This window comes from Carettochelys insculpta, chromosome 2 (assembly GCF_033958435.1).
Source record: "Carettochelys insculpta isolate YL-2023 chromosome 2, ASM3395843v1, whole genome shotgun sequence".
Lineage (NCBI taxonomy): Eukaryota > Metazoa > Chordata > Testudines > Carettochelyidae > Carettochelys > Carettochelys insculpta.
Window position 1 is genome coordinate 63928305 of NC_134138.1, and position 576716 is coordinate 64505020.

At 43.8% G+C, this 576716-nt stretch overlaps 1 protein-coding gene and 2 long non-coding RNA genes across 12 annotated transcripts; 1 reads left to right on the forward strand and 2 right to left on the reverse strand.

The window, feature by feature from the left end:
- Positions 1-53572: 53572 nt before the first annotated feature.
- Positions 53573-84339, reverse strand: LOC142008532 (uncharacterized). The gene is made up of 3 exons (XR_012644172.1): positions 84263-84339; positions 82522-82594; positions 53573-53649 (listed from the first exon to the last, which is right to left on the reverse strand). It is a non-coding gene; the product is annotated as an uncharacterized LOC142008532 (long non-coding RNA).
- A 70571-nt stretch (positions 84340-154910) lies between these two features.
- LOC142008533 (uncharacterized) lies at positions 154911-168162 on the reverse strand. The gene is made up of 3 exons (XR_012644173.1): positions 168077-168162; positions 161393-161655; positions 154911-159327 (listed from the first exon to the last, which is right to left on the reverse strand). It is a non-coding gene; the product is annotated as an uncharacterized LOC142008533 (long non-coding RNA).
- Positions 168163-168222: 60 nt separating this feature from the next.
- On the forward strand, positions 168223-445101 carry EYA1 (EYA transcriptional coactivator and phosphatase 1). 10 transcript variants are annotated; one of them, XM_074987092.1, is made up of 24 exons: positions 168233-168336; positions 171106-171201; positions 242685-242780; positions 259900-259955; positions 286935-287014; positions 292195-292653; positions 319581-319630; positions 321053-321180; positions 323167-323229; positions 339405-339482; positions 351850-351919; positions 352191-352336; positions 356760-356882; positions 364039-364121; positions 365424-365610; positions 377652-377794; positions 378901-378984; positions 386287-386376; positions 419027-419085; positions 419538-419698; positions 419931-420045; positions 428011-428132; positions 431556-431656; positions 442668-445101. In XM_074987092.1, exons 6-24 carry the CDS (start codon positions 292621-292623, stop codon positions 442746-442748), a joined length of 1917 nt encoding a protein of 638 aa, XP_074843193.1. In that variant the 5' UTR covers positions 168233-168336; positions 171106-171201; positions 242685-242780; positions 259900-259955; positions 286935-287014; positions 292195-292620; the 3' UTR covers positions 442749-445101. The 10 variants fall into 10 exon arrangements, with proteins under 10 accessions (XP_074843188.1, XP_074843192.1, XP_074843193.1 ...); XM_074987087.1 differs by lacking the exons at positions 171106-171201; positions 242685-242780; positions 286935-287014 and having other exon boundaries at positions 168223-168336; positions 356745-356882; XM_074987088.1 differs by lacking the exons at positions 171106-171201; positions 242685-242780; positions 259900-259955 and having other exon boundaries at positions 168317-168336; positions 356745-356882.
- The last annotated feature ends 131615 nt before the right edge of the window (positions 445102-576716 follow it).

The window sequence follows — 576716 nt, forward strand, 5'->3', positions numbered from 1 at the left end:
GTCTGTCATATGCATCAAGACTGCACATTTTAAGGACAGGGATTTATTTGTATTCTGTGAAGCAGCTAATGTACTTAATGGGAAACTAATAGTAATAAGCGGGACATTGGTAGAAATACTGAAGAAGCTTGTCTAATAGTGGAGATAGAGAGCATTTCAGAATCCTATTGAAAAGTTCAAAATAGGCCAGACTCATGCCTGGTAGAACTTCATTGAAGTTACTATATGTCTTACACTAAGGACTCCATGTTAAGCACCAGCTGCAACCAAGTCAACCAGTAAGTAGAATTTCACCAGGGATGAATTTGGCCCATTAACTTTATAGCAGGCTTTAACTTTCATTTAGCTTCCCTGGATTTATTTTTATGCTGCAATGAAAAATATCCGAGCTATCATTTCCTATGAAGCTAGCTGTTACCAAAGGTGAGATTATTAAAAAAAAGTCACTAACAGAATCAAGTTCCTTAAAAATTCTTAATGCAGTTCTTAATGAAAATAATGATTAATTTTTCCTGAAGCGAGGTGATATATATTTAAGGTCCACAAGAGATTTTCCTTCCATGTGCCTTCTGTATGCATTGTCAATGTCAAAGTTGTTAATTGAAGATACACCCAGCAGGGTTGTTTGGGGCCTTCAATGTCAAACAATCTCAAGGAATTATTTGCAGGTAATAGTAGCAATATATTCTCTGGTCAAATAAATCAAGGAAATGGTTCTCTGTCTTGGACTCTGGTGTGGACCACCATGCAGGCTGTAAGATCTGACACACCTGCAAACTAAAGAAAAGGCTTCCCCTAAGTCCTTGAGCCATGCTAATGCTATACAAGACTAAGTCTATCCTAAGGAAGGAAGTTGATTTATACATGCAATTCTAACTACGGCATTTGCATAGCTAGAAACAATGTTTCGGAATCAACTTATTTTCCTAGTGAAGACCAAGCCTCTATACTCTCACGTTGACCTCCCTTATTCCACATGATAGCATAGAGTACAGGGGTTAACTGCCGACCCCCGGGAAATTAATTTTGCTGCTTCTTCACCAGATATGCAAAATTAAACTCTGGAAGAGTGACCTCAAGGGGGTCAATCTTCTGCTTAGTATCTACAAGCCCTAAAAGGTCATTCACCCATGTAAGGCTGAGCCTTCTCCTTTTCTCCCTGATGTATATAATTACTAGTAGGATGTTATGGAGAAGAGTGCTTCTTGGCTATCATTTGCACAACATACTTCCAAAATTCTTGACTTAGGACACTTACAGGGCCTATAGCTACAGGTGATGCAAAGGTTTTGCCTTGCTTCTATTGGCAAGGTGAGGTGTGGAGAATGGATGTAAATCTTGACAATTAATTAAATGCTGAAATTAAATAACGAGGCTTTGGGGTAGGGATGTATGGATGTAAATCTTGACAATTAATTAAATGCTGAAATTAAATAATGGATGTAAATAATGGATGTAAATCTTGACAATTACTTAAATGCTGAAATTAAATGATGAGGCTTTGGGGTAGGGTTGTGTTACTGGCCTGTAACTGGAACACTGAATAGATTGTTCAAACTATTTCAGTGAGTCTGGAGCCATTTAAAAATGTTATCTCATTTGGAAGGAACCACAGCAATGCACATTAAGAGTTTATTATATTACATTGAAATCCCTTGTATTCCTGATTTTTGGGTGGGTCTAGCTTTCCAATGCACTGTAATAGGACACCTGTATTTTGAACTTGGTCATTCAAATCAGTACTTGATATAGTTATGAAAATATACATGCAGTTTCAAATTTGGGCATCCAAAGACAGTATTTCACTACTGCATTATTAAGATATTATGCTCAAAAATTAAGCTCCCAATATCCATTCAAGTGTTTCAAAGTATTGTAAACTTCCATTGTGAGTAAACAATATGATAAAATATATGGCATGGGGCAAATTACTCCAGATCCTAAAGACCATTCTCTCTTTTTTAAAAGGATATTATACTGTGACAAGGTTCTACAACTGCCATAATATTCACCTTCCACTGTGTCCCTCTGTGGAGTACTGCTGAAAGTGGCCCTTGCACACTTATGACTGCTAATTCATGAACCAAGACTCGACTAGAACAATATTGTTAAACAGATCCAACATCTTCCTTAAACAGTTCCCTAGACATATTCCCAGCAGCTAGCCATGTGTGCATTGCAATGACTTGAGCTCAGGACTGATGGGAAAATGATTTTTAAAAGATGCTAATCAAAACCTACAGTTATCGCGGTGAAACACTCATAAGACACTGCACTCCAGCAAACTGTATCAAGTTATATCTGTCTGATAAACAATCAGTATACCTGAGAGCTGGCCTTTTCTGACAGGGCCATTTCATCTGATAGGGTATCAAATGTCTTGTTGATTATTCTGACTTCAAAGGCCATTGGTGCAGATATCTTCAAGGTGGTCTGTAATGCCCTGAGTGATGAGGCCACCTGTCATTGTGACTGCAAAATTAAAGAGAATCTGTTGGGAAATGAAGGGTGAACTTCCTCTCTTTCAGATTAGCCTGATTAGCATTGAACAATTTAACATCTACAATTCGGGTTTGTTGCCATGGGAAAAATATTAGTAGCAAGGGGTTTTTTTTATAGTTTTTATGGTTTATAGCGCTGTAAGATGCAATTTCTTACTTGAAAACTAGTTTTCCTTTCACAGCATTACAAAATCTCTAGCCCCAAACCCTCCCAGACTTTAATACGTATCTGACACAATTATTAAATTGTGAATGGAAAAAAATTACAAATCCATTCAGCATTGTCAGTCTCTTTGCTTGTTTTGAAAATAATGTCTGGTGCAGACAGGTTTCAATTGCCACTAATGTCAAAAATATTAAGTCTGGTTTACAAATTATTTTAGAATGATTTATGGCTAAGCAGGAGTGAGTTAATTTTATTATCTGTGGTTCTTTTGAATTTGGTGCTCATTTACAGAGATGACAGGGCAGAGAGGTTGATTTTCTGAAATATAAATAGCATTTATTAGAAAATTAGTACAAAAGAAGGTATTACAAACCTGTTCATTGAGTAGAAAGAGTGTTGTACGTAACTCCAGCTTTCTGGTTTTATGCAGCAAATTTACCAGCATCTTGCTTTCTGTTTTTGCCTGTTTTATGACATAAACAATTTAAAATAATGTAAGCAGTTCTGTTGATGAGAAGAGTAATCCTAAATGCAAGCGTTCATACAAACAACAGTTCTTAAGGGTCTGTGTATCATGCACATTGCCAAAGCAAATAAACATACAGGAGCTGGTGTTGGGGTCCCTCACAATGTAATAGCAGCCCTACCATTTGAGTGGTTAGCAGAAAATAAGACAAGTGTTTAGCCATCAGTTCTACCTTTGTTGAAGGGATGCTGAGTGTCATTGAACCAAACTGTAAACCTTGTATATGATCGAAACTATTTCAGGTTGGAAGTACTGCCCCACATCCATCACTTCTGCTTTTGGCACCTATGTTTGGTTGTGGGACCCCCGTTTGCATTCAGAGTTCTATGTTACTCCAGGTATATTGTATGATAACCACTGCATGCCCTGTAGGACTTCACTGATTTATGGGAAACCAGCAAAATGCACTAACAAGTACATAATCCAGTCAAGAGCACTTGTCTGTTTGTGGCACATTTTAAACACTTAGACTGTGTCTAGACTAGCCCCCAACTTTGAAGGGGACATGGTAATTAGGGTGCTGGGAGATCACTAATGAAGTGCTGCATATGCACCGCAGCACTTCATTAGTAATCTCCGGACACCCTAACTACCATGCCCCCTTCGAAGCTGGGGGCTAGTCTGGACACAGCCTTAGAAAAACCAGTTCTTAAGCAGTGAGCTAAGCCATATCTATACTGCAAAGCCTATGCCAGTATAGCCATGTCAGCACAGCCCCCTAGCACAGATGTAGCATACTCTGACATAAAGAGTTTTTCTGCCAGTACAGACACTACCTTCCTGAACTACAGGAGTTATGCCTTCTTCTGTCAGTATAGGTGTGTCTGCACTGGTGGCTTTGTTGGCATAACTCTGTCACTCAGAGTTGAGGGATTTTCACACCCTTGACCGACCCAACCATGACAGGATATGTTTTAGGTGGTGACCAAGCCCTGGTCTCCACCTTAACTATAATGGTGCTATCCTCAAATCATAATAAGACTTCCCTTCTTATTAGAAAGTTTCTCAGTAAATCTCAGTTCCCTCCTTGCTCCAGATTGCAACAGAATATTCTCCACCAGTAGGGCCCGAATGCGGAGCTGGCTGGAGATTTTCCAACAAAACAGATTTGAGTTTCACAAATTTTCCTGAATTGCAGGCAGGGCTCCATCAGATCAATGCCTTGTTATCTGTCTACTCATCTTGTGGCCTGCTAGACACCTGGACTTCCAATTTCCATGGTTCTCAGCCTATGTCTAGACTGCCAAATGAAGTTGAATTTATTATCGACTTTGTAACACTGGATTTTATAAAGTCAAAGTTGAGTGTCTGCACCTGCCCACAAAGCTGACACCGTATCCCCACTAAATTGCCAAGTTCAACTGCTGCAGCAGTGCATTGTGGGCATCTATCCCACAGTTCCTTCATCTCTACTGCGTTCTGTTTTTTTTTGTGCTGGTGCATTGTGGGAAAAAATGCCCCACAAGTGGATGTCATTTTCCCAGACTGCATTGCCCACATTCCCCTCCCAGTGAAAACAAGCAGCTATTTTTCAGAAGTCTCTTTCCCTGATGAGAGAGATTGTTTGAGTCACCCGCATTATGGAAAGAGGCAGCTTTTTGTGGAAAATCATCTTTATGAAAAGAGGCAGCCATTATAAAATATTTTTTTTCAAAAGACTTCAAATTGCCATTAAATACAGGTGAAGAGAGAGAGCCTGTAGGCACCAGGTTTGACCTACAGAGAGAAAGAGAGAAATTTGTGAGCAATCACCCCACAGAAGTGAAGAAAGGCTGTTTTCAGAAATCTCTTCCCCATGTGAAATGTACCAAACAGGATCCATGCGACTAGGGAATGCCTTCATATTATTCTCAAGGAAAGAAGGAAAAGTAGGGAATTCCAGAGGGCATTGGTTTTTAGTGGTTATCATTACTCAAAAGAAGAGAAGGAAAGACAGGGTGCACTGATTTCTAGTGGTTTGCGTCTCTTCCCCCAAAGAAAATACACCATATCATAAGGGAAAGACTTCATATTATTCTTCAGGAAAGAAGATATGATGAAAAACTAGTAATGTAGGGGTAGTGGATCTAGCTGAAGGAGCCAGGTTTGAAAGGGAGAGACAGAGAAACAGAGAGAGAGAGAAATGTGTGATGCATCACCACATAGCAATGAAGAACACTCCAGGGAGGCCATTGCATTGACATTGCCAACATGAGGCGAGGAGAGCATGAGGAGCATTAGCTCCAGACTCATTATAAATCTTCAAGAGTAAACAGAAGAGAAGGAAAGAATGCAGAGTGTGGTGGTGTCTAGTGGCTGCTGGAAGGAGCCATTACCCTGCCAGAAGCCGTAGTGGCTCGAGAAGAGAAAGACAAGTTAAGGAAGCATTAGGACACAGAAAAGAATGAAGGGATTCCCTTGCTTCTTCTAGTAAAGAAGCCCTAGCATTGGCCACTCCATGTGTGTGAGAGGAAAGGGAGAGAGAGAGCCCACAAGCTCCATTCCATCATAGGATCTGGGAGCCCCAGGTCTAACTGGGGCTCAGTTCCCCAATATACAGCATGGAGCCAAGAAGCCCTGAGAACCCTGTCCTGAGCTAGAGTTTTTATGACCTCCAAGTTCTCTGCCATGGACATTAGATTAGGTACTCCTTCACCTTGTGATGCATGAGGCAACTCAGGCGTCTCCACCCCTCTGTTCAATATCCTGTTGCTCATCTGTACCATGCTTAGCACAACGGGGCCCTGATCCTTGACTGGGCTTGCTAGGCACCATGTAATGCTTATGACGAGTGATTTAAAGAGCTAGATAAGTTGAGTTGTGAGTCATTATAGAAATGACATCTACAGCCATGTGAACAAGAGATTGCCCAGAGAGAGACAGCATAAAGTGGAAGGAAGACATCAAAGTCCTGCAGTTCCTCCATAGAGAATTAAAGTACAGTAAACTCTCCTGTATCCCATATTCTTTCAGCCAGAACTCTCAGACAACTACCACAAACATACCACTTGTTCTGAGAGCAAAACTGACTGGAAGTCACTCCTGGCCATCACTGTCAGTTTCCCAGTGGGGTCCCTGGCTCTGGTGCTGCAAGCTCTCATGTGCTGCTGCTGGCTTTCTGCTGCACCCTGGCCAGCTCCCTTGGCCCTGCTCTGGCCCTAGCCATCTCCCCAGCTCTGGCACTGCCAGCGCTTCCCCAGACTCTGCAGGGTCCCCAGCCCCAGAGAAGCTGGCTCTCCCTGGCACCAGCCTTGGTGGAGAACCAGCCCCAGAGGTGCCATTGCTGCCCCGGCACTGGCTTGCTCCCTGGCCCCAGAGTTGCCAGTGCTCCCCCATGCCCTAGTGGGAACCCCAGGCCTGGTCAGATTCCCAGCTCCAGAGCTGCCAGCATTCCCCTGACCCAAGCTGGGGATCCCCTGGCTTTGTCTCTCCCTGCTTCCTGTGCCTCTCATGAGCCCCATCTGTACCTCCCCAGCTGCTCTCTGTTAACTGGCATATTTGAATATCTGGCAACCTCCCAGTTCCAAGGTTGCTGGACATGAAAGAGTTTACTGTAATGAAGAGAACCGGCCAAAAAAGATATGAAGGAATGGTTGCAAGGTTACCAGAGACTCAGGAGGTAACAATATTGTAAAAGGCAGCAAGGATAAAATGTTGAAAAGAGGATGTTTGATTGTGAGGAAAATAGCAGGTTCATAATGTAGAATAAAGATGGAGCAGATACCTTAATATGATGTTTGAGACTTTAGTGAGCTCAGAACAAGCAGGAACAAGCAGAAACCTTATTGCAGGAGACTCAGAATGGAGTAATAACAGAGAGGTAGCCGTGTTAGGCTGTAATCTACCAAAGCAAAAAAGCAGTCATGTAGCACTTCAAAGACTAACAAAATATTTTATTAAGTGATGAGCTTTCGAGGGACAGACCCACTTCTTCGGATCTGTCCCACAAAAGCTCATCACCTAATAAATTATTTTGTTAGTCTTTAATGTGCTGCATGACTGGTGGTTTGTTTTTATCAGAATGGAGTAGGAGGAGATGAATAGTCATACTTCTGTGGTATACTATTCCCAAAGAATAAGGGCATAAAGGCTCCAAAGTGCACTGAACACTGCAGTACAGCACTCCTAGTGGGACCTGCTTATGTTACTTAAAGCAGTTGGAAAAAGTACTCTATCAACACCCCTAAAGTTGCATTGACTTGCGCCCTCTGGGCTACGTCTACAAGTGAAGCCTACATCGAAGTAGCCTATTTCGATGTGGCGACATCGAAATAGGCTATTTCGATGAATAACGTCTACACGTCCTCCAGGGTTGGCAACGTTGATGTTGAACATCGACGTTGCGCAGCACCACATCGAAATAGGCGCAGCGAGGGAACGTCTACACGCCACAGTAGCACACATCGAAATAAGGGTGCCAGGCACAGCTGCAGACAAGGTCACAGGGCGGACTCAACAGCAAGCCGCTCCCTTAAAGGGCCCCTCCCAGACACAGTTGCACTAAACAACACAAGATCCACAGAGCCAACAACTGGTTGCAGACCCTGTGCATGCAGCATGGATCCCCAGCTGCAGCAGCAGCAGCCAGAAGCCCTGGGCTAAGGGCTGCTGCACACGGTGACCATAGAGCCCCGCCGGGGCTGGAGAGAGAGCGTCTCTCAACCCCTCAGCTGATGGCCGCCATGAAGGACCCCACAATTTCGATGTTGCGGGACGCGCAACGACTACACGGTCCCTACTTCGACGTTGAACGTCGAAGTAGGGCGCTATTCCTATCCCCTCATGGGGTTAGCGGCTTCGACGTCTCGCCGCTTAACATTGATGTTAACATCGAAATAGCGCCCAACACGTGTAGCCATGACAGGTGCTATTTTGAAGTTAGTGCCGCTACTTCGAAGTAGCGTGCACGTGTAGACACGGCTATTTAGTTTTTTGGGATAAATTTTTATTGAAAAACCTTTATTATCGGAAGTGACTTCATTTTTGCAATAGTCTTGAAGGTTTTATTTAGATTATTAGATTTACATGTGGCAGAATTCCCTGTCAGAAATGACTCAGGCCCTGGAATACTGCCGATTTTGAAGGCCCTATTCCAAGGGATAACATGACTTCTCTAAATGCTGTCTGCTTGCTCTCTCTTTCTGCTCTGCCTAGTGGTAGTTCTGTAGAGTGACTTTCAAGATCTGTGAATAAAAGCACACATTGCTGTTCGCATTCAAAATTCTTGTGTATCGTAGTGAGGGACTTCGTTTACAATAATGTGAAGTGCAGTTATGAGGTGAGTTCTCTTGGGTTTTCAGATCTTAGCAAAATTGGCAGGCAAATGCTATATTTATATTTATTAAGCGGTGTGAGTTTTAAGTGGTTGGATGTGCAGGTGTTGTTGTTGTTGTTGTTTTCAATTCCTGTATGTCCCCATAAATAAGGGTATGGCTACACAGCAGCCTTACTCTGAAATAAGCTATTTGGGAACAGCCAGCCGCCACCTCTAGCCACCAGGCCCACTGGGACGGGGTCTGATTCTGGGAGGTCCTCCGTGAGCACCTAACTCAGGGGATCCACTAACTACCTCCTCAGCCACCTCTGTGAGGGCCCACACATACTCCCCTTCCCGTCACTGCCCTCAGCACATGGCACACTGTTATTTAGACTAAATAAACTATATTATATTTAACAATCATGTGTATATATAAATATACAGTGGGGAAGGGGGAGAGCTATTTACATTGGGGCGGGGCACAAGGGAGCACCTCAGCTGGAGGGGGGCCTTACTGTAAGGTAGGGCAGAGGGCCTCGAGCCCCATTGGCCACGGGATCTCTTCCCGCCCTGGCTCGGGGGTCCCCTGTGGGGCGGGGAGGATGGGCAGGTAGAGCCATGGGGGGGCCTCAGCAGGGGACTCAGACTTGGCAGGGGTCTTGGCAGGGGGCTCTGCAGGAGGGGCAGCTGGAGGGGGCACCCGGGCCAGGAGCTTACTGAAGGTGCCCACCACATCCCAGAAGGTCCCCATTAACTCCTCCCAGGCCGCCAGCTGCCAGTCTGCCTTTGCCTCCTCCAAGTGGAGGCGCTGCTCTTCCACCTCCACCTGGTGACGGACGGAGGCAGTGTGGAGTACGTCCTCTATGCTCTGCCTCTGGACCCTCCTGGCATGGGTCCACCCTGGTGCTGTTGCGGTGGCTTCCTGGTCACCGTTCCCTGCCTCCAGTGGGCTGTCCCAGACCAAGGACAGAGCGAGACTCTCCTGTACCTCTGACAGTGCAGCTGTGTGAATGGAAAGGAAGAGATGGACAGCCTGTGAGTCCTGCGCCACTGCCCTGTCTCCCATGCCCCCATCTGATGACAGGGCAGCCCTGGGGAATCACGGAGGCCTCGCCCACCTCCTCCCCACATGAGCGGCCCATGGCGCTGTCTTTGGGAGCGGGTGCTGAGTGCTGTTGGCAGCAGTTGCAGCATTCCGGGGGCTGCATTCAGCCCAGCTATGATGGGCATGTGGGTGGCTGTGGTGCCCTTGTCCAATGACCTGGGGTGTGTGCCCCAGCACGTACTTACAGAGGGTCCATCACCAAGGTCTAGGGATACCTGGCTGGCTGAGGCGTGGCTGGAGGACTGGGAGGGGAGGTCTACCACCAGCTCCCCCTTGTCGCTGAACCACTGAACCAGTATGGAGGGGCTGGCTGGAGGTCCCAGCTCCTCCTCATCCCCAGGGTGGGGCTTGTTGGCTGCGGTGTCCAGGAAGGTGGACAGGGAGCAGCTGTCCCTGGGCCCCAGAAGGCTATGTAGCTCCCTGTAGAAGAGGCAGGATGTGGGCCCTGACGCTGACCTCTCAGCTGAGTCCCTAGCCTGGTCAAAGCCCTGCCACAATTCCTTCACTTTAATCCTGACCTAGTCAGGAGTGTGGCCAGGGTGTCCCTGGGAGGCCAGTCCATCCACCAGCTGGGAGAATGCAGCCATGTTGTGGTGCTTGGTCCTCATTTCTTTGAGGATCTCCTCCTCCTGCCAGAGGCCCAAGAGGTCCCAGAGCTCTGGCTCTGTGCAGAAGGGGGTTCGCTTCTTCTGAGCTTGGCTGGTCCCCTGCGAGCCCAGGGAACGCTTGGCGGGGGGCGGGTCCTGGGGCTCCTCTGAGTGCTGGCTGCTGGCCTACCTGGCTATCTCATTGGGTGGTGTCCCTGAGGCATGCTGAGGGAGCACATTCAATGGCTGCTCACGACATGCTCTCAGCTTCCTGCCACGGGGTTTCTAGGTCCATGCAGCTTTAAGAGCTACTGGACTCATAGACCAAAGAGCCCCACAGCATCCAGCCAGCACGCATCTGCATCCTGGCTGGCCAGCACCATGGTGGGTCTGATCTTTCAAAAGGCCCTTTCGAAAGGGGGAGCTCTTCCTACTACAAGTTAGGAAGAGCACTTTTGAAAGCTGTGGTGCATGCCTTCAATTTCCTTTCAAAAGGGCACACTTTGTGTGTAGATGCTCTGTGCTTGCTTTTGAAAGAGTGCTGAAAATTTTGAATGTACTGGCTAGTGTGGACGTGGCCTATGTGTATAAATAGAATTCCCTCATATCTGTTGGCTGTTGATTTCCCTGAGTTGCATTTCATTCTTGTACTTTTGGAAAGAGTAACCAAGATCCTAATAACTTTATATTATTTTATTATTCCATTATTTTTAATACTGACATCCTTTTACTTTCCAAACAAAACAGTTGTCATATATTTAATCTGGCCACATATTGAGTTCTAACTTACTCCTAGTCCCTTGTCTGTAATTATTTCTATTACTCTGTTCTCAATTTTCTTAAACTGAAGGTTTAAGCTCTTCAACCTCCTATTAGTGACTCTATATCCATTTGATCAGGTTAGTAACTCTTCTGTGGACTTTCTCCAAAACTTTTCCAGCTGAAGCCTGGATGATGTACTGGAAATGACGAGGCACCAATCGTAATTGATTTTATTTATTAGGGTTTTTGTGCATTTGAACAGTGTGCTTCATCTTCACATTTCTGCTATTGAGATCCTTACAGCCCCTTCTTTTATTAGATTCTTTACTCAGCAATGCACAAGTTCTCTTTCTATTTTTAGATTGTAAATGCATCGCTTAACATTTGCTCACTCTGAAATTCATCGGCTATTTCCTACACCACTCCCCTAATGTGTTCAAATATCTTGAAGATGATCTATGTCACCTAAAGTACTGATCCTATTTTGGATTGTAGTTTCATCAGCAAATTTTGACACCGTACTGACATACGTGAATGGGGCCCGAACCTGACACCCTGACACAGTAGTGCCTTCAGTTGTATATGGACTAAATAGTTTACAAAAGAGCTATGAAGTATGTTTGAAAAATAGGAATTAAGCTCTTCTAGAGAAATCAGTTCAACTGAAAGTAACTGCCACGGCACAAGTCAATGAAAAAATTCCAGTTCTGTAACTTCACCCAACAATGTGCCTCAGCAGATTATTAAATTAAGAGCAGAAATAATTCTCACTGGCTGATTTACCCAGAGGGCACAGCGCTGTGGCCAGCTGCTTGTATATGCAGTAGCCTTATAAAAAGTAACTGTTTAGTAGGGAAAAGCCTAAGTGGATGTGTGAGTGAGAGAGACTATACAATCTGTAAACTAGGGTTTTGTTTTCTTGATACTGCATCTCTATGTATGTGCAGAGTCTGCTGCCTGGGGATGCAGATTCAAGTTTGTGGGAATGGTTATTCAGATTCTTGCAAAGAACATAGAGCTCTGTCATGTCAATATTGCTCATCTTATTGCTCCCTTAATTTGAAATGAAAGTCCTTGTAACAAAGAATATGGTTGTTCTTTGTGTATGGGAAACATAACAAAAGGAAGATTTACTTTTATCTAATGGTTTCTTTAACAAACTCTCTTAGCTATTTGTCTTTTGACTATTCATCTTTCACAACTGAGTTTTTTTTTAAATAAATTTAAAATTCAGTGATATGTTTCTAAGTGAGTCTCCTTTTTCATTCTACCCTCCTACAAACACACAAATGCAATCTACGTCTACACTGCTAAGTAAGCTGATGTGTAATGAGCAATACAAATTCTATGTTACAAAAGCAAATCAAATTACCAAACTTTCCCATGCAGCTCTCTCAGGCTGCCCCCAGGGCTGAGTATTGCAAATTGATTAGTTTAGCTTTAATGGCCATTTAGTTATCAGCAACACAAACAACGATTTAGAAAGCAGCTATAACTTTTTGTAGACCTATGTGTTTTGAGTGTATAAAACAAATACATTATGCCGTAATAAAATGCAGAGCAATTAATAATGTGACCTGAAGAGAGTAAGATGTACCTTGAAGTAGTCAAAGACATAAATTGGTATTAAATCAAGGCTTTTATTTTTCCTGCCTTTGTCTTTGTCCTTCAAACATTTGGCTTCACAGTAAATGAAAAGGGCCATTTGAAGTGAGGGAGAGGAGAAGACAGGCCTCTGACCTCTAGATAGTCCATGGAGATCAAAGACAGACCCAGTGTGTGTTAGATATTATCTTTCTGAGGCAAGTGGGCATGATGTTTTGTGATGCAGCAGTGTGGAAAAACACAAATAACCAGGTTAGTGACCGCTGAGAGAAGAATGATTGACACTGTGACTGAGAAGTAGCAGGAGACTCAGGCAGAAGAAAAGGTGTGGTTTTGGTTTACATGAAAGCCCTTCAGTGTGCTGAAACAATCAATGCTGATTTTATTCCAGATTACTAAAATCAGGTAAATATTGTGACTTAAGTATAAAAAAGAATTTCTCATTGCTACTGAAAATATTAAAAGTCAATGTTTCCTTCAGATGAATCATCTGTTACTTCAGTATCATTATTTAACATAATCAGTTTGAATGCCAATTACATTTGTTCAGAGCATATGAGCACAGATATTTTTACATGTGCAGCACTTAATTCCCTAAGCAACCATTACTTGTTCCAGTAAAAAGCAAGCATTCTTGGTATTATTTGACTTGTAAAAATTAATTATTGGGGAAAAATGTGATCTAGTGGCTGAAACAGTTGTCTGACTCCAAATCCATTCTCAGTCCTGCCACTGTTCTAGGCCTCAGGGTAGCATAGCACTGAAGTATAAGTGTATTTTTAGGCAAGGAACAGTCCTATTGCTTAAAGATGTGTATATAATTAAGCATTTTGCCTAGATCAGGACCTCAGGCTGTGACATTGAGTAAGACACTTGACCTCTCTGCCCCAGGTTTACCTATGTGTTGAATAAATACAATATTACGTTGGTATCCTCAAGGAATTCATTAATGCGTGCATGTAAAAAACAGTCTGAAATCTGGATTGAAGATGCTTTAGGTAAGTGACAAGGATTATTCCATTAAAAATTTCCACAGTTGCCCCAGAAAAAAAATCCTGTGGAATAGTTTGCTGTGTAGTTCTTCTGGCTGCAGGCCATGTTGACAGGAGGAAGTTGTCAAATCCCTGCGCATCATTCAAACCAGCTCTGGAAGACTGAATGTATCTCTGCCTACATAAAGTCAGTCATCTAACTGGTCTTTTAAAGTTCCACAATTCAGGGACAACAGACAACAAAAAGTGAATTAAATTTCAGTTCCTGTGGTTGAACTTGACCTTTATTTTGTTTTGCTTCCCTCTCACCCAGCTCCTCACTCCTCCTCCAATTTAGTAATTCACTTGGAAAAGCTAAATGATCCCTCTTTGGTCCCTCTTTCCTTTTTCACTTCACTACTTTCCCTTTTACCATTGTTCCAACTGAGTTTAGCACAAATTGGACTTGGTTCAAGCAAGTTTATATATATATATATATATATTTGCCCCTAAAGCTGCATACACAATACAGTGTTTGTCTATTGTAAAATACTCACCAGTGATACCAAAATCCATTTAAAGCCTTTTCTTAGCACAGTTCATCATCCAGCCTGCAATCCTCTTGGGTACACTGAGGTTGCCAGAACATGTTAAAACTCATAGATAATAGTAAGATTTTTATATTACACTGTGATGTCTGGAATACATTTCTCTAATATGTGAAAATTAAAGCTCCTCTTCAACAGCTGAAATGTAGGAAAACAATAAACATAAGACTTCTCTGGAAATGCAGCCAAGCCATAATCTTTAGTACACTCAAAATATAACATAATTCAATTATGGGAGTTTGGGGGGTACAACAAATATAGCATGATGAAGAGCTGAGTTTAGTAAGAGTGGCCCCAAAAGTAAATTATGCCAAATAGGGTGTGTCTACATGGGCACAAATCTTCTAAATAGCCATGCTAATGGCCATTTTGAAGATTACTAATGAGGCGCTGGATTGAATATTCAGTGCCTCATTAGCATCAGGACTCTTCCGGCTGCGGCGCTTCGAAAGTGCTCGGAGCGGCTGTGTGGGCGTCCTTTTCGAAAGGACCCCACACCTTTTGAAATCCCCTTATCCCTCTCACTGATCTGAATAAGGGGATTTCGAAAGGTGTGGGGTCCTTTCGAAAAGGACCCCCATGTAGCCGCGCGGAGCCGTGAGCTTTCGAAAGCGGCACTTTTGAAGCGCTGCAGCCAGAAGCATCCTAATGCTAATGAGGCGCTGAATATTCAGTTCAGCACTTCATTAGTAATCTTCTAAATATGGCTATTTCGAAGATTTGTGCCTGTGTAGACACAGTCATAGTGTTAAATGTTGTTAATAAAACAATAACACAGTAAGGCCGCATCAACACTAGCAAGTTCTTTCAAAAGATTTTTTCAAAAGAAGGAGGCTCTTCAAAAGATCCCACGGAGGGGTCTACACACAGATAGCATTCTTTTAAAAGTAAATCAAAAGAGCGTGATGCCTCCTCTGCAAGCACTCTTCCCCTCCCGAATCAGGAAGAACGCCTTCTTTCGAAAGAAAGCGTGTGTAGAAGCTCCATGGGGCCCTTCTTTCAAAAGAGGAGTCCTCAAGGCGCTGGATTTTTTGATCTCTGGCCCATTCTTTTGAAAGAGCAGGGGTGCGTAGACACTCTCATTTTTGTGTGTGGATGCACTCTTTTGAAAGGAGTTTTTTTGAAAGAGTTTTTATTCCAGAAGAACTTCTTTCCAAGATCTCTCTAGTGCAGACGTAGCCTAAATGTTCACCATGAGCCAAGTAGGATACTTTTCTTCCTCTTTCTGTGTAGTTAATGTGACAGACCACCACATATTGAATAAATAAGCCTCAAAATTGTATTTAAATAAAAAGATTACCATGAATTTCTCACCTATTTTGGATATGTTTTGAACAAATTTTATTGCCAGTGCATTATTATCATCTTTAAAGAGAGAGAGAAAGATTCTGGCTTAGTGTCAGCATCATGGTATCTGTCACAGGAACTGGAATCTGTTTCACTATTGATTGTGTTTTGCTCTTGCATTGGGGAACTTTAAAACATTAGACAAAAGGAGTTCATCTGCTCTTGGCAGTGGTGAGTAAGAACTCATTTAAGGAGAACACAGATGTAATGTTCAGGATCTGGGATGAAAATCCAGGACCTTAGATTGCTAACATTCAGTTATAAATTGTAAGTGGTTTGTCTAAGCAGTGAAAAAATACACAAGTAAAAGGTCCAGATTATCCATCTCCTATGGTAGGTGGCAGAAAAAATGCAATTTCTCTTTCTGAGACAGAGGGGGGCAGAGGGCTGGGGCCCTTCAGTTCTTTCAGGAAGACCTCCCAGCCTCATAAATCATGGGGACCTATGGGGACGGAGCAAACTTTATTTATTTCATATGAAGTTACTGCTAGTGTCCTTCAAACTTTTCTCTCCTTGAAGTTAGACCAGTGCAATGCACTCTTCAAGAAACTGTGCCTTCAGCTATTCAGAAGTTGAATTAAGGCTGAATGTTAAGTGGACTATCGTGTTGTGAACCTTTGATACTACTGATCCATGATAGTGGAAGTGGCCAAACTAGAATTGCCTCAGTTTATTTAAGAAAAAGTCATTGATTTAAGAATTTGGTTTCCCCCGGATCAGCAGTAGTTATTTACTAATCTTCGGGGCATGCTGTTAAGCCTATATTTGTTACTGTCGTTTTGGAAGAACACCTAATGTGGATGAAGATGGGTAGTGTCTGTGTGTGGAATCTGAGAGGTAGGGTTGCTTATTGCTAACTGCTTTTGTATTAAGAGATCTTTTACTGTTGCTGCTTTTGTTGTTATGAGTGTCAGGGTCCTGAGAGCTTGGGATGTGAATACTTTGCGATGTTAAATCAAAAAAAATGTGTAGTGGCCACTTTAATTAAGAAGGTGCTGGATGGGAAAGGAGGAAATCTCTCTATCCTCTCCACTCCAAAATGACTCTATGCATGCACGATGATGATTTTACCATATGTTTTGTAATAATATGGGTATTCAAATCCATCAGCAGCTTGTATTGACCAACAATATAGAATCATAGAAGTATAGAACTGTAAAAGACCCCAGGAAGTCCTCTAATCCAGTCCTCTTCGCTCATGGCAGGACTACATAATAATAAACAATGCTAACAAGTGTTGGTTTAACCTATTCTTAAAATCCTCCAATGAGGGAGATACCACAAACTTTCTCGGCAATTTGTTCCAGTGATTAACTTTCCTGACAGGAAACTTTACTTAGTGTCTGACCTAAGCCTCCCTTCCTGTAATGTAAGTTCATTGCTGTTTGTCCTATCCTTAAGGGTGAAAAAGAATAATCTTCTCCCTCCCCTTTATAATAATATTATACATATAGAAAACCATTATTATATCACCCCACCCAATCTTCTCTTCTCCAGAAAAAACAAACCATTTTTTTCAATCTTTCCTTGTAGGTCATATTTTCTAGACCTTTAATCATTATTATTGCTCTTCTCTGGACTTTTTCCACTTTCTCTGTATCTTTTTTGTACCCAGAACTGGCCACAGTACTCCATGGCCAGGTGGGCAGAGACAGGGGTGGGGGAGAGGGATAGCTCAGTGGTTAGTGCACTGGATTTATAAACCTAGAGTAGTGAGCTCAATCTTTGAGGGACCCTTCTAAGGTTCAGGGGCAAGTTAGCTGTAACAGGGAAGCTGTGTCTACACGTGCACGCTACTTCGAAGTAGCGGCACTAACTTCGAAATAGCGCCCGTCGCGGCTACACACGTCGGGCGCTATTTCGAAGTTAACTTCGACGTTAGGCGGCGAGACGTCGAAGTCGCTAACCCCATGAGGAGATAGGAATAGCGCCCTACTTCGACGTTGAACGTCGAAGTAGGGACAGTGTAGACGATCCGCGTCCTGCAACGTCGAAATTGCCGGGTCCTCCATGGAGGCCATCAGCTGGGGGGTTGAGAGACGCTCTCTCCAGCCCCTCAGCTCACTGGTGGCCGCGTGGAGCGGCCCCTTAAAGGTCCCCTCCCCCGCCCTGACTCTGCAGGAAGCTGAGGCAACGTGCAGGCTGCAGCCTGCACACGCGGGCAGCCTGCAGAGCCCTCAGCCCACCACACAGCGGTGATGGCGAGCCAGGAGCCCCCCCAGCACCCCCAGGGGACCCCCCCCCAAGGGGAGCCAGGGCAGCCAGCCCAGCCAGAGGGCCACCCAGTCTGGGAAGTGGCAGCGGGGCCCCTCCTGGACGGAGGCCGAGCTGCGGGACCTGCTGGGGCTCTGGAGCGAGGAGGAGGTGCTCCAGGTAATGGGGAGCAAGAGGCGGAACGCGGATGCGTTCGCTCGGCTGGCCGACGGCCTGGCTGCCCGGGGTCACCCTGCCCGCACTCCGAACCATGTCTGGAGTAAGGTCAAGGAGCTGCGGCAGGGTTATGCCCGGGCCCGGGATGCGGCCAGCCGATCTGGGGCCGCCCCCGTCACTTGCCCCTTTTACAGGGAGCTCAGGGACATCCTGGGCTCCCGGCACACCTCCTCCCCTCCGGCCACCCTTGACACCTCGGCTGACGAGCCCCAGCAGGCCCTGCAGCCGGAGTCCGACCCGGAGGCAAGCCCTGCACCCCGGGGGCCCCCCCCGGAGGCCATCCCCGGGACATCGCGGCAGGAGGAGGAGGAGGAGGAGGAGGGCGGCTCCTCCTCCGCAGAATCCAGCCTGCAGATCCTCCTCCTGCCATCCCGGAGCAGCAGCAGGGCCTCCGACCCCCGGGGATCTCCGGACCGTGGGAGCAGACCCACAGGTAGGTACCCCTCTCTGGTGGACACCCCGGGGCTTGAGGGGCGGGGGGAACAGAGTTGTGTCCAGGGCCCCCCACACGCTCACATGGCCATGGCCCCAAGGACACCAGGGCCATGGCCCTCACAGCACTGCAGCCGTCAGCCCCTGCCCCCCCCACCACCCTGCATGACAGTGCCATGCCCCATCCCCGGGCCAGGGGGGAGCGGAAACTCGAGGGGCCCCCGGGCAGAGGGGGTGGGACACCCCGCAGCAGCAGCATGTGATGGAGTGGGGGGAGTGCCAAAGGGAGACTCAGGCTACATATGAGCCACAAGAGCCGAGGAGCTCCCAGGGCCAAAGGAGCATCCTGGCGCTACAGCTGGCAGGTGACACCTCTGCCCTGAGCAAACAAGAGGGAGGAGCCGAGCTGGCTTGGAATTGGGGGGCGAGGGCGGGGGCCACAGGTAGAGGCTAGGGGAAGGGAGAGCTGGTAGGCAGCCAGCCAGAGGAGGGGGAAAGCTGCATCCCAGAGGGGCCCCCCTTGGGGTCTTCTCCCCACGACGGGTTGGAAGGATTGTCTCTTCCGCCAGCTGGTGCTGTCACTCCTGCCAGAAACTGGCCATCTGTGGCCTAAGAAAGCTCTCCTGCTCTCAGACCCTGCGGGGTGAAGTGAGAGTCGCTCCCACCAGGGGACGGGGTGCAGGGCAGGGGGACCCCTGAACCCCATCCATCACAGCAGCATCTCCCGGGGACGGGGATGGGGAACCTGCAGCACAGGGCCGGGGGGACAAAGGCCACGGCTCGGGGCCCACACTAACGCCTGTCTCCATTCTTCTTTCCCCCCTCCTCTCCTGTGTCCTGCACCTGCACCTGCACCATCCGAAGGACCGGAAGAGAGTGCCGGCGAGGCCTCAGTTGTCCCGGAGAGCCCTCCGGGACCCTCGCTCCAGGGCAGCCCCTCGGCCGAGGAACGACCGGCCCCGCGGTGGGCAAGACGGCGGACCCCACGCCTACTACCGGTGGCGGCGACGGACCCCCAGCTGCTGGCCATCCTCCGCCGGCAGCTGGAGGTGTCGGAGCAGCACCTCCAGCTGCAGGAGCGGGCGCTGGCCTGGCGCCAGGAGGCACGGGGGGCCTATATGCAGACATTCAACCGGCTGGTTGATTACCTGGCCCCCCATGCCGCGCCGGCCAAGCCATCGCCTGCCCTGCCCGCTCCTGCAGCCCCACCACCAGCTGCTCCAGCCGTCGCCGGGCCGTCCGCCGTCGCCCCACCACCCACCCGCGAGGGCCACAGCGCCGAGGGACCCCTGGAGCCACCCGAGACTCGCCGGCGCCGATACCTTCCTGTGCAGCCCGCTCTCACCCAGCTGCGGACCAGACTGCAGGCACAGCGGGGCTCCCAGCTGGGCACGCCCAGTGCTGGGCTCTAGGGGCGAGGGGCCAGGGACGTGGCCCGCACCCTTGTTGTATATAGTTTGAATGTTTGTTTTTGGTGCCCCCGTTTGCCCCGTCCCCCCCATGTAAATATCTCTCCCCGTTCTCCTCCCTGCTCTTCTTTTTTGTTGATGGCGCACACTTCTTTGCTTTGTTGTATTGTTTTATTTGTGCACATTTTGCTTTGGTTGAACGTTTGTCCCTCCTTTTTGGTTTGTGTTTCACATATTTATTTATTTACAAAAAAAAAAAAGTTTCGTAAAAACGAAAAAAAGTTTACGTTCACCCACAAGTTCGTGCTGTCATTTGTCCAGGACAAGTGGGGGGGGGGGGCGGTGGGGTGCTCCATGGTGTGGGCGTTGGGGCAGGAGTGTGGGGGAGGAAGGGGCGGGCAGTAGGGGGCCTGGGCAGAGTTCACCCCGCGGCCTGTTGGTCGAAGTGGGCCCGCAAGGCCTCCCGGACCTGGGTCCCCTCTGGGTCCACCTGCCGACTGGGGGCAGCAGGTGGCTGCACGTGTGCCCTGCCAGCCTCCGCGGCCCAGCCCTGCAGAAAGGTCTCCCCCTTGCTCTCCACGAGGTTGTGCAGGGCGCAGCAGGCACCCACAATCTGGGGGATGTTGTTGGGGCCCGCATCCAGGCGGGTCAGGAGACATCGCCAGCGTCCCTTGAGGCGGCCAAATGAGCGCTCCACCACCTGGCGCGCACGGTTCAGGCGCTCGTTGAAGCGCTCCTGGCTAGCGGAGAGATGGCCCGTGTAGGGGCGCATGAGCCACGGCCGGAGGGGGTAGGCCGCATCTGCGATGACGCAAAAGGGCATGGTGGTGTCCCCCAGAGGGATCTCCTGCTGGGGGATGTAGGTCCCCGCCTCCAGCCGGCGGCACAGGCCCGAGTTCCGGAAAACCCGGGCGTCGTGGGTGCTGCCAGGCCAGCCCACGTAAATGTCCTGGAAACGTCCCCGGCTGTCCACCAAGGCCTGCAGGACGACAGAATGGTAGCCCTTCCGATTGAGGTATCATCCTCCACTGTGATGCGGGGCGCAGATGGGGATGTGAGTCCCATCCAGAGCCCCGAAGCAGTTGGGGAAGCCCAGGGTGCCAAAGGCGGCGACAGTGGCATGTGGGTCACCCAGCCTCACGAGCCTGTGCAGGAGCATGGCGTTGATGGCACGTACGACCTGCAGAGAAAGCACATGGGACAGCCCCAATGAGGGGTGAGCAGGGTGTGTGTGGCCCTGCCCTGCCCTGGCCCCCCTGCCCTGCCCTGGCCCCCCTGCCCTGGCCTGGCCTCCCCCCATGGGTTCTCTCTACCTCCATGAAGACAGCCCCGACGGTGGCCTTTCCGACACCAAACTGCTGCCCCATGGATCGGTAGCTGTCCGGAGTGGCCAGCTTCCAGACAGCGATGCCGACCCGTTTCTCCACAGGGAGGGCACGCCGCATGGCAGTGTCCCGGTGCCTGAGTGCGGGGGTGAGCCACTGGCACAGCTCCAGGAATGTCTGCCGGGTCATCCTGAAGTTCCTGAGCCAGTGGTCGTCGTCCCACTCCCCAAGCACCAGCCGCTCCCACCAGTCGGTGCTGGTGGGGTAGCTCCTCAGCCGCCAGCGTGTGAGGCGGGGGGTGGAGCGGGGTGCTGCAGGGGTAGGGGTTGAGCCCTGCTGCCCTGGGGGCATCTCCTCCCCTGGGGCAAGAAGGTAGTCAGCTGCCTCCCACATGGCATGGGCCAGGGCAAGCCCTGCTCCTGCTGGGAGGGCTGGGTGGACCTCTAGCTGCTGCTGCTGCTGCTGCTGCTGCTGCTGCTGCTGGGGGTCCATGACTGCGGCGCCCGGGGTCTGTGTGCCTATGGCTCCTCAGACTGCGTGCTGTGCAGGCTGAGTGTATGTGGGAGGGACCCTTTAAGGGAGCGGCTAGCTGTTGCCCCGGAAGCGCTAGTCCGCCCGTTGACCCTGTCTGCAGCTGTGCCTGGCATCCCTATTTCGATGTGTGCTACTTTGACGTGTAGACGTTCCCTCGCTGCGCCTATTTCGATGTTGGGCTGAGCAACGTCGAAGTTGAACATCGACGTTGCCGGCCCTGGAGGACGTGTAGACGTTATTCATCGAAATAGCCTATTTCGATGTTGGCTTCACGTGTAGACGTAGCCGGAGAGAGATAACTCAGTGCTCAAAGCATGGGCCTTCTAAGTTCAGCACTGGGAGATCAATCCTTGGGGTGGCCATTTAGGGGTCTGGGGCAAACAGACCCTTAAAAAATCTGTCACAGATGGTGCTTGGTCCTGCAGCAAGGGTAAGGGACTGGGCTCAGTGACCTCCAGAGGTCCCTTCCAGCCCTCCAAGCTATGTATATCGCTGTATATTTGAGGCCTTATCAGCATGAGTGGACAAATTGAGTCTTGCTTACAATCCTTTTACTAATACATCCCAAAGGGATGTTCACTTTTTTTTCCACAACAGTATTATACTGTTCACTTGGATTTAGTTTGTGCTCCACTATGACATTTTCCATTTTGTAGATATGCAATGATTATTCCACTTAGGAAGGAACACTTTGTATTTGTCCTTATTGAATTTCCTCCTATTTACCTAAGACTATTTCTCTAGTTTGTCCAGATCATTTTAAAACTTCATCTTATCCTCCAAAGCACTTGTCCCTCCAAAGTTGGGACCATTTGTAAACTTTATATGTGTACATAAGAACATAAGAACATAAGACTGGCCATACTGGTTCAGACCAAAGGTCCACCCAGCCCAGTATCCCATCTGCCGACAATGGCCAATGCCAGGTCCCCCAGAGAAGGAGAACAGAAGACAATGATCAAGTGATTTATCTCCTGCCATCCATCTCCTGCCCTTGTACTGAAGGCTAGGGCACCCTACTTTACCCCTGGCTAGTAGCCATTTATGGACCTAACCTGCAAAAATTTATCGAACTCTTTTTTAAACCCTAATACAGTCCTGGCCTTCACAGCCTCCTGCAGCAAGGAGTTCCACAGGTTGACTGTGCGCTGTGTGAAGAAAAATTTCCTTTTATTAGTTTTGAACCTACTACCCATCAATTTCATTTGGTGTCCCCTAGTTCTTGTATGATGGGAAAAGGTAAATAATTTTTCTATATTCACTTTCTCCACACCATTCATCATTTTATATACCTCTATCATATCGCCCCTCAATCGCCTCTTTTCCAGACTGAAAAGTCCCAGTCTCTCTAGCCTCTCCCCATATGGGACCCGTTCCAAACCCCTAGTCATCTTAGTCGCCCTTTTCTGTACCTTTTCTAATGCCAATATTTCTTTTTTCAGGTGAGGAGACCACATCTGCACACAGTACTCAAGATGTGGGCGTACCATAGTTTTATATAGGGGAAGTATGATATCTTTTGTCTTATTATCTATCCCTTTTTTAATAATTCCTAACATCCTATTTGCTTTACTAACTGCCGCTGCACACTGCGTGGATGTCTTCAGAGAACTATCCACTATAACTCCAAGATCCCTTTCCTGATCTGTCGTAGCTAAATTTGATCCCATCATGTTGTACGTGTAATTTGGGTTATTTTTTCCAATGTGCATTACCTTACACTTACCCACATTAAATTTCATTTGCCATTTTGCTGCCCAATCACTCAGTTCGCTGAGATCTTTTTGTAGTTCTTCACAATCCCTTTTGGTTTTGACTGTCCTGAACAACTTGGTGTCATCTGCAAACTTTGCCACCTCACTGCTTACCCCATTTTCTAGATCATTGATGAACAAGTTGAACAGGATCGGTCCCAGGACTGACCCCTGGGGAACACCACTAGTTACCCCCCTCCATTGTGAAAATTTACCATTTATTCCAACCCTTTGTTTTCTGTCTTTTAACCAATTCCCAATCCATGAAAGGATCTTTCCTCCTATCCCATGACCGCCTAATTTACATAAAAGCCTTTGGTGTGGGACCATGTCAAAGGTTTTCTGGAAATCTAGGTATATTATGTCCACTGGGTGCCCCTCGTCCGCATGTTTATTAACCCCTTCAAAGGATTCTAATAGATTAGTTAGAGACAACTTCCCTCTGCAGAAACCGTGCTGACTTTTGCCAAACAATTCGTGCTCTTCTACGTGCCTTGCAATTTTATTCTTTAATATTGTTTCTACTAATTTGCCTGGTACTGATGTTAGACTTATCGGTTTATAATTGCCAGGGTCTCCTCTGGAGCCTTTTTCAAATATTGGCGTTATATTGGCCGTCTTCCAGTCATTGGGTACCGAAGCGGATTTAAAGGATAGGTTACAAACCACTGTTAATAACTCCGCAATTTCACATTTCAGTTCTTTCAGAACCCTTGGTGAATACCGTCTGGTCCTGGAGACTTGTTACTATTCAGCTTATCAATTAACTCCAAAACCTCCTCTAATGTCACTTCAATCTAGGAGAGTTCCTCAGATTTGTCACCTAAAAAGGCTGGCTCAGATTTAGGAACCTCTGTAACATCCTCAGCCGTGAAGACTGAAGCAAAGAAATCATTTAATCACTCCGCAATGGCGCTGTCTTCCTTGATCGTTCCTTTTATATCTTTATCATCCAAGGGCCCCACTGCTTTTTTAGCGGGCTTCCTGCTTCTAATGTATTTAAAAAACATTTTACTATCGTTTTTTGAATTTTTGGCTAGCTGTTCCTCAAAATCTTTTTTGGCTTTTCTTACTACGTTATGACACTTAATTTGGGAGTGTTTATGTTCCTTCCTATTTTCCTCACTAGGATTTGACTTCCACTTTTTAAAAGCTGCTCTTTTCTCTCTCACTGCCTTTTTAACATGGCTGTTTAGCCATGGTGGTTCTTTGTTAGGTCTCTTACTGTGTTTTTTTATTTGGGGTATACATTTAAGTTGGGCCTCTAGTATGGTGTCTTTAAACAGTTTCCGTGCAGCTTCCAGGGATTTTAGTTTTGTTGCTCTACCTTTTAGTTTCTGTTTAACTAGCTTCCTCATTTTAGTGTAATTCCCCTTTTTGAAATTAAATGCCAGAGTGTTTGACCGTTGCAGTGTTCTTCCCAACACAGGAATATTAAAAGTTATTATATTGTGGTCACTATTTCCAAGCGGTCCAGTAACAGTTACCTCTTGGACCAGATCCTGCGTTCCAGTCAAGACTAGATCGAGAATTGACTCTCCCCTTGTGGGTTCCTGTACTAGCTGCTCCAAGATGCAGTCGTTTAAGGCATCAAGAAATTTAATCTCTGAATCCCGTCCTGAGGTGACATGTACCCAATCAGTATGGGGATAATTGAAATCTCCTATTATTCCTTTGTTTTTTATTGTGATAGCCTCTTTAATCTCCCTTAACATTTCAGCATCACTATCACTGTCCTGGTTAGGTGGTTGGTAATATATTCCTAATGCCATATACATATTAGAGGAATGAATTGTTATCCATAATGATTCTACGGAACATTTTGATTCCTTTAGGATTTTTGTTTCATTTGATTCTATATTATCCTCCACATATAGTACAACTCCGCCACCTGCATGACCTGTTCTGTCTTTCCGATATAATTTATATCCCGGTATGATAGTGTCCCACTGATTGTCCTCATTCCACCATGTTTCTGTGATGCCTATTATGTCAACTTCCTCCTTTGATATAAGGTACTCCAGTTCACCCATCTTATTAGACAGACTCCTAGCATTTGTGTAAAAACACTTTAAAAAACTACCACTATTTATATGTCCGCCTTTCACAGATGCCTTGGATTTTTTTATATGCGATTGTTTCACATCTGATCTTGCCCATATATTATTTCCCACGTTCCCTATCTGACTAACTTCTAGGGCATCCCTATCTATGGAGCCTCGTGTAAGAGAAGTCTCCATCCGATCCACGTGCTCCCCCGCACCAATCGGCTTTCCCCCACCTCTTAGTTTAAAAACTGCTCTACGACCTTTTTAATGTTTAATGCCAGCAGTCTGGATCCACCTTGATTTAGGTGGAGCCCATCATTCCTGTATAGGCTCCTCCTACCCCAAAAGTGTCCCCAGTTCCTAATAAATCTAAACCCCTCTTCCCTACACCATCGTCTCATCCACGCATTGAGACTCTAAAGTTCTGCCTGTCTATCTGGCCCTGCGCGTGGAACTGGAAGCATTTCAGAGAATGCCACCATAGATGTTCTGGATTTCAGTCTCTTTCCTAGTAACCTAAATTTGGCCTCCAGAACATCTCTTCTACCCTTCCCTATGTCATTGGTACCGACATGTACCACGACCACCGGCTCCTCCCCAGCACTGCCCATAAGTCTGTCTGGATGCCTCGAGAGATCCGCAACCTTCGCACCAGGCAGGCAAGTCACCATACGGTTCTCCCGGTCATCACAAACCCAACTATCTATATTTCTAATGATCGAATCCCCCACTACTAAAACCTGCTTCTTCCTAACAGCTGGTGCTCCCTCCCCCGGAGAAGTATCCTCGGCGTGAGAGGATACCATAGCACCCTCTGGAAGGAGGGTCCCAACTATGGGATGGTTTCCCTGTGCTCCCATTGACTGCTCTCCTTCCCTGATCCTTTCTTCCTCCGTAACAGCATCAGACTGTCAGTGTATTCTTTATGACATTAAATAAATGATGAAGATATTGAACAGAACAAGCCCTCACTCAATAAGTCCTTCCAGATTGACTGTGAGCCACCAGGAATGGTCTTCCAACCACTTATGCACCCACCTTATCGTATTTCTGTAGTTTGTTTAAGAGAACATTCTGTGAGACAGTATCAAAAGCCTTACTAAAATCAAGACATACCACATCTGCCACTTCCACCCATCTATAAGGCTTATAACCCTTTGAAAGAAAGTATATTAGGTTGGTTTGACATGATCCATGCTTGAGAAATCCATGCTGTTACTCATTATCCTGTTATGTTCTGGTGTTTGAAAACTGTTTAATTATTGGGTCCATTATCTCTCCAGGTACTAAAGATAAGATAACTGGTATATAATTCCCTAGATTGTCCTTGTCCCCCTTTCTATAGATTGGCACTTTATTTGCCCTCTTCCCTTACTCTAGATCTCTCGTATCGTCTATGAATTTTTGAAGATAGTTGCTGCTGGCTCAAGTATCTCCTCATCCAGTTCCTTGAGTATTCTAGGATATATTTCATCAGGCCTCAGCAACCTGAAGACATCTAACTTATCTATGCTATTTTTAACTTCTTTCTCTATTTTAGCCTCATATCCTATGCTATTTTCCCTGGCATTCACCTTGTTCGACATCCACTCTCTACTAAACGTTTTGGTGAGAATGCTCTCTTTACGTTTCTTGTTAGTTTAATCATGCCTTGTGCCTCCTAATTTGTCCCTACATGTCTGTGTTGTTTGTTACATTCATCCTTTATATGACCTACTTTCCACATTTTGTAGGACTCTATTTTCATTTTTGAGTCATTGAAGAAGCCATGATTAAGACAAAGTGGATCCTATCCATACTGCCTATCTTTCCTATGAAGAGGAATAATTTGCTTTTGTGCCATTAATAATGTCTGTTAATCTGCCAGCCCTCTTGAAATGTTTTTTATCACCAGCTGATTAACAAAATGAACTCATGAGCTCACCAGGGAGACTTATCCAGTTCTTGAGAGCAAGACAGAAGGCTACCACAATATTTTGTAATGCAGAGTATCCAGCAGGTGAGGGCTGAACAAGTGGGGCAAATAGCAAAATATATTGACCCATTAGCATCATTGTAGTGAAGATTAATCTGTGTAGAGTCTCAATATGGTAAAAAAACCAATTCTATGTAAAAGAGCATGGAGAAATAAATAAATAAATTACTTTTACAAGTTCTCACTATTTAGAAGCGTGGGCACAATTAGGCTACGTCTACACGTGCACGCTACATCGAAATAGCTTATTTCGATGTAGCGACATAGAAATAAGCTATTTCAATGAATAGCGTCTACACATCCGGCAGGGCTGGCAACGTCGACGTTCAACATCGACGTTGGGCAGCACCACACCGAAATAAGCGCTGCGAGGGAACGTCTACATGCCAAAGTAGCACGCATCAAAATAAGGGTGCCAGGAACAGCTGCAGACAGGGTCACAGAGCGGACTCAACAGCAAGCCGCTCCCTTAAAGGGCCCCTCCCAGACACACTTGCACTAAACAGCACAAGATACACAGAGCCGACAACTAGTTGCAGACCCTGTGCATGAAGCATGGATCCCCAGCTGCAGCAGCAGCAGCCTGAAGCCCTGGGCTAAGGGCTGCTGCACACGGTGACCATAGAGCCCCACAGGGGCTGGAGAGAGAGCATCTCTCAACCCCTCAGCTGATAGCCGCCATGGAGGACCCCGCTATTTTGATGTTGCGGGACGCGGATCGTCTAGAACGTCGAAGTAGGGCGCTATTCCCATCCCCTCATGGGGTTAGCGACTTCGACGTCTCACCGCCTAACGTCGAAGTTAACTTCAAAATAGCACCCAACACGTGTAGCCGTGACGGGCGCTATTTTGAAGTTGGCGCCGCTACTTCGAAGTAGCGTGCACGTGTAGACGCGGCTTTAATGGACTTCTTTTTATTTTATTTTATGTTATTTTATTTTTTCCTGGCATCTCATAAAAGTAATGATAATGTGCTTTTATGGATAACAAAGTTACTAAACCAGCACTGATGGTCTTTTTGTATACTATCATAAAAGGATTGTTTTTTTCTGTTTTCTCCTTTTGCGCAAAAGTTGTATACCTATTTAATGCATCCCAATATTTTACAGGCTAGCAGCTACCAGTATCTCATATTATGACAGTGAAAGAACAAACAAAATGATTGCTATAAGAACTCTTGGAGGGGTAGACCCTTCAGTCTTACACAGTTCCTTTGTATACGTTTGGCTAAAATAAAAAGATCTCATCGATGTTGCACAGTCTTTTATTTCAGAAATAGCTGCTGCTTACATTCTGTCTGACTGGGCATATAATGTTTAAATGGGATACTGGAGTCAGCCTTGCACAAATCACATGAAGTGACATTTTCCTGATCAGTAAAATGGATATACAGAAGAATTACTCAACAAACAATTTCCAGAGATCACCTTTACTACAGAGTGAGCAACAGCTCTACTCCCTTTCCTGCGTGACAGGATTTTACAGCTCAGCAGCCATGCTCTGACTGCTGTTTGCCACTTTAAAGGACACTGTTTCAGGCAGATATATGTTGTTCAACTCTGCATTCCTAGGGCCAAACATGCTCTGTCATATTTGTGCAGAACCAAATTAAATCTCCTGAAATCAATGGCCTACGCCACTTTTACACTGGTATAAATAAGAATAATATCTGGCCACTGGTATCTATGCAAAAATGCTTTTGATGGACAGATTGATTAGCAAATGCTAAGTTTGAGCAAGGCCCACTTCAAAGGAGATAGATACAGAGAACTAACCAACTTGTCCAACTTTTCTCCCATAATAAAGTTATAAAAATAAAATAGCCTCTGTTAAGTAAATGTAACAAGTAGTCCTGTGGTATCTTAGAGACTAACAAATTTATTAGGTCATGAGCTTTTGTGGGCAAAACCCATTTCATCAGCTTGAATTTTAAAACTAGAACTTCTTTTTTGAAAAAAAAGAAAAGGATTTATTTCAAAAAATGAATAAAAGTTACTGAAATTTTAGAGAATTTTTGATTTTTATGCTGATTTATTTAAAATGCTTGACTATCATTGAAAGTTATTGCTCTGAGATTATATCATTCAGTTTCTGTTCGCTGCATCAGCAGCTTGCACTTGTGGCTACACAATCAGGCAGCTGGGGATTGCCTGAGTGTAGGGGAATTCTGTGGTATCGCAGGGCTGGTTTCTGATGTTCTATGCTTTCACACTCTTCTTCCTTCCCACCAGACCCCAGGGACTCTGCTGCAGACATGACCGGAGCCCTGCTGTGCTTCCACCATCCCCTGAGTGCTGTCACCAGCTGATGTAAACTAGAGCAGCCCCAAGACTATAACCAGCCCATCCCCATATTAAGCCAGCCTCAAGAATCAGGGCAAGACAAAAGCATCATACATATGGTCACTGCCAATTGTTTCTTGTTCTGTTTCAAGGAGATTGGCTACATGGCCCATTCACAATTAAAGGAACAAAAGTATTGTTATTACTGATGTCAAGAATCCCATGAAAACAAGATTTTAAAACATGGTGGCAGGGCATTCTCTGTGGAAGCTCCAAGCCTGGAATTTGCTTCACCACTCTCCCCCACACTTGTCTTCTGGAGCCTGGATTTGTTGTCCTTTTAGGCACACTTTAAAACCAATCTTTTCTTCCATCATTTGTGTGCATCAAGAATTAGATGGGTTCTATTAAGGTACCTTTTATGAGAGGGTTTAAACTTACCAATCACATAGTTATGTTTCAAAGTAGGAGGGATAGTCCATGCTAGAATATTTTTATGTAAAAAGCATCCAGGACATCAGACTAAGCATTTCAGATTTTATAAGTGTATAAATAAATCCATCCTATTCCATATCTAGTAGACAACTAGATTTGAACAGATTTGTCTGCTGTACTGTGCCTTTTCTTTTGTTGATACTACAGTATGAAGGCACAGCACATTAGCAAACCTAAACTCTTAGAGATGCCCTTAATTAAGGAAGAGCTTGGCATTTCCTTCCCCAAAGCTTGGAATGCACTGTTATTGGTCAGCAGCACAAAGTCACCACATAACTTAAAAAGTCATTGGCACTTCAACTTTATCGCACTCTTTCCCAATTATGGTCTCCAGGCCCTAGCCTTTAACAGTTGTCCACAGCTGCTGAAATGTGGTTTGTCATTGTCAGAATTCGTGACCAAAACATTCAAAGGTGCAGATTTTAATAGTTTGGCAGACTAACACTTTTCTGGTTTCACCCATCATAGGAGCTGTTTCAGTAAAGGTAAAAGTTAGGTATATACACTTGAACACAACCTATCATTTTGAAATGAGCAGAAACAAAGCTTGTGTAAGCAAATGAAACATGACTTTGGAGCTTATTCGGCAGGCACTCTTTCTCACAAACCTATTGCCATATGACACCATTAACCATTTTTTTACAGAGCTACAATATAAAGCTAAGTCACATCAAAATGAACAGATAACAAGTAGCTCTAATTAAAAATCAACTGCTTTGTTCAAACTCAAAGCCAGGTCAAAACAATGTTATTATGAGAAATGGACTAGATTTTGCAAACTTGTATGGCTAATGAAAACTGCTTCCACAAAAAGGTGCAAGAAGCAGTTGGGCGGTGGTGGTGAAAGTACTTCCAATTAAAAATGCACACCAAGGTATAAAGACTGAATAAAAGGATAAACAAAACAAAATCTCATCAATAACCCTTGCCTTTCGTCTGTGTTGTTTCTGTTCTGTAAAATTCCATCCCCAGCCACAAATACTATCAAACTGATTTTCCACCCCAATATATCGGTACCTGTCAAACAATATAATGCATTAAGAAATGATCTGAGAAGCAACAGAGAAATTAAACATGAACGTGCTGAGGCAAATTTCATTATTATCCGAAGTGAGTGCAACTCCACTGCAGTGATTGGAGCTGTCCTACCTAGGCCAAAAGAGAATCTCTGGCCCTACATGTGCTAGCCTCCATATAATCTCCTGAGGACCTGATTTTGAGACCACTGTTCACACCGAGAAATCCCTGACTACGCAAGGAAGGCCCCTGACTTAAATGGAACTATGTGGGGTGTAAGATACAATTCAGTGTAAGGGTACCACAATCAGGCCCTCAGAAATAGTTGGAAAATGCACATTTGCCCTGATCTGAAGTCAGTAAGGCTATGTCTACACGGCCTCCTAAACTCAAAATAAGCTACACAATTTGTCTAACCAGCGCCACATGCCAAAATAAAGTGCTGCTTCGAGGCATCCCTGTACTCCTCCTACAATGAGGTTTACAGGGATGCCAGAATAGCTCACCCATTATCTCAAAATCTAGTTCAGGACAATGGGTGCGTTTCTTAGATGTGGGCAGCTATTTCAGGACACTCCGTATGCCAAAGTACCACCTGCCACATTGACATAGCCCAAGACTCCCATTGCCTTTAGTGCTGTTTGAATCAGAGTCGTACTGAACTGCCATAAAAGAAGAGGTAACTTCCCTGGGGACCATGCAACCTGTGCAGTAACTTGCATTACTCCCTTCTGATAATACAGTAACATCAATAACGTTACTGTGTAAGGAGAAGGAAATATGGTTTTTTTACTGCTTTCTGCTTATGCAGCATGTCTTGGCTTTCCTGTCCCATACTTAGTACTGAGTCCATGGAAGACGTGAGAGTTGGCCTTTTCTGTCTTTTGGCTATAGATCTGTTTTTCTTAGGATAATAAATTACGTGAGCAGCTTCCTGTTTTAAAGAAATTCCCTGGGGCTATTTAGTGACACTGAATACAAAAACAGTGAAATGCATGTACTTGTAAAAGGAGCAGCTAGAGCCTTTTGCTTGGCATCAGCAGTAATGGTGAAAGCATTTGACAAAATGGAATAAAAAGAGTAAAAAGCAACAGTGACTATTCTTTTTACTTCTTATATTTTGGAGCTTGCACTACCAGAGTTAAAAGTGTGGCATATGGGCAATTGGATGTGCACAGGGATTTGTTAAATGAATTGGAGACTTTTACATAAGAATGGCCTCACTGGCTCAGACCAAGAGTCCATCTTGCCCAGTAGCCTGTCTTCTGACAGAGGCTAAGGCCAAATGCCCCAGAGGGAGTGAAGAGAACAGCGAGCTCTCTCCTGACATCCATTTCCAACCTCTGACAAACAGAGGCAAGGGACATCACCCCCTACCCATCCTGGCTAATAGCCATTGATGGACCTAACTGCCATATATTTACCAAATTCATTTTTGAACCCTGTTAAAGACTGTACCCCATTGATTGTCCTCATTCCATGAAGTTTCTGTGGGGCCTATTATATCAATATCCTCCTTTAATACAAGGCGCTCTAGTTCACCCATCTTATTATTTAGACTTCTAGCGTTTGTGTATAAACACTTTAAACACTTGTCACTATTTATCTGTCTGCCTTTTCCTGACGTATTGGATTCTTTTTTCAATTGATTGTGTCTCATCCCATCTTGCCTACATTTTATCACCTTCAATCCTTTTCACCTTAGTAGAACATAGAGAACATAGAGAATCCCCATTTATAGGCCCTTCCAGAAGAGATGCCTCTGTCCAATCCATGTGCTCCTCTGCGCCCATCTGCCTTCCCCCAACCCTTAGTTTAAAAACTGCTCTATTACCTCTTTAATGTTAAGTGCCAGTAGTCTAGTTCTATTCTGGTTTACGTGGAGCCCATCCTTCCTCTATAGGCTCCCCCTTTGCCAAAAGTTTCCCTAGTTCCTAATGAATCTAAACCCCTCCTCCCTATACCATCATCTCAACCATGCATTGAGACTCTCAAGTTCTGCCTGCCTACCTGGCTCTGCACATGGAACTGGAAGTGTTTCATAGAATGCTACCATACATGTCCTGGATTTCAATCTTTTTCCTAGCAGTCTAAATTTGACCTCCAGAACCTCTCTGCTACCTTGCCCTATGTCATTGGTACCTACATGTACCATGACAACTGGCTCCTCCCCAGCACTACAAATAAATCCATCTAGATGTTTCGAGAAATCCACAACCTTTGCACCAGTCAGGTAAGCCACTGAAAGATTCTTCTGGTCATCACAAACCCAACTGTTTATGTCTCAATCATCAATAGTCTGTAAGGACTTAGCTGATGATCTCAGTTCAGTTTCCCATGGTCAACTTTTTAATCATCAAGAAAGAAGGAGCCCCCATAGATGAAGAGGTATTGTCCTATCTTATTGACACCATGTGCATTTTTTTAAAAACCCTACTTTCAGAGAAAGAGAGAGAGAGCATTCTGGCTCTATTGATAGTCCCCATTTTAAGGAACAAAGAATGTAAAGCCTTTCAAAATGGAAGAGAAATTTAGTGCCCATTTATCCAGGGTAGATGGGGTTAAAGAGTAATCTTTGTACACCATAACAAAAACATAGCCTGATGCTGTGCTGCTCATTCATATAAAAATGGAAAGGAAAGGCATATCACAAGAGTAGATTTTTTGCTCTTAAGCAGTGCAATAATAATCCAGCAAAAACATGGAAAGCAGGCCTAATGATGTTCTAGTAATACTCCACCAAATTCATGGTCCATTTTGGACAATTTCACAGTCAAAGGATTTTTAAAATTATAAATTTCATGATTTGAGTTATTTAAATCTGAAATGTCATGGTTTTGTAATTGTAGAAACCCATCTGACGAAGCCAGTCTTTGACCATGAAAGCTGATGCTCCAAAATATCTGTTAGTCTATAAGGTGCCACACGACTTCTTGTTGTTCTCAAAGACACAGACTAACATGGCTACCTCTCTGACGCCTGACCCATAAAGGAGTTGTGGGGTGCTCAAAAGGTTATTTTATGGCAGGTGGTAGTATGGTCACCCTTCTGCTGTGTGGCTGACAGCAGGTCTGCTTTCAGAGATGGGCAGCTGGAAAGCAGTAACTCTTATCAGGGAGCCCAGCTCTGAAGGCACAGCCTCTGCCAGCAGCAATACAGAAAGGTGGCAGTACTGCTACCCTTACTTCAGTGATGCTGCTGGCAGGATGCCTCCATCACAGATGGGCACCCAGCCAATAGCTGCTGCTCTCCAGCTGCCCAGCTCTGACAACAGCACAGAAGGATGGTAATGCTGCAGCTCTCCCCCACCCCACAAAAATCTTGTGACCCCCAAAGCAAGCTTTTAGGTCAGGACCTTCAATCTGAGAAATGCTGGTCTCCCCACTAAAATCTGTATAGTGTGGGGTTAAAAACCTATGACAGACAAGATTTCAGGGGGAAGGAATCAGATTTCATGGTCTGTGATGTGTTTTTCATGGCCATTAATTTAGTAGGGCTCTACTCTTTAGAGGCCGTGAACCAGGAGTGCCCTGAATGGACCTCTTTCCACCTCTGTCACTCGCCTTAGTCCGCTAAGGACAAAGACTTCATGATTGCACAGGGCTCTGCTTCACACAGCTCAAGCACACTAGTAATGATCCCTTTTAGGTTCTCTTTCGGGCGGTGGAGAGCAAGTATTGCAACGAATTTTCCCAGGTATTGCCTCTTCTTGGGGCGAAAGCCACACTTCATCCTAATGGAAGCCCTAATCATCTTTAGCATAACAAGAGTTTTTCACCACAGTTCTATTCCTTACTATAAATGAGACTTTTTTTCAGAGTCCATCAGTGCTGGTCCTTAAACTAACACAACTAACCTCGGACCTCTGATGTGGCAGCTGCTGTCCATGAGCATGAAGACACAGGCTTATAGGAAACGGCAACTAGTTCAGCACTTCACAGCATAAATACAGGCTACTGGAACGCACTGAATCTGCCCTCTCCTTTCTATGCTGGCTTCCACGGAACACTGAGAGAAGTGCAAGGGCTCGGTCCTGGTCTTCAGGGTGCTCACTGGCCTGGGCTCAGGGGGCGGTGTTGCCTGCTCTTTAGATTGTGTATTAATTGTATGGCTTATTTAATAAATTAGTTAGTCTCTAAGGGGCTATAGGACTGCTTGTTATTTAAGTATCACCAGTTATCACTTTGAAGGTTGACAGATTCTTGCCCCAGGATCAGGCCCTGTACTTACATTTTTCTGTAGTTGGAAACCCCACTGTGCATAGTGTTAGCACTCACACAACAGGCACTCTTTTTATTTGCAAATTTCATTTATTAATACATTTAGCACAGTCACAAACTCCCCCAGCTTAGTAAGATAGATAGAGTTACTACAGCATATATGTCTGCATCTCCACATACTCACACCATCATTTGTAAAAACAACCTGATGTGTTAGCCATCATCTTCATCATCACCATCACCAGTGGCCATCATTCTGATATCTCCTAGGGACTACATATTTTTCCTATTCCCCCTAGTCAGGGATGGCACTTTCAGGATTCTGACAGGAGGAGGAAAAGTGAGCAGTAAAATACAGACCCTTGATTTCAGAAAAGCAGACTTCGACTCCCTGAGAGAACTGATGGGCAGGATCCCCTGGGAAGCTAATATGGAGGGCAAAGGAGCTCAGGAGAACTGGCAGTATGTTAAAGAGGTCTTACTGAAGGCGAAGGAACAAACCATCTGGATGCACAGGAAGAAAAAGCAAACGTGGTAGGCAACCAGCTTGGCTTACCAAGGAAATCCTTAGCGAGCTTAAACGCAAAAAGGATGTGTATAAGAAGTGGAAACTTGCACAAATGACTAAAGAGGAGTATAAACTTATGGCTGGAGAATGCTGGGGGGTAATCAGGATTGGAACTGCAGCTAGCAAGGAATGTGAAGGGCAACAAGAAGTGGTTCTACAGGTACATTAACAGTAAGAGGGTTATCAGGGAGGGTATGGTGCTGTTACTGGGTGAGGGAGGTAACCTGGTGACAGATGACGTGGGAAAGGCGGAAGTCCTCAATGCGTTTTTTTGCCTCAGTCTTCAAAGACAAGGTCAGTTCCCCAACTCCAGCACAAGGCAAAGAAGTATGGGAAGGGGGTGAGCAGCCCTGGGTGGGGAAAGAATGGGTTAAGAGCTATTTAGAAAAGCTAAACACACACAAATCCATGGCTCCTGATTAAATGCATGCAAGGGTACTGAGGGAATTGGCTGATGTCATTGCAGAACCTTTGGGTAATTATCTTTGAAAACTCATGGTGATTCTGGGACAAGAGGCTCTACAGTGACTGGCAAATGGTGACAAGAGCAGGACTGTGAAATATGGAAGCTTGTAGTCATGAACCAGTATGTAGGTGGTGGATGTATGTATCAGTTGGTCTATTTCGAGGACTGAGGTAGTAGAATGATCTGTCTTCTGCATACACAACTGAACAGCCCTATTTAGGATCCACTCTGATCACCCCACATGGTGAGGGGGCTAGAGAAGGTGCCCTAAACAGAATCTATCTCAACCCCCATGCCTTGATAACTGCATCTAGTGGGACAAAAATCAAACACAGAATATCTAGACTCTAATGACAACCCAGACAGTGAATGACCTGAAATACATACAGCAATTATCAACAGTGAGCTGCAGTGATTCAGCATCGATATAGCTGCCCTGGCAGAAACATGTAGACCAGAAGAAGGACTGCTGAAGGAAGAGGTGAGGGATGGCTCAGTGGTGTAAAGCTTGGCCCCGCTAAACCCTGAGTTGTAAGATTGAGCTTTTAAGGGGGCCATTTGGGGACCTGGGGAAAAAGAGTTTTAAAAAAGAAAAACCTGTCAGGGCTGTTGATAGGCCTTGCTGTGAGGGCAAGGGACTGGACTTAATGACTTCTGAAGATCCCTTCCAGTTCTATGATAGATATATTTCCATATTTTTAAGAAAGCAGAGAATACACATTTTTCTGGAAAGCAAAGCCAAAGGAAGAAAAACAAATTCATGGAGTAGGATTTGCCATCAAAAATGAACTGACAGAGATCCTGCCTGAAGTCCTTGTCAGCATCAATGAGCATCTCATGACTCTCCACTTGAAGGTTTCCAAAAACCAACAGGTAACTCTCATCAATGCTTATGCACCAACTCTAGACGCCTAAGAGGACATGAAGGAGAAGTTCTACACCTAAATGGACACAGTCCGGAAAGATATTCCCAAAGAGGACAAGATTATTCTCTCGGGGATTTCAATGCAAAGGTCAGAAGAGACGTGGACCTCTGGCAGTCTACCATGGGGAAAGAAGGAGTTGGCAACAGCAACTCCAATGGAGTGCTCCTCCTTACCAAATGTGCAGAACACGAGCTTGTCATCATGAACAACCTCTTCCACAAAAAATAGGCAGGGGCCTTACGGCAACATCCCCAGTAGCCCCAGTTGAAGCAATAGCACCTTATAGACTATATCATTGTCTACACTCAGGATCGCAGTGATGTTCTTCTCACATGTGCAATGAGTAGTGCTGATGACTGCTGAACCAATTACCACCTTATTTGATCCACAATGGCGATTAAATTGTCACCAAATGGAGAAGTCAAAGGAAACAGGTCTGACAAAAGATCAACATACAAGGCTTGAAGGATCCCATCAGATGAGGTGATGGCCAGATAGTGCACCAAAGGAAGCTGCCAACAGTACACCCTGAAGATGTGGAAGAACACTGGTGTCAGCTGAAAATTGCTATCATTGATGCTTTTGGATAAACCATTGGCTACCAGACCAGGAGGCATCAGGACTGGTTTGATAAGAATAATGCGGAAATTGAATGCCTGATTGAGGCAAAAGGGAAAGCCTTTAGGGCCTGCGAAGGTGATATCAGCTGCACAACAAAGAGAGAAGTGCATGCCAAGGTCAAGGCAGAAGTCCAATACAAAATAAGGACTCTGAAAAACCAGTGGTGGACTGAGAAGGTACAAGAACTCCAGAATCTTACAGACGTCAATGATACAACAGGTTTCTTCACTGCTACCAAAGCTGTTCATGGACTGAGAAGTCGTGGAATCAGTCCCCTGAAATCAAAGGATGGTACCCAGCTCTTGATAGAAAATGAAGCCCTTGCTTCTCACTGGAGGGAGCACTGTTATGAGCTCTTGGACTGCTCCTCCACCATGGTCCTAGAACCCCTTGACCAAATCCCTCAGCAACTGCCTAGGGATGATCTTGCAGCACTTCCTACCATGAGTGAGCTCCAAACTGCCATCAAAATGATGAAGTCCAAAAATACAACCGGACTAGATGGAATCCCCACCAAATTCTTCAAAAAAGGTGGGCCGAAGCTCCACAAACAATTCCACCTTCTGATTCTCAAGATGTGGGATAGGGTGCAGATGCCATGAGATTTCAGAGACAGACACACTGATTGTCATTCTCTTCAAGAAGGGCAACTTGTCGGACTGTGGAAATTATCATGGCGTCTCCCTCCTGGCAACCGCAGGGAAAATCTTAGCTTGAATCCTTACAAATCAACTCCTGCCTCTCTCAGAAGAAATTCTCCCAGAATCCCAGTGTAGCTTACGACTATTCCAGGGAACAGTGGACATGATTTTCACCACCTGGCAACTGTAAGAAAAATGATGTGAACAAAACTAAGCCCTGAGTTTCATCGACCTGACCATAGCATTCGATTCAATCAGTCATAGTGCCCTGTGGACTATCTTCTCAAATATCAGCTGCCCCAAAAAATACATTCGCATCCTGAGGCTGCTTCATGACAATATGACTACCACAGTATGGAGCAACAATGTATCCCAGAGCAACCCCTCTGTGATCAAAATGGGGGCCAAAAAGGCTGCATCATTGCCCCATCACTGTTCTGCATCTTCATTGCCGTGACCCTTCACCTCATTGATGGAGACTTTCTATAAAATAAATGGGAAGCTTTTCAATCTCAGAAGACTGAAGGCTAAAAGTAAGACCTCTATGACCTTGATCTTGGAACGCCAGTATACGGATGACAACATGGTTGCTGCTCTTTCTCCCGCAGCCCTTCATACCATCTTAAATGCCTTTGATGAAGTATATAAGAATCTCAGCCTCACACTGTACACCAAAAAGACCAAGAACAACAAGAAGTCCTGTGGCATCTTATAGACTAACAGACATTTTGGAGTATCAGCTTTCGTGGGCAAAGACCCACTTCATCAGATGACCCACTCCAACAACTACCAACACCTGCCCTTTCTGTTGTAAGATCTGTGGCTCCAGAATCAGGCTGATCAGCCATAATGGACTCACAAATAGGAGGGTGACATGAAGACATCCTACTCTTTACTGAGTGACTACCAAGAAAGAATCCAGCTGGCATCTCTGAACAACTTTTTCTCACTGAAGCTAAAACAAGTGTTTGTTTCAAAAGCAAAGATTGCTTAAAAAAAAAAGTTGAGATTTTTCATTGTTCTGGTTACCAGAGAAGGGATGGGGGGAGAGAAGATGACCTGTGTATAAAACAGTTTCTGCTGGTTCTTCCCAACTGTTTCTTCCCAATGATGATATGACAGTAGTATAATATATTGCATATATTGTAGCCTGTTCCATCTTAGAAACAAAATATCTGAGCAGGATTAATTAATGCAAACACAATTGGATAGGGGATAGATTTTGTTCCATGTAAGAGTACAGCAATGTCTGAGTGGAGGTATAGCTCAGATAGCTGTATCCATACTATTGAGTTAGTGCACTAAAAATAGAGTGTGGCCACTGCATGATGGGTAGCAGTGTCAGAGAACCATTCAGGTATAATCCTGCCTGGCACCCTAGGAACTTACACCGTCAGCTAGCCCATCCTGCTGCCTGTGATGCCACAGCTATCCCTCTATTTTTAGCACTTTATTTCAACCAAAGCTCTCATACCTGTCTCTTCCGAAGCTGGAAACTACCACCCCCAGCTTGACTGTAGATGGCCCCTAAATTACATATGACTAAAGTGAGGAAACAAGGGGTTAAGGACTAAATTATGACTAGACCTCACAAGCCAAAGCTGGAGCCTATGGCTGCACCTAGTCCTGCACATGGCTGAGTTCAGGCTCTCTGGATCTAGGTCCTAGGTCCTGTGGAAAATGAAGGGTCTGAGCTCCAGCTGCTCACATCAGAAAGCCAGTGGGAAAGGAACAAGTAAAGAGGGGCCGAAAGTGTAGTGCCAGTGCTCAGCTCTTCCCATCGATCGATCACTCAGTAGATCTGTCATACTTTTAAAGGTTGAATTTCTCTTGGCTGGCATCCTGGGGATCTGATCGGTGCTGAATGAGAGAATTTGCCAGACCACAGGATGTCAATATTGTCTAGCAGCATTACCACACTTCCACTGCTTACTGGGCTCTTAGAAGATGTTTGGGGGTAAATTACAGCTAAATAACAGCACAGAACACTTAGAGCCAGGACTGGTGGCTGTAAACAAACTTTACAGGACAGTGGGAAACTTGGCCACACCCATGATAAGTGGTCATCTGGTTAACTGACTTCATGCTGGATTACGGATGTTGCCCGACAAGAGAGTTCCGTATTAGGGATGTTCAATCTGTATTCTCCTCATCAATGTAATATTTGAGCACCTCAAAATCTTTAACATAGTGCTATTCCTTTTGACCCAACTAGCTCGCCAATATTCAGGGTCCTAGAGGTTTTTTCCATGGGGAGGAAAAATATGTGTTTGAGTCAGGTATTGTTTTGATACAATCCTGTTTATTTACAAAGAATGTCCATAAAGTCCTTTTTTCCAGAATACAGCAGGAATCAAGCAGCACGAGAGAATTTCTTTCCTCACGGTTCCAAGACTCTTTCACCCAACTCTCCATGCAAAAACATGCTTGCTAGTCTTTCTCACAAGGCCACGCTCCCAGTACTTCTGGCTGTTTCCTTGGCTTCCTGTGGTTTCTCTGGTGTTTTTGCTACTTTTCTCCACCCACATATACAGCACCAGTGAAAACAATACCCAGTCCCACCCCTGCACTTGCTGTCACCCCCCTAACACCTCTCTGCCCCCATAGCTTTGATTCCTGACATGTCATTTGTGAGTTGTGTTTGGGGTGGAGATTCTTGTTGTTTCAGCTGTCTCAGCACGTACAGAAGCTTGATGGCTTTTCATTTTTGCGCTGAATACAGGGTAGCTATTAGCAGTCACCCACTGGAAAAAGATTTCAACCAGCACCAAGCATAACAGTGTTAATCCTCAAAACACTGCTGGAAATTGCATTGGTACTGCTATCCCCAAGTTGCAGATGAGGAGCCAAAGCATAGAGAGGCTAATTGACATGCCCGATGTCACACAAGAGCTGTGTCTACACGTGCACGCTACTTCGAAGTAGCGGCACTAACTTCGAAATAGCGCCCGTCGTGGCTACACGCGTCGGGCACTATTTCGAAGTTAACTTCGACGTTAGGCGGCGAGACGTCGAAGTCGCTAACCTCATGAGGGGATCGGAATAGCGCCCTACTTCGACGTTCAACGTCGAAGTAGGGCACGTGTAGACGATCCGCGTCCCGCAACGTCAAAATTGCGGGGTCCTCCATGGCGGCCATCAGCTGGGGGGTTGAGAGATGCTCTCTCTCCAGCCCCTGTGGGGCTCTATGGTCACCGTGGGCAGCAGCCCTTAGCCCAGGGCTTCTGGCTGCTGCTGCGGCAGCTGGGGATCCATGCTGCAGGCATAGGGTCTGCAACCAGTTGTCGGCTCTGTGGATCTTGTGTTGTTTAGTGCAACTGTGTCTGGGAGGGGCCCTTTAAGGGAGCGGCTTGCTGTTGAGTCCGCCCTGTGACCCTGTCTGCAGCTGTGCCTGGCACCCTTATTTCGATGTGTGCTACTTTGGCGTGTAGACGTACCCTCGCAGCGCCTATTTCGATGTGGTGCCGTGCAACGTCGAAGTTGAACATCGACGTTGCCAGCCCTGGAGGACGTGTAGACGTTATTCATCGAAATAGCCTATTTCGATGTTGCTACATCGAAATAAGCTATGTCGATGTTGGCTTCACGTGTAGATGTAGCCAAGAGCTGCTGGTAGAACAGCGAATTGAACCTGTGTCTCCCATGTTCTATAAAATTGCCTTAAACATGGGCCTGTCCTTTCAAAACAAGCTAGACCCACAGGGTGGAGTGAAGAGGAAGTTGGTAAGAAATGTGAGTGTGGACCACAATAGCTCTTGTCACTCCTCTTAGGGTAATGCAATTGTACACTGATACTTATTCAGAGCTAAGTATATAAAGAACAATCCAGCACTAACCAACCTGTCCAAAATCACTTGGGCACATGAACCCTTAAAATTGCGTCCCTTCTGCAGAGGGTTTGTGGGCTCACCCCCTGAGGCTCTTTAATGTTTGTAATACCCATTCCTCTTCCTACTGAGTTGCTATAACAAAATAATAATCAATAGGTATTTTAATTAGTGCAAACCATTTCTTAACATGCTCCTTTTTGTTAACAAGGTTATTGATATTAATTCTGGAGTGGCAGTGGTTTGATTTGCACAGGAGAGTGTGGGATGATGAGTTAGTCTGCTGTCGTCATTTAAAATCATAACTCTTAAACCAAGAGTTTTATGAACTGGTCTTTTTCCTAGGGCTAGACTCTAGGGCTACAGCTACTTGGCAGGCGCTATTTCAGGATACGGCAGTAACCCAAAATGGCCGCCCACATCTAAGAAACTCTCCCATTGCCTCGAAATAGTTTTCAAGATAACAGGCATGCTATTCCCGGAGGAGTGCTTCAAAAAAGGGCTTTATTTCTACATGTTGCCATTCAGACAGTGCCACATGCACTGAAATAGCTTATTTCAAGTTTAGGTTGTTGTGTAGATGTAGCCTAGGAGGCCACTAAATCATTTGCTCTTTCTGGTATAAAAAAACCAAAGTAAATATTACCCTTTTCAAATGTAATTAAATGTCCCTAATTTTAGGGTCTCGTAATTCAGTAACCTTTCATCCAATTTGTTTCAAATTCAGAAGACAAAATGTGCATTGGGCCAAGCCTGAATATTCCAGTCCTGCAGATAATATTCCTTTCTGGAATTCAGAGGGGGCCACACATGAGTAACTATATGCATGTGATTCAAAAAGACTATTCATGTGCATAAAGTTACTCACTCTTGTAGCATTTGCAATACTGGAGTCTGTGCCTGTCGATTTTGGCTCCCCCGTCTCAAATCCACAAACAGAGGCTTCAATACTGCAAATGTGTATGTGTATGAGTAACATTATGTACACGAATAGTCTCATTGAACTTACGTGTGTAAAATTACATGTGTATTTGCAGGATCAGGGCCGAAGGAACATTGATTATTGTATATTTGTACTTACATAATTCAATTTAGAGATGAGCCGGGCCCACAAAGTTTAGGCCTACAGCTGAAATTTCCCAAAGTGTGGGGGCTGGTTTCTGTACATCTGGTTTCAGTCCATTTGATGTTTTGATTTCAGTCTGTTTCTAGTTCAATTAAAATATTATACATTTCCTTTGATTGTCTATTCTTATTTCATTTATTTGAATGACATGTATGACTCTAATCACTGAACAATACCTGTCTTATTCATCTCATCCCTCCATAGTTTAAGAAAACATGAATTTAAATACCCAAGTATAATAGGAAGCTCAATTTAGTAACTTACTACCTTAATGTAATGACCCTTTTCCTCTGAGAATTAATTTTGAGTCCAACCCAAACGAAGGCCAGGGAAACTCATTTTGACTGTAATGACTACAAGTGTAATGAGATTAGTTTGACAGAATCCTGTTCATTCCTTATAGCTTAAATATATATCTGCTTCAAAAACTCTGCACTTTGAGAGGAAAATAAAGTTGATAACTTGGAGCCCACTGGTAGCGGACCAGTTTATGCAATATATCATTTTATTTTGCCCTTATAAAGACAAGCTTTTAAATGAATGGCACTGCACAGTTTTAGGATATCAATTCTTGTTCTAAAATCCCCAGGCAAAGTTGTTTCCTAACTCTGTAAGCCTAACTAAGCACTCTACTAAAGCACACAGAGGAAAGTGCTGTTGCACAGTGTAGTAATCTTGGAACATTATCTTTTTCATTTCCTAGTGTTTGCATGTTCTCGTTACTAGCTATTAATACATCACTATAGTGGTGTCTACTGATTCACAACTTGCCAAGGTTGGTTACCACAATGTAGAAGAGGTGGCGAATACATTGGCAGGGGACAGGTCCTTTGATTTGGTAAAAATACTGAGCTTTTTTAATGTGTCACATTTCACCCACAAGAGATGTCTGCAAAATAACTCAAATGGCTGGCTATCTCTGTGACCTCTGTCCCCACTGTTAATTTACACCAGCCCTCAGAAGCTCACTGTTACCTGGTGCTTCCCCTCCATCTGTTTGTGACATCCACCTGTTGTGTCTCATGTTGTTCTTCTACTGTGAAGTATGACCAATTTGGAGCAGCAGTGGTCTCTTCCCCGTGCACGTGTTCAGTGTCTAGCACAAAGAGACCACAATACCTGTTTGAAACCTACTGTAATGTCAATTAAACAATATAAACAGATGTATAGCAGCCTTTCAGAACAAGGCATTGGGTAGGGATATGATCTATTTGTCTAAGTTCATCAACTAACATGTAGACGTGTAAGAAAACATGGCTAATAAACATGAAGAAATATATCACAGACCCATCATCCTCCCAGTGTGTATGGCTCTGTCTGCACTGGAGAGTTCTGACGACAGAACTCAGGGATCATCTACACTCATAAAGTCTTCTGTTAACAGAGTCTTGACAGACCGCTGCTTTTGCCTCAACAGTTATGCCTCAAAAATTTGAGGCATAACAGTGTTGACAGAAGTGCAGTGTAGAGTCTTCTGTAGACAGAGGGGTCTTCTGGTTGACTGGGCAGCCTGGTTAGGAGAACTTCCAGTGAGCCATTCTGTCGATAGAGGGCAGGGCAGTCTGGCTTCTCTCTGTCGACAGAGTGGATTGTTCTGTCGATCTGCTTATGTGCATAGATGCACTCTTTTAACAGACGTGACTGTCGACAGATGCTTCTAGTGTAGACATGGCCCATGTGTATATGTATTTTTCTTCTTTTTGTTGGAACAAATCATAATTAAACATTCCCATCCTGACTCCCAAGGAATTGGATTAATTCCAAAAGAAAAGAACAAAGAGTCTTCTAAGGCTGGTTGTATCCATCATTACAAGTGAGGAATATTATTGAATACTTTGAGTTTGGAATCAATCTGGGGAAGCATCTAAATGCTTATTTGAATTTTCTACAACTCTCCAGTTGGCTTGAAATCTTGTGAGAAGGCACTTTCCAAAGAGATGCTGACATGTCAGCCCCCAAACCCACCTGGCAGCTAGAGCTTTTTAAAAAAGTAACCCAACACTGCTGGACCTCACACAAGATTTGGCACTAGAGCCTTGTTATGTGCTGATGGGCCCAAGAACAGCAATTCCAAAACACAACATGCCAACAGGCGGGTTTGGGAGATGATATGTCAGAATCTCACTAGAGCAGGAACTAAAACACAAACTGGAATAGGGAGCAGAAAGCAACGAGCTGGGAGGCAATACACATACACTAGCCATCACCATCCACAATGGTTTATAGACTAGTAACTGTCATTGATTTCAGCTGAAGTCAGGAGACTACACAGCTTTAAGGATCTGGGCCTTTGTCCCTATCTGGAAAGTACCTTAAGTTTGGAAGCAAGATGAGGTCTTAATTTTCTGCTTTTGTTCACCAATCTCTAATTAGCATAATTGGCTCTGAAGACCTTTGCACCAGGGTTTGAGTTTTCCATGACACAGTGAGTCAAAAACGTTTGCATTGGGACTGCCTACTGATTGTATTCACTTATTGGCTTTCATAATCATCAACATTTAGGAAGGGTCATGTCCTGCTTTAAAGGGTCATAGGCCTTAAGGGACCATTTCTCCATCAAGCCCAAGGCTTCTCTTTGAGCTGCAATATAGCTTTTGGAAAGACATACCATCTTTGAATTAAGATGTCAAGCCATCCTTAGGTAAGTTGTTTCAATAGTTAATTACCCTCTCTGGTAAACATTTCTAGTCTTTGTATCATCTAGTTTCAGCTTCTAACCAGTGGATCTTCTTATGCCTGGGCTGATATAGGTATTCCATCCAGAGCAGTGATACATATAGACATCAGTCTTGTCATTACACTGTGTTTGCATGCCCATTTTATGACCTGTTTGTTCTCTTACTGCTTCCTCTTCCATCGTTTTTTCAACTCTTTCAAAGACAGTAGAAAATGCATGTACTCTTCTTGCATCAGTAGCCAAAGAAATAAATTTCATTTCTACGCACTTCATATACTTCTGTGCTGGAGGAATGAGCACTCCTTTGACCAGACAGTCACCGCCTGGGTGTGTCTGTCCTGTTAATCTATGTATTTATTTCCATATCATCCAGCGAGCACCTCACAAATATTAGACCTTAATAAAACTTCTTAATAGTTCAGAGTAAATAAATAACTTATGAGCATCTGGGGAGAAAAATTATGCAACAAACAGAAGGCTCTAAAACTCATATCACTCCTTCCTAGGAATAAACATCAGAAGAGCTTTTTTATCAGGAAAACAAACACTCATTTCTGCATAGAAATCTCACAAGCACTAAATATACCAGAAATAAAGCTTACTAGTCACAGGTTCGGATTTAACATGTCATGAATCTCCATAAACTTCCCAACATTCTGGTTTCTCATCTTCTGTTATCAGTAGTGCTTATTAATAGGACCTGTGGTGCACCACAGACACTGTTATAAACCTGCTGTTAAACCAATCACTGGGTGGCACCCAAGAGCCAGCTAAAAGTTGTATTGAATTGCAGACACTCTCTAATACACATATTTTAACAATTTCCTCCGTCTTCAGTGAAATTATGCTAATATTTTAGTTGAGTTTCCTTAAGTCTGGAACTCAAATTAAGTCTGTCTGTTTCATTTTTATGATAGTGCTTGAAATCACTTGCAGACAAGGAGTTGTTGGACCTTGAGATTTATAGTGGCAATGCCACAAAGGTGAAATACATCCTGAGGAAGAGGAAAGCAATCTGTATAGCCAGTGTTTTCACTGCAGTAAAGTTTATAGCAGTATTAAGGGAATAGTTACAAATCAGTTTGATGGTGTTGATTTCATTGAGAATAAGTATATTTACACTTGCAACCTTTTTCTTAATAATATCCAGTATGTTTTACACAATGGGGTTAGTGAAGGTTGAATCTGAGCATATTTTGGGAGTGACAAAATCTGTTATTCTTTTTCCCACCCAATATTCTACTTTACTTTTACAAAATGATTTTATAATAGCTCCTTAGGGGCTGAGTCAAGGTTTAGCTATTTTACTGGGGCTTTATGATGATTCTGAAGATGCTGCAGAATCTACAATGGTCTGATGATCTGGGTTATGGTTTCCAGAGGTATTGGAAGTGATAGACCTACAACCCATGAGTACCAAAATGTGTCTACTTTCTTCATTGATTCTGTCCCATCAATTCATTACCTGGAAAAGCTGAGGTTGGCTGTTTGATTCTCAAATCTAAAGAAAGGAGCATTATAAACAATCTCCCAGCTGGCAGTCTCATTGTTCTGACTTCATTGTGCCTCATAAAACTTCTATAGCATTTGAACTTGTCACCAGCAGAAATATGTCTAAACTGAAACAATTAGACACGTACCAAATATTTGTGTATTTGCAGAGGAGTATATTCAGTAAGGATTGTCAAATAAGTCAGTCTTGAGATGATATTTCTGTTCAGAGATCATGTTCTCTGAGAGGGATTTGGATTTGGAAAACTATTTCCAGCAGGGGATTGAAGGCAGAATTATGTAACTGGAGCAGGCAAAGAACAGAGGAAAATTAAAGGATTTTGTTGTTGTTTTTGTTGGGGGATTTTTTGGATGTTCCTTATAATAATGAGAGGAAGGCTGGCAGCTGTGAGTGAACACGGAACAGCAGTCACATCAAATGGAAAAGGCCAAATGCTGGGCAGCAGTGGATGGTCAAACAGCAAATCTGCATGTACAAGAGTAGCAAATAAGAGTGACTAGAAGAGATACAGCATACAGGTCTGTTAGGTGGAAAGCAGCACAAGTTCAGAATGTGTGTGGTCATGTATTCACATCCCATCTCTTCCTCATATCTCCCAACCTCATGACTACTGTTAGCTCTCTCTCTACATGTCACTGCTAGAGCTGGGCAAACCTTTTTTTCATTAAAAAAAATAATATAGATTCGTCTAGATCAAATTTGTGCTGAGTTCATGAAATAGTTTCAGTTAAAAACACACACACAACCAATGGTACAAATATTTCCTTTGGACAATTTCCAAATGAAACGTTTTAAATTTCAGAAATTTTCTTTCATTTTTATTTTAAAAGTATTTTTTTTTATTTCAAACACTTTTTAAATGTTTCATTTCAAGTCAAACAAAATACCTATGTTCAATTCAAAGCCACTTTTTCCACTTTTCAGCATTGCCAGTGAATATAAAAACCAAAAATATTATTCACCCAGCTCTGCTCATTTCTCCTTCCTGCCATGTATACAAAATTGTATTGCAGCCGAGATCATAGTACTGGTTCTTCAGCATTAAAAATGTGCTAAGTATTGATAGTTTTTTCTCCCTCCACATCAACTTCAAACTTTGTCTTCATCTCATCCCATTCCCTCATAATCCAACCATTACATGCTCCTTTTCCCTCACGTCATCTGCCCCTACAAGCTTTTCTATTTGCTTCTACCTTCGTCTCCTTCGGTCACTTCTAACGGTGTGTCTGCTTCCATATCATGTTATATGCTTAAAACAGCCTTCCTGTTAATGCTTTCCTTAAGGACGGTGAACCCTCCACATTGCTCCCTTGCTCCATAGGCCAGTGCAGAGCAGGATAATGGACTCACCTCTTGCTTAAACTCAACGGCCACGTCCACACTGGCAAATTCATCTGGAAGAAGGCGGTGCTCTTCTGGAAGATCCTGGGAGCCTCTACACACAAAAGCCATTCTTCCAGAAGAAATCCAGAAGAACACAGCATCTCTTTCGGAGTCTGTACTCTGCTCCCATTTGAGGAAGAACATCCTCCTCTGGAAGGAAGCGGTGTAGATGCTCTGTGAGCCCCTCTTCAGAAAGAGCAGTCTGCCATGGTGACAGCTGAAGGGAACGCGGAGACGCTCTGCACAGCACCAGCGGATCTCCATGGTCTCATGCTCTAGCCAGCCTTAAAGTGGCAGCACATCCTGCAGACCCTGTCACACCAAGCCAACGGCGCCACACAAGCAGGGACACAAGCCAGGTGCCAAAATGTCCCCACGCCATCCCCAATCCCCGTGTGGACACCCAGACCTCTGTCACCTGCCCCACTCCCCATGGACAGCATATGGCAGCCCTGCGACGCAGAGGGGCCATGCAGGGACGCAGGGAGACAGACATGGGCTCACAGCTCCCATCCCACGACCACCCCATGCACGGCACCCTCAGCATCACGCAGCCCTCTGTGCCGTTGACCTGTCACAGCACCAGCAGGGCCACCTACCACCACTACAAGGGACTCACTGGGAAGCACCTGGGGTGTCACACACCCTTGCGGCAGGGCAGGACGGGCAAGCCCAGGATGGGTGGGGGTGGTACACACTTCTGCCCCCTTCCCAGGCAGGCTGGCCACACAGCCACGCCTCTACCCCAGAGATGCTGTACCCCAGAGATACACCAGCATGTGACACCCAGCACCCGCACCTGCAGACGGTGCTGCGAACCACACGTCTGTGGGGAGAGCCTCAGGAACAGACTGGCCCTGCACAGCCCCCACGCCACCCACACGGGGACCCCTGGGTCCGGCGAACCCCCCACCTGCCATCCCATCTCGCCCTACCTGGCCATCCATACAGCCACACCACCCCAGGGCCAGGTGGGACCTATGCAGCCCACAGGTGGAGGGATTACTGCCCTCCAAACCCCCAAGGGAGCCCCGGGTGCACCCTGTGCAGAAGCCCTCCCACACCCCTGCATCCCCATCCCTATCCCATGCCACCCCCAACATAGACAGGGCACCCCTGTGCATGGGTGGGAGAGAACGGTGCAGCCCAACAATGGCGTGCCTGCCTCAGCCACATTGTTTATTTTTATCCGGGAGCAACCTTACTCATCTGTATTGCTCTGTTCCCCGAAAGGGCTATCACAGCAATGTAAGTAAACTTCGCTTATGGAACCAGCACCCTCCTGTCTGTCATGCCTGCGGGGGTGGGCTGAGGGGAGGATGGGCAGTGGGGTGTGGTGGGGCTGAGGTAGTGCAGCACCCAGCAGCCATGAGGAACTGGCCCACTCACGGGACCTGGGGGACAAACTCCAGCTGGCGGGCATCCCAAATGAAGAGCGCTGCAAGGTCATCCTTGGGGCTGGGGGCTGCCTCGGGCTTCTCATAGTCAGGCATGTCCTTGTCCAGCCAGACCTGGGGCAAGGGCCCTCCCTGCCCTCAATGAGGTTCTTCAGCACGCGGCAGGCCACTTTGACCTGCATGACATCCTCCACTCGCATGTTCACGAATGTCAGGAGGCTCCAAAAGCACGGCCACGAGCGAGCAAAGGCACACGCCATGGGGGGTGAGCACCTGGGCCAGGTGGCCATTGAAGAGCCCCTGGGAGGGGTCAGGGCGCCCAGTGTAAGGCCGCATCAGCCACGACAGCAGGGGGCAGCCTGGATCACCCAGCACACACAGTGCAGAAGAAAAAGCAGTCAAGTGGCACTTTAAAGACGAGCAAAATGGTTTATTAGGTGAGCTTTCGTGGGACAGACCCACTTCTTCAGACCATAGCCAGACCAGAACAGACTCAATATTTAAGGCACAGAGAACCAAAAACAGTAAGCAAGGAGGACAAATCAGAAAAAGATAATCAAGGTGAGCAAATCAGGGTTGGGGGGGAAGGTCAAGAATTAGACTGAGCCAAGTATGCAGACGAGCCCCTATAGCGACTCAAAGTTCCCATTGCGATTTAAACCACATGTTAATGTGCCGAATTTAAATATAAAAGCCAGCTCGGCTGCTTCTCTTTCCAGAATGGTGCGATAATTCCTCTTCAGTAACACACATACCTTGAGGTCATTGACAGAATGCCCCATTCCATTAAAATGTTGACTAACTGGTTTGTGGATCTGGAGTGTTTTGATGTCTGTTTTGTGCCCATTGACCCTTTGTCTAAGGGAGTTAGAAGTCTGTCCAATATACAAAGCATCTGGGCATTGTTGGCACATGATGGCATATATGATGTTAGTAGAGGAGCATGAGAAAGTGCCCGTGATTCTGTGAGTAACCTGGTTAGGTCCAGTGATGGTATTTCCAGAGAAAATATGTGGACAAAGCTGGCAACGGGCTTTGTTGCAGGGAAAGGTTCCAGGACTGGTGTTCCTGGGGTAGAGACTGTGGCTGTTAGTGAGGATCCTCATGAGGTTGGGAGGTTGTCTGTAGGAGAGAACAGGCATGTCACCCAGGGCCTTGTGGAGTGTAGCATCCTGATTAAGAATAGGTTGTAGGGCTTTAATAATTCGTTGCAGTGGTCTGAGTTGGGGGCTGTAGGTGATGACCATTGGTGTTCTGTTCTTGGCTTTTTTGGGCCGATCTTGGAGTAGCTGGTCTCTGGGTATTCGTCTGGCCCTGTCGATTTGTTTTTTTACTTCTCCTGGTGGGTAATTCGAAGAAGGGTGCTTTTGAAAGTGGTGTTTCCTTTCAAATGAACTCCCTCTACATGGCTAATTTGCCTTTCAAAATCAGCTCTTCCGCAAGCAAGAGCCCATGTGAGTATGCAAATGAGGTGCAAGATATTTAAAACTGTGCCTCATTAGCATTTCTGATTGGCCGTATTTGCATGCTCCTTCTGAAAGGGAGGGGCAGTGTAGCCACAGCCACAGTGCCTCTTTCAAAATAGGACCTATTTCAAAATAGCTGTTTAGAAATAGGTGCTATTCCCCATGGCGGTTACCAAATTCAAAATAACTCAACTGCTACTTTGAAATTTTTTAACTAGTGGTTGCATCAAGTAGACTCTACGACCATTATTTTGAAATAACAGATGTTATTCTGAAATAACTATGACGTGTACACATACTCCGATTGTCTTGGAGAAACAGAAGTGTGAATGGGAAGCAGTCTTATACTTACATCTCTTGGGGGGGGACAAAAAAAACATTTAAGATTTTACACTAAAAAAATTAAAATAACATTACCCAGAGCTAAAATTCCAGAGCTAAATTTGTGACAACACACATATATCTCAAGTAACGTCTTTAAGATATTGATATTAGATGGTATCAGCCCTGTTTGTGTTCATTATTTTACACACATAAGATATATGGTGTGTGTGTGTATTGCATAGAGACCAGATCCTAAAAAGCAGTACTCGCTAGTGATAAAAATCAATTCTGTGTGATTTGAGTTACATAGCTATAACAAAATGACACTGATTATTTTTCAAAAAGTTAATTTCATTCTCGTTTTTAAAAGGGCAGATTAGATGTTAATGTTTAAAATACTCAAGCACATACTTTTGTAATGGCTTTATTTTGACTGTATTGTCTCTATAAGCCTGACATGCCATCCAAACTTAAATGTTAATTGAAACCATTTGAACTTCTATTTAAAAAAATTCCATTCTGATAGTGGAGTTTTCTTTAAAAATAAGAATAATCAACCTATTCAAGCCATCACTTTTTACTGCATTAATCAATTCAAAATGTCTAGTTTCTTCAGTATAATATATGCCAGTTCTTAAGGATAGGAAATTAACATAAATCACTTGCTCCATGGTAGAGTTTTTTTTTCTCAGATAATCACTTAACAGTAAAACGTGATAAAAATCTCACTTCTTCATATTCAGGTTTTCCCTTTTTCTGCACCCAATCATTTACAAATTTGTCATTCATAATGGTGTGAGATGTAATATAACTCTCTGTCCTTCAGATCTCTTGTTGTGAAAATGGAGTGAATGAAAAGAGAGCAGGAATATGCGATAACTGCATTTTGTGGTAGTAGCAGTTAAAAACCACATGAACGCACATGATTGCCCCAAGCCTGTTTAAAAAAAAAAAAACTTTGTTAGCTAGGCTGCATTCTGCTCTCACACCAAAGTAACTACACTGACTTCCCTGAATTTACTTCCAGTTTACGCTAGTGAAAGTGACATCAGAATCAGGCCAGTAGATTCCATCTCCCTATGCAGGTATGTGATACTGTTCTTAGCTAAAACAGGGTGGTATTTTTCAGACAGTTTATTCTCCATAAAAATGCAGCTTTGGATGACCCAAAGGTATTCCCAGATTTGGCATGAATAATTCTGGCCATTCATAAAACAACCAGAAAAAGAGAAAGAGGTCATGGGGCTGCGCAGTTGCCACTCCACCCAGCCACGTCCTGAGCCCAGTGGTTGAGTCACTCACCTGGACGATGGGAAACCCCACTTTAACTTTCATCTCTGGACCAGACACAATGGACTTCTTTGATTCACCAGAAATTCCTAAAAATGTCAGAATCACTTTGACTCAAACTAATATTCTGTTTTCAGAACTGCCCCCAACCTGAAAAATCAGTGTTTTGTCCATTTGTATTCCTAACTAAGACTATCCAAAGCGTCTTAATCTCACTATCTGAAACTCCTACTAGTCTGGCCCATGTATTAATTTCGGGGTGTGTCTCCAATCTGGATGGTAACAAATCTTTGAAATAGAAATGAATCTTTTTTTCACATACACCTGGACTCACACAAATTAGGAATTATTCTCCTGGTGTCGATGGAGTTGCACCAGTGTAAAACTAATATGAATGAATAGAGAATTAGGGCTTTGGCTCTCTGTGAGTCTTCCAATAACCTTAGACAGCTGTTGAGTGAAGCCTATTGGAACTAGCTGCTTAGGGAGAAGAGGAGCCAATTATTTAAAGTTAAGCATGCGCAAATATTTGCTTGACTCATGCACACAAATAACACAAAATACCATTGCCTACCCAGCCAAGTAGACACACAAATACTTGGTTTGCTTGTTCACATTTGGCATTTGTAGGTATGAATTAGGCATGTGTAAATATTTGTACATGGCTGACTTTGAAATTTGCTCCAAGATTGGAGCTATGAGAACTATACGGCCAAAGCACCAACAGCCACATTCTCAGTCAGTGAAAGTCAGTGCCCAAACTGACAACAGCTGAGGCAATGTCCCCTTGTCTTTGCTCAGGAACTGCCTGGCAATTGGGTGTGACCATGAGTGAGAGCTAAATAACACCCAAGTGACTCAAAAATTATTTTTAAATTAAACATTCGTGAGCAATGATTTCGATTCTATTTCTCATTTGAAATTAATTTTTTGTAAAACCACTAGTCCCCATAGTTTCTGCCTTGCACCCTTCCTCACCTAGCATTGCCAACCCTCCTGGTTTCACTGAAGTCCACTGGAATCAAGCCCTGCCTCCTGGAGGCTACTGTAACCAAACCAGGAGACTTTGAGTGCTAACAGTCCAGCAACACAGCAGGGCTTCCTGCACATTCTCACTCTGCACCGTGCCTGGAAAGAGCCAGCACGGTCCCTGTGTTTCCTGTGAGGGTGAGAGCATCTGCGTGCTGCCCACTCTGGGTGCCATCTCCACAGCTTTTATTGGTCAGACACTGTGGCCAATGGGTGCTGCGGGGGCAGAGCCCAAGGATAGGGATGAGTGCAGAGCTCTCTGGTACCCTGTCTATGAGCTGCTGCCAGGAGTTTGTGCCAGTTGTTTTCAGGAGCAGCCTCACCTCTTCCTGCACCCCAAACCCTCCCACAGCCCACACCCAAACTGTCCCCGCTCCCACACTCAAACTCATCCTCAAAGGCTGCACCTCATCCCAAACTTTCCTCATGCACCACAGCCCCAGCCTCAGACTTGGCCCAGGCCACCTCCTATGGTCTGAACCCTCTGCCCCTACCCACAGTCTAAAGCCTACACACCTTTCCTTGCACCTCAGTTCCCATGGAAGTGAGTGAGCACTGAGGGGAGTAACTCATGCGCGGAGGGGAATGAGATAAGTAGGGATAAGGCTTTGTGGAAGAGGTGGGACAGGGGAAGGGTACCTGGGTTTGTGCCAGTAGCTAGCTGGCAACCCTGTCGTTACCAGTGTCTGGGCCTCCCCTCAGACCTAGGTCTGGGAGCTGGGCCGTGGCTCCTGGGGACTCAGAGCAAGGTAAGGGGGTGGAGGCTGATGCCATAGCTGGGACCAGAGGGTGGCAACTGGGAGCAGCCGCTGAGGCCAGGGCTAGAAATGGAGCTAGGTGCCCCTCCCCTCCCAGCCACGCCCCAGCCATGGTCCCTAAATGCAGTGCTTTTTTCTACACAAAAAAGTAACAGAACTCAAGCTCCAAACTACCCCCCAGGCTAACCCACCTGCAGCCCCAAACTGCCCTACTAAGGCCCCTCCAGCTCAACCCCCGGCAGCCACAAACTGCCCCCCAGAGCCCCACCCCCCATGCAGCCTCAGCTCGACAACCCTAACCCACCCCCCTCCCCAGATTTCCCCCAAGCACGGGCCTGGCTCAACCCCCCGTGCCATCCAACCCACCCTCCAACTCAACCCCCCGCCACAGCCACAGCTCCAACCACCCCATGCTCAACCCCCCTTGTGGCTGCATGGCCCTCGCTCAACCACCCCTCCTCCCCAGCATGGCCCCCTGTACCCTGGCTCAACCACCCGCATGGATGCATGGCCCTGGCTCAACCCCTGCCTCACCCTGCATAGCCACCCGGTGCCCCAGCTCAACCCCCTGCATGGCCCTGGCTCAACCCCCACTGCTCTGGTCCACTCCCCCTCCTATCCTCACTCAATGCCCCCTACAGCTGCATCACCCTAGCTCAATTCCCCATGCAGCCCTGGCTCAAGTCCCCACATGGCCACACAGCCCCAGCTTGACTTAACCCCCCACCACCGCCACAGCCCTAACCCACCCTAGGATTAACCCCCCACCCACCTCCCCAGCTTTCCCCACCCCCCGCAAAACCAGGACTCACATTTCAAAAGGAACACCGCGTGCTGCTGCTGCTTTGCTGGCTGTGCAGCTCCCCCCTACGTGCAGCCCCAGGAGCAGCTCCCTGACCAGCACGCTGAAAAAGCAGGGTTCAGTTTAATCGGTTTAATGGTCCGGCTGGCCTTTCAACCAATTACATCGAGCCCTGCTCTTTCCTCTGCTGGCAGGGAGCTGCAGGCGGATGGGTGGCAGCGGCACCTTTTACCAATGGCACTGGGAGAAAAGGTGGTGGAAGGCAGTTCCGCTGCAGTCTGCTGGAAGAAAAGCCCTGCCTAAATATGTCTCTGGGCCCCTCCAGGGGACCTTCGTTCTAAACACAGCCAAAACCAAAGGTAAAACCAATCTTTTTGGCTGTGCCCACGCTGGCAAGGGCATCCGGAAGAAGGTGGCGCTCTTCCGGAAGATCCCAGCAGCGTCTACACACAAACGCTGCTCTTCTGGAAGGAATCTGGAAGAACGCAACGTCTTTTCTGGAATCTTTACTTCTCTCCCAGTTCAGGAAACGCACACTCCTCCAGAAGAACCCTTCAGAAGAAAGCGCATGTAGATACCCTGTGAGCCCCTCTTCTGACAGAGCAGCATGCCACGGCAGCAGCCACAGGGAGCTCGGAGATGCTCTACCCAGCACCTGTGGAGCTCTATGGTCCCATGCTCCAGGCCCCGTTAAGGTGGCAGGGAGTCCTGCAGACCCTGTCGCAGTAAGGTGATGGTGTTGTGCAAGCAGGGTCATGAGCTGGGCACCAACACATCCCCACACCCATTCCTAGGGCAGGAACCCGCACCCCTGACAGCCCCCATGGACAGCACACGGCAGCTCTGCGACATGGAGGGGCCACGCAGGGAGACAGAGACAGGTTCACAGCTCTTGTTCCGTGACCCCCCCATGCACAGCACCCTTGGCGTTCTGTGGCCCTCGGGGCCCTTGACCTGTCACAGCACCAGCAGGGCCGCCCACCACTACTGCTAGGGACTCCCTGGGAAGCACCTGGCACATTGCACACCCTGCAGCCAGGCAGGAGGGGCCAGGCTGGGATGAGATGGGATGGGATGGCGCAAATCTCTGCCCCATTCCCAGGCAGGCTGGCCATGCAGCCACTTTCTAAACCCAGGCATCCCGCCCAGGAGCACCACCCCAGCACGTGGGTAAGCCCGCATGCGACTTCCAGGACCTGCACGCGTGATGTGAGCTGCACATCCACAGGAAGGGTCTCAGGAATGGACAGGCAATGCACAGCCCACACACCACCCATGCAGGGACCCCTGTGTCCGGGCAAGCACCCCCCCCCCGCCCACCAGCCCATTCCCTGCAGGGACTGGGGGCATGGCCCTCCATGCCCGACTGCCAGACAGACGCACCATCTCCCTATACCTGGCCATCCATACAGCCACGCCACCCAAGGGCCAGTCGGGACCCACCCACCCCAGAGGTAGAGGGATCACTGCCCTCTCAACCCCCGTGGAAGCCTGGGGTGCACCCTCTGCAGGACCCCCCCCATATATCCGTGTCCCCATTCCCGTCTGAATGTAGATGGGGCACCCCTGGGCATAGGTGGGAGAGACCAGCACAGCCTGACAATGGTGTGCCTGCTTCAGCCATATCGTTTATTTTATACGAAGAGCTCTTTAAGTCATTGGCATTACTTGGCACCCAAAAGGGCTATCATAGCAATATATGTAATTCTTGTTCAAGGAGCCAGCACCCTTTTGTCCCTCGTGCCCGGGGAAGAAGGCTGAGGGGAAGATGAGTGGGCGTGTGTGTGATGGGACTGAGATAGTGCACGGCCCAGTGGTCATGAGGAGCCAGCCTCAGGTGCCCAGGGACCTCTCACAGAGCCTCATGGACAAACTCCTGCTGGTGGGTGTCCCAAATGCAGAGCACCACAAGGTCGTTCTCAGGCCCAGGGGCCACCTGGGGCTCCTCACAGCCATGTATGGCCTTGTCCATCCAGGCCTCAGGGGAAGGGCCCTCCCTGCCCTCGATGAGGTTCTGCAGGGGGACAGTGCACAGGCCAGGCAGCCATTGAAAAGCCCCTGGGAGGGGTCAGAGCACCCAGTGTAGGGGCACATCCGCCATAGCAGACGAGAGTAGCCTAGGTCACCCACCACACACGGGGGCATGTTCACATGCCTGATCATGCACTCCCGCTGTGGGATGTAGGCCCTGGCCTCCATCCTGCAGTACAGGCTGGAGGTCTGGAACATGCACGCCTAATGGGCCAGGTCTGGGCTGCCCACACAGGTGTCCATAAAGCAGCCCCGATGGTCCACCAGCACCAGCAGCACAACAGAGTGATAGCCCTGGTGGGTCACGTAGCGGTTGGGGCCCCAGTCTAGGCTGCAAGTGATGATGTGCATCTTGTGAAGCACACCATCGCGGTGGGGGAAGCTGAGGCCCGCGAACCCCGTGACTGCCTTGTCCAAGTCCCTGACATGCATGAGCCTCTGGAGCAGCATGTGGGCGATGGCTGCTGTCTCCTGTGGGGGATGGAGTGCGGGCACACTCGTGGCTGTGCACACAGTTACCCCTGCCCGCTCCCAGGGGCTACAAGAACACTCATCAGCACCCGGAACACGTACACAATGGCAGTCATGAGGGAGGCTAGCGGCCATGTCAGGGCATATAGATGGGCAGGGCAAGGCTGGCGGTCCATGCCTCTGAGGTCCAGGGCTCAGCCCTGTGCAGTGCCTTGCTTTCCCTGCAAAGAGCAGAGAGTTCCACTGGCCTCCCTTGGAATTGACAGGGAGTGTGACTGGCAGCTGGCCGCAAGGCCATGCATGCCTGGGGCCTCCTCAGCATGTGACGGGGCTGATAACGTCAGGGGGCCCTGGCTGGGTGCAGATGGTGTGAACACCCTGGAAGGGGTTTGCGGCAATGTGACCCTGGGTGAATGTGCAGCCACTCTGTCCCGGAGCTTCCGGGGTATGGCGCTGAGACCTTACAGGCAGTTGGGGTTACAGGCTACTCTGCACCACACACCCCCCCACTGCTGCTGCACCTACCCCCACCCCCCGGCCAAGGGTCTCTGGCTGCCCACCTCTGGGTGACATGCCACCTGCCATCTTCCAGGGCCTTGCAGCCTGGTTCCTGACCATAGCAGGGCCAGCCAAGACCACCACCCCACCAAGGCCACATCCCCACTGAGGCTACACCCCCTCTGGACCCAAGCCCATGGTTTCCCCCCCCCAGCCCTACCTTCCCATGCTCCTGGCCCCCTCCATGCCCAGAAAGGAACCCTGGGCCTGCGGTGGGTGGGACTATCACAGCTGCCAAGGCTCACAGCCCTCCATCCCCTCCCTGGATTATTGCTCCCTGACTCTGGCCCCATCCCCCCATTCCAGTTGAAATGCCTTTCCCAGGTACAGACCCCTTCACTGTGAATAGTTACCCCCAGCACCCACAGAGATAATACACTCTGTTCTTTAGTGTTGTACTGTTCTGTTGTTTATTGTTAAAAGGTTCATGTTTTTTGTGAGCACCTCTGTGTCCCCGATTATTGTGGGGAAAGATTATGGGGATGCCCAGGTGCAAGTCACATTGCCCCACATTGGAAAGCCTCCTGGAAGACTTCCTGAATGTGGAGCCCATTGTAGTTAAGCTGGTGGTCGGGGGCTGCAGGGGGCTGCTCCTATGCAGGTCTGACCTCAGTCATCCAGCCCTGGGGAATGGTCCCCTCCCTGGCCTCAACCAGGTTGTGGAGGCCGGAGCAGACTGCCACAACCCAGGGGACATTCTCCACCCCAATGTCGAGGGACATGAGGAGGCACCTGGACCTTGCCTTCAAACATCCAAATGCACACTCAGTGGGGTAGCATGCCTATGTGAGGCCACCATTGAAGACCTCCTGGGAGGGGATAAGATGGCCCATGTAGGGCCGCGTAAGCCAGGGCTATAGGAGGCATGCCAGGTCGCCCACCATGAGAGGGGCATGGAGACATTCTTGATGGCACGTGCCTGCTGGGGGATTTAGGACCCACTTTCCATCCTCTGGGACAGGGCAGAGTTCCTGAATATGCCTGCATTATGCCAGCCCACATAAATGTCCATGAAGCGTCCCTGGTCATCCACCAATGCCTGGAGCATGATGGAATGGTACCCCTTCCTGTTGACGAATCAGCCGCCACTGTGTGCCAGGGTCCTGATGGCGATAAACATGCTGTCCATCGCCATGAAGCAGAGGGGAAAAGTGGAAAGTGGCGAACCCCATGACAGCTACATCTAGGTCCCCAGTGTGCATCAGCCTCTGGAGTAGCACCTGGCTGATGGCTCGGATGACGTGCAGCGAACAGAGAGCGGGCAGGCTTGTTGGTGTGAACAAGGGTGCCCCTCCCCACTCTAGGGCCACCTCTGTTTGCTCTCTCCCCCAGCCCTCCTGCCCTCTCTTCCTATCCCCTCCTTCAAGGCCCCTCGCCCTAGGCCCTCTATGCATCCCCCCCATGGGGCGGCCCTTCCAGCAGGGGGCCTGTGTGCAGGTGCAGTGTCCCAGTTCTCCTGGGACTTGGACTGGGACTGGACCTCCCCTCCCTGCTGCCCCCTCTCCTTTACAACCCTGGTCGCTGAGGGTCCCCCTTGCCCAGAGGCCCCCTCCTCCATGCCTGTGCCAGGCCAGGGTGCAAGTCATGCCCTACCTGAAGGACAGTGACTCTGACGGTCACCTTGCTATTCCAAACTGGTGCCCGATGGAGCAGTGTCTGTCTGGGGTGGCAAATTTCCATAGGGCGATGGCCACACACTTCTCCACAGACAGGGCTGCCCTCATCTGGGTGTCCTGGTGTCCAAGGATGGGGGCAAGCCAGGTGCGGAGCTCTATTAAGGTGTCCCTCTTCATCTTGAAGTTCTGCAGTCAGCGCACCTTGTTCCGCTCAGCCAGGACCACCTGGTCCCAGCAGCCAGCGCTGATGGGGTGGGTCCAGACTTGCTGGGTGGGCCTGTGAGGCCTTGACAGGGGCTATGGTGGGTTGGAGTCCCAGGTGTTGAGTCTCCAGCACAGCTGAAGGTGGAGAAGAACTGCCGGGAAGGCAGTCAGCAGGCATAGCTGGGCGATCCTGGGAGTCTGCAGCTGCTGCGGGTCCTCTCTGAATATCAAGTAGCCTCCTTTGGCATTGACTATCAACCCCCTTCCTCACATCCTGTCCCTTGACCTTTCCATGCTTTCCTGTCCCACAGCATTGATGACCTTCTGCTCTCAGCCCCGTGTTCCCTGCCTTTTGTTTCCCCTTTCTTCCACTGATATGGATGTTGAGTTTCTCCATCATTCGCTCTCTTCCAACATTCATTATTCTGCCCTTCTATCCTATCACAGGGTCTGATCTGCAACCAGCTTCCTCCACTCCTGCTGCTGGTCTGAAGAGTATCGTTAGGAGAAAACCATTCACTGATCTGCCTGACTTCCTCCACTACAAATTCGTCCTCTTCTACTTCACCTCTGCCCTTGTGCTAGCCAAACAACTCTAGTTTTCAGGCTTAATTGAATTCTATGCCCATAAGCTCAGCCGCCTTTTGCCAGCACTGACTCTCTCCTCAAACAGGTCCTTCCTCCTGCCTCCAGCTCTTTTGCTGTCAGGTTCACCGATGGGGGTGCTGGGACAAAAGGAACAGTTTTCCTGGGACCCAGCCACTCAGAGGGGCCCCAGGCTCCCGGCCACTGTGACTGGTATTGTGGAAGCAGCAGTGGTCAGAGCCTGGGCCCTTTAAATAGCTGCCAAAGTGCTGTGCTGCAGGATACACACATATTTGAGAGCTGCAAGGGGCTCAGCACCACACTTCAGGCAGCTCTGAGGGCTGGATATGCCTGCCCCCCCCCGGCCTTCTGCCCGAGGCCATGCCCCTTCCTTGGATGTGGAGCGGAGCCTCCATACACCTTGCCTGGGGGCCCACAGAAGCAGTCAATCCCCCCCCGCCCATTTGCCATACAGGATCTTGCTGACTTCTTCCAGCAGAGAACAGTATATGTGACTTTACCTTCTCCCTCCCTTTGGCTTGCCTTCCCTTCTCCTCCTTGTCCAGTCACAGATGCAAATCTACTCTCTAACCCCTTCACGTGTCCCAGTGACCCCATCCCATTTCTTGGTTTCATTCTCTTCTGTATTTTTCTCACTCAATCTCTCACTTTCTTCTGCTCCTTCCCGCACACTACAAAAAAGCCAACCTTGACTTTGCTTGCATCTCCACCACTGCCACATCTCCCTTCTTCACTGCATCTTTAAGTTCACTGACAGCGCTGGCTTGGCCACGTCTTTTCCTGGAATTCCATTTTTAAATGGCTCCAGTGCAGCTGCTGCAGCTCACACACTGTGAAAATGGCTCTTGCAGAAATTTCCAGTGACCTGTTCCTCACCTAAGCTGAGAACTTTGTACTTTGTCTTCATTCTCTTCGAACTGCCGGCTGCTTTTGACTGCTGGCATCCTTGGCCATGCTCTTGAAATTTCTCCTCCCTTGGCTTCTGTAATTGAGTCATTGGGAAGATCTGCTATCTTCCTAAATCAGTACTTCAGCATATCCTTTGGCACCTCCTCTGCAGTGCCAACCCCTCCAGTTGTGCAGGGGTTGGGAGGTTCCCCTGGACTCTCTCATTTGTCCCCTTCTCTTCACTCTCTGCTGCCTTTTGCTTGGTAATTTTATCCATAGAAAGAAAATGAATTGTCAACTAAAACTCTTATCCAAGCTCTCATCATCTCAGGTCTCAAATATTGCATCCTCCTTATCTCTGGATTGACAAATGCAACCTTGCCCTAGTCATACCCACCCAGCCTGCTCTGGCAAAGTTTTTATAGTCCTCGGCTGCTTTTTTGACCAACCCAGTCTTCTCTTTGAATCCCCCCATTAACTTTGCCTTTCCTATCATAACAAACATCAACTTTTGCCTTCATTTTCAAGGCCTTTCCTAGCCTACCCCACCCTACCTCTTATCTCCTGCCTCCAACTGATCAATGATGCCAGACTCCGTTGCCTATTTGCTGAATTTTCAAACAAGCACTTCACTTTTTCCCCTTACATCTAGGAGGAGCTCCCTGTGAACATCCACAAAGCTAGTGAACTATCCATCCTCCTTAAACTCTCCTTTTCCACAATGCTTATCATACTGACAAATATTGTCTTCTTGTTTTCTTGAACCCCATTAGCCTCCAGGGTTCATTTGCTGCCACTTGTTTTATATTTAGATTATCAGTTGTATGGGTCAGGGACCATCTTTTGGTTTTGTTTGCACAATGCCTAGCACAGATGGGATCTGGGTCCACTGGGACTCCAAGGCATTATGGCTATATTCATAATAAGTAATGTTAAATTATGAGCTACCACTCCCTGGATGATGCCTTCTGCATGGGAGGGACGAACTGCTGATGAGGTCATAAGTGTTTGTAGGGTGTTTGGCAGGATTTAGAAAATCACTTTTCGTTTGGAGGTTGGGGGGGGCATTGTTTTAAATGTGTGTATTGGAACAATTGGGGATGCACCTGGAGCTTGGGATAGACACCTTATATTTTAAAAGAAATTGTTGAAATCAATAGATCAGTATTACATTGGTAAGGTTCTGGAATGCATATTGCTGCTTACCTGAACATTTTAATGCCAGACTTAAATAAAAACGTGTAATGATTTTTAAATGGCCTTGTGACACTGGCCACCAGGTGCCAGCCCACTTTTGTCTTCGTATAGCTCAGTGGTCCCCACACTGCCAGATCTGCACCCCTAGTGGAGTGTGGGAAATGTTCAGGGAGACACAGCAGGGTCCAGGCCAGTGCCCATGAGGGGCAGGAGGGAGCACAGCCCAACTTCGCTTTCCCCTCAGCTCCTCTCCACTCTGGCCCCACCATCAGGTCCTCTCCACTCTGGCACCAGCCTCAGGTCCAGACCTGGCCTCAACCACAAGCTCCTGTCCCTGCAACCTTCTGCATCTCTGCTCCCAGCCGTGGCTACTTGCTCCAGCCACAGGCTCGTTCCTGGGTGCAGCCCCCAGTTCTGACTGTGGCTCTGCTTCTTGCTCCAATTGTATCACAAGTTCCCCTTCTAAATTCGGCCCCACCTCCCACCCTGACTTCTGAGGGGTGTACGCAACAGGTAAAGGGGCAGCGGACACAGAAGTCTGGGGACCCCGGCATAGATCAAAGTGTTAATTGTACAAGTGTGTATTCAGATATTTAAATTTCTTGAAAACAAGGGGAATGTTACTTGTATTGTTTTCATTGATCTGTTCTTACTATAATGTAATAGCACACACCTACATTGGAAATATCTCATAACTAAATAATTCGTCAGCTGTCAAAGAAGCGTTGGGGCATGCTGGTGTAGGATCAGAAAAGATACTAATTTGAAAACCAATGACCATGGTGGCGATGATCTGAGATCAAACTAAGTGTATTCCTCACACTTCATCATCAGAAGAAAAGTCCATGTTGGTAGTAACATTGCAAGCTTGTCTTCTGTGAGCAAAGATAAATATAGATTCAAAGGAAGATCTTTCATTTCTGGATTGTTTCAATTCTTATAGGGCAGAATAACTCTGTGAGAAGACTGACATCCCCAGCAACAATCTGGTACCCTGAAAATACTTTTGGAAGACTGGCGCTGTATTACGTCACTGCCACCATTGGGCAGTCCAAAACCCAATTCATCTGTTATTGTATTTTACCTGCTTTGGTTTCTCAATAACTCTCTTTTTCAAGCTAATAAACATTTAGTTAGGTCACTATAGAACTGGCTATTGTTATTGTCTTTGGTGTAAGATATAGAGTGTCAATTGATCTGGGGTAAGTTACTGGTTTCTTGGGACTGAAAGCCACCAGGGTGATGTGATTTTTGGTTTAAGTGAGCTAATATCAAAAATTGAGTTTGTCTGGGTAATAAGATAGATTGGAGAGGCTAAGGGAACTGTCTGTGACTTCCTGCTAAGGCTGTTATAGAGAACCAGGAGTTCCTATTTGTTATTGGCTTGCTGAAAACTATTTAACATATGCCCAATCTGCCCTTGTTTTCCAGCAGTCTGTCCTGAGAGAAACACTCTCAATTGTAACCCATTCCTGACAGTGCGACAGGCACGCTGAGGAAAATATGTAAGGAATATGACTTCCTCCAGTTATTTTATGCTGCAGCTTAGACCCAGTATGAATTTTCTATTACTAGCAAAGACTTCTTAAAATTATTAGGTGCTACTTTAAGAATTATGATGTGTGTGGAGGAAGGACTTCAGAAAGAAGTTTTACCTAAGAAAATAAGTCATTCTATAGTGTAGAAAACTATATTTGATGTTCTTCCTACATCTGCACTCTCAGGGTAGTCTCTGTTTAGTTACGCTTTCCCCCATGGAGACATGTTATATTTTCCACTATTCATTAAAACAAAAATAAAAGATTTTTGTCACATTCTTAGTGGTGATTGTGATGGGCCCTTTAAACAAAAAGTTAAATGTTATATATCCTGCTGGCAGGGAACGTCAAGAAAAGTAAAGTTTTGTGTGTGCATATACACTATATTTATACAAACACTGCCAGTGGGGTTTTATTTTCACTCTGTAGGAAAAATTATTAACGTACACTTTATTTCTCTTAGCATTGCATATTAGATATATGACTTATTATACATATCATACACCATGGCTATTGATGAGAAGCCTACATGAGAAGCCTCTGTCAACAGAAGTCACTGTCTGAAGGGATTTCTCAGCAAAACTTCTGTTGACAAATTGCATCTACACATAAAAGCAGATCAAAAGAGCAATCTGCTCTGTTGACAAAGAGCAGCCAAACTGCCTGGCCCTCTCTTGATAGAATGGCTGACTGCAAGCTCTGCAAATCAGGCTGTCTGCTGAACCAGAAGCCCTGTCTGTCAACAAAAGTTCCCCAGAGCATCTACATGGCTGTTTTGCGGACAGAAGACTGTCGGGAGAGGAGTTATATCTGAACAGGGAGAGGTATAACACTGCCAATGGATGTGATGGGTTTTGTCGACAAACTGATGACAAAGCGCATTTTGTACATAAATGCTCCAATTTTGCTGAGAACAAAAACCCAATTTTGCTGGGAAAAGCCTCTTGTGTAGACGTAGCCCATAAGAATACAGCAGTAGGAATTTACTGCTAATCAACTGCCCAGGTAGGTGATGGCAATTTGTAAAATGCTCAAATTAGAGAGGCTATGACAAAAGAATTCCCAATTATGTTTGGGCACCCAGAAATAACATTTTGAGATACCATTAGAAGCATCTAGTCTTAGAACCCATAAGGAGAGAGGCAATCCTATGGTTTATTCACAAATAGAGCACAAACTCTGGTCCAGTAAGCGAATATAGTTGAACCACTGCTTAATAGTGACCTTCTTCTTGGTAGTCCATTGTGTCCAATGATGACGTCTTGAGCTTGCACAGGCTCATCGGTTGTGGACTCATGTGGCTGAGGAGTCCAAACCTTGAATGGCATGGGCATTCACAGTAGAGGAAGGGAATTGTCCTGGCTCTGTTGGTGCAGCTGCTGCTGTTGCTTTCCTCCTCTCACAAGCATCAATCACGCATATGTGTCGCTGCTCTTCAAAGTTGTCATACACATGTCCTACGAGAACACGCTAGCTTGTTCGGTCTTCTGAATGCTGCTCTAGCTGCTTTGGCTTTAATCCAGCATGAGTAATGCTGCTCTTCATGCAGTCTTTATACCTCTTGCAAGGCCCACCTTGAATGCTTTTGCCCTTGGAGAGTTCACCATAGAGGAGTTGCTTAGGGATTCTTGGCTCCTCCATTTGTAGGAGGTGCCCTGTCCAGCAAAGTTGGGCTTTCAGAATCATGGCTTCAATGCTCGTGGTTCCTGCCCTGCCAAGGACTTCCAGGTTCGTGACTCTCTCCTACCAAGAAATATGCAGTATTGACCTCAGGCTGCATGTGTGGAAACGCTCCAGCAGTTTCACATGTTTTTTGTACAAGGTCCAGGTTTCACATCCACACAGGAGACTGGTCAGGACTACAGCCTAGTACACTTTCAGTTTAGTGTACTGTTGACTATTGTACTGATTCACCACTCATGCTCTCAAACGTCCTAGTGCCTGGTTGGCCTGGCAGACCCTGGCATTAGTTTCTTTGACGAGGGAGCCATCATTGTTTATCACACTGCCAAGCTACTTGAACTCGTCCACTGTTTTTAAATCTGTTTCTTCAATAGATGTTGAAGTGGGGAGAGCAGAAGATCCTGAAGCAGGCTGAATCAGTACCTTGGTCTTTCCTAGCCTGATGGTCTAACCAAAGAGGCGAGTGGCTTCAGCAAACTTGTTGATGACAAGCTGGAGATCAGATTCCTTGTGTGCCATAAGTGCACAGTCATCAGTAAAAGGGCTTCAAGGATGAGCCTCTCAGGCTTCTTGGTTTTAACATTCAGGCGACGAAGGTCGAAAAGTGACCCATCAAACCTGTATTTTATGTAGACTCCATGGTCCAGGTCCCTAACTGCGTGGCTGAGGACGCACGTGAAAAAGAGGTTGAATAACACTGGGGCTAGCACGCACCTTGCTTCATGCCCTTGGATATCTCAATTGGATCTGAGGACTTGCCATTCAAAAGAACAAAGCCAGTCATATCATTGTGGAACAGGCATATGAGGTTAATGAATCTTCTCGGGCAGCCAAATTTTGACAAGATAATCCACACGGCTTCTCTGTTGATGGTGTCAAATGCTTTGGTCAGGTCTATAAAGATGGCATATAGATACAAGGTCTGGTCGATGCACTTTCCCTGGACCTGACAAACAGCAAAGATCACGTCAATGGTGCTGCGGCCTGGGCAGAAACCACATTGTGCCTCTGGCAGGTTCTCCTTTGAGATGCTGGTGATCAGACAGTTGAAGATGACTCAAACCAAGATCTTCCCAGCAGTAGAGAGAAGGGAGATACCCCAGTAATTTACACAGTCAGCTTTACTGCTCTTGTTCTTGAGGAGCGAGATGACTGTGGCAGCCCTAAAGTCTTTGGGCATGTCTTCTTCCCAGATGCTGGTCAAAATGCTGTGAAAGGCTTCAGATGACACTGGTCCTTCTGCCTTGAAAATTTCAGCACAGATACTATCCATTCCAGGGGTTTTGCCAGAGCTGGTCTGGCTGGTTGCCTTTTTGACCTCACCCATTGTAGGGGGCAGGTCAAGACTATCATGGGTTTCTGGGGGATCTGGTCTAGGGCCACAGGGTTGACAATGGAGGGTCTGTTGGGAAGGTTGCTGAAGTGGTCTCTCCACCTGTCATTGATGCTGCTCTTCTCCCTCAGGAGGGACGTGCCATCTGCAGACAGGAGAGGTGTAGTACTTGGCTTTGAAGGTCCATATGCAGCTTTGATAGCACTGAAGAACATCTTGGAGTTCTTGGTGTCAGCGTAGTGTTGGACTTCATCAGCTTTTCTCTCCCACCGCTCATCTTGCATTTTGTGAAGTGCAGCCTGTGCCTGATTCTGAAGGTGCTTGCAACAGTCATGTTTGGAGATTGAGGACTGTTCATTTTGCCATACCAGAAATGTGTTCTGTTTTGTCCCTAAGATCTTCATGATGGTCTCGTCATTTTTGTCAAACCAATTTTGGTGAGCTCTCTTTTTAAGTCCTAATATCAATTTAGCTGACTCCATCACCAGGGTTTTAAACTGGTCCCACTTTTGTGTTGGGTCTCCAGTCAGAGGTCCATGGGACATCACCATGTTCTCAAGGCAGGATGAGAATTGCTCACGATGACCAATATGTTGTAGCTTCCCGATGTTGAAGGAGGGTCTGACAACCTTCAGCTTCTTGCGGTGCAGTGGTGTTATGTGCAGCATAAGGACAGGTCTGATGAGTCTATGATCAGTCCAGCATTTAGCTCCCTGCATGGCCCTGGTGATCTTAACATCACAAATGTCCTGCCTGTGACTGATGACATAGTCAATCAGGTGCCATTGTTTTGATCTTGGGTGCATCTATGTGGTCTTGTATTTATTGGCCTGCCTGAAGAGAGTGTTGGAAATTGTCAGGTCATTTTTTGCACACAAGCTCAGCAGAAAAAGGCCATTGGCATTCATGTTGCCAATCCCGTGAAGCCCCAGCACCCATTTCCAGTTCCAACAGTCCTTGCCGACTCTGGTGTTGAAGTCACTCAACAGGAGAAGCTTGTCACTAGGAGGAGTGGCTTCTGCAAGGTGGTCAAGGTCCTCATAGAAACTTTATTTTGCTTCGTCGCTGCTAGTCAGTGTGGGGGCATAAGCGCTGATGATTGTAATGTGGCGAGAGGTGTTGAAGGGGAAGCAGAGCTTGATCAAACACTCACTGATGCAAGTTCATAAGTGAGGAAGCTGGCACAGAAGTGACGTCTTAATGGCAAGTCCCACTCTGTGGATTCTGTCTTTGTTTTCTGGCCTGCCTTTCCAGAAGAAGGTGTAACCTCCTTTCGGTTCACAAATGGATTCTTTCTCTGCAAGTTTGGTCTCATTCAGGGCTATGTCAATGTTATAGTGTGCCAGTTCTCTTGCTATGAGGGCCATTCTTCTTTCAGGCCTCATAGTGTTGTCCCTGTCCAAGAGGGTGTGAATGTTCCATGCTCCCAATATCACCTTTCTTTTCACTGTTTTTCAGCTGCTGTGAGGCTAAAACTGCCAGCTGCAGCATGCTGGCCAGTTTGGTTGGGACAAGCAATTTTTGGGGCACCTTTTCTAGTCCCCATCCTCATGTGAGGGTGAGCAGTGCTGTTCCTAAAAAGGCCTGTTCAGTTGCCTGGGATGTTGCCGAACTCCTCTGTTGTCCCAGGGTCAGAGTAGAGTTATCAAAGTCCACAGGCCACCTACATGCAGGTTTGGAACTATGACTCCCAGTGGTCACCTCCACCTGTCGCTTCACCCTTCCCCCATCGCCGCAGGACTTTGAAGTAAACAGAGGATGTAGAAGGATAGCATAGACTAATAAAGTGGACTGATTTGAGAGATGAGAATGTTCAAAGAACCCGTGCAGGAGTGTTTAAAGTGGAAAAGCCATAGCACAGGGGCCGTTCCACTCTCCCAGCCTCAGAAGCCTGGTTCCAGTGGTACAAGGAGTCATCATGGCTGGAGACTCCCTAGGCTGCGGTGGAGGGCCGTGTCATCTTTGGTGCCTTGTCATGCCCTTCACCCTCCACAGAGCAGTGCAGAACCACCTTCCTGGCCATTGGATCTTTCTGTTGATCTCATCCGCCCAGTCCACTGGAACTGACTTCACATGCTGGGATAGGCAAGTCCCTATCTCACCCTATCTCAGCTCTGAGCGGGAGAGTATCTGTATCAGTGTCTACTAACTCATAGGCTGTGTCTACACTAACTCCCTCCTTCAAAGAGAGCATGGAAAGTAGGGTGTTGGGAGATTATTAATGAAGTTCTATGCAGCACTCCATTAAGCTAATTCTCCCCTGCGGCAACTTTGAAGTGTTAAACTTCAAAGTGTTGGCTCACGTGTAGCTGCGGCTCACCCGCTGGTACTTCAAAGTGCCTGGGCAACTTCAAAGTCCATTTACTCCTCAAAATTTTGAGGAACAAAGGGACTTTGAAGTACCATGGGCACTTCAAAGTACCGGTGGGTGAGCCGCGGCTAGACGTGAGCCGACACTTTGAAGTTTAACACTTCCAAGTTGCCGTGGGGGGCGGGGAGGGAATTTGCTTAATGAAGTGCTGCATATGCAGCGCAGAACTTCATTAATAATCTCCTGACACCCTACTTACCATGCTCCCTTTGAAGTAGGGAGCTAGTGTAGACACAGCCTATGAGTTGGTAGATACTGATACAGATACTCTCCCTCTCAGAGTTGTCTTCTTTTGTGAAAGTTCAAACATGGTAACCCTAGGTGTACTCTATGATTAGATTCCATCAAGCCAGTAACATAGGTGAATCATTATACCAGTCTTACTATCAAATCGCAGGCAGTCCATGTGGACTCTCCAGTCTGTGATGCTGAACTGACAAGCTGAACTTTGTGATAAAACAAAAAAGCAGCCATGCAGCATGTTGAAGATGCTTTTGTGACTTTTTATTTAATTTTGTTGTTTGTTTGTATCTCTGTGTTATATAATCATCATGCCAATTCACTTTCAGCAACATTTCCAGTACAACACTATCTCCAGATCTGAAGAAGTGGGTCTGTCCCACAAAAGCTCAACACCTAACCAATTACTTTGTTAGTCTTCAAAGTGCTACATGACTGCTTTTTTGTTTTGTTAAGATTCAGACTTACACAGCTACCTCTTTGTGATAAAAGGTCACTTAAATGAAAATCACACAAAATGAGGTTGATCCCAGTCCCAAGAGCCCAGTCTCTTACTCCAGATCACAGAATCAGATTAGACTTGAAAGACACCTCAGGAGGTCATTTAGCCCAGCTTCCTACTCAAAGCAGGACCATCCCTAACTAAACCATTCCAGCCAGCGCTTGTAAAGCTGTCCTTAAAAACCTCTAAGGATGGGGATTTCACCACCTCCATAGGCAACATTCTTGTGCTTCTCTACACTCCTAGTGAAATAATTTTGTCCTAATATCTGACCTAGACCTCCCCCCCTGCAACTTGAAATCACTGCTCCTTGTTCTGTCATCTGCCACCACTGAGAAGAGCCTCTCTTCAACTTTTTTGATTGCCACCTTCAGGTCGTTAAAGGCTGATGTCAAATCCCCACCTCCCCAAACAACACACACACACATTCTTCTCTTCTGCAGACAAAGTCCCCTCAGGATCTCCTATCCCCTAATCATTTTTGTTGCTCTCTGCTAGACTTCCTCTAATTTGTCCACATATTTTCTATACTGGGAACCTGACACTGGACACAGAGCTCCACGTCTGGCTTCACCAGTACTCTTTGAGTGGAATAATCACTTTCCTCGATCTGCTGGCAGCACTCCTGCTAATGCGTCCAATATGTTGTTCTCCTTCTTAGAAACAAGGGCACACTGTTGACTCATACCCAGCTTCTCACTCACTATAAATCTCTGGTCTTTTTACCAGAACTTCCCCTAAGCCAGTCAGTGCCCAGCAATGATCTTGTCCATTCATGTGCGGATTTTACTACCCAAGTGCAGATTTTTCCATCCATGCAAGCAATAATATTTTATGAGCACTGAGACATATGAATGTGCACCAACAGTAGAAACAAAAAACCTACCTGGGAATGCTAATCAGCAGAGAGGCATTTGAATTACTCCTGATCAGCCACACAAGCACATCAGCATACTGGCAGGACTGTTCCCCAGCCTGTAGCAGTACATGGGATTCTTCCATCCTAAGTGCAGGACTCTGCACTAGTCATTACTGAACTTCATCAGATTTGTTTGGTCCAGTCCTCCAATTTGTCTTGGTCACTTTGGTCCCTATCCCTTCCCTCCAGCTTATCTACCTCTCTGCCCAGCTTAGTGTCATGAAGATGTTGAGCAAAACCAGTACTGAGACCCGTCGTGGGGCACTCCACTTGGTACCATCTTACTGGCAAGAATACTTTGGGAGACCATATCAAAAGCTTTGCTAAGGTCAAAGTATATCATATCCACTGTTTTCCCCGTATTTGCAGAGCCAGTTATCTCTTCATAGAAGGCAATTAGGTTGGTCAGGCATGACTTGCTATTGGTGAATCCATATTGACTGTTCTGATCATCTTCCTCTCCTCCAAGAGTTTCAAAATGAATTCCTTGAGGAGCTGCTCTGTGACTTTCATTTTTATTTATATAATGCACCTGCTATTTCAAAATTATTTCAAAACAGCATGTGTGTAGTGTAGACAACATGTTAGTTATTTTCAAATAACTGCTGTTATTTTGAATTAACTGTGTAGTGCAGACATAGCCTCTCAAGGCTAACCAGAGTAACTCATGCATCTGATGAAGTGGGTCTTTGCCCACAAAAGCTTATGCTCCAAAATATCTTAGTCTATAAGGTGCCACAGGACTTCTTGTTGTGTCAGGATAACTCTGAGGATCTCAGTCTTTGTCAATTATTCTGTCTTGTTAGAATCCAGACAGTCCAGAGTTGAAGGATCTCTCTTTGAACTCATGCATATAGCTTCATGGAAAATAAGATGAAAATGACATTACCCATGCGGAATTTTCCTTTGATGTCAGAGAGCAAGGAATGCATTTTGAGTCTTTGACCTCCAATCATTGTACACAATGATCACTTGCTTTGAAATTAGCACTTTCCTGCTAAAGTTCTTCATTTGCATTTCACAAGGCTTCTTGCTTAATAGTTTGTTTAGTTACAGGAGTATATACAATGTGCATGTTTGCTATTGCATCATAACAGGCTGCAGGTAAGTGAAACAATACACTAAGCATCGCATTTGTTTTCATGAAGCTTAAAGCCAAAATATATCGTTATACATTAATCACTTTGATCTTTACTAATATGCAACTTAATTGATCCGGGGCTTCATCATGAGCTGGCACTTAATCTGCCAGCATCAAACATAGGCGTTAAATGATTTATTTGCACAGACCTTCACTGCAGGGCATGTGGAAGAGATCCTCACACCTGAGGCATTCTTATTTGGTGACAAATCTGAGAAACTTTCCCAGAATGAGGTGACAATCAGAGGAAGTTTTGGAAGAAATTTGATAAATTAAATAGTGATAAGTCCACAGAATCTGACTGTATTCACTCAAGAACTCACATGTGAAATTTCAGATCTACTATTTGTAGTATGCAATCTTAAGTTACTTAAATCCACTCCTGTAGCTGATGACTGGAGGAGAGCTAATGAAATGCCAATTTTTAAAAAAGGCTTGACACAAACCTGGCAATTACAGGCCTGTAAGCCTAACTTCAGCAGTGGGCAAATAGGTTGAAACTATATACAGAAAAGAATTTTCAGGTATATCGATAAGCACGATATGTTGGAAAAGAGTCAACACAGCTTTTGTAGAGGGAAATCATGGCACCCCTGTGTCCATCAGAATAATGAGGGGATGATGACTTGTCCTTGTTCTTTATCAACCTCACTTTTGTTATGATTTTTTCCTATCAGTGAAGAATTATTTAGATAAACTAGTCATGTTTAAGATTGGTTTCCATACAATTTTTGAGGTTCTACTATATTTTGTCATTTATAAGCTCAATTTGTTTTATTCTGATTCAAGCACGCAAATCCCATTAGCTCATGCTGGACTTGTGTGTACTAGGTTGTGCACAAAATTTGGCCCTGTTAAATACTCCATTTAGGTTTTTCAAAATTGGGTGTAGAAATGCTTACTACATCTTAGGTGTAAGATAGCTGTCTGCCTGCCTTAATTCAGAAAGATAAATTCTACATAACATTTCTTGCTGGTTTTCAAACTGAGAGGAGTCTGAAAAGTTACAGTTGCAGCAGCAACACAATTAAAAATATTATCCACTTCAGATCTACTTAAAGTTGTCATATTCAGTAAACAGAGTAGAAAAAGAACAGCTAAGAAATGTAAACGGTTCTGCAGTAAATTTATAGTAGTCCAAACAGCTACTTGGATGAGGCCAGGTCAGAAGTGTGCGGTTTCCATTTAACAGAGTCATCTAGACTTAACAGGAGATATTATATGCATATTGGATCCTTCAAAGAAGGCTTAAACACAGTTGGCAGGCATTTTAAACAAATAGAAGATTGTCAGTTAATCCTTATAACTGCATGCAAGATATTTATTGTAAACTAGGGATCACTCTCGTCATATTGTTTATACTTTTTTGATATTAGTGTTTTAAGAGCAGTAACACTGAAACCTATACTGTACAGTATGTGTATTACTTATCTGAATAAACATCAGTGTCAATTTTTTGACAAGGAAATATTCCACCTCTTCAGTTCCATTCTCAATAGTGGGTGGTCAGGCAAGCAGCTTGATGGCATTAATACATTGGAAATTAAGCTGTGGCAAAAACAGGGTGAGCCAAATTCGGCCTTTCTCTACGTAAAGCTGCAGTAACGATGAAATGGAGTTACTCTGGATTTACTCCAGTGGTATGAGAGCAGAATATAATCAAGGGCTTCACATCAGTAGATGAAGATACTGTTATTTACTTTCTCACTTTCTGATAATCCACATCACATGATATTTCTGAAAGACACCTTCGTCACTGGGGCAAGGAACACAGAATGTGTGTGTGTTTGTGGCTCTATAAACCCTCCTTCCCTGATCTGCATGAAGGAGTTGTGTTTAGCTGTCACTGGAGCTTTGGAGCTGCAGAAGAGGCCATAGAAAAAGTGTTTCACAGTCAGGGCTTCGTGGTCTGGATTCTCAGCTTCTGAGAATGCTGACAGAGTTGGGTTTGGTTTGGGTTTTAAATGGATGCTAAGAACGTCTTGGTGTGTGCCTGGGCTTTGAAGTATAAACAGAGGGAGTTTTTCTCTAGTCCCCAGAGTTAAACTGTCTAAGGAGGATTTCACAATTTTGTCTTCCTTTAAGCACTGACCAGGATCCATCCACTAGAATCAGTGGAGGATATCTACAGGATCACTTTACTGCAGTTGCAAGAGCTCAGCAGACTTTGGTACCTCCTGTCTCTTTCTTTGATGACCTATAATAACCACAGCCAAGCTTTAAAATGCTTGATAGTTTGAAGGATTTTCTAGTCACATAAACTTCACCTTGCATTATCCACATGAGTGAAAAGTACGTGCTTTGAATTGTTTCCACATGAATTCCCTCCACAACCAGGTGATTACGTGCCTCAATTACCGAGTAGTTGCCTTTTCATGCTTTGTTAACAAATATTTATACTTAGTAAATACCACCTCAAACTTGGCCCTGGTTCTGCAGTGGCACTAGTTTAGTGGGAAAGCTAAAGCCCAGCAGTACCTGAACTCCTTTCTTCCCTCCAAATCCAAAGTAAATAGAATATCTTTGAAAGATTGTTTGCAAGATTAGGCTACTCTATCAGAGGGATCTATTTTGCCTTTCTAGCCTCCTCATAAACATTTTCATTTAAACTTTCAAGGATAAGTTTCTATTTTCATGAGGACCAGCTCCACATACCACCACACATTTCTTTTTATGTTTAAGTGTTGTATGTATGCACTGTACCTTAAACCATTAAAATACAAACCATTAAGATAGAAGTCATTAATTGTTAATGGGGCTGTAGAGGATGCTGTTTCCTAAGGACCTGGACAGTCTAGAATTCTCTACACATATGATCAACTAGCCAAATCTCTGCTAATAACATTGCCATGGGCCGATCAACTGAATGGGTGCGTGCTCCTATCAGGAGAGTGAAAGCTGGATGAGCTCTTGCATACATGCAGAGACTTACAAAACAGTGCACTTTGGCCATGTCTACACGAGCAATGAACTTTGAAGTTAAATGCGGAGCCTCTACACACGTTATACATTACCTTGAAATAGCGGTCAAAGTAGGGGGGGCCAACTTAGAAGTCTTTATTCCATTCCTGGGATGGGACTAGCACCCTATTTTGAAGTTACATACTGGTTCAGTTACACTTCAAAATAGGAAGTGTGTAGACACTCCGCATCGTGTTACTTTGAAGTAGTGGGCCCACAGGAGCCTGGAGATGCTCCAGCCAGCCCAGACGGGGCCGTATGGTCACTGCCAGCCACACGTAAAGATGTAGCTACCCAGCAACCCCAGGCAGAAAACTGAGAGCGTGCTACAAGCAGCGGCAGCATAAGCTCCCTGCACTACAATGGCTCCCTAAAGACACCATGCCGACAGTCACCCCCAGCCAGACATGTTGACCAGCCAGGAGCCCCATGCCCCCCCAGAGCCCAACAATGAGCCCAACCAAGGGACCCAGCACACCCCGCATCCACCCTCATGGCTCTCGCCAACCCTGAGGCCTCTGTATGCCCCCAAAACCCCTACCTTCCCATTATCCTGGACCCAACTCAGCCCTGATGGGGTCCCTGCACCCAGGGTTGTAGGGGGTCCACAGCCACCACAGCTCCCAGTGCTCTACCCTGGTGGACGAATAAGTCCTCACCCACCCCGGCTCCCTCCTCCAAGTTGATTCCCTCCCCCAGTGTCCTCACCTCATATTTTTGTGTATAGTTCCCCCCTTGGACATAGTTGTAGGATCATATGGATTGCGGGTTTATAAGCATGCAAGTTCTATTTACAATTGCCAAGTTCAAGTTCCACCCCTACTTCCACATCCTTATTGTGTGGTGGGGGGTGGTGAGAGGTGGGGGAGAGGGGGTTGGGAGTTGGCTGGGGGAGGATCATGGCAGGCCCTGGGTGAAGGCTTCCTGCAGGGCCTCCCTGACACATTCTGTGTGCCTGGGGTCACATGGCTCTGTCAGGGCCTCCCTGACTCAATCTCTGCACACCTGGCAGCATGGGGCTGTGGGTGGCTGCTCATATCTTGCAGCAGGCTCGGCAGCCCAGCCCTGGGCAAAGGGCTCCCCTTTACTCTCCACAATATTTTGGAGAGCATAGCAGGCTGTGACCACTGCAGGCACATTCAGGAGGCTAACCTCCAGCCTCACAAAGAGGCATCTAAATCGCCCCTTCAGCCACCCAAATGCCTGCTCAACAGTGTTCAGGTGTGTATTGAACATATCTTGAGATGAGTTGGTGCATCCTGTATAGGGCCTCATGAGCCATGGGTGCAGGGGATATGTTGCATCGGCCACAATGCAGGGGGTCACAGTGATGTCTTTTAACGGGAGCTCCTGTGAGGGGAGGTAGGTGCCCTTCTGCATTCAGTGGCCAAGCCACGAGTTCCAAAACACCCAGGTATCATGGACTCTGCCCGACCATCCCACACACATCCATGAACTGGCCCCTGGCATCAACAAGGGCCTGGAGGACCACAGAGTGGTACCCCTTTCTGTTTATAAAGGCACTGTTGCTGTGTTCTGGGGCCCAGATGGTGATGTGTGTGCCATCCAGAATGCCAAAACAGTGGGGGAAGCCCAGGTCCACGAAGCCGGTGAGAGCGATGTCCAGGTCCCTCAACAGTGACCACCTGGTGGAGGAGAAGGGCGTTGACTGCCTGGACAGCGTATATGGGGTACAAGACAAATGCATCCATGAGTGTGTAGCTGGGTGGTACCTGTCCCCACGTAAAGCCCCTCCTCCCTGGCCCCGTGCAGGGCCACCCCTTGCCAGTTGCCCCCTCCATAGTGGGTGCATGGCCCCAGCCTAGCTTACCTCTATCAGAACTGTTCAGACGTTGGCCTTGCCCACCTCAAAATGATGTCTGACAGAGTGGTGGCTGGCTGGGGTGGCCAGCTTCCACAGGGCAATGGCTACCCTCTTGTGCAAAGAGAGTATAGGTCGCATACTGGTGTCCCAGTGCTGGAGGGCTGGAGCAAGCCAGTGGCAGAGCTCCTCAAATGTCTCCCTGGTCAACCTGAAGTTGTGCAGCCACTGGTCATCACCCCAGTCCCCCAGCACCAGGCAGTCCCACCAGCTGGTGCTAGTGGGAAAGCCCTGGCATCACCCAGTCACCGGGGTCGGGCACAGTCACTGCCCTGGCAGAGGGCCTGCAGGAGGGGGCCTAGGCAGCTGGCCCTGTGGTGCTGCTGGAGGACAGCCATCAGCAGCACTGTCAGCAGGCTGGCCATGGCCTGGAAGAAATCCCCCTTGGGAAGCTGCTGAGGATCCACAAGGGTCTCTGCAGTGGCTCGGCTCTGTGCTGAGGGTGTGCTGTGCTGTGTACAGCCTGGCAGCCCTGAGCACATGCAGTGTGAGTGTGTTGGGAGGGGGCCTTTAAAGAAGTGGCTGGCTGCAGGCCCTGGAAGGGCTTGTCAGCCAAGTGATCTCCGTCCGCAGCATTTCCTGGCCTCTTATTTTGAAATAGGGGCCATGGGTGTGTAGATGCTTCCTTTCAAAGTGCTGGGCCGCTACTTCAGAATAGCAGATGGTGAATTCAATCTACTTTGTGTGTGGAAGGGCATTTTCCAAGTTTATTACTTTGAAGTTGAATTTCAAAATAAGCTCCTTCAAAATTATGGTGTTGTGTAGATGTGGCCTTTGTGTAGCTGGACTGAACCCCCAACTTTGAACACCTTGGTTTTGGGGGAGATGCCAACTCTCAACCTTACTTTTTTATTTGGCTCTTGCCATTTCAGTACTTCAAAGCAAAGTCAGGTCACAGAGTCACAGATACTTGGGTGACTGGGTAATCTGGGAACAAGCAAACAATATGCATTTTAATGTGGCTAAACATATATGTGTTCAGGTAGGAACAAGAAGTTTAGGCCATACTAAACCAAATGGTAGACCTCCATCATGGGAAGCAGTGACTCTGCAAAACATTTGGAGACCATTGTGGGTAATCAGTTTCAGTAGGACAGTGTGACCAAATTAGCTGATGTGACCATGAGATCTGCATAAGCAGGGAAATCGCTACTAAGAATAGAGTGGTCATTAGAGCTGTGTCTACACTTGTGTTCCTCTTTTGAAAGAGGCATGCAGATGAAGGAAATTGAAAATGCAGATGAAGCACTGATTTACATATCTGGTGCCTCATTTGCATAATCTCTTTTCAAAAAGAGCTTCTTTTGAAAGAAAAGAAGAAAGACTGGGACTTTTCAGTTTGGAAAAGAGGCGATTGAGGGGCGATATGATAGAGGTATATAAAATCATGAATGGTGTGGAGAAAGTGAATATAGAAAAATTATTTACCTTTTCCCATAATACAAGAACTAGGGGACACCAAATGAAATTGATGGGTAGTAGGTTCAAAACTAATAAAAGGAAATTTTTCTTCACACAGCGCACAGTCAACCTGTGGAACTCCTTGCCCGAGGAGGCTGTGAAGGCCAGGACTCTATTAGGGTTTAAAAAAGAGCTTGATAAATTTTTGCAGGTTAGGTCCATAAATGGCTATTAGCCAGGGATAAAGTATGGTGCCCTAGCCTTCAGAACAAGGGCAGGAGATGGATGGCAGGAGATAAATCACTTGATCATTGTCTTCTGTTCTCCTTCTCTGGGGCACCTGGCATTGGCCACCGTCGGCAGATGGGATGCTGGGCTGGATGGACCTTTGATCTGACCCAGTATGGCCATTCTTATGTTCTTATGTTCTTAAAGAAAGAAAGAAGTGTAGATGGGGCTTTTTTGAAAGTTAAGCTCCATCTTCAAAAGAACCTTCTTGCCATTTTGTTTCAGGCAAACGAATGCAAAAGTAGCCACAGCTTAGATCTCTGTATTTGCATTGCTGCAATGGCCACTGGAATACCTGGTTCAATTCTGGTGTCAACCATTCAAAAAGGATGTAGATAAATTATTAGGGTTTTAAAGAAAAGTCATGAGAAGGATTAGAAAACGTCTTAGAATGACAGGCGCAAGGAGCTTAATCTATTTAGTTTAGTAAAGAGAAGGTGAAGGGGAGACTTGATTGCAGTCTGTAAGTAATTCCATGGAGAGCAACAAGCTCTTCAATTTAGCAGTGAAAGATATCTAGCCAGGATCCACTGGCTGGAAGTTGAAGCTAGACACATTCAGCATACATTTTTAACTAAGGATGGGGATGGATTTTCCATCACTCAATGTTCAAATCAAGAGTAGATTTTTTTATAAAAGATCTGCCCTAGGAATTATTTTGGCATGAGTTCTGTCGGCTGTACTATACAGGTCAGACTATATGGTCACAGTAATCACTGGTGGCCTTAGAATCTATGAAATCTCCTGTGTCAGACAAAACTCATTCTGGCACTTGAACATTTTTTTTTTCTATAACTGTAGCAGAGAGAAATCTACTGCAGCAGTAATTGTATCTCCTTTTGTGTGCACAGTATCAAATGTATTGTTAACACTCAATAAATCATAGAATAATAATATGCATTTTATGCAGGAAGGAAAGACATTCTTATGGTTAAAACACAGAATGAGAAGCTGGGAAACCTGATTCCTGTTTCAAGCGCTACCACTGACTGACCTACGTGAACATGACGAAATCATCTAACTTCTCTCTGCCTCCTATTTGTCAAAAGCACATAATAATATTTTCCTGTATCATGGGAACTTTACATAGATTAGTTAATGTTTGTAAAGTGCTTTTAGAACTTCAAATGGAATGTGCCACCAATACAGAAACTATTTATTATGACTATTATTTATACTATTCTTTATAAACCAACTCCATCCAATAGGCTTCCCATTGGAAAAAGAGTTTCAAAAAACCAGGCATGCAAATAACATGATAATATTGGGTTTTTACAACCTCATTAAGACTCCTTTGCATTTTTATTGTATAGCACTGCATAACTCTCATTCCTTGAGATATTATAATAAATGAAACTATTAACAGTATACGTTTGTGTTTAGATCATTCGAAGACCCTGGCCTGCTGGTAAACCTTTTTCAGTTTACATAAGGGCTGTGTGTTCTTATTTGTTTTTAACTTTTTTGCCTATATCCTTTTTTTTCTAATAAAGCTAGGCCCTTGACTTTTTCATCTTGGCAGTATATTTTATACCTATCAAAGCAGATCACTAGAGTGAGTGAGTGAGTGAGCTGCAGACCGGAGAATGTTCTACAAGGTAGGAATGACGAACCATTTCATCTCCAGAAATAATGAAAAAAAATCACCTTTGTCAAGGGCTCAAGTGCAGGCTTGTTTGTGTGACATTTGTCCTTGAATTTGCCCCCAAAGTTTTTCATCGACATAAATACTAACCATACAAGTAGTATATTTACTGTATAAAAAATAGATTTATTTCTTCTATCACACTGTGAGGAAGAAGCTAATCCACATACCAGCAGGGAAATAACCCCAAATAGCCAAACATCCTTGTGCTCAACTCCCAGAAGAAGATTTTCAACTAAATCAATCAGTTGTATCCATCCCTCTTCCCCTGGAGTATATTCCACAATATTTTGCCCAATGCTGTTTTAAGGAGTTTTAACTATGGGTCAATCACCACCTTCCTTGCATCATTCCATAGATCTTGCTATCTTTCTGCAGACTACCCACCTTAATTTAGAATAGAATAGAATAGTACCAGAATAGAATAGAATAGAACTGGAAGGGACCTTGAGAGATCAAGTCCAGTTCCCTGAACTCACAGCAGGGTCTAGCACCAGGTAGGCATCATGCACCATTTCATTATTACTAGTTGCACCCCTTAAGACCACCCTAAATCACTAAGGCAAAAGCAAAGCTAGTAAAACAACTACAAAATTTGCCTCAAGTTCAGAGGAAAAGACAAGTGCAAGCAGATGATGATCATGTACAGACTGAACCTCTCTAATCCAGACTCTCGCATCCGGCAACATCTGTAATTTGGCATGATTTTAGTTTGCTGGCCAATCTCTTATCAAGGGTGTGGCCAAGCTTCCCGTAGCCCCATAAAGTGTTTTTTACAGCCGCCAGTCCTGGCTCTCTGTATTCTGGGCTGTTACTTAGCTATAATTTATCCCTGGATGTCTTCTAAGAGTCCAGTAAGCAGTGAAAGGGTTGGTAATGCTGCTACACAATACTGACCTCCTTTGGTCTGGGAAATTGTCTCATTTGGAATTGGTCAGGTCCTGAGGATGCCAGACGAGAGGGGTTCAACCTGTAGAAGAAACAGTGTTTTTAGAAGCTCATTACCTGGCTATCAAGAGAAGCCCCACTGTTTGCCCCACTTCCATGTAATCTGTACTTCTAGGATGGGTGAGCCCTGGCCAGGAACCTTCCTGCCTGAGGGCATGCCTTCCTTCCCATGTGGCTTCTCCATAGCTGCAGCCAGTGATGGCATCTGATCTGCCACTCTATTCATATAAAAAGGGAGAGGGTGCTCTTTGAACCTTTCCTGCTGAAGGCCTACAGATTTTTGTTTCATTCCTCTTCCTCCTGGATCCTTCAGACACACTGCAAGGCCCTCTTCCTGTCTCAGGCATTTGGGGCCAGTTGAGAGGTTGGAATTGTTGGAGCCAGGGTGGTAGTGGAATGACATCTGGCTGCTTGATTTTGTTACCAGGATTTTGGTGGCTTTAAGACGGATTCTGACTATTCTTCAATTGCTGGTCTGAGGCGGTATGTTAAAATGTATGACTTGCCTAGAGGTTTGCATAAGTAAGTCTATCAATCTAAAGGAATAAGAAAAAAATACATAAATGCAGCCCTGCCTGCCACTTTCTTTGCTTCTTTGACATTTATGATTCTAATCAGCAGGTATCACATTAAGTGCTTCGTCACATTGACCACCCTGCTTCTGCCATAATCAGGAAGTTGATTCAGGGCACATGCCAGCGTACTTGGCATCATGCACCATTTACCATCTCTGATGTAGAGTGTCCCTCGGGGACCTTCAGCAGAGGCCAAGAGTAAGGCACCGTAGAAGTAGACCACAGTACGGGAATGACTGTTAAGTCTTTTTTCGCTTGAACACTTATTCTACTATGAAAAGCTCCACGTTAAAAAGAAATATTTGTCTGGAGAAAGGGAAAAGCAGATTATGGTTCCTCATCTGTTTTTACAAATGCATACATACACTGGCAAAAACCATCCCGTCAGTTTAAATCAGAACTGACTGAACATTACATCGGTTTAAAATTAACTCATACTGTCATTAGGATTTATTGTAAAGCAGCTGGTTTTTATTCTTATTTTTGAGGAGAGCATATGGATTATGACAGATCCTGTTAAATATCTTTTAGATTGTATCTGGGAAGCTGCATCACTTAACTCTTTCTGTGTTTTACCACTGAATTTCTGTCTGAACCTCCTGCTCGCCTGTTGTCTCCCATTAAGGAACTAGGAGACAAATAACAGAAAACAACTTCATGATACTAAATGGGGAGTGGTTTTTGTGTGTGCACTTCAGAATTTGAATTATTTAAATCTGTGGATTTCTTATTTGCCAATGACAGGGGTCTGCAACTGAAATAGTGAAAAGAGCCATTTTTTTTTCAATTCAGTTACAAAATCAATACTTCAAGAGCTGCAACATATGTGAATACAAGACAGTCCTCAATAAATAATGTCAAACTGTACTTTTTGAAACCCCTATTTTAAGAACAGCGCACACACAATGATTTGCTAGAAAGATAGGTTACCCTCATCTTTAGACTTTAAGATGCCTGACACTGCCTCAGCCCCCATATCCACCCCCTGTCCCGAAGCTTTACCTCCCACCATCCTCAGGTTTAACCCCTCTCAGCTCAAAACCCACCCTCTCACCCTCTCATGCTTAACTCCTCTGAGCCCCAAAACCACCTTCCCATCCCCAGGATTAACTCACCACAGTGCACGCAGCTCCTCCGCAGCTGCTGCTGCTGCCTGTCCGCATGGCTCCCTGCCGCCGCCACCTCCTCCTTCTTGGTGGGCTGCAGAGCTCTGGCAGGGGCATACTCAGCTGCCCTCCTCCCAGCTGTCCTGCTCACTTCGCCCACATATAGCGCAGGCAGCTCCCTGCCCTGCTGGGTCTCTTTTCCAGGACTCCCTGCTGCAGCTGACTACTTAGTGGCTCTGGAGATTGCTTCTGCTTAAAAAAAAAAAACAACCTAAATTCAGTTGGTTTAACAGCAGACAACTGAATTTAGATTTTTTGTTTAAGCGGCAGCAGGCTGTGGAGCCACAACAGGAGTCAACGGCAGCAGCACTAGGAGCCGCAAATGGCTCCTTAAAGAGCCACAGGTCGCCAGCTCCTGACCTAGGACATACCTGATTTTAGTGTTTTTTGTTCTTACCTTTTAAAACTTTAGCCCTGCATTCATTGCTCTTATTGAGAGGTACAGTATGTGTGAGCCGTAGGCCAGGGGTGCACAAAGCAGGGGATGGGCCATTTCAGGGGGAGAGGTGAAATATCATAAGAGGGGGTGCAGCACGATCAGCTGCAGGGACTCCGGCTCAACCATCTCATTAAAAACATTGCAATATGTTACTGTTTTTATGTACGTGTATTGCCATTTACATACTGATTAATAAAATTTTTACATTCTACATATTGTGGCAGGGTGGGACCAGGGGAGGAAAGACAGGAGTAAAAACAGGGCAGAGATGGAGCTGACAATCAAAGTGGGAGCAGCTGAGGAGTACGCTGCCCTAAGTCAATCAGGGCCAGCTGATCCCACTCAGGGCTACCTCTATAAGCCCTTTTCCACGCAAGGCAAGGGAAAGCTGATTAAGGAGAGTTTGGAAGGTGAGAGAGGAGAGGGAAGGAGACTTAGAGGAACACCAGAGACCACAAAAGAGGAGAAGAGCTGCAGCAAATGCGTGTCCGGGCTGCCCAAGTCCAGGGGACCTGAAGCTCAACCAGAGACTGTGGGGAACTGGTCAGCTGGATGGGCCACTCAAAGGAGGGGACTCATTGCCACGGCTACCACTAGTGGTAGCAGGTACCAAGGGGATTGTCTAGGGAAGTGGCGCAGGGAGAAGTACTGCAGGGGCAAGGGCAAAGAAACTCAGCCCTCGCCGGTAGCAGCCATCCAGGATCCCTGCGCTGGAACCCGGAATGAGTGGGTGGGGACCGGATTCCCCCCAGACTGCCCCCTGCCCCAGCAAGGGTAATGGGGTTCATTTGGTGGGGCCAGTGGACTGAGCGGAGGACCTGGGGCACAGGAATGAGACTGACCCTACCACAATACTTATTTTCTCATGCATGCCAAAAGGGGTTTGGTTGTTTTTTTTCATATGAACAAAGTTGAAATTTTGATCGGTTTGTATTACATTAAACAGGCTGGGAGGGCCCTGCTAATTGCAGGGTGGAAAAGTGGGGACCAATGTAAAAAGTTTGCTCACCCCTCTTGTAGACTACCAAAATTTCCACTCCTCATGGCTATGTACAGTTTCCATGGTTCACCATCATACTCTTTTGTAAAGGTCAGTGGCCTGGATCACAACACACTTTTGCTTGTTTGTTTGCTATTTCTCAACTTATGGCCTGTGTATTTCTGACACATACTTTATTATGCTGTGGTAGCAAAATCTTTTTGTATTTAGTGAAGCAAAGAGCATTCCGGTCAAACACTGCTCTCATTCTATGCTAGTGATACTCTGTAACAGTTTCCATATGAGGGTAAGAGAAAACAACATCTTCCACTGAAACTGAATGGGGGGATTTCTAGGCAGGCATAATTATCTGACTTGGAATTTGTTCAGGTAACCCTAATTAATGCCCCACCTCTTACAAAAAAGTGCATGGGACCTTTAGTGAACACACTGGTCAAAGCCTCAGACGTAAGTCTAATTACTGGGAAGAGGACACCATCTTTATCTTGTATCTGAAGGGGCGAGAAGAACAATGTTCATTTTGTGTGATTAAAAAACCTCAAAAACTATAGCTGCCAGATTGGAAGTTGTCATTGAAAGTTGCACACTGTGGGAATCCAAATGCTTTCTAATTTTAAAGGGAAGGGATAGAGCCTCAGTTGAAAAGAGCTTTCAAATCTTTTGTTTGCTGACAGTGGAGACTATGAATGTTAATAATCCTCTGCACAGAAGACTACTTAATTATCTTTTTACTAAATAACTGTATGACTTTTAAATTAAATAATATTGTCAAATCAAAATTCAAGATTTTCTCCTCATGCTTTACTATTTCACAGTATATGATGATTTGTTGCAATATTTGGTCCTAATGTCACAACCCTGCAAACACTTATGCACATGCTTAAAAGGATGCCTAGTCCTTGCTTAAAGTAATATAACATGTTTAGCATGACTCAGAATCCCTGGACATATGTGTAAACTCACATGCATAAAGTTAGGCATGTGTATAAGTGTTTGCCTGATCCAAACCTAGAGTTGTATTCAAATTATAGTTGAAGACATGTGAGAAGAAATAGAATTCAGTTCACTTGCCCATGGCTGTGCTTGCTCATTACAGTTGGCAGGCTCAAAAGTTAATATCTATTTTTGTCTCTAGTGTAAGCAGAGACAGAGAACAGATCAGTTAAGGAAGAATTTAATTACATGAAATGATCTCCTCACACAGGCACAGGGCTCCACCCACATGGAACTGAATCTGGTCTTCAGTTCTTTCTTACAATTAACTGATGGCAACAGCAATGGCAGTATTTTGCACCACCATTATAACATAGGTAGAGTCATTTTTTTTTAAGTGTAGAAAAACCCTGTGCAAATGAGAGGGGCATCTTTTCAGCATAGATACTCTGCCTCCCTGAGCAGCGGTAGTTGAATTGACAGGAGCATTCTCCCATCAACCTAGAGCTATCTATATTGGAAGTTAGGTCTGTTTATTGGCATTGCTCAGTGGTGTGGATTTTTTACATCCCTGAGGAAAGTAGCTATACTGACCTAATTTCACAGTGCAGAGGAGGCAATGACAATGGAATTGCACAAGTATGTGTAAGTGAAAACTACAGCTATGAAGTTAACTGATTTTTGAGTTCATGGGCAGATCCAAGATAGCAGAGGGGGAAATAGTTGCTTTTCTGGATTTTTTTTAATGAAAATAGTTTGGTGATCTTAGCATGAATGGGCAAAATGTTTTGGTCAACCCAAATCTACATTTTTGGCCAAAAAATCTTTCAGTCAATGAATGTTGCTCAGGTCTAATCAAAACCTAACTTGAAGACAATGGAAGAAATTCAGATAGGATGTAAGTGATATTGACCTCAGTACAGTTCTGTCTTACTTCACATTGGGAAGTGTGTATCAGCTCTAAACTTGAAACAAGCAACACAAGTGTTATGGAGGATAGAATTTGACCTACCGAATCTTTGTCACTGACTGGGGTGCACAACTCAGAAAGAACACAGATGGACTTTCAAGTAGTAGGTTGCTTGAAAACCTGACCATTAAAAACCTCTTTGTACTTGTAAGTGGAGCATTCATACTTTGGAAATTGCAGTGAAGAAATAAACATGCGATTTTTAGAGGAAAATACCATTTTTTGTTTTTCACTGTAATGGTACTTGAAATTTGTGAATATCACAAAACCGTCCTTGAATGAGGAGATATGCGAAATATTCAGATGCTCAGATTATAACTGTTTTCAAGTTTGTGAAGCTTCCTCAAACATATGGCATTAGCAAAAGATTTAATTACACTGACTTGTCAACCACTACTCATAATACTGACTGCATGTTTGTGACTTAAACTGAAGGCACTTTAGCTGACAAATGCAATTAATTTTATGGTCACTTGAAAAATGGCACAGTTTCCAGGCTCAGTTAGAATTTGCAAACAGGAAGGCCAAGCCTCAATATTTCTGGAAAGTATCCCTTCATGTGTGACAACGATTATGTGCATTTTATAATCTTGCAGCTGGAAAAGGTTCATTTACTTTCATGGAAGAGTGCTAAGAAGGACATGTGTCCTGGCTGCACACAGTGGTTGATGATAGAGGGTCATGATGACTAGGGTCTGAAAAGTATAAAAATGAGCCCCATGTCCTCTTGAGGGGGGTGACGGTCTGAGTTTGCTCCAGTGTTACAAACTGAAACCGCAAAAGGTTAAGCAAGTTGCTCAAAATCACACATTGAGCCAACTGCAGAGTCCAGAAGTTGCTCTCCACTGATGTCAACACTTCCCACTAGACAGCCCTCTTCCTACTTGAATGCAGTTGCACCAGCTAACAAGGAGTTTGCCTCTGAATTTGCCTTGGGGGGAGCCCCATACTGGCTGTCTCTTTCTTATACCTTTGTTTCTCTTCTGCCCTTCACGGTGGCACTAAAAAGAAAAAAAGAAAAGAAAAATCTGAGGGAACTCTCTGTGGAAAGGTAAAAATAGACAGCCAAAAATGACTTAGCAAATCACTGGGGATTATGTAGCTCCAGGAAAAAAGATCAAGGACTATGTTGCGCAAGTGGTGGTCTCATCCATCTTCCTGTTGAAAATGCGTGGTTGCTCAGATGGTGTCGGAGAGAGGACTTTGGTTTCTTTAAACATGGGACTGTTTCAGGAACAAGGATTGCTACAATGACATGGGATCCACCTAACGAAGAGAAGAAAGAGCATCTTCACGGGCAGACTTGCAAACCTAATGAGGAGGGCTTCAAACTATGTTCATTGTGGGATGGTGACACAAGCCCTGAAGTAAGTGGGGAAGGAGGAAGAAACAACAAAAGAGGATTTCTGATTCAAAAGGAGAGGGTAGGCCAATCAGCTAACTATCTAAGATGTTTGTACACAAATGCAAGAATCCTGGGAAACAAACAAGAAGAATTAGAGGCCCCGGCACAAAGAAGTATGAGGTGATTGGAGTAGCAGAGTCTTGGTACGATGACTTGCATAACTGGAGCAGGGTCATGGAAGGGTATAAAATGTTCAGAAAGGACACACACAGGAAAAAATGAGGAGTTATGATGTATATGACAGAGCAGTATGATTGCTCAGAGCTCCAGTATATGGAGGGAGAAGAGACAGTTGAGTGTCTTTGGGTTAAGCTTAGAGGCAGAAGCAACAGAAGCAATGTTGCACTTGGTGTCTGCTATTGGCCACCAGATCAGGTACATGAGGTAGATAAGGATTTCTTCAGACAACTAAAAGAAGGTTCCAATCACAGGTGCTGGCTCTCATGGGAGACTTTAATCACCTGGACATTTGTTGGGAGACCAATACAGCAGCACACAGACAATCCAGGGAGTTTTTGATGAATATTCGGCAAACTCAAACTCCAAAGTGATGCATATAAGAAGTAGAAACTTGGACAGATGACTGAGGAGGAGTATAAATATATTGTTGGAAAATGCCAGGGGAGTAATCAGAAAAGTGAAAGCACAATTGGAATTGCAGCTAACAAGGAATGTGAAGGGTAACAAGAAGGGTTTCTAAAAGCACGTTAATAATAAGAGGGTGATCAGAAAGGGTGTGGGAACTTACTGGATGAGGGAGGTAATCTAGTGACAGATGATGCAAGAAAAACTAAAGTATTCAATGCTTTTTTTGCCTCAGTCTTCATGGAGAAGATTAGTTCCCAACCTATGGCACTAGGCAATGCAGTATGGGAAGGAGCTAGGCAGCCCTCAGTGGGGAAAGAACGGGTTAAGAGCTACTTAGAAAAGCTAGTGGTACACAAATCCATGGGTCTGGATTTAATGCATCCACAGGTACTGAAGTAATTGGCAGATGTCATTGCACCGCCATGGCCACTATCTTGAAAACATGTGGAGATCAGGAGAGATCCCCGATAATTGGAAAAGGGAAAATGTAGCGTCCATCTTTAAAAAAGGAAAAAAGGACAATCCAGGAAACGATAGATCAGTCAGCCCTACCTCAGTCCCTGGAAAAATCATGGAAGGGATCCTCAAGGAATCCATTTTGGAGCACTTGGAATAAGGGAAAGTGATCAAGAGTAGTTAACATGGATTCACCAAGGGCAGATTGTGTCTAACCAATCTGATTAGCTTCTATGATGAGGGCTATGTCTATACTAGCCCCCGGCTTTTGAAAGGGAGATGTTACTGAGACACTTTGGCAGATGCTAATGAGGCTCTGCCATTTGCTGGATACTCATGGCAGCGCCTCATTAGCAAATGCCAGCCGCAGTTCTTCGAAAGTGCTGCTTTTGAATCGCACACTGCCCTTGTAGACGGGGGCCTTTCAAAAGGGACCCCCAGTCTTCGAAAGCCCCTTATTCCTAAAGCCAAAGAGGAACAAGAGTATTTCGAAGACTGAGGGCATTCCTTTCAAAAGGCCCCCGTTTGCGCAGGCGGCGTGCAATACAAAAGCAGCACTTTTGAATTGCCACGGCCGCCATTATGCCAATAAGGTGCTGGAGATTCATGGCAGTGCTTCATTAGCATCTGCCAAAGTGTCTCATTAGCATCCCTCTTTGGAAAGGTCAGGGGTAGTGCAGACATAGCTGAGGTAACTGGCTCTGTGGACATGGGGAAGTCAATGGATGTGATGTTCCTTGACTTTAGCAAAGCTTTTAATACAGTGTCCCACAACATTCTTGCCCATAAGTTAAGGAAGTATGGATTGGATACATGGACTGCAAGATGGATAGAAATCTCGCTTCACAAATGGGACCAGCAGATAGAGATCAATGGCTCAATGTCTGGTTGCTGGTCAGTTTCACATGGAGTGCCCCCAAGGATCAGTTCTAGGGCCAGTACTGTTCAACATCTTTAATGACCTGGATGAGGGAATGGATTGCACCCTCAGCAAATTTGCAGATGACACTAAGCTAGGGGGTCAGGTAGATACGTTGGAGGGTAGGGTAGGGTCCAGAGTGACTGAGAAAAATTGGAGGATTGGACCAAAAGAAACCAAATGAGGTTTAACAAGGAGAAGTGCAGAGTCCTGCACTTGGGATGGAAGAATCCCAAGCACTGTTACAGGCTGGGGACCGACTGGCTAACTATCATTGCAACAGAAAAGGACCTGGGGATTATAGTGGATGACAGGCTGGATATGAGTCAACAGTGTGCCCCTGTAGTCAGAAAGGCTAATGGCATATTGGGATGCATTGGAGAAGCATTTCCAGCAGATCTGGGGAAGATATTATTCCCCTCTGCTTGGCACTGGTAAGACTACATCTGAAGTATTGTGTCCAGTTCTGCGTCCCCCAGTATAGAAGGGATGTGGATATATTGGAGCGGATTCAGTGGCAACAAAAATGATTAAGGAGCTGGAGCCCATGACCTATGAGGAGCAGCTGATAGCTTGAGGCTTATTTAGTTTGCAGAAGAGAAGAGTGAGGGAGGATTTGATGGCAGGCTTCAACTTCCTGAAAGGGGGCTCTAAAGAGGATAGATAGAGGCTGTTCTCAGTGGTGATAGATGGCAGAACAAGGAGCAACAGTCTGAAGTTACAGAGGAAGAGGTGTGGTTGGATATTAGGAAAAACTATTTCACCAGGAGGGTGGTGAAACACTGGAATGCATTACCAAGGCAGGTGGTGGAATCTCCATCCCTAGAGGTTTTTAAGTCTCCGTTTAACATAGTCATGGCTGGGATGATTTAGTTGGGGTTGATCCTCTTTTAGGCACGGGTCTGGACTAGATGACCTCCTGAGGTCCCTTCCAGCCCTAGAATTCTATGATTCTATGAATTACAGTACTTTATCCATAAGAAATAAAAGGTTTAAAAATGTATTCACAAATGCCCAAATATTTTTTAAAGAAAGTCATTAACTCCTTTGGGAAGCGAGCTCATACCAAAGCCAGAATCAGCTAGTACTTGTTCTAATGCAATCATAGTTATACTTCAAGACCTCACATTATCCTTCCACCCCAACTTCCTGCTCCACTTCTCTGAGCAGGCAGAGCAATGAAATACAGTATACAAGATCCCTGCACTTAGATGAAAGAGACAGTAAAAACAAGCGTGGCACGATATCTGTGTGCTTCCCATTTATGTTCAAACCAGTGAGAGACTAAAGGGATGTAAATTGTTCCTTTACTCCCCTACCTGGCTGCATAAGGCAAGTCAAAATAATTCCCTATATTTTAATACTTTAATTCAATTTCTTTAGATTACACAGAGTGTAAAAGATATGATAAATAGCTAATGTAAGAGAAAAAGGTTTATGGTATGGGTGTGCTTTTTCTACTAATAAAATAACATATTGCAGTTCTCCGTAATAGTGGTTTAAAATACTTCATCTTATAACAGATGTACTGTAGTGTTTGGGTAATTGGTATAGAATATTCTAATATTCTGTGGCTTTATTGTTCTGTATTTATACCAATTGTTCCTATAATTCGTAAGTCTATTGCTGGTGTTGCTTCTAAATGTACAGCTCCTTAAAAAGTATTTCAGAAAGTGATCTTTGGAGTAGTGCTTTGGAGTTACACCAGTGATAAATTTGGCCCCTTATGATGTTTGACTGGTGAAACTATTGACAGTTCTCTGAATGGGCTTGTCCTATTACAGACATGTCCAAGCTGAGCTGTGTGAGTAGGCCATGCAGTGGATCAGAAGAGACTACAAATCCCACTCCTTCCACAGCAAAATCATGAGTTTGGTCCTGCATTCTATGCATGTCTTTTAACTCCGTGGATCATTTTCTACTGTAGCTTTAAAGGTTCAACATTTTCCTAATTAAATAAAGTGCTCATGCAGTTCAGGGATAGTCTAATTTGCAGCCTATCTTTCCTGCACTTATGTAGCTGTGGCTTTCAGGACTTGCACTGCGGAGATTTCACAGTGTGGCATGTGGATGGAGAAAACAGACATTTTGCTCTTTGACTGAATTACACAAATTCTCTCTTTTTTGGAGCAGAGGGTGTGTAAAAGTTGTGGCAATAGGCCTCTTAGGAGTTTTTGTCTCAATCCAATGTTAAGCCTAACTGTTGTACTTACTAATTCACAGGGCAAAATCTCATTTGTTCCACAAGACTCTTATTCTTGTTTGACATGTTCTCCAGTGGGAATTCCACCACCCTTTGATTTAATTCTTCCAGATGTTTCATGCATCCTATTATGAGCCTCTTCAAAGAAGTAGTCACCAGTCTAGAAAGCAGTTGTTCCATTTTCATTGTTTCATGGAAAGTAATAATTTTATGCTAAGAAACAGGAACAAAAAATGCATGGCCATTTGAACATGTGTGTGTGCATTTGAGTGCATATATTATATATAAATCAGTAATTAAAAACTCCCTAAAATCTTGTCAGTTATACTCTTATTTAAACATACCACATTCAAGTGGTAAATACATACATTAAAAGTACATTCTAACTGAAATGTAACAATATCCTTGTGAGTCAAGGATTTAGGGCTTTTAACTTCTCCCCTTTCCACATAATAATTTGCTTTGTACTTATAAGGGGGTGTTGTTACAAAGAGGATCACTTAATGTACTTAGAAGTCATAATGCCTAAGTGAAAGATTATAACAAAAAGACATTGGTGCAATATACCTTACGATCAGCCTAAATTAGTGTTTACAACAATAAAGAGGGAATGCCCAGAGCACACTTGAACCACTGTCCTCTCAGTCCTAAAACAAATCATGTTGTGCTTAACTGTGACTGTTTCCTTATCAACTAAATTCCATATTGCTCATTTTCAGCAAATTTGCTACCACAATTCCTGTGCCACCTGTTGTATAGCTACTTGGCTGGAATTTACTTTACCCTTAATTCCTTCTTGAGTCCTCCTTGTTGAAGTAGTTACTTTCTCAAACAATTTGATATCGATTTGTGCCTTTCCTGTTCTTCCAGTAATCTGTAGTGCTCTGAGATCACAGTTTAATTTTTTCTCCTAAGCTTTCTAAACCACATCTAGCTAATCCCCTTCATAATTCATATACTCCTAAAGTCCCGAGCCAGTTGGGTTATTTATTAATTATTTTACAAGAGCCTCTTGAGATTAAGCTTCTCATCCTCTATAGAATCCTGGAAAGGCAAGTATGTCAGCAGCAAATACCAAAATTACAGCTCAGATTACATATAATTACAAACAGGCTGAAAATCATCTAACAATTTTTGCCTCAGAGAAGGCAAGGAAGGCATTTGATCTCATATGAACTAGTACCCACTGCTGTACCTTTGCAGTTTTAGATTGACTAAAATACTGTTGCTGAAGTATACAATGGGCAACAATGTTGTTCTTTTACACTGGTGTAAACCTGGAGAAACACCACTGAGTGGAGTGAATACAAATTTACATCAGTTATGACTGAAAGTGGCATTTAGCTCAACATTTCTAAAGTGGTTTTAGTCCAACAAGGATATTTCATTCTTTTGTGCTGAGGATTGTGGGAAGAACAAAATATGAGGGGACTATGGGAAGGAAATATTAGAAAAGTTGTTTTCAACCTTTCTCATGTGTACATCCCACAATCCATCTACCTGAGATCTAGCCAGGACCCACCTCCTAGTTAGCGACATGAAATAGGGTGGTTTAGAAATTCTGTCCTGTATATCCTGCTAGGGTATGTCTACACTAGCCCCTGCCTTTCGAAAGGGGGATGCTAATGAGACACTTTGGGATATGCTTATGTGGTGCTTCCATGAATATGCATGTCTCATTAGCATAATGGCAGCCATGGCAATTCAAAAGTGCCGCTTTTGAATCGTGCATCACCCATGTACATGGGGGCCTTTTGAAAGGGCCCCCCCGCAGTCTTCAAAAGCCCCTTATTCCTATTTGGTTTTAGGAATAAGGGGCTTTCAAAGACTGAGGGGTCCTTTCAAAAGGCCCCTGTCTACACAGGTGGTGCGCAATTCAAAAGCAGCACTTTGGAATCACCATGGCCACCATCATGCTAAGAAGGTACTGCATATTCATGGAAGCACCTCATTAGCATATCCCGAAGTGTCTTATTAGCATCCTCCGTTCGAAAGGCAGGGGCTAGTGTAGACATAGCCATACTATTCTTTAGTGTGGTTATTTATTCTGTGTCAAACACTATTATTTCCCAGGCCTCACGTCATTATTATGTTGGTCAGTCTGTTTGACCATTTTGCTAGATGTAGTTTTACATTTTAGCTGCATCACTATGCATTTGAGGTAGTTGTGGATTGGTAGACCTTCCTGAAATTAGGTGTAGCTGTAACAACCCTTGTTTGTGAGTCCAACCTTTTGTCCCTATGAAAACTATCATAGAGCAGAAGCCTTTATATTTAACAGACTCTTGTGAGAGGACTGCTGAGCCAGAGCCTGAGCCCAGGTATCCCTACTCTTCTACCATTTTCACTGGTAACAAACCCCAAAAGTCGACCAGCATTCATTCCACTCTCCGGATAGATCAGTTACTGGAAGTGAGAAGGATGCTGAAGAGTTGTCCTTCTAGACATCTTTCTTTGCACTGCAGTAGCACAAAAAATAGATGTACTTTAAAAAAAAATCAGTGAATATGTTCTTGGTCCTAGTAATTTGAGTGATTAAGTCAGGCTTCTGCTATGGCAACTGTTGACAAAAGATACAAGAGGAGGAGATTTAATTCTGGCACGTGCAGTTCAGATGCTAGTAACAGAGATGTAGCAACTGCATTGTTACAGATAATCCGTCTTGTCCAGAGAAGGTTAAGAGACAATTTGATCAGCCTATAATTACCTACACATGGCTCTTTCATCTTGATGACATAAGCATAACCTGATCCAAGAACTAGAAGTTGAAGCTAGAAACATTCACATTGGAAAGGATTGCCAAGGGATGTGATAAATTCACAATCACTGGATTTGTTTAAAGCTGGCTGTTTTTCTAATTCAGCCACAAATTACTGGGCTTGATAGTGTTTACATATTTAGGGCCAGGCCCAAAGCTCTTTGAAGTCAATGGAAATGTTCTCACAGGCTTTGACTCAGGCCTAGTGGGGAAAATAATTCCCTCAGATGCAGGAATGATTTGGTGAATGTTATAACCGTCATTATGCTGGAAGTCAGACAAGATGATGCCAGCGGTCATTCTTAGCCTTAAAATTCAGAAGTGCTCTGCTGAAATGAATAACAAAATATTTACATAAGTGTATCTTAATAAAGCACTCTCAGCTACCCACCTTCTGAGAAAGTATTGCATATATAGAAGCAATGTAGAAACTTTTCATGTTGTTTTAAGCTTACATTTCCAAGTTTCTTGTCAAATTACTGATCTTTCTAACAATGCCATACATTATTTACTTATATTTATTACTTATATTAGTATTTATATTAGTATGTGGTATACCTAGACTTTAGTAAAGCATTTGATACAGTCTCGCATAATATTCTTATCGACAAACTAGGCAAGTCCAACTTAAATGGGGCTGCAATAAGGTGGGTGCATAACTGGCTGGCTAATCGTACCCAGAGAGCAGTTGTTAATGGTGCTCAATCCTGCTGGAAAAGCATAACAAGTGGGGTTCCGCAGGGGTCTGTTTTGGGACCAGTTCTGTTCAATATCTTCATTAATGATTTGGATATTGGCATAGAAAGTACGCTTATTAAGTTTGCAGATGATACCAAGCTGGGAGGGGTTGCAACTACCTTGGAGGATAGGGTCATAATTCAGAATGATCTAGATAAATTGGAGAAATGGTCTGAAGTAAACAGGATGAAGTTTAATAAAGATAAATGTAAGGTGCTGCACTTAGGAAGGAATAATCTGTTTCACACATACAGAATGGGAAAAGACTGTCTAGGAAGGAGTACAGCAGGAAGGGATCTAGGGGTTCTAGTAGATCACAAGTTAAATATGAGTCAACAGTGTGATGCTGTTGCAAAAAAGCAAACATGATTCTGGGATGCATTAGCAGGTGTGTTGTGAACAAGACACGAGAAATCATTCTACCACTCTACTCTGCGCTGGTTAGGCCTCAGCTGGAATATTGTGTCCAGTTCTGGGCACCCCAATTCAAGAAAGATGTGGAGAAATTGGAGAAGGTCCAGAGAAGAGCAACTAGAATAATAAAAGGACTGGAGAACATGACTTATGAAGAAAGGCTGAAAGAATTGGGCTTGTTTAGCTTGGAAAAAAGAAGATTGAGGGGGGACATGACAGCGGTTTTCAGATATCTTAAAGGGTGTCATAAGGAGGAGGGAGAAAACTTGTTCTTCTTGGCCTCTGAGGAGAGAACAAGAGGCAATGGACTTAAACTGCAGCAAGGGAAGTTTAGGTTGGACATTAGGAAAAAGTTCCTAACTGTCAGGGTGGTCAAGTACTGGAATAAGTTGCCAAGGGAGGTTGTGGAATCTCCCTCGCTGGAGATATTTAAGAACAGATTAGATAGATGTCTATCAGGGATGGTGTAGATAGTGGTCGGTCCTGCCGTCGGGGCAGGGGACTGGACTCGATGGCCTCTTGAGGCCCCTTCCAGTCCTAGTGTTCTATGATTCTATGATTCTATGATATTTTTACTTTTCTCTGTATTGAACTAAATGAGCGACTTGGCTTTTGTTGAGCATATGAAATTCCAATAGCAAATTCAAAGAAACTGAGGTAGGTACTTTAAGATCACCTAGGACAGATTGGGTTTCTGGGCTTTCTCCAAAACACCTTATAATTCATACTACAAACCTCATCACTGGTTCAGAGTCAAAGTTGCTAACGTACAAAGTGCACCTAAAACAATGCTTGAAAAGACAGGGAATAACAAGTTAATGTGCCTCCATTTAACATAAATTACCATAAACACAGGAAAAAGTAAGTAGAAATATTAATGTTCCCTAAGGAGTTACTGACACAATATCTGTCCTCTGCATGGGGACATATTAGACAGAGGTAACCACAAACATTTTTTCCAATTTTCTTGATCCTCAGCAACCCAGCCCCGCTATAAATTGCATAGGAAGGACCTACTCCAACTTCTTCCAGTGCCATAAACATATGCTAACACAAGAACATATGTGGGAAGTATCACAGGGTGGTCCCAGCAGGGTTCTTTCAAACTTAGGTCACTGATGACAACCACAACAAGTTTCTTTAACCACCTCAGCTTTATTATATTTGTTAACAGTAACCACTTCTCCACTGGCTTCTGGGGAAGGGGGATGGGAGCAGTATGCAGCAGCAATAGACTGTCCTTCACACTGCCTCCTATCCTGGCCATAGTGGTGTCCTATTTACTTATAGAGTCCTAGCAGCTGGAGTTACTTTCACCCACTTAGCCTCTTAGTTGTATCTCCACTCAGTTAATTGGTCTCCTCTGCCAGTTGACTGTCCTTCAATCACAGCTCAATTAACATAATCTTGTATGGTGTTAGTTCCTGGATTAGCACATTCTGAGAATGGAGGGGCAGCTGGCATACAAGATAGTTGTGCTGCTGGAAATTCCTCTAGACGGGAGAGTCCTAATGTAGGAATTTCTGTTTCATTTAAGTTGCCTTTGTAGCACACATGGGCTGCGTCTACACGTGCACGCTACTTCGAAGTAGTGGCACCAACTTCAAAATAGCGCCCGTCACGTCTACACGCGTCGGGCGCTATTTCGAAGTTAACTTCGACGTTAGGCGGCGAGACGTCGAAGTCGCTAACCTCATGAGGAGATAGGAATAGCGCCCTACTTCGACGTTCAACGTCAAAGTAGGGACAGTGTAGACGATCCGCGTCCCGCAACGTCGAAATTGCCGGGTCCTCCATGGCGGCCATCAGCTGGGGGGTTGAGAGACGCTCTCTCCAGCCCCTCAGCTCACTGGTGGCCGCGTGGAGCGGCCCCTTAAAGGTCCCCTCCCCCGCCCTGACTGCAGGAGGCTGAGGCAACGTGCAGGCTCCTGCCTGCACCCACGGCGAGCCTGCACAGCCCTCAGCCCCTGACACCGGCCATGGCTGCCCAGCAGCCCCCCCAGCGCCCCCAGGGGACCCCCCCCAAGGGCAGCCAGAGCAGCCAGGGCAGCCAGAGGGCCACCCAGTCTGGGAAGCGGCAGCAGGGCCCCTCTTGGACGGAGGCCGAGATGCGGGACCTGCTGGGGCTCTGGAGCGAGGAGGAGGTGCTCCAGGTAATGGGGAGCAAGAGGCAGAACGCAGATGCGTTCGCTCGGCTGGCCGACGGCCTGGCTGCCCGGGGTCACCCTGCCCGCACTCCGGACCATGTCCGCAGTAAGGTCAAGGAGCTGCGGCAGGGTTATGCCCGGGTCCGGGATGCGGCCAGCCGATCTGGGGCCGCCCCCGTCACTTGCCCCTTTTACAGGGAGCTCAGGGACATCCTGGGCTCCCGGCACACCTCCTCCCCTCCGGCCACCCTTGACACCTCGGCTGACGAGCCCGAGCAGGCCCTGCAGACGGACTCCGCCCCGGAGGCAAGCCCCGCACCCCGGGGGCCCCCCCCAGAGGCCATCCCCGGGACATCGCGGCAGGAGGAGGAGGAGGAGGAGGAGGGGGGCTCCTCCTCCGCAGAATCCAGCCTGCAGATCCTCCTCCTGCCATCCCGGAGCAGCAGCAGGGCCTCCGACCCCCGGGGATCTCCGGACTGTGGGAGCGGACCCACAGGTAGGTACCCCTCTCTGGTGGACACCCCGGGGCTTGAGGGGCGGGGGGAACAGAGTTGTGTCCAGGGCCCCCCCACACGCTCACATGGCCATGGCCCCAAGGACACTAGGGCCATGGCCCTCACAGCACTGCAGCCATCAGCCCCTGCCCCCCGCCACCCTGCATGACAGTGCCATGCCCCATCCCTGGGCCAGGGGGGAGCGGAACCTCGAGGGGCCCCCGGGCGGAGGGGGTGGGACACCCCGCAGCAGCAGCATGTGATGGAGTGGGGGGAGTGCCAAAGGGAGACTCAGGCTACATATGAGCCACCAGAGCCGAGGAGCTCCCAGGGCCAAAGGAGGATCCTGGCGCTACAGCTGGCAGGTGACACCTCTACCCTGAGCAAACAGGAGGGAGGAGCCGAGCTGGCTTGGAATTGGGGGGCGACGGCGGGGGCCACAGGTAGAGGCTAGGGGAAGGGAGAGCTGGTAGGCAGCCAGCCAGAGGAGGGGGAAAGCTGCATCCCAGAGGGGCCCCCCCTTGGGGTCTTCTCCCCATGACGGGTTGGAAGGACTGTCTCTTCCGACAGCTGGTGCTGTCACTCCTGCCAGAAACTGGCCATCTGTGGCCTAAGAAAGCTCTCCTGCTCTCAGACCCTGCGGGGTGAAGTGACAGTCGCTCCCACAAGGGGATGGGGTGCAGGGCAGGGGGACCCCTGAACCCCATCCATCACAGCAGCATCTCCCAGGGACGGGGATAGGGAACCTGCAGCACAGGGCGGGGGGGACAAAGGCCACGGCTCGGGGCCCACACTAACGCCTGTCTCCATTCTTCTTTCCCCCCTCCTCTCCTGTGTCCTGCACCTGCACCTGCACCATCCGAAGGACCGGAAGAGAGCGCCGGCGAAGCCTCGGTTGTCCCGGAGAGCCCTCCGGGACCCTCGCTCCAGGGCAGCCCCTTGGCCGAGGAATGACCGGCCCCGCGGAGGGCCAGATGGCGGACCCCGTGCCTGCTACCGGCGGCGGCCACGGACCCCCAGCTGCTGGCCATCCTCCGTAGGCAGCTGGAGGTGTCGGAGCAGCACCTCCAGCTGCAGGAGCAGACGCTGGCCTGGCGCAGGGAGGCATGGGGGGCCTATATGGAGACCATCAACCGGCTGGTTGACTACCTGGCCCCCCATGCCGCGCCAGCTGAGCCACCGCCCGCCATGCCCACTCCTGCAGCCCCACCACCAGCTGCTCCAGCCGTCGCCGGGCCGTCCGCCGTCGCCCCACCACCTCCCCGTGAGGGCCACCGCGCCGAGGGACCCCTGGAGCCACCCGAGACTCGCCGGCGCCGATACCTTCCGGTGGAGCCCGCTCCCACCCAGCCGCGGACCAGACTGCAGGCCCGGCGGAGCTCCCGGCCGGGCACGCCCAGTGCTGGGCTGTAGGGGCGAGGGGCCCGGGACGTGCCCCCCCCCCTTGTTGGACAGACTTTGGGGACTGCTTTATGTTACTGCCCCTGTTTGCCCCGTCCCCCCCTGTAAATAGTTCGCCCCGTTCTCCTCCCTGCTTTTCTTTTTTGTTGATGGCGCACAGTTCTCTGCTTTGTTGTTGTATATTGTTTTATTTGTGCACATCCTGCTTTTGTTGAACGTTTGTCCCTCCTTTTTAGTTTCTGTTTCACATATTTATTTATTTACAAAAAAAAAAAAAATTCGTTAAGACAAAAAAAACATTTACGTTCACCCACAAGTTCGTGCTGTCATTTCTCCTGGACAAGTGGGGGGGGGGGGGGCGGTGGGGTGCTCCATGGTGTGGGCGTTGGGGCAGGAGTGTGGGGGAGGAAGGGGCGGGCAGTAGGGGGCCTGGGCAGAGTTCACCCCGCGGCCTGTTGCTCGAAGTGGGCCCGCAGGGCCTCCCGGACCCGGGTCCCCTCTGGGTCCACCTGCTGACTGGGGGCAGCAGGTGGCTGCACGTGTGCCCTGCCGGCCTCGGCGGCCCAGCCCTGAAGAAAGCTCTCCCCCTTGCTCTCCACGAGGTTGTGCAGGGCGCAGCAGGCACCCACAATCTGGGCGATGTTGTTGGGGCTGGCATCCAGGCGGGTCAGGAGACATCGCCAGCATCCCTTGAGGTGGCCAAATGAGCGCTCCACCACCTGGCGCGCACGGTTCAGGCACTCGTTGAAGCGCTCCTGGTTAGCGGAGAGATGGCCCGTGTAGGGGTGCATGAGCCACGGCCGGAGGGGGTAGGCCGCATCCGCGAGGATGCAGAAGGGCATGGTGGTGTCCCCCAGAGGGATCTCCCGCTGGGGGATGTAGGTCCCCGCCTCCAGCCGGCGGCACAGGCCCGAGTTCCGGAAAACCCGGGCGTCATGGGTGCTGCCAGGCCAGCCCACGTAAATGTCCTGGAAACGTCCCCGGCTGTCCACCAAGGCCTGCAGGATGACTGAATGGTAGCCCTTCCGATTGAGGTATCGGCCTCCACTGTGGTCTGGGGCACGGATGGGGATGTGAGTCCCATCCAGAGCCCCGAAGCAGTTGGGGAAGCCCAGGGTGGCAAAGGCGGCGACAGTGGCCTGTGGGTCCCCCAGCCTCACGAGCCTGTGCAGGAGCATGGAGTTGATGGCACGCACGACCTGCAGAGAAAGCACATGGGACAGCCCCAATGAGGGGTGAGCAGGGTGTGCGTGGCCCTGCCCTGCCCTGGCCCCCCTGCCCTACCCTGGCCTGGCCTGCCCTGGCCTGCCCTGCTCTGCCCTGCCCTGCTCTGGCCCCCCTGCCCTGCCCTGCCATGCCCTGCCCTGCCCTGCTCTGCCCTGCCCTGCTCTGGCCCACCTGCCCTGGCCCCCCTGCCCTGCCCTGCCCTGCCCTGCCCTGCTCTGCCCTGCCCTGCTCTGGCCCCCCTGCCCTGGCCCCCCTGCCCTGCCCTGCTCTGCCCTGCCCTGCCCTGCCCTGCTCTGGCCCCCCTGCCCTGGCCTGCCGTGGCCCCCCTGCCCTGCCCTGCCCTGCCCTGCCCTGCCCTACCCTGCCCTGCCCTGGCCCCCCTGCCCTGCCCTGCCCTACCCTGCCCTGCCCTGCCCTGCCCTGGCCCCCCTGCCCTGCCCTGCCCTACCCTGCCCTGCTCTGCCCCCCCTGCCCTGGCCTGGCCTCCCCCTGTGGGTTCTCTTACCTCCATGAAGACAGCCCCAACGGTGGCCTTTCCGACACCAAACTGCTGCCCCACGGATCTGTAGCTGTCCAGAGTGGCCAGCTTCCAGACAGCGATGCCAACCCGTTTCTCCACAGGGAGGGCACGCCGCATGGCAGTGTCCCGGTGCCTGAGTGCGGGGGTGAGCCACTGGCAGAGCTCCAGGAATGTCTGGCGGGTCATCCTGAAGTTCCAGAGCCAGTGGTCATCGTCCCACTCCCCAAGCACCAGCCGCTCCCACCAGTCGGTGCTGGTGGGGTAGCTCCACAGCCGCCGGCGTGTGAGGCGGGGGGTGGAGCGGGGTGCTGCAGGGGTAGGGGCTGAGCCCTGCTGCCCTGGGGGCATCTCCTCCCCTGGGGCAAGAAGGTAGTCAGCTGCCTCCCACATGGCATGGGCCAGGGCAAGCCCTGCTCCTGCCGGGAGGGCTGGGTGGATCTCTAGCTGCTGCTGCTGCTGCTGCTGCTGCTGCTGGGGGTCCATGACTGCGGCGCTCGGGGTCTGTGTGCCTATATGGCTCCTCAGACCGCGTGCTGTGCAGGCTCAGTGTATGTGGGAGGGGCTCTTTAAGGGAGCGGCTAGCTGTTGCCCCGGAAGCGCTAGTCCACCCGTTGACCCTGTCTGCAGCTGTGCCTGGCATCCCTATTTCGATGTGTGCTACTTTGACGTGTAGACGTTCCCTCGCTGCGCCTATTTCGATGTTGGGCTGAGCAACGTCGAAGTTGAACATCGACGTTGCCGGCCCTGGAGGACGTGTAGACGTTATTCATCGAAATAGACTATTTCGATGTTGGCTGCACGTGTAGACATAGCCATGAAGTGCAAAGTGAACTGGGTGGACTGGAGAAGCTTGCCCCTCAAGGATTCAAGGAGGAATTTTTAATCCTAGTTTATTTGCTTATCCTGCTGAAGTTTTAATCGTGGTACCACTAACTTTCTGCCTGCAAAAGCAATGGACTAAAAGCAATCCATGTGCCAATGCCCTTTTTACCTCTCTTCCCTGAACTGTTCACAATTGCCAGGATGGCTTGACACACAATCTAGCTAATCTCAGTGTTTGACGTGACTAATCAATGTCTGTTGTGACCTAGTGAAGGTGTATCAGAGATTGCTAGCCCTCTTGCATATTCATTTACTGACCTTCATGAGTGACCATGGATTATGTTTTATTATGAAGGGCATGACTTTTGAGATTGACTACTTAGTCTGTGAGCAACTTAATTCCATTAATGTGAATGCTGTATTGTGTATTTATTGTGACAGGGGAGCGATGCAACTTCCAGTATATTATTATTATTATTATTATTATTATTATTATTTGTGGAGCAGTAGCACTGAGCAGCCCCCGAACAGAGAAGGACCCCATTGTACTAAATCCACAGAACAAAAAAACCTCATAATCTTCTGTCATTGTCTGAAGGAGCTGCCTCTTGTACTGTTCTCTACAAGTATGCTCATCCACCATCAAGGTGCTGGTGGAAAAAGGATTTTACCCAATCTTCTCATTCTTTCATTTTAGAATGTGACTGACTATGCAGTCTATGGCTATATTGTAATACCTGGTGACTTACTGTAAAATAGTCAAGTAATATTTTTAACATTTCCACTCATTGTGTCCTTCACAATCTACCACTAAGGCTGAGTCTACACTACAAAAAGAACTTAGAAGCTGCTTACTTCAAAGTACAACTTTGGAGTAAGCTACTTCGAAGCTGAGTGTCTACACACACCCTACTTCGAAGAAGGGCGCTACTCCATTCCTAGGAATGCAGTAAGGACTTTGAACTTTGGCTCCCTACTTGGAAGTTAAGTTCAAAGTGAGGGACAATGTGTGTAGACTCTCTGGTGGCTACTTCAAAGTAGTGCCTAACTTCCAAGTTAACTGTGAAGTTAGTTTCTAGAGTAGATGCACCCTAAATTAAATTATCTCTAAGCAGCCTAGAGGCTCAAATCTTGAAGGGTTTAACTGGAATTTATCCCTTATTTTTAAATGACTAATTGGGAACCTGTAAGGGTTAAGAGACGCTTGAGTATGAGTTCTGTTTACACTGATTTTTTTACTTTAGCTTGTGCATGAGGGAATATACCTGACTCTTGTGTAATTCTGGCTCCACTTACTTTTCTACCTATCCTGGTTCACTGGTTAGCACTCTAGGTAGTCAGAGACAAGGCTGAGTTGTTATAGTTAAGTTTCAACTCTTCCCAGGAATTGTGGGGCATTGAACCCTGTGCCCTTAGTTATTTATAATAGAATAGTGCCTTCAGTCGCCAGTCATGCTGGGAGAGTTCCATTCTCCTACGTGCCGTATGAACAAATAATAGGAATCAGTTTCATCTTCAAACAGTTCACAGGCTAACGTTAAGAGCAGCTGTCTTACACAGTATGTGAGATGAGAGCCGGAAGAAAGGAGGAGTAATGGCAGTGTGTCTTCACACTGGGGAAAAAAAACCACATTGGAAACAAATGTTGGGGTCCTAGCTTGCTCTTCTGCTTTGAGATAAATGTCTCAGCAGCTGTGTGTACAGGTTCCCACCTGCCTCACCATTATCAGCCAACAAACATCAGGCAGCCTCTCTCATTGTACACCATGAAGCGATCTACCTTGTTCCCATGGAAATCAATGAGGGTTTTACATTGACTTCAGTAAGGAAAGAAGTGGGCTTCATATGAGTAAAATAAGGTGCAACATGATTGACAGAGAGATTCCTCAGTAAGTCTGAATTTCCCTGATTTTGTCAGTTTAAAGTTGACCTCTAACATGAATGAACATTTTGTCATTTATTTTTGACAATTAATATATCTATTTCAGTATCTGAATGACAGTTCATACTGAGAAATTTATACATAATTTATACCTAATACCAAAGCCCTTTGTATTCTTTTGAGGGGTTATAAATTCAATACAGTCTAGAAGACTTGTTAATGCAAAAATCCTGGCCTGAACACTCCCTCCTTGCTCTGAATTGCCTCTGGTTTTCCACCCTAGATATTTTGCTGGTAATTGGAGGCAAGGGAGGAACTACAAAAATAAGCAATCCATCAGCTCCTTCAGGAAGGCTCCTTCATGGAAAGAGTTACATCACTAAGAAATACTAATAGTGATTATTCACCAAATCTTGGATTAAATATATATTGTTCATATTTTTATTATCCATGAAGTCATCCTATTTCCTGGGCTTGTATGAATTCCAAGGCCGGGGTTGAAGAGAAGAGTAACAACACCGTATCAAATTTTACTGCATTTCACCAAATCACGTTAACAATACTCTGGGGTTATATTTTGTCCTATTTATTTACTTTTAGCTAAAATTATTCAAATTACTATTATGATATTAAAATGTTAGAATGGTAATAATCTATTGGATTCTGTGACTATAGCTCCATAAACCCCTTTATTTTTCAGTAATTTACAATTATTGTATACAGCTTTGAGGCAGTGCCGTATGAAAGCATGCTGCTTCACCGGCCAAGGAAGCATGGTCCCTTTCCTACGGAGCGTACAAGGCTGCTTCTGTTGATTTGACCTGAGGGCATTCAGCAACGTGCAGAATCAAACACTAAATTGGGGCATGAAGCACAAAATCTTCTATATCTTTTTACAAAATGTTTATAGGTTTAAAAAATTGTGTAAGCCACATTGAATATTGTAAATATAGAGGCAGGGTAAAAACATTTTAAATAAATAAATAAATCCATAAGAGGAGAAAAATAAACAGTGTGAGGGGCTGGGCTCAAGCAGAACAGTATTTGCAATCCTAATGTCTGGCAGTTACCCCTTGGAAGTTGCTCAGTGGCGGGTACAAGGGAGTGCGGCGGCAGGGTAAAGTAGTGTTTCTTTGGTGAGCTTTAGGGAAGAAAAGTATGTATAGAAGGAGAGGGGATGAATATGGGGGGTTGGACTGGAGCCGTTGTGGAACATGTGTGTATGCATGGCAGGGGTTGGGCGTACACACATTTCTGTAAGAGCTTTCATCTAGGAAGATCTCAGAGTTTTCTCCTGTGGTAGGATCTTCTAGTCCAGTAAGGACACTTTGGCTAGATCTACATGATGGGTGCTATTTCTGGATATTTCAGGATGAAATAGCCATGTCATAGCTTTTCACAGTGACCAAAATAATGTTGCTATTTTGGGCATGCTATTCCCATTCCAGTACCCCTCATCATACAAGAAGCAACAGAATATTTGGAATAGCCCCTTATTCCGAAATGCGGTTCCATTTGGATGGCACCAAGTTCGGAATATTTATTTTGAAAAAAATCTTGCCATACAGATGTAGCCTTTGTGCTCTCTACACATCACAAAGTGGCATTAAACTACTTGGAGATTACCACGCAAAATTGCCCTGGGTTTCAGTAGCATAGAACTTGTGGGAGAGTATAGCATTGTATCCCCAGGGTAAAGGCTGGGAGGACGCATAACAGGGCTGGCTAGGGGCAAGGCAAGACAGTAGGGAATGTGATGGAGCTGAGGTCACACTATGCATGATCTACTGTTGTGTTGTATGACAGAAATTAGAGTAGACCTCCAGCTGCTCTAATTGTGCTGGGCCAGGCAGCTGAAGAACAAAGCCAGACCTGGCTCCCTTTGTTTGTCACTGTCCATGATGTCCAAAAGAATTTAGACCTTTATTTAGGTGTGGGGATGTCTCAACCATCATTAAAAGACATCCAATGAAAGGATGGAACGCAACCTTGGTTCTGTACCACAGCAGATTTTCCTTTAAGAAAGGAAAGTGAAAACCCATGTATCCATAAAAGCTTCAGGAGGTATTTAGTAGCCAGAACAATGGTACTCTTGTTAGAATTTGGCAAGAACACTTGGATTCTTGTGAAGGGCTCCATAGGGTCTTTAATGATCATAAGTACTCAGAACTTCACTTCCTCATTTCAACAGAAAAATTGAATTTCTATATAACATAGTTCCCATCAAAAGTGTATTGGAGCCTTAGACAAATACTGATTCAAACATTCACCTGCATCATTTGCTGTAAGTCTGGACCTTCCTCAGGGGTCTCCACTCAGGTGCTGATCAGATCAAAAGCTTGCTTAGATATTAGATCTAGCAACATGTCAGCCCACAGAACTAAGGCTAGACACCTAACATAAGTATATAAATTCACTGTGTAAGTAGTGCACAAATCTGGTAGTATAAAATTTAGCTTAAAATCCAGGTGTAAAAAGGATAATTAAACTTTTTTATTAAAATAATACTGCAGGGTGTTCATTGATGAAGGAAGGCATGTTTGCTAAGTTTGTTGTAACTTGAGTCAAAGTGGGGCTTGATAAAGGGAAGCTTTTATTAAATTATTTTTATTCATTTGATTCATCACAGATGTGCTAATCAGATTTCTTCAAATCTCATATTAACTACAGTATCTTTTTTCTGATCTCACTTACACTGGTAAAATGTGAGTAATTTAGTGGAAGACCTTGAAGTTACATTGGTGCATAATGGGAGTAAGTATGATCAGAATCTGACTCACAAGTTCCCTCCCTGCATCCAAAGTCATTTAAAAATGAAGGTTTTTAAATATGACCAGAAAAGGAAAAAGTGAACACAGAGTTATAAACCACATTTAAGTTTGTTTACACCAGTGAATTCTGCTAATTTTACTCACAGGCTGTGAGTTGTATCAGATTTCAGCACAACACATGCCTGCCTCCTTAAGGTTTACTTACTTTGCCATCCAGAGCTCCATTCAATAAATAAGAGGCAAAGTCAATAATAACATGTTTTTATCATCTAGAAGAAGTGGAAATCCACATTTTGTCTTCTAGAATTAAATTGTCCTGAGAGGCCCCCAGAGTAAACTGGGATGTTCCAAATAGCGCAGGTTAATGTCCTCAGATAGCCCATAAGTCACATTAATTAACACTGAGACCCAGTCAGACTCTGCCAATGTAAATTATACCAGCAACTTTTTCTCCTTTAGACCTTAGGAAAATGGATGCCATGAATGGTGACTAGTTTTAGATACTTCTCTTTTAATGTGGAATGAATGGCTACTTCAAATGAGTTACAGTATACTGAAAATGTTTACAAACTATATTTCCATACACAGTTCAGTATTTTAACAGAAAATATATTCATATAAAAAAAACTATGCTCATGATTTAGTTTCCTTCTTATCTTCCTGAAGTCATTGGAAATACTTCCATGGTTTCAGAAAACTTTGGATTGGACCCTAGAAGCTCACAAAAGCAGGAGGGTTCCTATAGATGAGCTATTGTTCCTGTCTTCCCCAGTACTGCCAAACCCAAGTATTCAAAATGATGAGTCAGGTGATCATGAGTCAGGTGAGCCACGTGATCATAAGACAATATGAAACATAATGAGCTTTAAAGATTAAAATATTTGCAGTTCTTCTGATTTGACTTTGGTATTGAATCGTGTAATGATCATATTTTCATGTTCTTTTCCTCTACCATACGGATCATAGGTGATTTTGTTTAAATTAAAGATGAGGTTCTCGTTATTTATTGTTTGCATTATGGTGCCTAGGAGCCCTACTCATCTACCAGTATCCCATTCTGCTAGGTGCTGCACTAGAACAGAATAAAAAGACAGTTCCTGCCCAAAAAGAGCTTGCAATCTAAGTATAAGACAAGAGACAACAGATGGATACTGACAGGAAGGTACAAGGAAATACTAGAACAATATTACTCAGCATGATTGGCTGTGATCTCAGTACACCAGCAGGCAAGTGGTGGAGCAAGTTTTTTGTAGGCATCCTGGCAAAGGAGAGTTTTAAGCTGAGGTATGAAGGAGGATAATGAAGTAATTTGATGAAGTCTGGTGATTGGTCCACAAAGCTGACTTCCACTGACCACTTGTTAAATTTTCAGAATATAATCTTTGTTCCTTCCCTCACACTTGGGAAAACCTTGTGGACCAATTGGAGTCAAGATTTGCCCTTTTGATACGGAATGAGATATGAAGGTCACCAAAGGGCTGTTAAAGTGAGGACAAGTATTGATACTATAACAGCTTGATCCCAACATCTGGAATTTTAAGAAGGATGCCAGATATCATGAGATTTGTAATAAGTCACAAGAGCTGTCAACACTTCTTCCCACTGTTTTTAAGGGACTGAGGCCTATCCTAAGGCCCCTCTCCTGTTATTTTTCTTTTTCAACTCTAGGTTTAGAATATACTAGATCCCTTACTCCACGTTCTGGGATGAGGTTCACTCTACCCATATACATGCTGGATAGAGCAAACCTAAGGTTCAGTGGCACAAAATTTGGTGTGAGTTTGTTCTTTGGTGCATGGCTATAACTTGCTGAAAAGCATTTAATAAAGTGACCTGTAAATTAATTCAATTTTGTGTGTTTGTTTAACATGTGAAAAACTAAGAGAGGCAAGACCAAAGCAAATTCCTTCAACAGGATTAATATAAAATCATTAAGAGCTCCCACAGGCATTGGGAAGCCCAACCAGAAAGATATGCAGGAACCTTGCTGAGTGAGCAGGGTTTTTTAAGCTGAAGTTTTTATGAGTTTCTCCTTGGGGATGCGGTACAGGGTGGGGAAGAAAGCCTTGTTTCCTGCTGCAAAGGGCAGGGGACATGGCCTCTGAACCCTATAAAGCTCATGGATCAGTAGGTTAAAGAAGCTCTAAGCTTTCAGGTCCCAGGACTCAGCACAAGCACTGCTCCATGGTAGCATGGCTTACTCAGGAGCTAGCTGCCTTTGTAGGCAACTGGTGATACAGAATGGAAGTTAATGATACTTGCAATTACAGTAATGTTCACTGATTTTTTTCTTAGTAGAAATAACATTGCCAGGTGAGAAAAGCTTGTCACTTTTAAGCTGAAGAAGAGAACCTTTTTGTGTGGGCCAGCACGGTCCACAACAGACACTTGGTACATGACACACTAGGAGAAACTAATATATACACCTTTCTGTTGTAGAATAAAACACCATGTAGACAGAGCCATACAGATTCCAGCCTCTAACCACAATATATCTCTTCCTCTCTATCTTTTGCTCCTGATTTAGTATCCTTGCCATGAAAGGTCTTCTGTGGGCTCCCAAGAAAGAAGGTTTATGCCACAGAGCAGTTTCCGCTTCTACTCCTCTAAGGCTGTGTCTGGGCTAGAGGGTTTTGTCAGTAAAACGGCCATTTTGCTGACAAAACCTGTGGACCATCCACATACCCAAGGTGTTCTATCAACAGTAAGTTGACAGAATGCAGCACTTTTGTCGACAGCAGTACCCTGCTCCACACCACAAATAACACCTCTGTCAACAGAGATCTATCAACAGAAAGCCAGTCTGGACGGTCTGGAGTCCATCTGTGGACAGACTGGGCTTCAGGGACACTGGGCAGCCTTGGCTGCAGTGCTTCCACTTGGCCTTTTTTCCGAGAAAGCAGCAGGGCAGTCCAGCTGCTCTCAATTAAGCATATCGCTCTTGTGATGCACTTGGCAGTTTGGTTGCAATATGTCGACAGAAGTTTTTTTGGAAGATATCTTCTGAAAAGAACGCCTGTTAACAAATCCCTGTAAGCTAGACAAAGCCTCACTCTCATGCCGTTGTCTTTCTCTGGTAGTAGGGACATAAAAGGCCCCCTGAGAGAATAGGAACAGACTTGAAAGTTACATGCAAATACAATTCAAAGGCAAAACTGTTTTAATTTAAGTCTCTTTTATGGATTTTCTATTACATGAGTACAGGATTTTGTGTTGCCAATAAAGGTGGCAACAGGGGTGCTTGCAATGGAAAGATTTTGGTTCACTCAGTTAATTTCTACTGATTTAATATGTAGAGATAAGGAAATGGTTACATAGGATCCATTAACTTCTCAGTCTCAACACCACAACCAAGAACTTTTGTACTGCTCTTTAATGTGGGGAGGGATTCTCTTTGTAAAGAGATGAACCTAACTTTAGATCCAGATTTTGGTCACACTGGAACAATTTGTAAGGTGGGGGTGCTGAGTTACCGTGTTTGAGGCCCATCTGATAGTTGCCAATTCTCCTGGACCAGACCAATCAGATGTCATTCATGGCACTGATGTCAAGTCAGTGCAGTACAGAAGAGTTAGCAACCCTACCCCCTTGCCATCCACAGTGGAGCCACAGCTGGGGGCAATCACTAAGTCCTGGGGCAAGGCCAAGAGTTAAGCTCTGGGCTAGTGGCAGGACCCTGGGCAGCAGCAGAGCCTGGACCCAGGGTCTGGCAGGGCTGGTAGGCTGCAGATCCCTCAGGGGTGGGAGCAGCAGGTGACAGGTCCCAGAAGACCAGTGGAGCCCACAAGGCTAGCAGATGGCAGCAAAGCCAGTGGAGTCAGCGGGACACTGGAGGCCTGGCAGGACCCTCTAGAGGCCATCCGGAGGCCAAGACTCAGGCCTGGCAAAGGTGCCAATGGGTCCACAGTGGGGCTGGGCCCTGGGCACAGGGAAACTGGGTGAAAAACCTGCGGGTGCTGAGCAACCCTTACCCCTGCTTACCTGAACTTCGGAAAAGTTCAAATCTGGCACAGGTGTGGGATGCTCAGATCTGGGGGGTTGGTTTGTTCCATTGTAGAGATGAATGGAGCCATAATTTTGTATCTGGATCTGATTATCTGCAAAACTGGAGGAAGTTCAGATCTGAAATGCTGGAATTGGTCATCTCCAGTATTTTGCTTTCTAATCTTTTGCTCTTTTTAATAGCTAGACATCAACTTTTCTTTCCCTGATGACTTTTTCCCCCTTTGCCTTATAGCAAACATCCTTTAGCTTTCCCCACTTCATTCTTGTGAAACATCAGTTAACCTTGATCTATCTTGTCTACATATTTGTCCGTGGCACTGTTAGTGATGTTCTAATGTTAGCATGGAATGAGATTGGTTTGCTACCACAGAGAACTGGCCCTATTCCCAGAGAGAGGGGTTTGGTTTTTACAAATTTTATTGCCCACATTGGCTCATGCCACAAAATTCACTTCCTGATGCAGATACCGGAAACCTGGGTGGTGGTGCTCAGAACCAAGGTTTTGATCCGGACCTGTTATTCAAATAGAAACTAGTTATAACATGCAGATCAATTCCTGGGTTTCAAATACCCATATTTGGAATTATCCTGGATTTGTTGTAACTGGCAGAAGAACTGCTAAAGGTTGAGGTTTTTTATCCTGTGCAGAAGGAAGAGAAATTTTGATTTTTTTCACCCACTATCATTTCACAATGGCTCAAATATCTACTTTAGAGAAAGTTAGCAGAATGGGTATGCATTTATAGCTCTAGTAAAGAGTAAATGCAGATAGAAAAGATAAATACATAGATTCAGAATAACGGAGTAGCTAAAAGATTCAGATGTACATGAAAAGATCATGTCAATACATTGCCACTTAAAACTTCTTGATTGCTTTTATGATTATAACTCACTAATTACTCTTCCTAGATTACCTGAATGTTTTAGTACCATCAATGATGGATGATATTTTTCTGAATCTCCTTTACCACTCTGTACAAAGGTTATACCCAGTTAAAACAGCTGGTTAATTATTTATGAGACAGCAAGAAGACCTATGGGACTTTCATTTGTCCTGCTAGAGAAATGATGAGACCATTACAGTCTGTTTAACACCAGTAAAAACAATACCCACAGGTGACCTTTCAGAATCGTTGCCAAAGCAAGTAAGACTATCAAAGATGTGCACAACATTAAAAAGCCCCTTAAAATAGGACTTTTCCCAAGATTTGAGAATGAAATACTTATTCTTTTTTTTTTAAAGTGAATAAGTGATTCTCTCAGTTCTGATCCAGTAGCTATCTTTTTTTTCCTATCTGGGAACCCACTGAATTCTTAGAACATGTGCTAATATATGACAGAAAGATAAAGGCTGAGGTATTGCTGTGTGTGTTAGAATGTTCAAAACAGCTGCACTTTGAGACAGACTTTGGCATTCCTTTCCTTCTGTTGCAGAGTCATTATATTAAATCACTAACTAAACTAAATGTTAAATCTTTAAAGGTAAAATGGAAAAGCATTTTTAGGTATACCTTTATCATTTGTGTAAAACAAAAGAAAAAAAAAACCCACCCTGAACAATGTAGACACCACCACCGTGGGAAACAAGAATAAAGTATTTCACACCTTTTTTAAATGGAAACTAGTTCTGTGAAAAATATACCTTTAGGGTGCCTGAGAGTAATTGATTCTAAGGAGGCATTGGACTTGAAAAGAAATAATGCAGATTAATAATCCCTTACGTCTATACCACAAATGCTACCTCCAATATCAAACAGATGTATTTAGGACAAATCATTTCTTACATTGAGAAGCTGGACTATAATTGCACTCTTTAACTAGAGGTAGAATTAGGGGACTGGACAAGTACCAAAAAGTTAATAACTTTATGTATTGTTATTATTGCAGTGGGTTAAATGGAAGAGATTACTTGCTGTCTTGATAGGAGAACCATACAAAAGCTACTGAAGCCACATAGAGCAGGGTTAGGCAAAACACGGCCCATGGGCTGAATCCAGTCTGCCAAGCCACCAGATCCAGCCTGCCGACACAATGGGGAGCCTCAGGCAGCCTCCTGCCCTCCTTGCCCTCCCCCACTCCACACTTTGCTCAGAAAAGCAGCTGTTTGAACAGTTATAAACCCAGGGGGAAGCGAGGAGAGGCTTCAGGCACTGACCCCCGCCCCACCTCCTGCACAATCTCATTGGCTGGTTTCTGGCCAATGGGAGCTGCCTATTTTGGAGGACAGGCAGCAGGTGAAGCATCCCTTCCCGCCCCCCCCGCCCCCCCCCCCAAGACCCGTAGCTGTTCAGAGAGGCACATGGGCCCTGCCATGGCTGGGTAGACTGGAACCCTTCCAGGCTGCTGGCTGGGAATCTCCCAGGTAAATCTCCCAGCCAGAGCCTGCCTCTGGCACCCCAGCCCTTCCATCCCCCCAGCTGTCTGTTCCCCCACAACCCAAACCCCCTGCCCCTACTCCTCCACATATACCCTGCATAACCCAAACCCTCTACCCCAGACTACGCACCCCACTCCCATGCCCCAGGTCACAACCCCCTCCTGCCCTAGGTCACAGACCAAACCCCTGCAACCCAGTCACCTGCCCCAGGTCACACTGGCTCCTTCAGCTAAACTCCCCTCTGCCCTCACTCCCTCCTGCATCAAAATCCCTTACCCCAAGCTTCCTTCTGCACCCAACCTCCATCCCAGACCCTATACCTCCTCCATTAATATGATAGAAGAGTGCAACCCTTGATCACTTTCCAAATTCTCGGAGTGCCCGCCCCCCATCAAAAATTATTGCCCACCCCTGACATAGAGGGTCCAGACTAGAATTCTGAAAGCTCTGTTTTTAAGGCTAGTGCCCCAATCCTGCAAGTACTTATGGATGTGCTTTAGTTTACACATTCTTTCAGTATGCAGGATCTGGAGCTAAGTGAGGCATTAATGAGAGCTTTGCACACTTTGTTACTATTGCAGACTGAGAGCTTTGCACACTTTGGGGCCTCTTTGCGTTCCTCCATCCCCTCCCAAACCACTGTCATGTCTTCTATTTCAGCTCCCCCACCCCCTCCTCATGCTAGAGCTCTATACATCCCTCATTCCCCTTATGCCATGGGCCCTCCCACCCTCTTCTATTCCTGGGGCTCTGTGCCTCCCATACTACTGTCCCCCATTCTCTCTCCCACATGAAAAACTATCTTTGCATCCCATTCTGCTCCACAAGCCAAGGGCTCTGTGGCTTCCCCCTACCATTCTCATTTCTTTTTGTCTGGGAGAGAAGTCTTTCAGGATGTCAACACTATAAAGAGTTCCAGGAGCAGAGCTGAGCTGGAGCTGATATATGCTGAAATGTTCATGACTGTCGACAAAAATTGAATCCAAAACTGGAATTCACTTTAATGTTTACGCGAATTGTTCACACCTCACTTTCAGGAACTTTCTCAGAGCCCATGTGTGATCAAGATTTACAGATTAAAAATATTGCTGGGTAATGAATTTCACTGACGTGCAAATGACTAAATGAGATTTTCACACTAAATACTTGCAGCGTATCTGGTCAGAAAAAAGGCAACATGACTTACCTAATCATAGCTAACCAACACAGGTTGGGCATCAACTACCGAGAGACAAATGTTTACAGTCAACAGTACAAATAAGAAAAAATGCAAAATAAATAAAAATTATGGTAAAATACTTTCAAATACTGAATGTTCCAGAAATTGCAATCTGCTCGTAGATATTTTGCAAGCAGACAAAAACAGCTACATTTATCAGGTGAAGGGTTTTGTTTGAGTCCTGTGTAGTATGCAAAATAGGCTCGACTCCAAGGAAAGTGACTCTAAAGAAAAAAAGATCTCCTGTTGTAAGAGGTATTTTTCCTTTGCTTTTTAAAGCTTCTGTCTGCAAGAAGCATTTCCTTTGCATTGTCTCAGGCTCTGGCTGTGGGAAACATTAACCTTTCTGTTGGAGCAAGGCTCAAGACAGCCTTGTCCTTTGTTACATTTGGATATCAAATAAACCATGGCTGCTCAGACCTGAGTTAAAGCACCATCTGTACCATTCCAGCTGCCACTGTTGGCCTTTGTCACCTGCGCTTTCAGCAAAAAGGAGCTGGAATTTTATGAATTTGGTATGAAGTAAAATGGGGAGCTCTTAATTTTTTGATTCAAGCTTCCAAAATCCATCTGCACACCTTTGGTCTCACAACTTTGCAGCCTCAACAGGCAGATCAGTTTTTCACGGACTCTTTTTTCTGTTGAACAGCTTTCAGAAGTTAGCAGTTCTAAAAAGCAACTATTTAATCACACTGAGTCAGAATATGCTGCATCCACTCTTGGGAGTTGCAGTACTTACTGATACAACAGCATGCTCTTTGCCCATAAGCCCCGGGAGAATGTGGGGGAGACACTGAAACAGCTAACCTTGTTCTGGAACGGAATGTAGTCAGTAGGTGCTAGGCATAACCCAGCTGTGCTGCATCTGGTTTCAAAGGAGTAACAAGTTGCATACATGCTGGGACATTACTCTGGGGAAAAGAGGGTTGTCCCACCCGCTTCTAGAATAATACTTTGAGGGAACAGCAGACAGTCTTTTCCCCCACCAGCTTAGATGGGCTTTGTGAGAGAACACTTCCATGTTACACCTCTGATCACTGCTTGCCATGGTCCCGAAGCCATGATACGTTGCAACAGCACAGACACGGTCAGATCCACCAGGTTGAAAGAGACCCAAGTTATGGCTGAGGCTGAGTTTTTGTTTGTTTAGGTTTAATACGACTGTTTGTGGCCAGGCCCAGCTCACAAGTCCTCCTTTCAAGATATGGGAGATGCTTTGGAAGAAGAAACTTGTGAAAAGGATGTTTGTTTTCCTCAGGAGAGCCAACATGAAACAGCCCTTCAAAAGCTCCTTAGGCCTCTGGGCTGATCATTCAAAGTCAGGTTCACACCAAAGTAAGTAGAACTAAAATATGTACTATTTTAAATACCCTTTCGAGTAGGTGTGATCTTTCTCTTCTTGGCAGTAGCTGTCACCTTTTCCACCAGACTAGCTCCTTTATATACACTTTTGGTAACAAAATGCAGCTGTTTTCCTTTCTTTCCCCTTGAGCTCCCAAGGGAACTCCTTTGGATCTGACCTTCTTGCTCTTTAAGCAGCCATTTCCTTCTGCTCTTAGGGAAATGGGATGTGTGGAGTGGAGGAGCCTGAACCATGAAGGATCCCTTTTGGGCCCCAGAGGATCTGTACTACCTGACATTTCATTAAATCATCACAGGGAACTTCAATGTGACATTAAAATAAGTATGTTTTCATTTCTTGTATGTTGGAACTCAAGCAGATTGTTATTTAAAAAAGAGTGTCCCAAAGAGAAGCAACTTCCTGGCCTTCCAGCTCTCAGGTGGCCCTTATGACTATGTGATTTAATGTTAGAGCAAGGAATTTTCAGTGTGCCTGTATGTAAGTTAGGTTCTGGTTGCCTGTGAAACCTCTTCTTTTCCTGTATGCTGCTGTATCTGTTGATATCTGTCTTGTTGACTAGATGTGAATGGTTAGCTACTAGACACAGGAATTTTAAGAGCAAAGCCCTCAACTGTGAAGGGGTTCTTTGATCTCATCCTGTTGCTTTAAATTAGCTGGGTGCATATTTTTCTTTACAGAATTCAACAGTCTACCTCTTACTTAATATTACCAGCAGTATGCATTCAGGAATCATGTGTCAAACCTCAGGAAATCACAGGATTGATTTAAGATTCACGACAATTTTTTAAAAAATAGATTTGGGGGTTGTTCTTATTTGCCTCTTGACATTTGAAGCTTTACAATAGGGTTGTATTTTCAAGCTTTTGTCATCAAGCATAGAAGCTAGAATTTCTCTTAAGAACTCAATTTTTCATGTAATCACCTGACTCCAAGAGCTGGGACTTTAAGAAAAACACCAACTATCACGTGACTCTCAATAAGCTCATGAAAGTTAGTAACCCTGTTACTGCCCCTTAACAGGAGAAGTGGCTCATCACTCTACTTGCTAGCTGACTTAGACCATTTGGCTCTGTTTGCTGACTTCTGATTTTGACCACCTTGCTTCAACTACTGATGCTTGCCTCCTTGTCTTGCCTGGACACGTTGCTCACTTCAGTCTGGTTTCCAGCATCTGGCTGATGCTGGAGGGGTGAGTGTTTTCTTTCCATTAAAACGTAGAGCTGCTGCTGCAGCAGCAGCAACAAAATTAAAAGCAAACAAACAAAAAAAACAGAAGGAAGTATTCTGAAATGTCTAGTATTTTATGACCGGCTTCTAAAAAGCCACCTATGGCAAGCTTAAAGGAAAGGAAATGTATTTTAAAATGATTATTTACTAAAGATAAAGTTGCTAGCAAATGTTATAGTTGTATTTATAGTTGCAAATTTACATGTAATTGAGAGATGGACCTAGTCATATATGAATGCAGATCCCGGTATTACAACTTCTGGGAATCCCCGCTTTTAAAACTTACAGCCAGATGGTTCTATAAAGGAGATGAATTTATATGGTGGTTCAGATGGTTCATATATATAATATATGTGGTTTCATAGTCAAAGTCAGCTGTGATTTCTAAATCAGAAATGAAATCTAGATGATCTTAGGAAAGATGAAAGCATGGAAACTTCAGTGTAATAATAATTACACCCAAAATTTGCAACTCCCTGGATTTTTTCTTTAAGAAACTATGAATGACAGATATGGTACAGATTTTAAACTTTTCAAAACTGGCCTTACACTTAAGCAAATTTTAACTTATGGTGGAGAGGCAAATATGTCAGATTCAGGGGGGCAAATTCTTCCCTCAAGTACATATCTGTGGATTCATGGAGTTGAAATCAGTGAGGATATATCAATGTAAATAATGGCATAATTCGGCCCTCTCATTCTGAAGGCAATGGTGCTTCTTCATTAACAACTTGAGAAGAGTAAACACACCTTCTAAGCATGCGAATCTTCCACAACACTTGCAAACACACCTTTACTGAATTGAGTAGGGTGACACAGTTATAAGTGAGGGTGAGACGTGGCCCCCTAGTTGCTTATGTATTGGGGAAAAAAAAAAAAGCTTTAACAGAAGTGTTTGGCTTTTACTGCAGTAAATGCTCTCAATGGCTGAGAATGAAGCCAAATGGCAGGCATAAGAATTTCTTGAGGGGAATTTTTCCACTGTCTTTTTTTTTTTTTTTTTTTTTTTAAGAAAGTGAGGCCAGGGAAAGGGGGGGCAAGAGAGAGAACCATTGTGAATCTCTTGGCACTAGTGACAAAGCTGTCTATAGAAAAATGTACTAATGCCTTCAGTTTACACTCTGGCACAAACTTTTTAAAACTCAACTGTCTCCATTTCGTCCCGAACTAAAACTTCTTGCTGAATGTAGTGATTTATTTATATTTTTGTTGTTTCTGTTGGCATTTAAGGTTCAGAATTTTTAAAGTACTTAATATAAAATAAACTCACATGCAGATAAGTTTGAAGCAGTGCAGTATTTTAAAACCACATGTTTACAATAAAACAGTGAAAGCTTTGAAAAACCCAAATCCAAGTTGAGCTTGGATGAAACTAGAAAGCTTTAGAAACAGTTCTGCCCAGACAGGGTCAAATTCTGCTCCTGCTTATAATGGCTCAAACTGAAAGTTGTTCCATTAAGACAGTAGAATTAATTCAGGTTTATAGTATTCTTACAGAAAGCAGAATTAGGTCTATTGTATTTGTATTATATGATGAAAAAAATCCCATACTCTGAAAAAAAGTCAAATGTCTAAAAGACAGCCATCTAGTGCTGTGTGTCCATCTATTTACTCCAAATGTTTTGCATTTACTGTACTTCTGTTTTCTGTACCATTTGCAAATATTTTTATAAATGAATTTTGGACTTTGGTATCTTTAAGCTCTGACATAGCTTTTTTGGAAGGAGTTTCCTCCTGATTGCATAGAAAATAGCAATTTGTAACCCTTCATGACTGTGTCACATAACTATTCTGTGCAGTTCTGGTCCTTCCTACATATTTCTCAATTTCTATTGTCCGGTAGACAGGGAGAAGCTAGCATAGTAAGATGAAGACAAAAGGTGCCATTTGTTTGGAGTTAAATGATTTGCAGATCTTTTCAGGAAAAGGTCAGTCAGACTAATGCATCCTGAAAGTTTCGTTTTGCCTAGATCACACCTCAGCAATAGCTAGGGGATTTTAATTTGAAGGGCACTAAGAAAAGTTACCGAGGAGCCTGATTGTGTCTTAAAGATGCTGCAGTACTTCATTTTTAAAAATTCATTGAATAACTAAGCCATTTCCTAACTCAATAACCCCCCTTTTTATACTATTATTATCTATTTCATGTCAATTAGATTTAAATTACTGGGGCTTTGGACTGTGTTTTCTATTCTGGCCACTTGAGGGAATCAGACTGCAGCTGTGGTCCTCAATTTCTGTCCTTACACTCTAGAGCAGTAAGAAAAAATATTTGTTGTCAAAAGTTTTCCAACTTTACCTACACATTATGGACACCACAAAGTAATGTCTCAGAAATAAATTACTCTCTATATATGAAACATCCAGGAAGTAAAAAAATATTGATAAATGAGAGTCCTGGGAGTTGCTAAGTGAGGTCCCTGCACACAATTTATGATCATGCACTCTTGGACTTCAAAATGATTAATACAACTAATTCTCCATAGAATAAGAGCTGTTTTAGCCCAAGAGAGGACTGTACGTTATTGTTTATAGAAGCAGATAGCATCAAAGTGGCCCACTGCTTGTGTTAAACAAATACAGAATTCTGGGTCAGTGCAAATTAATCCTAAAGGAGTAAGAAAAAGTTCTTAATGACTGTTAGATCTGTGCATTATCACTTTTTATGCAACTGCAAATGGTAGGGCTGTTAATGAGAATTACAAATTCACACTCTGGCTGCAGAGCATTAGTAGCTGTTTATTATCATGTGAGCCATTAATGAGTCTAACTAGCGGTATAGCTGCAATTTGTTACTAAAAACGTAGAAAGCTAGACAACTTCTGTGGGTACTGGAACAGTTTCAAAATTATGTTTCACAACCAAATATGCAGCAAGTGGCAAAGTGCTTTGTACCATGAGTAGTTCTGTAGAATGGCAATTTAAAAAGCATTGTCTTCTGTCTGTGCAGAAGAGATGTTTACAATAAGAAACTGATTGTAATAACATGTGATGGCACTGTAAAAATTTGTGTTTTGCTAACAAGTGCCTGTGTTGTGGTCTTCTCTAGTTAAACAAATTGACAATTGGAGCACACTATTTTAGTTTGACTTGCAAGGAGTATGGTCACAATTCATTGCCTCATCTGCTCACAGTCTTTACTTTGAGTTTACTTAAAAATAGACTTGTGCGAAGGCTCCATTTTGCAGTTCAGTAGCCAAACCAAAAAGAAAAATATTTTCAGATAAATCCAAAACATTTTTTCTTTCAGATTTCTTGGCAAAACAAACAAAAAATCATTCCATTTGGCTCAAATGACACATTTTGTTTGCATTTGAAGCATTTTAACTGTTCTTTATTCTTGTAAAGCAAAGGTAAGGTCCCTTCCTTCGTTTAGCACACTTGCATAATACTTAAGCATTGTTTGGGCCAGAGAAAGAGAGAGAGTCTACAGTCTGCTGATTAGAACACTCACCTGGAACAGGAGATGTATTAGTTCCAGTACAGTATCTTCAACAACAAGAGGGATTCCTACCCGAGAATCCGTTATGGCCTATTGGTATTCACCAGCAACAAGGGTAAATATCCAATTTTAAACCCCTAGTCTATATCAGATGGAGTGGGGACTTGACTGTCAATCTGGATCCCATGTGAGTGCTCCAACTTCAAGACTGTAGTAGGCATCCTTCACAACCAGACCGAAAGCTTAAGTCCCTTGTGACTTCAACTTGGGTAAAAAATGGCCCAAACTACTTGGTGAATTTGTGCTGAATCTAAGCATATTTATGACTGACTTGAAACTGCATTTTTTGGGCAAACTATTTTTTTAAAAAAACATGACCCAGCTCCAAGCAAGCATGTTTTATTATTTCCTTTTTTGTAGAATCTAATTGCTATACTAAATGCTGGTCTACCATATAAACTATCATTTTCTTTTATTTTGAATTTTTCAGCTTCTTTCTGTAAGGAATTATAAACATTCAGATCTCAATACCTGCATATTGTATCTGCTCCTCTTCTCCCCATCAGGTGTGATCAACACAGAATTGTTAGGCAAACTGTACACATGTTCTGAGGATGTTTAAGTGGCTATCCTAAATTCACTGTACAATTATTCCTTTGGAAGAATTAGTTCCTTGCTTTTTATTTCACAAAGAAGTTTCACCTACATGCAAGACTTTTTAAGGCAGTTATCATGCCTTGCTCCTCGTTAGCTGTCAGCCAAACTTTCAGGTATGTACCCAAATTCAGCTTCCTGGGTGAATGATCACTGGTGGGGCCATGCATGCATGTGAATCTTTCCCCTGCAGAAGGGGATTATTAGTGTTCTTTGGGTAGAACAATAGCAGTGCTGGGTTTTGTGCTACTGTTCTCTGCCAAGTTGAGGATTTTTGTCCTCAGATTCACGTAGGATGTGGCACAGTTGGGATCTGTATTTTCTCCATCTACGACCCCTGCTTGGATGAGCCAGCTAGTGGCAGTGCCTTGAGGGGACTGAAGTGAAGCCCTTGTCATTTCAGCGTGGTGCTTGAGTCTCTGGGCAGAATGAGGCACGGATCCATGTAGGTGAAGCCATTAGACATGGCTTCCAATATTAATATCCTCCAAGGGAGAATATAATTCCATGAAAAATAAACAAAGTAAATTTCAACCTAGAATACCGTAAACAACATTATGCACTGGTCAAAAGCTTCCAACCCACAAAGCATAACCGGGAACCAATGGAATATACAATTTAAACCTCTCTAATCCAGCACTCTCTCATCCAGCAGCAACCGTAATCCAGCATGGTTTTAGTTAGCCAGATGACCTCTTATCATGGGTGTGACCAAGTTTCCCATAGTCCCATAAAATCTGTGTTCAGCCACCAGTCCTGTCTCTCAGGCCGTGTCTAGATTGCCAAGAACTGTCAGCAAAAGATACACAAATTTTGCAACGTATTTTTTGCTGACAATTCTGTCGAGAGAGGCTTTTCCAACACTTGGCCCGTCTACACAGGACCAAATATCAGAAAATCCTCCCCCCGCCTCCATCAAGACAGCCCTTCTTCCTCATGGAATGAGGTGTGTCGACAGAATGCTCCTGACCAACAGAGCTCTTCCAAGAGATCTGCAGTCTGGATGCATGCTCTGTCAAAAACATTCATTGAACAGAAGTTTTGCCGACAGAAGCCTGCAGTCTAGACATAGCCTCAGTGTTCTGTGCTGTTATTTGGCTGTAATTTACCCCAGATGTCTTCTAGGAGCCCAGCAAGCAGTGGAAGTGTGGGTAATGTCGCTAGGCAATGTTAACTTCCTGTGTTAAGACAAATCCTCGTGTTTGGCACCTGTCAGGTCCTGAGGGGGATGCACTAGAGAGTTTCAACAAATCAACTTTTCTTCTCTCTATGCCCTCTCATACCTGTTTTTGCTTGGGTGCCCTCATTTACACCTCTGTAAAGCCAGAGTAAGTCAGTTGACTGAAATGGAGTGATCCTGGATTTTCATGGTTGTAGCTGACTGCAGAATTGTCCCATTTCATTCTTTAGAAGCACTTTTGTAGTCAGCTAACGTGCCCTCTGCCCCTGTCATCACATACCCAAAGTATTCATATTTAGTTCTTTTAATCTTTTCACATAAGTCAGTCCCTCCTGCCCTGTAATTACTGCTGATGTTTTTTTCTCTGAACTCCCTCCAATTTGTCTAAATTTTCTGGCACTGATGTGCTCAGAACTGAACACAGTATAATCGGTACATAGCGTGAAGCTGTATCTTTAGATATTTCATAAATATTATATAGTGAATCTATTTTTCTGAACTTCTATACTAAAGTACGCCTTCCAATTTTTTGTTTGTAGATAAAACCGAAAATCTTCACCATCTACTACAATTCCTGGGGTGGGGAAGCATGAGAAAACATAAACATTTCTTCTTTAAAGAAATTCAAAATGTTTACATTTTATGAGTGCAAAAGTGCTTCTTTAAATATAATGCTGCTACAGTGCACCCTTTGATAAAAATATAATACAGAATTTCTTAGTCCACAGTTCAAACCAGTCACCCTCTCCAGCTTCATATTGGTCATTTTCAGTCCAACTGGCCACTTCAACAGCTTTCACAATTCAGAGTTTATAGCGACTGTAAATCTATTAAGCCACAATTTGCACATAATAAAATGAAACAGCGAGTAGTTAAATGAAAGCTCATTTCTAAGCTGGAGAACATTTTCCTGCCTTTGCTACCGCTGCCCTCCTTTGAGAAATTCAATCATGCTGATTGAGGAAACCTGGAGAGAGTTGGCTGTTCCTTCCTCTAGTTCATAATTGCCCTGTAGACCATTTAATCATCTGTAGATGAAACAAAGCGTGTGCTGTAGAGTACCGGAAGCAAAGGTATGCACTTATCAAATGCTTCCTACCCATGAAGCATAACCAGGAACCCATCCCTGTATTTCAGAACAGTCCTGCTGTCAAACAAGGGAGCTGAAAGCAAACCAGCTCTTCCTGCTGACACTAAGGTGGCCTTCCTGAATTTCTTTATATTATTACAGTAAAATACGTGCAGAGGATTTTTCAGGAATGAAGTCTAGAGCAGAAAATGAAGGTCTTTCTGCCAGTAAATGAGGACAGGCATAGGGATACCCACCCAGACAAGAGCTATTTAATAATGACTTGATAAGATGAGATAAGTGCTGAAAGCTAAATAAGCAAGCAAGGGTTTACAGGCTACAGCAAACCAAATTTCTCTGTCATCTTTAAGATAATACTTTTGGTATCCCTTGATTTTTTCTTAGCTATGTGCTATGTATTCCTGTTTCTGGATGACCATCCTACTAAATGAATGGTCCGGTTAGAAACCACATGGCAAGTGAAGGCACAGAGAGCTAAAAAACCTGATTCATCGAACTAATTGGTTTGGAATATTAGCCTTCAGCTGAGATTTGAAATCCTTTTTCTCCTGCATATAGGCAATTTGGCTAACAGCTTAGGCACTGCACATAACCACATGAAGCCTGATATGTTGCCCTCAAATCCTAGCTCATACTTTCTGTGACACTTTGGCAGAAGGCAGTATTGAAAATAGAATCACAATCATGGCTATTATTGTCAGGAGGTTTCAAGACTTTCCCCCCACTCCCTTTAAAGCTTTTGTCAGTCAGAATTTTTATACGGAATTTTAATTCACAAAACCACTGCTGACTAATGTGTGCCAATTAAGTTCAATTCATTGAATCAACAGTTTCCTGTTACCTGTTCCTTCAGGTAGAACAGTGGCTGATACCCCTGCCCTTTCCCAGGCTTCTGTGCAAGGACCTTTCCTGCCTGAAAACAGTAGAGACACCTGTTTTCTGAGAGAGAAGGCTAGCACCTGAAATCTTAGGAATGGGCTTGCTATTGAAAAAAAGGGTGCTCGATAAGGCAGTCACTGTGATAGGCAGCGGAAATTTGATAATGAAAGGAGATGCTTAATAGATTAATCTGGTGCGATTTGCCAAAACACAGGGGTTTCTGGAAGATTATCCACACTCGCAATAGGAAGCCCTTTGTTTTGTAAAAATCCCCACTTATCATTGTATTCTTTATCTCAATAAGAAACATAATGGTTTACTTGTTTACATGCATGACAGATATATTCAGAGCTGGGCTCAGGAACTGTGAACTCCCTTTCATTTGAAAGGTTTCCAGCATGCAGGTTATTAGCTGAGGGGGAACAAGCAGTTGGACACACATAAAATTTAAATCTGTCTTGCTTAGATTGGCAAAAATGAATGTTATTTCATCCACTGGGAGAAATGTTTTATTTCCTGCTCATATACTTCTGAAAGAAAATCACAAGCTCATTTGTAGCCATCACGTACAGGCGTGCGTGTGTGTGTATGTGTGTGTTAAGTGGCATGTCTACAGAACCATATTTGTTACTGTATAGCAGCTATTTTCCACTAATACTAATTTTATTACCTTGTATTTCTTTTTTCTTTTTTTTTTAAATTATAAAATGTGATGGATGGCTTTACATTATTTGTACTGAAGGTAGGGCTGGAATATAACCCTTGAAGTACCCTGAGTAGAACTACTTTGGTTTCTGCAATTGATTTTTAAATACGTTATGCATCCAGGACTGCAGAAATACCAAAGCACTGTGTTCCTAAACTCAGAAAATAAACAAAAGTTACTATATTAGACAACAGTGTTATTAAAGGTCTTTATAGCAATCCTACATCAACATGTTTTCATATCTCACAACACTAAACTTATTATATACACAGTGCATACACAGTACAAACATCCTACTAATGTGTATTCTTCAGAGCACATACACTATTTCAATACAGTGAGACACTGAGGTTTCTTAAGTCCATCAGCCTAGTGTGTTAACTTTGCTCTCAGCCAACTGTGCATCCTTTAGTAGTGTGTATGACAGAAGTTTATCCATGCTGCATAAATAAAGGATGGGGGTCACTTGAAACAAGACGAAAAGAAGCAAGAACACAAGCTTCTGTCACTTTTACCACAGAATTACTTCTGTTGAATTGTCTCAGAAGCTAAGACATTGCATAGAAGCAGCAACAAGCACCACAGAAAGGAAGGAATTGAAATTACCAAAGGGGGAGCATGGGGATGGAAATCTGATAAACCTATCAAAAAGAGTGGATCTCAAAAGAATTGTCTGTCTAGACCAGTGCTTAGCTACAGACGAAAGTCAGTAGCTCATGCAACTGCCAATGGATTCAGTGTAATGAAGAATTATCATCAAGTAACACTTGGCACCATAGGAAAGATTTTGTTTAACTTTAGCACATATTTTATGGTTGATAAGACATGCGAAATCTGCTTGGTTTTCTTCTGCCATGTTTGTAGCTTGCATATCTCATTTTACAACATTTCAGGAATATATTGTACTTTTTTGTGTATTTCAAACCTTCACGCAATATGGACAATCCTACATAGTCAATGCTCAACAGAAAATCCTATGCTCTTGTAGGGACTTTAGGATTTGGTACATCCTTTGTATAAAATCACCATGAATCTTGCAAAATATGACCAAAGGCCTTGATTCTGCAATATAACTTCAGTGGAACTACACACCAAGACAAGGGTCTGACCATGATCAATTGTGGTTGCAGGATCTGCATGTAAGGTAATCCCCAACTTCTAATGGAAATTTTGCATAGGACTATGAATTACCATAGAGCTCTTTGTTAATATGGTTTCTTAACACCTAATTCCTCACCAGTGAGTAAGTAATACTTTGCCATAAGCTGTCCTACTGCAATCAGTGGGACTACTTGCTAAGTAAAGAATTAATCAGCACAAAAATGGAAGAACTAAACCCTTCACAGAGGCTATGAAGCTTCTTGACACACTCATTTGCAAATATGTCTTTCCTTAACACATTTAGTGAAACTATTAATTTCAAGTGCTTTTCCTATGTTCATCTAATTTATGCTAATGATTAAAACATTTTCAGCAAAGCTGAGATAATGAAGCACTTCAGCATCTTGCTTCTATTACAAAAATTAAACCCATTTCTAATTAGAGTACATTTGATCATTTTCCTGCTTCAGACTACTGTCACTCATTCTCTTATTCTGAATGTGGCAGCACAGTTTTCCAACAAGTTGGCGTATTTCTTTAAGGAAAACATCACACTGTGGAAATGTATGGCTGTGGCACCAGATTTTAAAAGCATGGTGTTTTGATGTTAAAGCACCATGAACGAGCAGGATTCCTCACCATAAAGCACCTTCATGGTTAATTAAGTTTCTGAACACATGCTCATAGAAGACCTTGTGTCTCTGTGGTGCAGTAACTCAGTCCCAGGGATAAACTCCATAATTAAATTTGCATGTTGGACTTGGAATGTTTTCACTTCATCAAATAACTCCTCTTTCTTGAAGTCTTGCATGTTACTAAAGGATATTTTGGAGGCAAACAGACTATTTTTTTCTGCTTCTGAAAATAAAATAAATATCAAAAATAAATTTACATATAAAATCACACAACTGATACTTCATGGAAAAATCAATTGAAAAACAAAGTGGCCCCAAATGGTGACTAGACTGAAGCCCTGGGGGGCTTACTGTATGAAAGAAGAGTTACTCCTGATTCAAGCAGCAGTAAATGTATGAGCAGAATTGCAATTCAAAATCCTCCTGGCCTACAGGGAACATTTCAGGTACAGCAGCAGCTCCTCCCTTCCTAAGGCTTTGGCTTCACTAGCACTTTTGCTGGTAAAACCTGTCAGTCAGAAAAAGTCAAAAACAAGAAATCCACATTTCTGATTGACCGAAGTTTCCCCACCAAAAGTGCTGATGTGGACAGCACTCTCCCACCTTTGATCATTCCAGATGGTTTAATTATGCCTGCATCAGAGATCTCTCCCACCATCCTAGAGTGGCTACATGGGAGACTTTGTAGCTGTGCTACTGTGGGATCTGTGGTGTAGACTAGGCTAAGACAAGGGGCTTTTGCTATTTCTGTCAGTAATGGGGAAAATGCAGCAGGGCCACTGCCCGCCTCACTCTGTGCATGTGACTCATTGTGCAAGTGAAGAATGGTGAGATCAAGTGAGCAGAAAAGTTCTGAGAAGCCAAGATTCTCATTTTTATTAATGTCCCTAAAACAGCAGTACAGGAGGTCCTTTTAATGACAATTCATAAAGACAAGCCACCGAATAGCAACACAATCTATAAGTGGTTGTATACAAATTCTGGAAGTCAGAATACCACAGTGTTGAAACTTGTTGCAGAAACTTGTTGGAATGATCATGATTAATGAAACATGGTAATTCCAGGGTACCAAAAGATATAGGAATGACAAAGCTGGTCACGCTGGTGGGAGAGTAGCCCTATATGTGAAAGAAAGCATAGAGTCAAACAAGTAAAATTTCTAAGTGAATCAAATTGCATCATAGAATCGCTATGGATAGAAATTCCATGTTTGAGCAAAGAGACTATGACAGTAGGTATATACTATTGACCACCTAAGAAGGCTGGTGGCGGTGATTGTGAAGTGCTCCGGGACTTTAAACAGATTACAAGGGCAGAAATGCAACAATAATGGGAGATTTGAGCTATGCTGATATTGATTGAGCATATGTCACCTCAAAAAGGGTTGCAGAGATAAAATTTCTTGACACCATTAATGATGGCTTCTGGAAGAAACTACTCCTGGAGCCCACAAAACAAAAAGTGATTTTTGATTTGGCCCTATGTGGAATTCAGGATCAGGTCAAAGATGTGAATACAGCTGAAATGCTTAGTAATAGCTACGATGAGGTAATTAAACTTAACACCTTTCTAGGGGGGGGGAATGCCTAAGAAATCCACATCTGTAGCATTTAACTTCAAAAGGGGGAACTACATAAAAATGAGAAAGTGAGTTAAATGGAGCTAAGGAACAACCACAGAGGTGAAATGCCTTCAAACTGCATGGAGATTATTTAAAACCACCATCACAAAGGCTCAAACACCAAACAGAAAAAAGCAGTAAGAGGGCAAAAAATGACAAGGTGGTTAAACAGCAGGCTAAAAGTGGAAGTCAGAGCCAAAAAGGCATTCCTTTAAAATTGGAAGTCAAATCCTAGTGAAGAAAATAGTATGGAGCATAAAATTTGAACTTCTTGAAATATAATTAGGCAGGCCAAAAAGCAATTTGAAGAGCAGCTACTTAAGCATTAACAGAAATTCTTAAGTACATGAGAAACAGGAAGCCTGCCAAACAGGCAGTAGGCCCTCTGGGCAACCAAGGTAATAAAGATGCACTCAAGAAAAACAAGGCCATTGCGGCTGTTAAATGAATTTTTTGCATAGATCTTTGCTGCAGAGGACATGAGGAAGATCTGAACACCTGAGCCATTCTTTTTAGGTGACAGATCTGAGGAATTGTGCCAGATTGAGGAGCTTTTGGAAGAAATCGATAAATTAAAGAGTAGTAAGTCACCAGGACCAGTTGGTATTTGCCCAAGAGTTTTCAAGGAACTCAAATACAAAATTGCAGAATGACTTAGTGTAGTGTATAGTCTATCACTTAAATCAGCCTCTGTGCCAGAGGACTAGAACGGGGGGTGAAAACTTTACATCAGGCCCCACTTTTCATCCCTACAATTAGTAGCCCTCCCGCATCAACCTTTCTAATGCACTCAAAACTGATGGAAATTTTGGTTATATTCTTTGAAAAAAGAAACTTTCAGTGTGTGTAAGAAAATAAGTATGCAGAATGTAAAAACTTTACTAGTTGGTATGTGTGAAAACACATACATAAAAACAGTAACATATTTCAACATTTTAATTACATGCATGAGCCTGGGACCAGCAGCCGATCATGCTGTACCCCCTTTATGACATTTCATGCCCCTGAGGGGCCCATCCTCCCACTTTGCACACCCCTTGACTAGAGGGTAGTCGTGTAATGCTGATTTTTTTAAAAAAAAGTTTCCAGTGGCAATTCTGGCAATTACAATCTAATAAGCTTAACTTCCGAACAAGGTAAATTATTAGAAACTACAGTAAAAAAAAAAAAACTTCTCAGGCACATTGATAAAAACAGTTACTAGAGAAGAGTCAACAAAGTTTTTGTAAAAGGAAACCATACATCACCAATTTAGTAGCATTCTTTGAGGGATTCAGCAAGCACACAGATGAAAGCAATCCAGTGCATATAACCTATCTGGACTTTCAGAAAGCCTTTGACAAGTTCCCTTACCAACAGTTCTTAAGCAAAATAAGTAGTCATGGGATAAGAGGGAAGGTCAGCCATGAGTCAGTAACTGGCTAAAAGATAGGAAACAACAGACAGAAATAACTGGTCGTTTTTCAGATCGGTAATGGGATGTTTGCTGTTCAGCATATTCATGAACTGTTTAAAGGGGGTGAAGAATGAGGTTGCAAAATTTGCAGACAAGACAAGATTACACAGCATAGTTAAGTCCAGAGCTGACTGTAAACAGTTGCCAGGGGATTTTGTGTCCAGGTTTGGACCCCCCAGTCTAAAAAGGATGTGGATGTGCTGAAGCAGGTGCAGCGGAGGGCAACAAAAATGATTAAGGGGCTGAAGCACATGACTTATGAAGAGACGCGGAGGGATGTGGGCTTACTTAGTTTACAGAAGAGAAGACTGAGGGTGATTTAATATTAGCCTTCAACTTCCTGAAGGGGAGCTCTAAAGAGGATGGAGAGAAACTGTTCTCAGTGGTGGCAGATAACAGAACAAGGAGCAGTAGTCTTAAGTTAGAGTGAGAGGAGTAGGTTGGATATTAGGAAAAACTACTTCACGAGGAGGGTGGTGAAACATTGGAATGCGCTACTTGGAGAGATGGTGAAATCTCCATCCCTAGAGGTTTTTAAGTCCGAACTTGACAAGGTCCTGGCTGGGATGACTTAGATGGGGTTTGCTGGACTAGATGACCACCTGAGGTCCCTTCCAGCCCTATGATTCTATGAATTTCAGTAAACTGGGTGACTGGGCAACAAATTGATTGTATGAGATTCAGTGCTGATAATTATATAGGATACTGTGTTGAGAAAAATAATCCCAACCATATGTGCAGGCTACATCTACACTAGAGGGTTTTGTTGACAAAACCGTGGTTTTGTCAATAAAACTCGCAGACCATCTACACATAAAATGTGTTTTGTTGACAGTCTGTTGACAAAACTTGGCACTTCAACCAACAGTGTTCTGTCTGTCCGTGGTGAGGACTAACACCTTTGTCAACAGTTTCTGTGGACAAAAACGCTGTGTAGATGCTCTGGGGGGCTCCCTGTCACAGATAAAGGCTTCCAGTTCACCAGGCAGCCCTGTTTGCTGAGCTTCTGGTTGGCCGTTCTGTCAAGAGGGCTTGTCTACTCTACCACCTTCCTTCGAAGGAAGGATGGTAATTAGGGTGTTGGGAGTTTACTAATGAAGTGCTGCTGTGCATAGGCAGCATTTCATTAAGCAAATTCCCCTCCTGCAGCACCTTCAAAGTTTTAAACTATGCGTGGAGATTATTTAAAACCACCATTACAAAGGCTCAAATGCCAAACATTAAAAAAGCCAGAATTTCGAGGAGTAAGGGGACTTCAAAGTTGCCCCGGCACTTTGAAGTACCAGCGGGTGAGCCGCAGCTAGACACATGCCAGTACTTTGAAGTTTAAAACTTTGAAGTTGCCGCGGGGCGGAATTTGCTTAATGAAGTGCTGCCTATGCATGGCAGCACTTCATCAGTAAACTCCCAACACCCTAATTACCATCCTTCCTTTGAAGGAAGGTGGTAGTGTAGACAAGCCCAGAGAGTGGCAGGGTAGTCTGGCTGCTCTCTGTTGACAGAGCAGCTTGCTCTTTCAATCCGCTTTTGTTTGTTAGTTTTGCTGAAAGATCTCTTCCGACAGTGACTTCTGTCAACAAATTGCTGTAGTGTAGACATAGCCACAATGATGGGGTCCAAATTAGCTGTTAGAACCCAAGAAAGTGAACTTGGAGTCACAGTGGACACTTTTCAGAAAACATCCACTCACGATGTAGCAGCACTCAAAATAGCTAACAGAATGTTAGGAACCATTAGGAAAGGGATAGATAATAAGAAAATACCATAATGTCACTATATAAATCCACGGTATATCTACAATTAAATAGTGTGTACAGTTCTGGTTGCCCCATCTCAAGAGATAGACTAGAATTCAAAAATGTACAGAGAAGGATAAAAAAATGATTAGGTACCTGGTGTACAATTTTCATACAAAGCAAAATTTAAAAGACTGGGATTATTCTGTTTTAAAAACAGACTGCTAAGGAGGGATATGATAGACCTTATTTAGCCCTTCACAGAACTCAAGATCTAGAGGTCCCTCAATGAAAATAATAAGTAGATTTAAAAACAAACAAAGGAAATACTTCATCATGTGATGCACAATCAGCTTGTGGAACTCATTGCCAGTGGATATTGTGAAGTCCAAAGGTATAAAAAAAAAAAAGAATTAGATATGTTCATGGAGGATAGGTCCATCACTGATTATTAGCCAAGGTGGTCAGGGACCCAAACCCCTTGGCCAGGTAGTCCTAATAACATCATTTGTGGGAAATTTGTACTTGACAATAGGGAATTAATAATTTGAAATTAACTTTTCTTTTTCTCTCTGAAGCGTCTAGCACTGGCGACTGGCAAAAAACAGGATACCGATTTAGATAGGGTATTTGTTTGACCCAGTCTGTTCTTATTTTTTTTAAAAAATGTAGGTAATCATTGGACAAGATGGCACATGTATTGACAATTGTTCTGACATTCCTATAGATACCGACATACACCCTCCATTGCCAGCGCATCCCTGCTCAGACACACCTGTAAGTAAGAAAATGACTTTGTATCCTGATTGAAAGGACTAATGTGTCACATCCTGTGAAAAGTCTAATGTGTCACATCCTCTGAAGTACTGCTCAGAATCTGCAATACACAGTGAAGCCCATAGGAGCTGATAGCACTTCTCATGCCTACTAAAATACATAACGATGTGCTCAGGGACTATTGCTTGGGGCAAGTGTTGGTATATGGATAACCTCGCAAACCACTACCCTGATGGCTTGCAGCTTTTCCCTTATATTTTTCCATGTTACATTCCGTTTAATGGAGGATCTTCAACTTTATTGATTCAGCTTTTCGATTGTATGTAACAGCTGTAGAGTAGTCTCAGAGAGGTAACTGTGTTAGTCTGTAGCTTCACAAATAAAAAGCAGTCCCATAGCACCTTAGAGACTAACAAATGTATTTGGTCATGAGCTTTCTGAAGCTGTAGAATAGATTATTAGTGCTGTGTTTTTAAGGTGTGCACATCTTATACAACTAGCCAGAATTTAGCCCTTATTGTGTTTTAAAAGCTTTCCATTAGATTTCAAATACTCTAAGTTCATTCTTTGGAATAAGAATGTTAAATTTTACTAAGAAGAAAAGGGGAAGCAAATACTATTATGAACATTAATTATAGTTTTATATGCAGACAATAAGGCCCACTTTAGCTTATAAATTCCCTTAGCTCTCCCATAGCCTCCACCATAAACTTTAAAGCAAACCAGAACATCTAGTTGTTTTCACGGTTTTGACTACTTTAAAAAGAAAGGCACACTATTTTGGCCCCTGAAAATAGCAGCCTTTCCACTCAAACAAAAACATTATTTTTTCTGGTACTAGCCCAAAGGATTAAATGCTATATAAAAAGCAACCTACTTTTGTTCACCTTAGCCACAGCAAAACTGAAGGCTGTAGCCCAGATTTGTCTTCCTTTATACACCCAGGCTACGTCTACACTAGAGGGTTTTGCTGACAAAATGCCTGTTTTGTCGACAAAACCCATGGAGCATCCACACTAAAAATGAGTTCTGTTGACATACTGTTGACAGAACTTGGCACTTTTATCGACAGCCTTGTGCTTCTCCCCCATGAGGCAGAAAGCCTTTCTCGACAGAATATGTTGACAAAAAAGCCACGTGGACACTCCAGAGGGGGCCTCTGTCAACAGACATGGTTTCTGAGTTACTGGGCAGCCCTGTCTGCTGTGCTTTCAGTTGGTCCGCTCTGTTGAGAGAGCAGCCAAGAAATCTGGGCACTCTCTGTTGACAGAGCATATCAACAGAGAGATCCACTTTTGTGTATGGCTGCAACCTGTCGCAGAAGTTTCTTCTGTCGGCAGATTGCTGTAGTGTAGACATAGCCCCAGGGTCTTTTCAGCTATGTCTACACTACAGCAGTCCTTCAAAAGAAATTCTTTCAGAAGAGCTCTTCCAAAACAATTTCTTTCAAAAGATTGCAACCACACACATAAAAGCAGATCAAAACATCGTCCGCTCTTTTGATAAAGAGCAGCCACACCCCAGCCGCTCTTTTGAAAGAATGGGCCAGGAAACTTCGAGGACCAAAAAATCTGGTGCCGTGGAGGACTGCTCTTTCAAAAAAAAAGGCCCCCAAGGCATCTACACACATTTTTTCTGCAAGAATCTTTTGGAAAAGGGCACTTTTCCTCCTAAGGGAGCGGAAGAGGGACACCGGAAAAAAGAGCCATGTTCGTCCAATTTAATATTAAAAGAACACATTTTGTGTGTAGACGCTCTGTGGGAAGTTTTGAAAAAGCTCCAGCTTTTATGAAATAACTCACTAGTGTAGACATAGCCTTCCTCTTTCTATGCTTTCTCTTTCTTCTCCCAAATATCAGAAGATGGCACTTCACACTATACCCTATCTCTCTCATATTGCCCAAATGGAAATGGAATGAAATGGTCCCAAAGATATACAGTAGCATTGTCAGATATTTGTAGACTCTACAGTGAGAAGGGCAGCTGTAGTCTGACCTCTTGCATAGCAGTGAAATTGGCCAGAGAAACTAGGGTGCTATATTTGCAGAAAAATAATATGTCAGCCACATTATCCTGTCCTTTCTTGCTTGCTTCCTTCTGGTTGCTATTTACTGTGGGTGCCACCTCTCTGAAGCATGACCGATATTTTAGTGAAGTTTTTCATTGAGGAGCCTAACTCTACCCCCCACAAGCCTCCTGACCAAGACTGCTTGTAGAAATGGAAATCATTCACACAGAGACACACAGATAGCTGAAGGATGCCAGGTGTTTTCTTTCCTGCCTGTCCAAATACAGGATCCACTCCAGCACATAAGGTAGACAGTCTTGACCTTATCCTAACACCCACCCAAATCATAATTAAAAGTGATTTGAAAAAATAAGGTTTTGGAAAACCTATGATAGGCTACAGCCACACAGCAAAGCTATTTCTAGATAGCAGTCACTATTTTAAAATAAATTTTGCTAGTGTCTAGATGACGCTATAGCAGGTGCATTATTTTGTATTTCTTAAAACCTTATTGCAGGAGAAATAATACCTATTTTGAAATAGCCTTGTCAAAATAGGTGCTGTTAAGATGCAGAATAGCACTGTTTCAAAATAAGCCATAATGGCGTCCAATGGCACTATTTAAAAATAAGCATTATGGCTATGTCTACACTTGCATTCCTCTTTCAAAAGAGGAATGCAATTGAGGAAAATCAAAAATGCAAATGAAGTCCTCATTTACATATCTAACACTTCATTTGCATAATCTCTTTTCGAAACATAATAGGAAGAAGGGTTCTTTCAAAAATGGGATTTATTTTTGAAAGAGCCTCACCTACACTGCCTTTTTTCTTTCAAAAGAATTTCTTTTGAAAAGAAATTACGCAAATGAAGTGTGAGATATGTAAATCAGCATTTAATTTGCATTTTTGATTTCCCTCATTCACATTCCTCTTGCGAGAGAGAATAACGCAAGTGTAGATATAGCCTATGTGTCCGGACATGCTATTTTGAAATAGCTGGGTGATATTTTGAAATCCATGCTTGTGTGTACCAGTGTTATTTCAAAATAAGCTATTTCAGAACAGCTATTCCTGAATGACTTATTTCAAAATAATGCTGCTGTGTAGACATAGCCCTAGAGAGCAAAATATTTTTGAGAACATTTATTTTCCAAATAAAAAGAAGAGAAGCACTGATAAATTTTAGGATTTAGAGGATTTATTTTAAATCCATATGTATTTGTCAGCTTGTTGCACTTAAATTATATGGTTTTGTATAAATATGGCTGGGTAAATAAGAGTATCTTAATGATAGAGTATGTGTATCTGAATATGTGCAAAGTCAAATGTAAGGGAATTTCAGGATATTGCTAAATGACTGAATAATTTCTCTGTTATTGTTCACAAATTTGCTAGCAGTTTAAAAATGGGTTTCTCTCTGCTATTTGGAAAATACCCAGGAATAAAAATATCTCCTTCATATGATGGTTATGGAAGAACCACATTTTGTCAGTTTCTCATTTAAATAATGAGGAAGTCATACTTAGAGCGGATCAAAAATTTTTGGCAATTACGTGATGAGGGATGTAACATGAGAGTACTGAAGGCTAGAAAAAAAGATGTTGCCAGGGATGGCTATCTAGACCAGTATTCATCTGGGAAATGAGATCTAGATGAAATTACTGTTAATTGGGTGCACAGCTTGTTGAAAGACCATATTCAAAAAGTAGTTATCAGAGGCTTTCATGGGATGACATAGCAAGTGGGATTCCACAGAGGTCAGCCCTGGTTCAATACGAGTCAAAATTCTTATTAATGACTTAAATAATGGAGTGGAGAGTATATATATAAATTTTTTGAATGACACCAGCTGAGAGGGACAGGCACTTTGGAGGACATGATTAGTATTCATAACTGTGACAAATTAGAGAATTGGTCTGAAATCAATAAGATGAAATTCAGTAAAGACAAGTGCAAAGTACTAAACTGAGAATAGGAAAGTCAGGTACACAGCTACAACGTGTGAAATAATTGACTAAGATGTGGTAGTGCTCAAAGGGGATTTATAGTGGATCACAAACTGAATATAGGTCTATAATTTCATGCCATTGTGAAAAAGGCTAATGTCATTCTGGGATATACTAAGGGGAGAGCTGTATGTAAGAGATGGGGTAGGAGGCAACTGTCTCTTCACAACACTGGTTAGGCCTTAGCTGGAGCACTCTGTCCAGTCACGGGTGTAAAGCTTTAGGAAATATGTGGAGTTCTGAGGGGAGCAGCAAAACTTATCAAAGATTTAGAAAACCTGACCTGTGAGGAAAAGTTAATAAAACTGTGTCTTTAGTCTTGAGAAGAAGAATTATGAGAGAGGACCTGATAAGAGATGTGATAAGGATTGTTATAAAGGGTGCTCAGTTATTCTCCAGGTCCACTGAAAGTACAACAAAAAATATTGGGCTTAATTTGCAGCAGGAGAAATATAGGTTAGCTATTAGGAAAATCTTTCTAACTGTAAAGGTAGCTAAGGTTTGAAATAATCTTCCAAGGGAGGCTGTGGAAATCCCATCGCTGGAGATTTGTGAACAAGTTGAACAAAGAGCCATCAAAACCTAGGTATACTTGGCTCTGCCTCAGAGCAGGGGATGGGATTTGATGTCTGCTCAAGAGTCCTTTCAGCCCTACATTTCTCTGGTTCTTTGGTTGACATAGATATGATAATGAAGTCGAGAGAATGAATCAGGGTGTGAACAGTGTAGATGGAAAGGGAGAAAAGGAGTAGAGAAAGGAGAGAGCCCTGAAGGACACTGAAAGCAACTTCTTAAGGACAGGAGAATGTAAGAAAATAATCAACTGAGTGTAGCCCACTAAACAGTCATAACTGGAAAAGCTGAGGAGGAAGCAATCAATGGTGTCAAAAAGTGACAGATTGAGAAAGACATTGATGGACAAAAAGCAGGAAATCATTCAAAGGCAGGTCATTACTGCATCAATGAGAGCAGTCATGGTGGATTTGTGCAGAAGGAAGCCAGACTACAGAGAAAAGGAAGCTGAGTCATCAGGGGTGGCCAGCATATTCAAGGGAGCCTGGAAGTGAGGCGAAGAGGAGCAGGGAGAAAAGATGGGAGGTGTCCCTTCACAGATTGTGGATACGACCAGTTCTACCCCCAGCCCTTAGATTTAATCTCTTCCTCACTGTAGGTCTAGAATAGGTCTGGAGATGGTTGTGTGGAGAAGACTGAACATTGCTTCTTAGATCATACAAGAAAGGGCACCATCCCCAAGACATCACAAAGAGCCCTGATTCATTTGAGCTTACCCCATGTGAAGGAATCCACCACAAGTGTGCAGTGGACAAGGAGCCATTGTGATCTGCTCAATCTGAGCTCAGCATGATGTGTGTTCCTGGCCCTTTAAGGCCCATTGCTGATGGCTGTGTGGTGCTCCTACACCCTGCTCCAGAAAGGAGCAGCAAAAGTGGATCCTCCAGGCCTTCCTAGAGAGGCCTCATGGAAGCTACCTATCAGGGTCCAGCAGTTTCAGGTAAAAGGAACTGCAGGGTGCTGGAAGGTCAGCTCCAGGCTGAAGTCAGAGGGCCAAGTAAGAGGCTCTGCTGTGGCTGAAGGAGCTCAGTGGGCTGCATTTGCTAAAACTGATATCAAGAACATCTGAGGTAATGGGCAAAGAGATCAAATGGGAAGAGGCCCAGGAATGCCACAAAAACCAGCTAAAGGAAATAGTCTGTGGCAACTTTTATAAGTTGCTGGGTGGGCTTGTGTTCTCCCACCTAGCAAAGTGGCGTGAGGCCCAAGAAGGAAACAGGGCACCTTAGTATGCTGAGTGATGGGTGGGATTTATATGGCTCAGACACAAGTCTGAAGACCCTGGAGAGGGCTGACAGTTAACTCTGGGGTACTCTTAAAGAGCTTCATTCATTTTGACTGAGTGACTTAGCCAGCACGCTGAGCTACTGAAACCCCACCAGTAGAGGCTGGCAGCCTACAGAAGGTGTCAGGGTAATAAAAGGTCTGTCACACCACACACAGCAACAGAACAGCTCACGAGGTAAGAGTCCCCTGTCACAGTTCCCAAACAGTATGGAACATAGGCAAGCTCCTAACCCTCCCATATGTAGGCCACTTTGAGGCAGTATCCTGAAGCCCTAGGGCTTTTCACATTCCATCTCATATGAACGTTTCCTAGTTGCTGTGAAATGAGAATGGGAAATTGCTGGGCCCACTGCCCCAGACAGGTCTCTCCAGGGCAGGGTGCATGGAGAGATGTTAACCCTTGCGTATTCAGCTGCAGCTAATTATGTGTGTTTTCAGAAAGTTGGGAGATAGCTACAGCTTGCACCCTCCAAGCGCCTTCTGGCAGCAGCTACTGTTCTTGTGAGAAGGAACAGTCCTTGCACACCTGAAATGTCCACTGAAAACAATAGGAGCTCTGGGAATGCAGAAGTGGTACATCAAGACTGCAGTGAACATTTGTCATACCACCACATTATTTTCTTTTATTTTCTCTGAGACATTGCCCCCTTCTAACTTACTGTTCTAATTTAAACTGATGGCTATATCTAGAGTTGTTCAACTTTATGAGCGAAGAATGTTTAAAATATTGTACATGGCCAAAACTAGAGAGAGATTTCCCCAATTACCGCACACACTCTGCATCAAAGAATATGAATGGCATGTTCTAGTGACTGATAAAGTAACTAATCTTACATACATTGGTGTGGAAACACCACACTACTTATTTCAATTAAATGCCTTTAGGGAAAGAACTATAACTAGAATATCAAATATTACCATTTGCTGAGAAGTGATAAATCATCTACGTAACATGGGGCTCAATTTCCTGTAGGAAAAAAACTGTTATTTAAAGACCAACATATTGGCATTTTTTTAAAAAAAGTTTGAATTTTTCCATGCCTTTACCTTATAGGTCACATAATTCTTAATCACATTTCTTGTAAAGCCACTAACAGACACACACTTAATTATTCTTAAACATATACCTTTATCATGTAGTAAGTGCTGGCATGCTGTATGGTTTCCTTTTGCTAGTTGACAACTAAATGGTGTTGAACTCAGAATGCCAGCAGATAAAGAGCTTCAGCTTTCCCGTATTTATGATGTCAAAAAAGGATAAACACCAGATAAGTGAAAATAACCTAGGGGATTAAAACCTTCCCACTGTGTAGATTATAATGATCAGCCAGATCCTGTGCTAATGTGGGCAGGGACAGCTCCAGTGAAGTCCAAAGATGTTACATCCCTTTACACTAGACAGGAATCTTGTCCTGCCATTACTGACATGTTATCCTGAGACTCTTGAACTGATGAGTATCTATTATTTGATATCCATTGCAATCTTCACACTGCCCTGAAATTCTCAATTAAGTGTGTGAGGCTAACATTGAAAGTAACTCGGATCACAAAATGCTTGAGTGAAATCCTGGCCCATTTGAAATTATTGGGACTTTGGCCACTAATTTTAGTGGAACCAGGATTTCAGAGGAGCATACTACGTCCACAGAGGTATTTTAAATGTTAGCCGAACAAAGATAATTGAGAATTTTATTAAGATTGCTACTGAAATTAAATAATAAATATAAATCCCATGGACAGATACTAGTGCTGAACTCTTATTATCTTTGAGAATATTTTCTCCCCCACTATTCTGCCATTGAATTTTAATAAAAAATGCAAGGAGACAAATTCGGAACCGAGCTATTCCGCTGAGGTTCTTATACCATGACTATGGAATCCGAGCTAGGCTGCAAATCAACTGTCAAGCCAAGGAATGGTGGCTGAAACATGAAATACATCTGTAAAGGATGCTGAGATAGTTGTAATGGATGTCACTAGAGGTGGAAAGAAATAGTGGTGTGTGGCGAGGCAGGAAGTGGCTTGGACTATATAGCTGTGTCTACACTGCAGAGTTCTGTTGACAGAGGTCACTGTTGACAGCTATTCCCCAACAGAACCTCTATCTACAGAACACATCCACACCTAATAGGGGCTCCCCTAGTCAACGCCCTCTGTCAACAGAGAGTGGACAGACTGCCTAGTCCTCTGTCGACAGAACAGCCAACTGGAAGCGCTACAACCAGGGCAGACCGGTGAACAGGAAGCCCTCTCTGTAGACAGAGGGCCCCCCCAGAGCATCTGCACTATTTTTCTGTCAACAGAATCTGTCTACAGAGGTGCTATGCCTCAAACTTTCAAGCCATAACTCTGCCAGGGAAAAGGTGTGTTCTGTCGACAGATTCTAGACAGAACGCTTTGGTAGTGTGGACTCTCCCTAGTTTTGTCGACAGAGGGCCTCAAGCAAAGTTAGTAATATGGAAGCACACAACGTAAAGGTAGCACTCCAAGTACCCTGATCTTGTTTTAATGAACTACAGTGTATCTGTTACTGAGTCAATTATCAAAACTCTTCTTTTTATTTTTAGTTTCATTTACTTTACAGAAGATACAGGCTCCCTGCTCTCAGTTCAGCTATCCAGAGCTGCCCTGATTTGGAGACATTGGGAACTTCAGTTGCATAGAAAGTCCTGTTTGGCTGCAGGCTAGAGTATGCCCATGGCAGATGGGTTCTTCGGGAAATTAAGTTATTAACTTTAACAAGTCTCTACTGAGCAGGACCATCTTTAGGCATACACAGCCTTGTGCCTCAAATTCACTGGTGCTCTGTGCTGTGTATGCCTAGGGGCGGGAAAGAGGGCACAACTGGCTCCCAGCCCCATCCACCAGCCGACCGCTGCTCCAATGGGCTTAGAGCTGGCTCTGGGAACCCGCCCCCCCATGACCACTCCCCACAGGCTCAACACCCAAAACATGCTCACTGGCTTTCTCCCTTCAAAGAGCAGGCTCTCTCCAGCCAGCAGCACAGCCGCCTTCTGCTCCTCCAGCCTGTGCTTGTGCTGTCCACCACCACCTGTGCCTCCTCCCTGCTCCTCTGCTGCCACAGGTGAGCCTCCCTCTCTGCCTTGCTCCAGGGTTGTTGACTCTCTCAGACCCGAGAGCAGAGCCATCTTGTCCATAGGACAAGGTGGGGGAGCCACCCCACGCCCAGCACTTTTAAGAGCCTCGGAAGCCCCCTCCCAGCCATCCCAGGGACAGCAGGAGGGAGGATTACCTGGGGTAAGGTGCGGCTGTGGTGGGTGGGAGCAACAACAGGGGAGTCTCCTCCCTTTGTGCCCCCCTGCACTCACCATGTGGGCAGTGTGAGCGGCAGCCTGCTCCACACAGCTGCACGCTCCTGACCTACTGAGCCCCCATGCCTGTGGCAGTGGGAAGCAGCTCCACACCCCAGTGCCCACAGAGAAACAGAGCTCAGCAGCCCGGGAGGGCAGCACCATGGAGCCGGCTGCCACTTGTGGCTCCTGAATGAGAAGTGCGAAGGGGGCTGAGGGGACATGACACCTGCTGCTGCTTTTGCACCCTGCCCCAGGTAATTACCAGGCCAATTGCCTGGGGAGGGAATAAGGAGATAGGGTGGGGGTGGAGTGTGGAGGGGTGGGGCCTGCTGCATGCCTGTGGGGGGTTGTCCCGGGCCATGTGCTAGGGTACTGGGGGTGGTTTCCCAGGATCCCCCCTGCTCAGGATAGTCCTGCCGGAGATACCAGACACCATTGCTGTAAATGGCATGCAGTTTATCTGGTCCGGAAGAGTTGGCAATCCCTTGCCCCTACACAGCTTCCACAGAGCAGAGCAGCTGCTTCCTCCATAGTGGAGTGGGTGCCAATTCTGGGCACCACCACTGATAAGGATGACCATGCCACTGAGCATGTGCAAACTGCAATTTTTCAAAACTTTATAATCTGGCCAAAGTTGGGAAGATTTAAAAAGCACAGCTTTGATGTGAAGGCCACCCTTCTACAACATTTCCAACCCCAGCTCCAGGGCATGGAAATAATAGAGATGCTTCTCTACAAGGTTAATCAGAATCTTTGAACATGGGCAAACCAATATATAACCATAAGGTTACAAGGGCCCACAAGGAACCACTGTGGATGAAATTTTCTGGACACATTCATCCTGAGGTAGAAACCTAGCACAGAACATTTCAGCCTAAATGATTAACAGTTGAAATGTAATGAGCAACTGAAAACAGGATCTCATAGTGGAAAATGTTGGGCAGCCTGAATAGGTGTTGTCAGAGGTAGTGACTCAGTATGTGTTCCAGGGACGGAGCCCCATAGGTCAGTGCCTATACTTTCCCCACAGTTCCTCCTGCCAGTAGCCTCCTCTCCCTCCTGCCTAGCACCTCCTGTCTGCCACAATCATTTGTTCCATTGCATGCAGGAGGTCATAGGATGGGGGGAGTGGAACAAGGGCAGGAAGACCTCCAGGTAAAAGTTAGAATGATTAGGAAAGTACATGTATTGTACACTTTGATCTGCTGGCTACTCTCAGAAAATAAAAAAAGCAGTTGTGTAGCACTTTAAACACTAACAAAATAATTTATTAGGTCATGAGTTTTCATGGGGCAGATGCACTTCTTCAGATCTGGAGATATCTGACTATGTGGCTGTCTCCAGATCTGAAGAAGTGGGTCTGCCCCACGAAAGTTCATCACCTAATAAATTATTTCATAAGTCTTTAAAGTGCTACATGACTACTGGTTTGTTTTGTTAGAATACTGACTAAGACGGCTGCCTCTCTGTTACTATTCAACATGCATGGGTAGTCTCAGACATTTAAGATTACATGTACAGCCTAATTAAAATCATATGCTGTGTCCCCTATCCTTGCAGCATCACAGGATGATGTACTTCAGACAGCCTTTCTCTCCTGTGGACGAGTGTCCCTGGATGACTACATCTGTCCCAGTGGTCAGAGCTGTGTTGTGCTCATGGGAGTCACATGACTGTGGATGCCTTGTGGGAGATGTAGTTCAGTTCTGGATCCTGGCCTGTTTGGGAGAATAAGTGCATCAGGCTTTCACAACAAGGTAACATGCTATTATGAGCAAATGCAATTTAATATTGGACTGTCTTGAATCAAAGCTGTTCTGGAAACTGCAGTGAACCAAAATTCACAACTGTCAAAATGTGTGAATAGAAAGCATCAAAGTGTCATGCTTTAACCTTTGGGCAATTTTTGTTTGACGTAATATTTTCAAATTCCAAAAATGTTGAAATGTCAGAGTTTCCTGCAGGATGGAATTTCAAAATTTTGCTCTGCTCTGACTGTGACTGCATTTCTGGTAAACGTTATGAACAAATACACAAAGTAAACTGCAAGAGACTGAGAAATATTTCTCCAACTCTAATCTCTGTATTATCATAATCTTAGGTATTACAGTTTGGTAACTGGTAGGTTGAAACAACAGACAATATGGAAATATTCAGACAGAAACGTGGGTTTAAATTGAGGATTTCACATTAAAATTCTCATGGTTTTTGAAATTGAAAAAATGGCAAACCAGCATGGGAGTGACCTGTAACAGAAAGATTTAAAAGAAAAGAAAAATCTGTATGAGATAAAACAACATCTGTGACTATGAAGCTGAGGTAAATTCAGTGTTGTCATACCATCAATAAGTAAAAGGCATCTAGCTTTTATAATTAATTTTCTCAATATGCTGCATTAAAATAAGCTTGAACAAAAATCTGATACATTTAAATGCTTAGAAACTCCTTATATTGACGGAGCATGCTATATTCAAGCTATAAAGTGGCAAGAATAGAAGAAAAGCTGGATACAGATTTTTAAATCACGGAACATTAGAAATCAGAAAAGACTACCCAAAGATTGAAATGGATTGGCAACCATAACACTGTGACAGTTGTCAGCTCAAATCATGTGTTACTGTGCTTCAAATCCAAATGCAATGATACAATGGAATGAAAGGAGAAAAGGGCATAAATGAAAGAAATTATCTGGTATGGAAATATTAAAATGCACGCTTTCCCAAAGCCTTGTTGGCAAGGTCAAATGCTATTGAGTTGGTTGTTTTCTTTTAATTAAACTTTATAAAGTGAATGGAAAAAGTTCACTCTACCTCCATTGTTTCAAACTGTTTTTGTTTTAAATATTGCCTTTATGAAATGTGCCATGAACTTTGTTGGTTACCATTTTAAATTTGCTAAGTTTGGGTTTTCTTCCACTCTGAAGTGGTGCCAGAATATATTCAGTGAATTTTGCCTCTGTTGAAAATACTTTAGATTAAACGCAAATATATAAAGTTAAGGAACACAAACAAACTTCCAAATGATACTTAATGTGGGCATATGACTAATAAAAGTTTTATATGCTAACATTTTTATTCACTGAGTAAAACTTTTTTTCTTTTTTTTACTTTTATTAGTGAATTCACTGTAAGAGTATTATCTTTTCTATAAACTTTGGAGGTTCTGATTTAAAATCTAAAATGCTTTCCCATGTCAATGACAATCTTAATAGAGTCCAATTAGTTCCACAAGGCACTTTCTGATGCACAGGCCTCTGGCTTGATTGCGGTGAATGGTGGGTATTTCCTGTGTTTAAGTCCACATATGGATTGAGTAAGGCAGTGGCAGAGAGACTACTGTTTTCTTCACTACATCTTCATTTCTTTTTCATAGGCTAAGCCTTTTTTGTTTTTCCTGGCTCTGTTGTCAAAATACTGGCCAGAGTTTTGGCTCATGGAATTGGAACACCAGGCCAAAACAATCTTCTGGAAACCAGTGTGGTAAAATGAATTTTAATCCATACATTCACCATTCAGCCATGTGAATAACCACACCCCATTGACCCACTCTGGTTTAGAAACAACATAGGTTTGCCCCCAGAACCGTTTGAATTTTTTTACAAGCTTTTGTAAGCTGACTCTATCAGCACTGAAAACAGTCTCAGGCTTGGTTTCTTGTGTCACATGCACAGCAAATATTAAAATGCACTCTAATCATTTTTCTGCATCTATTGAACCAGACAAGGTGAGGTCACTGTGCATTCTGAGGGATTTCTTTGAAGAAAAGAAACACACCAGTTTTTCCTAATATAGTCAAATAGGATATTTTGAAACATTTTCCTCAAAAACTCAAAATTAGTATGTGTTAATTGTTTTAGTGTAGGTTCTAGAAAAACAGATTTCTGCCTTGTTCTTTTAATATTAATATAAAATACTAAGAGTTACCTTTTATCGCTCACAGTAGTTTTTAAGAGCTTCTTCCTACAGAAGGTATAGTGTGCAGTGCACCATCCCAGGTGTATAAATATTAAATGATACATTAAAAATGTATTAATGCATTGTCAGATTCATTGAGTAGTCTGGCTTTAATTATGGCCTATTTAAAAAAACGTGTATAAGTAATATATCTAAAACCAGATTCCTCAATGAACCTGACAGTAAAGAAAAGCATGTTTAATGTATTCCTTAATCTATAATAGGCACAGGCAGTAAGCAGCTCTGAGGCTGGATGCCATTTGCCAGCATTAGCCCCTGGTGGGCTGCCAGATGTTTTATTTACCTGCTCATCCTCAGGTATGGCCACACACAGCTCCCATTGGCCACAGTTCACCTTTCTCAGACAACGGGAACTGTGGGAAGTGCTGCAGGCTGGGCCTACAGAAGTTGTGAGTGGCCATACCTGCAGATGCACAGGTAAATAAATGATCTGGTACCGCACCAGGGGCTAACATTGGCAAACTGCATCCAGCTCATGGGCCATTTATTGACCAAACCCGATCTATAAGTAAGGCCATGCTAGGTCAGACCAATGGGGTAGTTCAGGGGCTTTTTTCCAACAGTGATCGGTGCCAGATACTTCAGATGGAATTAACGGAATGGGGCAATTATCAAGTTGTGCATCCCATTGTCTAATCCCAGCCTCTTCAAGCACTTGGAGGTTTAGGTTCACTTGTCTAGGGGTTGTGTATCTAATCATCTTGGTAAACAGCCACAAATGAACCTAGGTTTTTTTATCAAACCCACCTGTGTGTTTGATCTTCACGTTATCCCCTGGCAATGAGTTCCACAGATTGATTGTACATTATATAAAGAAGTATTTCCTTGTTTGTTTTAACCCTGCTGCCTATTAATTTCTTTGGGTGACCTTTAGTTCCTGTATTACATGAAGAGGTAAATAGCACTTCCCTAGTTGCTTTCACCAAACCATTCATGTATCTATCATATCCTACTCCCCAAACTAAAAAGATGGTTTTTTTTAAATCTTTCCCCACATAAAAGCTATTCCATACACCTAATCAAGTTTTTTGCCCTTTTCCAATTCTAAATACAAATTTTTGAAGATGGGACACCAGGCATACCACGGATTTATACTGTAACATTATATTTTCAATTTTATTTTCTACGCTTTTCCTAACCGTTTCTAACATTCTGCTAGTTTTTTGACTGCCACTATATGTTCAGCAGGTGTGCTCATGGGCTGATTCATAATGATGCCAAGATCTCTTTCTTGATTGGTAACAGCTAATTGAAACTCCATTATTTTGTGTATAGATAGATAATTTTGCACTTACTTACAGTGGTATTATGTGCATTACTTTACACTTATCAACATTTAATTTCACCTGCCATTATGTTACTCATATCATATGCAGTTTGCACCTCTCTAGTCTGACACCCTCAGAACCTCACCCCTGCTGAACCAGAGAATTTGTTGAACAATGGGAAGTCAGTATTGACTAGCACACTACCAACACTTCCACGGCTTACTGGACTCTTAGAAGACATTTAAGGGTAAACTACAGCTAAATAACAGAGCACTGAGAGACAGGACTGGTGGCTGGAAACAACCTTTATGTGACCATGGGAAACTTTGTCACACCTATCATAAGTGGATATTCAGCTAACTAAAATTGTACCAGATTATGAATGTTGCCAGACAAGAGAGTGCTGGATTAGAGAGGTTCAACCAGATTTGTGCGTGCCTGATTTTACACACGTGCGCGTGAATTGGGAAAATGTACAAATAAAATTATATGAACCTAGCAATATTAGAGACAATTTATTATTTCCAATTGTTTATCCCTGTTTTACACTGTGTGGCCATAGGATTGAGTCATGTCTCTAATTTAGGTCACGTTGACAGAAGATATGAAAAGGAATATGTATTTGTTTAGAGAACGTGCCTGCTTCTGCCATGATCTATTATCATCAGGTGTACGGCAAATTTAAATATCCCACCTGATTTTTTTCTGCAAACCGCAAACTATAAACCATAAAGTAGTCTAGAAACTGTCTTTCACCATTCAATAAAATATAAACTCTTTCAGCCAAAACTATTTTGCTGTACTTACAAAAAGTATTACAAGAAAAAAAGTGAACGTAAACATAGAGGCACCCTCTTTACAATGCCATTTATTTTCTGAAGCATCAGGCTCTCCTTCATAATTTTAAGTCTTCAGTAAAACTGCCATTTAAAGATTGGAGGAAGCCCTTGGGTCCTAACTGAAAGTAAAGTATAATCCTCCACTGGAGCTGGAGTGGGAGTTTTTGTTTGGCTTCCTAGGGTTCTCTCTCTCTCTCTCTCTCTCTCTCTCTCTCTCTCTCTCTAAAAACAAAAGTGTTGGCAGTTCCTTTGCTTGGAGATATGATTGAATGTTAGGTTGTGTCAATAGCTGATGTGGACCTTTTTCAGTAATAATTCTGTCTTTCCTCTCAAAACACAACTTGTAGTAAAATGACACAGTTATGGAAGAATAGGTGACCTTTTGGCTGAGCACTGAAAGTCAGTTTTTTAATCACAGCTGATTGCATCTGTCATCATCATGTGTGATTCCAACTCATATTTGTCTTTGATTCAATCTCTTCTAGTGCCCACTTTCATCATCAAGATAATTATGCCCTTCCCCACCCTCCCCTCCTTCCATAAAACCACCCTGTGCTTTGGACTAACACCTACAGTCTGTTATAACTTTGCATTTGATATATAGGAAGTATCTGTTCAAGATATATCCTCTTCTAATTATTCATATTTTTGCAGTTAGCAGAAGTATAAAATTGTGGAAAACTGTCCCAGGTTTCACTCAGACAGCACTTAAGAATTGCACATCACAATGAAAAATACCTCTCCAAAATAAGAGCCCTCTGCTTTTACTTGTTTTATCCCTTTCAATTTATTCACGTTGACAGTCATAACAAAAACTGTAAAATCCCAATATCTTTTTATGGTCGTTAAACAGAGAATATTACAGACAAGGGGCTGTAAAAAATAAGATGAAGCAGTATTTCAACAATCAGACTTTTTACAAAGTCTATAAGCCTTAGACCCAAGCCCTAGGAAGGGAGGAGTCAGCATAACTGGCTTTACCATTAGTGATCCGTTGAAAGACTTGTCCTGCAAGCAGTTGATATGAGCAGTGCAAAAGTTTACTTTAGTTATATTATGATCCATGGAGGGCTGCAAAGAATTGAGATAACAGTACCTTACTTTTTATGTTGGTGCTGAATTGTAATAGGATTGATAGTTCTACTGATTTCCTGGTCATAATTGATTTGCTGCCATCAATCGAAACCCATGTATCTTACTTAGCCAAAGCTCTTTCCAAGGTCCAGAGTGTGTCACTCAGTATCAGATTTGGGTTCAGCCCGGATGCATGATTGGGCGGAATTAAGTGTGTCTACTAATAATCCAGAGTCCAGTTTGCAACGACGCAGCAAACAAAATTGTCGTTCCAAATGAAAAGAAAACACAGTGCCTTTAAAGTGTTAAGAAGGGTGCATAGCGGGGCATATTTTCTTTCTTACTGGCAAGAGTTTGTAACTGGATCCCTTAACGTTACTGGGAACATGAAAACATGAAACGAAAGTATTGATCCAAGAACTCAGGGAAGAAAAGAATTCAAATACTGGTTTGTTTCATATATATATTTTTACGACGTTCGAGCAGTTGTTTCATAGTGAAAGCTGAAGCTTGCGATTTATGTCTGACACGCACGATTTAAACATACATAAAGGAAAGTGTTATTTGTGTTGTTAAATTTGCATTATGCTTCCTTAATTGCATTAGCTGCTAAACAGAGCTGGCAATGATGGCATTTTAAAGGAAAATTGCAATCATCTTCAGAAGGCTGCAGCATAATGGAAGAACCTAATTAATTTAACCTTGCAATCTTCCATAATAGCTGCACTTTATCATCTCCACGGAGGGAGCTTGAAGGAATTAACATTGTTGTTTCTCCCGGCAGACATCTCTGACTGTGGTTAGGCAGTTGCAGATTTCTCTTTAAAGATGCATTGCCTCACTTGGGGGAAGCCAACTCAAGTACTGGCAAAGGCTGTCGAAATTCACCGGTATTAGATGTGTGTGGCATTTGAAAAGCCCAGCTAAACGTAAGCTATTTGGTCTCATCTGGTAACGATGAAAAGAGTTAAACTGCTTCCTTGATTACTGGAGCCAAGACTCTTTCAATACCCCCTTTCGATTTCTCTCCCTTTATATTTTTTCCGTTCAGATGTATATGTAGACGACATCTATCCATGGCCCGGCCCTGCTACTGTCAGAGAATGGCCTGTGTCAATTTCTAGTTTGCCATAATTAAGCCAAGCGCTTGTCCTAGCGGTTTTGCAACGTGTGTAGGCTTTTTATGCACGGCAAACCTGAGGAGAGTTGATGTCCTACAAATACAACACAGTAAAACACAGATTATTAGCCCAAGGCGGTTTATTATTGCGGGAAATAATGTGTTTTCCAAGGACTGTAGTTACAGTCCTTTGGTCCCTGCGCTTCCGGAGCGCTCCCAACTCGGGACACGCCGGAGCCAGTAAAGCGACAGGGTGATCGCCATAGTCTTTCTCTTCCTCCTTTTCCGAGAGATGTTGTGCTTCCTGAGCCTACAACCAGCAGCGAATTAGAGACACACAAAGTATTTTTAAAGCATAATCCGCTATCTTAATTAGCTACTTGGCCGTTGTCACACTGTGTGCTGCCTGGAGCTGAGAGCCTGCAGCGAGGTGAAGGCTCGCGCAGGACGGCAATAAACCACAGCGGGGGACGGGACCGCTTTGGAGGCGAGCGAAGCGGCGTTTGCTGGTGGGAGCACTCCTCCTTTGCAGCTGTAAGGGTGGGGCAGTTATGGTTCATCCTCCCCAGGGCAAGGCGCAGCTCCTTCTGGGCAGTGTTTTAAGCTCTATCACTGTATCCCTCCCTTCTTGGGTTTGCTTAAAAGCTTCCAAAACACGAGCAAAAATAAAACAAAAGAGCAAAACCAAAGAAAATCCCCCGAGCGCTGGCCCAAGCCCCGATCCCCGTCGGTGTCCTTTGACATGGGAAAATCACCTGTAGTCCTCCCTTCGGTGGGACACAATGTCATGGCAAACCTGGGCTGCAAATACCGGCGGGCTGCAAATTAGAATTTTTCCCGCAAACACGAGTAAAGGGGCAGCGCAGGTAATAGCCAATTGAGCCTCTTTTCGTTTTCAGGCGGGTTCCCGGGGGAGTAGCTTTGGACAACGCAGACCAAATCTAAATCCCTCCCCCGGGCTACCCAGAACCTCTCACGGACCGGCTCCAGAAACGAGTCATGGGGAGAGGTTTCATATGCTACCAAAGTAAGGCCCTGCACAGAGGGATGGGCTCTCTGGCTAAGCAATTCAGGAGCTAAGGTGATACCGTGGGGAAGAGGGGAGAATTATTTGTTTCCCTTTTTGCGAGCCCCGAGCCGCACGGGTGATTCTAATTGAGTTGGTAGCGCAGGAAATCTCAGGGCTAATCAACGTGTTCTCATTTCTCTCCAGCGCCTTGCAAGCTGGAACTCAGCTAGTTACTGTTCTCAGAGAGGTAGCCGGGTCAGTCTGTAGCTTTGAGGACAACAAGTCTTGTGGCACCTTATAGACTAACATACTTTGGAGCATCAGCTTTCGGGGGCAAAGAGCCGCTTCATCCCTCCTTTGGGTCTAGGACTCAGAGGCGTGCCCCGTCTGACTCTGACAGGCAAGTGAGCAGCTGGAGATTAAACAAGACCCATGACCATGGTACACAAGCAAATGGACGGGCAAGTAGCCGCTCCGAACAGAGGGAATACAGGGCGAGTAGTTGCAATCTCGCTAAAAGAAACAGGCCGGTGGGTGTGTTGCTCACCAGCGTTGAGGTCTCTGTGCTCCGAAGGACACTTCCGATGACTACGAATGACTAAGACAGGCACAGACGCGTTCAATGAGTTTTAACGCCCCTCCCCCCACACACCCCGCCCCATCAGAATGAGAACGAGACGACACCTGCAGCGCTAATGAGCTCTAGCGTCGCTGGGTACCATCTCATCCCTGAGGTCCGCTTGGTAGGCGAAGGGCCAGACCCTGGGCTCCTAACTCAGTTTTCACTCAGGCCAACTTCTACCGAGTGTGCGTGAATAAGAGTCACAGGATTCAGCCCCGGGTTGGAAGGGGAAAAGCCCCTCTGACGCCTTTGGTAGTGTACCGATGGGTGTCAGCCAGAGGTTCACCAAAGTCGACGGGAGCTTTGCCCTTCCTTTCGGGGGAAGGGGAGGCAGAATTTCAGCCCCTGCTGCTGTTTCAGACTGGGGATTTCGAATCTCTACTAACAGCGTTAGTGCGACTCAGGGTACCAAGACACACACCTGTAAACATTCCCGACAGATGTATCGACAGTGTTTTATAGATACACGCCATGTCGACATTTCTATTACTTGGCCGTGCTTTTCTGGGGCAACGCGAAGGATACTCGGGGAGGATGGGCAGTTCCGCAAATACCCCGTCCTGGTAATAAAGCTGGGCATAGGGATGTTCATACCACTGGCTACCTCGCCTTCACGGTTAGTGAGGCCGCTGCAGGCTGGGCCTGGGAGTCCAGCTGCATGGGGCGATGCTTTCCCCCGACGGGAGTACGCATGGCTGGCGAATTCAGTATTAGCGTTCCGCCTCCTACCGCAGCCCCAACCGCTGGCACTTTAAACGTTGGAAAGGGAGGCAGCGGCAAGCGCCCAACCCTACCAGTCAGAGCGTACAGCAGGTTGCACATGCTAATATGCCTCGTATTTCCCTCCCGCTCCGCCTCTGCGCCGGGAGCGAATCGAACCCGGGTAACGCAGCACCCGCTGCAGGGCAAAGAGCGGGGCTGGTGGCGGCGCCCTGGGCCAGCCGCTCTCGGAGGCTAAGCAGAAGCAGCCGGTGTGCAGTTAGGCGCTGCCTGATCTCGCCTTTTTCTTTAGCCAGGTAGAGGCGGGCGCTGACTGATACAGCAGCAGCAGCAGCAGCAGCCGGGTAAGAGCGAGTGAAACTGACCTAAGGAGGAAGCCCCATCTTCCCGGCTTCCAGCATTTGTCCCACAGAGCTGGCCGCAGTCCAGAGATTCCGGGGCCTTAACACTTCCATGGGATCTTCTGTCCGTCCCGTGGTTGAAACTTCACTGGGATTCATGCAGATCAAAATCTTTTTGTACACATGGGCAGAGGCCTCCCCACTTAAACTGCCCCTCCCCATGGCACGCAGTTTGGATTCAGTGCCAGGTAGGTATTATTTCAACCGCGGTAAGGCGCTGTCAATCAGGCGCCGACGAGAAAAGCTGCAGACACATTGGACACTGTCTCCAGCGAGCCTGGCACCGGGCATGTTAACATTTGCAGCTAGTCTAGCCTACTCGGAAAGCAGGAGAAATGGGAGAAACGACAGATGCCAAAAATCCGTTTTTTTAAGAACAAACAGATTGGGAAAAATGCATGTTTTGTAAATGAGAAGGCTCGTGCACAGCTATAAAATGAATGCAAACCTTAGAAACCTTCCAGAAGCCGTCACAACCGATTTTTTATCGGCCGATTTATAAGCTTCGTTATCCACCTCCATATAAACCCCCACGATATGGTGAAGTTGACAGAAACCACAGGCATTTTGGCATTCCTTGGTCTTTTTAGTCCAGTACATTTACGAACTGGTAATAGATTGGCTTCGAACCTCTTTGACTGCATAGCTGAGTCCATACGGGGGCAGTAAGGGGGTGGGGGAGAGATACAGAGGAAAGCTGAATGTATTACTTTTTTTTTTTGGTTTAATGCAGGTTTTGAAAACGTTGGGAAACCTACCAAGCTACAGAGCTGTGGTACGTGCAAACCCCACGATTCTCTGTAGGTTCTTCTCTGAACCCCATCATCAGGTAATATCCGAACGCCTGCATCCCTAAAGCAGTTGTCTCTGGAACCAACAACTTTCTACAACGCGCGCGCGCGCGCGTGTGTAAAATATTGCCATAGAAATGAAATCAGGTGGGGATTTGTTTCGCGGGATGCTTACATCAATCAGTATTTTCATTACAAACTTGTCAACACATCTAATTCGAAACGTATGTCCAAGCAGGCAAAAAACAAGCGCTCCCCTGGAATACTTTAATATCCCTTAAAATAGCATCACGATTTTGCCATTGCTCAACTTAGTATGGCCAATACATGGCGAGACAACGTTTTCCTCAGCAAAAACGTAATGGGTTCAGATAATGTGTGGGTGCTGGTTTTACAAGACAGGAAAATAAATCATCTCCTCTTGGCCAGTTCCCTGGAAGTCTGTCTGTCTGTCTGTCCGTCTAAGTTGTATGCAAATACAACTTTCCATTTTCACTGCGCAGGTTTAGCAATTCCCCTTACCGCGGGAGACAGCTAGCTGCGCGGGCACTGCGCGTCCAGTCCGCCGTGCGCGGGCAAAGCCAGCGATCGCGCGCACGGGTTGTGCAGCTATTCTGCTCTGGGTTTCACAAACCGGCCCCGTCACACCTTCAGGCACGTCCCTCTCCCCTCCACACGCGCCTTACCCAGTGGGTCTGGGCACGTGTCTAGGCTGGGGTCACCCTCTCTTCCGCTTTGGCAGGGTGAGAGGAGCGGCAGCGGGAGGACACAGAGCGGTGGAGGTGAATGGCCCATTTTAAAGTCACCCAATGCACTGCAGGGAGCCGGTTTGTCCGTACACAAACGTCCCTTGCCGCTTCCGCAACAGCAACCGAGCGCTCCAGCCAGCCCGCGGCGAGCTGCAGACGCAGTCAGACCCCCCGACTGGCCCTGGAGGACTGGGTCTGAATGACGTGCGGTATCAAGTGATATTTACGTCCCTGCCACCAGCAGCGAGCTCGGCTTCCAGCGTCAGCGGCTGCATTTCCACCCCATTCAACACCCCTCCCCCCGCCGCCGCCGCCACCGCGCCCAGAGCTTGAGCTACTGCAGGCCACTCCGCCAGGCAGTATCCCTCCTCCTTGCAGCGCCGCCTCTGCGGCTCCCTGCACGCCTGTCCCTGCCCTGCCGCCCTGGCTCCTGACAGCAAAGCAGCCCGATGCTCTCCCACCACTGAAACCCCCATTTGAGAAGCAAACGGCTCGAGCTGCATTTCTGCCTGAAACGTGATTGTAAACGTCTGCCCGCACCGCTCCCCTCCGCGCTTGGCTCTCATTGGAGTAGGGCCCTAGCGTTTCAGGGGCGGAATTTCGCTCCGTTGCATCGTCCTGCGTGCAAAGCGAAAGCGTTCCCAGCGGTGCCCTGCAGGAGCGGAGAGCCCTGCTGAAATACTCACCGGAGCCTGCAAACCCGCTTCACACAGCTCCCCAAGTGTAACCCTGCCTGTCGGTACACACAAGGCCCGCCCCAGCCCTAGGGATCAGCTAAAAGGGTGCTACTCCTGTGTGCTGCGTATGGAGTGACTCGTTCCCCAGCTGAACAGGCCTTTTGTAGGGCCACCTCACAGGATGTAGAGCTTCTGTGCCTGCTCCAGTGCCGATGCAGGCGGCCTAAGAAAACGCTGTCAAGAAAGCCAGCCCGCTTAGGGCGCCTCTGCTGCGTGAAGGCGCGCGTGCTCCCCCCAGCTTACCGAATGGGAGCAAACCCTATTTACCTAAACGGAGAACTGGAAGGGACCTTCAGAGGTCAAGTCCCCCGCCCTCAGCATCCCTGACAGATTTGCCCCAGACCGTTAAAGAGCCCCTCAAGGATTGAGCTCTCAAGCAGGGACTTAGGAGACTGATACTCAAACCACCGAGCTATCCCTCCCTGCAGCTGCGAAGGACACGTTTCAACAGGTTCATTTCAGATGCTGCTGCTGCTGCCACCACGAGCGGCCACAGGCAGCCTACTGCCGTTCCCTCTTCTGGAAAATGACACAGAGGTTGTTTACACCCACTGTTTGGGCTGGGACTGTGCAATGCAGAACAAGTATTTAAAGGGCCAGCTGGCGGCCTGCCCTGCGCACTGGCTGGGGCGCTTTCCCGCTACTTCACGCTGTTAAACAGCAGCGCAGCTAGGATAGGGGAACAGGCGTCTCCCCAGAGCGGCAACGCCGCCTCTATAGCTGGCTCAGGGGAAGAGTGTGAGCGTGGGTAGAGCCCTGGCCCCGCCCCTTGGTCCTCTCAGCCTGCAGTGCAATTAAAATCCCGCTCTAGGCCACTTCCTCCGGGTCTGCGCGCCGCGTGGTTTGCTCCAGTGCCGAAGCAGCTGGGAGATGAGGGGGGAAAATGGACATCCCTTGAGCTTGTTGTCCCTCAATCTGGGTAGATCTTTAGACTACTTGTTAGGATTTAAAATTACACTATGATCTCCAACTGCCTGGCACGGAATCTGTTGTGACAGCAACGTAGTAATAAGAAAACAATTGTTCAAATCAAGTCGAAGGGATCCTTGCCGTAAGGAAACACCTGGTGGGAGAGTATTGACTGCAAGGACCATTTTTAACACCTCCTTGTCAAGAGGAGAAAAGAACAGAAAACTCATGTCTACAGTTGGGGAAATAATTTGTAGTGAACAATTCATGCAACATATTTAGTTTATCTGTGTTGGTGATTGGCCCAGGATTTTTTTAAAAAATGTGTTCTTTTCGTTGTTGAACAATTTGCAAATAAGACTTTGGGGGTAGAATGTTCATGATTAGTTGGTTGCAAGCATTTATATCCAAGAGAGACTGGTAAATCTGATTGGTCTCAAAGGTCACACTGGTTACTTTCAGTTTCCTGATTTGTTTTTAGTTCCAAACGTTACTTTTGTGAGCTCTATTAATATTCTGTATTGTTTACTTAATATTCACTGTTTACATGAACATTCCTGCCAATAAATTCATTTGCTGTAATATTTGCAGAAGTGAACAGAAAAGGGGTCTAAACACAGGCACAGAGAATTCAATTTTTATTCAAGCAAATATTTACAGTAATTGTGTAACTGCCTTTACGATAATATAAATGAATAGCCACAGCATGTTTTTAGTATATTTTTGTTAGTGGAATTAAAACCATTTTAATGATGCAATTAATGCAGGATATTATTTTATCTTCTGCCATATTATATTGAAGAAAAAAATTAATTGAGCAGTTAGGTCATCTTTTAAAGCACTTTGAAGGTGAAAAGACCAAAGTATCATCAATTTTTAATTGTAACTGTGATTTTTCTTTGGTATCCTAAGCAGATTACTTTTATTCTTACCTGTGCTTGCTAATAACAAGCAGTTCGGTAGCAATGTAAAGACTAACACATTTATTAGATAGTGCGGGTTCCTGGTTAAGACCCACTTCCTGTGCTTGCTAAATATATATAATAATGGAAAACCCAACTGCAAATTATAATTTGCAAATAAAAATAATAAACATGAAAGAATTAGCTAATAAAACTAAAGTAAGTTATTTTAGGCCACATACTTCAAGAAAAATCAATGATAATAAAATGTATTAAAGTTTAAGATTCAAAAATAAGTGTCTAAAACTAGGCTTCTAAATTGACATTTAGGAATTTAACCCGAATCTTGCAAATACTTAAATACAAGTAACTTTAACTTTACTACTGTACATAATCACACTGAAATCAAGTTACACCTGTGCCTAAATGGACGCAGAAGTGAAGCCTTATATATCTGGTTTGAGCCCAAGTAGCTCCCATTGATATTCTAATATGGATTTGTAATCCTTGTTCTATGCCCCCTATTTATAAAAATAAAGACCTAAAAATCATGCTAATCTAGAGACATGTTTAAGGAATTACTTCAATATGCAGATAGCACTAAATTGGGAGATGTGAATGTGAGTCAAGATAAAGCAGCAAATATATGAGGAGTTTGGAAATGTAAAAAGGGTATAGTAAAATTTACTCTGAGGATTAGTAATCTAAAAGATGTTTCATTTAGTGTTAAATCTCATAAACACTTATATCTGTGACTAGCTTCACTTATACAAGTACCCCATTAACACTGCAGGGATAACTGTTAGCAAGACTGGGTCCTTAGAATATAATAATGATGAACTCTGTCCTGTCTGTGTGGATCACAAAGACAAAACCAGAGGATCACATAGAGTAGACTACCATGATTATGAAACTCCAGGAATAAGAATTGAAATCCAGGAATAATTATTGTTGAAAGGCTACATGCTGCTTCCACTGGAGTCTGCCATTCATTTCAATAGGAACTAATGGATTCTTAAAGTTGCCATATGCTGGAGTCATGACCAAGATGATGGTTCCTCTTTTGTCCTCAAACACATGGGGAAGTCCACCTGAAGATCAATGGGTTAGGTTTTGGGCATCTCACAACCAGAAAGATGTAAGAAACTGAAGGACTGCAGAAAAAGTTAGATTGGAAGATTATCAAACAGATATATTTATTTAGGAAAAAACTTTAAGAATTACATTTTCTTGACCATCTGATAATATGGGGAAAATAATAATCTAACCAAGGACTTAAGCAAGATAAAGTTCAAGGTGTGACATGAATTGTTTAGGAGCAGTCAAAACAGTATAGCTAAGAGCAATAGGATGACGTGCAGTTTTTGTACAAACCATTTCTGTTCCACTATAGTGTCTCATGTAGATGTACCACAACAGCTCCAGTAAAAATTGATTGTGAAAAGGCATCATGGGGTGCTGTGTTTATCATGTCTCAGTGACATACAGCTTAGATGTTTCCAAGTAATAAAATAGTTGTGTTCCCCCCTTTGAAATGTGAGCCCTGAAAATTCCTCTTATAAGTCTGCAAGTCAAGCCATAATCTTTCCTTCTAGCAATACAAATGCTGCAGAGCAGATTCTGCCCTCAGTTCAGTATGTAACTGAGGGCAAAATTTGAATCTGAAATTGTAATATAAAGGTTCAGTCTTTAGAGCCTTTATTTTCATCACTAAAGCAGGATCATGTCTATAATTAACAGTTCTGCCTACCATGCACATGGTAGAACAAAGTCTAACTCACTCTACCCCAGCTGTATGTGCAATGCAGTAGAATAGGAATAAAAGTGGCCTTGGGGGTAGACTACAGAGAGGATCCAGACAAAGGCTTCAGCTATAGCAAAAGCAGCCAAAGCAGGGCACTGTGCTCTGGACAGTGAGAGCTTCCTACGCGGACCCTGTTTACTCAGTGTCTGCCCTATGTTGATTGGCTGTTTGCCTCTAACCTCTCTGTCAGGTTTTTTCACTTCAGCATCACTCCACAGCTGTTTCCCTTCCCTTTTTCTTCCATTTAACCTCTGGCTTCCTAAGTAAATCCCACCCAGCCCTTTCCATCCCTGTTCCCCCCCACCAACCTCCCCTGTAGCACTAAAACATTTGCTCTCATAACACTGTTTGCTCTGATTGTTTTATACCCCCTTTCCTCACTTTTCATCTTGCTTGTGTGTTTAAACTATGGTGTCCTACACACTAGCCACGTGTAGCTATTTAGCTGGTTGAGTGTGGCTAGCTGACTTGAACAATAAATATATTTTCAGAATAATGCGCCTAATTTACTGTAGCAGTAGTCACTATAACTGGTCACAGAACTGGTTGGACAGCGTGGATTTAAACTTTGGGGCCAGGCCAATCTGCTACTTTGGACTGTGACCAGCACAAGGGGGCCCCATTCGTGGTTGTACCTTTGGTGCTGCTATAATAATAAATTACTCCATAAGTTAGTAACAGAGAGGCAGCCGTGTTAGTCTGTACTCCGAAAAAACAAAACAGCAGAAATGTAGCACTTGAAAGACTAGCAAATGATGTATTTGGTGATAAAGTAAGAGATCTATATTACACACCAGGCACTGCTAAAGTTACTTCCAGGAATAAGAATAGATGTAAACTCTCGATCTCATCCAAAAGAAAACCAAAAACACCATGAATAGAAAAGTATAATCCATTCATTGCTCAATGAGCCCAAATTTTTGAGATTGTAAAAAATCCAGATTATTCTGGAACAATTAATCTTGTATTTGGATCACTCACTTAACTGAAAGATGTGTGAAGACAGATCCCTACTGGCAATACATCTGAAGAGATTAGACAGCATTGTTTATTCCAGCAAGTGTCTGAAATATATTTATGTTCAAGAATCTGGCTCCTGAAATGCCTGCTTTAGATGAATCATTGTAGGTGTGCTAAATCTCTTACCCTTTTTTAGTCAAATTATATCCATTATTAGGATCTGACATTCATCACAAATGGCAGACATCGTTCTGGGGAATGCCCTGTTTTGGAGGGGGTTAGTAGAGAGGAAATCAAGTTTAGCTACGAACTGCTGTCAGCCCCTCAAATACATTGTCTTCCAAATATTAGAGCTCTGAATATGTATGTTCTGTGGTTGAATAGGATTTACTAATAGTAATAAGATTAATTAAAAAGTCCTGAAGTATTTTGAAGTAGTATTACGGGACACATACCACTTACAAATCAGTGGCAGCTCTTTTTTTGGTGTTTCAGTTTCCATAATTTCTGCATTGGAGTGTTGCTTGTAAGACTTTTGACAGCAAGTTCCACATCTTGTCCCTTTCAGGTTCAGAAGGCACTTCAGATCCTTAAACTCTGGTCGAGTGCTGTAGTTAGCTTTAGGAATCTCACATGGGTACCTTCTTTGTATATTGTCACATTTGAATGTGCTCTTAAAATGAATATGTGCTGGGTCACCACTGGAGACTACCACAATCTGAAATATATGCAGAATTAACATTGTTTTTATTAAAAACTGAGCCACATCAGCATGGAAACATTCATCTGCCCAAGTCAATTCATAAATCCACACAAGACAAGACAAATCTTTTGTCTTGGAGAACTTTGCACTTCAATACCCTGCTTCATCACAGATTCTCCTAGGCTTCCATAGCTGGGGTAATCCCCCTTTATCAGGACCTTCCCAGAAGAAAAATTTCTTCACACTCCACTGACGCTGCCAATACTTCCATCTTCATTGCACCTACCTGCTGTACTTTTCAGGGAGGTGCCTGATCCAATCCATACGTACCTTATTCTGTAATTAAAATTAGTAGTTCCAGCCCCTTAAAGGGTGACCCAGTCTATTACACTCCATTATGCATATTCTAATTACATTTTATAGCTCAGATTCTGCCCTTACGCATATGAGGGAGACTTCCTGCATTTCAGTGGCAGACAAGTGCTTATTAGCCTAAATTCATTATTATTGACCCGATTTCACTCCTGTTGAGGTGAACATGAGTTTTGTTCATGATTTCAGTTGGAGCAGATTTAAATATGGAGACAAAACAGAGTTGATTAAAATATTGAGAAAAACAGGAACTAGCTAGTTAGAGAAGCAATTCTGTATAACCACCCTGAACTCAACTAAAGTATGATAAAATTATTAATTTGTTAACTTTTTCCACATGCCACCTCAATATGTGAGTACTTTTTGCTTGTGTGCATGTGCCCAGTTTGAAAGAAGACCTCTCACCCATTTTTTTTTAGTTTATATGAATTATTATTAAGCTTGGGAAGGTGAATGGGAGACAATAATCTATAAAACATACAAAAGGAAAAATTTACCATAATTGGATCATTCAGGACAAATGGATGTTGATTGGTCATTGTTGGTTTATTACTATTTTAGGCCTAATTCTCCAAACATGTATGTGCATGCTCAACCCTAAGCATGCAAGTAACCCCATTGACTTTATTGGGATAAGTGTAAATTGTAAGCTGCGGGCCTTTATTTATGAAAAGTTAAAGACACATTTTGAACCTTTGGGGAATGGAAAATCCTTATGATCAGCACAAAAGGAGGGTGTAGTACAGCACAGGGAGAAGTTTGCCAGGACTATTTATTAGAGAGGAGAAGAATACATTTTAAATTCTTGAAGTGGGGAAATAAAAGGAGAAAAATATAGATTGTGATGGCTCCCTATCCTCCCAGCTGGTGTGGGTAAAAATGTTAGAATTTGGACTTTAATGGTGCAAACACTTAATCATGTACATACCATTGTAACATAGGTGAAACAAACAAAATTGTGTTTGCTTTTACATTGGACAAATTATCTGACTTTAGACTCAGAAGGCTCTGATTCTCCTCATCTAATTTTACCACCAGCGTAAGTGAGCAGAAAATTCTGATTTGACCCCAGTTTATAACCAGTTTACACTGATTTAATGACTACAGAAGCTGCAAGATAGTGATGAGTATGATGTTCACCACCAGGTGTTGGCTCGCTGAACAAGTACATTTGAGGTCCACATTGAGAAGGCTTGGTGCTTCCGTCCAGCTTCCTGGATTTATGCTATACACCCACAAGAGCAGGGCACCCTGCTTGGTACTACTTCCAGGTTATACTTGCAGTTCCTTCCCTCCAGCAGAGGAGACGGATTCCCCCGTGAGCAGACAGGTAGTGTTACCAGGTGTCTGGTATGTTTTCAACAGGAATGCCCAGTTGAACAGGGACCCTAGCAGCTCCAGTCAGCACAGGTGATGGGGCTACTAAAAGACCTGTTATCCATAACATCTAGCTCTGCATGGCTCTTTGAAGTGGCTGACATGTCCCTCTGGCTCCTAAATGTAAGGACGACCATGGGGATTTCCACGTTGTCTCTGCCGGCTGACAGCAGCCATCTCCCACTGCTAGCTCTGCTGTTCCCATTCTCTGGGAACTGCAGCCAGTGGAAGCTGCCGGGATGGTGTTGGCAGATGGGGGCTGTAGTTCATAGACCCCAATGCCTAGGAACTAGAGGGCCATGTTGCGGCTTCCCGAGAGCCATCTGAGGTAAGTGCTGCCTGGAGCCTGCACCCAAACTCCATCCTGCACCCCAACTGTTAGGCCTATCCCAGAGCCCCTTCCCATATGCTGAACCCATTAGCCCCACCCCACAACTCTCTCTTGTACTCCAAGACCTTCATTCCTGGTCCTGCACCCAAGCCAGAGCACTCATCTCTTCATGCACTCCAACCTCCTGTTGCAGCCCAGAGTCCCCCGCTTGCCAGTCCAGACCCCCTGGCTCCACCCCCAGCCTGGAGCCCCCTCCTGCACCCTAAGCACCACACGAGCTCCATATTGGTGCACATAACAAAAATAACATAGCATATATGGGGCTGAGGGGTTTGAAGTGTGGGAGGAGGCTCAGAACAGGGACAGAGTATTGGGTGTGATGGAGGACTAGGGCTCTGAATGGGGGGTGATCTCTGGAGTGGGGCCAGGGATCAGGGGTTTAGGGCTGGAGCAGAGGGTTGAGGAGTGGGAAGTGAGGGCTGCAGCCTAGGGTGTGGCTGGGGATAAGAAGTTTGGTGTTCATTTTGCCCTAGGGCTATGGCAGGGAGAGGGGACTACATCCAGCTTTCTCTCATGGCAGCAGCACCTAGGCTGGGGAAGAGGGGTGCCTCTCCCTGCCATAGCAGATATGGGTCTGGTTTCCAGCCCAAGAAGAGGCACCCTTCCCCCAGCAACAGCAGGTTCAGGCCAAAGCTGCGTAGAGGTCCAGAGAGGGGTGACCATCCCCCGGGCCACAGCAGGTCCAGAGCTGACTTGGGGTTGGGGAGGGGTGCCTCTGCCCCAGCTGTGCAGGTCCAGGCAAGGACCAGGGGAGGGACTTCCCTCCCTTGGCTGCGGCAGTCCAGGGCTATGTTGGGGTCAGGGGTTGGGTTTCTCTTCCCCTCCATCCTCCCAGCCACAGCAGGTACAGGCCTGTACAAAGCTAGCACAGTGCTAAACAGATTGTTGCATGCTTACAGGCAACTTAGGGTCTCACCCTCCTCATCTCTCACCTCAGCCTGGTGAAAATAAGCAAGTGATTGACGATGGGGGAGAACAAGCAACAGAGGATAGATTGCATGGGGCAGGGCCTTGAGGAAGGGGCTGTGCCAGGGTGTTCCATTTTGTACAATCAAAAAGTGACAACCCTATGTATAGGCCATTGATATTGCTTGTACAGCCAGGATTGATTTAAGGCTACATTTTGGTCATGGATGTATTTAGCAAAAATCACAGACAGGTCACAAGCAGTAAACAAAAAATTCACAGCCTGTGTGAGACCTGTCCATGACTTACATAAGAACATAAGAATGGCCATACTGGGTCAGACCAAAGGTCCATCGAGCCCAGCATCCCATCTGCCGACGGTGGCCAATGCCAGGTGCCCCAGAGAAGGAGAACAGAAGACAATGATCAAGTGATTTATCTCCTGACATCCATCTCCTGCCCTTGTTCTGAAGGCTAGGGCACCATACTTTATCCCTGGCTAATAGCCATTTATGGACCTAACCTGCAAAAATTTATCAAGCTCTTTTTTAAACCCTAGTAGAGTCCTGGCCTTCACAGCCTCCTCGGGCAAGGAGTTCCACAGGTTGACTGTGCGCTGTGTGAAGAAAAATTTCCTTTTATTAGTTTTGAACCTACTACCCATCAATTTCATTTGGTGTCCCCTAGTTCTTGTATTATGGGAAAAGGTAAATAATTTTTCTATATTCACTTTCTCCACACCATTCATGATTTTATATACCTCTATCATATCACCCCTCAATCGCCTTTTTTCCAAACTGAAAAGTCCCAGTCTCTCTAGCCTCTCCCCATATGGGACCCTTTCCAAGCCCCTAATCATCTTAGTCGCCCTTTTCTAAACCTTTTCTAATGCCAATATATCTTTTTTGAGGTGAGGAGACCACATCTGCACGCAGTACTCGAGATGTGGGCGTACCATAGTTTTATATAGGGGAAGTATGATATCTTTTGTCTTATTATCGATCCCTTTTTTAATAATTCCTAACATCCTATTTGCCTTACTAACTGCCGCTGCACACTGCGTGGATGTCTTCAGAGAACTATCCACTATAACTCCAAGATCCCTTTCCTGATCTGTCGTAGCTAAATTTGACCCCATCATGTAGTACGTGTAATTTGGGTTATTTTTTCCAACATGCATTACCTTACACTTACCCACATTAAATTTCATTTGCCATTTTGCTGCCCAATCACTCAGTTTGCTGAGATCTTTTTGTAGTTCTTCACAATCCCTTTTGCTTTTGACTGTCCTGAACAACTTGGTGTCATCTGCAAACTTTGCCACCTCACTGCTTACCTCATTTTCTAGATCATTGATGAACAAGTTGAACAGGATCGGTCCCAGGACTGACCCCTGGGGAACACCACTAGTTACCCTCCTCCATTGTGAAAATTTACCATTTATTCCAACCCTTTGTTTTCTGTCTTTTAACCAATTCCCGATCCATGAAAGGACCTTTCCTCCTATCCCATGACCACCTAATTTACATAAAAGCCTTTGGTGTGGGACCGTGTCAAAGGCTTTCTGGAAATCTAGGTATATTATGTCCACTGGGTGCCCCTTGTCCGCATGTTTATTAACCCCTTCAAAGAATTCTAATAGATTAGTTAGACACGACTTCCCTCTGCAGAAACCATGCTGACTTTTGCCCAACAATTCGTGCTCTTCTATGTGCCTTGCAATTTTACTCTTTACTAGTGTTTCTACTAATTTGCCTGGTACTGATGTTAAACTTATCGGTCTATAATTGCCAGGATCTCCTCTAGAGCCTTTTTTAAATATTGGTGTTATATTGGCCGTCTTCCAGTCATTTGGTAGCAAAGTGGATTTAAAGGATAGGTTACAAACCACTGTTAATAACGCCGCAATTTCACATTTGAGTTCTTTCAGAACCCTTGGGTGAATGCCATCTGGTCCTGGAGACTTGTTACTATTCAGCTTATCAATTAATTCCAAAACCTCCTCTAATGTCACTTCAATCTGAGTGAGTTCCTCAGATTTGTCACCTAAAAAGGCTGGCTCAGATTTAGGAACCTCTGTAACATCCTCAGCCGTGAAGACTGAAGCAAAGAAATCATTTAATCGCTCCGCAATGGCACTGTCTTCCTTGATCGCTCCTTTTATATCTTTATCATCCAAGGGCCCCACTGCTTTTTTAGCGGGCTTCCTGCTTCTAATGTATTTAAAAAACATTTTACTATCGTTTTTTGAATTTTTGGCTAGCTGTTCCTCAAACTCTTTTTTGGCTTTTCTTACTACATGATGACACTTAATTTGGGAGTGTTTATGTTCCTTTCTATTTTCCTCACTAGGATTTGACTTCCACTTTTTAAAAGCTGCCCTTTTCTCTCTCACTGCCTTTTTAACATGGCTGTTTAGCCATGGTGGTTCTTTGTTAGGTCTCTTACTGTGTTTTTTTATTTGGGGTATACATTTATACTTGGATGGTACGTATCTAAATCTTGGCGGTTGCAGGGTGCGGCATGGGGGTATGCTCATGGAGGGTAGGCTCAAGTGGCAGTGCTAGTGTTTGGGGATGACAGCTGGGGGAGGGTGGGTACCACAGGTACCCAGGGTGGAGCAAGCCCAAAATCTTTCCTGGTGCTGTGTATGTGGGAGAAAAGGGGAGTAGTGGAAATGGCAGGCCCCTACCCACCTCCTTGAAAGCAGCAACATCTCTCTCCCTCAGCTCTTAGTTCCATGTACGGCCTCTGCCCCAAGGATTGACCCCACAGCTCCCATTAGCTGGGAGCCTCTTGGGCAGGTGCCACCCAAATCCCTCACTCCCTCCCATGCCCAAACTCCTGCTGTTCTTGGGGGAGTGGGGCAGTGCCCCAGCAGTGGCTGAGGCAGGTGGCTTGGGGCTGCCAAAGCTGCTCATGGTCCCTGGGGAAGCTGTACCAGCCACGACAGTCATGGGGCATGTGAAGAGGATATGAGCCCCCAAATACCATTGGTGATAACGGCAAAGGGCTGGCCAGCAGCTAGCTAGGAAACTGGCAGGAGCAGTCTGCTGCCCAAAAAGGGTCTAGTCCCCCACCCTGCACTCATCTGCAGTGGCAGCAGTACTCCTCTGGTTACATGCTTGATGGAGAGGATGGGACTAGCCTGTTGCCACCAGGAGAGCAAAGTGAGCTGGTGCTGTGCCCTCTACTGCTGCCAGTGGGTGTGTGTGGACTGCTGATACTGGCACCAGCCCTGCTAGGCCCCCAGGCTTGGGTTAGGGGGAGGAGGTGGGATGGGGTAGAGGAAGGGCAGGGAGGGAGGGGAACTAGGCGCTGGGGGGTTGTGCAGGCCCTTATCAGGGCTGCGGGGGGGCTCACTCGCCAGTGCCCCCCACTCCACTTTACCTGCACCTCTAGCTGCCAATGTTGCTGAATTCCCAGGAAGTCCCACAATCCCTGCCCTGGGGGACAATCCCGCAGCCTTATTTCCGATGCCCAGCGTGCCCGCCGGAAGGAAGCACAGGCTGGGGACCGGCCCTCCCTGCTGGCTGGCGGGTTTGGCGCGGGGCTGCCAGGTTTGCTTGGCTGTATTTCTGGCGCCCGCTATGGTGTGACTCCCCGGCCCTGGGGACCCTGCGGAGAAAGCAGGGCTGGGCGGAGGCGGGGTAGGTGGGCTTGTGCCTGTTAACCCCACAGTACCCCCATAACTTAACGACCCGGCGCGGCAGGACGCGAAGCCCCTCACTGCTGCGTCTCACAGGGCCTCGGGGGGCGGGGGCGGGAGGGCGCCAGGGCTGCGGCCCAATGAACGGGGCCCGCTTGCTCCACTACAGGTCTGGGGACCTCGCTAGTAACCTCGGGTGGGCGGGGAGTGGGAAGAGAGAGGCCGGGGGCTGCTACCTGCGCCCCTCCGGCCACGCGGTGGGCGGGCCGCTCCGGTGGAGCGCGCGGCGGCAGCGAACGGCGCCGGGTGCCCCCCGCGCCCCCGAGCGTTAACGGCTCCCCCAAAGCGCCCTCCGCACCCAAGCGAGGCCGCGCCGCGCCCGGGAGCACGTGGACTGTGCCTGAAGAGCCGCCCTGGGGCGCGGAGCGGCACCTGGGGGGAGGTGCTACGGCCCCGCGGGGAGCCTGCTCGGGCGGAAGATCAGAGGCGGTGAAATTGCCTATAACCTGCAACACAGCCCCAGGGGCCGCTTCAGATATCGGGGCGGCCGCAGCTGGCTCCCCGTGCGCGGGGTTTGCGGGTGGGCGTGGGCTTCAGTGCAGAACAGCCTGTCCCCATAGCGCTGTAGTTACGGGATTGACCGAGGCGCGGCGGAGTCATTTCAGTGGCGGGGAAGTGGGCGGCTCTGTGCTCCCTGAGTCCTTGACGGTGCTGGTGTAGGTACCACGGCAGGGGACACTTCACCACACCCGTACATAGATAGGTGCGTAGGTTACACTGGCACTTGTGCGACCTGTTCAGAGTTGCTCCTCTAGGGAAGCTCCCTGGGGCTCTCGGGAGTGCGGGTTTCCTGCAGGGGCTGAGATGGCCACTTTGGATTTAGAGGGACAGGCTCCTGCATGTGTGCCTTATGATTTGAAGCGGTGATGTAATTACGTGAGCCGATGGTCACTGTCTTCTCCATGTCTTCATGTGTTGTTCGTGGGCAGATGAGGCTTGAGGAGGGAAAGGGAGAGGAAGGTCCTTTTGGCCTTGAACTTGCTTGGATGCATGTTTGTTAAGTGGAGCAGTTCTGCTGTCAGGCCTAGGAGCATTCAACTCTTTTGTGAGTGTTCTCACTTTGGACTCGTCAAGCAGAGTCTATGCATTAAACAACCATCCTTACAACAGCCCTCCCCGGTACCTGGGTATTCTCTGTCCTACAGAGGAGAAAAAGTGGTTTACGCAGAGTTGCATTCTGAGACCGTCATTGCTAGGATTAAATCTCTGAAGCTCTAGTTGGTACTTCAGTAGTCTTATTTCTCTAATTTCTTTACCCACATGGGGCTTTAGTGAGAAATGGGTTACTTCCAATGGCAGTGTAGGAAAGAAAATCAGTAATATCTTGTGGTTGCCGGGAATCAAGGGTGGGCAGGGAAAGAATGACTTGGTTTGCTTCCCTTTGCTGTGTTCGAGCTCCAGCCTATTGGACCTTCCTTCTTATCCTTGACAATGCTCAGCTTTGTGTCTGGGGAAGCTTTACATCTACAGGTTCTCCTCATGGACCCTATGCACAGCAGCGCCATATTCCAAAACTTTCTACTATGTCTTGCTATGACCCACATCCTGCAATAGCATTCTAGTTAGTAACCGGATGATTATTTTGGTCCATTTTGTTGACTGTAGACCCAAAAAGGTTGAGAACCACTTCTTTTGTCTTAACTGTCTTCCTCTTTAAATTTGTATAGACTATGTTATGTGTGAAATGGTATTTTGTAATAACAAAAACAAAGAGAAGAGCATTCTTAAATAACATTAGGTTCAAAAAAATTTAACAATCCAACGACCATATGTGTTTCCTTTTGTTATACTGCATGGAGGAGAACAATGTGGCTATTTCTCACAATAGCTAGAGGTACTGCAAAGTCAAATCAATGTTGGCAAGGGTTATCTGTGGACTCCTTTTATTATGGAATCTACATAAATATACGGGCATAAAAATACATTTTTGTGCCATGTGTGGTCTGGAGGTAGCCTCATAGATGCTCTTATTTGACCGGCTAGAGAGCTAAAATATATGCTATATATTGAAAGGGCCCACCAATACTTTGTATTTTTGGTGGGTCACCATTTTGGTCCCATTTTGGATAAGCAATTTGTATTCTGTTGTTTCCCTTCTACAGGACTAAGTTTCAGCACACATTAACCATTTGGTCATTGCAGAAGTGTTAAAAATTAGGACAATAGGGTTTGTAATATGTCTTGGAACTTGTTCATGATGAGCTATGTTAGGTTTTATCAAATTACTCCAGAAGAGAAATGGGTAGACATCTCTTTGAATGGCCTGATCTTGCCTTCAGAATTGCAGGGATAGTATTTGCATGTTTTCTGTAGGAGCCCGTCTTCCTAGCCTGCTTGTTCCACACCGGAAATGCTAATTACTAGCAGTGATGACTTCACATACAACACTAGATTTTGCAGGATGTCCTTATCCACTGTATATTTTATTTATTTAGAACTATAGAAGTTGCTGTCCAGGACTGTCAGAGCCCTTGCCATTTATTTAAAATTCAAGCTAATCATACAAAAATAAATGCAGAAGCCTTGGGGGCGGGGGGGGGGGAAGCACCTTACCTCAGTCACAGGTACAGACACCATAGAACAGTGCCCACCTGTTGAGGATGAGAGAGGAGTTGGTTGTTGTTGAGGGTGTATGTGCATGTGCAAAACCAAACATGAACATCATAGTAGGCTCCAAAACTGGCTGTTACATGAGATGTTTCACTTTCAGACTGCACTTACACAGAACATTGAATGCGGACTCAAAATTTATGGATTCAGGTTTATGTCGCCATCCCTACTACTGTGCAAGAAATTTAGACAGTATGTGAGTATGCTACATTTTGCAGATCTGTTTCCTGTGTAATCCATTAGATTGGGGTCCCTAGGGCTACCTGAGAGAGGTTACTGAACCTGCAGCTGTAGAGTTCCTGTGCTGGAATGGATGGGCTATACATGCCAGATAATGATTTAATTGTTTTCAAAGTAAGTTTCTGTCTAAATTGCATGTATATTTTAAAGCTGTTGCGTTGGGTAAATTTATTTTTCGTGTTTAGTCATGATTCTTTGTCAAATGTTAGAAAACAGCCTTTCTGAATATAACACTAAAACCCAAACCATTGACCTCCTAAAATTTAGGCATAAAATTGTATTTAGCCACTATTATTTACTAGAAGTACTAGTATAAAACCTGATGACTGACACCCAGAACACTTCCCTCCTTCCCTAACAAACCTCAAAGGCTTGGTCTCTACTAGATAGTTAAGTCGATAGCAGATGTGCAATTCTAGCTACAGTAAATGATTGTTCCTGGTTAAATAACAATTTTACATTGTTAGTGCTCATATGTAGCATGTGATCCACTATGATCTCCAGCCCCCTATCTGCAGTACTCCTTTCTAGGCAGTTACTTCATTTTATATGCATATTGCTGATTGCTTTTTCCTAAGTGGAGTACTTTGTATTTGTCTTTATTGAATTCAATCCTATTTACTTCAGACCCTTTCTACAGTTTGTCTAAATCATTTTGAATTATAATCTATCCACCTATCATAATCCGAACCTCCAAAGCTCTTGCATCCCTTCCTGGTCAGTTTTATTTGCAAACTTTATAAGCATACTTTCTAAATCATTGGTGAAGATATTGAACAGAACTGGACCAGGACTGATCTTGTATGCCTTTCCAGCTTGACTACAAACCACTCATACCTACTCTCTAGAAATGTAAATGGTTTTCTAATCAGTTATAGAATTTGTACATTGCAAGTTTCTTCTTTATGGGTTACAGCTAACTGGTGTTTTTTGTTAATTTTAATTTAGTAACTTTGGTAAGCACTCTGCATATTTCTCATACCATGGTTGGACATTATGAGCTTTCTCTGTGTAAAACTTTTGAACAGAGTAAGATGGATTTATCTGAGGTTTTGGTCTGATTTGGGAGTTACTTTCCTGGGTGCTGAGCCTTCCCAGAGCTGAACTGATTCAGTGTCTGTGTTGCTCTGCACGGGGGGAAGAAACCGTAACTGTGGTTTGGCTTAAGGAGACAAGAGGATTTACCCCTGTAGGCCACAATGGTGGGGAGCCCCAGATAGCAGAAAGGTGTGTGTCAGTAGCATAGTCGCACCAGGAGACAACCTGGAGGGGATGTCTGTGATTCAGTCCATCACATAGATGATATGTGCAAAGTCTTCTACATTCTGTTTGCTCTCTGCTACTTGGCATAGCAACACAGAATGATGCTGTGAACTTGTCAGTTTTTAGGTGTTATCGCCATGAATTTATAGAATAATATTTAAATAAGCAGAGTGTTGAAATAACCTCAGAAGTAACAATGAAAAGGACACATTTTCATGATTTCCCCTCAATTTGTGTGTTGTCTTTCCCCATATTAGATGACTTATTTTTCATCTAATAACTTCTGTATAGTTGATACTCTAATTCAGATGTAATTTTTATACGTTTACAATGCAAAGGAATTTAATTATGTGAAACTTACTAAATATTAAAATATTCTAAAATCACATTTATAATAAAGATAACTCAATTGCCTTTGTTTAAGTTTAAATGTTTAATTTTTAAAAATTAAAATGACATGACATTATTACTCTTTGAAAGTTAAACTCTGATATCAGTGCTAATTCAGTGCTGTTGCTAGAGACTTGCTACTGCTTTGGAGGCTGGATTAATTTTTGCCTGTAACAGGAGGGTGAGAAGTTATAATGTAGAGGACACATTTCTACCCCCCCGCCTTAATTATAAACATACAATACTATTAACTTGAAGGTGTGTTTTGCTATGGCAGAGAATGCAATATTGGTCTCTTTCTGATAATGATAAAGTACATAAAATGGCTATAGAGGACCAATATTATATAAAGTGTGGGATAATATTACTTTAATCTTCTGTGAGTCAGTTCATTTAGGCACCCCTGAGAAATTGTGTAGATTAAAATCTATTTCTTTTATGCTTATTGGCATTATTACAAGAATGCATTTGAAGTGTAAAAGCTAACCAGTCTTAAGAAGGCTTTCATATTATATATTTTTAAAGGAGGAAGTCACAACTTGGAAAACTGCCAAATTGCCCAATGACATCAATTAGCTGCTGAATTATTTCCATGAGAACAGGTGCCATTTTATTCTCTTAGTGAAGTTGCAGAGTCTCAGCTCGGGTTTTGCATTTTCCCTTTATGTCGTTTTGCAGGAAAAGACTTTTCAGACAGGCAGCAGTCATTGCTTAGGAGAACTGCATTCTATATGTGACTTTGGCAGAGAAACATTTCACTCCGCTGTTTATTGTCTGTTGATTTTAATTAAAAATAATTCCTTTTTTATATCTTTTAAAAATCTTTAATTTTCTAAGTGCCTGCTTAGGAATCTGGTGTCAGAACAAAGTATTAGGGCCCAGTCTGACTCCCACCAATATATGTGAAGTTTGCCATTGTCCTCAACAGGAGAAGGATTGTATTGGCTCTTTGTAAGAGAATGATTGCCATTCAAATGTCCTCTCTTAAAGTGGTGTCAATACCTAGCATTGAGGTTGTGTGACAGTGCCACTGTACTAGGTTTTAGCACTGGCTTTGAATTCCATAGGTTGTGGAGCCAAACGGAAGGGGCTGGACAGGTGGGCCATGGCCCAAACACTTTTCAGCAGTTGTCTTGTACTAAATTAAATAGAAGCTGCTGGAGTAGTCTGAAGCTCTGCTCCAGCTGCACTGTTGCAGCATCAGTGAAACTTGATCCAACAGCTCCAACATCCAGACAGAGAGACAACGAAAGTTTGAGTGGCCTTGTGACCTGGTTCCTAAGAAGTCTGTTCCTGTAAGGTGGCATGTAGGAGACCATGACAAGATCTAGTTTCTCTTTGGCACTATCTCATGCACTTTGTAGATGAGAGGTACAGAGATTTCCTGGCTGAGAGAGACTTGGGGTCCCTAAGGGACCGGGGAGACAAAAGTGGATTGGGCAAGGTTGGTGTCAGAAGAAGGCAGGGACTAGAATTTGCTTTACTCTGAAATAGCTAAACTGGTGCCACTGCTCATGGCCAGATGTTTCACTGCAGGTCCCTCTGCCAGCTTCCTTTCTCAGATTCCTCAAAAACTCACCCAGAGTGCAAAAGTAATTAAAACGCTCCCCTTCTGGGTCCAGATTATTGAGTCCTGTCACACATTGGCCCTCTACACTCCCACCCCAGTTCAATATCTTCCTCCACTTTGGTCAGAAGTGCCTAGCCTTCTTCTTGGAGCCGTGTCACCGTTTCTTAACTCTCTGAATACCTGTCTCAAAAAAAAAAACCCAAAACCACTAATTGGATCACCTGATCTCCATCTTCCCCACCTGAGAAGGTAAATTAAGCTTGTCACAGGTAGCCTTAAGACCATCTTCCCTTAAAGTGGCCAGTCCCTGTGTAATACAGATTGAATCTCTCCAATCCAGCATCCTCTGGACCTGACCAGTGCGGAACAAGAGAATTTGCCAGACCACGGGAGGGTCAATATTGTCTAGCAGCATTGCCAACACTTTCACAGTTTACTGAGGTTTTAGAAGATATTTAGGGGTAAATTACAGCTGAATAGACAGCACAGAACACTGAGAGCTAGGACTGGTGGCTGTAAAGAAACTTTACAGGAACATGGAAAACTTGGCCGCACACCTGATAAGTGGTTGTCTGGCTAACTCAAATCATGCTGGATTATGGATGCTGCTGGAAGAGAGTGTGCTGGATTAGAGAGGTGGATGAGCGTTTCTTCAGACAACTAGAAGAAGCTTCCAAAACACAGGCCCTGGTTCTCATGAGGGATGTCAATCACTCAGACATTTGTTGGGAGACCAATACAGCAGCACACAGACAATCCAGGAAGTTTTTGGAGAATGTTGGGGATAACTTCTTGGTACAAGTGCTGAAGGAACCGACCAGGGATTGTGCTTAGCTTGACCTGCTGCTCACAAACAGAGAAAAACTAGTAGGACAAACAGAAGTGGGTGGCAACCTGGGCTGCAGCGATCCTGAGATGGTGGATTTCAGGATCCTGACAAAAAGAAGAAAGGTGAGCAGTAAAATACGGACTATTGATTTCAGAAGAGCAGACTTTAATTCCCTGAGAGAACTGGTGGGCAGGATCCCCTGGGAAGCTAATATGAAGGGGAAAGAAGTTCAGGAGAACTAGCAGTATTTCAAAGAAGCCTTATTGAAGGCACAGGAACAGACTATTTTGGTGTGCAGTAAGAACAGCAAATATGGTAGGCAATAAGTTTGGCTTACCAGGGAAATTCTTGGTGAGCTTAAACACAAAAGTGAGGCATATAAGAAGTGGAAACTTGGACAGATGACTAAATAGGAATATAAATATATTGTTGGAGAATGCAGGGGAGTAATCAGGATGACAAAAGCACAACTGAAATTGCAGCTAGCAAAGGATGTGAAGGGTAATGAGAAGAGGTTTTACAGACATCAGCGAGAGAGTAGGGTCATTAATGGATGAGGAAGGTAACCTGGTGACAGATGATGTGGGAAAAGCTGAAGTACTCAATGCTTTTTTTGCCTCAGTCTTCATGGACAAGGTTAGATCCCAGATTACTGCATTAGGCAGTGCAGAAGCTAGTCAGCCCTCGGTGGGTAAAGAACTAGTCAAGGGACAGAAGAATCCCAAGTATTATTTCAGGCTGGGGACCGACTGGTTAAGTATTAGTGCAGCAGAAAAGTCCCTGGGAATTACAGGGGATGAGAGGCTGGGTATGAGTCAACAGTGTGCCCTTGTAGCCAAGAAGGCTAATGGCATATTGGGGTGCTTTAGGAGGAACATTTCCATCAGATCTAGAGAAGATATTCTTCTCTATTTGGCACTGGTGAGTACTGCATCCAGTTCTGGGCCCCTTCAGTACAGAAAGGATGTGGATGCATTGGAGCGTGTGCAGCAGAGGGCAATGCAAATGATTAGGGGGATGAAGAACATGATCTGTGAGGAGACGTTGAGGGATCTGGGCTTAGTTTGCAGAAGAAAAGAGTGAGGGTTGATTTAATAGCAGCCTTCAGCTTCCGAAAGGGGGCTCTAAAGAGGATGGAGAGTGGCTGTTGTCAGTAGTGACTGAAGGCAGAACAAGGAGCAATGGTTTAAAGTTACAGAGGGAGAGGTGTAGGTTGGATCTGAGGAAAAACTATTCACCAGGAGAGTGGTGAGGCACTGGGATGCGTTGCTTAGATAGGTGGTACAATCTCCATCCATAGAGGTTTTTAAGTTCCAGATTGACAAAGTTCTGGTTGGGATGATTTGGTAAAGGTTGATCCTGCTTGAGGCAAGGGGCTGGACTCGATGACCTCCTGAGGTCCTTTCCAGCTTTAGGATTCTATAATTCCCTATAGTCCCTTCCTTGATGGGAAGGATAAGCCAGGAAATGTTTTATATCCACATACTCCATAATGTATGGAGTTGAACTGTTCATGCTTTTGTCATGTTGCTTTTTAAAATAAATCTTATACAAGTAGCAGTGCTGGTGGACTAAATAGAACCCAATAGCCGCGTCTACACGTGCCGGCTACTTCGAAGTAGCCGCGCCAACTTCGAAATAGCGCCCGCCACATCTACACGTGGCGAGTGCTATTTTGAAGTCGAAATCGACGTAAGGCGGCGAGACGTCGAAGTCGCTATCCCCATCAGGAGATGGGAATAGTGCCCTACTTCGGCATTGAATGTCGAAGTAGGGCATGTGTAGCTGATCCACATCCCGCAACATCAAAAGAGCGGGGTCCGCCATGGTGGCCATCAGCTGAGGGGTTGAGAGACGCTCTCTCCAGCCCCTGAGCTCTATGGTCGCCGCGTGCAGCGGCCCCTTAAAGCTCCCCGCCCCCTGCGTTCCTGTGCAGGAAGCTGAGAGCATGTGCAGGCGGCAGCACTGCCACGCAGCCAGCCTGCACGCCTCACTGCAGCACCAAGCCACCACCCCTGCAGCGATGGCCGCTAGGCAGCCCCCCAAGCGCCCCCAGGGCACCCCCCCCAAGGGGAGCCAGGGCTCCCAGACAGCCAGCCAGTCTGGGAAGAGGCAGTGGGGCCCCTCCTGGACCGAGGCCGAAATCCGGGACCTGCTGGGGCTCTGGGGCGAGGAGGAGGTGCTCCAGGTAATGGGGAGCAAGAGGCGGAACGCGGATGCGTTCACTCGGCTGGCCGAGGGCCTGGCTGCCCGGGGTCACCCTGCCTGCACTCCTGACCATGTCAGGAGTAAGGTTAAGGAGCTGCAGCAGGGTTACGCCCGGGCCCCGGATGCGGCCAGCCGATCTGGGGCTGCCTCTGCCACTTGCCCCTTTTACAGGGAGCTCAGGTCCATCCTGGGCCCCCGGTACACCTCCTCCCCCCCCGGCCACTCTTGACACCTTGGCCAACGAGCCCCAGCAGGCCCCGGAGGCGGAGTCCGCCCCAGAGGCAAGCCCCGCACTCCAGGGGCCCCCCCAGGAGCCCACCCCTGGGACACTGGAGGAGGAGGAGGGGGAATCCTCCTCCAGCAATGGGGGGCTGCGGATCGCCATCCCATCCCGGATCTCCAGCAGGGCGTCCGCCCAGAGGATGTCCCCTGACCGTGGGAGTGGACCGTCAGGTATGTACCCCCTCCCCCCGTGCATACTCCCGGGGTTAAGGGGTGGGGACAAGAGACATGAACAGGGCCCTCCACATGCCCAGATGACCATGGCCCCAAGGACAGCAGTGGCATGTCCCTCAGAAGAGTCCATCAGCCCCTGCCCCCAGCAGGACAGCGCCATGCCCCATCCCTGGGGATGGGGGGAGCGGAACCTTGGGTTCCCCATGTGGGGGTGGTGGGACACCCTTCATCAGCAGCAGCATCTCCTGGGGACGGGGATGGGCAACCAGCAGCAGAGGGGTGGGGGGACAAGGGCCACGGCTCGGGGCCCACGCTAACGGCTGTCTCCACTCTTCTTCCCCCTCCCGTGTTCCGCAGCTGCACCATCGGGGGGCCCGGAGAGTGCTGGTGAGGTCTCCGTGGTCCTGGAGAGCCCACCGGGGCCATTGCTGCAGGCCAGCCCCTCGGCGGAGCACCGACCAGCCCCAGGACGGGGCCGATGGCAGAGCAACCACCCGAGGACGGCCACGGACCCCCAGCTGCTCACGACCCTCTGGCATCAGCTGGAGGTGTCGGAGCAGCGCCTGCGGGTGGAGGAGCGGTGGCTGGAGCTCCAGGAGCAAGCGGACATTTGAGCGCATAGCGGAATACCTAGCCCCCCATGCCGCACCGCCCTGCCCGCCGCTCCACCTGCCGCTCCGACTGCGCTGTCTGCCATCCTGGGACCTTCCGCCGAGGGGGACCTGGGGCCTGCTGACACCTGCCGGCCATACCTGCCGGTTCAGCCAGCCCCCACCCAGCCTCGGCCAGAGCTCAGGCCGAGGCAAGGGTCGCGCTCTCCAACCCCGGGTGCTGGACAGTAGAGGGGTGCAGGGCCGAGGATGTGGCCCCCCCCCCCCACTTTGTACATATCCCCCATCATATATTTGTATATAGTTTGTGTTAGACCCCTGTTTTGTTATGGTACCTGCCCCCCCATGTAAATAGTTCCCCCCTTTTGTTCTACTATATATATATATATATATATATATATATATATATATATATATATATATTTGTAGTATTAATAATAAGAGAATTCACTGTTTTTTGGTTTCAAAAACAACAGGTCCATTTTTATTTGCAAGAAAAGTTGGGGGGGTGCTTTTGGGTGCTCTGTGGTGTGGGCGTGGGGGCAGGGAGTGTTGTGGAGGATGGGGGGGTGCAGTGGGGGGCCTGCCAGCATTCACCCCGCGGCCTGGTCGAAATGGACCCGCAGGGCCTCCCGGACCCGGATCCCCTCGGGGTCCACCTGGTGACTGGGGGCAGTGGGTGGCTGCATGTCAGCCCTGCCAGCCTCCACAGCCCAGCCCTGAAAGAATGCCTCCCCCTTGCTCTCGACCAGGTTGTGGAATGCGCTGTACGCGCCCACAAGCTGGGGGATGTTGATGGGGCCTGCATCCACTTGGGTGAGGAGACACCTCCAGCGCCCTTTGAGGCGGCCAAAAGTGTGCTCAACCACCTGGCCCGCATGGTTCAAGCGCGTGTTGAAGCGCTTCCGGCTGGCTGAGAGATGGCCCGTGTAAGGGTGCATGAGCCAGGGCCGGAGGGGGTGCGCTGCGTCTGCGATGATGCAGAGGGGCATGGTGGTGTCCCCCACAGGGATCTCCCGCTGGGGGATGTAGGTCCCCGCCTCCAGCCGGCGGCACAGGGCCGAATTCCTGAACACCCGGGCGTCGTGGGTGCTGCCAGGCCAGCCAACATAAATGTCCAGGAAGCGGCCCCGGCTGTCCACCAAGGCCTGGAGGACCACCGAATGGTGGTCCTTCCTGTTGAGGAAGTGTCCTCTGCTGTGTTCCGGAGCACGGGTGGGGATATGGGTCCCATCCAGAGCCCCAAAGCAATTTGGGAAACCCAGGGTGGCAAACCCCGTGATGGCGGCATCTGGGTCCCCAAGCTACACGAGCCTGTGGAGGAGCAGGGCATTGGTGGTGCGGACGACCTGCAGGGGACAGACATGGGAGAGCACCAGTGAGGGGTGTGCAGGGTGTGTCTGGCCCTCCACCCCAGGGCTGCCCTCCACCCTAGGGCTGCCCTCCACCCCAGGGCTCCCCCCTCAGGCCCCCCCCCGGGTCCTCTTACCTCCATGGGGACAGCCCCGACGGTGGCCTTGCCCACGCCAAACTGCTGTCCCACGGATCGGTAGCTGTCTGGAGTGGCCAGCTTCCAGACAGCGATGCCGACGCGTTTCTCGACCATGAGGGCACGTCGCATGGAGGTGTCCTGGTGCCTCAGTGCAGGGGTGAGCCACTGGCAGAGCTCCAGGAATGTCTGCCAGCTCATGCGAAAGTTCTGGAGCCAGCGCTCATTGTCCCACTCACCGAGCACCAGCCGCTCCCACCAGTCGGTGCTCATGGGGTAGCTCCACAGCCAGCGGTGTGTACGGCGGTGGGGGGGGGCGGGGTCGGAGGGCAGCAGGGTCTGGGGCTGCTTCCTCCTCCCCTGGGGGCAGCTCTTCTTCTGCAAATAGAAGGTGGTCAGCTGCCTCCTGCATAGCATTGAGCAGGGCAAGCACTGCTCCTGCAGGGTCGGGTGGTGGACCTCTGGCTGCTGCTGCTGCTGGGGGTCCATACTGCCTCGACGGGGTGTGCATGCTTGTGGCTCTGCAAACCACATGCTGTGCAGGCTGCGTGTGTCTGGGAGGGGCCCTTTAAGGGAGCGGCTAGCTGTTGCCCGGGAAGTGCTAGTCCACCCTGTGACCCTGTCTGCAGCTGTTCCTGGCACCCTTATTTCGATGTGGGCCGCTTTGGTGTGTAGACGCTCCCCTGCAGTGCTTGCTTCGATCTGGTGCTGCCCAACGTCGACGTTCAACGTCGACGGCACCAGCCCTGGAGGACGTGTAGACGCTATTCATCGAAATAGCTTATTTCGATGTTGCTACATCAAAATAAGCTATTTCGATGTAGCATCCCCGTGTAGATGTAGCTAATATTATGCATCTTGTCACATTCCCATTCAAAATAAAGGACTATAGGGTAAGGTCCCTGGGTCTGAATCCTGAAATGCATATGGTTATATTTAGATTTATGTGTGCTAGTAGTTCCATTGACTTAGGGCAACTCACTCAAGTGTTTGCAGAACCTTATTTTATTACAGAAGGACAATGCCATTTACCTAACCCAGTGTGTGTGAGAGAGACACTAAGGCTTAGTTTCGAGTAGAACATTTTTGGTATAACTTCATCACTCAGGAGTGGGGATTTTCCACACCAACCAAACTCCAGGTGTATAGAGCGTTATGTCAACAGGTGGGCTTGTCCTGTCAACCTTTCTATGGCTTCTTGGTAAGGTGAAGTACCTGTGCCAATAGCAGAAGCTCTCCTGTTGGTATAGGTATTTTTTTCATTAAATACTACAGGCATGTTAGTTCTTCTACGCTGCTTTAAGTTTAGACCTGTATTTCTCAACCCATGGTATACATACCCCTTAGGGGTATGAGAGAGAAGTCTGGGGTGGAGTATGCAGCTCTCGATGTGGCTCCTGCTTGGAGCCATGCTCCAGGAGTGCTTCTGCTGTCCTGTATGTGTGTCCCAGTGCTTGGAGGGAGAAGAGTGTGGCCGCAGCTCCAGTGAGGCCCAGGCATTGGGTTACAGGGGGTGGGGAGGGCAGGGGGTACCTAGAACTGGAGGAGTGGTGGGGGATTGGGTTAGAGCAGGGGACTAGAGGTGCCTGGCTCTGGAGGGTTGGGGGGCATTGAGTCACATTGTATATTCATTTTTCTGTCTCTCTCAATATACATAGATTATATAGATATATAACATTTATAAGTTATATATCATACCTGTATGTCTGAAAATTGTGGGTACTGGGTTGCTTATATATATATCTTTTTAATAAAAGGTACAGTAAATTAGAGAGTCACGATTTCGGTTTTTTTTTTTTTTTTGCTTAACTCGCACTAACACACATTAAGTGCAGATCAAAACCGCACCCCCCCACAAAAGCTGGGAGAAACCCTACCACAAGCAGCTGTGTGCCCCCAGCTGGGAGAAGCTGGGGCTGCGTGGCTGGGGGAAGCAGCTGGATCCGGCGCAGGGGAAGCAGGCAGCTGAAATGGCGATGAAACGCTGCTGCTTCCAGGCTTCACCCAGCTGGGGGAAGCTGGGGAGCAGCAGAGCTTTGCAGAGGCTTCAGCCACCTGTTTTCCCCCCAGCCAGGGGAATTCCGTGGATCTCTTCTCCCCCACCCACCACAATTTATGCAAAATTTGATTTATACAGAGGCTGCCCAAGGGATTACTGTGCTTCATTAAAAAAAAAAAAAGAATTGAGAAACACTGGTGTAGACAAACTTTCAGATTCCATCCATGATTTCCTTGGTTTACATTGCACCTGCTGTTCATATTGCATTTACTCCAAACTTTTTAATAAACGGAGTCATCACATTTTTGGGGGGAACAAATTTGGGAGCTAGTGTTTGGAGTGATGTCTGACTGGCACGAACAATTATTTTTTAAATCTTAAATGATTTTCACTTTATCCTGAAGATACTTTCCTTATAGAGGAAACTATTTCTTGAAAGTTTTTTATTGTAATTTTATTTTTCATGTTACTTATAACATTAAAAAAACACTTGGAGAAAACACAAAGCATTTCCCATTTTTTCTCTTCACAAGGAGTGGGGCTGTGACCTAATGTTAAGTTGCAGATATTTAGTACAATATCCTTAGCTTGAGGGCAATGTTCTGAAAACTTTGTGGATTTTCTCTTTTATCCTGAGTCAGTCTATAATCATATTTCTTGGTTACTATTTGCTTTTGGCATTATGGTACAATTGATGTTGATAGCATGCAGAAACTGAACTAAAAAAACAAACACCCCCTCCCTCGCAAACAATTAAAAAATCTTTTGCATAGCTAGCACAATAATAGTGCCTGTAGAAAAGTTCCTAGCTGCCTTTCTTTCAGCTGCTGACAGCAAGCACAATACAACTGTCACTTCCTGTATTTGGCTCACGTGGATTGTCATAAATAGCAAGACCCTATGTTTATTTTAAAGATTAATTCATTGAAGATGAATGTTCCCGTCTTGTATGTACATGCTAGTTAATGGAAAACTGAAGATGAAAAGATCAGCTCAACAAATTAATACAACTCTGTGTGTGTGTGTGTGTGTGTGTATGTGTGTGTGTGTGTGTGTGTGTGTGTTAGGACTGTTTGAAGCACACTGTAGCTAATAGCCTGTAGGTAATTTGAAAGAGGATGTCTTCATTGGAAGACCCTCTGATGACAAATGGAAAGTCTGTAAGTAAACAATATGTCAGCCCTAAGGAAAAGGATACTGCATTTAAAGTAGTAATTATTTTTGTCTAACTGACTGGTTGGAAAGTTCTTAAAGTGAAATACCCACTTTTCATGATTTGAGTCTATGAATTATAATATGAGAGGTTAGAGACCTGCTTTACAACTTCATATGTGCATACTTCTTAAGATGCTTCTTGGTGTGTCACACTACAATACAGTATTTGTTCCTGTCTTCAAATTGGTTTTTTTATCATATTTGATTTGCCCATATTTCCTGTGCTGTAAGCTGAGCACTTTGGCGGTCGCCCAGGAGAGATTCAGGGATAACCCAGTTGATAGCAGAGCATCCATGGCTGCTCACAGCTGGCAGCATGTGTTTCTATTAGTGATGTACATCCACAGTGCATCAGTGCACATAACAAAATTTATTCTGCCTATGGATAGGAAAAATAGAGGGACCATTGCTCATGACATATGAATCCTATTAGCAAGTCTCCTAATCAGTTTTTTTCAGTTAACCTGCTTTTAATATGTGGTTGTAAGATTGTATGCCAAATTCACCACTGGAATAAAATGGCGCAACTCCTGCTGGGAATTTTCTGGGAATTTAGTCCAGTCTCGTAATTCACCTTTATGCACAACAAAATCTGTTACTCTGAAATTATAGTTTTTAGTGCTGTAGTTGTTTCCTGTAAATGCATTTTTTGAGCCACAGTGGTAAGAAGATTTGCATATTGATTGCTAATATAATCAGGCTGTTAATAACACATTTGAATACTATAAATAAGTCTTCATACTTTGCATAATTATGCATTCCTTAGCTTGTTTTGTTGTACTATTCTCAGTGAGCACTTAGTAAACCCCCTTAATTTTAGTTTTTATCCTTGATTATAGAACACCCTGCATACAAATCCTACTTTTTTCTGACAAAGTTTTACTTATCATAAAAATAACTCTTCAGATTACTGCTAACTTAAATATTACAGACTTTTTCTATGCTTTTTTTAAGTTTGTTTACTTTGTATGTTTAATAGCACTTACCTGTTGGTAGTTAGTTTCACTGTTTCCCTTGCATAATCTGTTTTCCTTGTTTACGTAATTTTTTTGCATAGCAACAAAACAGAAGAAAAAGGGTGATAACCCAAAAGCGTGTGACAGCATGATGATCAGGGACCACAGATACAGTCTGTTCTCCCTGCGGTATTTGTCGTCTTATCCCCAGGCTAGCATTTACTGATTAAAGCAATGTAGCTAGTACCAATTGGCTTAGACATTTTACTTCATAAAAGGAGTCCATGCCCACTTTAGGGCACTGCTGATATAGCACTGTGTAGACAGGACCTATCCATATTCAGCGTTGTTTCAGAAACTGTGGTTGAGCTTGCCTCAAACAGGGGTCAATTGTGGTTTCTAAACGGGTGCTGAACATGAATTGGTCCTGTTAGCACGTGTAGTTAAACAGTTTTATATTCTACCACAGCTGTATCCATAACTGATGCCTGTTGAGCACTCCTCTGGAGCCCAAGGAAGAATTCTGCAAGAAGCAACCAAATTTTTTCCTGTGGCTTGCCTTATAATACTATCTCACCACATGCAAGCTGTACTTTAAATATTGCCATGTGTATCAGTCAGGTGCAGAATATTGATGGACAGTGTGTAAGTGATGATATTACTTGTCATTAACAGGAAGTACTTGTTTGTGTTTGGTAGCTGTCAGGGGAACTCTGTAGGGGCTCTCTAGTTCCGTATCCCATTCTTTCTATGAGTAAACCCAGCCCACTTGACAGCAGAGTGTGGGAGGGATTAGGTGTGCTCAGTGCCTTTATGGTACCCTTTCTTTTGTTGAAAGAGACTGCAGTCACAGACTGTACTGTGAGAGGCTGCTGCGGAGCACCTTGATGGCCACTGAATGGAGTTTTCCTATCAAGATACATGCAGGTTACCTCAACTGTGGAGTTTATCCTAGCCAAATGTGTGTGGCACTGGAGCAAGTAGGAGGTGGAGTTGGGGACAGGCTGCCCAGATGTGCTGACCTTTGAGATGTAATATAGGCAAAGTACAGTACAGTATTTGCTGGGAGGTTTTGTGTATCTGTCCATCCCTGCTGCTGCTTGATAGCTTGCTTCTGGTTCCCCATGGTGGCTATTTGACCAATTGGTCTGTAAACCTAGTGAATGTATCTTTGTGGTTCTACTGTATAACACTTAAGTCAGATATTAGCTAGAGCAAATAGCAGTGGTTCCCAGCCTTTTCACTAGTGCAGACTCACGGTCAGCACCGCAAACTGTTCATGGACTCCCATCAAAGCCAATTCTGTTTTCTATGATCATTTTTATTTATCTTTTATTTTTTTCACTGATGCCCTGCAATACCCTCCGCGGACCCCCAGGGGAGCCACTGAGCGAGATAATTATGTGTACTGCAAAGCACAACAACTCCTTCATTCTATCCAGAATTGCCCAGAGAGAATTTTGACCTTTCTACACTTCAGTCTGGAGGTGTGAGTTTCTGCTTGTGGAGACAAACTTGGCTGCCTCTCTTCAAGCTACCATGCTAAAAACAGAGTGTACCTGTGGCACTCTGAGTGGTGGGACAGGCTAGTTGCCCAAAGTACGTATCCGTTACCTTAGGCTCATATGCAGTGTGGCTAGCCAATCCCACCACTCACGCTTCTGTGGCCACATTTTTTTAGCACGCTAGAGAAATCATGCCCCAAGTTGAAGTGCAGACATACTTTGTATTCAGAGCTTGTTTAATGAAAATACTTGTTATGAGAACAAACTTTCAGTCTCTTTCATGCATAAATTGAATCTCTTCTTTAAACTTCCTGTGCTTGCTCAAAGCTGTAACTCATGTTTGATTAAAGCAAGTCTGATTTTAAAGTTTTGAATGCTAAAATTAAATTATTGGTAATTCATTGACTTTCATCCATTGTACAGGTACACATATGTTTGGTGTATTTCTGAATATCTTGACTTCAATCTCAATTTGCTGCAATTTATTTTTTATCTCAAGTAACTGGACCAGTTGCATTTTTCCCTCCTCTCCCTCTAGGTTTGTATTATGCTTCTTGGTGAGGGTTCAGCATATCCATTTCTTTGCATAATTAACCTGAAGGCTACCTCTGTTATATCACAAGGACCCACCTCAGGGACATCACTAAAGGATAACTCTTTGTAGATTTGTGAACGGTGTGCACGCTTTTGAAAGGTATTTCACTCATACTTTGTAAGTGCATGTCCAAGTGGATCTCTACATGCTTTACGGTGTGCTACAGTGTAGTCCAACACCACACCACCTTGCAGAATTGCAGCCTGCTCCCTGGGGGTGCAACGAACCACGTCCACCTACTTGGAGGACATTCCATGGCATATCATCTGCCAAGTGGCAACCTGATGTTCCACACATACTTACGCTGCCCACTATGTCTTTGACCCTGGGAGCAGTGGTAGAAGCAATGGTGGTCTGTGCTGTTCTGCAAAGGCGATACGTCTCACATTCTGGCACCCACCTCCGATCTGATTATTGCTTCATATTCACCCGCATTTGGAATACATAGAGAGACCCTCACTTGAAGCAAAAGAGGAGGTTACTTAATGTTACTTCAGGTTCTTTGAGAGGTGTGGTCACTATTGGATTGTGATGTGGACAGTCCTGTTTTGCAGTAAGAGGGTGACTAAGTGTGTCTCTCCCCACATGGCCTCTTATAAACTTGCCCAGAGCACAAGACAATGTACAATGTGCATGTCGATCAGGGGTACTGCTGGCTCCAGTGTTTGGTGCACATTTGCACCCACTTTTGGAACACAAATAGGGATCATACATTATGAAGAACATCCAGTTTCAGATAAGTAACCTGCTCAAATACTTACAGCCCAATTGAAATTAATGGGGTTACTTACACTGCACAGTATTAAGTCTTTGTAGGATCAGGGCTTAAATACAGTACTTGTGATTTCTCTCCATTTTGTGAATGTATGTAGTTTATTGTCTGCGATATAGGGGAAATAATTGCTAATATAGGAATTTCTGGTATAGTATAGCTTTTTCCCCACAAAAATATGTCAGTGAAAAACTCCAATTCCTGCAAACGAAGTGGTGCTTGTTGTGGACAGAAGCTGGCAGGGATTTGGTTGAGATCATCTAACTAATTTTTAATTTAGATTTGATTCTATATTTCTTTAGAAGTCAACATTGGAATGTTTTAATGTGTGGTTTTCCTTTGACAGCACATACTTAACTGCCCTTTGAATGTGGGATACCTATAGTTAGACAGAATTCTGCACCATAAACTTTCATGCAGCTGTGAGAATGTGGTGTATGCATGAAGTCTCTTACCTTCTTGAAAACCTTGATAAAGTTGTAGCTGAGCTATTAACAGTAAAATACAAACTGCCGTTAAAGTTTATTTTCTTTTTTACTAAGTTTTCTGAACCATTGTTCCGCTTGAGGAGCCATGTTTGTTAGTTTTGGCTCACAGACTTCTCTTCCTTAAGGATAAACTATCCTTAGGCACTTGTACAACTATGCATTAAAAGACTGCATAGCAGTTTATTCACAGCCTCAGCTCAAGCAGAATTCAACTGTGTGACTTCCTGTCTTAAAGGGGGTGTGCATCCGTAATATAAATACCTAGTTGATTTTGTGGAAAACTAGGACATTTTTTGTTTGTTCTTGTAAAAGATTCCTGCTGGAAGCTTTACTTTAAAGTTGGCATTCAGCCTTCTCTGCTGTGACTTGGCTACTGATCTGATTTTGTGCTTTCATGGACATTTTTTATATTTTTAACATTTTAATTCAGCATTAGTTTTGCTTACAAGCTACACAGCAGAATAAAATTGCATTACACACATTGTAGTATTAGATTTTATCATCATTTATTTCTTCTAGTCTGCCCAGGGATTTCAACATGTTCAGTAGAACTAATTTGCAGTCAGACACTGAGGTCTTCTAGTAGGCCAGCAGGCTCCACAAATTAATTTATCCAAATAACCAATCCCTCATAGGCCAACCATAGAAAGACACCAAAATGGCCTAAGTAGGCAAAGCCCCCTTTTGAAGTCTGGAATGTTTTGACTGACTTGAAGCAGGCGGCTGCTATGAAAGGATAATTTTCAGTGACCCATGGGACTTTTTACCATTTTCAAATATTAGGTAAAACAAAGAGAAATTGCTTGGTCTAATTTAGAAAGACTTAGCAAGCCGGAAAGTAACCAGACTCAGAATAAAATACTAAGGTATGTATCAGAAGCTTGTTTACTGGACTTCATAATTGAAATTTTATTTGTGTGTGTATAAAATAAAGAGTTTACAGTAAAATGTGTAGATGATATTCATCCATAAAATTGTGTGGCCCTGTTACTGTTTTAAAAAGTTATAATATTCATTTGTGATTTCAGCTTCAAAAATTGTCATGAAATACTTTACTCCATGAAGGGCCTAAATCCTGGTCCCATTAAACGATATTCAAGATTGCCATTAATTTTCAATGGGAGCAAGATTTTGATCCAGAGTGGGCTTTAGCTCATCAGAGGGAAGTGTTTTCATGCTAAATGTAAATATATAATTTTTTTCCTGAAAATATTTTTGAATAGAGGAGGTGAACAAAAAAGGAGATTCAAGCATATTTATGTAGTACATTTAGGCTATATCTACACCACAGAGATCTTTCGAGTGAAGCCCTTCCGGAAGATCTCTTCTGAAAGAACTTCTTTTGAAAGAGAGTGTCCACACACACAAAAGCAGAATCAAAAGAGTGATCTTCTCTTTCAAAAGAGAGCATCCACACAGCCCCCACTCTTTCGAAAGGACGCGCCAGGCATCGAAAAATGAGGTGGCGTGAGTCTTTCGAAAGAAGAGCCCTTCAGAGCATCTACACAGACTTTGTTTCAAAAGAAGGTGTTCTTCCAAAAACAAGTGAAAGAGTGCTTTTGCAAGGAGTGCCTCATTCTTTCGATTTACTTTTGAAAGAATGCTTTTTATGTGTTGATGCTTCGCAGGATCTTTCAAAAGAACTTGCTAGTGTAGACGCAGCCTTAGAGTAATATTCTGCTACCAGTCCACATGGTAGACTGGTACGGAATTCCACGAAGGGGGAAGTGAATCCATATTTGGGGGACTTAATCACAGTGCTACATCCATAGCGCCTACTGATGTGCCTCTGGAAGGGGCAGGGCCTGAGACATCAACCCTTAATGCTGCTCAAATCATGGTACTGGGGCCCTCTCCTCTTCCTCCTTCAGAGCTGATTGGAGCGAAGTTGTCATGGCAGTTCAAGGGGGCCCAGATCTCTGGGTGCTGCTGCTACTACTTTGAAAGCAGCGGCAACCAGACCTCCAGCACCCTTTGAAATGCTGGGCCCTGGGGCAACTGCCCCTTTTGCCCACTACCTTCCCCTGTTCGCAGACCTGCGTGGGTCTCCTTAGTATGGTATGAGGCCTCATACATGGAAGGAGAAGCACTAGGTCCTCAGTGACCTCTCTGTTTTCACTTCTGCAAAGCATGTTTCTTAATAGACTGTTTTGGTAGGGAAAGAAATCTCTCTCTGACCTTTCCCATTGCTTCTAGTATCCTTGGCTGCTCCTTGGGGCTACGTCTACACGTGAACGCTACATCGAAATAGCTTATTTCGATGTAGCGACATCGAAATAAGCTATTTCGATGAATAACATCTACACGTCCTCCAGGGCTGGTGCCGTCGACGTTCAACGTTGAAGTTGGGCAGCACCACATCGAAGCAGACACTGCAGGGGAACGTCTACACGCCAAAGTAGCACACATCGAAATAAGGGTGCCAGGAACAGCTGCAGACAGGGTCACAGGGCGGACTAGCACTTCCGGGGCAACAGCTAGCCGCTCCCTTAAAGGGCCCCTCCCAGACACACGCAGCCTGCACAGCATGCAGTCTGCAGAGCCATAGGCACGCACACTTCGGGTGACACAGTCATGGACCCGCAGCAGCAGCCAGAGGTCCACCCAGCCGTCCCTGTAGGAGCAGTGCTCGCCCTGCTCGATGCCATGCAGGAGGCAGCTGATCACATCCTAGCCACAGAGGAGGAGCTGCCCGCAGGGGAGGAGGAAGCAACCCCAAACCCTGCAGCCCCCCGCCCTCCCCCCCCCGCCGCACATGCCGCTGGCTGTGGAGCTACGCCACGAGCACCGACTGGTGGGAGCGGCTGGTGCTCGGAGAGTGGGACAATGCCTGCTGGCTCCAGAACTTTCGCATGAGCCGGCAGACATTTCTGGAGCTATGCCAGTGGCTCACACCCGCACTGAGGCACCAGGACACCTTCATGCGGCGTGCCCTCAGCGTTGAGAAAAGGGTCGGCATTGCTGTCTGGAAGCTGGCCACTCCAGACAGCTACCGATCCGTGGGCCAGCAGTTTGGCGTCAGTAAGGCCACCGTCGGGGCTGTCCTCATGGAGGTAAGAGGACCCATGGGGGGAGGGGGAGACAGCCCTGGCAGGGGAGGGGAGCCCGGGGAGGGGAGGGGAGCCCTGGCAGGGGAGGGCCACACACACCCTGCACACCTCTCACTGGTGCTCTCCCATGTGCTTCCCCTGCAGATCGTCCGCGCCATCAACGCCCTGCTCCTCCACAGGCTCATGGGGCTTGGGGACCCGGATGCTGCCATCGCGAGGTTTGCCACCATGGGCTTCCCCAATTGCTTCGGGGCTCTGGATGGGACCCACATTCCCATCCGTGCCCCGGAGCACAGTGGAGGACGCTACTTAAACAGGAAGGGCTACCACTCAGTGGTTCTCCAGGCCTTGGTGGACAGCCGGGGCTGCTTCCTGGACATATATGTGGGCTGGCCTGGCAGCACCCACGTTGCCCGGGTATTCCGGAATTCGGTCCTGTGCCGCCGGCTGGACGCGGGGACCTACATCCCCCAGCGGGAGATCCCTGTTGGAGACACCACCATGCCCCCTGTGTCATCGCAGATGCGGCATACCCCCTCCGGCCCTGGCTCATGCACCCTTACACGGGCCACCTGTCAGCCAGCCAGGAGCGCTTCAACATGCGCCTGAACCACACGCGCCAGGTGGTGGAGCGCACATTTGGCCGCCTCAAAGGGCGCTGGAGGTGTCTCCTCACTCGCCTTGATGCGGGCCCCACCAACATCCCCCAGATTGTGGGTGCATGCAGCGCCCTCCACAACCTTGTTGAGAGCAAGGGGGAGGCATTCTTTCAGGGCTGGGCTGTGGAGGCTGGCAGGGCCGATGTGCAGCCACCCGCTGCCCCCAGTCGCCAGGTGGACCCTGAAGGGACCCGGTCCGGGAGGCCCTGCGGGCCCAGTTCGACAAGGCCGCGGGGTGAACGCTGGCAGGCCCCCCACTGCACCCCCCCACAACACTCCCTGCTCCCTACGCCCACACCACAGAGCACCCAAGAGCACACCCCCCCAACTTTTCTTGTAAATAAAAACAGACATGTTTTCATCAAACCAGAATATATGTTGAATTCTTATTATTATTATCATTATAACTATGTACAGGCAAAATAAATATTATATATATATATATGTATTATAAATATGATAAGATGACAGGAAAAGGGGAAGACAAGGAAGGGGAGAACTATTTACATGGGGGGGCAGGTATCATCATAACAACCTAACAATGGGGGTCTAATACAAACTATTTACAAAAGATATCATAAGTGAAGGGGACATATACAAAGGGGGAGGGGGGGCCACGTCCTGGGCCCCACACCCCCTAACGTCCAGCGCTGGGGGTGGGCGGCCGCGACCCGCGCCTCGGCCTCAGCCCTGGCCGGGGCTGGCTGGGGGGCGGACGGACTGGTAGATATGGCTGGTGGGTGTCAGCTGGCCCCAGGTCCCCCTCGGCGGACTGGCCTTCGGTGGTGGTGCGACGGCGGGTGGAGCGGCGGGTGGAGCAGTCAGGGTGGGCAGAGCAACGGCCGGTGCGGCCTGGGGGGCCAGGTAGTCCACGACACGTTCAAACGTGCGCATAAAGGCCCCCCATGCCTCCTGGCTCCAGGCCAGCGCCCGCTCCTGTAAGTCGAGGCGCCGCTCCTCCACCCGCAGGCGCTGCTTGGAGACCTCCAGCTGCCGATGGAGGATCACCAGCAGCTGGGGGTCCATCGCTGTCCGTGGGTGGTGCTGGCTCCGCCGTCGTCCCCGCCCTGGGGCCGGTCGGTGCTCTGCCGAGGGACTGGCCTGGACTGATGGCCCCTGTGGGCTCTCTGGGACCACTGACACCTCGCCGGCGCTCTCTGGTCCTTTCGATGGTGCAGCTGCAGAACACGGGGGGGAAGAAGAGTGGAGACAGCCGTTAGTACGGGCCCCGAGCTGTGGCCCTTGTCCCCCCACCCCTCTGCTGCTGGTTCCCCATCCCCGTCCCCAGGAGATGCTGCTGCTGCTGATGGGTGTCCCACCCCATGCCCCCGGGGGACCCTAGGTTCCACTCCCCCCTGCCTCGGGGATGGGGCATGGCACTGTCGTGCTGGGGGTGCAGGGGCTGATGCACTCTTCTCAGGGACGTGCCACTGCTGTCCTTGGGGCCATGGTCATCTGGGCATGTGGAGGGCCCTGGTCATGTCTCTTGCCCCCGCCCCTCAACCCCGGGGGTGTGCATTGGGGGGTACATACCTGATGGTCCGCTCCCACGGTTGGGGGACACCCGGTGGGCGCATGCCCTGCTGGAGCTCCGGGATGGCAGGATTATTTGGAGCCCCCCGTCGCTGGAGGAGGACTCCCCCTCCTCCTCCTCCAGTGTCCCAGGGGTGGGCTCCTGGGGGGGCCCCTGGGGTGCGGGGCTTACCTCCGGGGCGGACTCCACCTCCGGGGTCTGCTGGGGCTCGTCAGCCGAGGTATCAAGAGTGGCCGGAGGGGAGGAGGTGTGCCGGGGGCCCAGGATGGCCCTGAGCTCCCTGTAAAAGGGGCAAGTGACGGGGGCGGCCCCAGATCGGCCGGCCACATCCCGGGCCCGGGTGTAACCCTGCTGCAGCTCCTTCACCTTACTCCTGACATGGTCAGGAGTGCCGGCAGGGTGACCCCGGGCGGCTAGGCCCTCGGCCAGCTGAGTGAACGCATCCGCGTTCCGCCTCTTGCTCCCCAGTACCTGGAGCACCTCCTCCTCGCTCCAGAGCCCCAGCAGGTCCCGAAGCTCGGCCTCCGTCCAGGAGGGGCCCCGTTGCTGCTTCCCAGACTGGCAGCCAGGCTGGGAGTCCTGGCTCCCCTTGGGGGGGAGGGTGCCCTGGGTGCGCCTGGGGGGCTGGTGGGCGGCCATTGCAGCGGTGGGGGGTTTCTGTGGCTGCAGAGGGGCGTGCAGGCTGGCTGCGTGGCTGGGCTGCCGCCTGCACACTCTGGCTACGTCTACACGTGAAGCCTACATTGAAATAGCTTATTTCGATGTAGCAACATCGAAATAGGCTATTTCGATGAGTAACGTCTACACATCCTCCAGGGCTGGCAACGTCGATGTTCAACTTCGACGTTGCACGGCACCACATCGAAATAGGCGCTGCGAGGGAACGTCTACACGCCAAAGTAGCACACATCGAAATAAGGGTGCCAGGCACAGCTGCAGACAGGGTCACAGGGCGGACTCAACAGCCAGCCGCTCCCTTAAAGGGCCCCTCCCAGACACAGTTGCACTAAACAACACAAGATCCACAGAGCCTACAACTGGTTGCAGACCCTGTGCCTGCAGCATGGATCCCCAGCTGCCACAGCAGTAGCCAGAAGCCCTGGGCTAAGGGCTGCTGCCCACGGTGACCATAGAGCCCCGCAGGGGCTGGAGAGAGAGCATCTCTCAACCCCCCAGCTGATGGCCGCCATGGAGGACCCGGCAATTTCGACGTTGCGGGACGCGGATCGTCTACACGGTCCCTACTTCGACGTTGAACGTCGAAGTAGGGCGCTATTCCGATCCCCTCATGAGGTTAGTGACTTCGACGTCTCGCCGCCTAACGTCGAAGTTAACTTCGAAATAGCACCCGACGCGTGTAGCCGCGACGGGCGCTATTTCGAAGTTAGTGCCGCTACTTCGAAGTAGCGTGCACGTGTAGACACAGCTTCTGTCAGCTTCCTGCACAGGAAGGCAGGGGGCGGGGACCTTTAAGGGGCCGCTGCACGCCGCGACCATCGAGCTCAGGGGCTGGAGAAAGCGTCTCTCGACCCCTCAGCTGATGGCCGCCATGGTGGACGCCGCTATTTCGATGTTGCGGGACGTGCAACAGCTACATGTTCCCTACTTCGACGTTCAACGTCGAAGTAGGACGCTATTCCCATCTCCTGATGGGGATAGTGACTTCGACGTCTTGCCGCCTTACGTTGATGTCAATTTCGAAATAGCGCCCACCACGTGTAGCTGTGGCGGGCGCTATTTCGAAGTTGGCACGGCTACTTCGAAGTAGCCGGCACATGTAGACGCGGCTTGGGACTGTACAGAGTAGAATACTTGAGGTCTGGAGTAATGTAGCTAAACATTATAGGTCCCATTACCTCTGTAATGCTGCCTCAGGTAGAGGGTGATAAAAGTGATTGTGGATGTATGGTGTATATTCATGTGCGTTATTTACATTGTATTTACTTACTTTCTGCCTCTGTCAGCCCTTTAGCTCCTGTATGTGGAGGGATCCATTTGTCTAGTTCACAGACATTCTTATGTGGCATAATGAAGCTTAGAACAATCCTCAACCTGAATTTCTCTAGCATATGAACACATAACCGAGTGCTGTATTAATGAGAATGTAAATTAGAATGGTAGGGAAGTCTATTTAAATACATTAAGCACAAAGAGCATGAAGTTAAGTGAGTTTTCAAATTTAACTCTGTATTTCATGACTTTTGAGTGATTTCTCAAACATAATATTCGAGTTCATGTTTTTTTGTATAGAATGTTTTCACGTTCTGGTAATGTTCTGGCGTTTACTTGAGGAACAAGTTTGGTACCGTTTTGTAGTGTAAATACTAACTTTGTCTTATGTCTATTGAATTATATTTGCTGTGGATAAACTCATTTCTATCAGGATCCTATTAAAAATAGGAGAAATTCAGATTCCATTGCTACAGGAGACAAACATCTCTGTCTCTTTGTGTTGTTTCAGCTACATTTTTCTAAACTCTGTCAGAAGATGAAGATTTACTTCCCTCTCTGTCTTTCTAGAAAATAACATGCTAAGAGCTAAATTAAACATACCTCTAAAAATCAGTGGAGGGTTTTTATAGGGACTTAACCAACAATAATTGTGGGAACATAGGATTTGCCATTCTATGTCAGATACTTGACATCTGAAACTTAGTATCCTGCCACCAGCATTCACAAGGAGGTGAGCCTCTCCTTTCTCACCTCTTAATAATGCATATAGGCAATTGTACAGTGCTGTATGTGGGGAGAAAATTCCTGCCTAACTCCTGTGGTGGTCAGTGCTGAGTCTGAAGCCTAGGATTTGATTACCCTTTTCATAGTTCACATAAATGCTAATACTGTTTGTCATAAATCAGTAGATGAGAGCCCTTAGAGGCAAATAAAACATCTTGGTTCTCTTCATCTGCAAGGACTAAATGAACAGGCATTTCGAGTCACACACACATAATGTTTTCACCCAGCTGAGTTAAGGTATTTAACTACATGCCGAGACATAGGTTTGGAGAAAAGTGAGTGAGTATTTTAGTAAAAGTAGAAAAAACCTTTGAGAATGAACAATCTACAAGTGCATTAAGCACAAAGAGCTTCTTCTCTTTATTGAAACTAGTACTTTGTTTTCTTTAGGGAGTAGGTGGTAGCTGTGATATGCAAATATTTATTTATTTTTACTTTGATCTCATCTCTGGTTGTATCTTTTTTTTTTTAAGCTTGACCTCTCTTTTTGTGCTCGTATGTACAATTTTGCAAGTGCAGCTGAGAGCATCTTGCCATCTGACAAACAATATAACCATGTGCTCTAATCAAGCAGTTAAATGTCTATGGACCTCATTTTCACTTGCACTTATTTGTGAGTGTAAACCAGCATTCAGATTTGATCTCTTTAAAAACAGGGCCTTTGTCATTTGGATTTTCATTCTTGTTCTAAAAATATTGTAACGTAATTAAAGTAATACGCTTTTTGTTACATTTTGGTATTTAACTACAAACCAGAATTGTGAGGTTAGCAGCAGCAAGGGCGTGGGAGAGGGAAGATCCACTATACTTTTTTTCAATACTACTTTTAGTTGGGCAGCATACAAGCTAAGTTGCTCTGTCAGTCAATGTCTATAGGTTTGGGATCAGGACTGGGACTCTGGTAACCAAGAATGGGATAGCAGTGAAGCTGCATCTACGCTACAAGCTAAAATTGAATTGATTAAAATCTATTTATTAACGCTGGGTTTTATTCATTCAATTTTGAACATCTTCACCTTCCCACATGCTCCCCAGAAAATTGAGTTATTGCTGCCAGACACAACTAGCTTAAATCGAGTGATGAGGCAGTGTATTGTGGGTATCTATCCCACGGTTTCCTGACTCCTGTAGCATTCTGGCTATTTTCACTGCTGCAGCATGGGAAAAAATGCCCTGCAAGTAGATGTGGGTATCTAACAATATCTTCCCACATTTCATTGCCCTCTTTCCCCTGCTGTGTTAAATAAACATCCCTTTTTCCAGATGGGTTCTGGCTTGCCTTTATAAGAGATGTGTTTTTATAATTGAGGGATGGGGAAGGGTAGTAAATGGGATGCACTGGATCTTTGCAAGTTTGGATCTGGATTTAGGTCTCCTGGCAAAGAAGACCCTTAAAAAAAGAATATTTTTAAGTAGACATGGGTGCTACATTGAAAACAGCAATGAATCATTGAAAAAGTTATGGCTCAGTGTAGCTAAGAGGCCCCAGATTATAGCCAGCCCCAAAAATCATGACTGCCCAGGGAGACCCACTACCAGCCCCTATTAGCAGCATGCTGTGGCTTTGATTATGTTTGGACCTGAGTTGGATTTAGGCCTTCTGGCAAAGACGACTGTTAAAAGAAGAATATGTTTAAGTAGATATGGGTGGTACACTAAAACTGCAATGAAGCATTGAAACAGTTATGGTTTAGGGTGGCTAAGAAACCCTTGGCTACAGCCAGACCCAAAAATCTTATCCACTGTTGAGGACTTGCCCTGGGCAGACGTGACCCCAGACTACAGCCAAGTTTGGGCCTGCCAAAAAAGATCCTCAGAACAAGAATATTCCTCACTGCAAGCCTTACTTTGAGAACTGCGGTAATTGTACAGCTACTACGTTACCTTCATTGAAACAGTTATGGCTTGAGGTGACTAAAAGACCCTCGGCTATAGCCAGCACCCAAAAAAATGACTGCCAAGGGGGACATCTCCTGGGGCAGCTAAAAGACCCCAGACTACAGCCAGCATCTGAAAATTGTGACCCTCACTGTGCGCAAGCTGCCTGCACCTTGCTCAGCCTGTTCTTTTATTGGTTTGGGGTGAAGCCACCTGATGCTGCTGGGTGCAGGAAAGTTGGACTGCGTGGAGCCTCCAGGGGGAAGGGAAGTGGGGGGATGTGGGAGTCAGGACAAAATGTAAGTGGCTGAAAAGAAGTTTCTCATCCAAGCATGACCACCACCCACAGACTAGCTGTCATGTGATGTGGGCAAGGGAGCATTATGGAGTGCGTGATGCCTCTTGGGGAGGGAAATGAGGGTATGTGGGGAGTAGGACAACATGTAAATGGCTGAGAAGTTTCTCGTCCTGTCAGACAATGATGACCCATACCTACAGCCTAGCTGCTACATGGTGAGGGAGAGCAGTGGCTGGTGCCAGGCAGCAGAGGAAAAAAAAGGCAGTTAGCAGGTGTATACAAAGAACCAAACAAAACAAACAAAAAGATTTGTCAGCCTCTCACGACCCTACAGTCACGGGCTGCCAGGTGCCAAATTGAAATGGTCTTCCTGCTACCTAATTCCTGTGCACCTGAGAGCCGTGGAGATGCAAGAAGAGGCCAGAGCAGAGAACTGTGGGGCATTGTGGGGCACAAATGGGACATGTCTGGAGGCTAATGAATTGGATTTAAACGCATGGCACTTCTTCACTACCCTTCATTTGGAATTTTAAATTAGAACTGAACGCTACCCCCCTCAGGTTACTATGATATTATGTCAGTTTTAGTGCTCCATAAATCGAAGTAATGGAATTTACAGTGAGGACAGGCACTTGGAAAAATTGGGCTTATTGACTTAAAATCAATATTCTGTGTTAGTGTAGACATAGCCTGAGTGACTGTCATCTTGACCCCTGGGATCAGTGCCGGGAGGGGGGAGAGGAGAGAGAGAGAGAGACTAATGTTGGACTAGCTTGAACTAGTCCACTAAAACAGCAGTGTAGCTGCTCTAGCAGTCAATATCACAGACACAGGGACCAGATGTGTAGTTCCAGGGACAGGCATCTGGACACTGTTGCCCCAAGGAATGATGTCCGCATTCCAGCAATTTTGTGCCATTATTCTGGGGACTGATGGCGTGCTTTGGATCTACGTCAGTTGTCGTGTGAGTGATGCCATGCCTCAGGGGTCTAATGCTGAGAATGAGTCAAAGTCAAACAAGTCCACCCAACTCCTTGGGTTCAAGCTTGAGTAGCTAACTAGTTCAACCTGTCAGCTGTGTTGGAACATGCACTCTGTTATTTTTAGTGTGCTAGCCTGAACTGAGCTAGTGCAAGTCTGTCTACCCATGCTGGGAATCACAGTTCCTAGTTATAGAGCAAACATAGCTATACACTGCAAAAAATTGCTCTTAAAAGAAACTAGAGATAATACATCTGTTCTTGGTGTACTAGTTGAAGCTGGTCTACCACCAGGTTGTCGCTCTCTGCTGGGCACCAACCCTTGGGGCCAAAGTGGCAGTCACTGCTATCCCCGTTTTGGTTGCCAGTGCACTGTTGCCTACCCACTGAGTTACTTATCTGGTCTCCAGAGAGGGGGCACTAAGACCCCAAACCCTGGCATCTCTCTCACAGTGGCAAGCACTGGGATGGTAGGCATGGAAGAGATATGGACAATCCATCAGCACTGCCATGATCCTCAAGGGGGAAACTGTCTTCTTAGGGCTCTGAAGCTGTGGAAGTGGTAGGTCCCTCAGGCCAGGGACAAAAAAATAGATCGGAGGTGTTTCTACCAGGTTCTACCGCTAGTCTGTGGCCCCAAGGCTAGTGGGGTACCCCAGGGTAGTTTTGAAACCTGTGGAGGTTTCCCCCGTCATTTGAGACCCAGATGGATGTTTGATGATGTGGGGCCTGATGGTTGGTGATATTTTCATTGTCTCTCTCAGATGCAGATGACGTGGGGTAAGTCACTGCTCATTTGGGACTGGGAGTAATTTCAATATTGGTGTGGTGTATGGTGTAAGGGTCCATCTATCTCAAAGGTATGCCCGCCTGAGTGGCAAGAGAGATCAGGGACTGCCTATAACTTCACATTAAAGCTGTTACAGTGGCTGAGGAGTTTGATAACTGGCTGGTGAAATCTAAGTGTTGAATTCCCAACACAGTTTGGATGTGTGCCCTGTTTACTAACAGTCTGCCCTGAGGCTGGTATTCTCTCTCAAGTCACTGCAGGAAGCATAATAGCCTACTTGTTCAGAATCGGGCTGTCTTGGGTTTGGCATGAGAGCCAAACCTCTATACCTACAGGTGAGAGAGAACTCCTTTAAACTGGAGCAGTGGGCACAGAGTGGATGTACTGATATAAATGTGAATCTGTGCTCACGAAAGCTCATGCTCAAAACTTTTCTGTTAGTCTATAGGGTGCCACAGGACCTTTCGTTGCTGTTACAGATCCAGACTAACACAGCTACCCCTCCGATACTTGATATAAACGAGTTATCTTTTACCTGCTTTGAACACTGCATGCTTGGTTAAATTCTTCGTGTGAGGTGTTGATGGTTGTGTGAATAAATAGCAAGGAAGTTTCTGTAGATCAGGTACACTAATAAAAAAATTAAATCACTAGATAAACCAAAACCAAGAAACATGGAGTATATATTGTATTCCAGGAAATCTATAGCTTCTTGGAAGAAGAAATTCCACTTTGTATTCTTACACCTTTGAAGTGTGAGGATGATGGCGAGAAATAGTAGCCTGTGTATAACTGCTGAACTGAAAACTGACTGCTAGAATTCCAGGACTACTTCTGAAAAATTATTCTGAATGAATAGAACAGCCATTTTTGTCCCTCTCCTTTTAGAATGTAAAACAAAAATAGCAGATCATAAAGCAATATTTACTTTTGCAGTTAATGGTCAGTTTCTTTCTGGTGGGTCTATTGTATGCTCAAGAAAATAAATCATTATTCATGTTTGATATATGCACGTATGTAGAGGTCCAAATACCCTCATTTGTCTAATATGATACTTCAGGAATCTGGGTGGCTACTGATTTCCCTATCATAGTTGCTGTCATATCTAAGAAATGAGAGAGTATACCAGTTCCTGGGCCCCAGCAAATCATACTGTGGGAAGGCTTCTGAATGCTGCTATGGTATTTTTTTTCTGATAAAGACATGAGTGCTGTTAAGGCACTGTTGAGGTCTGACAATTGTAAAGAAACTTATGCCACAGGCAGCGTCTTTTCTCAGTGATGGGGAATCACAATAAAGAAGTGCACAATATTCATAATGTATTCATTCTTGTTTTTTTTTAATTAATTCATTTTGCTTTACTGATCAACATGAGTTTCCCCAGGGAGACTCAGATGGTGGAACTCTGGAAAGATGGCTTGCAGGTTGTACGTTTGAGACTTATGTTCTGACAAAGTTATTAAGGCTTTGGACAGTCAATAGCAGCACATGGAAAGGCCACAGTGATTCTTGTTGAATTTTAATGGGGGGGTGTGGCGGGGGAAGCCTTTCACATGGATCAGTGTATCCAAGTGAAATTTTAAAACAGGTTTCAGAGGAGTACCTCGTGAGCTTAAGGGTATACAAAGATGTTGAAGAACATTTTTGTACTACCTGCCAAGAACTGAAAATGTAGTATTCACCATGAAGCAAATTTCATAATTGGAATGTGTATAGTCTTACATCAATAAATTCTGTACTTGTATAACTAGCAATTCCTTATATCACACCTGATGGAAGTTCATTACTAGAAAACAGAGACTCAAACAGATAAATTGAACCGAACGACATTGTCAAAATTATGGTTATTTCATAAAAACAAAATAATCAGATACTATCATACATTTTCATTTTCTTCCATATTGCCACAATTTACACAGGGGAATTGCATGTGGAAACATTTTATTTTCCAGATAGTATCGTCCATACTTGATTTAACAATAGTCTGAATAGTAGTTTCTTTTGAACCTCTTGTAATTTAAAATGCTATTCTGAAAAGTCTTCCTAATTCACTTGAATATGATTTATGCACTTCACCAGTGTTGACAACATTGCCTGTGAAAGCAGCTGAATTTTCTGTTTGTTGCCCCAACAAAAATTAGTATTTAGATGTAGTTGTATCTAAGTATTTTTAACAATTTTAGAACTTACAAACAAAAGATGAAATATGGAGTTTCAAACATGAACTTTGAAATAAAAAATCCCAATGGTGTATCTGTGTCAGTTGACAGAGATAAAAATGATAAAAAGACATTGGAGCCACCTTCTGTAGTGCTTTCAGGGGTGCTACTGTTAGGCAGGAAGCTGATGATAGAACCAGAGGGAATTTCTGCTAAAGATCCTTAATGTAGACAAGGTCCTGGTGTCTATCATCATGCCTCATCTTTAAAGTTTTATGCTCTATTGAAGTGGTGAATGAAGTCAAGGAGAAAATGTTATTCAACCATTACAAGGGTTAGTGCTTTTTCTTTTGAACTAAGAACAACCTGATTTCTTCCCAAACATTTCCCAAAGTGACCAAAAATACAACCTTCATGTAGCTGACATTTTTGATACCTACCATCCTGACTAAAATACTTGAAAATGGCATCATCTTATTAAACTTTGAATTAAGAACAAGCAGTCCTGCAGAATCTTAAAGATTAACAAATTTATTTATTTGGTAATGAGCTAATGGCCCACTTCTTCAGGTTTTTAGATTGGAGTAGACAAGTTAGGATTAAGAGCTATTGCAACAGTGAAATTAACAGCTGATTACAAGTGCTGTTCTATAATTGCTTTGGCCTAGAGTGTCTTGTGACGCAATAGAATTCCACCAATTGGTGTCTAACTGTGTTAGCAGGATAATAAATTAAGTCTGGATTCATAGATCATTACAGAGGCTGCATTTGTTGTTGCTCATACAACTGGCGATTGTCTGGCTCTGCAACAACCTGAGCCATTGCATTGGAAACTTGGTAGCTGTTTGGGTGATGTCAAGCATTTTAATTACTTGAATTTGCACTTTTTTTCTTATTATATTTCTCATGAAAACAATAGTCCTACCTGATGATTTTCGTTGATGTATTCTTCTGATTAAATCATGTGATGGATCATTTGAGGATTACTTGTTTTCTTCATTCTCTGTGGGGCACCTGGCATTGGCCACTGTTGGAAGACAGGATGGTGGTCTCGACAGACCTTTGATCTGACTCAGTATGGGTGCTCTTAATTAAGAGTATACAGGCAGTTTAAAACTACTCATTTGTACCTTCATTCATAGGTAGGTTTTAGTCTTTCCCTGCATTTCTTTTTCTCTGAAAGTGGTTTGATTACTATTGTTTACCTGGATCATTTTTAACAATGTTTCTGTCAAAGAGAGTTCTGAATAAGATGGTTATCAGAAAGTGTTTCACTATTTTGTGTGCTACAATATAGTGAAAAGTGGTAGTAACAAAATCATTTGAAATATGTAATTTTACAAGAGCCTGTCTAAATTTCTAGACTTTATGTAGCATTGTTATGAAGTGACTCTTGTTCTTGTATAAGTAGGCAAGATTATCATGGTTTCTGTGCCGTTCATGTTTACAATTGGTTGTTTTGGAGTCTGTGTACTCTGAACAAAGAAAGCACAATGTTTTGAAACATTTCATTATTTTTATATATATAATATTAGGATAACTTTTTTCAAATGTGTCTAAATAACTTTGCATCTGTGCAGATTTTCTCCCTAGTGACTTGAAGCTCCAGTCAGGGATCAATGGTCCATTGTGCTAGGTAATATGTGTATATGAAATAAACAGGAAGATGAGATGTAACAAGACTTGAAAGGAAGATGAGCGCTATACCTACATGTCCAGCTCTCCTGCAAGTTTCTACCATGATCCAGAGTACTTAATTGTTTTTTTTGTAAAAACATTCTTTTAGGAACAATACATACACACAAAACGTTTAAGGTGCAAGTGGACTCTTGACAATATGGATTTTAAAAGTACATCCATTTTTCTTTTCTGTTTAACTGAATTGAGCACTGAACAAAGGCTGACTCAAGATTGAACTTTAGTCGTGTTGCTAAAAATCGTAGCCAGTGACGTATAACTTTATTTAAGGGAATCACCTTCAGTGAGAACATGCAGCCTGTTGAGCTTGTTTAGTTGTTAACTGTCTTATAGCATTCATAAGATTAAGTTAGGTAGTGGCTGAGTGGATGAGATGTAAGCCAACAGGTTACATGGTTCAGGTGCAGTAAAGTGGAATCTGGAGCAAGTGAAAAGGTGCTGGGGAATACAGCTTCAGTAGCAAGAGAGGCAGATTAGGTTCTGGAGTGAGAGGGGGCTTCTCCTTTCCCTTCTTATCTCCTTCCCAAAGCAAAAGTCCCCACTTCTTCCCAGGCAGGATTTCAACCCCATCCACTAACTACTACTTTTTCCTTGGAAGGATTTTCTTCTTTTTTCTTTTTCATTTCCATTTGTTGGTGTTTGATAACATGTCTTCTTTTCTATTTTCCCTGGAATAATCTCGAATAATGGTTTATTACATTTCTGTCCTTTCCTGATTGAGTCCCATGTTGCCCATACGCGTTTATTTTGTCTGAAATTAATAGGAGTCAGCGGTGGCAGCACCCAATGCTGCAAGTGACTCCTTAAAGAGCCTCATGTGGCTCCGGAGCTACAGGTTGCTGACCGCTGGAATAGAGGGTGCTGTGACCGTGGTAGGTTGCCAGCTAACTTCTCTCTCCCACTTAACATTGGGCTCTTTGGCTATCTTGTCATATTATTTCTTCTGGTTTCCTTCTGTCTACGACTTTGGTAACTACAGTTTGAAGCTCTTTGGTCCGGCATACTTGGGACCTGACCAGTGCCAAACCAAAGAATTTGTCAATATTATCTAGCAGCATTACCAACACTTCCACTGCTTACTGGGCTCTTAGAAGACATTTGGGGTAAATTAGAACTAAATAACACAGAAGGCTGAGAGCCAGGACTGGTGGCTATAAACAATTTTTATGGGATTGCAGGAAACTTGGTTACACCCATGGTCAGTGGATAAGGGGATGGTGACACAAGCCCTGAGGTAAGCGGGGAAGGAAGAAGGATCAATAAAGGAGCACTCCCGGTTTGAAAGGAGAAAGTAGCCAATCAGCTAGTTATAAAAGGTGTTTGTACACAAATGCAAGAAGCCTGGGAAACAAACAGGAAGAATTAGAGGCCCTGGCACAATCAAAGATGTATGAGGTGATTGGAATAATGGACATTTGGTGAGATGACTCGCATAACTGGGGCACTGTCATGGAAGGGTTTAAACTGTTCAGGAAGGACAGGCGGGGAGAAAAGGAGGAGAAGTTGTGATTTATGTGAGAGAGCAGTATGATTGCTCAGAGCTCCAGTATACAGAGGGAGAAAAGCCAGCTGAGTCTTTGGGGGAATCAACAGAGGTGATGTTGTGGTTGGTCTTTGCTATAGGCCACCAGATCAGGTAGATGAGGATTTCTTCAGACAAGTGATTCTCTTGGGAGACTTTAATCAGCCAGACATTTGTTGGGAGACCAATACATCAGCACACAGACAATCCAGGAAGTTTTTGGAGAATGTGACTTCCTGGTACAAGTGCTGAAGAAACTGTGCAGGGCTTGATCTGCTGTTCACAAACAGGGAAGGACTCATAGGAGAAATAGAGGTGGGTGGCAACCTGGGCTGCAGTGATCATGAGATGGTAGATTTCAGGATTCTGACAAAGGAAAGAAGGGTGAGAAAATATGGATCCTTGATTTCAGAAGAGAAGATTTCGATTCCCTGAGAGAACTGGAGGGCAGGATCCACTGGGAAGCTAATATGAAGGGGAAGGAGTTCAAGAGAACTAGCAGTATTTTAAAGAAGCCTTATTGAAGGCACAGCAACAAACCATCCTGATGCACAATAAAAAAAGCAAATATGGTAGGCAACCAGCTTGGCTTCCAAGGAAAATCCTTGGTGAGCACAACTGGAATTGCAGCTAGCAAGGAATGTGCAGGGCAACAAGAAGGGTTTCTACAGACATGTTAACAATAAGAAGGTTATCAGGGAAGGCATGGACCCGTTACTGGATGAGGGAGGTAACCTGCTGACAGATGATATGGGAAAGGCTGAAGTACTCAATGCTTTTTTTGCCTCAGTCTTCTTGGACAAGGTCAGCTCCCAGATTATGGCACTACGCAATGCAGTATGGGAAGGAGGTGGGCAGCCCTCAGTGGGGAAAGAACAGGTTAATAGCTACTTAGAAAAGCTAGATGCACACAAATCCATGGGTCTGGATTTAATACCTCCAAGGGTCCTGAGGGAATTGGCAAATGTCATTGCAGAGCCTTCGGCTATTATCTTTGAAAACTCGTGGACATTGACAGATGATTGAAAAAAGGTAAATGTAGTGCCCATCTTTGAAAAAGGAAAGGAGGACAATCCAGGGAACCATAGACTGGTAACCTTACCTCAGTCCCTGGAAAAAATCATGTAGGGAATCCTCAAGGAATCCATTTTGAAGCACTTGGAATAGGCGAAAGTGATCAAGAGGAGTCAACCTGTATTCACTGAGGGCAAGTCATGCCTGACCAATCTGATTAGCTTCTATGATGAGGTAACTGGGTCTGTGCATGTGGGGAAGTCAATGGATGTGATATACCTTAACTTTAGCAATGCTTTATATACAGTCTTTCACAACATTCTTGCCCATAAGTTAAGGAGGTATGGATTGGATAAATGGACTGTAAAATGGATGGAAAGCTGGCTAGATGGTCGGGCCCAACGAGTAGAGATCAGTGGCTCAATGTCTGGTTGGTGGTCAGTTTCAAGTGGAGTGCCCCAAGGATCGGTTCTAGGGCCGGTATTGTTGAACATCTTTATTAATGACCTGGATGAGGGGATGGATTGCACCCTCAGCAAATTTGCAGATGGCACTAATCTAGGGGGAGAGGTATGTACATTGGAGGGTAGGGATAGGGCCCAGAGTAACCTAGAAAAATTGGAGGATTGGGCCAAAAGAAATCTGATGAGATTCAACAAGGACAAGAGTGCAACAAGTGCAGAGTCCTGCACTTAGGAAGGAAGAATCCCAAACATTGGTACAGGCTGGGTGCTGACTGGCTAAGTAGCAGTGCAGAAGAAAACCTGGGGATTATGGTGAATGAGAGGCTGGATATGAGTCAACGGTGTGCTCTTGTAGTCAAGAAGGCTAACGGCATATTGGGGTGCATTAGGAGAATCGTTTCTTGCTTGTCTAGAGAAGTTGTTATTCCCCTGTATTTAGCACTGGTGAGGCTTCATCTGGAGTATTGTGTCCAGTTCTGGATCCCCCCGTATAGAAAGATGTGGATGCATTGGAGTGCATCCAGTGGAGGGCAATGAAAATTATTAGGGGGATGGAGCACATGATCTGTGAGGAGAAGCTGAGAGACTTGGGTTTATTTAATTTGCAGAAGAGAAGAGTGAGGGGTGATTTGATAGCAGCCTTTAACATCCTGAAAGGGGGCTCTAAAGAGGATGGAGAGAGGCTATTCTCAATAGTGATGGATGACAGAACAGGAAGCAATGGTCTGAAGTTACAGAGGGAGAGGTATAGGTTGGATGTTAGGACAAGCTTTTTCACCAGGAGAGTGGTGAAGCACTGGAATGCTTTACGAAGAGAAGTGGTGGAATTTCCATCCCTAGAGGTTTTTAAGTCCTGGCTTGAGAAGTCCTGGCTGGGATGATTTAGTTAGGGTTGATGCTGCTTCAGGCAGGGGGCTGGAGTAGATGACTTCCTAAGGTCCCTTCCAGCCCTATGATTCTATGATATCTGGCCAATAAAAATAAGTTTGGACCATGGATGTTGCTGGACCAGAGAGATTCAACCAGTGTTGTGTAACAGCTCCTCTTTAAAATATGAATAGTAGTTCATTAATTAAAGGCAATCTTTGCTGTTTAATTCATCTCTGGACCAAGGGTGATCATAAATTTGAGAGGTTCCAGTGTTTTTTTGTCATTCTAGTTCATGTATTGTGGCTTTCACATTTAGTAGATCAATGGCAGGATTCCTGCCTGGCCAGAATAGGCATTTCTTGATAAACAGATGGGCACTGTGGATTATATTTAATATTTTTACTTCATCCTGTATGTTTATATAATCTTTTTTGTGAAGAGTTCTATCACATGAAGTAAACCAGCTCTCGAGGCACATGTACTTGAACTTTCTCCATTAGTCATTCATTAAAAATGTGAGTGTGGTGTTTGTAGAGGAAAACAGAGTTTTGTGTCTTTGTTTTTATATATTTTGAGTTATAATTTTAAACTTCAAAGTCACTTAAGGCAGAGATCACAAATTTGCTATTATTAATCAAACTGTGTTTTGCAGCTCATTTGTAGGTGAAAAAGTATGATCTGAATGAATTAAATGCTGGTAACTCTTCTACACTGATTTGGATAGGTCTGCCAACAAAAATAAAACTGGCTGTGGTTAAGTGTGTGGCAGTAATGTTACTATAGTTATAGAGCTTCATAGAGGCTTGATAAACATTTGTAATTAGAATCATACAAGCTGGTTTACAGTGAGGTATGGAAGTATTGGGTTTTATATGAATTGGTGATTATCTTGTTTCAGAATACATAAATATCTCTGCATGGTATTTGTTATAAAACATTCACCAAGAAGTTTTCAGGGTATTGTTTTCATTTTCAAACAGAGACACACATCTGTTTGTAACTGGAGTAATTAGTCAATTGAACACCTGAACCTTGATAGTAAATTTCATCATTTTTTCACTGCCATATTGTTTCACTTTACTATGAGTGCCAGAAACTTAACGCTGGGAATCCAGTAGGTGTAATGTGCTTTAAGTTACATAAACAATGAAGATCTAAAGAGTTACAAATCAGCAGCTAGGGGCAGTCCAGTACAGGGCTATAAGGATAAACAGTCTCATTTTTACCCCTACTTTTCTTTCTACCAGTATCCTCCTGTTGTCGTAACTGCTAGCACTTATCCAGCTGCAGGATTGTATCCCATAGATATTTGCTAGGTAACGCAGACATATAAGTTAAGGTTGTATTGCTGTGAGCCTACACAGTCTTAGCTTAGCTAAACTAAACAAGGCAGGTGGGGGAAGTGAGCAGGAGAGCTGGTGGGAGGGCCTGATGAGGGCTGTCTAGTGCTTCAAGTATTTTTGCAGGGGACGGTGTGAGTCTATGAATGTTTAGACTGTCATTCTGTATTCTCTATAGCTGCCTGTCTGGATTGGAGTGTTTTTGTAATTTTAGTAACTTTGTTAATAATACTATATTGCAAATTCAGCTGCTTTTCCTAAACGTGCATGTAGGGATCCAACTTAATGGCAATTATGATAACACGGGGCCTGATGTACCAAACCTTCATATGTTAATTTGTCAATTGGTGAGTTAAAGTAACCACCATAATTAATAGACAATCAGTCTATTAGATGTCTCTGCATACCTTTGAGCCTTTCACTCCCAGCTGGCTACGCCTTTTGTTCTGAAGTGAGCTATCTGGTTGGTTGTTGTCTGCATTCTGCTGCTCTGGCTCCTATTTGGCAGCTAGTTCTGTCTGCCCTAAGCCTAGGCCCCCTCTGACCTCAGGATATTACTGACATTCTGTTATGTAAACGATTATTTAGCCCACTGCTGCAACTTAGCGCAGCTTCTTCCATGGGCTACACCTTTCTCACCAGCTCAGCCAGAATGGAGAAGATAGACAGAAATGAGCCAGGATGTTAGATTACAGCATTTCTGTTCAAGACAAAAAAGCAGTCAAGTAGCACTTTAAAGACTAACAAAATAATTTATTAGGTGAGCTTTCGTGGGACAGACCCACTTCTTCAGACCATAGCCGGACCAGAACAGACTCAATATTTAAGGCATAGAGAACCAAAAATAGTAATCAAGGTGAACAAATCAGAAAAAAAATTATCAAGGTGAGCAAATCAGAGAGTAAAGTAGTCTGTTCTGGAATGGCTTTGGTCTGAAGAAGTGGGTCTGTCGCACGAAAGCTCACCTGCTAAATTATTTTATGTCTTTAAAGTGCTACTTGACTGCTTTTTTTTTTATAGTATATAGACTAGCACAGCTTTCTCTCTGTTACTGTTCCTTTCAATGTTCATGTTTCAAACAACATGTATTTGAGGCAGAGGGGAGCTCCCATATGGGGAGCCAGAGACTACAGAAACCATCCATCTGTGAAGTCCAGGAATAGTTTTGTATGTACACACATACATGGGAGGTGGAGGGTGCTAGTAGGAAGGTCTGAGCTGTCTTTTAGTTTAATGTACTGTTTTAATATCAACACAAAACACGTGCATCTGGGACTTAAGGTATGATTATACCACGGGGGGATTTGATTCCCATCTGTAAGAGCCATACCTGCATTCATGCTCATCAAATTAGCAAACTAAAAATGAAATATAGGTGAGGAAATAGAAGGAGTGCACCACCCTAACTACTTACCAGTCAGAGACATTATGTTGCTAGTCATGAACGTAGCCCTTCCTGCCACTTGCATTGGGATAGCTACATTTAATTTTTAGCATCTTAGCTTGATCAGAGCTAGCATGGATATGTCTCCTTGAGGTTGCAGTCATACCTTAATATTGAAGAGAAGGCATACTCCTGTAGGGGTGTGGCTGCTCTGCACCAGGCCATCCAACTTACATGTGGTATGCTCTCAAGGACTGACAGAGGCTTTATGACAGAGATCAGAAGTCTGGCCTTGAATGCAGTATATTTCACTCTGGTTAAATGGGAGGTATATGTTTGCATCTAAGGCCAGAATTTGGACCCAAAATTTCAAACCTCTCACTCTTTGAACCCTCCCTCCCCCCCAGTGTTGTCTACATGGAAATATTTTTAATTCAAAATAGCCTGCATTATTGAGAAAGATATACTACTTCGCACAGCAAATTTCAAACTGAACAGCTATACAAGCAATATAGTATATATTCATTTTTAATAGATTTTTACTATATTAGCTATGGAAGTTACTTTTGTGGAGCAAAGCAATGAATTTCAGTTTGCTGGATACTTTATTACTTGTTCAATACATTGTACGCTTTTTCACGTATCTTATAAATGATTTTTAAAAATATATATGTGTTTATACAAGGTGCCACTGAGAAATGAATGAATAAAAAACGTTAGAATGGGTGATAGCAAATTTTAGATCTGTACTGTATTTCTTAGCAGCTTCTAAAAGTAGGACAGAGTTAATGATCTTACTTTTCAGAAATCTGCTATTGCTACTATGTGTAAGTGATGCTTCCATGAACAGATGGCTTAGTGACATAATTTTAGCACACACTTAAACTCTGAAAAATAAGAATATACTGCCTTGTTGTCTTTTATACATGCAAATTGACTTAGTATAAATCTTTTGAGATGACAGCTGTCAAAGAATAATTGTATATGTATTTCTTTATTTTATTTTTAGGTGTGCTTCTTCAATTAATATGCATTTCAAATCTTAACTGCCTGCCTCATGGCAGCTGTTTATTCAGTTGTAGTGTAACCACTGGCATGTTAAGTTCAAATTGGAATGTCATGGGGAATGCAGCTAATATATTTAGTTCCTATCACCAGACAGCGCAAGGCACCAGTGCGTCTCGCTCTGAGGAGAGGCCAGAAACTTTCACTGCACTGTTCTTCTTCAGCTAATATTAATAAGGAGAGTCCTAGTTCAGAGTATTATCCTGAGTTTTTCAGTTACCAGAGGTAATTTGAGTAAAACAGATAGTCCTTGAAAGAATGATCCATTTCAGGAAAATTACTAATCCTAAATAAGCAATAGAGAGAATACTCACAAGATTGGTTTTATTTTTAAAAATTCAGTCTTTTTACATATTACATAGTAAATTGTAACAAGAATGGATCCAGAAGGGTACTAGAACAAAATGATCAGAAAAAAGCCATTCTGAAATCAATTATAGAGGGGAAAATTTTCCCTAGAGGATAGTGTAAGCCTTCTCCATATTTCTAGAAAATTTGCAGCTGTCAGGCTTTCTTTTATTGCTGTGGTAAAGTGTTGTGTGGAGAAGTTCTGCCATGCATTTGGAAAATTAATCGCTTCCTTACATCAGAGCTATAAAACAAAAATGTACAATTGTACAGGTAGTATATTGATGGTGAATGTTATTTCTTTCAGTGTATAGAAATGTTGAGTAATACTGAAACTAAGAAGAAACATAAGTGTATACTTCAACAGTCTTTCAAACAAACAAGTGTTCATGGGGTCAGGCCAATATTAGCAATGTCTACCTTACTATAATAAGTAGTGCACTCTGGAGACCAGTTGTCATTCAGCCACAGTGAATTCCAGTTGCAGGGCATACTACTGAAGGACTTCCATACAGGGAACATTTCATACTGCCAAAATCATTTGTCACTTGGTTCTTCTAGTGCACACTAATAAATTGAGTGAGTTGTCAGGCAGGCAAAGCAACAGCCATAGAAATATCTTATTTTCAAGCTCTGCCCTTTCCTGGGAGGCCTTACAGAACTTTAATATTAACATAATTAGTACTCACATCAGCAGTCTGGAATTCGCGTCTTGGTGACTCCATGGTGTGACTCAATAGCTACTGCTGCAGATTGCCTGACAGTCTTCGGAAACTTAGGTAGGAAACGTGTTCTGTCAGGAAAGCTGACTTCCAAAGAAAAAGCACAGTGAATTTATTTATGCTCCCACCCTTTTTTTGACTCAAGAAGTTGGCTAATGCATGTGTTTCCCCCCCCCCCCCCCACACACACACAAGGCAAAGAAACTGATGAAAGGGTCAGGTATTTCTTTGATAGAAACCAGTTCGCGTTCATGAAGCAAACATCAGAAGGTTTCTTTGACCGCAGTTCCAAACCTTGTTAAGCTACTACTTTACCCTAGAATGCTCTCTAGCCTTTTCTCAAGGCTATACTTTCAGTACTTGTTTTGGTTTTTCTCTTTGGCTTTGATGCTGCTTGTCCCTCCTCTGTAGCTCCCTGTATTTGCATTTGGCCGATAGTGAAACTCCTCCACTCAGATTCCCAATCAACATTGCATGTGGTCCGTGTTTTCATGTGGTGGCTCCTATTGCTGAAGCTATCAAATTCTATTAAGAACATTCCATTAAGGGCCCACTGGCTTCAAGGACATTTCTCCAATCCGTAGGGTAACAATAGGCTAAGGTCTGGTCTACACTAGGATGTTAGGTTGAACTTAGCTGATTTAGGTTTCTTTTTCTAAACCGTCAGTCCACACTACAGGATCTATTCCACTGACTTTAAGGGCTCTTATAGTTGATTTTGGTACTCCTTTTCTTGAGGAGTAATGCCAAATTTGACCTTGAACGGTTGACTTTATGGTAGTGCAGCTGGAGCATTGTGGAATTCAACATTCTTGGCCTCCTGGAGGTGTCCCATAGTGTTTCAATGTGAACACTCTGGCCAACACTGTCAGCTCCACTGCTCTCCATGTGTGCCAGAAACGGCCCAGGAAATTTTGAATTTAATTTCCTGTTTGGCCAACGTGGTGAGTGGAGCGGGCAGCACACCTCCACAGCACATCTGGCCATGAATTCCAACGGTCACAGATAAGCTCCATCATGGAGCATGCAGGAGATCCATGAACTTATTGGTGAGTGGAGGGATGACGCTGTGCTGGCAGAACTACAAAACAGCAAAAGAAATGCAGACATCTATGTCAAGATCTTGCAGGGCATAGTGGAAAAAGGATGCACCAAGGATGTCTAGCAATATTGTGTGAAAAGAAATGTGCTAATGAAGGTGTACAAGAAGGCAAGGAAGCAAACAGGCATTCTTCTTCGAGTGTCCCTGTGGGTGCTCCACATTAGGTGTCGGGCTCGCCCGGTGCCGCAGATCGGATCTTCCAAGCAGTTCTGCCGGATTGCGCTCCTGGCCACGTGCGCAATCCGGTCCCCGCCAGTTCCTCTTAACCGCCGTCGGCTGCACACGGAATCCGACTAGGCTACGGCCAAGTTAGTGTATTCAGTGGTTTTTAGCTGTTTTCTTTGAAGTTTTCAAGTTCTTAGTCCATTGTTAAGTTAGCCAGTTGTTATTTTCAAAAAAAAACAAACAACAAAACAACAAGAAACAACAAGCGGGATGGAATTCAGTCCGGTCCTAGTAACAAGCGGAGCACCGGAGGCCAGGAGCCTAGGGCCATTAGCCCTCCTGCCACGGCAGGCTATCCGAGAGGGGGAAAACAGCACAGAGAAGGTGCTAAGTACCCCATTAACAACTAAAAGACTCACCAACAATGTCCTCTTCAGGATTCAAGAAATGTGAGTCTTGCCGAGAGGCAATGCCAGCGTCTGATGGGCACAGTCACTGTATAAGGTGCCTTGGGGAGTCCCATGTCACGCAGAAATGCTCCTTCTGTGCAAAATTAACAGCCAGAGCAAGGAAGGACAGGGAGATGCGGCTTAAAATGCTGCTATTCAACAAGGCCCTCCAGCCAGATGTGCCGGAGCGGCCGCAGCAGGAGGGACCCTCCGGGGCCCATAAAAGGAAAGCTGCCTCCCTCACCCCATCAGTGCAAAAACGGAGGAAAGTCTCCCCAACCCGATCCCTGCCGGCAGCAACAGCGAGCGGGACGGGAGGAGCGCACAGCCCCCAGCCACAGCAACAGCTGATTGGCGGCGGCACGGAGAGCCACGTGGAGGCGGCTCAGCCTCCGATGATCAAACAGCCGCCCTGCACCACAGGCAGGGCGGCAGCTAAACAAGCGCCGGTACCGGCGGCACCACAGGCAGCGGCACCGACCCCTGGGGAACCGGCGGTGCAGAGCGTGCAGGCACGCAGCCTGCAGGCATCGGAGGACACTGCCCGCGCGGCACCGCCCAAGAGCATGCCGAGCGCGGCGCGGACGGGGCCGAGATCCCCTGCACGTCAGGGGGCGGAGCCACCCCCTCAAGGGAGGGGGAAGGCTGCACAGAAAACAAGGCACCGCAGCCCCTCTCCAGACAGGGCTGCAGAGTTGCTTTCTCTCAGCCCTCCACTCATGCTGCAGACTCCAACTAGAAGGCAGGGGTCCCCCCTAGCCTACCCGGAGCCCCTGTCTCCATATTTACAACCAGCCTCACCCTGGCTGGGACCACCCTCACCCTTCTTGGGGTTTGAGCCACTGGAGTACTATCACAAATCGCTCTCTCCAGAGTCCCATGTCTCTCGACGATCTCGCTCCCCCAGACGCAGGGGGTACGCACCAAGGGAGTGGTCCAGGTCACCTTCCCAAGAACAGTGCCCATGCTGCCATGGTCGTCCCTATCACGCGGGGCATAGACACCACCGGCATTCTACCAGGGAAAGATCCCCACAGATGATCCCGTATCCCCGAGGGCAATCGCGAACGGGGACAGAGACTCAAGTATCTCAGGGGGAACTGGTTATGGAACCCCGAGATTTTCCCTTGCAAGCTTCCAGCGAGCGGATGTACCATCGCCAACAGGAACCGGAAGGGTCCAGAGAGGCGTATCCTAGTGGTTCCTCGCTCTCCTCCCTGGACGAGGCTACGGCCCCGGGGGACGTCCATCCTCCAGACGATCTCAAACAGTTTCAAGAGCTGTTTAAAAGGGTGGCCTTCACGCAAGGCATCCAGACAGCAGAGGTGCAAGAGACGCACCATAAGCTCCTCAAAAATCTGAGACCTCTGGCCTCCTCCAAAATAGCAATACCGCTTGACGAAGCAATCTTGGAGTCCGCCACTACGAAATGGCAGACCCCTGCGACTATTCCGCCTGTCCACAAGAGAGCAGATAAGAAATACTTCGTGCCGGCGAAGGGCATGGAGTTCCTGTTCAGCCACCCACAACCAAATTCCTTGGTGGTAGAGTCGTCGCAACAAAGATCAAAGACATCTCAATTCAAGACGGGGGAACAGACAAAGATGCCAAGAAGCTAGAGCTGTTCGGCAGAAAGGTCTACTCCTCCTCCACACTACTGTTGTGAATGGCAAATTACGCAGCGCATCTAGCGAACCACAATTTCGACAACTACACTAGGTTAACCTCCCTCATGGACTCGCTTCCAGAGGACAAGAAACCGGTGCTCAAGGCCATCGTGCAAGAAGGCTACGCGGCCTTGAGGACAGGAGTTCAGATCGCCCTGGATGTTGCAGACACAGCAGCATGCTCCACAGCTACGGCAGTGGTGACGCGAAGGGAGTCCTGGTTCCAGACTTCAGGTATACCGAGGGATCTGCAGGCAAAGATCGTCGATCTTCCCTTCGACACGCAGAAGCTGTTTGCTGAATCAACTGACCCGGTCCTTCATTCCAGTAAAGATTCAAAAGCCACACTTAGGACCCTGGGGATTTACACCCCTCCATACAGAAAGAAAAAGTACTACCCTCAACAAAGACGGTACCACTACCAGCCACAGCGTCCCCAGTACCACAGGGGTTACGAGCAAGGGCGACATCAACAGCACCAGCAGTACAGAACTCCCAGGCGACGTTCCCAACAGAGCCGTTCATCCTTGGGGCAGGGCCAAAGGCCACAGGTTTGACACACAGATCCAGGGCTGCGCCATCACTACCATCGCACAAGGTCATCCGAAGCCGTTATTCCACCATCGCCTCCGACCATTCTACGACCAGTGGCAAAGGATCACCACAGACAAATGGGTGCTGGAGATCATAGCCACGGGGTATGCCATCCCCTTCCAGTCGCTCCCACCGCCACGACCTCCACTCAGGCCCCACCTCCAGGAGGCCTCCCAAGTAGTGAGGCTCAAGCAGGAGGTAGACCATCTCATGCTCATAGGGGCAGTGGAAAGAGTGCCGGAGCAACTGCAAGGGAAAGGGTTCTACTCGAGGTACTTCCTCATGGAGAAAAAGACAGGAGGCTGGAGGCCCATCTTAGATCTTCGAGGCCTCAACCGGTACCTGCGCAAGCAATGCTTTCGGATGATCACAATCGCCTCCATCCTTATGGCACTGGATGATGGAGATTGGTTCGCAGCCCTCGACTTACAAGACGCGTATTTTCACATAACTATCCATCCGGCTCACCGACGATTCCTCCGGTTCATGGTAGGCAAAGAACATTTTCAATACAAGGTCCTACCGTTTGGCCTGTCCTCAGCCCCCAGAGTCTTCACCAAGACCTTGGCAGTGGTGTCAGCCTACCTGCACAGACGGGGTATTTATATTCCCGTATCTGGACGACTGCCTACTCAAAGGGGCCTCGAAGGAAGAGGTACTACACATGATACGCGTCACAGCAGGCGCGTTCTCTTCGCTCGGCCTGGTTATCAATCTGGCGAAATCAAAGATAGACCCCACACAGGACATAGAGTTCATAGGGGCACGCATAAATTCTATTACAGTGAGAGTGTATCTACCAGAGACGTGCTTTCGGGCCATCGGCTCCCTCATGCAAGTCATCACCTTCAGCCCTACGGTGCCGGTTCTGACATACTTACAGCTGCTGGGCCACATGGCAGCAGCAACGTTCGTAGTACAGAACGCCAGGTTACACATGCGCAGCATGCAGCACTGGCTGGCGAGCGTATACAAACCGGCAGCACACACCGTTCACAGGGTGGTGTCGCCCACAACAGAGGTGCGCAAATCCCTGCAATGGTGGGTAAACCCCAAGAACATGCTAACAGGGGTACCCTTCCACCAACCACAAATATCGGTTTTTCTTACTACAGATGCCTCCCACATAGGGTGGGGAGCACACATGGGCAAAGAGGTGACGCAAGGACTGTGGTCCTCCACGGAACAGTCACTGCACATAAATATACTGGAGCTCAGAGCAGTGTTCAACGCCTGCAGACACTTTCGAGACAATATACAAGGCAAAGTAGTCGGGATCAGTACAGACAATACCTCCACCATGTTTTATATAAATCGGCAAGGAGGAGCTCGGTCCCATGCCTTATGTGCGGAAGCAGTCCGGTTGTGGAACTGGTGCATCGCCAACAATATAACCTTGAAAGCCTCGTACTTACCAGGCGCTCACAATGTGAAGGCAGACCAGCTGAGCAGGCGTTTCGCACTCATGCACGAGTGGCAGATCTGTCCCGATCTCCTACGACCGATTTTTCACGCATGGGGCTTTCCCCAGATAGACCTGTTTGCCACTCAACACAACAAGAAGTGCCCACGATTCTGCTCCAGGGCAGGACTGGGACGGGGGTCCCTGGGGGACGCATTCGTGATCTCCTGGAGGGGCCCCCTGCTTTACGCTTTTCCTCCCACAGTGCTGATCCACAAAGTCTTGCAGAAAGCCAGGAGCGAAGGAGCCCGAATGATCCTGATAGTCCCAACGTGGGACAGACAACAATGGTTCCCCTTACTCCTGCGCATGTCGGACCGTCCACCGATGCCCCTTCCGGTGGCGCCGGATCTGCTCACGCAAGCCCAGGGGTCCATAGTGCATCCTCACCCCCAAGACCTGCGACTACAAATGTGGTTAATCCATGGCTCAGCTCCCTAGAGAGCACATGTACGGAGGAAGTGCAACAAGTCCTAGAAAGTAGCAGAAGGACTTCCACCAGGAAGACCTACAAGCAGAAATGGACTCGCTTCACGGCATGGTGTTCTACCAAACAGCTAGCCCCCCTTTTGGTGCCTATACCTGTAATATTAGAGTATTTACTGGACCTCAAGAGAGGAGGACTCTCACTATCCTCGTTAAAGGTCCACCTTGCCGCCATTTCGGCGTTCAGACACGAAGAGGAAGGGCACACGGTGTTCGCCCATCCCATGGTTACCAGGTTCCTCAAAGGGTTGGTAAACCTATACCCCCCTCGGAAACTGCTTCCACCTTCGTGGAACTTGGACCTGGTGCTTAATGCGCTAACGGGACCACCGTTCAAGCCTTTAGCCACTGTTTCCCTCCGCCTCCTTACGATAAAGACGACCTTCCTTCTCGCAATCACGTCAGCTCGCAGGGTGAGCGAGCTTGCGGCAGTTATGGCAACGCTACCCTGCACTGTTTTTTCCAAGGAGACGGTGACTCTACGGCTGCATCCAGCCTTTGTTCCTAAGGTTTCTTCAGAGTTTCATATTAACGAACCTATTGTTTTACCCTCGTTTTATCCAAAGCCTCATAACTCTAATGAAGAGGTGCGCCTACACCTCCTGGACATGAGGAGGGCGCTGACCTTCTATATAGACAGGACCAAGCCCATCCGGAAAACGGATAGACTTCTGGTCTCTCTCGCTCCCAAATAGAAAGGAGAAGGTCTCTCTTCGCAGAGAATCTCGAAGCACATCGTGTCCTGCATAAAAATGTGCTATGAACTCAAGAAGACTCCTTTACTGGCCCCGCCCAGGGCTCACTCCACTAGGGCGGTGGCAGCATCAACAGCCTTTTTCAAGGGCGTTGCGCTAAAGGACATTTGCAGAGCGGCGACCTGGTCATCCTATGACACCTTTGCCAAGCACTACGCCCTTCACAGGGTATTCCAAGAGGATACCCAACTCTCGACAGCGGTCCTCTCGGGGACAAGCTGTACATGATCCGATTACCCACCTCCTATCTTGGGTTACTGCTGGGTAGTCACCTAATGTGGAGCACCCACGGGGACACTCGAAGAGGAAAGAAAGGTTACTCACCGTAGTAACGGTGGTTCTTCGAGATGTGTCCCCGTGGGTGCTCCACTACCTGCCCATCCTCCCCGCTTCGGATCTCTGTTTAGTGTCTTTCAGGAGCATCTGAGGCGGTTGGTCAAGGAACTGGGGGGGACCGGATCGCGCACGTGGCCAGGAGCGCGCAAGGGAGCGGCACGCATCGGCGCATGCACGGTCCGGCAGAAACTGCTTGGAAGATCCGATCTGCGGCGCCGGGCGAGCCCGACACCTAATGTGGAGCACCCACGGGGACACATCTCGAAGAACCACCGTTACTACAGTGAGTAACCTTTCTTTCTGTGTCATTGCCACAAACATGCCACTTCTGTGAGCAGCTGCATGAGATGCTGGGGGTGGGGGAACTCAACTACTGTCCCCAAATAGTCAAGGCATACCTCCGAAGAGATTCTTCAGGCAGCTTCTGACATCAGGGGAAAATGTGGGGGATGAGAAAGAGGAGAATGGTGAGCAGGGGAACAGAGCAGCTGATCTCACCGACAGCCAGCATCTTTTTTAAACTTTGGATCCAGTCCTCTCCTCCCAGGATATTTTTGCTGCAGGACCCTGATTGTGGGGAAGGTAACTCTGTTGAGTTTTCATTTTTAATCATGCTACAAGTAGATTAAGGCAGTTGGATTGATCTGTGGCGGGTGCTGTACCTACACAGATGGGGCCCCTCAGAACAACTAGTTAATGTGTCTGGAGACAGAGTGGGATTCCTCCCTGCACATCTCCATAAAGCAATCGGACGGGTACTCTTTAATCCTTCTGACCAGATTTCTGGGGAGACCTGTTTTATTCTGACCTCCTCAATAGAACACCTTTCCATGCCAAGCCAGCTGTAAGTAATATGGCACTATTGCAACACAGAGCAGTGCGGCATACAGACCAGCCTTCTGCCCACATTGAGTCAACATCCATTCCTTATCAATGTGTTGTATTCTAAGGAGCCTAATCGCTCTCTTTCCAATCAAGACGACACAGCAGAAGGTATATGTAATATAAGCGCATTAAGCTATGATAGCACAAGCTGTACCATCATGCTTGCCCCTCATATTCTTATCTAGGCTCCTGGGGGAGTGGGGAAGGGAAACATTCACTGTTCCAGCAAAGCAAGATGGGGAAGCACACAGCAACCATGAGACCCATACAGCCACAGTAGGGATAGTACAACCTGCACCACCATGCCTGCCCCTCGTTTCCATTCTCTGAGCTCTTGGGGGAAGGGAAACTTTCACTGTCCCAGCCAAGGAAGGGGGGAAGCAGATGGCAACTGTGACAGCCACAGCCCATAGCCACCATGCCCTCTCCCCCTCATGCTCCCAGAGTGTGAACAGCTGCATAACTTGCTTTTTGACTCCATGCTTCTACACATGATTAGAAAGCATGTCCCAGTCTATGCTTTTCCATGCCTGGAAGTGAACTGAGACAAGAGGACCCTTAAGATCTCTGTTCTCTGTGCAGCAGGTACACGTAAAAGCAAAAATTTGTCTTTGTACATAACACATCCTTTTTGTTTCCCAGCAATCTTTTATGAAGTTACTTTGTGTGTTGTAAAACTTACCTACACTAGATGTATCTCTGTAATGTCAGTCCTTCACTTATTTTTGTTGCAGCGGATGCAACAATAGTCTCTTTCACAACTGCCAACCTCTCCAGCTGTTAGACTGGTGCAGATCAGAAAATGAAAATGAACACAGGAAGATACATTCCTTGAGTACATGCAAGCCATCTGCACAGGCAAGGCATAGTGAAATGTGTGGAGGAGAACCAGGCTGGAGGAGAGGAGGGTGGATTGGGAGAAGTGGAGAACACTCAGAGCGTGAAGTCCAAACCAGAAGGAGGTACTGAAATTCATGGTTCAATCTATTACCCCATCTCGGCAAAATCATCTGCTCTGTTCTGCATATTTTCCATTGCACTATCCTTTGTAGCAGAAGGCTATTGAATACCTTGGTTACCTGGATCACAGCAGCTCTCACTATAGATTTGCACACTGTGAATTGATTGACCATGGTAGCTACTTAGAGTTGCAAGCTTCACAGTGCAATTGCCACTTGCTTCTGAACTGTCCAAGTAGGTCTCATTCTGGTATTGCTGAGCCTCAGGGCAGGGGAAGGTAATTAGCAAAGTTCCATGAAAGTGGCCTTAGGCATGTGGAAGTTTTGTAGCCACTGGTTCTTCATCGAGTGTCCCCGGGGGTGCTCCACAATAGGTGTCGGGCTCGCCCGGCGCTGCAGATCGGAATTCTTCCAGCAGTTTCTCCTGGATCGCGCATGCGCCAGCGCGCGCCGCTCCCTTGCGCATCCCCGGCCACGTGCGCTATCTGGTCCCCGCCAGTTCCTTCTCAACTGCCATTGGCTGCAGACGGAATCCGCTCAGGCTATGGCCAGAGTCAGATTAGACAGTGTTTCTATGTGTAAATTGTTGTTTCTTTTTTTCAAAAAAAAAAAAAAGAGAGAAAGGACAAAGAGAATATTAAAAAAAAAAAAACAAACGGAGAGAGAGGAGTGGAGAAGAACAGTGGACGTGAAGGCCAGTAGGCCGCCAGCTGCCCTGCAGGCCAGGGTCCGCGATTCGGGTAAACAGGCTCGGATAAGGTGCTAAGTACCCTATTAACAGTAAAAGACTCACCGAGATGGCTTCTTCAGGCTTTAAAAAGTGTGAGTCCTGCCGTGAAGCTATGCTGGCCTCCGATGGGCATAGTGAATGCAGTCGATGCCTGGGGGAATCACACATTACCCAGAAGTGTTCCACTGTGCTAAGCTCACAGCCAGGGCAAGGAAAGACAGAGAAATGCGTCTTAAAATGCTCTTGTTTGATAAGGCCCTCCAGCCAGACGTGCCGGAGAGGCAATCAGAAGGGCCCTCTGGGTTCCACAAAAGGAGGGCAGCTTCTCTGACCCCCTCGGTGCAAAAACGGAGGAAGCTCTCCCCAGCTCGATCCCTGCCAGCGGTCTCAGTGAGCGGGACGGGCGGAGCACACAGCCCCCAGCCGCATACTCAGGCAAGCGGCACCGCGGCAGCGCACGTGGCAGAGGCTGAGCCTCCGATTACAAAATAGCCGGCACGCGCAGCGCCTAGAGCAGTGGCCAGGCCAGCGCAGGAGCCGGCGGCACCGACCCCCGCGGCACCAACGGTGCAGGGCCAGCAGACACAGAGCCCGCAGGCACCAGAGGATGTTATCCGTGTGGCACCGCAGCTGAGCGGGCAGAGTGCGGCGCCGACAGCGGGCCCGAGATCCCCGGCACGGAAGGGGGCGGTGCCAGCCCCGCAGGGGAGGGGAAAGGCAAGAGCAAAAACACGGCACCGCAGCCCTTCTCCAGACAGGGCTGCGCTGCTGCTAACAACAAGCTCTCCCCCTGTGCTACACACACCGCCCAGAAGGCCTGGGTCTCCACCGGCCTATCCAGAACCTCCTTCTCCATTCCTCCAACCAATGTCACCATGGCTTGGGCCACCTTCACCCTTTCTGGGATTGGATACGCTGGAGTACTATCACAAACCAGTGTCACCGCTATCTGTGTCATTGCGGAGGTCTCGCTCTCCCAGACATTGGGGGTACACACCCCGAGAGTGGTCCAGGTCTCCTCCCCGGACTCATGCCCGTGCTGCCATGGTCGTTCCTATCATGCTGGACACAGACACCGCAGGCCTACGCCCAGGGGCAGGTCCCCCCCGGCCAGCCAATACCCCCGTGGACACTCCCGGGTGGGGATGGAAACTCAGTTATCTCAAGGGGAGTTAATTTTAGAACCCCGAGACTTTCCTTCGCAATCCTCCAGCGAGCAGGTATACCATCGGCCGCAGGAACCTGAGAGTTCGAGGGAGGTTTACCCTAGTGGTTCCTCCTCATCCTCCCCAGATGAGGCCATGGCCCCCGGGGATGTCGCTCCCCCGGATGACCTTAAACAGTTTCAGGAGCTGTTTAAAAGGGTGGCTTTCACGCAAGGCATTCAAATGGCAGAAGTGCAGGAGAAACATCACAAACTCCTGAAAAATTTGAGACCCCCGGCTTCATCCAAAATTGCTATCCCACTGGACGAAGCCATTATGGAGTCAGCCACAATCATATGGCAGACTCTGGCCTCTGTTCCGCCTATGAACAAAAGAGCGGATAAGAAATACTTCATCCCGGCAAAGGGCATGGAGTTCCTCTTCAGTCACCCACAACCGAACTCACTGGTGGTCGAATCGTCACAGCAGAGGTCAAAGACTTCTCAGTACAAATTGGGGGGATCGGACAAAGAGGCCAAGAAGCTAGAGCTGTTTGGCAGGAAGGTATATTCCTCTTCCACCCTGCTATTGAGAATGGCAAATTATGCGGCACACCTAGCGAACCATAACTTCAATAATTACTCCAGGCTCACTTCTCTCATGGATTAACTTCTGGAAGATAAGAAGCCGGTGTTAAAGGCAATTCTGCAAGAGGGCTACGCAGCTTCGAGGACGGGAGTCCAGATCACCCTGGATGTGGCAGATATGGTGGCACGCTCAATGGCTACAGCAGTGGTCATGCGTAGAGAATCCTAGCTCCAGACATTGGGCATCCCGAGGGATCTACAGGCGAAGATCGTGGATGTTCCCTTTGACATGCAAAAGTTGTTTGCAGACTCAACTGACTCGGTCCTCCACTCCAGTAAGGACTCGAGAGCTACACTTAGAACCCTGGGTATTTATACCCCTCCATATAGGAAGAAAAAATATTACCCTCAGCAAAGACGCTACCTGTACCAACCACACCGTACACAGTATCAACGGGGCTATGACCAAGGGCGACATCAACAGCAGCAACAGTACAGAACTCCCAGGCGACGTTCCCAACAAAGCCGTACACCCTCGGGACAGGCCCAAAGGCAACAAGTTTGACGGGCATGTCGAGGGCTGCACTATCACTACCATCGCGCAATGCCACTCTCATCTCATGTTCCATCATCGCCTCAGACCGTTTCACTCCCAACGGCAAAAGATCACCGCAGACAAATGGGTGCTGGAGATCATAGCCATGGGTTACGCGATCCCCTTCCAGTCGCTCCCACCGACGAAGCCTCTCTCCAGGCCCCGCCTCCGGGACGCTGCCCATGAGGCGAGGCTCAAACAGGAGGTGGACCACCTTATGTTCATAGGGGCAGTGGAAAGAGTGCTGGAACAATTCCGGGGGAAAGTGTTTTATTCATGCTATTTCCTCACAGAGAAGAAAAGAGGAGGCTGGAGGCCCATCTTAGATCTTCGGGGCCTCAACCGCTACTTGCGCAAGCAACGGTTTTGGATGATTACAGTCGCCTCCATACTCACGGCACTGGACGATGGAGATTGGTTTGCAGCCCTCGACTTACAAGATGCTTACTTTCATATAACGATCCACCCGGCACACAGGCGCTTCCTCCACTTCATGGTCGGCAAGGAACACTTCCAGTACAGGGTTCTTCCGTTCGGCCTCTCCTCGGCCCCCAGAGTCTTTACCAAAACCTTGGCAGTGGTGTCAGCCTACCTGCACAGATGGGGGTATTCATATTTCCATACCTGGACGACTGCCTACTGAAAGGGGCCTCGAAGGCAGAGGTCCTACGCATGATACGCATCACAGCGGACACGTTTTCTTCGCTGGGCCTAGTCATCAACCTCGCGAAGTCAAAGACCGACCCCACACAGGACATAGAGTTCATAGGGGCACGCATAAACTCTATCACAGCAAGGGTGTACCTACCTGACGCCCGCTTTCGTGCCATCAGTTCGCTGGTGCAAGTCATTACATACAGCCCCATGGTGCCGGTCTTAACGTGCTTACAGCTGCTGGGCCATATGGCGGCAGCAACATTTGTGGTACAGAATGCCAGATTGCACATGTGAAGCCTGCAGCATTGGCTGGCGAGCGTCTACAAACCGGCATCCCACACTGTTCACAGGGTAGTGTCGCCCACGACAGAGGTGCGCAGATCCCTGGCGTGGTGGGAAAACTCCAAGAACTTGTTAGCAGAGGTGCCCTTTCACCAACCACAAATTTCTATTTTTCTTACTACCGACGCCTCCCACATAGGATGGGGAGCGCACATCGACGACAAGGTGACGCAAGGGCTGTGGTCCCCTGTGGAACAGGCACTGCACATAAACATACTGGAGCTCAGAGCAGTGTTCAACACCTGCAAGCATTTCTGAGACTACGTATGTGGCAAAGTAGTCGGGATCAATACAGACAATACCTCCACTATGTTTTACATAAATCGGCAAGGAGGAGCCCGATCCCGTGCCCTATGTGCGGAAGCAGTCCGACTGTGGAACTGGTGCATCGCCAACAACATTACGTTGAAAGCCTCGTACTTGCTGGGCGCTCACAATGTGAAAGCAGATCAGCTGAGCAGGCACTTCACACTCACACACGAATGGCAGATCTGCACCGATCTGCTACGACCGATCTTTCATACATGGGGGTTTCCCCAGATCGATCTGTTTGCCACACAGCACAACAAGAAGTGTCCCCAGTACTGCTCCAGGACAGGAGTGGGGCGGGGGTCCCTGGAGGACGCATTCATGATTCCATGGAAGGGCCCCCTACTTTACGCGTTACCCCCCACAGCGCTTATCCACAAAGTCTTGCAGAAAGCCAGAAGGGAGAGAGCTCACATGATACTAGTAGTCCCAATGTGGGATCAGCAGCAATGGTTTCCCTTGCTTCTGCGCATGTCGGACCGCCCACCGCTCCCCCTACCGGTGGCACCTGACCTACTCACGCAGGCCCAGGGGTCCATAGTGCACCCGAACCCTCAGAGCCTGCGCCTACAAGCATGGCTAATCCATGGCTCAGCTCCTTAGAAAGTACATGCACGGAGGGAGTACAACAAGTCCTGGAAAGTAGCCGAAGGACCTCCACCAGGAAGACTTATAAGCAGAAATGGACTCGATTCACAGCCTGGTGTTCCGCCAAGCAGTTAGCTCCCCTTGACATTCCTATACCAGTAATACTCGAATACTTACTGGACCTCAAGAGGGGCGGACTTTCCGTATCCTTGCTAAAAGTCCACCTCGCCGCTATATCAGCCTTTTGGCATATAGAGGAGGGGCCCACGGTATTTGCCCATCCTGTCGTTACCAGGTTCTTGAAGGGGTTGGTAAACCTGTACCCCCCTCGGAAACCGCTTCCACCATCGTGGAACCTGGACCTGGTGCTCAGCACGCTCACAAGTCCACCTTTTGAACCATTAGCCACAGTTCCCCTACGTCTCCTTACGATAAAAACAACCTTCCTCCTTGCAATTACGTCAGCTCACAGGGTGAGTGAGCTTGCAGCAGTTATGGCAACGCTGCCCTGCACAGTATTCTCAAAGGAGGCGGTAACCTTACGGCTGCACCCAGCCTTTGTTTCAAAAGTTTCTTCAGAATTCCATCTTAACGAACCAATAGTTTTACCCTCGTTTTACCCGAAGCCTCACAGCTCCAGCAAGGAGGCACGCCTGCATCTCCTGGATGTGAGGAGGGCGTTGGCCTTCTACATAGACAGAACTAAGTCCTTCCGGAAAACGGACAGGCTTCTAGTCTCTCTTGCTCCCAGGTCAAAAGGAGAAGGTCTCTCTTCACAGAGAATCTCAAAGCACATTGTGTCCTGTATAAAAATGTGCTACGAGCTTCGAAAGACTCCTTTGCTGGCCCCGCCCAGGGCTCACTCCACCAGGGCGGTGGCGGCGTCAACAGCCTTCTTTAAGGGTATTGCGTTGAAGGACATCTGTAGAGCGGCGACCTGGTCGTCCTATGACACCTTTGCCAAGCATTATGCCCTACATCGGGTATTCGAGGAGGATACCCGCCTCTCGACAGCAGTCCTTTCGGGGGCAAGCTGCACATAAACCGATTACCCACCTCCTTTCTTGGGTTACTGCTGGGTAGTCACCTATTGTGGAGTACCCACGGGGACACTCGATGAAGAAAGAGAAGTTACTCACCGTAGTAACGATGGTTCTTCGAGATGTGTCCCCGTGGGTGCTCCACCACCCGCCCATCCTCCCCGCTTCGGATCTCTGTGTAGTGTCTTTCAGGAGCATCTGAGGCGGTTGGTCAAGGAACTGGTGGGGACCGGATCGTGCACGTGGCCAGGGACGCGCAAGGGAGCGGTGCGCGCCGGCGCATGTGCGATCCAGGAGAAACTGCCGGTAGAATTCCGATCTGCGGTGCTGGGCGAGCCCTACACCTATTGTGGAGCACCCATGGGGACACATCTCGAAGAACCATTGTTACTATGGTGAGTAACTTCTCTTTATCATTCCATACCTTTAGAACAATGTGGTCACACCAGTCTGAGCTTATTTCCCAGCACCAGAACCAGTCTTCCACTGCGTACATAGCTGAGTGCAGCCAGCATCTCCATCTTCCTCCTTTCTAGTGTTTCACATACGTGTATGTCCATGTCCTCATCAGTCTTCACTCTGACAGCTGCTGCTTAGGCTCTGCACATACTGCAGCCCTGTGTGCGAGGTGTTCACAATACTTGCCACAACAGTTTTAAGCTGGACAGGGTCCATGGTAGCTTTGTAAAGGCATCTGCATAGATATCCAGTGAAAAAATGGCACAAAAACATTGTTTCCTGTTCCTTTCCTGTGGGAAGGGGAGGAGATTAGTGCACTATGGGAGGCTGATGACACATACCCAGAACTACCCACACACTGTTTTGTCCCATCAGACAGTGGGAGCTTAACCCAGAATTCAAGGGTAGAGCAGGAACTGTGGCATAGGTACAGTGCAGTGCTACAGTGCATCACAGACAAAGTTAAAGCTGTTCACCCTAATGGGATGTGCTCTATCAACTTCATGTGCCACGAGGGACATGCACCCTCGTCTTTACAAAATCTGGTTCTAAAAATTGACCTTAATAAATTTGACCTAATTTTCTAGGCTATGGTTATAGTAGCAAGTTTGCTGGCAAAATCCTGGTTTTGTTGACAAAACTTTTGGAGCGTGCACACACAGTGCATTTATTGACAGTATCTGGACAAAACACGTCGCTTTCATTGGCAGCATTCTGCCTCAAAACTTTCAGGCATAACACTGCTCTTGACAGATTCTGTCAACAAAAAAGCTGGATGCCCTGGGGAGAGCCTTCTCTCGACAGACGAGGCATCAGCAACAACGGGCAGCCTTGTCTGCTGTACTTTGGGGCGCCCGTTTTGTCGAGAGAGCAGCAGGTATCTGGCTGCTTTGTTGACAGAGCTGAGCACTCTCCCTGTTGACTTTTGTGTGTGGCTGCAATCTGTCAACAGAAGTTTTGTTGGAAAACTATCCCGACAGTGACTTCTGTTGACAGAGTGCTGTAGTGTAACAGTAGCCTTAGCGTAGACATATCCTAAAATGAAAAACCAGAGATTCTAGCCCATAGTGCAAGTGGTTGAGGAACATGTCTTAGAGGACATGTCGGCTGAAGTAAGCATAGCCTGTCTGTAAGGCTGGGACCTTCAGGAAGTGACTGTCAGCACAGTACCTTAGTCAGGGAATGTCCCATTGCAGCTCTGAATCTGGAACAATCTTCATCTATTAGTCATATTCTTCTGACAGTATTGATTGAAACATTGTGTGAGGTGTATATAGCTCTTTAGCAATCTACTATCGACAGGAGTGGCACATGGAGCTGTTGTTTTCTTCTCTATACAAGACAACGATATCTGGGTATCAATCTCTCTTCTTTCTCCTGATGGTGGTATTGAGTCTCACTGAGGATGCAGAGATATATCATTATTAAAAATTATTCTCGATGACTCCTTCTCCCATAAATCCAGTGTCTCTTTCTTCACTTCTAGTTCTGACTTCAACACAAGTGTTTTAATAGCAGCCATGACCTAAATCCGCCCAGCATTATAATCAGGAGTCTCACAGAGCTTTAAGCAACAACAATGGAAATAGCCCGATTCTAGGATGTTGATGACAGGATTGTCAAGGAGAGATGTGATGTTCCTCTATTGCCTACAAAAAAGGGCTCCCTGTTGAGCAATAGTTACACCTCTGAACTGACTAGTCACAAATGTCACTTCTGGGGTCTCTTTTTTTAGTGCCAATACATAATGTTCTTCTATAGCTCTTCTATTTCAGAGACTTTCTGATACTCCTGAATAACCACCAGAAACTTCAGGATTTGGTATCCTCTCAAGGCAGGATGTCACTTCAGAAACTACTGGTTATGCCAGTTACAAATGCAATTTGGGTTCTTCTCTATTGCTTTGTGGACTTTTCACAAATTTGGAACAAACAAAATTCTGCACCAATAGCAAGAGGCTTAGATAATTTTTAGACCAAATTCTAGAAAGGTTACAATTAGGATTGTCCATCATCATAGTTAATGCATGCAATTAATGCAAATAAATTACATTAAAAAGTCACTATTAATTTTAATTTATTTGCACTGTTAATAATAAGTGCCCATTTACATTTATTATTAATATTTGGGATGTTTTTCTGCATTTTCAGGTTATTCCATTTACAACACAGAATACAACATGTACAGTGCTCATTTTATTTTCATAAAATATTGCAATGCAGTCTCTTTATTGTGAAGGTATAACTTAGAAATGTGGAACTTTTTCAACATAGCTGCACTCAAAACCAAAACGATACAGTACACGTTAAAGCAATAAGTCAAAGTCTGGCAGGGCATATGAATGTTTAGTATATTTAAATATCTTTCAATGGCAGGTACAAGAATGCCATGTGAATGTCTGTCCTTCCTTTCAGATAACATTGTACATAAGAAACAGGCAGCATTATCTCTTGTAAGTGGAAGCAGATTTGTTTTTCTTAGTGATTGGCTGAACTTGAAGTAAGACTGGGTGGATTTGTATGAAATACATAGGAAAAGACAACTTATTTATCTTTTTACAGTGAAAATATTTACTATAAAAATAATATAAAGTGAGCTCTACACACTATTTTCCTTGTAATTGGAAACAGTATATTGGAAAATGTAGAAAACATCCCAAAATACTAATAATTAGTTTATATTTGTATTCTGTTACTGTTTCACAGTGTAGTTAAAATTTGATTAATCATGATTTTAAAATAAAAATATGTGATTAATTGCAATTTTGGAGATTGTTTGACAGCCCCGTTAATAATTGAAAGTGGCCTACTAAAATTGAAAATGACCTGCTAAGATGCCACTTTCTTTCAGAGCCTGTATTAGAGTTTGAAGGTTGCTCCACAAGAAAAATTATATATACTTGTCACTGAGCTATTTAATCCATTAACAAATAAAGAAAAGCTGCATGTTACTTAACACCAGGACACATGCTATCAATTTTACTTTAATTTTGTTAACAACTGATGTCTTGCTGTTGCCCAGTGTGTGGTTAATGTTCATAGTTTCTTTGATACAGAATTGAATATTTTAAAATAGGTTTGTAAAATCAAAGAGCTTATAAATCTTGGATTTTTAACTAAAATCTACATCATACCTGTTCTGTTCAATGTATGCAAATCAGATTTTGATAACTTTCTTAGCTGTAAACCTGATCCTGAATCTGCTAGTGCATGTACTCATATTTTGTGTCAAGAAGGGTGTTAAGTTCAATATCTTGACAAAAAAGAAAGAGGACCTCTTGTGATTTTTAACTTTCTCTTGGAGGCCCAAAAATTATCTTCTTCAGTTTTACAGCATGGTTAGCGTGTTTTAATTTGAATTGGCCAGGAAGATATATGGATGAGGGACTTGATTACAACAGAAAACATCACTGTTTGTTTTCAGTTATTGCTGTTCACATAGGGGTAGAGCAGTGTTAGTCTATAGCTTCGCAAATAACAAGGGGTCCTGTAGCACTTTAGAGATTAAAAAATTATTAGGTTCTGAGCTTTTATGGGTCAGATCCACTTCTTCAGCTGACTGGAGTAGACAAATAGAATCTAGGTGGATTCAGGTAAACTCTGCTCCCTTTGCCTTCCTACCTCTTAGAGGCCCTGAAAGAAACTAAAGTATGTTGTAATCATTAGTCATGTAATGTTTGCATTATGATAATCCTTAACATTCAAATTTTAATGCTAAAATTTTGAATCATTGTTCCTGTAAGCTAAGGCTGCATCTACACTATCAGATAAATTCAATATTTAGTACATTTGAATATTTAACCTTGATATTATGAATTCCAATAAAGTGTCCAAAAAGCTTCGTGAAATTCAACCCACCTTTTTTTCCAGGTCAAATCTCCGCAACCCCCTTGCCCCATGCAAGTTTGACAGTATGAGTGCTGCATTGTAGGTACCTATCTCAGAGTGCTTTAGCCCCAGTTGCTTGTGGGCATTTCACATTGGAATCCCATAATTCCAAGCACTTTCCCAGAATTCACTGCATCACTAACCATGCAAAAAAAGAACTGGAGGTTGCGCCATTTCCTGCTGTAGCATTCCATGAACTCCCCAACTCATAGCATAGATCGTTTCAGCAACCACAGTGGCTGTCATGCAATTTGTCCTTTAATTTCAAAGCTTAGTGGTTCTTGGGTATCCTACTGATGGTGCTGCTGCTGCTGCTGCTGCTGACGACAAGGATGGTTTGGAACAACAAATGTCCCAACCGCGGTCCAAGAACTCAGAGCGGTGGCTGCCATGACTGCATTGCTGACAGTGGAGCGGCGGTTTTGGACGCAAGAGGCCAGCACAGACTGGTGGGACCACATTGTTTTGGGTTCCTGGGATGACCAGCAGTGAGTGCAGAACTTTCGCATGCACAAGTCCACCTTTTGGAACTTTGTGATATGCTGACACCCGCCCTGAAGCACAGCAACACTAAAATGAGGCTGGCGTTAATGGCTCATAAGTGAGTAGCAATTGCACTGTGAAAGTTTGCAACCCCCAACAGTTACCAGTCAGTGGCAAATCAGTTCAGGGTGGGCAAATCTGCAGTGGGGTCTGTGGTGATGGAGATGGCCCATGCAATCTGTCGGTCTCTCCTCAGGAAGACTGTGACCCTGGGAGATGGACAGGCCATAGTGGATGGCTTTGGTGCCCAGGGTTTTCCTAACTGCGGTAGGGCAATAGATGGCACGTACATTCCCATCATGGCCCCAGCCCACTTGGCATCAGAATATATTAATCGAAAGGGGTACTTCTCCATGGTCATGCAGGGGTTGGCAGATCACAAAGGTCATTTTACTGACATCAGTGTTGGCTGCTCAGGGAGGGTTCACGACATGCGCATATTCCAAAATTCGGGACTGTACCAAAACCTGCTAGGTGGGACTTTTTGCGTGATTGGAAAATCAAGATTGGTGACACGGAGATGCCCATTGTTATATTGGGCAACCCTGCTTATCCTCTGTTTTCCTGCCTGATGAAACCCTACACAGGAGCCCTGGACCCCCACATGAGAACTTTAATCACAGATGGAGCAGGTACAGAATGATCGTGGAATGCACTTTCGGGCGTTTGAAAGCGAGGTTCAGATGTTTATTGACCTGTTTGGATGTTTCTGAAGCTAATGCCCCACAACTATTACACCGTGTGCTACTTTGCACAACGTATGAATCAAGGTGGGTGACTTTCTATCTGGAATTCTGAAGCAGAGGCAATAGGCAGGGCTTACTCACAGCTGTCTACACTACCATCCACCAGTAGCCACGCTCAGGCTGCAGCAATAAGGGACGCTTTAAAAAAGAGCTTTATGACTGATCTGTAACACACGTGCTACCTATGTATTTCTCTGCCATAATGCCAATAAATCATACCATTTCATAATGAATAAATGCTTTTACTTGGTGGGAGGAGAGGGGTTGCAGTAAATAGAATGCATGTGGCATGCAGCTGTGCCTTCAGTGTCTGCCCCCAACCCCCTCAGTTCCCTCAGCCGTGTGTCTGCTGTGGGCCAGGGACCATCACTGGCCAACTGTGCCTTCAGTGGTACTCACCCTCCCCCTACCCACCTGGTTCTCTCAGCTGTGCATCTTCTGTGAACCAGGGAGTATAACTGGTCACCTGTGCCTTCAGCAGCACTGACCCTCCCTCCACCCACCCATTTTGATTTGTGCCCTCTGCACTCCTACAGGACAAGAAATTATATCAAGCTGAAAGGAATGATTTAATTTTAGGGATAGGAGAGGTTTTAAGTGGAAGGGAAAAGAAGCCTTCTCAAGGGTGCTTGAAGAGACTTTTGCAGTGGCCCTTGGGGCTGGAGTGGCAGGGTAGCCTTGCCTTCCCTCCCACCCCCATGCATGTGGGGACTGTGACAATGGGAGATGGACGCCCTCTCCTTAGGGTACCCTGGCCAGCAGGTATCAGCTGATGCCCTGCTGGGTTTGGAGTCCTGTGCATCTGCAGCTGGGAGTGCGGGACCTCCATCTGCTCAGTAACGGCCTTTTCGAGCTTTGCCGTGACCTCAGTCTGCTTTGCCGCAGCCTAATTCATCTTTGACAGTTGCTGCTGTTGGAGGTCAAGCATTCTCTCATTAAAGTTTACTTGACTCTGATGCCAGTCAGCAGTACTGTTACGCCACTGAGCAGTGTCCTTTGTCAGGTGCTTGTGCTCTGCCTCAGTGTTTTCCATATGCTGCAGGTTCAGATCTTGTTTGCATTTCTTCCATCTTCTGCTTTTCTCTGGAACGCTGGGCACTAGGTCTGGAAAATGAAGGTCAAAATTAAGATACAATTCACATAATGTGTTTTGAAGTGCAATGAATGGGTGTTTTTATGTAGTTTTATGTATGTTTTTATGTAGTTACTGAAAATATACTTTTGAAGGACACATGGGTTATTAATGATGGTACGCTAAGCGTGCATTTCACAATACCTCGATTGCCGTCACTTATCCAACACATTGCTTTGTGGGCATGGTAAGTTATAAGTGATTGTCTTCTTTTGGTGGGAATGGGAAGGTCTGCAAAGCAGGGGCAGCTGGCAGGTGTCCTGGATGCCTGTCCTGTGGCAGTGACAAATGGATGCCTGTTGGGGGTGGGGGTTGATGCATAATAAAAATAATGTAAAGAAAAAATAGCTAAAGAAAAGCTGGATATAAAGGGACACGGGAGTGGAAAAGTGCTTCAGAGGAATCCTTCACATGACGCAGGGGATTCCTGAAAAGTGAAAACAAATAGTGCTTGGAAAGGGACATGGCAGGGGAAATGCCCAGCAGAGCCTGACAGCAGGAGAGTCCTGAAAATCTAATAGAAATTTTGGAAAAGAAATGCTGGGGGAAGACGATGCAGGATGGAAAAAGCACAACAGAGCCTGGCAGCATTGTGGCATGGGGAGTCATGAAAAATGAAAAGAAATGCTGGTTGGAAAGGAACGTGGGGCGTGTGGGAAACCCTTGCAGCGCCTGCAAACTGCATTGTGGGGTGGGGAATGGAGCACCCACTGGCTGCTACAGGAAAACGTAAAGGGAGAGGAAGCGTGTTTTTTTGTTTTGTTTTATTGTTTTAAAGATGCAAATTCCCATGCTTCTGCAGGTTGCCAAAGAAGACATCACCCTCCTAAAACTAACAGATATGGAGAAAGAACAGCTAGTCCTTCCATGTCACTAAAAGCCTGGAAAATTTGCTAAAATGCCATGTGGTGAAGGACATCAGTTTGCTGTCTGGTTGCCTGGCATGGCAAGGTGTGCTAGCGTGGAAGCTGCAAAAAGTCAGGCCCAAGAACCTTGTGAAAAAATACAAGAGCGCCTGGATGAGGCCTTCAAGGAGATCTCCAAAAAGGAGAAATGCTCCATCCCAAGAAAAATTAACATGCTGGTCTGAGGGGCACAGAAGCACAGCTAGCAAAACTGTACCTATACACAAACCTATACCTATACCCACTACCAACCCACATGTAGCATGCAGAATAAACATTCACCTGAATCGCTTGCTCCAGAGAGCTCGGTGACTGGAGGGGCCAGCCATGGAGGGGATCTGTTCCAGGTCAATGGTGAAGAGCTCCAGGCTGTCTGGAACAACTTCCTCTGTCCCCTGCTTGTTGCACCTTCCTTTCTCTCTGTTGCCTTCTTCTTCCAGGCCACCCAGCTCCTCATGGCTCACCTGAACTCCATACCAGGTTCTCCACAAATGTCGTAATTTAGTCTGGACTTCATGGTGGAGTTGCTCCCCATAAGCATGTGCAGCTGTTGATAACAGCAGCAGGTCCATGGAGCCACCCCTGACTGCTGGTTGGCGTCCTGGACTTTTTGGTAGGCCTGGTGGAGTTCTTTAACTTCCACCTGGCATTTCATAGAGTCCTGGGAGTAACCTTGGGCACCCATCTTGTGCGCCATTTGATCATAGATGGCTGCATTTCTCTCGGCCACCCGAGGTCTCTTCACCACCAATTGGTCTCCCTAAATGGCAGTTAAATCCAGAATCTCCTGTTGGGTCCAAGCTGGGGCTCTCTTGCAAGCCTGAGAAGTGCTAGTCAGATCACTAACTTGAATGCTCATGATTGCAGTACGGGTCTACCGATAATTGCTACCAGTGGGGTGTGATGGCTACTGATGCAGTGCAGCGCGATGGACAAAGGGATATTTTCATAATGGATGCCCTTTTTATTTGCAGGCCTGGGCTGCTAAATTCCAATTTAAATTTTAATTCAAATTCTAATTCAATCAAAACTTCGTGGGCTTACTTTGACCTTCTTCCTGCACACCTGTCAGCAATGCGCTACGAAGCAACCATACTTGGAGGGTCACCACGTAGCTTTCTAGGATACATACATGACATTTCTGGGGGCTAAAAAATTGGAATTAAGGACATAGTGCTTCCACACTGGCCTTGATTGGAGATTTTAAATTTGAAATTAATGCTATACCTGTTCCGTAATGTCGATATTTTATAATCAGTATTGCAACTCAGTAAATTGAGTTAATGATATTACATGTGAAGACAGTCACATTTTAATATCGAGATTAAAGCCTTGAATTCGATTTTAATCCCCTAGTGTAGATGCAGCCTGAATGTTGGGCAGGGACCTGGGAGAGACTCAGGTGCACCCACCTAATTAGCAGAACACCCATAACCACGCACAGTGAGCAGCATGTGTTTCTATTGGTGGTGCACTTCTGCACATCCCTTAGAGCACATAACAACATTCTGCCCATGGTTGGAAAAAATTAAAGAGAACACTGCTTTTAATGCTTGTTTACAGATTGGTTTTAAAAACACTTCCTCTTTCGGTGTTTTGCTAGCTATTCCAAGTGTTTTCACTGAGATAAGTGTTACATCCAGTATTAAATGTTTGCAGGATTGGACCCCTTGCATTGCCATGCAAGAAGAGGGAGGAAGTAACCCCTACGATTACATTTTTAATGAGTAAAAATCTGATGTGTATTAGCACAAATACAGATTTATTAACACTAATGCAGTTAATTTAAAAGTAAAATAATTGAGTAGCTTTATGAAGTCACAACATAAATCAGAACCATTGTAGAAATCAAAATTGGAACTGATCAGGGCATCTTCACTGCAGGTGAAAATGGAGAGGAAGGTGGGTGAGGAGACATATATAGTAATGTCACTTAAGAGGCTGAGCTGCGTAAGTGAAGAGGCAGAATGTGTTATGAGCCAAACAGCGATTCTTGAAGGCAGGATGCATTTGTTAAAGTGTATTGCCTCTTGGATGCTGAATGAATACATTCCTATAACTTGCTTGGTGTCTAGCATCGGAAGGGTAGCCGTGTTCGTCTGGATCTGTAACAGCAACGAAGGGTCCTGTGGCACCTTATAGACTAACAGAAAAGTTTCACGAAAGCTCATGCTCAAAACTTTTCTGTTAGTCTATAAGGTGCCACAGGAGCCTTCGTTGCTATTCCTATAACTTGCAGCTAGCACTTCCCCAGGCCTGTGGGGCAGTTGTGAGGGTAGGATACACAATGTCGGGAAGACTATTTGGGCCTTCTTCCTCTTCTATACCCATTTAATTTTAAATGGTTTGCCTCTGGGTGTTTGTTTCTACTATCTTGGAAAAATTATGGAGACAGTACATCCTGTCTTAGGAACCATCCCTGAAGAGAAACCACTTTTCAAAAGTAGTTATTTGCAGAGGCTGCAGACCCTTTTCCCCTGTAATTTCTCTGTCATCACAGACCACATTTTCTTACCTCCTCAGTGTTGGGCACACAGCCAGCAGCCACTGCTCTCCATTGTTCATTCAGAGTTGGGCAACCAGAGAGTACTGTCACCCTTACTTCTGTGGTGCTGCTGGTAGTGGTGTTACCTTCAGAGCTGGGCAGTCCTCCAGCAGCAACCATTCTGTGGCCACCCAACTTTGAAGGCAGAACAAAGAGTGGTGTCTGGCTGCATGCCCAGGTCTGAAGGTAGTGCTGCTGCCAGCAGCAGCCCAGAGGTAAAGGTGGCAGTGCCTTTTTGAATAAAGCAGCTCTTACAACCAACCACTTTTACTAACTCTCATGAGGTCCTTAGATCCATAACTGTAGTTATTCAAAGGCTTGAAAAAAATCTCAGTAAAGGACATTTGACTCGAAATGGGCAGTATTTAAAAGCTGGATGAATGTCTTGGTTCAAGTCAAAAAAAGAAATTAGACAATAGCCACTAGTATGTTTGTGGCTAGAAAGCTAAGCTTCAAACAGAATAAAGGAACATTATGAAAATGCTCCTTTTACAGAAGAAAACAAAGTAGTTATTAAATTTTGAATGAACATTCATTTCCATTATGCTTATTATATGACTTAAATTTCTTGATTTCTAGGGAATAATGGCAGCCTCTTTATAGAATTACCTGGCTCTTGGGAGAAGTTTATACTTTAGAAGCTTTTCTAAGTACATGGCCAGTAATTTTATATCAATTTGTTTAACTGATATTATTTATGGCAAAGCAGTAGACAGCTTTTGTGGCAATTTGAAAAGCTGAAGCAAAGCTGAGCGATTTGATAACCTCCAAAATTATTTAATGAGACTAATCTCCAGTGCTGTGACCATTGTTTCCATTATATAAAAATACAAATAGACCACAACCTCTTTTTCTTGCTTCTCGAGTTTGGAAATTGTCATTGCTTTCTGCGATTTTTCCGCTGATGTCACTTTGGGGACCACTATATAACTAATAAATCACAATAATTGATTGGGTAAATGTAATTGTATGCAGATGGTAAAGTACCTTCCTAGTAGCTCTTGGTGCACCCTGTATATGCATTGTAAGGTAAACTCAGATGAGGAATGAATGTTTAAGTTTGTGGTTGAAAGATGAGGAACCTAATTCTTGAAGGCAGTAACTTGCATACGAAAAGGTTCTAACTTCCTTGGCCTTTTTTCAACCAATCAGGATTCATAACTGAAAACCAAGGATATTGCAACTTACTGCAATTTATGAGTACCAGAAAATAGTTTTAACATTGGAGTCCTTCATGTATCCACTGTCAGTTTTCATGCAATCAAACTATTATGAGTCTGCTCATACTGCCTCAGTGACCTTCATCCTGACCCCTTCCCAGGAGCAGTACGTGAGTTGTTGGGGTGTCTGTGCAGTACAGAATTTCAGTTGTATTAAAATAGGAAATCCTAGTATTATAGTGTGGACTTCCCTAGGGACTGACTTGGGACCACCAAAGTTACTTCAGTTAAGGCCACACATTCACTTGAACCAAGGGCTCAAGATATTACACACTGAAGTACCACCATAGTAGATTCTTTTTTTAATTGGGCAGGGTGGTGGTAGTGGGGGATTTAGTTTTAAAGGTTAATCTCTCTGTAATCCTTTGGCATGGGAACTTCCTAAACAACATTTAGAGTAGTCCCAGTACTAGAAATTCCATTCAGCAGTGCCAGATCAGAAGTTTTTAAAGATTGGTTTTAGGCCTGCATAATCTTTATATTTTTAAACACATCCTTTCATCTAAATAGGGAATTTCTCAGCATGCATTAGTCAGACTTGGTAAATTATTCAAAAGGCGGAAGAGGAGGTCTTCAGCAAGATAGCAGTGCTTTGATTTTTAACAATGCATTCACAAGTTCAAGTGTACATGCCTTGTTGATATGCACACAGGTTGACTGTAAGCTCTTCGCATTGGTGATGCTAATATCTCTATAAAACACTCAGACATATTCAAAATACGTAATTCATAAATAACTGGATAAATATATTTAGAAATAGTTTATTAGTGAGGCATGTCAGAAATAACGATGGGTGTACTCTGTATTTATATATTTGATGTGTGGAAATCAGGCCTCCATAATTTAAAATTAAGTCCAGTATAGCAGATTTCAAATTATGCAAATTACTGAACTGATTCTCCCACTCATCCCCTTTCTTGCCATGTTTTGGGTTGTTTTCTTTCAAAACACAAAGAACAGCTTTAGCAGGTCATGTTTCAGCGAGGCAGGTATGTTTTTGTCCAGCGTGTGCTTATGATGGCCTGGAGCAGGGGAGTTACTCAACTTTTTAGGTATTTGATTTTTAAAGAATAACTGAGAAAATTCTGTTAGTATACAGGCTTATGTTTAATGTGTAGATGTTTTCCTGAAACATGTCTAGTTTGATAAGTAAGACTAGTTATTTGCAATGTGTACAAGTCTGGCAACTATTTTTTAAAAACGTTTTAGCTTTCAGTTATAAACCCCCAAAAAATGTTTCTAGCCATTTTGATGCGAAGATAATCTTTCCAGCATAAACCAAGTGTAGCCAATGCTTTGTTGCCTTACTACACTACATCCTGCTAGCAAATAGTGTTTCTGCAGACCTTTCCTGTAATATTTGTTGGTACAGTCAACCCTCAAACTACGTGGCTTCAAGTTGCATGTAACTCACTTTAATGCGAGTTAGGCACAACTTGAAGCTGTTCTGCGGTCCCTTCCCCCAGCTGGACAGCCCTGTGGTTGGGGGAAGGCAGGGGGAAGGGGCTTTTAGTTTGCCTAAGTGCCCCCTGCTGCAGGCAGCCAGGCAAGCTAAAAGCCTTCTGTCTGCCTTTCCCCAGTAGTGCAGCTGTCAGGCTGACAGCCACGCCACTGGAGGAAGGTAGGGAGAAGCAGCCAGGAAACTGACCAGCCTTGGTGGGCTGTTCAGTTTCCTGCTCCTGCAAGTGAAGGGGAGCTGGGAACCAAGTGGCAAGCTGGTTCCTGGCTGCCCTGCCCTGGCAGAACCCAGAAACTGACGAGCCATGAGCTTGTCAGTTTCCTGGGTCCCGCAAGTGGCAGGGAGATGGGAACCAGGCTGCCTGCCCTCTGGTTGATGGCTCCCTGCCACTCTGGGAGCCAGGAAACTGACCAGCCCCAGTGGGCTGGTCTGTTTCCCAGCTCCTGCAAGCCCAGGGGAGGTGGGAACCAGACTGCAGCTCTTTCCCTCTCCCCTGCCGACTTGCAGAAAAATTAAAATTATGCAGGGGTTGCAAGAATGTAACCCTCATGTAACTTGAGGGTTTACTGTATTTGTATTTCCACAGTGCCTGGCACCATAGTCATGGATGAGGACCACATTATGCTACACTACATACAAGAGATGTATTTAGAGATGCCTGTAGATGTATGAACAATGTAATTAGCAATGTATAACTACATTGTCATGAATTAACATGGTTAAAATCATGCACAAGCTGAAGTCAGAGTCTTACCATTGACTACAAAAGGGCCATGATTTCACCTTTGTGTGCACAGTGGATTTTTCCTATTTTAAATAATTAATATGCTGGATTTATGCTTGTATAAATTGTCATAATTTCATTGTAGAGCTATGTCAGTTTAAAGTAGCTGAAGATCTGGCTTAATATATGTTAAAGTATTTTGAAAATAGAAATACTTTACATGAATATTTTAAAATATGTAATTTCATTTTTGTCATAGCAAAAGTCACAACATAAGTTTGTGCTGTTTGACATTGACGTGGTAGCTTCACTGCCTATTTTACGAAAAAACAAAACAAAACAACCCAAAAACCACACACCACACGACCCTCTCACAGAATTCTTTCACAAAAACCACTGCATGTCCTCTGGTTGTTTCCTTAGATTCTTATCTAATTACTTTAATTATAGGGATAAAGATAAGCTGTGCAGAACCACCTTTTATTGAGGGTATTGTGCTGTAAAGATTTCAGTATTCCCTAATTTTGTCACTGAAATTTAGAAATACGGCTTTCTAGCTATGCACAAAGTTGACATAAAAATGGCATGATACTTCATGATACACACATCAGTATGTTTAGGATTCAGTGTTAATGTGAAGCACGTGTAGCTGATCTGTAACTTATTAATACATATTCTGTCTCTAACTTTTGCGGGGAGGTACTTTATGAATAAAAGCAGTTTATTTAAGCAGGGCTTGGGTTGCAGCTATGCATGAAAGAGAACAGTAATGTCAAATAACTCACATGTGAGGAACAACACTGGGCCCACTGGCTTTGATGTCTCCCCTCTGGCCACTTGTGCAGCTCAGTGGACTAGTTTGTCAAGGAGACAAAGAGCTTCTGGGGTTACAAAAGCAACTTGAAGGAGAGAGAAAGTGATTTTTGAGAACACTTGACCAGAAATCAGAGGGGTGGCTGTGTTAGGAAGCTGGAGAGGGACAGCTGGGGAAGACGCTCCATGTCATGGACTGGGACTGCTCCAGCCTGACTGGAGTGCCCTCACTCCCTAATGTGCCAGGGGCTGAACCAGAGCACCCTTGCCCATGATGCTGTTGGGCTAGGCCACTGTGTATGGGGACTGCTCTGTTGTGCTTTAGCACCCCACACCTGTGGCGGTGCCAACAAAAGGGATGCTCCAGCTGGTCTGGAGCAGCTGTGGTTCCTGACTAGGGTGGCCATCTGTCCTGTATTTGGTGGGACAGTCCTGTATTTGGGACCCCAAAAAGGCATCCCTACTTATTTTTTAAAATGGATTTATTGTCCCATATTTGGGTCCTCCCCACTGGCTGGAGAGTGTGTAGGTCACTTCCCCAAGCCTTGTGGGATTGTGGACAGCTGGCACATCCCTCCTACTTCCCCTGAGCTCCTGGGGCGAGCCAGCGGCTGCCACTTCCCTGGGGCTTGGTGGAGCTGGGAGGAGCCGCCCCTTTTCCTCCCCTCCATATCTCCCTGTCCCCTATTTGGGAAAGGGAGGTATGGTTGCCCTATTCCTGTCACACCATGGGTGAGGCACTACAGGCTGGCCAGAGCAGTCCTGTCCATTGCAGGGGGGCCACTCTAGTCCAGCCTCCCTGCCCCCTAGCATTTAACTGGTTAAACAATTAACAGAAGTTAACATCCCTAGATTTAGTGTCCTGAGTTCTGAAAAAGATCAAACGCTCCTATCTATCTCTTTTGTAATCATACTAAATCACTTCATTGCAAGTTCCTTTTCTATTTTAGATTCCTTGTTTGTTACTGCAAGACTGGTGGTAGAGCCCCTGAGAAATACATGTTTGGGTTTATAATAATCTGTAGCTGCCTCTGCTTTCTAACATAAGTAAAGATGATCACACTTCACCCAGAGAGCTTTGTGGGCATGCCTGAGTATTGCCTTGTCCATCTGTAACTATTTAGGCCTGTGCAAAGTAGATCTAAAACATGGCCATCTTGGTTTGATAGCATTTTATACCCACTTTCAACTCACTCTGCACTGATGTAAAGGTTGATACCAGTGCAGAGCAATAGAGAATCAGTATCTGTAAATTCTCACTTAAAAGAAGTCTCAAGCTATGTTCTGTATATGTAGGGTTATGCAGCATGGCCAAGAAGATAGGGCATTGGATTTTGAGTCATGAAGCCTGGATTTATGCTCTTCTCTTCCAGTAACTTGATGTGAACTTGGGTAAGTCACTTTAGTTTTATGTATCATTTCCCTCATTTGTAAAATGGGAATAATGCTACTCTTGCCATGTTTTGCAAAGAATTCTTGAGATCTATGGATTAAAAGATTCACTATTGTGCTTAAGGCCCCCTTAGGGTGTGGAGGAGGCAGAAAAATAGCTATGATAGATTAGGCATATGAATAATTTGTAGAAACAGATGTTGGTGTTTCTTAATGAGATAGGTAAATCAGTAGGTAATTGCTTCTGACTGTACCCATCTAAATACTGTCAGTTGACAATTTGTCATAAGCATTTATGCTGAAGATAGTCTTAGGCTGGCTCTACACTTTCCTTGAATATTGACGGCTGCTACACAATTTTAGGTATGCCACTTGTGTACCAAAAATCGATTTTGCAGCTGCTGCTATTTGTCTCTGTCTCCCCTGTAGAATGCTGATGGGAGCACTCCTCCCTTTGAAATTCCTTAATTCTTGCAGCTCACAAGCAGTTCTGGGGTTGACATTGACTCCAGAACACACCATTTCACACATGCATGGAAAGGCACCCCAGAAGATTGAACCTGAGTGTTTGATATTCCTCAGCCAGTGTAGACCCAGCCTTAAGGAGGGACCTGGTGGGGGATGGGGGTTGGTTTTATGATTGAGTTTGAGAATGGCATTCTTTTCAGAAGGTGCAGCCTGGGAGAGAGTGCTTTGGTGCTTGTGTGAAAATCAGATAAATGATCACTGTTGACATCACCAGACAGGAGAGGAGACAAAGGGTATTGTAAGATGTGTTGTAACCTGAGCAGATAAGAAGGGAATGGCTAAGTTGTGAAATGCCTTAAAGGTAAGGACAAGAAACTGTCACATGCTGTATGTTATAGCACCTGCTTTTAAAAGGATTTGAAAAATGAACACGGACTGTAAGGCATAATCTGAGTTATAACAGCAATATGTATTCAGTCACTCAGGAGAAACTGCAGCTGAACTAACATAGTCTGTACAAATAAACTTTCCACAACAGATTCTTCAGCCACTGGACACTTGTAATTTAAATCTAAACAAAGAGGCTATGAATGATTTAACAAAATGAGAAATTACTGGCATGGTTATTTGTACGAGAGATGTCAGAATTACACCTGCCATAAAAAAGAGTATTCAGTTATGTACAGTTAAGAAAGTATTAACTGCATCTTTCTGTTCAAATTCTGTTTATCTGATGGTATTCGAGGAATAGTTGAATGTTTCTTATGAACATGCTCTGTCTATAAATTAAATAAAAATCATGCTTGATAAACTTTTTAGTAAAGAAGGACATATTAGTAAATCATACTTGATAAACCTATTAGTAATGAGTCATGTTAGAAATCAATTCCAGCATGGGTAAACGTCAAGCCAAATTGCTTCTTAATAACCATACCTACATAAATATTCCACTGACTATTTTGAGCAAAGGTTCTGCACACTCGTCACTCATGCTTTCACCCAAGACTTACGATTTAATTCAAATGAAGGTAATAGTACAGTCCTTGCTAAGCCTTATGAAATTCATTGGAGGAGGCTCTTTACGGCCAACGGTGCCTCTGAATTCAGATATTAAAGTATTATCCAAATCGTGAACTAAATAAGATGGAACAAGTAATTTAATTTTATGGTGCAATGAAACCAGTCAGGACTCACATGACTGTTCAGTATCAGATAATGTCAGATTATACAACATGTTTTATGTGCAATCCAGTTTCAAAGAATGGATTTCAGGGGGGTAGCCAACCATGTTGCCCTGTTTCTGCATAAAAAGAGGAGTCCTGTGGCACTTTTAAAGACTAACACATTTATTTGGACATAAGCATTCATGGACTGGAAACCACTTCATTTTTGAGTCTTTGGAATGACACTATTTTCAGATTTTAAAGCTAGGCACTTTGAAACACCTTTATATACTAGGTCAAAGTACATATCTAAATAGGCAGTGCATGAAGAACCAATCTTTTTTTCTCCTGTTTCTCCTGTTACCTCACTTGAGGCAAATAAGAAAGGGATCAGGGTTAAATGTGGCCAATATCATATTTTCATTTGTTGACCATGTTTTGAATTAGTTAGCAAACACAAGCACAGAGGATCCTTTCCATGTGCAGAAGCCCTCTGTTCAGCCATTTCCATCTCTCCATCCATATGGTGAATACTTTGGACTTTCACACATAAGTAAATTATATCCTCTGGATCTCTAACCCTTAGCACTAAATCTCTCCAAAATGAAGTTTGAGGCATGTGTGTGTGATATTGGCCACATTTTAACCCTGATCCCTTTCTTTATAATGAGATAAAATGCAAAGCTAATGGCTCTACAGCAGTTGCTTACAGTGAGGTCAACAGAAGACATCTTTGGTGATTACTAATGGGTTGTTTCTCTGCTTTGTAAAAGAAACGAGGGAAAAAAAAGATTGGTTCTTAATGCACTGCCTATTTAGATATGTGCTTTAACTTGGTATATAAAAGTGTTCCAAAGTTTAAACATTGGCTTTAAAAACTGAAAATAGTGTCATTCTAAAGACTCAAAAATGAAGTGGGTTACAGCCTAGGAATGCTTATGTCTAATTCATTTTAGAGATATTTAGTACTAGGGGTTAGAGATGTAAAGGATACAATTTACTTGTGTGAATGTCCAGTATTCACCATATGGATGGTGAACAGAGTCCTTCTGTACATGGAAAGGATCCTCTGTTCACCGTTCATAGTGGCAGAATGATTTCCACAAAGATGTTCTGTAGAGAATTATTGTACAACATCATTCATTATCATTAATTGGGATAAACCTGTGGAAACTGACGTCTCTTGGATCTTCCAGCATGATCCCCAAATGACAATTTTCAAAAGAGGGTAGTAGACAGAAATACCATGAGATTTCAGAAATAGGGCTTTAGTACATTTGACAGCTTCAATACTTTCTTTCATTTGCTCATACCATCTTATTAAGAATCAGCTGGAAACCTGGTGTAAAAGGCTTCTCTGTGTTCTGTTTTCTCCAGAGCACCTTCTGGGGTTAAGCAACCTTTATGGAGATCTGAGGAGCAGTTACAAAAAGTGGAGGGTCTGACAGCAAAGGTGCAGTAGTGTCAGAAGTAGGTAAGAGCAAAAGGCACCCCAGCTCCTCCAACTAGAAGTTCCTGTCTTTGTCTAATTTATGAGGTTGAGTTGAGTTTTGGCTGTGGAACTGCACCCTCATTCTACAAAGCTACACGCTTCAAACTGCAGAATGTTTGCTGAAAATGGTATGAGGAATTTCTCATGGGCTACATCTACCCCAGGATGCCACAACGAAGTGGGCTGTTTCGAAGTAACGACATCGAAATAGGCTACTTTGACATGTATTGTCCACACATCCTCTGGGGCTGGGGCTGTCGTTGTTCAATGTTGAAATAGTGAGGGGGAACATCAATAGGGACCTCCCCAGAAGGAAAAGCAGAGCGTCCACACACACAAGCACCCCCCTTCAAAATAAGAGGCCAAGAAAGTCTGCGAACAGGGTCACAGGGCAGACTAGCCCTTCTGGGACACACTTGGCCTGCACTGCATGAGCCCTGTGTTGGTGACACAAGCCTGACAGACCTCAAGCCCACAGACGTGGACGTCCAGCAGCAGCTGGAGGCCCTCCAAGCCGCCTCCCGGGGGGCAGGCACCCTGCTAGATGCTGCATGGGCGGCCACCCAGCAGCTCCTGGCAGGGCTGTCCTCTCCAGGTGCACAAGGGACGCCCCAGACCATTGGGCCCTCCTGCTCCCCACTCACCGGGTGCCCCGCCAGCTGTGGAGCTACCCCTCCAGCACTGAGTGGTGGGAGCACCTGGTCATGGGGGAATGGGATGATGATCAGTGGCTGTGGAACTTCCGCATGAGCCGGCAGACCTTCATGGGGCTCTGCCAGTGGCTCACCCACGCCTTGAGGCACCAGGACACCCAGATGTGGCGCACCCTCACTGTCGAGAAGAGGATTGCAATAGCTGTCTGGAAGCTGGCCATTCCAGACAGCTACTGCTCCGTGGGCCAGCAGTTTGGTGTTGGCAAGGCCACAGTCGGGGCTGTCATCATAGAGGTAAGGAGGCCTGGGCCTGAACCCACTGGGGGAGGAGCAGACCTGGGGAGGGGAGCCAGGGCGGGGGGGCACACTCTGCGTACTCTCACAGGCACCCATGTCCCCTCCCCACAGGTGGTGCGTGCACTCAGAGCCCTGCTGCTGCAGATGGTCATCCGAGGTGGGGACGCAGTCATCGTGGGATTCGCCGCCATGGGATTCCCTAACTGCTTTGGGGCCCTTGATGGGACCCTTATCCCCATCTGTGCCCTGGACCACAGTGGCAGGTGCTATATCAAGAGGAAGGGCTGTCACTCTGTGGTCTTGCAGGTCATGGTGGACAGCCGTGGCTGCTTCCAGGATGCATATGTGGGCTGGCTCAGCTGAACCCATGACGCTCGTGTGTTCCGCAATTTGGGACTATGCCACTGTCTGGAAGCAGGGACCTACCTCCCTCTGGGGGACATAACTGTACCCCTCTGCCTCATGGCAGATTCAGCCTACCCCCTCCAGCCCTGGCTTATGCACCCCTACACGGGCCACCTCAGTGCCACCCAGGAGTGCTACAACACCCAACTGAACCATGTCCGCCAAGTGGTCAAGCAGGTCTTTGGGCGCCTGAAGGGCTGGTGGTGTTGCTTCCTGGCCCACCTGGAGGTGGGCCTCCCAAACATCCCCCAGGTTGTAGGTGCTTGCTGCATGCTCCATGACCTGATGGAAAGCAAGGGAGAGGCCTTCATGCAGGGCTTGGGCGCTGGAGGCTGGAACAGGCTACCCCCAGCCGGGCGCTGCCCCTAGCTGCCAGGCCCACTGGGATGGGGTCCGGGTCCGGGAGGCCCTACAGGAGTACTTTGACGAGGGGGCCTAGTGAGCACCACCCAAGCCATCCCTGCTGGGTCCCCACAAACCGCCCCTAGCACTCGCACACTGCTGCCACTGAAAGCACATGGGACACGGGGTTTTTGAAAAATAAAACTCCTTCATTGTTAAATACCCAAAAACTTCACCTCTGTGCATATAAAATGAATAACAAACAGCATCATGGAAAATAACTATATATGGGGAGACAACTATAATAACTGTATATGGGGGGAGACAACTATAATAACTATATATGGGGGGGAACAATTATATACATGGGGTAGATGTGGGCAGGCCAGCCATCGGCCTATCATTCCGGGGTGGGGGTGGACGGGCACGACCCCCGCCGTGTCCGGGTGGCTGCCACCCCTCAGCTGGGGTCCCTGGCGAGGCTGGCTGGGGACGGGGAGGATGGGGAGGTACAGCTGGGGCGGGTCCTCGGCCCAGTTGTTGGCCTCAGTAGGCTCCTGCCCTGCGGAACTGGCAGGTGGGGCGACAGGGAGGACAACACAGAGCACAAGGGGGGGCAGGGGCAGCCAGGCCACCAGCTCCTCAAAGGTGGCCATAAAGTCCCGCCAGGCCTCCCACTGGGGGAAGGGCACGGCACTGTTCGTGGGTGAGGGTGCTGATGGGCACTGGTGGCCGTGGCACCGTCTCTGGGCCATGGTCTGCCTGGGCCCTAGCAGGCTGGGGTCTGCTGCGGATGTGGGGGGCCCCCAGTCATGTGGTGCCCCCACCCCATGCCCTGGGTGTGTGTGTCCTGTGGAGTACGTACCTGACACTACACCGCCATGGTCGGGGAGGCCCATCTGGTGGATGCCTGGCTGGAGCTGCAGGAGGGGATGTCCAGCACAAGCTTCCCCTCCTCGCTGGACCACTCCATGGCCGGGGTGGAGGGTCCTGGCTCTGGCCCTGGGGGTGCAGGGCTGGGCTCCAGACCCAACTCTGGCTCCGAGGTCTGCTGGGGCTCCTTGGCCATGGTGTCAAGGGTGGCTGGGCGGGGAAGAGGTTTCTCAAGGGCCCAGGATGGACCTGAGCTCCCGGTAATGGGGCAAGCGGTGGGGGCAGCCCCAGACTGGCTGTCTGAGTCCCGGGCCTGGGCGTAACCCTGCTGCAACTCCTTGACTTTACTCCTGATGTGGTCAGGAGTGCGGGCAGAGTGACCCCGGGTGGCCAGTCCCTTGGCCAGTGGGGTGAATGCCTCCGTGTTCTGCCACTTGCACCCCATTGTGTGGAACACCTCCTCCTCATCCCAGAGCCCCAGCAGGTCATGAAGCTCAGAGTTGGTCCAGGAAGGGCCCCACTTCCTGCCCTGCTGGTTGGAGGCCTGAGTGCCCTGGGATGGCCTGGGGGGGGAGCTCTGGGGGCACTCGGGGGGCTGGCTTGCTGCCCTGTGCTGTCTCTGGGCGTGCAGGGGTGCCTTGTGGCACGGCTGCTGCCTGCACAGTCTTAGCTTCCTGCTACGGGGTTTCCGGGTCAGTGCAGCTTTACGAACCGCTGGGCATGAAGATCATAGAGCTCCATAGGGGCTGGACAGCACGTTTCCACCTAACAGCTGATTGCCGCCATGGCGGACCCTGCTATTTTGAAGTAGCGGGATGCGGAATGTCTACATGCATCCTGCGTCGATGTTAGACGTCGGTGTAGGGTGCTATTCCCATCTTCTGATAGGAATAGTGATTTTGCCATCTCACTGTCTAACTTGGATTTCAACTTCGAAGTAACACATGCCGTGTGTAGGCACAGCACATGCTATATTGAATTTGGGCTTGCTACTTCAATGTTGCATTCTAGTGTAGACGCACCTAGGAAGTAGCAAGCTTTCCTATTCAATGGGACTGCTCATAAGGGTAGGAAGTTTTAAAAAATGGCCTTGTGAACCTGATTCAGCAAGATAAGCACATGCATCACTTCAAGTATATGAGGAGTCCCTATGATGACAGTGAGACTACGCTGTGCTTAGTTATGCACTTACTTTGGGACCTTTATTAGAATCAAAAGAAGGCATATATTTGTTCCAAATTTTCCTCATTTATTGAAGGATATTGCGCTGAGCAAATATCAGACCAAATTCATAGTGCCTTTTTATAAGGAATATAACAATCCATTGTAAATTGGAACATCTGGGGGTTGTCTACACTACCTCCCTACTTAGAAGGAAGGATGGTAAGTAGGGTGTTGAGAGTTTTTTAATGAAGTGCTGCACTGCATATGCAGCACTTCGTTAAGCAAATTCCCCCTGTGGCAACTTTGAAGTTTTAAACTTCGAAGTGCCAGCTCGCATCTACCCGTGGCTCATCTGCCAGTACTTCAAAGTGCTCGAAGTGCTTCAAAGTCCATTTACTCCTCAAAATTTTGTAAAGAGGTGAAGGGACTTTGAAGTACCCCGGGTACTTCGAAGTACTGGCGGGTGAGCTGTGGCTAGACACGAGCCGGCACTTTGAAGTTCTCGTGGGGGGGAATTTGCTTAATGAAGTGCTGCATATGCAGCACAGCACTTCATTAATAAACTCCCAACACCCTACTTACCATCCTCCCTTTGAAGTAGGGAGGTGGTATAGACACAGCCCTAATGTGTAACAAAAAACACACTTCGAATTCTTTATATGGAAAGAGCTACTCATAATGGAGGGAAGTAACACATTGTTACTGTTTAGGGCTCCCTTATACATTTTCCAAGAACTATACGTATTTCAGTGGCCCAGCTTCCTGCTTTTTTGACTCAAGTAAAATGCTCTGTTTAAACTAAATGCTGTTAGAACAGATATGGCACAGATTTTACTGTGTTAAGTTTATCTATCATTGCAGGCTAGGGACTGTATGTACTTCAACAGGAGAAGGTGACCACAGTTCCTGCAGAATAAGGAACTGCGGGAGGTAGGGGAATGAAAAAATTGATTCAGGTTGTAATACTTTCAGAGAAGTACCACCACATACAGATGGTCACATACTAATTCGAACTGGATTCTCCAAAGACCAACGGATAAAGAAAAGCCTCTTGAATAAAAAGGCAGTGTTCAAACTGACACAGGGCCTTCTGTCTGGTCCAGCAACTGAACAAAGCCTGGGGATAAGGACGGCAGCTAATCTTTGTGGAAAGTTAGAAGGATTGATGCTGACCAAGACCCTTCTTTGAGTTGGAGTGATCCCTGGTAAACTTTTCAGTGAGTGTGAAGTTTCTTTTTTTTTTTTTTGCTTATGTTTTTATTATAAGAACAAATGTGCTTTTTTAGAAAGAGCTTTGTAGTTGTTGGCAATTATATTCATGGCCTTCAGAAGAAAGCAAAGTGCAGATGTGAGCTAGTTTAAGCAATCTGGCTTGCTGGGAATATCACAGTTTAGGTGGTGAACAGAGCCTTGTGCATACTACAACAAAAATTAATATTATTAATAATAATAGTGAGAAAAATGTATAAATTTGCTCAATCTGGTAAACTATTGTAGAAGAGAAAAAACTACCAAAATGTATGAATACCTGCAGATTATATAAGCAGATATTGTTGTTGAAGTCTGATTACCTTTTCTTCATTAGTATAAATTTAACTTCAAGGCAAACATTTTTCAATCAGTGCTAATTTGCATATAATTTATCAAGAGAGAAGGAGAGCAAAATAATTTTATTTAAAGATTTCCCTGTGTTTTAACTGTCATTAGCAGTTCTGACTAATCAGATTTTTACAATCTCATCAGGCGCTTTTAGAAAATCTCTCTGAACTCATCTGGAGGATGCATTTATTCCTAAGTGTCCTGTATTGCATTACAGCACAGTAACGAGTCACCGACTGCTACAGATGTTTATGTGAAATGCAATTAACACTCTGCCAATTTAGTTTTTATAGGGACGCAATCAATTTTTATTCATTTTAAAACCAGAATGCCCTCTTTTATTGTGTGCTGCCTCTCTGCTGATTATATAGCTAAACAAATTATTCTTCTGTTTGTAGTAAATGGCAGTGTGTAGGCAGTAGAGTGGCACATTATAAACAAAGCACACATAAAGCAGACATTAAATATTGGTTTATGGCAGTACATGCAAGAAATGTTCCTTCCAAAGGCTAATTCTAAAAATAAAATTTATTTTTGTTAATTTAAAAAAGCACTTAAAGTATTTTTGGCAGGTGGGTGCACAGTTTGTAGATTGAACTTTTTGGAAGGAGGAGAATGATGATGTTTCTAGGTGTTTATGATATCCCAGCAAGGTGCTGAGGATTCTTAATTCCCATTGCCTATTTTGGGAGTTAAGGATACTTAAGGAAGAGAATGTATATTATTCCACTTTAATGTAATTTATCATTTATTTGCAGTGAAAAGTACTGAATTATTATAAATAATAGACTCTCAGTTGAGAGAAATCTGGAGGAGTCATTATATTCAACAGTGGTATGCAAGGGCTACCGAAGGCTTGTACAGACTAAAGAAGGATTGAATAAAGACTCATAATTAAACTCTCAGTTTTTTCTGCCGATGATACTGCTGTGGTCTTAGACATTCAAGATCAGGCCAGGACTACACTAGACCTTAAAAATCAATCATAGATGCACAATTCCACCTACGGCAATTATGTAGCTGGAATCAATGTATTGTAAATCGAGTCACCTGACTATCTTCACTGAGGGAGGTTGATGGGAGCATTTCTCCTGTTGACCTCTCTTACTTCTTGTGATAGGGGGGAGTACAATCACTGCCGGCATCAGTCTCAAGTAGCTATCCCTCCCTCAGTCACCCAGCAAAACAACTATTTTAAACAAGAAACAAGCGGACAACAAGGGAAAGCAGTGGAGGCAGTTTTTCCCAAGCACCGCTCTGATCCCCAAGTATTCAGTCACTGAACGAGTTGGAGGTTTCAGAGGCTGAGGACTATGGGACTTACACTAGGGGAGATGACTGATTGAATTCCCCACTCCCTTCCCAATTCTCTCCCTCACACTCCACAACCACAGTGGTGCAACCACCCACCTCCCTCTTGTGTAATGACCCCAGGACTTTTCAAGATTTCTTCAGGAGGGTCTCAGACAGGCTTGAGATAGCGCTTTTGGTCCCCAGGGATACACACCACAAGCTGACTAATATCTTAGGCTGCATGTATACTGTGAGATAAATTCAAATTTAAGGCAGTTAGCTCGATATTAGCACGTGACTGTCTTCACAGTAAATACCCTTAGCTCGATTTAGGGAGCACTAATAATGAAATTACAATATTGCAGTTACCTGACAGGTACAGCATCAAGCTCAAATTTAGAAGTTCGATTAAAAGCCAGTGTGGAAGTGCCATATCTTAAAATCGAATTTCTTAGACTACAGAGATGTCCCATATGTAACCCACAATGCCCCTCAGTGCTCTGATCGGGCCACTGCTCTCCAGTTAATTAGGTAACAGGAAGACCATGAATTTCAAAGTGAGAGCAGCAAGCCTGTGGCTGTGGGCTCATGTTTGTATGAGAGCCTGAGAAATGTCTTCCTTTCTTTTGCCATTAGCCCTGTGAGCGCATCTACCCATTACAGATAACCCCTGCAGGGAATTTGTGGTTCTGTGTCTATGCTTGGTATTTTTTTCTTTGCTGCCTGGCAGTAGCCACTGCCCCAACGCACCACATGGCAACAAGGCTTGTTGTGAGGGTCATGCTTGCATAAGACACCAAGAAACTTCTCAGCGGTTTACATTTGTGTGCAAACCCCTTTCTCTCCCCCACATGTGCCACACAGTCTGGGTCTTTCCCGTGCTCAGCCACATCACATGGGTAGCTCCCAACCCAATAAAAGGATGTGCTTGCTGTTCAGAGCTGACCATACTGCCAGGTAGCACCATGTCCCAGCTTGTGTGCTTTTAGGGCTCCAAGGGCAGGAAAGATATTTGGGGGCTTGCAGCCACTGGGGGGGGGAAGTGTCTCCTTGTGGCTAATTTTTCCTTTCTTTCAATGGGCAAAATGGATGTTTGCTTATCATGGGAGGGGAATGAGGAAAATGCAGTGTGAGAAGATGATGTCACAAACCAGCAAGCATACCCAGAATGCTGTGGGGATGAGGTAATTGTGGGATAGGTTCCCCCAGTGCACTGCTGTAACAGTCAATGTTTGCCAATGTAAGTATAACAGTAATAAATTGAGTTCATGAGGAGCACGTGGGAGGTGAGAATGGTAAAATTTGAACTTATTAATTCCAGAATTACAAAATGGATATTAAAGTTGAATTTATCTCATAGTGTAGATGTAGCCTTACTTTTGTCCACCCAGAAAAAAGTGGCAATGCCAATTAATGAAGCCGTTCTCGATGTAGTCAGGCTTCTCTGGAGCACTTCAGCCTCCATTCCACCCACATTAAAGAGGCTAGATCAAAAGTAGTATGTGGCCTCAGAGGGTGCTGAGGTCCTCTTCTCCAATCCACCCTCTAACTCATTGATAGTAGAGGCCATGAATTAAAGGGGTAGCCAGCAGAATATGAGTTTCACCCCAGGAGACAACGAACAGAAAAGGCCGGATGCGATGGGGCAAAATACATATTCATGGGCCAGCCTACAGTTTTGTATGGCCAATTATATGACACTACTTACAAAATATAAACACTGCTTCTTTGACCAACTTCACACCTTTATTGAAACAATTCCAGATGACAAAAGAGATCAGTGCAAAGCCCTGATGGGGGAGGGCTCACTCATTTCAAGGGTGGCTTTACAATCAGCTCTGGATGCAGCAGGTACCGCTGGCTAGGTCCCTGGCATCAGTACTAGTCATGCAGCGAGTGTCCTGGCTACAACTGTCTGGCTTAACTAGGGATGTCCAAACCACAGTTGAGGATCCTCCCTTCAAAGTGTCTCGACTTTCAATGAAAGCACTAATGAGGCAATTTACTCCCTCAAAAATTCACAGGCCATATTACATACCCTAGGCATCCAAATGGTTGCTGCAAAATGTAAACAAGACAGACAGTTTAGTTACGAGTACAATCTTCATTAAGCAACTGACACTATAATAACAGACAACGTCAGAAACAACCAAGGAGGAGACGAACCACAGATCAGTTCCTGGCCCAGCAGGCTGTGGCCTATCAGCCATTTTGAAGATTTGGACGAGAGTTGGACGTCCCCCCCGCCCCCCCGCCATAGCAGGCAGGCCCCAGGTGAAGCCCCACACACCACCTTTGTCTCAAGGCTAGCAGTATTCTACCCTGCATCGGGAGCTATCACCACCACCAAGTTGGTCTTAGAGATTGTACAAATTGGTTACTTCATCCCATGCCTCTGGATGAGACCAATGCAGGCCTGGTTCAAAGCAGTGTTCAGGCCCCTTGTCCATCCACTGAACAAAACACTGAGCATCCCAGCTTTAGTCAGAGACTCCCTCGGTGGACGTGGCCTCAGAACGTATGCAAGGAGGTTCCCTTCCAGAGACCCTTTCCAACTATCATGATTATGATGGATGCTTCCCTACTCAGCTGGGGAGCCCACCTAGGGTACCCACTGGTTCAAGGCACATGGTCAGCAGATGAATGGCTGGAGCACATCAATGTCGTAGAATTGAGAGGTGGTCAGTATTCCTGCATGCACTTCTCCATGCAGGTCTCCAGCAACACAGTCTGCATAACAATGGACAATAGAGCGACAATGCACTGTATCAACAAACAAGGCGGAGCAAGCTTGAGACAACTGTGCTGAGAAGCAGTGGAACTGTGGGAGTATGTATCCCTCAACAGACCCATCTGGTGGTAGCCTACATAGCAAGCACAAAAAATATACTGGCGGATGACCTCAGCCACAATTTCCCTCTCAAGCGTGAGTGGGAAATCAATAGGTCCACCATCTGCCACGTCTTAAGCAAATGAGTGGTCCCAGCTATAGATTTGTTTGCTACAGCTGCCAACACGTGATGTCTCACTATTGCTCCTGACATGGATTAGGCCGCAACTCACTAGGGGATGCATTCAACATCACATGGAATGCACTTTTAGCATTCAGAGTGTTGTGGTAAAGATAAAGCGGTACAGGGCTCGAGTCATACTATTAGCACGTGGATGGCCTAGACAGACTTCGTTCTCTGAACTTCTAAAGCTGTCCAGATGTCCCCCATGTCATCTTCCTTCCATCTCTCATTTCTAACCCAGCAGAATGGGTTCATTCGCCACCCAGCCATCTATCACCTTCACCTCCATGCATGGTTCCTGGTTGGCTGACAGATGCAGAGCTGTGTTGTCCACCTCAGGTCCAAATGACCTGCAGAGAATACAGTCTGGGCCCCTGTATTATTTTCAGGGCTCACATGCAATGATGGGAGTTGGGACGCTCAGTGGATGGCCAGTTGAAAACACAGTTGTTGCACAGAAGCCTTATAGTGCACCCACCGGAAGGCCAAAGACTCTCCCCATTAGCAACTCTCTTTTCTGAAAAACCAAATACCAAACCAGCAGGTGTCTACAATGGACAGCAAGCTCCCAAAAATATTTTTGACAGCGTGTGTTGGTGGGGGGGAGGAGGGTGCGGTGGTCTGCAGCTGTAGACCCACTTGGAATGTTGAAGTAGTCCCCCCCAACTATCTTAGCCACTGGGGGAGACTTCACTCTGGCGATTGCAAGCCCCAGTGGTCCCACACTATGGGTGTAGGGGGGTTCAGTGGGGGGAACAGCTGAAGTGGTCTTCTGAGTATCTTAGCCACCACAGGAGAGTTCCCCCTGGAGGCTGCAAGCCCCAGTGGTCCCACACTATGGGTGTCGGGCATTCAGTGGGGGCCAATTGAAGTGGTCCTCCCTGAGTATCTTAGCCACCGGGGTAGACTTACCCTCAGGGCAGCAAGCCCCCGCCCCCAGTACCTTAGCCACCTGTGGAGACTTCCTGCTGGTGGCTGCAGGATCCCTACCCAGCATCTTAGCTGCCAGGGGAGACTTCCCCCCACCAGCAGCAAGCCCCAGTGGTCCCACGCTATGGGTGTGGGGGAGACTCAGTTGTGGGGGCAATTGAGGTTGTTCTCCCCGAGTATCTTAGCCTACTTACAAAAATGGCAATGCATCCTAGCACCATGCACATGGGGATCCCACATACACTCATTCACCTACTTCACCTCCAGCAAACAAATCTGTCCACCAGGCAGATGTATCAGCTTTCCATCCACCTATCCAAGACCACTCAGTCTTCACTCACCCAGCTGTCAGGCAGTTCCTTAAAGGCCTCTTTCCACTGCAACGAACCAGTGTACTTACCCATCTTCTTCCCTAAACTGCATACCGACAATAGGGACAGACTGTGCATACCCTCGACATCCACTGGGTCTTGGCCTTCTACTTCCAGAGACAGCAGCCATTTTGAAACATGACCCAACTGTTCATTGTCTCCATCCAAAAGATCCCCTGACATGCCTGTTTCCAACCAGAGGCTGTCCAAATGGATCTTGGGCTGTATAAGACTCACATGCAATAAGTTTAACAAAGAACCTCTGGTGGACATTCATGCCCATTCCACATGTGCAATAGCCACCTCTATAGCTTTCCTTCGAGGTGTGTCCACCAACATTTGCAGAGCAGCCATGTGGGTGTTTGCTCACACATGCAGTCAGCATTAAGCCATACAAACCTATGCTGATGCACAGCCTGCATTCAGCTGATCTGTAATTATCAGCCGATGTACATCATCTGAAGGACCACCTCCAAGCGGTGGCACTGCTTTGTAGTCACTTAAAGGTGGAGCACCTTTGGGGCCCTTGAAGAAGGAGAGGTTACTCACACTGTGCAGTAACTGGAGTTCTTTGAGATGTTGTCCTCTTGGGTGCTCCACTACCCACCCTCCTTTCCTGTGCTTCGGATTCCTACTTTTCCTTCCAGGTCAGAGAAAAACTGAGGGACTAGCTGCTCGTGCATGCACAGTAAGTCTCACAGGTGTCTTGTGCCTGTGCCCTGCGCTTGCAGGCAGCCAGAGGTGGTTGTGGGGGGACACTGATACACATGAGTCCTCAGCCCGTGGGCGTGGCAGTGCTAACGCACCTGAAGGTGGAGCACCCACAGGGACAACATCCTGAAGAACTCCAGTTAGTGCACAGAGTGAGTAACCTCTTCTTTGCTCTCATTTATTTCTGTCTTTGTTGACATTTATATGCCCTTAAGGGCAGGGACTTTCTTAATATTTACCTATAAAACACAATGTGTATTTGTGGTACTGGGCGATAATTGGTGACAATGTAGGCTTGTGTAGAGTTTGATTCTGCTAGGTGCTGAACACTTTGGCTCTCATTGAGGTAAGCACTTAAACATATGCTTAACCTAAAGCATCATGCAAAATAAAGCTGAACATGTGTTTAAATGTGTGGTTGGATTAGAGCCTCTACACTCAGTACCTTGCAGCTTTTTGTCCTTATTTTCCTTTTGAACCATGTTTAATATCTGACTTACACAGATATTTCTGTTCAGTTAAAAAAATCTACAGAATTTTCCCTCACAAATGCAGGCATAAACCATTACAGATTTTTATGTATTTACAGAATATAAATGTTGAAGTTCTTAGTTGTTTTTGGTAAAATACATTCGTTTCCTAATAACTTCAGAAACTATTACAATTCAGTTGCAAAGCTGAACACAAAAAAATTAAGCTTGACATCTAAAGACAAATCATGTATTCAGATTTATTCTGTAGAGATTTTGTTTTTCTTATTCAACTATTTTGACCTGATCTGGCTTGGTGTGGAAAGTAACTGAATACTGCCACCAAAGGTGCTAATACTAATGATTCACAGCCAAGCTTGAAGTTTTCCTAGGCTTCCCTGAAGACAGCATTAAGACCTCTTGTTTCATTTCTTAAAATTTATTAGTATTCAAGTTCAGTGAAGCCTTGATGAATAATTGCAGAAAATAAACACCCATAGGAAGTATGGAAAAGGTGAACTGTAGAAATTGCTCTGAGACTTTGCCTAGAATTAGATGAGATACATATTTGACTTTCTGTACTATTTCTCCTGGCATTTTTCAAAGGAAATGCTAAAATGATGGTGATGTCTTAAAGAAGTATTAGAAAGATAAACCATTGTAAAATGTGGATGAAAAGGGACTGAGTAGGAGAGAAAAAATCCAAAAATGACCAGTTAGGACACTTTAATGAATGGTTGAATGCTCCTCAAAATGAAAAACAGATGTTCTATGTTAACTCTAATAGCAAGCTTTCTATTCAAATTGAGGTAACTAGACTATCTACTGGGAGACAGGACAGGAACAACATAGATGTTGTGCAAGAAGAATGTATATGTGTTCCATAGTTAGTATTGTACTGGTATGTTTCTGTCCATACTTTTGCTTATTAATTTTAAAGCATGTTGATGACAGTAAAGAGGTAATCTTTATTGCACTGTAATGTTGCTCTGAACAGGGCTTTTCTTTTACCAGGTATTTAAGAAGATTCTGTTTTTATAGGAAATATAATTTGCATGGTACATAAGGTATTTTTGCAGACTGACCCTTCAATGGACTACATACAATATGTAATTGTACAGTATACAAATAAATGAAAATCATTAGTTTGTCTAAGATCTTTAGTATAGTACAGTATATATTTTGATTTGGTGTTTGATTAATTCATTCCTGTAAGTATTTTGTGCTTCTTGTCATTCATTTGAATGGGGCAGCATGGGTATAGTGGATTAGGTATGGAATAGAAAACAATGAAGTCTATATTTGTAACCCTGAAACTCTAAATGACTCAGGCTCATTTTTTGTATCTAAAATGGTCATAATAATGTAGCTGTTACATACCTGTTTCATGGGAGATGTTACAGGGATTATGAAAATCAATAATTACTAATGCAGAATGAAAATCAAATCCTCCACTACAAAATGAGTAATAATTTGCTACATGAGAGTACTGAGGAACAAGATTTGGCAGTTAGTGTATCGCAATCTCAGCATGAGCTAACAGTGTGCTGTAGTTCTAAAACAGGCCAGCATTATGGAATGTTGTACATGAGACACAGGAACTAATTGTCTCGCTCTGATGTTGAGATTCTCAGATTGAGTACTGGATCTAGATTTGGGTGCCACACTTTAGGTGAGATGTGAACAAACTGGAGAGAGCCCAGAGGAGAGAAACAAAAATGATACAGGGTTTAGAAAACCTGACTTTGAGGAAAGGCTAAAAATGGGGGCGTTCTTAGTCTTAAGAAGAGAAAACTGAGGGGAGATGATAAAACTTTTCAAAAATGTTATAAAGCTGTTATAAAGAGGCTAGTGATTGATTTTTTTTTCTTCAGGGCACTGAAGACAGGACAAGAAATAATGAGCTTCATCTACCCAAGAGAGATTTAGGGTAGGTATTAAGAATCTGTAAAGGTAGTTGAGTGCTGGAATACAAGCTTCCAAGAACCCCCACTATTGAAGGCTCTTAAGAACACGATGGATAAGTGCTTGTCAAAGATGGGCTAAGTACTCTTGGTCCTGCCTTGATCCAGGGGCCTTGGTTAGATTACTGCTTGATTTCTCTTCTAGCATTTCTGCATTTCTGTGAGTCTAGGCTTAATGAATGAATGCTTGAATAGCATGTATATGTAAAGTCCTGTACATTTTCAGAACACACATGTTCACGTGCAAATAACAGGACTGGTTCACTACTATGCACCTTTAGTTTTACAATGGAGTTATATTGCCATAAATCTGGAGTACTCCGGTGTTAAATAAAGTCTTTAGACTGTAGGGATAAATATTAAATTCGGGTACTAAGGATTTTAGATTGAAAATCTGTCTCTGACTCATTACTATGTGTTTAGCCATATTGGTCTGGATAATGCGGCACATGAGTTGTCTTTGCACCATCTGTGCAATGCAAAATGAACTTAATTTGATTGGATATTTGGTTTGCAGAATCTCTGCTGTGCAGAGGAAACTTCTGCTGAGATATAGATGATTGAGGCAAAAAGGAAAGCCTTTAGGGCCTGGCAAAGTGACATCAACTGCACAACAAAGAGATAAGTGCATGCCAAGACAGAAGTCCAATGTAAAACAAGGACTCTGAAAAAACAGTGGTGGACTGAGAAGGTGTTCCAGAACGCCAGCATCTCTCATACATCAATGATACAAGAGGCTTCTTCAATGCTACCAAAGATTTTTGTGGACTGAGAAACCATGGACTCAATCCCCTGAGATCAAAGGATGGTACCCAACTCTCGAAAGAGAATTAAGCCTTAAGATGGTGTGAAGATTGTCTATAGAATGAATGAGAAGTTTTTCAATCTCAGGAGACTGAAGGCTAAAAGTAAGACCTCCATGTCCTCGATCATGAAGCTCCAATATATGGATGACAACATGGTAGCTGCTCTTTCTCCCACTGCTTAAGTTCCTTCACTGAAGCATATGAGAATCTTGGCTTCACACTGTACATCAAAAAGACCTAAGTGCTCCACCAACCCACACTGACAGTACAATCTTATGTACCTTCTGTTGAAGTCATTGGAGAACTGCTAGAAAACATGGAGCACTTCCCATACCTTGAAAGTCATCTTTTCACTCAATTCAACATAGATGCAGAAATCCAGCATTATCTGAGCCATGCAAGCTCTGCTTTTGCCTGCCTGAGGCAAAGGGTCTTTGAGAACTGGGACATCTATCCTAAGACAAAGCTCCTTGTACACTGTGTAGTGGTTAATCTAATGCTATTGTACGCTTGTGAAACCTGGACAATACATAAGCATCATTTGAAGGCACTTGAACAATATCATCAGTGCTGCCTCAGGAGATTCCTAAATATCTCTTGGGAGGATAGGCACTCAGGCATGACCAGCTTTGAAACCAGTATCATTCATGAACAGCTATGTTGGACTGGTCACGTGATTCGGCTGTCTGATCAGCACCTCCCAAAACAGATTCTGTTTTCTGAGTTGGAGGAAGGACAAAAGAGCATTGGGGGCCAGTGGATGTGATATAAGGACATGCTGAAGGCACGCATGAAAAAGTGCAGTATTGGTGTTGACACTTGGGACAACCTTGCCCAAGACTGTCTTCAGAGGAGAATGGTAATCCATGAGGGGGTGGCTCAGTTTGAGAGGTCCTGACACAGTGTAGACGACAAGAGGTGGAGAAGAAGAAAACAGTGTCAAAAACTGATTGGTGCTCCTCCAACAGCTACCAACCCCTGCCCCTTCTGTGATAAGATCTGTGGCTCCAGAATTGGGCCGATCAGCCGTCAACGGAGTCTGAAATAGGAGGGTGACATGAAGACCTCCTACTCATTATCGAGTGACTGCCAAGAAAGGAGGTGACATAATTTCTTCTTACATCAGTTGTTCCCTTTCCCCCAACATACAAGAGAGGCATAAGTGCCAATTCCATAGGTGTGCCAGGATTGGACCACCTATGGAAAAAAATAGTGGGTGCTCAGAACCTACCAACAGGCCCCACCAGTCAGCTCCTGTATCTCCCTCCCAATGTCTCCCTCCCACCACAGATCATCTGTTCAGCAGTGGGCAGAAGAGTGATGGAAGGCATGCTTGGGGAGAGGACAGAGTGAAAATGGGGGAAGACTGAAGAGGGATAGGTGGTCAGAAAGAGACAAGGGACAGGTGCTGTCTTGGGGAAGGAATGGAGTGAGGGCAAAACCTGGGGCAGAACAGGGGCCAAGCAAACCCGAGAAAAGGAAAGCTTGGAACTGTCCCAACTGTTCTTGTCAAGGTGTGGTGAAGCCAAAGTGCCCAACACGTGACCACAAGATTAAGGCAGCAACAGAAATTAGAGTAGGTTCTCCTGCTGCTTTAGCTTGACTGTTAAGTATGTGGCTGTGCCTCTCCACTCTGTCTGTGTAGCACTCAGGCATCAAGTTGGATGGAGGCCATTATTTTTATATAGTTTGAGTAATTTCTGTCATATGTGCCAGTATGACCTACTGGCTCAAGTTCTACAATAAGGGCTCATATGTAATGGCTAGTATTGTTGTACATACCCTGTAGTGATAATTGTAGCAGTTCTACCTGTTATTCATCTTTAATGGTTGTTGTTTAAAGCTTTCTAGGTGTTTAGATGTTTTGTTGCTTGGCAAAGTTGGACTGATTTAGCACGATGGTTTAACCTTGTTCTTCTGATACCATAGGCCAAGAGTCCTCTCTTTTTCTATAGATCCCAGAGATACCAGTTGAAATCTCTTAGAGCCCATGGGTTTGACTGGTCTCTCCTTTCTCTGACAGAGCAAAGATGCTTGTTCTCTTTGTACCATTAAAGCCTCAGTCTGTTTCCACTGTGTGACTTTGAACATTGTGCCCAGGATTTCTGTGTCATTGGAAGTAAAATATGAATTTTATTGTGCATACTTAGTAGACATTTGATGTTCCTTGTTGGCTGCAGAAGGTTTTTTGGTTTGTATGTCTCTTCAGAAGTCAAAAATTGTCAATGTCAATGAAATCCTAGCTCTTACATTTCCTCTAAATATGCTTCTGAGACTTCAAAGACCATCTTTATCAAATTAGATCCCATGTCTTGTTTCTGAATGGTTTTCATAAAATTTTGAGAGTTCTACTGCTATTCCTTCTTCTGAGTCCAGGCGCCAGCCCAAGTCACATCCTCCATATGACTATGGTGAGTGCAGTAGCTTGAATCCCACTAGCACAAGTTTGCCTAACCAGGCTGGGACACTCACTCCCAGATGCAGTGTAGACATTCCTTTAAAAGATCTGGCAAACTCTTATCACTATTAGAATGGGTAGGGCATCATTTTTAGAGGCCTCTTTCATAACAGGCGTACAACAGTGTTGCAAAATAGACAGTTATGGCCAGTTAGGTCAGACTTATTAAACAGAGTGGTAAACAAGGAAAAAAGAAATAAGGTGTGGGGAATGAAAGGAACATTTGTGAGGGAGGGAGGTGTATGACAATAAGAATCCAGGTGCCTCAGTGTAAGTGGTGTTCTGTATTTAGCTCAATGTTTGGCCATATTATCTGGGTCCCTCTCTCTGGCCTGGACTGGCCAGAGCAACTCTCAGGATGAAGGTCCAGTGATATCAAGGTGGATCTAGGGGTGGCAGCCATGCTGGTAAAATGGTAAATATTACTTCTTTGGTGCCGTCTGTCCTTTCCACTGGCCTCCTAATTAGTCCACCCACAAAATTTATTTTAGGACCCCCCAAAAAGGTGATAAACAGATTGTCTCACCTCCTCATCAGTTTGTCCACCATTTAGGTCTAATTTCTGACAGGGGAAGGATTTTTCAATACTGAGCTGGCAGGAGACTAGGGTCTCTCGAAAATTCATATGAGCACCAATCTATACAAAGCACAGTTGGACCTGAGTGTCTCAGATAGACTGATGGAAGAATTGAAAGAGATATCTCCCCCGAGCATCGAGAGTGAGACCGATATTTCGAAGGAAGAAGTAGAAAAAGCAGTGAAATGACTAAAGAACAACAAGAGCCCTGGAAATGATAAGATCATGGGAGAGATGATCAAATATGGCGGAGAAAGCATGGCTCAGGAAGTACACCGACTATGTAATATAGCATGGAAAGAAGGGAAGGTGCCTAAGGAATGGACAAGATCTGTGCTAGTGACAATACCCAAGAAAGGAAGTACATTGGAGTGCAAGAACTACAGAACGATTGCCCTAACGAGTCATCTAGGGAAGGTGCTGATGATGATACTGACTGAAAGATTAAGATAACAGAAAGAAGAACTTATAGCAGATGAGCAAGCAGGGTTCAGAAAAGATAGAAATACCATACAGCAGATGACTGACAGTGGAGAAAGCTCGACAAAAGAACAAAAGTGTATACACTTGCTTCGTCGATTTTCAAAAGGCATTTGACAGTATCGATCAGAAAGTGACTTGGGCGGTGTTGGAGTCATATGGAGTGGATAGCAGACCGATACGGTTGTTGAAAGATATCAGTTATAATGCGGAGACAGCGGTGAGAACATGCGGGGAGTTGGGAAGTTGGTTTAAAACAAATACAGGTACAAGACAAGGAGATCCAATATTGCCAAGTATCTTCATCGCACATCTGGAAAGAGTGATGGACAAGATCAAGGAAGAGGTAGAAGGGATATCTGTGCACGGGAAAACGATTAACAACTTGAGGTTCGCAGATGATATAATTCTCATTGAGGAAGATGAGGAGAAGCTAGTGAAAACAGTGCGGGTGTTAAACGAAGAAGGGAAGTGGTATGGACTGATTATGAACAGTGATAGAACAAAAACAATGGTATTTGGAGATAAGGAAATAGGAAGGAAGATCAGTGTCGATGGTATTGAACTAGAGAATTTAGAGAAGTTTGCATATCTGGGGAGCAACAACATATAATCTAGACTGTAAGAAGGAAATAGTGACTAGAATAGCGAAAGCAAGAGCGAGTTTGAAGGCGATGGATAAGATCTGGAAAAGCAAAGCAGTTAGCTTAAGAATGAAGCTGGGTGTCTTGAAAACGTGTGTATTCAGCAGCATGTTGTACAGATGTGAGACATGGGTGATAAAAGATTTGAAAAGAAGAATATTGGTGTTCAAAAGGAGTTGTTATAGAAAGATTCTGAGACTAGGATGGATGCAGAAGGTCACCAATGAAGAGTTATATAGGAAGATACAGCCAAAAGAGAACCTGCTGCAGCAGGTTATAAAACAGAAGCTACAACTATTTGGACATATTTGCAGAATGAACGACGAACGAAAAATCAAGACCCTTAGTGTTCAGTATAATGGATGGTTCAAATAGGAGATGCAGACCCCACAGAGACTGGATAGATGATGTAGTAGATTGGTGCGGAGCTAGTCTACAGAGACTAAGCCACTCTGCACTGGATAGAGAAAGATTGAAGGAAATAGAGAGGCATCAGACACCAACGGGTGCTGAGCCCACGGTTAATGATGATGATGATGTCTTCAGGCAGATTTGTTAAGGTGAATTTTTTTACTGGCAGCATTCCATGAAGGTTTGTGTTTACAAAATATACGAATGGCAATGCACATTTGAACAGTTCTGTACAGAACATCTCTCCTAGCCTGTAAGCAAGAAACCTAGTGTTTTGGGTTTTTTATTTCAAGTAGATGTCTAGCGTGTAACTGGAGTTTTGTTATTCATTATGCTGACTAGTTTGTCTCAGAACTGAGGTCATGGAAATTGTCTGGAGAAGGATTTCACAGCAGCAGGAAGGAATCCAAAAATGGCAGTACAAATGTAGCTTTTGATTGGTTGTTGCAGTCTGTTAAATTGATGTGAGGTGGGGACACTTACTATGAATGGGGGAATATGAGAAGCAAAAATTTTATTTTATTTTGGTCAATAGCAGTTTAAATTGTAATTTCTTGTGGTTTTGTTTATTTTATGCCAAGGATTTTATTATTCTAATTTGTTGAGAGGACAATGCAACTTCTCTGGAAAGCCAGTTTGCAGCGCTGAATTCAGTTTGAATATCAGACCCAAAGTGTTTCAGAGCAAGTCACAGATGCTTATAGAAAATAGATGGACTTCTAGATCTAAATGATAACTGTCGTGTACTAGGGTTGCATTTGCAGGAGACTTCCTGTGTATCTTTATTTTTCATAAAAAGAAAAAAATAATACATTTAAAACAAAGATGCAAACAAAATTAAGATCCCTAAAGCAAAGAATTTATGCACAAAAGTAGGAGTTAAAATGAATTTTAGCAAATGGTGAATTTACATAATTATACAAATATTATATCTAGTGTTAATTCTCTTTCCTTAAAGTGTCATCATGTGGGCATATAGCTGTGTAATGCATATCAGCAGAAAGCAGAAATGTTTATAAAACCTTTTATTAATTGACTCACTACTGCTGAGTACCACATTCATTGCCAGGTGGTAAAGCATTGAATAAACAGCTAGAATAAAATGGATTAACAAGCTTACTTTGTTGCTGAAGTTGTTATATTTTCATATTACACAGTGACCATAATGAGTATGCATGGAAACCATTGGTTAGCCTCATAGCAGTGTTAAATTCTGGGCACGCAAATGAGCCCAACTGACGTTCAAAGTTGGGAGTTTAACTGTCTTTCAGGAATTAGTATAAAGTAAAAATGAGTGCAAATATGTGACATTATGTTGGGTAGATTTGTTTATGGTTTGATTCCCCACCAAAGTTAATCTTTTTTGCTTACTTGAGCTCCCCCTCCTCTTTGTGACTCACTTGATTCCTCTCTTACTATGTGGGGACTTGTGGGTTGCAAAAGAAAATAGAAGTTGTCAGTTGTAATTTTGGATCTATGTTGTGATATCTCTTGCAGTGCCAGATATGGTTGTCTGCTAAGCTTTTTTATGCAAATATTAGTTCCCAGACACAAACTAAAATAAAGTTTGTAGCATTAGTGGGAGGAGGATGGCAGGAGGACGAGAGTAAATAGAACATTCTTGCTTATTTTTTTAAAGCCACCAATATTTGGAAGCCAAGGAATTCAAAATTAAGGTTATACTTCAAGCCCTTATGGAAAAGCTAAGATGACAGCAACTTGCAAATGGTCGGAAAGAATTTGTGCCCTTGGTTTGGTGTTTATTATAAAGAAAGAAGGCCTAAAACTTAATTTCAGAATGCTTATCTTTGTTTTTTAACCTCAAATGGTGATAAATATCAAGTATTATGTTTGCTTTTGCTGGAAATCTCTCTGCAGAAGCAGAGAATTAGACTGGGAGCTTCCTTAGTTCTTAATTGAATGAAGTGTGTTATTAAATGTTCAGCAAAGAAATTCATCCTCCAAACTGTTGCCAAGGAACGTGAGTTAAATAGATGAATAAAAACAAACGAAACCCAGGATTTTAAACAATTGACTGTGCTTTAAGAAGTGCAGGAATGGAAAAGGATAACTAGTTTCAAACCTGGGTCTGTGAATCAAGCCCCCAAAGTAGAAATGGCCTAGTTTCAAATGCGTTGAGCACACTCAGCTCTCTAAAGTCTGTGGGATATGAAAATCTCTGAAAATTAGGCCACTTATTTAAGTGCTGCACTTTAAGCAGAAAATGTTGGCTTTGATGTCTCTCACGTTACATAGAACTTGTTTTATGCCTCTGAAAACAAATATACCACTTTAAAAATAATTTGTGGTGATTTCTCCAGGGAGTTTTTGCTATTCCCATGATTTAAATCAGTCTTTTTTGGGAAGTCAGTGAGAATCAGTGGGTCCTCTGAACCACCAGGTAGTAAATAGAAAAATTGAAGAAGAAAGCTCTTCCAGGGAATTCAAATGATTCCTTTGCATCATATAAAAGATATAACCTACTTTTACATGGTGACGAATATGAAACTATTGGAGTTTGTAATACCAGGAGGAGGTGTCCAGCAGTTTAATGAAAAGCAACATGTAATCAAGAGTTGTTAAAGGAACTGGAGAAGAGCATCGCTGAACTATTCATTAATAAAGCTGGTCAAAATTTCATAATTTGATTTGTTTATGAAAGATTATGAGAATTTTCTGTTAAGTGTTTATCCAGTTTTCAACTAGTTCTGTTAATTAAAATATGTTCTCTCTCATTAATGTCATCTACTCTCCCAGAGGGCTGGAAAGCAGCAAATATTTGCTCTTTATAAAGAATGCAGGTACCTTGGAAATTACAGGTCAGGTGAACCATGCTTCTGTGCCAGGTAAATCGGTTGAAATGATTATAGAGTTATAAGACACTTTGATCGATATGGATATGATATGGACAAACGTGTGAGGATTCTAAATTATTTTATGTGCAATTAAGATCGTGGATAAAAAGAACTAGGTTATGAAATTTATTTGAAATCCCACATTACATTTTTTTCTGGAAATTAAGTAGTTATGAGGTTATAGGTAAAATTTTTGTCTAGATTAAAAACTGGCTAAGAGACAAAAAAAAAAAGTAGGAATAAATGATCAGTTCTCACCAGGCCAAAACTTTGTGTGGTGTCCTAAGAGTCTTCACTGAAATTCCACATTTTTTTAAATAGTGATTCAGAATAAGGGTTAAGTGTTGAGGTCACAGAATATTCTATTAAGATATAATTATTTATGATAGTAAGGTCTAGAAAAGTTTGAGGAATTTCAGAGGAGCATAACAGGCCTGGGCAACTGCAGCACAACAGCAGAGTAAATTCAGTTTTGACAAATGTAAAGTAAGACACGTTGGAGAAGGCATAATATGAACTATTTATGCACAACACAAGATTCCAAAGTAACTGAAACCATTGAGGAAAAAGACATTGTAGATATTTCATATGAACTTCTGTTTAATGCATAACAGCAATCAAAAAGGAAAAAAAGGGTTGTAGAGTGGACAATAATGGGGACATCAACGAAACTGAAAGGTATTTAATTTAAATTGATAAATGAATTTTTTTTACATAATACATAATTAGCCTGTGAAATTTACTTCCAAAGGATATAACTGATGCCAAACAAATTCACATGTATTCAGAGAGGATTAAACATTTATTTGTATGTACACTTCTACAGTTATATGGGATTATTTAAAAAGTATGTAATTATCCTACGTCAGAACAGAAGCCTGCTTGACGCTAGTAAGAAAATTCCCATAACGGGCAGGGTGCCCTATAAGGGCTTCTTGCACTGTTACTTAAAACGTCTCGTAGTTGGTAGCTTTGGAAAAATCCGTAAGGACTGATGTGGCACAGCAAATGCCATATTGACAGTTTGTGAATGAGCACAGTATTTTGTAATGTAATTGTTACTGGTACATCTGATTAGGAAAAAAAAGTCTCTTTAGTAGTTTAGATGACAAAGCCACTCAGATCAGTGTTTAGGTCTTTCACTTTTGCTGTTTACAAAATGACATGTCTCTTCTGTGAAAGGATGTATCCTTCACCATTGATACTAATTCATAACTGATCACCTGTAAATGAGATAACTGCTTAGACTGTATGGTTTTAGTATCCTAGGCTAGCTAAGTGCTTTTGGAGACTTGAAGCACAAAACTCTGCCTGCTCAAAAAGCCTGTTAATGGGTCCCGGATGACACAGCTATCAATTTTTTAGTATCAGATATACATGCTGTATCCATTATAACTTTCACTTAGAAGCAGACTAAACCTAACTGTACAGTAGCTTGTAAGGTTTTTCTCTTATTTTCATTCTGAGAGGGACAAAACGTAACTGCTAATTGAAGTGAAAATATGTATCTGAAAAGAAAAGGTTTGGGGTATATAATGACACTGAGCTAACTGACATCTTTCCAAGAGCTGCAGGACTTTTTCTGTTCTTTAACGTTTCCCAGGTTGTGTAAATGTGCTTTGTAAGCAATGATAAAATGACAAGTTGTTATTGATCTGTCCTTTCCTCCATCTCAGAGGGATTAATTAAATAATGCATGTTCCCATGTGAGTTATCCTTCTTCACTACAGTATCCCCAGACCATTAGCCAAATATAGCAATACTAACATCTTTCAACCCCTAGAAACCCTTTGGCTTTCATTTAATTAAATTATCCCATTATGAAAACTCTTATAATGAGATTAAATTTAATTATTTATCAGACACTTATTTGCACTAGGGAGCCTATCAATTATGTATGGTTGTGCTAAACATTTTTCAATCCATCACCTTTTCTTTTCATGGAAGGTGCAATTTATTAAGTGCATCTGAAGTACTGTAACAGTGGAGCTGTAGTAAAAATATGCAGGCCATGCTGGTTCAGTCAGAAGCAAATGAAATAGGTAAACCAGAAAATTTATTTCCCATTCACATTTAAATACAAAACAGATACAGTATCATGTTATTTTAATTATTTGATGTAACAGATTTTCAGGTTTTTCCTAATAAGGCTTACAACAAGTCTGTTTGGATTTGGTATATTTTTTCTGGTTGTATTGTGCTGTGCTGGGCAGCTAACAGATACTGAAGTTATATACAGAAGTTTTCATGCCTAATTAGAGCATTTCAAAGAAAATATGTAAGATAGCTTACACTAATTTAACCGTTAAAGCTATAATTGATTTCCTTACTCAATAATGGAAGAGTGTAACATTCTGAGAGAATATAAAGTAGTTCATCGTAGAACTATGCTTAAGGATGCACTTAACATGTGTAGAAAATAAACCTTCAGTAGCCACGTCTCCACTTGCCAGCAATACTGCATCACTTGGTCTTTCAAAAATAAAAGAGATATGAAGAGGAAAACATTTAGGTTTTCATGAATTGTTTCAACTGGAGTGATACTTTCTGGTGAATGTGTTGAAGAAGACAAAAATGTCAACACAGCTCAGAGCTCTTTTATCAGAGCTCGTCAATATGTAATTAATTATTCAACTGGAATTCGGTGTGGCTCAGGGAAGGATTTCAGAGAGCTCGTCACTTTCAAAATTGCATAGTCATCACAAGATTTGGTGTTTTTCCTTTTACAAATAACAGGGACATGACTGATCAGTGGAATCTGGTTAGGTGATGTGTACCACTGAATGGTCAAGTTAGCAACAATTGCCTTTAAACATAGCAATGCTTCTAAAAGGTTACAAAATTCTATCCACCTTCACAACTGCATATTTCTTGTTCAAATGAGACTGTACACACTGCAGGTGGGGATCAAACTAGGTAATTTGTGCCCTTGTTTCCTCATGTTAGTACTGAAATAGGATAGGCAAATCAGAGCATATAGAATCATAGGGTGAGAAGAAACCTCAGGAATCCATGGCGTCCAACCCCATGCGGAAAACAGGACCAATCTCAACTAAATAATCCCAGCCGGGACTTACTGATTCTAGGGAAGGTGAGTCTGTCACTTCCCTAAGTAAACTATTCCAAAGCTTCACCCACTCTCCTAGTGAAAATTTTTCCTAATATCCAACCTAGACTTCACCTACCAAAACTTGAGACCATTGCTCCTTATTTTGTCCTCTGTCATCACTGAAAACAGCTTCTTTCCACGCTCTTTGGAACTCCCCTCACTCTTCTCTTCTGTAGACTAAATAAAATCAAATCCCTCAGCCTCCTCCCATAAGTCGTGTGCTCCAGCCCCCTAATCATTTTTGTTTCTCTCCACTGGACTGTCTCCAGTGTGTCCATATCCTTTCTGTAATGGGCCCCCCCGAATTGTACACAATACTCTCCTGCAGCCTCACCAATGCCAAGTAAAGAGAAATAATCAGTTCTCTAGATCTTCCTGCAATGTTTCTATTAATACCCAATTATGCTGTTAGCCTTCTTGGCTACAAGGGCACACTGTTGGCTTTTAATCTTTTCATCCACTGTAATCCCCAGGTCCTTTTCTGCAGAACTGCTGCTTAGCCAGTTGGTTCCCAGCCTGCAGCAGTGCTTGGGGATTCCTCCATCTTAAGTGCAGAATGTCTGCGCTTTTCCTTGTTGAACCTCATCAAATTTCTGACCTTGTCTGAAAACAGAGGCCAAAAAAGCACTGAGTACTTCAACTTATTCCCCATCATTTATCACTAAGTTACCTCCCTCATTCAGTGAGGGTCCCACACCTTCCCTGATGTTTGCTTCATTAACTTAGTAATTCACTGGTACATAAAGTGAATATTTGAAGGGATTCAAGTGAGAATGCTCTGAGTTTTGACATATTACTGTTGAATATTTTATACTACTTACATTGAAAGAATTAGATATGTATGTAATTAACAGAAAAATAAACCTGGCTATCATGTTATTGAAGGTATGGTACTTTCACTCAGAGAATTAGCATTAATGGAATAACCTTCATTGCACTCTTAGAAATTGGATAATGGTAGGTAAGATGTTTTGATAGCCATTTTCCAGTTAGGGTGACAAGGAAATGGCTAGCCAGTGTCAATGCCAGGATTAGTAATTAGGTCTCCTGATTAGTGGCACCCAGCTGTAAGAACTAAGAAATATAACTACCAAAAAATTTACCACACTTTAACCAGCGGGATTGCCACGTACAAACATCTGTATGGTGAAATTACAATTAGAAGTACATTTTAAATGTTTTTGTGGTAATCTACAACAAAGTAAAATAACATAGCAAAATAGAATGGAGATCAAATAAAAATTATAGAATATTAATTAATGTAAATTGAGAGAAGAACTCTTGTCTCTCTGGCCATTAGTACACTGTTGTTGTGAATACTGACTGTGATCAGTTCTGTTCAAATATATCTGAAGGCACAGATTTTCTTACAAGGGATTATGCACTAGTATATGCTCAGTCAAAACATTTAGGTCACATTTATGTGATGTGAGTATAGGTTGGACATGGTGGTGGTGGAAACCTGCAAGGACATTTTTGAAGGGTTTGCAGAAAAACTCTGTTAAAGGGACAGATTTGAGGGTGAAGAGTTAGAAGAGTAGGAGTCAACATGGAAGAAGGTGTGAAAATGAGAGTTGAATAAGAATACCAGGGTGCGTCTGCACTAGGAACTAACTTTGAAGTTTGGCACTACTTTGAAGTAGCTGCAGAAAGTTTACACGTTTTCCCTTACTTTGGAATCAGGGAGCCCAACTTCAAAGTCCTTATTCCATTCCTGGGAATGGAGTAGTGCCCTACTTCAAAATTAAACTTCAAAGTAGGATGTGTGTAGACACTCAACTTCAAAGTCTCTTACTTCCAAGTTATACTTCGAAGTAAGCAACTTTGAAGTTATTTTTATAGTGTAGACATGGCCCGAGAGTAGTTGGAGTAAGTGAAAAACCAGCAAAAGCAGAGATGTCTACAGGAGTGGAGTTATTCAAAGCCTTGATTATGGAGGTCAGATAATTAAATATAATTTAGAAGGCAAGAAGAAGCCAGTTAAAGGATGTGGACAGGGTGGATTGATTTTAAATTTTGGCCATTTAGATCATTGATTTAAATCACAATTTAAATCACCAGAAAGTCATTGATTGAAGTCAGGTTCTTCTTCGAGTGGTCCCCATGGGTGCTCCACAGTAGGTGTCGGGCTCGCCCCGGCGCCGCAGCTCGGAAATTCTTCAGCAGTCTCCGTTGGGTCGCGCATGCGCCGATGCGCGTCGGCTCTTCGCGCGCTTACGGTCACGTGCGCGATCTGGTCCCTGCCAGTTCCTTCTCAACCGCCAACGGCTGCAGACGGAATCCTCTCTGGCTCCAACGCCCGAGACAGATAAATCTTATTTTTTTCTTGTGTTGATAGTTTAATAGTTCATAGTTAGCAGTTCTATAGTTATTATAGTTTAGTTACCTTGTTACAGTTCGTTTAAAAGTTAAAGCCTATCTTAAAGACTGCAGCGGCCGCCTCCGGGCAGGCCTGCTAGTTTTGTTTGTCAAGCCTCCAAAGGCCAACGGTTGTTATCATCATCTAATAGACTGCTAAGTGTGTTCATAGCACTTAAGGACTCACAGAGTTGAGCTTTAACAATGTCATCCTCCGGCTTTAAGAAGTGTGAATCTTGCCGGGAGGCCATGCCTGCTTCGGATGGCCATAGCAGATGCATACGGTGCCTCGAGGAGACACACGTTCCCCAGAAGTGCTCCCATTGTTCCAAGTTGACTAATAGGGCTAGGAAAGATAGGGAAATGAGGTTGAAGATGCTGCTATTTGACAGAGCACTTCAACCCGCCTCATCAGAGACAATGCATGCGGAGGGCTCTTCAGGATCGCACAAGAGGAAGGCTGCCTCTTTGACCTCCTCTGTGCAGAAGAAAAGAAGAGCTTCGCCTACTTGATCTCTGCCCGTTACTTCTGGGAGCGGGATGAGTGCAACGAAGGGCCCGCGCACGCTGGCTTCCTACGCTGGTAAATCCGCGGCGCATGTAACCGCTCAAGGGCCTACAGCTACTGGGGAGACGGCACTGAGAGCCATGCAGGCACTGGACAGACCGGCACCAGCTACTGCGGCACCGAGTGAGGCTCCCCCAGAGGCACCGGAAATGACGGCTCTGAAGACGACGGCACCGGGAACAACGGCACCGAGGACGTCAGCACTGAGGATGACGGCACTGGGATCAACGGCACCGGCAACGACGGCACCAGCAACGACGGCACCGGGAGCAGTGAAAATCAGCATGACACCTGCTACGGTACCAAGCTCACCGATAAGACCACCTGAGAGGGCAAAGGCTAAAACAAAGACCAGGCACCACAGCCCCTCCCCTGAGGTAATTGCACTGCCTCTGTCACCACGATCACCACCGGAGATTCGACGGGCAGCAACACCTTCAGCCTGCCACAGACGTCCATCTCCTTTTCTTCGGAGTCCATCTCAAGGGGCTGCACACTTCTCTCCATCATCTAGCAGAGACCCCTGTGAGTATTCCCACAGAGGCTCTCCCTATACGTCGGTATCATCTCGACGGTCTCGACATTCCCTGCACCACCCTTACATCTTTGGGTCATGGTCCAGGTCCCCATCAGCGGGCCCCTGTCCCTGTTGCTACGACCGCCATCATTATGCAGGGCATCAGCATAGGAGGTTGACGTCTCACCGTCGATCTCCGTCAACTCCCCCTCAACGCCACAGTGTGCAGCTTCCACCTGGGGGAACACCACAAGTCCCCCAATCAGAGGCTGGGTCTAAAGACATTGAACCCCACCTCGAAGTTTCAAAAAGACAATCACACCAATACAGCCAGGATCCAGAGGAATTGGAGGAGAGATACCATAGTGATGCCTCCTCATCCTCGCCAGATGAGACGGTGGTTCCTGGAGACATTTCTCCTCCAGATGACCTTAAACAGTTCCAGGAGCTGTTCAAAAGAGTAGCTTAATCCCAAGATATTCAAGTGGCGGAGGTGCAGGAGAAACACCACAGACTCCTTAAAAATCTCAGGCCCCCATCCTCTTCTAAAATAGCTATTCCTCTGGACGATGCAATCATGGAGGCAGCCACTAATATATGGCAAACTCCGGCATCCACTCCTCCTACCAACAAAAGGGCGAACAAAAAGTACTTCGTCCCTGCGAAAGGTATGGAATTTCTCTTTAGTCATCCACAGCCAAACTCACTAGTGGTTGAATCGTCTCAACACAGGTCCAAATCGTCCCAGTACAAATCTGGGGGACTGGACAAGGATATAAAGAAGCTGGATCTCCTGGGTAGAAAAGCCTACTCCTCATCCACTCTGTTGCTCCGCATGGCCAACTATGCCGCTCATTTGTCGAACCACAATTTCGACAACTACTCCAAGCTTACTGCCCTCATGGACTTCCTTCCGGAGGATAAAAGGCTGATTCTTAAGGCAATTGTACAAGAGGGCTATGCGGCTTCTTGAGTGGGCGTCCAGATTGCATTGGATGTGGCGGACACAGCGGCCCGTGCCGTAGCCACTGCAGTGGTAATGCGGAGGGAGTCATGGCTTCACACATCCGGCATTCCAAAGGACTTACAAGTCAAAATTGCAGACCTCCCCTTTGACAAAATAAAATTGTTTGCCAAATCAACCGACTCAGTCCTACACTCGAGCAAAGACTCCAGAGCGACACTTCGGACTTTGGGAATATATACCCCACCATTCAGAAGGAAGAAGTTTTATCCTCAACAACGCCGTTATGGTTACCAACAGCAGCGAACCCAATTTCAATGGGGGTATGACCAGGGACGTCATCAACAAACACATTATAAGGGCCCTAGGCGTCGACCTCAGCAGGGCAACGCCTCCTCAGGGCAAAGTACAAGACAGCAGGTTTGACGGGTATGTCGAGGGTCGCGAAGCCAAGACCGTATCTCAGTGCCAATCTCAGTACATGTTCCATCACCGACTCAAACCATTTTACCCACATGGAAAAGCGTCACTTCGGACAAGTGAGTATTGGAGATTGTAAACACGGGATACACGATCCCCTTCCAGTCGTTACCTCCACCAAATCCTCCCACCACACCCCTCCTCAGAGACCCTTCTCACCTACCGGAATTAAGGTGGGAGGTGGACCACCTCCTATTCATAGGGGCGGTGGAGAGAGTACCAGAGCAATTTCAAGGCAAAGGTTTCTACTCCAGGTACTTCCTGACGGAAAAGAAGACAGGAGGGTGGAGGCCCATTTTGGATCTACGCCCACTAAACCAGTATCTAAGCAAACAGCGCTTCAAGATGACTACGATGGCTTCAATAATCACGGCACTAGACGACGGCGATTGGTTTGCAGCCCTCGACTTACAGGATGCTTATTTTCATATCGCAATTCATCCAGCCCACAGGTGCTTCCTCCGATTCATTGTTGGCACAGATCATTTTCAGTTCCATTCGGCCTCTCTTCAGCGCCCAGAGTCTTCACCAAGACCTTAGCGGTGGTGTCAGCATACCTACACAGACAGGGCGTTTTCATTTTCCCGTACCTGGATGATTGCCTGCTAAAGGGAACTTCCCGGGCAGAGGTATTACAGATGATACACATCACCACAAACACATTTACCTCATTGGGCCTCATCATCAACTTCTCAAAGTCAAAGACCGACCCCACGCAAAATATAGAGTTTATAGGGGCTTGGATAGACTCAGTCATGTCAAGGGTGTATTTACCCGAGGCTCGTTTTCGTGCCATCGAGTCTCTCGTACAACTACTAACGTACAGCCCCACTGTTCCAGTTCTTATGTGCTTACAACTATTGGGGCATATGGCAACCACCACGTTTGTGGTGCAAAACGCCAGGCTGCATATGCGAGGATTGCAGCATTGGTTGGCAACCATATACAAACCCTCAATCCACACCGTCCACAAGAGGGTGTCACTTATAACAGAGGCACGAAGCTCGCTAACATGGTGGGGAAACCCCAAGAATCTCCTAACAGGGGTGCCCTTCCGCCAACCACAAATTACTGTGTTCATTACAACAGATGCCTCCCATACGGGATGGGGGGCACACATGGACAACAAAACCACTCAAGGGTTATGGTCCCCCGCGGAGAAGACACTGCACATAAACATATTAGAACTCAGAGCAGTGTTCAATGCGTGCAGGCATTTTCAGAATTATCTGCGTGGAAAAATAGTCGGCATGAATACCGACAACACCACCACCATGTTTTATATAAACCGGCAGGGGGGAGCCAGGTCTCGTACGCTTTGTGCGGAGGCGGTCCGACTGTGGAACTGGTGCATTGCCAACAATATAACCATAAAGGCTTCATACCTACCGGGTGTCCACAACGTGAAGGCGGGCCAGCTCAGCAGACACTTTGTGCCCACTCACAAGTGGCAGATCCGTTCAGACCTACTTCACCAAGTGTTCTGCAGGTGGGGTTTTCCCCAAATCGATTTGTTCGCCACCCGGGACAACAAGAAATGTCCCCAATACTGTTCCAGAGCGGGCATGGGACAGGGGTCTTTGGGGGACGCCTTCATGATCCCATGGAAGGGCCCTCTACTTTATGCATTCCCTCCCACGACACTTATACACAAGGTCTTGGAGAAGGCCAGAAGGGAGAGAGCACGCATGATACTCATAGTCCCAACCTGGGACCGGCAACAGTGGTTCCCATTGCTCCTACGCATGGCTCAGCATCGGCCATGTCCCCTGCCAACAGTACAGGACAGTCTCACTCAGGCTCGGGGATCAATACTGCACCCACACCCGAAGAGACTTTGGCTACAAGCATGGTTAATCTATGGCTAAGCGCCTTAGAGACTACATGCTCAGAGGGAGTACAAAAAGTCCTTGAATGTAGTCGGAGGACTTCTACCAGAAAGACTTATCAGCACAAATGGTTGCGTTTTTCCAATTGGTGCTCCTCCAGGCAGCTAACACCCCAGGACGCCACCATACCTACGATTCTGGACTATCTGCTACAACTCAAACAAAAGGGACTTTCTCTATCCTCTATAAAGGTGCATCTGGCAGCTATATCAGCGTTTCGGCATGAAGAGGATGGATCAACCATGTTTGCCCATCCTGTTGTCTCGCGTTTCCTAAAGGGGTTGGTAAATCTGTACCCCCCTCGGAAACCAATACCGCTGTCATGGAGTTTAGACCTAGTTTTACACACCCTCTCAGGACCGCCCTTTGAACCATTGGCTATGGTCCCCCTTCGACTACTCACCATTAAAACGACTTTCCTCCTGGCAATCACGTCAGCTCGCAGAGTGAGCGAGCTCGTGGCCATAATGTCCACACCACCCTGCACGATATTCTCAAAAGAAGCGGTGGTCTTACGTTTGCACCCAGCCTTCGTTCCGAAGGTCTCTTTGGATTTTCATATTAACGAACCAATAGTGTTGCCCTCGTTCTATCCTAAGCCTCACAACTCAAATGAAGAGGCACGGTTGCACTTACTTGACGTAAGAAGGGCACTGGCCTTCTACATCGATAGAACTAAACCCTTCCAGAAAACGGACAGACTCCTGGTGTCCATTGCATCCAGGTCAAAAGGAGAAGCGCTATCTTCACAGAGGATTTCAAATCACATTGTGTCTTGCATAAGACTGTGTTACGAGCTTTGCAAGACTCCTCTGCCAGTTCCGCCAAGGGCCCACTCTACTAGGGCGATGGCAGCGTCAACGGCCTTCTTCAAAGGAATCGCGCTGAGAGATATCTGCAGAGTGGCGACGTGGTCTTCCTGTGACACCTTCACCAAGCACTACGCCATGCACAGGATGCTTGATGAGGATACACGCCTGTCGACAGCAGTCCTTTCATGGGCAAGCTGCGCATAAATCGGGTACCCACCTCCTTTTTCGGGGGGGGTTACTGCTGGGTAGTCACCTACTGTGGAGCACCCACGGGGACCACTCGAAGAAGAAAGAGAAGTTACTCACCTGTGTAGTAACGATGGTTCTTTGAGATGTGTCCCCGTGGGTGCTCCACTACCCACCCGTTCCTCCCCACTTCGGAGCTCTGTTTGTGTGTTTTTCAGGGGCATCCGGAGCGGTTGATCAGGAACTGGCGGGGACCAGATCGCGCACATGACCGTAAGCGTGCGAAGAGCCAACGCGCATCGGCGCATGCTTGACCCGACGGAGACTGCTGAAGAATTTCTGAGCTGTGGCGCCGGGGCGAGCCCAACACCTACTGTGGAGCACCCATGGGGACACATCTCGAAGAACCATCGTTACTACGCAGGTGAGTAACTTCTTTTTTCTCACTGATACTACTTCACATATTTCTTCAAGCAGTGGTTCAAGTCTGGTCACTAAAACATGTTAATTTACAGCTCAGTGTAGCATTTTACAAAATCTGAGAGTATGTTTTGTGTTTTTTTAGATAACTTGATTTTTATTAATTTAGAAAAAGTGCATAATACTCATTACTTGTGTCAAGATACAGATTTAAATTATACAACACAGCAAAATTTGACAAGAGGCCTTAAAATCAAGGTAGCTTAGTTTTCCTGTTTTACTTTGTGTGTGGGGGCAGTTAGGGGTCAGTTGTTCATGCTCCTGTTTCAGTGGAACATTGACAGGTCTCCCAATGCAAACTGTTGTAGTTTGAAATAACCAGCATCTGTGCCTAGCAGTCTCCACATAGGTGAATAGAGTTGTCAGGCATTCAGTTTTCAACTGGAATGCCTCGTTGAAAGGCACCTCCTAATTCCAGTCAGCAGTGCTGACTGGGCTGTTAAAAGTCCAGTTAAAAGCACATTGGGGTTAAGTATCAGAGGGGTAGCCGTGTTAGTCTGGATCTGTAACAGCAATGAAGGGTCCTGTGGCACCTTACAGACTAACAGAAAAGTTTTGAGCATGAGCTTTCGTGAGCACAGACTCACTTCATCAGATGCTGGTCTTGGAAATCTGCAGGGCCAGGTATAAATAAGCCAGAGCAAGGGTGGGCATAACAAGGTTAGCTCAGTCAGCAAGGATGAGGCTTACTACCAGCAGTTGATCTGGAGGTGTGAACACCAAGGGAGGGGAAGCTGCTTTTGTATTTAGCCAGCCATTCGCAGTCTTTGTTTAAGCCTGAACTGAGGGCGTCGAATTTGCAGATGAATTGTAGCTCAGAAATTTCTCTTTGGAGTCTGGTCCTGAAATTTCTTTGCTGTAGGATAGCTACTGTTAAGTCTGCTACTGTGTGGCCTGGGAGATTGAAGTGCTCTTCTATGGGTTTTTGTATATTGCCATTTGTGATATCTGATTTGTGTGCATTTATTCTTTTATGTAGAGACTGTCCAGTTTGTCCAATGTATATAGCAGAGGGGCGTTGCTGGCACGTGATGGCATAAATTATATTGGTAGATGTGCAGCTGAATGAACCCACGATGGTGTGACTGATCTGGTTAGGTCATGTAATGGTGCTGCTGGTGTAGATATGTGGGCAGAGCTGGCAACGAGGTTTGTTGCATGGATGGGTCCCTGAGTTATAGTGACTGTGGTGCGGTGTATAGTTGCTGGTTAGGATTTGCTTCAGGTTGGCAGGTTGTCTGTGGGCAAGGACTGGTCTGCCTCCCAAGATTGTCTCATATTCACATGCATTGTGGCTCTTGAAGTATTGATTTTGTAACTGCATTTTTAAAAAGAGCTCTTTCTACTGTTTTGTTTGCAGACCCCTTCCCTATCTCCATGTGGCTCCTCTTGGAAGTGTCAGCATGTCCCTTTCCCTCTATGACTCCTAGGCAGCCAGGCAGCTGCATGTGCTGTTCTTACCTTAGAGACAGCTCCCCAGCTCCCATTCTGCAGTCAGAAAGTTGGTAACCCTAAAAGTCGAGGTGGGAGAAGTTGTGGTTTTTCCACTTAGTATGTGGCTATCTATCCTCACGTTGGGGTCCTGTTGCTGGCATGCTTCCCTACTTCCTTGAAATAGCATGACGGTCCGCAGGATTCCCAGCCTACTACAAGAAGATCAGATTTATATAAAATCAAATAATTCTGTAACTCATACACACAGTTACTCTTGGGAATGATGGAGGGTGTTTGCTCTTTTTGAAGTTGCTAAACCGAGAACCTAGCTACCTTGGAAGGTGGTAAGGTGAAAGGAAACAGCCAGCATGGATTTGTAAAGAACAAATCATGTCAAACCAATCTGATAGCTTTCTTTGATAGGATAACGAGCCTTGTGGATAGGGGAGAAGCAGTAGATGTGGTATACCTAGACTTTAGTAAAGCATTTGGTACAGTCTCGCATGATATTCTTGTAAAAAAACTAGGCAAATACAATTTAGATAAGGCTACTATAAGGTGGGTGCATAACTGGCTGAATAACCAAACTCAGAGATAGTATCAGCGGGGTAGCCGTGTTAGTCTGGATCTGCTAAAGCAACGAGGGGTCCTGTGGCACCTTATACACTAACAGAAATGTATGAGCATAAGCTTTCGTGGGCAAAGACCCACTTCGTCAGATGCAGGTCTGCATCTGACGAAGTGGGTCTTTGCCCTCAAAAGCTTATGCTCATATATTTCTGTTAGTCTATAAGGTGCCACAGGAGCCCTCGTTGCTTTTGTGTACTCAGAGAGTAGTTCTTAATGGTTCTCAATCCTGCTGGAAGAGTATAACAAGTGGGGTTCCGCAGGGGTCTGTTTTAGGACCGGTTCTGTTCAATATCTTCATCAACAATTTAGATATTGGCATAGAAAGTAAGCTTATTATGTCTGCAGAGGATACCAGGCTGGGAGGGTTTGCAACTGCTTTGGAGGATAGGGTCATAATTTAGAATGATCTGGATAAATTGGCGAAATGGTCTAAGGTAAACAGGATGAAGTTTAATAAGGACAATTGCAAAGTGCTCCACGTGGGAAGGAACAATCAGTTTCACACATACAGAATGGGGAGAGACTGTCTAGGAATGACTACAGCAGAAAGGGATGTAGGGGTTATAGTGGACCACAGGCTAATTATGAGTCAACAGTGTGACACTGTTGCAACAAAAGCAAACATGATTCTGGGATGCATTAACAGGTGTGTTGTGAACAAGACACGAGAAGTCATTCTTCCGCTCTACTGTGCGCTGGTTAGGCCTCAGCTGGAGTATTATGTCCAGTTCTGGGCAGCGCAGTTCAAGAAAGATGTGGAGAAATTAGAGAAGGTCCAAAAAAGAGTGACAAGAGTGATTAAAGGTCTAGAGAATGTGACCTATGAAGAAAGGCTGAAAGAATTGGGCTTGTTTAGTTTGGAAAAGAGAAGATTGAGGGGCGACATGATAGCAGTTTTCAGGTATCTAAAAGGGTGTCATAAGGAGAAGGGGGAAAACTTGTTCTTTTTGGCCTCTGAGGATAGAACCCAGAGGCAATGGACTTAAACTGCAGCAAGGGAGGTTTAGTTTGGACATTAGGAAAAAGTTCCTAGCTGTCAGGGTGGTCAAACAGTGGAATAAACTGCCAAGGGAGGTTGTGGAATCTCCATCGCTGGAGATATTTAAGAACAGGTTAGATAGATGTCTGTCAGGGATGGTTTGGATGGTACTTGGTCCTGCCATGAGGGCAGGGGGCTGGATTCGATGGCCTCTCAATGTTCCTTCCAGTCCTAGTATTCTATGATTCTATGATTCAAACCTTCCCTCTTCCCTCAATAAAACTGTAACATGTTCTCTCATTTTATTCCCTTATAAGCTGTGTCTACACGTGCACGCTACTTCGAAGTAGCGGCACTAACTTCGAAATAGCGCCCGTCGCGGCTACATGCGTCGGGCGCTATTTCGAAGTTAACTTCGACGTTAGGCGGTGAGACGTCGAAGTCGCTAACCTCATGAGGGGATCGGAATAGCGCCCTACTTCGACGTTCAACGTCGAAGTAGGGACCGTGTAGACGATCCGCGTCCCGCAACGTCGAAATTGCCGGGTCCTCCATGGCGGCCATCAGCTGGGGGGTTGAGAGATGCTCTCTGTCCAGCCCCTGCAGGGCTCTATGGTCACCGTGGGCAGCAGCCCTTAGCCCAGGGCTTCTGGCTGCTGCTGCGGCAGCTGGGGATCCATGCTGCAGGCACAGGGTCTGCAACCAGTTGTCGGCTCTGTGGATCTTGTGTTGTTTAGTGCAACTGTGTCTGGGAGGGGCCCTTTAAGGGAGCGGCTTGCTGTTGAGTCCTCCCTGTGACCCTGTCTGCAGCTGTGCCTGGCACCCTTATTTCGATGTGTGCTACTTTGGCGTGTAGACGTACCCTCGCAGCGCCTATTTCGATGTGGTGCCACGCAACGTCGAAGTTGAACGTCGACGTTGCCAGCCCTGGAGGACGTGTAGATGTTATTCATCAAAATAGCCTATTTCGATGTTGCTACATCGAAATAAGCTATTTCGATGTTGGCTTCACGTGTAGACGTAGCCATACTCAGCCAAATAATTTATTTCCATTACTGATAGCTGGTTCCCTCTTGATTGTCTGCTAATCGTGAGGAGAAATTGAACTTTTGATGAATACTGCAGACTATTCGTGAAGTGGTGTGTACTCCAAATGACAGAAGATAACTATTTCCTTGGCCATAGCTGTATACAACATCAGTTTGAGATGCCTCTCAACCAAAGGAGTTTGAAACTCTGTGTAATGTGGAAGAACAGACTTCTTAAGCTGAGCTCTGGGAAGAGGAAAAAACTTAGTGAAAATGAGGAAGCATTCTGCATTTTCCTCCATTAACTGTTGAGGTCCAGTTTTACTATTGTGGCAGGGTACATATGAGATTTCCTGTGACTGAAGGTGTATGGCATTATCCTGGGGATTACTTTGCTCATGAACAAGGAGAAGATCTATACAAATCACAGTTGGACCCGAGTGTCTCAGAGAGACTGATTAAAGAATTGAAAGAGATATCTCTGCTGAGCATTGAGAGCAAGACTGATATTTTGAAGGAGGAAGTAGCAAGAGCAGTGAAACAACTGAAGCACAAGAGCCTTGGAAATAAGATCACAGGAGAGATGATTAAATATGGTGGAGAAAGTATGGTCCAGGAAATACACCAACTATGTAATACAGCATGCAAAGAAGAGAAGGCACCTAAAGAATGGACAAGATCTATGCTAGTGACAATACATGAGAAAGGAAGTGCATTGGAGTACAAGAGCTACAGAATGCTTGCCCTAATGAGTCATCTAGGCAAGGTGCTGATGATACTGACAGAGAGACTAAGATCACAGATAGAAGAACATCTAGTGGACGAGCAAGCGGGGTTTAGGAAAGATAGAAGTACCATACAGCAGATATTCGCACTAAGATTGATAGTGGAGAAAGCTCAACAAAAGAACAAGAACATCTACACTTGCTTCATTGATTTTCAGAAGTCATTTGACAGTATGGATCAGAAAGGCTGTGTCTACACTAGCCCCAAACTTCGAAATGGCCATGTAAATGGCCATTTCGAAGTTTACTAATGAAGCGCTGAAATACATATTCAGCGCCTCATTAGCATGCGGGTGCCCGCGGCACTTCGAAATTGACGCGGCTCGCCACTGCGCGGCTCGTCCCGATGGGGCTCCTTTTTGAAAGGACCCTGCCTACTTCGAAGTCCCCTTATTCCTGTGAGCAGATGGGAATAAGGGGACTTCTAAGTAGGTGGGGTCCTTTCGAAAAGAAGCCCTGTTGGGACGAGCCGCATCAATTTCGAAGTGCCGCGGCCGCCCGCATGCTAATGAGGTGCTGAATATGTATTTCAGCGCTTCATTAGTAAACTTCGAAATGGCCATTTACATGGCCATTTCGAAGTTTGGGGCTAGTGTAGACATGGCCAAAGTGACTTGGGTGGTGTTGGGGTCATATGGAGTGGATAGCAGACTGATACGGTAGTTGAAGGATATCAGTGACATTGTGGAGATAGTGCTGAGAACATGCAGGGAGTTGGGAAGTTGGTTTAGAATGAGTAGCGGTATGAGACAAGGAAATCCGATATAGCTGAGTGTCTTAATCCCGCATCTAGAGAAAGTGATGGACAAGATCAAGGAAGAGGCCGAAGGGGTATTTGTGCATGGGATAAGAATTAACAACTTGAAGTTCGCAGATGATACCATTGAGGAAGATGAGGAGAAGCTAGCAAAAATGGTGCAGGTGCTAAATGAGGAAGGGAAGTGGTATGGACGGATTATGAACATCTATAAAACAAAAGGAATCATATTTGGAGATAAGGAAATAGGAAGGAAGATCAGTGCAGATGGGATTGAACTAGAGAATGTGGAGTGTGGTGGAGTCTCTGGCCCCACCTTGCTCCGAGGGGTCCTTTGTTGCCCTTAGGGAGCCACAGCCCAATCAGGCCTCAGCGGCCTAGTCACAGTGGGTGGGCATCATCGCCCAATCAGGCCTCAGTGGCCTAGTCACAGTACACGGACCTCACAACCCAGTCAGGACTTTGCAACCTAGTCACAGTCTGCAGGCCCTACAGCCCAGTCTGGCTTCAGTGGCCTAGGTCCTCCCTGCCTTAGGCTCATAGGGATGTGGGTGTAGAGGAGCTTGGGCCCACCTGCTCCACCAAGCTCCAGCCCAGGGCCCTGTTGGTGGTGAGTGTGGGACCCCAGTCACCAGCTCAGCGGGGAGCCTCACAGCAACATGCTGAGCTCACTGGAAACCTTCCTAGTTCCCCTACCCTCGGCTACTTCCTACCCCATTCCTGGTGTGGTCCGCTGTCTCAGCTCTGGCTGTGCTTGCTCCAGGTGCTCCTGCTATGGACTGCTCTTCTGGCGCTGGCTGCCACCACTGTTGCTGCTGCTCCTCAGGTGGCTGTGGCTCCCAATCTTCAGCAGGAGTTCCTCCCCACTTCTGGCCAGCCTCAACTGCCAGGCTTCCCCAGCCTTTATACCTGCTCTATGGCTGGAACTTGCCCAGCAGGGCCTTGGAGACAGGGGCCTTTTCTCAGTGTGGGGTTGGTACACCCCTGTCACACAGAGAAGTTAATATATCTGGGGAGCAACATAACGTAAGCTCTAGATTGTAAGGAGGAAATAGCGACTAAATAGTGAAAGCAACAGCGAATTTGAAGGCGATGGATAAGATGTGGAAAAGCAAAGCTATTAGCTTAGGAATGAAGCTGAGCATCTTGAAAATGTATTCAGCAGCATGTTGTACGGATGTGAGACATGGGTGGTAACCAAAGATTCAAAGAGAAGAATATTGGCATTCTAGAGGAATTGTTATAGAAAGACCCTGAGAATAGGATGGATGCAGAAGGTCACCAACGAGGAATTATATAGGAAGATACAGCCAAAAGAGAACCTACTGCAGGTGATTATACAATGAAAGTTACACCTATTTGGGCATATTTGCAGAATGAACAACGAATAAAAATTGAGACCCTGTTATTTGGCATAATGGACAGTTCGAATAGGAGGGGAAGACCCCACAGAGAATGGGTAGATGATAGAGTAGATTGGTGAGGAGCTAGTCTACAGAAACTAAGCCACGGCAGAGTGGAGTCTTCAAAGTGCACAGGACAGGGAAGGATGGAAGAAATAGTAAGAGAGGCATCAAACACCAATAGGCTGAGCCCATGGTGTTTGTTGATGATGATGAATCCAAAGAAGTTGTTCTGTTGGGGAAAAATATGGAATTGGCTGAGGTGGGGAATTGGCTTAAATTAAAAAAAATAAATAAATTTGAGTTGATAATCCTACAACTGTTTGTTTTTACAGACTTAGGTTGTCTTACATTCTGAATGTGTTGTGTGTAGCAGACTTGCTTCTGCAGTTTGAAGACCATAAGGACCTAAAGGGTGAGAGCTACTGATGAAGTAAAGAAGTAAAAAACAGTTGTGTGTGGTTTTGTTTTGTCCTTAGTCTTCTGGATGATTTTTAGCAAAGGAAGCTGCGGTTTGGAAACAGGATAAGATGCATTGTTTATATATCCAGGTTACAATCACCATTTATTCTATAACAGAAGCTAAGTATTATTACCAATGAGTGAGTGTTTTATTAAGTTCAAGAGTGAGTTAAGATATAATTTGTCTTGTTGCTTATTTATACATGCAAATATAAGGAATATTTAAAGACGTTAAAATTTTGCTTTCTTGAATAGTAACAGAGGGATATCCATGCTAGTCTATATACTATCAAAACAAAAAAGCAGTCCAGCAGCACTTTAAAGACTAACAAAATAATTTATTAGGTGATGAGCTTTCATGGGACAGATCCACTTCTTCAGATCATAGCCATACTAGAACAGACTGAATATTTAAGGCACAGAGAATCAAAAATAGTAATCAAGGTTGACAAATCAGAAAAATATTATCAAGGTGAGCAAATCAGAGAGTGGGGGGGTGTGGTCAAGAATTGGATAAAGCCAAGCATGCATAAGAGCCCCTATAATGACCTAGAAAATTCCCATCCTGGTTTAAACCATGTGTTAATGTGTCAACTTTGAATATAAAAGAGAGTGCAGCAGCCTCTAGATCCATTGTTACAGTCAGGCCCTCAGGTACAATTGCATTTGCTCTGATCCTACTGACAGAAACCGAAAACTACAAGATCTTTACCAAATATTCACAAGCCTGAATTACCCACCAGGAGAAACAAAAAACAAATCGACAGGGCTGGATGCATACCCACAGACCAGCTACTCCAAGATAGGCCCAAAAAAGCCAAGAACAGGACACCACTGATCACTACCTACAGCCCCCAACTCAAACCACTGCAACACATTATTAAAGACCTACAACCTGTCCTTAATCAGGATGCTACACTCCAGAAGGCCCTAGGTTGCAGGCCTGTTCTCTCCTACAGACAACCTCCCAACCTTATGAGGATTCTCATCAACAACCACAGTCTATACTGCAGGAACACCAGTTCTGGAACTTTTCCTTGCAACAAGGCCCATTGCCAACTTTGTCGACGTATCTATTCTGGAGATACCGTCTCTGGACCTAACCAGGTTATTCACAGAATCCAGGGCACATTCTCCTGTTCCTCAACTAACATCATATATGCCATCATGTGCCAACAATGCCCAGATGATTTGTATATTGGACAGACTTCAAACTCTCTTAGACAAAGAATTAATGGGCATAAAACAGACATAAAAACACTCCTGATTCACAATCCTATCAGTCAGCACTTTAATGGAGTGTGCCATTCTGTTAATGATCTGAAAGTTTGTGTCTTACTGAAGAGGACTTTTCACAACAGTTTGGAAAGAGAGGCTGAGGAGCTCTCTTTTATATTCAAATTTGACACATTAACACATGGTTTGAACCGGGATAGAAATTTTCTAGGTCATTATAGAGGCTCTTATGCATACTTGGCTTTATCTAATTCTTGACTCGCCCCCCACCCTTCTGCCCCTCTACTTTCTGATTTGCTCATCTTGATAATATTTTTCTATTTTGTCAATCTTGATTACTATTTTTGGTTCTCTGTGCCTTAAATATTGAGTCTGTTCTAGTATGGCTATGATCTGAAGACGTGGGGCTGTCCCACGAAAGCTCATCACCTAATAAATTATTTTGTTAGTCTTTAAAGTGCTACTGGACTGCTTTTTTGATTATTTTTCTTATACATCTACATCTTTCATTGCTTGGTGCATTGATCAAAATACACAGGAGAATAACAGTAGACACACGAATGGTGATAACTTGATTAACTTGAGTACGCAAATATTGAGGAGAAGGTGATCACTGCCTTAAGCACTAAGCATTAATTGGGTCCAGTGGAGAAATGAATGGCCTCACAATAAAGGAATGAGGGTTTGCTCCCTTAGCTAAATCCCTGGTAGCCCATTGCTGAATATCACCACCTTCTGCTGGAGAGGGTAACACGGCTAACCAAGGGATCAGAATTGGTTCCTGTAGTCAAAGCCTCAGTATTTAGTTTGTAATTCAGACCAATGTTTAAGTCCACTATCATGCCCCCAAAAAGAGGAACAAAGCTGTTGGTTTTGTCTTTACATAAGTGTGTTTTTAATGATGTCAGAGGCTCCCAGGATAGACTTTTTTTTAAATTTATGTATCAAAATAAGTCAATTGACATAGGACTAGGTAGAAGCAGTTTTGAACCAGGATAACAGGAACATAGGAGTTTTGTAATGTAGTTAAATTGAGACTCTTGCCTTTGTGGGTAAAATGCAATAGGCGTATCCTCAGGTAGCTCCATGGAGAGAGAGAGAGAGAGAGAATGATGTCTCTTGCATATTTATAGATTGCAGAACAGTGAGCTGCAAAGACTACATGCTTAGAATAGTACAGTTATTTTAAGTGGTGAAAAGTAAGATACAGATTTTCAAATTAGAACATGGGATTGTAGCCATGTGACTCTAATTAACATTAATAGGAACTGCTCTGCTCAGTCTGTATGTACCACTTTGAAAATTTCCCCTAGGTGTTTCCCTATGAATATTTATGCAATCAGAGACAAAATGCACAATGAAGCAAAACCCCATGTGAATACAAGTAGGTGATCAAATAGCTTACATGTTTTTAGATTGTGACATAACCACCACATTCATGTAGAAACAACAAAACAAACTTGACTGGAAAAACATATACTTAAATACAAAAACTCATAAAAAAAAACCTCATTTGAAAAACATAAAGAGAGAAAAATACTTTTCTTTAGACTTTGTCACCTTTGAGTCACCTGTCAACACTTCTAAGCATAGAAGAATTTATAGTTAAGGGTATATAACAAATGACAGGTGATTGTTTCAGTCAAGAAGATAGATACAGGGTCAGATCTCCCAATGTAAAAAACTGCTTTGCACTGCATGGGTTGTACAAATCAGCCCCAAAGCTGGCTTAACCTACTCTGAAGCTACTCCATCTGGGGATCAGACCTATGATCAAATAGTGTAGAGATGTGAGGAGCACAATGTTGGGTTTAGATCCCATGCCTACAGTGGCCTGTAGTGCTATTGTATGTCAAATAGTTGGGGTGCTAGTGGATAACCAAATCATATGGGCTGCGTCTACACGTGCACGCTACTTCGAAGTAGCGGCAGTAACTTCGAAATAGCGCCCGTCACGTCTACACGTGTTGGGCGCTATTTCGAAGTTGAAATCGACGTTAGGCGGCAAGACGTCGAAGTCGCTAACCCCATGAGCGGATGGGAATAGCGCCCTACTTCGACGTTCAACATCGAAGTAGGGACGTGTAGACGATCCGCGTCCCGCAACATCGAAATAGCGGGGTCCTCCATGGCAGCCATCAGCTGGGGGGTTGAGAGATACTCTCTCCAGCCCTTGCGGGGCTCTGTGGTCACCGTGTGCAGCAGCCCTTAGCCCAGGGCTTCTGGCTGCTGCTGCTGCAGCTGGGGGTCCGTGCTGCATATACAGGGTCTGCAACTAGTTGTTGGCTCTGTGTATCTTGCACTGTTTAATGAAAGTGTGTCTGGGAGGGGCCCTTTAAGGGAGCGACTTGCTGTTGAGTCCGCCCCGTGACCCTGTCTGCAGCTGTGCCTGGCTCCCTTATTTCGATGTGTGCTACTTTGCCGTGTAGACGTTCCCTCGCTGTGCCTATTTCGATGTTGGGCTGAGCAACGTCGAAGTTGAACATCGACGTTGCCAGCCCTGGAGGACGTGTAGACGTTATTCATCGAAATAGCCTATTTCGATGTCGCAACATCGAAATAAGCTATTTCGAAGTTGGGTGCACGTGTAGACGTAGCCATGTGGAGTTAAATTAATTAGTCACAAACCTTGCATCCAAGGCAAAACCCTAAAGCAGATGGCTGATATCTGAAAGCCTATTCACCAGCAGGGGAAAAATGCAAGATGAGGCCATAATATACATCTGGAAAACAATAATCTTTCTCCATCTTCTCTATGTCCCCCACAATAGGAATTGAGAGAATGAATTCCCAGTCACAAGACCATTGTATCCTCCTCCTGTCCATCCTAAGATGGCCACCAAAAGATTTTGCAGCTGACTGACAGAACAGTGATCTCCAGGCAACATACAAAGTCTGTCTCTAGAAGCAATATTACCTTAAAACCTTTCTAGGAAACTAGACATCCTCTAGCTGCTCCCACAAACAGCTATCTAAATAGCTCATACACCCAGAAATCTGGTCATATGCACCAATAATGTCCCTTCAAAATGGTTTTTCTGGATTGTAGTCCAACACATATTGGTTTCTGACACTCACATTCAGGATCTTGTCAGTTTAGCTTAATCTCTGTACCACCACCATTGGAATACCGGGGTGAAAGCCAACTTTTGAAAGACACTGAAAAGAATAAAACAGCTCAATATGTACGATACATTCATAGCCCCAAAGCTCCCTCACTGGAAGGTCCACCAGACTTCACCTATAACCTCCCCCTCAAACTGTATTTCTGAATAGCAAGCCAGTTAGATCTCCTTGGTCTCCTCTCCACATGACCTAGATTGCTTTTCATCCTCCTCTAAACTGTCTGCCTCCAAGGTTAAGGTACTGAAGTCATTTTAGGAGGAACTTAACAACCCAACTCTGGGTCAAGAAAAATAACAAAGAAACCTCCCTTGTCAAATACAGAGGTGAAGGCAGTGCAACTTCACAGGTAGAGCAGTATGAGAGAGGAGAACTGGAGGTGCTGTCAGAGGACAAGTCAGTGGAGAAGCCAGAAATGGTCAGAGTCAGGAGTTCACAGGAGGAGGATTAGGGCTAGAACAAGAGAAGTTGTAGATTGGAGCCAGGGCCAGTGCAGAAAGCTACAGGGCTTAAATGGCAATCTGTTGGCTCTTCTGTCCAATCATGAAGTAGTCACTGAGCGAGTATTTGTTGGGTCTAACACTCAGTTCCTAAATGTATCACAAAGAAAATGGGGGGAAAAAGTCCTTTTCTTCCCCTCCCCATCAGCCTACCCATCATCAGGGTTATGAAAGGTGTGTGTTGATTTTCTCACAATTACATTTAGGTTCATTTGTATTCTCATTCATTACATAAGCTTGGTAGATGTTTCTATAACCTTTGTTCTTTTTACAGATGGTGTTAACCCTAAGCCAAAAACTTCTAACTCAGGGAGAGGTGATCCAAATCTGTCTGGTCTCTATCCTTTACCTGTCCAGTTTGGGTGACGATTCCAGAAGCTGTAGCTCCCACTGGCAGAGCTCTCTGGTTCATTGAGACACACAAGCCACCTCACCATGACAAGGAATGAACCATGGACAAGAACATGCAAATCAAGAGAAAAAAGTGGGGATGGCTAGGTCACACTCTCAGAAAACCATCATACAGCATAGTCCATCCAGCGCTTACATGGAATCCACAAGGAAAACTCAAAAGAGGAAGACCTTGGACAATGTGGAGAAAATCTGCTGAGATTGAAGGACAACAACTGGGGTACTCCTGGAGTCAGCTAGAAGTTTTGTCTTGAAATGGAGCAAAGTGGGGGAGACTTGGAGATGACCTATGCTCCACTCGGCATACAAGGGTTTAAGTCAAGTAAGTCAACTCAAGCATTACCGATTAATGGTCCTAGTTGTGCCATGATACTAGGTATGATTTACTAGCAAAAGCTCACATGCAGCTGGATTTGGAATCTGTTGACAAGGAGAGTTGGCCAATTCTGTCATGCTATCACATACTATAGCATTTATGTAGGTGCTGTGATTATAGGAATAATTGAATCAGAATCTATAATGGTATGTTTATTCCTGTCTGGGTGTTGAGATATTGCAATGTCTTTGGTGAGTCAGAGCAAGAGAGCTGACACAGCCCACAAAAGAACACCATAATGTGAATTGCCTATACTTTTTTCCATCCTCTGGTCCCACCTTCATATGAAAAGTTAACAGGAGAGAAATGAGCTTCTGATACTTGGCTCCACAGCACAGTCACCAATGGGTATCAGAATGGATTCTCCAGAAGATAATTCGATTAGGGCCCAGACACAGTGGTGTTGAACAACATATTGACTTTTCAGGAGGCACTATCTGAAAAGTAATTTCCTGCGCTAACAAGGAATTATGTAAATAGAGGAAAAATCAAATAAAATGGTTGATCAAGGTAGAATAAATTAAATACTCTTGGTTCATACAGATAACCAGAAAAGATGATTTTGATACAATTAGCAGAGTCACACCAAAGAAGCCAATTATGATTACAGGCAGAGGAGAAAAAGTAAATTTGCCCAGTAAATGTGTTTGTTCTATATTTCTCATGGTTTGTATAGTAAAAAATGGGTATGTTTCAGGAGGAAACTGGCTGTCAAATGGAAAAACAGTTTATGGGAAATTTTGAAATAAAATCTGTTTTGAAATGTATCCATTTTCCATTTTAAACAAAATTTCCGTTATATTTTATCAATACTTTATGTTGACATTTATATCAAAATCATGTTGAATAGCTATTTCAAAAGAACATGGAAGAAAATGTGAAGTGTTTTGTGAAAAATGGAAGATTTTAAAGACATCTATGATTTTGCACACATGGTTCTGTTTTCAAAAAAGGCTAGTTTCTCCAAGCTTTTTATTACAATTCCTGTGAAAAAGGCGCACCTCAAGATTACAGAGAGAATAGAATATTTATAGCTAAATGTTTAGACTGCAAAGTGCTCAGTACTTCCTCTGTTACTCATACTAATACTTCACTGCAGAAGTAGTTCTGTTTAAATTTTATACTTGCTGTGAATAGAATGGTAGAATCAGGCCAAAAGAAAAGAAGTCTGAAAGTTGTATCTAATTGAAAGGCAACCATGCTGTGATGCAACTGAGTGTGTCAGTATAAGTACTTCCCAGGGCATGGCTGAGAAATACACTAACCAGCTAAGTATGGGCTAGTTTCTAAATGTGAAATTGTGGGCAAATCTGATAAAGTGGAAAGAAACATTTTCTAACAAGTGAAAGAAGATCAATTATCCTTGATAAATAAACTCTGGCTAAACTCCTGGCTCCACTGAAGCAAAGGCAAAACTCTCCTTGAATTCCAGTGAACCAAAATTTCATCCACTGTTTCTCCTCATCTTAAACATAATTAGTAAAAATTTTTGAGAAAGAATATGGAGATTCATAACATGATTTGTTTTTATGTAAAACAATGTTTAGGTGCCTCAGGCTTTAAAATCATTAAGATGGATTATCATATATGGTTTATACAAAGTGTCCTTTTTATCTGAGAAATATCTCTTACGTTCAGGTTTGCTCCAAATACCCCAATTGCTTGGGCTAGACCCAGTGTTTTCTGACCAGCCTTCTCCACACACTGGAGCCATGGCTACACTGCCCCTCCCTTTTGTAAGGGGCACACAAATGCGGCTGATCAGAAATGCAAATGAGACACAGATTTAAATATCTCACATCTCATTTGCATACTGGCATGGGATCTTGATTCCAGAAGACCTGATTTCGAAAGCCAAATGGTGTACATTTGAAAGGAAACCCCGATTTTGAAAGCACTCTCCTTGAGAAGCATTAGGAAGAAGGGCACTGTCAAAATCAGCATTTCCTTTCAAATGAACCCATGATTGTCTTGGCTTTTGAAATCAGCTCTTCCAGAATTGAGCTCCCACGTGAGTAAGCAAATGAGGCATGAGACATTTAAATCTGTGCCTCATTTGCATTTCTGATTGGCCTCATTTGTGTGCCCCTTCCAAAAGGGAGGGTCACTGTAGTTGCAGCCTAGGTGGGTATGGTTTGGAGATGCTGAGACTGAGGTCACTCCATGCTGAAGTATTTTGGGAAGTTTTTTAACCTAAAAACTAGACTGTAATTACCTAGCACCATTAACCAAGTTCTTAGTAGTTTAAAATTTAGTTTTCAATTGTCAGTTTACAGTTGACACTAGAAGGTGAATAATAGAATACAGTTAACGTATATTACTGTGGCCTTACATTTAGTTTACTGTTTAGAGAAGTGTAAGGACTTCAAGCTACACATTTAGAAGACACAATTTTTCATTTTTTTAGCTAAGCAATAGAAAAGAACACTACTATGAGTATTCCAGACTTCATTGCTTTTAAATTAGTCTTTATTTTTACTTTGAATCCAGTTTCATATTTTAGAGAGAGGAAGAATAATACCCAAATAATAATAAAACCCAAATAATAAATTAAGTGGGCTTATTTCCTACTCACAGGACTGTTCCAAGGCCTGTCGTAGTGAATGGAATCCATTCCATGGAGTTCTCTTTGACTTAGATGAGGTAATACATTAGTGGAAAAACAGGTTCTGCCTGTCTTCCACTCCCAATCACAATCACCTTGGGCTTCAATAGTAAAAGACAGCGTATGGCTATTAAGCCCTACCTTGAGGGGTGTGTGTGTGTGTCATCTCTTACTATGCTAAAGAGAATTCTAAACAAATTAAATATCCCTTCAACTAAGTCACACTTATATGATTATATCACACATAAATATCAGTGTTTATAGAGTCTGAATATTGTCATTTACCTCACCGTTATCAACATTTATTGTTTTGTATAACTCTCCACTGATCTCCCCAGGTAGAGTTTCCTGTTTCTTTACTGTTAACTCGTGCTGTGTTGTTATTTATCTGCTGTTTGCATTTTCAACTATTTTGAGGAAAGGCTTACTGGTGTTACAGGCTTAATTGAATGACATGAAGGAGAAAAGTTATGCTCATGCTTAAATTTTGCCCATATGTTTAAATTATGCACTAAGATGTTTTAAAAACATAATATTCTGCCTCTATGGCATACAAGAGGTATTGTATGTTTCTACCCAAATCAAGATTTAAACTCCTTAGGCTGGAGCCACCCTACAGTGGGAAGATCGATCAATGACGCTCTCAGGAGGTCAACGCCCACCCCTGTACTCCTCGCAAGATGCGAGGAATAAGAACGGTTGGTGGCAGAAACACTCCCATCAACTGTGTGGTCAGACATGGAAGTCGACCATGGATAAATGCATTTTACCTACATAATTGGCATAGCTACAACTGCATATCTGTGGTTGAGTTCTATATATAATGTAGACATATACTTAGATAACTGAGTTAGCAAATCAAGACTTTGTAAGTACTCTCAACATAATTTCCCCATCCCCTGCCCCCCCTTGGATTTATAAAACAATACAAAACTCTGAATTGGGAGCTATAAAGTTATGTCTACACTGTCACTGGGAATAAGCCTCAATCCAAGTAGCCAGTCAAACGCTGCTAGGGATTGAACTAGCAGGCTAAAACCAGCATTGTTTTTGTTGTGGAGGAGACTGCAGCTCAGGATGTCAAGCCAAGGGAGTAGGATGGGCAAGAGAAGGGGTGTGGAAAGTGGGGGGTGCACCCCTTTGGGAGGGCATGAAGTTTCATAGCGAGGGATGCAGTATGATTGTCTGCTGGGTCCTGGGCTCATCCATTTAATTAAAAATGAAATATGTTACTGTTTTATGTACATGTATTCACATTTATATACCGATTAATAAAGATTTTACATTCTACATATTTTCTTATATGAGCCAAAAGAGTTTTTTTCATATGAACATAATCCAAACTGACAAATTTTGGTTGTCATAGACAGGTTGGGGGTGAGGGGCTGTTAGTTGCAGGGAATCAAAATGGGGCTAGATGTAAAAAGTTTGCTCTCCTCAGGCTAGAGAATCCAAGGAGCTATTCTTAATGCTCTAGCGTGAACCTCTCTGCCCACATTGGTCTACTGATTCCCAGTGGCAGTGTAGGCATACTCCAAAGCAGCATGTCATTTTCCCTTAGCCAATTAATAGCATGTTTGTCGTGTATCTGAATGTTCAGCTATTTTTAATTTGATGCTCTGCTTTTCAGGTAATTTTATAGTAGATGACACCAGTTGGGATGTGAAGAAACCAGTGTATTGGCAGGCAGCAGCAAGTCCAAATGTTGTGCAGAGATCCTGCAATCTGATCCATGCCAGTGGACCGTTAGTCCTGCACACACTCCCAGTGAAGTCAGTGGGGCTCTGCACAGGTGCCAGGGTCCACCCCTATGGGTCAGGTTGCAGGTTTGGGCCCTAGATGTAGGCAGCTTCTGAACTGCTTTGAAAATTCACAACATTGTCCAACAAGAGTGGCTGAAATGCCTATAATATACACATAAGTGGAACGGACCTGTACTGTGCGTACGTTTCGGCTGTTAGAAGGAAAAGAAAGAGTCTACCACTTGCAGACTTTGGTGTCACAGATTATATTCACAAATTCTGATCAACCCAGAATTATTGTTTAACACAGTAAAATGTAATTCAGCGTAGAAGTAAATGAAAAGTCCATCAGCAGTTTTGGAAGGACCTACTATACCTAGAATACATATTTTCAGTGTTATATATTAAGTACAACAGTGTTCGGAAATTTAAAAAAAAAAATCCACCAAAGAAGGGCCATGCACAAATTAATCTTTTTTCAATACAGTATCTAAGAGCTCTATTAATTATTGGATCAGTTGGTGGTATTTTTGAAAGTTAACACATCTGTTACGGTCTCTTAATCAAAAGTATGTGAAAAGTATCAAAACCCTTCCCCTCTCCCCTTTATTCTAAGAATAAACCCAAACAGAAAAACAGAAAAGGAACGTGAAAAGTATCAAAAGGATCAAAAGTATGTGAAAAGTTTTAAATAAGAAAAATAGCGGTGCAGGTGTACAGTATGGGCAGGGTAGGAGGGATCCCATTATTGATACTAATGATCCTGTGATAGCACCTAGAGAGCACAGGCCCCAGTTTGTTAGGCTTCAGGCGCACACAACAAAAATATGGTCTTTGTCCATTTTTTCGGACTTTCCTCTTCTCTTCTGAACTGTTATTTACATGTACTGAGTAGTTCCTGAGCCTCCTGTTGAATTTGGAATATTTAGTTATGCATAAGAAGCCTCAACAGATGTCTCCATTTTGTTTTTGTTTGTGTTGCCTTTCCCTCATCCAGCAGGAAAAATATTTTATCCCTAGCTGGGAAAGGAAGAAAAGTGAACAGCCTTCCTATAAGGCTGCAACTAATTGGAGCTCTGTGGATCTGCCAGCAGGGATGTAATGATAGCGCTACTATGAGTATTCTCCCCCTCAGATGGGCTCACATCTCCGTTGTTTCCCCAGTGACGAGAGAATTACTTGAATCAGTTAATGTTTATCAATACAATTAGATCTTTGGTTGGAGATGTAAAAATATACTTTTTTATTCATTAGTGTTTGCTTACCCATCTTGTTAACCCAAAAACTATTGAAGGGCACATATACTAGAGCATGATTTCCCAAACTGGTGTTGTGCCCCCCTGGAGGGGGCATGAGGCGACCCAGCCCCCTCCATCATTCCCCCCATCTGAAGAAAAAATTGGCCTTTGCTTCCGGCTCTCAGGCCCTGCCATTTTACGTGGGTAACCTTGTGTAGCCACTATAAAAAGCAGGCAGCTGGCAAACACCCACATGGAGCTAGCTGCCTCTTGCAAAGGGGAGTGAGTGTGGGTTGGGGCAGGGAAGGGGAGGAGGAGAAGGATGGGGTTAGATGGGGGCTGGGGGTGCCTGGCTTACAGGAAGGTGATGGAGTGAGTGGGGGACTGGGGGTGCCTGGCTTTCTTGGGCAGGGGGCCTTCCAGGGCTCGGCCGGCTGGCTTGTGGGGCCCATGGGGCTTGGGCGGCTGGCTCTGGCATTGCAGGGCTGGGGCGGCTCAGGCTGGTAGGCGGGTGGTGGGCCCCGGCATTGCAGGGGTCAGTCAGATTGGACAGGCAGCTTTGGCAGCACAGGGCTCAGGCGGGCAGGCATCTGGCCAGCTGGGGTTGCACCAGGCACCCACAAGGGGCCAAGAAAAACTGTTTGTGCTTATTTTTAATTTCAAATAACATTTTTATATGTAGTTTGTTTATTTTAAATTATGAATTGAATTTTTTGTTAAGGGGGGGTTGGCTGATGGTGAAGAAAAGGCAGAGGGCATGAAGGTTTCTCAAAAATCAAAGGGAGCGCATGATGCCGAAAAGTTTAGGAACCACTATATTGAGCAATTATGGGTCATATCAGTGGCCCTCCTTCATCTCAGTTGGCTGCAAGATTGTTGTAACCAACTCGGTCTCCTGAAGTAGGGTAGTTTTGCTATATTTGTGTATGTAGACTTTTTGGAGTGTGTTGCACTTTGCTTGCAGAAGCGCATAGCTCAGGCTACGTCTACACTAGAACGCTACATTGAAGTAGTTTATTTTGAAGTAACGACATCAAAATAAGCTACTTTGATGCATATTGTCTACACATCCTCTGGGGCTGGCGCTGTCAGTGTTGAGCATTGAAATAGTGATGGGGTACATCAAAAGGGGTCACCCTGGATGGAAAGTCAGAGTGTCTACACACACAAGCAACCCCTTTCAAAATAAGAGTCCAGGAAAGCCTGTGGACGGGATCACAGGGCGGACTAGCCCTTCCGGGGCAACAGCAAGCTGCTCCTTTAAAGGGCCCCTCCCAGACGCACTCGGCCTGCACAGCACAAGTCCTGCCGAGCCGACACCAGACCTGCACACTTCCTGCGAGCAGCGATGGATCCCCAGCAGCAGCAGCAGCAGCTGGAAGCCCTCCAGGCTGTCGCCCAGGAAGCAAGCGCCCTCCTAGGTGCTGCATGGAAAGCTGCCCAGCAGCTGTTGGCAGGGCAGCCCTCCCTGGGGGCAGATGGGGGTGCCCCAGACCATCGGGCTCCCTTGTCCCCCCCCAACCCTCAGGCAGGTGCTCTGCCGCGTCTGGAGTTACCCCACCAGCTCCAAGTGGTGGGAGCAGCTGGTAATGGGGGAGTGGGACAACATGTGACTGTGGAACTTCGCATGTGCTGGCAGACCTTCCTGGAGCTCTGCCAGTGGCTCACCCCTGCACTGAGGCACCAGGACACCTGGATGTGGCGTGCCCTCCCCGTCGAGAAGAGGGTCGCCGTAGGTGTCTGGAAGCTGGCCACTCCAGACAGCTACCACTCTGTGAGCCACCAGTTTGGTGTGGGTAAGGCCCCAGTCGGGGCAGTCATCATGGAGGTAAGGAGGCCTGCACATGCATACACTGTGGAGGGTGGGGTGCCGGGAGGGGTGCCCAGGAGGGGGGCTGCCCTGGGGGTGCTGGGGGCACCCTGCACACCCTCACGGGTGCTCATGTCCCCTCCCCATAGATGGTCCATACACTGAACGCCCTGCTCCTCCAGAGGGTTGTCTGAATCGGGGACCTGGATGCATCCATCATGGGCTTTGGCTCCATGGGGTTCCCGAACTGATTTGGGGCCCTGGATGGGACCCCATCCCTATCCATGCCCCAGACCACAGCGGGAGACAATATATAAATGGAGGGGGGTGCTACTATGTGTTTCGTAACTTGGGCCTGTGCCACTAGCAGGAGGTGCGGACCTACATCCCCCAGGGGAGATCCTGCTGGGGGACTCCACTGTGCCCCTCTGCCTCGTGGCAGATGTGGCCTACCTGTTCCAGCCCTGGCTCATGTGCCCATACACCAGCCACCTCAATGCCAGCCAGGAGTGGTTTAATGGCCACCTGAACCATGCCTGCCAGGTGGTGGAGAGGACTTCTGGCCACTTGAAGGGCCAGTGGCACTGCCTCCTCACCCACCTGGATGTTGGCCTGCAGAACCTCCCCCAGGTTGTGGGCATGTGTTGCATGCTCCACAACATCATGGAAAGCAAGGGGGAGAGGCCTTTGTCCAGGGGTGGGCGGTCAATGCTGGCATGGGCTACCCCCAGCTGGCTGCCATACCCAGTCACCAGGCTCAGCAGGAGGGCGTCCGGGTCCGAGAGGCACTGTGGCATATTTTGATCAGGGGTCCCAGTGAGTGCCTCCCTGGCCAGCCCTGGCAGGTGTCCTGCATACTGCCCCCACCACCCCACCCCCAACAAGTACACATCACATGGATGTGGGAAAAATAAAACTTTGAGTATTGATAACTGTTAACTTTAAACTATGATTTCTGCACAACAAATCTATATATGGGGGGATAACTATACATACGTGGGGGGGCCTATGGCCAGGCCAGCCATTGGCCTATCACTCCAGGGCAGGGGTGGATGGGCACGACCCTTGGCAGGTTCAGGTCATGCCCCCCCCCCCACTTGTCCGTGGTCCCCAGCGCAGATGGCTGGGAGCCGGGAGGACCAGCAGGTGGGACTGGGCTGCCTCCCCCACCCGGTCTTCAGCCCCTGGCAGGTGCGGCAGCAGGTGGGGTGGCAGGGAGGGCAGCGGGAGGTGGGAGTGAGGCCACAACCTCCTGGAATGACCTGTCAATGTCCCTGAAGACCCCCATGAAGTCCTACCATGCTGCCTGGCTGTAGGCGGCCTCCTCCCGGTTGTGGCGGAGCCTCTCCTCGGCTACCTCTACCTGCTGCCGGAGAGTTGCCAGCACATAGGGGTCAATGGCAGCTGTCCCCTGGGACTGGTGGGGGCGGGTCTGTCCTGGCGCTGGCGGTGCCCTGGGCACGGGTGGTCCCTGAACCCCAGGGAGCTCCCCAGGATGACAGATGGTGCCTGGCTGTCTGGGGCATTGGGTGGTGCAGCTGTGGAAATGGGGACGGAGGGAGAAGAAGGCCATTAGTACTGTTCCCTGGCCCGTGGCCCACGCTCCCCCATCCCCCCATGGGGCGCTGAGTCCCTGTCCCCTGTTGCCTGACCGTGGGCATGGTGTCCCTGTGGGTGGTCCAATTGCATGAGTGGCTCTCCCCCCCGGGTTGGGGCACAGCACTGTCTGTGGGAGTGGGTGCTGATGGGCACTGGTGGCTGGGCCGTGGTGGGCCGGAGTCTGCGGGGAGTGGGGGGGGGCCCCCCGGTTGTGTCTGGTGCCCCATGCCCCAGGTGTATGTGCCCTGTTGGGTATGTACCTGACAGTCCACTGCTGGGGTCAGGTGATGCCTGTCGGCTGGGTGCCTGGCTGGAGCTCTAGGATGGGAGATCCATGAGGAGCTCCCCCTCCTCACTTGTGGACCCCTCCTTGGTGGTCCCAAGGGCTGGCTCCTCTGCTGGCCCCCAGGGTGCAGGGCTAGCCTTCGGCTCCGAGGCCTGCTGGGGCTCCTCAGCTGTGGTGTCAAAGATGGCCGGGGGAGAGAAGATGTACCAGGGCCCCAGGATTGCCCTGAGCTCTCTGTAATAGAGGCAAGTGGCAGGGGTGGCCCCAGACCAGCTGGCTGAGTCCCGGGCCTGGGCATAATCCTGCTGCAGCTCATTTACTTTGTTCCGGATGTGATCCCGGGTGCGGGCAGAGTGACTGCAGATGGCCAGGCCTCTTGCTCCCTATTACATGGAGCACCTTCTCCTCACCCCACAGTCCCCCGGGTCTCGGAGCTCGGTGTCAGTCCCGGAGGAGTCCTGCTGCTTCTTCTCCCTCCCTGCCCCCCCGGTCTGGATGCCTGGGAGCCCTGTGCCTCGGGGGGGAGCCCTGGGGGTACTCAGGAGGCTGGCTGGCTGCCATGGGTGGTGGGTGGGCGGCTCAGGATGTCATGGAGGGCATGCAGGGTGAGCACATGTGGCTGCTGCTGCCTGCGTGCTCTCAGCTTCCCGCCATATGAAGTCTGGGTCCATGGTGCTTTAAGGGCTGCTGCACGTGGTGATCATAGAGCCCTGCAGGGGCTGGGCAGCACATCTCAACCCCACAGCTGATTGCCACCGTGGAAGACTCCGCTGTTTCGAAGTAGTGAGACGTGGATCGTCTACACGTGCCCTACTTTGAAATTCAATGTTGAAGTAGGACACTATTCTCATCTTCTGAAAGGAATAGCGATTTCAACGTCTCGCCACCTAACATCAATTTCAACTTCGAAGTAGCGCATGGTGTGTGTAAACGTGACACACACTACTTCAAAGTTGTGCTGGCTACTTCAAAGTAGTGTTGTGTACAATCACAGTGTTGTGCCGGCCGCAGTGTTGTGTACAATCAATACACACCTCATTTCATGTGCTGTTGCTTTACTTTTATGTCACTTCAGTAATACTGGTAGGAAGAAATCTCTACAGATGGAAACCAGTGGAATCTGGCAACCCTGTGTGTGCAACAGTAAACAAAATGTCTCACAGACCATACATAGAACTGTGGTGGGCTGCAGGCTGCCCACCACGTTGCTAGAGTGTCAAATATACCGTGTCACCTTCCACTGAATTGTACTTGTCGTATCTAAAACTGGGTTTTGCCACTTCTGAAGACTGTTAGAGAATGTGTAGGTGACACGTCCTCACTGGATTAAAAACATTAGACAAAAAATGTTTGGTAACAATTAAAAATAGATCAAAGTATCTTAAAATACTTATGAATAAAAGGACAGTAATATAGGTTCATAAAATCTGCCTTGAAGTGTACAACAAGTCTTGTTGTGGAATGTATCCTGCATACAAATACAGATATCAAATTCTAGCATTTTCCAATGAAAACACTGTGTAATAGTTAAAACTTAGCAATAGAATTTGACTCTTTTCTCAGCCAGGCTCATCTGGATATTTAGGCTTAAAATTCTTTGTATTTATTAACCCATTCTGATTATATTTAGCTTTCTTATTTTCCCTGACCGTGTCGGCCGACTGTGATAATTTTTCTATTGTTAACTATGCTATAAACAATGCATCTCCTATGGTCAATTTTATGCTGAAAGTCAGATCCTCAGCAGATATAAATTGATATAGTTTTTTGACTTCATTGGAAGTATAGGTCTAACCTCTCTAGTCCATCACCCTCAGGACCTGGCTGGTGCTGAACCAAAGAATTTGCCATACCACAGGAGGTCAATGTTGTCTAGCAGCATTACCAGTACTTTCACTTCTTATTGGGCTCTTAGAAGACATTTAGGGGAGAATTACAGTCAGTAGCACCAACAGACAATGTAGGGCCTGGGCCCAAGATGGGAGGAGATTGCAGCACCACACCCTCCTTGGGCAGGGCCAAGAGCAGAAGGGGTCAGCCCTCAGCAGCACCTGGATGGCAGTGCTGCCCCCCCCATCCCTCATAGGCGCACACAGTCAAAGCAGCGCTGCCAAGGCATTTCAGAGTGGCCCAGAGATCCAGCTGCTGCTGCCAAAGTAGCAGTGGCGGTGGTGGGAGCTCGGAGCCAGACCTCTGGTGCTTCTTGGAGTTTATATCAGTTGAGGATCAGGCACCTCTTCCCACCCCTTTTTTTTATGCTCATGAATCTCTGAAATAATAATTTAGCAATAGTGTTGGCCTGTGTTTTGCATTTAGCTAACGTAAGAAATGTTACATCCAGGCATTTACTAAAAGACTAACTTTCAAAAGGGAGGGTGGGGACATTGCCTTTTTTGGGTGAATTTCAGAAGTAAGTCAGGGTAATTGGGCTTCTGACTATTTGATTGGGGGAACAAATTTGGCAGCTTGAAGGGCAAGTATTTGGGGTAGTGCCTACAGAAAAGAAAGCCGAACCTTGGACTTATATTCTTATGGGTGCATCCTGAAGTCTTTACTCAGGCCTTTCTCTAGTGGAAGTCAGTGGCAATGTATCCTGAGAAACAAAATATACAGTGTCTCCTATGATACTTGCTCTGCTGTTCTTAACTTTGAAAGGCTCCTGCCATCTTGTGTTCATAGCAGTGGTGCTGGAACAATTTTTAGGGTGGAGGTACTTAGTGACACCTCCCCCCATCAATCCTCTTTGTGCTCCTCCAATGGTTGACAACTCTCCTGAACAGGACTGATCAGATGCCATTTGCAGCGGTGGTGGCCAGCCTGTCAAGACTGGGACAGCTGGCAACCCCAGCCCCTCACCGCTTCTGGCTGGGGCTGCAGCTGAAGGCAGCTGCTGAGCGGGCTGGCAGCAGGATTCTGGGTGTCAGCAGAGCCACCAGTGGCCCAGAGCCTGGGACTGGCTGGTGATGCAATCCTGAGGGCTGGCACAGACATGAGGCCACCAGCTGCAGGACTTAGGGAATGGCAAAACCAATTGGGCTGATTGGACCCAGGAGACCTGGCAGGATCCCATGGAAGCCTCCTAGATACCAGGACCCAGGGCTGGTGATGCCAATGGATGGCTGACAGTCAGTCCAGCTCCCATGGTTTTGGGGAAGCTGGAAGCAAAGCCTGGGGGTGCTGTAGTACCCCACACTCACCCTTATGTACCATGCTTAAGTACATGGAATGGCTAATGTACGTGGACTGACAATATAGGCTTTCTTGATCTATAATTGAATTGATCACAGTGGCTCAGGAACTAGACATCTCCTAAGGGAGCTCTGATTTCAGGCAGGAAGTATAGGTTGAAACATCAATAATATGCTTAATTATTTTTTTTAAATATTATTAGCACCTTGAAAATATCAAGGTCTAAAAAGAGTTTAAACTTTGTATACATTTTGGCTGCAAGAGGTGCCTCTTGTAAGTATTAAGATAAACAAACTGAAGCTGTTGTTTTCATTAGCATGTAACACAGAGTCCAGTTTCCTTACCTCACATAACACTAAAGCAAAGTTCAGTGGCAGAAAGCAACTTGATCTCCTGAAAGTATGAGTCTAGATAAACTACAGTACAGGAAAAAAAATCCAGTTTGTATACCTATTGACATTGCTTAATAAAAACATCTAGAACACTGGTGCTTCTGGGTGTGTTTCCAATAGCAATGTGATTACAGTGCTATGTGGATTAAGTTACAATCCTTTGAATTCTGACCTTCAGTCTAAAACAGCTTTAGAGGTTACTTTTTTTCCCGATTTGTGAGATTGCAGCAAAAAAGAGTTAATGCTGCTGGAAGGAAGTTGGAGGAGGTGGGGGAGGGGACTTTGAAGCCATATGAAAGGTTTTCTTTCCTCTGCAGTTCCTTTGTAACAACAAATATAGCAGCCTGATTCAAAGTGATTATGCAAAATTCCAAAATCTAGTATGCAGCTATTGAGATTTCTGTGAATATAATTACAATGGAGACCCAAAGGGAGAAAGATTGGACCCTTTGCAAACAAATGACTGTGCATGATGTAAGTGCTAGTAAAGATCAAAGCAAATCGCTAGGGCTGATTGTAGTTAAACAATGCAATGGAGAAACAATTGATAGAAGTGTGAAAACAGTTATCTATGTAATGACACTTTTAATTGAAATTTGCCCTTTTTTCCTTGTCAGTACAAGGCCCAAAGCATGGAAAATTTATGAACTTCACTTTTAGAAGACACTTCACCATTCCTGAATGTTGTAAGAAAAATACTTGTGGCTGATTGAATATTTCAAGGTTGAGGACATACATATTTGTTATATTCAGCTAACCCACGGTTTGTGATTTAGAAAGTTATGAACAAACTTTGTGTGTATTTCTGAATAAATATGTCTTTTCTTTTATAAGTCAGATTTGAGCTTGAACATTTAATTCTTACCATTCCTTTTAGATTCTTAATGTCTTTAAATTAAGCAGCCAATTCACCTTTTATTTGTTTTAGTCTTGTATGCTTTGGGTTTAAAAATGATAACATTACTGCTACAAGTAACCAAGATACAATTATTATCCATTACTCCATCTACAGTTGAAGAGTGACTTCACCATGCTGGGAGTTAAAAGTATGGCACAAAGTTAGCAAATAATAACTAAATGGGATTCACGACAAATAAACTCCTAGTTTCTGTGGTTAGCCGACATGCATATTGTTCTTGCAGAATTTAAAAATCATGAGCTGGTTTGTAATTCAGAACTTAAAAACACACAGTGATTTTCCAGCTCCTGTTACACCTTATGGGAGGTGCTCACAAAACTGGTTTTGTGCACGCTACTGAAAAAATGATTAGAGAAAAGACAATCTGGTGTTCCTGAGACGGTTTATGGGATACAGTGTACTGGATTTATGAAGCTGGCAAAGTTATTGCTCAGAGCAAACTGGTAATTATATTGCTAATCCCATTTTATACAAGGTGTCAATAAAATCAAAGATGAGGAAAGTTTTAAAAAGTACTTCTTGGAGAACTAACTACCTAAAACCTGCAAAAGCATGTTTTATATTCTTTACGGTGTCCAATTAATCATAATATGAGATAGTAGCTGATTATTTTGTTTGTTAAACACACAATCTCTAAGATATTTTTCATTCTTTTATGTCACTAAACATTGTTGGGAACTATTGATTTGAATTTCTATTCACAATAACAATAATAGTCTACACAGTTCATCACTAATGCATTTGATGGCTGGCTTGTTATCAAATTATAATGATGGGTGATTATACTGACGTTTTTGAAACTAGTCTGTGTTTTCATGCTCAGATAGCATAAAGGTGGTAATGTAAATAATTAAAATTAGTATTCTCGGAGGCTGTTACCAATTCCCAGTTTTCCCTTTGGATTTAGGCCCTCATCCTACAAACACTTGAGTGTGTGCATAGCTTTACTCAGGAACAGTCCTGTAGATTTCAGTGTGACAGTCCATGTGAATAAAGTTGCTCAGATGCTTGTGTTTGCCAGATTGAGGGCTTTTCAAATGGCAAGATTCTCAAAAGCACCTGTGTGACTTAGGAACGCAAGTCCCATAAATTTTCAGTTGGATTTATGCAGTTAAGTACTTGTGAAAAATCCCATCTTAAAGTTATTGAACACTGACAGCGCTGTTTACCATTGGAATAATATTCAGAAATTTAATTAGCTAAATGGAATATTCTTAAAACAAAGGATGGAGTTGTTGTAGCATTGTGCTGAGAACCTATGAATCAGGAGTAAGGTCTTGTTTCCCCAGCTTATGCCAGTGTCGTCCAAGGCGTGACGATGACTTGCTCAATGGTGAGGGAAGTGGTGCCATTGCTGACTCGTGCAATCTCTTCAGAACGTTCCCCGGATCACAACTGTAGTGGTGTCATGAAAAAGCCAAAAAGGGGGTTCCATTGCAGAGACTGCCAAGAGAGGACAGTGATAGATATGGGGGAATGTGGAGTGGGGAAAAAAAATTTCTTTATGTAGTATTACAGATATCTAAAATGTACTGACATGTTTTAAAAAACAAAACAACATAAACTTTTTTTGCTTTTCTACTGGAATACCATATATATCTATATTTCTTTATATTGTAGTGTTTATATGTGTGGTACTAGAAGATTTATCTGGTGTTGCTCAGGTCTTTAACTCAATTAGGATTTTTTTTCTTCATTTAAATAGTTGCTCTGGGCTGGGAATGAGGGGTTCAGTGTGCAGGGTGCCCTGGGGAGAGAGGACTACACCAGCCCCCATCAGCTTGTGGCAAGCAGCTTATGCTCCCCAGTCAGTGTAAAGAATGCAGCAAACTGCACTTTCCCCTTGCTCCCTGATGAAAGGGAACAGTCAGCAGTGTTCCCATATGAACTGTAGGAGTGGGGGGTGGGACTCTTAAAGAGCACCTGAGGGGTGATAGGTCTGGGGTTGTGGCAGTCATGGGAGAGGGGGTAACCCACAGCCAGCTCCTTTCACATGCGTGGTGATTGTCTCTTTTCTGTGGGGTGTTAGGAAAAGCAGTCCCATTCCAGGCACATTCTATTTTCCTGGCACAACCGAACTTTTCCTTTGCTTTAACTTATGGTAGGAGAAAGCTCTGTACCAAATTTGGTGATCCTATCTCTTACCATTTAGGAGTTCTTGAACATATAGACAGATACACACAGACAAATGCAGTTCTCTCCAAAGTATAGTAGATATGTATGTCTATCATAGTGAAACCCTGCAAATGTAATCATTGCTTACCTAGCAGATCAAATGGTAGACAGAATTTTCTATTGTCAGGGTAAAAAAAGCATACATCACACCTTTTGTTCATGTATTTTAGATGAAAAAAATAAACCTTCAAGATAACTGCAATTATATTTTGAATACGGACAGTATGCATTTCTTCTGCAGAAATTCTATGGATTCCTTGATTTCATAGTGCCTTTACAATTTTCAAGTATCTCAGAGTCACAAAAATTAAAACATTAAGGTAAATACCACTTTTAAAATAATGTAGCCATTGACATCTTTTGTGGCTAATAACTACAGTCAGTAGTTTTCATGTTTAATGATTATGCATTATACCTTAATTCATCATTACACATATTCAGTAGCTCTTGAAAGAACATGATCAATAAATTATTGGATTTAGATCTGTTGTTAGTGATATTTTTCAGAAGTTATTGTTTGAATAGATGACTTCTGCCACATTTTTTCTTTGCTTGTAATCACCCAAGATTTTCTATTTTGATCAGCTCAGTAGCATGAAGCACTAAGAGCTCCCAGCAAACGCCTGCTACAGATAGGCATGTATCTAGGCAACAGCTGCTATGTGTAAAATAAAACTTGGTTGGAGACATAGGAAAGGTATTGTCTATTTGAGGAGAGTCAAATGTTATATAAATTTTGTTGTAAGGAGTCCAAAAACGGACATAATTCAGTAATACAATAATCTTGGAATGTATTTTATTTTGGTTTTCAAACTAAAAATTACACAGGTAATCACCCTGTGCATCTGTTTGTGCAGTACTTTTTACATGGATGCAAGTACTGAAATACCTAAGACAACTGCTCCTCATTACGGTCTTCTCTTTTTATCTAGACAGTTTTTGTAAAGTGCCTGTAAATACCCTCAAAGTAGTGTGATGCAAATAAGCCCAGTTTTAGTTGTCTTAAAATGGGTGGGAAGACTTGGGGAGCAAGGAGTTACTTAATGCAGGTACAGGTGGTAGAACTATTTCCTACGAGCTTATTTCACACTTGATAATGGACACACATAAAAAGAGCCCATTCTTCATTTCTTCTATGTCCTTGGATGGCAACTGGATGTATAAAGGAATACAGAATAAGGACAAATTCCAACCTGGTGTAAATGTGGAACTATAAAAAAAGTCTGTTCCAACATTAGCAATAGTGTAAATGTTTATGTGATTTTCTGGTCAGGGCAAGTGGTAAATAGCATAATCCATGCTGATTGGGCATTTGGTGATAGGAGAGTTTAAACCAATGTGGTAGAACAAGGAACACAGTTAAGAGGAGACTAAGGTAAAGCAGATCCCTGAGCTGTATATGAGAAATGCATAATCTGACCTTTTATGGCTAAATAGGATAAGATCATATAGTATAAATCAGCATATTGTTAATGACATCAATGAAGCTATGCTGGTTTAAGGCATCTCAAGATGTGGCCCATAGTATCAGCTGTAGAATAAGTTCATGCTTTAGACTATACCCTGAGATAACATTGACAGACACTCTTCAGACATTAAATCACAGTTTAATGTCTATATAAACAAAGAGGACCCTATTTTATTTAACAGTCTCCTCTTCAATGCTTTATTATCTATACCAGAGGTGAGCAAACTTTTTATGTTGGTCCCCACTTTTCATCCTTGCAATTAGCAGGGCTCCCCCAACCTGACTAATGTAGTCCAAACTCATGGAAATTTGGGTTTAGGTTCATATGAAAAAAAATTCTTTTAGCACAGGTAAGAAAATAAGCATGTAGGATGTAAAAACTGTATCAATCAGTATACAAATGTGACTATACATGCGTAAAACAGCAGTATATTTTAACATTTGTAATGAGATGGATGAGCCTGAGACCTAGAAGCAAATCTTGCTTCTCCCTGCTTACAGATTTTGTATTTGTATGGCTAAGGGATCAGTGCTTAATGGAAGTTTTGGCTAAGTAAGACTGTCAAGAGTGTGTACTCTTACAAAATTTCACATCTCCCCGAACAGGACCCACCCCCCCACCTTGCTCGACCCTGATACAAACAACTGTTGTATTAAATTAGCTCAATTACCATGTTATCTTCTCGTGGAAGCATGGATACTAAAGGACATGTTAAAATATTCAGCATATATATTTTTTTCAGTGCTAAGGATCTTGTCCATATTGCTAAACCCAGGGTTGTCACCCAATTCAGACGGGGCCATTTAGCGATCTGAGGCAAATAGTTTAAAAAAAAAAAGAAGAAGAAGAAAGAAAGGGAGGGTGCTTGGTCCTGCCAAGAGGGCAGGGGACTGGACTTGATGACCTCCCAAGGTCCTTTCCACTTGTATGAGATGTGTATCTCCATCTTCCACCTGACTGTAGCTCACCCTATGTCAGCCACCACTGTGCTAGGCTGTATGTGTGTAGGTTGTTTTGTTTCTTGTTTTTTTAAATACAGATATAGGGCTGATCCCTTAGACATACAAATACAAAAATAAATCACAGAAGACAGATCTATTTCAGTAAGCAGAAGTTTCAAAATGGCAACCTTGATGTCATATAACTGTATTTAATGTGATTGTAAAATGAAACGTGTTTGTGTGGCAATAATGTCCATTGCTATGAGCTTTGAACGTTACTTATATTTAAACTATTTTGTCTTTACACAGCAAGTTCTGGATTTTAAAAGGGTTGTTTATGTATTTATTTGCTGAAAGAGAATATTTAGTAACATTTAAAAATGTTAGATAATACATAACGTTTCTGTTTTGAACGTTCTCAAGAATAACACAGGACTTCGTTCTGCAAAAGCACTTGAATAATTTTGCTCATGGAAGATGGTGTTCGTGAAGGGAGTAAAGTTAAGTATGTTTTCTTAAAGTGCTAGCTCCATTGGTTAAAGGCTTTTTTGTTTTTGTTTTAAATGATGTTATTGACACTTACAAATGCCAAACTAGTAAGGACCTCAGACTAAACACTTTTTGAAATGGGCTGAGATTCCACAGAACAATTACTTTATGCTGTATTCCATTCTCTTACTTCATTTTACCTGACCAAACTGGATATCTCCATGGTAACATATTTGTATTTCTTTTGCAGCTTAATATAAAACATCATAAAGTGTATTTTTAGCATGAAGAATGCTATGTGAGTAAACTAATTCAGTTTATACTGGCTACATGGACAGGCCCAATAGAAATCTGCTTATTTTGACCTGAGCTCCCATATATGGTATGTGACTATCCCAAGATTGCATTTCTGCATTAAACAAAATGCAACCCTAGGTATGTTTGCAGCTTGACGTTGTCTTGTAAGCTTTGGCAAAACGGTTTGTTTTCCTGAGGTGCTTTCTTCAAAAATTGTCAGTTACTTGGATATGATAGCCAGAAGATGTTTCTCATCTAGAAGGATGGCTTTCATTAGTTAAATTTAAGGTAAGGCTATTTTACCAGTGCATTATATAGCAACACATTTTGTCAAAGAAGAAACATTTTAAATCTGTTTATTCCAGATAAGGCTAAATATTATTTAGTATATTAGAACTGGCATAGTTTCAAGCATTTCTGTTGCAAATAATCAAACTTGGATTATTTTTTGCTGTAAAGGTATGGAAAGTATAAAGCATAAACTAGCTGAAAAATATTTTTAAAAAGAGCAAAATGATCCAAGAAATCTTGTAAAAAATTCATTACTACATATTACATATTTATTGCTTTACATTTAATTTGTTTGTTTGAATGATGAATAAACAAACATTCAATAATAATAATTTAAGACCTCTGAAATGATTTTATATTCAAATATTATTTCGTATTAATTCAACTTTCAGTATTTGGTAATCTAAACTTTACTATTGCAGTGTTAAATTAATGTCAGTTCTAACTCCTTTGAACTATGTGGATGTACATTTCCTCTTATTTCATTGGAAATGGCCATTACTGTTTTTTTTGTTTTTTAAAAAAACAATAAAACATTAATACTGATAACTGAGTCGCAATACTGTAAAATACAAGTCAAATACCTTGTAATCTCAATTATGATTGTTTTGAGACATACAGGTATTTCACATGTATCTGCATGTTCTGCACTGTTAGAAGCTTCCAGATACTGTGTTAAATAGTTTAAAATTGCATTGGGCAGACTTCAGTAAGAAAAAAGTTAAGCGGTGTGAGCACAGACATTTTCTTTTTCCAAGTAATCTTTGAATTTGTGAACTTTGCTATCAAGTATCTATCAAAACTGCCTGTCTGCGCTTTTATATTTTGCGTGCTCAGAGTTTCTCTGAATATCCAAGTTGTTTAGGTTCGCTTACTGAAGTAGTGTTTGTTTAATTCCAGCTTTTCTATTTCTTGTAGCTTTTCTTTACACCTAGCTTAATGGAAATAGGCACATTGAAACCGATTTAAAATTATGTGATTGAATAAAAAGTCCCCACTACTTTGTCTTGTGAGAAGCAGAAAAAGATGGGGAAAAATCGTGTGTAATTGCCACCAGAAGATAGGAATGGCTGGGAGAGAAAGACACAGTGGTTGTTGACAGAGCGTTTGAGCTGTGCTCCTCACCCACAGCTGTTTATTCAGATACCATAGGCGCCTTCATTTACATACTAAATTTTGCTATAGCAGCACGGTCGAGTCAGACAGCACAGAGCTCATTTCAACTGTTACATTTAAACCAATAAGGTTAGGACAAGAGAATAGCTGTGGTTTGCATTACAAAAACAAAACAAAAAGCCCTGAGGCTACATGGGCAGACCTACAAGACTGAGCAAACAAATAGGAGGGATGAAGATTCTGCTGTTTCTTTGTCTAAAGCTCTCAGATATTATCTGCTGCTATTCAGTGGTGGGAACAGCACATTGCTCAAAGCTGTTACTAACCAAAACAGTGGGAGCTGCTGGTGCAGAGTTTGGTGCTAGACACAAACTCCCCAGTGCCACTTCCGACTCTAAGTCTTCCTGTGAAAGTCCACTTGGTGGTTTTTCTTTCTGGAGAACTTACCCCCCTCCCCCCGACGCTTTTTTCAGGCAGAGCCTGCAGCAGCAATCGCACCAGATTTTGCTGTGAGCTCGGGTTTGCCCTCCAGAGACGCTTCACTTCTGTTCTCGTGGTCGAGTGAGAGCTACTAAAAAGCAGGGCAGCCGGCAGCCGAGCTCAGCACTGTATTTTACCCAGGAATAAAGTTATGTGAGGAATGGTGGTTTAAGTCAGAGAACGTGAAGGGAGCCCATAAAGCTGGTGGACACAGCAGATCCAATCACTGTAAGTACAAACCGGCTGTTTTAAAAATTGCATGGAGTGACAACAGCTGTCCTGTGATGCAAAGCAAGAAGAAAACACTGAGTCTTTTCTGCTGAAGCTTAAGGAAAACCCCAAACCCTCATGAACTGGCCTAATGCGAAACAATGTGTACTTTTCCAAGTATTTAAGCAACTTGGTATGAGATCCCATTCATAAGTGCTTACTCTGATTCATTATTAGGTGAATACTCAATTATAAATCAATAATGTTAACAGTTAGTTTTTGCCATATTTCAGGCTTGGCTTGTAGGTTTCCGGGAAAGCAGATGTGACATGGCTCTATTTATTGTATTCAGAGTTTTGTTCCTTCTGTTTGATTTCCTGTAGTGGTTTGTAGTGGTTCATTGAAAATAAATAACATGATGTTGAGTTGTTAGGGGGAAAAAGGAGGGGAGGGTCCTGGGTGCTGGAACAATGTTTATAGTTGGGGGTGCTGGGAGCCACTGAACCAAACTTTAAGTCCTGTATATAGTGGAAGCCCCTTCAAGTCAGAGGGTGCTGCAGCATCCCCCACCACCCCTAGTTTAAGCACCTTTGGGGAGGGTATAGTAAATCTATGGACCGGTATATCAGAGGTGCAAGAACATGACAGATTATGAAATTTGAAGGAAGAATGCATGACAGAAATCTTGACAGTACTTTCTGAAGCAGGAAATCCTTTAAGTTTAATATGTTTAATTTTCCAAACATGAGCCAAAACATGCAATTCCCCAAATGAGAACTTTTCAAGAGGACAGAATAAACATCTACACAGCTAAAATATGTGACGTTTATTGACATTTTATGTGGGTCGTTTAGTGTTAAGAACTTAGAATCAGGAAGTTAAAACTCTTTAAAGTATCATTAAATTTTACATCTTGCTTTTGAGCAATCAAGACTTGCAAAATTTTCACGCGTATATGTTTCTTAAGGTGTTTTTGACAAACAATAATAAAATGGATGACAGTCTGCTCTAATAAAAGACTTATTCTGCAAAAGTAAAGGTGTCACTGTCTTTAAAATCATTCCTTAGATGCATATATATTTCAATGAAGAGACAAGATGGAAAACTAACAAAATTTAAGAACCAATACAATTTGTAACTTTTTCATACTGTTTGTCTTTTAAATAATTAAAAAAAATTAGATGGGAAGATTTTCTAAATATTTTCTGTGTGATCAGAATTCTTTTTGCGCCCGTCATACTTTTCTGAATAAATTTAATTAACAGTGCCTTACTGACATTTTCACCAAAGTATTTTAGATAGTTAAAGGTTTATAAATGTGTGTGTATGTATACTCACCCATATATAATACTCACAAGTCATAGAATTACTTGCTGCTTGAATATTCCTAATATCCAGTATATTCTACTATAGAGCAGCCGTTGTCTTTCAAACCTGAAAAATCTGTGCGGTGACAGACACAGAAACCTAACTGAGCCACTCTTCACTATCTGCAGTACACAGCATAAGAGCGTGCAACTCCAAAGGCAAGGTTATCATTTTCTAAGTTTTGATAGATGTAAAATGTTTCTTAAGAGCCAAAAAATGCTTTAAAGGCCAGAAAATTAATGCGTCATTTTTAAATTTCTGTATATGTTAGACGTATTGACACAACGTGGTACTAGTCTCCCAAAGAGAATAATTCTGTTCACATTTCAGTCGTATGTCAAATTGTTTCATTTGTAAGTTTTGAAAATAGGAGAATAAAAGGGAGCATTTAAAAATAGTGTTTAAAAATAGAGAGCTATGATCATCTGTTTCTGGTCTGTCTGAAAATTATTCCGTCTAACCTTGTCTTTGAAGTAAGCACTTAAATTAAGAAAACTGGACTTCTCCATATATGTTATATATTTCAGCATACTGGTGGGATATCAGAGGAGTGAAAGTGTGATGAAAGAGTTTGTCAGATTGTAAGGTGATTTTTTTCCGTAGTATGTTTTTCCTTTATTTTCTCCACATATAGCTTTTGATAATTATATTTATTTGTGAATGGAGTATGTTGTCAAGAGAAAAAGAATATACATTTTTCAAAACAGCATGTTTTTTTCTGTTGAAAAAGACAGTATTTTCCAGTGAGGAAATATTCTGAATAGAAAATTGCCATTGTCTTTGAGATTTTTGGGTAGAGAAGAACTGTGGTTGGAAAAAAAAAATCCTAGCTCATAAGCCAGCTATATTTATTTGGATAAGCATAATTTTTTCACTTTGATAATTTATTTTCAGATGGAAAAATGTTTTAAATTATAGTCATTTTATAAAAATTGCTTTTAGCAAGCAAAAATAGTCTGTGGAAAACCCATAATTTAGACAAGTACCTACATTTTATTTGCTCTGTGCTGCTGAGATTTAGAATCCCTTCCCATTTACAGTTTACTTTTCACAGAACATTATTAACTTTTTGGCTTCATACATGATCTTCTGTCAGATGCTTTTGATTTGTAATTTAGCAAAGTATAATAAACAGTGCAAAAGTCATGAATTTTCCTCCGCATCCTGAGCTCTGTGGTAGGGAAAATGTGATAAAATGTGTACCTTAAGTCTTGTTTGATGATCTCTCAAAGTAAGTTTGCCTTCTGGAAATAATTTCTGGGGTTGAAGAGCATGGTATTAACAGATTTAATGTGGCTATTCCGTGGATTGGTGGAGTACTATATGAGGTTTAACAAAATGAGAGAGACAAATTGAACGTCAACAAAACCTACATCTGTGAAGAATTATAAATTTAATTAGTAAAAAAAGGCAAACTTAAAATACCTCATTAAGTAATCAGAATTTGATGTTTCTGGTTTAAGATTTTTAAAGGAGTGAATTTTAAGTAGCTGTGCTATTATTGGCCTTTCTTTTTCTTGTCATCTATGATGGAATCCCAGAATCTGTGGACCAATTTAAAGATGAAGAGGTAAATGTTACTTACAATAATAAACTTATAAGTAGTAATAATTTATGATGCATTTTGAAGGATCCGTATGCCATTTGTCATTTTGGGCAATTTTAGCCTACTCAGGATGCAGTGTGTGAGCGACGGCCAAAAAAAAAAATCCATTTTTTTTTAATGTTCCTCTTGAATGGACTCTTAAGGCCAAAATATTTTCCCCTTTACTTAAGGAATTATAAAATATATTTCAGAACTTCATTTATGTAGATACCTTTTGGTAAAGGTGGGCAGTCATAAAAGAGTGAGCCAACGCCACCCAGAAATGTGTTTTTCTCCCTAGTCATCATAAGTTTCTTTCTTTACTACATGTAATTTTGTGCCACACATAAAAAACTGAATGCATGTGAAGTGTAACATTTTGTAAACTGTAACTAATTTCACTCACATCTGTGTCTAATTGTTGTCTGCATTCACATTCTTGAGAGTAGATTTATTTTTCCTGGACCACTATGTGGATTCAGCTGACCAGCCTAAGTGAGGATTAGTTGTTTTAAAGTTATTTTGATTAAAGAGTCATTTTTAAATATGGTAATGCACAACACATGGTTTAAATAATCCTTAAGATACAAAGGAATATATCTGAAGTATGCCTAATGAAAATGAAGATCATGGATATAAATTTTATGATTTGTGAGAATATAAAAGGACATATAATGTATATATTTATTTTCTAGGCTATCTCTAATTAAAAAAAACACAGGAGAGCTGATTTTTCAACTTAAATGAATCTGAAGGTTTTTTTTTTAAATAATAAAATCTGTTATTTTGAGAGTGATTATATTTTTGTTAATTTTTTTATTTTGGAATCAAAATAGGATTAAATGCTTTTCAGAAGATGGTAAAGTAATAATAATATTAAAAGTGTAATTCTGAGACCAAGCCTTTTAGTTAATTTATATATAAATAAAACTTGAAAAAGGAAAATATTTTTCTTGTGTTCATCTGAGATGTATTTTAAATGACCTTCCACATTACTAAGCAGAGATAGCTCTTAAAACAAAGTTAGTTCTCACCTATAATTTATTCCAGGTGTAGAGAAGTACCAATAGAGGAACATATATCCTAAAGGCATTCTGTTTCAGTTTGTGGAGTTAAGAGTAAAAAAGCTTCCATCTCACATTTGTCTATTTTTCTTTTTTTTAGTCAAAAAAGTATGGTGTAAGCGCGGTAAACACACGGAGGATATTTCAGTTTGTTTGGCCTTAATTAAAATAATTGAAAAGAATACCATGCAATACTTCAAATTCACAATAATAAAAAGGCTGAAATTTTTGTGTATGCATTATTGTATGCTTTTTGACATCACTTGTAATTATATAGTTTGCCTGGCTGCTCCTAGCAGTGGTTTACCCTTCCTAAAGTAGTAATTCTGTGATTAAAAATAAAAACTACACACACCTAAGTGAGATTGGCTTGGATGATTTTTAAGGAACTTAAAATGCTCATCTTTCTTGTCTTTGTTCTGTGATCATCGAAGAGATGTCAGTTCAGGTTGAACGGAAATGCACGTGAAAGATTCTGAATGTAGACATTTAAACAATGTATAACCTGGGTGGAAAACTTTGTGCCTTCAAGCCAATGGCCTATCTTCACCCCAGCATTATCACCTGCTGGTAATTGTTACTGGCTTTACAGAAGAGTTTTCTACAGAGGCAATTCATTAAGTGAGATCCAGCAGAATTCACATTCATAAGGGGTATTTCTGATCACATCAAATGAAAATATATCAGCCAGTTGGAGGTTTTGAAGTGATTGGTTTTTATTAAACTCTAAAGACTGCTAATTGGTTTCCACTGTAAAATCCAAGCTTCCTTCCAAATCTCAGGATGACCAAAAGTGAACAGTGGGAGTTCACGCTAGCTATCTTTTTAACAAGAGAACTACAGAATCTTCTAAAATAGGTGTCTGACATTCTTGCAGATCATTAGAAACCTTAGCAATAGAACTCTGTCGTGAAGAAGTGTGTTTTCTTCTGCTTTCTAATCCACTTTATTTTGCAGTATGTTGACTGCTTTTCAAAAACTAATTTGCACTGTTTAGAGATGGACACTAGTTGATCATAAGATTTTTAACTCTATATAGCAGATGTACTTCCCATTTTAAGAAAGTATCTGATCTCATGAATTTTAAGTGACATACAGAAGATGAGGAAGAAAACCAGCATAATAAAGTTAAGAAACTGTTGAGTTAAAGAGTGGGAGGGAGATATATTTCAGCCAGTAATAACAAAAGAGGAAAGATCTTCTGAGGATGCTGAGTTTTACTGCTTGAGCTACTTCTGTACAACATGTTCCCTGTGTTAACACCTACCTTTCTCCAGACACCTCTTTCTAGCTACCTTAGCAAGGCTGCTTTGCATGTTGATTGAGGGGAGGGGTAATCCAGTTTGCAGCTGTCATAGGCTGGTGATGAATCACTATCCCGTCATTTGGCTGCCTTTCCCCTGACATGGAGAGGAGGGGGATGGACCTGCAGGAGGAAACAACAGTTGAGACTTCAATTTAAAGACAATATGCCTTTCCCTGTTGCAGTATTCACCTTTTCTTTTGGTTAAAGGACAGTATTGTCATCTCAGTAATATGCTTCATTAGATTAAGTTCTGACATTAAAATGGAATCATAGTGGCTTCTATTTGTCTCCCGGGTTTGCAGGTGCAAAAATCCCAAACCAGTTCAGATGTTGCTGTTTTCTCACATTGCAGGTAAGGATATGATTGATATTTGGTCTCTCTATGAAAAGTACTGCTTAAAAGAGAGGGTTTTTTTTTAACTTCAGGTAAAAGTACATGTCTATTACAATTTTTCACTTGAAACTGAAGAATATTACATCAATGGTTGGTGACATCTTATGTGAATTAATACAATAAAGTCTGTAAAGGATGAATACATTCATATTTTTCATTTAAATGTTAGATACTCCCTTTTTAAAAACAAAAACAGTAGTGAGTTAAGATTAAACAAATGTATTAAAGACTTCTACAATAAAATCCCATTATAAATGTGAAAAATCAAATGGTTGAAACATTTGTGCTTAAGCATGTTTACACTTCCAGTGTGGAAAGGAAAAGAAGTTTTGTATATTTTAAATAAATATTTAAAAGCGACTTTGCTATAATTTTTAAACTAGAAACAGTCCAAGTTCAAATACGTTGGTGGAAAAGTATATTATGTACATTTTATATCAGAAGAGATTATTTAGAAAAAGTAGGTCATTAGCATTATCATGTGTTTTTGAAACAATGGAAACTGAAGCAGTGTACACTACATATACAGGTTTAACAAATGCAGGATGAGAGATTCATATCTGTGATCATGGCCACACACCTGTTTTCCTTTTTAAAAACTGTTAATTGTTGAAAGTAAGCTATTTGTGAGAAATTTAGCTGCTTACCGCATAAATGTTGATTTTTTTAATTGAATCTGAATTGTTCTTGTTTTATTTTAACTAAGTGACAGCTGAGCTATTGTGGAGTGTTAGGGCATACCAAGGACTGTAAGGATTCACTGTAGGTTGCCTTATCCCTTTTCAATTGGGCACGCTTTATGTAATCCACAAAGCAAACAAGTGAGCAGACATAATAGTGTTTTAATGCTGCATTTGTTTCAACGGAAACAGAGGAACAATTAAGTAGTTTGCCAGAGTAAACACATACATCAGGAATATCTCATTCCCTGTCACTAGACTATAGGTTTCAACAATTGCTTCAAGTGTTTTATTTGGTTTGGAGGCACATTAAATTCCAATTGGGTGGTAAATTTTGAGAAAGCACAGGGTTATCTTATTGCTAAGGGAATACATTATTTTACACATTGATGAAACTACCCATTATGCATAATTTTAAAAGTGTAAGGTAAAAATCTTCTAGGCATAATTTCATATGTTTATATTTTACTCTGTTAAGAGTTATAATATTAGATGTGACTGTCATGGGTTGAATATATGGAGTGACAACACATGACTTTACACTTTGATGCTGAGAAAAAAAATCATGACAGGGAAAACTGTTGACTATTTACAAAATATTTTATTAACAAGTAAAAATAAGGGGTTTGAAGTTGTTTGGACAATTCCTCCGTAATTAAAGTTGAATGTAACAGTACAATTATCTGCACTTTGGTTTTAGGTCTATGGAAATGCAGGATCTAGCCAGCCCACATAGCCGACTGAGTGGTAGTAGTGAATCCCCCAGTGGGCCAAAACTTGATAACTCTCATATAAACAGTAATTCCATGACACCCAATGGCACAGAAGGTGAGTTACCATTTTCTCTGACTATGCTTCGTGCTCTATTCTTTCACCAGAGATTTTCTGTCTTAAAGACTGGTGGAACAGTTATGTATAGAGAATTGTACAATTTTAGGTGTTCCATCTTTATATAGTATGGTGTATAAAGGCTATGTTTAGTGTTTGTCAGTAGTTAATATCAGTGGCTTTCAGCAACAGCTCTCATACCGTGTTTATATTCCCGTGACATATTTGCAATACATTTGAATATTATGTTGCTCAAATCAAAACAGTTGAAACCCATCAACAAAATATTTGCATTTTAGTGATAAGAGGAAAAGGAAATATCTACAGTTAGCTGCTGTAACAAGTAAATTATAAGCAATCATTACCATTTCTCTGTTCTAATTTTGGATTTGCATTTTGTACAAGTTACTACATTTATGAGAGCTTTTCCATATGGGCTAATACAAAGCTGTCCTTAAAAATTGTGTTGATATTTCCTAAAGATAATTTGATAGGCTGTATTCTGCTTTCACTTCTCTTGTGGCATGTCCACATTTCAAATAATTATAATAATTCAGTAAAGGTTAAAATATGTTATATATTTTTTATGATTTGATGAAAAGAGGAGGAATAGCAGAAACAAAGAGCAATTGACCTATCAACTGGCTATCTTTGTTCGCAGTGTAATACTAAAAGTAACTCACTTACCCTACAAATAATGCCTTCTGTGAAAATGAAGTGTTCATATAATTGTGGAAAACAGCCTTTAGTACAACCCTCCAGCAAAAGATTGAGAGTTTGTAATATATTTACAAAACTGAAACATAATATCACATTTTTGATAAAGCAGATTTTATAACCTATATCTGAGTTTTTCTTGTAAAGATACATGTTAAAAGCCAGTATATAAATAACAAGCCAGACTGTTTTTAGATTATGTATATGTATTAAATTCTTCCAGGAAAGACATCTGTCAGTACGATTAGATGTCCCACCTAAGCTCCCCAAACACCTCTGTTATCCATTCAAATTGGAGTTGACTGTACTTTGGGTTGGTTTATGGCAAGCTGACACTCAGTTATAGTGGAGTTGTGTACAATTCACTTTATGCTACTGGTACAAAATTTACCATTAAATTTAAGATGTTTTTAATTCTAATAAACTATAGTGTTAACCTCTAGATGTTCTTTTTGTTTTGTTTTTAAATAAATGTGTATGTGTGATTGTGATATTACCATTATTTTAATTGAGGTAGAAAAATTTAATATTTCATTCCCCACAAAAGATTTTTCTGTCATTTAAATGTTATCAGATGTACTTTTGGGTCAGGGTAAGTGTCTCATTTTCAACGGTTACTTGGGTACCTGAGAACCTAAATTCCACTGACTTTCAGTGGATCTTAGGATCCTAAATGGTATCAGAAAATAGGACTTAGGCACTTTGGAAAATGTAACCCATAGCTTAATATCATTAAACCAACACATAGTTATTAATAATCTGAGTTCAAAGCCTAGATAATCACTAAGAGCTTTATTATAAATGTTGGCCACTCCGTTCAATCTGGAGGTATTTCAGCAACAAAGAAGTTGAGCGTGTTTCCTTGAACCTTAAGACCCTTCTCTTGATCTGCCACAGAACTCCTTATTGACCTAAATAGGGGGTGTGGACACAAATGGAACAAAGATAATGTTGGGCCCTAAATGTTTTGTTTTTAAGGAATGAATTATGATTATATTTTTCACTTGTGTCCCAACTTTAAGCAAATATCATTCAAGAAATACATTTGCAAATGATGTTGTATTTCAGTGAAATGTTGTGTTATTAAGAAATGTAAACTAAGCACTGTAATTTGTTTTTATTACAGCTGATTTTTTTAGTTCAGAATTCATAAATTCATGTCTTACTCATTTAGATTAAAACCTGCCAAGAAAAATGTAGTTAATCAAAGATATTTCTCAACCTGAGATGAAGCCCAACAGTTTTCTTTTGTTTGCAATTTTTCTTCAGGTGACATGATTCTGCTCAACACTGCAGACTGGTTGCTAAGTGCTAGTACACAGACCACTGCAGGTTTGTGCAGCCTATGGTGAACGCAGCAAAAATGTTAGCATGCATTTTAAGATGTTTTCAAAAATTATTTCGAACCGTGTCTCATTCTCATTGTTTCCTGTCTAAGCTTGTAAAAACTAGTTATTCTTATACTTTTGGTTATTTTCCTGACACATAATTAATATAAGTCTGTAAAAGAAACATCAGATAATTAATTCTAGAATCAGGTATGCACTTAGGGCCCAATTCTGATCTCAAATACGTGAGTAATTCCAACTGAATTTAATGGGAGAATCATAAGAAGCCAATGGGAGAATTTTCCCTGGAATCTACTAGGGTATATTGCTTAATCTAGAAGACTTAAAAAAACAAAACAAAACAAATAATCAAGCTTTACATAATAAGATGAATATAGCAATTTTTAAAAAAAAAGTTTGTTTTTTTTCTTGCACACTCTTCTGAAGTAGGATCCTGTTTAAAATCAAATTATAAATTCTAGGGAGGTACTTTATCTATGGCTGCCAAAGACTTCCCTTAAAATGCTACAGTATGAAAAAAAAAGTGTGGTTTGTTTGTTTGTTTGTTTGTTGCATGTGGAGTTGAAATATGTTCCTGAACATGTGAATGTAATATAAATGTAATGTGTGAAACTGACAATGTAAGATGACGATGGGCCTCATTCTCATTCAAACAAAGGACCCCTTTACATCATTCTGCTACTGAAAAGGGGCCTCAATATAAATGAGAATCGGGGCCTTAGGTGCACAAATTTTTGCATGTTGTAAGTTTCTTATAAATATATGTTAGTTTCATTTTGCTGTGGGTATGAGTTGGGCAGAATTCCATACCCTAGAGTGCAAAATGTGTTCTGTAACACACACAAAAAAAAAAAAAGGAGAAAAATAAATCTGTCCCAAAGTGAAATGGCCCTGTTTCAAAACATGTTGTTTAATTCCTCTGACAAATTTTCAGGCATACTTATTAATGCTGTAGTATAGGAAGATGTGGTTGCTAGATAGCTCACAGTTATTATCTAATATTCTTAGCTTCACACTTAGTGGTAAGCTTTCAAGGCACTGGATGGGGTTTAATTGTGTGATTGAGTCATACAGTTTAATTCCTTGCATTCTGCTTTGATAATATATTTATCCTTTAATGACACAGTGTAGCACGCACCTTTGTTGCAGTGCAAAATGTGCTCTGGTATAAAGGTGGGCCACAAAGTCATAGAAAAGTATCAACAGCCTGTAACTTTTTGTAACCAGTGGAGAAATTCCATTTTATTAACCATGTATCTGTTCCTAACAGATTGAATAGATTTTTCTGCTCATCCTACAATAAATTCAAAAGATTCTCTCTGTGATGTCTTTAAATTATGGCAGTTTCTGTGAATCAAAGCAATATTCATTTAAATTCATGTTAGATAATGAGAAAATCATTACAGCTTTGTGTTGGTGTGCAGTGAGGAGGAGATAAAGGCTATGTGTACACTAGCCCTCGCCTTTCAGAAGGGAGATGCTAATGAGACACTTTGGCAGATGCTAATGAGGAGTTGGCATGAATATGCAGTGCCTCATTACCATAATGTTGGCCATGGTGATTCGAAAGTGCTTTTGAATTTGTGCTGCCTGTGTAGATGGGGGCCTTTCGAAAGGACCTCCCAGTCTTCAACAGCCCCTTATTCCTATTTGGTTTTAAGAATAAGGGGCTTTCGAAGACTCGGGGGGTTTCTTTCAAACAGCCCCATCTACACGGGTGGTGCCTGATTCGAAAACGGCACTTTTGAATTGCCGCAGCTGGCATTATGCTAATGAGGTGCTGCATATTCATGGCAGCACCTCATTAGCATCTGCAAAAGTGTCTTATTAGCATCCCCCTTTCGAAAGGCGGGGGCTAGTGTAGACATAGCCAAAATGTGGAAAAACCGGTTTAGGCAAAGCTAGAAATAACATAGTTCAGTTGTTTTCTCCTACCTTAGTATTCCAGCCCAGAGCGTGAATCCTCCTACCAGCAGGTAGGGAAAAGGCAGAAGAAAAGCTCATGCAAGGGAAAGCTCTTATATACTTCTATGGGTGTGGGCAGGCTGGCTGATGGGCTGATCCTGCTGATCTGGAGACTCCTCAAGCAATAAACTAGATAGTAACTCTAAAAAATTGTCTGAAAATGTTCAGAAAAAGTATCTGAGAGCACAGCAGGAGAGGATGTCTCTCATTTGTGTACTTTACCCCATTGCTGTGGTAATCTCTGCAGTCTCTTAACATAATTATTTTACCACATCTCGTCGGGGAGAAAAGTTCTTTTAGCCCCATTTAACTGAGGTGTGAGTGACTAGATGACTTGACCAGGATGACAGAAGTTTGTGGCATATCCGTGAATTTAATTTGGTTTTGGGTCTGTTACTCCTACTGTACTACCCCCTTTGCTTTTTTTTCCCCCTCAATGGGAAGTGTTGCCATGTCACAACTCACACAAGGGGATAGAAATGTATAAATTAACAGATAAATCTACTTTTTCCCAGTCAGTTAGTGTCGATTTCAACAAGTCTCTTGCTATTGATTGCAGGATGAGAGAAGAGGCTGAATTTAGCAAACCATCCTTCACAGAAGCCACCTTCTGAAAGCAGTTTCCAAAAGGGGTGACTACATTAGATTGCTAATTTAGAGAGATGTTTGCTTTTCTCAGCCACTTAACTTGTGTTTTATGCAGTATTAAACCCACCAAAAATAAACAGGTGATCTGGTTTTTTTTCTAATTTACAGCATTCTCTTCACGTGGAGAGTCATAGAGGAGCTTCTGTCTCATTCTGAGGGGCCAGATACGAGAAGAGAAGGGAGATTCCTAGCCCCAAAAAGATGTGGGGAACCAGATAACAAATTAGGCTGAAATTTTCAAAGTCGTCTAGTGACCCATTTAATTCTAAAGGCTATGGGATATCAGAATCCCTTCGATGGCTTTGCAGACCTCATCCATAATCTGTGAAATATCTGACCTGATGGAGAACCAGAATGAGATGCCTCCACAGAAGTAGTGAAAGCTTCCCAATATCCTGCCCCAGTGGGTGGCCATTAGGTTAAAACTCTCTTGTCCAGAACTCCTCTGGTTCAGCAATATATGTGGTCCGGCATGATGTTGCTGGACCAGCAAGCCCTAGCCACAGAGGTTGCTAGGCGCTGAGGGCTCAGCCAGTCTAACAGCAGGCAGCCCTGCTGACTGGAAGCAGCGCAGCACTACTGCTGGCCCTGGGCAGGAATCCCTGGCGGCTGGGGGCACAGATCTGCTGCCACCCCGAAGCAGGGATCTCCGGTGGGTGGGACCACAGAGCCGCTGCTGGCCCCAGATGGGGAACCCCTGAGTCCAGGACCACAGACCCACTGCTGGCCTACGGTGCAGAGCTACTAGGAGCAAACAGCCCTGCTGCCAGGAGCTGGGTCTGGCAAAATCCCTCCTTTGGGACGGCTCAGGTCTGGAGGGTGCTGGACCAGGGAGGTCCAACCTGTGGTATTGGGTCTGTTGAATCAGAATCTTCCTGCATGGATTCAAAAGGAAGTACAGTGGCTGTTTAGCATGAGTTTGAAATATTTTAGGGTGCAAGATATTTGATATTAGAATGGTTGTATGTTTAAAAATTAAAAAAGCCCTGTATCACTTCTGGATGACCTGGCTGCTTAGCGGAGTTGGATTTCTTGTCTGCACCAGCCTATTCTGAGGGGTGTCAGTATTCTTAACTTTGCTATGTAGTTTCCAAACTCTGTAGCACACATACAAACAAAAACCTTAATTTAAAAAGTAATTACATTTAAAAATATGTTTCAGTAAAATCTGGCTACCACCCGAAAGTATTACATTTTCTTTGGCGATGGCTACACATGCCGCTTCTTCCTGAAGTGGCATGGTAATGAGCAGCCTGGAAGATGCTAAAGAGGTGCAAATGTAAATTTCCTGCACCTCATTAGCATATGGCCACGTAATTCGGGGTCCGGAAGAAGCTCCAAAATACACGTGCAGATGTGCGTCCTGTGGGGATCTTCCGGAAGGAAACCCTCCCTCTGGAAGCCCCTTCTTCCTCAAAATTTTGATTGGAAGAGGGGGCTTCCGAAAGGAGGGTTTCCTTCCAGAAGATCCCTGCAGTCAGCGCATCTGCACGTGTATTTTGGAGTTTGGAAGAGCTTCTTCTGGACTCCAAATCATGTGGCCATATGCTAATAAGGTGCAGGAAATTTACATCCATGCCTCATTAGCATCTTATGGGCTGCTTATTACCGTGCCATTTCCAGAAGAAGCAGCATGTGTAGATGCAGCCTTTACGTATAGTCTCTGATTAAAGAAGCAAAACAGTCTGTAAATAAATAGTTAACAAAGCCAGGCCACTTCACACTCTCGTAATTCTTTATTCACTCATCACTCCACCTGCCTTGCACCGTCCAACCAACCTCTGCTTCACCTCTTTGTGTTTTTCTGTAATAGAAATGTATGTTTGGATGTGTACTGTTGATATTATGTGTAATTTATTAAATGTGTAGCACTGCAAAGTGTCAGGTAGCTGTTGTGTGTTTGTGGAGTAGAGGAATATTTTAATTTACAGAAATGGAATAATTGATTTGTATTATAAACTATGCTGAGCATGTGCTTGGGTTGGTTTCTGTGCATATTCAATCTGATGTGTTTGCAGATTTTTAGTTTCTAATAACACAGCTTCTAAAGCAACTTTTTGCAGTGGCTAATGTTGTCCAATTTGACAATATTCAGGAAATGCATTCTTTTAATGAACAGGATTTTTTAAATATTGGTAATTTGGTAAGTTAACTAATATACATGATCTTGTATATAATAGGGAGCAAAATTAAGTTTTAGTGACTGATGACAGAGAGTTAAATGGTGAGCAATTAAATGTTCTGTGGCATGAGGGTAGTTTCTGGTTCCATATTTTGTTCATTTCCAGCTTCTACCGCTTGGTTACACTGACGTGTGTAGCCCTCATGACTGTGAAGAAAAGCTTGTAAAGGTTAAACAAGTCTAACTTATTCAGAGATATCTGCCTAAATCCATACAACCTAAAACAGTAGCTCTGTGAAGGGGAACTGCCAGATGCATCCTAATGGGTTGTGAACTCCAAGGCCCACTGCCCTTGTGGCTCCACCCCAGAACAGGACTTTGTGTGTGGCAGAAGACTTCATTGGGCCGAGTTCAACCACCCAAGCAAGTACGTGCGGGCGACTAGGGTATGCACTGTTCCCTCTCCATCTCCCATGCATGGGAGGAATAACATAGATGTGTGAGACTGCCTCTGCATCTCTTAGAGGGAAAGTAAGGTTGCCCTGCCATAACCACTGCAAGGAGGCCCACTGTCATGGTGTTTGTAGTGCCCTGGGCAAGCTTAATCTGGCCATCCCTTCCCAGCTGTCTGTCTACTGTGTCCCTCCACTTTGCCTGCTTCCATCACCTGCTAATTTCCTGTTGCTTCCATGCTCTTGTTCTTCCACCTGTGCAGGTGCTTGCCCTCCATTTTGAGGCCAGGTAGCACAGCTCTGTGTCTCTTCTCTATATGAGCACACAGATTCTTACTTCCTGTATTTTCTGGACTTGTACCTTCCTCTCCAGTGCAGGAGGAGGCTAAGGCAGGTTCCCTCAACTGCTCCCGGACGTTCTGACATTGCCCCTGTCCTGAGCAACAACTCCGCAAGTTCGTACTGTCTGAGAACTGAGGCCTGTGGGGATTGCGGAGGTGATGCTGCAGGCACAGGCAGTGCACAGAGCCACCTGCCCCCCTCTCCTCCCACCCCTGTCTAGGGACCTCAGAAACATGCTGGCCTCTTACAAGGGTGGTGTTGGACCAAGGCAGACAGGGAACTTGGCTTAGCCCCCCTGTGCTGCCACAGTTTTAATTGGCTTGGCTTCAGGAGCCCTCCGAGATAACATTTGCCCAATGGGAGCCGAAACCCCCAACCCACCGCTCCAGTCCCAAGACCTCTCCCAGAGCCCCCACCCTACACTCTCTCCCACACCCTGAACCCCTTCAGCACCCCAACCCTGCCCCAGCCTGGAGCCCCCTCCTGTAGCCACACTCCCTCCCAGAGTCTGCCCCTTCTGCTGCACTTCCAGTGCCCTGCCCCAGTCCTGAACCCCCTCTTACTTAAGCTCCTGCTCATAGCCGGCACCTTTTGTCCTGTCCTACGTCGCAGTCCCCTGCTCCTGAACCCCCTTCTCCACCCAAACTCTCTCCCAGAGCTTACAGCCCCTCCTGCACCCTAAGTCTATGCCACCAGGCTCAGCCCCAAATCTTCTCCCACACTCCAACACCCTTGGCCCCAGCCCAGATCCCAACACCCTTCCACATGCTGCTGAATTTGTATGAGTCTGGGGCTGGGGGGCAGATGGAGTGAATGGGGTGGGGCCTCAGGGAAAGGACAAGGCAGAGGACAGGACAAGGGTGTTTGGGTTTGTGCGATTAGACAATTTGCAATCATATCCCCCTCCGCCTCCCCAGAAAACCTTTGGCTCAGTGCAGCAGCTCCTGTAGCAAAGTTTAATGAGGTGTAATCCAGAACAGAGCAGTGTATAAATGTTTTTAAATATACATGTACTTAATATTGTATTTTAAATATTTCTCTGTATATACGTGTAAAACATGTTCTTAGTAATTCCCCCAAACACGCCTTCAAATGCAAAAATGCTCTTATTTTAAACATAGGCCAACAACAAAACAAACTTGGAGTTCCTAGCTTCTTCCTTCTCAGCTTCTCAAGTAAACTATTAGCCTGTAGCTTGTGACATTTCAGGGGGATTTTAGTGGAAGGTAGGGATATATTTACACACATGCTTAACTGCCTCCTCTTCAAGCATTAATGTAATGGAGCCTGAGTCTTATTTTCCCTAAAGCTCCTTTACATTAGCCTGTCAGAGTGAACGAGTATAAATTATATTTGCACCCTGTTTATGAATCTTTCACGCTACCAGAGCAGAGTTTAATATGCCTGTGTAAATGAGAATCAGACTCTTGGGCCTGGATTTCTAAAGGTACGTACGCATTGGTGTGCTCAGCATTGAAACTTGTAGTAGATTGAGAAGCCCATGTTTCATTCTCACATTGACTTAGGTCTAAAGTAAATTTATAATTGAGGCTGTTATAACCACATTGCTCAGGGTATGGAAAAATCCATATTGCTGAGTGACATAGCTGTGCTGACCTCGTGCCCAATATAGGCACAGGTAGACTTGGGAGGAAGGCTTCTGTTGAACTGGGGTAAATTGACCTGTCATGGCATGGCTGCTGACCCCTGCACTCTTGGCAGTCATGAGGAGTAAGGGAAGTCAATGGGAGAATTTCTCCCTTCAACCTCCCATTGTGTGGATGGTGGCAAAAATCAATTTTAGCTACATCGACTCCAGCTACACAATTCTCCTAGTTGGATTTGTATATCTAAAATTGATTTTTACCTCCAAGTGTAGAACTGGCTATGGTTACTATCATTCAAGGAGGTGGTGTTCCTACACCAAAGGACAAACCCAGGTAGGATGTGGGATTATGCTAATCAAGTTATAAGCTATAGCTATGGTGGGGTACCTGGCCTTAAATATTTGGGAGCCAAAGCGCAACTGTCAGTAGTCCTATTAAAAAAAGTAATGGATTTTAAGGATGAATTTTCATGATTGTGTTGGTTTCCATTTTGCAAAGAAATTAAAAGAGAACATGTACCTTTCTTGACATGGACCAGAACTAACACCATTTGGGAGTCGAGCAACACAAATGTTAATGGGAAACAGGTTTTGGAATCTTGTTCAGATGAGAGTTTGTAGATAAGACCACATCAGACTGAATGTTCAGTTACCAGAAGAAATAAAGTTCTCTGAATTTTCAAATGAACTTCAGACATGAATTGGACACCTAAAGGTTGTTGGGCTAAGCAAATGTTGCTGTGCGGTCAGTGATAGGTATATGAAATGATATTTCAGAAAGGTGCTCAATCACTGAAAGCTTGTGTCTCTACTAGTACAACATTTAGCTGCTGATAATGTGCCATTCTGTATTGGGAATCAGATATATATGTGAAAATTGTCTACATATGTATAATGTTAATGCATACATTTTTAATACCTACAATATCCTATTACCAGAGCCAAATAATATATTGCAGAGGAGGAAATTAAGAAATATAACAAAGAAGAAAATATATTTTCAGATGAAAGTTGAAATGACATCAAGAGCTGATGAGGTGGTGAGATAAGCTATTCTAAATAGTAGCAAATGCAGAATAAAAGGTTTCTTTAATGTGTATATTGCAAATACAATTTTTAAAATAGGTAAGGATATATGGGTACCTTTGCTACAGAAATTGGCACTGGAATGTCAAAAAAATCTAAGGGAAATATGAAGTAAACCTATTTTCTTAGTTTTTAATCATGTTAATAGAAGATTCTCTGATTTCTCATTGTATTAATTCTGGTATTTTCATTAAATTTCATCATGAGAACTGGCACTTCCTAAGAGAGGAAAACTTATTTTTCTGAAGCTGTTAAGTTTGATGTTTTAGTTCTAGGTCTAATGTAGCAGTGCTTCCTAGTGTATTTCCTGGAGATCAAATAAAGAAGGCAAAATTGGACTGTAGTCCCACAGTTGGGTTTGCATGAGTATCTGCTTGTACCTGCACAGAACCTGAATGATTTCAGTGTTGCTTTGTCTGCCATATGGATGCCACCGGGATCAGTTTCATGACTGAGGTTTAAAAGTTTATCTGTTGTATATGCTTTTCTGAGTGTAGGGTGTGTGTATTTTAGGAGTCACTCAAAATGAACGTTTTAGATAAGGTGGGGATATGGATTCCATTCTGCTCAGATGAAAAAAGCTAGCATTATTTCAGTAAGAAATCATGCACTCACAGGTGAAAAGTTTCAAAAATTAAGATTTGTACTACTGCAGTATCTCCAGATATATAAATTCTGCCCTTGTTTGAATGTTAATTAACTAGCAAAGAGACAAGGTGTGTGAGGTACCATCTTTAATGGACTGAGTTCCACTGGTGAGAGAGACAAGCGTTTGTGACACACAAAACTTTTCTTCAGGTCTGCGAAAGGTACTCCAAGAACCACAACTAAGGCTGTGCTTACACTCCAAAATTATGTCAATGTAACTTACACCCACCAAAGCTTGTGTGTGCATTCTTGGCTTCTTGTGTTGTTAATACGTGTTCTAGGAGTGCTTGTATCAGTTGTGCTGTCAGTTTAGAGTATTGTGGGACAGCTTCAGAAAGCCATTAACACATACCATGTAAGCAGCACAGTGTCTACGCTAACACTTTATAGACTTAACTACATCTATTGTTACTCTGTATCACTGGCAAAAATGATGTTACTAAATCAGGATAGAGAGGCATTTATGTAGGCAGGAACCAAATTTAAGCGAAAACCTTCCCCAGCTAAATCAACCCACGGCGTCTTGAGCTAACCATATGGTATAAACTGTGTCTAGTGCAAGGTGGAGCACAAACCCTCTCTTGTCCTACAGTTGCAGGACTGTTAACACACCAGTCTGCCTTGAATGGTCCCTTGCAGTACATGCTACACAACTACATGTGCTAAACAATTAATTCCACCTCACATTTAGCTATGACTCTTGAGTACCTTTCCCAGACCTGAAGAAGAATTCTGTGTGGCACAAAAGCTTGTTTCTCTCACCAACAGAAGTTGGTTCAATAAAAGATATTACCTCACCCACCTTGTCTCTAATATCCTGGGATCCACACAGCTACAACTGCTTTACAGTTAACTAACAGAAATACAATCACCATTAGATATACAGGTTGGCTATTTCTACACTAGCCAAAAACTTCAAAATGGCCATGCAAATGGCCATTTTGAAGTTTACTAATGAAGCACTGAAATACATATTCAACGCCTCATTAGCATGCAGGCGGCCGCGGCACTTTGAAGTAGCCGGGGTCCTTTTGAAAAGGAGCCCCGTCTGGACAAGCCTCACGGCAGTGAGCCACATCAGTTTCAAAGTCCCCTTATTCCTATGAGCAGATGGGCTAGTGTAGACACGGCTGATCTGTGACATGTGCAGGTTCATATTGCAGTAGTTTTCGAGGGCTCTTTGTTAGTCTCTTTCAGCCAAAATAATAAGGCATCTTGTAACACCTTGAAAACTAATATGTATTTGGTCATAAGCTTTACGATCTTTGCATGCATATATATATATATATATATATGACTTCAGCATGCTTGAGTTTGCAATCTTAATGTTCTATTACTGTAAATTTTTATATTTTATGATCAAATTTTTTAAAAATAGTCTTATGGTAGCTTCCAAAATCTATAGCTTATAGTGGAATTTTAAAAGGTTATTAGTAGCTGGAAGGTTCTAGTGTTCTGTTGTTGTTTGTATATTTTGAGCCAGATAATGCATGTGGGTTGTATTTTTATAGCAATTTCCCTTGGTGTTTAAAAAAAAAAAACCTAACACATGAACAATTCTAGATAAACCTTTTTTAAATATCCAGGCACAAATAGGATCCATTTAAACTAAAGTAGCTCAACATGCAGCGAGTCTAATGCTGCGTCAACAGCTTTGCTGGCTCCAGTTTTTGCCTATCATATTTTACTCTGTGTGTGTGTGTGTGTGTGTGTGTGTGTGTGTGTGTGTTCATGTCACACAGCCTTTTGAACTCTTATCTGTTAGCCTTGTGCTTTTGGCTAATAATCTGTTTTCTGTTTTCTTGTTTCTGTTTTGCTTTTTAAATCTAATTAAAATGTCAGAAATAATGGGGAAAGGAACAATTATACAAAAGCACATTTGGCACAGATATTCCACTTGCACAGATTGTATAGATTCCTTTGATTTACATACCAAATATAAATGAGTTTGCATGATGATGATGATGCTGTTCCTTCGCAGGGGATATTTGCAGTAAAGACCCCATCTGGGTTCTATTCCTGGAATTCCTACCAACAGTCTAGGCCTGATTCACCTCTGTTTTAGTGCAGCTTGTTGTTAATAGCGTTTCACCAGCATGCACTCCGTATGAAGAAGGAGGGAATAATATTTCAGTTCTGAAAATACTTTGTCACTATGGCATTGATGGCGATGTAAGCCCAGGTTTTGTAGAACTTGATTAAGCAGCCCCCAGGTTTGCTAACCTGGGGCTTGAGCATATACAGTCATTTGTAACCCCAGGTTAGGAATTGTTGAAACCTTGGTGGCATTTGAGCATCTGAGTTGCATTATGTGAGTTTGAGTCCAATCAAACATATCCCATACTTCCTAGCCCCTCCCCAAATGAACTGCTCTAGCCCTTTGTTCATGGTGCTGCGTGGGAAAACTTCACTGGCCAGTGGACAAAGAAACTCAGCCCATGGGATTGTGGGATGCTTTTGGCAGACTCTCAGAGCAAGAGTCCAGTGGCTTTTTGTCTACACAGCAGTGGCGCTGATTTGACATAGTTTCACTCTCTGCCCCAATAGGGCTTGGGGGTGCGGTGTGATTAGAAGAGGGGGGAGGGGTTACGGTGGAAACTGAGTTTGAATCTTGGGCTTATGCTGCAGTGTGGAGTTATGTTAACTGCTAGAGTAGATTCAAGTGATATTGATCAGAACATATGGGCTACGTCTACACGTGCAGCCAACATCGAAATAGCTTATTTCGATGTTGCGACATCGAAATAGTCTATTTCGATGAATAACGTCTACACGTCCTCCAGGGCCAGCAACGTCGATGTTCAACTTCGACGTTGCTCAGCCCAACATCGAAATAGGCGCAGCGAGGGAACGTCTACACATCAAAGTAGCACACATCGAAATAGGGATGCCAGGCACAGCTGCAGACAGGGTCACAGGGCGGACTCAACAGCCAGCCGCTCCCTTAAAGGGCCCCTCCCAGACACAGTTGCACTAAACAACACAAGATACACAGAGCTGACAACTGGTTGCAGACCCTGTGCCTGCAGCATAGATCCCCAGCTGCCGCAGAAGCAGCCAGAAGCCCTGGGCTAAGGGCTGCTGCCCACGGTGACCATAGAGCCCCGCAGGGGCTGGAGAGAGAGCATCTCTCAACCCCCCAGCTGATGGCCGCCATGGAGGACCCAGCAATTTCGACGTTGCGGGACGCGGATCGTCTACACGGTCCCTACTTCGACGTTGAACATCGAAGTAGGGCGCTATTCCTATCTCCTCATGAGGTTAGCGACTTCGACGTCTCGCCGCCTAACGTCGAAGTTAACTTCGAAATAGTGCCCGACGCGTGTAGATGCGACGGGCGCTATTTCGAAGTTGGTGCCGCTACTTCGAAGTAGCATGCACGTGTAGACGCAGCTATTGTAATGAATAATTTTGCCTCCTCCATTTACTAGCTTAACATTCAGTTTCAGCTAAAGAGCAACATCAACAAGAACTGAGACTCACTCTCTTTTTTCCCTGCTATCTCACAATTAAATGCATGGTTAAAAATTATCAAGAAATCTTTCAACGTACGCGCTGCATCTTTGTGATATCAGTCGCAATGATAGCTCAGTAAAGTGCTGTGATGCCATAGTGCAGCTTGGAGTTGCTTTAATGTATGGGAGAGTAGTAGAGAAACTACAGACCATAGCACATTTAGGAAATATTTTTAAGGCAACAAGTTAGAAACAACCCATACAGTGAGGAAGGATGGTACTGTATTTGCTATGAACGGATTAATGTACCATGAATTTACAGAGTTTTGCTTCCTTGGACATCTCCATTTCCACTTGATAGACACGGATCAGTGAAATGCTGCTCTAATAGAGTTGTATCACTTGTTTTTATTCCCAGCTCAGCTCTTTTTACTGCCGTCTTTTAGCTTCTGTTCTTGAGTTTCTGGGGGCAGTATTTGCCATTTAATAGATCAGTTTGTCTTTTGGATGGAAAGTCAGATTCCATGCTGGCTGTAAGTGATTTCTGCAGGATAGAATGCTGTGAATTTATTTCTTCATATACCAAACAATGACCTTCCACCATTACTTTCTAAGGTCATAGACAGATCAAAGCATGCAATTGCTTGCTGACATTTTGATAAAACTGTGACTGCTTGTGGGAGGAAGGCTCTTCGGTTCCTACTCATCACCATTAAATTACTGATTAACTGCTGCATGAAGCTCTGTGAGTGCCATGATTCTTCCTAATAAAGGGACTGTAAAGCTTATTTGTAAATTGCACTTAAAAAGTGACTCCAAATCAGGAACTTTATTACACCTACACTTTCATGTCTTAATTTTCAAGAATTCGTAACAGTTGAGATTGGACATATTGTAAACTAATTTAGGGTAAATGGTTTGTCATCACGCAGTGCTACATTTCTTGCTTTGACCATGTAGCTCCCACTATATTTTAAGCAATTACGTGCAAGACCATGAGACCACCTGAATTGCTGTAGATGCCAGCAATACAATGGTCCAGCATCTCTGAGTCAGAAAGAGGGACAGAATGGGACAGTGCTATTGTAAATTAGCTTGCATCTCTCTCAGCTCTGAAGCAGGGTTCAGCTTTTCTCTTTCAGTTTTTATTTCCTTTTTCCCACCCTACTTGTTAACCAGAGAATAAATCCCTCAGCGTCATTCCCAGGAGAATAACCGTCTTAAGAAAATTGGGCTAGACAGTTACGAAGTATAGGGCAGGGCTGTATAATACTTGTAATGCAGTGTGTGTAGGGATGCATACATATTATGCAGAGAGTCAGCTTGGTTTAGTGTCTAGGGTGTTGGACTGGTATGTGCACCATGAGATCTGGTGCTGTTCTGGCTCTGCCACTGATTTGCTGTGTGACCTTAGGCCAATTATTGGCATCTTTGTGCCTCTGTTTCCCCTCCCTTTCTCTAGAAAGGGAGCTATTTTGGGGGCAGAATGATTTAGTTGTTTGAAGTAGTGTGAGAGTAGTCCAATGAGTCCATTAGACTTTGCCTTGTCCTGATGTAACTCTTTGTGAGATAAAGATTACAGGCAGAGAACTCTGCGTGGGAATGAAACAAGGGTAGATGGGGAGATGGGAAAACTTGAAGCATTAGGGATAGATACAGTTGGCTAAGGTCAAGTAAGAGGGAGAAAAGTATGCACAGATAGCTGGGGAGAACATAGGGCCACAATCTCTCTCTCTCTCACACACACACACACATCCACACACACACAGAGCCATCCCCTCCCCACCATACACCACTTTCCTCATGGTGGGAAAATGGGAGTTAGGGGGCACGGGCAGCTCTGAAGACAGAGGAAAAAGATGAGCAGAGAGACCCCTGCATATTTTCAAGCTCCATCTCGATATCTGTTAATCATCATTCCGATTCTCAGGTCAAATCATTTGCTAAGGTGAATTCAAGGCCGTCGATATCCATTTTGGTGCTTAAAGTGTGGTGTACTCAGAAAGGCTGATGCGATGAAATGGCATTGTAGTGTTGTTTGTGTTGTATTAGTTTTCTTGTGCAAAGACATAGTCCATAGTTACATCCAGGCCGACTGAGGGCCAGATCTGTGTCCTGCCTCCTACTTGAGGATGTGGGCGCGAAGTGAACTTGTATTGGAATCACGGAGAATAGAACTAATAGTTCTGTTGGTGACGCATTAGTCAAAAGAGAGATACTCTCTTGCTCTTAAAAATTTGTATTGACTCCATCATGCACTCTTTTTTGCCACTAAAATAATGCTAGGAATGTAGCCGAATACGGATAGGGTTGCTGAGTAAGAACTCATTCTTACATGAGCACTTTTCAGAGCAGCATTCTGAAGCGAGGGCATTGGGAGGTGTCTGGAAACTTCACTGCATTTGGGAAGGAGGCAACCAAGGGAAATTGCTGGCACCTCCTTGTGGTGGATGTCCAGTGTAGGTTCTCCGCAGGGAGCAGATACATTGATCAGATAAATGGCTTTGGCTAGGCTTACACTAAAGGGGAAGCTCGAACTGAGATATATAACTCCAGCTATGTTAATTACATACATACCCTTAATTGGAGCTTCTGAGTGGTCTCCACTGTGGGGGGTTCGATGGAAAAGCAGGAGTACTTATGAGAGTGCTCTGTGAGTTCGATTTAATACACCCAGCCATATATGCTAAGTTGAACTTAGGAAGATTGACAATAGCAGGGTCGATCTTCCCTGTAATAAAGACATATTCTCATTAAAGGATTGAAGAGGAGGTGTTGGTTTAAGAAGAAGAAGGGGTAGCAGTGTGGCTCCTATGATAGGTACTTCAGGGAGCCATCACCCCCTTTTTATAGCTCACCTTAACCTTCTTTTGAGAGAGGGGGTTGGATGGTAAGGTCCTAGCAATGTGTTGGCTGGGAGACCTAGATGGAAAAAGAGGGGAAGGTGGCAAATACCCATTGAATAGTTATTGAATGAATATGGGTTACCTGCCCTGTACACTTTTATTGACGGGGTAGTCTCAGACATAAAATAATAACGTTGCAACCTGATTGAAATCATGCCAAATGTCTCCTCCTCTTCTTTCAGCATAGCTGGACAAACATTTTTCAGAGCAGAATTTTTCTTTAAGAATGCAATTAGAACTGTTTGGCAAATAGGGATTATTTTCCAGGAAGAATTTCGGTGAAAATTAAAGAGATCTTTGTCTAACTTTTTCATGGAAAATTCTGATCTTTTTCCATGAAAATTTAAATACAGTAAAAAAAAATGTGTTTCAGCTTTAAGAAAAATAGGTCAGTTGAGATGTTCAGGTCTTCAAAATATTGAGAATATTGAGAATATTGAAATTTTGAATTTTCAGCTGAAAGCATTAAAGTTTTCGTGAAAAATTTTGTTTGGTTGAAAACCCAACTTTCCATCAAAAATATTTTGAACAATCAACCCTAGAAGAATTTGTTAAGAGAATGCTTCAATTTTTGTCATTCTTGAAAGCTTGCTTTTGCAACCTATAAACACTGACTGTCTGAATTGTTCTTAACATATATCTTTGCACATATTGATTCTAAAAGATTCAGAACAGTACGATTGCACAAAGTTGCATGAGTACTCATTGGTTGTTCTATGTGTGATGATACCTTCTAGTGTGTTACAGTGGCTCTTATTCCTTGGGGACAGAAACAGATCTTTGTGTGTTTATGTTTACACAAAAATATGTATAGCAAATTTTTGTTAGAAGGTTGTAGTTTAGAAGTATTTTGTGAATAGTGTCTGTGCATGCTTATGTGTGTATGAATATTAGGAGCACTTAAAATATGTATTATTTATATTTCTAGTTAAAACAGAACCAATGAGCAGCAGTGAGATTGCTACAACTACAGCGGACGGGTCTTTAGACAATTTCTCAGGATCAGGTAAGGCATCAATAAAGACATTTTTCATTTACTATTTTATTCCCCTCTGACATCTAAACAATGTAAGCAAAAGTGAAAAATAAAAGGTTGTGTCCACTCTGTAGCTTGCTCATTCCATTGGGCCTACAAAGGAGTTTTTAGTGAGTAAGAGGTATCAGATCAATTTATTGATGGACATGAGTAATTTCGTTGTGAGCTGAACTCAGGATTATGGCAGTACAGGTTGAATGTCTCTAGTTTGGCACTCTCTCATCCATCAACATCCATAATCCAGCATTATTTTAGTTAACTGGACTACCAATTATCGTTGGTGTGGCTGAGTTTCTCATGGTGCTGTAAAGTTTGTTTGCAGCCCTCAATTTTCTGTGCTGTCATTTAGCTCCAGTCTACCCCTAAATGTCTTCTAAGAATCCCATAAGCAGTGGAAGTGTTGATAATGTGCATAATATTGACCTCCTGTGATCCAGCAAATGCTCTCATTCAGCACCAGTCAGATCCCCAGGGACCTGTACATTGGTGCAAATTCATTTTTTGTTTTGTTTTCTGGTGGCTATCACATTCACATCTCCATGCTGTAGTTTGCATTGTAAATGGAATGAACGTCTAAAACCGTCATCCTTGCTTGCTTACCTTTATGGTTCTTCCTGAATTCTGACTGTTCCCTATAATGTTCAGGTATTTATATTTGCCATTGGTGCTAATAGGTCTCTAAAAAGGGGAGAAAGAATGTAGATTGGTCCTAAATACAGTAAGGTCTCAGAGTACATGAGGGTTCTGTTCCACACACCCTCGCGTAACCCAGATTTCACATAAGTGGCAGTCTGGCTTTTTCCCTGGCAGAACACATCTTCTGCAACTGGGGAAGAAGCGGAAAGGTAAGTCCTGGGGTGTGGGGGCAGTTGGGGAGGGTTAAGCCTGGCGGTGGGTTGGGGCCATGGGAGGTGGGTGAGGGATAAGCTGGAGCTGTGTGCGGGGTGGAGAGTCAGAGCCCTTCTTGATGTGATCAGAGGTTGAACTGGAGTCAGAGCCAGGTGGTGAGACGGCGGGGGGTGAACTGGGGGTAGAGTGGGACTGAATTGGAGATGTGCGCAGGGGATTTAAACCAGTCCAGGAGTATGGAAACAGGGCCGCATGCGAGGGGTTTGGATTGGAGCTGCGCGCAGGGGATTTAAACCAAGGTGGGAGGATGGAAACGAGGCTGCGTGCGAGGGGTTTGAATTGGAGCCACACGTGGGGGTTTTAAACTGGGGTGAGGGGTGAACTGGAGCTGCACGTGAGAAGTGGTGAGCCAGAGCCAGAGGTGGGGATAGCAGATGAGCCAGAGCCACGTGTGGGCAGTAACCTGGCAGGGGGTGTTGAACAGGGACCAGGGAGGTTGAGTCGGAGTCGCGCCTGAGGGGTGGTGAGCTAGAGCCAGAGGTGGGAGGGTGAGCAGGAGCTATGTAAGGGTGGTGGGCGGAGCTAGTGGGGGGCTGAGCCCAGGCCGTGCAGAGCCAGTGGGGTTGAGCCAGGGCCAGAGGAGCAAGTTAAGTGTAACTGGAAATCACGCTACAGGGTTTACTATAGGAATCAGGGTAAGTCATGTAAGAGCGGGGTCGCGTACTCTGGGACCGTACTGTATGTGATATTATCTTCAACATGTGGAATTTGGATCGAATTCTGAACTCAAAAGTTACAGTCATGATTGAAGTGAGATGTTACAGAGTTGTGATAAATATAATGGTAATTGCAGATTCAACATTGGCTTCATAGACTGACTTCAAAAATAGACGAGATGATGTGTTTTGATTGATGTAGGCCACATATCTGTGTGCTGACATGCTAAAAATTGGGCAACAACTGCCTGTAATATCTTCAAGCCCGTGCAGTGTTCTAAATGCAAAGTTTTGAATTAAAGAGGACTAGGAATAGAGCAGGGATTCTGGGAACATCATATGCCCTTTAACTATCCTTGGAAGATTTGGGTGCCAATAGATCAACTGCTCTGAGAGATACTGTCTTCATTTTATGTTTCCATTTTTTTCACAGCTGTTTGAAAGCACAGTGTGTGAGTACACTCTTAGGCTGTAAATTATTTACAGAGTCTTGTAATAAATGTGTGTCATGTAGATTAGGCAGCTGCAGTGTATTTACTTTGGACTTGAGTCAACTGAGATAAAGATAAGAGAAACCAAGAAAAATTCTTCCTTGTCTTTCTTGGTAGTGGTCACTCAGCAATAGTTTTGTAGTGCTGAGAACAAAGCTGTATGCTTCCAAGAGACAAAATCAGATTCTGCCCAGCTTGACGGTCTTTGGTGATGATTGTGCATGCCCCATTTGATCCCAAATAACTGATTATCGGAATGTGATTTTTCTGATTGGTTAATGCCAAGAAAGTATGTGACAGTAATCTCATAGGCTGAAATTAACCTCTTTCCAGTGAGGGTCTCAAAAGACATCTTGGGCATAGAGTCCCAAATAGTAATCTGTGAGAATGTGGCTATCTTCTTGGAAAGTCTGAAAATAATAGGGAAATAGGGATGGGAGGAATCTCCTGGATCATTGCATACAGTCCTCTGCTGTCTTTATGCAGGTTGAACCCCTCTAGTCTGGGAATCTTTGCTTCAGCAACATCTGTATTGTTGGGGACTCCATGGACATTCTGGGTTTCGAGCACACATGGGGAGAAGAACTTGCACAGCAGGACCATAGGTGGTGTTACACCAGGGAGCTGGGGTGGGGGGCTGGAGGTTGGCATCTGGGGCTGGCATCTGGGAGTAGAACCCTGCAGGTGGGAGTGGAGCCCCTGGGGTCAGCAGGCTGCGGCCAGGGAGCATAGCCTGCCAGTTGGGAGCTGGTGGCCAGGAGTGAGCTAGAAGCAGAGGGGCTGGATGTGCAGTCCTGGGATCTGTGGCATCAGAGTTCAGGGGCCAGTGCTGCAGGCTGGAGCCTGGTAGCCAGGAGTGAAAGCCAGAGTCGGCAACAGAAGAATGGGAATTGATCTCCTCCGGTGTGGCAAATCCCCTGCAGGGGGGCATAGCTCAGTGGCTTGAGCATTGGCCTGCTGAACCCAGGGTTGTGAGTTCAGTCCTGGAGGAGGCTACCTAGGGGCTGGAGCAAATAAATGCCAGAGGTGGTGCTTGGTCCTGCCAAGAGGGTAGGGGGTTGGACAAGATGACCTCCAAAGGTCCCTTCCAGTTCTAGTAGATGCACATCTCTAATTATTTATAGATAGGTATATTTCTGGGGGGAGGGATGGCTCAGTGGTTTGAGTATCAGCCTGCTAAACCCAAGGGTGTAAGTTCAGTCACTCAGGTGAGTCTGGGGCAAGTGTTTTTTTTATTTATTTTTAGACAGTACTTGGTCCTTCCATTAGGGCAGGGGGCTGGACTCGATGGCCTCTCAAGGTCTCTTCCAGTCCTAGTATTCTATTATTCTAAGATTTCCCATATAATCCTGTTCATAAATTTATATTGCCCATTTTTAAGCTAGTTAGCTTGCTTGCTCTTTGTGCTGCTTCTTGGCAGCTGTTCCAGAATCTTGCTCATCTGATGCTTAAAAACTTTCTTTTAATTTCCAGCCTAAATTTACTCATCCCCATTTGTTTTTCAGGAACTGTTGTCTTTCAAATGGTTTAAATAGTTCTTTTCCCTCTATCATACTTAACCCCTTTGATATATTACACCTCCCGTCAGCATTCATCTTGCTTGCATAAACAAGTGTAGGTCTTTTAGTAGCCTCTTGTATGATAGGCTCTCCATTCTCCCAATCATCCAGTACCTCTTCTCTGCACCTGACCCAGTTTGATTTCCTCTGTCTTGGACATGGGTGACCAGCATTGTCTGTGGTATTCCATGTTAGGTCTTACGAATGCCTTATGCAGTGGCATTAATACATCCCTACCATAAACAGAAATACCTTGCCTGATGCATTTCAGGATCATGTTTACCTTTTTCTTAGATATATCACGTTGGTAGCTCATAGTCACCCTGTGATCAGCCAATATACTCCCACTGTGTAGGGCCATTGTTAGGCATGTTCAGAATATGCCGCTGCCTAGGGCACCGCTAAATCTGGGGCACCAAGCTGTGTTCCCTCTATTTTTCCATCCATGGGCAGAATAAATTTTGTTATGGGCACCGAGGCATGTGGACATGCACAACCAATAGAAACGCACGCTGCTGGCTGTGGATGGCTGTGGGTGCTCTTCTAATCAGCTGGAAAGCACCTGAATCTTTTGTGGGCAGCTGTCCAAATACTCAGCTTACTGGGAACACTGACACTAAGTGCCCCAAACTTAGTGATGCCCTAGGCAGCTGCATATTCTGAATATGCAGTACCCTGTACACGGGGCCAGTGGTGGAGGTCCATGAGGCAGCTGGGATCCTGGTCACAGGGCTAGACACAGCTGGAGATCAAGTAAAATTTGGGAATGCTGCAGCATCCCCCTGTTCCTGCATCTATGATGAGCAGAAGGCCCAGCACAGTGTTTCTCTAAGAACATGTGCTCTTTCATGATGACACAACTTTTTGAAATACTGGAAATAATCAAAAGTCTGAAAACAGGTTAGAAATAAGTAGATCTGCAAAGAAAGACGCTAACAGTGGAAGATGTAATATTTGTATTGCAGAATTATTTCAAGAAGAGGCTCATGCTATGTAGCTACCCTTCTTCTTCGAGTGGTCCCCGTGGGTGCTCCACAATAGGTGTCGGGCTCGCCCAGCGCCGCAGGCTGGAATTCTTCTAGCAGTTTCTATTGGATCGCGCATGCGCTGACGTGCACCGCTCCCTTGCATGCCCCTGGCCATGCGCGCGATCCGGTCCCCGCCAGTTCCTTCTCAGCCGCCATCGGCTGCAGATGGAATCCGCTCCGGCTAAAGCCAGAGACAGATTAGATAGTTGTTTTTTTTTACGTGTAGTTCATTTGTTTTGTCACTATTTAAAAAAAAAAAAAAAGAAGAGAAAGAAAGAAAGAATATTAGACAGCAGAGAGAAGAGGAATGAAGGAGAGAGGGGCGGGCAAGAAGGCTGTTAAGCCGTCCACTGCCCTGAAGGCCGTGAATGTTATTTTGGGTTAGAAAGCACTGATTAGTGGCTAAGTACCCTATTAACCGTAAAGACTCACCGTGATGGCTTCTTCGGGGTATAAGAAGTGTGAGTCATACTGTGAGGCTGTGCCGGCCTCTGATGGGCATAGTGAATGCATTCGCTGCCTGGGAGAGTCGCATGTTACCCAGAAGTGTTCCCACTGCGCTAAGCTTACAGCCAGGGCCAGCAGAGACAGAGAGATGAGGCTCAAAATGATCTTGTTTGATAAGGCTCTCCAGCCTGAACCACCGGAGAAGCCTCATGCAGAAGGGCCCTCTGGGTCGCATAAAAGGAAGGCAGCCTCTTTGACCCTCTCTGTGCAGAAGAGGAGGAAACTCTCCCTGGCTCGATCCTTGCCAGCGGGCCCAATGGGCAGGACGAGCGGAACGCAGAGCCCCCAGCCGTGAGCTCATGAAAGTGGCAGCGCAGCAGCGCATGTGGCAGAGGCCAAGCCTCCGATTACACAACAGGCGGCACGGAAGGCGCCGCGAGCGCCAGCGCGGCAAGAGCCAGAATCGGCGGCACTGATGCATGCGGCACCAGCTTCTGCGGTGCCGACGGTGCAGGGGCACCCGGCACAGAGCCTATCGGCGCCGGAGGAAGCTACACGCACGGCACCGCCGCTGACGGTGCCGAGATCCCTGGCACGGGAGAGGGTGGCGCCCACCCCGCCGGGGAGGGGCAAAGCAAAAGCAAAAACTCAGCACCTTAGTCCATCTCCAGGCAGGGCCGCACTGCCCTTATCACCCAGCGCCCCCCCCCGCCCTGAGATACACACGCCGCACCACCGGGCTGTAACTCCACTGGCTTATCTCGGGCCTCCCTCTCCATTCCGCCAACCAATTTCGCCGTGGCTCAGGCCACCTTCACCATTTTTGGGCATGGATCCCCTTGAGTACTATCACAAACCGGCTTCACCACTATCTATGTTGTCGCAGAGGTCCCGCTCTCCCAGACATCATGGGTACACTCCCCGATCATGGTCCAGGTCTCCATCACCGGGCCCTTGCTCATGTTGCTATGGTCATCTTCATCATGCTGAACACAGACACCGCAGGTCTAGATCCAGGGGCAGGCCCTCTCCTACTACTCCTCAATACTCCTGTGTACACTCTTGCTCTGGGACGGGAACACGGTTGTCCCAGGGGGAATTAGGTCCAGAATCCCGAGACTTCCCTTCACAGTCCTCCAGGGAGCAAGTATATCACCGAACTCAGGAGCCAGAGGATTTGGGGGAGGTTTACCCCAGCGGGTCCTCCTCATCCTCCCCAGATGAGGCCATGGCCCCCAGGGATGTCTCCCCTCCAGATGACCTTAAACAATTCCAGGAGCTGTTCAAAAGAGTAGCTTTCACGCAGGACATTCAAATAGCAGAGGTGCAGGAGAAGCACCATAAACTCGTGAAAAATATGAGACCCCCGGCTTCATCTAAAATCGCTATCCCGCGGGACGAAGCCATTATGGAGTCAGCCACTAACATATGGCAGACTCCGGCCTCTATTCCGCCTACAAACAAGAGAGTGGATAAGAAGTACTTCATCCCAGCCAAGGGCATGGAGTTCCTCTTTAGTCACCTGCAACCCAATTCTTTGGTGGTCGAATCGTCCCAGCAGAGGTCGAAGACGTCTCAGTACAAATCGGGGGGGTCGGATAAAGATGCTAAGAAGCTAGAGCTGTTTGGCAGGAAGGTCTATTCCTTCTCTGCCCTATTATTGAGAATGGCAAATTACGTGGCACATCTATCAAACCATAACTTTGACAATTACTCTAGACTCACTCCCCTCATGGATTCACTCCCGGAGGACAAGAAGCCAGTATTAAAGGTGATTGTCCAAGAGGGCTATGTGGCATCGCAGACGGGAGTCCAGATTGCCCCGGACGTGGTGGACACAGAGGCACGTTCAACAGCCGCAGCAGTGGTAATGCGTAGGGAATCCTGGCTTCAGACGTCTGGTATCCCCAGAGACCTACAGGCGAAGATCGTGGATCTTCCCTTTGATAAGCAAAAGCTGTTTGCGGACTCAACCGACTTGGTCCTCCACTCCAGCAAAGACTCGAGGGCCACACTTAGGACCTTGGGTATTTATACTCCCCCATACAAGAAAAAGAAATTTTATCCTTAGCAAAGATGCTATGCTTACCAACCACAGCGCGCTCAATATCAGCGAGGCTACGACCAAGGGCACCATCAACAGCAGCAGCAGTACAGGGCTCCCAGGCGACGTTCTCAACAAAGCCGTACACCCTCGGGACAAGCCCAGAGACAGCAAGTTTGACGGGTATGTCTGGGGCTGCACTATCAATACCATCACTCAATGCCATTCTCATCTCATGTTCCATCATCACCTCAAACCGTTCCACTCCCAATGGCAAAAGATCACCACAGACAAATGGGTGCTAGAAATTATAGCCAGGGGTTACACGATCCCTTTCCAGTCACTTCCACCGACGAAGCCTCCTGCCCAGCCTCATCTCAGGGACGCTGCCCACGAGGTGAGGCTGAAGCAGGAGGTAGATCACCTCACGTTCATAGGGGCGGTGGAAAGAGTGCCGGAACAATTCCAAGGGAAAGGTTTTTATTCACGCTACTTCCTAACAGAGAAGAAAACAGGAGGCTGGAGGCCGATTTTGGATCTACGGGGCCTCAACCGTTACTTGCACAAGCAACGCTTTTGGATGATCACAGTTGCCTCCATACTTACGGCACTGGACGATGGAGACTGGTTTGCAGCCCTCGACTTACAAGATGCTTACTTTCATATAACAATCCACCCGGCACACAGATGCTTCCTCCGCTTCACGGTCGGTGGGGAACATTTCCAGTACAGGGTTCTTCCGTTCGGCCTATCCTCGGCACCCAGAGTCTTTACCAAAACCCTGGCAGTGGTATCAGCCTACCTGCACAGACAGGGGGTGTTTATTTTCCCATATCTGGACGACTGTCTACTGAAAGGGGCCTCAAAGGCAGAGGTCCTACGCATGATACGCGTCACCGCGAACACGTTTACTTTGCTGGGCCTAGTTATCAACCTCGCAAAGTCAAAGACCGAACCCACGCAAGATATAGAGTTCATAGGGGCACGCATAAACTCTATCACAGCAAGAGTATACTTGCCTGACGCCCGCTTCCGCACCATCAACTCCCTGGTGCAAGTCATGACGTACAGCCCCACAGTGCCGGTCCTAATGTGTCTGCAACTGTTGGGGCACATGGCGGCAGCGACGTTTGTGGTACAGAATGCCAGGTTACACATGCGAAGCCTGCCGCATTGGCTGGCGAGTGTTTACAAACCGGCATCCCACACTGTCCACAGGGTAGTGTTGCCCACGACAGAGGTGCGCAGATCCCTAGCGTGGTGGGAAAATCCTGAGAATCTGCTAGTGGGGGTGCCTTTCCACCAACCACAAATTTCTATTTTTCTTGCTACCGACGCCTCCCACATAGGATGGGGAGCGCACATTGGTAGCAAGGTGATGCAAGGGCTATGGTCCCCTGTGGAACAGACACTGCACATAAACATACTGGAGCTCAGAGCAGTGTTCAACGCGTGCAGACATTTTCGAGAATACCTGCATGGCAAAGTAGTCGGGATCAATACCGACAATACCTCCACTATGTTCTACATCAATTGACAAGGAGGGGCACGATCCCGTGCGTTGTGTGCGGAATCAGTCCGATTGTGGAACTGATGCATTGCCAACAACATAACGTTGAAAGCCTCGTACTTGCCGGGCTCCCACAACATGAAGGCAGATCAGCTGAGCAGGCGCTTCACACTCACGCACGAATGGCAGATCCGCTCCGACCTGCTACGGCGCATATTTCGTACATGGGGGTTTCCCCAAGTCGATTTGTTTGCCACCCAGTACAACAAGAAGTGTCCCCAGTACTGCTCCAGAGCAGGAATAGGGCGGGAGTCCCTGGGGGATGCATTCATGATATCATGGAAGGGCCCTCTGCTCTACGCGTTCCCCCCACAACGCTTATCCACAAGGTTCTGCAGAAAGCCAGAAGGGAGAGAGCTCGCATGATACTCATAGTTCCAACTTGGGACCGGCAACAATGGTTTCCCTTGCTTCTGCGCATGTCGGATCATCCACCACTCCCCCTACCAGTGGCGCCGGACTTACTCACACAGGCTCAGGGGTCCATAGTGCACCTGCACCCTCAGGGACTGCGCCTACAAGCATGGTTAATCCATGGCTCAGCCCCTTAGAGAACACATGTACGGAGGGAGTACAACAAGTCTTGGAGTGTAGCCGAAGGACCTCCACCAGGAGGACTTACGAACAGAAATGGACTCAATTTACAGCTTGGTGTTCCGCCAAACAGTTAGCTCCCCTTGACGTTCCTATAACTGTAATACTAGAATACCTATTGGACCTCAAACGAGACGGGCTTTCTCTATCCTTGTTGCTTTATCAGCTTTTCGGCATACAGAGGAAGGGCCCACTGTATTCGCCCACCCTATTGTCACAAGGTTCTTGAAGGGGCTGGTAAACCTGTACCCCCCTCGAAAACCGCTTCTGCCATCGTGGAGTTTGGACTTGGTGCACAGCACGCTATCGGGACCACCCTTTGAACCATTAGCCATGGTACCCCTCCGACTCCTGACGATGAAAATAACCTTCCTCCTTGCGATTACGTCAGCACGCAGGGTGAGCGAGCTCGCAGCAGTGATGGCAATGCCGCCCTGCACAGTATTCTCAAAGGAGGCGGTAACCTTACGGTTACACCCAGCCTTCGTTCCAAAAGTTTCCTCGGAGTTCCATCTTAATGAACCAATAGTTTTACCCTCGTTTTACCCGAAGCCTCACATCTCCAGCAAGGAGGCGCGCCTACATCTCCTAGACGTGAGAAGGGCGTTGGCCTTTTACATAGACAGAACTAAGTCCTTCCGGAAAACGGACAGGCTTCTGGTGTCTCTAGCTCCCAGGTCAAAAGGGTAAGGCCTCTCTTCACAGAGAATTTCAAAGCACATTGTGTCCTGTATAAAAATGTGCTACGAGCTTTGAAAGACGCCTTTGCTGGCCCTGCCTAGGGCTCACTCCACCAGGGCGGTGGCAGCGTCCACAGCCTTCTTCAAGGGCATCACGTTAAAAGACATCTGTAGAGCGGCGACCTGGTCATCCTACAACACCTTCGCCAAGCATTATGCCCTACATCGGGTATTCGAGGAGGATACCCGTCTGTCGACAGCAGTCCTCTCGGGGGCAAGCTGCACATAAATCGATTACCCACCTCCTTACTTGGGTTACTGCTGGGTAGTCACCTATTGTGGAGCACCCACGGGGACCACTCGAAGAAGAAGGAGAAGTTACTCACCTGTAGTAACGATGGTTCTTCGAGGTGTGTCCCCATGGGTGCTCCACCACCCGCCCATCCTCCCCGCTTCGGATCTCTGTCTGGTGTTTTTCAGGAGCATCCGAGGCGGTTGGTCAAGGAACTGGCAGGGACTGGATCGCGCACATGGCCGGGGGCGCGCAAGGGAGTGACGCGCATCGGCGCATGCGCGATCCAATAGAAACTGCTAGAAGAATTCCGATCTGCGGCGCCGGGCGAGCCCGACACCTATTGTGGAGCACCCACGGGGACGCATCTTGAAGAACCATTGTTACTACAGGTGAGTAGCTTCTCTATATGTTTTCAATAGGGGACATACTTAAATAAAACTTTCTTGTAAAACAGAGATCTTTAATACAAACAGGGGAAATGTGGACAGTTTGCGAAGGTGCAGCAAAAATATGGAGGGATGAAATCAGAAAGGCCTTTGCACAAAATGAATTACATGTAGCAAGCAGCTTAAAAGATAGAAAGAAGTTTAAACACGTGAAGAACAAGAGATAGACAAAGGAAAGTTGAAGGTCTTCTGCTTAGTTGGGAAGCAGAGCTAATTGGCAACATCAAGGAGCCAAGTGTGTAGTACCTGTTTAACTCTGGTCTTCAATAGAATGTGAATTGTGATCGCACACTTAACACAGTCAATATTAACAACAAAGGGGAGGGGAATAACATAAGACAAAATAGGGTGAGAACGGGTTATAGAGCAGTGAGATATAGTCAGATATGTAAGGCTTGACTACATTTATTCTAGATCACATATGGAATCATCTGAAGTATTCTCAGTTGTTAGTGATTATCTCTGAGAACTCCTGGAGGACATGTGAGGTCTGAGAGGACTGTAGAAGGGTACAAAAATACCTATATTTAAAAAGTGGAACAGAGAGGCCCATGACAGTGCTTTAAACTTGCCTGGTGTAGACAAAAGCTGTGGTGTTGAGATAAATAGACTGAGGGAACCAACGGCGTTAAACTGCATCATGAGAGATTTAGATTGGGTATTAGAAAGAACTTTTTATCTATAAGGGTCTAGAATATGCTTTCAGGATTTGGAATCCCCATCATCAGAGGACTTAAGGAACAGATTAGGCAAACACCTGTCAGGGACATTGTAGCATAGTGTCTCTCATTCTTTCCAGACTGCTGTACCCCTTCTGTGAATTTGTTTTGTATACCCCAAGTTTCATCTCTCTTAAAAACTACTTGCTTAGAAAATCAGTGCACTATAAGTGTTCTGTATTTTTATGTTACTGAAAAATTGCCTGCTTTCTCAGTTTAACTATATAAAATAATCAATTGGAATAGTAATAATGTGCACACCTTTCAGTGGAGAGAGCAGTATAAACAAATCATGGTTTGAAATTTTAGTTTGTGTTGACTTCGCTAGTGCAGTTTATGTAGCCAGTTTTGAAATTAAGCAAACATCTAGATAAGTTGCTGTAAGACCTGGAAGACCTCTGCCTACTCCTAGGGGTACATGTACCACTGGCCTAGGTTTACTTTGTCCTGCCTCAATGCAGAAGGCTGGATTAAATGGCCTCTTGAGATCCCTTCCAGCCGTGTGTAGCCCTCAGACTATATGATATCTTGAACATTAATAAAGCATTATGCTGAAGTATTGTAAATGGTTGAAAATACAAAAGGAAACGGTTTGCACTGGATTATTTCAGAATAATTTATTTCCTGTTCAGGAAGACAGCATTTTCAACCAAAAAATAAATCATTGCTCTGGAATTGTACCAAGACCGTCAATTTAATAAAGCCATTAAGTGTGTAATATTGAACATTCCTGTACTGTTACCTGTCCCTATTAAAACATTACTTTGAAAGTTAGAATATTAATTATATTTGGACTTAGTTAAAACCTAATTAAAATTCTGACATTCTGTTAGCAAAAAAGTAATACTTTAGACATATGGGTTTTCATTTGGATGTGCTTTCCTTTCTCCATGGGGCAGCAATTGGAAGCAGTGGCTTCAGCCCAAGACAAACTCATCAGTTCTCCCCAGCCCAGATTTATCCTTCCAAGTAAGTTATCCTATTTAAATGACGATTGAAATAAATAAGCATATTTCACTTAATTTAGAATCATAATTGGTTTCTTCTGTTCAATAGTAGTTTAACTGAAATCTTGTTCAGGAGAAGGTATTTTATTTTAGATAATTTTTTGTTTTTGGTCTCTCCTGAACTCTATGACCATGTGCTAGTCAAGTGAATATAATAAGGATGTCAGTTAATACAAGTACTCGTATGTCTGCGTCCAATACTAATGCTATTTTCTGTCATTTGTAATCAATAGCAGACCATATCCACATATTCTTCCCACCCCTTCCTCACAAACTATGGCTGCATATGGGCAGACGCAGTTCACAACAGGGATGCAGCAAGCTACAGCTTATGCCACATACCCACAGCCAGGCCAGCCCTATGGAATTCCTTCATATGGTGAGTAAGAGTCAGTATCAATATTCTTTAATTCTGGGGTTAACATTGTTACCCAGAAAGCTGAGTGACATTTAGGGAGGGTTTGTTTGTATTCAGTACGAAAGCTGTCCATGTGCATGTTTGCAGTCAAAAACCTATATTCTCTTCCCTTTTGCTGAAGTGTAGCCAAATCTATATAAACACTCATAACCTCTCACTAAACACTTGGTTTTTTTTTAACCTTTTATTTCTCTTTTTCAATGCTATCTTTAATAGAAACCATGGAAACAGATGAACTAAAACCTTTAACCTATGTTAGAAATGGATAAAGGAGAAATGAAAAATTTAAAAAGCTAGAACTGCCTTCTCTTACTCCTGTTGACATCAGTCAGAACTGTGCAAACCAAGGGCATACCAGGACACATTGATAATTACATGACTTGTTAGTCAGTGTAAATTAAGGCTCTAAAATGCTGACTGTGTGACATATAATCCAATTACATTTTTCACATTGTTCCTCTACGTATTGCATATGTTTTTATATTTTACAAAATAAACAACTATAAACATAGTTCATGTTTTCAGCTCCCTTCTGTATATATTAAACATCTAAAAAATTTCATTTTGGATATTTAAAATACATTTTCACTGAGTAGTATCTTTTTTGGACCTGTACTGTAGGGCATCTACACGGAACTGTGCTGCTGGCAGCATGATGCAAAGGAGGGCTCTCGAAAATGCAAATAGCTATTCATTTGCATAGTCACATGACTAATTTGCATGCTCCCAGAGGATCACCCGGCTGGCAGGACGTTGCTGTCATCAGAAAGTGTGCCGTGTAGATGTGGTTCTGTCAGCAAAATCCCATTTGTCAGCAGACCTTTTTCCCTGATTTTTTTCCAGGGATAAGGGGCTGCTGACAAAGAGGGTTTTTGCCAACAGAACCACACCTACATGGTGCATTTTCGGACGATAACAGCCTCTGCTGGCAGGATGAGCCCACGGGAACATGAGCAACCAATTGCATTTTTGAGAGCCCTCCTTTGTATCACACTGCTGGCAGCATGGCACTGTGTAGCTGTAGCCTCGGTGTGTGTTTCTCTGTTGGTACTTACGTCTCTGTGGTGGGTTGAGCAGCTCAGATGGTTGGTTTTCTTCTTCCCTTGGTCTTTCTTTTGAAATCCTAGCCCCATTAAAGTCAGTGGTAAAACTTGCATTGGGTTCAATATGGCCTGGATTTCATCTCCTCAGTTTAACTACCTTCCTGTCACCAGCGCTCTGTATGTGGGTTGCTCAGTTTGGCGGCTGCTGCTAGCTGCTTTGGCTAGCATGCCTATCTAGCCTCTTGCATTTTTTCCTGCCCCATCCAGCCACTCTGCCTAGGACTTCAGTGGGTTTTGTCTTGAACATTTTGCATTACAGAATTTCTTTTTAAAACTCAAATACTGACTAAGTCATACATCTTACTGCATTTTCCTACACGTTCACCTCAGGGTTCGACCAAGGTTCTTTTATCTATGTATTTTGTTGTCTAACTAGTATTGAAAAAACCAAACCTACTGTGGAAGTGCAAGACTAACATAAGAGTATTTCCTTATGTACAGATACCTTTAAGTACATCTCTAGGTTCCAGTCAAGCAGTCTGTTTTCACATGAGCAGTTACACTGTAAGACAGCGGGACTGCTCATGTGCGGAAAGCAAGCAGGACTGGAGTCAAAATTAAAGTCCAAAATTCTACCCCCAGATTTGCAAGTGGATCCCATTTTCTGCACCATGTGCTTATTTTCCTTCTTTCCATGCTTATGTGTTCCAAAATTGTAGAATGAGCAAAATAGCAGAATTAGGATGTCCTGCTCATCTGAAATGAGAAAATTTGGGATCTCTCTTTTGTTTTTTTAAGTCTAGGGGCAGGTCTGTGCTTAAAATGCTGCAGCAGTGCAGCAGCATTTTGTGAAGATGCTACTCTGCAGAAAGCAAGCACCCCCCTGCCCCCCCCCAGTCAGCATAGTTAGCTACTGCCTCTCATGGAAGTAGATTATGGCAAGAGAAGAAGCCCTCAAGGTTGTTTCATGCTTCTGAGCAATGTATTTACACTTACGTAAGTTTATAGGTTAAACCTGGCATGGGACTTACTGAAAATACACTTCAAAATTGGAAAGACTGTATCCTCTGAAATCCCAGTTGAGACTTATTAATTTTATGTCACCTTTAATTGAGACTGGAAATTAAAATTCCAGCCCTTTCTCAGTTCCCTTGATTGAGACAGTTATTGGGAAGGTGCTGCTCTGAAGGTACGGGGAGCACAACTCAGAGGAGTGTTTAAGAATGTGCCAGGAAGAGGCCCAGTCTCTCTCACCTCTTACATATACACCAGGCTGCAATCATGGGAGCAGGGAGTGCAGTGGAAGGAAATACCACCGACAAGTGGCTCCTAGGGATCTGCCAGCTCTGGTACATCTGCAAAGCTACTGAAAAGGCTGGAGAAGTGTGGCTTTTCATTTCCTGAGGCACTCCATTGCTGTCTGCCTACCTGTTTCCTTAATGGGTTCATTCACCAGCTTCTCTCTCTTGCTTCTGATAGTACTTTCGTGGTCCCTCCCCCTTACCTTTCCTTGCACGTCTGGAGTCAGGAAGAGAAAGGGAAGAGGATGAGTGAGCTTGGAGAGCTGTTTGATGAAGCACTGAAGGAAAGCAGACAAAGGGTTATGGGGTGTCTGGAGGGAAAAGTTTCCTCTACCTACTCTTTAGCAGTTTGCAGAAAGGCCGGAACTAGAAGCTGTCAGTGGCACATTATCTACCAGTGACATCCACCTTCTATTTCCTATATATGCCCCTTTTCTGCCCCATGTTGGAAGGGGCATGCAGTAGGAGAAATGCTCCCTGCATGGGTTGGGAATTGAAGCAGGGGCTAAAATTTCTAATGTTGATCTCAGTTAAAACTAACTTAAAACATTCAAATGAGCACTTCAAAGATCTGTCAAATTATGAAAGATGTGGATGATGTCTCTGGGAATTGCTGATATCAACACTATATGGTGGAAGTTTCACAGTGGAACCATATGCCAAATTCGTGATTATGATTTAATTGCAGGGCAAAATAGAAGCAGAAAGGGAACAGCAAGGGGAAACAACCCTTATTTAAATGCAAATTACTTTGGCAGTTATGCAGAAGGAATTCTAAAACAGCAAAGGGTCGTAATTTCAAAATGGGTGTCTCAAAAACATGAAAAATATGCAGTTATGCACGTGGGACTCTTCGGATGCATGCCTGCATATTATACAAGTGTGATGACTTTTGCCACCTCTCCCCTTTACACATCACAGGACATGAGTATTTAAGACTTGTCCAAAAAGGTAAATGGATTTATACTACTATTTATCCCCACTTCATAGTGCACCCCAAAGAATGGTGGCCTTTGAGCAAAGAGATAATCACAGACTGCTTCAGTAAGATCTGAGTTTAGTCTTACACTATTCGTATTACTACTATATCTCTAAGACTAGTTTTTTTGCAATATATGCATTTTGAAATACCACTGATAGCTACAATTAAACTACAGTGTCCAAATAATGGACTTTTTGTGATGATTGTCCCCTGTATTTATTGCTCATTTAGTTAGGCCCTGATCCAAAGCCTGTTGAAGTCAGTGCGAGTCTTTGCATTTCAGTAAATGTTGGATCAGATTGCATATTGTTAGAGGATAATTTTAAAAATATTTTGCTGTCATTAGTGCAGATTAAAGAAGCTTTGCTGTATCCTCTCTGTTTGAGAGTTCCTTTTTGAAGCCTATTTAGCATCCCATATTTCTATTTTAGTCTTTTGATTAAAAATAGTATATGTTTTACGATACATACCAACTTTGCAAATGCATATTATGAGCTAACAGGCCTAATTTAATAACTTTTAAACAGGATTTTCTTTTTATAATACTGTAACGGACTCTTTGGAGCTGTGTAACTCAATGTAGGTCTGTTTATCCTTTAGCCATAAATATTACACAATGCAAATCTCAATTTTTATGTAATGAAAAAGTGTGTGTTATGTTACACTTCAATGAGACTATATGAAATTGGTGTTCTTCCATCTATGAAATTCATGAACTTATGGAAATGTTAGCTTCTGACTGAGTCAGCAGGAAATGAATAAAAATTATGCAACTTTCTAGAAAGGGCAAATTGCCATATATTCATTTCTCTTGCAAGTGTTGATTTTTAAAAACCACAGTTTTGAGCTGAAATGTCCCTGGTGACCTTACATTTACATGCATCTTCTCCCTTGCCTCCACTCCATACAGTGCTAGCATCATTCCAAAAATGCAGGCAATGATTACTAAGGAGGGGTATGTTTAAAGTACTGTTAGTTATGTAATTTTATTCTGTCAGTGTTTGAATATGAACAAATAGATTTGCTATCACTAACTGATTTAGGTGCATTGTGGGCAGGCATCAAGACAGAAGGTGGATTATCACAATCACAGTCACCTGGACAGACGGGATTTCTAAGCTATGGAACAAGCTTTAGCACTCCACAGCCAGGACAGGCACCATATAGCTACCAAATGCAAGGTCTGTATACATATATATATTGTCATTTATAGTTTCATCATTCTACTCGTTATTTCTTTTAGAATAAAACAAATATCCCTTTATGGTAGGAGTTTCAAAAGTGCTCAGTGTTGGTTTAATTCTGCTTCCGTTGTCAGGGTAAACCTCTCACTGCCTTTCATGGGAGCAGAGACAGGCCAAGCCTTGTACTTTTGAAAATTCCACCCTTAAATATTAAACTAGCATGTTTAATGTTGATATTCTGTTCTTATGACAACAAATAAGGAAAATAAATAAGGAACTAATGTCCTACAGAGCATAGCACTGGAAAAATTGTCATGAATACAGGAAGTGACAAACTTTTAAATCGGTACCTGAGTTTGTTTTCTCTATCTGTAAAAGAAATAAGTATGTGGAGTACACACTTCTTCATTTGAATTTATTAGGAGTTTTGGGGGCTATGAACCTTTGAAAGGAAGGGCCTGGGTAGCTCAGGCACCCAAAATTGAAAGCTGTTTCTAAAAACGTTGGCACCCAGTTTTGATGCCTCTTACAGTTTCTACATATAATTAACTGTCAGGTGTTCTGAAGCAGACATGCACTACTGGGTTAAATGCACAAGGCTTCAGTTACATTTGCCGGCTTTTAAGGAGTACAGAGCCAACCTTTAGTTCAGATTCAGCATAGCAGCTGCAGTTTTGAAAAGATAGTCATCTGACACATAGCTTCTTAAGTATAGATCGAGGTATCCTGCATTCCAGCAGGCAGGAGACAAGACGCTACCAGATTAGTAAATTTTCTTTTATCTGTTTGGTAACAAAAGGTTTTCTAGTCTGAGTGGAAATAATCATAATCAAATATTGGTTTCACTGTATTTTTCTTACCATTTTCTTTTTGTGGCTTTTAATTAGGTTAATTTAACTTGGAGCTAGCTTAATTTTGAGGGATATTGTGGTGGTTGTAGTTTAGTGGCAGAGTGCATATATTTAGGAGAAGAGAGATTATGTTACTTCTGTATTTGGCACTGATGTGACTGCTGTTGGAATAATGTGTCCTGTTCTGGTATCCACAATTCAAGAAGGATATTGATAATTTGAAGGTCTCAGAGAAGAGCCATAGCAATGGTTAAAAGATACCTTCTAACAAAGTCAAAGGGCTCAGTCAATGTATCTTAACAAAGTCCAAGACTGACTTGAGTACAGTTTCTAATTACTAAACAGGGAACAGATATTTCATAATAGGTTTGAGTCAGGCAGGCAAAGGTATAACAGAATCATAGGGCTAGAAGTTGAAGCTAGGCAGAGATGAGACGTGGTATGCATTTTAACAGTGGGAATAATTCACATTGTAAGACTTTAGCAAGGGGTCATGGTAGATTTACCATCTTGAGCAATTTTAACATCAAAATTGGATTTTTTTTAAAGTATTTCCTAGCCGCTAGGAATGATTTTGGGGACGTTCCAGAGGGGATGTTAAACAGGATGCAGACTAGATGATGGCACTCATCTTTTTTGGCTCTTGGAGTCTATGAATCCGTGAATTTTTCATTGTGCCCTAATAGGTGCTAGAAATACATAGGGATGTTTCTCCCCTCCCTCTTCACAATTTTAGTTCTAGAAATTCAACAACTTCAAAGTTTAAACTGTTCTTTAAGATTGGAATTAAGCTTCTCCACACAAAACCGCAGCAGCAGTATTTTTACAGAAACCTCCAGAGAAGGCCTTTCTGAGTACCTGAACAGGTTTCAGGTTCTCAATTCAGCCTTTCCGTGGAGGCTGGACTAGCAGCTTGTGCTGGTGGTCATCATCCCATTGGTGTGATTTCAGAGCCACTCAATCAATAATATTATAGATCCCAATGTCTGACCCATAAATACCCCCCAGGCTGGTGTCTCTGAGACCACTGTGGTATCCCTATCAGTTGCAGGTAGGGCTGCAGGTAACTCTGCACCACTGGTTCACCTGCACTGCCGACAAGCCTTCTCCCCACTTTCTATCAGGATTACCATGTGCACCTGCAGCACATAATTTGTGTGGAGGGCTCTATGACAGTGCTTCCCATTAGAAGCCAATAGCACCTGAAGTGTAGATGTGCTGTATCTGTAGTGTATGTGCAGATGCAATGCTTTTCCTGTGCACACTGAAATTCTGGTGTGCCTCTGAACAATAGCTAAGGGAAAAGCTGCCAACTTTGAAAATCATGAGTACCCACAGAGATGTTATCTTGGGACTTCGGCTTCAGTTTATTTTGAATTTTTCATCCTTCAGGTGGGAAATTACTCCATTAATTCCCCTTTTGATAAGGATTCTGAAATCTGATCCTTGGACTCTTACTCATCATGTGAGCAGACCCACTGGTGCCGGAGGACCATGTGACTAAAGGCTGTAGGACAGAACCTATAATTTCTGACTAGAGGATATGTTTGGGTAGAATGCTCGGTCAGAATAAATGGAACAGGGAGAAGGCTGGAGTTGAAGGGTTAGAAAAATGCAAGGGGATCAAAAACCGAGAGAGGGACCACACTTGAAGCTAAGCAATTCTGAAGAGAGAGAGAGAGAGAAACCTACCTCTTGCCTGTATGTGTGTTACTTTGTATCAATGTACCATTCAGCCGTACTGATTTTAAATTTAAGTGGGGCTGCTCTTATAGTTACACAGGTGGTTGTGATTCAGAATATACTAACTAATGGCATTGGGAATTCATCCATAGAAAAGTCAATGTTACGGTATTGAGTTATTGTTCTGGAGTTTAAAAATATTGTGCTGAATGGCCAAGCAGTCACTTGGACAAATAGGGAGAGTTTGCCAAGGATTTTTAAACAGCATAAGGAAGAAAAAGAAACCTTGGCTTTAAATAGCCCATCTGGCCTTCATAGCGCAGCTCTCCTGGGAAAAGCCCAACTTCTGCCACATATTTTGTGGCCTGATGATAGACATGCCCCATGGCATGGAGGCTGATCAAGGAAAGCAAATGGACTTCTGTAGAAAATACACAGGGGAGGGCAGCATCCTGCCTATTGTAGAAGTACTGGAGAAATGTTCTACACATGGGAGCTGCATACTAGTCCCAGCAGGTTCCGGCATTCTTTGTATGCTGACTGAGATGCCTAGTGTTAATGCGAGTCCCTGTTCTTTGCAAACGAGACCTTTGACCTGCAGTTTACAGCTTTTATCACGAGAAGTCCTGTAGTTTGCCATTTTGTTATAATAAGCCTGTATATTTCAAAAATACTCACTATTCTTTGTGTTTGTTCATCCAGTACGGGAAGAATACACTCTAGGCCATGACACAACTGATCCTAAAATGTGGCAAAATTGAAGTATTTTAAAATCAACTTTAGGCCAGTAGCCCTGGGTGGCCCACACAACAGTTTCTGAGAAACCTGTTTCATGTTTGCTATGGTTAGTGAGGCCCCGCCCCCGCCCTCCATAGGAGCCAATGCTGACCATAAGATGAAAGAGATTTTTTTCGGGGGGGGGGGGGGGGGAGTAGTATGTTGACCAGGGTGCAGTTAGTACTTTTCCTTTATTTGCTCTTGTAAATTATCTGCCAACACACATTATGAAAAGATAGCACTGTAACTACAGAACCTTTAAAATATGAGAGGCATTGCACTCTAATTTGGAATAATTTGAGTGACGAACATTTAACGCTTGTAAATGTAGATCTTCATCAGTGAATTATTGTTAATATATAATTCCCCTAAATGTGGCTTGAAAACTTTTACATCTTCATACTGGCTCTCTAGCTTATTATAATGTAAAATAATAGTGTTGATCAGTCAACTTTGTGTGAAATTTAAATTCTTGTATATTTTCATTAGCACTATGTACAGAGAAATAGTACTTATCATGGATGCAAAGTCTTCTGCTGAAACAGTTTGATTTAGCTCACAGGTTTATAAGGATCTTAGCCACTGCGCAGCCCCAGCAATAATAGGAATGTAATGAAGATTTATAAGAAAACCTCTAAATGTTTCTTACGGTTATCATCTTGTGCATTGTCTTAAATTGTATTGTTACACAGAACGCTGCTGGATATCCCCCACAAATCACACTGCATTCAAGGACTTTGGTGGCCAGGGAGAATACAAGTTATTAACTTTCACAATTGAATCATTTAAATATTTTTGTCCCATGCTTTTTGGGATGTACATTGTTTCTGATATGGCTTTAAAAATAAAAAGTTTGGTGGGAAGAGCAAGCACCCAGATCTGCACTCCTTGAAGTTAATGCATATTTTAGATGTGCAAGAAGTGCAGCTTTTCTAAGCCTGGAATTAGTTCAGAGTAGGTTTTTGCTATTTTCATCTCATCAGTATCTTTTTAACACAAACCTATAACACTATTAAGCCGTGTCTACACGTGCACGCTACTTCGAAGTAGCGGCACTAACTTCGAAATAGTGCCCATCACGGCTACACGCGTCGGGCGCTATTTTGAAGTTAACTTCGACGTTAGGCAGCGAGACATCGAAGCCGCTAACCCCATGAGGGGATAGGAATAGCTCCCTACTTCGAAGTTCAATGTCGAAGTAGGGACCGTGTAGTCATTGCGCGTCCCGCAACTTCGAAATAGTGGGGTCCGCCATGGCGGCCATCAGCTGAGGGGTTGAGAGACGCTCTCTCTCAAGCCCCTGCGGGGCTCTATGGTCACCGTGGGCAGCAGCCCTTAGCCCAGGGCTTCTGGCTGCTGCTGCGGCAGCTGGGGATCCATGCTGCAGGCACAGGGTCTGCAACCAGTTGTCGGCTCTGTGGATCTTGTGTTGTTTAGTGCAACTGTGTCTGGGAGGGGCCCTTTAAGGGAGCGGCTTGCTGTTGAGTCCGCCCTGTGACCCTGTCTGCAGCTGTGCCTGGCACCCTTATTTCGATGTGTGCTACTTTGGCGTGTAGACGTTCCCTCGCAGCGCCTATTTCGATGTTGTGCTGCGCAACGTCGAAGTTGAACATCGACGTTGCCAGCCCTGGAGGACGTGTAGATGTTATTCATCGAAATAGCCTATTTTGATGTTGCTACATCGAAATAAGCTATTTCGATGTAGGCTTCACGTGTAGACGTAGCCTTAAAGTCACTTAACCTGTAAAGTTTCTGATGTTAAATTACATTTAAGTTAGTGTCTCAACAAATTGCACCATAAAGAGTCTCATCAGTTTCATGGTCACACTGATCTTGACCCATTTTAGCCAATAGTATGATGTTTGGCAGCGTGAGGGAGCAGTGTATTCTAATACACCTTTTTTTCTGTTTTCATTTTTCAGTTTTTCTCCTTATTGCCTTGGCTTGTCCTAGATTCTTCTCCCTTGGTCACTGTATATCATTGTTTGCATTATGTTTCAAAATGATTTGAAGGAGGGGAAGCTATAAACAAACAACACAGGTTAATATGCAGCTTCTGTGCATTCTCATTTCCCCGTCAGCGCAACTTCTGCAGTTCTACCATAAAAGAAACTTTCTGCAGCCGCTGTAATTCCACTGTATGTCTCATCTTTCAGCAGCTTTGCTGCTTGGTGCATAACCAGTGAAAGCAGCCCATTTGGAATGGGGTTGCTGCCCTCTCAGAGCCACTGCTCTTCAGATTAGACATTAACATCTGTCCAAGTGTGGTGGCTGGTGGTGAGGCCATTGTTGTCTCTTTGTTCATTCAGTCTTTGGTGTCTGTATGGATAGTACATGTAGTCTATTTATTTTGCCTGGTGTCATGGCCAGTAACCCCTTTTAAAAACAGTTTACTGCCCAAGGCTACCTATGATCAATTAGTGAGTCATAATGGCTTTTACAACTGATCAAGCTTGTAAACTGCTTGGAGCAGGGGCTGAAACTTCCTCTGTGTTTCTAAAGATCCAAAACTCTGTCAGTTCTCAGTCAGTGACAGTGTTTGGCCTGATTCTGTGGTGAGCCACAGACCCACAACTCTTATGGACCTCAACAGGAGTTGTTGGTAAACAGCACCTTTCAGACTCAAGCCTTTGGGTACTGCAAGATTGTTTTTAAAAAAGAACTTTAAAAGCTTATCACATTGTTAAATCAGAGCATAACTGGGTCAGATTAAAGGTCAGTCTACCTCAATGTCTTCTTGCCCAGAGAGACTAGTGCCAAAACTTCAAGGGAAGTGTACAGACTAGGACAACTGGAGTTATCTACCCATGTCATCTTCTCCCTTTCTCCTGTGGCTGTCAGAGGTTCAGGGTCATGGAGCTTGCATCCTCGACCATCCTAATAGTCATCAATGGACCAATCCTCCATGAACTTACCTACTTTTTTTTTTGAAGCCAGTTATACTTTTGACCATCACAATATCCCATGGCAATGACTTTCATAGGTTAATTGTTCATTGTGTGAAAAAGTATTTCCTCTTGTTTGTATTATATACAGTCTGCCTGTTTAGCCAGGTGCCGCCTGGTTTTTGTATTGTGGGAAAGGATAAATACCCTTCTCTATTCACGACACAGTGTTTGTGATTCAGGACCTTTATCATAGCCCCCTTAATTGCTTCTTTTCAAAGCTGAACAACCCTAGTCTTTTTGGTCTCTCTTTGTATGGAAACCATTCCATACTCTGAATCTTTGTTGCCCTTTTCTGAACTATTTCCAGTTTCATTATATCTTTTTTTGAGATGGGATGATGAGAACTGGACACGAGAACTCGATGAGAACTCGAGGTGTGAGCATACCATATTTAGCACTGTAATATCTTCTTATTTTTACCCCTTTCCTAAGGGATAGCCTTTTTAACTACTGCAGTGGATTGTGCTCAGATATTCAGAGAGCTAGCCAGCAGGATTCCAAGGTCTCCTTCGTGAGTGGCAGCAGATAATTTAAAACCCACCACTGTACATCTGTAGCTGAGATTATTGTTTCAAATGTGCATTACATGGCACTTGTCAGTGTTGTGTACATTAAGTCTGACAGGCATTATATGAGACCAAACTGAAAATATTTCTATATTTTTTCCCATTCTATTCTGTGAATTTAAAATATTCCATCAGACTCATTTTACCTCCTAAACAACAACTATGTAATAAATTATAGAGGTCAAAATTACCACTCTGTCTGTTTCTGCATGTTAATATTGATGACATCCAAAATAGCTAACATATGGGAAGTATTACAAGTTTTCAGTAATGGAGTTATTTTCAGATAGTGTTTTAGTAATTAACATCGTCTCTCATTTCATTTCAGGGAGCAGCTTTACAACATCATCAGGAATATACACAGGAAATAATTCACTCACAAATTCTACTGGATTTAATAGTTCACAGCAGGTAAATTTGTAAAGAAGATTAAGTGAAAATTTTTACAAAACTGTAGTTTAAACTAGTAAGTTACACAGTACTTTCTCTTTAAGAAATATTGAGCTCAGTACTTTTGGATAAGGAAGACAGTGTCATCTCAAGGGATTTTTTTCTACTTGTTAAAAGAACTAGCTACATAATTACAATTGTACAGCATTTCCCAAACTATGGTAGTGCGATGTGAATAAGTGTTCCATGAAAAATTTTTGATAGTGATATTTTTCCTTTTAAAATATTAAATATGAAATTATGTGTGTATCAAAAATATTAAGGTATTTGAATAGTATTTAGATTATAGGTATATTAATATTTATAACACATTCATTATATTATAGTTATTTTTATGTAACCCATGCCAAAAAAATCAGATTCAGTTTGAATTGTTTCGGTACCAGTTGTGTTCAGAGAAACCAAGTGATGCTGAACCCGATATTAGGATCCAGCTCTCCAGCATTGTTCCTAATATTAAGCAGATTTGTGAGCAAAAGATGCAAAAATACTCTTCCCATTAAAAAAAACTGTGAAATGCTACTTACCTTTATTTTTCCAGTTTTCTGTAAAAATAATAAATTTATAAAAACACAACATTTAAAAATATTTTTCCATACCTAATTTGTTTTGCATTTCTTTTTCATAAAATATGTTTTTTCAGCTTTAAAGAAGGGCAGTCATTTCTTGAATAATATTGGCCATTCTATTTTTGTATAAAATTACAGCACTAACCAGCCTCCTTTCGGCTATTATAATGGATTTTTTGTTTTGGGTTTGTACTTAATTTTAAATTTTTTTACTTAATTGTAGGGTTGCTAACCATCTTCATATCACAATGACATAAATTGTTTATTCAGATGATTTTCTCTTGTTACTTTTTGTTCTTCACAAAATAAAAAAACATAAAAAAAACTTTTAAATCAACTTTTCATCATTGCGTGTGGCATTTTTTCAGTATGAAACCATCCAGCTCCACCTCCACCCCACAATCAGCATGTTTGCGTTCTGTCAGTATATTCCAAGCGCAAAAGTGTTACGTGGCCAAATTAATTTGGGAAATGCTGCATTAGTAGATCTACTATTCTGTTTGTACAAGAAAATTTACTAGTTCTTGTGAAATTTAGGTTTACTTTTCCAATCTTATGTTTGTCAGCTCTACTCTATGCAGTCCAGTTAAGACAGTGGAACTCAGATGTGTTTTTACTTATATTTAGGAAAGTATACTAAAAAGTTGCAAAATCTTGAAAGAAAACTCTTACGTTGCTTTTTTTTTTCTGGTAGGAATATCCATCTTATCCTAGCTTTGGCCAGGGTCAATACGCACAGTATTATAATAGTTCACCATACCCTTCACATTATATGACAAGCAGCAATGCCAGTCCAACACCACCTTCCACAAATGCAACATACCAGCTTCAAGAACCACCATCTGGTGTCACTAGTCAAACAGTTACAGATCCTGCAGCAGGTAATTATATGGATTTTATTATCACTATGGGCCACATTTCTGCTAGTTGAAAGTTTTGGGGATTTGGGCTTTTTTTTTTTTTGGTTGGGGGAGGGGTTGAAGTTTTTTCAAAATCTTTAATATATAGTATCTCTTGCACAGATTTTGATAGTGCACTAGTTAAGAAAATTTAAAATTAATATTTAAATAAGGTTTTCAAGAGAAATACACTGTATTTTTTATTTGCAATACTACTAACACATTTATTTTAAATTATGGGATATGGGAAAGCCTCTATACTGCGCCAAGTTATGAGTCCCCAAAGCTATGTCTACACTTGAGAGTTCTGTCTGCAAAACCCCGCTTTTGTTAACAAGTCATGGCACAACCACCGTACAAATGTGTTCTGTCAACAGTAAATTGACAGAACTTGGCACTTTTGTCATCAGCCTTTTTCCTTTCCCCCGTGAGGCGGAACGCCTTTCTCAATAGAATCTTGTTGATTAAAAAAAAAAAAAGTGGATGTTTCAGGGAGCCCTCTGTCGATATTTTGAGTCAAACTGGGACAGCTGCTTTTAGAAGCTGACAAATAAAAAAAAATCCCCATTTCATTATTATGAAAAAAAATTGTTTTTCTTCAATATGTCAAGCATATCAGTAGTAGATGACAGAAGCTTGAAATTTTTCATGGAAAAGTTCATAGCTTGCAGATGTGTGCCTCAGTGGTGTGGTAAAAATTCACTTGTGATTTGGCAGTTACAGTAAACATATCCAGCATTCTATTATCCAAAACTCTTAAATATCCAGCATTTGAACCATAGGTAAATTTTAGTTATGTTCTCCATAAGTACAGTATAGTGAGAATAAATGCAAATACATACTTCAAATACTGTAAAAGTTTACAGTGTGCAATACTGTTGATGGTAAATAAAGTAATTTGCTTATATTTTTGTTTGTTAATATCTAATCTTGCTTTTCTTTAGTGTTGTGCATTGCTAAGTGTACCTCTCTATTATGCAGAATATTTGAATATCCAGCAATTTCCCAGTCGCACGGCTGCCAGATATGAAAGAATTTACTGTACCTGAGTTTTTAAAGACATATTTTGCACATGCACAATTAATTTTGTAATGTGATCTGCTAGCATTCTGTCAGTTTTGTGCAGTTTTCTGTACGTAGCTCAAGAAAATTTAGACAGTGCTGTTTCTTTCCATACAGTTAGCAAAAGTGAGTTCAGAAGGAAGCAGGATACATATAGGAGGAAACAGGACTATTTCTGTATAGTACATGTGAATGTGTATGAAAGGGAGTAGGATTCACTGATTTTCTTTTATTGTTATTATTATTATTATTTTTATTTATTATTTTCCCTCCTTGTGCGTGGTTTTGTTCTTTAATACTCTCAGTGGCTCACTGAAGTGCAGCAACAGATCTGGTTAGGAAGAAACCCCTCCTTACTACAAACAAAGAAAAAGAGCCTCAATTTTAACTTTTATCAAAATATAGTTACCATATCATTCTGATTCAGCCATTTTTTTAATTACATTGGGAAAGCATAGACTATTTGTAGCTTTTCCTTTTAAAAGTGATGCTCCCAATTAAAACAGGAGACCTATCCTGCCTGACTTAAAATGAGTGGTACAGTAAAAGTTTGGTTCAATATGAAATAATACCATTTTCAAACACAAAACCTCCACAAGTCTTGTCAGTGTCCTTGCGACTAGCTGAAGTCTCACTGACAAATGAGGAATTCTCTGAGGTGTCTATAAACGTTCATGGAAAAGCAGTTTTTGGTTTCGCTTTCTTCACCGGAATGGCCTATGTCCTCTGTCCATCCCCCTGTCTGCTTCTCTTTCACTCTCTGACTGTGGAATGTCAGGATTCTGGGCTAAAAGGACCTTTGGTCTGTCCCAGTGGGGCCATTCTTAGATTCACACGTTCTTATGTTCGTTTGTTACCAGTCCTGCCATTGCCCCATGATGTAGCCTTTGTTCAGATTGCTATTGTTCTCTCTTGGGTATGATAAATTGACAGTGATAGCTTTGTAGTTGAGATATTTGTGTTATGGATTAATGTCTATAGGTAGGATTATAACTTATCCCAATCACCTAGGCAGGGGCCTAAGGGGGCTGTGTCACAAAGAGCTGTGAAGGAAACAGAGTATGGTGTCCAGTATTGGGCGCTTTGTCTCATATATATAATACTTCTGAAAAAAAGTGTCCAGATTTTTCACATTTCCTATGTGGTCACCCCACTGTAGGGCCTCTAAGCCCTTCATGTGCAGGGGCAGGTCATGAATGGAGCCTTGTCTGTGGCTGGACAGCACACCTGAGCTGGTATAACAGCAATAGAACATGATAGAGGGAGTGCACAGATTGATTCCCTTCCTGTTGCATCTTGAAACAAGGAGGGGATCGAGAATCAGGTGGTGACTCTGAGTCACAATCTAATTCCTGGTCTGAGGCAGTACAGCTTTGTAGTGCCCCTTACTTGTGACTTATGGTAGTTGCAGTTGACCCCCCCTATTGCATTTTAAAGATATCTTGATGGTAGATCGTGCCCAAATGTGCTAGGCCCATCAGAGAAGTTACACAGGCAGAAGCCTAGTTCTAAAATACGTATAATCTAAGCTTGCAGTTGTACAGTATGTGCATGCGCCTACTTTTACTCAGATGAGTGTTTCTTTAAAGTCAGTGGAATTGTTCACATGGATAAACACTTGCAGAAGGGTTGCGGTCAGCCTTCTGGGATGGCTTTTTCATGTACATATACACCGTTTTGGTTCTCCGGCATTGTAAAAATAAAATATTGGGATGTGGAGAAGGGATGGAATACACAGAGGCAGCACTGGAATGGCACTGCTGTGCCATTTCAATGTAGACCCTACTTGCCCTGGAAGGACTAACTCTTCTGTTTACCTAGTGCTGTCTATACCTGGGCTTAGGTTGGCTTAACTATCTCACACAAGGGTGTGGGTTTTCAAGGCAGGAGGGCTCGACCTAACTTTTAATGTGCACCGTGCCTCCTTCTAGAACCACTGAAGTGCGAGTAACATGTTCTTGTCCTGTATGCAGTCCCTGGAGATTTTAGGCAAGTCATTGCTAGAGTGACTGTGTAACCAGAGTATTAATTATGAAAAGCTTAAAATCTCGAGAAGAAAAAGCATAATTTTAAAGCAGCAACAGTTTAGGAAATGACTAGTTTCTGTGGAATTTTGATTTTTAAGTGTACTCTGGAAGCATTTTCTCTCCTGTATCTAGAGCCCTGCCAAATTCACAGGTATGCAAACTGTGCCATGGTCCATGAAATCTGGTCATCTCGCATGAAATCTGGCCCTTTGAGTGGTTTTCCCCTATACAATACAGATTTCACAGAGGAAACCAGGCATTTTTAAATTGGGGTCCTGACCCAAAAGAGAGTTGCAGGGGATTCGCAAGGTTATTTTAGGCATATCATGGCATTGCCACCCTTCTTTCTACACTGCCTTCAGAGCTAGACAACTGGTGGTTGTAATGTTGGCTATGTAGCCAGCTCTGAAGGCACTACCATGTCAGGACCAGTACAGAAGTAAGGGTGATAGTACCACACACAGGCCCAGCAATGGGGGAGGGAAGGGGATACGCAACGGGGGAATAGCCTTCGGGTTTGGCTTTTAAAAGGGGCCTGGAGCAGTGGCAGCAGCTGGCACTGTGATCCCCTTTGAATTGCCATGACAGTGCTGCTGTGCACAAGGGAGGGGGCCCAGTCCTGTGGTCCAGGCAGCGCTGAGGACCAAATGCCCTAGATCCCACCCCTTCTGCCCTTAGGCCCACCTCCTCTGGGACTGAGCCGGGCCTCCCTCCTACATTGCCCCAGGGCTTGTGGCACTGACCACGCCCGTAGCACTCTTCTATACTGCCATTTCCAGAGCTGGATGGCCAGAGAGTGGCAGCTACTGACTAAGGGCTCAACTCTGCCCCACACCATACCATGTCATCCTGCCACGCTCAACTCTGCACTGCGGCTGGCAGTAGCTCGGCCTTCAGAGCTTGATTCCAGGCCAACAGATGCCACTCTCCAGCAATGCAGCTGACAGAGTACACAAATCCAGAGCACGTGACCCCTCTCTTACACAGCTGACCCCCGATTCATACAGTAATCCCTCACTTTATGTGGCTTCACGTTGCCCGAAACTCACTTGAGCGTGAGTTTTGCACAATGTGAAGCTGCTGAGCTCTCTGCCTGTCTAGCTTTGGCAGCTGTGGGTAGCTAGGCAGGCTAAAAGCCCCTTTGCCCTGCTTCCCAGAGCAGTGCCACTTGACAGCCAGGCTGGTTCACCCCCATTAAACCTGCTGCTGGCTTAACCCTCCCCAACTCCCCCTCTCACAAGGCTACGGCTCACCCCCTCACGTGCCCCGGCTCACCTCCCCCAGCGGCAGACTCCAGCTACACATCTGGGGCTCCCCCAAACCCCGTGGACCCGGGTCCCAACCCCTGCAGACCCGGGCCCAACCCCCGCGTGGCCCCAGCTCACCTCCTGCTTCAGCGCGTGCAGGGCTCCAAACCCTGCCCTGGTGCACCCCCATTCCACCCCTCCTCAGCACCAGTTCATGCCCCTGCGCATGGGGCTCTGATTCACAGCCCCCAACATGCTGTGCAGAGCTCCAGACCCCACCCCGACTCAACCACCCCACCCCGGTGCACCCTGTTCAGCCCTTCCCTGCCCAGCTCATCCCCTCCCCTCCACGGCCGCAGCTCGCCAGCGTGCACAGGGTTTCTAACCCCCCTGCCAGCTCAACCCACCACTGCCACGGTTCACCCCCATTCAATCCCTCCTCCACCCGGCTCAGCCTGCCCCATCCCCAGCTTCCCCCCACCCCTGGCACGTGTTGGGCTCCCAGCCATCAGCATGCACAGGGGCTCCAGCTGTCAGATGCATGAGGCTTTACCCTCCTAGCTAACCCCTCCACCCTGGTTCACCCCCTTCAACCCCCTGCAACCCTCTGTGGTATCAGCTCACACTCCCCAGCACATGGAGCTCCAACTTCAACCTGCACCCAGGGCTCCAGCTCCAACCCCCATACCCACCACCCCTGCGGCCCCGGCTCCAACCCCCTGGCCAGGCTCAACCCCAGCCCCAACCTCCGGCTGCTTGAGTCGAGCCCCCTGCATGCCCTGACTCAGCTGCAGCTTCCTAACCCACCCCAGGTTTCACCCCCACCCCCCTCCCAGGGCCCCAAACCATCCCCCAAGGCCTCCCTGACTTAACGTGAAATTCAAGGTAGGCGAGGGTTGCATGGAATGCAACCCTCACCTACCTCGAGGGATTACTTGTACTGCAACCCTTCTGTAATAACCTTGCTACCTCCATGTAACTCCTTTCTGGATCAGGATCCCTACAATTACAACCTCATCAAATTTCAGATTTAAATAGCTGAAATCTTGAAATTTACCATTTTTAAAATCCTATGACCATCAAATTGACCAAAAAGAACTGTGAATTTGGTAGGTCCCTATCATATCCATGTGTCATCCTAGTTTGTGACATCCATACCCTCGGTTTGTGCAGTTCTTGATTAAGTTTTATATATTTCATACTGTGTTGAATAATTTAGTTTTGAAACAGTGAACAACTCTGAGTTACCTTCCTATCATACATAAAACTACAGTCATAATTTATGCAGTCACATTTCCAGGAAGAAAGAGTTGCATTATTCTTGAGTTTGACCTCTATTGGATTTTCCTGGTTTCTATAATACAGCATGTTTAAAAGATATCACAGGTTGCTTTCATATTGCTCACACTGCACAATGCAAAGAGAATAACTCCATCAGCCTTCTATAATTATTCTGAACCACAGGTTACTGTTTTATCTCCATAAGCTAAACATTATTTTTCTTTAATACCATGCCATGCTCAGTGCTGCAAAATTAAAAGCCACTATGACTTCTTCTCCTCATCAGATTTCATAACAGTAAATCAGAAGTAGTTGAGTGAACCAGAGCCGAGAGTTCACATAGGCAAAGTCTTTCCATAATAGTTGAACAGAAACATATGCTGTAGTGTGAAGTTACATGATATATTTATAACACATTTGTAGTGTTTTAATCTTATTGATTGATTTTTGCCCTAAACATAAAAGATTAAATCTATCTCATATATAGATGTGGGAGGCAAGTACCGCCTATATACATAGAATGTGGAATATTTATAATATGACTATGTAAGGGCAGAAATGATGTTACTTATAATAATGAGGGTTATAAAGAGGATATGTTGGGTGCTCCTATTTACCTTTTCTGATGAACATGAAGTCATTCGATTAAACTGAAGGCAACACATTTAAAACCGATTAAAGGAAATATTTCCCACAATGCATAAATTCAAGGACCTCATTGCCACAAGCTAGCTTGAGGACAAATATAAAGTACAGATAAATAGAACACACATTGTTCTTTTCATTAGGATTTAAAAAAATAGTTTTAAAAGAGAGTTAAAGCATTGACTGATTGGAGTTAGGAAGAAATTTCTTCAGTAGGTAGTGTTACCCTAATTTACACTAAAGATTGCCCCCTGGTTACACTCGTGTATTTTATTAAACCCCATTATTAGATTAAAGGAAAAAGAAGAACTAGGTTTTCAAGCACAAACACACACACACAGTCATACACTTTCACAAGTGAACTCACGCAGGTGAAGAGTTGCATAGGGACAGCAGAGGAAACAAAGGCATAGTGGTCCCAGTGTGTCTGGCTGTACTCGTGAATCTGGAGTGGCGAGCTGATCGTATAACTCCCTTGTCAGCTTGTTCTCTTGCCAGCTGTAGTACTCAGGAGCAGTCTGCACCATCCATCCTGGTAAGGCTGGGAGGGGCCCAGGGCCTCCTCCTGCCTCCCCAGCCAAAGCTAGCTCTTGCAGAGGAGTTATGGCAAGAAGAACTCCTATAGTTTTGCACACATCTTTTTTGTATGCTTCCGTCCTATAGCAATTGTCCTTCCCCTTTACTGTCCCAGGAATCTGTATAACCATGAGTCATTAGCTAACAGCAGATGGGACTTTGATCTTCTCTTGATGGGGCCTCTTTCTCTTTCGTGGGTGAGTTGTTTTGCAGGGCTTGGTTCCTGTTATTCTCTGGCCATCAATGTGCTGCAGGCAGATCGTTGTCCAAAGAAGCTGGCTTGAGGGACTGAATCCATTGAACACAATCATATTCACACTTTCCTCATTCACACAAAGAAAAGCTCAGTTGAGAGAGAGAATTCTCCTCTACAGAGGAACAGCCAGGATTTCCCACAGACTCATGGCATCTATAAACAATTTCCTACCAACTTATAACGCTCAATATAGACCCAGCAGCTGCCACAAAACAAAGCTCACAGAAAATTATAGGACTTAAATCTATCTGCATTGTACTGGATTGAGCAGAGGCTTTATCCAACATTTTGTACCTGTCCATCGTAGGCTTTCTGGCACTTCCGTTGAAGCTGCTGAAAGAGACAAGAGACCTGAAACATGTGACCCACCGTTCTGACTGTTTGGGCAGTTTCTGCACTTTGGTTAACATAATACAGTAAAGCCCCAGCTTACATGCAGGTTGCTTCCCTGGGGAACCACACATAAGTTAAATTGTGTGTAAGTTGAGGTCCCCCCTTTGCAAACATCCAGCTCAGCAGCCACAGCACTTGTGGGACCAAGGCCAGTGGGTGCTCCATCCAGCCTTGCAGCATGGGGACGGGAGAGGAGCAGGGCCTTCAGGGTGCGCTGCAGGGGCCAGGGATGCTGCAGGACCCGGTGGGAGGGTGCAGCAGCTGGGCAGCCTCCCTGGCCCCAGGCTGGCGTCTGCAGGTGGCTCCCAGCTCGGCCTCTGCAGCCTCCATTTGCCCAGGGTTGCCAACTAGTTAGGACTGGCGCTCCCTTTAAGTTCTCCTGCTGCTGCTTCCCCATCCCCGCCCCGTGCAGCAGCGTGCAACTTGCCCTCCCAGCTTCTTTGCTCCACCATTCACTCAGTGCACTGTAATTGGCTGGGGCTGGTTGCCCCTGGCTCCGGATTAGCTGTGTCCCGCCGCTGCAGAGAGATGCACCCCTCCCCTCCCCCTTTCCTACAGTGCTGCAGTGTCTCCCCTGGCTGAGCAGTGGTGTTGCCATGTGCTGCAGGTGCCCCTACCTGTGGTGTGCATGGTGCAGGCAGCGGCTTGGTATTTGTGACTCCCACAGTGGCCCCCCAGGAACGGGCAGATGGAGGGGCAGGTGAGGAGGGAGCTGCTCTAGTGCAGGGAGGAGGCAGCCTGGACTGGTCCGCAAGGGGCGGTGGTAGAGTGGGCTGTGAGATGCCAGGTGGCACTGCAGACTTGCCATCTGTGGCTGCACCCAAGGTAGGAAGTGATTGCAGCGCCGCAGCTGGGAGAATGTGACTCGGCTGGGATCATCAAGCTTTGGAAACTGGATCAAGGGTGCTGAGAGGCAGTGCTGCTTCACCTCTGCCTTTGCTCTGCTTCCTATACTGTAATTCAATTGTTGATTTCAACCTGTGTTTGTACAAGAAACATGCAAGTTGAAATTTGTGTAAGTCAGGGGTCTACTGCAAATGTAAAATTATGAAAATGATATGCTATGTCAAAGACTGGTTGAAAACTTAAAGTAAGTTGGTTTTAGTGTAGTATAGATAGACATGGATGTGATAAGGAAATAGACAAGTAGTTTATATTTAGTTGACCCCCAAATTAATAGATACCAAAAAGAATTTACACTTAAAGTTTAAAAAAAAAATGCTAAGTTCTCTAGCCTGACATGGGTTGTGGGGTTTTCTGGTATTGGCTTGACCTCCATTATGCCCCATTCCTCTAAAAATACCCACACAGACCATCATCCTTCTGGGATCTGTGATTGTATTAGTTTCTACACAGTAAGCTTGACTGAACTTGTCTCTCATGGAAGTGGAAACAGCTTTATTTCCTGGACACATACCCATGTGCACTCCTTAGGTATATTTATTCTTTTTCCCCATGTTATCCATTCACAGATATTATCTCATTTAGGCCAATCAGTATGTACCCAAACACAGGTGCCAACTTTTAGCTCATGGGGAGTGCCAAAACCTCCGTTCCCCCGAGACCCTGCCTCCACTCCAGCCCTTCCTCCCAGCTCCCACCCCCATCCTGTCACTTCTCACCCTGCTCTAGCCCTCCCCGCTGCTTCCTGTCCCCACTCCTCCTCCTTGCTTGCAGCGCCTCCTGTATGCCACTGAACAGCTGATTACCAGTGGGAAGGAGGTATTGTGGGGAGGGGGGAAGCTAATCAGCAGGGCCACTGGTAGCTGTTGAGCACCCACTGTTTTTTTTTCTTGGTGGCATTTAAATAGCCAGACAACAATAATTTGCCAACTTGGGTATCCATGCTCTAGGGTCAGAATTTTCAGTAAGTAGGTACCTGAAGTTAGATAGCTAAAGACATTTTCAGAGGTTCAGCTCCAGTTCAAGTCTACAGGAAACGCAAGTGTTTGCCACTTCTGAAACTCAGGCCCTGCACCTGGAAAGATTTGTCTCTCTGGCTGCGTCTACACTGAGCCATGCTGCCAGCAGCTTGATGCAAATGAGCAGTCTCGAAAATGCCAGTGGTACTCATTTGCATACGTGTATGGCTAATTTGCATATTCATGCAAGATGGCCCTGCCAGCAGAGGCTGCTGCCAGCAGAAAACAAGCAGTGTAGATGTGGTTCTGCTGGCAAGAAGCCACTTTGTCAGCAGCCCCTTATCCCTGATATTTTCCAGATATAAAGGGCTGCCAACAAAGCGACTTGTTTTCTGCTGGCATGGTGGTCTCGTATTAATAGGTAAATTACCATATGCATATGCAAATAAGCACTATTTGCATTTTCAAGACCCCTCCTCTGTGTCACACTGCTGGCAGCATGACTCAGTGTAAACACAACCTCTGTGTTTTACTGAACACAATTTGGTTATTGGGTCTGAACACTTTTAATGTAGATTTGCTAATTTATTTTTTTCAAAAAGGGTTCTTCAGTTAAAATATATAGCTATAAAAAATCAAAGGTGAATATGAGCTTAAAAATAGAGGAGTATTATTTAAAAGCATGTATTTTATTACTTTTGATGTCATCTACCAGGAAGAAGACTGTTTTCAGACAAAATAGTAACTTAAATATTATGTTGGACTGTACTATATAATGGAGAATGTACATGTCAGCTATTGTTTACAAAATGACATTTTTAAAGTTTAAATAATTGTATCTAACATAGACTTTTGTGTTTTGTTGAAAGATTACATATCTGTTTTTCTCTTTACTGCTATAGCTTTATACATTTGAATTATTTTCATAATTCAGCATGAAAATAATCATAATTACAGGTTTGCGTCCCTTCTGAAGAGTCTCCCCTTATACATTTTATTCCGGTTTGTTGCTTCTCCTTCTAGAATATTTCAGGTTTAGTTGTTTAAGGTGAAGGCAGGTTTGAGGATTAAACACATGGTGTTGAGAATATCTGTCTTGTTCATTCAGTGCACACAATTCTTACTTGTTAGAATAATTCTGACTCATACGAGTAGTTATATTGATGTCAATGGTTTTTGGGCCTTTAGTTTAATCTAACCTTTGAACTCATTAGGAGAAATGGTTGCACATGTGAGAAATGATTGCCATCCAAACTTCAGCATTTTGTGTAAGACTGCTACGCATATTAATTTAATATTGATGGAAGCATCAGAATTTACTGAACTTGAAACACTGATTAACCGAGATAGTCTCTAAATTAAGAAGTCAGTATATGTGTAGCTATTCACAGTATATATGAAAATTCTTACTGCCTTCATGAGAAATGTCTGGAAATCTTTTCATTATGGTTTTTAAAGAGAAATATGAGAAGTTTTTCTTTTGAAACTAAAATTCTAAAAAGAGATGAAAAAGAAATCATCCAGCAACCAAACTGTCCTGCTTATCTCATGAAAGGTAAATGTTTATATCTCCCTGCAGTCAGTCATAAAGAATAGTTTGCACATGGTATTCATTTGGTTAAGTTTGTTCAGAACCTTCAATATTGTTGAATCTAAGGATACTAAGGATAAGAACATATTGTATTGCCACAGGAATGTTTTCAGCAGTACGTATCAGGCTTTTACTCATGTGTGTGACAATAGTAAATGTTTTTGTATACATGTTTTGCTAAAATATAATATATCATACATTTTTAGGACAGACTCTGTGCCCTATTTTGAAATTATTCATCCAGTAAGTTCGGTGCTGAGGAGGTCTTTAAAGAATATACGAGTCCTTCAAGAATATAAAACCAACACAAAGACCTGTGGCACGTTTATAGACAAAAATATTTTGGAGCATAAGCTTTTGTGGGCAAAGATCCGCTGTGTCAGATGCAAAAATATAAGAATTAGAAAAATAGGGTCAGTTTAAAAAGTGTAATTCTTATCTTGAGCCATCCAGCACTCTTTGCCTCTGTTTCATATTCTACTTAGAAATAATTCCTTTGAACCAAAAAAAAAAGGTGACATCTGAAAATATTGCCTCATTAACTTTCCAGTTCTAAAAAGTTTTGAAGGCTGAGTATGAGACTGTCAATCTCTATGATTTGCACTGGGTGTTTGCACTCACAAGTCATTGTGGTAATAATGATAGAGAGGTGTTTTGAAAAGTTGAACCAGAATGAAGTTAACAAAGGTGAAAAAATTACTCCAAATCACAACAAACTTACCATTTTTATAGGGATTTTGGAGAAAGATAAGAGGTATGTTCCTGTGTATGATTTAGAGTTGTGAAGATTTCCTGGATTGTTTCCCGTTTTTATTGTCTATTAGCTGAGGTATATTGTTACATTGCTCTGATTAATTGATGCTCTTGGGGGGGGTAGTTTTAGTTTATTTTTATGTTATTGGTATTGCTGGTTGGTGGTTATTCTAAGCTTAATTATTGTCAGCATAGACCTAATTATTGTCAGTGCACTCAGAGCTTTTGTACGGATGTTATATTTTAAACTTCTACTCTGAAGAAATAAAACAAAGTAAAATTGACAACTTGATTTTAAAATGAAAGATGAAAGTTACTTCTTCATTACAGCAGAGTACAGTACAATCCACAGTCCATCAACACCCATTAAAGATTCTGATTCAGATAGATTGCGTCGTAGTGGAGATGGAAAGTCACGGGGGCGAGGCAGAAGAAACAATAACCCTTCACCACTGCCTGACTCTGACCTGGAGGTATGTGATGTGCCCTGTATTAACTGCAGACTCTATCTTTCAGTTGCTTTGGAGAGAGGGACTTATTTAAAATCAACAAGTCCACTGATAGCAGTTCCATGCCCCAACACAAAAATGGCTCCCATATGTTCACAAGAGGCACCAGAGTCCACCTGACAGTTGGGCAATACTGTGCCGGCTGGTGCCTGGCGAGCTCCTGGCTGTGGTGCTAGCCACACTGTTCCAGCACAGACAGGGCTTCCACACGCCAATTGTCTCACCAGGCAAATGCAAAGGCCCTAGCCCAGGGCCATCCCTAGGGGGTGTCCCGGGTGCAGGGCACTGCATGCCCTGCCTCTGCCCCGCCTCTGCTCCACCCATGCGTTGCCCCACCCTTTCCCCAAGCCCCTTGTGAGCTCCTTCCCTCAGCAGCGCAAGCCAGGGGATAATGGGCGGCCTGACGCTGGCAGGCAGCAAAGGTCAGCCCTCCCCACCCTCACTTATCATGGTATCAGAAGCCACAGTGACCCAGAAGCCTGCTGTGCTATGCCACCCTCTCCCTGCTCTGCCCTGCCACCCAGGCACCGTGTCCCTCTTCTCCGCTCTGCCCTGCTGCCCAGTTGCTGGGATGCTGTGTGTCCTGCTGCCACGGGGAAGCCAAGCACAGCAGGCTGGTAGATGGCAGGCTGGGCAGAGCAGTCAGTTTGGTCACCACCGTAGTGAGTGTGAAGGGGGGAACCAAGCCCTGAGCCAGCCCTGCATAACTCCCCCAAGCTGCCTTGTGACCCATCCATAGGATGGTTGAAGTTGCCACTGCAGTGCCTGCCCGAACAGAGGGCCTCGGGGATGGGGGTGTCTCCACCTGCGACCGCCTGCAGACACTGCCCCCACAGCTCCCATTGGCCACAGTCTCCAGTGTTAGTATTGTAGTAGTTATAATACAATACTAGCTAAATGTGTTACTCCATTCTGAAGCAATTACTTAGTTGTTTTTTTTATAGCAAGGAAATGGTCGTATTAGTATGGGACCATGTCAATACCGTTTTCACATTTGTATACTTACTGATTCAAGTGTCAACTTTACAGAGGGGCCCATTGATTCTGTTGTTGTTTTTTTTTCCCCCCAGAGAGTATTCATTTGGGACTTGGATGAGACAATCATTGTTTTCCATTCCTTGCTTACAGGGTCCTATGCTAACAGATATGGAAGGGTAAGTGTAAAGGCAATAATTTACATTAATGTGCTGCTGCATAAGTTGTCTATTTTAGAGAAAGGACCAATGTTAAAGGAATGTCATGAGAGACTATCTAAGGTTGAAGTATAAAGGGGGTAGGCAGATAGACTAAGCTGGAGAGGGTTTTCCTCACCTCCATTCCATCCTTACCTTTTATAAGAGAATAATTACAATATTGAAAGCAAGAATTATGCCACTTAATGGCCTGATCATAGGGTCTGCTACCCGTCTGTAGCTCCTATTGGCTTCATTTTACATGACAAAGGCTCAGCTCCTCTCAGGAAGTGCTCAATGACTTGTGGGATAAGTAGGGCTGTTAAGTGATTAAAAGTGTTATTTGCATGATTCATTGCACTGTTAAACAATATCAGAATTGCACTTATTTAACTATTTTGGGAATTTCTACATTTTCACTTTACAGCAGAACCACCTTACATGGTATTCTTCAAAGACTAAGTCCAGCTATGACCCCATCTGCTTTTCTGTGTGTGGTGTCACAATTCCACACAACCAGATCATTTTTCTTCCCGTCTTCTTCCCAAAGTGTTAAAAGCCAAGTGAGGGACTTCAGCTACATACGTTGGATATTAGGCTGGCCCTCACCTTTTATATTGAGGCAACTAAGCCCTTCTGCAAATCTATGCAACTCATTTTAGACATAGTGGAAAGGATAAGAGGGCTGTCTCTGTCACCCCAAAAAAGCTTGTGCTGGATAAGTGCCTGTATTCAGGCAAATGTCACACCTCCAGCCATGACGACCATTCATTGCACAAGAGCTCAGGTTTCATCAGCTGCATTCTTCATGCAGGTGATCTGCAGAGCCACAGCCTGCTCATCAGTTCATACCTTCGTGTTCCTCCAAGACATCACCAAGCAGTCTCAAGATGATGCCAGTTTGGGGAGTTAACGTTGTTACATTCAACACATCCATGAACTCCAAATCCAGTTCTGGGGTACTGCTTGAGAGTCTCCTAGCATGGAATGGACATGAGGAAGTACACAAAGAAAAAATTAAGAATGGTTACTAACCTTTTGTCACTGTTGTTCATCAAGATGTTTTGTTCATTTCCGTTCCATGACACACCCTTCTACCACTCTGTCAGAGTTACTGACAAGGAGGAAATGAGGGTGTGTGAGGAATTTGGCAGTTCTTATACTGGTGCATATGTGTGCAACTCCAGAGGGCACTGGAGCTGGCCCAAAAGATACCCCTCAGATAAAAACCTCTGCCTGCTCTGCACACAGCATGTGCAGACCTATACTATAATGAACATGAGCCACACATCTTGAAGAACATCAGTTACAAAAGATTAGTCATTTTTTATTATGTGAGAAGGTTAGCTAGAACTATCAAAAACTACTTTTTATTTTGCTGGGCTATTTTCTGTAAACTTGTTTACTGTATTAATAAATTGCCGTTTTCACTATAAGTAAAATGGGCTGATATGTTCTAAGGTACGTACCAGTGTTCTTTCATAATCGTTGGAATTTCCTATTTTATTATGGACCTTACTCTACAACTCTCAGTAGCAGTCAATAACATACTTTCAGATAAATGGTCTTGTTGACTACAAGAGCTACTCAATGAATGCAAAGTTTATATAATCCAAACCTGTACTTTCAGAGCTGGATTTTCAAAGTCTGATGTCTAAATTGCATTGTAATACATGTTTGATTTCACTTGCCAATCTTGTGGATTTATGTGTCACCCCAAAATGATTGAACCCTAAATTGTCTTGGCAAAAACTAAGGGTTAATAATTTCATAATGAATAATGATGTTTGATTCTCAACTTATTATTCTGAAGCAATGTGATATAAACAGATGCTGTAGGTAGCTGAGTATGCAAGTTAAAAGCAGATGAGTGACACATGATACCAGTTCAGTCTCCATGGAAACCCATTGCTTGAGCTATAGCTTAGTTGGACTGCTCATGCATATGTGTCAGAATGTGTCTGCCATTCAGTAAATACACACTGGATCTCATTGGCAGGTCGCAGAATTAGGCCATATTCGAACAACATGCATAGCAAAAAATTTAGTTTATTCCACCTTCTTTGGATATGACCTGCTGGAATAAAACAAGTTTGATGTTAAAAGAAATTTCTTGAACAAAAGTAGTAGGAAGAAGAGGGTGAGTCGAGGTACTCTTTTGGAAGATATTAGGACATCTTAGAATAAGCAGAGCATGTACATGGATTGCAGTTTACAGCTTTAATAGTAAAAATGTGCCCTTCAGATTCATACATGTTTTGTTACCTTACGTTGACCTCAAAAGTTCTTCACAATTTAAACTTACAGGAAAATACTAGCTGATTTTTACAGACTTTGAATCACACCCTAAGTGCAGTCAAACATGAGAGTGAGGAAGAAAAAATGACTTTCCTTCTTTTGTCATAATCTTAGGGGTTACATGTGAAAGTAATAAGTATGTTATTTTTTCATTAGAAATCTAATTTTCCTAGTTGATAGTGTATTTAAGATTTATGTCGCTATTATCAATCCCAACTTTTAAAAAAACATAATCCAGGCTCCAAAACAATGAGGTTTTAATTTTCATTTGCATTCTGGTTTTTAAGTCTTTAGGCTTCTCATTTTCAAGCTTTTGTCCACAACCAGGAGAGTTAGAAACTTAATTTTTAGTGGAATCTGAGGTTCTCACATAACCAATTAACTGAAGAAGCTGGGCCTTAGGCAAAGCAATGCATATCAGGAGAAATGGCAACAAAATCTATCTGTCCCCTCTTGATTAATTTTTCTAGTGCCTGAGTGAACTCTTCTTGAGGATTCCTATTACTAGTGAAAGGAACTATGGTTGAACAGAAAATGGTCTTTTTCTTGGTTTTTACATCTCTCCTAGTATTTTTTTCTGGTTTGTTTTTGTTCCCCTTTTCCATTTGCATTCCCTTTATCTTTTCTATTTATGTCACCCTCTGCTTATCTTTTTTGTCACTGTTTTTCTCCTCTGTCCCTCAGATGATGTTTATGAGCAAAATCATAAACATGCTCTAGTGTTAGCATTTAATCTTGGAGAGTGGACATTACTCTTCCCAATTGAAATAGAAGTTGCTCTTTCCAAAAATAGCAGTCTGAACTGACTGTGATAATACAAATGTACTAACTAAAACAAATATTCTTAGAACTATGTTATAATTTGTCCTTAGGTAAAAACTATGTGTAGGGGGAAAAGGAGATCTGTCTGCCCTGATGCTTGTGATTAACTATTATTTTAATTTGCTTTAGACCTGCTAGCACCCACATAAACTTGATGTTTTGAGCCAGCTGCCTACAGATGGGTTGTGGTGGAAGTTGGGGAAAAGTCAGTGCCCTGTGTATAGTGCTCATAACTTGAGACAAGCAGATATATGGTAGGAATGTCTCTAGAAATGGCGTGGCCTTTGTATGTTTGCATATTCTGTAAAAACTTTTAAATTAGGTATTTTAAGGGGGCTAGTCTTTTACATATAAGATACTTTGTGTGGGAAGAGGGAGTTATATATGTATAAATATATTTAAGAATTAAGAAAAACAAAAATGTTGTTTCACTTTAGCCTTCAACTGTTACCAGTCAGCCTAAGTAGATAAGCAAAGCTGTGTACTCAGAATGAGCTTTCCTCTTTGTCACCTTCATATTTTCTCCCTGACAACGGCATAAGATGGGAAGAAACTGCAAATGACACATATAAGCCGCGTCTACACGAGCCGGCTACTTTGAAGTAGCCGTGCCAACTTCGAACTAGCGCCTGCCACATCTACACGTGGTGAGCGCTATTTTGAAGTTGAAATTGACGTAAGGCAGCGAGACGTCGAAGTCGCCATCCCCAACAGGAGATGGGAATAGCGCCCTACTTCGACGTTGAACATCAAAGTATGGCATGTGTAGACAATCCGCGTCCCACAACATCGAAATAGCGGGGTCTGCCATGGCGGCCATCAGCTGAGGGGTTGAGAGACACTCTCTCCAGCCCCTTCAGGGCTCTATGGTCACCGTGTGCAGCAGCCCTTAGCCCAGGGCTTCTGCCCGCTGCTGCTGCAGCTGGGGATCCACCTGTATGCACAGGGTCTGCAACCAGTTGTCGGCTCTGTGGATCTTGTGCTGTTTAGTGCAAGTGTGTCTGGGAGGGGCCCTTTAAGGGAGCGGCTTGCTGTTGCCCCGGAAGTGCTAGTCCGCCCTGTGACCCTGTCTGCAGCTGTTCCTGGCACCCTTATTTCGATGTGGGCCACTTTGGTGTGTAGACACTCCCCTTCAGCACCTACTTCAATGTAGTGCTGCCCAACGTCAACTTTGGATGTCGATGGCACCAGCCCTGGAGGATGTGTAGACGCTATTAATCGAAATAGCTCATTTCGATTTCGCTACATCGAAATAAGCTATTTCGATGTAGCAGCCCCGTGTAGACGTAGCTATACAGTGTTTGTGGCTCTAACGCCAATATTCAAAAGAAAAGGTTTGTTTAACAGATTGGAGAATGATATTTCTTCTTTTAGTTTAGTGGTTTCTTTTTCTGGGATTTGCACCTGATTTTGGCCATTTCTTAAAAGATGCTCACATTGAGCTCCAAATCCTGATAAGTGAGAATGGATTGTGAGCCACTCTTTTCACTGAGTTACATCTCACGATAATTGCCTTGCTATTAATAGCTTTAAATTGCAAAAGAGGTCTCAGCATCATATATTTTTCAGGCCTTGTCGAAGTACATACTACACAGCTGTAAACTGCCCTGAGATGACCCAGACTTTTTTTTTCACTGGTGCTTTTGCATCAGTGCAGCTACAGTGGTGACTAAAACCCTAATGTAGAAAAGTCCTTACAATCCACAAAATGTAGTCTCCAAGGCAGCAGTCTAAATGTAGTTTTAGGCAAAACCAACCCTCCTAACCAAATAGTTGGTGTTTAATGAAAGATTTATGTTTTATTTTTTTTCTAAGAGTTCTGTTTTACTTCATCTCTTGCATTTGTAGGATTTGTCTGACATTTTTCAGGAAATATCATCGATCTTGTTTTTCTTTTTTCCTAGTTAACCATGTAGCTTGAGAGAAAACCCCACTCTGTTGTGTGTGATAGCCTAAAATAAGATAACATAGTCCACATCATACAATTTAAAAATAAACCTATTTTGACTCGTGGGTATGTATTAAAAAAGTTATTATAATTAAGCATTCATAGAGCTCTGCACAGATTAAAAAAATGTATCGATATCCATATTGATGTGCAGATGCAGATGTTTGCAGATTTTTAGGGCTCTTAACGTTCATTAGCAAAATCAACTTTTCTTTGTAACATCATTTAGAGACACATCTTTTAAAAAGTGTTGCTGGTGACATTGTAGCAGTTGTGGAGAGTCTATATGTTACTTGCAAGATTGCAAATGAGAATAAAATTTGATTGAAGCTGGTTCAGCCACCTGATGGTGGTGAAGCTTCTTACTGTTGAAGTGCCAGAGTGGTGCCTGATATTGGTGATCTCCACTGTGCTGTGGGAGCCCAGTGTCAGGTGCATAGTTCTAGTTGCCAGCTCCCTAGGTTGGAAGGAGCTGGGAATTCAATGTTGCTTGTACAGTAAGCCCTTAGAAGGAGGGAGTGTTTTGTTTTATTGAACAACAATCCCTGCAACTGAAATAAGGAATGATACCAATGAACTTTAAAGGATGTTGAGATTATAAATGTTCACAAATACGGTACGTGTGATGAGAAGGAAAGCCACCTTTAAGGCTTCAGCGAGAAAATAAAACCTTCCTAACCCCTTACATACACATGCTTCCTTTCCAGGAAAATAAAATAATTATACAAAACTACCAGCCTTACAGAAGAGAAATACAATAATCTGATTTGTTCTTTAAAGCAAGCAGGCGAATTTTCACGTTTGCATTATGAATTGGAATGTTTCTTCTGAAATTTTTGTTGATGCAAAATATAAATACAACACTAATTTGTAAATTCAACATGCATAATATTGCTAACCAAATGGCAAGATGCAGTTGTGACAATAAATTAAAATCCTTTTTATAGGGGTCAAAATATTTATGTAATTTAGAAAAATGCTCATTTGTTTGTCAGTTTGATATTGAATAATATAATTTTTTTAAATACTCTTTCAGATTAGTTTTGATTTTGTTTTCTGTTCTCTGGAAATGTCAGAACAAGTTACCAATTCAGAAAACTTTTTCAGCGTTTGTTTTGTTTGTTTGTGTCTTGTGGGAGGCAGATGTTTTAGAATTTCAGAAATCTTTTTGAGAAAACTATTATTTTGATTCATGTAGTAAAAAACTGAGGTTCTAACTGATTTAAGTTCCCTTTTTTAGTTGTCAGCAGTTGTAAAATCTAAGCAGATTTAAGGAAAGAAGAGAACTGTTCCCACAGTCCTGTTTTTATTATAAAATGTAACTCGTGATGAATTAATGTTTGGTTAATTGCTTGTGTCTTGAAACACTATAACATACTCTTTCAAAGCTGTATTTTGTATGGTCTTGGATATTCTTGAGAAGGCATTTTAAGTGATGGAATGTACATCAAATAAATATATTAGACTCTTATTTCAGCTTTCAGATAGAAAATATATAAAACACATAAAAATCAAAACAGACCAAACATCTGTAATACATTTGGTAACCGCAGTGCTGAACGCATTTCTTGAGTTTATTAGCTCAGTAAGGAGTAAGTCGTTACGGTAATTTCTGTAGAGAATTTAAAGCGTGTTCTGTATCAATAACAAACAATAGATTTGTTCATTCTGCATGGGTGGGCTATATTTAAAGAATAATTAAAGCATGGTTTTTCAGAGAACTAAGGAGTTATTTTATATGTTATTGCTGTTTGTAAATTACATATGTATGGTGATTTATTAAAGGCAATGTTGTCAGGCTAATGACCAAATCCTCGTACTAATGAGAGGCTGCTTGAGTGAGTCCATGGTTCTTTTAAATCTATACACTGTATTTAAATCTTGGAGGACAGGGGAGGTCCCCATCCTGCAATCGGAAGGGTACAAGTGGATCTCTTACATTTATTCAGAGCTCCATTGAAGCAGTCTAGCTCTGCATGGGCATAGGGGTTTTACCAGGTTTTAGAATCAGGGTTTTCATTATTAACAGATTGAAAGTGTCATTTAAAAGGTTATGCTAAGTGTAGCATAGTGCAAGGTTTTAGGGTGGCCCAATGTTACTTATGTCAGAGGAACTAACAGTTGATATATTCAGTATTCTCTGCTTCTGAGGAATATTTCTTCTGCCATGTGAAATGTACATGTTACTGACTATATTTTGTCATTTCTTCTTTGAGGATCCACCAACTTCAGTTTCACTTGGACTACGGATGGAGGAGATGATTTTCAATTTGGCAGATACACATCTATTCTTTAATGATTTAGAAGTAAGTACTGATTGTTTATTTACAATGAGCAGTTATTTATTTTTTTTTTCAGATTGCATGATAGCAAATAGCTTAGCTTGAAAGTCTGGTTTGGTATGACAACTTTAAAATGGAAATGTTAAGGAAAAATATGTATCTATTAAAATTTTCAAAGGTATTTGTTACCCTAAAATACAATGCTTTTATTTAATTTAAGCAACAATTTTGTACCCTCCGATGGGTAATTTTAGATTATTTACTTATAGCATATATGATCATGATAGAACAGCTTTAGAAGTGGGTACACCAAAGCCATCTATTAGCATTAGAATTTAATAGTTGTACAGGCCATTAAATATTAAACTTCAGCTTCTATAAACAGTTAATAGCTGGGTGCAGATTTCTCAGTTACATCTTACTGGGAGGAAATATTACCCTAGAACCCAAGGGAAATCATTAATGTTGCATACACTGTCAATCTCAGAAGCTTAGTACAGTGGGTCTTCTGCCTTCCGCCGTGGCAGGTACAATTTGCTACATACTAGGATTTCTTTGTTAGTTATGCCTCTCTTGTGTGGCATGCTGTGAGAGTGTTGTGTCAGCATGCCAAGGGCTTGCTTTCTGAGTCTCTGTGGGTTTTTGAATTCTTGTGAGATCATTCTCAAAACCTTCTGAACTGCTGAAAGCGACTGTCACCATGATGCGTGGCTGTTTCATCTTACAGTGGAAAAAGCGATTTCTGTTCATATTTTCATAACAAGAAAACATGAAAATAGTCAGATTTGTTTCCCATCATAATAAAGACAGCTGTTTATTTCAAATCCCACTGTTAAGCAAGCTTGTGGTTGGACTGCCAACAGACATTAATCATCAAGTTGTTGTTTTGCTAGATTTTAGGAATGTGTTATTCCAGACAGGCAAAGAATCTGAAAGATTCAAATGCAACTTTTGCTGATCAAAGTTAATTGGCATCAATTGGTCTTTAAATATTTCCTGATGTTTCCTTTTCAAAATCAACAAAATACACCTTATTTAATAGATGAGCCAAAATCATTTGAAAAATGCCAGTGTGTGACAGATCTTAAATGTGGTTTGTACAACATCTGTCCCTTGTTTAGATTTCTTTTCATCTGAGAAGAAACTACTCGCAGATGAATTGGCAACTTACAGTATAATAAAATTATTTAAATGTGCTTTATTTTTTCTTCCATTCCTTAGTGAAGTATTTATTTTACACTTATAATAAAACAAAAACTTTCTTGCATGTAAAAGTGTTTTCTTTCATTCAGGAAGTGTCATATAAAAACATTACTGTTTTGATAAAAAAGAAAATTCCATTAGTGAATGACATGTGTAGAACTGAATTTTCAGACTTTTAGAAGAGCATAACAAGATGAGCTACTTACTTTCCAAATCTGCTTCTGATTTATATTTCATTTTATCCAGAGCAGTAACAGAGAGTAGTATCAAATCTTACCAATAGGCTTAATAAAGTTTGTAGTGTGTTTTCATTTGCTTTGCACACACAAACATGAGTCCTGTAGCCTTGATACCTGTAAATAAGTGCCATTGGCATGAACAGCAGTTAATTGCATACATTGTGTGGATAATTGACATATGATAGCCTTAACGTTACAAAAAAGCATCTTTTAATCATTCATTAACTTTTGAAGCAGGCTGTACATGTGAAGAAGTATTGGCCCAGATCCTTAACTAAGACCAGGAAGCTCACAGAGCAGCTTAGCTATGTCTGCGTTCTTCCAATACTGTGCCAGTTGTCTGTCGTTGCCAGCATATGCCAAAGCAGTCAAAATGCAAAGGGAAATCCGATTTCCAAGGCATTCTGTTGACAGTAAATCGACAGAATGCAGCACTTTTGTCAACTGTCTTATGCCGCTCCACATGAGGTGTAATGCCTCTGTCAACAGAAAACTTGTCTGGACGTTCCTAGGCGCCTCTGTTGGCAGATAGGGTTTCTGGAACAGTGATCAGCCTTCTCTGCTGTGCTTCTGGTTGGCTGTTTTGCCAATAGAAAGACGGGGCAGTCCAGCTGCTATCTGTTGACAGAGCGGATCACTCTTGTGATCTGCTTGGCAGTTTGGCCACAATCTCTTGACAGAAGTTTTGTTGGAAGATACCTTCTGACAGAAAGTTCTGTCGATGGATCGCTCCAATCTAGACATAGCCAGAGTCAGATTCTACCTTGTAGTTTATGGGTACTTGAGAAGAAGGAAACAAGGTGTAGGCAGCCCCTTCTTGCTTACCATCAAAGCCATGCTGAAAGTGAGGTGGCATCACAGTCTTATATGTTAACCACTGTCTCTGATTCTTTTTGCATAGTGCTTAGCACACTGGGTTCCAGGCACTGCTTTAATAAGAACAACATTCCAAAGAGCACTGGTTGTGGCAGCTGGAGAAGGAAATTTCTGCTGCACCTACTAGTGTTCCACAGTCCAGATAGTGTTCTATGACTCTGTCTCTTAGCATATCTCTGCAGTGTATGGACACATCAGGGATGGAGATTAGTGTGTGTTGCTTTTATGTGAGCAGGGTTATGGTTATGGTATTTTTTTTCAGTTGAGTCATTTGAGAAGTGTCAACTTAACTCCTCGTTTCTTGGCTTCACAACATTTAGTTATTCTCACTCAGGTGTTCAGATGTAGTATCCTCCCAGATCAAGCACATGCCCGTAACCATGACTCCTGTTAGCAAAGAGTTGGTCTGCGGATAAACCAGATTTGCTAATAGTCCAAAAATCAAACTGATGTGAATGGGGTGCCATTTTTCCCTTTTCTCCCCACCAGCACCTTCTTAGAATCATAGAACACTAGGACCGGAAGGGGCCTCGAGAGGCCATCGAGTCCAGTCCCCTGCCCCGACGGCAGGACCGACCACTATCTACACCATCCCTGATAGACATCTATCTAATCTGTTCTTAAATATCTCCAGCGAGGGAGATTCCACAACCTCCCTTGGCAACTTATTCCAGTACTTGACCACCCTGACAGTTAGGAACTTTTTCCTAATGTCCAACCTAAACTTCCCTTGCTGCAGTTTAAGTCCATTGCCTCTTGTTCTCTCCTCAGAGGCCAAGAAGAACAAGTTTTCTCCCTCCTCCTTATGACACTCTTTAAGATATCTGAAAACCGCTATCATGTCCCCCCTCAATCTTCTTTTTTCCAAGCTAAACAAGCCCAATTCTTTCAGCCTTTCTTCATAAGTCATGTTCTCCAGACCTTTTATCATTCTAGTTGCTCTTCTCTGGACCTTCTCTAATTTCTCCACATCTTTCTTGAATTGGGGTGCCCAGAACTGGACACAATATTCCAGCTGAGGTCTAACCAGCGCAGAGTAGAGCGGAAGAATGATTTCTCATGTCTTGTTCACAACACACCTGCTAATGCATCCCAGAATCATGTTTGCTTTTTTTGCAACAGCATCACACTGTTGACTCATATTTAACTTGTGACCTACTAGAACCCCTAGGTCCCTTTCTGCTGTACTCATTCCTGGACAGTCTTTTCCCATTCTGTATGTGTGAAACAGATTATTCCTTCCTAAGTGCAGCACCTTACATTTATCTTTATTAAACTTCATCCTGTTTACTTCAGACCATTTCTCTAATTTATCTAGATCGTTCTGAATTATGACCCTATCCTCCAAGGTAGTTGCAACCCCTCCCAGCTTGGTATCATCTGCAAACTTAATAAGCGTACTTTCTATGCCAATATCCAAATCATTAATGAAGATATTGAACAGAACTGGTCCCAAAACAGACCCCTGCGGAACCCCACTTGTTATGCTTTTCCAGCTGGATTGAGCACCATTAACAACTACTCTCTGGGTGCGATTAGCCAGCCAGTTATATACCCACCTTATTGCAGCGCGATTTAAGTTGGACTTGCCTAGTTTGTCGATAAGAATATTATGCGAGACAGTATCAAATGCTTTCCTAAAGTCTAGGTATACCACATCCACTGCTTCTCCCTTATCTATGAGTCTCGTTATCGTGTCAAAAAAAGCTATCAGGTTGGTTTGACATGATTTGTTTTTTACAAAACCATGCTGGCTGTTCCCTATCACTTTACTACCTTCCAAGTGCTTGCAGATGACTTCCTTAACTACCTGCTCCATTATCTTTCCTGGCACAGAAGTTAAGCTTACTGGCCTGTAATTTCCTGGGTTGTTCTTATTCCCCTTTTTGTAGATGGGCACTATATTTGCCCTCTTCCAGTCTTCTGGAATCTCTCCTGTCTCCCATGACTTTCCAAAAATGAGAGCTAACGGCTCAGCTACCTCTTCTATCAGCTCCTTGAGGATTCTAGGATGCATTTCATCAGGCCCTGGTGACTTGCAGACATCTAATTTTTCCAAATGGTTTTTAACTTGTTCTTTTTTTATTTCAAAAACTAACTCTACCCCTTTTCCACCAGCATTCACTATGTCAGGCATTCCTTCAGATTTTTCTGTGAAGACCGAAACAAAGAAGTCATTAAGCATCTCTGCCATTTCCAAGTTCCCCATTACTGTTTCTCCTTCCTCACTGAGCAATGGCCCTACCCTGTCCTTGGTCTTCCTCTTGTTTCTAATATATTTGTAAAAGGCCTTCTTGTTACCCTTTATGCCTGTAGCTAGTTGGAGCTCATTTTGTGCCTTAGCCCTTCTAATTTTACTCCTGCATTCCTGTGTTATTTGCCTGTGTTCATTCTTTGTAATTTGTCCCAGTTTCCATTTTTTATAGGATTCCTTTTTTAGTTTGAGATCATGCAGGATCTCCTTGTTAAGCCAAGGCGGTCTTTGCCCATATTTACTATCTTTCCTGCGTAGGGGAATAGCTTGTTTTTGGGCCCTTAATAATGTCTTCTTGAGTCAGCAGGACAAATCCTCGCTCTTGTATGTCTTCTGAGATCAAAAGGAGTAGAGATCATGCAACCCCTGGAAGGTATGCAGAAGGGAGGTTACTCACTTGTGTACTGTAAGAGATGGGCAGAGAAGTGTGGAAGGGGAAGGCAAGAAGGATGAAGGGGGCAGACATCAGGACATTTCCTTTACCCCATAGGTCTTCCGATAGACATGTGAGGAGAAAATTCTGTATTTTACAGTACTCCCTTAATGATTGCTTTACATAAGAACATATGGACATAAGAATGGCCATATGGGGTCAGACCAAAGGTCCATCCAGCCCAGTAGCCTGTCTGCTTACAGTGGCCAGTGCCAGGTGCCCCTCCCCCGGGGGGACAGCAGGACACCAAAGACAATGATCAAGCGATTTGTCTCTTGCCATCCATCTCCAGCCTCTGACAATCAGAGACCAAGGACACCATTCCTACCCTTGGCTAACAGCCTTTTATGGAGCTAATCTCCATGAATTTATTTAGCTCTTTCTTAAATTCTGTTATAGTCCTAGCCTTCACAGTCTCCTCTGGCAAGGAGTTCCACAGGTTAACTATGCGCTGAGTGAAGAAGAACTTTCTGTTGTTAGTTTTAAACCTTCTACCCATTAATTTCATTTGGCGTCCTCTAGTTCTTGTATTATGGGCACAAATAAATGACTTCTCCTTATTCACCCTCTCCATACCTGTCATAATTTTATGTACCTCTATCATGTCCCCCCTCAGCCTCCTCTTTTCTAAACTGAAAAGTCCCAATCTTTTTAGCCTCTCCTCATACGGGACCTGTTCTAAGCCCCTAATCATTCTAGTTTCCCTTTTCTGAACCTTTGCCAGTGCCAGGATATCTTTTTTTAGGTGAGGATACCACAGCTGAGCCGTGTCTACACGTGCACGCTACTTCGAAGTAGCGGCACTAACTTCGAAATAGCGCCCGGCACGGCTACACGTGCCGGGTGCTATTTCGAAGTTAACTTCGACGTTAGGCAGCGAGACGTCGAAGTCGCTAACCCCATGAGGGGATAGGAATAGCGCCCTACTTCGACGTTGAACGTCGAAGTAGGGACCGTGTAGTCGTTGCGCATCCCGCAACTTCGAAATAGCGGGGTCCGCCATGGCGACCATCAGCTGAGGGGTTGAGAGACGCTCTCTCTCCAGCCCCTGCGGGGCTCTATGGTCACCGTGGGCAGCAGCCCTTAGCCCAGGGCTTCTGGCTGCTGCTGCGGCAGCTGGGGATCCATGCTGCAGGCACAGGGTCTGCAACCAGTTGTAGGCTCTGTGTATCTTGTGTTGTTTAGTGCAAGTGTGTCTGGGAGGGGCCCTTTAAGGGAGCGGCTTGCTGTTGAGTCCGCCCTGTGACCCTGTCTGCAGCTGTGCCTGGCACCCTTATTTCGATGTGTGCTACTTTGGCATGTAGACGTTCCCTCGCAGCGCCTATTTCGATGTTGTGCTGCGCAACGTCGAAGTTGAACATCGACGTTGCCAGCCCTGGAGGACGTGTAGACGTTATTCATCGAAATAGCCTATTTCGATGTCGCTACATCGAAATAAGCTACTTCGATGTAGGCTTCACGTGTAGACGTAGCCCTGTACATAGTATTCAAGATGTTGGCGGTCCATAGATTTATATGGGGTAGTAAAATACTCCTTGTCTTATTTTCTATGCCTTTTTTAATAATACCTAACATCCTATTTGCCTTTTTGACTGCCTCTCACACTGCGTGAATGTTTTCAAGGAACTATCCATGATAACTCCAAGATCCCTTTCCTGATTAGTTATAGCTAAATTAGCCCCCATCATATTGTATGTATAGTTGGGGTTATTTTTTCCAATGTGCATTACCTTACACTTATCCACATTAAATTTCATTTGCAATTTTGTTGCCCAATCACTCAGTTTGATGAGATCTTTTTGAAGTTCTTCACAGTCTGCCTTTGTCTTGACTATCTTGAACAGTTTAGTGTCATCTGCAAACTTTGCCACCTCGCTGCTCACCCCCTTTTCCAGATCATTTATGAATACATTGAACAGGATTGGTCCTAGGACTGACCCGTGGGGGGCACCACTATTTACCCCTCTCCATTCAGGAAAAAAAAATTTTTTTTACATATGAGCTCTGCTTGTGAAGAAAGGGGATAAAGGTGAGTTTTTCAAAGGTAATTGAGAAACATAGACAACTTCCACTGCAGCTGATTTTGAAAATTTCTACATAGTCCATTTCAAGTTTATTGGAGTTATTAAAACATCCTGATAACAAAACGTAGTAACTTTGAAATCTACCATTTATTCAACTAATCCTTGGTTCTGTGTGCTAGAGCACAGATAAGTATGAGTCTAAAAAGCAAGTTAGCTCATCTTGTTTTTGTTCATTTTGGTTATTACAAGATTTTTTTAATATACTTTCTGAACTCTGCTGACTTTTCATATTTTAGGCTGTGAGAATTTACTAATTTTATGCCACTGAATTCAAACTTGGTATTTGGTTAGAAGCCAATATTGTTTTATTTGTGTCTTGTAAGAGAAACAAAATTGGTTTTATAATGGAATTGTAGTTGCAACTTTAAATATGAAGTGGTTACACTGCCTCAGAAAATTTTATTTGTAATAAAAGTAATGGTTAGGGCGGTAGATCCCCACTTTGGCTGTCTCTAGATTAGTAAGAACTGTCAGCAAAAGATATTCAAATTGTGCACCCCATTTCCATATCTTGTGCTGACAGTTCTGTTCACACAGGGCCAAATGTCAGGAAAATCCCCTCTACCAAGACATCCTTTCTTTCTCGTGGCACAGGGAAGACAGAATGTCATCAGAATGCAGCTGAGATGCCAGACTTCTGCAGAGAGACCTCAGGTCTCCTGACAGAAGCCTGTAGTTTAGACATAACCCCAATGAGCCCAAAAGTCTACGTGGCTGTCTTTAGTCCCACAGTGCAAGCCCTGGGAGCCAGTCTGTAGAACTGGGCTCTGAGACAGGTTGTTCTGTTTTTTGTTAGTTTTGTCTCTATAGACATACACAGATTCTAATAAGTAGCCTCCTTCTGAAGTGTGAGTATCGGTGCGAGTTACATGCCTAAATGGAGGCTTAGAACACATTCTCATTATGTAACTGGGGAACTATATGTAATGGTAAAATGTTCTCAAGAGAACCAGAATTATCTCACCAAACAAGAATGATGAAGTAGCCCCTGAATTCATGCTCCAGTTAGCAGCACATTGTGGTAGGGGACATGCCTTATTATGTGTTAATCATGTCAGTTACTTTGTTTTATCTTGTTAGCCTATGCCACAAGACTTAAAGAAGTCAGCCACTCGATGACGAGGTTAAAATGTGATATCCACCCAACACAACTTTTAACTTTTGTTCTCCCAGCTCCCTTTTAAAAATTAGTTCTTTTATTTCTTTGGCAAATTGCATGACCTTTGTAAGTAGGTAAATTGTAGAAAGAACTATTGGCTACATCTATTGTTGATTTTAATATAGCGATAAAGACTAACAGAGAGAGAGCCATGTTCGTCTGTACTCCAGCAAAACAAAGCAGCAGAAATGTAGTGCTTTAAAGACTAACAAAATGATTTATTCAGTGATGAGCTTTTGTGGGACAGACCCACTTCATCAGATAATTTTATTTCCAATAGAGACTGACATTTATAAGTACAGAGGTCGTCCCAGAAAGCTCATCACTGAATAAGTCATTTTGTTAGTCTTTAAAGTGCTATATTTCTGCTGCTTTGTTTTGATGAAGACTAGGATTTGCAAGGTATTAAAAGATATTTCACTGGCCCTAGTATCTTTTAAAGCAAGCATAATTTCATCTCAGAAGCTGTAGGTGTTAATTTATATATTAGTTGAACATGATCATAAACCTTTTTTTTAAAAACTTTAGCTTAATAAAATCTTTCATGATAATTTTATGGAAAAGATAATTTTTTTCTTTAACAGAAAATAAAAAATTTCTTATGGGAAATAAAGGTTTAATAAACTATTCAGTTCAGTTAACAGGGGTTGTTATGTTTGTGTGAGCTTTCATTTTCTATCTGGTTTGGGTTCTGGACTTTTTTTGTGTGTGTTTTTTTTGCTACCTTCTTATTAAGTTATTTAGTTTTGATACCTCAGAGAATGTGAGTGGTATACATGCAAGTACAGTAATGATTGGCAATTGGTTTTCTTTCCAAAGTTAAAGACACACAATCTGTAATCATAAATGAATAATTAATTTCTTGCTTCTCTGTTTGTGAATTTGAGGAATATCCTGTATATTATTTTACAAAACTGTCTCCGTGTGCAGTCTGATGAAATGTATATGGAAATCATTTATTATGAATGCAATATGGAATGATTGTCTCAGCTACCTTAGGTGACATATTTCTGTCTCTGACAGAGAGAAGAAGGAATATTAAGTTGTAACAGAAAAGCAATAGTGCATGCCCGCCAAAAAAGGATGGGGGTGTCAACTTGATTTTATGTTTTAACAGTACCACTGCTGATCTTATGCTACTTTTTTATGCTGGTTGTTAGCACAAGAAAACAGGGTGGGGGAAGTAAATCAGAAATTACGTTTATATTATTGGCAATATTTTGTGTCACGATGAGGATTTACATTTATAGCTACTCAGACTCTGACTGAGTGACTTTCAATCTTGTTTTTAATGTGTCTTGATGAATGTTTGTGGTATAATCCCACCTGTATGTAGCAACCATCTAACCTACTCAGTTTTAGCTGCATGGTTACAAATGCACGCTTTATGTTGCTTTAAAGTGATTGACCTTTGCACCACTATATTAGCATATTCTTCCACATCCAGCCCATTCAGTTGTTGCCTACATGAGGGCTGTAAACAATTTACGGAATGTGAACATTTCCCAAACAACCCCCAACCTCCATAAAGCAGTTCAGCTCCTGGAGAGAAGGTGTGAAGTTGTTCAGCATTGATTTGATTCTGCTCCATTTGCAGCTAATGGGAGTTTTACCATTGACTTTAGTGGAAGTAGAGATAGAGCAATGTAGGTTGCTTTTGGAAGTTCTTCCCTCGTATACAGTATGCCATTTTATGCCAAGTGGAAAATCAAAATGCCAAAGTGGACACTGGATCATGATGTCTCCACATCCCCTATGTTAAAGCAGAGCCAAGTTATAAAATATTTATGGTCTGCATTTGGCCCCAGTTTACTCCTCTCCACAGACTATAATTCTGTAAACCTATAGTAGTAGTAGGCATCCTTCAGTCTGCATAGACTATGGATCACGCCCTTTATAGTATAAATCTTTCTAATATACCTAATAATTTGTTTTTATTTACTTGGTGGATTTTACTCAGAGGGCTTGTCTACACTAGCTCCCTACTTTGAAGACAGCATGGTAAGTAGCGTGTTGGGAGTTTATTAAAGAAGTGCTGCGCCGCATATGCAGCCCTTCATTAAGCAAATTCCACCCCACGGCAACTTCGAAGTGTTAAACTTTGAAGTGCCAGCTCGTGTCTAGCTGTGACTCACCCACTGGTACTTCAAAGTGCTCGGGGTACTTCGAAGTCCCTTTATTCCTCAAAATTTTAACACTTCGAAGTTGCTGTGGGGGGGCAGGGGGGGAATTTGCTTAATGAAAGGCTGCATGTGCACCGCAGCACTTCATTAATGAACTCTCAACACCCTGCTTACCATCATCCCTTCGAAGCAGGGAGCTACTGTAGACAAGCCCAGATACAGTAAATTGGATTAACTGATATGCAATGATAAGGTGCTCTTTATTCTTTATAAAATCTTCAGTATACTTCACTGACTAAACTGGGTGTTGTTTTCCAATAGTTATTCTACTAGCCTGAGAAAAGACATTGAAGTTTCAAGAAGTCATTACTATTGTAACATTGGTTTTCCAGCATGCTTTTACCCCCATTAGTCTGGTTAAACCTGATTTCAGCTACTCTGTAATTAATACAACCAGAAGGCCTGACTCCTGCAAAAGCAAACAAAGAGATTAATACAGCAGCAAGTGATGAATAACGATTCCCTCCCACATTTTTTTTAAACTGCCACTACTACCATATGGTAAGTAGAAAAGACAAAATGTTTTTTCAGGAAAGGGGTAAAGGTTGCAACTTCATTAAAATACAACTTATAGGGTGAAACCTTCTCCCCTTTATTATCAATATGAATTTTACCATTGATTTCAACAGTGAAGATCCTGTGCATAAGAAATAAAAATATTTCTTGTTAACATCTTGAAATTTCGCAATAATCATAATTTTAGCAACATTTTCCATCTCTCTCATGGACATGTCCTTACCTAGTGAGTTTGAATAGGTTTTCCCTCCCACAATTGCCAGTATTTCCAGCCTCTGGCTGGGCAGCCACAGTACACTTTCTTCTTGGAGTATGTGTCAACATAGATACCTCTTTAGAAGTGCATGTGCATTATGTGCAGGAGATCAGAGCCTTGCAAGTAAGAGTGTCCACTGGGGACCACACCTGCATCCTGAATCTGCTTGTGTGCCTGCATGAGGGCATAAAGTGCGAGGCAGCTGCTGTGCTGCTTCAGTTCCTTCTTACCATTTGGGGCGGCAAGATGGAATGTAGCACATGTCCAACCTACTAGACTTTAGTGCCAGCAAAATCTTCATAATATCTTTAGAACTCACCTATTTCATCTCCAAAGAATTGCTGAGAATGATGTTGGTTTGTTTGGATTGAATTTGGACGGTCAGACACACCCTTCCCTTGTGCCTCACCAAGACAGATTCTAAGCCTGTGCACTTGCTGCCCTGTCCTTCGTGTGACACACTAATCCCACTAAAAGTCTGAAAGAGTTGCATATACCAACTAGACACTTGGTATGCCTTTTGTTTTCTGGAGACAGTGCCAATGCCAGATGACTTTAAGTCATTTCAGAACTTCTGAGGATTGAAGAGAAAGGCATCCATCATACAAGAAAAAATGCATGTATTATTGCACATTTTGGCCTGGGCTGATTGAGCCTCTTGAGGCCCTCTGGCATTAGTCAGCCGTAACGCCACCAGTTCAAAAAAAAAAAAAAAAAAAAAAAAAGAGGTCAGAAAGCCAGGTTCCTTTAAGATTATGTTTACTCCCATTCCAGTCTGGAATGTTTGGCTACCAGAGGGCTGCAGGAGAAATCCAAATCTAACAGAAGCACTTCAAAGGACATGGATGCAAAATATCTTAGTCTGTTGAGAGAAAATCCTACTCTTCAACCTTCTTTCAACTCTGAGAAATGTGCAATCACATCTTCACAGGCAATAGAGTTGATCGGAGTTTGCAAGAAGCAAACTGCCAGGCCCATTTGGCCAGGTAAGACTTTCTGATCAGCAATAAAGTGACACCTTTCCTAATCAGAATCATAGTGGAGGTGTCATCAGAATTCAGGCGATAAGGTTCTACTGGAATTCCTCATTCACAAGGAGTAAGAGACCAAACCAAAATGCGCCCTGTCTCAGATTCAGGATGGTATTGCTTTTCTCCATTATTCTGTCTCTCCAAGCTCAGCATTGGTTGTGGCTTGCAGTTTGCAGAATGCGTACTTCTATAGGACTTTCCCTTCAGTGCATGGAAAGTATCTGCTTCACAGCAGGAACCACCTGTACCAGTACAGGGTGCTGCCATTTGAACTCTCCATGTTAGCAAGAGTATTCATGAATTGTGCATTTGAGGAAATAGCAAATTCATAACTAATTGTGCCTGAATGACTGACTGGCTGATCAGAATTAGGTCCAAGCAAGTGACCACAATATCTACAGATTATGTATTCCCTCTTCATCCAACTAGGCAATCTTTTAAACTACAAAAATTATCTCTCAGCATCATAGTCAACAGATTAATTGGTTCTTGATTGGCAAGAACCTACCTCCTGGAAAGCAGAAACATGCACAGAGGGGTGTCTCTTTGGGTTTGAAATTTCAGAAAACTTTTGTGAGTACGTCATTTTTTTCTCTTTATACAATGACAAAGCCATTGGGGAAAAGAACCTCTCTGTCCCAGATGTAAATACTATAGTTGATAACTCCTTCTGAATAGTAATCTCTTATTGGTATATAATCTCAAAAATACATGAAGCTTCACAAATTCAAAAAGCATTCTTCAGTTCTAGGTTTTTCATTTGAGATTTATATTTAGCTCACTGATGTGTAAAATCACATGCAACCAGACAACTCCCTAGTACAGCTGCAAATGCTGATGAGCCCAAATTATTCTACTTAAGATGAACCTTAACCTATGCTCAAATAGCTCTTGGATCCAACCTTGTCTGATAAAGTAATATGTCTATATATTATTTTCTGCTAATAAGCCCAAGCCACACCCTTCTTATGAACTCTTCCAATTCAAACAGACAGCAGGATTACGTTATAGTGGTCTCCCTTAAAATGTTGCAATTTGTATCAGATAATACTTTAAATAAGTTTACCTGAGCCATTCCAAAGTACAAAGTTTTGGTATTGCAGTGATAGCCACATGGTTGATACCTGCAACTAATAATGTTTTTAATATAGATTAAACATAAATGTATATATGCAGGAAGAATGGAGGCTGTGTATATAGGATTGGGGAACTCTATTCTGCGAAGCAGTGATCTGAGAAGGATTTTGGTGTCATGGTGGATAAGCAGCTGAACATGAGCTCCCAAAAGAGTGAACGTGATCATGAGGTGCATAAACAGGAGAATCTTTAGTAGGTGGAGGAAATTTATTTTATTGCTAAAGTTGGCACTATTGCAAGGGTCTGCAACTGAAATAGCAAGAAGAGCCATTTTCTCAAATTCAGTTACAAAATCAATCTTTCAAGCACTACAATGCACGTGAATGAGACAGTCCTTAATAAAGAACGTCAAAGCATACTTTTTGTCACCTCTATTTTAAGAACAGTGCACATACTCTTAGAAAGCAAAATTGCCCTCTATCCCCAAGCTTTATCCCCCCAGCCCCAGGCTAAAATCCTCTGAACCCCAAACCTATCCCTCCACCGACTCGCAGGCTTAACTCCTCTGAGCCCCAACCTCATCCCCATTCCCAGAATTAATTCACCTCAGCACGAACAGCTCCTGTGCAGCAGCCGCCATCTCCTCCTCCTTCATGCAACTCTGGCAGGGACGGGCTTGGCTGCCCCTCCCCCCATCTCTCCTACCAGCTTAGACTTTCTACACATAGGGCAGCCTGCCTGCCCTGCCGGTGTTCTTTTTCCAGGGTTCCCTGCTGCAGCTGACTGCTCAGTGGCTCTGGAGGCTGCTGCCGCTTAAACAAAAAACTTTAAACTCAGTTGGTTTAATGGGCGTCAACTGAATTTAGGTTTTTTTTTGTGTTTTTTTTTTTTTAAGTGGTGGCAGCCTCTGGAGCCACAAGAGGAGTCAGATGCAGCAGCACTTAGAGCCACAAGTGGCTCCTTAAAGAGTCATAGGTTGCCAACCCCTGCACTACTGTAACAGCTGCTGGAATATCAAGTCCAGTTCTGGTGGCCACAAATCAAAAAGCTTGAAAATTTGAGAGGGTTTAGAGAAAAGCCACAAGGATTAAAGGATTTGAAAACTTGCAGAACGGTACCTCTACACAGCGATATGAAACCTCTGGCTGGCTCAGGTCAGCTGATTTGGCCTTGGACACCCTGCTGGAAAATTGCAAAGCAGTAGTGGATGCTCTCAGAGCTGAGGCTTCAGATCATGCCCATCTGTCTACACAGTAATTTTTAAACCCCTACACATGAGACCAAGTCAGATGACCTCAGGCATGGGTGGCTGTGTTGCAGGTCTTTTATCCCTGTGTAAACATGCACTGTTCCAGCCTGGCACAGCTGGCTGCTGCCAAAGGTAACTGGCAAGGGCCGGTTAACTGGTAAGCATAGCAGTAAGCCTCATGCTTACTGATATGTTAACTGGTTAACCTCCCCTATCTGTTAGTCTATAAGGCGCCACAGGACTTCTTGTTGTTCTTGAAGATACAGACTAACATGGCTACCTCTCTGATACTTGCTTCCTAATCATAGTGGTCCCATGTGGCCTTGGAATCTATGAATGAATTTATAAATTGGTTGTTCTCAACCTTTCAACACTTTGTTTGTTTGTTTACAAGCCAAATTTCAAAAATTCCTAGTGCATGTCTGGCATCCTAAGGGTCATGTTTTAGTTTGGAATGAAGTATCTAATTGTGACAAATCTGCAGCAGTCCACTAATTTGGAAATATGTGTTTTTAATAAACAAACAAAAAGCCTCATGCTGTTTCCTTTGCAGGAAGTAAGTCAAAAACTTAGCTACCAGGGGACAAAATTAAGATGTGCCTTCCACTCATTTTGTATGAAAAGTCAAAAGGAGTGCTCTAACGCAATTTCCCAAAATGTGTTTAAGTTCCAGAGTCTCAAGAGGTTTCTACTGTTTCAGTGTAGTCCCATTAAAGCCTCTGTCTGAATTTCATCCTGTTCAATGGTTCTGACAAACCATTAAAAAGAAAGGGGGGAATAAATGGTTCCCTTCACCCTTTATAGTTTTACTTTATATTCTGTGTTTTAAAATATGATTCTACTCCAAATTATTACTGTTTTCATTTTTAAGTTTGTTTCCTTTCTTAAATGAAATGAAAAAAGCTAACAATGCTTCTGGGTTAATTTGAAGTTATCTGTATATACCTCAGGCTGTGTCTACACCATGAGATAAATCTGAATATAAGGCAGTTAGCTCAATATTACCATGTGACTGTCTTCACTTTAAATACCATTAGCTTGATTTTTGGGAGCACTAATACCAGATTACAATATCACCATTACCTGCTGGGTATAGTATCAAGCTCAAATTCAGAAGTTCAAATAAAGTCCAGTGTGGAAGCACTACGTCTTGAAATTGAATTTATTAGCCTCCAGAGGTATCCTATATGAAACCCACAATGCCCCTCGGTGCTCCTCTCTGGCCACTGCTCTCCAGGTGCACTGGAGTTAGGTAACAGGAAGACCGTGAATTTCAAAGCAGGATTAGCAAACCTGTGGTTGTGGGCTTACATTAATATGAGAACCTGAGAAATGTCTGTCTGTCTTTGCTATTAGCGCTGTGAGTGCATCTACCCATTACAAATAGTCTGTGCAGGAAGTTCATGGTTCTGTCCTACACTTGTAATTTTTTTCTGCGCTGCTTGGCAACAAGGCCGTTATGGGGATCGTGCTTGCATAACACGCCGAGAAACTTCTTCTCAGTGGTTCACATTTGTGCATGAACCCTGCTCCCTCCCCCACAGGCACTGTGCAGTCAGGTTCTTTCCTGCACGCAGCCACATTATGTGGGTAGCTCAGAACCCAATAAAAGGATGTGCCTGCTGGTCGGTGCCGACCATGCTGCCAGGCAGCACCATGTCCTAACGTGCACACGTTTAGGGCTCCAAGGACAGGAAAGATATTCAGGGGCTTATAGCCACCAGGGGGAAAGTCTCCCCCCCAAGTGACGAAAGACATTTGGGGGCTAACAGCCACTGGGAGGAAATTCTCCCCGCAAGTGACTAAAGATATTCGGGGGCTCGCAGCTGCTGGGGGGAAGACTGCTAAGATAGCCAGGGGGACCACTTCAATTGGCCCCCCACTGAACCCGCCCCCCACATCCCGAGCATGGGACCATTGGGGCTTGCTGCTGCTGGGGGAAGTCTCCCTGGGTGTCTAAGGTAGTCAGAGGGACCACTTCAGCTGGTCCCCACTGAACACCCACATGCCCCTAGCAAGGGACCAGTGGTGCTTGCAGCTGCTGGGGCAAAGTCTCCCCTGGCAGCTAAGATAGTCGGGGGCGGGGGGAGGAACTACTTCAGCTACTTCAACATTCCAAGGGGCTCTGCAGCCGCACACCACAGCACCCTCTCCCCACACCCCACTAAAAATATTTTTGAGAGCTTGCTGTCCCTTGCAGACACCTGCTGGTTTGATGTCTCTGTTACAAAAATCTTTTTGCTAATGTCTCCTATCTGTCTTCATGTCTTGACCCCCTCAGAAAAATGGAGGGTGGGGAGGGGGCTAGCTGAGATTCCTGTTTGTGTTATAAGTTCAGCGTGTGAGATTTCACTGCTATCCCCCATGTCAGCAACGTCTGTGTAGTGAAGGGGAAAGTCAAAAATTCTTTTTTCCTAGACTTTTCTATCCTCTTTTTCTAACTTTGAGAGTACAGTCCCGGTCCCTGTATTATTTTCAGGGATCGGATGCAATCATGGGAGGGAGGACACTAAGTGGATGGCCCTTTGAGAACTCAGCTGCAGAGGAAAAAAGATTTCTGTAAGTGTTTTTGCCATCTCTGCGGACTACCTACTTTTCCTTCCTTCCAGTGGGAAAAAGGACGTTTGCTTACCACAGGAGGGGAATGAGGAAAATGCAATGTGGGAGGATGATCTCAAAGACCAATGCTATGGGGATGAGGGAACTGTGGGATAGGGTCCCACAGAACACTACTGCAACAGTCGATGTTTGTTTGCCAGTTGAGTGTGACAGGAATAAGCTGACTTTGTGAGGAGCATGTGGAACAATGAGGATGGTCAAATTCGTATTTATAAATTCCAGAATTACAAAATCAATATTAATAAATTTTAATTTTTCTCATAGTGTAGACGTAGCTTCAGTGTACTGTTTGAAATATTAGTGTCTAAGCTGTATTTTTAAGAATGGGTGAGAAAAGGGGTTTGAAGAGATACTCCCTATGAAGGGTTTGTTTGTTACATAGCTTCTTGGATTACTGAAACAGCACAGACCTGAGACCAAATTTTTCGTTAGTACATTACTAGAAAGGTACATTGACAACTATGCACAAATAAAAGACTCCAATTATTAATTACTCAATGACAACAAAATACAGATTTCTGACATCTACACTAAATGCAGCAGGAACATTATTGCCAAGAGAGAAGAGAGAACAGGTAAACAGGTAAATCTAAACAAAAGTTCCTCATGGAACTCTACTAGTCTAGGGTCTCTTCTGTATTCCTCAAAAGAATATTTCCAAATATTTTAAATTTTGGTAAATTCTGAGAGAGGATTCCACTGTAATGAAAACACAAATCTCATCGGCCTTTTTTCAATGCTGTATATGTGTGCACACAGGCACATCTTCATGGAGTGTGGGGGGGGGGGCGGGGGAGGGGTTATTTGTCCCAGTGCAGCTGTATTTACACATGCAGAACTTCCATTGATTGAAATGGGGGTTACACTCACTTGAGAGCATGATTAGAGGAGATTTAAGCTGTAATCAGCTACAACAGAAGCTGACAAGCAGCACAAAAATAAGATAGTAAAAACATTCACCTGTTTTATAAAAATAGATTTTCTAATTCCATTGTACTCTACAAGACTATTTTTTTTTCTCTTTATCATCTGGATCCTGGAATGTTGGGGTGTATTGCGCAATGAGATGACTGACTTTGTCTGACTCTTAATCTACACTGTTTTGGTATCAGAGTGATCATTTATGAACAAAAAGATCCTACTATCAAAATGCAGAATAGCAGAGAAACTATAAAACTGTATTATATATATGTATTGTAGCAGTTACCCCCTCATTGAAAATGAAATGGGCTTATAGCACAAAATACTATACAAAAATAACAAGAAGCTAAACTATGTTATTAAGAGCATTTTTCAGATTATTATCAAAACTAGCATTTGGCAGCAATACCAGTACTTTATTTCTGATACTGGGAAAGCATCTGAAATTTAATATTCAACATTTTTTTCTTTAGGCAATTTGGTATAATTCATTTAGTTATTTTTTAACTTAATTGTAGCAATTTGAAAAGAGAAATTATCTTAAACACTTTTACCATCCATAAAAATGTTAACTAGTTTACTTAAAGACAGTTAATAAATAACCTGCACAGGAGACTCATAAAATGTGTTGACATAAATCTTCAAATAGAAGAAAGGGTTAAAATAAGTGATTGAAGGAAAAGATAAAAGGTTTCCTGGGCTGACTATTATTCCGATGGCATGGCCTCAGCTTTGCAATAAAAGGAATGATATTTATGGGAATGTGGTTATTCACAGCAAGCCTACAGTTGGTGTCAGTGTGAAAAATTCTTCTTTAGTGGAGTGTCTCAGCAGGAATAACAGATCTAAAAGAAAGGCGAAAGAAGTTCCAGAGAACGCTGACTGGTGCAAGTGACAAATTATGTTTACCAATTGATGGAGAAACCCATCAGAGAGGAAGAAATTGGGACAGCAGTAAATCAGAGATTGGTTCCTAGGAGTCTACCTAAGCTTTCACAAATTAGTTGTATTTTAAGTTACACTGGCTTTTTTTGTTCTTGTTTTGCTTTTTTGTTTTTGTTGTTGTAAAGTAAGCAAGACTTGTAGGCTGTGGTGCTATATTTTGATCTCAGTTTTGATGGTGTAAAATATGAAGCAACTCTGTTGAAGTTAAAAAAGTTACTCCAGATTTATGTCAGTCACCTGAGATAAGAATCTAGTGCACTAAGCCAAATACTGCTCTGACTTACATCTGTGCAAAACATAGGGTTGCAAAAGTTTGAAATAAGGCAGAATTTGACCCTTCTTGTGTAGGTTTTCTAATAAAAAGCTAGTTATTACATATTCTCTAAACTGCTTAATACATGTGTAATTTTTTCAGTGGGAAGACCCTTGTTAAATAGCAGAATACTTTTGATTTAGTGAATGTTATCTTCATAATAATGTATTGTGCTTATGTGGCTCATTTATCTGAAAACACCAAAGTGCTATATAGTAGGCCACTCAATACCTCTGTAAGATTGGTATTATTTCCCATTTTAAGTAGGAGTAATGGAGACACTTAGAGGTTAAGTGATTTGAAGTGACTTAGAATTTGCATGGCCAAAGTTGCGCAGCAGCCTATGGCAGAGACAAAGGGGGAACTTACGTTGAATGGTTTCCAACACCCATTTGACTCTAAAGAAAGTTAAAAGATAAAGCAAAAAAAACGCATTTTTTTTTTTTGTGGCAGACACAATGTCAGATTCTCTTCCCCCCACCTCCCATGGTTCTGTAAAAAACATTTAACTTACAGATTTCTCGCAGAACTTTAAAAATGTCTACATAGTTTGAGGTGAATGTGTGGATGGTATTTCCTTTGCTATGATGAGATCACTAAAGTGGCTTTATCAACAAGAGAAGTAAATCAACAGAATTGTGCCAATTTCAAGGAAAGATTATAATCACAGGAAGAAAATGTTTGTCAAACAGATAAGGGCAGTCTTTGTACTAAGTGGACATTGACTGCTCTTAAAGCAAATTTCAAGACTTATTGTCACAAGAATTAAATGCTGACTGACTGGGAGATGAGGCCACGTTCAGTATTTTTTCTCATAGGTCAATGAGCCTAAAATTCTCCAAAGCCAGAAGCCAACATAAACATTCTGACATATATTCTAAATATCATACTTCAAATTCCTCCATTATTGTTTCAGATACTAGATAGATTTTTTTTTTTGAAAATGACTTTCAAAAGAGGAAATATAGATAGAGGTAGATAAGTGAGCTCTGATAATTGTCTCAGGTTGCAATCATTTGCATAGCTGATCTGGTTGATGAAGCCATGTAATATGGAAAACTGAAGAAGTAAACAATCTGGTTTGTCATGTGTTTCTGGGTTTTTTGCTAGATGATTTCCAGTCAGCCATGAACATGCGGCCAACAGCCACAGTCTTGTTGCTGGGTCTGTCAGCAATGTTTTATACAGCTGATCATGAGATATGGCTGACTTCCAGAGAGAACTGGCAGAAGTGGGTGAACAGAATGATCGACTTTGAAATGTACGCTTGTCTTTGTAAAAGTCACAGGACTTTTGGCCACAAGGCTGAATCCTGTTTCCTATCCATGTCAACTGGTATGTAAAACCACTGGCATTGATTCTGGATTTTAACTTGGACTTCAGAGCCATCAGACAGCTGAGAAAGCAGATGGATGAAAGGCAACTGGCTTGTCTTGGTCCATGAAATAGACACAGATAATGCTGATAGGAAAAGGAGGATGATATATAGATAAACTGCAACTTCACTCCAAATTGCATAAGGGATTTCCCCACCCAGTCATCATGTATAGACTCTGTCAGAATTCCCAAATGGCATCAGTAGCCAAAAATGCTATCGTTTTTCAGCTGAACTTAAAGGAACAGCTTACAAAGGCTGCTCCCCTTCCTGTCAAAGAAGGACCCAGCTCCAGTGAGACAAGTGTTGGGCGTGTCCAGGCTCGATCACTGCCAGATTCCCTATATATAAATAATGGTGACTACCATGACAAAGCTTCAGATAGCTTACATGTCTTGGGTCACCTTGTAAATGACAAAGCCTTCTCAGAACACATCATCTCACATCATCTCTGGGATACACCATCAGATCCTCTTTAAGAACCTAATCTTCATCCTCAACAATTCTGCTCAATAATTCTGCTCATAAATGACACAGCAGAGATTAAGACCCATACAAGTGAGAGACTGTGCCTTCTCTGCTGATCCGCTTCTGCACAGCTCCCTTTTCGTTGGTATTACGGTGGTGATGGATCTCCAGCATGTGTGAAATGAGGTACAAAACCCATCTGTCTGCAGCTGGTTTCCCTCAATAACAATTGAAGAGCAACTAAATTTTTCATTCCTGCAGATGGCAGAAGGAAGGAAGGAAAGGGAAGTAGGTGGAGAGGAAGGAAAAGGAGTCTTCCTTCATTGCATATGCAAGGAATAGTAACAGAGAGGAAGCCGTGCTAGTCTATACACTATTCAAACAAAAAGCAGTCAAGTAGCACTTTAAAGACTAGCAAAATAGTTTATTAGGTGAGCTTTCGTGGGACAGACCCACTTCTTCAGACCATAGCCAGACCAGAACAGACTCAATATTTAAAGCACAGAGAACCAAAAACAGTAAGCAAGGAGGACAAGGTTCTCTGTGCCTTAAATATTGAGTCTGTTCTGGTCTGGCTATGGTCTGAAGAAGTGGGTCTGTCCCACGAAAGCTCACCTAATAAACTATTTTGCTAGTCTTTAAAGTGCTAATTGACTGCTTTTTGTTTTGATATGCAAGGAAGTGGATGAATAAGACAGTTTTCAAACTGCCTGTCTGCAAATGTAACATTTTGTAGCACCCAGATATCAAAGTGATGGGTCCACTAAAAACCTTGAACAATAGGCATATAATTAACAATACTTTGCACTTGTTTAGTACCTTCCGGCTGAGGATCTCACACACTTCATCAACACTGAATTAAGCTGTGCACCCCTTTGTGATGTAGATAAAGAAAAATAACATGAAAAGGTTCATTCATCAGTCAGTATCTTAACCAAAAGCCTTAACATATCCAAAATTGGCTGTTGTATGCTCGCCCTTGGCATGTGTTGTTTCACTTACATTTTATTGATGGGAAGATAGGAGAGGATAAGAAGTCCATTAATTTGCTCAAGCAGAGAGTTCCATTGGGATTAAGCTAAATGTTAGCCAGAAGTAGACTAAATCATTGTTTCTTGACTGTTTTCATACCAGGGATTGTCTTGCTGACTTCCTAAACTGTCAGGGAGGTCTCAGGGACTGGCACCAGTGCACAGACTTGTCATTAAGAAACATTGGACTGGAAGAAACAGTGATTGGCTTCTGTTTGTTTCTTGTTTTGTGTCCCTACATATTAGGAAAGGAAGCAGAAGTTGTCTCCTAACTTGTCCCAGAAAATCGGGGAGGGAATAGATTTTGCACACCCACACATATCTCTTAGCAGGAGAAAACAGGAGTTATCAGAGTAATAGTTTACAATGCTTTGTATTAACTGCCCTTCTGTCTCCTGCATTTTACAGATCATTTAGGGGAACTGGGTTGGTAATGGACATAAAAGGAGCAGCCACCAGCCCCACTCACCTAACTGGAATTAGCACTTTCCAAAAAAGTAGTCACCATTTCTGCTCTACTCAGCTCAGCAGCAGCATCACCTTTGATACCCAGCTACTGCTACTGAGCAGCGTAATTGGGGTCAACATCTGCCCTTTGTCAGCTGGAGAGAAAGGGGAGGAGGAGGAGGAGAAAGGAAAGGATTTTATGGAGACATTCATGCTGTTCTAAATGTGTCAGATTTAGATATGCATAGTGATAAGGGCTATGAAAAGTTTTTTGTAATCCCAACGTTTGTGCACTTTAGGAGATGATGTGGAAGAAAGGTTCATTAACCAGTTAGATGACATTTTTGTCTAAGGTGTTATATAAGTAGAAGTATACCCCTCTGAGCAATGGAGGAGGTGAGTCATGGAGAATTTAAGAGACATGCTGGAGGGGGCACACAGCTGACACAGATCCAGTGTCTTGTGAGGCACAGTCCTGTGTTTGTACCACTGGAATCCTGTCCTCACCCAAGCAAAATATTGAATTTTCAGGCTTCTGTAGAAAGACAGCAGCTTCATCATGTCTGAAAGACTTTTAAGTGTAAACTATTCAGACCACTCTCAGAAGATGTCACTACAACATGTGTGTGCTTCAAAGTATACCTTCATTCTCATTTGCACTTACACATTTTCAATTAAGTGAATCTTGAAATATTGGCCACCAGCTTCCTTAGTTTTGTTCCTTTCTTTGAAACACAGTTATTTTATATTTTCCCCTGACTTTCGTTAGTCATAGATTTGATCTGCTATTTTAACGAAAGTATATATCCACAGATAACATGAATCATATCATAAAGAAAGTATTTACAGCATGAAGTGCTGAGAGTTTTCCAGTGCCGTGAATCTGACACTTTAAAATTAAAACTGTGCTTTCCAGGTGGGACAGATCCTTTAAACGGATCTAGCTGAGTGTTACTTTGTCAATCATGTGGCAGATGTGTCTAGAGAACTACATTTTTCCTCAAAGTGTATTCTCTGCGAATTATCTAGTCAGTTTGGCAGACTTCTAAAAAGAATTTGGATTGCTGTACTGCAATTCAAAATATTTCTCCTCTTCCTTGTGTCACCATGTGCATTGCGGAAATGCAGAAAGAAAACAGCTACCTCAAACGCTACATTTCAAAGCAGTAATTAAATCATCTTACCAGCGTCTATGGCCCAGTCTAATAATATGATAAACACTTCCAGTTTGGTGTGGTGTACTGTTAGAATGCAAACCCTAATTATAAAACTGCAGTCCTTGAGGGAAGCAAGAGTCCTTTGGATTTCAAAATAATACTTGTGGTTATTGTAGTTTGTTCCAGTACACTTATGGTGGTATACCAGGATGTTTTATATTTTCAATCTCCCCTATTTCAATATCAGAAAGATTTTTAGCATGTCAGGTATGTTTTCAAAGTGGTAAAAATAAATATATAAAACTATTATTTCCATTCTGAAAATATCTACGTCTGTTCCAGAGTAGAGGTAAAGGAAAACTAACAAACTTGGGTAGATAGGATGAAATTATCAGTCATTTAACTTTCTTACACAGACCCCAGAGCCAGATCCTGCTATACACATACTCGTACATGTAGCCCCGCTTGGTCAGATTCTGATATCAGGGTTGGTGGTGTTCTGGGTGTATATGAGTGTAGCTGAATTCAGAATCTAGACTCTATTTTTAGTGGAACTATTCCTGCAATTAAGGACTGCAAGATGAGGCTCCTCTTTGTGTTGGGCCACATTGTGAGTGTTCTACTTAATATGATTGGAAGTGGTCATATGAGAAGGAAACTAGGATTTGGTCATTCATATCGTAATCTTAAGGGGCTCAGGAGTAATCAATTATTTTTGCCAAGGTCCAGATTTCTTGGTCAAGGTCCAGATTCCAGAGAAAATACAAAGTAATGATAATAAGTATGTAAGAAGTTTTTGCGCTCAGTTCAAAAGCGTACGGTAGGCAGGATTTGTCATACAGTCTGCTTTTTGACTACTCTTGCACTAGATTCTCAATTTGTGCAGACTGTCATAGCTCAGTTGAAATCAGTGGGTCAGCCACCATTTATAGTAGCTGAGGATCTACCTTCATATTTGGGTAAAAGAGGACAAAATATTAGCGATGAATTAAAATTCACTACAATACCATTTTAATGTGTGTGTAGCACTTTAATTAGTGTACATAATTGTGTCTTCATTTACACATTGACAAGTGAGAACCAAACATGATCCAGTGTATCTTCTGACAAGGGCTAAAGGGATTTAGGCTTCCAAAGTAGCAAAAAGTTTCTTACTTGCTGTAAAATCAGTTCATTTAATAATTTCAGTTTCCTATCCTTAATGTTTGGAATACAGATTTCAATCTCTTGGGCTATGTCTACACTAGAGCTTTTTGTCAACAAAACCTCGAGGATCATCCAGATTTCCTAGGCATTCTGTTGACAGTAAATCAGCAGAATGCAGAACTTTTGTCGACAACTGTACTTTGCTCCTCATGAGGAATAATGTCTCTGTCAACAGAGATCTCTTGACAGAAAAGCAATCTGGATGTTCCGGGGGGGGACCCTCTATTGACAGACAGGACTTTTGGGACACCTGGTAGCCCTGTCTGCTGTGCTTCCAGCTGGGCGTTTTGGTGATAGAGCAATTGGGCAATCCAGACACGCTCTGTCAACAGAGCAAATAGCTCTTGTGATCCACTTGGCAGTTTGGCCACGATCTGTCGACAGAAGTTTTGTTGGAAGATATCTTCCCACAAAAACTTCTGTTGAAAAATTCCTGTAATCTGGGCATAGCCTCTGTGTCTTATTTAGTCACAGATTTATTCCTTTGTTGTCTAGATCTGTTACTTCACAGGCATCTGTAAACTGCATAGTTATTTTTTTATCAGTTAACTAAAATTGGAGTATTTTAAAACTTTTCAAGGTCTGTCTGTTTTAATTCCTTGACTGCTCAGCCACAAATTGTCAAATGGAATGAAGAGCTGTCTTTGTTTTTCATATCCGGTGACTGACCCACAGGTAATCTGCACGTTTTTCTTCAGCATAGAATAATTGTGGTGGGAAAGTAGAGAAAATGCTAGAGTCACAAAGTGCTGACTAGACAGGGATGACAGGTTCTGCCAATTGACTGCCAGTATTGTGAACCTGCGAACCATAGTTGCCGCTTTTTCACATGGATTTATGTTGTATGTTAACAGGAATTCCATGATGATGGGTTAGCAGTTCAGAGCAGTACTTTAGCTTTTATTATCTGTGGTTGAAACATAATGGAATTTTTTGTTCCATATTTAGCAAATACAGAAGAATAGCATTGTAAACAGGTTACATATTTTTCCCATTGGCAAACACAGCTGTTGTGAACTGTTTCTGTAAAAAAGATGTTTCATGATCTTTATAGTCAAGTGAGAGATTGGGATTTAAATATAAAATTTAAACATGAGAATTAATTAATGACAAGATTTTTGCCATTATTTTTCTAAGTTTTAATCATAAGTTTAATCGTAAAGCAACATAGGAACTCTGTTCATTTTGAAGAGGTAATATCAGAACTAAAATTAAAATTGTGAAGGAATCAGTAGGTTTATAAACACCTAGCACAAATACAACCACATCTGTCACTCAAGCAGATGTCATCTCCTAAAACACTCAGCCGTTTCGAGTTTCCTAATGGAGAACAGAGTTGCTTGGCCAGGTTTACGGGGTGAGGTATGGCTGGAGTGGAAGATAACCATGTAGAAAGGGCGCATTTGTCATTTCAGGAACAGACATGCTAAAAGACAGAGCTAATGAAAACCTCCCAAAAAACCTGAAAGCACAATAGTCTTAACATCAAGGAATAGTTTTTAGTTGGGGATTTTTATATAGATCACATTTTGAAGGGTTGTTTGACTTTTAGCTTGCTATACCTATCTTTTCTCACATGTACATGACTAAATTTCTCTACTGTCAGTGAGGAAAATGAAGCAGTGGATATAATTGCATAATGACAGATATGAGGTGAACAGAGAATCCCAAGGATCATTTCCTGTGACTTGGCTAGCTTCCAGCTAGTCTCAATGAACACACTGATGTAAAGGCTAAATGAAAATAGCTTGTTCTGAAGGGATTCTCCCCCTTACCCCCTTTCTCAATTACTTTGTAAAGCAAGGTATTGAAACAATTAGTTGCCAGTGTGGTGTTAGTTTTCTCGTAGTAAATTAGGAAGATTAAGCAAACGTGGAAGTGCATTTTAGCTATAATCAGCAGCTTTGGGGTTGTAATACTTTTGTAGCCTCTCGAGGATATGTTCTTAACATTATTTGTATTTTCCTTTTTCATAACACGCAAACTTTTCCAAAGTCAACTTATACTCGCTGTTTATTCAAAGACTGCAGAATTATTGGGACTTCTTGTTATATTTTTTCAGTGTTGTGGCACAGAAATATAGAGAATGCACAAGGTAATTATTACATCACTGCCACTTGGCATGTATTACTGGCACAGATAAGATGAACTATGGCAATGGCCTCAATTTCTTGTTTTAAAAAAATGAAATTAAATTGAATAGTATACCAAATTTTAATAATTATGGCACAAAGTGTGCGAGAGGGGTAGTGAGATAAGCAGAATAATGTAAATATTTGCAGAATATTTCTGCCATAACTTAGTTTTGCATATGAAACTGTGTTCTAATTCTAAGTTTCTTTAAGAGACTAGATCTGCAGAGACTACTTATGTTTCCTGGGCAAGATTTTAAGTGCTGTGGGTGATGTTTTCTGGGGAATTCACAGGAGCATTTGGCCCATAGGCAAGATGGAAAAAAAGGAGTTAGCAATTTCTTTGGGAATGGAGGAGAAAGAGGGCTTGAGCTTTTTGTGCACTGGAAGATTCTGTGCTAGATTCCTCTGTTCATACCTTCTTTCTGGCTTTGCTGCATTTCATCCTACCTTCCTCATCTCATCCATGGCCCAGTTTAAATCAGTTGTCAGGCCCAAAATGCAACTGCTACAATGGTATTTCTTCTTATTCTTTTCAAAAGGCTTCACTTACCTTCCCTCCCTTTCTGCATCAAGTTCAAACTTCTTGGTCTCACTGTTGTGATTCTGAAAAGCCACACCTGCCTGCTATCTGTCCTTTTCCCTTCCTGTAGCTGATCCCTTTCTGTCAGGTCTCCCTCCTAGAATCCTCATTTCCATTCTTCTACTGCGGGCCTCATGCGAGCTCCTTGATGTTTTGAGAACTCCCACCCTGTCTGTCTCAAACTCCTCTTTTAGGCTCCTCCATGATGCCTTTCAGCAGCCTTCCCCCAAGGATTTATAAAAAGCAAAGACAAAACTTGGCACTGCTTCCAACTGTAGCTATGCAACATGATTCTGAATTGAATTGTCCTTTTAGGACTGGCCACTGACTTCCTTTGTTGCTACATCTACTTTAGAGTTTTTTCTCCACAAAACAGGTGTTTTGTCAACAAAACCCACGGAGCATCCACCTTAAAAATGCATCCCGTTGACACACTGTCAACAGAACTCAGCACTTTTGTTGACAGCCTTCTGCACCTCCCCCATGAGGTGGAATGCCTTTCTTGACAGAATCTGTCAACAAAAAAGCCATGTGGACACTCCCAGGGGACTCTGTCGGCCGTTCTGTTAAGAGCTAGCCAGGCAGTCCATCCGCTGTCCGTCATCAAAGCAGCTTGGTTTTTCAATCCACTTCTGTGTGTAGATGCACTCCATTAACAGAAGTTTTGTCGGAAGATCTCTTCCAACAGTGACTTCTGTCAACAGATTACTCTAGTGTAGGCGTAGCCTGTGTGTATAGAGGTAAGCACACTGACTGTGCCGAATAAATGTTAAGGTGGTAGCCTCCATGACTACACAACCAGTGGTTTCTCCTCTTCAATAGAAAGAAGGTACGCATGCTCCAAGGGTAAAACAATTCAAATGTGCATAAGTGACTTAGGAACCTCAGTCTCCTTTTCAAGTGCACAAGTCACTTGAAAGCCTAAGTTTCAATCAAAAATAGTGAAATGTAAGTTATTCAACACATAAGCCCTTGGAAAATGGGATTGCAACTCCTAAGTCATTTAGGTGATTTTTAAAATTCCAGCCCCAGACTGTGTTGAATGCATATTCCCTCCCAGTGATCATTCTCACCATGCAGAGTCGCATCTCACCTTGTGTAAGCAGATTCCCAAAACTGGATGCAAACATGTCACCACTTGCAATCCCTGATGAGGTCTTCAAACTGCATGTGCTGAAATTACAAGGTCAACACATTTAGAAGTAAAAAAGCAGCCTTCTTACAGCATAATTGACAAGGTAGTTTTCTTCTTTAGCCTGTTGACACATCCTGACAATAGACTCTTGCATCTTTAAAGCAGAAGTGATATTAATGCTGATTTTAATATGTTTGGATAAATCATATATATTTATTCTGAGTTCAGCACCAGTACTGTGTTTCTGAAGGAGTTGCAGATATGTCAGAGTTGTAAATTTACATGTGCTAATGGCATTAGAGGGAGAATAAAGTCAATGTTTGGATATAATTTATTATCATATACTATATTTACACTATGAAAACATTATACCTGTGTGGGTTCAGTGGCCTGTTACATGTAGAGGAGAGGTAAAGGAAACAATGTTATTCACAGCTTTCTAAAACATTAAAAAGCTGTGTTTACAGAAACTTGTTTCCATCTTCTGAGGTAGTTCACAGTCCGTGAGGCTTTTTTTAAGAAGTGCTTTAGGATTTTCTGAAAGTCTTTGTGTTTTCTTGAAAGAGACCTGATAAAGAATGAGAATTGTCTCACTGTCAGTCACCCCATTAAACTTCATTTAATCAAGTCCTCATAATATCTGTTTGGTAACTGATGGGTTTAAAATGTTAAGACCCAACATTTGTTGACACTTAATTACAGTTAGGAAAGATACAGAACAATGCTTCAAATAGCTACCCCTACTCAGGGACAAAAAGCACCAAACAAAGCAAGCAGGTGAAAACAAACACAGGATGTTCAAGAAGAATAGGCTGAATAGATTAATTAACAGTCAGAGATAATTGACTTCTGCAAAAAGATTTTCTGCTAAATGAGTTTTGCTTGTGGAGTCCAGGGCATGAAAAATTTATCCAACAGACATTAACCTAACTTAGCTAGACAGAGTGAAAAATAGATGCAAACCCATAGACCAGCATTTAAAAGGCGTCAGACTGTTTGCTTATTGTTTGTGATCCATGTTTAATTTTAACGTACTGTAAATCAATTACTTAATCTTTTCCAAATTACTAGGGGGCTGTGCTAAGCTTTCCAAGCCCCTTCTCTTACCAAGTGGTCAGGGAGACGCAGGGCTAGCCCTGGCCTTCCTGGGGTCTGTTATCCACCCCCATGACCCCAGCCAGAAGACTGACTTATTTACAGACTGACTCATTTGTCATTCTGTTACCTGTGAGGAAAACTTTTTTTTATATAAAAAGCAGGAGATAAATTTATCTTTCTTGCGTTATTTTGTGTCCTTCCCATCCTGACTTCACTTTTTATTTCCTATAACAGACTGTAGAATACCTTTCTCTTTCTGGTTTCAAATATTTCTTTATTTCCTTCTCTTTCCCTATATTATGTTTTCTGCCTCTTCCAATATATTTTCTATCTCTGTCTTTTTCCACTTACCACTGCAAAAATCACTTAATATTTCTCTTTCAGTCTCCTACTTAAATTATCCCATTAGCTATTAACCTCTGGAGAGAAGGAGAAGGTTGCAGGGTCAAAATCCTTTTTTTTTTTGACTAGGTACCTGCTCCAATCTCAACTAGTGGAAAAGGAGATGCTTGTGATGCCTTTTAGGATGCTGTCCCTAGATCCTGTCTTTTGTATCCACCTCTTATGAGTGGAGATCCTGTCTACTTTGAAGTTCCCCATCCCCTAATCTTCTTTGGCTGTTGGAAGGAGTAAGGGGCATTCTCTTTCTTACTATTCCCATCTCCTCTTCAAAAGTTTCTAGTGCATGGTTGAGTTGGGAAGTTTCCACTACACTACCCCATTCTCAGCCCCTCTTGTGTGACGGGATAGTTGTCTGGTGTTTCCCTTAGCTTGATGGCCATTGAAAGTAGTGTGTCTCTTTCCCCTAGTCTCAATTTGAGCCTTTTTCTCAGATGACCAGCTCTCCCATGCTTTGATAGAATGGGATTGTCTTGATTTTTGTCCATGTCACTGCTGCAACTGAAAACGAAAGATTCAAGTGGTACTCTGCAGCAGCTTGAAAAAAGTCTCTCCGAGCAGCAGCAGCAGAAGCACTGAAGCATAGTGTGTGCAGATTTAGGAAGATGACACTGCATTAATTTACATCTGCTGTTCACACTCTCGTAAACTAGACACTTGCCTTTGTTTCAAACTGAAACGTAGATTCTACAAGGAGCTGATGTCACATGACCAAGAAATTTCCTACTTATATCAGCCAAGTTGGTTTTCAAGCCTTTCTAGCATAAAATGTGTTGTTTGTTTCGACTTGGACTGGGCGTCAACTCCATTTTATCTGACAAAATGGACACAGATGATGGTTAAATCTGAGCAAATATAGTTCTTTCTCTCGTATCCTAGTTAGTTTGTATTTCTTTTTAGCTAAACCACTATTAATTCAAATACAAAGGTGGAACAAAATTCTTGTCACTGTATGAACTGCATTTTTTACAAATATATTGAGTAAAGATCATCATTAATTTTCTAAATAGCTTTAGAAATTTTCTAACCTGTGTCCTTGTTGCAACCTATGGTTTTTTAAATATTAAATTCACAACCATCATGGGAGGCCAGAGAGATTCTCTTTTCTTTTTTTCTTATCTGAGGTTGTTGACCTCAGGAGAGGAGGGGAAGGTTACAGGGTCAAAGTCTTTTCCTCCTTGGAGCTTGCTGCTTGCTGGGAGAAAACTGGCTGAAAAATAGATGTTTTAGAATGGGGGTTGAGGGTCATGATTTTAATTCTGTTAGGGAACAGCTGGTTTGAGTTTCTTTCCACTTCTACCTTCCCTCCATCCCTCACAAATCCATGGAGAGAGAAAGAATTGTTCTGAGGGTAGCACTAACACAAAAATATACAAATCCAGTGCTTTAGCACATCAAATGTATCATCGTTATGGAGCTTCATGGTAAATGGGAATAGAAAGCATTCTTGAAATAATTGGGACATATTGTTTTATACACTGTTTTCACATTGAATTACAGTGGCAGAGGTTTGCTGCTTTACCTGCCAAATGTCAAATTGTTAATAGTAATTCATGTTCCATTGCCCGTTAATGGCAAACAATATGTGTTCTTACTTAGTAATTTGTGAAGATAAAGCTAATTATAAAGGCATTGTATTAAACCTTATGAACAAGGGACTGAAGGAAGGTCATTTGACATAGCTATTTCTGTTTAGATTTTGTTTTCATCTTTGCATGCTGCTTTCAGACACTAAGACCAAAGAGAAAGAGAGAAGCTCGCAACTCTCAGATGAATGGCAAACTAGGAACAGATTTTTTTTGTCTGCACTCTGAAACACTGGCCTCAGGCTATGTTGGTGTGTGGCTCAACAGCAATCAGAGGTCATAATTTCATTGGCGGTTAGCATCAGGTTTAATTTTTCTAATATGTTACATTTACCAAAATGTCTGGTTTCAGTTACACTTATGCTCTAACTGAGTCAGCTTTGAGCAGCATGATGTTTTAAGGTACCTGAAAGGGTACAAGAACATTTATGGAACACATATGCTAATTGTTTTTAACCACTTTCCTTTCTAAATACAAAAACATGTTTTCAGAAAGCCAAATAATAGTAGTAGTAGTAAATGACAGTGAACATTTCTTCTGTGAATGGAGCATAAAAAGTGGGTAAAATTGTTGATTTCACAAGACTGCCATCTGCTGATTTAGACAATCAGAAATGCCCTAATGAGCAAATCATTATAGGTTCTTTTGTTTTTACTTTAGCAATAATAATAATAATAATAATAAATGTGTCATTTTAGGAATGTGACCAAGTTCATATAGATGATGTGTCTTCAGATGACAATGGCCAGGATTTAAGGTAAGTCAGAACTGACTAAGTTAATATATTGGCTTTGCAAGTTATATTTTTGGAAAAATGGTAATATACCATGAAAGATATAGAGTAGAATCCCAAGATACACACACTCAAGTTGCATGTATCACAGTTTAATGCAACTCAGAGTGGTGGGGAGCTGGTCAGTTTCCTATCTCCCCTGAGCAGCTGGGAGCCAGGCTTCAGCTCCCTGCTGCTCACAGGAGTGGGGAAACTGACTGGCACTGCTACACTGCTCAGTTTCCTGGCTCCCGAGTTATGTGAAATTTGACTTATGCAAGAATGCAACCTCCATCTAAGTCAGGGATCTAATGTATTGGACTAAGTTCTGCCTTCAGTTCTGCCTTTGTAATTCCATCAGTTTCACTATTATAACTGACAGTTGAATTTGGCCCATTGTATTTTGTTAATTTGGGAGTTTTCTTCACTCTAAATAGCACCTATAACTTTGGAACAGACGGCTTTCCTGCAGCAGCCACCAGCGCTAATTTATGCCTAGCAACAGGAGTGCGTGGAGGAGTGGACTGGATGAGAAAATTGGCCTTCCGTTACAGACGAGTAAAAGAAATCTACAACACCTACAAAAATAATGTTGGAGGCAAGTGTCAAAAATAATCGTCCTCTATTTTTCAAAAGACAAGTTATAAATAAAAAGTGCCTTTGTTTGCAGATTCTTTTCAACACAATTCTCTTTACTTAGAGATTTGTTCAGCTTATAGTATCTAGTGCCTCCGTAACTATAGAAAACTGCTCTTACATCAAAAGGAAATAACAGATTTATCTGAATGTAAATACAGACACATTACTGAGTGCCCTTTTCTGCACCACAGGTCTTCTTGGTCCAGCAAAGAGAGAAGCTTGGTTGCAACTTAGAGCAGAAATTGAGGCTCTTACAGATTCTTGGTTAACACTTGCACTGAAAGCACTCACGCTTATTCATTCTAGGTAAGTATAGAAGAGCTATCATGGCAGCACAGCATGTTTATGAAACCTAACTGTGTTGTGTGCATGAAACTTCATTTAAAGAGCATTAAGTTTGCAGTCAAGCAGTCAAAAATTAGGAAATGTCTCAATCAGGTTTGATTGTGTAGTCTTGATTGGGCCTTCTAGTTGCATTTGCATTGTAAGGCAATGTTTAATCACACGATCGCGTATTTTTTCCCACAGAATTCTTTGCCTCATTTAATGCACAGGACAGATGGTGCTCATTTAGTGAACAGCTCTTCAGTATTTTGTTTTCTCTTCATTATTTGGCTCTGGGACTTATTTACAGCACACTAGTCAAACTATGACATGAAGACAGAATTAGTTATTTCCTCATGCGTTTCTGTTGCAGTAACTACTATGGTATCTGAATGCTTAACATGCATTAATGAATTTATTTTCACGACACTTCTCTGAAGTGAGGGTATGAGCATCATTTTACAGATGGGAAATAGAGACAAAGGAAGATTAAGATCAAACGTATCCATTCACTTTGAATAGTCATAGAGTTATGTTCGTCTGTATCTTCACAAAACAAAAAAGCAGTCCTGTAGCACTTTGAAGATTAACAAAATAATTTTTTTTATTTTGTGGCACAGACCCACTTTTTCAGATCTGGAAAATGCATTAACTTCGAGTGCTACGTTTGAGACACATACGACCTGATTTCTCAGAATACTTTGCATTTACAAAGCTTTTCCTATGTTCAAAGAACAGATCCCATTGACTTCATTTGCAAACAAGAGTGTCAACATTTCTGCAGATTAGGCCAAGAGTCTCCAGTCAAGCATCAGAAAATTAAGGAATACTCAATTAGTGACCAACAACCTGTGCAAAGTTTGGTTTAAAGATGTAACCAGAATCACACAGGGACTCTGCAGCAGATGCAGGGACAGAATCCAGTTCTCCAGGGCAGCATTCAGCTACATTAATTATGAGACCAGCTGTTCTCTTCCATAAGTCCCCTGCCTCATTCACTACAGATCTTCCAATCTTGGCAGCAATGAGCTGACCATCTTACAGACAACAGTTTCCTTCTCCACAAAGTGCCACCAGAGCATGGCCATCTGGTATGCTGAATGAGGCAATGAGGGTCATATGGGGGGAAAATGTGTCTATGATCATGTAATTAAAAACTGTATCTAATGCATACACAGAAGGGGGCCAAATTAAGGTTGTACATGGAACACAAATTCTGACATTTCCTAATTTTTCAGTGCTTGAATTTGCAACCTTAATAGTGATTTTAAAGTTCTGTGAGAACATGCTTAGGGACTTAAAAACCTCCAGGGATGGAGATTCCCCCCACCTCTTTTGGTAACGCATTCCAGTCCTTCACCACCCTCCTGGTGAAATAGTTTTTCCTCATATCCAACCTACGCCTCTCCCTCTGTAACTTCAGACCATTGCTCCTTGTTCTGCCATCTGTCACCACTGAGAACAGTCTCTCTCCATCCTCTTTAGAGCCCTCTTTCAGGAAGTTGAAGGCTGCTATCAAATCACCCCTCAGTCTTCACTTCTGCAAACTAAATAAGCCCAAATCCCTCAGCCTCTCCTCATAGATCATGTGCCCCAGACCCCTAATCATTTTTGTTGCTCTCCGCTGAACCCTCTACAACGTGTCCACATCTTTTTTATACTGGGGGGCCTAGATCTGGACATAGTAATCCAGATGTGGCCTCCCCAGTGCTGAGTAGAGGGGAATAATAACTTCTCTAGATCTGCAGGAAACACTTCTCCTAATGCACCCCAATATGCCATTAGCCTTCTTGACTACCAGGGCACACTGTTGACTCATAGCAACCTCTCATCCCCAGGTCCTTTTCTGATGCACTGCTATTTAAGTAGTTAGTCCCCAGCCTGTAACAGTGCTTGGGATTCTTCTGTTGCAAGTGCAGGACTCAGCACTTGTCCTTGTTGAACCACATTAGATTTCTTTTGGCCCAATACTTCAGTTTGCCTAACTCACTCTGGACCCAATCCCTACCCTCCAATGTGTCGACCTGGGCCCCCTACCTTAGTGTCATTTGCAAATTTGCTGAGGGTGCAATCCATTCCCTCATACGGGTCATTAATAAAGACGTTGAACAGTACTGGCCGTAGAACCGATCCTTGGGGCACTCCAATTGAAACCAACCACCAACCAGACACTGAGCCATTGACCACTACCCACTAGACCTGTTGATCAAGCCGGATTTCTATCCATCTTACAGTCCAAGTATCCGATCCATACTTCCTTAACTTATGGGCCAGCATGTTGTGGGAGACTGTATCAAAAGCTTTGGTAAAGTCAAGGTATATCAGATCCATTGACTTCCCCATGTCCACAGAGCCACTTGCCTCCTCTTAGAAGCTAATCAGATTAGTCAGGCACAACTTGCCCTTGGTGAATCCATGTTGACTACTCTTGATCACTTTCCCCTCTTCCAAGTGCTCCAAAATGGATTCCTTGGGGATCCCCTCCATATTTTTTCTGGGGACTGAGGTAAGGCTGACCGGTCTATTAGTCCCTGCATCATTCTTCTTTTCTTTTTCAAAGATGGGCACTACATTTACCTTTCTCCAGTCATCCGGGACCTCTCCCAATCTCCACAAGTTTTTAAAGATAATAGCCAAAGTCTCTGCAATGCCGTCTGCCAACTCCATCAGTATCCTTGGGTGCATTAAATCCAGGCCCATGGATTTATGTGCATCTCACTTTTCTAAATAGCTCTTAACCCATTCTTTTCCCACTGAGGGCTGCCCATCTCCTTCCCATGCTGCATTGCCTTGTGCCATAGTCAGGGAGCTGACCTCGTCTGTGAAGACTGAAGCAAAACAAGCATTGTGTACTTCAGCCTTTCCCACATCATCTGTCACCAGATTACCTCCCTCATCCAGTAACAGACCCACACCCTCCCTGATAACCCTCTTATTGTTAACATGCCTATAGAAACCCTTCTCATTGCCCTTCACATTCCATGCTAGCTGCAATTCCGGTTGTGCTTTCGCTTTCCTGATTACCCTCCAGCATTCTCCAGCTATATATTTATATTCCTCCTTAGCTATCTGTCTAAGTTTCTACTTCTTATGTGCATCCTTTTTGAGTTTAAGCTCACAAATGATTTTTCTTGTAAGCCCAGCTGGTTATCTACCAGATTTGCTTTTCTTACTTGACTTGTTCCTGTGCCTTCAGTAAGACCTCTTTAAAAATACTGCCAGTTCTCATGAACTTTTTTCCCCTTCATATTAGCTTCCCAGGGGAGCCTTCCAGTCAGTTCTCTCAGGGAGTCGAAGTCTGCTCTTCTGAAATCAAGGGTCTGTATTTTACTGCTCACCCTTCTTCCTTTTGTCAGAATCCTGACATCTACCATCTCATGATCAGTGCAGCCCAGGTTGCCACACACTTTTATTTTTCCTTCTATTTCTTCCCTGTTTGTGAGCAACAGGTCAGGCTGCACACAGCCCCTGGTCAGTTTCTTCAGCACTTGTATCAGTGCTGCTGTATTGATCTCCCAACAAATGTCTGTCCCATGAGAACCAGCACTTGTGATTTGGAAGCTTCTCTAAGTTGTCTGAAGAAATCCTCATCTACCTAAGCTACCTGATCTGGTAGCCAATAGCCGACACCAATCACAACATCATCTCTGTTACTTGCACTTCTTAGCTTAACCCAAAGACACTCAACTACCTCTTCTCCCTCCATTTACTGGAGCTCTGAGCAATCATATTGTTCTCTCACATAAATTGCAACTCCTCCTCCTTTAGTCCCCTGCGTGTTCTTCCTGAACAGTTTATATCCTTCCATTGCAGTGCTCCAGTTATGTGAGTCATCCCACCAAGTCTCCATTATTAGGTGGATCCCGTCACTTCCTAGCAGTCCTTGCTCTTGAGACAGAATGCCATGGTCGAAGAAGCCATATCCCTCTCTCAGACACCACCTGCACAATTACACATTTACTTCCATGATCTGATGATCTCTACCTGGACCCCTTCCTTCAACAGAGAGGGTGGATGAGAACACCACTTGCACTCCATATTCCTTGGTCTTCCTTCCCAGAGTTGTATAATCTGCAGTGATCCTCTCAAGGTTGCTCTTTGCTGTATCGTTGGTTCCTACATGGAGAAGTAGGAAGGGGTAATCATCTCCAGATCTGATGATTTTTGTCTCTCTGTCACAACCTGTATTCTAGCTCCTGGTAAGCAGAAAACTTCCTGAGATTTCAGGTCTGGACAGCAGATGGATGACTCAGTCCCTCTTAGGAGAGTCCCTGACCACCACCACCTTTCCTCTTCTCTTGGAGGTGGTCATAGAACTGTCATCCCTAGGACTAGTCATCCCATGCCTTCCAGCCAGTGGGGTCGTCTTCTGATCCCTTCTCTGAGAGGTCTCTGCCACAGCATTCTCCACTATATCACCCGTGCAAAGAGCTTGAAAGCAGTTGCTTACCTCTACAGGAATTGGAGATAACTGAATTGGCTTTCATCTCCTGGAGGTTACATACTTCCAGTTTTCTTCCTCAGTTTCTACTGCCCTCCTTGGTTGTTCAGCCTGCTGTACCTGCAGTACTAAATGATGCCTTCTATCGAAGAAGTCTTCACTTTCTCTGATGCAAAGGGTTGATATTTGCACCTCAAGTCCTCTAATCTTTTCTTCCAAGATGGCGACCAGCTTGCACTTGGTACATACAAAATCTCTTCTGTCTTTTGGGGGGGAAAATAAACATAGCACATGCAGTGCAGGTCACAACAGCTGACTTGTCAGTAGACTTGTCACTATCCATTTTTTCCCCCTTTCTTCAGAGAATTCCCTCAGGAGATATTAGAGCCACCTTGAAGGGCAGAAGAGAAACAAAACTATTAAAAAAAAGAAACTAAATAATATGGGGCTCCCCCCAAGGTGAACTCCCTAGGCAAACTTACCTGTTAGAAGCCTGCTGTTTGCAGCTCCCAGGTGGTCACACTCACGCTGATTGCTAGCCTCAGCTATACAAAAATTGACAATTTTATTGGTCAGTTTCCGGAACTACAGCATGAGCAGTTCAAAGCTATCATTTAACAAGGAAAACTGGTAGCCAAAACAGTATTATAGTCTGTCGATGATGCAGCTAACACTGCAGCCCAGTCCAGCTCCTTGGTGGTGATTATGCAATGTGTGTCATGATTACACTTTTTCTGTTTCCCAAAAGAGGAGAAATCCACTGTTTCCTTTGAAGGCTCCAAGCTCTTTGCAGAGTGCACAGATGTCTTCCTTTGTGCCCTGCAAGGTTCCAGGCCACTCTCCACTCATTGGGAATCTACGTACCTGACAAAAGAGAAAATTTAATGCTTTGCCCCAACACAGCTCATGCATCTTTCATCCCATCCACCTCCAAACACCAATGTTGATGTGTTGTGTAAGGTGCGGCAGACCACTCCTCTCAACCACTGCATCTAAGCAACCTGTTCCATTGATTTGGCTACTATCTTGCAACGTTCTGCAGCACCTTGGAACACATAACGTTGGACTAATAGATTTTGGAAGTTATTCACAATCATTTTATCTCTCTTCCCTCTTCACAATAACTTTCCTCATCCATCTTCGTAGATCGTTTTCATGAGAATTTACTATGGCAAGAAATAAATCATCTCCTCCATCTTGGAACCATAGAGTCAGTACCTCAACATCTAGGAGGCAAAGGCTTTTAGTATTGCTATTTCCCCACACCCAAAAGGAAGGGAGGTTGGTGACCAATACTAGACATAAAGCGCTTAACAAATGTGGGAAAGCTCAGAAATACAAGATTGACACACTAGCAATGATCATTTCAGCACCTGAATAGGGAGACTGGTACTACACGCATAGCTTGTCCAGGTTGAAACTCTCTAATCTGGAACTCTCTTGTCCAGCAACATCCATAACTCAGCATTAATTTAGTTATCCGGGTGACCACTTCTCATGGGTGTGGCCAAGTTTCCCATGGGCCTGTAAAATTTGTTTACAACCAATTCTGGACCCCCCCCCCATTACAAAAAGGATGTCGATGCATTAGAGAGAGCCCAGCAGAGGGCAACAAAAATTATCAGAGGGCTAGAGCACATGATTTATGAGGAGAGGCTGAGAGATTTGGGCTTATTTAGTCTTCAGAAGAGAATAGTGAGGTGGGATTTGATAGCATCCTTCAACCACCATAAGATTACAAAGAGGATGGAGAGGCTGTTTTCAGTGATGACAGATGACCGAGCAAGGAGCAATGGTCTCAAGTTACAGTGGGAGAGGTGTAGGTTGGATATTAGGGAAAAACTATTTCACCAGGAAGGTGGCAAAGCACTGAAATTGGTTACCTAGAGAGGTGGTGGAATCTCTATCTCTGTAGGGTTTTATGTCCCAGCTTGACAAAGCCCTGACTGGCATGATTTAGTTGGGATTGGTCCTGCTTTGAGCAAGGGGGTTGGACCTGATGACCTCCTGAAGGTCTCTTCCAATTCTATGAACCCCCAGTCCTGACTTTCCAGTCTTCTGTGCTGTTAGTTAGGTGTAATTTACCCCTAAATATATTTTGAAGAACCCAGTAAGCTATAGCAGTGTTGCTAATGCTGCTAGGCAATATTGACCTCCCATAGTATGGTGAATTCTCTCGTACAGCACCAGTCAGGTCTGGAGGATGCTGGACTAGAGAGGTTCAACCTGTACGTATATCAACAGTCAGGAGCCTGGGCATTCTTCACCTCAAAGTTTGGCTCCTTCATGGTTCCAGTTCTTAGAGATCTCCTGCTCAAAGGATGTACAAGAGGTATTTCTACACAATAGAAAGTCCTCAACTTGCCACACTTACCTGCAGAGGTGCTTCAGCATTTGGATTTGATGCAATTCTCGACAAAATCTGACATCTGGGATCTTTTCAAAGACCTTAAATATAGTCTTAGATGTACCCACTCTAAAAAATTGGGATATCTATTTAACCAACAAGTGGAAGGGTGCATAGTGCTATCTCATCCAACAGCTAAACTGTCAAGGGGAACTTTTCTCCACAGTCCCAACACCCCACACCTGTGTGGGACCTAAACTTTGTGGTAAAACGCCTAACTAGTCCTCCCACTGAACCGCCTGTTTGCTTACATACGTGTCAAAGACAACAGCCATCTTGGTAGCAGTCACAGTGGTTTGGAGGATAGGAGAAACAGCAGCTCTGATGGCACATCACCTTCGACTGTATTCTTATGGGGCAAGGTTACACTCAGGCAGTCACCAAAATTCTAAGGTAACCTCCCCATTCCATATAAACCAAGTGATTCTTCTTCCATCTTTTTTACCCCAGCATGGAGGCTATATTACACACAGAAGATATCAAGATGGTCCTAGTCTTTTGTCTTGGTAGGATGAAGTCTTTCAGTTACTTACTGAAGCTTTTCCTCTCTATTGTTGAAAGAACCAGGGGCTCACAGATATCAACCCAGAAATTCTCAAAGTGGGCCTCAGGCTGCATTAAATAATCTTTTCAGATTCATAACATGAAACCTCCCAATACTATTTGCACGCTCTTCACAAGGTTGATCTCACCTGTTACCTTCAAAAATGGCCTTATGTCAGAAATCTGTAGAGAATTGATATGGGTATGAGTCCACATGTTTCCAGAACACTTTGTGATTACTGGGGACTTTGCTTCTGATGTAATTTTTGGTTCCACTGCAGTGTCATCTGTAATTGACCTGATGCTTAAGCCCCAGCCCACCCGTAGGGATACTACCTTTGGAGTCACCTGCAGTGGAACACCCATAACGACACAATTTGAAGAAGATATTAACCTTGATGCAATAATGATGTTTCTTCCCTTTCTTTCTAAAGTATTTTGAGACTAAGATGGTGAGGTTTTGTTGGGGGAGAATGGAGGAAGTTTAATTTTCCCCTTTTGTGGGTTTTAATATATGCAAGGATATTTAAGGGTGTCTGTTTCTGTTTTCTTGCAGGACAAACTGTGTGAATATTCTAGTAACAACTACTCAACTTATTCCAGCTCTAGCAAAAGTCTTGTTGTATGGTTTAGGGGTAGTATTTCCAATAGAAAATATTTACAGTGCAACTAAAATAGGTAAGTTTTTTTTTTTTCAACCTGCTGAAATATTTGAGGCTATAGGTTTAATTTTTTTAAAAAAGGTATTGTGTGATAAACATATGTGTCTATGTATCCATATCACTATAGCATCTAGGGACCAGTGATCAATAACTTAGCTTACAGTGAAACATCTTTCATACTGAGAGTCCTGCAGCATTTTACCCTGAGTCTCTGATCCAGCAAGGACAGTACTTTGCTGAACTAGAACCATAAATTGCTATCCAGACACTAAAATGTACTGCATCATCTACAACTGAAATGCAGCCATCCTTGCAATGAAATAAAATGGCTTTCTAACATCTTATTGCAACACTACATAATAGTTTAAACCAAGAAATTGGCTATTCTGTATGTTTTGATTTTAAGCCTCAGTGTGCCCAAAATTAATTAAATGTTTGGTTCATAGACACTGTACTGTATTTTTCCTGCATCCAAGTATAAGTCAGACAAGATGCTATTAACTATATTTTTTCTGGGCTTTCTTGTTAAATAGAAATTCAAAAGTTCAGTCATAAGTGTAAAGCATTCGGTCTAAATCTGTACAAAATTTACATTGTGAAATGTCAGGGCTCATAGTTCAATGACAAAAAAAAATCTACCAGAAGCTAAAATGTTTGCTTCCAGAATTTAATTATTTTGTTTATTCAAATGGAAATCAATAAATTTGTTCCAAAGTATAAACAGATTTTCATTTTTAGTGAAATACAGGGGGAATATCATTGTGATTTACTAGAAGTACATAGTACCAGATATTAGTAAGACAAGGTATAATAACTTTTATCGAACTAACTTTTTTTGGAACAAGAAACAAACTTTAGAGCTTACATTGAAGTTTTTTCAGGTCTGGGAAGCAGAATGTTATACCTAAATACAAAGTGGACAGAGTGTTTAGCATAAGTACTTAACACACATATTCAAGGGACCATTCAAGGTGAAGGAGAGTGTTGACACTCCTCCAATCATAGGAGGAAGAGGAAGGGGTGGGAGGAAAGGCAGCTAGTTGTCATCCAGCACCTTAGACTGCATCCTATACAAGGCTTTATCAAACGAGTACAACCCAAACTCAAAGGGCACTCTGTCCTGCAAGAAGTATTTCCTGAATCCATTCTTCTGCCCCTCAAGCAACCTCCCATCCTCTCCAAGTTCATTATCAGAAGCAAGCATCCCATAGAACCAAGATACATCAATTCAAAGCAGCACCAAACCCTGCCCAGAACCAACAGATGCAACACCTAGTGATAGATCTCTACAGCTGCAATGACCAGCATTCTGCACAATACATCTCTCAGCATCCTTCGTGTTCTACATATGTGTATCACTGCATGCTGTGTACCTCACCCAGTGCACTAAATACCCCAACAACTACTACGTAGGAGAAACCAATCACTATTGAATGGACTTGCACAGGCAAATGATAAAGGACAGAAAGATCACATCAGCTGCAGGTGAACACTTGTCACACAGTGATCACTCCATTTCTGACTGCTCATTCCTCATTCTCAAAGGAAACCTGCGCAAAACTTTCAGAAGACTAGTGCGAGAGCTTAAATGTGTAACTTTGCTAGAGACTAAACACCATGAATTTAGGACTTACCACAGCAATCTATAACTGACTACATGGGTGGTACATGATTCCTCCTTCTGGAAGGCCTGGCATGTGGCCCTGCCCCTTCTGCTCAAGGCCTTGTCTTAGCATCCATTGGAGCCCAAAGCATCTCCCTCCCCATGCAGCTGGAGGAGTCTTGGGGAGAACCAGGGTGTAGCTAAAAGCAAGGCTTAGCCTCCTTTGGCCTTTTATACCCATTGCCCATGACCCACTAACATTCCACCCCCGCCTGGCTTCGTCTGCCCACAACATACACACTTCGTTTCCTCCTTGTCACTGGAGGTATGTTAACAGGCCACTTCACTTTGAAGGGGTACTTGAAACACAAGTTAAAGACGTATGCTGAACAATCTGTTCCATCTTTTGTTTAGCTGTTACACTGAGTACTCTTCCGAGACCGGAAAAAGAGTTCTGTGTAAGCACAAAAGCTTGTCTCTGTTACTACCAGAAGCTGGTCCTATAAAAGATATTACCTAACCTACCTTGTCTCTAATATCCTGGGACCAATTCAGCTACAGCCTCACTGCATGGTACCAGATAGTAAGATGCAACTGCAGTATCCATGTTAATTCAGGAAGCCATAAATGGTCAGTTACATGAACACTTTTTCATTATAATCTGAGAACAGGCCTCAGTAAGTAACACAGTGAATCTTGTATTAAGCAACCATTCAAGGATGAACAAAATGTGATTGGGAGTGGATCTGTTTTATTAAAGTAGCAAAGAATTTCATGTACAAAGTTGAAAACAGTCCCACAGAAGAATAAAACCTATTTCCCAGATACCCAAAGTTATGGTATTTGTTTGTGAGACACTGATAAATGATTTCAGTTTGAATGCTTGAAATACAAATTGTTATTAAAAACATGTTTTCACATACTGAAATATACTCATTGCTAAAACACTAATTTGTCTGCCAGCTACTTTAGGTATATTGGAAGGGAAAGAAAATGTAAAATTAAGTCTATATTGTGCCAGAGTAAAGTAATCTTTCACAATGGAAGAATTTAAGTCATCTTAGCTATAGATATCACAATGTAGTCTGTGTTGTAGGACCAAAATTTAAGACAGTGCACAGAACTGCAGAGTTTCCTGTACACTAGCTTTGGCCCTCATCTTGGATTTGGATTCATTAGCAAAAGCCTGTGCAGGTATCTCCATGTTATAAGGGGTCCTCACAGGCTTGTATTAAGTAACCGCTCAATGGGGAAAAAAAGGTTATCTATCTCCTGAGGGAGAGGCTCTTTTTTAATTAAAGGTGGCTGAGAGTTTCAAGGACAAAATTGAAGGCACGACAATGCAGGATGAGGTCCCTTGTCTGTAGAGATGTGTGGTTTATGGGCGTTTAAGTCCAATGTGCTATTCAAGAGGTTGGCTATAGACAAATCACACAAAATTCCCCTTTCAGAGGGGATCACTCTGCAGTCACGAATGGATCAAGTCTGGGGCTTGTGATTGCTTGCCATAGGGAGTGGGGAGGTGATGGGGCAGACTTATGCTATGTCTGTTCTTCATGAGATTAGGACCTGTGAAAAGACCCTAAGCAGATCTCAGAGCTGACTGTCAGCAGCTCTGTTGGTGTCGGGATCCCTATCTGACACTCCATTCTAACTCCTGTGCTGAACACAGACCTAATACAGGAGAGAAACTGCTTGGTAATCTCTTAGTGGGAGTAATATTACATTGCATGTGCTGGGGATATCTTGTATGGATGCTTGATGAATACAGCTTCATTATTTTCTCTCGCCAGCTATTACATATGAAACCCTGAATAGTTTAAATTTCTTTTTCAGGAAAGGAAAGTTGCTTTGAGCGAATAATTCAAAGATTTGGAAGAAAAGTAGTGTATGTTGTTATAGGTGATGGTGTGGAAGAAGAACAAGGAGCAAAAAAGGTAGTAATTATTTTTCCATGCAGTTTTATTTCAAGTGTTTGGAAGCAACTATGTGCATTTTCTCAGACATGGGATTCTGTGCACTGGAATTGATTCTGGTCTCAGATCTATAATCATGATAAAATTAGAATATTTGGACTGATGGGCAATCAAACTGTCTGCTTAAAATTCTAGTTGGGTCTTGGATATTGCTGTCTTCCAGATGATGCATTAGGATAGCTATGTGTATCTAGTATATCTGTATGAAAGATGTTAGCTGTGGATCCTGGTTTGAATAAAAACTGATAATTCCCCTTTTCTAAATGGCTTCCCGCAATGCTATAAATTATCGTGAACTTGAGCACAGCTATACAGTTTGTGTTGCTCAGGTACTTTACCTTATTATGTGAATTTTACACCTTGAAAGAGTATCTGAGAAATGGAGCATATACATTGATGTTGATCTCTGCACGTCAGCCTGTACATAAGTTGGGAGTCTGGGATGTTTGGCTAAATATTGGTTATTTCACTTGCAGTTCTAATCCTCATTGTTTTAGCTCTGGCAGAAGATGCAGTAGGGTCTCTGATAATTTTTTTTTTACTTCCCTCTTCAGGAAGGGGAAATATCACTGTCTCTTGCAGGGTAGCACTTTATGTCTGAGTGCTAGGAGTTACTACCCAATATGTCAGTCTGAGCATAGGGGGAGTGGTGCTGATCTGAAGTCTGTGACTGAAACCAAAGGACATTGTCTTGGCAATTACAGAGCAGAAAAAATGGCAGTAAGGGTGCTTATGTTGCCTTGTTTCTCTTACAAATTGCCTCTTCATACTTTTTTCCCAACTTAACTTGAAAATCCCATGGATGACACTATATCTTTCTAGTAACCATAAGAACATAAGAATGGCCATACTGGGTCAGACCAAAGGTCCATCGAGCCCAGCATCCCATCTGCCGACGGTGGCCAATGCCAGGTGCACCAGAGAAGGAGAACAGAAGACAATGATCAAGTGATTTATCTCCTGCCATCCATCTCCTGCCCTTGTTATGAAGGCTAGGGCACCATACTTTACCAATTTTCAATTTACCAATTTTCAAAGCTTTCTGAATGGAAAGATGAAACTAATTACTCCTCAAGGCAACTTTACAAGATGTGACACTGAATAGTTTTGTGACATGAAATACCAACTTATATCCCTCTGAAACTTTCTGTGCAGCTTCCCGTGTTGTTACATCAGTTTGCAAACTTGTTGGTTTCATGTGTCCCCTTTGGCACACACACTAAAGTGAACAGTTCCTTTCTTTCTCCCTTCAGAGATGCCTTTAATCTTCGCAGATAAGTGTTCTGCTGTAAATGATTTCATTTTAATAGCTACATGTGAGATCAGGAAAAGATGTTATCTTTGTTCCTTTCCTTTGCTTAGTGAAGTGATATTCCATGTAACAGTGACAGAAGTACTCTTTCAGCAACACCTAATTCGGCCTGTTTTTTGGGGGGGTTTTTTAAACTGGGAACACAACTCTGGAAGGCACAACTAAAAAAGACTTTCCATCTGTTAAATGAACAGGTAGTACAGAAAGCTCCATTATGTTCTTCATTGCTGGAAGAAATGTTCCGATTTGGAGAATATAAGAAGCTGAGAATCAAATTCTCTGCTCTCCAGTGAGATTGTGACTCAGTTACAATCTCCTCTGCCAGATTCCCTGTTGCTCTGGGGAGGGAGCTGACTTTACTCAGTCCAATATACATTCATGGGTGCATTGGCACAGCAAACATGGCTAATCCGTTGTGGGGGCAGAGCCAAGGTGTCAGCTGTTCTACCTGCCTGTGAGAATTGGGAACGCAGTGGCTTCACAAAGTCTGCTCATGCTGTAGTAAGCAGGGCAGGTAGATGAGGTGGGTGCCTTGAACTCCAGAATATCCCACAGCCGCTGTGGTACCTAGACCACAGTTTGACTCAAATGATTAGACATGTGAATGATGAACACAGTAAAAGCCGGCTTGGTGCTGAAAAATTATGTAAATCAGCACATTTTTAGCAATATTAGATGCACTAAATATATGAGTATCTATTTGCATTTGAGTATTCTGTGCTCAAAATAAGAAGAGATAAAACTCGTATTATGATACCATAAAAAACTTGACCTTCCATGAAGAGAAGTGCTAACAAAATGTTCAAAGGTTTATTAAAAATAAAAACTTGACAAAAATGGGGTATCTTTGAAGACACCTGTTAGTGCACCCTGCTCCTCCACTTAACTTCCTCGACTTCACATTCCATCTGACCTCCCCACCATTAAACTGTGGTCATGAGTTTCTTTGGGCAAGAGCTGTTTGTTTTTTAGCCCATTGTCTGTCAAGTACTTTTCCATGCCTTGGCCCTTGATTGAAGGTCCCCACACAGTACTGCTCAAAATAATAAATACAAACTTTTCTGTTTTTCCTTGTTTGTAAAGCAGTTAGCACTCCAGTGTAGTGCTGTAAAGTAAACAATACTGTTTTATTCATGGAAACCTCGATAATTTATTAAAGTAGCTGACCTATGTGTTTCTCAGATTTTTATTTTTTGCTCCAGTACCCAAGCAGTGGTGAATTTCCAGCTTCTTAAGTGAGAAAATGAGGGTCTGTTCTATGTTAAAAACACTTCACTAACAAACAGCCCTGTTTCATCATAGATGGATGATAAAATTTTCCTACAAGCATAGGTTGTTGCACTCGGGTACTGAAGGTACTGCTGCATTCCCCTGGCTTGAAATAGTTTCCATCATATGCAGTATTTACAGTTCAGTTCAATATCTCTCAACAAATTGTTCTAGCACTTTTGCCTCCAAGTCCTTTATTTACTGAGTGTTAGTTCAGTACAAGTGATGGATGTTTAAAAATGTATCTAAAATAAATTCTTGGAACTATTATAAAGTGGAGCCAGTAAATACATTACATTAAGATTATACCATGCACAGTTCTTTTTTAAAGGATTTTTCACAATCCACATTTTTCACATATCCTTTTGAATGATGAAAATAAACGTGCTACACTAAGGACACTACACCTTCTTATATTTCACTTAGCATTGGCTAAGTCATGGTATTGTCGCCTTTCCCAAAGCCAGAAATTCTTGAAAACTCATTTTTACAAGACAGTTGAAATACTCAGCCCTTCACATTCATAGCACAGACCAACTGTGGACCCTTCTCTGGATGGAGACACAAAATACTTGATGTACTTAGGTTTTTAGAGTTCAGTGTGATGCCAAATGATGATTGCTGTATTTCTACATCTGCTGGCTGCTAGAGCAGGGGTGGGCAATAATTTTTGATGAGGGGGCCCACTCTAAGAATTTGGTAAGTGATCAAGGGCTTCATTTTTCTGTAGAGTGGGTGCAGGGTCTGGGAAGGAGATTTGGTTGCAGAAGGGAGCTCAGAGTAGGAGACTGAGGTGCAGGAGAAGTTGTGGGGGTTGAGGGTGAGTTTGAGCAAAGGAGGGGGTTGTGACCTAGGGAGGGAACTGGAGTGCAGGATACAGGAGGGGGTATGAGTGCAGGAGAGAATTCTGGCCTGGTGGAGTGATGTGCAGGGTCTGGGAAGGAATTTTGATCTGGATAGGGTGTGCAGAGGGTTTGGGTGTGGCAGAGAGCTGAGGGGCAGGGCAGATGCGGAGGGTGTGGAGAGAGGCAGGTGTACCAGAGGCAGGCTCTGGCTGGGAGGCACTTACTTTGCTGGCTCCCCGCCAGCAACCTAGTGGAACCCGCAAGCAGCCTCTCTGCCTGCTGCAGCCCCAGACTGCTCCAAAGGGCTGGCTTCTTCATGTGGCTCTGTGCATTGCCAATGGGAGCTGAGAGATTGTGCTGAGGATAAGAGGCAGTGGGTGACTCCTCCCCTCTCCCACACACAGTATAGAAAGTGCCCCATGGAGCAGCCAGCCACTTTCAGCCCTGGGCTGCTCCATGCCTGAGAGTCCCATCAGGACAGGTTGTGCCCTGGATTAAAAGGCCTTGTGGGCTGGCTCCAGGAGCTGTGCCACACAGAGCTCGCCTCCCTGAATAGGGATCCACCTGCTACACATGCATACCCAATGTGTCCACCCGTTCAGAGGGGTAGAGTTTGATTCTGTAATGACCACTGGACCAGACGGGAAGATTTCGGTCCTATAATTTGTCAGAAATGTGGCACCCACAACAGCCCAGTACATATTAGCACTGTGCTGGGATCTTACATGAGTACATACTCCAGTGCTACATTACTTCTTCCAGTACCTAAGGAAGAGTTTGAACTAGGTATTGACCAGTCCCTAATCTGCTGAGAGACATCTGACAGAACCACAGCACAGGGGGGCATGACTGAAGGCGGAATGTGTGGGCTTCTTCTATTCATATTCCCTCCAAAGTCCCATGCCTAGATTTCTTTGTTGTAAGCAAATTTTTTTTTTTCAAGAAACAGAGATATCATTTACAACTTCTCCTTCACAATTATGCTGCTGGAAAACAGTGGTGTTTAGCAAACGTTTGAAATAATGGGATGTTTCATTTTGTTCAATTTTTTTTACATTTTTGTTTTGTAGTTGATAGAAAAATTGTGAGATTCTTCCCTCACCTTATTTCTTATATTAATGAAAAGTAAGTAGGATTTTATTCAGAATTTCCAAATGAAAACTGCTGATTTTCTTTTTCAAAGGTTCGTAACAAAATTGAAACATTTTGATTAAAAATGATTTTCTTGAGTAAAAAATGATCAGGCTCCAATTTTTTTTCACTTCAAAAATATTTTTGAAAAACTTACAGCCATTCTGTTGCATCATACAGGGATGAGCCAAGTGGGGGAGCAGGCCCCCTCGAGGGGAGGTGTGAAATTTCATAAAGGGGAAGTGCAGCACAATCAGCTGCTGAGTCTCAGACTCATCCATCTCATTAAAAATGTTGAAATCTGTCCCTATTTTTATGTACGTGTGTTCACATTTATATACCAACTAATAAAGTTTTTACATTCTACACACATATTTTATTGCACATGCTGAAAGAGTTCTTTTTCGTGTGAATATAAAGGAAATTTCCATAAGTTTGGATTACATTAAACAGTTTGTGGGGCCCTGCTAATTTCAGGGACGAAAAGTGGGGCCCATCGTAAAAAGTTCGATGACCCCTGGCATAATAGAGAGTTTTAAATTTTCAGACTTAACTTACAGATATTATGGAATTCTCATTTTGACCACTAAAATAGTAATAGAGGTACGTAAATAGAATCACAGAATTGTAGGATTGGAAGAGACCTCAAGAGGTCTTCCATCAGTGCCCAGTACTCAAGGCATGACCATTCTTGGCAAGTGTTTGCATAAGCTACTCTTTAAAATCTCCAATTCCAGAGATTCCACAGCCTCCCTAAGCAATTTATTCCATTGCTTAATTACCCTGATGGTCAGGAAGTTTTTCCTAATGGACCTAAACCACCTTTGCTGCCGTATAAGCACATTGTTTCTTGTCCTATCCTCAGATGTTAAGAAGAAAAAAAATTCACACTCCTTGCCTGTAGCAGTCATTTGTCTTTATTGAATTTCACCCTATTTATTTAAGACCCTTTTTCCAGTTTGTCTTGATCACTTTGAATTTTAATCCTCCTCTCCACAGCACTTGCAACCATGCCCATCTTACTATCATGCACAACTGCTGTAAGTGTATTTTGTATGCATTTATCTAAATAAGACTGGACCCAGGACCAATACCTGCAGCACCCTATTCGATATGTACTTCCAGCTTGACTGTGAACCACTGATAACTATGCTTTGGGGATAGTTTTCCAAGCAGTTATGCACCTCCTTAGAGTAGCGCCTTCTAGGGCCACGTTTACACGAGAGGTAAAATCAAATTTAGATACACAAATCCAGCCACAACAATTGTGTAGCTGGAATCAACATATCTAAAATAAATTTTTGCCATTGTCCACACAGTGGGAGGTCCATGGGAAAAACTCTCCCACTGATTTACTTTACTCCTAATGAGAGGTAGGGGTACCAGCACCAACACAGGTGCCCTGTAAGTTCAATTTAGCTCATCCCTACTAGGCCACCTAAACCCAGCTCCTGAAAATTGACCATGTCAGGTCAGTCTTCCCTGTAGTGAAGTCATCCTAGGTTACGTTCCCACAGTTTGTTTATGCGAAGGTCATGCAAGACAGCGTCAAAAGCCTTACTAAAGTCAAGGTATACCACATCTTCCCCATCCCACACATCCACAATGCTTATTACCTGTCAAAGAAAGTTGTTAAGTTGGCTAGACAGGATTTGTTCATGACAAGTCCATGTGATTTGTTATCACCTTATGTTCTAGCTATCTGCAAATTAATTACATAATTATGAGTTCCATAATCTCCTGTGTTCTGAAATAATTATACACTGGACAACAACTATATTTACTGCACTCCAGTTATACTCCTCGCCACTAGGCATAGTGTGTGCCTTTTCTGTACAGTGTATGTGTGATATTACCATTTCTCAATATGCTTAAAATAGGCAACACCTGAAGTGTATCAGTTCCACTGCATAGTAACTGTTAGCAAAAGTTATCTTTTTAAAGACAATGTCCATCAAATACCTAGGAAAATAAACCAGTGGAAGCACTTCCTTCCTTCCTGGTCATCCGATGAAAAAAGCAAACACTTAAAGATTTTGGGTCCCAGAGTTATGTTGCTATTTTCAACAAGTTGGATTCATCATTACCTGCCCATCTCACAGTTTGTTATAGAGGATTGCTACTCTGGGGGCATTTTACTCTGTGATAGATTATTATCTATGTTTGGCTTGTAGGGCATGCATACACAAAAGATGATAGATTTGTACAATAATCTGTTACCTTATTCAAGGTGCACATCTTTTTATTTTAATTTTGGACCACCTCAAGATTCCCCATCCCCAGCCTATATGCAGTATAAAATGTGTGCCATTGAGTGAAACTCATGATCTGATCTTGCCAGCTCAGGTCTGTTAACAAAATTCCAGTGTAAATTGGCATATCCTTGCAGCTACAGCGTTCCTGGCATGTTCTCATTGTTGGTAATGTAAACCAGGGGCACATGGGACTACATATAGAAGGTTGAAAATAATTATCATGCCTAGCATTTACCTAGCTTTTTCATAGGCCCTTTCAAGCATAATTAAGCCTCGCAATACTAGTGTCAGAAACAGAAGTATAATTATATCTGCTTTACAGATAGGGAAACTAGGGCAAAGGGAATTTGTCATTTTTCCAAGACTACCCCAGTAGCCTAAAGATAGTCCTCTGGAGATTTTGGTCTTCAATCAGATGCTAATTGACAGAGACAAATCCATAACCTTTAAAGCTCACAGACAATACCATGATTTTTGGAGATTGAAGGAGGTGTGTCCAATGGTTAGGAGGGTCTGTTCTTTTCTTGTGCAAAAGGGTGTAGGTAGGGGAGCCCAGGCCCTCCCACTCCACTGGTCTCTTGTCCAGGCTCTGTTTACCAATGGTGGGGTAGGTAACCACCAGCGGCAAAGTGTAGTGCAGGAAGCTCCATACCCCTGGAAGGGGCAGAGCCTTGGGCAGAAGGGATGGGGCCAAGGGCAGTCAGCTGTTAGTGCTGCCCAGAGCATGATGCTGGGCCCTACCCAGCCCTCAGATGCTACACAAAGTGTCAAAGAGATGCTACTGTCATGTTTGAAAGGGGTCTCTATGCAGTTGCCCCACAAAGAGCTGCATGGGAACAAGAAGAGGAGAGCTACAGCAGCTCAAGCCAGGAATAAAAGCAAACAAGTGAAAATGCAGCCAACTCAGCTAGAACAGCATAAACCTGCTGGGGACATGAACACTTTGATTGCTGGGCACCAACAACATGCTTGGTATTGTGCAAGATGTATTGAGTTGACAGTTTCTTGCAGTGTATGTAAAAGTGAGAGGGAGAATTCAAGACACAATGTGAAGGCCGGATTGAATAACTAGCAACTTCCCCTCTGAACCTTACTGTTGACCCATTTTGTGGGCATCGTGAAAGAACTGAGTCTTTAGGAAGGATTTGGGTGAAAGTGGGACAGGAGAAATGGCTTTGCAGACCAGAAGAGGGAAATTATTACATGCATATGGAGTAATGTGGAAATGGCATTGAGAAAGTCATTTTAGAAATGGATGAGTAGTGCATCTTGCTACCATTACTGTTGGGGCTTGGTACAGAGAGAACACAATGGGAATCAAGGTTGGAAATGAAGGGATTTTCTGTCCCCTAATTAGTTGACCATTTACTCCTTATCTGAGGAACAGGCTAGATTGCTTAAGAAGGTTAAGTATATATTTTTGCTTTGCCACACTTCTCTGCAATTTTGCTTCCAAAACACCTTAACCACCCTAGTACTTCTTCAAATCACTAGTTTATAGCTCATTCGTTGCTCTGCAGGTTGAAGGATTTGAAACCATCTGAAAAATATAGTTCCCCCATGTCTTTCTGTCAGGGTACTTCTAAGATTTTTTTTTTGTTGGGAAGCTTACCTGCTCTGGATTACAACTTTCTGTGGAAAAAATGAAATTTATACACTTCCATGACATGGATTCCTTATTTTTCCAGTCTTACTTATTTTCTTTCCAACCAAGGATATCACAATATTACTCCCAGACTTGCACAAAATTATTCCACAGTTATTCATTGTTTAAACTGTGCCATATGTTTACATGAAACTCTCCAGACAAAGAACAAATTATGAACCCCTGTAGAGGATCATACCATCTAAATTGCAGAGAGTAACATAGTAATGGTTTAGAATAGAGAATAGGGAGAGTGCAAGGAACATCTAAGGTTTCAAATCTCTCTGGATCATCACTTTGCTGTGGTGAGTGGACAACATAGAAGTGTCATTTGAAGGCACTTGAACAATATCATCAATGCTGCCTCAGGAGAATCCTAAATATCTCTTGGTAGGATAGACGCACAAATACTAGCATCCTGGAAGAGTGGAACATGACCAGCATTGAAGCCAGTATCATTCAATAACAACTTCGTTGACTGGTCTGATCAGCGCCTCCCAAGACAGATTTTGTTTTCCAAATTGGAGGAAGGACAGAGGAGCGTTGGGGGCCAGTGGAAGTGATATAAGGACATGCTGAAGACACACATGAAAAAATGCAGCATCGGTGTCAACACTTGGGAGAACCTTGACCAAGACCATCCCTAGCAGAGAACGGTAATCCATGAAGGGGTAGTGCAATTTGAGAGGTCCTGCCACAGTGCAGATGAGGACAGGTGGAGAAGAAGAAAAGAATGTCAGAAACTTCCCCCATGCCCCTCCAACAGTTACTATCAGAATTGGGCTGATCAACCATTAATGGACTCACAAATAGGAGGGTGACATGCATATGTCCTACTCATTCTTGAGTGACCACCAAGAAGAAGAATATTTAGACGTCTTCTCAATTAGGAGACAGTAATCAAAACGAAAGGCAGGGAGAAGATGGACTGTAAGCATAACGTTGGATAAAATCCTGGTTTTTCCATTGACTTCATTAGGACCATGAACTTTCAAGGGGGAATTTAAAGGAAAATGAGTTTGCACACCTCAGAAACTGCTCTTAAGGTGCCACAGAATCGTAGAAGCCATTATAATGCCAGGAATGCCAAGTTTTGTCAACAGAATGCATTTCTGTACACAAAACTCACCCCACATCCATGCACAAAATGCGTTCTGTTGACAAAACTTGGCACGTCCACTGACAACCTTCTGTCTCTCCCAAATGAGGAAGAGCACCTTTGTCGACAGATTCCGTTGACAAAAAGCTTTATGGACGTTCTTGGGGGCCTCCTGTCAACAGACAGGGCTTCCAGGACACTGGGAAGCCCTGTTTTCTGTGCCTCTGGTGGGCTATTCCGTCGAAAGAGCAGCCAGGCAGTCCGGCCACTCTGTCAACAGAGCGGATTGCTCTTTCGATGCACTTTAGTGTATGGCTGCACTCTGTTGACAGACATTTTGTCAGAAAATCTCTTTCAACAGAAGCGTCTGTCAACAGATGCTTCTAGGGTAGCTGTGGCAAATGTGTGTGCTCAGGTCAGCAGGATGTGAGTTGAACCCATGAAATACTAAACATGGCTATTATAGACTTGAGTTTTTTGTTACATTGAAACTACTGAGATATTGAAACTATTTTCCTAAGGGATAGGATGTACAGAATATTTTCTCTGAGGGAGGAGATAATTATCTTTCTTTTAGTTATAAAGTTCTTGCTGACATAATAGTGCCTGCTGTGTAGCTTAATGATAGTGAGTTTTCACAATCACAATTTTACCCTTCATGAATGATGTAATCTGTTTAGTCCCCCTGGTATTCATGTCTTTAGTTTGTTCAGGTGTCTTGCAAATATGTTCAAGCTTTAGACCATGATTCTTTTCAGCTAATGGGGGAAAATTAAACATTCATGTTAAAATTCTCCCATATGGAAAAGCTGTTTTAAGGTCAGTGCAAACAATAACCAGCATAATACAAACCACCAGGAAAAAATTACCTTCTGCATGATTTTAATAGTATTTTGATATATTCTGAATCGCTGCCAATAAGATCTTTAGCTCATCTGCCAGTAATAGTTTCTCAAAGATTAAGTATGTTTTCACAGTGACCAAGTTTACCTTTTCTTTCTTCTTTTTTGTCACCAACTTTCATCATTTTTTGGTATACCCGCATGTTTCATATGCAGGATAGAAAGTTTTTTCCTTGTTTCTGTAGATGTATATTTTGTATGTCAGAAAAATACCTATTTCCTTTTTTGAGAAAAGGGAACTCAAAAAATCGCTCTTTAAATAAAGGCCCATTAATATGATTTTTTTTAAAAAATAGATTTGATGTTACTGAGAATTCAAATTAGAAGCACTGAGATATTGAGGAGGAGAAGGGGTTTTGAATTGTTATAGCTCATCTGGAGCCATACAGCGTTAGAGGTCAGCCGAAATACTGCTGTGCTCCAGCAGCGTTACCTTATTATTGCACAACATAATGGGATGAGCCTGAAGACCAGAGTGCTCAATTTTTGACGTTGTGTTTTTTTCTGTTCATAGCATGCCATGCCGTTTTGGAGGATCTCAAGCCACTCTGACCTTATGGCCCTTCATCATGCCTTAGAACTGGAGTACTTGTAGCAGCTTAGCAGCACTTTGAAACCCCAGAACCTCCCTTATGCCCATGGACAGTGTGCCTGTGTCTTGTGTCAGCATTGGACGACAGAATTTTGAGATTTCAGCATGTTGATGTACAGCTGCAATTGGTCTTAACCTTTGCCCTTTCAGTAAATGGAGGGCCATGCCTTTTTCTTCAGAACAGCTGTTGACTCTAGTATTGCAAATCCAATGAAACAAGCCATGAGAACATTTTAACCGTGTGTTTTACCACATTTAATAAAAAAAAAAAAAAAAAAAAAAGGGGTTCAAACCTGTGATGAAAGAAAGGACCTGCAACTGCTTGGTAGTTTTTAGAATCTTCAATGTGACACACACACAGCTTCTTCAAAACAGCAAACTTGATTGCACAATGAAGACTGAGGGTTTGTTTGTTTGTTTTTTGTTGTTTTTTTGTTCTGTTTTTTGTTTTTTTTTCCAAAATACCAGTGGAGTAATTTTCTTGTAAAGAAGGTTTACTTTTTTGGTTTCTCATACCCAGGGTACTCTGTACATCTTTACTTATTTATGAACAGACTGTGTTTTGACATCATATAACTGAGGATACCTATGATAAGATTAAAGGCTATTTATAAGCCTTCTCTCGCGATACAGCAAACACTTTTGATTTTAGCACATTGCAAAGTAGTTTAAAGTATGTCTAATTTAAACAAATAGGTACATCACTGAGACAATCATGTACAGGAAGAATTTTTTGTGTAAATTTGTAATAATGGATGATTCTTTTACATATTGTTTAAGTAAATGCTATTGAAAGGTAGTAATGCCTTGTTGGTGAAGTCTGAGGCAATGTGTACACAACTATTGTGCAGTGCCTTATCAGAGTGTTGGGTATAAATATGTAGATAATGGATTTTTTTAGATAAATTTGTCAAGACCAAAAGCATGGATGTCAAGTGTCAATAAGGGATCTGTTGTTCTTTTTTCAACTGCTTTCTCTTTTGTCCCTCTGCTATTCTGGCTATAAAATGATGGTTACTGTGTCTCCACATTAAACACATGCACAGAGCTACAGACTTTAACTGAAGAGGAGCTCCTTACTGTCTTTCATTTTCTCTTTTAATGCTAACGTATTACATCTCCTTAAGTAATTCAATAATGAATCCGCATACTCCTACCATGAGAAGAAGTTAGAGAATAGAAAAAACACTATACAATGATATTTGAACTAAAGGATATTTGGAAACTAAAATAAAAGAAATCCAAGTTCTCGGGTTGTCAGAAAAATTACAGCATATGCTTTGTTTTACAGAAGTTAGCAAAAAGTATTTTGAAGAAACTGAAGGAAACATAATTGTATGCAGTGTATACACTTTGGCCGTGTCTATACGTGCCCCAAACTTCGAAATGGCCATTTGCGTGGCCATTTCGAAGTTTGGGGCACATGTAGACGTAGCCTTTTTGTTTCTTAATTCTTTTCCACCGGGAGTCAGATTTTCCTAGTGTAACATCCATTGCTGGCAATGGAGACACTGAAATTGATGTAATCAATGAGTTACATTTCCATGTTAATTTTTATGATCAACGTTCACTGTGTTTGGTGTATGAGTTGTGATTTTTCTAAATATTGCAGGCCATGAGCATTGTGGTTAGTTCAACAGTGAGTCTGACATCTTGGCCTGAATTGTCACAATTCTGTTTCCTTGATCCCCATCTTTTCATTAAAAAGAAACTTTGGCTTTACTGGTTCATTCTTTAAAATGTACACCCCCTTTCTCTTCTTCTCTGACACCTCCCTCCCAGAAGAACAACACCAGCCTTGTAAACAGCTACCTGCAAAGCACCAAAGTAGCTGCGAAGCAACACCCTCCTGTGTTGGAGGATTCATGCTGCTGCTAGCTTTTCAGTGTGGATTTTCCAAATTACTTAATTACCAACTAAGGCCACTATCCTGCTAAGACATACACATGTGCTTCACTTTACACACTAGTGTGAGCAGTTTGAACAAAGTCAAGGGAATTACTCACAGTGCATAAAGTTTAAGCACACAGTGTGCAGTTCTTTCAGGGCTGGGGCTTTAATTAGGTTTTTTTTTCTTTGCTTCAGGCAAAGTAGAGAGTGACAGTTTTTTGTCTTTTCAATTTTTGTAGTCATTATGCAGACTGAAAAAAAGTTTATCTGGGCCTTATTGTACAAAAAAGTGTGTGGTGTCCACAGTTGTGTACAGATTTTACTTCAATAATTTTGTGTTTTAAATTAATAAAATTGATTTGTGAACTAGTAAATCATTCTCTGAGACATAAATGTTTGACTTTTTTTCCCATAGGTTCAGAAGGAGATAGCACCTCTCATTTTTTCGCTATCTCAAGAAAAAAGATGTTCCTTTGTCTATGCTGCATGGATAAGAGGTGATGGCAGGGGTAATCAATAGTGGGACTGTGGCCAAATCAAGACCCATCAGACATTTTTGAACATATCTTAACATCTTTTTGAATACCGACGGAGAGATAGCTGTGTTAGTCTGTATTTCATCAAAACAAAAAAGCAGTCATGTAGCACTTTAAAAACTAACATAACTTTGTTAGTCCTTAAAGTGCTACATGACTGCTTTTTTGTTTTGATAACATTTTTTTATTTACTTACTGCCATTGTTGAGGTTTTTTTTTTAGTATTGCTTCTGGCATCTGAACCTTGACTGTACCTTGGTCAAGAAATGGAGACCTTGCCAAAAATAATTGACTACCTCTGCTGTACAGAGTAACAACCATATCTTGGTAAAACACCTTCGCTGTAGAGGTGTAAACTAAACGGGCAGCAACTGCTTCTCTGTTCAGTCGGTGCTCGAGAAGAGCAATACAGAATATCCCACAAGAGTGGGAATTAGAGCACTGGCTGTTCTGTTTACACTTGTGACAGATTTGAGTCCTCATAAAAGCACAGAACTTGGGGTTTCTTAAAGTAGCAGAGAATTGAAATTACCTGAGGCCAGCAACATGTGGATTACTGAATGCACACATCTCTTCTACTCCATATATGTTGTCAGCGGCAACAACGTAGCTTTCCCTGAGCCTGTCCAGAGCAGCTCTGTGGTGATTTCCTGCTGTGTGCAAAGCATGATTAGCACACAACTTGAATCAGCAAATTCACTTTCAATTTGGGCACTTAACTAGGATTTGAAATTCTCCCCAGAGGTGAAAGGCTAATTCACTACTATACTAACCCCTAAGGCCATCTTCTCTTTGGAAGTTATTACCACTTTAGTCCATTACTCATATAAGCCTAAGGTGCTCAAGAAGGAACTTTCTCTGTCTCATAAAATATGTGTGTATTAATGGGTGCTGTTGAAATTCAAAAAGTGAAATTAATTTTCCTTACAACTTGTTCTGCCTCATGCCATGGGGGTTGTAACCAGATTGATTCTTGTTATTTGCTTTTTCAAAGTATAAAAAGCAAACCCCCTGCAGACTTGTTAGCATTTGGGAGTATTCCGTCTGAGTGGTTTTGGCAGAACTGGAAGCTGAAATCAACTAGCCAGACATCCAGGGTTGATATAGGAGGCAGTCTTAAAACAAGCTGAGTTCCCTGACCCCTCAGTATGTATGAGACATTATTCAGATGTGCTCCTCGAGTTCTCAGGAGAAATGACAACTGCAAGTTCTGCTGAATTCTTTCTGGTGCTTTTGTTGTTTAAACTGCTGTATTATTATGATGTGTTTTAAAGACACTCCTTCGGTAATGGTGATTGTGATCTCAAATTTGATTTAAACCAAGAACCCAAAAGTGCAAAAGCTCCTTGGCTCCAAACGTGCTTTCAGAAAGCTAGTAGGCCTGTAGCTATAAATTACTTGATGTTACACATGATGTTTAAAACTGTAGCCTGCATGACTGTATACACCTATGCTGTGAATCAACCTCTTTGATACCTGAACACACAGGCACTTATTAAAAAATTGTTGCCTCGGGTCCCTTATTTTTTAAAAACATTCACATCTTAAAATGATTAAATGTACTGTACTGTAAAGTTTTTGACGCAAGAGAAGCCCAGATGCTATATATTACTCTGTAGTAATCCATTAAAGCATTGAGATTAGAGTGACAAAACACAGTATTTCCAATGTTTTCTTGCAAGGTAGAGAAAATATGGCTATGCTTCTTCCTCTGCCACTATTCTTACCCTGTTGTTTTTCAAGCGAATAGTTGTTCCCTACTATATTAAAACAAATTGTGACCATTTGAAGGTGATTCATTTTGCAGTAGAGCCACAGGTAGGTGATCAGTGGCATGTTCTGTCGGTAGTATATACATGGGCCCCATGAGAATCAGTGGGGTCACTGAAATCCCCTGTGAAATCAATAGGCTTTTGTAGAATAAAAACAAGTGCAAAAGATGTGTGAGTAGTTGTTCTAAAAACTTTCCACAAGTATGCAAAGCAAGTTAGGCCAGACAAAAACCTGTGGCAATGATTTCTTACTCCCCATGAAGAGGAATGCAGGAATTCACACAGAATAGAGATAGTTATGTGATGTAATTAGCATACATGCACTGTTTCCTTTTAAAACATTAATGCATGAAGTCCCCCCTCATTTCTTAGAAGCTCATTGAGAAGATGACTAACTGCAAGAGCTTTGACTATAATAATACACATGTCCAGATCATCAGGACTTTTCCTTCAGGGTAATGCCAACTAGGTGGAATTAATAATTATGTAATGACAGAAGTATATTTGTGTTTTGTAGACATGTAGGCTGCTGTCCTCAAAAGCATACAATTCAAGCTCATAAAACACCTGTGTGTGGTTTCCCCTTTTCTCTCTCTACAGATTTACAGTTGCTCTCAATACCATGATTTTTTTCAAGTTCTCTCCCACAACCCACCACCCCACTTCACCACACTCAGTGGAAATTAGCTATTTGTGCATCTCTGGTGGTAGTGCTTGTATGCTGAATGGGTCATTTATAAATAATGACAGGCTGGTTTGTGATAGCTGAACCGGAAGAGTATGTGTTTTTTTTAAGTATCTTTGGCTTCCTGATTTGGAAGCAGATTGTCTGAGAAAAGGCCAATATGAAGCTCACCAATAGGCCCTATGACAAAACCAAGAGAACTGAAGAAAACGTAAGTCTGGACAATCCTTCTACTCGTTTATGTTCAGCGAACGTGGGAGAAAAATAGTAAATGAATTCAGTGATAACTGTCATTTCCATTTTTATTTTCAGTGTGAGTTTTGGTTCTCTTCAGTGGTGCCAGACACCAAAGTAAACTGGAGATCTTTATCTACAGGAAAGGCATCATATGGGGCAAACCTAGTGTAAACCGCATACATTGACATGCAAAATTGAGAACTAAAATCCTAAGCATATTCATTGCAATACGTACATCATGCAAAACAGTACATAGCTTAGACCTAGCTCACAAACAACAGTAGGGCTGCTAAATAGGAATTATTTATTAATTTTAGGAGATTAAGGCTCCAGGAATATGTCCCACCAAAATCTGAAGCAAAATCAGCAGTCATTTTGATGGAAAGAGGTGACTGTGAGTAGTTCTTTGTTTCCCACTCCCTTTGAAATATTCAGGGGGTTGCTGATCACTACTTCCTGAACTCTAGGGTTTTTTCCAGTGGGGTTTCACCAGCCCCACTCATCAAGGCAATACTACCTTTCTTCTCTGTGACTTGATGCATTGGCATAGGAAGCCCAAAATTTGATTGGCCTCCCTTGTTTACTTCATTGCCAACTTATATCCCACTTGATCTGTAAGTGAGATAAAATCTGCAGAAAACATTAATTGAGATGTGCTACAAAAACATGGAGAAATAATACAAGGTGAACCAGAAATTAGAAATAGGGACAGGAGACAAAATGTGTTTGTTAGAAAAATGCACAATGATAAACCTGGAGATAATAATCCAAAACAATCTCCAGGGGACGGTGAGGATGATCTTGTGGTTATGGGGCTTGCTAGAGACTCAGAAGATCCAAGTTCATTTCCCAGCCACAGAGCTGCTTTGCAACTTGGTTGAGTTATTTTGTCTCTCTGTGCCTCAGTGCCCCATCTGTAAAATGGGGATAATGGTATTTCCCTACACAGGGATGTTCTGAAGATAAATCTATAGATGATTGTGAGGTGCTCAGTGATTTGGCCATATAGGTACCTAAGACAGAGATTGGTTGGGGAAAACCCAGAAAGCTCTAAACAAATTACAATGGGAGGGGGAATAAATTGACCATAGTTTCACAATGCAATACAACAACAAAACAGCCTAGTGCAAAAGTGCAAGATCACAGGCCATGGAGTTAATAATGCCTCTTCTGCTGGTGACTTGATGTTTGGTTCTTGCTTCCTGCAGTCCGCCCTCCCCCCTCAGAAAAAATGCATTGAACAGCATTTTGATGTAGTAATGTTATTGTACTGAAGAGCAGCAAATATCATGGGAAGGAAGGATTGATTTACTGAGGCAGACCCGAGTGCAGTGGTACCATTAACTTGGCTGAGCGAAGGGCTAAGAAGGGATGTAACCAAAGTAAGAATTTGAAATATGTAAACACAACAGGCAACATCCAGGCTTCTCTGAAGTCAGTGGCAAAATTCTCATTGATTTCAGTGGGATCAGAATTTCCCCCTCAGGATGCAAGGGAATTATTTGGGTTAGCACATGATGATCTAGCTGTATTAGCAAACCATGCCATGAAGAGTGAAGAACTACGCTGCCTAGAAATTTTCCTGACAATGGGCTCCCATGAACTGCGGAGTAGTCTGCAAAGTAAAAAGACAGAAGCTGTGTTGACTGAGGCAATTAAAACTAGACCACAAAAAGCATTATAATTGTCCAGAAGGGACTAATGTCATAGTGGCAGAGAATGGCCAGCTGACCAACCCAATCTCTGGTTCGATGATGCAGTTTTGTTTGCAGAAGTGGTTAGCAAGTTTGTCTGGGACATTGGATATTTGAATTTAATGTCCAGCTCTGCCACAGACTTCATGTGTAATCTTAGGCAAGTCACTTAGCCTCTCTGTGGTCTGTTCCTATTGGGTAAAACAGGGATGATGGTACTACCCTACCTCATAAAACTGTTGTGAGAATAAATACATTACAATAGGGAAAAATACAGAAACCTCAACATCCATACTCATTTATTATTCTCAGTTCACTGATCAAAGGGAATTTAATGTTTTGAGCACTTGCACTATTACATTATGATATTTCAGTTAACAAGCACTGTTTAGCTTCTCAGTGTTGGAGAAACAGGGACCTAGCATGCTAGGCAAAGTCATTTCTCTTCACCCAGAGGCTTCTGTTCCACACTCTGGTTCCTAACTTTAGTTTGAATTCATTTCCTTCAGTAGGTAAATTAATTAATGACCTCATCTATTGTTTTATCAATTGCATTATGCAACCAATAGAGTTGGTTCTATTTACTTTGTATGATGTTTTTCATTAAGCTTTTGTTAAGGATCCAAAAGGCTTTTCTCTCCCAAACAACCTGAACAGTTATTTTCAGCTAAAAGAACAATGAAATAATCTTAGGCATCCAGCAGCTGGCAAACTGATATACATGGGCAATTTCACTAGCTTTAAGGCCACAGACAATTATTCTTATCCTCTTTGTTCCCTTTGGGTGACTGGGCTCTTTCAGCAGTTGTGCTAAAATGTCGTTCTTTTAGGATATGTTTTCTATCATACAGAGCCTTTGAGAATTCTGAAAGGAAAAGTAACAACATATCTATAGAAAACCATGGCTGTCAGATGAGTAAAAATGTCATGGTATTATAAAACAAAGCAGCAGAAATGTAGCACTTTAAAGACTAACAAAATGTCTGTCTGTCCCATGAAAGCTCATCACCGAATAAATCATTTTGTTAGTTTTTAAAACGCTACATTTCTGCTGCTTTGTTTTGTTGGAGTACAGACTAACACAGCTCCCTCTCTGTATGGTATTATGAGTCTCACCTCTGCTGAGTGATTTAAAATAGGAGGGTGGTTCTGGGTAGATTTTGTTTTCCTCTTTACAGCAGAGCAAATTGCAAACCACTGGTGGCTTAAAAGGAAATTTAAAGGTGCTACAGCAGGTTATAATCTGACACTTACCCTACATGATTTATTATTTCTGTAACTACATCAGCAGATGGAGACTTAATCCATGCTCAGGAGTGTAAATAGTTAATTACAGTTATAGACCTAAGGAAAGCATTTTCACCCCATTTAGAGAAAGCAAACAGGTTGGCCTTGAAATGTAGAATAACCGTATTGTTATACAAAACCTTAGTGAGGGCTTCAGACAAAATGTTTCCTTCATCCAGTAGACTTAAATGAAGCTGTATATTGTTTATCTTACCTGGAGTGACCCTTAGCAAGCAGTGAGCATGAAAAGGAAGAGGAAAACTTTCAAATCAAAGATGTGAAGTGAATGAGAATGTTTGGTGCACTGTATAGAGTTTGAAAGGGGGATGTATTTCTGAGCTAGAAGAGACACTCCTGCACTAGCTTTGATTGAGCTTCAGGTTGAACTTCTCTAATCCAGCACCCTCTTCTCCAGCAAATATTCATAGTCCAGCCTGATTTTAGTTAGCCAATTATTCACTTATCATGGGTGTGGCCTATTTTCCTGCAGTCCCATAAAGTTTGTTTACAACCAGCAGTCCTGGCTCTCAGTGGCACAATGCTATTCAAACCCCTAGCATTACCTGGGCCAACCAAACGAGATGGACAGGGACACATAACTGCAACGGTTGCAAATGGGCGGCACTATGCACATGTGATTATGGTAAAGGAGGAAAATAGAGACCAGTTTAAAAAAAAAAAACTTGGAATTTTCTTGACAACACAGCGTGTCAGGGACTGCACTGTTTCCAGACTGAAAGCTGGCACAAATGCAGTCAGTCGTACAAGATGGAGAGAATGTGACTCTACCATTTTCAGCTGACATTTCTGCATGTTGAACATGGTGATGACAGAAAGTGGAAACTAGTAAATGTAGTCAGTGCTCTTGGTAGAGATATGAAATGTTTTAAATGTGGAGGTAACTTTAACACACTGGTATGCAGCTCTCTGGATAGTTTTTACCATGCATTCTATATGACAATGCGTAGCTAGATTAAACAAATGAAACTGAAACCTCAAATCAGAGTACCTTTGAATTTTTGGGGTTATTGGATGTGAGTCCTAGATAAGAAGCTGCCCCACAAGTTTCGTTCTAAGTCAGTTCGAGTTGCAAGGCGGCAGGGTTAGTCTATTTTTCAATTCTGGTTCAGAACCACTCGGAATCTTGCAATATTTCCACTAACTGGAATTTCAGTGCCAAAGAATCTGACCACAAAATCTAGTTCTGATGCAGCCTCCAACTTAGCCTGAAATTCAGACATAAACCTAATCCAGATCTGGGTCTCCAAGCTGTCTCCTTGGGTCATTTCTAGATTCATGTTTCAAAAGGAAGCTTTTACAATGGTTTGTTATTGCTTGACTTAATGTTTAGCTCATCATTTCAAATATGATTTTTATTTCTTTAAAGTTACTGGTAATTAGTTTGTCATCTGGACAATAAAATCATCTGTCCAAAAGGATTATCACCAGGAAACTGGAGGCTTAGGTATCCCGTGTACTTGTATTCTTTGGAACCCCGACCACGGGAATTCAATGGAAAGCCACTGTCTAAGAATTAAACCTATGTGTCTTGTTCAGCAGTCTCTTCTTGCCAGCATGTTTTAGGAAATACTAGAATGATTTTAGAAACCAGCCCCAAGAGAATATTAGTGTTCGAAGTCCTGCCAGATACCCCCACACGTTTTGAACATCAGGCAATACTTGCTACAGATGAAAGAGTAATTAGAAGTCTGTGGAAAGGATTACTATCCTAGTGGGAGATTTTCCTATATGTTTCAGATATTGTGTTCAGCTACATCTCAGAACAAAAGGAAACATACTATATAATGTTATGGACTTATTAAATGGCTGTTGTCTCAAATTTCAATGTCAAAAACATTGGAGGATTTTAGAAAATGGTTTAGGATATTGAACACAGTGGGAAGAAGTTCAGACAAGAAGACCATGATGGTATGTGCCTTCTTCTTTGCAGAAGATGAAAAGAAATGTGCTTCCCCAAAGCTGAGGTAAGTCTCTTCTCTCATCACCAGGGGAAGAGCATAGAGTTTGGAGGGCAGAACAGGAAAAAGGAAATAAAATTAAACTGTGTTCTTCAGCAAAGGAGGGTTTGGGAACCAAATAAAAATCCAGGGAAATGTTTAATGGCTGAAGGATTTACCACAGTAACTGTCCAACTAGTTTAGCATCTATCCCCAGTCAAATAATGGAAGTTGTCAAGAGAAAATACCAGTAAACATCTAGACCCTGATTCGGGAAATCATTCTTATTTAGAAACAGAGCTGCCACACACACTTCGCTTTAAGGAGGTCAGTGCAATTGCTGATTGTGTAAAGTTAAGCACACGTGTAAGACTTTGGAGAATCAGGGCAGTCGACTGTGAGGAAGCCATGAGCAAGCAGAACTCTATCTCATCAGACAAACTTGATAGGAATTTTGCCCTTGACTTCAGTTGGGCCAGGATCCCCAAGGGTCTACATCAATTTTCCTTTTAGCTTTAGTAAATACATTTTATTTCTGGTTACATGTAAATAGAAGACCTTCAAAACCCAGCCCTGGTAGTTACTGTGCAAAAAGCCGCAGGTTCCTTCCTGTATGGGACTGGCCACTAAGAGCATGTAAAATTAGTGGTTTTGCACCAAACTGTTGCACTGACTTTCTATTAACTTTGAGGGAGGCAGTTTTAGAGGGTGGATGTGTTCTGTAAGATGCTGAGTAATCTGGACCTGATTGTCACCCAAAGCCCAGTCACAGCAGATGGAATTGGGTTAGGCAGAAGGTAGAGCGAATGCTAATAATTGATGAAGAAGAGTGGACAACAATTAGATTTAAAATATGGCGTTAATGACTTCAAGGAGATTAAAAAAAGAAAAAAGAAAAAAAAGACTAGTTTGCTCCAGGTTCACCCACAAGAACACATTTTTTCTTCCTCAGGCCCTATCTTGAGCAATGGCAGTTGCATCCTTTTTCAGTTCTAGCAAATGTGCTGCTGTGCTCATTTGATGGCCTTTCTCTGTATTCTGAGAGGCTGGATAAACTTTCAATTTCATCTCAAACATCTCTTAGCCAGGAACACACACACAGTCCATCTAAAACCTGTGGACCTGCTGATGGAAGGCAGAGTGGAGCATTTGGCTAGAGGCTTGGGCAAAAATGGCTGGGGGACCCCAGCCACCACTGCTGCTTGTCTCCTGCTTCTGGCTTTGTCTGTGAAGGGTAGGAGCAACCTAGGTCTCATTTCTCCTAGATGATCCTTTCACTGAAAGTGTCCCAGAAGAACACTTTCCACCTCAGATTTACAGATGATGGTTGTATGTGGAGACCATCTTGCTTTCCCAGGGGTGGAATTTTGTGTGACCACTGCAGGAGAAATTTTCATAGACACATGGGCTCAGGACCCAACATCTGGTCTCTTACATTACCCCTCCCTTAGTCTCACTTTGGCTACTGAAGAGGTGTGCGCAGGTAATTAGTCACCCGACTTGTCATGTGTTGGGGAGAGGGGGGATTTGGAACTGGAATGGGATCCAGCAGCTTTTGTGACAAATAGAAGCAGTGTTGTGAATGGTTTTGTTTGGTGAAAAGGATTTGATCTGAGTACAGGAGAGATAATGATGAACTATTTGCAAGTAAAAAGGCTGCAGCAACAACACCTGACTTGCAATGCAGCTCATTTCTATTATAAAATTAATCCTGAGGCCATTCCTTTCTCTCCCCCACCCCCCAACACAGTTCTGATTTCTTTAGCAAATTCCTTTCTGCCTCAGATTATTCTTGAATGATTTCCTGGCAAATAATTGTGTTTTCTTTTCTAAAGAAAATTTGAGGTGAATTGGAAAAGTAGTCTTGGAGAGACAAGTCTGAATACATAAACATATTTAAAATCTTTCAAAATTCTTTTAATGGATTTATTTTAAAATGATGTGACTCAGAAGTCAGCTGGGATACAAAACTACAATTTCGCCTTATTAATTTTCATCAAAATCTAATCTTGCATGTTCCCCTGAGTAATGGTGTGGTGAAATTTGGAGTTAGCCACTAGAAGAATGTGACCCTTTAAGAACTCTCCCATGTCCTTGTGACTCTACTGAACTTCTTTGATAAACTGGGCAGACTTCAACCAATTCAACTAGTCAGATTGCGTGTGTCAAAACAGAAGTGTCAGGAGACGCCTCAGCAGCAGGGATGGATGTATCGAAGCTGAGTCAAAGCTCCACTAGCCCATTGTTTCAGATTTTGTCAACGTGTTTCTGTGCTTGATTGTATAACTCCAGTTTCGCCTCATTATTCGGGATGCTGTGATCTCTGGCCCATGTGGTAAAGGTGTGAGAGGCTTCAGCTCATCATTAATAGATGGATTCATCATTAGTAGATTGGCTCCTAGTGTGCGGATCAATATGGGGATTTCTGTTTGGACTGGGAAAGGTGAGCAGTTCTGCTGCTTTTTGCAAGTTACACCAGGATGGAATTGGAACCATGAGTTTCCCCATAATTTACTGGGAAAGAATCATAGGGCAGCTCAGCTCAGTGCAGCCCAAAAGAACCATGGAATGTGTTGTCAGAACTGCTAGGCTGTGGCTACACTACAAAAATAACTTCGAAGTTGCTTACTTCAAAGTACCACTTCAAAGTAAGCAACTTCAACATACAGTATCTACACACACCCTTCAAAGTTCAACTTTGAAGTAGGGCACTACTCCATTCCTGGGAATGGAGTAAGGACTTCAAAGGTGGGCTCCCTACTTTGAAGAAAGTGAAAATGTGTCTAGACCCTCTGCAGGCTACTTTGATATAGTGCTTAACTTCAAAGTTAGTTCCTAGTGTAGATGCACGCCTACTGACACAAATGGGAGAGTGTGGCACCGGCAACCTCACCATAACTGGGATATACCTTCACAGCATGGCTGCTTATACTGGGTCAGGCTAAACTAGGAACTCAGGTGCCAATCACATGGACTTCTTCTTCTTCTTCTTCTTCAATCGACGGATCTTATTTTCAATGACACCATTGATGAGTGACTAAACCAATCCTTGATCAGCAGAGTGGATTACAGATGTCACATAAAAAGCCACTAACTGCAGGTGTTGTACATTCTTTTTGTATTCTACGCTTTTTCTGTAGTACCTGGATATACTGACTCTCAAAACAATTAAGAGCCCGTACGGTGGTTTGCCGCCAGGTCAATCTGTACTGAATTAGAGTTTCCAGATCTTTGGGCAATATGCAACATGCTTCATGTTGGCCTTTAAGATGTCTTTTTAGCATTTATACTGACCACTGATAGAGCTCTTTTCATGAACAGGCTGGCCACAGAAGACCATCTTTGGTATTCATGTATCATCCATCCTCATAACATGTCCAATCCAGTGAAACTGTTTGTTCATAAGCATTGCTTCCATACCGATCACACCAAACATCTTAACACACAATACTGTAGTAAAGACACATCTTTAAAGTCTGTAAGTTATGGCTTGGATGGCTTTCTAAAAGATACACTGTGGCTCAACAAGAAGTTATGGGCTAACTGCAGGCATCAATAGGTGAAATTCTGTGACCTACCTTATTCAGCATGTCAGACTAGAAGATCATAATGGTCCCTTCTGTCCTTAAGGTCAATGAGCTTTTTCAGATCAAAACTGAGTACTGTCTTTATTGCTTAACCAGTCAAGAAATAGCTGGATGGACAGTATGCACATAACTTTGCATGTTTACTACTATGAGAATTTCAAAGCCATATTTCAGTACTAAAATTTGACATTAGATCAAGTTTTTGAGGTGCTAAAATTAATTTCTCTTGAAGTGTACCTGGACAATTCATGGTTGGTATTAAGAAGCTCCCAGCTGGACATTTGCTAGGCACTTTGTAATATATAACCAGCGAGATCCCCAATAAGTTATAATCTATAGAGAGACAGAAGAAATGAAGAAGAGCTACATCACAAACCAAACAGATGGAGGCAAAACTTGTCATTTATCCTGTTAGATTCATGATTTCTTATTATATACATCAGTAATATAGATACATAATATATCTGAAATACAGAGTCTATTACATATGCAAACAACATAGATCAGCTTTTTCCTTCATATTATTTAATTTACAGGGAAAAAATGATGTCAGGAATGCTTCTAGGTCATTTAACAGCAACATTCCTCCCTAGTCAGCAAAGTACTTAAGCATGTGTGTCACTGGGATGTAAATACATGCTGAGTTAGCAGGGACTTCAGCACAAGCTTAAATGCTCTGCTGACCCAAGGCCTTCATGAATTCTGAAGCGGTGTTCTGACATGCCGTAGAATATAGCAGATAAAAATATAATAGAAACAAGCCACAGAGGATGCATAGAATTTACTAGGAATTAATGTTCCCCTGAATACTTAGTAGAGTAATAGGATAACCAGCCATGCTTGATATATTAACAAATGAACAGTGAATACTCTGGCTGTAAAAGAACAACACTGGCAGCGTGGTCATGCTTGACTAAAAATAACCAGGCACATGAACTTTTAGCTCTTGTTAAGGACATCTTTCCTCTCATTCTATATTTGATTAAAAAGTCCAGCTACGCAGAGACACACAGATTTTCTTTAACTGCAAATGGGAATGTACCTACCAAATAGAAGTGGTAAATACTTTTATCGTTTGTTCTCTTTTCTCGCCTTCTCCCCCCAAGTTACTTGCTATATTTGATCTAGGCTGGCTGTTTTTGTTGTGCAGATGGCAGGTCCAGGCAGGCAGCACAGTAGTATGAGGATGGAAGCCCAAGCAAACTTGTGCCGGCTCATGAAGTTAAAACAAGTTTGCAAATAAAAAGGAAACCATAACCAATTAACACTAGGCAGGTGGTCTAGCTGGAAATTTAAAATCCAAACCAGGTCACAAGGGAATACAGGAGTTGGCAGACAAAACTGTAACTGAAATCATCTCCCCAAACCAGCCAAGTGAGAGCAGAGCCAACTACCCTTACAAAGAAAGATGCCTGTGCCAGTTGTTTCTGGGAAAAACGAGCCAAGGACAAATGACTGTAGTTCTCAAAATGAACCTGATTACATTTAAACTTCAGGGGTTTTGTTTCTAAAATGGTTTTTGGGAAATGGCAATGTTATTCAGTCAGAGTCACAGGGAGATAAAATTAGCTGTCATGGTGCTTCAAGAAAATCAGGGGAAAGGCAATGGGGGTGGGGTGTCAAATATTACAACAAAGGGGAGGGTGTTTATGCTGAACTTAGCTGGAGTTTGGAGTAAGCAATCTACCCTTGTGGGTTACAAAAGTAAAAGCAGACCCAGCAAAACACAAAGCTGGCTGGGTACCAGCTGGAATAACTGAGGTTATGGCAGCTCCCAGAGTTAGAAAAGCGTTTTAGTATGAGAGGGGAAGGAAGGAAGCAGAGAAAGTGAGGCTGGTGAGGGGTAGGGCTGGACTATGATGTTGGAACTATGGACCAGACACCTGGGCCGTTTCTACACAGGACACTTCCTTCGGAAGTGGCATGCTAAAATATGGAGTGAAAGATGCTAATGAGGCATGGATGCAAATTCCCTGTGCCTCATTAGCATAACGTCATGTGATTTGGAGTCCGGAAAACCATTCTTCCAGACTCAAAAATGCCATGTAGAAGTGTGCCCCCCAGGGGTGCTTCCGGAAGGACGTGCTTCTTCTGGAGGCCCCTTCTTCCCAAAAATTTTCAGGAACGGCAATTGACTGTAGTGTGAACATTTTTAATGGATTCCTGTCGAAAGCAACTCAGTGCAGAACTAATTGTAATCAGTGAGCTGGAACGAAAGTAGCTCTTTAGCTTTAATCAGCCTCATGGTACCATTTATATCCATTGGTATAAACAATATTATGTTAATTTTATAGCAATTCATGTTCAGACTTTACTGTGATTAAGAAGTAGATTGTTGCTATTATTATTGCATTTCTCATCTACACTGTACTGCAGGCATTCAGTAATGCATAGCATTATACAAGCACATAAAAGACCAAGGGCCAAACCCACAACTGGTGTACAGAACTGATTGATGTTTGTGGAACTAAAACAGTTTATGCCAGCTGTGGGTCTGACCCCTAACTCCCTATCCTGAGAAGATGATTCAGTTTTATTTAGCGTATGTCTACACTTGCCAGGTCAAAGCCTTGATCTCTCAGAGTTCAATTTTCCCCTTTGGTAAAGAGTAATGAGGGTGGATGGGAGAACTGCTCCCTTCCACCTCTCTCAGTGAGGACAGACCTTACAGTCAACTGCAGATAACATCAATTCTAGCTACACAATTGCCATAGCTAGAATTGCGTATCTGCACTGGACTGTAAGCTCTAGTGCAGACCAAGCCTAAATATATGCCACACAGGCTAAGAGATTAGGTGAAAGTGAAGCAGACTGGTCTGTGAAGAGGTTAAGAATGGAATGCTTCACCTAAGGAGTGGAAAGAAATTAAGTGGACAAAGGGAGCCTCTTGCCACAGGAGATATAAAAGCTGTTCCTGGCGCAACAAGAGGGCAAGTGAGAGTTTTGAGCCACCTTTTCACAATAAATACTCTGTTCCTTTTAGCTGTACCTGGGAATCTGGCCTTATGCTTTGTTAATATTTAAGGATTTCACAGGGGAATATCTAAGATGGATATAGCTTTAAGATGGATATAGCTCATCTATACGTATAATGTAAGTCCATGATAACAATAAAACCCTGACCTGCTCCTTCCAAGTGTTCTTCTATAGGCAAGAGACCGCCCTACCCCATGTACCATTCCTTTACAGCTCATCATGCAACCAACTGAAGTATAGGAGGAAACAAGATGAATAAAATCCTTTGGGAATCATGTACATCTTGTGCATCAGGGGACAAAGCAATAATTTATAGATTCCTTGCGATCACTGGAGATACATTTGATGTCGTCTTGATGAAACACATTTGAACCTGTTTTAAAACACTATTGAATATATTAAATGTTACTCTCTTGGACAATTATTGCACCTGTTGATTTGGGCATTCTGTTGAAGCTGATCTATTATGAAACCAGCCTGAGGTGATTCTTCTAAAAGTTTTAATTAGCACGTTAAATAAAACATCACCTGTCTTTTAATGAAATACGTCGGCTTTTCCGGACTTCCTCTTGGGTTTTACCGGGTGCATTCAAATAAACACTGATAGACAGCTGATTATTATCATTATTGCTTTTCCAGTGCCAGAGACGTGTTTTGCACTTAACGGTGCTCCTGTGTGGAAGGGTTGAGTTAAAATGAAAACCATAAAAAAATTGTTGTCTGGGGAGATAAAGCAGAAGACCAGTGTGTCACTGCTACAATTTGAAATATATATGCTATGTTACAGTGTTAAATCTAATATTATTTTTGAGACAATCTACTTCCCCAAAACATTGGGTGTCTGTTTAGGTAAGGATGCTTACTAAAGAGGTCACATAGCTTAGTCAAATAGTTTGAGGTTGTTCTTTGAATGATACTGCATATGTACTGCCCCAAAAGCAACCTAGGCACAAACTTGTATCTGTGCCAAGATCCCCCTACACACCAAAAGACACTGAAGTTACTTGATAAGCACATTGAAAGGTAAATTATGGCTACTCTTTATAGATGTACCAGGGAAGCAGGTGCATAGAGAGCCCCTTTCTCTGATACTCATATTACAAATACTTATGTATCTTCTGCATGGGATCAGTTCTCCACAACTCCAAAGGGACATACACCAGCAAGATGAGTTTGTGGTCCCATCACCTGCAGTGGAAAAGCTAGGGGAAAAATGGCAGCAGTTGTGATAGCCTAGTGCTATTCAGCAAAGCATGAGCTAATGCCCGTGGTTAAGTGCTTTGCTGAATCAAGGCCCAAAGAATAAAATTCTGTCTGTGTGTTTAAACTAGGAGGGTGGAACTGAAGCAGAAATTACAGGTGCCATGCTACAACTGTCATGTGCCTACTTAGCTTTTTAGCCTGATGACTACTGGGAGCCGGAGCTCAGAATGGTGCATGATTCCCTTTCACTGCTCAGCTGCTTAAATAATCTCATACTCGACCTATCCAAATCCATCTGAAGTTTCATTGAAGTCTTTCCATTGACTTTGTGCTATGCCCATTTGTGTGGCTCCACTAACTGTAATGGGAGCTCCTGTATCTTCCATGTTACACTTTCGTCTCTCTTCCACCACATGATTTTCTGTATATTGTGTCACTCTTCTGGAGGGGTTTGGATCTGTTCCATGTTTTGTGTTTTATACAATATGAAAATCAATACAAGAGATTGGAGAATGAAATGCTGATGAAAAATGGCTGAGAAACTACAGCTGTTCCATTTTTAAAAATGCTTTAAATCTCCCTCACCACAGCCAAAGACAACTGTTTTGCATGCTGTTGAACAATAATGGTAGCTATATGTATAGTAGTCATCATTAGGTATAAACAATCAAAACTAAGAAACAATCTGGTCAGCTATAGTAGTGGTTCTTAATCTTTTTAAAAATATGGTACCTCTTTTTTAAAAAAAAATATAAGTACCCCCCAGACTTCTCTCATGTACCCTTAAAGGTATGCATATCACCGGTTGAGAAACATGAGCCTAAGATAATCAGAGGCCTTGAAACAAGTGCTGTTCAACCTTTCTAGATTATGGTACCCTTTTCAGGAGCCAAATTTGTTCTGCATACCACCAAGTTACCCCTCACTTAAAAACTACTTACTTACAAACATATGCAAAAATATCACTGAAGACTTGCTGACTTTCTACCATCTTATTATCAAATAAATGAATTGGAATAAAAATTGTACTTACATTTCAGCGTATGACACGTGAAGTGGTAGAAACAAGTCACTGTCTGAATGAACTTTTAGATTGTACTGATTTTACTGGTGTTTTTATGTAGCCTGTTGTAAAACTAGGCAAATATCTAGATGATTTGATGTACCCCCAGAAGACCTCAGTGTACCCCCAAAGGTACCGTTACCCCAGTTGAGAAATAGCATTGGTCTGAACAAAGTAAACTTGTCCAGTGAAGCACCACAGAAATTTAGGAAAATGCTGTATAATATCTGTCTCAAACCTCAAGATGAGTGCAACTGTTCCATGCAGGGAGTCTCTGTATAGTAAGACATTGGAGAATTTTTTGTCTACTTTGCAAATATGACTGATTGGGTCTGGATTGGTCTGACTGCATCTATTGGGCACTGTCAAAAAGGAGACACAGGTATCTTTTCTTCTTGGTGAAGTTACATGGACAGATTGCTCTGGATGCACAAGACAGGAGTCGAGGGTCTAATACATTGACTCACCACGGTACTGAAGCATGTGTCCAGTGTTAACAATTACGTTTACAGCATACACATAGAGACGTTAGTTAGCCACTGTAACTACTCTTTCTGGAATGTAGCAATATAAAACTGTTTTGTTTCTTAAGCTTCAGACTAACACACAAGAATTGAAATCAGAGTCACCAGACAAGCTGCTCCCTGAGGCAGAGGCACAACTCACCTCACCATTTTCTGTGCTGACTGACAGACTCCTGAGAAGCCAGACAGCAAGCTTCCTCACACAGACACGGAACCTTCAAAGAAGGAGCGGGAAACCCCTGATTGTTTAAAGTGATAACTTGTAACTTTAGCTCATCTTTCAATGTATCGCATTAACCATGGAAATCAATCATATGGGATCAGAGTTGAAGTGCATAACAATTGCAACAGCTGCTCTCTACAACTTCATCTATATGACACAACAGGTATGCACAGCACTTCCAGGGCATAAAGAGGACACTGTCCTTCTCCCAGAAGTTTACATTCCAAGTTCCTGCTCCAGGGAGCACTCACATACCTGCTTACCATTAAGCACTTGATTAGGCTGATTGTAGTCAAAATGCACCCAACAGGCATAATCAATCAGTATGAAGTCAATGGGACTAGCCTGTTTACCACGGTGGTGCCTTGCTGAAGTCCTCACAGACTGGTGTGAGAAAGTGTCCTACAGCAGAGAAAGAAATAAGGCAGCTATCCCTGGAAACCTTTGGGAGAAGATTGCAGAGTGCCTCCATGAAAGCTTCATTGAGGTCTCCAAGGAGGATGCAAAGGTTACTTCTCTGTACATAACCAAACTGCTCCACAGGGCTGCCCCAGCATTAGGAGAAGAAAATCAGATTTCACCTCTCCTTCACTTTGTTGTACCCCTGCCTCTTCCAGTATGAGCAAACTTTTTAAAAAGTCAAGAGTTGTGCCTGCTAGGTGGGGGAATATCAGCAGCACATCACTGCAATGGGACATACCATCATGCACGCACCGGAGCCACCTTCGCTTGCAGCGGGCTCACTTGCACTCAACTACCAGGACTAATTGGAATGCTGTGTGCTCTCAAACAGGTCCTGCCTTCCAGCAGAGTTGAACCCTCCCCCCAGTCACATGACCCCCTGCCTCTTCCTCCTCCACTTCTTCCTTGTCCTCCCTGTTCACACCAGGGGCTTGTGGCTTGAGCTGCTTAGAACCATGGTGTGAGGGTGGAGTTGGGGTACAGCATGCAGCTCTTTTTAAGAGTGACAGGTCTATAGCTTGGCACTGAATCAGCTGTTGGCCTCCCTGGCCTGATAAGTTTGATGCAATTCATTCGCTGTCATATGGCACTGCTGCTGGTCCCTGCCCTACCCCTTGTCCTGCACCTCCCACCCCACAAGCTGCTTGTGCTTTTCCACAGCTGTCCATAGCTCTGCTTAAACAGCCTCTTCTTCGCACAGGCCTAGGAGTCCTGATATCTCTGGGCTGCTCCAACCAAGTAGGTGGCTGGTGTGTGCGGCCGACATAGTCAGCTGGACAGAAGCATGCAGCAAAGGAGAACTGTTAGGTGTGCTCATGAAGCTGGACAATCAGGAAAAGCCATTTCAAAACTTTGAAGCGCTTTGACGTGTGGAGGAGCCTTCCAGTCTCAGTCACCTGTGGGCAGTGGAGTTCACGATTATTACCAGACTGATCAGTCTCAGGTATTGTGGGACAGTTGCTGGAGGACTGTAAGGGATGACATAAATAACAATGTCTACACTCTGATTGCATCCACCTCAGTGCATTGATGATGTTTCAGTGCTGCTTGAGAAAGTGTTGTTACTGTGTCCTTGTAATGGTGTACTTACACTGGTAGGGTACAAATTTAAGTGTAGACACATGCACAACTAGTTTGAAGTAAGGTGGCTGATGTCCACAACTTTGTAGCATAGAGCAGCTGTGAGGGAGTCAAAGAGGTTTGTAGCATCTGAAAAACTGAGGAACTCTAAGTACTCCAGGAAGAGACACCTACATCAGTTCCCTCAGGATCCACCAGAATACCTTTGGTTCTGTGAAGTCATTGCCCAGGGCAGGTGGGGAAACGAAGAGGAGAATGGGGGATGACAATGGGCAAAGAAGGGGTAGCAGAGGAAAAGAGAAGGGGATAGGGAAAAATGACAAGTACATTTTTTGAAATGTCAGTAAGTGTAGACATAGCGATCTCCTCCCTGCTGAATGCTGTAACTATTTTCTCCTTTCTTTTTCTGTTTTTGTATTTTTTAGATTGTAAGAGGAACTTTATCTTCCCATATATATGTACAGCACCTAACACGCTTTGGGCATTAGGCTAAAATCAATACTAATAATTATTCATTTCAATAATCAAATCTAATGGATTTATGTTCCTGATATCAGAGCTGAATTTAGCTGTCAGTCTGGAGTTCCTCACACACAGCTTACCACAGCAAATACATAATGATGCAATTCACCCACAGGGATGGTTCCCACAGGGAACACACAGCTACATAGCAAGATGACTGACTTCCAGTGCAATTTAATCTGCACTTCCCTGCACCATATTGGACAGTCTCCACCACAAATATTTAGGGGAGCTACAGCCAAGAAACAGGGACTCCTCAAAAGCATTACCTCTGCCTGTCAAGTATGAACGCACACAGTTCAGTTCACGTGCATGTGAAATGTACCTGAAAACATTTTTCAATGCCTATTCAAATTTTACTTTCACTAAACCCATGAGCTACTTAGGATTAAATCAACATTAGTCAATAATATTCTTTCAATAATATACTAGTGTACTGTCTTTCTGGAAGGACTCACCTTGATCTGCATTATCATTTAGGCTCCCATCTGAAAACATGATTAATTTAAATAAGCAATAGAGCCTAAAATAAAATTCCATTCATGCTTAACTCTCCAATGTGGTTTCAAAAACCTTTCTTCTTTAGCCAGTCTTATGTTACATGCTGGATGGTCTTTGCTTTGACCACCTCATAAAAAGAAGCTCATAAATACTTTTCATCTGTTATTTAAACTAGCGGCGCTCCCTGAGGCCCCGTGCTTTTATTTTTAAGAATCCTCTGTGTATTTCTAAACTGGTAGCAGAGGTAAAAGTATATTTTAACCATAGGAAAGACATGTTCTATCACTATCAGATCACAAATTTTCTAACTCGTTGCTGATAAGAATAAAGCTTTTTCAGCAAATGTCACCTGATTTACGTTCTCTCTCTCTCTCTAAATCATCGATTTCAAGGCATGAGAGAAAATAACTGAAATTATTATACAGACACAGGGTGGGTAAGGTAATATCTTTCATTGACCCAATTTCTCTTGGTGAAAGCAGCATTTTTTTCTGCTCTGTGTCTCTTGAAAGCATGTTTTTCTCACCAACTGTAGTTAGTACAGTAAAAGATACTATCTCACCCACCTAGCTCTAGAATAGCCTGGGACCAACAGGGCTACAACCCTGCAAACAGCAATGATGTTATTTTGTTTGATGAAACACTTTACAAAAACCAAAAATGCATGTCCAGTGTCCTACTGCAGGTGCAAAGAAGTGAACATGAATTTTTCCTTTTTCAGTTGACTGCAAAGGTTCCTGAGTGAACAAATGCTAAATGCAAGCAATGTTGAACTTTATTTCATTCTGCTTGCTGAGGATTGGGGTGCCTTGCAGATGGCGATTACTACTTCATGGACCAGAGATTGAGGAGTGTACTGCTGTCCATCGATTGGGTGGAATTCTTGTGAAAATAAGGACAGCGTGCAAGGATGTTTCTAACAAAAACCTTTAAGATACAGTTCGTGCAGAAACAGGAGCTAGACATCAAAACAAATAGGTCATTGTAATTAAGAATTGAAGTGAAGAAGTTATACATTAAGGTTGAAAAACAAAAATTTGGAGGACAAGAAATCAGAAGGCTGTAGAATTACCAAAAACTTACATGGCAGAAGAATTGGTAGTACAGGTTAAACCTCTCTCATCTGGCACCCTGAGACCTGACTGGTGCCAGATGAAAGAATTTGCTGGATAATGGGAGGTCAATATTTTTTATCACGTTACCAACACTTTCACTGTTTACTGGGATTTCTTAGAAGACATTTAGGGGTAAATTACAGGTAAATAACTGCACAGAACACTGAGAGCCAGGACTGGTGGCTGTAAACAAACTTTATGGGACCATGGGAAACTTGGCCACACCCATGATAAGTGGGCATCTGGCGAACTAAAATCAAGCCAAATTATGGAGTTTGCCAGATGAGAAAGTGCCAGATTGGAGAGGTTCAACCTGTGCTGGTCGGCACAAGAGAGGAATTATGGGAAGGTATCTGAGTTTGTTTAGTTTCAGATTTCCTCATTGGCTGTCCTCATGCTTTTCCCTAATAAATTGAAGAGTCCTCTGCTCTCAGAAATATGCATCTGCATGTTTACAATGGTAAAACAGCAGTCTAAGGCTGCTGCTACACTTCCACTCTCCCATCGGAGGTGGCATGGTAATGAGGCAATTCAAAGCAGGCTAATGAGGCACTAACATGCATATTCAGCACGTCATTAGCATAATGGCAGCCACACAAACAGACTTCAAAGTGCAGATTGACAGTGAAGATGGGGGCAGCTTTGAAATAAGCTCCCACTTTGACATTCTCTTACTCCCACAGAACTAGATCAGAGTAAGGGAATATCGAAGTGGGGCGCTTATTTCAAAGCTGCCCCCATCTACACTGTCAATCTGCAATTCAAATTCTGCATTTTGAAGTTCACATGGCTGCCATTATGCTAATGAGGCACTGAATATGCACGTTGGCATCTCATTAGCCTGCTTCGAATTGCCTCATTACCATGCCACCTCTGACGTCAGAGTGGTGGTGTAGCAGCAGCCTCAGTCTAAGCCAACAGTTTTCATACTGTTGTTACTCTGGCTGGGCCCCACTGTGAGGGGGCTGAAGCTAAAACCTGAGCCTCACTCCCTTTTGGCCAGATCTTCAAAAGCATGGACTTTCCAAAGACACTAGATTTATAGCTTATTAGAACAATTTGTAACCCACTAGCCCCTCTTCTCAGTTCCATGACTGTGGCAGTGTTAACTAGCTACTTCACCTTGAATGGTCTCTTACAATGTTTGTTAAATCCTTATGCTAACCAATCTGTTCCATCTTGTATTTAGCTGTGACACTCTGTGTACCTTGCCCTAACATGAAGAAGAACTCGATGTAAGCTCTAAAGCTTTTCTTTCACCTACTGAAGTCAGTCCAATAAACGAAATACCTTCCCCACCTTCTCTCATCAGTGAAACTACTCGCTTAGTAAATCAAGCCCTCAGTGCACCTGAATAGGTCCTGTAGAATGAGACAAATCAGATCTCTGTTTTATGTGTTCCAGAGGCACTGTGCTGTCTTTGCAGTGAAGTGAATTTTTGGTGTCAATCTACCATGTGGTGCCCTCTCATATTTACCTTTGCATTGTGCTCTAGCAGAGCAGAGAGAGGGTAATAGGTCTTCAAGCTACAGTTGGAGTAAAGTTGAGCCAGAAATAACTGGAATAACTGATGATAAACATTCTTCAAAATGAAATCTAAGAAGCCATTAAGTAATGTTATAGATCCAACTTTTCTTATTAAAAATGTTGGGGCCAGAGATTCCTGAGTTGATTCATCTTGGCAGTCAGCCATACTTTCATTGGTTTTTAGATGTGCCCTCACGTGATCTTGATGAATGTGCATAAAGCTTTGTTGCTGGTCCAGAAGGCACCTATGCACATTCAGCCTTAGCCATACAGTAGTTTTTTTTCCCATTTTTTTCATATATAAGAGCTAACAAATAAAAATCAGATGATTTTTAAGTATCTCCCAGACATTTAAAACCCCACGTCTGGGTCTACACTTGCCCTCAACTTTGAAAGGGGCATGGCGTCAGGATGATGGCGGAATACTAATGAAGTGCTGTGATGAATATGCAGTACTTCATTACGCTAATTCTCCCCCACAGCAACTTCAAAGTATTAAACTTCCAAGTGCTGGCATGTGTGTAGCCGCAGGCATTTCAAAGTGCCTTTACGCCACAACATTTTGGGGAGTAAAGGCACTTCGAAGTAGCACAAGCACTTTGAAGTGCCTGCAGTTACATGCATGCTGGCACTTCAAAGTTTGACACTTGGAAGTTACCACAGGGGAGAATTAACCTAATGAAGTGCTGCATATTCACTGCAGCACTTCATTGGTAATCTCCCATCACCCTAGTTACCAGGCCCCCTTCAAAGTTGGGGGAAAGTGTAGACAAGTCCTATCTGTTTCAAAATTGAAAGCTGTGTGTGATCCCCATCCCTTGGAAGAATTACAATGTTATGCAAATAGCATGTGTTTTTTAATTCCTAGGAATGATAGAGAAAAATATGCAAAAAGCATAATGAATGGGAGAAGAAAGGAAAGTGGTAACTGACATTTCTAGCTAGGGAATATGACAATCAACTACAGGGCTACCAGCCAAATCCTCTGATAGGCCTGAAAATGCTAAAAGGCTTCACTAAATGTAAACAAATGCCTTTTTCGGAGGAGAGGAGTCTTAGGGGACAGATCTGTTAACCATCAATGGGCATGTTTAATCTCACTGCTCATTTCAAGCTAGTCAAAGGGAGCTTTGTGTACCTGCTTACAGACGGGAGCTGGGAATCTGTGGCCCAGGAAATCATGGCCTTCCCCCATGACCTAAAAGTAGATAATATAGAGTCTGCCTCTCTTTATAAAACATGATATACACCATAGATAAACATAACATTCTTCAAATACGTTCCCTTAGGCTAGAACTGTGCTATTTATATGCATGGGACAAGGAAAATGTAAATATCAGGTCAAAAGTGAGGAAAGATTTATTTTTGAGTAATGTGTAAAAGGCAAGCTTATCTTGTTATATTAATGGCTTGAAATGCTGCTCCAGACTGTTTTTTTTAAGTAAACAGGTTAAATCTCTTAGCGCATACTTCTAAAAAATATAGAACTGAAATGTATGTGTCAAAGTGCTGTTCTAGTACACCATTTAACCAGGTACTTAACCTTAAACATACGCTTAGTCCCGCTGCAGTCAATGGCGCTGTTTATGTTCTTAACTGCTTTGATATATCCTGGCCTGCAACCTCATAGGCCTTCTCTGAAGGATTTATGAAAGAGCACAAAATTTCACTCTATGAGTGAAGACGCTTGTCATACAGCCTTACAAATCTTGAACCTTTACAAACTAGCATGCAAAAGGCACCTTATTTAGATAGCTATGACATTCTGAAATGAAAACTAAATAAACAAAATAACCCCAAAACTTTATTAAATTGTAAAAGGTTGCACAGAACATTGAGGAAGTTAAGATCGTTCTTATTACTTCAGGCAAAGATGGTAAGTGTTCTCTTCTGAGGTGGTTGAAAGATAAAGAATGCAGTCACAAAATCCAATCCAAGATGACTCCCCAGAAGTGACGGCACGTACAACACAGACCCTTAAAAATTGCACCTAGCTGTGCCTCAAATCTAACAAAGTAGACCTTGCAAAGAAATGGGGAAAAAACATTTAGAGCTGATTGTAATCTTAGTTACACTACTGTGAGGTCCTGATTCTGCAGCAATATCTGTGTGACAAATCCTGTCACATGTTCTTGGGGCCCTAGTGACTTTAAGGGGACTCCATGTGAAGACAGGGACGCAAGTGTATGAATCAGCTCCACTGACGACGATGGAGGTAAGTTGCTGTAAAAGTAATCTGTGTGAGAGCAGAACCAGGCTCTTAAATGGCAACCTGACAAATCGCTTAAGTCAGGTAGTGCTATTGGAAACCTGGGATATTTGCTTTATTCAGTAATAATTTGTTTTTGTAACTAGTGAGAATTCATAGTTGGTACATGCTAATTTAACTGGAGTTCGTAAAGCAAGCAGACTCACAGTATGCTAGCTGGTTAGAGGAAAAATGTTATAGGCCAAAATAAAGGTAGGTTTGGAAATGATGCATGCCACAATGTCAGTCCAAATAAATTTAATTAGCTGTGGCGGTTTGAAAATACCAAGGAGGCACAGTCAGTCACAAAGTAGTTTTTGATTTTTAAATGACCCAGTAATTTGAGTAGGATTTCATTCATAATAGTGACTTTATTGCACAGTAAGTAAACCAAGGGATGCCTACAGGGATTTGTTCATCATCTTTCCTTTCTCGCTCTCCCCGACAAATTTGGATTTATGAAAATATAATGGCCCTGCTAAGTCATTTCTGTGAAACAAGTTGGTCTGTCATACTTGAATAGGATGACCATATTCCCATACGTGAAATACGGGACAGCTGGCAAAATTGCTTGGAATTATATGAGTTCAATGGCAATCCATTAGAACTATGCAATACAAACATTCAACATAATATTAAGCTGACTGAGCGCCCATTTAAGCCATACACTCCTTATTGTAATAAAAATAGGTAAAAATTAAAATTATATACCTACAATTAAATGGTTAGTGCTCCATAGAAGTGCCTGGTTTGTCCTCATCTTGCTGTCCTCCAGACTAGGGGCTGTAGTGTGAGGGTTGGTGGTAAGAGAGGTGCAGGAGCCAGAGTAGCAGCTGAGGGAATGTGGGGAGGGATAAAGTATGTAAGTGAGCTGCTGGAAATCAGGGCTGGGTGTGTGTGCAGGATGGCAGGAGTCAGGGATGGGGGGCAGGAGTCAGGATAGGCAGCTGGGAGCAGAGAGCAGCCCTTGGGCTGGGCTCTGGAACAGTGAAAGCCATTTGACATTTTTGCAGCAGTATAAAAAGAGAATGAAATCTACTAGGCCAATTTTACCCCCTTCCCTCATTTAAATTTCACTGGCATCAGTGGATTTACAACAGATAAATTATGGTGCTTTTTTGTCACCTAGCTGCTGCCTGTGGGACACTGCGTCCATCCCTAGCCTCTTCAGTCATGGCCTAGTTAGCTCCCCCATTCCCCAGGGTGGGGTCAGATTGAAATAAGGGCTGCAGCCTAGTGGTTCAAATACCCTTTCCCAAACAATGCTAAAACTTGATGGAAATCACTTATCTGGAAATCCAACTCTAATTGAAAGGTTGAACAAATAAACAGGATGCATGGTATAGTTCTTCCAGTTTTTAATGCACCATGCATCAATTGGTAAAGTAACACAGGATATTGTTAAAAAAATTAGTGATCAGTTTTCAGATAGCTACAAAACACCTAAGCTGCGTCTACACGTGCACGCTACTTCGAAGTAGCGGCAGTAACTTCGAAATAGCGCCCGTAACGTCTACACGTGTTGGGCGCTATTTCGAAGTTGAAATCGACGTTAGGCGGCGAGACGTCGAAGTCGCTAACCCCATGAGGGGATGGGAATAGCGCCCTACTTCGACGTTCAACATCGAAGTAGGGACGTGTAGACGATCTGCGTCCTGCAACATCGAAATAGCGGGGTCCTCCATGGCGGCCATCAGCTGGGGGGTTGAGAGATACTCTCTCTCCAGCCCTTGCGGGGCTCTGTGGTCACCGTGGGCAGCAGCCCTTAGCCCAGGGCTTCTGGCTGCTGCTGCTGCAGCTGGGGGTCCGTGCTGCATATACAGGGTCTGCAACTAGTTGTTGGCTCTGTGTATCTTGCACTGTTTAATGAAAGTGTGTCTGGGAGGGGCCCTTTAAGGGAGTGACTTGCTGTTGAGTCCGCCCCGTGACCCTGTCTGCAGCTGTGCCTGGCTCCCTTATTTCGATGTGTGCTACTTTGACGTGTAGACGTTCCCTTGCTGTGCCTATTTCTATGTTGGGCTGAGCAACGTCGAAGTTGAACATCGACGTTGCCAGCCCTGGAGGACGTGTAGACGTTATTCATCGAAATAGACTATTTCGATGTCGCAACATCGAAATAAGCTATTTCGAAGTTGGGTGAACGTGTAGACGTAGCCCTAAAGAATTACGTTGTAAGAAGAATTCTTTCCCTTCTAAACCATTAACACCGACGCAAAGTAGAGCACCCTAACTCCCTACCCTCACCCTATTTCTCCCATCATCTTACCTTTTTCCGCCTCCTCTCGAAGGGGGAGGGGGGAAGTTGTGGCTCTGGCCTTTGAGGGAAGGCACAAGCGGAAAGAATGGAGCAGGGGGGTTGACTACCCAAAGGTGGGGCTTTCCCCCTGCCACACCTCCCTGAGTGATTTAAAAGGGTCTGGGGCTCCTAGGCCCTTTAAATTGCCTGGCATCCTGGGCACTTGCCCTCTTTGCCCCACATCCATCAGTGTACCAGGCTGAGCCCGCTTCCACACTCCAGATCTCTGGTCTCCAGCCTGGAGCCCCCTCCTGCTGCGCACCAAGCCGTTCATGCCAGGCTCTACCTCAGATCATGCTCTGAAGCACCCGCACCCCATCTCACACCCCAGACTTCTGGCCCAGGCTGGAGCACCCCCCTTCCCGTATTTTGAACCTATTATTTTTGTGCTCACCCCAGATGTTAGGGGGGCCTACAAAAACTAATAGCCCAGGCCTCCAGAAGAATTAATCCTGCCCTACCAGCCCTCGTCCATGATTCCCCTGCCTTGTCTCCTTCTTTCTGTCTCTGCTCCCTTCTGACCCCTGTCCCCCATCCTTCATGGGATTCCTCCAAACTCATGATCCCCCATCCACCCCGGCCTGGGTCAAGCTGTCCTTCGCCTCAGAGACTTGCCTGTTTGTGCTGCCTTGTGGGCTACCAAGCTAAGTGCAGCTTCCCAGCAGCTGTCTCCTCTTCCCGCTCAGGTGGCTGTGTCCCATTCCCCACCATAGGGCCCTGCCCTCCCTATCCCGATTATATTACCTCCCAGCAGTGTTTGTGGGGTGTGTGTGCGTGAGGAGGGACTATCTGATACACTGCCGCCTCTGTCTTTCTCAGGCAGTGACTGACCCCCCGCTTACCCCTTTTCCACCCCACCTTGTCCTATCACCCAGGGGGGCTGCTGGCAACAGCATGTTTAAAAAAAACTTTTTAAAGAGCCCACCCACCTCTCCAGCTACCTCTTTAAACAGACAGCCCCTGCTGCTTAAAGGTCTCTCTAAAATTCAGGTCTCTGCCTTACAGCATATGGGGCAATTAGCCTGTTTTGTATTAAAAAAAAAAAGGGATGCTCTCCAGGGAGCTTAAAAAACAGCCACAGCTAAAATTGGATGAATGGTCACCCTCTATTTGTCGGAGGCACAGGGCTGGCAATGGACTTCACCAGGCCCTGGGCAATGTTGGTGGGTGGGGACTTGGCTCTTTCCTGCCACCCCCAGAAGAAGTAGGGCCTCAGTCAAAAAGCCTGGATCTAGGGGCAGCCAGCTGTCAGTGCTGCCCAGTTTGTGCTGCCCCTCTCCCAGCTGGCCCTCAGCACTACCTGGACTGCACCATGCTGTGTGGGGCTTCAGTAGCAACTTAAAGGGCCCGGGGCCAGCTGCCTCCTTTCCCTGCCACTGTTGCAGGCCCTGATGTGGCCTGTTAATGATTACTGGCACAGTCTCCCTCGCCAGACTGTCACCTTGTAGTGGTGAATTGGTTTATGTGTTCCAATGATCCCGAGAGCGATGCTGTAGGGAGTCTCGTATTCCCAGCAGAGTCACCCATGGTGGCAAGGTCAAGGGAGAGAGTCCAGATGAAGAACGATCCTAAAATTCCACAACAGCAGAACAGATGGAGGATAGCAAGGGTAATGCTACACATGCCATGAAGGCAGGTGAAGGCTGCAGCCAACAGTCATGAATCCCATGCCATTGGATCTGAGCCTTCTATGTGTCAAGAACCACATGGTAGCTGCAGTGCAACAGTCCCCACATGTTAAAAGAAGTCATGCACAGGCAACTTTCTCTGCATAATAGTCTCCTAAACTCAAGCCCTATGACAAATGGCAATGGGAGCAGGACTATGAAATCTGGAAGCTTTTAGTCATGGACCTGCATGTGTGCAATGGATGTATGTATTAGTCATTTTGTTTCGAGCTGATAGAACTGTTCTGCTGGTTCATCCACGACTGAGCAGCCCTATTTAGGATCCACTCTTCTCATCCCACATTGGGAGGGCACTAATGCTTCCTAAAATAGACCACGTCAGCTACTCTAACCGGATAACTGCACCCACTGTTTTCACCTGTATGTGGTAGAAATCAGACAGTAAACTTTGGAACATGGAAAGCTCGGATTCTAAAGAACAACCCAGACAGTGTATCAGAGAGGTGGCTATGTTAGCTTGTATCTTTGAGAACAACAAGAAGTCCTGTGGCACCTTACAGACTAACAGATATTTCGAAGCATAAGCTTTCATGGGCAAAGACCCACTTAATCAGACCTGCATCTGATGAAGTGGGTCTTTGCCCATGAAAGCTTATACTCCAAAATATCTGGTCATCTGTAAGGTGCCACAGGACTTCTTGTTGAACCTGGACAGTGAGCAACCCAAAAAACACCTGGCAGTTATTACTCATGAGCTGCAATGATTCAACATCAATATTGCTGCCCTGGCAGAAATTCGTAGACCAAAAGAAGGACAGCTAAGAGAAGAAGGCAGAGTGCACATTTTTCTGGAAAGGAACCCCAAAGAAAGAAAAAAATGATTTCATGCAGTAGGATTTGCCATCAAAAATGAACTGACAAAAATCCTACCTGAAGTCCCTGTCAGCATCTATGAGTGTCTCATGGTTCTCTGCTTGAAGCTTGCCAACAACCAACAGCAAACTGTCATCAGTTCTTCTGCCCCAACTCTAGACACCAAAAATGACGTGAAAAAGAAGGTCAACACCCAATTGGAAACAGTCTTTAAAGACATTCCCAAAGACGATAAGATTATTCTCTTGGGGGATTTCAATGGCAGGGTCACAAGACTACCATTGAGAAAGAAGGAGTTGTCAACAGCAACTCCAGTGGCGTGCTTCTCTTTACAAAGTGTGCAAAACATGAGCTTGTCATCACAAACAACCTCTTCTGCCTGATAACAAATTTAAGAGTTCATGGCAACATCCCCAGTTGAAGCACTGGCACCTCATAGACTATGTCGTTGTTCACATTTGGGATTGTGGTGATTAAGATTGTCACCAAATGGAGAAGTCAATGGAAACAGATCCAACAAAAGATTAATGTACAAGGCTTGAAGGACCACATCAGACTAAGTTAATTCCACATAGTGCTCCAAAGAAAGCTGCTGACAGTACACCCTGAAGATGTGGAAGAGCACTGGTGTCAATTGAAAAATGCCATCATTGATGCTTTTGGGTAAACCATTAGCTACCAGACCAGGAGGCATCAGGACTCGTTTGATGAGAACAATTGAATGCCTGACTGAGGCAAACAGGAAAGCCCTTTAGGGCCTGGCAAAACAACATCAACCGCACAATGAAGAGAGAAGCACATGCTAAGGCCAAGGCAGAAGTCCAACATACAACAAGGACTCTGAAACACTAGTGGTGGACTGAGAAGGTGTGAGAACTCCAGCATCGTGCAGACATCAATGATACGAGAGGTTTCTTCAACACCATCAGAGCTATTTATAGACCAAGAAACCATGGAATCAATCCCCTGAGACCAAAGGATGGTGCCCAACTCTTGAAAGACATTGAAACCATGGCGTCTCGCTGGAGGGAGCACTGTAATGAGCTCTTGAACCACTCCTCTATCACAGTCCTGCAATCTCTTGACCAAATCCCTCAGCAACCATCTAGGGACAATCTTGTAACACTTCTTACATTGAGTGAGGTCCAAGCTGCCATCCAAGTGAAGAAGGGCAACAAGGCAACCAAACTAGATGGCATCCCCACTGAAGTCTTGAAAGAAGGTGGGCCACAGCCCCACAAACAGCTCCACATCCTGATTTTTAGGATCTGGGTTAGGGAACTGGTGCCACAAGATTTCAGAGACATACTGATGATCAGTATCTTCAAGAAAGGCAAAAATTTGGACTGTGGAAACTATCCTGGCTTCTCCCTCCTGGCAATGCAGAGAAAATCTTAGCTCCAATCCTTGCAAACTGACCCCAGCCACTCTCAGAAGAAATTCTCCCAGAATTCCAGTGTGGCTTCTGACCATTCCGAGGCTGATGACCTGATCTTAACTGCCCAGCAACTGCAAGAAAAATGTCATGACTAAAACCAAGCTTTGTACATGAGTTTCATCAACCTGCCCAAAGCATTTGACTCCAAAGCAATTGTGGAGCTCTGGGGACCATCCTCTGAAAGATCGGCTGTCCCAGAAAATTTGTTAGCATCTTGAGGCTGCTTCACAACATGACTGCCACAATATTGAGCAACAACAGATCCCAAAACGACCCTTTTGAGGTCAAAACAGAAGTCAAACAAGACTGCATCATTGCCCCATCACTGTTCTGCATGTTCATCACCATGACTCTTCACCTCATCCAAGGAAAGCTTCCAGAGTGTGTGAAGATTGTCTGTAGAATGACTGATTCTTATCACTGTTCGATATATCATGCACAGTTAGCTCTGGATTCTGTTTTGTTTATTAAATTTGTCTCTGTTTAAGCTTTATAACACACCATGGCTATGTCTACACTAGCTCCAAACTTCGAAATGGCCATTTCGAAGTTTACTAATGAAGCGCTGAAATACATATTCAGCACCTCATTAGCATGCGGGCGGCTGCGGCACTTTGAAATTGATGCGGCTCGCCACTGCACGGCTCATCCAGACGGGGCTCCTTTTCGAAAGGACCCCACCTACTTTGAAGTCCCCTTATTCCTATCTGCTCATAGGAATAAGGGGACTTCGAAGTAGGCGGGGTCCTTTCGAAAAGGAGCCCCGTCTGGATGAGCTGCATCAATTCCGAAGTGCCGCAGCTGCCTGCATGCTAATGAGGTGCTGAATATGTATTTCTGCACTTCATTAGTAAACTTCGAAATGGCCTTTGCATGGCCATTTCGAAGTTTGGGGCTAGTGTAGACATGGCCCATGAGAGATCATTAGTGTGTGTGCTTCTGAAGCATATTATATTAAAACATAATTGTAGCCACTTGGAATATTTTCTTTACTCTGGACCTTTTCTTTCTCCCACTGAAGTCACTAGAGCTTTCTTTTTGCCTTCTATGGAGACAGAATTGAGACCTACATTTTTATTATAATTCTTAACAAGACCATTAAAGTGAATATTGTACCAGGACAAGTTTCACCTGATGGTTTCACGGCACTTTAATTAGAATAAGTATGGCCATAATTATGTGTGTATGCAGCCTAATATTACCACTACAAATAATAATGAGAATTAATAAGTATTCCAAAGGATCACCTAGTTAGCTAGTGGGTTTAGAAAGTAAGTGTGAAATCCTGGTTCTAGTGAAGTCAATAGCAAAGCTCCTGATGACTTCATTAAGGCCAAGATTTTACCCTGCTTAGAGAAGTGGAGCAAAACAGAACAAATATTGGAGAACACGTTTTACGCTTGGCTTAAAAGTTACATTTCAGCTGATGAAAGGACCATAAAGAGTAACATTTGTTACTGAACATCTATATTTTATAGTCCTTTAATAAGTTGTAAAAGCCACAAGTGGATAAAGAGAAGTACTGGGTATGGTGGCACAAAGTAATGAAATGTGCACAAGTAGTTGCTGGCTTGGCTTTGTTTTGCATACTTTCCAGGTACCCAGAGCTTGAAATGACCCATTCTTGGAATGTATTATTGTATTATAAATACATATTTAATGAACAGAATAAGTATTCAGAGAATGTCAGTCATAACTGTAAGAAAATATCCAGGAGAGAATAGTCAAAATGAAATTACTTGTCCATTGTACAGTAATGTATGTGTGTGGGATACAAAATGTATTACTGAGGTAACATTATACCATGAAACACATGGCTAACAAAGCCACAACTTACATTGCTACTGATCTGGCTAAGAGTATATTTAGCAGAAGCCTAGTACATTAAGTGAAGTAAGTTTAGGATCTTAAATAATCTTATCTTCCAAATTAGCATTTTCAATTCCAAGAATTGAAAAAATACAATAATTGACCAAACAGTAATTACTTTTTATAGATTTTTTCATATTGAAAAATTACTGGTGGAAAGACACTGAATTTTTGTAGTTTCCATTTCAATACTTGCATATCTGACTTCTTTCTGTGTGCAAGATTTTGTGCTGAAGTCACCTGGGTTCTCAAAAAAAAAAAAAAGGCTGTGAGTTATGATGCGTGGGGTATGCAAAATTGAAAGAAAATACCCCATTGAACGTCAGTTCTGGACCTCTGTCTAAAACACATAAGATGAATCCTACAAGCTGTGTTAAAGAAGGTACATTTACTTCAGCTCGAGGAAGATCTGAAAAGGAGTCACTGGGAGCCAGAGTGTTATGAATTCTACAAAGGCAAATGGTACTGGGATTTTAGAAAAAAACAAGAAGTCCTGTTGCACTTTATAGACTATCAGATATTTTGAAGCATAAACTTTCATGGCAAAGACCCATTTCATCAGTTGCTATGCAGTGGGGGTTCCAGAGGAAGGTCTAATTATACAGGCTCGTGAAAAGGAGGGAGTCCCAATCAAGAGGCAGGCCGGAGTTGATGAGGCCGATTCAGTCACTGAGGATGTGGCCCACTTCCAGCAGTTAATGTGGAGGTGTGAACACCAAGAGAGGAGACACTGCTTGTGTAGTTGGCCAGCCACTCCCAGTCTCTGGTCAATCCTTGACTGATGGGCTACATGTACACTAGCACAAATCTTCAAAATGGCCATGCAAATGGCCATTTCAAAAATTACTAATGAGGTGCTGAAATGCATATTCAGTGCCTCAGCAGCATGCTGCTGGCCGCAGCTCTTCAAAATTGTTGTGTTTTGCTCCCGTGTGGCTTGCCCAGCCGGGGGTCCTTTTTGAAGTTTCCGGGGTCCTTTTGAAAAGGACCCCTGTCTGGGTGAGCCACACAGGAGTGAAAAGCAGCAATTTCGAAGAGCTGCGGCCAGTGGCATCCTAATGAGGTGCTGAATATGCATTTCAGCACCTCACTAGTAATCTTCGAAATGGCCATTTGCATGCAAATGGCCATTTTGAAGATTTGTGCACGTGTAGATATGGCCATGGTGTCAAATTTGCAAATTAATTGTAGCTCTGCAGTTTCTCTTTGGAGTCTGTTTTTGAAGTTTTTTTGTTGCAGGACTGCTACTTTTAAATCTGCTACTGAGTGTCCAGGGAGATTGAAGTGTTCTCCTTCAGGTTTTTGTATGTTACTGTTCCTGATACCTGATTTGTGTCCATTTATTCTTTTATGTATAGACTGTCTAGTTTAGCCAATGCATATGGCAGAGGGGTATTGTTGGCACATGATGGCATGTGTTACATTACTAGATGTTCAGATGAATGAGCCCCTAATAGTGTGGTTGATGTGGTTGGGTCCTGTGATGGTGTCACTGGTATAGATATGTGGACAGAGCTGGCGCCAAGGTTTGTTGCAAGGATTGGTTCCTGAGTTAGAGTTACTGTTGTGTGGTCTATAGTTGCTGGTGAGAATTTTTAAGGTTGGCGGACTGTCTGTAGGCCAGGACTGGTCTGCCTCTCAAGATCTGTGAGAGTGAAGGATTGTTGTCCAGGATGGGTTGTAGATCACTGATGATGCACTGGAAAGGTTTTAGCTGAGGGCTGTAGGTGATGGCCAGTGATGTTCTGTTATTTTCCTTGTTGGGCCCATCTTGCAGTATGTGGCTTCTGGGTACATGTCTGGCTTTGTCTATCTGTTTCTTCACTTCCTTAGGTGGGTACTGTAGTTTCAGGAAAGATTGATAAAGGTCCTGTAGGTGTTTGTTTCTGTCTGAGGGATTAGAGCAAATGTGGTTGTACCTCAGTGCTTGGCTGTATACAGTGGATTGTGGGGTGTATGCTGGATGGAAGCTGGAGGAGTGGGATTGCAGAATGTCAGGAATGCACAATAAAATGGGAAAAATTTATCAAGGGTTTATGGAAGGTTTAACAAAGTATAACAACTTTGAAAGAAAAGAATGTAGAATGAAAACTGGCAAAAACGTTTAAAAACATTAATTTGATGGTAAAGTTAATTTTCAAGAGACCATTGAAAACATATTTGGAGGAGCCTGGCTAAAGATAGTGTTAATGCTGGAAGCAATCAAAGATTGATGTTTTGTTGCTGTTTAAGTTTCTTTTTGTTTTCCAGATACTACTCTATTGCAAACGTAAGAGATCAGTTTGGTAGCTGTGCTCAAGCATTTCACCAAAAAGCATGAATGTTTCTTCAGGTTATTTCCCATGAGGAATGATCAATATCTTTTTGTACCTCAGCTTCTTGAAGCAGAGTGTGTTCACTGTTGTACATGATGTTTAAGTGTTTTGACTGTGTGTTTGATTAGAGCTCCTTTAACACTTGTAATAGTCTAGGTGTGAAGGTCAGAGACATAGTGGTAGGCAACAGCTGGAGCTGGATGGAGATACTGAATGAAAGAATACCATGTGCCAATTTAATTATTTTTAACCAGATCAAGCCTTCTGAGTTACTGGCCAGTATGACCTGCTTCACGGAGTTGGGGAAATTTGATATGTCATATTTCCAGTTCTGCCTTGTCTGAATCATTTCCTAAACTGACTTATTTCTTAAAATTTTAAATTTCCCACTGTCACTGCCAGTGGTTCATTTCTGCCATGGTCTGCAATGCTGGCAGCTCATTCTAGTCTGGACAATCCACTGGTGTTTGTACTAGTGTTTTAACGGTTGACCCATTTAGATATTTATGTAATTAATATCTATATCTATATCTATATCTATATCTATATATATTTATAACCATTATAGTGTCTTCCTACACAATGATGCTGACAGCTGCCATGGACTCAAGGGCAAGGTGGGAGGGCAGCTCCCTGCCCCCAGAAGGGGTGGGACCAAAGGCAGAAGGGGTGGGGCTTAGGGCCCTGGAAGCAGCTGGACCTCCAGGCCCCTTTGAAATGCTGGGCCCAGGGGCAACTGCCCCCTTTGCCTCCTCCTCCCATCAGTGGGCCTGCTCCTACAAGTCAAATAAATACTTGTTCACACACACTCTTTCTCCTTTTTGTGCCACCTAGCAACAGTCTTAGGAGTGTTCTTTCCCCACCTGTAATAAATCCATGAAAATGAGCGCACTATTATAGGAAAATTGACTTTAAAGGATGGATGGTAAGGCCAGTGATCATTCTTAATTCTTCCTACTGGGAGTTTTGGAGTCTTGGTCTGTTACCTGTGCTCAAGCACTCCCACTTCTTGATCATCTCACCCTACTCAGTCCTGCTTTGAGTAGGATAACGCAACATGGTGGTTAAAGTGGTGGTGGTTTGTCTGTATTAAGGCCTCCTTTATTCTAGGGGAAAGAAGCTTAGTGTAGAAGAAATGCCTCAATCTTGACAGCTAAGCTGTTGCTACTGCTTGAGCAAATGAGACAGACTCACAAAGTGACTTTGAATAGACCTGTGTACTCTGGATCAGGAACAGAAAGGGCCCTATAATATTCATGAGAGGAGATGTGTGAGTGTAGGGGATTATAATATCATTTATGGAAAAAATTACACTTATGGGCCTGATACTTGATGAAAGACTCAAAGGCCACGTTTACATTATCGTGATCTTTCAAATGAGGATCTTCCAGAAGATCCTCATTTGAAAGAGAGCATCCACACACAAAAAAGCAGATTGAAAGATCGATCCACTGTTCCGAAAGAGAGCATCCACACAGCCCCCACTCTTTCAAACGAGCAGGCCAGGGATCGAAAAATCCAGCACCACGAGAACTGCTCTTTCGAAAAACAGCCCACGGAGCATCTACAAACATTTTCTTTTGAAAGAAGGTTTTGTCTGTGTGGATGCTCTGCACGTTCTTTTGAAAAAGGGCCTGATTTTCCTAAAGAACGTGCTAGTGTAGGTGTGGCCAAAGAATATAGGTGTTTTTAAGTAACAGCAGATTCCATTGTATTCACTGTACACATGTTCCCTTTGTTGCCCCTGCTTGATTGTAATTATACTTCTTAGAGCCATGCAACTAGCTGATTACAAACACCCATACTTGTCTGTAATGATTTTCTACACTCAGGGTTGATTGGTTACTGGCAAGCAAAAGGCTATGGTTAGTTTACCTGCAATAGCGTGAGGAAGCAGGATATAGAAAAGTGATCAGACTCTGTCAGAGCTGTATTGTCTATAAATCACAAGGCATCCTACTTGTCTTTCAGGGACCATAAATCACAAAGAAAATCTCACCTTCATATGAAATGTGCTTTTATTCATGGATTTCAAAACAAAACAGTACAGCAACGAGAGAGAGAGTGTAATTAGATGTCTCTTTAATGCCCTGATCTTTACTGCTCCCATTAAAATCACAAGCAAAACTTCAGCAGTGCGGGATATGGCCACCAGTATGGAAGTTGTTTTCTTTCATAATGCTGCCCTTACACATCAGTCTTCTATTCTGAACATGCTGCCAAGATTTTAAGTCATGCTTTTTCCAGCAAATAGTCACTCATCATTGTGCTCTATTTGCTAAGTCGCTGCAACAGAAACTTTTGAGACTAGAGATGGGCCTTAGCTCCACGGTGCAAATACAAAACTAGCTCCAAACTTTCCCAGAGTTCAGCAGGGTTCCATCTGCGTGTACTGCTACTTGCTAGATGATTAGAAAGGGATTTGCAAAGCAACTGCTGATGTAAGGCACTTATCCCCACAGCAATAAGCTTACACATAAAGGAACATTTTCTATATATCAAATTACAAGAGAGAATTATAGTATTTCTATATATTTAAATTCCCACTAACTAGGAGGTGAGAGTAAGTAATAACCATTCCACTGAGCCAGCTGTCCCTTTATAGTTATTAAGCCATAAAGTTCTCACATGAAATAGGTGCTAGTATTCCTAAAGACAGCCAATCATTCGGAGGTGTTGAAGAAGGCGAGGATTTACTGCAGACGTACACAACAGTGCATTAGCCAGGCTGCAAGTCACTGATGCAGTTGAAATAAAATTAATTTTCTTTTCTTATTTGCTCTGATTTTGTGGATATAATTGATGTTTTCTATGTCAGTATCTCAGCTTTATGAGAATAAACCTAAGTACTGTAAGCTCCTGACTAAATCTAAATTTCTGCCTTGCAATTGTTCATTCTGCTTTGTGTTCTGCTCTCCTGCTTTCCCCATCCTGCACCCATCTTTATTTTTTACTGGCATAAGGTCCTTTGGGTTTGGACTGGTGCAGAATAAGGGAGATGTAACTTTGTCTGTTCCATTGCTCTAACAGAAGTTCAAATGCAGGGAAGAATGGTACCTATTATGTGCGGGTAAATATCGGGTAAACAGTACTTCACAAATAAAAATAATGTACATTTTTTTTCCTCTCAGCAGAAGATGACAAAGTGCTTTATAATCCATATGCAATAGGAGACACATATGCAACAGCTAAATGTAATTCTCTCTGAGGTGAAGGACATGGTCAGGCAGACAGCTAAAAATATGTGAATCGTGGAGATACACATATCTCATAAAACTGGAAAGGACCTTGAGAGATCATCAAGCCCAGTCCCCTCTCTCACAGCAGGATCTACCACCTTCCCTGAAACTTTTTTTTTGTCTCTAATTTCACCTCCCCCAGACCCTTGAGAGACCTCCTTAAGGATTCAACTCCCAACCCTGGGTTTGGGAGGCCAATGCTGTAACCACTGTTCTATCCCTCCTTCCTTTCCCCACAGACTAGCTTACTGTACAATGAACAGCAATGGAGGGTGTGGTGAAGTCTTGTCCAAAGACAGCTATTCTCATGAACAGCCAGGGGACTTTTAAAGTTACTCTCAGCAAACAGGGTATTGATTATTCAGGCATGAATGTAGCTCACTTCATCTGTCTCTAAAAGAGGAAAGCCTAAATAAAACCTGATGGGTGTGTGAAACTCTGGCACCAGAAAATTCAATGCACCCTAAGTGGGGAGGCTGAGGGTTGCCATATTTAAGACTCAGGACACTAAAGCTATGTCTACGCTACAGCAGTCTGTGGACAGAAATCACTGTCGGAAGAGATCTTCTGGCAAAACTTCTGTCGACAGATCACATGCACACAGCAAAGCGGAAAAAGCGGTCAAGTCGCACTTTGAAGACAAACAAAATAGTTTAGTAGGTGATGAGCTTTCGTGGGCCAGACCCACTTCTTCAGACCATAGCCAGACCAGAACAGACTCAATATTTAAGGCACAGAGAACCAAAAACAGTAAGCAAGGTGGACAAATCAGAAAAAAAAATGATCAAGGTGAGCAAATCAGAGAGTAAAGGGGCACACTCTCTGATTTGCTCACCTTGATACATTTTTTTTCTCTGATTTGTCCACCTTGATTACTGTTTTTGGTTCTCTGTGCCTTAAATATTGAGTCTGTTCTGGTCTGGCTATGGTCTGAAGGAGTGGGTCTGGCCCACGAAAACTCTTCACTTAATAAACTATTTTGTTTGTCTTTAAAGTGCGACTTGACTGCTTTTTTTGTTTGCTAGTATATAGACTAGCACAGCTTTCTCTCTGTTACTATGCAGCAAAGCAGATCTCTCTGTCAATCTGCTCTGTTGACCGAGAGCAGCCCCACTGCCTGGCCACTTTCTTGACAGAGCAGGCCTCAGAACCCTGGCACACAAGGTCGCATGGCTGGCAAGCCCTTTTGGGAGTCCTGGCTAGGGGTACCCTTAAAGCCACCCCACCTCCACACATGCACTTCCCCAACCTATATTCCCTGCCCATGCTGAGGCTTGCCTGCCCCACTGAGGAACAGCATAGCTACTGCAGGGTGGCCATGGGTGCCTGGGCCAACAAGGCCTGCCAGATGGTGGTGGCATCCTCAAAGCAGGGCATCAGTTGGTCCCAGGCCTGTGTCCACCACTCCCATTCTCACACCCACCACTCCCAGTCATTCCACAGCCACCACTCCAGGAGGTCAGTGAGCCTCCAGAGGGTGGTGGTGTGGGCACTAAGGAGGTCCTCGTCCAGCCAGCATCAGCCCCTCCAGCCCTGGTGGTGGGGTGCCAACTCTCTGATCCCAGTTCTGGCCTGTCTTGCTCTTGTTCTGGGATGGGGCTGACTGGCCCTGGCCCAGAGGTGGGGACGGCTCAGCCCTCAGATTTTGCAGCTGTAAGGAAGAGAAGGAGGAGAGATGGTGAGTCATTCACCCAACACAGCCCCTAAGGCTCTGCCTCCCACCCACTGTGAGCAGCACCCACCACCCCCAAGGCCAAGGGGTGGGGATGTCTTGGGAGCACAGATATGTGGGCCCTGCATGGCGGGCCCTGCTGCATGGGGACTCTGTGATGCCTTGGGGACTGGGCAGACCATTGTGTCCCCCTCCACCTGAAGGGCTCGTAGCCAAGGGGTGTGGTGTCCAGACACAGAGAGGTCCCCACATGGCTGACAGGTGGGCTGGGCACAGCCTGGCCCTCCTTGGGACCCCCACACGTGCGCATGGCTCATGGTGCTGTCCATGGGAGCGGGTGCTGACTGTTGCCTGCAGGCATGCCCATGAGCTGGGAACCACCCTACTTGATGTGTCTGGGGTCAGGCCATCACCCAGGTGGCTGGCCCACTTCTAGCTGTGGCAAGGGCAGGTGAGTCTCCACTTACACCCGAGCTCTGAGGCTCATCCAGCGTCCTGTGGGGCTGACATAGCCTAATAAATCAAGTATGTGGATGCAACACAGAAATAGAGCCAAACTCTGCACTCTTAATAATGACGTAAATCCCTAGCAATGCCATGCAAGTCAGTGAAGTTATTCCATAATTATGCCAATGTTAAGAGATCTTAATTTTTCCAGTTACATGTGTGAATACATTTAAGTAAATGTTGTTCTAGTTTGATTGGAGTGCTATGCAAGAGAAAGTGATATGCAAGCCTGCTACAAAGACTGAGAGCTGTGGAAACTTCAGGCACTTAAAGACGCAAAAAACCCATTCCTGCTGGAACAGAAGGAACATGGTAACAAGACAGGATCAAAAAATACTGGCCAATGATTTTTCTGGAAAGTATGCGGTCCATTTAAATTGAAAATTTGCACAAAAATATGTGAATTTCTAATTTTTGACAGGAATATTGAAAATGAAACATATTGTTTTGAATTGACATTCAGAATCAAGGTTTTTTTTTCTTTTTAGAAAAGCTAACTTTTGGAGAAGAAATGTTTGACTGTGAATGGATATTTTGAAATGAAAAGATGTGTTTTAATAAGAAAAAATCTAAAAAATTCACTTGTGGCATTCCTAAAGTGAATTTTTTCAGCACTTTTTGTTCTTTGAATACATTTGATATTTACTCTTTTTTTTTGTGGGGGGGGGAGAGTGTTGTTTTTGGTTTTTGCATCTCATTTTGGCACAAGAACAAAGCTGGAAATATCAAAATTTCATTTCCGAAACTGCATAAACACAAACTTTTTGACTTGCACTGGCAAAGCTGCTGAGCATCCCACTTCTACGTGCTGGCAAATGCACTTACAAATTTGTCATCAGATGAACAGAATGTATCCTGCTTTGATAAGGAAGATAAAAGCTAACCTTACCTTCTTCTGTCAATATAAAGTGCAAGCTGTGAGAAGCCTGGACCCCTGGTGGCCTGTCTACAGCACACTCACCTACCTCCTTTCAGTACTTCACCCACTGAATTACCACTGTGCATTACTGATCTGTGGAATACAGAAGTTCTGTTAGTGGCATCAGTACCTCACATTTTTCACCATTTTGTATCTGCTGCCGCATGTGAACGTAAAGTGTCTCTACTTGCTGTGTTGTAGAAACTGAAGTGTTAATGTTAGCCTGAGAAATAGGACCTTTAGTTGTTTGTCAGCTTTAATAATAGTGCCTAATAAATTACAGTTTGAGGTTCACTGATCTCATGTTGGAAGAACTGCATAGATACTGTAAAAAGAGTAGAATACTGGAGTTTTGTTGTTCCATGATTAATAGTTAAGTACGCTGCAAATTCAAAGTTTATTGCTCCAGATTCAGATTTTCTTTTTGAGAACTGCTCTAGAGTAGGTTTGGTTTTAACAATCCATGCCATGAGTTGCTATTTCTTCCCAGTGTTGTTATACCTTCCTGATCTGGCTTTTGCATTTCACTAATAGTGTCTGTTTGCATTTCACTAGCAGAGTCTGTCTTCTAAAACCATTTATGTAAAACCTCATTAGTGGCACTGAGCAAAAAACATAAAGAAAAATTTTACCATTTAGATATATTCAAATTAAAACCATTTTTAATGTTTGCATTTTGTTTATCTGGTCAGATATGTTTGTTTTTAATACTCAGTAGTTTTCAGTGAATATCATTTGTTTAGATTATGGGAAACTGAAAATAATTAGAAATACAGTGGAGATGATTTTTTTAAAAGAAGGTCTTTCATACTTATTAAAATTTAGTGAATAAAATTACAATGCAAATGCACTGAAAGATAAATTATTTCATGTCTCTTCCTTTGTAAAATATATTATTATCATACATCCTTCAAGTGCCACTGTAGTTCATCATCTAGTAAGTGGGATGCCCACTTTCAAACTGGGTTGGTCCAATTAGGACTCCAATTCTACCTTTGGACAATCAGTTTGGCACTTAGATGCCTAGCATAGATAACTGGGAGGTCATTTTCCAGTTTAATTTCCAAAATAAGGACATGTTAGGTTTTACCCCGATGTGCTCTTTTGGGCACACAAGGTCCTTATGGCTGGCTTAACCCACTACCTGAAGACACCCTCTTGTATAGTCTCCAGGTGCCATAAAGCCATCATAGCCTCTCTACACCACCCTGTCCTGGCCCTTTCCATATAGGTTATAACTGGGCAAAATGTGAGGAACTGTGTTCTAGAAGCGAACTCCAACTTCCAGAACAGCCTCTTGCTATCAAAGGCAGTCAGATATAGTTTAGAGCATCCCTGAGACTCTTCTAAATAGTACCACAGGGTCAAACCAATCTCTGCTTGATCCCAGAACTGTGTAGCTGTAAAAATAATGTCACCTTTGCCATTTTTTAAATCATCCACCCTGCACTGAGTGCAGCTTGGTGGGACTGAAGGTGGGTGTCGTAATTTAGATTCCCATTATGCAACCCTATAAAATTAAAGTATGTGCACACACATTAAAACATTCAGGGCTGAACTGTGAGAGCTTTACTCAGGTTTCACTATGCAATACCCTTGAGCTCTGGCTTTAATCGGAAGGGGAATTTCACACCCCCAACACACCTGTGCTACTTTCACATAGAACCCCATTACATTTTGTAAGGGAAGTAAATTTTATTTTTATGTCACAGATTAAAAACAGTATTAGGTATACTATCGTATAACAAAATGAGGCTTTTGAATGACCGATGGCCTGAATTGTCCAACATACTTTTTATTTACATGTAAGGAAAAAGTTGCTGTATTTCAAACCTATTTAATGAAGACTGTATGCCCCAGAATTCTTGTGGTTATGCACCATACTTCTGAAATACATCTTCTACATCATCTTGGGTTTGTCAAGCAGGCTTCCATCCATTGTAATGTTTGTAAAGGTCCCGTTGTTCACTTCCTAGTGTTTCAAATGTTCATATTTATACTGGTTGCAGTCAGGGTTTTGCCTGAATAAGAAATGAATAAAAATTGGATGGGAGGGTGATCTTGCAAATACTTAATCCTATGAATAGTCATTCTATACCCACATAAATGGCCTCATTGAAGTCAATGGGCTGCTCACGTCAGTTAAGATTTGGCCCACAGATTTATATCAGCTGTGCACAAGGTCATCGGAACATTTCACCACTGCAGTAATTTAATAGAACCTTTGACTTCTATGCACTTGTCAGGAAGAAAGGCTGAATGCCAGAGATTCATATGCCAAGATGTGTGAGGGCTTAAGGCAAGTGTACATATTTAGGTTCCAAAAACATACAGGCACTTTGGCCTCAGTTGATGTGGAACGTGCATGGAACCATAATTTACAAACACAGGAATGTGAGCCATTTACTCTCCCACATTACACTGTTGTAGCTCTAGAACAGTCAGAAAATATATCACTGTAGAGTTTCAACACAGATGGTGCGAAACTATTGTCTCTAGCAATTTCAGCCACTTCAATAAAGCATTTATTATAGTTGGGCTGAATGAACTCATTTTGCCTGATTACAGACCCATTTAAACTTCATGGCTACAGCTACATGAGCGGGATTTCTGACAAAACTGTTCTTTTGCTGGAAAAAAATCCCATGGAGTGTCTACACACAAAATGCATTCTGTCAAAGGACTGTCAACAAAACCCCGCACATCCGCTGACACCATTGTGCCTCTCCGCATTCAGGTATAACTTCTTTGACAATTTTCCTTTGACAAAAAACTGTGTAGATGCTCCAGTGGGGCCCCTGTTGACAGGCAGGGCTTCTGGTTCACTGGGTTGCCCTGTCTGCTGTGCTTCTGATTGGCTGTTCTGTCGCGAGAACGGCCTGGCAGTCTGAGCGTGCTCAGTCAACAGAGTGGATTGCTCTTTTGACCCACGTGTGTGTGGAAACGACCTTCTGGCAAAACTTCTGTCGACAGATATCGTCTGACAGTAACTCCTGTTGACAGATCACTGTAGTGTAGGCATAGCCTATGCGTTTAAAACTATGATTCCAACATGCATATTACTGGATTTCTTTTCTACTTGTGAAAGACTGAAAAATAGGGGCACAGAAGTGAAAAGTCTAATGAAAAAATAAGTTCAGTTAAATCCTCATCTAATGTAAATCAGCATAGCTTGGTTGAAGTCAGTGACTTCACTAGAGCAATGTTAATTTACATCAGATGAGAAATTGGCCCAAATCAATTGTGTAACCTTTGCAGAGAACCTATTTGTGTCTCCCAAGCTTTTTTTTAATTTTATTTTCTGTGAGTTGAGGGGAAGACTGTTCTTCCATGCCAACAACATAGTACAGCTACCCTGTAGCTAGAAGTCAAAGGTGATTTTTTTGGACTAGTTGTTTATTTAAAATGCATCACTTGTAGCAAAGAACAACCATTAAATATGGTAGCGGTTCCCAACCTTTTCGAGACAGCAGCCCATTTTGATAATTCAGTAAGACTTTGTAACCCAATGTAATTCAAAACTGGGGTGGGTGGGGTTCTCCCCTGGAAAAATAGGTATTGTAAATGTTGACCAACCCCTCACATCCCCGAGCTACCCCCCCTACCCCCAGGCTTAAACCTTTTGCAGCCCCAAAACACTTCCCCACCCACCTCACATGAGCGCTGCTTCTGCCCCACCCCCCGTTCTTTTGCCGGGCTGTCGCTGCTGCTACCTCCTCAATGCAGCTCCCCCTAGCCCTCATACCTAAATGGAACTCAGTTTAACTGGTTTAATAGCCAGATCCCTCCTGCCAGCTGTTAAACCAATTAAATTGTTTCATTTAGCGCAGCAGGGCAGGGACTGGGAGCTGGAGAAGTGAGCGGCAGCATCTGCAAATGGCTCCTTAATTAACCATATGCAGCTCACAGCTGCCTAGCTGGCAACCCTTGGAAAATGTAATGGTGACCCATGTTTGGGTCCTGACCCATAGGTTGGGAATCCCATATGGAGATATTCATATCTCATTGAACTGGAAAGGACATTGAAAGGTCATTGAGTCTGGTTCCCTGCCCTCTTGGCAGGACCAAGCACCATCCCTGACAGAATTTTTTAAAAAAATTATTTGCCCCAGACCCATAAATAGCCTCCTTAAAGAGTGAACTCACAATGCTGGGTTTACAAGGCCAATTCTCAAACCAATGAGCATGGATTTAAATTCTGTGATGGAAAAGGTTCAGAAATTCTAATTAGGTTTGGAAATTTTTTAAAAAAATGTTCACAATTGTCAAATCAGCAGATTCCATGAGCTTGGCCTAGCTGACAACCACCTATTTCATACAAATGACATATATACCATGGGATGAATATGAATATAAAATTTCATGGGCTTTTAAAAAGCATCAATGCAATTACCAGTTATCGACTCTGGAGAGCCCCCCCCCCCCCACACACACACAGAGTCATCATTGCAATGATTCACAGAAGCTAGCAAATCTTAGTACTTCTAGAGAGACTATAGCCTTTATTTTATAACATTGCAACCTCCTTGAAGGATGTCCTAGTTTATGTACAGTACGTGATACTTTGGGTATTGTCTGAAAAACATGCTGATGGTTATGATTTGTGGATAGTAAAATGTCCCTTTTATTAAAAGCCCTTCAAGCCTGTATAACACTGAAGCCAAACTGTGCTACCATTAGTCCAGTTCACCTTTTAATTTAAGGGGCTAAAAAACTTTTCGTATTACCTGGAAAGTATCTTCATTCCTATGCACCATTCTGAAATGAATCACAGAGTAATAAAGGTCTTCTTAATGAACTTATTCATTTTAAGTGAGTTTTAAAGTAATTACCATTTCTAAGTATTGAATATATTTCTCTCCTTTGCGCCCTATCAATTTCACACTAACTGCATCATGAATGGAACTATATTAGATGATAATACAGATTTGAACAGTTTGTCAATGCACTGAAATAACATACAGTGTTCTGAGACATACTTGAGACAGCAGGACCAAAGAAGTCCCTTACAACACCAGTCTGATTGCACTGGATAGAATGCTGGGCCAAAATTCAAGACCCTCCCAAAAGGAGGCCCTGGACTCTGTGCAATGAGGAGTGGTGCTTTCTAGGGCTAGCTGAATCCCAGTGCACAGAACCTCTGCAGGTGATACTTGCAGTGGTCTCACCCATGACATGCCCCTTCTGCTCCCAGCGTCCTCCAGCTGGGCTTGCAAATAGACCCTCAGTAGGCAGCTTGCTGTCATCCTCCTCGGTTCCTGTGCCAGGGAATGCTCTGCTCATTGGATCCAGGGCTTTTAGTATATGTCTACACTTCAATTAACTCTGCCATGAAGCCTCTGGGGGTTCCATGCCAGTCCCAAGCCCGGACAAAAGGAGGAGAGTTGGTCAGATGAGTGACGATGCGCTAACTGTGAAACAACAGTACGAGTGAAATCTGATGCCAGTACAACTACATGGATAGCAGACTGATACGGTTGTTGAAGGATATTAATAACAATAAGGAGGCAGGGGTAAGAATGTGTGGAGAGTTGGGAAGTTGGTTTAGAATGAGTAGAGGTACTAGACAAGGCAATCTAATATCGCTGAGTATCTTCATCACACGTCCAGAGAGAGTGATAGACAAGATCAAGGAAGGGGTTGACCTGTGCATGGGATAAGAATTAACAACTTGAGATTTGCAGATGAAATAGTTATCATAGAGGAAGATGACGAGAAGTTAGCAAAAACAGTGCAGTTGCTAAACGAGGAAGAGAAGTGGTGCAGACTGATTATGAAACTGATAAAACAAAAACAATGGTATTTGGAGATAAGGTAATAGGAAAGAAGATCAGTGTAGATGGGATTGACCTAGATAACATAGAGAAGTTCATGTATCTGGGGAGCAACATAACCTATGATCTAGACTGTAAGAAGGAAACAGTGACTAGAAGAAATGAAAGCAAGAGCGAGTTTGAAGGCGATGGATAAGATCTGGAAAAGCAAAGTGAGTAGTTTAGGAATGAAACTGAACATCTTGAAAATATATGTATTCGGAAGCATGTTTTACAGATCTGAGATATGGGTAATAATGAAAGATTCGAAGAGAAGAATATTGACATTCAAGAGGAGTTGTTATAGAAAGACCCTGAGAATAGGATGGATGCAGAAAGTCACCAATGAGCAATTATATAGGAAGATGCAGCTGAAAGAGAACCTACTGCAGAAGGTTATACAATGGAAGTTACAGCTATATGGGCATGTTTGCAGAATGAACGATGAACAAAAAATCAAGACCCTGGTGTTTGGCATAATGGATGGTTCGAATTGGAGAGGAAATTCCCACAGAGAATGGGTGGATGATATAGTCAATTGGTGCAGAGCTAGTCTACAGAAACTAAGCCACTCTGCACTGAACAGGGAAAGATGGAAGGAGATAGTGAGGAAGATGTCAGACAGCAATGGGCGCTGAGTCCATTGTTGTTGATGATGAAGATCCACTTAAACTGGACACCTGTGCCAGCTGATTCAGCCTTGCTGGGCTGTTTAACTGCGACGTAGACATTTGGGCTTCAGTGCAGGGCCTGGAGGTTGAGTCCAAATGGCTACCCTGCAATTAGACACCCCAATCACTGGTTTCTAGTTGCGGCGGAGACATGCCCATAGAGTATAAATAAATAGAAGGGAAAGACTGTAGCTTCCCAATTCAAATTAACAGCACCTACTCTATGGTACAATACAGCAGTTTGTACCACAGTGAGAACACAGACAGGTTCTTAAGTATTTATAGTGACAATCATCCATTTCACTGCTGTTGAAATCAGTTATTCAAGAGTATACCAGGGATGTGTCCAGTTCAAAAACACATTGGAAAATACTTTTCCATCTCCTGCTGCAGTTGGCAAAAATCCATTTTCCCACCTTCCTTTCAAAATTTTTGAGAAATAGGCCATCAGTCCTGCAATCTGAGCACAGACTGATTTTAGCGGAACTCTGCGCAGGCATAAGGATCTGCGTATGTGTCTGAGATGGCAGGATTGGGACCGTTTATTGCAATATTCATACAGTATGATTTCACTGGCAACATCACGGGAAGTTGCTGGCAAACTCTATTATGTTATAAGCTGGCATGAGCCTCCAGTTTTATCAGCTACCATCCAGAGTTTAACTAGTCTCTCTTCTGCTCCAGCATATTAGAAAATTGTGGCAAGGCAGGACCAAGAACTGTAACCCCCTTGGCCTTACTTGAGGACTCCTGCTCTATTCCCTCTGAGAAACCTTTAGCCAGCAAAACAAAAAAGCAGTCAAGTAGCACTTTAAAGACTAACAAAATAATTTATTAGGTGCATAGATTACACTCGCTTCACAGAATCTGTATTTTCCTATGCAAATCATTATAGTGTGCATGCAAATAAATACATAAACTAATATGTCACAGATGAAAAACAAGGTTCAGTTGAATCACTAAAGTATATGGCTCAATGTTTTTGTCACAACATTAAATGACTGCTTCAAAATCATTGTTTTATACATTTCTAGTCAGCCATGCTCAAGAAAGACAAATTCAAAGTGAAACTGGAGCAGAAGGCTACGTCTACACGTGAAGCCAACATCGAAATAGCTTATTTCGATGTAGCAACATCGAAATAGGCTATTTCGATGAGTAACGTCTACACGTCCTCCAGGGCTGGCAACGTCGATGTTCAACTTCGACGTTGCGTGGCACCACATCGAAATAGGCGCTGCGAGGGTACGTCTACACGCCAAAGTAGCACACATCGAAATAAGGGTGCCAGGCACAGCTGCAGACAGGGTCACAGGGAGGACTCAACAGCAAGCCGCTCCCTTAAAGGGCCCCTCCCAGACACAGTTGCACTAAACAGCACAAGATCCACAGAGCTGACAACTGGTTGCAGACCCTGTGCCTGCAGCATGGATCCCCAGCTGCCGCAGCAGCAGCCAGAAGCCCTGGGCTAAGGGCTGCTGCCCACGGTGACCATAGAGCCCCGCAGGGGCTGGAGAGAGAGCATCTCTCAACCCCCCAGCTGATGGCCGCCATGGAGGACCCGGCAATTTCGACGTTGCGGGACGCGGATCATCTACACGGTCCCTACTTCGACGTTGAACGTCGAAGTAGGGTGCTATTCCGATCCCCTCATGAGGTTAGCGACTTCGACGTCTCGCCGCCTAACGTCGAAATTAACTTCAAAATAGCGCCCGACGCATGTAGCCGCGACGGGTGCTATTTCGAAGTTAGTGCCGCTACTTCGAAGTAGCGTGCACGTGTAGACACAGCTGAAAAGGGCTGTGAGGATGACCAGAGGAATGGAAACCCTATCTTAGAAGAAGAGACTAAAAGAGCTAGGCTTCTTTAGCCTACAGGTTGAACCTCTCTTGTCCAGCACCCTTGGAACCTGACTGGTGCCAGAAGAGAGAATTTGCCGGACCACAGGAGGTCAATATTGTCTAGCAGCATTACCAACACTTCCACTGCTTACTGGGCTCTTAGAAAGCATTTGGGGTAAAGTACAACTAAACAACAGCACAGAACGCTGAGAACCAGGTCTGATGGTGGGAAACAAAGTTTATGGGACCATGGGAAACTTGGCCAAACCTATGATAAGTGGTTGTCCAGCTAACTAAAATCATGCTGGGTTATGGATGTTGCTGGACAAGAGAATTCCAGATTAGAGAGGTTCGACCTGTAGCAAATGAAAGCCCCATGGGGGGACAGATTGCTTTGTAGAGCAGAGGGTAAACACCGAGGAGGAAGAGCTACTTAAGATCAAGGACAATGCTGGCGCAAGAAGGAATGGGTTTCACCTGACCATGAATAAAGTTACAATGGAAATTCTTTCCCTTTTATTGTGAGACTTCATTCCAATCCCTCCCATGCACATTCCTGGGGCAGAGTTTTCACCAGGCTGTCCCACTTAACAGCAGGTAAAAGAGTCAGTTCAGCATCAAGAGGCTCTATGGGCATGTCTCCGCAGCAATTAGAACCACATCAGAGGAGTGTGGTTCCAGAACAGCCGCCCAATAGCAGTAAAGGGGGCAAACAACTTAAGGAATTATTATGAACAAATTTAAGAACAAGATTATATGGTGGGATGGTTGCAATACCTACTGCAGAGGTCTGCAACCGAAATAGCAAGAAGAATGATTTTTTAAATTCAGTTACAAAATCAATCCTTCAAGAGCTGCAATGCATGGGAATATGAGCCAGTGTTTAGTAAATATATAAAAATAATAAATAATGTCAAACCATATTTTTTCACCCCTGTTGTAAGAACAGCACACATACAATGATTTGTACAGTTAGAAAGTTGTTACCTCATCCCCAAGCTTCACCTGCAAACCCGCCTCCCCACCCCCCTGTCTTAACCCACATCAGCCCCAAACCTGCTCCCCCATGTCATCCCCAGGTTTAACCTGCCTCAGAGCATGAGCATAGCTCTCCTTCATGGCCACTGCCTCCCCCACGCTGCCCCTCCTTCTCTGCCTGGCTCCAGCAGGCTTAGCTGCCCCTCCCACCAGCTCTCCTGCAGGATTCCCCCACATGCATGGTGGAGTGGTTCCCTACTTTGCTGGCTTTCTCCTCCGGGGCCCTCCTGCCCTGCTGGCTGACTTCTGCCAGGCTCCCTGCTGCAGCTGACTGGTCAGTGGCTCCGGAGGCTGCCACTGCTTAAACAAAAATACCTCAATTCCCTTTATGCAGTGGCAGCCTCTGGAGTTGCAAGAAGAGTCAGCAGTGACAGCGCTCGGAGCCCCAAGTGGCTCCTTAAAGAGGATGGGGATGGATTTAATGACCCAGGAGTTCCCTTCCAGTCCTGTGTTTCTATGCTTTAGACCACAGCTAGCACTAGTCACCAACTCATAAAGATTGCATGTATTTCACCCAACATTAAAAATAACCAAAAAAACAGTGCACTTGTGCCAAGGTACAGCAGCAGTCTGCCATGTAAGGGGTTACTGCGTTTCTGACTAGCATGTAGCTGATCCATCTAGGATTATACAAGCAAAAAGGAGAGCTAGTGGAAGAAGGAAACCCTAAGCAGAAGGGAGATTTCCCCCTGCTCTGAGTTGGAAAAGTGCGGTGGTTATTACCCACCAGATCAGAGTTGATTTGCTCTGGTTGGGGGTTCTCTTTCTTTTTTTAATAAAGTGCAGAGATAAGGTATGTGAAGTGCCCTGGAATTAGAACTTCTAGTTTTCTTTCCCCAGCTTCTCAGTCTTCAAACTGTCCTAGGGTCCTGTGTATAGATCAGTAAAATTAGATCTGCAGTTAGAGGAGTTGAACAAAAATGTAATTGCATAATCTGTGTCCACAAGACATTATGGTTTGCTGGGGAGTCAGCAGTTCTTAGGAAAAACAACATATCAACCAAACCATAAGTTTAAATGTTTGCTGTCATGGATGGCAGGTGTAATTTTAGTTGGCAGGGTGTTTTATAGTCTTTTGTAGAGGGAAAGTTTAATTCTAGGTTTTTCATCTTCTTGTACCATTGCCACGACTGTTCCTCTTGTGCCTGATCCTTTCTCAATGAAATTAATGGCCACTTTATTGGTGACTTAGTAGGAGCAGGATCAATGCCCCCTTCAAGAGCTATTCATACAAAGCTCTGCGTCCGTGAAGCTACACAGCTGCGCAACTGAATGGTGGGAAGGGAAGGTTGTATGGATTTTTGTTTCAAAAGCAAAGTTTAGCATAGGACAGAAAAAATGGAGACAATCAATTGTTATAGCACTTGTGAAATCTTCAGGCCCACTGACAGTGGGGAGCCGATGAGGGCAGTTGCCTCGGGCCCCTTTGAAATACTATGGCAGTGCTGTGCTGCCACTTTGTATGAGGCTTTGAGGGAGCCTGGGTGGGGGGCCCAGGGCTAACTGCCCTAAGCCCCACCCCTTCTGCCCTTGGCCCTGCCTCTTCAGGGGTGAGGAGCCAGACCTTCTCCCTCCCATCTTGCCCCCGGGCTCGCAGTAGCTGTCAGCCCCACTGGCAGTTTTTCTTTCAATAGGATGCTCAGCAGCTGGAGCTCTGAGATATCAGCCAATATCCAAAACCCCAGAGTGTGGTGGAGAGTACCTAAACAGATAAACACACTTCCTTTGTCCCTCTCCTCTTGATGTCATAGAATGTAGGCACTAGAGCCGGCTGAAACCTGGGCTATATTTTTCTCAGAAAACATACCCCCTCTTTTTTGTTGGGTGAAAACTGTTGCACTTCTAACACTTTCAACCAGCTCCAAGGGGAATGAGCAAGGATGATTTTGGTTTTGCAAAACTTCATCTGTTGGATTCTTGTTGCAATGCCAAAAGCAGAGATGGGCTGTGTCCAACTCCCATTTTCCCAACTCCAACACTACTCCTATTCTAAGGAGCAGGAGGGTGGAGGTGATAATTTGTTCTGGTTTTGATCCATATCCAGCAGGCATCACTAATTTATGGCATCCCGCCCATGCAGAGTTAGTATGCATCCTGTTTTCTGACTACCTCGGCCTTCTTCGTAAACAGTCTGACTCTTGTGTTGCTTTTATAAATAGTGTAGACAGGCAGGCACCATGGCACTCTTTTCTAGCTAGCTACATACTAAGGCCTGCCCACCATCCTTCTCCTTCACTAGTCCTTCTATCCAGTAGTACCTGGGCTGAACTTCCTGAACAGCAGGAAGCCGCAGTCCCTTCATCTCACTAAGGAGATGGCATAGATGTGAAAGGGGACAGGACTGCAGAGTGTGGGATAGGAAAGCACATGGGGGAGAGGGCAGATGATAAGCATGAAGTCCTGATTCTACTGAATTCAGTGGTAACTCTCCCACTAGTGTCAGTGGGGCCAGGATTTTATTCTTGGTATATTTAAAAACTTGGGTATGGGGGGAGAACTAAGAAGCAGAAAACAAGAACTCAAAAGGAGGGAGAGAGAGGGCTTGGGATAGTTGGGAAACCCCAGTTCCCCATATACACATGTACTATTACCACCACCACCACCCCATCACTGAAATTTGATTGAGCAAAAAGTCACAAAGCGCTTCACTCAGCCACCTAAGAGTGACGGCAAAGACTTATTTTTTTTATTATTTCTATTGTGCCTACGCATGGCCTAGCATCAGAGACCAAAACTAGAGGGCCTTACTCAGTCCTCACTCATGCAAAACTCCTTGTGGTGTGATCCTGAATGAAAGCCAAGGCCTGGATCATACAATCAGATCTAGGTGGACAGATCCAATTTCAGAATCAGGGCCTTCAGAAGGCCCTCAGTATATGGGCCAAGCCACAGAATACAATGCCTCATATTTCTGTTTTTCTCCATTCTTCAGCTATTTGTTTCTGACTGTCTGTAACATTATAAATTCCATCTAAATTTATAAATTTATTCCATCTAAATTGCCTTTTTGTATTGCTAGTGCTAACAATTAGCTGCCTCTTCTTCTTCAGGTGCTATTTAGGTCTCTTTCAGAACCACTAGTAGCTGACTTGTTTGTTCATGGGCTCTTACAGCTAAACAGCTGTGTCCCTCTCTTCACCACCCCCACCGTTCTGGATCAGAGATGCTATCTGAAAAAATAAACGGTAGTGAAATGTACAAGGTATTTTCATTATCCTGGGCACACAATAGATTTTGTGCAAATGTTAACCCTGCCTTCTTTCCTTTGGATCACAACACTTAATTTAAAATAGCAAATCAGGAAGGTCAGTAGCAAAGTGAGTCATATGCTTGAGAAATGCTTAGGCTTGCCCCTTCCGATGATTAAGTATTAACAAGCCTGTAGCAAGATACTCTCATTGTTAATGGTTCAGAAGTAATGTATTTGTTAGTAATAAGCTTGAATATCAAGTCATTATAATATTGAATGCCTACTGTTTTGTTCTTTAAGGCAGTGCTGCTCAACTGAGGGTATGTGTACCCATGGGGTGCATTGAGGTCTTCCATTCCAGGGATTACATCAGTTCATCTAGATCATGGTTTCCCAAACTGGCGGGTTGGGGGGGGCATGCCTCCCTAGGGGGGTTTGAAGAAATTCCAAGGGGGTGTGAGGTGACCCAGCTCCACCCCCATCATTCCCCCCACCTGAAGAAAGATCCAGCCTTTGCTTCCAGCTTTCAGCCCCTGCATTTTACATGGGTGACCTGGCACAGCCTCTATAAAAAGCAGGCAGCTGGTGAAGACCCACATGGATCTAGCTGCCTTCTGCAAAGACAAGTGAGTGTGGGTTGGCAGGGGAGGAGGAGGATGGGGTTAGGTGGGAGGCTGGCGGTGCCTGGCTCAATTGAGCGGGGTGGGGACAGGGTAAGAGCGGGGAGCTGGTGGTGCCTGGCTTTGTGGGATGGGAGAGGCTTGGGTGGGTGGCTTACAGGGTTGTGAGGCTTGGACCGCTGTCCAGCTTGTGGAACTCGTGCTGTGTGGGCAGCTGGCCCTGGCATCTCAGGGTTCAGGTGGCTCAAGCTGGTGGCTGGCCCTGACAGCATGAGGTTCGGGCAGCTCAGGCTGGTGGGTGGGCAGGTGGCCCCAGCAGTTTGGGGCTTGGGTAGCTTGGGATGGCAGGCAGGCAGCTGGCCCTGGCAGGATGGGGCTTGGGTGGGCAGCTTGGCAGCTGGCCCACAGCTGGGGCAAGCAGCTGGTGGGTGGGTGGGTACATGGGCAGGTGGCTGGTGGGCGGATGAGTGGCTGGCTGACCCTGGCGGCTCTGGGCTTGGGTGGGTGGCTCTGGCAGTGCAGGTCTCAGGTGGACAGGAGGCTGTCACGGTCAGCTCTGGTGGCTGGCACAGGGCTCAGGTAGCTGGCCAGCTGGGGCTGCACCAGGCACCTACAACGGGCCAAGAAAAACTATGTGTGTTTATTTTAAATAGCATTTTTATATCAAGTTTGTGTGTTCATTTTAAATTACAAATTGAATTTTTTGTTAAATGGGGGCTTGGATGATGGTAAAGAAGAGGTGGGTGGGGTGTGAGGGTTTCTCAAAATTCAAAAGGTGGGGTGCGATGCCAAAAAGTTTGGGAACCACTCATCTAGATATTTGCCTAGCTTTACAACAGGCTACAATAAAAAGCACGAGTAAAGTCAGTACGATAAATAGTTCATTTAGACAATGACTTGTTTCAACTGCTTCATATGCCTTACGCTGATATGTAAATACAATATTTCTATTCCAATTCATTTTATTTGATAATAAGATGGTAGAAAGTCAGCAAGTGTTTAGTAGTAGCCTTCTGTGATATTTTTTCATGTTTTCATACGGAAGTAGTTTTCAAGTGAGGTGTAACTTGGTGGTAAGCAAAATAAATCTGACTCTCTTCAGTAACACACATACCTTGAGGTCATTGACAGAATGCCCCATTCCATTAAAATGTTGACTAACTTTAGTCAACTTTAGACTAACTTTAGTCAACATTTTAATGGAATGGGGCATTCTGACCTCAAGGTATGTGTGTTACTGAAGAGACATTATCGCTCCGTTTTAGAAAGAGAAGTGGACGAACTGACATTTATATTCAAATTCGGAACATTAACACATGGTTTAAATCGTGATGGGAACTTTCTGAGTCACTATAGGGGCTCGTCTGCATACTTGACCCAATCTAATTCTTGATCTTCCCCCCCAACCCCTCCACTCTCTGATTCGCTCACCTTGATTATCTTTTTCTGATTTGTCCTCCTTGCTTACTGTTTTTGGTTCTTTGTGCCTTAAATATTGAGTCTGTTCTGGTCTGGCTATGGTCTGCACAAGTGGGTCTGTCCCACGAAAGCTCACCTAATAAACTATTTTGCTAGTCTTTAAAGTGCTACTTGGCTGCTTTTTGTTTTGATAGTGTATCGACTAGCATGGCTTCCTCTCTGTTACTATCTAACCTGTTCTGGAATGCTACTGTTTTTCCTCCATTCATGGGCAGCAAAGTCTGTTGAGGTGGTATGTCCCAGGCTTATAATATCAACTGATCAGTCCGAACCAGTGGCACTTCTATGGATCTCTGACTGCACTTTAATGCTGTCCTCCCTCAGAAGAATCCTCATAGTGGAAAAGTTGCCTACCTGGCCATTAGCAGTGAATCATTCCTGGATGCAGCAATATCATCTAAGTACTGCTTACACCAACAGAAATGAACATGGAATAGAGTGGTAGTATATGTTGTGACAACAGGCTCCCTTAGGCTTCCAGAAGCAAACCTTTAAGTAGCATGCTTTGTAGGTCCAAAATCAGCATCAGCGATGGAGAGAATTTAAAAAATACCTGGCCAGTTTCTGCAAGGTAATGCCCAACGCTGGCTACAGAAGGCTGAAAGTGCAACCTTGGCCTCACAAAAGTGCAAGTGAGTTTTGCCATTCATTGATTCTACTCGGAGTGTCCTCAGCTCACATTGTCTTCCCCATCACAAAGTATAAGATTTTATAAAGGGCATTCAGCAGCTTGAACAATGCAGCTTGAAAGCAGCTTGTCCCCAAAACAATGGAGAGATTTAAAGCAAGTTAAAGAGAGAACTGTTCAGCAGGGAGCTTTTATGAAAAAGTCTGGCAGTAAACTTGACATAAAACAAATCCAAAAACCATCCCCCACAGGGTCTCACATTACAGCTCTAGTAACTGTTGAAGACATATTCAACACTTATTAAAGTTTAAATATTCCAGTACTGCTGGTAAATAGAAAATATACTTTTTCTATTTAGAAATGATTGTGTCTATGTTCAGTACAATCAACTAAAACCTTTTCTCAATTTTAAAATTTACAAAGTCTATGTCCAAAATGAATATATATTTCACCATAAATTACAAAGAAAAAGTTATTTCTGGTACTGGGAAAACACATAGTGTTAAAGAAATATTTTTCAGCGTGTTTTCATGATTTCCATTCTGTTGTAATCTTGGTAACTTGATTTAAAATATTACAACAAAAATATTTAAGTAATATTAAGTATCATAAAATAATTCTATTTTGTACCATCACTCTTCAGAAATGATGCGAGGTGTCAATCAGCTAAGAGGTAAACAAGAAAGCTTCAAGCCTCCCCCTGCCACCCCCCCCCACCCCAACATGCAGCCTTTGGCAATATAGAAGCTGCATATGTCAAATGTGTGAGCTTTTTCTATTGCACATAATAAAAATATAGACACAGTAAAGATTATAGAATAATAGAAATAAAGGACTGCAGGGGATCTTAGTAGGCTGTCTAAGGTAAACTAGTCCCCTGTAAAAAGTCAGGACAGAATATTGTCTAAACTGTCCTTTATAGGTGTTTAGCAAACCTATTCTTAAAAACCTCCAATAGCGGAGATGCCAAAGCTCCCTAGGTAATTTGTTCCCGTGCTTAACTACCCTTAACAGTTAGAAAGTTTTTCCTGATATCTAATTTAAATCTCCCTTGCTGCAATTTAAGCCCATTACTTCTTGTGCTGTCCTCAGTGGTTAAAGAGAACAATTTATCACCCGCCTACTTTTAACAACTTACATGTACTCAAAGACTACGACAAAGTTCCCCCTAAGTCTTCCCTCATCCAGACTAAAACAAACCCATTTTTTCAACTTTTTCCTTGTAATAAGTTTTCCTAGACCTTTAATTTTTCTTTGTTGCTCTTCTATGGGCTTTCAGCCTTATCAATGCAGAACAGAGTGGAAGAATTACTCCTCATGTCTTGCTTACAGCACTCCTACTAATACATCCCAAAATGATGTTTGCCTTTTTGAAATAGTCTCCTATTTAGCTTGTAATCCACTCTAACCCCTTGCATTCTTTCCACAGTACTCCTTCCAAGACAGTCGTTGCCCTTGTTGTGTTTGTGCAATTGATTGTTCCTTCCGAAGTGTAGTAGTCTTCATTTGTCCTTATTAAATTTCCTCCTATTTAATTCAGACCATTTCTCTAGATTGTCAAAATCATGCTGAAATCTAATTCTGTCCTCTTAAGAACTTGCAACCCTCCATTATTAGTTACTGAGTGCCAGATATTTCCTTTTCTTTTATTTGTAAAATCTAAATGAATAAGGGTCACTAGGAATAGAGAGATAGCCATGCTAGTCTATATACTATCAAAACAAAAAAGCAGTCCAGAAGCACTTTAAAGACTAACAAAACAATTTATTAGGTGATGAGCTTTCATAGGACAGGCCCACTGCTTCAGATCATAGCCATATCAGAACAGACTCATCAATATTTGTGCCTTAAATATTGAGTCTGTTCTGGTCTGGCTATGATCTGAAGAAGTGGGTCTGTCCCATGAAAGCTCATCACCTAATAAATTATTTTGTTAGTCTTTAGAGTGCTACTGGACTGCTTTTTTTTAAGGGTCACAAGGGTGCAGTCCACATTCCATTAAAAGCTATGGCAAAACTTCATTGACTCTAATGGAATTAGGATTTAACACTTACAAGTCATGCTTAGCATTTAAAATGTTCCAATCACTTAAAATGTGAATTAGTTCTCACAACATGGTTATCCTATTTTAAATGGAGACAGTGATGCAGGAAAATCACAAAGCCAATTAATGGAGAAGAAGAACTAGCTCATTCTGGCCCATAAGTTAAGGAAATATGGATTGGATCCTTGGACTATAAGATGGATAGAAAGCTGGCTTGACGGTTGGGCCCAACGGTTAGTGGTCAATGGCTCAATATCTGGATGGCGGTCTGTTTCAAGCGGAGGGCTGCAAGGCTTGGTTCTGGGGCCAGTGTTGTTCTACATCTTTATTAATGACCTGGATGAGGGATTGGAATGCACCCTCAGCAAGTTTGCAGATGACAGAAAACTAGGGGGAGAGATAGACATGTTAGAGGGTAGAGAGAGAAGACAGAGGGACCTGGATAAATTGGAGGGCTGGGCCAAAAGAAATCTGATGCTGTTCAACAAGGAGAAGTGAAGAGTCCTGCACTTGGGGCAGAAGAATCCCAAGCATTGTTATAGGCTGGGGACCAACTGGCTCAGCAGTGGTATGTTGGAAAGAGACCTAGGGGTATGGTGGATGAAAGGCTGGATACGAGTAAACAGAGTGCCCTGGTAGCCAAGAAAGCTAACAGCATATTAGGGTGCATTAGGAGGAGCATTTTGAGCAGATCTAGAGAAGTAGTTATTCCTCTTTTCTCGGCACTGGCGAGGCCACATCTGGAATATTGTGTCCAGTTTTGGGCCCCCCAGTATAAAAAGGATGTGGATTTGCTGGAGCAGGTTCAGCAGAGGGCAACAAAAATGATAAAGGGGCTGGAGCACAAGACCTATGAGGATAGGCTGAGGGATTTGGGCTAGTTTAGTTTACAGAAGAGAAAACTTAGGGGTGATTTAATAGCAGCCTTCAATTTCCTGAAGGGGAGCTCTAAATAGGAGGGTGAGAAACTGTTCTCAGTGGTGTCAGAAGGCAGTACAAGGAGTCATGGTCTGAAGTTAAAGAGGGAGAGCTGTAGATTGGATATTAGGAAAACCTACTTCACCAGGAGGGTAGTGAAGCACTGGAATGCATTGCCTACAGAGGTGGTGGATTCTCCATCCCTCGAGTTTTTTTAAGTCCTGGCTTGACAAGGTCATGGCGGGGATGACTTAGTGGGTGTTGATCCTGCTTGAAGCAGGGGGCTGGACTAGATAACCACCTGAGAGCTTTTCCAGCCCTATGATTCTGTGATCATTGGTGTTTCTGGCTCCTAGTTCAATAGTCAGGCTCTAGAACAGTCTACCATTTGGAATGAGTGTGAGGAAAGTTTATATGAGTGGAGGATTTTTATTTACCGGCATGCACACCTTGCTATCCTCAGGCAGGTGCAGCAGCCTTGCATGACAGAATTTGGATCGTCTTGAGAAGGTTTAGTGAAGAGACAAACCTATTGTGTATTACACAGTTAGGGGCCTGGGAAACACTCAAGTGATTGGGATCCTGCAGGTAAGACCACAGTCTTGGATAATGACTAGGCCAGTCTGGTAGAGACCCAGAATAGTGTGGGTTAAAAGAATGGAGAAGAAATGCAGCTGGGACCATTAAGTGCAGATCCCAAATGCCATGGAAAGAGGAAGAAGAAAAGGGGTGCTAAAGACAATGCTGTTCTCAAGAGCCACATCTACACTAGCAAGTACATTCAGAAAATCTGGCCCTCTTTCGAAAGAGCCCGCTGAGTGCCTGCACACAGAACAAGCTCTTTTGAAAGGAAATCAAAGGAAAGTGGCGCGGCTTTCGAAAGTGTTCCGCCGGTCCCATGGTAGGAAAAGCACCCTCTTTTGAAAGATGCTTTCAGAAGATAACTTGTGTCGAAGCTCCACGGCCCACTCTTTCGAGAGAGGAGTCCACCATAGCTGCGTCTACACGTGCACGCTACTTCGAAGTAGCGGCACCAACTTCGAAATAGCGCCCGTCGCGTCTACACACGTCAGGCGCTATTTCGAAGTTAACTTCGACGTTAGGCGGCGAGACGTCGAAGTCGCTAACCTCATGAGGAGATAGGAATAGCACCCTACTTCGACGTTCAACGTCGAAGTAGGGACCGTGTAGACGATCCGCGTCCCACAACGTCGAAATTGCTGGGTCCTCCATGGCGGCCATCAGCTGGGGGGTTGAGAGATGCTCTCTCTCCAGCCCCTGCGGGGCTCTATGGTCACCGTGGGCAGCAGCCCTTAGCCCAGGGCTTCTGGCTGCTTCTGCGGCAGCTGGGGATCTATGCTGCAGGCACAGGGTCTGCAACCAGTTGTCAGCTCTGTGGATCTTGTGTTGTTTAGTGCAACTGTGTCTGGGAGGGGCCCTTTAAGGGAGCGGCTGGCTGTTGAGTCCGCCCTGTGACCCTGTCTGCAGCTGTGCCTGGCATCCCTATTTCGATGTGTGCTACTTTGACGTGTAGACGTTCCCTTGCTGCGCCTATTTCGATGTTGGGCTGAGCAACGTCAAAGTTGAACATCGACGTTGCTGGCCCTGGAGGACGTGTAGACGTTATTCATCGAAATAGACTATTTCGATGTCGCAACATCGAAATAAGCTATTTCGATGTTGGCTGCACGTGTAGACGTAGCCCATGACACCAGCCAGCTGGGGCATAGAGATGCCCCTGGCCAGCGGCAGCAGGACTCTATGCTCCCTGCCTCCAGCTGCGTTTAAAATCGCATGGACTCAGAAACCCCGTGGCAGGAAGCTGAGAGCAAGCTGGCAGCAAAGGCACAAGCCACAAGCTGCACACACTCACAGACAGCCCGTCATTGTCGAAAGAGTGCCATGGTCAGCAGCCAGCTGCCACCACCACCCAGAGCCCTCACAGGGCTCACAGGAGCCCAGCCAGCCTCCCCGCCCCCCAACCAGAAGTGCTCCCTCCTGGACCACGCCAGAGCTCTGGGGCACCCTTGCACTTTAGAAGGAGGAAGAGGTCCTCGGGGAGATGGGTAGCAAGTTGCAGAATGCATCTGCCATCGCCCACCTTGCCACCAGACTGGCTGCCCAGTGTCACCCAGCTGGTACACAAGAGCAAGAGTGGAGCAAAGCCTAAGAGCTCCAATGGGGTTATGCCGGGGCCCAGGATGAAGCTGGCTTGTCAGGGAGCAGGTCCCGCAACCTGCCCCCTACTAGCAGGAACTCCAGAGCATCCTGGGTCCCTGGGACAGCTCTTTGCCACCTGCAGACCTGGACACCATGGAGTACGAGCCACATCCTGAGGCCAAGGTGGAGCTGGAACCTCAAGGCAGCCCCATCCTGCCAGGCACCAAGCTGCAGCCACACTCGGAGGACTCCAGCAACAGGGTCCTGGTCATTGACCTGCTGTCATGGTCATCAAGCCAGGCGATGACCAGCACGGCATTGCCAGACATCAGCAAGAGACCCTCTGATAAGTACTTGGGGAGGGCACACACTCCAACTTGTGGGGCAGAGGGCACCACAGCTGCCAGCGGGCCACCAACACAGACAGCGGACCTGGGCTGGACACATCCTGGTTGGCCATGGCTCCCTGCTTGAGGTAACAGCTTCTGGCAACATCCAGCACCTGCTCCCATGGACACCGTCACAAGCCACATGCGTGGGGAGGGGGTGTGCTGGGCAGGACTGCAGCCAGGGCCTGCTCCACATGGGTGGGGACCTCCTCAGTGCTTGTCATAACACATGGCTGCTGTGCCATTGGGTGGGGTTGGTGACCATGGGGGGTTGTGGGGCATGGCTCTTGGGCCAGTACCAAGGGACTGACATGATGGTATTCTCTTCCTCTTCATCCTTGCAGCCATGCCACAAAAGGGCCTCGAAAGCTCCTACCCATCTGTGGTCCCAGACAGCCTGCCAGAGGTGGAGAAGATGGCCCAGTCAGCCCCCACAACAGCATCACAATGGGACCACAGCAGGCGGGCACAGCGACTGTCCATCAGTGACAATGCCATCTGCCACCAGAGGTGGCCAAGTGGTGCCGTCACCTGGAGGAGGCAGACCTGATGTGGTAGAAGACCTCCAGGACATCACAGCAGTCCTGTGAGAGCAACTGGCCCACCTGGTTCCCCTCCACCACCCCACCATCACTCCTCCTACTGCCCCCCAGAGCCCTTATTGGCCCCCTAACACTTGCCTACTGCCCCCCGCCACCAAGCCCAACCCCACCAAAGACCTACCACAGCCCTATTTTCTCATGCTTCCCACCCCATCCCAACCCCACAGAGGACACCAAACCAGGGATGGGAGGTGATCCTGGGGCCAACAGGGCTTGTGGCCATCAACCCCTACCCTGAACTAATTCCTTCCTTCGCTGGTTGACCTACCCTTCCACTTCACCCCTCCAGCTTGAGTTCCACCCCCCAAGCTGAGCTGCCCATCCCCTTTCCGAGCCCCACCAATGTGCATAGTTTGCTCCTGTTCCCCACTGTAAATAGTTCTGTTCCCTGTTTGTAAGAATCACAGAGTCAATAGTTTTCATTAAACTTTTTAGTTTTGCACTCTCACCATGTCCTGTGCCCATGGTGAAAGGACGAAGAGGGGTGGCTGTGGGGGTGGGACATGGGGAGTGGGGACGGTGAGGGCTGTATAGGCAGGGGGGGTCTGTGTGGGGTGGCTGTGGGTGGGGGCCACTGGGGCCCATGGGAAAAAGTCTCCCAAAGGGCGACTGTTTTACCTGGGGCCAAACTCGGCCACCCACCCCTGCACAAATGCCACACCCTTGCCCTCCATGATGTTGTGGTGGGTGCAGCAGGTACCCACCACATGGGGGATGTTCCACAGCCCGACCTCCAGGCACACGAAGAGGCACCTGAACCAGCCCTTCAGGCACCCAAAGGCTTGCGCAACCATGATGTGGGCCTGGTTGAGCCTGGCATTAAAAAGCTCCTGGGTGGGGTCAGCATGGCCAGTGTAGGGTCACATTAGCCACACTGCAGGGGACAGACAGCATCTGCCACCATGCAGAGGGGCATGATGACATCACTGACCAGGAGCTCCCACTGGAGGGGATGTATGTCCTGGCCTCCATGCACTGGCAAAGGCTGGAGTTCCGGAACACAGGGGCATCATGTGTCTGGCCCATCCAGCCCGCATAGATGTCCATGAACAGGCCCTTCGAGTCCACCAGCACCTGAAGCACTGCCAAACGGTAGCCTTTGAGGTCTATGTAGCGATCGGCGCTGTATTCCAGAGTGTGGACGGGGATGTGCATCCTAGCCAGGGTGCCAAAGCAATTTGGGGAGCAGACTGTGGCAAATCCTGCAACGGCCATGTCCACATCCCCCACACAGATGACCTCCTGGAGCAGCATCACATTGATCGCTCTGACAGCCTGCATGGGAGGGATGGCATACACGCTCATGAGGGCATGATGGGGTGTGCCTGGCCCCCTACCTCATTCCCCCATTCCCATGCCCCCTCCTGTGCTCCTTCCCCCACGTGCCCTTCCCCATGTGTCTGCCCCCACGCACCCTGCCACCAACGGTCCCCCTTGCCTGGCAGCCTCCTTTCCCCTGTGGCAGCTGCATGACTTTACTTCTATGAAGACAGCCCTGATGGTAGCCTTGCCCACCCCAAACCGATGCCCCACAGACCAGTAGCTGTCTGGAGAGGCCAGCTTCCACATGGCGATGGTGACTAACTTCTAAAGGGGGAGGGCAGGCTGCATGCATGTGTCCTGGTGTCTCAGGGTGGAGGCAAGCCAGTGACAGAGCTCCCGGAAGGTCTGCTTTCTCATGCAGAAATTCTGGAGTCATCTGGCATTGGCCCAGTCCCCCATCACCAGCCGCTCCCATCAGCTGGAGCTGCTGGGTTGGCTCCAGAGACACCGGAGCAGTCAGGGGAGGTGGGTGCCAGCAGAATCCCTGGTAGAAGGGCTCCCTGGCACAGGCAGGGGGGCAGGCTCGCCCCCCAGTAGGAGGTGGAGGGCAGCCATGACCACCATGGCCAGCTGTCCAACCACAGCACCCAGGATGGCCAGCTCTAGTGCCATGAGTTGCTGGTGAGGATCCATTGAACACAGCTGGCGTCTGGTCCCTGCACAGTTTCTGCGAAGCTTGTGGCAGCTTGGCAGGCCTCAGCATGTGGAGGGCAGGGGTGTTTGCGAGGGGCCCGTTAAGGGACTGTCTTGCTGTGGCCTCCGGAAGGGCTTGTCAGCCATGGGACCCCCTCTGCAGCATTTCCTGCTCCGTTTCTTTGGAAAGAGCACTTGTAGCTGAGTGGATGCTCTCTTTCAAAAGAGTGGAGCGGTCTTCCGAAGGAGCAGATTGCAGGCTCAATCCGCTTTTTCATGTAGACTCGCTCTTTCGAAAGTCAGTATCCTGGGAGCTATCTTCCAGAAGCTCATCTTTCACAAGAGCTCTGTAGTGTAGATGTAGCTTAGAGGAGGATAATGGGCTTGCAGTCTGGTGATGTGAAAAGACATAGTTTTGATTTTGTTATCTGCTTACAGGAGAAAGGAAACATGCTGATAAGTCATTAGGCCCACCAGCAGGAATAGCGTAAGTCAGTCTGTTTTCTTTTAAAATATTGAAGATGTAGCTCAAGGTTTTAATACTCCTCGTTACACTCAGACACTTTAAACTCTGTGCTTTAACAAACACTCTACACTGAAGTAAGATAAAAATGGCTGACCTTTTCTCCTTCTGGGCATAGAAAAGATAATTTTCCGTTCACTTATTCAAACTGTATCAGGCTGTTTATAGAGAGAGCAATGTAATGTGGGAATTTCTCTCCTACCTCTCTTCTATAATTACATAAACATAATTTAATTGCAATGGGAAGCTCTTTATCAATTATACAAGAAAATAAACAGTGTGAGCAGTCCCCACCTCCCGTTCCTCCGCCCCTGCAGGTTCAGAGAGAGACCAATTCCAGGAATCAAAATCATGTTCTTTCAAAGGGTAGTTCAAAGCCCTAACCACACTGTCCGCTATCAGATATCTCTTGATTATACACATAATAGTGATGCTTGAAACTGGCCTGAGAACACAATGGTAATAATATATTTAGTGTGATTGTCTACAAAGTCTTGGACAATCCTGGCTTTGGCAGGCAGGGTTTTGTGAGTTTCTCTATGCAACTTTGCCCAGAAGCTGGAAAGATTATTGATTAACCTCACTGATACACTGGAATGATTCTAATTGTGCTTTATGGTAATATTGTATATTAAAATAGAGAAAGGGCAATAAAATACAAATTTGTAACTCAAACATTCCCATATATTTTAGCGGATATCCTAGAATGCTGTGTCAGTGGCTGTAATATAACCACTGCCTGTGAAGGAGCCTGAATATTTTTAGTCTCAGAAAAAAAAAAAAAGATGCTTGGCAGGTTACTTGCTTGTAAGAAATACTGTGTATGCAGAGGTCATTCTGCAAGAAGGGAATTGTTTTCATTGTGAACTGAAGCTAGAAATGAGCAAGAAGTTTAGATTGGAAATTAGTAAGAGATTTTTCTCTTAAGGGGTAATTAGGATATGGAATAGTCTGACAAAAGAGGAAGATACAAACAGCAAGGAAATTAACAGCTGAGTGTTGAGAACATTTCTGGGTATGTCTGGTGAATGGCTGTCCTATAAAAAGGCAAAGGGTGGATTAGCTGGACCAATAGTTCTTTCCATCCCAATTTCCTAAATTTCTGGGTACCCTTTAGAAGGGGGATTATGTATTAATTAGTCTCAAGCAGTGCCTTTTGAATCCTTGTCACATAGAGGCTGAGCAAGAGACACCTTAATTAAGTGCATTGTGAGACATTTGGCATTACTAAGATCACAGCAGGAGCTGTGTGTGCACATGCCTCGACTAAAACTCTCTGGAAATGTTCAAAACATAAAGTGATTGAACTTGCACAGCAGCCTGTCACTAAAACCTTTGTTGTTCCTGTATAATTTGATTTTTTTTCAAGTCACCTTAAAAAAGCAATTAGTCCACCTCACCGCTCAATTGCCTCAAACTGTAGTTTTGAAGAATTAAGGCACTTTTGAGATTTACACTGAACAAAAGTGTCTCAGGACAGCATAGGCTGGAAGTCAGAGCCCCAGATTTGTCACTGACTCATTGTGCTAGCGTGAACAAATTGCCTAGAGCCTGATTTTTTTAATACCTTTTTTTCTGGGTGAGATATTTCACTCGCCTATGGACAGATTTTCAGAAACGATGCTCACCTGAAGTTCTCATTGGCTTCACATTGCAATGTTCAACACCTTTGAAATCAGCCTGGTAACGCTGCTAGTGTTTTTAAAGCATGCATCATTAATTATTAATTGTTAGTTCTTTATTATTTATTCTTTTTCTTCTTTCTTTCTTTCCTTTGGATATCTGGGCCTTCCTGTCTTCCTTCTGTGGCTAACTCATCGGTAAAATCGAATAATTGGGTTAGCCCAGTTTTGTACTCTTTACTCTTTGGGCAAAAAGCGTAATACTGTACGTAGTAACTGCTATTATTGCTAGTCACATTCCAAACCAAATACGTTAGGGAGAAGAGAATAAAACTTTGTGAAGACCTTGAAAACTTGATTCTGATCCCAGATATCTGAGCCCATAACACTGTTTATCTTCTACAATTAGTCACTGAATAAGTGTGCCAAAGAGAGTCAAGTAACATTGCAAAATGTGTGAAAATATGTATCTGTGGATAGGTTTCTGAGGTTGGAATCGAGTCTCTGTTTGTGTCTTGTTTCAGCCCACAGCCAATTTATAGAATTGAGCTGGAACCCCAAAAATACACAGTCAAGAAAAATGCTTGAGAAATTCAACTGAAGAGCCTCAGCAATTACTAGTGTAACAGAATCAATGTGACTAAAAGCCTCAACCATGCAAAGATGCATGTGTAAACTTAAACTTGAGTGGAACTGCTCACAATGAGTACACTTAAAAATGTCCATAAATCTTTGCAGGATTTAGGCCAAAGTGGTTACTGTATTATTAAATAAAGAAATCAGTTTGCTGACATATACATTGTAATCTGGCCCAGTCCCTTGCTCTGGGCTGTCATGACTGGATCCAGCTGCTGAATCCCATGGGTCCCTGGTTCTGGGTAATGTCTCATTACTCTTCCTAGCTCTGGGCCTCTTACACACACTACCAGGTGCACGGCCCAGGTTTGACACCCTTCTTAGGTAGTAGGACCTTACCGCTCAGCAGCCCTAAATCCCAGAACTGGTGCCACAGCCTTCCTGAGCCCTTGCTTGCATTCCCTCAGAGGCTACATAGCTCTGGGAGCCTCTGGCTTCTAGTTAACCCCTTCTGGGACAACATGGGAATAAAGCAAGGAACATAGACTTAACCAAATAAATTTTTCACCATAAACACTTAAAAAAGCACAAGAAGACTTCTGCGGAAAACAAGAAAATCCTGCATGCAGCCCTCTCAGCCTGGTTCTACCCAGTTTGAGTGTTTTCATTCTGAACACCATTATCAGGGAGAGTTCCTCCTGACTATGATACCTCCAGCAAGTTCTATTCACAATGGCTCATTGCACAGAAATACATCCTCTTTATAAAGCAATCTCTGTCCCATTCCTGCCCCATGTGCTGGTGGGGAAGTGGTGTTTCCCAGACCAAGATTCCCATCCTTGCACTGTCAACTTCTGTGAAAAGAGTCAGATCAATGGGCTGTCAATAGAAACCCACAGTTCCTATCAGAAAAGAATATTTTGTTACTGGTGGCCTTCTCATGGCTCTTGCTGTCACTGCTCTCTAGTAAGAGGTGTCTAACATACCAACGTGGATCACACAGTATCCAGAATAGCAAAATTAGACCCGGCAGAATTAGACTGGTCTTCACCACCACATGGGTGGCTTGACCTGTATCAGAGAGGTAGCTGAGTTAGTCTGTATCTTCAAAAACAGCAAGAAGTCCTGTGGTACCTTATAGACTGACAGATATTTTGGAGCATAAGGTTTTGTGGGCAAAGACCCGCTTCATCAGGGTCTAATGCATCTGATGAAGCGTGTCTTTGCCCACAAAACCTTGTTCTCCAAAATATCTGTTAGTCTATTAGATGCCACAGGACTTCTTGTTTTTGAACCAGCGAGGAGTTTATGTGGCAAAGTGAACATTGCAGTGATGATTGCAGGCAAAAAATGGTGTTTTCCAAATAATATAGAGTTCACCATTTGACCTAAATTTACCCCAAACTGTCATATACACTTTATTTTCCAAATTGTTGAATCATATGACCAAAGAGAAGAGACAATTTGCAAGTTTCATGATCTGCTTAAAAATTTCTGTGGTGAAGTAAGTACTCTGTTTAGATAAATGACATAGTGTGCAGTTGAAAGAAAGCAAGAGACAATAAAATAAATCTAATATGTCCCTGTTTCTGCCAAGGACCGAGGGCCTGATTTTGATCTCCCATAGTTTTTTGCATTGTTGTAACTGCATGGATATTATTGGAGATAATCCTGATGTACATTGGTGTCAAAGAGACAAGAAACAGGTTTAGTCTGGTTAGACTTCTTGAAGGTCATGCCAAGCCACACGCTGTATAAATCAATGAAATTCTTACTTGTTTCTTCCTGTGACCTAAGCATTACATGTTAAAGTTTTTTTGTTTTTTTTTTAAAAAGAGACTTTTTACTTATTGTTCTTTTAAACTGTATTAAGATAGCGGTGTTTCCTTTTAGGCAAGGAGCAAAAGTAATTTGTGGAAACTGCTCACTACCATAAATGCGTAACCACTGCATTTAAAGATTTTAAAGTTGAATGTCCAAGGAGAAGCACTTAAAAACTTCACTGACAGCTGTGGATGCCAAAGAACAAACCCGTCTTTTGTAGATGCCAAAATATGTATTTAGAAGTTGTTTGTTTACTCTAAAACTTTTGTGTCAAATTTTATTCATTCAGCATTTGATGCATTTTGTTTAACTAACATGGGAGCAACAATCTGAAGACCAAAGCCAAAGTGGAGACTGAGCAAATGATTTAGGGAGAAATTAACTGTGAAAAAGACAGGAAGGTAAAAAGCATAAGGCAAAGGAAACTAGATGAAATGGGATAGGGTCTGGGAGAGCGATTCCTTCCGGCCAGACCTATAGAAACTGGAGGCAGAATGATTATAATTTTGTTTGTAGTTTTTCTGTGATCCCTTGCCAATCTCAAAAAATTTAGCAGTGCTGAGGGTTAAGGAATGATTTACCTTCTTCTTTGTGTGCTATTTTGTAGGGATATAGAGCAGTATTTGGTTAAAACTGCAGTGCGATGCTTAGACCTGATGGCAACAAGAGGAATTCTAAGAAACTGTTAACAATATTATGAGTGGAGAAAAACTTGATTAGAGTAGATGAGGAGTTGACATTAACATATTTCTGTCAAAGAACATAACATGCAATACTTGTTCTTGTGACTACAGAATACCAACAATATCAATTACAAGGAGGTGGGGTGTGTTGTAAAATAGGTGGAGAAATAATTTCATTTTCCATGAATGGTCTGAAGAATAAATCCTAAGGGGAAGCAACTATGAAAAAGGAAATAAGATACTTTGTTCGTCCAAAACAGACAGGCAGGTAGCTAAGATCATTTGTCTGCACCCTGGCAGACAGGGAAAATCAACAAGTGAGCTAAAGAGTACAATATATGAGTTGTTTAAATAGGTATTTGGAGTTAGGGTTTGAGAGGCTGGCTGTTTGGTAGTGAAAGGGGGCTAAAGCCATACTTCATCCCAAATGGAAATGATGATTTTTTTCTTTCTGAGAATGGAGAATGCATCATCTTGCTGAATGTAGATGAAGAGGACAGCTTCAGCTGCTGAGCTGTCCTGTGGGATTATACTGTTTCAGACAGATTATTGCCATTTTGATAATGGGGTGCAGGTGAAAGGTGACCTGAGCAATGAAGAATTGTGAGGCAGGAAAAGATCTGTCGGGACTTCTGGAAATATTGGATGGGTGTCTCTTTAAAACAGTGAGGTACAATGTTCAGTGAGCAACACTCAAACATCTTCTTTCCTATATGTTTCAAAACTCTGTATTTCTGCAGTTGTGTATGGGGGGGAACAGCTGTTGGTTGAAGCAAAAGCAGCTGTCCCTCCCTTCCTTCCTTAAAAGAGCCATCCCTCACGTTAGACCTCTGGCTACCTCTGTCCCAGAGATATTTGTTTCAGTTCCAGCTGTGTAAATTATTTCTTCCAGCAATGCGGAATAATAACAGAGTTAGCAAGCAATATGATTTAAACTAAAGAAATAGTCTCCATAGGGCTGATGCTGTATTATGGTTTATTCCTATGCTGTTCATTTTGTGTCCATGTCACGTGTGACATTTCAGCATTGGGACACTCAGGTAGATGGACAAAAGTCCAAGTAAACGAAACTTGAAGTGATTACGGCTTTGTTCTCGTTACTGAGGTCCTTTGGAAATAAAGCCAAGGCCATTAGAGCTGTAAGACTAACAGGAGTGGATGCTGAGGTAAAAATGGACTTGTGTCTGTGCTCCTATTCTCTGAGTCAGTCGGTCCTCAGATGGCCTCCAGTAACACCCTTTGCCCGCCTTTCTTTTCACTTAGCACCAGAAAGATGGCTCTCTGAGACGATCATCTGCTTTGACCCTGTCTTCAGTTCTCTGACCACCGTGTTATAGATGCGTGAAGTAAATTGCTTTGTATAGATACAGAGGCTTCACAGATCTATAGTACCTTCATTTTCTAAAAATAACCCAGGGCAGGAAATTCTGAGCATAACTTCTCCCCGCTCTCTATCTGCTTGGCATTCAGTAGCCCAAGTGCAAATGAGAGACTTGAAGCATTGCCTTTGATATGAAAGCTCAGGGGAGTGTTTTAGTAATACACACCATATTTTTTTTATTCCATAAGAGATCCAGATTCCTGAATGCCCTCTGACATATCTGAAGCATTATGTACACATGCCTGAACAATTTGCTTAAGACCATACATCATATTGTTTCATCAGTTACTTAACCTCTGTGAATTATTTCCCAGCCAGCTCCTATTTTCAGATGTACCATCCATTTATACTATCTCAACACAAAGGAAACATTTGTCTCACTTCCATCCTATTTTGTATCCCAGAAAGCAAATGTTTCTTTACTTGGAGAGCTGAATACCCTACTCTTGATGCCATTATTATGAAAAAATACTCCTTCCGAGGCTGTTTAACTCTTGAACTGAATCTGCGACCTCAGGCGGAATTTTCGTCTCCCAAATATATGATGTAGAAAGCTAAGACAAAGCAAAGATAAAACAGAGCCACCTGAAACAGTATTGTTATTACAGAAAGTTCTGTATGTTTGCTAGTATTTGTTCAAGGTATTAACCAGTGGCACTAAAATTCAGTTTACGGAGCTAGTTTGCAGTGGGGAAGAAAGACCCACCAGTTTTTATTTATTATTTGACCAGGACAAATTTGGAATGAGTTGACTTTATAAACAAAAGACACAGGGGCAGATTTTGGTGCATGCTGAAGCTCCTGTGTCCTGCCGCAGTTATTATGCCCTACTGCAGCAGCCCAAAGCCAATATAACCAGCTAACCAAGGATTCCTTTAATGTTGTTGAATCCCCACATGCCTTAAAGCCAGAGCAGAGGCTCCTATGATTCCCTTGTCCTCTCGGACCTCAGCTGGAGAACAGAAGTGTGGTTAGAAAATTGCTACATCGATCATTCTGCTCTCTGGCTGCAGTACTCTCTCAAGGAAGTCTTTATCAGACGGCCAGTTAAGAGTTTTGCCCTATGCCCAGACCCTTCTTTCAAGGATTGCTGAGGTGTAAAGGTGGTTTAAAACTACTCTTATAGCCCCTCTTCCTGAGCTTTGTCATGTGCAAAAGGGCCATTTCTGGTAATCTGTCCCACAAAACAGACCAATGAGTTTGCAGTTTAACAGACTAAACAGGTACAGTACATCATACAAGCAGTAAGTGACAGGTGTCATCTCTGTCTCTGTTAGATTTTGTATAACAGATGGGTTGTAAAAAGTGATTTGAAGGAGTTCAAGTGTAAGTTATTCAGAAGGTTTTTTCCCAAGCTTGAGGAACAGCATGGAAAAAGTCACACTAGCAGGAGAGAGAGACGACAAAGGAAGTAGCAAAGAAAGACTTTTGGGAGGAGTGTAATGGTACTGGGGACAGGTAGAGTATAGATGGATAGGCTCTGAAAAAAGATATTGAAGAAGATATTTAATGATGAACACAAGGTAAAAAACTAAACGGGATAAAAAGACTAGGAGCGCAAACCAAATTTCAGAAATTAAGGGATTTTAAGAGTACCCCGAAAGGAAAATGGACAGCTTAAAGCAAAAGGAGAAATCCTGTAGATTTAACAGAGATTGACTTTTCCGTGGTTATTACTTTATAAGCTTTCTTGTTGTACAAATGGTTGTCTCTGCATTCTAAAGTACAGGAATTTGGATCAGTGAGAAACTTGATTTTTCAGTTATTTCATGTTTTCTGGATTTCTTCATGTTCATAGTACTTCCATGCTTCCTTGTTTATAGTGGGCTTTTTTTCTTTTCTTTTTGGTGCCTTCTATGAGCAAACGGCAAAAGCAGTCATACATGTAAAGGCAAATGATCCTCTAGATCAGGATAGTGTATCTGCATTTGAAAGTTGAAAGGTAGCATCAGCAAGAGTATATTGCATCAATAATAGAAAATATATGCAGAAAGGTTCTTCTCCATAGCTGCATCTACTCTATACAGTTTTATCGACAAAACAGGAGTTTGTCAACAAAACTCAAGGAGCAAATACGCCTAAAATGTGTTCCATCGACAGAACGTGGCACTTTTCCCAGCAGAGTTCTGTCGCTCCTCGATGAAACAGAATGCTTCTGTTACAGCTTCTTGAGGCAGAACTATAGCTTAGATGCTCCGGGGGCGACCTTCGTCGACAGAGGAGTCCTCTATGGAGCTGGCCAGCTGGAGCCGGGAGACGTCCACCGCAATCACAGCTGTAGGCCTTGTGCCTCTGGCCAGTCTTAAAGGTACAGGGAGCCCTGGAAACCCGCTACCTGGAAGCAGGCAGCCTGTGAGCAGCTGAGCTGCCTGCTCCCCAGCCTCTCCCTGAGGCCACAGATGGCACATGGTGGTGGTTTCACAGCCACCCCAAGACCCCCGGCTCATCCAGGGAGCAGGGAGAAGACCCCCCCAGGACTACCACAGGGCATGAAGAGATGGTTTTCCTCATTCACCCAACCCACGCAACAGTTGTACATATGGGGGCTACTTCCAGATCTGAAGAAGAGGGTCTGCCCTATGAAAGCTCATCACGTAGTAAATTATTTTGTTTGTCTTTACAGTGCTTCAGGACTGCAGGGCTACGTCTACACGTGCACGCTACATCGAAATAGCCTATTTCGATGAATAATGTCTACACGTCCTCCAGGGCTGGCAACGTCGATGTTCAACTTCGACGTTGCTCAGCACAACATCGAAATAGGCGCAGCGAGGGAACGTCTACACGCCAAAGTAGCACACATCGAAATAAGGGAGCCAGGCACAGCTGCAGACAGGGTCACAGGGCGGACTCAACAGCAAGTCGCTCCCTTAAAGGGCCCCTCCCAGACACACTTTCATTAAACAGTGCAAGATACACAGAGCCAACAACTAGTTGCAGACCCTGTATATGCAGCACGGACCCCCAGCTGCAGCAGCAGCAGCCAGAAGCCCTGGGCTAAGGGCTGCTGCCCACGGTGACCACAGAGCCCCGCAAGGGCTGGAGAGAGAGTATCTCTCAACCCCCCAGCTGATGGCCGCCATGGAGGACCCCACTATTTCGACGTTGCGGGACGCGGATCGTCTACACGTCCCTACTTCGATGTTGAACGTCGAAGTAGGGCGCTATTCCCATCCGCTCATGGGGTTAGCGACTTCAACGTCTCGCCGCCTAACGTCGAAGTTGGTGCCGCTACTTCGAAGTAGCGTGCACGTGTAGACGCAGCCCTGGTTTGTTTTGTGAAGACACAGACTAACAACACGGCTACCTCTCTGTGACTAGAAATGAAGTTTCTATACCAGCCCTGCCAAACTCTGCGTGCTTGGGTGCGTCTGGAGAGCCAGTCAAGTGCTGCAGCACTTTAATTTTCTTCTTAAGAGTGGAAATTCCCTCATTGCTGATTGTGCACCTGAGGCAGGTTCCTTCTTTCTGAAACAGCTCACGTCCCCTCATGGACAGAGCCAGAGACCTGGGACGTGCTGGGCCTCTCGTCTGAAGAGGCCATGCTGCAAAAAGGTGGAATGCCCTGGGCTACAGCCAGATTATCACCACCCTGGCAGTGTGCAGCCATCCTGCCTGGATCCCGGAAAAGGTGGGGGCAAAAATAAAGGAGCTACACCAGGGCTATACCTGGGCCACAAGCTGCCCATATTACAATGAGCTTACCTGGGCAGAGGTCACGTCCCCTCCCACAACTCCTCTGGATATGGCCAAGAAACTCCCCCCCCCCGGGGAGCTGGAGTCCCATCCAGGGAGCATTGGCCCAGGACCCAGGGATGAGCCAGACACTGAGGGTGATACCACCTCTGTCGGAATTGAGGGGACTCTGGCCATTACCTTGGAGTAGGGACCCCTCCTCCTGCCAGGGCACCTCCAGGGCTTTCTTAGACCTACTCAAGGGAGCCTCCGGTGAGCACACCAAAGGACACACACCCCAGGGCGTGGGGGGTGGGTGCAGGTGGGATGTGCCATAACCCTGCCAGGCCAGCTCATGTGGGATCCCACTCTAGGGGCCAGCACATGTACATGTGCACAAGGCAGCTTGTTCCACCCAGTCCGACCACACGGCCACGGGTAACTGGCCCATTGTCAGTCCCAAGGGAGGCTGTAAAAGCCCCAGGGCTCTGGGGGAGGGGGAGCCTGCCTGCCCAACCCCAGACACACAACCAGGGACTGCAGCTCTCAGCTTGTGGGCATGTGCGCAGGAAGCATGCAGCGCCCTCCTCCATGGACAGAGCCCCAAGCTGATCATGTGGGGGTGGGGCAGAGGATCAGGCCATGACCAGCTCACCTGCCATCCATCCAGAAAGACGGCAAACTCGGAGAAAGCTGAAAAGTTCAGAGAGACCCTCCAGGAAAATCTGCGCAGCGGCCCTGGGGGTGCCGATGCAACATCCAAATGGCAATATCTGAGGGATACAGTTTACAACACGGCCTTGTCGGTGTTTGGAAGAAGAGCTAGAAACACGAACGACTGGTTCGAAGCTAACTCCGATGAGATGATTCCAGTCATTGAAAAGAAGCACGCTGCACTCCTGGAGTACAAACGCTCACTGAGCCAGAGTACCCAGGAAGCACTTAGCGAGGCCAGAAGAACTGTACAGCAGACAGCCAGGCGCTGTGCCAACAACCACTGGCTCCAGCTATGCAGCAGCATCCAGACCTGTGCTGACTTTGGTAATCTCAGAGGAATGTACGAGGGTATGAGGAAGGCATTAGGACCCATCCAGAACAAGATGGCACTTCTGAAATCCAAATCTGGTGAAGTTATTGCTGACAAAGCCAAACAGATGGAGCGCTGGGTTGAGCACTACTCCGAGCTGTACTCGCGCGAGAACGTTGTGGTTGGCGCAGCCCTCGATGCCGTTGAGCTCCAACCAGTAATGGACGAACTGGATCAAGAACCTCCTGTGGATGAACTGAAGAGAGCCATCGACAGCATTGCAGCAGGAAAGGCCCCTGGTCAGGATGGTATACCACCAGAGGTAATCAAGTGTGCCACGGACACACTCCTGGAACCCCTACATGAGCTACTGTGCCTGTGCTGGAAAGAGGGTGAGGTTCCACAGGATATGCGCGACGCTAACATTGTAACGTTGTATAAGAACAAAGGAGACAGAAGCGACTGCAACAACTACCATGGAATCTCCCTCCTAAGCGTCACTGGTAAACTGTTCGCTCATGTCATCCTTGACAGACTCCAGAAGATTGCTGAGAGGGTGTACCCCAAATCGCAGTGCGGATTCCGCGCAGAGAGGTCTACCATTGACATGGTCTTCTCTCTAAGGCAGCTGCAGGAGAAGTGCAGGGAGCAGAGAAAGCCACTCTACGTAGCCTTCATCGACCTGACCAAGGCCTTTGACTTGGTCAGCAGGGATGGTCTGTTCAAACTGCTCCACAAGATAGGCTGTCCTCCACAGTTACTCAAGATGATCCAGTTGTTCCACGAAGACATGAGAGGAGCCATCCAATATGATGGTGCATTATCGGATGCTTTCAGAATCAGGAGCGGCGTCAAACAAGGATGCGTGCTTGCTCCGACATTTTTCGGGATCTTCTTCGCACTCCTCCTGAAGCATGCCTTTGGATCTTCAACAGAGGGCATCTTGCTGCACGCAAGATCTGATGGGAAACTGTTTAACCTTGCAAGGCTGAAAGCTAAGTCTAAGGTGCGAGAAGTCCTCATCAGAGACATGCTGTTCGCAGACGATGCTGCTGTAGTGTCTCACACAGAAGACCAGCTTCAAAAACTACTGGATCAGTTCTCCAAAGTGTGCAAGGACTTTGGGCTTACCATCAGCCTAAAGAAGACAAACGTACTCGGTCAGGATGTTGCTGAATCCCCATCAATCAGCATTGACAACTATACGTTAGAGGTCGTCCACGAGTTCGTTCACCTCGGGTCCACCATCACTGACACCCTGTCGTTGGACACTGAGCTAAATAGGAGGATCGGAAAAGCGGCCACAACTCTGTCCAGACTCAGCAAGAGAGTGTGGAATAACAACAAGCTGTACACTCCCACCAAAATGCAAGTCTACAGAGCCTGCATCCTCAGCACCCTCCTTTATGGCAGTGAGACTTGGACCCTGTATGCCCGCCAGGAAAAGAGGCTGAACGTCTTCCACTTGCACTGCCTCAGGCTCATCCTTGGAATATCATGGAAGGACAGAGTTACCAACACCGCCGTCCTCAAGCAAGCTGGAATCCCAACCATGCACACCCTCCTCAGGCAGCGTCTACTCCGCTGGCTTGGCCACGTCCACAGAATGAATGATGGAAGGATTCCAAAAGACATCCTGTATGGTGAGCTAGCCTCTGGCAAAAGACCTCCCGGCCACCCCCAGCTGCGCTACAAAAATGTCTGCAAGAGAGACCTCGGAGAGGTAGACATCGAGCTGGACAACTGGGAAGAACTAGCAGATGACCGCAGCAGTTGGAGGCAGGGGTTACACAAGGGCCTTCAGAGGGGCGAGATGAAGATCAGACAGCTAGCAAAGGAGAAGTGAGCGCACAGAAAGCACAATAAGGACTTGCGAGACACCCACTACATCTGCAAGAGATGCAGCAAGGACTGTCACTCTCGTGTGGGTCTTCATAGTCACAATAGACGCTGTAAATGAAGTCCTCAATTGAAACTTTAAAGGGCGCGATCAATAGTCTATGCAGACTGAAGGATGCCTACTACTACTCTGGGGGAGGGGGAGCCTGCCTGCCCCAACATGGCTGGGAGCGGGATGACGGCCCAACCCCAGATACACAACCAGGGACTGCAGCTCTCAGCTTGTGGGCATGTGCGCAGGAAACATGCAGCGCCCTCCTCCATGGACAGAGCCCCAAGCTGATCATGTGGGGGTTGGGCAGAGGATCGGGCCATGACCAGCCCACCTGCCACCCATACGGGGCCTCCACTTTGTCAGGACAACCCCCCTTTGAAAACATGTCTTGAGGCACCCAAAGGCACACTCCACCTGGTTGTGTGCCCAGGTGAGATGGGCATTAAACAGTTCCTGGGTGAGGTCCAGGTGTCCAATGTGGGGCCTCATCACCCAGAGCAGGAGGGGGTAGGCAGCATCCCCCACAATTCAGAGTGGCATGTCTACATCCCCTATGGCCATCTCCTGGCTGGGAATGAAGGTGCCTGCCTACATCCTCTGGAACAAGCCAGAGATGTAGAACACACTTGCATCATGTGTGTGACCTGCCCACTGGCGTACACGTCTAGGAAGTGTCCCTGGTGGTCGATCAGGGCCTGCAGCATGATGGAGCAATACCCCTTCCTGTTGAGCAACCACACCACATTGTGGTCCAGGGCGTGGATGGGGATCTGGGTCGTATCAATGGCCCTGAACCCACTGGGGAACCCCAGGGTGTTGAATCCGGCCACATCAATGTTGGCCAGATGGATGAGCCACCACAGCAGGAGTGAATTGATGCAGGGTCAATGTGTGGCACGCACAGGTGAGGGACTGAGGGGGTTGAGCCATTTGTACCGGGGATGACCCGTCCCCCTCCAACACCTCTCCTGAGCTCTCAAGAAGCCCCCCTGGGAGACCACCCCCCAAGCATAAGGACTGTGTGAGTGTAGGATGGTATGGTCCCCCCCCCCAGGGATGGGGGTCCCACTTCCCCCTGTCCTCCCGCAAACCCCCAAACCTGCTCCCTGAGGGTCCCCCTTTGGTGGGACCCCCTCTCACCAGGGACTGCAGCCTGAGAGTGTCTCGTCTGCATGAAGATGGTGCTGATGGTGGACCTGTCCACGCCAAACTAGTTCTCCACAGAGCAGTAGCTGTTGGGGGTCGCCAGCTTCCAGAGGATGATGGCGACCCACATTTCCACAGAGATGGCAGGCCACTGGTTGGTGACCTGTTGTCAGAAAGCAGGGCCGTGCCAGGCACAGAGCTCCGGAAAGGTCTCCTTCCTCATGCAGATGTTCTGGAACTACTGCTGGTGGTCTCACTGCCCCATGACCAGCTGGTCCCACCAGTCGGAACTGGTGCTGTGTCTCCAGACCCACCTGCTCACCTGGGAGTGCAGGAGCTGGCAGTGTGCTGTGGCAGCAAGGGCATCCTCCTCTTGGGTAGTGCTGGTCTTAGCCCTCTGGACGAGGAGGAGGGCTGGAATGAGGTGCAGTAGGGGCTGCAGCAGCTGTGTGTGCAACCAGCACAAACCTGGGGGCTGCTCTGGAAGCATTGCTCACTGGAAAGGTCAAACTCTCACACAGAAACTGTGGGAGCCCTGCTCTAGTTTTGCTGTCCCTCCAGGAGGTAGGAAAGCCTTTGCATGAGCAGGGGCTATGGATCGGGGTGAGGTGGCCCTTTAAGGGTGCACTGTGCCAGGGCTCCGGGAAGGGCGTGGCAAACCTGCAAACCTGCAAACCTGTCTTCCAGGTCACCGGGGCATGCAGCCATTCGCTGTGGACAGAGCTAGCCACTTTTATGTGTAGATGCAACCTGTCGACAGGAGTTTTGTTGGGCGATCTCTTCTGACGGTGACTCCTGTCAACAGATTGTTGCCCTGTAGATGTAGCCTATGTGTGTAAGACTGATCAGTCTTGCATACCATCATTTTACAACTATTGTATTTGCACCCTTGGTTTACCTTTTTTGGCATTCGAAGCTGAAGGGGCTCGAGCACATCTGCAGACAATTTTCATAGCTATTAGTGATCCATAAATGTTGATTTCAAAGACATTTCCTACAAGTTCTCATGAGTGAGTTACACAAAAATCCTTGATTTGTTTCCAGTGTATATCTCACAATTTCTGTTGTCTTGGGGCTGAAGGGATTTTGTTCTAGGACAGTCACAGCAAGCTGTTAAAGCAGCCACGTCACACAAATTCCGTAGACATGAAGATCCTTCAACCGTTTTTGTGTATCGCTTCTTTGGAACATGCTGTTAAATATATCTGGAGTGTATCTAGGCTGCTAGTTCATCAACGCAGCATTTAATTTGCCCATATGTAAAGTAACACTATTGAAGCATTATGAACTATTCGCTCAACATACTGGCTGTGTCTACACGTGCCCCAAACTTTGAAATGGCCATGCAAATGGCCATTTCGAAGTTTACTAATGAAGCGCTGAAATGCATATTCAGCGCTTCATTAGCATGCGGGCGGCAGCCGCGCTTCGAAATTGACGCTCCTTGCCGCCGCGCGGCGCGTCCAGACGGGACTCCTTTTCGAAAGGATGCTGCCATGAGCTCATGGGAATAAGGGGACTTCAAAGTAGACAGCGTCCTTTCGAAAAGGAGTCCTGTCTGGACGCGCCGCGCGGCGGCAAGGAGCATCAATTTCGAAGCGCGGCTGCCGCCCGCATGCTAATGAAGCGCTGAATATGCATTTCAGCGCTTCATTAGTAAACTTCGAAATGGCCATTTGCATGGCCATTTCGATGTTTGGGGCACGTGTAGACACAGCCACTTAGTTCTAAGGGAGAAAAAGTGAAGTGTGGAGAAGGAAACTTTTATGTAATGGGATAGAGCACTCCCTAGTAATGTTGAGAGAGACATTCCTTGTGTGTGTGTGGTGGGGGTGGTAAACAAAACAAAATTAATACAATATTAAACTGGAGTTAAGGTTGAAATTTATCAGTAAATTTGGGGTAAATGCATTTTGACACTGTCTTAACCATGCCCCCAAAACAAACTCAATTATGTGCATTTGCATAGCTTGTGTTTAAACTTAAATCTTAATAGATATTGAAAGGTACAGTTTAGGGACCCAAATAGCCTTGACATTGCCTTGCAGTGAGGTCATAGTATTCAAATGTGACATGTATTTCAGTGCTAAAGGAGATTTTGAAGAGCACAAAATAATAAAAATTATGGACACTGGCTTGAATGTGATAGTTATTAGACTGAATTGCTGAAGATGCAGGAGGATGCAATTAATATCACATGGAGACACTGACGGGAAAATTGAGTTTAGGAACTGGGCCTCTGGAAATTGACCAAGTAGTCTGGGTAGCAAAGAGAATGTATGAACAAATAATCAACTTGGCTTTCAGTAGGGCTAATAGCTGTGTAACCTGCTAGTAAGAGGATTTTGCAAATCCAGCCTCTGGAAATTCTCTTTAAAGATGTGGCCCATGTGAAACAAATGCTTTGTTGGCAACTGATTTGTGGTGATCAAGTTGTCCTTCCCTCAGGGGATGCAGACATCATTGCAACCACATGTACAGCAACTTCCCAATAAGGGAATGAAGTAATGGCTGAGACCGGCTTTGAAACGGAGAATCTGGATAGAATTTTAGCTGCTACTGTTCTCGTAGGCATGAAGCAGGAGCAGCTTCATGTTCACTTGTGACTAACTCCTGACAAACAGCAAATTTTAAAGTAGGGGACACAATGGCAAAAAGTGAACCACTAATTACAGTAATGGTTGTTATAAGACAAAGGGATAAACATAAGCTCCTGGAGTTTTTATTGGAATTGTTCCAGGCATTGCTATAAGTTTCAGTGAAGAGCAACAGGAAGGTATGAAAGTCTTTCCAAGCAGGAATTGGAAACCATTCTCCAAGTGCGGGTGAAGAGCAAGGTTCTGAACTTGGCCTCGTCCCATGTCAGTCAGGCCCCATGTAGCTTAACAGTTACAAGAAAAAAGTTTATAGGACATTGACAAAAATGCATTGGGAAGATGTCAATGAGCTTTCAGCTGGTCTTTGGGTCTCACTTATAGTTCTGCTTAAGAAAAGAGGTGGTGATGCTAGAATCTGTCTGGACTGTAGACAATTAAGTACAGTTGATTGAAAGAACTTTTATCCTTAGCTCTGCATGGATATGATGACAGGGGATGTTGCAGCAGATTGAATGCATATTGGTTTTCTACACCAGGTTTCACAGTGGTATTTAGCAGAAGTGAACCCAAAAGATGGTGAGAAGATTGTTATTACAACAGATCAATGACTCCCATAATTTCAAGAGCTGCCTTCTGGCTTCAGTAATGCCCTGCTGCCTTTGAGAAGGTACTGGTTGCATGCCTCTTTCATCTTGTCTTGTTTTCCTAGTTGATTGCTTTTACATTTACAGAGGGTCTGTGATAAATGTGAGCATGTCATTTTGAAACCCAAAGAGATGTGAGCTGTTTCAGAAAGAAGGAACCTGCCTCAGGTGCACAATCAGCAATGAGGGAATTTCCACCGACAAAAAGAAAATTAAAGTGTTACAGAACTTGACTGGCTCTCCAGACGCACCCAAGCATGCAGAGTTTGGCAGGGCTGGTATAAAATCTTCATTTCTAGTCACAGAGAGGTAGCCGTGTTGTTAGTCTGTATTTTCACAAAACAAACCAGCAGTCCTGAAGCACTTTAAAGACAAACAAAATAATTTACGAGGTGATGAGCTTTCATGGGGCAAACCCTCTTCTTCAGATCTGGAAGTAGCCCCCATATGTACAACTGTTGCGTGGGTTGGGTGAACAAGGAAAAACGTTTTTTCAGGGGACTGAATAGCATTTAGAATGTGTCAGGTTAAAAAGCCCTTGTGACATCAGTCTTCGCCTTCCCATGTTGCAAAACCCCTTTCATATTAGTCTCAGCTGTTAGGACATACAGAGTGGATTTGTACTGGGGATTTCGAAATGTGTGGGGTCCTTTCAAAAATGACCGCTGTGTAGCCGTGACGAGTTGCGCGTGTTTGAAAGTGATGCTTTCGAAACTCCGTGGCTGGAAGTGTGTGAATGTTAATGAGGCGCTGAATATTCATTTCAGTGCCTCATTAGTATACTTCGATTTGGCCATTAGCATGGCCATTCAAAGTTTTGGCCAAGTGTGGCCACAGCCCAAGAGGAAGCTGTGTACTAAATTTGGCGGTTCCTCCCTTTAGGAGTTTGTTCTGTGTACCAAACTGTCTAAAATATACAGTAGATAAATAGCTGCCCTGAAATATATCTGACTTGTGTATTTGGTACACAGAACAAAGCTAAAGTGTGTTCTTCCCCTTTTTAATTTATTTATGTCATGGTCATTAATATAATCAATATACAATTGTTTAGGCTGTAGGACTGATTAATGTCAGTGACTGCTACAGAAATGCCTGCTTCTCTTAAAGTACAGCCCAAGTCACGTTGAACTACTTCATAGCATGTAACTATGAAGAGATGTGCTCATACTGTGCTTGCAGATTTTTTTCATTGAAAAGAAAAACTCAGTGTATGCTATCTTAATATATGCGTACTCAAAGTCAACAGTGAATTAACCCAATAAAGTCCACTATGCTGTGCTCATATGTTAAGAAAACCTAATAGTGAACAGCTTTTATTTTTACACAGGCCTGGTTATCTTAGAAGTGGCTGAATACCCAAAGAAAACTCATCAAAATCTTCCTCGTGGCCTTGTAGTGCCCTCTACATTCTTCTGACAATGCCACCTCAACCTTACACTAACATTTGATGGACTGTGTGCATCTATACCAGATTTGTAAGCAGCAGAGAATGGTCACTCTGCATCCATTTGTTCAGGGGCTGAGCACTCGATAAACAAAGTGTATTTAACAAATAACATATTTTAGGTGTCCAGTTTGAGGCACCTTAAAAAGATGTGATTTTCAGAGAGTGGGTGCTCAGCATTTTCTGGGACTCACCCTCAATTTACAGTGGGCACCCTAAGTCTCTGTTCTCTTGGCCACTGCTTAAAAACCAAAAGCCTGAGCCTGTGAGTAAGATCAGCAGGATTTGGTCTAAGAGAAATAAAGTTTACATCTACATTCAGTGATCCAATTAATTTCATCAGGATTTCTATGAGAACAGGGAAAGGGGGTCAGGGAGTAGTCCAAACAACTTGATCGGACAGCCTCAGGCATGAAAATCTGTTACCTGTGACTCTACAGACACATCTGATGTATTCTAAGGCTGTGTCTACACTACAAGATAATATCAGTTTTAAGCCAGTTAACCCAATTTTTCCAAATGCCTGTTCTCGCTGTAAATTCCATTAGGTCAATTTATGGACCACTAAAATCGACATAATATCGAATTTAAATTCCAAATAAACGGTAGTGAGGATATGCCATGTCTTTAAATAGAATTCATTAGCCTCCATGGATGTCTCATATGTGGCCCACAATGCCCCACAGTTATCTGTTCTAGCCTCTTATATCTCCACTGCTCTCAGGTTCAGAGAATTAGGCAACAAGACTGTTACAATTCGGCACCTGGAAGCCCGTGGCTTTAGAGTCATGAAAGGCTGAAAAATCTTACTTTTTCTTTGCTAGTAGTGCAGCTGTGGGGCCTGTGGTTCTGTGTATACCCCCGTTAGCTGCCTTTTCTCTGTGCTGCCTGGTGCCAGCTGCTGGCCCCCTGTATCATGGGTCAGTTAGGCTATGGGTGGGGATTGTTGTTGTCCGGTAGGATGAGAAACTTCTTTTCAGCCATTTATGTGCTGTCCTGACCCCCACATCCCTTCCCTTCCCTCCCACTGGAGGCACCACACAGTCTGGAACATTCCTGCACCCAGCCGCATCACGTGGCTTGACCCCAACCCAATAAGACGACATGCTGTGCAAGGTGTCAGGCAGCTTGCACTCAGTGAGGGTCAAGATTTTCAGGCGCTGCCTGTAGCCAGGGTTCTTCTAGCTGCTCGTGGAAAGTCTCTCTCTGTGATCATGATTTTCGGGCGTTGACTATAGTCTGGGTTCTTTTAGGCAGCCGAGGGAAGTTTCAATTAATCTTTTGGGTTTCAGTGTAGCAACTGTGTCTACTTAAACATAAGGATTTTCTTTCATAGGAGGCCTAAATCTGGATTCGAGTTCCTGAAAGGGGCTCCGTGGGCGGTCATAAATTTTGTGGCTGTCAAAAGTCTAATGTCTTTTAGCTGCCCTGAGCCATTACTGATGATTCATTCAAGTTTCAGTTTAACACCCGTGTCTACTTAGAGTCCTCTTTCCCAGGAGGCCTAAATCCATACCCAAGTCCAAAATAAAGCCTAGGCATGCTGTTCATAGGGGCAGGTGGTGGGTCTCCTTGGGCAGTCACAGTTTTCGGGTCTGTCAAACGTCACGAGTTTCGGGTGCTGGCTGTAGCTGGGGGTCTTTTAGCCATCCTGAGCCACATGTGTCAATGAAGGCAATGTAGTAGCTATACAATTACCACAGCTCTCAAAGCAAGGTTTGCAGCAGGGAATATTTTTGTCATAAGGGTCTTTATTTGCAGGTCCAACCCTGGCTGTAATCTGGGGTCTTTTAGCCTCCCCGAGCCATAACTGAATGATTCATTTGAGTTTCAGTGTAACAACCATGTCTACTTAAATATACTTAACACGGCAGGGGAAAGAGGGGAATGAAATGTGGAAAGATGTCATTGTATACCCACATCTACTTGTGGGGCCAGAATGCAATGGGGCTCAGGGAACTGTGGGATAGGTTCCCACAATACGCTGCTGCAGCACTCAGTTTAAGCTCGATTTAAGGTACTTGGGTGTGGCAGCAGTAAGTCGATTTTGTGGGGAGCACGTGGGAAGGTGAAGATTCTCAACATCGAATGGATAAAACCCAGCATTATGAAATCAAAGTTATTAAAATCGACTTTATCTCTTAGTGTAGACACAGCCAAAGTTATTCTGATCAGTTCTTCCTGTCCCTGGTTGTCAGAAAGAACAAAGGCTAGAATACTGGGAGATTAGAGGACGCTGTAAAAGTAATTGACTAAGAAGGCTAGAAGCATCGTTCCAAAATGAAAATGGTAGAAGACTTAAAGGATTTCACAGTTTGCACACTTGCCATTTTATTCTTGACTCCAAAATCTAAACAAAGCTACTGAAATAATAAAAGAGCAAGATAAGTTCCTGGCTATGTTTTAGGTTCAGATTGTTTCCTTATATGGATTAACCTTATTAAGGGACACATCTGTCTTTGGGTAATCAGGACATAAAGTGTACGTTCAATGCTGACAAAGTTAAGTTAGTTTATTTTCATAAAAATAATTCGATACTGTCTTGCTTATAGGAAGCTGTCAAGGAAGAAAGATTCAAGAAGGATACACATTTTTTTCTAAAAGCGATTGGTCCACTTTCCAAATTCTTTAACATAATATTATCAGATCAGAAAAAAAACACTCCAAGCAATTTGTTATCTGCTATTTTCAATAGCACGCCAGCCAGCATTAATTACCTGATATTAGTTAGTTCATCAGTTCTTCCACATGTGAATTATCCATAAAACCAAGTGAAACTTCTAAAACTACTCAAAAATTTAAAAACCTAATAATAATCCTAGGTTATTTTCAATTTTGTTCATCTTCAGTGAAAACTTCTAAATGTAAAGAAACTGCGGGGGGGAGGGATGGGGCAGGGCAGGGTGGGATGGCAAATTAGCTGCTCATAAGAAAGTTGCCAGAATCATACCTGACAAATACCAGAGTATCCTACAGCTGTAGTGAATGGGTATGACTTCCCATTGTGTCACATTCTCCATTTCTGACTAATCTATCATGTTTAAGATTAGCTTGAAAAGTGAAAAAACAATCATTTACTAAAGTTCCCTAACTGCTTGGCACTGTTTTCAAGTTCCTTTTCCCTTCTCCCTCCTTTTTAGCAGTTAATATTAAATGACTTCAGGAGTGGTGTTCTTCAGAGGAGGATGCTGGAACAAATCACGTTTTAAGGATCAGGTACCTAAATCAATCCACTTAGTATTTTTTTCTCTTCTCTATAGTTTGTCAGAGATACATGTTTGTAGTGTTTCCCATTTCCCAGTGTAGTGGAGACTAGATAATGCTGCAGTAACTCAAAGATCAAAGCATAATAAACATTGGTTTTTAAGTGTGCCAACTGTTACAGAAAATATGTCCTTTATACCACATATTGGAACATCCACACTAACAGGAAGCACCATTGCAAATTTCTGCTGAAAGCAGTTTTCCAAGTTGCATCTGACTTCAGGTCTTTAAGACTTCCCGCCAACACTTAGGCTATGTCTACACACCCAAGTTATCTCAAAATAGCAGCACACGTTATTTTGAAATAAATTCAAAACAGTGGGCATGTTATTTTGATTCTGGTAAACCTCACTGGAATAATGCCTATTTTGAAATTGGCCATATTGGGCTCCAATGGCACTATTTTAAAATAACCCAGAAAAGCTATTTCAAAATACTACTAGTACTACTTAACCCTTGTACTCCACATGGAGCAGAGTTCATCTACAAGTCTCCTCCATGTCACTCTGTCTTGGGACAAAATTTCCAGCTGGCTCCAGGAGTACCACAGTTGTTGTCCTTCAATCTCAGTAGACCTTCTCCACACTGTCCAAGGTCTTCCTCTTTTGCTTTTTCTGTGCAAGTTCCATGTGAGAGCTTGATGAACTATGCTGGAGGATGGTTTTCTGAGAGTGTGGCCTAACCATCCCCACTTCCTTCTCTTGATTTCAGTGTCAGTTGGTTCTTGTCCTGCTGCATTCCAAAGCTCCTCATTTGTGATGAAGTCTTGCCATTTGATGTGAAGGATGTACCTCAGGCATCTGTTTATGAATGTCTGTAGCTTGTGATTTGAAGACTTTTTAGTACACCAGGTCTCCCATCCATACAAGAGCACACTCTTCACATTTGTGTTGAAGAGCTGCAGTTTCGTCTGCGGAGATATTATCCGTGAACTCCATGTTGGGTGAAGAGTCTTGAATGCAGGTGTTGTTTTCCCTATCCTGGCACTGATATCATTATCTGTTCCTCCATCTATGCCTGTAATACTCCCCAAGTAGGTGAACTGCTCCACATCTTCCAAATCATCTACTCCCAATGTGATGGTGGTGGTGTGGGAGTGGTTGATCCTCTTTGTCTTGGTCTTTCCTTTGTTAATGCTCAGTCAAGTCATTGAGGCAGTTTTGTCTAGTGTTGTGACCTTTTCTTTCATGCTTTCATGTTGGTGTAAAAGGAGGGTGACATCATCAGCAAAACCAATGTCCTCTAGCTGTTTGAAAAGTGTCCACTGAATGCCTGATTAATGGCCATTTGTCGTCCTGTTCATAATCCAGTCCACTGTGATGAAGAACAGAATGGTGGCCAACCTTTCCAGATTACTGTGTCCCTTTCACAAGTCTGATTTCTCACATATCCCCAGGTTTCACCTCACCTTAAAACTACTAGTTGGCAAAGACAGACATAAAAATACAGCAGTGACAAGGCACTCTATTATTGAAAAAATTGCTTACTTTCTCATTTGTACCATATAGTTACAAAAGAAACCAAATTGAAATATAGATACTGCACTTGCATTTCAGTGTACAGTATATACAGCAGTCCAAACAAGTTTGCACTGCCTTAGCTCATATTTTTGTATAGCACTGTGTACCCCTGGAAATTGGTGTACTCTGTGGAAGACCTCTGCCTATTCTGTACCCCTGGTTGAGAACCACTGCCCTAGAAAAATTAACTGGTGGCCTCAGAATGCCCATGAGCCTGGAGTTTTGAAAGTAGTTGTATAAAAGCTACAGGGCAATCACAGGGGTCCCAGGAATATGAACTTGGTCTGTGAGGTCCCAACTCTTGGGAAGGGATGCTAGACAGAGTATCTGCACATGAAGATTAGCAACATGCATTTTCTCTCTGTTACTAATCAACATGCAAGGCACTACATTTAGCCACTTGGAGTGGAGATCCATCAACTCCATGAAACAACTTGCACAGGAAGAGTGTGGCTAAAGTCCAGGAAAAGTGCCTGGACTGTATTCAGACTCCAGAGGTTCCGAATGGTCAAGCTGAGGCATTTGAATAGATCTCTTACAATTACAGTGAACTTATTTTTCATGGCTGCACAAGATGCAAACTTCTGGACAAGTCACTGAGGGGACAGGAAGTGCTTGGAGAACTAAGGAATCTCACATGAGGGGCAGGAAGACATACAAGAAAGTGAGGGAGGGTCTATAATTAATAATTCAACCCTTAATGGAGGCCAGCTTCAATGGCAGTAGTGCCTAAGAGCCCCTTTGTGCTAGATGTTGTATGAACTTGTGACAATACCTACCCTGAGGAATTTAAAGTCTAGAACACTAGATGGAAGAGGAGGATAGGACAAACGAGAGTAGTGGGGTTGGGGAGATGGAATAATAAATAAATATAATAAAATGTGCACAGTTCTTAGTCTGTTGGTAGTAGAGATCACAACTCTGAACCCACCCGGTTGTTATCAGATTATAATGTAATGTGTTTATGATGGACGTGGTGAGTTTTGAGGTGGGACTTGAAGAAAGGTAAGGATCACGGACTTGAACTGGAAGCTCTTCCCAGGTATAATGGGTAAGACTGCAGTCTTCCAGAAGGATTTCATTGCTCTAGATAGCTGTGGGACATTGCATAGAAAGGGACTCATAGCAAAACAGAGATGGACAGACTCGGGTAGAAAGACTTTGCCAGATTCATTACAATGCATTTTAGTAAATTGCTGTGTTACCCTTTAATGGCACCTTTTGGCAAAGATTCAGTTTGAGCTAGACTGAACTTATCCATAGCCTCCACTCCTGTGGTGGAATTTTCAGCATTCTAGTAGCAACCCAAGAAACAGCCTGCCCCCATGTGCCAGCAGAAATGGAATGAAAAGTGAAAGGACACCAAATAACTAGTCAGAGAGAGTACTCCATTCTACAAGAGCAGCACTGGGGCTAGCAAGTGTCCTATTATTGCACACTGATGCGACTTCCCATGGGAAGTGTCATCAATGAGAAGTGCCCAGGGTTCCAGGAGTCCTATGCATGAGCTAAAGATAGAAAGCTTCAAACAGACAAGGATGGACTCTTCGTCATTTCGTTGACACTGAAAAATGCTTCTGGGCTCCCTCATCTAAAATTTTAGGTGTAATGAACATAGAGTGAAGTAGGCCAAATGAAGGTCCTAAATGCTTTTTACTGGTTATTCTTAGATGTCTTTTCTTTCACATAGCTCCATCATGTGCCCTTCCCATCTCCAGCTTTTCTGGCAGCCTCTGAATGCTCTTGATGACTGGAAAGACGTAAAGTCACCAGTCAGACTGCCACAGCACTTCCTAATCAGCTGCTACTCTGTGACAGTGAATCTCAGCCTTCACAGACTTTCAGGGGGGGTGATTTGTCTTGCATACCCCAAGTGTCACTTAAAAACTTGCCTACAGGATCATCCACAAAAATACAAAAATCTCACAGAACACAATTACTGAAATATTGCCAACTTTTTCATTTTGTCTATATGAAATTTTAGTTTGTACTGATTTTGTTATTGTTTTATATGTATCCTCTTGTAAAACTGAACAAATATGTAGCTGAGTAGATGCACCACCCAGAAGACCCCTGTGTACCCCTGGCTGAGAACCACTGCTCTAGGATAAAAAAAGGTATAAAATTATGGGGTACTGATGACATCATGGGGTGGAGACAATTGCCAAATGGAGAGTTAATCCCTTTCTTCCAACACAGAGGTGACTCATTTCTGCACCACCCTGAAGTGCCAATATTTCCCAAAAGACAATGCACTGATTGGTGGCAGGCACACCTTCGAGACACCTACCCATGGTGCACTACACTTCACACTGGTGCAAGCAGTCTTGGTGAGTATGCGCAGTGCTGACACAAGTCAAGTATGCTAGTAGACAAGCGATATGCTAACTGTGGTGACTTTATGCCACCAATCCCACTAGCTGTGGCATCTGCAAAAGTTTGTGGTGTAGCCATGGGTTTGCTGAGAAAAAACAAATTTAAAAAAATTGGCATGTGTTCCTTGTTCACGTAAAGTGGCCAGCTAACTGTGTGGCAGTGAGCCAGCTGTAAAAGTTAAACCATTTTTCTTAAGTACAGTAATATTTTCTCAATAATATACAACTGTTTTGGTGTGAAATTTCAAAAGTCAAATGTCTTTGAATGTAGACATGAAATATGGGTTTCAGCTCAAATGGAATGTGAATTTCATTTGAAGTCATTCTACAAGTTAGCGGCTTTGAGGGAATACATAGTATTATTAGTTTTTAGTTATTATAAATAGTTGCATATTAGCTTTAGACCAGAGGGCATACAATTCTTGGGTAGGGGCCAGGTATTCTGTGAATTCTGGATGTTAATGCTAGTGTGGGAGTCAAAAGATGGGATCTTAGCATATGGAAATTCATCAAGAAATGCAACTGTTCCAAGAAAGTATCCCACTCAGTATTTGGACACTCAGTTACATTGTTGGTTGATAGAAATTAATCAGCACAGAACACAAAAAAACAAGGAATCTAAGCAGGGGGGATGAAACAAAGTTTACACTAGGGATGCTGAGAGCTGTTGAACCAAACTGGAAACTCTGTATATAATGGAAACCATTTCAAGCAGGGGGTGCTACTGTGTGCCCCTGCCCCCTCCATTCCCCTGCTACACACACACACACACACACTCAAAGTTCCAGCACCTCTGAATCTAAGAAGAAAGACCAAATAGGATTTAATTTGCTAATTACATTTCTACTTGGCCAGTTTTACACTGCACATAATAATACCCCCATTACTAAAGTTTTAGATCATACATATCCATTTAAGAATGCTTTACTAGAATTTATCGAAATGACATCACCTAAACTGGATTAGAGAATTAGCATCCACAGCAGCTGTGATTTAAAAACAGCTATCAGAAAATAAAAAGACTTCAGCGGGACTATTCATTGTGAACAAGGGAGCTGGAATCTGGACTTGCCAGGAATTGATCGGGAGGGAGAATTGAAGTAAAAGTTCTACCACTATATACTGATGGGTCACAGTTTTTTAGAACTGTGAATATAGTCCTTAATTCTTCAACAGACATTCTATGTCATGTTAAAATTATTCACCCACAGGCACCATAGTCTATATTGTCACTTGTTGAATCCTTATTACTTCTCCAGGTATTAAAAGGGTACAATGTGTTTTCAGTTCATTAATCTTTTCTCAGGGAGCCATAATGAGTTCATCTGATTTGCTCCCATCAAGACTGAAAATTCTTCTCATTTAAAAACTCATCTCCACAGATGGTACTGGCATTACGAGCAACCCATTCGGCCTACAACAACAAATATTGAGCTATTTCAGGAATTACCCTATAAATCATTGAACACAGAATGGTCTGCAGGATTGCAAATAAAAAAAAGAAAAGCAAGCAGAAGTTGAGATGATGAGAATTTGGCCCATGTGGTTTATTGTCTCTCGGACATATCAGTTTCATCCCTGTGTCTGGGCAATTTAATTGCACATTAAGGTGAAATATAGTGAAAAATTTAACCAGGCTATTAAATGTAAATATGTTATACAAAACATTAGGATCACAAAGGTGATAATAGAAATGGTTTAAACTCACGGAAAATGCTCTGTTAAAGGGAATTAAAGTGACCATTTATTGAATAGGATGGATTTTTTCCAAGCCCCTGTGTGCAGAAAGCATGCAATGCGTGAATAATTCATCTAGAAACTCTATCGTGAAGTTGTATCAGTTTCCACAGTAAAACCTGGCTGTGGAGGAGGAAAATACATCAACATCTGTGACAGGCCCTATGAAGAGACAGTTGCAAAGCCTTTCAGGCACCAGGAGCAAAGCAAAATATAATAAATTCACCAAGTGTCAAATTTGTGTCGGCTGAATAATGACACCATATGTCTGGGTTGCTGTGTCACCGCAGGCTGCACCCAAGAACGCCTCCACCCCAATCTCCCATTCCCACCCCCCACTGCTAAAAAAAAATCCCTATAGCTTTATAAAAACAAGGAAGAAAAAGTGCACCGGCTACTGTCTTTCACTCAAAGCAGATTGAGATTCCCTTGTTAAATATGTTTGGGTCTTTCTTTTCTTTTAAATCAAATCTCAACCACTACACACATATCCATCCAGGTTAGGTCAGACGTTCACTTTCCATGCAAAAATTAACTTCTCTAATGTAGGGTCCAGTGACATTAACAGTTGCATGTCTAATGACATTAAGACATTAAGACATATTAACTTCTCTCATGTAGGGTCCAAATGACATAATGAGTTGCATGCTCTACAAAGGACAGCCTTTTCAGATTTTCAGGAGGTATGAAATGAAAGGTTAAAACTGTACTGCGGTGGGCAGGACAGTCTTATCTGTGGTTTTATGTCCTGGGTGACAAAGCTCGGCAGTCTGCCATGGTACTTGGATCCCAGAAGAAGGAGGGTTGACATTTCAGATTTTTGTAGTGAGGAAGGCAACCTGTGCATGCCATGACTGGGGAGGCAGAGTGAAGGCACAGGGGGCAGGCTCAGAGGCTGAGGACAGCAGCTTCAGCAGTGGGATTGGGCATTCTCAGTAAAAGCCAGGCAGAAAATATGTCCGTATCAACTTCATCGGCCCTCAGCCACCCACCTGCCTTCACACATCACCTCTTCCCAGGGGCTAGTGAGGCACCTGAAAACTCTATTTTTGGCAGATAACTTAGCAATTAGTTGACAAAAGCACTGTATCTAATTCCTATATAAAAAAGAAAACCAAATAAATATTAGCTCACTTAGCTCTAATATTAATACACTCTGACACCTTGTGGCAAGTCACTTAAGGGTCAGTGGTTTGACTTAAAATTTTAATACATATTCTTACTTTAGATTGTCGGGACACCTGGTCTTTATCTCAGCTTTGAGAGGGGAGTGGGATTTAGTGGGTTACAGCAGGAAACAGATACATCTGGGTTCTATAGAAGAACTTCAGCATGCCCATACTGGGTCAGACCAATGGTCCATCTAGCTCAGCATCCTGTGTTCCAACAGTGGCCAATCCTAGGTGCTTCAGAAAGCATGAACAGAAGAGGAAATCATCAATGATCTGTCCCCAGTTGCCCATTCCCAGATTCTGGCAAACAGCAGCTGGGGACATCATTTCTGCCCATCCTGGCTAGAAGCCATTGATGGACCTATCCTGCTTAAACTTACTTTGTTCTTCCTGGAACTCTGTTACGGCTTGGGCTTTTCCACCATCTTCTGGCAAAGAACTCCAAAGGCTGACCATGAAGAAATGTTTTTTGTTTGTTTTAAATGTTCTGCTTATAAGTTTCACAGGCTGATCTGCTTGTGTTATGTTAATGAAGGAGTAAACATAATTTCCCTATTCAATTTTTCCACACATTCATGATTTTCTAGACCTCTAACATATCCCCACCCTTTCATTATTTCATACAAGCTGGCAAATCCTAGTCTTCTTAATTGCTCCTTGTGTGGAAGCTGTTCCTTACCCTCAATCATTTCTGTTATCCTTTCTGTACCTTTTCCAAACGCAATATATCTTTTATTAGATGCAATATTTAAAATGTAGGCATACCACAAATTTATATAGAAGTAAAATGATATATTCTGTCTTGTTAACTGTTCCTTTTCTACTGATTCCCAATGTTCTGTTGGGTTCTTAGATTGCCACTAAACACTGAGCAGATGCTTTCAAGGAATTACCCACAACGATTCCAAGATCTCTTTTTTGACTGGTAACAGCTACTTTAGACCTCAATTTTTTTCATGTGTAGTTGGAATTATGTGTTCTTTTCTTTTTTTTCGTTACTTTGTGTTTATCAACACTAAATTCCATCCGACCTTGTGATGCCCAATCACCCAGTTTTGTGAAATTCCTTGGTAACTCTTTGCAGTCAGCTTTGGACTTAACTATTTTAAATAATTTTGTTATCAGCTGCAAATTTTGCCACTTCACAGTTTACCCTGTTTTTTTTCAAGATCATTTATGAATGAACTGAACAGCACTGGTGCAAATGCAGATTGTTGGAGCACACCACTATTTTTCTGATCTTTTAAGCGGAGTGCCTGGCAACATTTTCATAATCATCCGGCAGCCCTTCAATTACTTGAATGACAAGTCCTTTGTTACCTTAATCATGTCACCTCCCTCTGTTTAGAAACAAGCTCAAGCTCCCTGCTCCAAAGCAAAGCTGGGAACAGCAGAAGCTCTATTGCAGTTGAGTTCCCTGTGGAGGTAGGGTATGTGATTTCAGAAGCCCTCCAGTATGAAATACAGGTGTTCAAACTTCAGAAAGGGCTACAGGCCCCACAACTCCCCTCTGCGCCCCCGCCCCCCCAGTGGTGCCCTTGAAAGAAGGTACAAAATAAATTGGACCTCCGACACTGCTGGCACGATAAATACAATGGTTGCAAGGGGAAACTCTGCAAGTGTTATCCTGAAGAGGTGGGCTGTGCTCTACTGGAAAAACAAGGACAAAAAAAGGAGAGGACTTCAAAATGTTTCATTCAAATAATCTGTTACATATTAAACTAAAGGGTGTAATCAATCAATCCACCCCAAGCACTTGTCTCCATTTCTTGGAAAAGTGCCTTAGCTCTGGTCAAGTTCCATTTCAAACCACAGCTTCTTCCATAAGCTGCCAGTTTCCATTCCTCTGAAAATCTCTGTTTTCTGATCAAATAAGATCCTCTTTATCGTTGGTCTTGTTCAATCTTTATCCTTCTCCCAGTTGATGCTCTTTTTAACTCAGCTGTTTCTGAGGCACTGACTGAGACTGTAACATACATGTCACAGATGCAAGCCTTCAATGTTCTTCCTGAATTTAAGAATTGGAAGGTGGTGTTACAGCATTCATCATATCAACAATTAATATTAAATCACATCTTACAGCTGGTTTTATTCAGTGGTACTATCATCTTTTTCCATACATCTTATGTCCTGGCGGAAAGTGAAGGTTTTCCAAGCGTTTTGAGAATAATCTGGAGAAAATAAAAGATTAAGTGGTAGGAAAGATGTTGTAGAACAAATTATCATGAAAAGCGACTACTAGAAAAGCTGCCACTCATACAGAGCAGCAAAGGGGATCAGTTTAGAATTAAATTATTGAATATCTGGGAAGTTAAGCAACTGTAAATCTATATAATAATGACACAAAGACTAGCAGGATAATGGTACTATTTAGCAGAATTCAATACTCTTGATATTGGGTTAATTAAAGAGGGTCCCAAAATCCCTAAATATGCTCAGTCAGAGGAATGGATTGCTGCATGACTAGGAACAAGAAGAGGAAAAGAAAAAAGAAAACCAAACATCTAACAGAGCAAGTGACCCCTACCTTAGATTGTTCACTTATAAGCATCTAGTTGTCATCACTTCTTTTATGAACATTACAGCCAGTGACAAGCCTATCAATTAAACAAAAAGAAATTGAAACCACAGTTTTAAAAAGTAGGGGAAATTCAGGAGATGGCAAATGAAAGCATACATAGAAAATGAAAAATGAGCTCAGCACATTGCTATTTAAGTGCAGGGGGACCAAATTTGTCTTAAATTTCTATGAATTTTACAAGCATGAAGCAGGAAGATAAAAATCCTTTATCTACCCAAACCCAAATAAAAAAGTGATACTGGTTAGAGACAAAATTATTTGTGAGGAATAATGTACTTGACAATTCTAGACTCTCTTCTGTTCATGGAAAGACCACGAGCAGATCACTGTTTCCTGATGTTCACAGATCACTTCTGGACAAATTTTGTGGTGATTATTTTGCTACTCCCTGGACTGACTAAGAACAATTTGCTGTTAGTATCTGATAACTCAGTATTGTAAATTCTAGCAAGCTTTCTTAGTTGAGACTGGTCACATAAGTCTCATGGTATTTGCATTCTTTCTGATTAAATGAGTATTCTTATTATTACGTGCTCCTGGGGCTCTGGGCCTCCTAGGGGAAGGTAGTTCATGTAAAGGATGATCATAGATGAGCATGCTTAGAGAATTTTAGAAAAATTTAAATCTTTTCCTCTTTGAGCCTGGCTGGCCTTGCTAGGAACCTGGATGTTAGCAACATTAGGCTACTATTCATTGGCTGAGTAAAATGCTAAAATCTCATCACACTCACACGAAGCAATTGCAGGAGCCTGTGTGGTCTGTGTTGCAAAAGGTGCAATCAGATTCCTACCTGCTTCATTTTATTGTCTCTGTTCCAAGGCTCTGGAGAGAGATTTGGGTAACTACGTACTGCTGCTATACTTAGTCTCTTCTTTATGTGGTCATACAATTGACCACAGATTTGAGTAGGAAGACTTAAAACTTGCTTTCTGTGAGTACCTTGTGTGAATAAGGTTTGACTGCTCAAATGTTCATAGAAAGTAGGCACAGAATAGATGGAAGCATTGCAGAACTGAATTCACGTGGAGGCCTATCATAAAATGTTTCATGCTCTAGCACCGATAGATGCTTGATTATGTTTGAGTCCAAAAAGACACATAGGTAGTAAGAATAGCAGAGCAACAGCAGGGCTGAAGGGAAAAAGCCCCAAGCTCCTTACACTGACAATTACTCACCTAGCCCTATGTGCTGCTTTTCAATCATCATTCCCTTTTCTTTGCCTTGGCCTTACTTTATGTGGTCTCTCCCTTCCCCTTCTTCTCCCATGCTTTAGTAAAACAAACAAAATATGAAGATAACATGATATATGTCAGCCATCTTGCTAACCTCACTGCTTTTGTATTTTATCTCCCCCGTCCAAAGTACCTTTTGTCTTGTCTTCTCTAGTTGGATAATAAGCCCTTCAAAGAAGGTACAACATCTTCTGTGTGTATTTAGTACCTTCTATGAAGGTGCCCTGAACCTGACTGGGGCCTCTGTTACACCATGTTACAAATATTAACTGAATAATACCAGCAGAATGAAAAACCTATGTCGGATGTGTTGAAGGAGCAGAAATCAAGTGAGTTTTTTCCCCTCTCAACAACTGTTTCGTTTATGAAAATCCAGCTAGCACAAGGGAACTTAGTGCTTTATGGAAGACTAGAAGTAGCCAGAGATTTATGGGGAAATGAATCTGTGAAAGTGACCTTTACCCCCTGAAACAGAGCACCCTTTGATGCATTAATCTCAAGGAAAGAGCAGCAGAAGGGGTTTCAGTTGCTGATTAAGCTTCCCCTTCTGTAATAATGGGAGATTGTGAGCGAAGCCCGTGTGACAGTTGTTTTAGAGGTCTTAAAAAACTTTGAAGGAAAAAAACTGGCAGGGGAGGGGGAAAACTGAAGCATCACCAGGGAACTTAACAGATGAATACTTGTATATTTTTGTGAACAGTTGTAATGGGGCCGGTGTTCAGACCACGATAATACGCAGAGCTGTACTCTTTTTCATTGATTCTGAATTTATGCAGTTGAATGCTCAACAGAAAACCTGGGAGTTTTACTGAACTAGGGTACACAGAGAAAAACAGGATCCCATTGAGATTTTCATAGATGCAAAACATTCCTTGGGGAAGTGTGAAACATTTTCACAAAACTTCTGTGTACTCTTGTTTTGATTAAAACATCCTACTTTGCTGTGAATTGTTTGCAAAGCTGTATGTGAATGACTTGGTTGTTATATTTTTCCTCCATTATGTTATATCACACAAAAGCAGAAAGCAAAGGCAGTGTTTCCTTCTTCTGAAATGTCTCTGCACTTACAGAGCATGTCACCAGTTAGTTTGCAAAGCATATTTTCAGTCTGCTGAGCAGAGGCACTGAATCAGATCTTTTACATCTCTAACTGCTAGTTGACCACTCAATCCACTTTATCATAACACAATGTACATATATTTAATATATAATTATTATTAATTAAAATATAAATTAAAAATTCCAACACAATTTTCCTCCCAAAAGAGGAGGAGGTAAAGAAAGACCTGTCCCCTTCCCCACCCCCTACATGTTACAGATTCTAGCCCAGTTGATCATGGCACTTCTGGTAGGACTTCACCACTACGCCGAGGAGTGATGTAAATGAGTCTGAACAGAAGACTGTTCTCTCTAGTACCTTTCCCCATTCAGTCTTGTTTTCAAAGTATTCAGCAACTGGATTACAAGTACCTGTCCTGGAGATATATTCCACAACCTATTAGTTCTCTCTGTTAGGTAATTTCCTTCAATATGCTGCCAACCTTTTCCCATTTGTAATTCCGCACACTTTCCCTCTCAGTTCTATGCACTTGTATTGCCCCTAATTGTTCTTGATGTTAATGCCCCTTTCCATTTGTTTCTGGTGCTTCTCACTAGTAAAAATCACAACAGTGAGCAATTATAGACTGGAGTATTAGTTGTCACTCAGCCAAGCTAAATGGTGCAGTCAGATCTAGTATTCTCTTCTCATTAATCAGTTCTACCAGCCCTGTGATTATTTTTGTTGATCTTCTCTGAACTCTCTCCAGTTGTCAAAATTTTTCTGGCAATGATTTGCTCAGAACTCAGCACAATATTTCAAGTGTGATTGTAGCAGGGGGTGAGTGAGCAGGGTTATTAACTTTCATGCTTTTTGAGAGGATGCCTCTGTCTGAAAGCACAGTGTCCGGGATGAGAAAGCTTTGCATGCCTAAAGGAATGTAGCTATTTATCACACTTCAGTAGACAGGTGGCCATGCAAACCACCACACTATTAAAAAACAAACTGGGGACACCATACAATCTTCTATGGATAAAAATATTCATAGGAGAGTTGCACAGTATTTGTGTCCTAATAAATCTAAAAAAATACCCAACCTGTTAACCTTCTGATGCAAGCTTTGTACTTAATATATTGATTGCACTCTCAAAGAAACCTAACTATCTTTCAAGGACATTTGTAATTAGATGTTTCTTCCTGTGCCTTTAAAACACATTTGCAATATTTGATAAAGAGCTGCCCTCTGTTTTACCCGTAGTAACAGCAGCAAACCTGTGTGGACCAGAAAACACCTTGAGGCATCAAACCTGCAAACTCAGAAACCACTAACAAGTCTACTTCTTGCTCATATATCCCCTCCACCTCGCAAAATATTTAAACTAATGCCAGAAACATGAAGAATATGGGCTACCTCATAAACTCTTGGCTACCATTGTTTGCCCTGAAGTCACTAGGCCATTGGTTAACCGTTCTTTTGAAGCCTAGGGAAAATGTACCAAAGTGTTCTATGCTGCCAAAACTTTGCATATGAGACACTGGCATTGTGACAGAAAGCCCCAGACAGAAGAAAAAATGTCACACCATCCCCAGAGCTCTTGTCAGGGACTTGAAAGGCCAGCTGTGTCAAAGTAATGATTTCAACATCTATCACAACAATGGAGAGGCTGTGTGACTAGCCTACTCTCACTGATCTGAGGACGAGCAGCCTGAGGTAACATATCACAGTTTACGGTAGAAAGCGAAAATGGAATGCCTCTACTATGTCAACTACTCCAGGTCTGTGGGAAATGAAGTGTTCTGCCTTACAGTTTATTGCTGTTCCACAGATGAGAGTGGAACTGGGGGCTTAGCGGTCTAGCTGTTTGATACTGGTAAAGATATTGGTGATAGTGAGTCAGAGGATTTTCTAACTTGATGTATTACTTTGTAAAACATATCCAGGTACTTTTCATCTTGAACAGAGGTGGTAAAAACAGCTGTGAAGCTGCACACCAACCTTCCCGTTAGTGGATACCTCTGCCTGATAGCATTGTCCTGTAGCCAGTAAGCAGTTCCCTTGTTCTCCATTTTTCTTGCTGTCAACATACTGTCTATTTCTGAATCTTACTTGTGTCCATACTTTCCCAGGGGCAATCCTGAGCACAAACCACCAGCCTTTGATCATGTGGCACTTAGTGTATGCAATGCTAAACATGGATTAGTTCAAGAGTGCCTGGATATCAACCCTTCCTTTGTCCACCTGCAATTTCTTAGAACTATCTGGCTATAATAAATGCCCACCAGAGGCAATTTCTTTCCAACACAAGCATCCTATTTCCTGTGTTTTTTTTCTGTTATGGTCACTGTAGCAAGGATGCATAGCTTCTCTCAGATGCAGAGGGAGTCCCACCAGCTGCCCGGTGGGTTGAAACCACCAGGGACATGCCTGGCATGCTGGAAGCAGGGGTGGGACAGGAAGAGGAGCTCTTTAAGGCCAGACCAGATGCTCATTTGGAGACAGGCTGCTAGAGGCAATAGATGCTTTTTCCCTGCTGCTGAAGGCAAGCACCAAGGAGAAATGCTGTTGCCACTGGAACCAACAGGAGTTTCCATGGAGTCATGATCTTCTCAATGCAGAGCAGCTGCTACTCCTATCCTTGGCTTTGTACCCAGGGGAGACTGAGGACAAATATTGGTCCAAGTACATGTGACAGTGAGAGAAAGAATCAGCCCAGGGGGAACCAGGCAGTAATCTGGTGTGCAACAAACCTATAGCCACATTAGCACATTGTAGGCGGATTTCCACTGACCTTGATATAACTGAGTGAATGTTGAAAGATTCTGAACCAAGATGAGCCAGAAAAATAGGATGAACCTGGAGCAGGACTGCTTCTCAATAAACCTTATAGTAACAAGATAAAATGAAGAAATTTGGAGTATTTCTCCATTTTGTCACAGCTTGAAATCTAGAAGAAAATGTTATTGGACTATAGCCATTTTTGTGGAAATGTAGTGAATCATAAGAGTTTATAGCAATGAAAAAAATACACTAAATGCAATCCCATTTTAAAAACTAGTAAAATATTTAAGACAAATTTCAACATTCCCCTTTTTTAAGAAATCCAAAATAAAAAATAACTTCATAAAAATTACACTGTGGTTTTGAAAAATACAATCTTTAAATAAAGCATGTACATTCTGCTGTTATTTGAAAAAAGAAAAAACTTAACTGAGATAAGCACCCAAGTAATACTGGGTAAATCTGCTCGTGTGATATAATTCTCTCCAAGAAAACACCTTAATTTTGTGCCTTCCGCATTCTGTGTGTGGCAAGAACCAGAGGTTTCATCCTATCTCAGTCTCATTCTTTAATTTTCCTGGGAAAAAAGGTATTATAAATAATGCTGCTAAACCTCAGAATCTCCATCTTTTAAGGGGAAGTTACAGGGAAGAGATTTTGGGCAAAGGAACCTATTGAGCTGAATATCCCTTGCGTTAATAGAAATGGTTACAAAATCTGGATCCTGTACCTGAGCAACCTCAAACATTGAAAAGTTTTGATCTGGATGCAGATCTTTTCTATGTGCTCTTAGCCAGTTCAGCCAGCTTTTGTATAACTACGACTGAAGAAAAGGTTTCTTCCAGTGGTAATTGACATAGACTTATAGACTTTAAGGTCAGAAGGGACCATCATGATCATCTAAACTGACCTCGTGCATGTTGCAAGCCATAGAATCTCACCCATTTCTGCAACAGACTCCCAATCTCTGGCTAAGACATAAATTGTCTCCATCAGGGGGTGGGTATCGTAGATGAGGGAATGCAATGCCTTCCCAAACTCCCTCACCTGGTGCCACCAATGTGCCCACCACCCCCCAGCCTGCTTTTGCAGTGCCAGAGGCTGGGGCAGGCAGGCTGGGGACTGCACCATGTCTTCTGTCCTCCCAGTACTGGGACTGGTGGCTTGACTGGGGAAGGGAGGATGGGGAAGCTGCATCTGCACTGCCTGCCAGCTCCACAGAGCTCCAGGACTGGGGGTGGGGAGCTGCAGTCATGGTTCCTGCTGGCTCCTCAAAGCTATAGGGCTGTGCTATCCTGGGCTGGGGGAGCACCTGGGCAGAGGCCAGTGGCCACAGTGAAGGGTGAGGCTTTGGGTGGGTGGAGAGCTGGGGGGGTGCTTGCCTCCTCAAGCCTTGGGGTCACCCACTGGCCATGCACTCCATGGACTCCAGGTTTTATATTAGTAAATTTCCAAGGAGTGAAACACAAAGACTTTTTTTTTCTTTTTTTTTCAGTTATATGGACATGTCTTGGGTACTTCAGTACCTCTGCCAGCTAGAGGGATGGTGCCTGGTCCTACCAACAAGGCCAGGGACTGGACCTGATGACCTCCCGAGGTCCCTTCCAGTTCTACGAGATGAGTGTCTCATAAATATATTATATTATTAGAGTATAAAGAAAGTTGCTCTGGTTTAACTTAAGGTATAGTTATAAATAGATCTAGTTAAATTAATGCAAAAGACTGTGTGTACTCTTTTGGTTTTGGTTTAAATTAGAGTTCATTTGGTTTCATGAAATAAGTCTGGTTGAAACCAAATTAATGTTAAAAGCAGTGCAGCTTCCTTGGACAAAAAAAGCCCTTCCTTTTTTAGTAAAAGCTTATGTCAGGTCTACACCTAGAAGTCTTCCCTTGGCCAGTGGTGTGGTTTGGGTTTTGTGTTTTTTATTGACACAGATATGCTCGCAACAGCTCTTGACTCAGGTGCACTGCCATTAGCACTCTCACACCAAGATAACTGGACCCGCACTGGAAGCTTTTGCCAGCAGTATAGCTATAACAGTATAATAATACTGGCAAAACCAGGCTTGTCTCTACTTGACGGTAGATTCTGGAGAAATAGAATGGAGTATGTCCCATGTCCCAGCTCGTTCTGAGCCCTGCCCCAAACATGCCAGGGTTTGGAAGTGACTTGGGTGTATCGTTGCTAAACCTGTCACTTCTGTTTTATCAGTGAATATAACAAGCCCCAAAAGGGGTCTGAAGTGGTGGCTCATCCACACAAGGTGCTGGAGTGCTGGAGACTGAGGGCTTGGGTTGCAGCCGCAAACAGTACATGCTTACTGCATCCCACAAAGAGGTTTCCATGGGATAAATGAATTTTCCCTTTGGCATTTTTTTTTTTGCATTTGGAAAATATGATATAGATTAGCTGAGCCCACGTTAGCTCTTACTTGATTTGCTTAGCCCTGGTCCCATTAAAATATATTGTATGTGCTGTGCAAACTGGAGCTCTGACTAAAGGCTGTTGCTTTGTTTTAGGGGTGTGTACATTGGCTTATCCTTTCTGTTTGTTCCTGACAAGAACTGCCAAATAAGCCATGAGGCACATATCCACATTAATACATATTTTCTAGATTGGTCTGCTCACTGGTCTCATTTTACTGGTACATCAAGTTTACTTTATAAATCAGGAGGAAGGGTCATAAGCTCTTTGCCACACACAAACTACACTAATAAAGAGTCAGCAGGGCAAGTGAAAAAGGAGATTGTTTGTCTGAGTCCCATGCAAACCCAAGTGAAACACATTTGCGAAGATTCAAGAAAAATGAGATCTTGTTCCTATTTAGTTGTAAGAAGATATAAATGTCCAATAGAGTCATGATGTAAATCAGCAACAGTTCAGTCGATGGGTCTTTCTGTACTGGAGTTACAGAGTAAGAGTAAGTCACATTTGGCAACTGCTGATTTAGCACATCATAAAAATTTAGCTCTTTAAGATGCACTCTGCCCTTCAGTCTCTGGACTTTGAGGAGGAAAAAGCTTGTAATAGGTCAATTAGTGAATGTTTTTCATTTAAAAGCCTGTTTGGAGCATATCATCACACATTTTAAAACATTCAAAGAAGAGTAGTATAGTTCTTTTGACTGCACCACAAAGAAGATAAGCAATCATGAATGTATGAGGTGAAGAAAGACATGACTAACTGCAGAAATGCAGTACTCAAACCTGGGGAAATTATATCATCACTTTGTTTCCTTTAACAATTATTTTTATTGCTAGATTAAGATACCCAAAGTCAACTCCAATAATAATGTTTGAAGCGTTTAATATTTATTTTCTATTAGTATGAGATCCAAGAATCGAAATTATATGTTTTGTAGAAAGGTAATCAGGAGAATATGGGCTTCTAACATACATCTTAATACCTGTCAACAAAAACGAGAGATGATAGTCTCTAAATAATGTTATATAAGTAGCAGAAATCAGATGCCCTTGTATAAAGAAGCTGTAATATTTAGATAAATCAAGGTTTGCGACTAAATAAATGAATAACAGTACTGATACTCTATTAAGCAGTTATGCTGCCAAGTACTAATTATTGCGGTTTCATAGTTATATCATTCAGCTCCCTCACACCATACAAAAATGACAGACCTCACGTGATGGGTTTGATTTATGGTAACAGTATTGCCAGCTCTCATTATTTTATCTGGAGCTTTCAGATATTTGATGTTTTTTCTTAAAGGTCCCCCTCCTGGACTCAGGTGATTACTCAAAAATCTCACCTTTCATTTAGAAGAAACACAAAGCTTCTAGCTCTCACAGTTGCAAAGGAAGCTTTTAAAATGTAGCCTGTATACCTGTAAAGGCCCAGAAACACGAAAACAAAGCAAAAGATTCTAAAGCAGGAGTCATCATCCCCCAGCAAGGCTGCCAAGAGTGGCACATGAGCTGATTTTCATTGGCACGTGAGGCAGGAACTCAGCCTCGCCCTTACTCCCCCCATGTAAGTGGGAGCATCCTCAAAGTCATGCCACCGGCAGATTAAGAAAAGACCAGCTAATGCTACCAACCACCACCTAAACAGTAAAGCTCTGCACCTTAATTTATTTATTAATGAAGTTGTTATAATTAGGACTTTTAGTGACTTTAAAAATTATCACCGGCACTTGGAGAGTATACAGAGGTCAAAAGGTCAAATTTTAGCACTCTGCCTCTAAAAGGTTGCTGACCCCTGCTCTAAAGTCAGCCTCATGATTTTTGGAGGTCTGTAGTCATTACTTTGAACTCCTGCAGTAAAACCTATTGCTCAACAGTGGACCTAGGATTTACCTTTAGGGTTGTTGGGCTTGTGTTATATATTTCCTAATCAAGAATATCCATTGTAAGACTGAAGATATCTGTAATCTGGCCTTGATCTACCTCTGCCATCAGAGGCAGAAGGAGCTGCAATGGAATAAAGAAGTTAAGTACATGAGTATTCATCTAGATTTTCAGTCCTGTCTAAGCCCATATTTTCTGTGCTTTTATTATTGCATGTCCGATGTTTCATTTGCACTAGGTGAAATTTCTCTTTATCACTATAAAGCCCAAGTAATCCTCCCAGCTTGCTCTGTGGAGTTTTTCTTCCCATTCTCTCACCAGTTTTATTCAGGCAAAGTGTGTGTGTGAGAAGGGTAGAGGACAGAGGCTCAGGAAAACAGGTGAGTTGGGAGGACACAGCATTTGTGTATATAAAATCAACCACACCTAAACCAAGCCTGCAGCGCTGGGCAGCGGGATAGATCATCTTTCCTTCATTGCAGCTATCGCCCCATTCAGTACTGGCTAGGCTTTAAAGTTGGATACTGAGTGAATTTAAATTCCAGGGCAATGTTTTAAAATGAGTCCACCCACACTTGTTAGTTGGGTCTCTAACATAAACATCCTTTTGCAGTTAAGAAGAAATTCTCTCAGGGTGCCTGAAACGAAAGAGCTTTCATGAGAATTTTAGAAAGCCATACAGCTGTAAGAAAGTCAACAAAATCAGGCATGCACTCTGTAACCCTTATGCTTCTGTCAAAGGTAAGGCAGGGTTGCCAAATCCAAGCATTCAGAATTCATCTAGTAGGGCTCAGATCGCAGGAATGACTTAAAAATCAAGAGAATTTTTTAAAATAACAAACTTGGGGTTCTGTTTGGTGCTGGCTCTATTGTTTCTGAGTGCAGATCTGCACTTAAACCACTGCATCCATGCAGCTGCAGCACTTCTGTGAGAATGATATTATGTCGACAGCAAAGCTGCTCCCATCAGCGTAGTTAATTCACCTCCCCAAGAGGTGGTAGCTCTGTCAACAGGAGAAACCCTCTGTGGACTTAATGCTGCCTACAGCAGGGCTTTGGTCAGCATAAGTCTCCATCAGAGGTGTGGACGTTTTACATCCCTGAGCGATGTAATGGTTCCAACATAAAGTTATAGTCTAAGCCTGGCCTGAGCCTTTAGGGCACATTCAGTTCAAGTTTTCAGGCTTTTCTCTGCACTCTTGATGGCTAAAAAATTGCCTTTTTTTAATGAAGTCTAGGATTCTCAGTTAACCAGCAGCATGCAGGAACTGGGGCTTAAGAAAACCACCAAATACTATGAAGCTTATAATCAAAAAATTCATGAGCTCACCACGCTGATAAAGATAGATTTATACTTAAATTTCTTGGGTTTGCTGTGGTAAAAGGTATGAGAGAGACCTGCAGAAGCAGTGTAAGAATATTGTTCTTATTAGGTTGGTTTAGAGAGGAGTACGTTTGCTGAGGTTTAGTTAGGGCTTTTTACAAATTTGAACAATTTAAATGTGGAACATTAGGCTCAGAGCCCATTTACTGTATGTTTGGATATGTATATACATTTTCCTCAAGGCAGAAAATTTAGCTACTTGAATGTATTTTATTGTTCCTTTTGCTCTTTACTTGAATGGATTACATCTATACCTCTACTATTATAAGTGACGACTACTAAGCAAAGCATCCTAATTCTAGCACACGTGTTCCTTTAAACTAGGGGTCAGCAACCTTTGAGAGGCAGCGTGCTGAAATTTGACTTTTTGACCTCTACGTATGGTCCAAGTGCCAGTGATAATTTTTAAAGTCACTACCAGTCCTACTTACAACAGCTTCTGTAATAAATAAAGATGCAGAGCTTTGAGGTTTAGGTGGAGGTCAGTAGCATTAAGTGGTCTTTTGTTAATCCATGGGGGGATCTCCCTGGCTTCCTGCTGCTTTAAATAACCAATTTATATCTTTCACAAAACTTCTTCCTCATTGCAAAGCCTGGAATTGTTGGAACAGCCCCAAAATGGTTGCTTGGTATTTGGTGCTGGAAGTGAATGAAAGTTCAGGGGAGGCAGCAAGGTCAAGACGACAGGGCTCCTAAAATTTGGCATACGACTGAATCCTGTCTCCGCATCCACTGGCCAGTCCCAGGGGAACGTTGGGGGCAGGGGCACAGGTTCAAAGAAGCCCTGTGGAGCTAGGCCCCCATCTTCAAAGATGTTTAGGCACCTAATATCCTGTGAAACTTTTTGGGAGTTGGGCATAGAACTCCTGCAGGTGTTTTTGAAAACCTCAGACTTGGCTACTCTGCACCTCAGTTTCCCTGTCAGTAGACTAGGATAATTGGTTCTCTCACAGTCTGTGCTAGGGAACTCTGACAAATGATGGGTTACAGGTCAGGACCCAATACAGCAAATCACTTAAATATGTGCTGAACTGCCAGTCAATCTCCCTGAAGTCAAGGGCACATAACCAGGTGGTGGAAATGAAGCACATGGTTGAAGTGTTCTGCAGAATTGGGCCTCTGTTGTGAGATTGTGAGGGGAGAGGGCAAATATTCAAATTGTGAGTAATCATTACATATCACTCAGGGTTGCAGGTGGATTCATGTGTCACCCAGGAGCAGAGGCCACCTTCCTGTCGGTGAATCTGGCCTGGAGTATAAAGGCAACTGGAAATAAGGTGGGCTGAGCATGCACAGCCAAGGAACTACTGGCTGAGGGCTTCCATTAGGTGAATGGCCCCAGCGAATGGGAGTCAGTCAAGGTGAATCCACCTCTGCTCACCTCTCTCCATGAGTGCCAGACCAGCAGAATGCCTGGTGCCCCGCAGCAAGCTCAGGGAACTTAGTCTGACAGGCGCAGAACAGCCCAAGCGCTGGCTGGGGGCAAACATCCCTCCTGTGTCCAGGATTGAGGCTGGCCAGCTGGCAGCACCGGTATCTGGAACCATCATCCGTGCTCCCCATGCCTGTGGCAGCCACTCCCTGATCCCCTTCTCCCCCCTTCTGCACCCTCCCGCTCAAACTCAGGCAGTGGCAGCAGCTCCTTGCAACTTCTGCCAGGCTGCCCTCGTGTGCTGCACAATGTGCATCCGTAACCAGGGTTTGAGCTAACTACGGGCTGCATGGGGAAAGAAAGGTGGGGAGGAGCTCCTGTCTTGGGTGCTGGTGAAAATCAGCTTGCATGCCACTCTTAGCACCCGTACGGGGGGTTGCTGACCCTGCTTTAAACATTTCCTACATTTTATTTTAGATTTCAGCTTCTTAAACACTATTATTCAAAGTGCACACAGTGCTGTGCAAGATATTGAAAACAGATACCAAGGCATTCACATTGTAAGGGTTATTTCAGTCCTGGCATAGATTAATCCTGCATAGCGAATTAGGAATTCCTCAGGTTTACTTTGCAGAGTTTCTCTAGCAGTCTTCCATTGAGGAACTGACCTTTGTCTGGACATCCACTCCTCAGAGAAGTTGCCAGTGTTTGAGGACCCCATAAACAGCAGATTCATATGCACTTGTAGTGCAATATAGAAGCCAAAACCACCTTAAAAAATTTAAAAAAACAACAACAACAACAAAAAAACCTGTTCCTTTCACACCTGCAGCTCACCCACAAACACTCACCAGCTCCCATGGCAAAATGGCTCAGATGAAGCCTTACCCGGAGGGAAAAGAGATGAAAAGTGTTAAACGTAGCACACAGGAGGACAAGTCCATGCTGACCTAGTAAATTCCATCAGGACTGGTGTTAGGATGAAGCTGTGGACTGCAAGTGTTCTCACAGCTCTACCCCGCCCTACCACTCTTTGACTCCTCCCATCTTCCAAATCCAAAGCCTCAGGCCCCCATGCTGGGGAAGAGAAAGTTTACTTCTGCAATACAGTTTTGAATGGGCTGATGGGATGGGACAGAAAGTGCAGGGAGACTAGAAATAACGTTAATTAGCTGTTGTTTCTTGAAGTGGACGGAAAAAGTCTAAGCTTCTGGAATGGTATCCATTTGTAAACAATTACTCTCAGGTTACACCTTCACTTATGGGAAGGTCAATGGACTGATGGTCAATCTTCTGGGGTTCAATTTAGTGTGCCTAGTGGGGAAATGCTAAATCAGACTGTCATGGTGCAGCTGCCAATCCCACTAATCCTGGCAGTCGTGAGGAGTAAGGGAATTTCTCCTGTTGGCCTCCAGCTGCATGGACAGCGGCAAAAATCAATTTTAGATATGCCAACTCCAGCTACGCAATTCTTGCAGCTCAATTTGCGTATCTAAAATCAATTTTACTTTCTAGCATAGACCTGGCCTAAGGTGATAACCTTCTTTCACCAAGAGAAGGGAACTTCTGAGATTCACACACTGTTGCCACCTCCAGGGTCCTCATCTGAGAGAGAAAGAGAGGTTGAGAGACTGCCTCTTGTTACAGGAGCACCTTAGTTATATGGATTATTGTCCCACTTAACATGAAAGAAGTGGAGCTCCCATTGAAAGCAACAAAAATTACCTGTATAAATACTATGATGGAACTTGATTGTGAGAGAATTGTTGCAGTTTGAAACCTCTTGCCCTGTTCACCACTAAGCTCAACATTATTCTGATGAGTCTACTGAACGTGCCAGAGGACAAATTCTCCCTTCTTCCCCTGCAGTTGATCAAATTGTCCTTTATATGAACCACTATGTTGGCTTTATACCATTTGAAGAGCTTCCTACCCAGAGCAATTTTCCAATGGTGGGACCCCTGGTTGTCAGGGCTTCTCTGATTGGTGGAGCAGAACAACTACAGACCCTGCACAGCTAAACACTGGGGGGTTACATGTTTAGTTTGATGACATAGATCCCCCGAAAGCTCATGGAACTGAGATGCAAAGTGGGTTCATGATCATTAACAGAACTTTGCCCTGAATGCTTTTAGCAGCCAGTTTTCTGCTTTATTTCTTACTTTTGGAGTGCACCAAGTTTGTTTGCTTAGCAGGGTTGTTTCAGTCTCTGTGGACTTTCTGTGTAATTTTCAGATCTTTTAAAGTATTTCCATTATATTTATTTACATCCACATCCAAAGGGCTGACCTCTCTTATCCCTCCCTGCCCCATACTCTGAGGTAAAAGCAATTTAGGTTCCACACGCTTCCAATGGGGCATGAGAGAACCCTATCTGGCTAACAGTAATTGCTGTTCTGTTTTTTTAAATGAATATAGTAATTTACAAGCTGTGAGGAGGAAGTGGCACATTACTTACTTCCCACTGCTGCACATGCTCAGCTGACTGACTTAGACATTTCTATGACTTACTGATATCATTGACTATCACAACGAATTGCCTGCTAGGCTGCAGTATTCTCTATCTCCCATTTTTGTGATTCAGATAGGGATAGCATCTTCTGTAATTCACTGCAGAGTGAATTCACTCCTTCCTCTCTCATCCTATTGGCTTTCGTGGGCAGGGAGATTCACCTATTTATATCAACAGAGAACATGGCTCCAATCTCTGTCTCCTATTCAATAGATTTCTAGTCTCCATTTAGTCCAAGAATTATCCTTAGCAAAGATTAAGGATTTGTTGACACTTGCATTATATTGACAATCTTTCAAAAGCAGCTACATAAAACTTCAATCTATGATTTCCTTGTGCAAAAATCATACATGAATCACAGCAGCCAACAATCCACAGGCAATCTAATCAGTACTAACAAGTCTTTTGTACAGTAGAGTCTGTCTTTGAGGTAACTGCCTACATTATTAAGAGATGTGTTGCTGCTGGTGGCAATGACCTCTGTAAATTACCCAAGGATTTACTAATTGACATATACTACTGGGATATGATATCTGTACAGAATTTTGTTCAAGAAGAAGAGCCATGTTTAATATCAACCTGAATTTGGCACAGAGCATAGGGTTTACAAATCTCTGGTGTCAGGGGCATGTTAAAATGCCATTTGTTTAGGGAAGATTTGAAGAAAGTGATTGAGTAAGCGCGAGTGGGTCCAGATGTTCAGTTCAAGTGCAGGTGTGGATCACTTGGTCTGTTTGAATTTTCCAAGCCAGAGGAAGCAGCACCTGTACAAGATTACATGCAGAGGTTTAAACTTGCTACAAAGTCTGGCACATTCTGTCTGATCTTCTTTTAATTGCAGAGACTTGGATAAGTTCCATGTGGTGTTGATCTCAACAGAACGCTTTGTTTTGCCTCTGTGTGTGTATGTTAAAAATGATCCCTAGCCATAGACTTGCTTTTAAAATTAGACATTTCTGCTGCCCAGGTAAAGGCATTGGAGTTGACATGAAAAATCTCCTGTCTCCTCTAACTACCATTTTACACTCAGTCTTCTGAGATAATCCAAATGTGATCAGTTTGTCTTATCAAATATCTGGTCCTCTCAGACCAGCAGCCAAAGGAGAAAATTTCTACTCTGCCCTAAATATCATGTTGGTTCTACACTGTATGTTGTACACATTTTTGCAGTAAAAAGTTATTTTGTACATGCAAGCCCTTCTGGTCCCCTTGTTAAAGAAAATTCTTCTAGTAAAATGCCGAGATCTGTATATTTAATATAGTAAGCAGATGGCGGCTTCCCATTGCAAAACATTTTTGATTCAGTGGATGTCAAGTATGACTTTAACAGAAAGTTCCTGTCTACAAAGTAAGGTTCACTTTTTAAAAGATGAAATGGTTCCTCAAATAGTTTTACAAGTAATGAGGTGATATTAAAGTAACATTAAAACTCAACTGCTTTGAAAATGTATTGTTGGCATTTTAATGTCACAGTGGAGTATGTGTTACCATCTCTTATTTTAATCTCTTCAAAACAATAGGGAGGCCAGAACTAGATATGTGGAACAGGAATGGTGGTAGGGGAGAAGTTTTTAGCATGTTTTTTAAAATACAATTACAAATTCCTAGGTATGTGTAGTGTGTTTTTCTTCTTTTTCATCGGTCTTTTCTGATTTTCCTTGAACATAAATCACTGATCTGTGATCACCTTCCTTTTTCTACCTAGTCTGGCAATGCTGGGAACAAGTTCTCTGAACCATTAATGAGAGACAAAAGCCAAAGTATGTAGTGATGGAAGCTGGCAAAAGAGAGACTCCTGGACCCAGCAGAGACAGGAATTGCTCCCTAGTTCAGTTACTATTGTAAACATCTTAGGCTCCGGCTGTAACACAAATGTAATCAAACCCAAGGAGCCGGTTACAAAAGGGTCAAAAGTTGTGATTCAGGCCCCCTAGAGCTGACCTAGGGATCTGCTATACCTCTCTAGGAAGTCTCTGGGTAGCTCTTCCTTCAACAGTCCCACCTACAGTCTCTTTCCCATTTCATGGTGTGACTAGGCAGTCCCACTCTTTCACTGTGATGTTCCAAGACTTGGCCCACTGATCCTGGCACTTTCCAGTATATGGCCTCAAAATGAGCTATGTCTTTTTGAATTCCTGGAACATGCCAGGTTCACTGCTTTGAGCTCAGCAGCACTTGTGGGGATTGACATACTGAGCCCTCAGATTTCAAAGCACAGCAATGCACACTGGGACAGAAAACAAAACTGGGAAGGCTATTACATCATTCTTAAGGGACAAGAGCCGCTGGATGAAATGGAGGAATTATTAGGGCCTGTTACACCAGCAAAGAGGCTATCCAGTCACATCCTGGAGCCCACTACTGTTTGAGACGGGGAGCCTGTAGCTTCTCAGGACTCTGGTATTGAGGTAATGATCGCCAGGTCCTTAGGCAGGATCCTTGTCCATTGAGCCACGACAGGGCACTGAACCTCTGCCCATGACCAATCGCCATTGTGCTAAAGGCCTATAGGTCCACATAGCAGTCCTGCCCCAGGTTCCTGGTAGGATGGACAGGAAGTATCCTCATTGGTCACAAACCACAAAGGCCACTACAGGAAGAGGAAGGAGTCTGAGAAATACACAGTTGGCTGCTTGTTGCTGCCTAGATTGCCCGGCGCGGCTGCCTCACCTGACGCTGATTTGCTGCTAGGCCCATCCTCCCCTCACCAACCTTCTGAGCCAACACCATGGCTTGGATCTGCTGGCTCCTGAACTCTGAAGGAACCCAGCTACTGGCCCTGACACCAATTGACCTCCCAGCCACACACCCATTTTTGCATACCTGACTACTGCTCTGGATGGACACTGCGTTTTACAACTGTTGGTGACTGTGGGCTGCCGGGTGCCTTTCCCATCTCCCTATGACCCTTTCCAGAATTTCTGGCACTATAAGTAGGGAGAGATGAGGAATCAGTTGGAGGTTCAGGCTGAGCATTGTAAAACGAATGTAGAATGGAACCAAATGTCTGAAGGAATATTATTTGGACTGATCCAGATTTTACCCAGACTAGTTTCCCCATAACTTAATGGGAGTTGCAATTTCACCTCTTAAGCCGTGTCTACACGTGCACGCTACTTCGAAGTAGCGGCACTAACTTCGAAATAGCGCCCGTCACGGCTACATGTGTTGGGCGCTATTTCGATGTTAACATTGACGTTAGGTGGCGAGACGTCGAAGCCGCTAACCCCATGAGGGGATGGGAATAGCGCCCTACATCGACGTTCAACGTCGAAGTAGGGAACGTGTAGTGGTTGCGCGTCCCGCAACTTGGAAATTGCGGGGTCCTCCATGGCGGCCATCAGCTGAGGGGTTGAGAGACGCTCTCTCCAGCCCCTCAGCTCAATGGTGGCCGTGTGGAGCGGCCCCTTAAAGGTCCCCACCCCCTCCCTTTCTGTGCAGGAAGCTGAGAGAGCGTGCAGGCAGCAGCAATAACACGCGGCTCACCTGCGCGCTCTTCTTCAGCCACCCACACCCCCAACCAACCTGATAGCCACCCGGCAGCCCCCCCAGCTCCCTCAGGGAAGCCCCCGAAGGGAAGCCAGGGTTCCCAGGGCAGGAGCCAGGCCGGGAAGCAGCAGCGGGCCCCCTCCTGGACGTAGGCCGAGCTTCGTGACCTGCTGGGGCTCTGGAGCGAGGAGGAGGTGCTCCAGGTAATGGGGAGCAAGAGGCGGAATGAGGATGAGTTCGCTCAGCTGGCCAAGGGCCTGGCCACCCGGGGTCACCCTGCCCGCACTCCGGACCATGTCCGGAATAAAGTGAAGGAGCTGCGGCAGGGTTACACCTGGGCCCGGGATGTGGCCAGCCGATCTGGGGCCTCCCCTGTCACTTGCCCCTTTTACAGGGAGCTCAGGGACATCCTGGGCCCCCGGCATACCTCCTCCCCTCCGGCCACGCTTGACACCTCGGCTGAAGAGCCCCAGCAGGCCCCGGAGGCGAAGTCCGCCCCAGAGGCAAGCCCCGCACCCAGGGACCCCCCCAGGAGCCCACCCCCGGGGCACCGGAGCAGGAGGAGGAGGAGGAGGAGGAGGACTCCTCCTCCACCGACACCGTCCTCCAGATCCTCCTCCTGCCATCCCGGAGCAGAGCCGGGCGTCCGCCCCCCGGGTGTCCCCCGACCGTGGGAGTGGACCGTCAGGTATGTACCCCCCCCGGTGCACACCCCCAGGGTTGAGGGGCGGGGGGTAATAGATATGGCCAGGGCCCTCCACATGCCCAGATGACCATGGCCCCAAGGACAGCAGTGGCATGTCCCTCACAGGAGTGCATCAGCCCCTGCCCCCCCCCAGCACAACAGTGCCATGCCCCATCCCCGGGGCAGGGGGGAGCGGAACCTCTAGGGTCCCCCGGGGGGAGGGGGTGGGACACCCAGCAGCAGCAGCAGCAGCATGTGATGGAGTGGGGGGAGTGCAAATGCGAGACTCAGGCTAGATATGAGCAACAAGATGAATAGCTCCCAGTGGCTAAGGATGATCCTGGGGCTACAACTGGCAGGTTACACCTCTGCCCTGAACAAAGAGGAGGGAGGAGCCGAGCTGGGTTTGAATTGGGAGCCGCAGTTAGAGGCTAGGGGAAGGGAGAGCTAGAAGGCTGCCTGCCTGAGGAGGGGGAAAGCTACACCCCAGAGGGGCACCCCTTGGGGTCTTCTCCCCAGGACGGGTTGGAAGGACTGTCTCTGACTGCTGTGCTGTCACTTCTGGGAGAAACTGGGCATCTGTTGCCTAAGAAACCTCTCCTGTCAGACCCTGCTGAGTGAAGTGAGAATCACTCCCGCCAGGGGACGGGGTGCAGTGCAGGGGGACCCTTGAACCCCATCACAGCAGCATCTCCCAGGGACGGGGATGGGGAACCTGCAGCACAGGGGTGGGGGGACAAGGGCCACAGCTCAGGGCCCACACTAACGCCTGTCTCCACTCTTCTTCCCCACCTCCTGTGTTCCGCAGCTGCACCATCGGAAGGACCAGAGAGCGCCGGCAAGGCTTCAGTGGTCCCGGAATCCCCTCCGGGGCCATCGCTCCAGGCCAGCCCCTCAGCAGAGGACCGACCAGCCCCACGGCGGGCAAGACGGCAGACCCAGCAGCAGCAGCCGCCGGCGACAGACACCCAGATGCTGGCCCTCTACCACTGGCAGGTGGAGGTCACGGAGCAGCGGCTGCGGGTGGAGCAACGCCGCCTCCACCTGCAGGAGCGGGCGCTGGCCTGGTGCCAAGAGGCATGGGGGGGCCTACATGCAGACATTCAACCACATAGCGGATTACCTGGCACCCCATGCCACGTCGTCCGCCGCTGCACCTGCCCTGCGTGCTCCACCCGCTGCGCCACCCGCTGCTCCAGTTGCCACGCCGTCCGCCGTCGCTCCACCACCCGCCACTGAGGGCCATTCCGCCGAGGGGGACCTGGGGCCAGCTGACACTCGCCGGCCATCTCTTCCGGTCCGCCCGGCCCCCAGCCAGCCCCAGCCAGGGCTGCGGCCGAGGCGGGGATCCCGGCCGCCCACCCCCAGCGCTGGACTGTAGGGGCGTGGGGCCCAGGACGTGGCCCCCCCCTTTGTATATATTCCCCCCACTTTTTTGGTTTTTTGCCCTGTACATAGTTTGTATTTATTTATTTGTGACCCCCGTTTTCACTGTCTGATCCTCCCCCCCCATGTAAATCGTTCTCCCCTTCCTTGTTATCCCTGTTTTTATATTAATATACATGCATATAATATATAAGTTAGTTAGAAGTTCTATAGTTATTATTAAGAAGAGTTCAAGTAAACATGTTTGATTTCACAAACAAGTGTTTGCTTTTATTTGTACAAGAAAAGTGTGGGGGGGGGTGCTGTTGGGTGCTCCGTGGTGTGGGCGTAGGGGCAGGGAGTGTTGTGGAGGATGGGAGGGGCAGTGGGGGGGGGCCTGCCAGCGTTCACCCTGTGGCCTCATCGAAGTGGGCCTGCACGGTCTTCCGGACCCGTGTCCCTTCGGGGTCCACTTGGCGACTGGGGGCAGCGGGTGGCTGCACATCGGCCCTGCCGGCCTCCACAGCCCAGCCCTGAAAGAAGGCCTCCCCCTTGCTCTCCACCAGATTGTGGAGGGCGCTGCATGCACCCACAATCTGGGGGATGTTGGTGGGGCCCGCATCCAGGTGGGTGAGGAGACACCTCCAGCGCCCTTTGAGGTGGCCAAATGAGCGCTCCACCACCTGGCGCGCGTGGTTCAGGCGCTGGTTGAAGAGCTCCTGGCTGGCTGACAGGTGGCCCGTGTAAGGGTGCATGAGCCAGGGCCGGAGGGGGTATGCTGCGTTTGCGATGACGCAGAGGGGCATGGTGGTGTCCCCCACAGGGATCTCCCGCTGGGGGATGTAGGTCCCCGCCTCCAGCCAGCGGCACAGGCCCGAGTTCCAGAATACCTGGGCGTCATGGGTGCTGCCAGGCCAGCCCACATAAATGTCCTGGAAATGGCCCCGGCTATCCACCAAAGCCTGGAGGACCACTGAGTGGTAGCCCTTCCGGTTGATGTAACGTCCTCCACTGTGCTCCGGGGCACGGATGGGGATGTGAGTCCCATCCAGCGCCCCGAAGCAATTGGGGAAGCCCAGGGTGGCAAAGCCCACGATGGTGGCATCTGGGTCCCCAAGCCTCATGAGCCTGTGGAGGAGCATGGCGTTGATGGAGCGGACGACCTGCAGGGGAAGCACATGGGAGAGCACCAATGACAGGTGAGCAGGGTGTTTGTGGCCCTCCCCTGCCAGGGCCCCCCTCCCCTCCCCTCCCCTGCCCTCCCCTGCCAGGGCCCACCTCCCCTCCCCCCCCACCCCCCCCACCAGGGCCCCCCTCCCCTCCCCTCCCCTATCCTCCCCTGCCAGGGCCCCCCTCCCCTGCCAGGGCTGCCTCCCCGCCTCCCTCCGTGGGTCCTCTTACCTCCATGAGAACAGCCCCGACGGTGTCCTTGCCAACGCCAAACTGCTGACCCACGGATCGGTAGCTGTCTGGAGTGGCTAGCTTCCAGACAGCGATGCCGACCCATTTCTCCACAGGGAGGGCACGCCGCATGGCAGTGTCCTGGTGCCTGAGTGCAGGGGTGAGCCACCGGCATAGCTCCAGAAATGTCTGCCGGCTCATGCGAAAGTTCCTGAGCTAGCGGTCGTCATCCCACTCCCCAAGTACCAGCTGCTCCCACAAGTCGGTGCTCGTGGGGTAGCTCCACAGCCGGTGGCGTATGAGGTGGCAGGGTGGTTGGGGTGCTGCAGGGTTGGGGGTTGCGTCCTCCTCCCCTGCGGGCAGCTCCTCCTCTGTGGCAAGGATGTGCTCAGCTGCCTCCTGCATGGCATGGAGCAGGGCGAGCACTGCTCCTGCAGGGGCGGCTGGATGGACCTCTGGCTGCTGCTGCTGCTGCTGCTGCTGCTGCTGCTGGGCGTCCATCATGACTGCGTCGCCCGAGGTGTGCGTGCCGATGGCTCTGCAGACCGCATGCTGTGCAGGCTGAGTGTGTCTGGGCGGGGCCCTTTAAGGGAGCGGCTAGCTGTTGCCCTGGAAGCGCTAGTCCACCCTGTGACCCTGTCTGCAGCTGTGCCTGGCACCCTTATTTCGATGTGTACTACTTTGGCGTGGAGACGTTCCCTCGCAGTGCCTATTTCAATGTGGTGCTGCGCAACATCGATGTTGAACGTCGACGTTGCCAGCCCTGGAGGATGTGTAGACGTTATTCATTGAAATAGCCTATTTTGATGTCGCTACATCGAAATAAGCTACTTCGATGTAGGCTTCACGTGTAGACGTAGCTTTAATGTCCACTAATACTTACTGTTTACTAATGGTATGGGCCAGAAAACAGAAATATTTAATGAAGAAATGGACAGGATCTACTTTTGAAGGGACAATCTTCAAAGGCCATAAGGGCAAGCAGAGAGTCATTGAAAGTCAAAGATTGCAGATGCTTAACTCTCCTTTGCACTTTTGAAAATCTCACCCTTTCTTTGTGTCAAACAGTTAAAGCAAAAATAAGCTGGCATAGCTTCCAGTGAAGAGAACTTGAGAATCTGTACAACTTTGGATGTGTTTTTGTAGTCAAAGAGCATTTCATATTTTTATTCCTTTCATTTTTGTTTAAATATGAAGGCTGTTAGAAGTGGTGCACACCAACTGTTATAATAAAGAACTATACTTTTAAATATTTGTATTCAGGGTAGTCAAGGAGTCTGTGTTTTGACCAATTAAACTACAATCAGGACAGAATGTTCGAACATTAAAATACACAAATTGCATCTGATCTGCTGGCATATGTTCCTTTCTTGGTATGGTACTCACTCTCCCTTCCAACATACAGGCATGGCCCGTTGCTGACAAAACACTAAATCTGTTCCTAAGACTGATTTCACCAGGGACTCAACAAGGATCTCAATTATCTTACTTATTACAAGGACAGTTTCCCCACTTTTGATATTCACAGGGTGGCAGACATCCCACTTAACTTATTTATTCTTCCCACATGTTTCTTTCCTTTTTTTCTTTCTCTCCCATGAAAGCTCATTGTTAGTCTTTACAGTGCAACAGGATGCTTGCTTTGTTTTGAGAGGACACAGACTTACATGGTTACCCCTCTGAGACTATTTACCAACAAATCAATGGCATTCACTTTTCATACATGCATAAGCAGGTTTTGAAGTCAATAGGAATTATGAGAGGGTACTGCTGGACAGAACATAGCTGTGTGTACATCTATGTAGAGAAGAATCAATTTCTTTGTGCGTGTAGAGGTTATGCTTATGAACGGTCCCCTCCCTAATACTGAATCACCTAATCCGCTGTAATTTTTAATGCACAATACTTCTGCCATTTACCAATCTCTATGAAAAATCAAGACAACTGCTAATAGCATTATAGTTTTAGATAAATGTCCTAGAACATTGCCCCATAAATCATATTTTGTGTATTTAAGGTCAATCGTAACATGGGGCGGGCTATACTTGGTGGAGGGCTTTGATCACGTTGATCAAATGCAGACCACCTTTCCTCTCCTCAGTGCCCTTATGCATCCTATACATTTTCAATATTTTCCTCATAATAGCTACCAGCCACTGTAGTTGAGATAAAAAATGGGATGTAATTAAACATATGATTGGATCCAGACATTTTAATCAGACTCTCTATCTATTTTTGCAAAGCAGGCCTCCTGTTTTTTCAGCAGTTCACTTCAATAGCCCAGGGATGACAATTTGCATGCTAACTGAATTCATGTACCATGCAGATTGTATGGAACATCTGTTGGTGATTGTTTTGGTCCTCTGCTTTTCAAACTAAAATATGAAAATGCAGGCGGTAAAAGGCAAATTTTCATGCCAAGGGCAGAAGGCAGATTGCTCTTTTTCTTTTTCTTGTGGATGGCTGTATTGTAGCTATTGACAAAATGTCACTATATTTATGTTATCCCCCTGGACTTACACTAAAATGCTGTGCTCTAAATGGCTGCAATTTCCCAGACGCTTTCCCTCTTCTCAATTTAATTTTGGCACAGCTGGCTTTTACATGACTAGATGAGTCCCACCTCTCCAAACAGCAGATAGGAATAAGGGGACTTCAAAGTAGCTGGGGTCCTTTCGAAAAGGAGCCCTGTCTGGACGAGCCGCGCGGCGGCGAGCCACCTCAATTTCGAAGTGCCGCGGCCGCCCACATGCTAATGAGGCACTGAATATGTATTTCAGCGCTTCATTAGTAAACTTCGAAATGGCCATTTGCATGTCCATTTTGAAGTTTTGGGCTAGTGTAGATGTAGCCTTTGTGTTTAACCTAGACTATTTATGAGGATACTTCAGGGAACAATTCTAATCACCACCACTGTCGTCACAAGCTTGCAGTTCTGCTAGTGGCGCACCATAGCTACCTCTCAGCGGGAAGTGGTTGATTGTTTGGGCAAATAGTCTCGGTTAGAGTCATACCTTATCCTCATAAGCTTTGGTGCTTATTATAGTGCACCTTTTCTCAAGACAAGAGCCGAATGATAGCATAGACAGCAACTTCGGGATCATACTTTGCATTCCTCACACATTTCCTTGATCCTCCTTGTAATCCTTCAGTTTTATAACTGATCATCTTATTGTTCTCAGTTTAAAGAAAACATACATAATTATTTAGTGGTTTCAATACAAAAATATACCAAACAATGGACTGAAGAGACAGTATTATTGCAGAGGCAATATCTCATGATCAAATCCTTCAGAAGCATGTGATTATTTCCAATGAAGTCAGTAAGACTATGTATATTCTTAAAGTTAGGCATTTTCTTAAGCATTTGCAGAAATGAAGCCTAAATCATAGAATTATAGGGAAGGGCCTTGAGAGGTCATCTACTCTGGTCTCTTGCACCCATGGTAATACTAAGTATTATCTTGACCATCCATAAAAGGTGTTCACCTAATTATCTCTTAAAAATCTCTAATGACAGAAATTCTGTGACATCCCCAACTAATTTATTCCAGTGCTTAACTAGCCTGACAGTTAAGAAGGTTTTTCTAATGCCTAACCTAAACTGCCCCAGGTACTATTTAAGCCCGTTGATTCCTGTCCTATCCTGAGAGGTTAAAGAAACACAATTTTTCTTCCTCCTTCTTGTAACAACATTTTACATACTTGAAAACTGTTTTCATGGTTCCTCTTCAGTCTTCTCTTCTTATGATTGAACAAACCCTTTTTTTTTTTCAATTTTTGCTCATAGAGCATGTCGTCTAGACATTTAATCACTCCGGTTTGTCTTCATCTTCCCCAAAATGCGATGTCCAGAACTGGATACAGTACTCCAGCTGAAACCCAATCAGAACAGATTAAAGCAAAAGAAACATTTCTTTTGTCTGGTTTGTAACACTCCTGCTAGTACATCCCAGAATGATGTTTGCTTTTTATTTTATTTTTTATTTTACTTTTTTGTAAAAGTGTTACTTTGTTGACTCATATTTAGCTTGTGATCTGCTATGACTGCCAGATCCATTTCCCATTTTGCATGGCACAATGGCCTTCCTAAATGCAGTACTTTGCATTAGTCTTTGTTGAATTGCATCCTGTTTACTTCAGACCATTTTTCTAATTTGTCCAGATCATTTTTAATTTTAATCCCATCCTCAAAAGCACTTGCAATTCCTCCTAACTTGGTATTGTCAGCAAACTCAGTTAAGCGTCCTCCCTCTGCCATTATCTGAGCTATTGCTCAAGATATTGGACAAAACTGGACCCAGAATTTTTCCCTGCGAGACCCCATTTGATATGTCCTTTCAGCATGATTCTGAAACATTAATAACTACTCTATGGGAGTGGTTTTCCGATCAGTTATACACCTACCTTATATTACTTCATCTAGGTTGTATTTTCCAAGCTTCTTGGTGAAAAGGTCATGAAAGACAGTACTGAAAGACTTATTTAAAGTGAAGATTCAGAGAGGTAGCTGTGGTAGTCTGTTTCTGCAAAAACAACGAGGAGTCCTGTGGCACCTTAGATACTAACACTTTTATTAGAGCATAAGCTTTCATGGGTAAAACCCACTTCATCAGATGAGTCAGAGTGGAAATTATAGAGGAACTTGAGTAGAGAAACTTCACGAGTACTTCTGTTGTTGTTCTTATAAATACCCTGTCTTAGTAAGGCAGTCTCTCTACCTAAACAGCAGGTACTGAGGATGTGGTCAGGGAACAAAGTGCTGGCATGCATCTTTTGGAAGAGGCAGGAGTTCCAGATGATGCAGGCACTGTGTGCCTTTCCCGACCCTTTGACATTGATGTTGGTGAAGCATCCTTTGTGATCCATGAGGGCCTGCATCACCATGGAGAAGTATCCCTTCCTACTGATATAGTCCTGGCCGATCTGGGGGCCAGGTTTGGGATATGATCACCGTCTGTAACCTGCCTGCAGCTGCGGAAGCCTAAGATGGTGAAGCCATCCAGGATGGCATCCTAATTTCCTGGCATCATGACCCTCTATGGTAGCAAATGGTTGATGGCCTTGGCTATCTGCAGGAGCATGACCCTGACTGTGGATTTCCCCACACTGAACTAGTTCCTGACTGAATGGTAGCTGTCCAACATGGCAAGCTCCCATAGGGTGATGTCCATGCACTTCTGCATGCGGATGTCAGGTCTCATGCTGATCTTCTACAAGATGACCTTCTGCAGCCAGAAGTTGCACAGCCACTGTTAATTGTCCCAATCCCGGCAGGACATTGCCGTCCCACCAGTCTGAGCTTATCTCACATTGCCAGAAGCAGCATTCCACGGGGACTGGGAGCTTGCTCAGCACCAGGAGCATGAGGACCTGCTGGAACAACTTGTGGGCAGCTTGGCTGTGCTGCACATGACCCATGAGCATGACACTGATTTGCTGCAGCTCTGGCTGCATGTTGTGCATGCTGTGGTGCCCTCAAGAGCAACCAGAGCTTGATTGCACTGCATCTCTTTTATGTCCCACAGGGGCTGGGGGTGGGAGGGGAGGAGAAGCAGTGGCGAAGCAGCTTGTGAGATGCAGCCGTAGACAGGAGCTCCTGCAGGCATTCATTGTCACTTGCCTAACCCAGCAGCCACAGGAAGCACCCACCCTCCCAGTACCCAGCCCAAAGTCCTTCCGGAGGCACCAAGTTCAAGTCAGACTCCATTCAGTGTGGATGACTATTTTGAAATGGAATTGCCTTATTTCCCTGATTCCCTGTAGTGGACACACTATTTCAATTTAGTTATTTTGGGAGTTATTACCTCAATTTTAGTTATTTTGGAACAATTTCCAAGTGTAGACAAACCCTAAGGTGCCACAGCACTCCTCCTTGTTTTCCTAAAGTCAAGATATCACATCTACTGCTGCCCCACTAACTACACGGCTTTTTACCCTGTCAAAAAAAATTAAGATTTCATTTTGAAGTAGCATCACAACAGAAAGGATTATGCAATGTTTTTGCTTCTTCATGATTTATCTTAGAAATAGTGGGAATCTCACATCTGGTCTTCCCTGGTTTTACTGGAAGACCTTGTGATGGTCTCAGTCCTGGACTATGAGCTCTTTCAGTCCTGGTCTGAAGAATCTGGATGGTGACTTTGTAACAAAGGTGTTTTTTTTCCTCATCATTTATCTCTGATGCCTAATTTAAACTATTAATTTAACGAGCAGGGATTTGGTTTTATCATCTGAAAAGAAAGCAATCAATCAGGTTTCACATGCATTTAGGTAAAAGCTTGTCTACAGGGGTGCGATTTTTAAAGCGCACTAGTGCATCATGCATTGATCATGCTGAGAAGACCCTTTTGGTGCACACTAATAAGAAGTCCATCATAATTACCAACTGCTCTACTTTAAAACACACCATCAAGGCCTCAAAGTCTGTCCTTAGCCATATATGGTGCATTAGGCTAAGGCAGTTTAAGGCACCACAACTAAGGGTAAACAAAGGGGGTGTGTCTACAAAAGCCCCCCTCCTTTCTGAAGGGGCATGTTAATGAAGGAGTTTGGAAGACGGTCATGAGGCACTGCCATGAAAATGCAGTGCCTCATTAGCATAATGGCGGCTGCAGCAATTTGAAAGTGCCACTTTCGAATCACGTGCCGCCTGTGTATCTGGGGACCTTTTGAAAGCACCCTCCCAGTCTTCAAAAGCCCCTTCTTCCTACCTGCTGTTCCTCTTGAAAGGCCCCTGGCTACACGGGCAGTGCATGATTCAAAAGCTGCACTTTCAAATTGCCGTGGCTGCCATTATGCTAATGAGGCACTGCATATTCATGGTAGTGCCTCATAAGCATCTTCCAAACTCCCTCATTAATGTGCCTTTCCCGAAAGCAGGGGACTCGTGTAGCCACACCGAGGATGAATGTGGCTAGTATCATGCCTAACCATCTTTTACTTCCCTAAACCTGGGAGTCCGGTCCCCATTTTGCAGCTGCGTTAGATCAAGGGTGAGATGAAGTGAGCCTCAAAGCCAAGCTTTTCAGGATCATAGTCGACTGTTTTAACTGCTTAGGTGCTGCACCTAAGCAAAGAAAATATAGATTAATTAAAGCTCTGAATTATAAACTCACCCCCTTGTACAATACATTATACCACCATGCAGAGAAGCTACTATGTAAAGAACCTACTAGTTCTCAAGTTGTCTATAGTCTTTCAGGGGAAACTGGGTAGACCAGACCTTCATTAGTAAAGTAGAAATTAAGAGGAGGCATTATTTCAAACCTTCTTTATAAATCATAAGGAAGTAAAATGAAAACAAACTCATCTATCGGTTTGCTGATCACTTTCATTTCACAGACTGCCAGCACAGTGTTGAAAAATGGGTGTTCTGACCATTGCATCACTTTTCTAAAAATTGGCCATTTACAAATTCATTATAAAATACATTTCTCAAACCTGTGGGAAGGGGGAAAAGGTTCAATAACTAACAAAAATATTCATCAAAATATAGTTATAAAATAACACATCTCTGTATTAAGTAAATCAATATATATGTAAAGTAGATTAAGGTAGAATTTGTTGTGTGAATGCCCAGGCAGTCTGCTTTCTGCTGATCCGGTCCCCTTTGTATTAACTTCTTTCTTGTGATGTTTAAATGAGAGGAACGGACAGAGTTCGGATTTTTGAGGACTGTGATCCCTTTAATCTCTCTTCCACCAATTCAGTCCCCTGTCTCGCAAACATCAAAGAAATATGCTCAGTAATTGACCCCATAATCTGATATTAAACTCAGGCCTGTCTCACAACTTTTGGCCTGTCCCATCCCCAGGCAGGCTAATCAGGGGCAGGAGAGCGGGGGCAAAGGGGACAGTTCCCCTGGGGCCCGGCATTTCAAAGGGGCCTGGAGATCTGGGACCCTTTGAAGTGCCACAGCAGCGGTGCTCTGGCTGCACACAGTTTTGAGTGAGATGGGAGGAGGAGGCAGTGTCGTGAGCCAGGCAGCACTGAGAGTGCCCTAGACCCCGCCCCTTCCATTCTTGGCCCTGCCCCTTCCTGTGCACGGGGCCAGGCCCCACTCCTGCCTTGCCCTGGGGCCCACGGTGGCTGTCGGTGCTGGTGCTCATCCCCAAGAAGTGGGCTTCTCAAAGTTTGGCGCTAATAAGAAGTGCCTAGTGGTGCTTTACAGTATTTGAATCATTCTTAGTGCAAGGGCAGAACTAAGGTGAGAGCGAGAACCTTGTTCCTTTCTCATTAAGTTAGTTTGACAAGTCAAATTCTTTGATACCATAAATGACAATAAACAGCAAGTATATAAACAAGAGAACTTGATTCATGTAGTTGTCTGGTTGTTGGCTAATGTAATAAGAATGGCAGAATCAAAAAGTAATGCTGTATCATACAGCCATAAACAGACTTGTTTTCTAGTACAGATCAAAAGAATCCCTCCAGGCAGTATCCCATCCCTTAAATTCTGCTTGTATAATCAGCTAATAAAGTAAGTGGAGTGTTACTGTTAGACTTTCCAGTAATGCTGGATATATTTGTTTAATCACTGGTACTTCTAAGTTCAGGACAGTGTATTTTACCCAGAATAGCAAACTCAACATGGCAGGTGACTTAACTTCCACGTTCCAGGCAAATTCTAAGCTCATTACAAAATCCACTGGAAAGACTTCCATGTATCAGACTCCTTCTTGTAACACTATCTTTGTCACTAAGTTACCATTTATGAGATCCAAGCCAATTAGATAGTATTACAGTCTTGTCAATAACATTTCTGTAACTTACAGAAAACCTCTGCTCCCAAGAATAGGTAATAATTATCCAATCTATAATTAACACAATAATTAAAGGCATGCCAAACATAGAGTGCCTAAACCTGGGTTGCTACAAAATATGCCAAAACCACAGCTGGATACTTGTGGGCTTCATTATGAATGGTTGTCCTATTATGTTGTAAATGTGACCCCATGTCACAGCACAGGCTGGTCAGAATTTTAAGGACTCTGGTTTAATGACACTCTGGAAGCTCTGCTTACCCATGAATGGTGACCTCTACAGTTTGCTGGTAGGTTGGGTAAGCAGAAAATACCTGATCTAACCATGGATTTTCAAATAAAGATAACCCCAAGTTTACCAAACTGGTATGATTCAGGACTAATCCTAACGTCTATATTGTATGATCCAATGATTGGCATCGACTCCCTATGTTGGCATCTCATGGCTCTGCCCGAGTCACTGCAACTCTGTGCTCAGGACTTGTTTGTTCAGGACTTGCCTTACGAAACAACCTGAGACCTTTAACCTCAGATTAAATTGCACTGGTGCAGACCCTTGGCCTCTTGTGTTGAACGTAAAACTGCAGGGCTCATTCAGATGTAAATCTGCAACTCAGTTGTTCTCCTGTTTTCTCAGCTCAATAAGATTAACATATCCATTCTTAGTGGATACAGTACAGTAATTATTTTCAGGGGTTTGCCATGCATGCTGACACAAGAGGATGAAAATTGCATCTACCTATACAAGGAGCTCCAGAACATCCCAAAAGTGAAGGTGCAAAATGTCTCATTGTCAGTGCCTTTTAGAGCTACCACATGATGAGGACAGCTTTAAAGTCTGCTGTTGCTGTTGGAGACTGCTAAAGAGATATGCTAAATCAGAGGAAGAAAGAACATATATGGTGAAATCAATGGTAGTTTCTTGCCAGGCTCTGACCCCATGACTGCACACTCTTTAAGTGCATTTTAATTTGGCCTGATTATTTTAATATATTTCTTCCATTCTTTGCCGTTTTTGAACAGCTAATGATTCTAGTGCTAGGATAATTAATGACTGTCCCCTTCTTCCCCCCTGGAATTCATGTGGTGGTTTATGCACAGTGTTGTGTCAGTATTCCTCACTGAGGTTGATGTTTAACTCTTTTTTCCCCTAGCTTCCAGTCTTGGACAGAGTAAAGAAATACAAAGCTCTGAATTCTAATGAAAGAAGGAACATAATCTTGGTCTGTTACAGAGAGAGATGCACTGAGAGACCAGTCCTGCAAACTCTTTCTGACACATGGGTTGCAATTTTCAAAATGGACTAAGATTTCACCACTAATGTCAGTGAGTTAAATAGCAAAATCCATCTGGAATTGAAAAGTGTTACCCCAGCACAGAGTTCTGTTCAAGGAAAGGGGCTGGATCCTCAGCTGGTGTGAATGAGCATGGATTTAATTACATTAAATGCAAATAATGTATCTATTTCAATGGTGAAAACTTATCCCCTCTGTGGATCTGTCCCAGTAAATCTATTTTTGAGCATGAGCACTGTATCTGAGATAAGGGGCTTTTATACAGGGTTGGCCCTCTGAATAATAGCACATCAGCTACATGGTTCATATCACAAGTAGAACAGAAACACATTCAGCATTTAAAGATCTGCCCTGTGACATACTAGCAGCACACATTTAGTTCATCATCTGGTCCCTGGATCTAAAGCTAAGGACATCTGTACTTTGCTTTTTTATTTAAATCCTTTTCCACAGAAGCAGTACATAACACACCCAGTGAACAAAGCGATGCCAGCTGATTAACATCTGTGGGCTTGATTAAAATCATATAGATGGCAGAATTTCAGGTTCCAATAACTCTGGCTTGTTCTTGTAACAAAGACAGACATTGTGCAACCGACTGCTGTTGCTGTAGCAGCTCATATGCTTTAGATTCACATTTCACACCTGAAAATGAGGATCTAGGCTGCCTGCACAGCGTGTGTAAACTCCCTTTTATGTTAGACCAATAAAAAATATTAGCAGACATTCCAGCTACTGTCCTTATTGTGAAATAATGTAACAGAAATTTTAGACCTCAGGTTAGACTGTATGAGTGAGTGTTAGCTGTGAATGGAAGACAGAAGCAAACAATGGCCGATGTTGATATGGGACACTAGAATGGGTGGCTACTGAGTTACCTGGAAAAGACGTCTTTGTATTATCAGCTTGATCTGTTTTGACCACACACACAGGGTCTAAGTGATGGCCATATTTAGTGCCAGGAAGGAGTTTTTCCCCAGGTCCGATTGGCAGAGACCCTGGGGGGATTTTGCCTTCCTCAGCAGCATAGGAAACAGGTCACTTGCAGGTTTTAAGAGGTTGAATCCCTCTCGTCCAGCACCCTCCAGATCTGATTGGTGCTGGACGAGAATATTTGCCGAACTATGAGACGTCAATATTGTCTAGCAGTATTACCAACACTTCCACTGCTTACTGAGCTCTGAGAAATTACAGCCAAGTAACAGCACAGAACACTGAAAACCAGGACTGGTGGCCGGAAGCAAACTTTATGGGACCACAGAAAACTTGGCCGCACACATGATAAGTGGTCATCTGGCTAACTAAAATCAAGCTGGATTACAGATGTTGCTGGATGAGACAGTTCCAGATTAGAGAGGTTCAGCCTATAGTGTAAATGGAGAATTCACTATAAGAGGAATGGAAGCTGAAGTCCTGTGCTTTGCAATGTTCCATAGGTCAGACTAGATGAACATGATGGTCCCTTCTGACCTTAAAATCTGATTCTAGATTCTAATTTATGAGCGAGTCTGATGGACCCGTCATATCAACATCTGCATTTCTTTCTCTTTTAAATCTCCATTGATCAGAGCTCAGAATTTTTAGTTTTGTTATAACCAGGGTGATTTCAACAGGACCATGTAACACTGCATCGAAACAGCAGCATCCGCTAGAGGAACTCAGAACAGTACACCAACCTTATGCGCCTCATAAATCACCTACCAAAACAGTGAAGATTTATCTCCATTTTTTTTCAGCTAGGGAAACTGATTAGTGACTTGCTCAAGCTTCAAATATGTAGCAGATCTGGAAAGAGAAATGAGGCTGCTTAGCTCTGAGCCTTACTGTTTCGTAACAACTCTGTGAGCTACGCATCAGTGGCACAGATTAGCACCATCTTTTAACTGAAAGCTGTGAGTCGGTCTTCAATTCTCAACAAGCCCTGGAGAACTGGTGTTTCTTCTAGATTAACAGAGATGAACTAGGACATCTTTTACAACTGCTGTGTATCATACACATGTCTCATAGAGCTGGAAGGGACCTTTGGAGATCATCAAGTCCAGTTCCCTGTCCTCACCCTCCCACCCCTGTTTTTCATTTATTTTTTATTTTATTTTTTTTTGAAGAAATAAATCTATTCGCCCCATATCTCCAAATGGCCTCCTCCAAGACTGAGCTCACAAGCCTACATTTTGCAGGCCAATCCTCAAACAACTGAGCTATACCCTGAGCAGATAGAGCTGTACTTTTTCAGAATATTGTTAAAATCTCAAGCTTTCTGCCTAAAGGAAGAAGAAATGCTCATAGAAAGGGTCGTACTTTTGAATCCTGGTGAAGTACAAAAGATGGACTTAGAGCTTTTCTAGTCCACAATTCAAGGCACGGAATTCTTCTCATCAGTGAAAAACTAATGGTAGAGCCAATAAATCACCCTGTCAGAGTCCAAAACTCTGGTGAAGCCCAAAAGTTTGGACTTTGTTATACATGAGTGGAATCAAAGGCAGGGCGGTTGTAAAAATGGCTGCATAGGAAAGCTCAACGTCACTAGTTAGTTAAACAATGACTGGTATTAAACTATTTTTTTAAATTATGATATTATGAACCCTGTGGCAAAATGCTTTGTGCTTTGGAATTAGAGCTGTCATCTGATCAGTGTGTTATGTGATGAGTTGTCACTGGGAAGATAAGAGAAGGGGGTATACACTTCACTAGTTCTACTGCTGACTGACAAATACTTCTGCTAATATTTGCTCTGTGTGTGTCAGATCAGAGCCACACATGGAACGGTTATATTAGCTGCTCCTGTGGGACTCTATAGCTAATTGACATTTGCCCAAACTTAAATTTGCCTCAAAATGAAGTTGTTTGTTTTTTTTAAATTCTTAGGGAGCAATGTACTTACACTTGTGTGCTGCTTTTGAAATCTTGCAAGATAACCCACATAACCACCGCTCTTTCTCCTTTCCTCGGTTCAAGTCTGCCTGCATGAAACATCGCAAGGAGGAAATGAAATTAGCTGATGAAAGTCTTCAGGGGGCACAGATAAACGTGAAAGCATTGCTGAAAACATGAATTTGTGAAATACGTCATCATCACCAGGCTAATGACACTTGCTCCAAATATCATATGAGAGGTTCAGGGATCCCCTCCTCCATTAAGAGAATGTGATGATAAACTGCCTTTGCAATGTCTTTTTCTTTCAACAAGTGGATTTCTGCAGAAGTACGCTGTGGAATGTCCCAGATGGTGCTTTTAATTGCATTAGTACACAGGCTTAACAGTTAAGGCACAGGTTTCTGAGATTAATTGGTTCTGAATATTGTTGTTGTTGTTAACTTTTAAAGGCCAGCATCTGTTTTGTACATCAACACACTACTTTGAAGAAGTGGAGAGGTAGGGGACAAGCAGAATGACTGTAGATCTAGAATGACTGCCAAGAACCATATGGAAATTGTAAATAAAAGGATGTCTTTTGAGAGACACTAAAAG

Excerpts from the sequence above, each read along its gene's own strand:
- EYA1 (XM_074987087.1), top strand. The coding sequence starts at position 292,621 with ATGCTCCACTCGGCATACAAGGGTTTAAGTCAA. Across the intron at positions 319,631-321,052 it reads GCTGTTTTCTCACATTGCAG|GTCTATGGAAATGCAGGATC; the intron begins GTAAGGATATGA and ends CTTTGGTTTTAG. Across the intron at positions 419,086-419,537 it reads GACAATGGCCAGGATTTAAG|CACCTATAACTTTGGAACAG; the intron begins GTAAGTCAGAAC and ends CACTCTAAATAG.